The sequence below is a fragment of the Hyperolius riggenbachi genome, chromosome 4, assembly GCF_040937935.1.
Source record: "Hyperolius riggenbachi isolate aHypRig1 chromosome 4, aHypRig1.pri, whole genome shotgun sequence".
Taxonomy (NCBI): domain Eukaryota; kingdom Metazoa; phylum Chordata; class Amphibia; order Anura; family Hyperoliidae; genus Hyperolius; species Hyperolius riggenbachi.
The window spans coordinates 204,124,850-204,701,565 of record NC_090649.1 but is presented as its reverse complement, the minus strand read 5'-3'; the positions used below and the strand labels follow the sequence as shown (position 1 = coordinate 204,701,565).

General features: G+C 43.8%; 1 protein-coding gene across 1 annotated transcript; it reads right to left on the bottom strand.

Moving 5' to 3' along the window:
- Positions 1-176,598: 176,598 nt before the first annotated feature.
- On the bottom strand, positions 176,599-542,672 carry LOC137570632 (solute carrier family 12 member 9-like). Its single transcript, XM_068279330.1, has 13 exons — positions 542,177-542,672; positions 501,500-501,634; positions 439,976-440,113; positions 426,661-426,960; positions 405,415-405,522; positions 399,571-399,682; positions 330,003-330,160; positions 313,039-313,121; positions 282,427-282,551; positions 233,977-234,169; positions 217,195-217,369; positions 196,702-196,848; positions 176,599-179,882 (listed from the first exon to the last, which is right to left on the bottom strand). Exons 1-13 carry the CDS (start codon positions 542,352-542,354, stop codon positions 179,074-179,076), a joined length of 2,661 nt encoding a protein of 886 aa, XP_068135431.1. The 5' UTR covers positions 542,355-542,672; the 3' UTR covers positions 176,599-179,073.
- Positions 542,673-576,716: the final 34,044 nt, after the last annotated feature.

The following is a 576,716-nucleotide window of genomic DNA, read 5'->3' as shown; positions in this document are numbered from 1 at the left end:
GGTGTCCAGAGGTTAGTTATACTTGGATTATCGGTGATTCTGCAGATCATCAATAATCAGGTATAAACTGTATTCTTGGTGATACTGCAGATCACCAATAATCAGATTCTCTCTGTGTGCTGACACCGATCGTTACACGATCCTACTAATAACATAAGATCCATCCACATGTCCGTTTGCCGATGTATAAAATGGACAAGTCTGGCTCTAGTGTGATTGGAGCCTTAGTACTACTGTAACGGAATGATCATCACATGTGTGCAGAGATCAAACAGCTGTTATCATACTTGACAAAAGGAATAGACCAAAGGATTGCTTTACGCTGCCATAACCATGAAGGAAAATGGGGGTAGCAGAAAGTCAAAATGCTCCTTATAGTGGTCCTTTACCATATGTTCGAAAATGTCAATGCATCTTCCTAGCTCAGCTTTGCATCATTTCTTTAATTAGACAGAAACAAGTCTCTGTGATAGTTACCAGTTTCATGTCCTCGACATAATGGGATCCAAAATCACTAAACAAATATATTTAGATAGATAGATAGATAGATAGATAGATAGATAGATAGATAGATAGATAGATAGTATATACACATACTATACTGTGCAAACATTCTAGGCAGATGTGAAAACATGTATGAATTCTAATAGTTTTTTTCTTATCATTTCACAAAATGCAGAGTGAGCTGAGAGAAGAATCACATTAATATTTGGTGTGACTAGCTTTTTCTTTCAAAACAGCACCAATTCTTCTGCTGGTTCACACTGCAAGAGCTTTTTAACCACTTTAGTACCAGCAGTCTCTGCCCGCAAAGTTGAAGTTGTTACATATTAGTTACAAAGTTGGTTTTGAAAAAAGACAGTCATTCAATTCATTCAAGTTCAACCAGAAACATTGGTGTAACACTGGCCTGCACTCCACATATCTCAGTTGATCCAGAGAGGGGAAAGAACCTTTACAAGGCTCGAGTTTATAGCTTTAGAAGGGACAGAAAATTCCTTCCTGACTCCACATACATTCAGATAATCAGATAAAATCAACAATTATAGTCGTGGATGTAATTCAATGCAATGCAAGGAAAGCATCCAAGACCCCCTCAGATATAGAATTTGCCATAACTGCTTTGACTTTTCAATAAGATATTTCACATTTTAACCACTCTTAAAGGAGACCTGATGTGAACTCGCCTGTACAAACGGAGGATCCAGGCAAGTTTGGGCAGGAGTCCTCATGCCCTCCGCTTCCCCATTCACATTCCCCGTTCAAGTGCTGGCCTGGTGACGCGCGTCCTTGGTCACGCTCCCAAGGCCAGGAGCACATGCGATTATATAAAGACTTTTAATACGCATGCACAAAGCGCTACTATGTACATGGTGTCACAAGCCCCCTAGTGGCCAGACCGCACAATGCCTTCCAATCGGTTTCAGCACACAGACCATGCAATCTGTGGTCACAATCGGTGCGCAGAAACTGCTGGAATTTTGGCAGCAGACCGACTAGAAGGGAGCTTGTAAGTTACGGTAATACAAACGACACACTATTTCAGGGTATAACTGCCACCACTCCTACAGCACGGTAGGAGACCTAACTAATACCTGCAAATAAAAACGGTTAAACCACACTCTATTTTATCTAGCTATCAACAGTAGTAGCGACTCTTCAGAAGCTAGAATTTGGTTGTGCGGCTGAATAGCAGGGGTAGCTGAACAAATACATTACTTTTTAGAAGTCTTTATTATAAATGCAATATAAATAATTAATATATACAGAAAATCATTAAAATCAACAATTGTAGAGACAATAATAGCGCAGGATGAAAATAAAAATAAGGGAAGAAATAAATGCATACTTAAGCCAGGTGAAAATATGTCCTTGTCATTTTTATGTGAAGTGAAGGTCTGATGCTATATCAACACTTATCACCTGCTTTCTGAAGAAACAATTGAAGAATAAAAGAGAATCTTGGTTCATGAAAAAAAAAACCTGTTTGCGTATATATATTGAATAGTGAAAATATGTCCTTTCTGGGAAATCTGAGCACATGGAAAATGTCCTTTGTTTCAGTTCAGACAAATGGCCACCAGCCACATGCTCCTCTCGCTGGCTGGCTTGATCAGGTGATGGTACTCAGGAGGACTGCCCCTCCTTGTATGCATCTTAGTTTTATGGAAGCTAGTTTTGGGGTGGGACCAAACCTGCCCCTCTGGTTGACAAACCAATAACAGTTCAAGTCCTTGGAGAGAGATTTAGGTTTAAGCTTATAAAACGCTTTAATTCAAAACCGATAAATGCCACATTTGCACTGATAACAGATTAATACACAGTGGATTTGGGAAATCATACAGAGACCAAGAATCCTGAGTCTAGCCAAAGTGGTTGCACCAAAATGAATAACTGCTTAGGAATGGGCTATGAACTCCCATGATCTCTTAAAACGTGCGCAATTTCAACTGTGTCTAAATGTGTTATTTTAGTAGAGATAGTCAATGGCATTCTGCTACAATCTTACCAAAAAATTGACTGGTTATATTTTCACTTTGGGCTGTCCATACGACAAAGTCATGCTGTGTTGCTGTCCTTCTGTCTGTGACTGCAGTTTCTGAATAGGCCCCCTACTGTGGGTTTTCCTGACTATTCCTGTGTATGCTGTCCTTCACAGGTAACTGTGAGGGGGTTAATTACCTGGTCAGAGTTGTGACAGGTACGTGTGAACTGTCTTCTGGGCTCCCTGCATTCTAAAGTAGGTTAGGCCAAATGGTGTTGAAACACACTCAGCTGTAAGTTTCTTTTGAATCAGCTAATTACACAAACATTAACTTCACTGGTCAACAAACATACTTCAGGAAAAGAAAAAATGTAATTCTGATCCCTGAAATGACTGTGCAAATCTAACCAGGAAGCGATCAGAAAATCGAATGCGCGAATCTTCCCGATTCGCCTGCGTTTCTCACGGCTATTCCGTGACACATGGAAGTTCATGTCGGGAATCCTTTAAGCTTGGGACACATGCTAGATTAAACTCAGCTGAGGCAGCCAATAATGGCCCTGTCATTATCCAGTAGCCCTGCTAGCTCTCCGATGCCTCGGCCAGCCTTCACTGTACGTGAGGGATAGTGAGCATAACGTGGGATGTGTACTGTGAACTTGGCCTTAAGTATGTTAAAGGGGACCTGAAGAAAAAAAGTAGACATAGGGGGTACCTACCTCAGGAGGGGGAAGCCTCTGGTTCCTAAAGAGGCTTAACTCATCCTCCTTCGCTGGCTTTTTCAGCGCTGGGACCCTTGAAACAGAGCTTGTCTACAGCTTGCGCAGGTGCTGCTTGGCTTTCTTCACCCCACTTGGCTTTCTTCGGAAAAATCTGGACCGTAGGCTATTTCTACCCAAGCAGGATGGTGCTAGTGTGTGTGCGCCGGGAGGCCACTCTTCAGGGGTCCTAGCAGTGGAACGGGCTGACGTACGAGTTGGGGGGGAAGCCTTTTTAGGATCCAGAGGCTTCCCCCTCCTGAGGTAAGTATGTCAAATTGTGCCACGCAAACCTCACAGGTTTTTATATACTCAGAGGAATCAAATGAGTCACACAGTGACTATGCCTACTTGACACGTACGTAGGTGGATCTACTATGGCTGAACCAGCTAAAATGAGAACCCAAAATACAAGGTTCTGCTTGATGGGGATCTGCCGTCTGCTGATGCAGATAAGGTTGGAAGTGTCGTTATTTGGGGTAATGTTATACTCCAACCTGCTGTACTATAAGCCGTCCTGGACAATGGTGTATGCACATTCACAGCCTTTTTTTTAAATCTGCTTACGTATTTCTCTATAACAATTTGTCTGAACATCGCAGCCTACGCTCAGTAACATTTACAGGCAATGTTAGCTTTTCGCTTTCTGCATATTAAACGGTAGATGGAATTTATTACTGCTTGAAATGTTTATGCATTATCCTGGCTATACTAATGTGACCTATTGCTTGATACTAACGTAACATTGGCTAAATAAAACAGGAAAGACTTTGCGTTTAACATTTACTGTTGTTTACATGTAAAAAACTACTTCTCTACCTCTTAGATTCTTCACTGCTATTAAGGTGATCAGTGGATCATTATTTACACACTTTTTGTATTAAGCTGTTCTAAGGAACTGACCCATAACCCTGAACTCTAGGCACAATGTATAGACCTGCCAGAGAAGTGGGAGAGCCCCAGTAAAGGACACTCCCACACTTCATCCCTTTCTCTTGAGAATGATGAATTCTTTGTACCCAGCACTGTGGCTATAGTTCTGCAGGGCTTCACTCTGCTCAGTGTGTAGTAAAGCATTTAACTTTTCTGCTTAGTGTGTTAAAACATCACATGTACAGTCTCTGTACAGTCTGAAATGGGGAGAATGTGAGAAGGTTAAATCTCCTTTATCACACATTAAGGCTCCTTTTACACTGTGGCCCATGTCCAATTCACTTTTTTCTCCTAAGTTTTCTCCTAGGAGATCATTGTTCTGTTTACAATAACTTTTCAGTACTCAGCAAAGGGAATTGAAATGGACCCTGCGTTCTTTGCGGCCAATATAATCGAATTGAAAAGCAGTATTTCAAAGGCGGCCTTTCACAATTCTCATTTTGCAGTGTAACGAGTCCCAATGAAGCAATGCATTGCAGTGCATGGTGCGGTGCAAGCATAAGTCTATTGACTGTATGTAGCACTGTATGTTTTGTATTACATTGAAAGCAATATGCACTCAAAATCATAAAGAAGAAATAGGGATTTAAGACCATATTTGGCATAAGTTCAATCTCTATGCAGCATTGCTATCACCTATATTCATATCCTGTGTACATTAGTCTCTTCCTTACAGACACAAAGGTTCAATCAGGTAGCTTTTAAACTCACTGTGCTCGAATTCTTTTGAATCCACCATGTATTCCATGACTCAGACAGGAAGTGACTACAGTGTGACCCTCACTGATAAGAAATTCCAACTATAAAACACTTTCCAAGCAGAAAACGGCTTCTGAGAGCAAGAAAGAGGTAAAAAGAGGAATTTCTTATCAGTAAGGGTCACACTGTAGTCACTTCCTGTCTGAGTCAGGACTGAGTCTACCACTTACATACCTGATATTTAACTCTTTCAGGCAGAGAAAGAAAAAAAGGAACACAGCATAGTTATTTGTGTGCTCGGCACTGGACATACGCATGTCTATCTCATCATGTCACATGTCACTTCGGGTATCCTTTAAGGCATCAGTTTCTAAACGGAACACATGGAATACATGGTGGATTCAAAAGAATTCGAGCACAGTGAGTTTAAAAGCTACCTGATTGAACCTTTGTGTCTGTAAGGAAGAGACTAATGCCCCATACACAAACTCAACACAGCGGTCTTTTAGGCTCTCACAATTTTTCGGGTGAAACACCTAAAAAAAATCTCTTGCTATTGTTCAAGGAGCTGATAAGACTGATAAGAACTCAATCTAAATGTTGAATTGACTTCTTATCAGTAGAGATGGCCCGAACCTCCGAGTTTAGGACTTTCGCGAACTGCAATAGACTTTAATGGGGAGGCGAACTTTGAAACTAGTAACACCTATGCTGGCCACAAAAGTGATGGAAAAGATGTTTCAAGGGGTCTAACATCTGAGTTTTTGCATGGATGAGTGGGATAGACGCCAAAAGTACCGGGGAAAAATCTGGATTTGACGCAAAGCATCGTTTTAAGGGCAGAAATCACATTGAATGCTAAATTGCAGGCCTAAAGTGCTTTAAAACATGTTGCATGTGTATACATCAATTAGGGAGTGTATTTAGAGTACTGCTTCACGCTGACAGACCAAACCCACTGTGTAACGCACTGCAAACAGCTGTTTGTGTAGTGACGGCCATGCTGGACTGGTGTGCACCATGGCCAGAATGCAGGTGATGGCGGCTTTCCAGCCCATATGGTCACTGGACTGAGGTAGCTGAATGACAGAACAGTGACTGTCCAGCTGATCAAATTTTGTCTGCCCACAATGAAGCAACAACCTTATTATCGTGGGTGTGCCCCCCCCCCCGACACACTCATATAGCCGTCGGTCATTGCTACATTGTGATGCACAAGCCCCTTCACCGCAGCAAGGTAATCATCACGAAGGGGAATTGGCACATGTACATGCCTTTTGTTTTGTTGTTGCAGCTGCAGTGCAGCCATAAAAATTAGGCAGGCATGTACACGCACCAGAAAAATTATTATAGAGGCCGCTGCTACTCCACCTGGAGTCCTGGACCCTGTTGGTGGTGCCGGAAGAAGGCTGTCAACCGGCCTGCGGGCAGAGATGCTGTGTGGGGAGTGACTTAGTCTTGGGGCAGGCAGTCACACGGCGTGCAGGCAGAGATGCTGTGTGTGGGGACTGACTTAGTCTTCAGGCAGGCCTGAGCGTGCTTTGCAGACCAGGCATTCGTGGTCAGATGGACCCTTGACCCAACGCTGTGTGCCAGAGATGTCACCACTTGCCTTTCAACATCACGGTGCAGTTTAGGTATCGCCTTTTTTGAGAAGCTATTGCGGCCTGGTATTTTCCACTGCAGTGTGTGGCTTTGCTTTTGTGTGCTGCTTTTCCTCAGGTGGTAATCCCATTGCAGTTTGTGCTTTGTAATCATGTGCCTTTGTAAGGTAGTTGTCCCTACGCGGGTCTTGGTCTTTCCACGGCTCAATTTTCGGTGGCAGAGAGTACAGATGGCATTGCTCTCATCTGAGGCAGACACACAAATAAATTTCCACACCACTGAGTCCTGGGGTGATGGCACTTTGGTGGTGGTGGCCGACTGAGTGTTAAGTGGGGTGCCAGAATCAGAGCAGGAGGACGAAGACATGTCATGCTTCCGTGCGGAAGCTGAGAAAGATGAGGTGTTTTGTGTTAAATAGTCAACTACGTCCTGACAATATTGGGGGTTGATGGCACATGTCTTCTTCTGAACACTGTACTTTGGTCGAGGGTCGCACGAAATCACGACAGCGCGACCTCGAACAGACCTGCCAGGTGGCCTGCCTCTGCCTTTTGTTTTGTCCATATTGGGGGGGGGGGGGGATGAAGTGAAAGGATTGCACTGACTTGACTAATACAATACAGTGCAGTCACACAGGTGCAGTTAACAGGTATGCACGGAGTTGTATATCACACTGCGTGCACTCACGTAGGTAGGTGGGTGCACTGAACACAACAGGTAGGTATATGCAGTGATGGGTATTACAATGTGCACCTGTCACACGCAGACAGGTACCGGACAGGCACAGTAACACTGTGTGCACTCACGTAGGTAGGTGGGTGCACTGAAGTGAACAACAGGTAGGTATATGCAGTGATGGGTATTACAATGTGCACCTGTCACACACACAGGTAGTCACTGAATGTGCTGGGCCTGGCAGTGGCACACACAGTAGGAATTACCAAGTCTGTCTATGCAACACAAGTGTCTGTGGGACACACACACACAATAAAAAAAAGATCACAAGAACAAGATTAGCTCTCAAAAGAGCTGTTGAGGGGTGCTTTTTTAGCAATAAGAATCAGCAAGGAGCAAGCTAAGAAGCCTACAAGAGCCTAACTAAGCTTTCTCTATAAATCTCTGCACAGCAGCTCTCCCTTCTCTAAGTACTGCAGGCACACGAGTGAGTCCAATGCCTGACACTGCCTGCCTTTTATAAGGGGGGAAGTGGCTCAAGGAGGGAGTGTAGCCTGATTGGTTACAATATGCCTACTGACTGTGATGTAGAGGGTCAAAGTTGAACCTAATGATGCACTATGGGGGGGAATCAAACTTCCGGTAAAGTTTGCGGGTCTCCACGAACGCGAACCACCGAAATTCTCCGGGAACAATTCGGGCCATCTCTACTTATCAGTCTTATCAGCTGCTTGAACAATAGCAAGAGATTTTTTTAGGTGTTTCACAAGAAAAGTTGTGAGAGCCTAAAAGACCGCTGTTGAGTGTGTGTATGGGGCTTTAGACCTCTTCTTTTTGTAGTCTTCAGAGCCTTCCTCCCATATTGGAGAATGGCAATGAGGAGTCTGATGTTAAAAAAATAGACAACAGGAGAATAGGAGGCACTTTGCAGTACTTGGTCAAGTGGAAAGGGGTCAGCTCTGAGAAGAACTTTTGGAAACCCTATGAAAATGTTCATGCTCCCATCGGTGGTGTAACTCAACAACTCCTGATGAGAGGAAACAGAAAATTAAGGGCATTAATGCAAGAAGATACACTTTGTGCTGTTCCTAGGATAGTTCTACCTAGGATGATGATGGCCCCACGCACTAAGGATTTTATATTATTTACAGATATGATTTAAAGCTAATTTCTGACAGGCAGTAGCTACAGTACTACTATTAAATGAACTTTTTGCTTATATTATTCATATAACATGGACACATTCTTTTGTATGTAGGATTCTGTAAACATTTTTCTAGAGATGTGACTGCTGTGCACCGGGTACTTCTGTAACTTCAGACATATTTTGCTACGGTTATTTTTACTTCCCTTACAAGGTGACCCCAAAAATATGACCAGAAAAAATTACCAAGAGCAGAATCTCGGAGCCAAGTGTTTTAAGTGCTGCAGTCACCTGAAAGATGATGGTATAAATAGGCTGTGCTCAGCCAAAAAGCATTCAATACAGTAAATGCTTACAGCCTGTTTCCCCATAAAGAAGAGATGTGTTTTTATAGTAAGTTTGATGTGAGTGCACAAAAAAGCAGTTCTGTTTTGGGTACGTTCTCAAGTCTTCATGCGAGCTTAAAGGGAACCTGAAGCAAGAAGTATATGTAGGCTGCCATATGTATTTCCATTTAAACAATACCAGTCGCCTGGCAGCCCTGCTGGTGTTTTTGGCTGTACAAGTGCCTGAGTTACACCAGAAACAAGCATGCAACTAATCTTGTCAGATTTGACACAAATATCAGAAACGTGATCTGCTGCATGCTTGTTCAGGGTCTATGGCTAAAAGGTATTGGACATAGAGGATTAGCAGGACAGCCAGGCAATTCGTATTGTTTGGTAGGAAATAAACATGACAGCCCCCATATCCCACTCACTTCAAGTTTCTTTCAAACTGACTCCTGACCTTTAATGCAATGTACTTGCATTATTGCAAAAAGGAAAAACAAGTTGGACCGTTTATATATAAGAATATAAAATCACATTGGAAACAATGGCTCCACCACGGTCAAACTAAAAACTGGAAAATCACCCATCTTCTTCAGAGTAAACATGATTACACAGGCCAGTCTATGTAGTAACTGATCAGAGATGTCATCCACTGCTTAGTTATCCACTCCACTGTCCATAAAATAACAAGTAAGGAATGAAAAAAGCACAAACACTTGTCTGGGGCTTCTATCGGCCCCCACAAATGTCCTGTCCCGTGCCGGGACAAAACCATCCCCTGGTCTCCCGCAGTGGCTCGCTTCCAGTATTTGCGACTTTAATGTCACAAGCCACTGTGCCTGCGCGGCCCTGGACGGGTGGGTCCTCGGTTCCGCTGATGTCACCGGGAGCTTCTTGCGCAGTAGCAGACCTGGTGGCTACAAGACAACAAAGTAGTCCATTGTCCACTATTGGTTTCAGCCCATTGTCCATCATGGAATGCTCTGGTGAAGACCCATAGCCACTTAGACTCCATTCCCTGGGAGAGCCATGCCTACCACCAGTGCTGGGATTATCAGGGCCCCAATATCATCCTTGTTAACAATGCTGAGGGCAACATCCAGATTATATTGTTTTTGAAGCTCACGGTCCACCTGAAATCATATTCAACATTTTATGGGGGAAACAAAAGTTTCATGTTATGTGCTAGAGTTGTCTGTCAAAAAGAAATGTGCTTGTTATGAAGCTACATATTCACATTCAACACAAAAGAAACTGGTGATGATGGTGTGAATACTGACTTTGTCTTTGCATTCCCTGATCAGAATTCCTGACATCTGTCCCATGTGCACTTTTATTGGTTCCCAGCATGGCTGTGGCTGCTCAGTGGACCGTGTACAGTACACCTCCAATTCTACAAATTTGGGCCAGCAGCAATATATACTTGTAGAGGCGGACAGCCTTTTATCTAGAAAATTATCTAGATACATTTTATCTAATACATACACAATATTTATTGGACACATTAAAATATTTTAATTGATCATGGCAAGATCTCTATCACTGTACATTTGCCTCTTATGAAGCGCTCTGTGAAACGTGCATCAGGCTTGTTTATTACCACTTATCAAGCATGATTTATTGTACTTGTACTTTATAGATTTTCACACCATGTAACCCAGTTGTTTATTGTTCAATAAATTATATGTTTTATAAACTGTTGTTTATTTTGTCTCCTAAAAACCCATTTAGTTTTATCTGTATGCTTTAGCAGGGGGTGGAGCATTCACATAATTTTGTGTATAGAAACAATTAAAAAGCTAACGGAAACACACACACGCATGCATGCACGCACACACACACACACGCACGCACACACACACACGCATGCATACACGCACACACACACACACACACGCACACACACACACACACACACGCACGCACACACGCACGCATGCACGCACACACACACACACACACACACGCACGCACACACGCACGCACGCACGCACGCACGCACGCACACACACACACACACACACACACAGACACACACATTTTAAGGGGATTTAGAAAGTAATATGATATGGGGGTGATGGGGGGGGGGGTTTATTCCTGTGTTTATTTATTTTTAAAGCACGTGCTGTGTGTATGGCAGCTTGCTAATGAACAATCATTAGAAGAATATAAAAGATTTTCTTTATAAAGCATTTTCTCCTAATTTTAGAGCATTATGACATTGATTAAGGTGATTGTGAAATAAATTATTTTATGTCTTTTGCAAATATGTTCCTCTTATTGGAACAGGACTGACGTACCAAAGAAATTATAATATATTTGTTATAATGAGCAATCTTATTTGCAAAGGACAATAAGATATTAAAAACTGACAGAAATTCATGTTCAACTGCTCAATTAAAACCATTTTGCATTTTTCTTCATCTGGTATTTTAGTCGTATAGGTTACAACATATAGGTTCATTTAATTCAAATTAAAACACCATAACTTCAACCTTCCCATAGACTTTGATATAAGAGATTCAAAGTTGTCAAAACTAAGAAGTTAAAGGGGCACTATGGCTAATTTCTTTGTTTTTTGTCACTATAATATTTATAGATGCATGAGGAGCATAGGTAGTAACATGTAATGTGGATGTAGAACTTTTTTTTTTTTTACACTTTCATCATCCTTGTTTAGTGGTAGAGTCACGTCAGCAGATTTACCTTACTGACGCGACTTAAGCTCAACACACTATACAATCTTGGATGTACAGATTTACCAAATCTATGTAGTATAAGGGCCAACAGATTGAAAATACCTTGAATGGTTGATTGGATAAGCTCTTATACTACATGAAAGTGGTAAGATTGAACAACCTAGATTGTATGGCGTGTGTTGAGCCTAAAGGTGGCCACACACGATACAATAAAATGATCCGATTTTACAGCAATTCGATGAAAACGATCGTATCTCTCGAAAAAATCAAAAGCTTTTTTTTTCATTCGACTGAAAAATCCGATCGGAATTCCCGTTTTTTTCGATTTAAATCGATCCGGAATGCCAGATATTTTTGTTCAATTTCTCTAAAGATTGTATGGTGTGTGTTGGATTGTAAGTTTATTAATATACACACCCTAGCAATTTTCTCAGAGTTTCCAATTATTTTTATCATAATTGGGGAAAAATTGAACATCGGTGTGTGGTACATTGGTCATATTTTTTAATTTGTTACAATCAGTCAGAAAAATTGATTGCAATTCTTAAATTGAACAGATATTTAAAAAATTGTATGGTGTGTGGCCACCTTTAGGCTGTTCCATTATGCTGTGGGAGGTATTTTTCCCAAATGTGATAGATGCCGTTATTGTTCTCCCCTCTGGGCAGCGCTTATTGGGTTTTTCCTGCAACTGATTATTTTCAACTGCACGTTACAGAGGTCACTCCATCTGCCGTACTGAGCAGCAATTAGCCGCCGTGCAGAGTGAGCTGCATCCTCCATCTATGCTGGGACGCAACCACCGTGTGGAGAGGGAGATGGACGCAGCCTCACTGATGAAGCTGCCCGGCAAGGAGGGGGAATATGGCGGCCTGGAGGGGGAATAGTATTTTACATGGCCGGGAACTTGTGCAGCAGCAGGATCAGCCATATACCGGCTGTATCCTGTGCCCAAGTCTCCCGCGCCGATATCTCTCATACGCCTCATGAGCCTCTCCCAGTCTCTCATACTACAGCAACAGGAAGCATAAAAACAAATAATCCACTTGCGCATTGCAAAACGCTAGGTACAATAAAACTATTGAAATCCGCAAGGAATATTTCCATTAGTGTGATCTGTTAACAATGTGATTTTCTCCAGATCGCAATTGCAGTCTGCAGTGATTTTCATGTGATTGGGCTCCAAGTGCAGGAAGATCGCATTACATGCTGCTATGCAATATTTCAACGATTCAGCAATTCAAAATAGATTCAAACCTAGGTCGCCTGTGTCAAAGGCAGAGCCCTTAACCAATACACTATCCAGCCATGTTTGTTAAACTGCCTCTGCTCACTCTGAGTCTATTAATCTTTCTTAACATTTTATTTAATTGCCACAGCTTACATGAACTTCTGAAAGACATTACACATGCCTGCTTAGATGATTTCCCCACTAGCGCCTCTGCATCTTCAAAGAGGAACCTAAGGGGTTAAACAGCTGAATGGCCACAGGGGAAACCTTTTTTTTTTTATCTCTCTGCTTGCTGCATGGGGTATAGAAAAGCTGGACCCTCCAGAGAAGGCTTTGGATCCGATCACAGGGACTTGTAGGAGACAGGGGCTGTTCTTATTGGCTCTCTGCTCCTGTCAGTCATGGGGATATCAACACGGAAGGCATTTGAAGCTATTTTTCAACAGATAAAAGCTGCTGGTAATTAGAGAACGTTCCTGGGCTTTACCGCATGCTCTGATCTTCATGAATTGACATTTGCTGACATGTGTTGGAGGTGTTTACCGCGCAAGTCGGTAATTTACCTCACTGCTCGGTAACATCAGCTTGCCATGCGGTAACAGCCTTGGTGAATTAACATTTTACTAAATGTTCTGTAAACTCAGCTGATTTTAGTTTTACTGATTGCAGTAATGCTTTATGAATTCACACCTATGTGTGAAAGGAGCCTTAAATTTTGTATTTATAGATAGAGTGGGAAAGGGTTACAAACGCTGCCAGCTTGTTATTGCTGTCTGTGTCCCAGTTTTAATTCCAGATTAGATTTGGCAATACATCTGCCATTATGGTGACCTAACCTCTGACCCTGGAAGCCCGAATGGTACGCTTGCTCTCCTTTACTGCCAGGCACTAAATAAAAGGCCTGCTCCCTGGAGTCACATAGACAGTTTTCTCAACACTTCATTGATCTGACATTTCAAGACAAATTATCAGGTGCATCATTTTATTTCTTATTTAGAAAAGACAAAGCTATTAGCTTGGTGGGCTGACTGTTTTCCCTTTACAAACAACAGAGAAATGGCATGGTTTAACCCTGAAAAGAGCAGAAGTGCATTGAATTCATTCTGTGCTCAAGGTTTATTACAGCCTGATCAAGGCTTCTTTGTCAGACAGGAAAAAACCTTCTTAGTTTTATCACTCTCTCTGCTCCATTCCTTTCTACCTGAGTAATTTCAGGTGCGATTGGGGAGTCATTTTCCTGTCTTGGATTTTATATGCCCACTTCTCTCTGTCTGTTCTCCCTGTGGGGCAGTTATACAAGGGCAGAGCAAGGGTGAACTGTCTATAGAAAGCGGGAAGGAGCCTAGCTAGGGAGTTTGAACTCCCCAAGTTTTTGTAGAGCAGCGTACATAGTTTTCATAAACATTCTTTCTGGGAAGACAGGCAAAATGGCAGTGATGTGAAAGATGCTTTTAAAAAAAAAAAATTTAATTTAGACACTTAGAGAAGATATGGGCAATTATAATGCTGATGGACTGCAAGTCCCAGCAAATCATGATAGGCTGCTTTGGTTAACAAGTTGACTCTGTCATGCGGAAAGCTGGCAATACACTATTCAAGATTTCTAATAGATATGCCATACTATTTAAAAAAACAACAACATTGTAGGTCCCTCTGATTGATATTTGATCATTTTACTGATCAAACAGTGAATGGGAAAGGCTGTTCGTTATCTTCATCAAGCATTTGGTAATTGGTGGCTGCAAAACTTTGTACCACATCAAGCTGGTTGGCAGCAGAGCTTCTGCGCATGTGGCTAGCGCAAGGGCAGTAGCACTGGCCCGATCTGGCTCGGCTTTTTCCGAAGAATGCTGCGCTGGTCCGTGCTAGAGTGTGTGTGCAAGCAGTCAACAAGCTCTTGTTGGTGGGTACCAGCCCGGAACAGGCCTGTTGCGGAAAATGGGGGAAGCCTGTTTAGGATCCAGACCCACTACCTCCAAGGAACTTTTTTTTCCCTTTACAGAGGAGCTGTTAGGTATAGGGTCTCTGAGAAAAAAAACTAGGGATGGGACGAATCCACAATTTCTTCGAATCCGAATCCGGATCCGAATCTAAAAAGGTTCTCGAATATCTCGAACCTTTCGAATCCCGAATCTAACGAATCCTGCGCATAAGAATTGTGCGATCCATGGTATAGGTACCCAGGCATAGGTGCCCGCAGTATAGGTAGCTAGGTAAAGGTGTCTTCAGTATAGCTACCAAGGTATAGGGGGCTTCACTATAGGTTGCAAGGTATAGGGGCCTTCACTATAGGTTGCAGAGTATAGTGGCCTTCAGTATAGGCAGCAGGGTATAGTGGCCTTCATTATAGGCAGCAGGGTATAGTGGCCTTCATTATAGGCAGCAGGGTATAGTGGCCTTCAGTACAGGCAGCAGGGTATAGGGGCCTTCAGTATAGGCAGCAGGGTATAGGGGCCTTCAGTATAGGCAGCAGGGTATAGGGGCCTTCAGTATAGGCAGTAGGGTATAGGGGCCTTCATTATAGGCAGCAGGGTATAGTGGCCTTCATTATAGGCAGCAGGGTATAGTGGCCTTCATTATAGGCAGCAGGGTATAGGGGCCTTCAGTATAGGTAGCAGGGTATAGGGGCCTTCAGTATAGGTAGTAGGGTATAGGGGCCTTCAGTATAGGCAGCAGGGTATAGTGGCCTTCATTATAGGCAGCAGGGTATAGTGGCCTTCAGTACAGGCAGCAGGGTATAGGGGCCTTCAGTATAGGCAGCAGGGTATAGGGGCCTTCAGTATAGGCAGCAGGGTATAGTGGCCTTCAGTATAGGCAGCAGGGTATAGGGGCCTTCATTATAGGCAGCAGGGTATAGTGGCCTTCATTATAGGCAGCAGGGTATAGTGGCCTTCAGTACAGGCAGCAGGGTATAGGGGCCTTCAGTATAGGCAGCAGGGTATAGGGGCCTTCAGTATAGGCAGCAGGGTATAGGGGCCTTCAGTATAGGTAGCAGAGTATAGGGGGCTTCAGTATAGGTAGCAGGGTATAGGGGCCTTCAGTATAGGTTGCAGGCTATGGGGGGCTTCAGTATGGGGGGCTTCAGTATAGTTAGCAGGCTATGGGGGGCTTCAGCAGGGTTCCCAACCGTCCCGGATTCGTCGGGACGGTCACGGGTTGGGGGAGGGGTCCCGCTGTCCCGGGATACCCCCCTTGTGTCCCGGCAGGCAGAGGTGAGGCGTGAGGAGAGAAAGAAAAGATCGAGGCACCAGCCGCAAAACAGTGTACTAATGCGGCGGTGAGCAGAGCGGACATCACTCCTTCCTCCCTCCCTCCCTCCCTCTCCATCATGCCCCCCTCGTGAGTCTCCATCATGAAATGCAGAGATCGTGCGCAGCGGCCAGCGGGTGTTTAGTTTACATGCTGTTCGGTGACCGGCTTCCTACTTCCTGTTTCCGCGAAACAGGAAGCACTAGGAAGCCAGCCGCTGGAACGGTATGTAAACTAAACACCCGCTGGCCGCTGCGCACGATCTCTGCATTTCATGATGGGGACTCACGAGGGAGGCATGATGGAGAGGGAGGGAGGGAGGGAGGAAGGAGTGATGTCCGCTCTGCTCACCGACGCATTAGTACACTGTTTTGCAGCTGGTGCCTCGATCTTTTCTTTCCTCTTCTGCCCAATACCCCTGGCTACATATACTGGGGACATATACCCCTGGCTACATATACTGGGGACATATACCCCCTGGCTACATATACTGGGGACATATACCCCTGGCTACATATACTGGGACATATACCCCCTGGCTACATATACTGGGGACATATACCCCCTGGCTACATATACTGGGGACATATACCCCCTGGCTACATATACTGGGGACATATACCCCCTGGCTACATATACTGGGGATATATACCCCCTGGCTACATATACTGGGGACATATACCCCCTGGCTACATACACTGGGCACATATACCCCCTGGCTACATATACTGGGCACATATACCCCCTGGCTACATATACTGGGGACATATACCCCCTGGCTACATATACTGGGGACATATACCCCTGGCTACGTATACTGGGGACATATACCCCCTGGCTACGTATACTGGGGACATATACCCCCTGGCTACGTATACTGGGCACATATACCCCCTGGCTACGTATACTGGGGACATATACCCCCTGGCTACATATACTGGGCACATATACCCCCTGGCTACATATACTGGGGACATATACCCCCTGGCTACATATACTGGGGACATATACCCCTGGCTACATATACTGGGCACATATACCCCCTGGCTACATATACTGGGGACATATACCCCTGGCTACATATACTGGGGACATATACCCCTGGCTACATATACTGGGCACATATACCCCTGACTACATATACTGGGGACATATACCCCTGACTACATATACCCCCTGGCTACATATACTGGGGACATATACCCCCTGGCTACATATACTGGGCACATATACCCCCTGGCTACATATACTGGGGACATATACCCCTGGCTACATATACTGGGGACATATACCCCTGGTTACATATACTGGGCACATATACCCCCTGGCTACATATACTGGGCACATATACCCCTGAATACATATACTGGGGACATATCCCACTGGCTACATATACTGGGGACATATACACCTGGCTACATATACTGAGGACAAATGCCTCTGGCTAAATATACTGGGACATATACCCCTGCATACATATACTGGGGACATATACCTCATGCTACATATACTGGGGACATATACACCTGACTACATATACCATAGCTCCCAACTGTCCCTTTTTTGGAGGGACAGTCTCTCTTTCACCCTCATTTGTCCATCTTTCTATGTAAATACATATATTTATATACTAAAAATGTGTTTGATTGACTCTAAACTTTATTCCCATCCTTTAAATTGATAGAATACTAATTTTAAAATGTTAATATGAAGGAAAATGAGCCAGGATAGAAAGGATCAGTGTGGTTTGAATTATAAAACAACATATTTTTCTTATAAAATCTTTATGGTATGTGTGACTAGAGGCGTGATGAGGGCATGGCCAGGGGTGTGGCAGGGGCGTGGCTTAAGTGTCCCTTTTTCTCATCTCAAAAAGTTGGGAGGTATGCTTCAGTATAGTTAGCAGGCTATGGGGGGCTTCAGTACAGTGAGCAGGCTATGGGGGGCTTCAGTACGGTGAGCAGGCTATGGGGGGCTTCAGTATGGGGGGCTTCAGTATAGTTAGCAGGCTATGGGGGACTTCAGTATAGTTAGCAGGCTATGGGGGGCTTCAGTATAGTTAGCAGGCTATGGGGGGCTTCAGTACAGTGCGCAGGCTATGGGGGGCTTCAGTATGGGGGGCTTCAGTATAGTTAGCAGGCTAGGGGGGGCTTCAGTATAGTTAGCAGGCTATGGGGGCTTCAGTATAGTTAGCAGGCTATGGAGGCTTCAGTACAGTGAGCAGGCTATGGGGGGCTTCAGTATGGGGGGCTTCAGTATAGTTAGCAGGCTATGGGGGGCTTCAGTATAGTTAGCAGGCTATGGGGGGCTTCAGTACAGTGAACAGGCTATGGGGGGCTTCAGTATAGTTAGCAGGCTATGGGGGGCTTCAGTATGGGGGGCTTCAGTATAGTTAGCAGGCTATGGGGGGCTTCAGTATAGTTAGCAGGCTATGGGGGGCTTCAGTACAGTTAGCAGGCTATGGGGGGCTTCAGTACAGTGAGCAGGCTATGGGGGGGCTTCAGTATAGTTAGCAGGCTATGGGGGGGCTACAGTATGGGGGGCTTCAGTAAAGGTAGCAGGCTATGGGGGTACTTTAGTATAGGTAGCAGGCTATAGGGTTGCTTTAGTATAGGTAGCAGGCTATGGGGTTGCTTTAGTATAGGTAGCAGGCTATGAGGGGCTGCAGTATAATAGCTGGATAGCAGTGGCACATACCCTCCTCCCTCCTCCCCCCCCCCCTGCAGCCTCCTCCGCTCGTCCCCCTGCATACATAAGAAGAAGCAGCCTCTCACCTCCAGCATCAGCGTGGAGCCCAGAGCGGCAGACTTCTCCCTTCACTTCCTAGTTCCCCCTAGTGGCCACCGGACCGGCTCTTACTGATGACGCGTAGTAAGAGCCGGTCACTAGGGGGAATAAGGAAGCGTGCAGGAGGTCTGCCGCTCTGGGCTCCACGCTGGAGGTGAGAGGCTGCTTCCTCTTATTTATGCGGTGGGCGAGCGGAGGAGGCTGCGGGGGGAGGGAGGAGGACAATTGCGAACGGGTAAAGCGGCGGATGCGCGGCGATGCAGCGTCGGGATTCGGCGATCAGAAAATGGCGTCGGGATTCGAGTCCACGAATCTCGAATATTTCCTAATATTCGAGGGATTCGTGGATTCGCCGGATTCGTCGTCCCATATATCAGTAGCTAAATATTGGCTGTACTTACATTACATATGGATTTCACTGTCCACGTTTGGATTTCACAGAATTTTTATATAGTATTTGCAGAGAATGATGCTCCTGACAGGTCATGGCCGGTTCCATGTTTGTCTGTCTCCTATTAAGCCAATTGTGATGTCATATCCTCCCTGCTTCTTGATGATTCGACTCACAAAAAAGATCCTAATGGACAACACTACTGTGCAGTAAATATTAATTAGCCATGTGGCTAGGAACAATAGAGGATTCATGCAGTATACTCTAACGGAACATGTGCCCTGTGATTTTTCAGTGCTGGCTGCTGTTACAAGCTGTTGTAACATGAGCCTGTAACTTCTCACTGTAAAAGCAGCCTTAGGGCGTGATGGGGAAATGAAGGGGATGACCCAAGGTACTGCAGTGGGGAGAAGAGGCAGCCCCAGAATGGTTTGCAGTATCTGTTATGCGTCCTGCCGTCCTCCTTCAGAGCTTGGGAATAACCAGCCTTGCTGTTCAGCACACATCATAGTAAGAGAGATTTTTAACTTCAGTATTGCCTTTTTGGCTTCCTTCTAAACTGTTTAACACAGGAGAATAGAGGTTTAAATTAGCTTTTGCAGCCTGACAGTTACTCTTTAAGCACACTTTGAGGCACACATTTCCCACAATGCACTTTGTTTTTGCTACCCGCGAAGTGACATCCTGCTGCTTTCTACATCAGCTTTTCACTAAAGGTTTTTCAATGAGCAGAGATTAGAGATATTAACAATCTCAAAATTATATGAAGCTTTGTCCAAGAATTAAAAGGCTGACAGTAATTGCAGCAGAAAATGTTTACTAAAGCTACAGCCAAAAAGGATGCAGCAATGACAGCTAGCTTTATGGATGAAGAAATTGTCAGAGCTTCGAGGTGTTTTTCAGAGGGTGACTTTTACAAGCAATGCATGATCACAGTGTCTGAATAAGAGCAGGTATATACTGTATTTTATCAATGGAAAAGGTTGTTGCACTTTATTCAAATACATATTTTGGTTGATTGTCAGACTGTTCAATAAATGATAAATCTCAATAAACAATTTGGCCTGCAACTGAGACAGAATTTTTGATTTTGGCCCCTTCCCCCTTATGTGATTGAGTTGACACCCCTGGTGTATCGCCAGCTTAACTCTTGGCACAGATTTCAAATACCATCTAATAATTTAGTAATCATAATCTAAATGTTACTCATTTTATGAGAACTTTTCAGAATCTGTCTGTGGGGCTGCTGCTAATATTTAGAGTGCATCATCCGGCTTTTCAAGCTGCAATGGTGAATCTTCTCCTGAATCTCTTAGGAGGGAATACACTTGCTTGAATCGTGCATGTTTTACAGTGAATGGTACATTCCAGTCAATCGCCCGCTCAGGAAATGAAAGTTGTTAGTGTTTGTTTGCATTTTGCGTTCTTATTCCCCGTAATTTTAAATTGCATGGCTCTCTGCTTTTTTTTTTTTTGCACAATACGCGTGCTACCAATTACAATGTATTCCGCCATATCCAAAAGATCAAGAACCGAATGCGAAAAATCTTGTGTGTGGGAAACGGAATCGCAAGCTATGTTGGAAAACTAGGAATCATCAGTAAAAATGCCTCAGCAAGTGTGTTGTCTGACTTAGAGAAGGCTGCAGATGATCAAAAAGCTTTCACAGAGACAAAAACAAGCTCCTCCACTGAGTACCTACACTGATCTAGATAAACATTTTTTGGAGTTTACTTGTTTATTTTATGTTGCCATCTCTTCACAGACAGGAAATAGATATTTCTCTGCCACTATTTGAACATAAACTTCTTGTATTAGTGATCTGTGTTAGTCGAGGTATGTTAAGCATGTATTTAGAACTCTTCCTATTCTCACTGATGATGGATACAGAACATTTTCAGATTTTGGGTGATGGAATGGTTGTGATATTGTTATGTGAGGACAGGCAATTATTTTTGCACAATATTTTTTTTTAAAGGGGCAGCAATGAAATCTTGGGGGCTTTAAAGTAAAATTTCACTGTGATTACATAAATTCTATGAAGATAGACTGCACATGATTTTTCCTAATTTAATATTAATCAAAATGATCATTCCATTTCAATTTGCAGCTAGTTAAGAATTTTCAAAACAGATATTGGGCTCCAATTGCACTTCTTTGCAGCCATGGCAAACAGTATTTGGTGTGGAGGACAGACAGTCCATTAACTCTCACCTTGCTGGCAGAGTATGCTTGATCACTTCTCCTCTTCCACCATAGAGCAGCCCTATCTGCTGACATGATATGACATATGATGGGACCCAAAAGAGGATATCCGCATATAGCGCTGCTCCGTGGTAAAAGAGGAGACACGCTCCTGCATGCGGATCAGGTAAATATCAAAGTTCTCCCTACGCTATTTTGTTTTTAGGCTGGCAGGTTGGGAGATGCAGGATAAGTATGCAGAGCTGCAGCGCACCATAATAAAAAAACAAAACAAGGCGGCAGGTAAAAGGTTAATGACTAACGGTACAAGTCTTCCTTGCAAGCTTCGAAAACTTCAAGTTTCATTTCAAAAGCCTCATCTACACACGTAGATGAGGCTCCGATGTTCCTTATCAATCGAGCCGCTGATGCGGCTCGATTGATAAGATCCGACAGGACGGATCTCCCCACAGCTGATTCCCTGCTCGATCCTCGCGAGGGGACAATGGCAGGGAATCGAGCGGAAGATAAGCGGCGCCAGAGGGGACGAGCGGGGAATCGAATCTGGCGCACGCGCGGCGAGCGGGGACACGGCGGGTACGCGTGGGGACGCGGAAGAGGCGTTTAGGCGGCTAATCGAGCCGCCTGATCGGAGCCTCATCTACCCGTGTAGATGAGGCTAAAAACTTGCAAGGAAATCTTCTGCAGTTAGTCATTAAAAGTATTAGTAAAAGAATAGAGGATCCAGAAGCACTCGTCATTAAAACTCCAAAACCTTTAATGATTCTTCATCTTAAAAAATGCTTGCAGAAATCAAACAGTAAAATAAAAACACACAATACTTATCGGACACATAGCAGCGATGTAGAGGTGCAGAGTGTAACAATCTTACCTTCCTGCGGCGAGTCCCGCGGTGTCTCCGATGGTACTCACTCACATAGTGGGACTTCCACGCGCACGTGCGCAGTACATCCAGACGGACCCGCACAGGGCAGAGCAGCCTTTATAGGCTGAGGAGGCGTGTCTGATGAGGTATCAGCTGTGATGTCATCAGCTGACACTTTTTTGCAGGAGGTGCTGTCAATTCTGGGGGTGGGTTTATGCTATGTCTCTTGAGTACTTAAGGCCAGAGCATTCACTTGCTCATCGGCCTTGATACTAATCAGTTCGCTAGTTCTTGGCCCCTAGCTAGTGAAAGAATTGAGAGCTACATTTCATATATTGTGCATCAGCATGATATATAGGTACTCTAGTCAGTCAATAATTATATTATTGTAATATTGTATATTGTTTTGTGTTCCGACCTTTGCCTGCCTCCTGACTACGAATTTGCCTAACCCTTCTGCACTACTGCCATCTGATCTCTGTGTATGACTCGGCCTGTTCCTGACTTTGATTCTGTTTGCTCCTTCCAATACGACTGACATCTGACTTGTGACGACTGACATGTGTATGACTGTGCCTGTTATTTGACTACGATTTTGCCTGACCCATCTGCTCACGTATATGACCTTGGCTTGTCTCTGACTACGATTTTCTCTCCAGTCCTCTGACTTGCACTTGTTACGCTAACCCTCTTCACGTATCAGCGTGATACAGAGGATGGTTGACAATCGTTTCGCCCTGAGGGCTTTCTCAAGCATGGTCTTACAGATTTAAAGAAAATATGTAATGAAAACAAACCTCCTCTGGGGGGGGATACTTACTTTGGGAGGAAAAAGCCTCTGGATCCTAACGAGGTTTCCACAGTCCTCCTCTGTCCCTCCGTTCAATTGTCAGGACCTATGAAGAGTGGCAATGTAAATATTTACCTCTCCGCGATCCTGGGTAGGTGCACTAGCGGCTCTCCGTTTCGGTTAAAGAGAACCCGAGGTGGGTTTGAAGAATATTATCTGCATACAGAGGCTGGATCTGCCTATACAGCCCAGCCTCTGTTGCTATCCCAAACCCCCCTAAGGTCCCCCTGCACTCTGCAATCCCTCATAAATCACAGCCACGCTGCTGACAAACTGTTTGTCAGAGCAGGCTGTGTTTATCTCTATAGTGTCAGTCTGCTGCTCTCCCCGCCTCCTGCAGAACTCCAGTCCCCGCCTGCATCCCTTCCCTCCCTGCTGATTGGAGGGAAGGGACAAGGGCAGGTACCGGAGCTGTGCAGGAGGCGGGGGAGCAGCTGAGACTGACACTACAGATGTAAACACAGCCTCACAGCACGGCTGTGATTTATGAGGGATTGCAGAGTGCAGGGGGACCTTAGTGGGGTTTGGGATAGCAACAGAGGCTGGGCTGTATAGGCAGATCCAGCCTCTGTATGCAGATAACATTCTTTAAACACACCTCGGGTTCTCTTTAAGGTAGAAATAGCCGAACTCGATCAGATCCACTTTACTGCGCAGTGTTTAAAGAGACTCTGAAGCGAGAATAAATCTCGCTTCAGAGCTCATAGTTAGCAGGGGCATTTGTGCCCCTGCTAAAACGCCGCTGTTGCGCGGCTAAACGGGGGTCCCTGACCCCCCGAAATCCCCTCGGTGCAGCGGGGGATCTCTTCCTGGTTGGGGCAGGGCTAACCGCCGCAGCCCTGCCCCACGCGCGTCTGTCAGCGCGTATCTCCGCCTCTCCCCCGCCCCTCTCAGTCTTCCTTCCCTGAGAGGGGCAGGGGAGAGGCGGCGATGCGCCGCTGATAGACGCGACTAGAGGCAGGGCTGCAGCCGATAGCCCTGCCTCTAGGAGCAGCAAAATCTACGACCAATTGGGTCGTTGATTTTGCGGGGGGGGGGGGTGTTGGGGGTGAAGGGACCCCCGTTTAGCTGCGGGATAGCGGCGTTTTAGCAGGGGCACACGTGCCCCTGCTAACTATCAGCTCTGGAGCGAGAATTATTCTCGCTTCAGTGTCTCTTTAACATCAGGGCAAGGAAGCGGAGTCCTGCGCAGTAGAGTGGATACGATCGGGTTCGGCTATTCCTGCCTTACCGAAATGAAGAGACAATAGTGCGCCTGCCCAGGATCGCGGAGAGGTAAATATATCATGCCTTGTCAAGCTTGTCGGGGGAGGTTTTGTGGGAGCCAGCGCTGGATTCCTCTAAACTACAGAGGTCGGGGAAGTCTCATTAGGACCCCCAGATGGGGTTTTTTATGTTACAGAGTCTCTTTAAGATGAATCATTAAAATTGTTGGAGTTTTAATGATGAGTGCCCCTGGATTCTCTGTGCATTACTGTATACAGCTTATTTTTTTGTCTGGAAGTTGCACCGTCTGATGCTCAAGGCATGTTTTGATGTAGCATGCAATCATAGGTGTGCATCAAGCTTTTCTCTTCTGGTTATTTTTATTAAGGTATTAGGCTCGGTTCCCACTTGTGACAAATCTGAACGGATCCGCAACGGAAAGTTAAAGCAGATCTGTGCAGATCCATTACGCACTCCATAGCATCTTTTTTTTTCCCTTTGTGATGGATCCATCATCCTGCCCCCACTGCATGCCACTGCCGCTCGGGTCACTGTGCCAACAAGCACTCCAATATGAACAGGAGCCCTGGCATAAGCCTATTAAACTACTGGGCTTCTATTGGACATAAAACACTGCCATTGGTCTGTTTCATGTCCAATAGGGAACCCTACAAGTTTAATAGTCTTTTGCTGGGGCTCCCGTTTGTATTTCCATGCTTGTCGGCGATAGCGACCCAAGCAGAGGTAGGACCCAAGTGGAGGCGGTGACCACAGATGAAGGCAGAAGATGACAGAAGAAGGCGAGAGATGAAGGCAGCAGAAGACAGAAGAAGATGAGAGATAAAGGCAGAAGGTGACAGAAGAAGTCAGAAGGACGGTTGTGGTAAAGAGCCTAGTGGGTACGGACACCGCCTGATCCCATAGACTTCCATTATTTTTGATGGCATCCACAGCATATTTTGTGTCCGGAAAAATGCAGCAGTTTAGGACTATGTACTGTGTTTACTTGAGAGTAACTCATCAGAAAGACAATGTTCCCTTTTGCACATAATCAGTTAGAAACGCCCGTTTGTTTTTATAATTCTCTTGATTTGAACTTCATTCAGCATTTGAAGTAAAAACAAGCAAAGCTGCATACTTCTCTCCTCAGCGAATCACACCCTTGAATGGAAAATCCTCCTCTTCCTTGCCCTGATGTTAAAAACTGGCAGCGTCTTGTGAAGGATTCCCCGTCTCTTCCTGACCTAGCTCAGTCAGCACACTACAGTGAGGGGAGTAGATCGAAGCTGCAATGGAGCAAAGACAGAAACTGATCTGGTCCATTAGACCATGAGTGTGTGATATTCATTTTCTTGACTGGGGTCTTTTCAATGCCTCGCAGCCAACAGCATAGATTTCCAATCCAATCCTGTTCTGTTGTTATGTTTAACAGCAGATCCCACTGAGCGGGGGAAATAATATCATTTCAGTTAAGCTAAAAACGTTTGATTTGACTTAACCCATTCATACACATTTAAATATATCCATAGTTTTTGGTTTAAAGTCCAGATAGCAATTTAAAGCCCTCTTTCCGCTTCCTGTTTTTAAATGCCTGTTACTCTAGATCTGCATTTGCATTATAGGTAGACAGGGAAGCCCCCCAGTATTAGGCAGGTGGATGCAGCCCCACCTCCCCAAGAACAAGTACCCCCCCAAGATGTACCCCTCTCCCTATAAATGATCAGATGTAGCCCCCCCCCCCTCCCAGCCCAGTATAAGTACCCAGGCATAGTCCTCCAGTATAAGTAGTCAGATGTAACCCCCCCAAGTATAGCTAGCCAGATCCCCGCAGTATAGGTAGCACCATCATGCAGAACGCAGCGGAACAAAAGCTAATTAACTCACCATCCAGGCCAGTAGAGGCAGACATGATCTCCCTTCCTCTTTGGGCTTACATGTTGACTGACAAAGCGGTGTCAGTCAACATGTAAACTGCCATTGTGGCTGGTCAGATGATAGAAACCAGTATGCCGAAGAGGAAGCCAGATTGCGTATGTCTTTGCTGGCCTGTATGGTGAGTTACATACCTCCCGATACACTCTCTCCGCATATGCTCTGTCAGTCTGACGTAGCAGAGTGGGCTGCACACACAGATAGGCACCCAGTATAACAAGTTAGAACACTTTACTGAAGAAAAACATGCAGAGATATATCATACACCATCATCAGGAAGTGCAGCTTACTTAGAACAGAAAGGAACACAGAGAATGAATACAGGAAAATCACAATTTCATAGAGAACTTCACATCATTCTACAGACAGTGACATCTTGTGTTTGCTTTACTATACTGCAGTTTAAAGTATTTCTATTGATACTGCCAACACCATCGTCCCTCCCACACCTGTGCAACTCTTCCTCTCCGGCACTGCAACCTTAGAAACGTCTATAATTTAGGTATGTGAACATACTTTTATTTTACATAGTCATCTATTAAGTTAGGCAGCAAAAAGACAAATTTACATCCAGTTAAACATAAATTAATACAAATAAATAAATAAAAACCCTGCAACCTCAAAAATGTCAGCTGCCCAGACATCTTTTTTTAAGACAACCTGAAAATGATTTACGAGAAGCCTTACAACTAGCTACAGGATTTGTCACTAAAATGATGTACCATTGAGCCCTTACAGATCCCCTGGTAGAGAAGGCATTGTGGTAGCCACACCTACTTCCCATGTGACGGCATTTTATAGGATGACCTCAGGGGGCAGGTCTTCACCTTCACTACCCAGAAGCGCATAGATATGGGGGAAATGATCTGGAAATTAATGGTGGGAACTGGATGGTTTCCCCTTTTTTAAAGGACTTACGAGGCCAATCATTGAGAAAAAAAATAAAAAAAAGTTAGCTACCTGCGTCAGCTTGTAAGGCACGGAGGACGCTGTCCGCACCCTCCGTGCCATTCCGCCGGGTCCCCGCCGCTCAGTAGCCCCCCGAACGGTCCCCGACCGCGCGGCCAGGGTCGGGCTCTCCAGACTGTACAAAGATGGCGGCCGGAGCTGGCGGCGGCTGCGTAGTCCGCATAGCTGCGAGTGCGGCTGTGCAGCTCTAAGGCCAACCCCCCCGATCCACGCTACAGGAAACAGCCTGTTACGTGGATCGGGGGGTTGGCCTTAGAGCTGCGCAGCCGCACTCGCGGCTATGCGGACTGCGCAGCCGTGGCCAGCTCCAGCCGCCATCTTTGTACAGTCTGGAGAGCCCGACCCTGGCAGCGCGGTCAGGGACTGTTCGGGGGGCTACTGAGCGGCGGGGACCCGGCGGAACGGCACGGAGAGCGCGGACGGCGTCCTCCGTGCCACATAAGCTGACGCAGGTAGCTAACTTTTTTTTTTTTTCTCAATGATTGGCCTTGTAAGTCCTTTAATGCAGTTCAGGTGTTCTTAGTATAGTATAATAATTCTGGATTCTACACCAAGTTCATGCTAAGGATAAAAAAGACTGAGTAACAGAACACACAAACAACCAACTGATTGTTACTCAGTATACAGTATTATTGCACCTACAATTAAAACAAAGGGTAAAATGTTCTATACCTTTAAAATGTTTGTTCCATAGTAATACTACTAAAAAAAAATTTTTTCCTGAATAATGCTACTTCAGTGGAAGAGGAAAAAAACAATCTTTTTTTGTTAAATATTGCTCTGACAAGCTGGCATTTAATGGACTGCTTTCATATTTTATATTATAAATATCTACCGGCAATTTCTCTAAACGATAAGGAATATTAATGCTGCAAGACAAATACATATTTATGCAGAAACTGCAGGGATCAGCCATTGTGCTCACTCGCAGACCTCACTTGCCATAAATACTTTAGCTGGCACCCTGAAGCTCAGCAACAAAGATTTCCAGGCCAGAAATGATTATGACAAATTGTGAAATCCTCATTCTGAGATATTCACTCCTAGCATCAGTAATTGGGGTACAGGCAGAGCACCGGTGATACATTTCACAAACTAAATGGAATCTGTCACAAAACAGTGTCAGGTACAACAATTGAACAGTAAAGGGGCCCATACACTCAGCCGATTTTCTGGCCGACCGATCGATCCCGATCGATTGATCGTTTGCAAATCGGTTGGCCAATCGACCGATCGATGGGCGATTTCGATCGATTGCGATGGATTTCCATCGAACTGGCAGGGTGGAAAATTTAGGTCGATCTGATGAGATTGCTTATCAGTTTGCATTGGCCTTAATGGAAATCTGATGGCAAAAAAATGCCATCAGATCGAATTTCAATAGATTTCACACTGAAATCTATTGGAATTCTATCCTGGTAAAAAATGTTCTAAAAACGCATCAGATAGATCATCAGATGCATTTCTTATCTATCTGCTGCCAATCTGACGAGTGTATGGGCACCTTAAGGCTCCATTGGCGCTCCTTTATGGAGTTCACGAATATAGGCCCAGCCAGGGGCGTAGCAATAGGGGGTGCAGAGGTAGCGACCGCATCGGGGCCCTTGGGCCAGAGGGGCCCCGAAGGGCTCTCCCTCAACTACATTATTAGCTCTCTATTGGTCCTGTGCTCATAATAATCACTTCTATGGATGCTATGAATAGTGGTAATCACTAACAAACTGTTCCCCATCCCGTTCTTGCACCTCTGACACTGTAGTTGCCATTGGCAGGTTTTGGTGCGCCGTATCAATTGTTATGTATAGAGTGCTTGGGGGGGGCCCCAATGTAAAACTTGCATCGGGGCCCACAGCTCCTTAGCTACGCCACTGGGCCCAGCACGGGAGTCCTCCAGATTGGGCACCATGCAATTGGGCACTGTTACTCATTTGGCTATGTGCCAGTGCTCACCTGGAAGAACTTTTTCCCCCTAGAGAGAGAGAATTAGGCTGCCAGAGAGAGTTTAATATCAGGGTGAGTGATTAGGGTTAGTCATAGCGAAGGGCCATCAATTAAGATGAACAGTGATGAGAAGCTGAAAAACAATGGAAAAACAACAACCACATCCCTGAAAAGGATGTTACGTAGCCACTTGCAACACTAACACTAAAATACTGTACATGGTGCCTATGTAAAATGTAGTCCATTGTAGGTCCTCGTTTCAGATGAGGAAAAAGAGGATCTCAGTTATTTCACTTACCGTATTTGACTTAACATGGCCATAGCAGTCTCCATATAAAAGCAGAGGACAGGTATGAGTTCCTTGGGGACATGACCAGCACAGAATTACGGGTTGGAAAACATTTTTTTTTAACTCCAAATTCATTTTACAAGTGATCTATTGAGTTAAACATCACCTTCATAGGATTCATATAGTTTGAGTACAAAATGTCTGTGCACCATTAAATAGTTCTGCATATAAACCACACTATGGGCCGTGTGCACAGTGCCAGCCCCTCTGTGAGTCGTGGCAGCCTCAGGCAGTGAGCCACACAGCCATCCACATTCAGCATGAATTACCTAACACAGGGAGGTGAATTTGGCATATTTAATTCGGAACACTGAAATACTGCTGAACACCAAGCTTTAGCATCATTTTCGTAACGAACAAGCGGACAAGGTCAGGGGCAGTTCACTTACTTCAGAATCATAATAATTTTTATTTCGCCCATCATGACTGGGTCGTGCCCGGAATTGGGCTTGACATGTATAGGGCTAAGTATAGGATAGGATACACAGTATACAATTTACAAATACAGCACGGTGGCATAGTGGTTAGCGCTCTCGCCTTGCATCGCTGGGTCCCCCGGTTCAAATCCCAGCCAGGTCAACATCTGCAAGGAGTTTGTATGTTCTCCCCATGTCTGTGTGGGTTTCTTCCGGGCACTCCGGTTTCCTCCCACATCCCCAAAAAACCATACAGATAAGTTAATTGGCTTTCTCCTAAAATTGTCCCTAGACTACAATACATACACTAGACAATACATACATAGACATACGACTATGGTAGGGACTAGATTGTGAGCTCTCTGAGGGACAGTTAGTGACAAGACTATATATACTCTGTACAGCGCTGCAGAAGATGTCGGCGCTATATAAATACTAAATAATAATAATAATACAGCAATTTAACATAAAGATTAACACAAAATTTGACCACAGAATATGTACGGTGTACAGCCGTGCAAAGACGTGACTATCGGTCACAATTTATAAAGGAAGAATGATCTAAGGGGAGAGGGAGTGAGTGAAGAGAGTTCAGAGAGCTGACAGCTGAGGAGAAGAAGCTGTTTGCGTGCCTTGAGGTCCTGGTGGAGATGGACAGAAACATCCAACCTGAAGGAAGGCAGGACAGCTTCAATTGTGGCAGATTAGAAGCTTGTCAGAAGTTTCATACTGCATTTAACATGACTCCGATGCTTCCTCCTTCCGGCTTTGTGAATTCCCCCTTACTCTGTCCACTTGTTCGGTATTGAAATGATGCTGAAGTGTGCTGTGTTAGAATTTAAGTATTATATGCTTGAATTCGTAGGCCTCAGTTACTTTAACTGAGTTTAGTTAAAAGACTTGATGTGCAGAATCTCCCTTTAAGGAGGATTTCTAGAATCACTGCAGGACAGCGTGTTTCTGCTTATACAAGGCCAGAGGGTTTATCTGTCCTCTGATGTGCAGACATAGAGGCAGTCTTTTCTGTAAACATCGAGTGTTTTCATATTTTCTAAAGGTCAACAAAAGCGCAGTACATTAAACAAATGTCCTTCTCAGATTAAGGGACAGGTCACTGGAACATGGAATGTTCCAGGGCATGCGCAGTAAAGACTGTGCTTGTCATGATATCAGGGGTTCTTATCAGCCAATAGCAGGCGATGAGTTATTGATCCATCCCTGCTCAGATGATGTCACATTTAACGCTTTAGAAGTCAGTATAAGAAGTCAACGTGGGCTTCCGAGGGGCTACTTCTGACCAAGGACTTTATTCACTCCTTTTCCTACTTTCATTCCACATGATCTGTATGCTGTATATATGCCTAGCATAGATGTAACTAAGAGAGGGCTGATCTAACTATTAGGGATAGATCAAGTATGCAAGGAACGCATACGATTCTATGGACAGTTTGCTTTGCCGAGGTTAGATATTGCTACTGAACATATCTGTATATTTGTTTTACAAATAAACTCTTGAACTTTGATTACGTCTACGAAGTCCTATCTCCTATGCTGTATGCTGTGATGAGAGTCAAGTTATCACTTCCTGTGATATGGTGCCGAACGAAGGTGTAGTGTTGTTGCCAATAGCAACCAACAAATAGATTCTTACATGCTGTTTGGCAGTATTCGGGTGTTCTGAATTTAATATGTGGAATTCGAACAACGACAGCACTGACCAGCATTCTCATGGTGCCCATACATGGTACAATTTTTTTCATCCAATCTTACCATTTCTGTGTAATATAAGGGAACTGCCTCAATTATCCTTTCAGTATATTCACTTAATTTACCCTTATACTACATAGAAATGGTAAGATTAGATGAAAAAAATTGTACCATGTATGGGCACCATCAAGGAAGATGTTCCTTCCTGTGCTGGAATTCACATTAGAGGTGGCCACTAATGATACAATCTTTTTCATCCAATTGTACCACATCTATGTTGTATAAGGGTAAACTGAGTGAAAATATTTAATGGTTAATTTAGGCAGTTACCTTATATTAAATAGAAATGGTAAGATTGAATGAACAAGATTGTATCGCAAGTGGCCAGCTTTAGATATCAGAAAGAGAGAAAATGAATGGAGCATCCACATTTGTTTTACAGACATTTACTGGGTGAGCAGCACAGGTTGTTTCTGAACCTTCCTTGACCTTACTCAAGGCATGTTATACACTAGTGAACAAGGTCAGTCAAGCAATCTGGGCGCTTTAGTGAATAGGATTCTTTTTTTACTTCTATATGGTGAATAAACAGGATTATTGACCATTTACTGCCATGACACTATGCTAAAGGCAATAACGTGTAATGAGGCATAACAGTCAATCAGAACTTTCATTAAACTGAGCTTACTACAGCAAACTGAAATCTGATGGGTTGCTGTTTATTATTCATGTTTACATATGCTGTCTTTTGTGCTGTTCTGTTAGATTGGCCCACTTGATCCTGACTGCAGTTTCTGGTAGAGGTAAAGGAGTTAAACCAACCACTAATTCGGGTTCTGACAGCAATATGTCCACCTTAGTTGCTCCCTTTCATCTGCTTATCAAAAAAAATGTGAGTACTAAGGACCCTTTTCCACAGGCGACTGAACTGTGCGCTCAGTAAGCCGTTACCAAACAGCAGTGAGCCATTATCAGGCAGCAGCAAGCGGTTGCCAGGCAGCAGCAAGCAGTTGTGAGAGTTCTACAGTCTTTTCACTGCCTTCTCAGGAAAAGGGCCCTTATTGAGTTGCCTTTTGAAATACATTGGCATTGAAGATAGTTGTTTCAGGGCCCTTTTACACTAGCAGGTAATTCCTGTGTTGCTTTACCCTATTTTAGCACAAGGGGCAACAAAAGCAATAAAAGTCTATGGAGACTTTCACACTTATTGCGGTCAGTTGCGGTGTCCGAACTGATGCATGGGTAGCAGTGCTTTACCGCAAGCACCACAATTAACACATGGTGCTTGGGATAATGGAAGTCTATGGGCGGTGCAGGTAGTGTAAACGATGGAGCATGGTGCGTCACAGTGCGCAATATCGGACCAACAGGAATCCCAGTGAAGAACTTCTTGCTCAGCAGGGAGTATGTTACTAAAGAGGGGGCGGCACTATGCATATGACCACGTCAGCACACTGCCGCAGGGTCATATGATTGACATTTTTTTGCGTTGCACTGGGATGCGGCAGAGGCATTGCATCAGCACCACAATGCAAAAAACATGTATAAAACTGGCCTCAAAGACTGCTACAAGTAAGAGGTTGCTCCATGTGGTTCCATGCTACTATAGCATTGGTTTATTCCATCTTCCACATATGTGACTGTAGGAGATGCTACACCTTTATTCTTCTATCTTTCCCACTAGTGTCAGGAAAAATATTGTGTTATACCCTTTGATTATCAGATGTTGCCTTCAGTAGTTGAGTGGGTCTCACAGTACATTCCCAATGTCCAGACGTAATGTCCTGATCTGCCGCCAGAGTGGAGGCAGGAGAGCGGGAATGGCCCTCGACCATTGCTTTACAAGTTAGTCATCTAACTGAGAACCACAATACACTCAATGACACAAAACATTTCCAAATGTCTTACTACCATTATTCTGTCTCGATTTCTGCTTTATGTGTGAGGCACACTCTAGAAGACCCAGTCTGTATAGCAATATGCATTCACAATGATTTAGAAATCTCCACCGGTGCCTGAAACGGGCCCTGGGCAAGATTGAACATGCCCTACCACCCACAGTATAGTGGTATTAGGTGGCTTTTGTCCCTTAAACCTCCAGATAGCGCAGTTGGATGGCCTCTTTTACCCCCAGCTAGCAGCATTAGGTGACATTTGTATTATGTAACCTTTGCCCCCATAGTCCATAAAACAGCTTTAGGGTAGTATTTGTCCCTCGCATTCCCTCCATATAGCAGTATTAAGATAGTCTTTGTCCCACCCCCAGATAGCGGTGTTAGAGTGCCCTCCCCTCCCCCCCCCCCCAATACTGCACAGTACACAGTGGAGCATAATCTCACTAGTCTGAATGGCATGGTCCCTCCACTTTCCTTCCTCAGTATTCTCCAGCCTCACACCCTGCTGACGCCTCTTTTCCATTCCCTGCAGGCATGTACACACTTATGTAACATGCTGGTGGGTCACTGGTGAGAGCCACGGAGACAGACGGACACGCTGAGGAGCAACGGAGGAGAAGCACACTGCAAGGGGAAATTATGCTTCTCTGTGCACTCTGCAACCCCCAGGTGTTACCATCAGGTAGTAATGACCAGTCCGCTCACAATCTGAGAGGCAATGGCAGAGAAAATAACAAAACATTTTTTGCAAAGCTATAAAAAGTTAGAATCTCAGAAATCCACGGAGGTCTCAGAAACAGGAAGTGATGCAAACCCTCCATTTACTTCACAACAATAAAACCCAGCAGGAAATGTTAACCTCTCACACAATACAAATCTAAAATGTTTAGACCGATTTTTTTTCCTTTTCTTGCGTTTTGTTCCAGAGTGCCTGTTTGTTCCTGAGTACTGAGGTGAGCTGCTCTCCTAGCAGGAGACAGAACTACCACACAACATTTGATGATGAACAGTTGTTGCAAGTAAAGTTGAAAATGAAGACAGAGAGCTCCATTACTGGACTTTCCAGGTTATTTATAATAATAATAAAATACTCTGCTGTAGATTCAATTAAGAAATCAATATCTAGAATCTATGAAGTCAGCTCATCCGGACCTTCTCTTCTCTTTGATTTTTATTTTTTATAGTGGATTGTTACCAGCTTCAAAGTATACCTGTCACTAAACAGAGGCTCAGGAATTTGTACTGACTGTCAGGCTTCATGTAGAAGGCTGAGACTGAATGAGCAAAAGGTACTGTGTGTAGCGAGCTATCTGGGGATGCAGAATGCTGAACACAGCTATCCACAGCTCAGTTCCTAAACAAAGGAATATCGCCATGGTCACAAAGTCCCTGCATCTTTCAGGTTTACAAATTCAGATCCATTATATTATCCAAGAAATATTCCACCATTGTTAATAATGCTATGACTTGTATCAGATTCAGAAGTGCACAAGTTGTCAAGTTGTTCTGTAATTTACTGTTATTAAAATAATGAATGTTCCATTTCAGATAGCCTACCCCATGTGTCATTTTGTGTGCCCCGTCTCCCCCATGAGTCCTTCTGTGTGCTCCCCTGTGTCCCTACATGACTCCGCTATCCCCCTCTAAACTCCTGCCCCCTCCGTGTGTGCAGCATCTACCTCAGTCCTGTTTCCCCCTCCCCCCCCCCCACGTGCCTCCACTCCCCTGTGTGCCTCCGCTATCCCCCTTGTATCTCCTTCCTAACTCCGTGTGTGCAGCGTCTCCTTCTGTCCTGTGCCCCCCCACGTGCCTCCGCTCCCTCGTGTGCCTCCGCTATCCCCCATGTATCTCCTCCCCCCCTCCGTGTCTGCAGCATCTCCTTCTGTCCTGTGTCCCCCCCACATGCCTCCGCTCCCTGTGTGCCTCCGCTATCCCCCTTGTATCTCCTTCCCCCTCCGTTTGTGCAGCATCTCCTTCTGTCCTGTGCCCCCCACGTGCCTCCGCTCCCCTGTGTGCCTCCGCAATCCCCCTTGTATCTCCTCCCCCCTTCCGTGTGTGCAGCGTCTCCTTCTGTCCTGTCCCCCCCCCCCCCACGTGCCTCCACTCCCCTGTGTGCCTCCGCTACCCCCTTGTATCTCCTCCCCCTTCCGTGTGTGCAGCGTCTCCTTCTGTCCTGTGCCCCCCCCCCCCCCACGTGCCTCCACTCCCCTGTGTGCCTCCGCTATCCCCCTTGTATCTCCCCCCCCTTCTGTGTCTGCAGCATCTCCTTCTATCCTGTGTCCCCTCCACGTGCCTCCTCTCCCCTGTGTGCCTCCGCTATCCCCCTTGTATCTCCTCCCCCCCTCCGTGTGTGCAGCATCTCCTTCTATCCTGTGCCCCCCACACGTTCCTCCGCTCCCCCCGTGTGCCTCCGCTATCCCCCTTGTATCTCCTCCCCCCCTCTGTGTCTGCAGCGGCTTCCCCAATACATGCCGCCGTAAGGACTACAGACACCCGGATTCTCCATACACTTCCTCTACTGTGCTGTAGTGTTGTCCGGATCATGAACGATTCGGATCAGCGGGGTTCTGGAAGCAGAGCTGAGATGTATCGCTCTGTTGGAGGGGAGGCAGCCTTGCACAGCCACAGGTTGATGAGAGAGAGGGGACATGGGTGCCACTGCCAGATATGTGTAGAGCACACATACTGGCTATAACGTGCTGCTCATTACAGGCTGTCTGTTCCATAGTTGTGCACAGTGAACACATTGGAAGCTTTTGGCTCAGCTCAGCACAGCTCAGTAACTTTGCAGACACTGTGATTGCAGCGCAATATGATCCTCCTGCACTGCACTCTAAACAGTTGCACTTCACTTCTGGGAATGCTTTGGGGAATGCTTTCTTTCACTGTGCGACGTTTGCATTCAAAGTACACAGATGAGCATATAGGTGAAATACATGTAAAGCATAATGATTGTAGCATGTGGGTATTGTGTGCAAACATTTCTGCTCTCTGCTCGTCCCTCCTCCCTTCTCTGTCCACTCCCTGCCCTCTGTCCATCTTCTCCCCTTCTCTGTGTGTCCCCCCCCCCCCCCTCCCCTTCTCCTGTCCACAGCAGGGAAAGACCTGTCCTGCTATTCATTTCACCCCCGAATGCTTCGGTAGTAAAATGATCCGAGATTCGGATCAAAGATCCGGATCTTTTCAATGATCCGATTCGAATCATCCGGATCATTGAAAAGATCCGAACTTCCCATCTCTACTGTGCTGCCTGTACTGATTGCGTCATCAGAGCCACGCAGTAGAGGTAAACATTTTTAAAAATGTATATTAAAAAAACTCTTGTGATATATATATCTGAACTGAATGAATTTCTTTCTTGTTAACAATAAAGAAATTACTATTTAAAGGAAACATCAAGTGAATTTAACACAAATGCTGTCATGCTGTATTCCTGGCTCTTAAGCAGGCGGTCGAGTCCATCTTGACATGTGCCTCTGACTTTAGTCAGACCCAGATTAAATTTCTATGTAATTTATTACAAATGTTGTTGACATGTAACTATTTCCTCGTTGAGGACCAATTTTTCTTACAGCTGAGGGGAACAGCAATGGGCTCGAATGTGGCCCCCTCCTACGCTAACATCTTCATGAATTCATATGAAGAGACGTTTGTTTACACCAATGATATATTTACACAAAATGCCATGTGTTGGCTTAGATTCATAGACGATGTCTTCTGCGTGTGGAGGGGGTCACATTCGAGCCTACAACAATTTGTTGATGTTTTGCATTCACAATGTCCAGCGATACGCTTGACTATCCATAGTGATATGCAGAGTGTGAGCTTCCTGGACACAATGGTGGGTATCTCTGGAGGTAGGCTAGGCACAGACCTTTATATTAAGCCTACAGATACTAATTCCACATTGTGTTATGGGAGCTTCCACCCACTGGCCACTAAACGATCAATCCCTATGAGTCAATTTCAGAGGGTAACAAGGATAGTGGACGATGAGGATGTGAGGGAAGTTAGATTAAATGAAATGCAGGATAAATTTAGGAGAAGACAATATCCACAGGGACTGCTGAATAAGGCTAGAGAAAAAATCAAGTCACCAGTTAATAGACAGGGACGACATGGACTTGGCTGTCACGGAAGAATACCTTTCGTGAGCCAATTCAATGTATATAGTGATAAGATTGCGGGCATCATACGCAGCAACTGGAATCTATTAAAAACAGCATTTCCTCACATTGAGGAGTTTCAAAATTTACCTCTCATGTCATATAAACGGGCTCCCACTTTAAGGGACAAACTAGTCAGGGCAGACATGGGTACCCAGAAACGGGGGGTGACTGGGTCGACCCGACCTAATGGGACTTACCCATGCCTTAATTGTGTACACTGTCACAGTGTCATAAAGGGGAGCTACATCTGTCATCCACATCTGGGGACAAGATATTACATTAGAGGTCACTTTGATTGCAATTCACGTTTCATAGTATATGCACTCAAATGCCCATGTGGGTTATTATATATAGGACAGACTTCACAACCTATGAAAGTTAGATTGTCAGCCCATAAAAGTACTATTAGAAACAATACAATAGAATTATCAATACCTAATCATTTTGCAGAGGCAAGACATTCAGTAAATCAGCTGCGTTTCCAAATACTAGAACAGGTCCAGCCTTTGAGACGGGGTGGAGATAGAATCAAAAAATTATTATATAGAGAAGCAGTTTGGATACGTAGACTTGATACTTTAGAACCCAGAGGTATGAATAGGGATTATGACATGCTTCCGTTTATTTAAATTTATATATTTATATTATTTTTTCTTATGTTTTTGTAGGTATCCTGTTGCTGCGTATGGTGCCCTTTAAGAAAGGAATTTAAGAAAGAATTTAAGGAAGGAGTAGATGAGTATGATTGATGTATATATGCTTTGGCACCCATATATGGTCATCATGTTGTGTGTTTTGGGATTGTTTATATAGGAGCGCATTGACGCTGGGCGGAGGCGTCCTCTCTGTCGCTTAGTTACAGTGGGCGGGCGGATGGTGACACGTCCGCCTTGCCACACTGTGATGCGGCGCGACCATAGGGCGGAGAGTCCCGTCCTTGGGGAATCAGTCTCCTGTCAGGTCCGCTCGCTAGACGGGCGGAGCCTGACATGATGTCACTCTTGACTGTTCCCTCATTGGTCGGCGCCTGCACGTGGCGGCAGATTGAGTCCGTCCTCGCTCTATGCGTCATAGCCGCTCCCCCTGCTCCTCTATTGGTAGGCACAGCGCGAATATGTTAAATAGAAGTTCCCCATCAGGTCCGCTAGGCGGACGTAAGGGGATTGGTCGCCATAGAGCGACATATTGCACTGATTGGTCAGTTTTTGAACAAGGAGGTATATAAGAAATGTTTGTGATACTATTTATCAGATACTGGCTGTTACTTGACAAAGGAGGTCTGCCCTCCGAAACGTTGTTGGAGATGTCGGTGATCTGACAATAAAGATAAAAGAGCATTAAGAGGATGGTGCCGGACTCATCTTTATCCGTATTCCTGGCTCTTGTGATATTTTTTGTTGTCAGTCTATGAATCACATGCCTTGCAGTACAGCAGCCTACTGGGGTCAGACAGAGCCAACTATTCTGCATACTCAGTGAGCAGTGATTGAGAAAGTCTTACAGGCAAAGATTAACTCGCATCTAAGCAAATAGGATTTCTAAACATTGACAGGTTTATTGTGCTATCTGATTGCTCCTAAATTGAAACCAAACTAGTGTTTTGTAAGAAGTGGGAGTCTATGTACTCCTAGTAAGAAACTCCTTCCCTGCTGCTGATGGCTATACTAGTAGTTGGTAAAAAGAGTGAAAGGAATCCCTATGGTTGTAGAGTTTTTATGGGCTCATTATTAATCCCTATAGCTGGGGGCAGATCTGGTAAAGCATTAAGAGAGCAAAAGCCACTGTCTTTTTCCCCTGCTTGTTATATGAGTACTTATGTAACATGCCGACAGGTCACTGATAAGAGGCACCTGGGTGGATGAAGATGGGAGAGCACAGACTGAAGGCGAAGCACGCTGGTCAGACAGGTGAGTTCGCTCCACTGCTGAATACTCTGCAGGGGCCCCAGAGGACCACAATTAAAGGAAACCTAAACTGAGAATGATATGGATTTTTCCTTTTAACCACTTCAGGACTATAGGCTTACACTTCCCCTAGTGACCAGGCTATTTTTTTTTTACAATTTTGGGCTCTACAGCTTTAAAATCTTTCTGCAGAGCCATACCATGCAGCACGCAAATGGACCCCCCACCCCATTCCCTTCTGCTCACCAACAGAGCTTTCTGTTTGTGGGCTCTGATCACTCCTCCAATGTTTATTTATTTATTTGTGTATGTATTTGTTTTGTTTTTTAAATACATTTACCTATATTTTTTTTTTCAACCCTCTCTCCCCCCGCCAGCCAATGACAGCGATCGGCTGTCTCAGGCATAATCCTATGAGAGCCTCCTGAGCCTCCCAGGGGGACAGCCGAGTGACACGGCTGTCTCCAGTACAGCGCTGCCGTAAATCGCAGCGCTGTACAGTGTAAATAGACAGCGATTTTACCATCTAACAGTCACCTAGCGGTGACCATCATTCAGGTGGAGATGCGCGCGCATCGGCGCACGAGATCTCCTGCACAACACGCCCCCAGGAGTTAATGCCAATTGGCATGACGCGGTCATATAGTGGTTAAAAGTACCAGTTGCCTGACTCTCCTGCTGATCCTGTGTCTCTAATACTTTTATCCACGGCCCCTCAACAAGCATGCAGATCAGGTGCTCTTACTGAAGTCAGACTGGATTAGCTGCATGTTTGTTTCAGGTGTGTGATTCAGCCACTACTGCAACCAAAGAGATCAGCAGGACTGCCAGGCAACTGGTATTGTTTAAAAGGAAACATCCATATCCCTCTCAGTTAAGGTTCCCTTTAACTTGTGGGGAGATCTGGGTTGGGTCTGCTACAGGGGCATAACAATAGACCCTGCAAGGGATGCAGCTGCAGGGGGGCCCAGAAGCCACATGGGGGAGAAGTTTATTTTCCCTGTCCTGAGAAACTGACACGGCACGGAGAGAAAAATCTTTCTGCTCTCTGCACAATTGTTCTAATGACTGCATCTGCTCAGCCACAGATATGGAATCATACAAAGATTTGTAAACAGTTACTATTCAGTGTGTAAAAGGCTCTTGTGTACAGCGTCTAGCCCCCACCCTCTCTACCCCCCACCCTCTCTACCCCTGCCCAAGTGTTGTGTACTGTAGTGATGCTGGAGAAGTCGGCAGAGGCAGTTCTTCTCCATCAGAGTTGGACAGAGTGAGTATTCTGCACACTATGGGCTTGATTCACTAAACCGTGATAACTCAAATATCACACCTTATCAAAGATATCACACCTTATCAAAGTTAACACACCTTATTAGAGTAGCATAGCGAGTGCTACGAACTTCTGTCTGCTAATTGGCAATGGCACTCATCCAGCCCTGAGTCCCTGCGGGTTTGTATCACTCTGCTACTCTAAGGCGTGTTAACTTTGATAAGGTGTGATATCTTTGATAAGGTGTGATATTTGAGTTATCACGGTTTAGTGAACCAAGCCCCATGTGTGTCTGTATGTGTGAACACATGCAGATTCTATCACAGGAGCTAATGTAATTGATAGAGACAATGCATGCAGTGCTTCGCTGCTGTCTGTTTTTATCTGCATGGGGAAAATACATTGAAGTGTGCACTAGCCAACGGAATAACATTAGTTGTCAGTATACTTGTGCAGAAAGCGAGGGGGGAAGGGTGACCCTATCCAAAGTGTTGCAGGAGGCCCAGTGATTTCTAGTTACGCCCCTAGTCTGCTATCTGTATTTGGGCCCCAGAGGAACAGCAAATACTATCTGGGGGTGTCTAAAACAAAGGGACCACCTAATGCTGCTTTAGGAGGGAAGGATATCAGATGCAAAGGGGTTACCTAATGCAAAATCTGTTAACCCTCATGGTGCATGAAAGAAGTAGGGTTGCCCAATCATTGACAAGTCAAAATTGGATGAGCGTACGTGACCTTACAGCGTTAAAGCTACCAAGCACAAGCAGCGCAGGATAAAATCAGCACACGCATGCTACACATAGTCTTCTTGCGTAGTGTGCACTCTGAAGTTATGCGCGCTCCTTGTGATTGCCGCGTGATGCCATGTAGTTCCATCAAGATACTTCATTAACATTGGTGCTTCTACGTTACTACACAACAAGACCGCACGTAGCATATGCGCACTGATTTGTTCCCTCACTGCTTGTGCGCAGTAGCTTTAATGCTACTTAGTGAATCAACACGATTGTAACAACCAAAATTGTACAACAAAATTCTAAAGACGTCAAAGCTTTTCTCGGGAAATCATAATAATGATACTGGTCAGGCTATTGAACGCGAGCAGCCATTATCACACCCACTCATTTCCATCAAGAGGTAAACAAACGCTGTCTTTCAGGCACTTCCCAGGAAAACAGAAACATATGCTGAATTAAATGCACATCATCACACTTGTCTTCATATGTCACCTTTATCTACAGAGATACAATGCTAATAAATAAATGTTCCAGGTTATTAGCTGTGTTTCTTCATAGTTCATTTTCACTTCCTCCAAGAGGAATACAGAGTCCAGCAAATAACCCATTAAGCCATAAGAGCCTGCCACATTCATGTGCTTACCAATCAACAAAAATGCATCGATGCTAAGTTAAAAAAAGAAAACACTACAAGCAGCTTAAAGGTAATTACATCAAGCAAAGAGTGAACACACTGTGCATATCCAGAGCAGATTATCAGAGAATTCTTCTGTTCTCATTTATTCTTTTAAAATACTCACACCTGCAAGCACAGAACTGAAGTCTTAAAAAGTCTTACGTTATTCTTAAAGATTTGGTGCATATCTAACAATACAATTTCTTTCATAGAACAGCCGAAAATATCGGCAGCAGGAGATTGGCTTGGCACATTGCACACTCCGGCCAATTAGGCCATTGCAAGGATCCTTGAAGACCTGGGCATCATTCATTGGGCACAGCGAGATATTTGCCTTCCTCTGTAACCCCTTTTCTGGGTTTTCACTTTCAAAGTTACTTTTGTTGAACGTATTGAAATATAATTTATATAAGTAAGGATGGATGCAGGTATGTATGTATTGGATAGAACAAATGTAGATGGATTCGGCTGTTTTAAAAAAAATTGGAAGGAAGATGAGGCAGAGTGTTTTTGTTAAAGATGTGGGGGAAGCCATAATTTGCCTTTTCATACAGTTACTCACTTTTCATTATATTTTTTGTTTGTTTTTTGTCCTTTTTTTTTCTTCTCTGGTCTTCTTTTTCTTCTATTTTTTTTGGCATAAATCATGAAAAATAAAGCCAAGCGGACTATGATGCAGGCTAAGCCCAAAGCCACAGGAGCACAGCAATGAACTGCATATCTAAGGCCCCATACACACATCAGACCATAGTCTTTGGAAAATGAAAGATCACAGACCAATTTTACCCCCTTCCATGTAGTATAAGAGCCATACTCTACACAGTCTTTTCTATGGAGCTGAACTCCACATCAGGAAAAAATCTTGGCAAGATGCTGCACACACAGATGCTGTACAGACACAAAAGATCAGCATCTGCAAAAGATCTGTTCCTGGCAAAGATCCGTTCCTGCAAATTGCAATGATAGTCTATGAGATCTGCAGATCATCATACACACATGATTTAACTGACATTCATCTGCAGATCTGCAGATCTGAAAATCCATCCTGGTGGATCTGATCTGCAGATGAATGTCAGTTAAATCATGTGTGTATGATGATCTGCAGATCTCATAGACTATCATTGCAATTTGCAGGAATGGATTTTTGGCAGGAACAGATCTTTTGCAGCTACTGATCTTTTGTGTCTGTACAGCATCTGTGTGTGCAGCATCTTGCAAAGATTTTTTCTGATGGGGAGTTCAGCTCCATAGAAAAGACTGTGTAGAGTATGGCTCTTATACTACAGGAAGGGTGGTAAGATTGGTATGTGATCTTTCATTTTCCAAAGACTATAGTCTGATGTGTGTATGTGGCCTTAGGCTGGGCAGTGACTAAGCTGCGGTCCGGGCCGTTTTATATATATATATATATATATATATATATATATATATATATATATATATATATATATATATATAATATCACAAGATGCTTAACATTATTTTACCATACAGTACTTAATAGTGCTGGAGGATATATCTCATGATGGTGTTTATTTACTAAAAATTGTACAATTTAGGTATGCAGACAGCAAATATAAATGTATGTTATGTGGTTTGTGTAACTTATGGTGTACCTAAAACAAATATGCTGCTTTTGTAATGCTCATTACATGAATAGCAAAGTATGTAATGTCTTTAACCAACTACCCTCTAGATCAGGTGTGTCAAACTCAAATACAAAGGCGGCCAAAATTGTACCAATTGCACCAAGTACCGGGCCAACCTCAATGTCTTCTGGCCACCTTTCTCTCTTATAAAGTTCCCAGGAGTCTAGTGGTCCTCCCGCCCCTATACAGTTCCCTGGTGCCTAGTGCCCCCCACCCTCCCCTATACAGTGCTCTAGTGTTCAGTGCTTTCCCCCTACTTCCCCCATATGTCTTCCCTGGGCTTCACCTCCAATACAGCTTCCCTGGTGGTCTAGAGTGGGCCAAACATAATGCAAAGTGGGGAAACCACTTGAGGGCAGAATTTAATGGCTCTGAGGGCCAGATTTGGCCCGCGGGCCGGAGTTTGACATGTATGCTCTAGATCGTAAGCTCACAAGGGAAGGGACCTCCTTCTAGTGTTTTTATTCTGATGTAATTTATCTTATGAAAATGCACCAGTATTGGTGATGTTGCAAATGCATTGAGGGGGGAAAGGGAAAAAGGAGTAGCTTGACAACTACCTCATTGCTGTTTCTTAGATATATAGGTATCAGGCCCAATCCGTGTCTCTAACTACAATAGAACAATTGTGAGGCCAGGTATTGTGTGTAAAAGGTGATTTATTGGGTAAATACAAACAAACAAGTCTAAAACAGCACGGGGCAATTAAAAACTTTCAACAGCGCTGTTGACTCACTGCATGCTCCCTTACTCATTCCTCAACCTGCTCACACATCAAAAAACGGGTACCCTGTATCTCCAAACCCACCATAAGGTCCAATGTCCAAGCAAGCGGTGACAAAATGAGCCATCCAAAAAATATAATGGGGTACCTTGCTCAATGTCATTCAAAAATTTTTTTATTTAAAATTCCAAATATCACTGAATGCACAATATGATTTAATCACCCCCCTTCCCCCATAAAACTGCAAGCATGACCACAGAAGGATGTTAAATAAACTCACAGCCGGCTGTGTAGGCTATAATAAGGGGGTACGTCACAACTAATCAATTGGTCTTAAGTTCATTGAAAAAATTCCTTTTGACAAAATTAGCCAGCAATGTAGATAGCAGCATCCACAAAGCTTAACCTCCTTAGCGGTATGCCCGACACTGTGCCTGGCATACCGCTCTCTGGCCTCAGGAGTCCCCCATGAAAAATCTTTGTGATCCAATGGCTGTAAAAGCTTTAGCTAGCACTAGGCTAGCTAGTATAAGTAGCCGGCACCCGCCGATTGCCGCCGATCCCCTGATCCAGACAGTTAATACATTACCAAGCCTGGCTCCAGTGATCGGCACAGCCTCCCCGCACAGCTCTGGTCTCTCCATGGGGAGGATCTGGTCTGCTAATGACTTCATAACGTCACCAACGTCATGTACAATTCTCCCCATAGCGAAGAGCGGAGCTGTGCAAGGAGGCTGCACCGATCGCTGGATCCAGGTTTGGTAATGTATTAATGGCCTAGTGCTAGCTAAAACTTTTACAGCCATTGGTTCACAAATTATTCATGGGGTACTCTAAAAGTGTAAAACCTCCTGAGCAGCGTAATGCTCAGGAGGTTACGCAGCAAGAAGGTAAAACCACCAGCCAGTACTTCTCAAGTGCACAAAACCTCTTTGCATAGATATGCAGCCATAATGCCCCCATACTAACACAGGCTGGCTGGGGGAGATGAAAGTGAGCTATAAGAGGCCCTGATGGAAGCTACTAATGATGCCTGGCTAGCCAAAGGAAAAATCCACATGTCATGGTTGTCATCGCCATCATGATCCCTGAATTTGGGGTCTTTAAGGACCTTTAAAGGATCTCATTGATCTGGATCTTTTGAGTTTTAAAGTGTACCTGAGGTGACATGTGACATGATGATAGACATGTGTATGTACACTGCAAAGCATGCAAATAACTAGGCTGTGTGTTCCTTTTCTTCTTTTTCTGCCTAAAAACGTTGACCATTCAGCTTATAGAAGTAACAGCTTCTTTCCAGTCGGGACCTAGACGGACTATAGCATTATCCTCACTGATAAGGAATAAGGGCCCTTTACAACTTGCAAGCGCAATCGCAGATGTGTTTGCACTTGCAAAAGCTTCTTTTTCCACTTGCTTTGATTGCACTGTGAACAATCATTTGCACCAATAATCGTGCAGCCCGACAATTCCGATTTGGAAAAAATGAAAACACGCTAATGGAAAAGTGCATCGCGATTTACATGTGAACCACGGTGCACTAGCGATTGGCAAAACACTGGCGATCCACTTTTTTAAGCGGATCGCAGCTAATGGAAAAGGGCCCTTACAGCCTTGCAGAAAACACCTTCTGAGTGCTGGAACTAGATAAAAAAAAGGTCAATAATACATATTAGTACACTGCAGAGGAATACAACAACTCGGCACTCACCCCAAAAACACACCTGTACTGCGGCACACACTTCGGAAAAAACTGACAAGAGCACTGTACATCAAGGCAGACCAGGCGACTGTCACTTTAAGTGCTTTATTCTGTCTTCATGCCACATTTGGTACATACATATCTGACACATGTGAGTGTTTCAAACCTGTTCAGATGCTGGTGCTGGGTTGTTCAGGGTAACCAGGGGGATGAGAGGACGGCACTACAGCCGTTTCACGCCTGACTGGCGCTTGTTCCCGTGCTCATGTCCTAAAATAATAACAGCGCCGTGTGGTTTCCTGTATGAAGTCCAGGAGCCGCGCCTCCGGCTCTCGTGATTGGTGTGTGGGACTGGGGAGTTGACGTCAGGGAGGTCCGGGGTGAAGGGGCGAGGACTCGCCTTCCTGGGGTGAGAGGTGATAGAAGGCTGCATATGCTTGTCATGCCAGCATATGCTGCAATACCATTCACAGACAGTGACATAATCGTGCAGGTGCAATACAAAAAGACATACAGTGGGTTGCAAAAGTATACGGCCCCCTTGAAGTTTTCCACATTTTGTCACATTACTGCCACAAACATGCATCAATTTTATTGGAATTCCACGTGAAAGACCAATACAAAGTGGTGTACACATGAGAAGTGGAACGAAAATCATACATCATTCCAAACATTTTTTACAAATAAATAACTGCAAAGTGGGGTGTGCGTAATTATTCGGCCCCCTGAGTCAATATTTTGTAGAACCACCTTTTGCTGCAATTACAGCTGCCAGTCTTTTAGGGTATGTCTCTACCAGCTTTGCACATCTAGAGACTGAAATCCTTGCCCATTCTTCTTTGCAAAACAGCTCCAGCTCAGTCAGATTAGATGGACAGAGTTTGTGAACAGCAGTTTTCAGATCTTGCCACAGATTCTCGATTGGATTTAGATCTGGACTTTGTCTGGGCCATTCTAACACATAGATATGTTTTGTTTTAAACCATTCCATTGTTGCCCTGGCTTTATGTTTAGGGTCATTGTCCTGCTGGAAGGTGAACCTCCGCCCCAGTCTCAAGTCTTTTGCAGTCTCCAAGAGGTTTTCTTCCAAGTTTGCCCTGTATTTGGCTCCATCCATCTTCCCATCAACTCTGACCAGCTTCCCTGTCCCTGCTGAAGAGATGCACCCCCCGAGCATGATGCTGCCACCACCATATTTGACAGTGGGGATGGTGTGTTCAGAGTGATGTGCAGTGTTAGTTTTCTTCCACACATAGCGTTTTGCATTTTGACCAAAAAGTTTCATTTTGGTCTCATCTGACCAGAGCACCTTCTTCCACATGGTTGCTGTGTCCCCCACATGGCTTGTGGCAAACTGCAAACGGGACTTCTTATGCTTTCTGTTAACAATGCCTTTCTTCTTGCCACTCTTCCATAAAGGCCAACTTTGTACAGTGCATGACTAATAGTTGTACTATGGACAGAGTCTCCCACCTGAGCTGTAGATCTCTGCAGCTCGTCCAGAGTCACCATGGACCTCTTGACTGCACTTCTGATCAGCGCTCTCCTTGTTCGGCCTGTGAGTTTAGGTGGATGGCCTTGTCTTGGTAGGTTTACAGTTGTGCCATACTCCTTCCATTTCTGAATGATTGCTTGAACAGTGCTCCTTGGGATGTTCAAGGCTTTGGAAATGTTTTTGTAGCCTAAGCCTGCTTTACATTTCTCAATAATTGATCCCTGACCTGTCTTGGACCTGTCTTGTGTGTTCTTTGGACTTCATGGTGTTGTTGCTCCCAATATTCTCTTAGACAACCTCTGAGGCCCTCACAGAGCAGCTGTATTTGTACTGACATTAGATTGCACACAGGTGCACTCTATTTAGTCATTAGCACTTATCAGGCAATGTCTATAGGCAACTGACTGCACTCAGATCAAAGGGGGCCGAATAATTATGCACACACCACTTTGCAGTTATTTATTTGTAAAAAAATGTTTGGAATTACGTATGTTTTTCGTTCCACTTCTCATGTGTACACCACTTTGTGTTGGTCTTTCATGTGGAATTCCAATGAAATGTATTCATATTTGTGGCAGTAATGTGACAAAATGTGGAAAACTTCAAGGGGGCCGAATACTTTTGCAACCTACTGTATGTTAAGTTGCCAAATACATAAAAACTAAGTGACATTTCCTCCTTTACAGATTTTCAAAGAGTCATCAACGACATTGTGCATGACAAAGTGCAAATTAGATGAATATGTTCATTATGGCATTACTGGTGCTTGTCTCTACTATCTTACCCGCATAAGATAAAAATACATATTTATTTATTATCATGTAAAATCCCTAAAAAGAACCCCATAAACCCTATCTAAAAAGACTGGGGGTGACACTGTGATCCCTAAGGGACCCTCGGGATATATTACCCCTCAAATGGCCCAGACTGCCAATAGTAACCTCATGGGGGGGGGGGGGGTCAAACGAGTACACACCGGACTGTGTCATTACCTATGCCAAATAGGATGGCATAGGTTATGATTCATAAGATAAGGGAATAGATACGTGAAGCATTGAAGGAGGAAAAGAGGAGATTTCCCATCAAATAAATAGCCATGATCTGTCACAGGTAGTTACAGAAACTGATCTGATGTCAACCCAAAAGGGGACATGACAGGAGAATTAGCCGTGACCAGAGCGGCTATCCCAAGAGTGCGGGCTGGGTGTCTCTTATGGCGGCTCCTGGACTTTATACAGGTAACTGTGCAGTGCTGTTATTGTTTTAGGACACAAGCACGTAAACAAGCACGTGTAGCAAAGAAATGTTTTTCTTATAGGGCCTGTTTCCACTAGATGCATTGCTATGCGAAAACCGCCCTGCATCGCAACACAAGGACACTGCAGCTAATTCACATCAATGGAGTAGTCTCTATTGACGTGAATTTACCTACGCGATCCGGCATGATGCGGTAGAAATTATGGATAGCATGCTGCAGTTTTCCACAGCATGCATCCGAGTCCCCATAGCTGCCGACGGGAAGCCGCATGATGCCGCATCTGGTTGTACGGATGGCAACCGGAAGTACCTGCGGGGGAATGTGAGGCGATGCGCCGATTGCCTCACATCCTGAACGCGAGTGGAAACGAGCCCTAACAGTTGTTATGCTGTTGTCTCTTTTAGAGCAGAGAGGAGCAGAGAGGAAGTTCTGAGCTCAAGTACGCTTAAAAAAAACTCTGTTAATACCACAAGCTTATTATTTTTAAACGTACTGCAAAAGGACCTCCCTCATATAATGTAGTCTTTGATTTGAAGTGATCCGGGCGAGAGCGGTACTGGTACAGTAAGCTGTGTGTAACATGGTGCGCTGCTTGCCTCTGCTGCTTCTGAGACAAGAGAAGATCAGAGAGAAGAATCAGAAAGGGGCCTTGCTTCTGAACCTGCAGGGAGTTAATAGAGCCTTGTGCCTGGTGTCAGCTTCATCCTCTCTCTAGCAAGTTTCCCTAGGGAAAATCTGGTATGACCTTATTATAACCAGAGTTCATGCTTTCTAATAGCATCCTCTGTGATCATCCAGGTTGATTAGCAGCATTACCTTTTCTTTATAGAGAGAGAGAGAAATACTAAAATAAGCTGTCATAGCAGAAGAGCATTTTCGTTTTGTTTTCCTCCATGAAGTACCAAAGGACTATTGTTCATCATTTAGCATAAATGCAGCAATAAACGGAGGCTGGCACAAAGCGAATGAGATCTTTTTGAAGATTTATAATGTAATTGCCTCTGTCTTCCTCCTGATGAGGGGGCTTCTGGGATCAGCAAATCACTAATTCCAGCCCGAGAATATCAGTGTCGGGGTCATAAATCCGCAAGTTATTTCCTGAGATGTTTACAATGCTCCGGCTTTATTTAAAAGCGTAAGCCTATGAGGCTCTGTTAGGAAGAAATGTGCAAAACCTCATTGGCAAAGAGAAGGTTAAACTGTCCCTCCTCTGACACTCTTGTGTATACTATTCATTGGAAGAGCTTCCCCTTTTCTCATATATTTACAAGGCCTGGAGTGCTAATTTAATGAAGTGTGAGTCATTTTATGGGCTTTTAATTATGTTGCCATAATTAACATTATGACTATTACCCAGCAGATTCTGCAATATAAATACAAATTCCCATATTCAGCAGAGGGCAGCAAGGTGAGTCAGTATCAGTATCGGAGGACGAGCTGCACAGTTTCATGACTTCAGTCCACTGAAGGTTCACATAGTCATGTCAGAAATTAAACCCTGGTTTTGATAGGGCAGTCATTTGTGTTTTAGGGTTCCCAATGGTCAAGGCAGGATTAAGTTAACTAGTTTACTGGTGAAGCAATAGAGATGAGTAATATTATTGATGAGGTTGCATGGTAGGCCATTACTGTGGGGCTGTAAATGAGGACTGTAGCTTGTAGGAGTGATAGCAAATCTTGCTATTGGGCAAATGGAGGTTATCCCGGTTGTCAAAAATCATTGATCCTACAAAAGTGTCAACACCAAACCCGTAGGCAGGAATCTACAACAGCCACCGAAAACCAGCAGAATTGCCAGTCTATGATGTATGTGAAGATCACCCATTACAGTTATCCACCACATGTCACCCAAGCAAAGTTCTGCAAGGACCCAGCCAGAGTACAAGGCTCTTCCTATCATGCTTGGTGGCTGAGACAAGGACAATGTCAACTAGCCTTGGATCTGCAGAAGCTATAAGCATTTTAAAATGAACTCTGTCTAGTTGCTATTTGCTCTTCTTGTGTGTTCAGGGTTAGGATTAGGACCCACTAGCAATCACAACCATTAGCATTTGGAATTTGGTACACATTTTCACAGTGATTTTCATAGCGATTTGGAGGAATGACATTTTTTTCTATCACAATCCCACCGAAAATGCTGCAGGCAACACGTTTGCTATTTCATACAAATTGCAAGCAAAGTAGTGGAATCACCGCCATAGGACTCCTCTGTCCTAGGCCTCAGCTAATCACCTGCAATGACCGGTAATCAGCAAGATAAGATATTCCCCTTTTTATCTCTTTCTTGCTCTCAGAAGCCATTTTCTGCCAGGAAAGTGTTATATAGTTGGAATTTCTAATCAGTGAGGGTCACACTGTAGTCACTTCCTGTCTGAGTCAGGACTGAGTCAGCCACATACCTGATATTTAACACTTTTAGGCAGAGAAAGAAAAAAAGGAACACTGTATAGGTATTTGTGTGCTAGGCACTGTACATACCCATGTCTATCTCATCATGTCACATGTCACTTAAAGAGGATCTGTAACATGAAAAGATCCCCTGGGGGTACTCACCTCGGGTGGGGGAAGCCTCCGGATCCTAATGAGGCTTCCCACGCCGTCCTCCATCCGTCAGGGGTCTCGCTGCAGCCCTCCGTGGAGTCCGTGCAGCGGTGACGTCAATATTTACCTTCCTGGCTCCTGCGCAGGCGCTCTGACGGCTGTCGGCTCCGAACTACACGGAAATACCCGATCGCCGTTGGATATGCTCTACTGCACAGGCGCAAGTTTCCTGCGCCTGCGCAGTAGAGCGGACCCGAATGAGATCGGGTATTTCCGTGTAGTTCGGAACGGAAAGCCGCCACAGCGCCCCCGCTGGAGCCAGCAAAGGTAAATATTGAACTGACAGTCGGCACAGTCGCTGGCTGTTCGGAGGGCTGCGGCGAGACCCCCGTGGGACAGAGGACGGCGTGGGAAGCCTCATTAGGATCCGGAGGCTTCCCCCACCCGAGGTGAGTACCCCCCAGGGGATCTTTTTAATGTTACAGTGTCTCTTTAAGAGGAGAACATATCTACATGTTGCAGAAAATACCTAATTTTGTCTGCTAAATACTGTCTAACTGCATTCTGTGAAATGGATTATCACATTTTACAAGGGTTTTATCAAACTAAAGGAACAATACTGGGGAGACAGACCTAGGGCCATATGCAATTCACTTTTTCACCTGGGTTTTCTCCTAGGTGATATTTTCAAAACTTGCCATAAAATGACTTTTAAACTATCTGCAAACAAACAAATACTCAAAATAATGTTGACAGTAGTTTTTCACCTACTTTTTGGTACTTTTCCCATTGTAAAATGCTAAAAAGTTATTTTAAATCGAAGATGAAAAATTATCTCCTAGGAGAAAACTCAGGTGAAAAAGTTAATTGCATATGGGCCCTAGTGTGAAACTGTATGTGTGAGCAGAAAAACTAAATGTTACTCACAAAGTTGGGTTGTCACTAAGACTGGTCATTTTCTGGTGGGCTGTCCCATTATTTGGAACGACCTGGATCTCAATGGCCGCATTCTCCAAGTGTTGCCTTTGATCACAAGTAAGGATGATCAAAGATATGCAAATTCTTCCAAGTTAATGCAAATGTATGTAATTGTGTATGCAAATGTATGCAGTTTGAAAATGGACCAATCAATTTAAACCCAGGTTTAAATTGATTGGTTCTTTTTCAAGCTGCATATATTTGCATAAACATTTGCATAATTTAGGAAGTATTTGCATCTCATTGTTCATCCCTAATCACCATTACATAGGTGGGTGTGATGGAAAGGGCTCTGCCACTCCTTCCATATGTATAATATGCTAACACTGGGTATAAAGACACCCTCTTAGGGCTTATCTACAAGGATGCTAGCTTACCTCTTCATCTATGAAAAAGGTAAGGTAGTAGCCTCATCATAGACTGACCCTAAGAGGACACCTCTCATACCCAGTGTAAGCATATTACCTCTCAAACCTAGTATTAGCATTTAACATGGTATGATCTTTTGGACAAGTACTGTGTAAACATTTTTATTATGGGAATGTTTTTCTCTATTCACACAGCATTCAGATACCAGTGTGATACTGTATCAAGGGACATGCCTAAATACTGCTACTTTACTTGTAGAGAGGATGTCCTCATGACACCTCAGGCACTGAAAGATCAGCAATATATTTTTGAGCAGTCCTTGTTTTCCTGCAGTGACCTGTTCTGTTTCCCTCTGTAGCTCACATAACTCCAGAGGTGACATGTTTAAGGCAGAACTTGGTGCCGTTAATGGAATGCTTTAACAGTCATATATTCCACTGTCCTCACAGCAGCAGAGATTATATATGGGATATCCTCTGTGAACAATTCATCCAAACTGCCTGAATTATATATACTGGTCAGATAACACCTGGGAATTTCATTCCACAAGGTTTTGGTTAAGATGATGTAGGCCTGCGGCAAGCTTAGCAGCATTAAAATTGGAACTACTTAGTTTTGATTCAGCAATATATTTGTATTAATGCGCTTTTATGTTAAGGGGGCATTAATAGAAGATGTTACAGGAAAGCTACAAAAAAACAAACAAACATCATTAGTAAGTTATAGCAGGTTAAAAGCTCTTAGTAGTAGAGGGCTTCTAGGGGTATTTTTTAACTCTAATTATACAACAAAGGCGGAGATACACCTTAACAAATAGTAGCATAAACCTACAGTGAGGAAAAGATTCATTTAATTGCCTGCTTATTTTGCCTGTTTGCCCTCTGACAAAGAAATGGCCAGTCTATAATTGTAATGGCGGGTTTATTGTCTGTAATGTTTCGAGGCTGATATTTGGGAACTCGAGCCATCAGGTCTCTTGACAGATTTTCTATTTAATCACGGTCTGGAGATTGGCAAGACCACTCCAGGACCTTCATTTGCTTTTCCTTGAGCCACTTCTGTGTTCCCTTGGCATGTATTTAGGTCATTATCATGCAGAAAGATCCATCCACAACCCATCTTCAGTCTTCTGCCTGAGGGATGGAGGCTCTAACTTAAAACTTCAAGGTTCATTGGCCAATCAGTACAGTGTCCTACAATTGCCCTGTACTTTTAGAGAAAAACATCTGCAAAGTAAAATGTTTCCACCTTTATGCTTGACTGAGCGGATGGTGTTCTTTGAGTTATACTTAGTATTGTTCTTCCTCCAAACATGGCTGTCCGAATTGATTCCAAAGAGCTCTATTTTGCTATCATCTGACCACAGCACTTTCTCCCAAGCCTTCTCAAAATTCCTTTTCACTAGCTAACTTAAGACAAGCCTTTGCATCTGCTTTCTTGAGCAAGGGGGCTTTCTGGGTGCTTCAAGATTGAAATCCATTATGGTGTAGTGTGTGTTACCAATGGTATTCATTAGAGATGGGACGACGAATCCGGCGAATCCACGAATCCCTCGAATATTGGGAAATATTCGAGATTCGTGGATTCGAATCCCGACGCCATTTTCCACTTTACGAATCCGCCGAATCCCGACGCTGCATCGCCGTGCATCCGCCGCTCGCACTCGTCCTCCTCCGACCCGTGCCTCCTCCGACCGCCCCGCGCCTCCTCCGCCCGGCCGCCCGCATACTTTGTATCAACTCACCCGTCCAGTGGAGCGCAGACAGAGCGGCAGACCTCTCGCTGACTTCCTGGTTCCCTCTAGTGACGGCTTTTACAATGACGTCATCAGTAAAAGCCGGTCCGGCCACTAGAGGGAACCGAGAAGTAAGGACGAGGTCTGCCGCTCTGTCTGAGCTCCACTGGACATGTGAGTTGATACTTATGCAGGGGTGAGCGAGGAGGCACGGGGGACGGAGGAGGCCATGGGGGTGAGCGGAGGAGGCACGGGGGGGGGGGGGAGCGACACCTACCTACCTACCTACCTACCAACCTACCACTTTACCTACCTACCTGCCACTATACCTACCTAAAGGCCCCCTATACGTACCTACCTACCTACCGGGCACTATACCTACCCGCGACACCTACCTACCTACCTACCTACCAACCTACCACTTTACCTACCTACCTGCCACTATACCTACCTAAAGGCCCCCTATACGTACCTACCTACCTACCGGGCACTATACCTACCTACCTACAGGCCCCTATACCTACCTAAAGGCCCCCTATACTACCTACCTACCACTATACCTACCTACCTACAGGCCCCTATACCTACCTAAAGGCCCCCTATATGTACCTACCTACCTAAAGGCCCCTATACCTACCTAAAGGCCTCTATACCTACCTACCTAAAGGCCCCCTATACGTGCCTACCTACCTAAAGGCCCCTATACCTACCTACCTAAAGGCCCCTATACCTACCTACCTACATACCTACCTATACTTAAGGCCTTATACACTGCTACCTATACTGAAGGTCCCTTTAACTACCTACCTACCTACAGGACACTATACCTACCTACCTACCGGCCACTATACCTACCTACCTACCTACAGGCCACTATACCTACCTAAAGGCCCCCTATACGTACCTACCTACCTACCTACCTAAAGGCCCCTATACCTACCTACCTACCTAAAGGCCCCTATACTTACCTACCTACCTACCTACCTAAAGGCCCCTATACCTACCTACAGGCCTCTATACCTACCTACCTACTTAAAGGCCCCCTATACGTGCCTACCTACCTAAAGGCCCCTATACCTACCTACCTAAAGGCCCCTATACCTACCTACCTACATACCTACCTATACTTAAGGCCCTATACCCTGCTACATATACTGAAGGTCCCTTTAACCCTCTGGGCGATACAATTATATCGCACAGGAGGTAGCGCAGCACTATTTTTTAAATTTTTTTATTTTTTAAATCATGTAGCGAGCCCAGGGCTCGCTACATGATAGCCGCAGCGCAGCAGCATCCCCCCACCCACTCCGATCGCCTTCGGCGATCAGAGTAAGCAGGAAATCCCGTTCAGAACAGGATTTCCTGCTGGGCTTCCCTGGTCGCCATGGCGACGGGGCGGGATGACGTCACCGACGTCATGGACGTCGTGACGTCATAGGGAGTTCCGATCCACCCCTCAGCGCTGCCTGGCACTGATTGGCCAGGCTGCGCAAGGGGTTGGGGAGGGGGGGGCTGTGCGGAACGGCGGGTAGCGGCGGATCGGCGGCGAACGGCGGCGATCGGAAGTTACACGCAGCTAGCAAAGTGCTAGCTGCGTGTAACAAAAAAAAAATTATGCAAATCGGCCCAGCGGGGCCTGAGAAATCCTCCTGCGGTTAACTACCTACCTACCTACAGGACACTATACCTACCTACCTACCGGCCACTATACTTACCTACCTACCTACAGGCCACTATACCTACCTAAAGGCCCCCTATACGTACCTACCTACCTACCTAAAGGCCCCTATACCTACCTACCTAAAGGCCCCTATACCTACCTACCTACATACCTACCTATACTTAAGGCCCTATACCCTGCTACCTATACTGAAGGTCCCTTTACCTACCTAAAGGCCCCTATACCTACCTACATACCTACCTATACTTAAGGCCTCTATATACCCTGTTACCTATACTGAAGGCCCTATACCCTGCTACCTATACTGAAGGTCCCTTTACCTACCTAAAGGCCCCTATACCTACCTACATACCTACCTATACTTAAGGCCTCTATATACCCTGCTACCTATACTGAAGGCCCATATACCCTGCTACCTATACTGAAGGCCCCTATACCCTGCTACCTATACTGAAGGCCTATATACCCTGCTACCTATACTGAAGGCCTATATACCCTGCTACCTATACTGAAGGCCCAAATACCCTGCTACCTATACTGAAGGCCCATATACCCTGCTACCTATACTGAAGGCCCATATACCCTGCTACCTATACTGAAGGCACATATACCTTGCTACCTATACTGAAGGCCTATATACCCTGCTACCTATACTGAAGGCACATATACCCTGCTATCTATACTGAAGGCCCCTATACCCTGCTACCTATACTGAAGGCCCATATACCCTGCTACCTATACTGAAGGCCCATATACCCTGCTACCTATACTGAAGGCACATATACCCTGCTACCTATACTGAAGGCACATATACCCTGCTACCTATACTGAAGGCCTATATACCCTGCTACCTATACTGAAGGCCCATATACCTTTCTACCTATACTGAAGGCCCATATACCTTGCTACCTATACTGAAAGCTACCAATATTGAAGGCACCCATACCTAGCTAGCTATACTGAAGGCACCTTTACCTCGCTACCTATACTGAAGGGCAACTATACCACGGATCGCACAATTCGTATGTGCAGGATTCGTTAGATTCGGGATTCGAAAAGTTCGAGATATTCGAGAACCTTTTTAGATTCGGATCCGGATTCGGATTCGAAGAAATTGTGGATTCGTCCCATCGCTAGTATTCATGGTGACTGTGGTCCCTCCCTACTGCCTTTAGATTATTAACACGCTACTCCCATGTAGTTGTGGGCTGATTCATCACCATTCTCATTCCCATCTTTAACCCATGAGGCAAGATCTTGCATGAAGCTCCAGACCAAAGGCAAATTATGGTACTTTTTTATTTCTTCCATTTCTGAATAGTTGCACCAATAATTGTCACCTTCTAACCAAGCTTCTTGCTGATGGTCTTGAAGGCCATTCCAGCATTGTACGGGTCTACAATCTTGTCATGTATTTCTTTCAACACCTATTTATTCTTGTCCATTGTGATGGAGAGGTTGTAATGGAGGAAACTGATTCTGTGGACAGGTGTGCTTTATACATATAAGACGTATCTGTAAGTGATTAATTGTAATCTGTGTGCCACATGGACACATAACTAATCTATGGGAGCCAGTATTCTAAAAATGAAGAGAGAAGAGAGCACTTCTATGTTGCAATAACTTTAATTCAGTTCACAAATGGCAAAAGAAATGCACATATAAGATCACATCAAATTTGTCACGTGCCCAATTTTCCACTCCTCGAACGTCATCCGTGGCCAGCAGGAGTCAGGATGACTTAACAAAGACACACTGGGGTGTCAAAATGCATCGTCGATATCACTCGGAACACAGAGATTACCTGGACTCCAGACCTACTACGTACTTTTGTTGATGTCCCCCGCTGGCCACTGTCATCATCCAAGAGTAGAACACTGGGCACATGAGATATGCTTGCAAATTTTTGCAATTTTGTATGTGCATTTCTTTTGCAATTTTAAAACTGAGTTAAAGGTATTGCACCATTGAAGCACTCTCTTTCCTTTGTCTGGTACAGACACTAGTCAAATCCTACCACTGAGAGAGCTGTTCTGGACACTAGCTTTCCTCCTTTCACGGTCTGACACTGGCATTAGAGAACTGATTCACTTTGGACATAATATCCTTTAGTCCTGTTTTCGCATGGAGGGTGCATGTATTTGGCTATTGTGGAGCCAGTATTCTTTCTGGGTTGTAGGAGATCACATATTTTTTTTACTCAATGATGTGCAAAACACTGTATACATATGGAAGAGGTAACAGCTCGTCTCACATTAGTGGGGAATGCTGTGCTAGATAAGTTACTGTCCATATCTATAGCCTTGTATCATACAGCTTGTAATTCACTATTACATTATTTTCCGACAGGATCACATAACTCATTAGCTGAACACCACTGAAACAATTTAGTGCCTTGTATTTAAGTTATCAAACAAGTTAATAGGAAGTATGCTACTTTGCTTTAAATGCACGGTCATATTTGTCCTAGACCTTTCCACCTCAACACACTGTGATCTTGGCCACAATGGTCCTTCTGTACACTGTAAACCATTACCAGAGATTACAGCAATTAGGTATGTCCTACTAAAAACATCAGTTACTCCAATAATTCTTTTAGGATTCTAGAATTCTATTAAATGGAACTTTAATATATAATTATCTTTAAAATACCTTATTATGATAAAGTAGGAACATTGTGCAGAATTTCAACATATATAAAATACCCCATTAAATTCTATACACAAATAAAGTGGCGGCATGCAAATAAGCATGTCACCTAACATCAAAAATCCAGGGTCCTCATAAGAACAGGAAAAAGCAATGCATCTCTAAATCCAGTTCTATCGTTGAAGTTAATTGAATGCCTGATGGGATGGTGATGATGATGGAGCTCAATATATATAATGAATTCTTAATAATCTGTACATCAGTAGTTAATAGCAGACATCTGTAATGATATAGTACACAGCTTCAAGATCACAGATGTATGCACAGTTGTGGCAGAAGGTTGACTATATAGCCAGATGATAGAGGTAAAGAATACATAAAAGCAGAGTGATGAGCCAGATATATGGCTGGTAAAGACAGTGACGATCCAGCCATAGCATTTGAATGATAGAGTACATATTATATTGGGTGATGACTCACCCTGCTGCCGCCAAAATACCCGGCAGCGTTAACTACTATTCCTCCTCCGAGCCTTAGCAACTCAGGGTGGGGACAAGTAATTCGGGGTCCTGCTATTGACAACACCTGAATTACCGGTATGCGTGAGCTGGTTCTAGAACGAAAGAGTAACTTAGGCAGTCTGCAAATACCTGTAGCGAAATATGCACCTTATGCAAGGATTAGTGCAAGCAGATTAGTTCTTCAGCATTACATACCAGTTGTTAACATCTGCAACAAAACATTTATGAGGAGGACACATATAGACATGTATGTCCAGTAAGCTGTAGATCAACTTGAGACTCTCAGTTCTCTGGCCTGGTGCCACAGCCACAATAACAGGGAGAGAGATGCAAGTGGCGCAATGGCCTCAATTCACTAAGCTTTATCAAACACTTTATCAAACGTTGATAATTTACCTCATGGGTAAAATCTAATTTTGAATTCACTAAGGTGTTATTGATTTATCGAATGTTTTATCGATAAAACGTTCAATAAATGTGTTACACCTTAGTGAATTCAAAAGTAGATTTTACTCATGAAGTAAATTATCAAATGTTCAATAAAGTGCTTGATAAAGCTTAGTGAATTGAAGTCAATGTGATACACACAGTAACATAAACTTACAAGAGTTACCACAACCCTATACTATCCAAATTCAAATGAAAACTGGCTAGAATCACATTTTAAGCAGAGGACACACTACATACGGTAAGTACATGAGGGAGCATAATCGCATGTTGCTGAGTGATTTAACCTCTTACTGCCTATGGCACGTGTGGCAGCACAGTGAAACTGATGTGCTACAAATGAAGTGATTGCTAAAAGGTGGTACAGTTCTATGGGGAACCACACTGCCCTGACAAATAAGATTTTCTTCCGTCCAACAAAATGTCAGGGGCAGCGAAGCATTACCCTCATGGAATGGGTCTTGTCGACATGAAAATATCTGTGTTACATTCCGATAGATACAAACTGCAGCTAAATGAGCTATCACAGCAACAGATCCTGGGAAGGCTTACATTATATCCAAATCCTCTCGTTTCAATGCAAAAATATTATTTTAGAACACTATTAATTTAATCAGTTGTATTGTAATCCCTTGTAATGAAAGGAAGATACTGTAAGGGAATAACAACTACAATGTAAATACCAAGGCGCTTGCAGAGCACTTGGATAAAGTGTAGATTTCCTGATGTTTGACAAGGAAAGGGTTAACTCCGGGTCCCCCAGTTCCTGCCCCCATTGGGACAAAGTGATTGCTTACACCTGCAATCTACCTTCAGCTCATTCAGTGTGCGGCTCTCACCTGCTCTGGGGCTAATAGGAAACAATCCATCATATTTTGGTCCAGGAATCTCATCAGGCAGTGTCAGGCGGCCGTATATTTATCAACAGTCACTGAAGCAATTTCCCTTTCTCTTTGTCCTGTCTAATCAATATATAGCAGCTCAATATGAAAATGAATATTGTCACTGCAGGGGCTCAGTAAAGTGTTGGCAATATGCAGGCTGCTGCTAGGTCTGTTTCAAGTTAGAGAGAGACAAGTGTGAGGGATATTAGAAGAAAGCATAGGGAGGAGATTTCATTGCAGTGACATCTGAAATACAGATATTCCCAACTAACGTACACACAAGGCGTACTTCTGTTTGGCCTAAAGAAACAAGGACAAAACTTCAGACAAGTTATGGAAGAAAATGACAAAGTTTCAAAATTAAAAAAACAGAGAGGTGGCAGGTTTCCCTGCTAGCCTGAACTTATGAAAATAGCATAGAAGATCAATGAACGCTCAACACACGCAGGGAGCTGGATGGAAATGAAAATAGAGTTTACCCGAGCCTGACGGATGAATAGTGCCGGCATTTTTGTATGAACTAGCAAATGCATCTGCTGGGAAGGGTTCCTGTTGAAATTTCACCTCTGTCACAAAGTAAACATCTTTACAGCCGCAAACAATTTATTTCTGAGTTTTCAATCTGTACAAGTTCTATTCTAGATTCAGTGAGGGCTTTTGCACACCACAGGCATTTAACTTGCTGAGCTGTTGTGAGCTCTGCTTCAGATCTGCACCATATGCTCAAAGTCACATGTGAAATGTAGCATCACCATGATCGACCAGCATGGAACCTACACAGGCTGTCTGCAGACCTGCAGGATCATCAATGAGGAAAGTATTGAATCATTTAGTACTCTTGTGTTTGAATTGCCTTCAAGTGTAATCACAATAGCATTTAAAAAGGAAACTTACCAGTGCCCAGAATTTCCCCTTTGGCCCATTGAGCTGTATCGGGCAGCATGGCGGTGTAGTGGATAGCACTCTCGTCTTGCAGCATGGGGTCCCCGGTTTGAATCCCAGCCAGGGCACTATCTGCACGGAGTTTGACTGTTCTTCCCGTGTCTGTGTGGGTTTCCTCCGGGTACTATAGTTTCCTCCAACGTCCCAAAACACTTTATTAATTGGGTTCCCCCTTAAATTGGCTCTAGACTACGATGGAGGTATGACTATAGTAGGGAACAGATTTAGGGAATGAAATGATGTCCCGCTGCACCGAGGGTGGGTGTAAAAAGTTTCTTCCTTTATTAATACATCAATAGACACACAAAAAGGCTTTTTGTGTGTCTATTGATGTATTAATAAAGGAAGAAACTTTTTACACCCACCCTCGGTGCAGCGGGACATCATTTCTTTATCTACATGTTCCTGAGGTCTGTGGTTCCTGCTCCCTTGGGATTGCAGCAACGGTGGCAGTAGCGTTTCCACCTTCCTCTGCTTAGATTTAGGGAATGTTAAGTAATATGACTATATATACTTTGTACAGTGCAGTGGAATAATGTTGGCACTATATAAATACTAGACAAGACAAGACAAATTCCATTTATATCGCGCTTTTCTCCCGGCGGACTCAAAGAGCCAGAGCTGCAGCCACTAGGGCGCGCTCTATAGGCAGTAGCAGTGTTAGGGAGACTTGCCTACTGAATAGATGCTGGCTTACTGAACAGGCAGAGCCAAGATTCGAACCCTGGTCTCCTGTGTCAGAGGCAGAGCACTTAACCATTACACCATCTAGCCACTTCTATACTAAATAATAATAACTATGTAGAATGTGCATTGGAGTGCCCCAAGATTATACCCCCTACAGAGATCAGCATGGAGCATACTAGTAAGTAAATAAGTGCTGTTATCGGTTTTCCATGTTACATCTTATCTATTCCCTCGTGTCATGTAATGGACGGTAATATCATGCAGGTCACATGGAGCAGATGAAACACAGCAGACTCAGAAAATGGCAGGATTGAAGATTGAGGAAAGGCAGCTATAATTCTTATCCACATGCTTCAACTGCCAGCCCTGTACCTGGGTGTGGCAGCAGCTCTGCATTACTGGGATGCACCAGAACTGGGGGTAGTACAGGGGCGTTCCTAGGGTCCTTGGAGATCGGGGGCACCTGTGGGCACCAGGTGGGAAGGTATCGCGGTAAAAAATGGGTGTGGCCATGAGGTGGGTGGGCGTGGCCATGGGTGGGGCCAAATGTACATGAACTTAGCAGCGGTGTAAGCTACAGATAATGGGCCTGCCCATCGAAATATTGGATGGAGCCTCCTGTCCTTTATTTAGATAATTTACAATCAGTATAGGCATAGATCAAAGATGTATACGCACATACAATTTTGATTGGTCAATCACTGACCCCCAATTTTACCACCCCCGTGCAGTAAGTGGGCCAACAGACAATGAATTTTATGAACAGAGCTAAAATTGGCTAATCAAAATTGTATGTGTGTACCAGGCTTTACAGCTAATACTGTACATACTGAAAGTAGCAGGGATCAGCATACAATATAGCTGGTTTACAATCAGTTAAGGCACAGAGTAACACCTTACACTGTACACACTGGAGGTAAATCAGCACACAGTGCAGGCACTAGAGAACAGCGTATACTGTACATACTGTAGGCAGCAGAATTCAGCACACTGCAGCTAGCGTGCCAAAAATATGAGGATCACGTTGTGCGGCATGCTTATCGCGCTGCACCGAAAAAATGGGTGGGCCATGGACCAGAATATAGGTGTGGTAACGGGTGGAGACAAATTTACATGAACCTAGCAATGGTGGGACATTAGATTATGACAGTGGTGGCGAACCTTTTGGAGGCCGAGTGCCCAAACTGCAACCCAAAAGTCACTTATCTATCGCAAAGTGGCAACAGCAATTTAAACTAAATACTGTACAAACGTTTTAACTCATACATGAACATTATGGAAAATCCAAGTTGAAAATAAACTGTGAAGATAAACAATTTCATCCATCCTACTCCTGAAAAATGTATTAAATTTTTTAGAACCTCCCAGTTTTATTTTCTGTTTTAAAAAGCTAAAAAAGTAGGTTTAATGCTATTGTCTCATATGATAAGGATTCAGCTTTTCCCATAGTCTCGCAGTTAGCAATCATGTGACCCCCAACAAGACAAATTCAGCAATCATGAGGCCCCCAACAAATCATGAGGCCCCCAACAAGACAAATTCAGTAATCATGACGCCTCCAACAAATCATGAGGCCCCCAACAAGACAAATTCAGCAATCATGAGGCCCCCAACAAATCATGAGGCCCCCAACAAGACAAGTTCAGCAATCTTGAGGCCCCCAACAAATCATAAGGCTCCCAACAAGACAAATTCAGCAGTCATGAGGTACATAAATAGACAGCATTTCACATAAATAGGCAGAATGCCCCCTTAATATGGTAGCTCCCCAAGTTAGGTAGTGAGTGACAGGGACCCCCAGGTTAGCTAGTGAGTGACAGGCGCCTCCAGTTAGGTAGTGAGTGACAGGGACCCTGATAGTGAGTGACAGGGAGCCCCTTTAGGTAGTGAGTGAGTGCCAGGGAGCCCCTTTAGGTAGTGAGTAAGTGCCAGGGAGCCCCTTTAGGCAGTGAGTGAGTGCCAGGGAGCCCCTTCAGGCAGTGAGTGAGTGCCAGGGAGCCCCTTCAGGCAGTGAGTGAGTGCCAGGGAGCCCCTTCAGGCAGTGAGTGAGTGCCAGGGAGCCCCTTCAGGCAGTGAGTGAGTGCCAGGGAGCCCCTTTAGGCAGTGAGTGAGTGACAGGAAGCCCCTTTAGGCAGTGAGTGAGTGACAGGGAGGCCCTTTAGGTAGTGAGTGACAGGGAGGCCCTTTAGGTAGTGAGTGAGTGACAGGGAGGCCCTTTAGGTAGTGAATGAGTGACAGGGAGCCCCATTAGGGAGTGAGTGAGTGACAGGGAGCCCCTTTAGGTAGTGAGTGAGTGCCAGGGAGCCCCTTTAGGTAGTGAGTGAGTGCCAGGGAGCCCCTTAAGTAGTGAGTGAGTGCCAGGGAGCCCCTTTAGGTAGTGAGTGAGTGACAGGAAGCCCCATTAGGAAGTGAGTGAGTGACAGGGAGTCCCTTTAGGCAGTGAGTGAGTGACAGGGAGTCCCTTTAGATAGTGAGTGAGTGACAGGGAGTCCCTTTAGGCAGTGAGTGAGTGCCAGGGAGCCCCTTTAGGCAGTGAGTGAGTGCCAGGGAGCCCCTTTAGGTAGTGAGTGAGTGCCAGGGAGCCCCTTTAGGCAGTGAGTGAGTGCCAGGGAGCCCCTTTAGGCAATGAGTGAGTGACAGGGAGGCCCTTTAGGTAGTGAGTGAGTGACAGGGAGGCCCTTTAGGTAGTGAGTGAGTGACAGGGAGCCCCTCTAGGTAGTGAGTGAGTGACAGGGAGCCCCTTTAGGTAGTGATTGAGTGGCAGGGAGCCCCATTAGGTAGTGAGTGAGTGCCAGGGAGTCCCTTTAGGCAGTGAGTGAGTGCCAGGGAGCCCCATTAGGAAGTGAGTGAGTGACAGGGAGCCCCATTAGGAAGTGAGTGAGTGACAGGGAGTCCCTTTAGGTAGTGAGTGAGAGACAGGAAGCCCCTTTAGGCAGTGAGTGAGTGCCAGGGAGCCCCTTTAGGTAGTGAGTGAGTGCCAGGGAGCCCTTTTAGGTAGTGAGTGAGTGCCAGGGAGCCCCTTTAGGCAGTGAGTGAGTGCCAGGGAGCCCCTTTAGGTAGTAAGTGAGTGCCAGGGAGCCCCTTTAGGTAGTGAGTGAGTGACAGGGAGCCCCATTAGGAAGTGAGTGAGTGACAGGGAGTCACTTTAGGTAGTGAGTGAGTGACAGGGAGGCCCTTTAGGTAGTGAGTGAGTGCCAGGGAGCCCCTTTAGGTAGTGAGTGAGTGACAGGGAGGCCCTTTAGGAAGTGAGTGAGTGACAGGGAGGCCCTTTAGGCAGTGAGTGAGTGCCAGGGAGGCCCTTTAGGTAGTGAGTGAGTGACAGGGAGTCCCTTTAGGTAGTGAGTAAGTGACAGGGAGCCCCATTAGGAAGTGAGTGAGTGACAGGGAGTCCCTTTAGGTAGTGAGTGAGTGACAGGGAGTCCCTTTAGGTAGTGAGTGTGACAATCCAGCCCCGCGATCCCGTCGAGATCTGCTCCCGTTAGCGTACGCAGGAAGTACGGGCGCAGACGGACAACGAGACTGGTTGCTGGATCGTCAGAGGTAAGAAAAAGGAGGGCGACAGAGCGTGCCAATCCCGTCTAATCTGCTCCCGTTAGCATACGCAGGAAGTACGGTGAACAGACTGACAATAAAGATTGGTCGCGCAGCTGCCGACAATATGTAATGGGACAAACATCCACCAATCCCGTATTACTAGGCCACTGTTGCCATGCAGGTCTCATGCACTAGAGACTGCTGGAGGCAAATTCACTGTGTGCGTAGTAAACGGTTAAGATTGGTTGGAGGTGCCCATACATGTACAATTTTGATTGTATATACAATCTGTAAACTAAAAATATCGATTTTGCGCTGGAAATCGGATAAATACACTGCCACCACTGTCCGGTTGTATGGAGCGGACAGTCTCCAACGCTATCATAATACGGTAGCCAGCCCAATCACGTTCAACACGCTCAAGTCACCGTTCGGGGAATAGTCACTTCCGACGGCTTAAAGACTGTGAGCAATGTGACGTTAAAGAAAGGTTACTGGGTCCCTATATGATGCAATCTCGAATTGTATTTACAATCGAGAAACGAAAGTTATCGATTTCGCACAGGAAATCTGGTACTAGCTAATCCTAGAAGGAAGAAACGGTTATTTACAACCTAGCTAGCAAATCAACAATTTATAAGCAAATCATAAACAATGCGGTAGTATGACTGACTCTTCAGAGGTCAGATTCGTTATAGCAGCAATCAGATGACCAGAACAGGCACAAGACTAAACGATAAAATCGTTAGTTTATTTCTAAACTACATACACACAGCTTATTTTAGAACAGATTGATTGACAGAGAGAAGGGAAGGAAAGGAACAGAATGTCTGATTATATACAGTTCAAATACCGTTATTGGTAGTCCATGCGGCAATCGCAAGTCTTTGGCGAAAGTCCCAAAATGGCGGTTGCCATGCGGCCAGCAGGCCTTTGTTAGAAAGTTCAAAGATGGAGGTTGGCCCGTGTCCCTGCGGGCTGCCAGGATGTTACTAGGCATCAGATTGAAGGTAAAGGACACTGGACTTTTGGATCATGTCAGTTTTGTTCCTCACTGTAGGTGGGAGGAGTTATGACACATACAAGTCCAGCCTTGCAATTTGAATAAGGCAATGCCCCCTTAGGCAGGGAGAGGTTTTGGGCCAATTCATATTTTGCCCGCTCTCAGCATGCCCGTAGGTAATATCAAGAACCCGAATGAATATTCACAATCAGCGTAAGTGTGTGAATCTGCTAATACCAAACACGAGGAGTCTGGATCGCTAATAGCACCGTCCCCCCCCTTTCACCTTACTGGCACTGGTTCCGAAAGATCCAGAGGGCTGAAAATCTCTCAGGACCAGTGTCATGTGGAATCTAATAAACTCCGTGAATTTGAGGGAACTGCGATCTTGGGAACACCAGAAATATTACCCAATTGTGCCTATTTATTAAATACAGTTTCTACAGTTTGGTTGAATCTTTGGGTGCCCAGATGGCGTGATAAGGATCATTCCTGTCTCCTTTCAACTCAGGCCACAAGGCAGCTAGGTGTCGGACTCCTGGTGGGTCGGTGCCGATCAGGCTGGAGAAAGCTACAATTTATGAGCTTCTGTCAACTGATATCTACCCTTCACCTGATGGATGAGGTCATAAACACCTCAGGGGGTCCCCTGTGCTGGCAGAGAATCTTTTCAACAGGAGGCTAATTAACTGACCATGAAAAGATTTCTCCAGCCCTTTGGTGAAGGGAAAAAAAAGTGTATTTAAACCAAAAACTGTCAGTTTGGGTGGTTTGCGAAGAACTAGCGTTGGTAACTCCATGACGCATTCGATATGTCATATCGACGGTGTCACATCTCCCCCCTTTACAAGATTGGGGAAGGAGCGGTTAGCAGGACCTTGACTGAAGCAATACCAACTTGTTACTTGGGCTCAGTACAGCGGGGCAGCCTGGGTTCCACATGACCTTGGGGGTTGCCCTTTTTGTGTTGGTCAGTGGTTTAGCCAGGAGGCTACAGGGCTTCGCAAACGTCCTGTAGTATCCCGCTGTTCCCAGAGAGGCCTGTACCTCTGTCATGACAATCTGATATGCGTCTGGTTCAACGGTCAGATTGTCAGCTGACAGCTGTCCTAGTACCAGGGACGAGTGATCGCAGTGTTGCTCCCAAGTCGGGAGGAACACAGGGATGTCATCCGGGTACGTGACTGTACAACCGTGCTTGCTTTTCCACAGGTCGTTCCACGCCTGGAGAAAGGTGGCTTGGGCATCCATCATGCCAAAAGACATCCGCATCGAGGCGTTTAAGTCCAAGGGCAGGGTGAATGTGGATTCCAGGCGTGCCTTGGGCACGGTTGGAATCTGCCAGTATCCGTAGCTCCGATCTATGATCGTTAGGTAGTTGGCGGATGCCAGCCAATCCAACAGATCACCGAGGGGAGTCATGGGATACGCAACGGTTATTGGGATGTTGTCCGGCATCCTATAGGCCTCACAGAACATGGTGGTCTGTGAGCTAGAGGATTTGCGGAGGACAGCCATCTGTAACATCTCCTCATACTTCATCTTCACTTTTGCTTGCACCTCCGGAGAGGCGCTGAAGGGGATCTGCCATAAGGGCTTGTGAGTCCCCGGGTCCCTTCTGTGAACTGCTGTATCCTGCCCAGGGTTGCTGCGAAGATTTCGCTGTGGGGGCGCAGTGCGCTTCAGCGAGGCCTTCGGGGAGTACGAGAGGTGGGGGGTGACTTTCACATCATCCGCCAATTCTCGTGTGGGAGCTCTCAAGCCTGGCAGGGGACCTGTGTCTTCCTGTTCTAATTGGCCGTGCTCTCCCAGAACTAACTGCGTTCTATCTGACTGGGCTTCTAACAGATCCACATGGACCGTGCTTTCACCTGGGGTGTCAGTTACATGGGGAATGGGCTCACTGGAGTAGTTACCATTCTCCCTGTACACCTGTAGTGGAGCTTTCACTGCTGGCGGCTTAGCGGTCTGGCCACTAAGCGCACGCAGGTTGGAGTCGCTCTGTAGTATCCTCACGGATGTGGGACTACAAATCTCAGCCAGCTGCCTAGTGCGATCTGAGGTCAGCTGCTGAAAATCAAACTCTCTGGGGTCAGAGCTGACAGGAATGCCTGCAGGCTCTGAGCTCAGGTTAACAGTACTGTGTGTGTCTGTCTGCACAGGTACACTACAATAAACATCCCCTTTTGGGTACATCAAAATCACGTCAATATTGACATTGGTCTGAAGGTCAGAGATATCAGGGGAAGTCGAGACTTCTCCAGATAGTCCTGAGTCCAGACTGCCGGTGACACTGAAAACGTCATCCAGCATACTCTCACAAACATGCACAACATTATCAAAAGCATTTGCATAACATGATATGTCATTTTTAGCATGAGTGTCACCCGCCTGAAAGTCAGAATTGTCAGAGGGAATCCCTGCTGTCAGCTCTGAGTTCATGCGGCTGGCCATAGAGTATGTAATGGCCAAAGAATGTACAGCGTTTCTATCACAATTATCACTGACACATGCAATTTCATTAGTAATAACAGGTGCAGAAAGAGATAAAAGACAGTCAGTTGCTGGTACATGTAAATCTGAGGGTACCTCCCGCCCAGCGGCGTTAGGTACAGTAGCATTAGCAGGTAAGGGTTTGACATCTCCCTGTTTTCCCAAAGGCTTGTACAGTACCTGGTGGTCAGGGAGTCCTGCTGGGAACTCCTGCATATCAGCAGAAAATTCCGAAGGGCACACAAGCGTGCCTAGACCAGTGCCAAGCACAGGAGGAGAGGGAAACTCAGCAACAGCCCGCTCTGGAAAACCCACCCCGCATCCGGCCTTCTCTGGACCTGGGATAAAAGGGTTGTGGTGGTTGGGCCTGACTTCAGTCAGGGTGAGGAGCTTTTGTGGGAGAATATCTTCCTCTGTGGCAAGGTCGGAACAGACCAAGGAAACATCTGCTTCTGGAGCACTGGAGCAAAAGATGATCTGGTCGTCCACTGGAGCACTGTGACGATTTCCGGAACCGTAGAGCATCTCTGACACGCTGAAAGGCAGTGCAGAGGGTGATGCAGGTGACGGATCAGGGTTGCTAGCCATCTTCGGGCTAGGGACGGTCGTTCTCTTCCTCTTGGGACAGAAGAACTTTATGTGGCCGGTCGAGCCACAAAGATTACACATGCGAATGGCAGGTGTGTCAGACTGGGGTGCAGCAATAGCAGCAGCTGCAGGTCTCAGTGGCACAAAGCTCGCCGGACCAGGAGGAGCGAATGCAGTAGGCTTACCTCCTTCCAAGTCTTGGGACAGTGTTCTGTGACTGTCCAGCACCAGGGTTCTCTGGCTGTCAGGTACAGGAACCTGATGGTACGCCCTCTCAGAGGTGCATACAGGAAAGTCTCGTTCCGTGCCCTCTTCCATGGCAGGAAGTTTAGCTGTGGGGGTCACGGGTAGAGGTTCGCATCTCTCCACCAAAACACATAGTGAAGAGTGCTGATTTGATTGGGTTAGCTGGGCCAACTCCAATTCACGCTGGAGCCGTAGCTCTTTGATCTGGAGATCCCACTGGCGCCGGCGCGCTTGGTGCTCTGCTTCACGCTGGAGCATCCGTCCTCGGAACTCCTGGTACATGCGCAGATCCTCGCCGGTCAGGTTTGCCAACCACTCCGGGGGTATCAGGACTGCGGTGTATGGAGGCATTAAGCAAGGTGGCGACAAGGATTCCATCTCTGGGGTTATGCCACCAGCTCAGCCTTGTCTGTGCTGCAAGCAGCAATGCCGTGCGATTCGCAGAGGGCTTGCACGTCAGGAACTGACCAATTTTGGTGAAACTGAACTGAATCAGACATTCAGAAGAGAAGAGTACAAGAAAGAGTAGGATATAGCAAAGAAAAAGTTAGGAAATGTAGACCAATCTATTGCTATCAATGTGTACCGTTTTGTGCCCAGAACTTCGGTTCTGCGAGACAGGATACTTAATGACCACTGTCTTATTGTTCTGGTTGCAAAGACTGAGTTTGTCAGATCTTTGCGCTCTGATTTCCCAAAAGCTGGCTATGCCTGGTTTTGGGGTGTGCTATCACCACCACTGCCCACCAATGTGACCCGTCGAGATCTGCTCCCGTTAGCGTACGCAGGAAGTACGGGCGCAGACGGACAACGAGACCGGTTGCTGGATCGTCAGAGGTAAGAAAAAGGAGGGCGACAGAGCGTGCCAATCCCGTCTAATCTGCTCCCGTTAGCATACGCAGGAAGTACGGTGAACAGACTGACAATAAAGATTGGTCGCGCAGCTGCCGACAATATGTAATGGGACAAAAATCCACCAATCCCATATTACTAGGCCACTGTTGCCATGCAGGTCTCATGCACTAGAGACTGCTGGAGGCAAATTCACTGTGTGCGTAGTAAACGGTTAAGATTGGTTGGAGGTGCCCATACATGTACAATTTTGATTGTATATACAATCTGTAAACTAAAAATATCGATTTTGCGCTGGAAATCGGATAAATACACTGCCACCACTGTCCGGTTGTATGGAGCGGACAGTCTCCAACGCTATCATAATACGGTAGCCAGCCCAATCACGTTCAACACGCTCAAGTCACCGTTCGGGGAATAGTCACTTCCGACGGCTTAAAGACTGTGAGCAATGTGACGTTAAAGAAAGGTTACTGAGTCCCTATATGATGCAATCTCGAATTGTATTTACAATCGAGAAACGAAAGTTATCGATTTCGCACAGGAAATCTGGTACTAGCTAATCCTAGAAGGAAGAAACGGTTATTTACAACCTAGCTAGCAAATCAACAATTTATAAGCAAATCATAAACAATGCGGTAGTATGACTGACTCTTCAGAGGGCAGATTCGTTATAGCAGCAATCAGATGACCAGAACAGGCACAAGACTGAACGATAAAATCGTTAGTTTATTTCTAAACTACATACACACAGCTTATTTTAGAACAGATTGATTGACAGAGAGAAGGGAAGGAAAGGAACAGAATGTCTGATTATATACAGTTCAAATACCGTTATTGGTAGTCCATGCGGCAATCGCAAGTCTTTGGCGAAAGTCCCAAAATGGCGGTTGCCATGCGGCCAGCAGGCCTTTGTTAGAAAGTTCAAAGATGGAGGTTGGCCCGTGTCCCTGCGGGCTGCCAGGATGTTACTAGGCATCAGATTGAAGGTAAAGGACACTGGACTTTTGGATCATGTCAGTTTTGTTCCTCACTGTAGGTGGGAGGAGTTATGACACATACAAGTCCAGCCTTGCAATTTGAATAAGGCAATGCCCCCTTAGGCAGGGAGAGGTTTTGGGCCAATTCATATTTTGCCCGCTCTCAGCATGCCCGTAGGTAATATCAAGAACCCGAATGAATATTCACAATCAGCGTAAGTGTGTGAATCTGCTAATACCAAACACGAGGAGTCTGGATCGCTAATAGCACCGTCCCCCCCCCCCCTTTCACCTTACTGGCACTGGTTCCGAAAGATCCAGAGGGCTGAAAATCTCTCAGGACCAGTGTCATGTGGAATCTAATAAACTCCGTGAATTTGAGGGAACTGCGATCTTGGGAACACCAGAAATATTACCCAATTGTGCCTATTTATTAAATACAGTTTCTACAGTTTGGTTGAATCTTTGGGTGCCCAGATGGCGTGATAAGGATCATTCCTGTCTCCTTTCAACTCAGGCCACAAGGCAGCTAGGTGTCGGACTCCTGGTGGGTCGGTGCCGATCAGGCTGGAGAAAGCTACAATTTATGAGCTTCTGTCAACTGATATCTACCCTTCACCTGATGGATGAGGTCATAAACACCTCAGGGGGTCCCCTGTGCTGGCAGAGAATCTTTTCAACAGGAGGCTAATTAACTGACCATGAAAAGATTTCTCCAGCCCTTTGGTGAAGGGAAAAAAAAGTGTATTTAAACCAAAAACTGTCAGTTTGGGTGGTTTGCGAAGAACTAGCGTTGGTAACTCCATGACGCATTCGATATGTCATATCGACGGTGTCACAGTGAGTGAGTGACAGGGAGGCCCTTTAGGTAGTAAGTGAGTGACAGGGAGGCCCTTTAGGTAGTGATTGAGTGACAGGGAGGCCCTTTAGGTAGTGATTGAGTGACAGGGAGGCCCTTTAGACAGTGATTGAGTGACAGGGAGCCCCTTTAGGCAGTGAGTGAGTGCCAGGGAAGCCCTTTAGGTAGTGAGTGAGTGCCAGGGAGCCCCTTTAGGTAGTGAGTGAGTGACAGGGAGGCCCTTTAGGTAGTGAGTGAGTGACAGGGAGGCCCTTTAGGCAGTGAGTGAGTGACAGGGAGGCCCTTTAGGCAGTGAGTGAGTGACAGGGAGCGCCTTTAGGCAGTGAGTGAGTGCCAGGGAGCCCCTTTAGGCAGTGATTGAGTGACAGGGAGGCCCCTTTAGGAAGTGAGTGAGTGCCAGGGAGCCCCTTTAGGTAGTGAGTGAGTGACAGGGAGTCCCTTTAGGTAGTGAGTGAGTGACAGGGAGCCCCTTTAGGAAGTGAGTGAGTGACAGGGAGGCCCCTTTAGGTAGTGAGTGAGTGACAAGGAGCCCCTTTAGGCAGTGAGTGAGTGCCAGGGAGCCCCTTTAGGCAGTGAGTGAGTGCCAGGGAGCCCCTTTAGGTAGTGAGTGATTGACAGGGAGCCCCTTTAGGAAGTGAGTGAGTGACAGGGAGGCCCCTTTAGGAAGTGAGTGAGTGACAGGGAGCCCCTTTAGGAAGTGAGTGAGTGACAGGGAGGCCCCTTTAGGAAGTGAGTGAGTGACAGGGAGGCCCTTTAGGTAGTGAGTGAGTGACAGGGAGCCCCCCCTCTAGCCGCCGCCGCTCCCCCCTCACCTGGCAGTGTATTCAGACTTCAGGATCAGCGGCTACCCGACCAGTACTAGCGGGCGCCGTACGCACCCGCTCGGTATGCGGAAGTGATGTCACTTCCGCATATCAGTGCGGGCGCTGGGTCCTAGCGCCCGCACGATTGGTCGCCGGCTCGCCGCCTGATCCTGAGGTCTGAGTGACGCGGCGGCAGCAGCTGGAGGTAGCCGCTGACAGAGGGGGTGGCGGCGCAAAGAGATCCGTGGCACCCCAGGACAGATTGGGGGCACGTGCCCCCCCAAAATAGGGCTAGCGACGCCCCTGGGGTAGTATAAGGTATACCCTTTAACCGGGGAATTGTCTTGTTTAGGGGATAATTCCAGTGCTCAGCTATTGGTCTGTCAATGCCAATTACCATAATTAACTTTTGCCAGCCACTGACCTGGCTTCAACCTCCTGCACCCCACCTTCCCCGATTCAAAGCATGTCCCCATAATCCCTTCCCACTGTAGAGGTCAACATGGAGTATGCTGGTTAGTACATAGCTGTTCCTCCCTCCATCCACCATCCTTCTAGATCTATACTGAAGCTTTCTACCCTTTTATACCCATTATCAATATCTAACAGCAGTTTCTTGTCGTTTGTCAATGAGACGTCATTAAACTGATCAAGACTTTCAAACGGTTTTCTAGTATCCCTTCTTAGCAGGGTTACATCATCAGCCTACCTGTAACAATTGGTGTCAGCAAGTAACAGAATTCTGATTATTAGGTGATCTGCAGTATCACCTATAATGCAGATAGATACCTGATTATATGATGATCCGCAGAATCACCAATAATACAAGTATACAGACAGTTACTGTGATGGTGAAGTATAGTGCTTGGTGCAACAGTAGTACTGATAGGTTTACCTATGCCACACCAGAGGAGCTGGTGGGCACTAACAGTACTGAACCCCTCACCAGAGACAAGGGCCCTCTGGTGAGAGTAGAGTGGTCAGACTAAACGAGTTGGCAACAGACTGGCAGATACGGTACAAAGACAGAAGACAAAGGCAAGAAGGTTACAACAGGCAGAGTCAGCAACTAGATCAGATGGGCAGAAGTACAGAATCACTGAGAGTAAGAATGGTCAGAATAAGCAAGAGTCATACACAGATAATACAATATTAAATAATGATTATGACTATCAAAATACTAACACTGTGTGAAATCCCCGGTTTCCTCCCGGATCAAAGCACACCGGATCTATCTAAGGTCTGAGCGCTAACATGAAGTATTCGCAACAGCAAACAAGTTTCGAGTGATTCCGAGAGGCTTAAGAAGCAGAGGAGACCCCTCCGGCACGCCCCTTCTCACCAACCAATGAGGAGCGCCGAGCGTCTCCTCTGATGTCAGCCAACCGGCTGGTCAGCTGACGCACCTCCTCCCCGCATAAAGGTCTCGTCTGCTGCTGTGCTGCTGACAAACCCATCCTCGGCATGCTAGATGCCCGAGGACCGGACAGACTGCTAGGCAAAGAGATGGAGGCAGCTGCGGTCAACTTTCTTGGTCGTGGATTTTGCTGCCGCCTCTATGCATGTCAATCAGTGCGTATCTCCGCCTCTCCCCCGCCCCTCTCAGTGAAGGAAGACTGAGAGGGGCGGGGAGGGGCGGGGAGAGGCGGTGATCCGGGCTGATTGACGCGCATAGAGGCAGAGCTGCGCTGCCTCTATGCGGAAGGAGCCCGCGATGTACCCCCGTAAGTTTGGGGTGATTGAGGGGGTTTTCAGCTGTGGTTCTGCAGCGTTTTAAGAGGGGCAATAATGTTAATGAGGTTTTTAAAGTAAAAACCTCATTTTTGGGAGACTTCAGAGTCTCCTTAATTGATTTTGTGTAGTACATTCATAATTTTGCGTAATTAATGTATAATTTTGTGCCAAATTTAGTGGTTAATAAAAAAGCCCCCATACATGCTATTGTCACCAAAATTGCAACATATGTTAAGAAGAATAGTGGGAATAAGGCAAATAAAAAATAACCAGATTGTCTCTTGGTGCAAACTTCCATCCATTGTCCAAGAGTTTCAGTTAAGCTTTATTTAAAATGGTTCCACTAATATGATATATGCACTGTCCTATTTGTTTCTCCTTTTTATGCCTGCCTGGATGCGGAAGTGAGAAGTGCACATGTCAGTCCCATGTTAGAGTCCGGAGTGGCATTGTTGTTGCATTTGCTGTAATCAAGGAGATGCACACATTTCTAAATATGATAGCTTAAAGTCTTTTTAAGTTTTTAAACCAACGGCCTGCTCCTCTCCCCTCCCATCTTTCCCTCTTCAGTGTTCCGCATTCACGCATGAGGAAAATGCATGCAGAGGGAGAGTTTGGATGATAAATCACCCAATGGCACTTGCCAGTTACAATCACCATGGTGATGGCAGCGTCATGTGACAGGCTGGTACATACTAATGGCAGGAGACACGACACCGCCATTGCCATGGATATCGGCGCTGGAGAGCTGAGATTAGGAAAGTTGATTACCTTGTATGTGCCCTGTATGTATTTTTGAACAGATATTGGGAGGGAGAAGGTGAGAGGAGAGAAATCCCCGCCCTCTATTGCTATGCTGGCTTCATAGTGGCCGTGGGCCTAATCCAGCCCGTGGGCCGTAGTTTGCCCAGGCCTGGTTGTAGAGCATACCGCCACTGTGTATGGCTCCCAGAGTATGTCACATGACATGTATCAGCAGATATACAGAACGGAGGCATGCTGCAGCACTGCGTATAGCTGCAGTGAGCAGCAGAGTGGACTGTCCCAACAATGGAGTAGCTAAAGATTCTCTGCACTACTCTTGGGGTTGCACTGGAGAGGCAAAGGAAAGCATAGCGCGGAGAGAAGCAGGCCCCTAGAGTGGAAACTAAAAAGGGCTTTAAGCTTTCATATTTAGAAACTTGTGCATCGCCTTGATTACAGCACTCACTAATGATTTCACTGTATTACAGCTCTGTGCATCACCTACTGAATATATTATTTTTGGAGACATTAGTCTCTTCTACAGCAGAGAGTAATGTTTATTAGGAAAAGGTGAGATTTTGCCTGGAGTAAAAGTCAAGGATGTCTTATTAAAATAATTTTTGGGATTTAACTTTTTTTTTTCCTAATACACCATTAGAAGCCATGTGAATATGCTAATGCTTTATTTTTTGGCTGTTTATACCAGTAGATAAACAGTCAAAAAGAAAAAAATGGCATCATTTACATAAGCGATTTGTACATTTTGTACAAAATTTGCATTGAGAATGATAAGTGCTGCATTAGTTGGACAGTTCATCATACAGAGCAGATTCCTGCTTGCTGGGAGCAACTGCTTTTTAGAGTTTACAGAGAAATCTATGATTTGGTGAGTCAGTCAAATAAATTCTAATGTTCAGGATTTCAGAGGTGTAGTTATAATTGTGCTTACACTTTTCAAGCTCTGCTAGTTTCATCTAATATATTAAAACATTCCTTATATGAGCAGATTTCCAGGCGTATAAGGTGGGGGGTAGGGGGAAACAAGAGGATTTTTGCTTACCTGAGGCATCTTCCAGCCCCCTGTAGTGTATCAGCTTCATGTCCTCCCAGTCTTATTCATTTTGCTGAACTAAAGTCGACAACCCAGGGGCTACTGTGCATGCGCTTTTCTGGGCTGCGCACTTCCTCGATCACGCTCCCATGGCCAGGAGCGTTCTGTGCATGCGCAGTTACAAGTCTGTATGAACTGCACATGAGCAGAATGCTCCCATACTCAGGAGCATGATCAGGCGTGTGGCCAGGCCAGTGCTTGCACAGTAGCCCATGATTCTGTCAGTCGTGGACTTTAATGGACAGACAGCATAGAGCATGCATGTCAAACTCCGGCCTGTGGGCCAAATCTGGCCCTCGGAGCCATCAGATTTGGCCCTCAGGTGGTTTCCCCACTTTGCATTATGTTTGGCCCACTTAGGACCACCGGAGAAGCTATATTGGAGGGTAAGCCCTAGATCCCCGGGGAAGCCAAATAGGGAGGAGGGAAAGCACAAGATACCATATAACTGTATAGGAGAGGGAGGAGGCCACCAGGGAACTGTATAGGAGAGGGAGGGGGGCCACTAGACACCAGGAAACTGTATGGGGAGGGAGGACCATGAAACATCAGGGAATTGAACAGGGGAGGGAGGAAGAACCACTAAACATCAAGGAAATTTATAGCGGAAGGAGGAGGACCACTAGACACTAGGGAACCATATAGGGGAAGGAGGGGGGCACTAGGGAACTGTATAGGGAATGGAGGGGGGCTATTAGATACCAGGGAATTTTATAAGGGAGAGTGGTGGCCACTAGACATTGAGGTTGGCCCGCGACTTGGTCCCAGAGCTCAATTTCGTCCCACTTCGTATTTGAGTTTGACACCCTTGGCATAGAGGATCAAGAGGAAAGTGGACTGAAGATGCCCCAGGTAAGTAAAAATCCCATCTCAGGTACACTTTAAACTGGCCGTATACTGTACGGAAACAGTAAATTCGGGCGCCTGAGGCTAGTGGACAAATCGGGCGCCGCCATTCACTCCTATAATAAATATCGTTTAATGGGCGCCCGATAGGAAAAAAGGGCGCCGGTGAAAAATAACGTTTTAAAAGCGGCGCCCGGAGACTTAATGTTTTATTACTGCTTCTCATGATTACACATTATTTAATGATTTATACATTTTTAAATATTATTTTTAAACGAAAAACAGTACAATATTTTTTTTCAAACATTATTTTTAAACGAAAAACAGTACATTTTTTTTACATTATTTTTAAACGAAAAAACCAACAGGGGGGTCTTAGGTTTAGGCACCAACAGGGGGGTCTTAGGTTTAGGCATCAACAGGGGGGGTCTTAGGTTTAGGCACCAACAGGGGGTCCTAGGTTTAGGCACCAAAAGGGGGGTCTTAGGTTTAGGCACCAACAGGGGGGTCTTAGGTTTAGGCACCAACAGGGGGGTCTTAGGTTTAGGCACCAACAGGGGGGTCTTAGGTTTAGGCACCAACAGGGGGCTCTTAGGTTTAGGCACCAACAGGGGGGTCTTAGGTTTAGGCACTAACAGGGGGTCTAGGGGTTAGGGGTAGGTACAGGGAGGGTTACTTAGGCACCAACAGGGGGGGTCTTAGGTTTAGGCATCAACAGGGGGGTCTAGGGGTTAGGGGTAGGTACAGGGAGGGTTACTTAGTAAAAAAAATTTTTTTAACGTTATTATACGTTTCAGTATTTAAACGAAAGATTAACGTTTTTACAATTGCCGATTTAATGCACATTATTTAATGATTTATAACTTTAAAAACATTAATTTTAAACGAAATATAGTACAATACATTTTTAAACGTTATCCATGCTTATCGTTAAAAACCCGGCGCCCTTTTTTCCCAGCGCCCCTTTTTAACGTACGCATACTGTACTATACAACCGCACTACCGTTCTGCGCTTTGAAATTCCACCACTATTCTATGTGGTTTCCTCATTTTAAATGAGATAAAGTAATGTCTTCTTTCCTCTTTCTTCTTAAGTCGTCCATCTTTCAGAACTCATTTACAGATCTATTTAAATATATGTACTGAAAAATTTGTTTCAATGACTCTAAAGTTTATTCCCATCTTTTAAATTGATATATTTTTTTTATTTTCATATGTTAATATGAAGAAAAAAGAATCAAGATAGAAAGGACCATTGTGGTTTGAATTATTAAACAATATATTTTTCTTATGAAATCTTTAGAGTATGCGTGACTAGGGGTTGTGTCGGGGGAGTGATTAGGGGTGTGGCATGGGTGTGACTTAAGTGTCCCGCTTACTTATCTCACAAATTTGGGAGGTATGCATAATGTATGAACAGGAGGTGTCATGTTCTCTATCACCCTTTTGCACTGCTATTTTATTTCCACGAGTAGAATCCTATACAGGGATTTCCACAATAAACTGTTTTTTTGTCATTTTTTTCACATATCAATACCTAGATTAGCGTTTTGTGTCTGTTTGCTATTCAGCACTGCCTGATATTTGTGGACTGAGCCAGCTCCTTCCATGAGACAAGCTGAGAAACAATCATAACCTTGCACTAGTTGGAACAGGGCATGTGTTCTGGTGAGGTGTGTATAATTAGAGACGCATGATTGCACACATTTTACCATTTGTAAGATACATAATTAGCAGAACTCATTTTAGAAATCACATACATTGCCTATTTTCCAGGTAACAGACATTTTATTTAAGGCCCTAAGATATTGTGCAGAGATCCACAGTTTAGTCACCATTCTGCTACATCATTCTGACGTGTCATCAGCTGACATTAACAGCTTGAAATGAGAGATCTGCAGCGGCTATCTTTCCTACGTTTTAGCAATAGAAGAAAGAAGGCAAATATGCTAAGTCAACCCAATTATTTTGTACAACTGAACTCTATGTATAGATAACATAGAAATAAGTTACAAACCAGCTCTCTTGAGTGGGTATTGTTTATTGCATTGTGCTGTGACATCACCCTTAAACGCATTGTAAAGCATAGTTGCTAGCTTGTTCTGCAAGTGCTGCATCCTTTCTGCCTTCATGTGATTTGGAAACATCTCCGCCACTTTATGTCTATACCGAGGGTCTAGTAGTGTGGCCACCCAGTACAGCTCATTCCCCTTGAGTTTTTGTATACGGGGGTCCCTCAACAGGCTGGACAGCATGAAAGAAGCCATCTGCACACATTTGGATGCAGACGTACTATCCATCTCCTCTTGCTCTTCCTCAGTGACGTCAGGTAAATTTTCCTCCTCCCCACAGCCACGAACAATACCACGGGAACGTTGAGCAGCACAAGCCCCCTGCGATGCCTGCTGTGGTTGTTCTTCTGCTGCCGCATCCTCCTCCAAAAAAAAAACACCTTCCTCATCATCCGAGTCTGACTCCTCTTCCCCACACGACTCTTCCTCCTCCTCCCCCTCTGTGCTGCTGCAGGTGTTGAGGAAACATCTTGTTCTGATTAGAATTGATCCCACAACTCTTCCTCCTGTTCACGCTCCTCCACAGCTTGATCCACCACTCTACGCACGGCACGCTCCAGGAAGAAAGCGTACGGGATCAAGTCGCTGATGGCACCTTCACTGCGACTCACCAGGTTGGTCACCTCCTCAAACGGCTGCATGAGCCTGCAGGCATTTCACATGAGTGTCCAGTTCTTGGGCCAGAACATCCCCATCTCCCCAGAGTGTGTCCTTCTTCTGTAGTTGTAGAGATACTGGGTGACGACTTTCTCCTGTTGTAGCAGGCGGTCAAACATCAGGAGGGTCGAATTCCAGTGAGTCGGACTATCGCAAATCAGGCATCTTACTGGCAAGTTGTTTCTCCGCTGAAAATTGCCAATTGTGTCATGTAAGACCGCCTTAAATGCCCACACAACTTCCTGGCCTGCTGCAGGCGTTCTGTAAGCCTGGGTACTTCGACACAAATCTCTGAATTATGAGATTCAGCACATGTGCCATGCAGGGTACATGTGTCAGCTTTCCCAAATTCAAAACGGAAATGAGATTGCTGCCGTTGTCACACACCACGTTGCTGATCTCCAGTTGGTGCAGGGTCATCCACTGATCCACCTGTTTGTTAAGAGCAGCCAGGAGAGCTGCTCCAGTGTGACTCTCCGCTTTGAGGCAAGACATGTCTAAGATCGCGTGACACCATCGTACCAGGCATGCAGCATAGGCCCTGGGGAGATGGGGCTGTGTAGCTGGAGAGGAGATCGCAACACCAGTAGAGTTGAACTGCCACTCGGCCAAGGAGGAGGACGACAGCGAAGAGGATGTAGCAGGAGGAGAGAAGGTGGCAGGAGGCCTGCCTGCAAGCCGTGGAGATGTCACAAGTTGGTCTGCTGCACAGCCACATACTCCCTGCTTGTCATCAGTCACCAGGTTGACCCAATGGGCTGTGTAAGTAATGTACCTGCCCTGACCGTGCTTGGCAGACCAGGCATCCATGGTCAGATGGACCCTTGAACCAACGCTGTGTGCCAGAGATGACACCACTTGCCTCTCAACTTCATGGTACAGTTTGGATATCGCCTTTTTAGAGAAATAATTGCGGCCCTGCATCCTCCACTGCGGTGTCCAAATGGCCACAAATTTACGGAAGGCCTCAGAGTCCACCAGCTGGTATGGTAACAGCTGGCAAGTTAACAGTTCCGCAAAGCCAGCGGTCAGACGCTGGACAAGGGGGTGACTGGCAGAAATTGGCTTCTTCCGCTCAAAGATTTCCCTCACGGACACCTGACTGCTGCTGTGGGCAGAGGAGCAGGAACCGCTCAAGGTGAGAGGCGGAGTGGAGGGTGGCTGTGATTGTGAAGGTGCAAGGGAGAAAGAGGCTGAAGTTGATGCACCTGAAGAAGGAAGAGGAAAAGGAGGGTGGCTTTACTTTTGGTGCTGCTTTTCCTCTGGTGCTCTTCCCATTGCTGTTTGTGCCTTTTCTCCATGTGCCTTCGTAAGGCAGTTGTCCCTACGCAGCTGTAGGCCTTTCCACTGCTCAATTTTTGGAGGCAGAGAGAACAGATGGCATTGCTCTGATCTAAGGCAGACACACTAAAAAATTTCCAAACCACTGAGCCCCCCTGGGGTGATGGCACTATGGTGGCATCAGCAGCTGACGTTGAAGGGCATGTTGGCTGGCTGTACATAGGTGGCGATATATGCAGTGATGGGTATTACAAATGTGCACCTGTCACACACATGTACCGTGAACAGGTACAGTAACTGGTGGCATTAAATATCACACTGCGTGCGCTCACGTAGGTAGGTGGGTGCACTGAACAACAGGTGGGTATATGCAGTGATGGGTATTACAAATGTGCACCTGTCACACACATGTACCGTGAACAAGTGCAATGACTGGTGGTATTAACAATGCGTGCGCTCACGTAGGTAGGTAGGTAAGTGCACTGAACAGTGAACAGGTGCAGTGATTGGGATGGGATTACAAATGTGCAGCTGCCTGTCACACACACAGGTAGTCACGGAAAGTGCTGGGCCTGGCAGTGGCACAGTAGGAATTAAGGAGCCAAAGGCCAGCTGCGACTGACTGACAGGGCTGTATATAAAACAAGTGGGCCGCACACACAAAAAAAAAAATAGATCACAAGAACAAGATTAGCTCTCAAAAGAGCTGTTGAGGGGTGCTTTTTTAGCAATAAGAATCAGCAAGGAGCGAGCTAACAAGGCTACAAGAGCCTAACTAAGCTTTCCCTATATCTCTCTCTGCAGCAGCTTTCCCTTCTCTAATTACTGCAGGCACACGAGTGAGTCCAATGCCTGATGCTGCCTGCCTTTTATTCGGGGGGAGGGCCTCCAAGAGGGAGTGTAGCCTGATTGGCTACAATGCGCCTGCTGACTGTGATGTACAGGACCCTAATGATGTAGTATAGGAGGCGGATCGAACCGCCATAAAGTTCGTGTTCGTTCGCAAACGCGAACCACGGAAGTTTGCCCGAATAAGTTCGCGGTCGAACCGTTCAGGCCATCTCTAGTATTCGTGGGTATGCTTAAATGCATTTCCACTTGCTGTGCTCAGGGTCCCTTTAAAGCAAACATGACAGACACACTCCCTTGTAAAGAGGAACTAAGATGTCATTAGAAACATGATAGCGGAAAACCTTTCCTCTTCCTAAAAAGACAGAAGATGGTTGGTTAGTCACTTTGAGAAATTACATGATTGACAGATTATTCAACAACTACTATCTTGGCATTGGCTTTAGACAATAAAATATGTAAAATGCCTACACTACGTAGTGAACAATTTTATTTCGGCGAAGGAAGTAGGCAGATGTACTTTAAGACTGCCCTGTTTTGTTATTGTCAACACACAGTTGTGGGGGCACTTACCAAGGGAGTGTGGTGCAGCATCAAGACAGCACACAGTAGTGGGGGCACTTACCAAGGGAGTGTGGTGAAGCATCAAGATAAGACAGACTTTTGAGTGACTTTAAAAGTCCTATGCCTAGTGATGCTCATATGTTTGATAATTCCCAGAGAGCATGTGACCAGATGATAAATGTGTAAGGCTGTAATTTGCTGATGATGATCATGTGCTAAAGCAGGAAGTGATAACAGCAAATGAGAGCCTTGCAAATCTACAAACTCTTCAAATTGATCACATGCTTCTTCCTGAGTTTCATACAAAAGACCATCTGTTGCTTGCTCTCTAAATGTAACTTCTATGGAAATTGTATTGGATACAGAATACCAGTCCACATGGCAGGCATGGACTCTAGAACACTTCTTACTTCTGTGCAGTGAAGGGACAGAAGAAGGATTATGAATCAGGCTCTGTTGTAATAGTACTTCTGTCTCACACTGCACCAGTTTCCTACAGGAAGTCATATTTAATCAATGCCCCCATTTGTTTCTTGCTGCAGTTGTCTCAACTTAATAATAGTTATCACACTTCATAGCCCTATAAATATACCTGTATTATTTTATGTCCATTTCAAATCAAGCTGAGTATTGTTTCACAACTGTCATTTGTCAGGACATGGGGGGAGGGAAAGAGCCATATCGTCTAAAAAAACAAAAACAAATTTCACGCACGACTATACTCAAAGCTCATTCACACCAGCAGGATCCTTCTTACTACTTAGAGAAGAAAAAGTTAATTAAAAATCTCCCACAGTCTTTAAAAAGCTGGATCTTTTAATAAAATGAGAAAAGGGAAGATATTAGAGATGAAAAGAAAGACTAATAGAAATATTGTTTCTGAAAAATCCACCTACAGGATCAGCCAGGCGTGAAACGGGAGTGACTTTTAGCAGCTGGAAAAGGCTCACTAATCCCATGTAATTGCTTCATTAAATTGCTTCAATATTTTCACACCTTCATTTATTGGCAACCAGTCCAGCTTCTGTTTATAAACATTTTAATCAATTTTGCTGCTTCTTTATCTCTTATTTTGCCTCATTTAGAAGGTGTTTGCACATACTAAATTTTCACCCTGTGTGATTTTTTTTCCCTATTTAACGTCCTTTATAAATCATCTGCATTAGATTCCTAAATGTGTCAAAAGACTATAATTCATATTTTAACAGCCTGAGGTATACTTCCCTTTAATTCAACTGTTTGCGCTTTGCTTTGCTTTTCACTGCCTCAATTTAGTGTTTTTTTGTTTTGCTTTGTTTGTGTTTTTTTTTAATTTGTCTTCTTATGCTAAATGTACGCTCCAGTACAAAATGAAACACATTGCATTTAGACTGACTCAAGGAAGTCACATATCTGCAGTTTCCATCTTGAAATTAAAACTGCTAGCTAAACTTTTGTGATTATTACTGGAATCCTCATCTTCTAAATTCTTCTGAAAATGAACTAGGCAGTGGGCTCTAAACACACTGAGGATTTGGTCCCATGTTAGCATATAGAAGGCTGCACAGCATACAATCATGTAGCAAACGTGTGGAACCTCACCCCCAGATCCAGTGACAAGCTACTAATTGCGGCAAAAAACTTGGTGGGTTCTCCCGGAGCTCCCAGGATACTGGGAAAAACAAGCTAGCCAATAGTCCAACTTGTGAATGACACTTTACAGAATAGTAATTGGGCGTTACACCATGTTTTCAGGGTTGCTATTAGATGGCAACCACAGTCAATGCATGAGGAAAGTTCCTGCTTCTGCTTGGGTTGGGGTGTCCACCCCTGGTGGTCACTCTCCAGATGATTAGGCTTCTCGATGTAGGGATAAGTAAAGACACATTCTTAAACAGGGGGAGAAATTAAAATTACAACCGACCCAGACTGGACGTGATTGAGGCTGATCACGGCTGAACGGCAGAATGTGGGAGGACGGCAAGGTAGTCGCACGTGTTTATGCTGCTAGAGGAAGAAGCTGGTAAGTATCAATGTTTCTTCTTTTTTCAGCTGTGGGTTACTTTAAAGGACCATTATCACGAATTTCAATTTTTTTTTGAAAAACTAAAAGATTTATTCTGGAAAGAATGCTAGTAGAAGGGATAGTGAAGGGTTAAGAATTAGTTAAAGATAAATCACCCTGCTGTTTACCCATTCAGGGCAGCTTGAATGTGACAGCTCTTCCGAAGGAGGACAGCTCCTATCTACCTGGCTAACATCACAGGAGGAGTTTTATTGCCTGAAAAACCATTAGTGGCCCTCAGTACAGTCTAATAATCATAGCTAGCAGATAGGAGCTGTCCGTATACATATATACATTGTGATATTCAGGGGGACAGGGACTCACAGCCAGCACGCAGGAGACGATCAGTTCAAAGCACACAGTTCATTTATTGAATGCTCAACAAATAGGCTTCATTAATCAGCATGAAACATCACAGAAAGAGAGGCTTACTTCAGCCACAGGAGAGCATCCAAGTGTCCACAGCAAACATATAGTCCACAGGTAAAGAAAGTCCAGAAATTCTGCACAGTCCAGCCTTGTTTCCTCACGGAAAGCTGTGAATATTACTCCAGATAGGGGTGTAGTCCTGCTGCACACACAGAGGCTTGCAGCACACACACAGGCTTGCAGCTCACTGCTGCACACACTCAGCCAGAGTGCACAGGTCTGCACCTGACTTATTACCGGCCTTCCTGCTGAGCAGGTAGGAAAATCTGGTCTGTATCCGGGTGGAGTGAGCGGGCCACCCATTCCATCCTTCTCACTCCTGAGTCCAGCCCTGAAACTGCTATCAAAGATAGCAACCTTGGTTGCTAATCAAAAATCCTGGACTCATTTCCGGATACAGACAGGATTCACTGAGACCAAACAATACAGGCAGGAGAAATGTACCGTCCATCCAGGACCTGTCCAAGTGGTCCTGTACATATCCCCCCCCTCTGCCTCAACCCCATGGGGGTGGAGGCACCATAAGACCCCAAACAATGCACCCTGGAAAGGGCATCTGCATTCTGGTGTACCTTGCCTGGCCTGTGTTCCACCACAAAATTGAATTCCTGGAGAGAGAGAAACCATCGTGTGACCCGGGCATTGGTGGTCTTATTTCTCTTCATCCACGATAGAGGAGCATGATCTGAGACCAACCTAAATTTTCTCCCCAAAAGGTAATATTGCAGAGAGTCTAGCGCCCACTTTATGGCCAGACATTCCCTCTCCACGACCGCATAGTTTCTCTCAGCAGCTGTCAATTTTCGGCTGAGAAAAACTACCGGATGTACCTCTCCCTCAATCACCTGTGACAGAACTGCTCCAACCCCAACATCAGAAGCGTCAGTCTGAACGACAAACTCCCGAGAAAAATCAGGCGCTACCAACACCGGATGGTGACATAATGCAGATTTTAATTCCAAAAATGCTTTTTCTGCATCTGCATTCCAGTCAATCATGACCGGTTTTCGCCCTTTCGTTAGGTCAGACAGGGGAGCGGCGATAGTGGAAAAATCGGGAACAAACCTTCGGTAATAACCCACAATTCCCAGGAATGCCCGAACTTGTTTTTTCGTGAGGGGGCGGGGCCAGTTCTGAATTGCCTCTATCTTGTTCACCTGGGGTTTTACCAACCCTCGACCAACGATGTATCCAAGATACTTAGCTTCCTCCATCCCGATCGCACACTTCTCTGGATTCAACGTGAAGCCTCCTTTTTTTAAAGAATCCAGCACTGCCTGTAATTTTGGGAGGTGAGACTCCCAATCCATGCTAAAAATAACTATGTCATCTAAATAAACCGACGCATAATTTTGGTGTGGACGCAACAGTTTGTCCATGACTCTCTGAAAGGTGGCTGGAGCAGTCTGTAATCCAAATGGCATTCGTTTATACTGGAACTGACCTTCTGGAGTGGAAAATGCAGTCTTTTCCTGGGCCGCTCTGGCCAGGGGAATCTGCCAGTACCCTTTTGTCAAGTCCAGAGTGGTTATATACCGGGCAGGGCCTAACCTTTCGATCAGCTCATCAACTCTTGGCATAGGATACCCATCAAATTTAGAGACTTCATTTAGTTTCCGGAAGTCATTGCAGAATCGCAGAGTCCCGTTAGGCTTTGGTACCAATACAATTGGACTCGACCATTCGCTCTGCGATTCCTCAATGACATCCAACTCCAACATCCTTTTTATCTCCTCTGAAACAGCTTTTCTACGGGCTTCTGGAATACGGTGGGTTTTACAAACACCTTTACCCTGGGGTCAGTGACAATATCATGCTCTATCAGATTAGTGAGGCCAGGCAACTCAGAAAACAATTCCCGATTTCTCTGAAGGAACTCTTTGGTTTGTTGGGTCTGTGATCTGGAAAGGGTGGGCGCTATTTTTACACAACTTACATCGACCTGGGACTTTATACTCATGCCCACCATGGCAGACATGGACTCTCTCTCTTTCCAGGGTTTTAACAAATTGACATGGTAAATCTGATATGGTTTTCGTCTCCCAGGTTGGTGGACCTTATAGTTTACATCCCCAATCTTCTCAACTATTTCATATGGACCCTGCCATCTGGCCAAGAATTTGCTCTCCACAGTCGGTATCAGTACCACCACTCTGTCCCCAGGCTGGAAATCTCTTACCCGGGCTGACCGATTATATACCCTGCTTTGTGCTTCTTGGGCATGCAAGATGTGTTCTTTAACCAGAGGCATCACTTTAGAAATCCGTTCCTGTAACTGAGTCACATACTCAACAACACTTTTGTGGGGGCTGGTCTCACTCTCCCACGTCTCCTTCACCAGATCAAGCAGTCCCCGAGGTCTCCGTCCATACACCAACTCAAATGGTGAGAACCCTGTGGAGGCCTGTGGGACTTCCCGAATGGCAAACAACACAGCGGGAAGCAAACAATCCCAGTCCTTTCCATCTTGCTGTACCACCTTTTTCAACATCATCTTTAGAGTTTTATTGAACCGCTCTACCAGACCGTCAGTCTGAGGATGGTAGACAGAAGTCCTCAACTGCTTGATCTGAAACAGTCTGCATAGATCGGTCATCACCTTTGACATAAATGGAGTACCTTGTTCTGTAAGGATCTCCTTAGGGAAACCTGTCCTGGTAAACATATTAAATAACTCACGAGCAATTGCCTTGGACGAGGTTTTTCTCAAGGGAACCGCTTCCGGGTAGCGAGTAGCGTAGTCCAGTATTACCAGGATATATTGATGACCCCTGGCAGACTTTACCAGTGGTCCCACTATATCCATGGCAATACGTTCAAAAGGCACCTCAATAATGGGCAGGGGCACCAAAGGGCTGCGAAAATGTGATACGGGGGCAGTTAACTGGCAGGTGGGACAGGAAGCACAATACCTCTTGACATCTGCTTTCAGCCCTGGCCAGTAAAATCGGTCAGTTATACGTGCCTCCGTTTTCTCAGCCCCCAAATGGCCCCCCAATGCATCATTGTGAGCCAGATCTAACACCATGCGCCGGAATGGTTGGGGTACTAACAGTTGTTCCACAATCTCCTCACGAACCTTGACAACCCGATACAATAAGCCTCCATTAATTGAAAAATGGGGAAACCGGCCCTCAGCTCCGGATTCCTGGGGTACACCATCAATTACAGAAACCTGAGATCTAACATTCATAAAAGTGGGATCCCGCATCTGAGCGGTGCTAAATTCTCCCCTTGATACATCCAGGTCAGAATCCACCGTATTATTAAATGTTTCCACATCATCTTCCCCAAGCATGACCTGTAATGGGGAACATTCCATCATCTCTAGACAACCTGAACTATCAGGAACATTTTCATCTCCAGCTACAACACTTGTATTTAAATTTTCAGGGACACTCTGACCAGATGGCTGCCTGTCAGCCTCAACTTGTAAGAGTTCGGGAACATTGTCATTTTTCACATCACAAGACAATCCCTCCCGTACCCTTTTCCACAGTTCCCAAAACATTGGAAAGTCACGCCCCAAAATTACCTGGCAGACCAGGTTTCTTACCACTCCGACGCTGTGGGCGATTGTTCCGCAGCAGGTGGTGATGGAAACTGGCACAACAGGGTAGTCTCTAGTGTCTCCATGGATGCAAACCACTCTGAGAGGTTTCCCAGCAGTTTCCACCTCTGCGATTACCCCAGCTTGTACCAGTGTTACCATACTGCCAGAGTCCAGCAAAGCCCTGGCAGGGGCCTCATTCACATAAACCAGGCACTCAAAACACTCCTGGACATTTCCAGGAGAAGCAATGCAGACCTCCTGGGCAAAGAATGACACTCTTCGTGTTACTCCACACTGCATAGGTTCCTCCTGTAGTGGGCACTGAGCCCTAGTGTGGCCCCAGGCAGAACATCGCCAGCATTGAAGGGGATCTCGCCTTTGCGGGGCAGTTGCTGCTGGTTGCGGCTTTCGAGGAGACAATGAAGACACATCACTTGACTTTTCAACGCTGGTTCCAGGGTTCCGCAAAGTGAATCTTTCAGATAGGGAAGATCTTGCTCTCCGACTTGCATCTGGACCCCGACTGCCAGCTGTTGACAATAGATCCTCCACGACTGTGTATCTCTCAACCATCTCGATTAGTTGGTCTGCGGTTTTAGGGTCTCCATGACTAACCCACCGCTGCAGCTCAACTGGAAGGGACCGCAAGTACCGGTCAACCACAAACCGTTCCACCATCTGGGGTCCCGTCAGTAGCTCAGGCTGCAGCCACTTCGTAGCTAGTTGTATAAGATCATGCATCTGCGACCGAGGTGGAAGGTTGGAACGATATCTCCATCCGTACACTCTCTGCGCTCTGACCGCTGTGGTTACTCCCAGTCGGGCGAGAATCTCTGCTTTCAGCCGATCATAGTTCAGCGCATCTGTAGGGGAGAGGTCATAGTAGGCCTTTTGCGGATCCCCAGTCAGAAAAGGTGCAATCAGACCAGCCCACTTGTCTTTTGGCCAACCTTCCCGCTCTGCAGTCCTTTCAAAGGTCATCAGGAAAGCTTCCACATCATCTGTAGATGTCAGTTTTTGTAAAAAATGGCTGGCCCTCATTATAGCCTGGTTGCTAGGAACAACAGCAGCAGGTTCTCGGCTTTGAGCAAGCTGTTGCATAGCTTCAGCAAGTGCTTTAGACTGTGCCTCTGTGGACTCCCGCAAGGCAGTGGCTTGGGCGGATGTAGCTTCTCTGAGGGCCGTTAACTGTGCCTCTGTGGCTTGCTGCTGGGCCAGCATGCTTTGCTGCAGCTGTACTGTGGCCACTGCAAGCTGCCGAACCAACTCTTCCATAATGAGTGTCTGGCCCTTTAAATGTCACTTTTTAAATGTAAATGTGAACCGTTTCCCCACTGCAGTGCTAATGCCCGCATCCTCCACCAGTTGTGATATTCAGGGGGACTGGGACTCACAGCCAGCACGCAGGAGACGATCAGTTCAAAGCACACAGTTCATTTATTGAATGCTCAACAAATAGGCTTCATTAATCAGCATGAAACATCACAGAAAGAGAGGCTTACTTCAGCCACAGGAGAGCATCCAAGTGTCCACAGCAAACATATAGTCCACAGGTAAAGAAAGTCCAGAAATTCTGCACAGTCCAGCCTTGTTTCCTCACGGAAAGCTGTGAATATTACTCCAGATAGGGGTGTAGTCCTGCTGCACACACAGAGGCTTGCAGCACACACACAGGCTTGCAGCTCACTGCTGCACACACTCAGCCAGAGTGCACAGGTCTGCACCTGACTTATTACCGGCCTTCCTGCTGAGCAGGTAGGAAAATCTGGTCTGTATCCGGGTGGAGTGAGCGGCCCACCCATTCCATCCTTCTCACTCCTGAGTCCAGCCCTGAAACTGCTATCAAAGATAGCAACCTTGGTTGCTAATCAAAAATCCTGGACTCATTTCCGGATACAGACAGGATTCACTGAGACCAAACAATACAGGCAGGAGAAATGTACCGTCCATCCAGGACCTGTCCAAGTGGTCCTGTACAACATATACTGTGTAGGTATTTTTTTTCGCAATAGTGAAATATATGTAAGCTATACACAGTGTATAGGATCTGCACACACACATTCCCACTACATAGCTTTTATTTAAAAAAAAGGCTGTGTACACACCAGCAGCCTATCCTAATTGATTACTGACAAATTAATTCCATTTAATCACATATACCCAAAATCTCCTATTTACCCAAGAACCAATCAATAATATCTCATCTATTTGAAGAGGAAAGCCATTTAGGGCTGTGATGGGGGCAGTAATGGGGGCAGTGACTTTGTTGTCAAGCTGCTAAAGACTAGCTAGACACCAGTATGCTAGCAATTTGAAGAAAAGAGGATGATGGCAGATAAATCACATCTCTTTACACAAGGTTACCATATATGCAACAAGTGCTTTAATTACATTTCATTTTATATAGGTTACATTTCTATTTTCAGTGTTGCCTTATTTAGGACCTGAATACATTCAGCTATTTAGGAGACCGTCAGTGTGTGATGCCAGCGTAATAGGTATCCAACAAAGGGCCAACCCTCACTATACTCAGTGATATGTTAGCTGAGATTGGCCGTCATTACCAATCAGGTACTTTATAGAAGGCTGGTAATTCTACAATAAAATAACCTTTAAATTTAAAGAATACATGAGACCTAGAAAAATAATTCAGCTTTACTTACCTGGGGCTTCTTCCAGCCCCTAGAGGTCTCTTTGTCCCTCGCCACAGCTCCGATGTCGCTCAGTCTTCTGTCCGCTCAGTAGTGGCTGCGGACCTGGCCATGTCAGTGGCCTCTGTGCATGCGTGGCTGTGTGCACATGCCACTCGTGGTCACGCTCTCATGGCCAGGAGCGTTCTGCCCAGCCAAATTGCTGCCAGGTCGGCAGCCGCTACAGAGGGGACAGAAGACTGAGTGACAGCGGAGTTACAGCAAGGGACACAGACTTCTAGGGGCTGCAGGAGGCCTCAGGTAAGTAAAGCTAAAGGGTTTTTCTTAGGTCTCATGTATCCTTTAAAGTAAGCATCTATTTTATGGAACTGGATTGCTTGTAATGCAGGAACAGTTTTTGTTTTAGAACATTTAGGCACATAATTCAGTGGCTGTACTGTTTGAATTTTTAGTCCCTTTCTTTGGCAGCTGTCCACACTGTAATAGCCTTCCTATTTATACTGTTCCAGCAGGACAGTGGGGGGAGGAAGGTACAGGGGACATCTAGAACTGAAAGGCTGTCTTTGTCATACCTCAGTGGCTCTGCCAGCCTCCTTTCCTTTGTAGAGTTGATTGAATCATGCTAATTAAAACAAGCAGGACTGACTGGAAGCCGGTGGTACAAAATGCCACAGGTAAGTCTGACTGCCAAGATAAACACAAATCCACATCACCACAGGCTGCAATTCTGGCTACATTTTAAAAATGACATATACAATATTTTCATCTATTTACAATTTTTCTTCTGTATGTGATTTTCTTTGTTTAAAGCATACCTGAGCAGAGAGGGGTATGAAGGCTGCCATATTTATTGACTTTTAATCAATGCCAGTTGCCTGGAATCCTGCTGATCTATTTGGCTCATATAGTATCTGGATCACATACCTGAAACAAGGATACAGCTAATCTAGGCATAATTCAGTCAGAAGCATGTGATCTGCATATGCTTGTTCAGGGTCTATGGCTAAAATTATTAGAGGCAGAGAATTAGCAGGACAGCCAGGCAAGTGCTATTGTTTAAAAGGAAATAAATATGGCAGCCTCCATATCCCTCTCAGAGCATTGCTCTGTTCTCACATAACCTTGTGACATAGAGGATGCCATTCTAAAGTCTGAAAACAGCATGATCTGCGTCTGAGGAAATACAAGAGTGGAAAGGCCAGGGAAGTAGACTTTGTGGAACTGCCCCAGTACTGTGCTGTAGTACCAGTCCATCTGGTTGCTCTCTGTCCTATATAATCCCAAGGAAAAGGGTGGGGGATACCACTGTGTTTCGGTAACTCTAATATTCAGTGGTTACATTTGTAATATAAGAAAGCTGCCATAACAAATGTATTTTCTAATTGAAGGCCAAGTAGAGCATTAATCCAACACAGTGAACTCAACATCAGCATTTTTAGGTGCTGCCTGTGCCTAAGCAGATGCCTAGGGTACAATGTATCACAGAACCATGCCAAGCAACCTGTTCTTAAAGCGGAATATAACCCTGCATTTCAACTTTGCTCTAAAACATTATTTACAGTATATTATATGCAACCAGCATTTTTTTTTTTACTAGACCAGCATTGGAAGGGTTACACAGGGCTTTAAAGTTCCTTTAGATTTCTGCAGACGCATCCGAAGCTGAAATAGATACGTTTTGTTTACATAATGTATCTAAGTGTTGAATGTGACTCATCTCTCTCACTGAGGGTACATACACACATCAGACTAAAATGAAAGATCACAGACCAATCTTACCACCCTTAATGTAGTATGAGAGCCATACTCTACACAGTCTTTTCTATGGAGCTGAACTCAACATCAGATAAAAATCTTTGCAAGATGCTGCACACACAGATGCTGTACAGACACAAAAGATCAGTATCTGCAAAAGATCTGTTCCTGCCAAAAATCCATTCCTGCAAATTGCAATGATAGTCTATGAGATCTGCAGATCATCATACACACATGATTTAACTGACATTCATCTGCAGATCAGATCCACCAGGATGGATTTTCAGATTGCTTGATCTGCAGATGAATGTCAGTTAAATCATGTATGTATGATGATCTGCAGATCTCATAGACTATCACTGCAATTTGCAGGAATGGATTTTTGGCAGGAACAGATCTTTTGCAGATACTGATCTTTTGTGTCTGTACAGCATCTGTGTGTGCAGCATCTTGCAAAGATTTTTTTCTGATGTTGAGTTCAGCTCCATAGAAAAGACTGTGTAGAGTATTGCTCTCATACTACATGAAGGGTGGTAAGATTGGTCTGTGATCTTTCATTTTAGTCTGATGTGTGTATGTACCCTGAGAAGGAGCTTGGACGACAGCCAAAGAGTGTGTAACTGTTTATCAATAGATACATGTAACTAAATAGAATGTATCTATCTGAACTTCTGCATATCTCTCCAGGACCTTTAAACCTCTGTGTTTAACCCTTCCAATGCTGGTCTAGTAAAAAAAAAATGCTTTTTGCATATAATATGCTGTAAATAATATTTTAGAGCAAAGTTGAAATGCAGGGTTATATTCCGCTTTAATAAACTGCTAGCTACTCAAAGGTGGAGATAGGGTAGTCATTGATATGGAAGCCAAATGATCTTCCTGATTATTAGCATAACCACAGTGCCCTGATTAGCATACCAGTGGACTTGTGGGTGATATTATGGACTAATGAAAGTTGCAATTGTTTTTGAAGTTTTACGTTTTATAATTGTTGCAAGATTTATGGATTTTTAAGACAATATATACAGCAATAATGAGAGACCAAGTCTATAGCTGGGTGCACACATAGCAGAAAGCGTTGCGGAAAAAGCTGCGTTTTTGCCGCTAATGTAAGTCTATGGATCGCAGGAAAAAACGCATATGCATTTTCTATGCGTTTTGAAACCAACGTTTTTAAAAACACTGGTTTTGTTGCATATTATGCAGGAAGGAACGCTGCCAAAATGCACATAATGAAAGTCAATGGGAACACAATGGTATGCGTGTTTCATGCGTTTTCCATGTGTTTTAATAAAAAAAAATTAGTATTTTCGCTTCCTGTTGTCTTCCAAGTGATTTGCATAAATGGAAATATAAAAACGCATGAAAAACGCATATGTGAACCCACAAACGCATGAAAATGCATGCAAAATGTAAAAATGCACAAAAAACGCACACAACATTAACATAAAACATGACATAAAACAGCCTTTCACACTATGTCATATGTGAACCCAGGCTATGTATGAATGTATGTGTTTTCTTTTGTTTTGTTTATGTTAAATTAACAACTTCACAACTGAGGGGTTTTACCCCCTGACCACCAGAGCAATTTTCACCTTTCAGCGCTCCTTCCATTCATTCGTCTATAACTTTATCATTACTTATCACAATTAAACGATCTATATCTTATTTTTTCCACCACTAATTAGGCTTTCTTTAGGTGGGACATTATGTCAAGAATTATTTTATACTAAATGTGTTTTAATGGGAAAATAGGAAAAATCTGGGAAAAAATTAATTATTTTTCAGTTTTCGGCCATTATAGTTTTTAATAAATGCATGCTACTGTAATTAAAACCCATGTAATGTATTTGCCCTTTTGTCCCGGTTATAAAACCGTTTAAATTATGTCCCTATCACAATGTTTGGCGCCAATATTTTATTTGGAAATAAAGGTGCATTTTTTTCAGTTTTGCGTCCATCCCTAATTACAAGCCCATAGTTTATAAAGTAACAGTGTTGTACCCTCCTGACATAAATATTTAAAAAGTTCAGTCCCTAAGGTAACTATTTATGTATTTTTTTTTTATTGTACATTTTTTTTTTTTTTTTAATTACAAAAAAAAAAAAAAAATTGGGAGTGTGGGAGGTAATGAGTTCATTTTTTGTGTAAAAGTAATTTATTTGTATGTGAAAAATGTGTAGGGTGTAGTTTTACTATTTGGCCACAAGATGGCCACAGTAACTTTTTGTTTTAATGCAACCTCCAAGCGTCCTTCCGTAAGCTTGGAGGAAGTACTTGGAGGCTGGGTAAGATCACAATGATCGCGCGCTGCCCATCGGAGAGCAGCGGATCATTGCGAGGCTTAGATCAACGAACGGGGATGGATTTTCCCGTTCATTGATCTCCGGGCGAGCGGGCGGCGGCGTGTTTACTAGCGGCGGGCGGCGTGTTTACGAGCGGGAGCGCGGACAGCGGCGGGAACGCGGAAAGTACGGATTTCTCCGTCCCTGGGGGTTAAAGGATGGAAAAAGGGATGGAGAAATTCGTACGGGCGGGGGGAAAGTGGTTAATATAGAGATTATATTTTGTGTTTTCAGTTTATTTAGGTCTATGGAGTGCAGCAGACCAGGCAATAACTTCTGTATACTTATATGATAATGTTTTTGGCAACAACACATGTTATTTTCTCCATATAATATAGCAATAGGTTGTTGGTGCCTGAAAAACTCATTCATGTAGGTTGCAAACTCTCTGTTCATGTGTGTTTTCTGAAGCCTGGATTGTTGTCAGTCCTTTTTGTAATTATGCTGTTTTATTTATCAGGGTTTCTAAAATACATTGGCTATCATTCATAAACGTGTTGTCGGTAAAGAGAATCTGTGCGGGAAAACACCGCTGTCGGTGTTTTAGACTTCTGGCTGCTCATTCATAAAAATGTATCCAGTTGCGATGGCAGTGTGGAGATTCCCCGAACTAGGCTGTCGGTAGGCAGGCGGTAGGCTTGCGGAAGCACAGGAAGCTGCGGAGTTGATACATTTCTACGTGTTCCGCTCTACTGCAGCTGCCTGGGAGGTCTGTCTCTACATTAACTTAACATTGTTATCGCCACATAAGAGGGAGCGGTATTTCCAGTCCTCATACCGCTTGCGTAATTCTTTAAGAATTAACATTTTGTTACATTTGTTACGAAAATCACCGCACAAGGCGGTGATTTATCGCTCTGCTCGGTAATGTCAGCTTTTCATGCGGAAAGAGCCTTTAAGAATGCCGAATTTGCTAAGTGTTCAGTAAAGTCAGCTATTTTAAGCATTTTCGCATGTGGAAATGCTTTATGAATGATAGTTATTATGTTTCCAGTAGTATTTAGTAGCTTTATTCAACTCTTTCAGCGCAGATTGGAAAAACAGATAGAGTAGAGTTACTGTAGCAGGATGGCTAATGCTGGGAATACACCATGAGATTTTTGGGCAGATAGATGGTTCGATACATAATTTCCAACAGGTCCGATCTTATTTTTAATCGTTTTTCTGATGGATTTCTCATAGAAGTGAATGGAAATCGATTAGAAAAACGGTGGGAAAATTGATCGGACAGTAAATCTGCTGAAAAATCTCATTGTGTATTCCCAGCATTACAGAGAGCCTGGAGAAGTCCTGCCAGGAATGTACATGTCACCCAGGCTTCTCTCATTTACATAATGGGAGCTGTGATCCACTCCAGGGCCCATATGCAATTGACTTTTTCTCCTGAGTTTTCTCCTAGGTGATATTTTCATACCTTGTCAATAAAATGCCTTTTAAACCACCAGCATGTAAGAAAATACACAAAATGATTTTGAAAGTACTTTTTCAACTACTCTTGGTTCCTTTTTAATTGAAAAATGCTGAAAAAAATATTTGAAAGTGATAATAAAAAATTATCACCTTGGATAAAGCTCAGTAGAAAAAGTAATTTGCAAATGGCCCCAGGAATCCACCTGCCTCTTTATTAGCACTCAGGTGGGTTATGTAAAATAGCTGAGGCTTGCTCACAGTCTTGCTCACAGGTTGCTCTGTAACCTGGGCAGCAGACAGGCTGAAGCTATGTACTCACCTAAAGATGGCTCAGTGGGTAAGCACAGTTCATCAGCACACAAGCGGTAGTTTAAATGCAACACATTTTTATTGTGCAATTATACAACATGAAAAACCAATACTTATTTTAGGGGGCCCTCGCAGGGTCCCCCTTTCTCAAGACGTGTGGTGTAATACAAACAATCCAATAATACACTATATATAGAACACCAAAAAACCATAATCCCAATCCAAGTGACTCAATAAATGACATCATCATAAACAATTCCCTGCTCATTCAATTGCACAATTAAAGTGCGTTGCATTTAAACTACTGCTAGTGTGCTGGTGAACTGTGCTTACCCATTGGGGGAAGTGACATTGCCTACAGTCACCTCATCAAGCACCCAGAACTGGATGGTGTGCCTGCTTTCACTAAATGCGCTAAAGATGGATCAGGGAGCAACGGCGGCGGTAATGCAACAAATGTGTGGATCTAGGATCCATCTTGCACAATTGCATACTCATGGGAACAAGTGATGAGCGCAAATGAGACTTCAAACACTTGCAGTAATTAGCATGGGAGTCTATGGGAATCGGAACGAAAGTCCGCGATGTGATCCGTTGTGATCACTGCACATCACTAAACATTGTCAAACTGACGTCAAAGTCACCAGTTGTGGGAAAAATCACCACAACAATCATATGGTGGATACGGCATTGAGTAATACACGATTGTGGAACTTTCTCCGTGATCAGCGCACAACGCGTGCGCTGACACGGCGGAAATCCTCCACAAGCGTATATTTGCAGGCACCCAGCAAAAGGTGCTACGCACCTGTAGAGGGAAATTCCTGTCGGCAGATGGCGCTGAGGAGTGCAGAGGAACCAATCCTCTGTACCTCTACAAATGCCAGACAGGAATTGTACGAAGCGCAGAACGCAATTGTAAGAGAGGCGATTACGAATGAGATTGAGCAAAGGGACAGGTTGTATGTGTGTGCGCCAATCCAGTCGCCACCCCGCGACCGCGCACACACAACAGCAGATATGAAATAGGAACGCGATCGCGAGAGGTGCGATCGCCAGACGTGACACAAGGCAGATCAGGACAGAATACGAGGTTAGCAAAGGCACAGCAAATCATACAATGAGTAGATACGGAAAATAACAAACGCTAGCTAACCGCGAACACCGCACTCATTCGCAACAGTGCACGTGGTTATGCGCGGTCTCCACGTGTTAAGCACAATAGAGACAAGCACGCCTAACTAACCATTAACAGACAAACATGAAACAGAGGACGCGAGCGCTTGCTTAACGGTTACCTCACCGAGCCTCCAGCAAGCGTAGCAGACAAGACAGACACACGAAAACAGGGACAAACGAGAGATAGGATCCACAGCACTAGCGAAAAGTGGCTAGCGCGATCCAGGTACAGAGTAGCAAAACAGAAGGATCACCAGCGCTAGCGAAAAGTAGCTAGCGCGATCCCAGAAGACAGAACAGAAGGATCCCCAGCGCTAGCGAAAAGTGGCTAGCGCGATCCCAGGAGACAGAACAGAAGGATCCACAGCGCTAGCGAAAAGTAGCTAGCGCGATCCCAGGAGACAGAACAGAAGAGATAGCTGGTAGCAACCGCTGCACCAGCTATACTCCAAGAACAGATATCAGAACCATTTCCTGTCCACCACCGCTGGGACAGGACAATGGCAACAGGCAAGACAAGACAGAACAGGCAATACAGATAATACAACCTGACTGGGCTAGAAGGGGAGCCTAAAGCAACCCCCAGGAATTAACTATACTAGATAGCAATGGCTGACACTCCAGCAGTGTCCATCAGGAACAGACCATGGAAAGGAAATGTCCAGCAAAGCATTCTGGGAAACATAAGGCTCTTATAGTGCCAGTCATCAAAGAAGGCAGGTAGGGGATTTGCATAACGAATGTATGCAAATTCCCCAGCAAGAGAACAGACCAGAAACTTGCAATGGAAAGACAGGTCTCTGTTCCAGAGACCTGCAGCCCACAGACTAGAGGAATGGACAAACAGCTGTCTGCCTGTGCAGCCAGCTGAGCGGATCATCACAAGGACTTTTGTATGACTTGATTATCGATGTGATTTAAAAAGAATAAATTTGATCTGCTTATGTAGCAACAGTTCAAGTATGATAATTATTGTGTACTATTTCTGGTTCAGTTCTTCAATAAGGGTCACAGTGGGGTAGACATTATATATGTATTTCCCTTTTTGTACAAAAAGTGGATAGGACATGAAGTCTCTTGCATATACAAAAAAAATCTATTTATTAGTTGCCTTGGAACAAACATTAGCCGCATCGCACACATTTAAAAACTGACACATACATTTAACAGCACAACTACCTAATTCCTAAGGGGGGCTATTTGACAGCACACTAGTTCCCTTTTTGCTGTTTTTTAAATTATTTTTCTAAATAATATAGGTGAATAGGGTTAATGCTTATGTGTTATGTCACTCATGGGATGGTGGTATTTAAAGCTTGGTTGTTAACAGAGTGGTGCACCTGATGAAGGGCTCTGCCCAAAACTAGTAGTGTACCTTGACTACTCCAATACAGCAACATTGCTCAGACCTTTTATGTGCCATCTCCCTTTTTGTTACTTGTTGTTTTCTAAGGTGGATAGGTTTAATGCTTATGTGTGATGTCACTCATGGGATGTTTTTTAAAGCTTGGTTGTTAACAGGGAGGAGCACCTGATAAGGGGCTCCGCCTTTTTGAACAGAAGAGGTTTGCAGTGAATAACCAGAAGTGGGTACTACCTTTCAATTAATCTAAAAGTCTCGATCTGAAGTTTAAAACCTTTTTTATCGGCTGATTTATCAAGTTATTTGATCCAATTTATTTTTAGATTAACAGAGCTATTTTTTCTGATACATTAATCTATTTAATTCAATCTATTTGGTTATATTAACACACAAATCCTCTGGCCCGTTAAATTAAGTGGCACTGTTTTTGTAATTTCAAGAGAGATTTTGACCCAGCAAAAGCTTGGCATGCCATTCCTGCTTACAGTTCTTTATATTTGTTCACGTATTTTATAGGTATTTTTAATGATACAGATTTACATGTTATTATCTTAACAATAACAGAGGAATATTTTAGTGTTTTGTAAATAGACGATAATAACATTATACTGTGGCCTGTTAATGACCCAAACGACATTAAATGAACAGCTGCTAGGCCATTGTGTTCTGGCTTTGTGAGTTCATTGCAGACAAAGCATTTTTCATTTTCAGGGTCCTTCAATTGTCTTCCAGTAAGATTTATTGGGAATAAATCCTGTTCATCTCTTCCAGTTCCAATGTTCTCTGACGTGAGGGAGGATTTTTTCCCATTGCCGAGGATTCTGGGAGATGGCTATTTACACTTCAAATCATAATGTTGGCCTAGAACACCATGTCAAATCTTTTAGTACAACCACAACTCACCCTGGGCATCCTTGTAGGGGTCAAGCATGGTAAACATAGCTTACACCGGTCCGATCATAAAATGGAACCCGAGGAGAGACATATGGAGGCTGCCATATGTATTCCTTTTGAACCACACCAGCTGCCTGGCAGTCCCGCTGAACTTTTTGGTCAGTAGTCACACACCTGAAACAAGCATGCAGCTAATCTTGTCAGACTTTTGTCAGAAACCTCTAATCTTCATGCTTGTTCAGAGTTTATAGCTAAAAGTATTAGGGCCGGTTCACACTCAGAACGCAAATCACGATTGTGATTTTGCATCGTGATTTTGCCGAAGTTTGCGTTGTGATTCCCATTCATCAGAACGAGACTCACAACGCAATCAACTCCAAAGCGCTGCATGTAATACGTTTATGATTTATGAAAATCGCAAACTCTGCAGTAAGAAAGAACCCATAAAGATACATTCGCAGCAGCGCTTTGCTGATCGCCAGCAATCAGCAAAGCACTGAAAAAGCGCTCATGTGTGAAACAGCCCTTAGGGGTAGAGAATAAGCAGGACAGCCAGGTAATGTGCATTATTTAAAAAGTAATAAAAATATCATCCACCATATTTCTCTCACCTTGGGTTACCTTTAAAGGAAACCTGAGATGAACAGGTACATTTAAAATGTTATTATTATTTAGTATTTATATAGCACAGACATCTTCTGCAGCACCGTACAGAGTATATTGTCTTGTCACTTAACTGTCCCTCTGAGGGGCTCACAGTCTAATCCCTACCATAGTCCTATGTATGTATTGTGTAGTGTATGTATTGTAGTCTAGAACCAATTTAGGGTGAAGCCAATTAACGTATCTGTATGTTTTTGGCATGTGGGAGGAAACCGGAGTACCCGGAGGAAACCCACACAGACACAGGGAGAACATACAAACTCCTTGCAGTTGTTGACCTGGCTGGGCTGCATGCAAACCATATTGGAAGCCAAAGTTCCTCCTAGTTTAATAAATGTTAGCACTTGTCTTGGATGCAGGGCATGCATTTTTCAGTCTAGCTATTTAGGTGCTGCACACTGAGTTGGTGGTCATTTCGGACGCAGCCTTAGTGGTATGCTCTGGCGTTCTCCTCGCTGTTCAACCAAATTTAAGTTACACATTTTTTTTGCTTAACTGCTCCCAAGGTTTTAAATTTAGGTTAGTTCACTTGCCCGGAGGTTTGCCTCACCGTGGTGCAAGTGTCTAGTATAATATACTTTGCATGCAAACCATATTGGAAGCTAAAGTTCCTCCTAGTCTAATAAATGTTACCACTTGTCTTGGATGCAGGGCATGCATTTTTCAGTCTAGCAGAGGCGGTGTATGCCTGTGCGATTAACCATTCAATTGCAGCATGTGTTTAAGGACGCGCAGCCTTTCCCCCCACCTTTTCTTAACTTTGTAACTATGTAACTGTCAGGTTAGCTGCTCCCAGCCCCTCCTCCTGAGTTTCCTGTTTGCATAATAAGTAGTAGCAGATTTGAATATGATTTGCATCTGAATTGAATGCAAAGTGTGCAGAAAATCTATTTAGGTGCTGCACACTGAGCTGGTGGTCATTTCGGATGCAGCCTTAGTGGTATGCTCTGGCGTTCTCCTCGCATTATAATACATACATTGATAAATTACAGTTAACAAATGTACTATCTTACGTCATGTACCAACTCCCTCCCAATACCTGCTCGGACAGAGATTATAATTAAAAATCTCAGTACACACTTCCATTCACACTTTAAATCTCTTTGGTTCACACTAACCCATCAGACAAAAAACAGCACTAGTCACACCATGCCACAGATTTCAATGCCTGATTCAGAGAGTACTGCACATGTACAGTATGTGCTAGAGGTGTGCATGGGGATGGGACCCGCATGGAAATCTGTGTTGATGGAAAAAAAACTGGTCCTCACTACTGTGGTGGCATTTGAGGATGTTGGGGTTTTAATGCAAGGATGATCGAAAGGTTCGCATTGCTATTACCAGGATGAGAACTTGGCACATGGTAGTAACACTGTAGTGGTACTGTTTTTTTTGGCTTGCAATAAATGTGGTACTGTTTAGCTGACTGCAGAGCAGATGCAGATAGGTGCACTTACAAATCATGCTGTGTCACAGTATTTTGTTTCTCTGGATTATTTGACTCCTCCTCTGTCTCAGGTGCGGTGCAGCCATTCTTTCTCCAGTCCAACCTTGTCAGTGCATGACATCACTGTATAATGGAGTGATGCTAAACATTATCCGAGGTTGATGGACTAGAATAAGAAGAGGAGGTGCCTCATATGGGTTGTAAGAGGAGACATTTCAGAGACCAAAGAAGCCTACCGGCTTATGGCACCTCATGCTGCATTCCTAAGTAATCCCTATTTAGGAATGCAGCATGAGGTGCCATAAGCCGGTCAATGAGATGCAAATAATTCCATGTTGATGCAAAATTATGCAAATTTTGTATTCTAATTATGCAGCTTGAAAACTGACCATTTGAATCTCACAAAGGTGGAATTCAATTGGTCCATTTTCAAGATACAGATATTTTCATACAAAATGTGTATAATCCTGCATGAAGTCAGAATTATTTGCATCTCATTGACCATTCCTATTCATAGCCACACTACTCTGCATGTTTGGAATGGGAAAGAAGTACTGGCAAGGTCCAGTAAAAGTATTTTTAACAGTGCACTTAAACCATTTTATTACCGTGTATCATTTTAATACATATGTCTCCTCTGTTCCACGGTGCCATTTTAAATAGCTCAGGTTTCTGCTGTATGTCACTGTTACCTCTGCATTCCTGCTATTGTACCTACCGCTACACTGTGGGTAAGTTCCATAGGTGTCAGGAGAACAGCCTGTGGCAGTGGCCATGCGTGCTGGAAGTTAACAGTTGTGGTTGCAGGTCTTTTCTTACCTTGACATTTTATGGTGTGAAGAAAGCCTGACCTGAGGCAAAGCTACCTGAAGCAAAGCTCAAGTACTCCTGCATTCTCTCCCTGTCCGATCTTCCACAACAGACTTGCTGTAGCCCTCTGCTTTGTGGAATACAGCACTAGCTTTGCAGAAGTACAAACAGTACTATCCCTTAGTTTATATAAGGTGTGTATTATTATGCTTAGATTGTTATATGCACTCCAAGCAATGTTGTTCATTTTCCATCAGTAAAAGTGCTGGCACTCTTAACACCAAATCTTATTAGGAGTGGAAATGCTAACTAGTTTCTCTGTACTTGCTATGACATGTTTCAATCGCCATGCTCCAAAGATTAGAGCTTCTAGTGCTTCCCCTGGAGAGAAGTCATGAAAGTGTTCACTAGCACATGACCTCAGAATGGATTTATATCCTACGCTGTCACTGTGGCTCCCATTTTTCTTGATTAGTGCCCAGCTCAAAGAATTAATCACCTAAGCTTTGGGCTGGGACAGGTCTTCAACACTTTGACAAGCATAGGGCTGGGCGATGAGCTAACCATTAAGCTTTATGCTCTTGTACATCAGTCACCCATAGAGTTCCTCTGTTTTCTCTACATGAGTGACTGTAATTCTATTGATCCTAGTTCTCCGCTGATTTCTTTGTACACAATGTTCACAGCACCCATAAATGCTCCCGATTCAAGCATCACTTGTAAAGATTTCTCCAATAGAGACCTCCACAGAGGCCAATGAATGGTGGCACCAGAAGCAAGGATCAAAGTCTTGATGTAAATGGTAGTTAAGTATTATAGTGAGTCAAAATGCTTGAGCAGATGTTGAAGGATGGGTAGCTGTGGGTGACAGCTTCCCACCCTTCAACATCTGCTCGAGCATTTTAAGACAGGTGGTCTTAAGTCAGCTTCATCAAGAACACCAAGTTATGAGATTATGTCTAGCCTGGAGCATATATGTGAAATGCCAATAGACAACAGCTGCAACATTCTCAAAAATTCTGAAATTAAGCAGGACAGTCAGAGCCGGGACAAGGATAATTAGCACCCAAGCCTGAGACAAACTGCATCACTCCCCCATATTCAAATGTAGTTAATAATAGGGGACGCGGTGGGGGTCATTAGGGGGACACATCTGATCTGTCTGCTATACTGGGAGGTGGGGGTAGGGGGGCACATCTGACTACTATACTGGGGAAAGTGAGGTGGAATATCTAACTGCGGTTGGGGGAAGGGAGGGTGGCACATTATTATTATTTAGTATTTATATCGCGCCAACATCTTCCACAGCGCTGTACAGAGTATATTGTCTTGTCACATAACTGTCCCTCTGAGGAGCTCACAATCTGATCCCTACCATAGTCCTATGTCTATGTATGTATTGTGTAGTGTATGTATCGCAGTCTAGGGCCAATTTTTTTTTTAGGGGGAAGCCAATTAACTTATCTGTATGTTTTTTGGGGGGATGTGAGAGGAAACCCGAGTGCCCGGAGGAAACCCACACAGACACGGGGAGAACATACAAACTCCTTGCAGATGTTGACCTGGCTGGGATTCGAACCGGGGACCCAGCATTGCAAGGCGAGAGCGCTAACCACTATGCCACCGTGCTGCCCTACTATCCTGGGGAGAGGGAGGGGGAACATTTAACTGCTATGCTGGGCGAGAGGGAGGGGGGGGGCACATCTGACTACTATACTAGGGTGACTACTAAGGGGGGTGGAACAACTGACTGCTATATGGGGGGGAGGCACATCTGGCTACTATACTGGGGAGGGAGCACATCTTGCTATTTTACTGGGAAGGGGGCTGCCTTATACTGTATGGGGGAACATCTGATTATTGTACTGGGGATGGAGCCCCGCAGCATTTAGCGGCGCGTAGCGTAAAAGACTGTCATGGCAGATCGGATCTTTAAGATCCCCGACAACTCCACACAAAGTACCGCGATCGCCTGACTTCCTGTTCGCGCCTGTCATGTGCCGTCAGGTGACATCATGCGCACCTGTCGGCAGGAAGATGGATCAAAGAGCGCTCGTCATTAAGGGATATTGCATCAGAGAGCGCTCGCCTGGGTCACAAGGTGAGTGTTTTGCTTAAGCTCTAAAGAGAGATACTGTCTTGCTGAACTCATCTCTATAGAGGAACAATTAGCCAGATAGTAACAAGAAGGTGCTCTATTGACATTGCTAAACTCAACATGTTTCATCAATAAGGGCTTTGTCAGGAGTACTAAAGACAGTGCAACAGAGATAACATAAAAATACAAGTGTCTATTTGAAAAGGGTGCCTGGAAAAAAGGGCGCCTGGTGTAGCCCATATATGCCAAATTCAGCTACAAAAAGGGCGCCTGGTGTAGCCCATACACCGACTTCAGCTACAAAGGGCGCCTGGTGTAGCTCATATATTCCAAATTCGGCTACAAAGGGCGCCTGGTGTAGCCCATATATGCCAAATTCGGCTACAAATGGTGCCAGGTGTAGACCATATATGTCAAATTCGGCTACAAAGGGAGCCTGTTGTAGCCCATGTATGCCAAATTCGGTTAAAAAGGGCGCTCGGTGTAGCCCATATGCCAAATTCAGCTGCAAAGGGTGCCTGGTGTAGCCCATATATGCCAAATTCGGCTACAAAGGGCTCCTGGTGTAGCCAAAAAAGCTAGTTTTAGTTTATAAAAAGGATGCTGTTATAGGGAAAATTTGTTGGGCTATAAAAGGGCTCTAGATATAGCTGAGAAAAGGGATTACTATGACCTAACTTATCTCTACTCTCACACAGAAGCCTCCCTGATGGTACCTAACCCTAACCCCTCCATGGTGGTGCCTAACCCCTTCCTGGTGGTGCCTAACCCTAAGACAGCCCCTGGTGATTGCTATGACCTAACTTCTTCCTACTCACTTACAGAACCCTCCCCTAATCCTTCCTAACCCCCCCTGGTGGTGCCTAACCCTAAGACTCCTCTGGTGGTGCTTAAGCCTAAGACCCCCCCCCAGGTGGTGCCTTACCCTAAGACCCCCTAGGTGGTGCCTAACCTTAAGACGCCCCAGGTAGAGTTGAGCCAAAATTTTCGTAATTTCGCATTACTATATTTACGCATGCGAAATTTGCGATTACGGTAGCGTAATTGCCATTAAAATCGTAATTGAAAATACCGTAAGCATAATTTTCAACGCGTAATTTCGCGTTTCGTTCATACCGTAATTTCGCATTAACCATTACGCTCCCGTATAAAAAAGCCGCCGACTTTAAGGGTTAATAGCAAAGCCCCCTTAAATGCTAAGAGCCTCAAATTTGGAGAGTATATTAACCACTTCAGGACCACAGTCTTTCTACCCCTTAAGGACCAGGCACTTTTTTTCCATTCAGACCACTGCAGCTTTCACGGTTTATTGCTCGCTCATACAACCTACCACCTAAATGAATTTTACCTCCTTTTCTTGTCACTAATAAAGCTTTCTTTTGGTGCTATTTGATTGCTCCTGCGATTTTTACTTTTTATTATATTCATCAAAAAAGACATGAATTTTGGCAAAAAAATGATTTTTTTAACTTTCTGTGCTGACATTTTTCAAATAAAGTAAAATTTCTGTATACATGCAGCGCGAAAAATGTGGACAAACATGTTTTTGATAAAAAAAACCCATTCAGTGTATATTTATTAGTTTGGGTAAAAGTTATAGCGTTTACAAACTATGGTGCCAAAAGTGAATTTTCCCATTTTCAAGCATCTCTGACTATTCTGCGCACCTGTCAGGTTTCATGAGGGGCTAAAATTCCAGGATAGTACAAATACCCCCCAAATGACCCCATTTTGGAAAGAAGACATCCCAAAGTATTCAGTGAGAGGCATGGTGAGTTCATAGAAGATTTTATTTTTTGTCACAAGTTAGCGGAAAATGACACTTTCTGACAAAAAAAAGAAAAAAAAAAAGTTTCCATTTCTTCTAACTTGCGACAAAAAAAAAAATGAAATCTGCCACGGACTCACTATGCTCCTCTCTGAATACCTTGAAGTGTCTACTTTCCAAAATGGGGTCATTTGTGGGGTGTGTTCACTGTCCTGGCATTTTGGGGGTGCCTAATTGTAAGCACCCCTGTAAAGCCTAAAGATGCTCATTGGACTTTTGGCCCCTTAGCGCAGTTAGGCTGCAAAAAAGTGCCACACATGTGGTATTGCCGTACTCAGGAGAAGTAGTATAATGTGTTTTGGGGTGTATTTTTACACATACCCATGCTGGGTGGGAGAAATATCTCCATAAATGACAATTGTTTTATTTTTTTTACACACAATTGTCTATTTATAGAGATATTTCTCCCACTCAGCATGGGTATGTGGAAAAATACACCCCAAAACACATTATACTACTTCTCCTGAGTACGGCGATACCACATGTGTGGCACTTTTTTGCACCCTAACTGCGCTAAGGGGCCCAAAGTTCAATGAGTACCTTTAGGATTTCACAGGTCATTTTGAGAAATTTCGTTTCAAGACTACTCCTCACGGTTTAGGGCCCCTAAAATGCCAGGACAGTATAGGAACCCCACAAATTACCCCATTTTAGAAAGAAGACACCCCAAGGTATTCCGTTAGGAGGATGGTGAGTTCATAGAAGATTTTTTTTTTTTGTCACAAGTTAGCGGAAATTGATTTTAATTGTTTTTTTTCACAAAGTGTCATTTTCCGCTAACTTGTGACAAAAAATAAAATCTTCTATGAACTCACCATACTCCTAACGGAATACCTTGGGGTGTCTTCTTTCTAAAATGGGGTAATTTGTGGGGTTCCTATACTGCCCTGGCATTTTAGGGGCCCTAAACCGTGAGAAGTAGTCTTGAAACCAAATGTCGCAAAATGACCTGTGAAATCCTAAAGGTACTCATTGGACTTTGGGCCTCTTAGCGCACTTAGGGTGCAAAAAAGTGCCACACATGTGGTACCGCCGTACTCGGGAGAAGTAGTATAATGTGTTTTGGGGTGTATTTTTACACATACCCATGCTGGGTGGGAGAAATATCTCTGTAAATGACAATTGTTTGATTTTTTTTACACACAATTGTCCTTTTACAGAGATATTTCTCCCACCCAGCATGGGTATGTGTAAAAATACACCCCAAAACACAATATACTACTTCTTCTGAGTACGGCGATACCACATGTGTGACACTTTTTTGCAACCTAGGTGCGCTAAGGGGCCTAACGTCCTATTCACAGGTCATTTTGAGGCCTTTGGATTCTAGACTACTGCTCACGGTTTAGGGCCCCTAAAATGCCAGGGCAGTATAGGAACCCCACAAGTGACCCCATTTTAGAAAGAAGACACCCCAAGGTATTCTGTTAGGAGTATGGTGAGTTCATAGAAGATTTTTTTTTTGTCACAAGTTAGCGGAAAATGACACTTTGTGAAAAAAAAACAATACATATCAATTTCCGCTAACTTGTGACAAAAAATAAAATCTTCTATGAACTCATCATACACCTAACAGAATACCTTGGGGTGTCTTCTTTCTAAAATGGGGTCACTTGTGGGGTTCCTATACTGCCCTGGCATTTTAGGGGCCCTAAACCGTGAGGAGTAGTCTTGAACCCAAATGTCTCAAAATGACCTGTGAAATCCTAAAGGTACTCATTGGACTTTGGGCCCCTTAGCACAGTTAGGCTGCAAAAAAGTGTCACACATGTGGTATCGCCGTACTCAGAAGAAGTAGTATAATGTGTTTTGTGGTGTATTTTTACATATAACCATGCTGGGTGGGAGAAATATCTCTGTAAATGACACATTTTTGATTTTTTTTACACACAATTGTCCATTTACAGAGAGATTTCTCCCACCCAGCATGGGTATGTGTAAAAATACACCACTAAAAACATTATACTACTTCTCCTGAGTATGGCGATACCACATGTGTGACACTTTTTTGCAGCCTAGGTGCGCTAAGGGGCCCAACGTCCTATTCACAGGTCATTTTGAGGCATTTGTTTTCTAGACTACTCCTCACGGTTTAGGGCCCCTAAAATGCCAGGGCAGTATAGGAACCCCACAAGTGACCCCATTTTAGAAAGAAGACACCCCAAGGTATTCCGTTAGGGGCATGGTGAGTTCATAGAAGATTTTATTTTTTGTCACAAGTTAGTGAAAAATGACACTTTGTGAAAAAAACAATAAAAATCTAATTTCCGCTAACTTTTGACAAAAAATAAAATCTTCTATGAACTCATCATACACCTAACAGAATACCTTGGGGTGTCTTCTTTCTAAAATGGGGTCACTTGTGGGGTTCCTATACTGCCCTGGCATTTTACGGGCCCAAAACTGTGAGTAGTCTGGAAACCAAATTTCTCAAAATGACTGATCAGGGGTATAAGCATCTGCAAATTTTGATGACAGGTGGTCTATGAGGGGGCAAATTTTGTGGAACCGGTCATAAGCAGGGTGGCCTCTTAGATGACAGGATGTTTTGGGCCTGATCTGATGGATAGGAGTGCTAGGGGGTGACAGGAGGTGATTGATGGGTGTCTCAGGGGGTGGTTAGAGGGGAAAATAGATGCAATCAGTGCACTGGGGAGGTGATTGGAAGGGGGTCTGAGGGGGACCTGAGGGTTTGGCCGAGTGATCAGGAGCCCACACGGGGCAAATTAGGGCCTGATCTGATGGGTAGGTGTGCTAGGGGGTGACAGGAGGTGATTGATGGGTGTCTCAAGGTGTGATTAGAGGGGGGAAATAGATGCAAGCAATGCACTAGCGAGGTGATCAGGGCTGGGGTCTGAGGACGTTCTGAGGTGTGGGCGGGTGATTGGGTGCCTGCAAGGGGCAGATTAGGGTCTAATCTGATGGGTAACCGTGACAGGTGGTGATAGGGGGTGATTGATGGGTAATTAGTGGGTGTTTAGAGGAGAGAAGAGATGTAAACACTGCACTTGGGAGGTGATCTGATGTCGGATCTGCGGGTGATCTATTGGTGTGGGTGGGTGATCAGATTGCCTGCAAGGGGCAGGTTAGGGGCTGATTGATGGGTGGCAGTGACAGGGGGTGATTGATGGGTGGCAGTGACATGGGGTGATTGATAGGTGATTGACAGGTGATCAGTGGGTTATTACAGGGAATAACAGATGTAAATATTGCACTGGCGAATTGATAAAGGGGGGTCTGAGGGCAATCTGAGCGTGTGGGCGGGTGATTGGGTGCCCGCAAGGGGTAGATTAGGGTCTAATCTGATGGGTAACAGTGACAGGTGGTGATAGGGGGTGATTGATAGGTGATTGATGGGTAATTAGTGGGTGTTTAGAGGAGAGAAGAGATGTAAACACTGCACTTGGGAGGTGATCTGATGTCGGATCTGCGGGCGATCTATTGGTGTGGGTGGGTGATCAGATTGCCCGCAAGGGGCAGGTTAGGGGCTGATTGATGGGTGGCAGTGACAGGGGGTGATTGATGGGTGGCAGTGACAGGGGGTGATTGATTGGTGATTGACAGGTGATCAGTGGGTTATTACAGGGAATAACAGATGTAAATATTGCACTGGCGAATTGATAAAGGGGGGTCTGAGGGCAATCTGAGCGTGTGGGCGGGTGATTGGGTGCCCGCAAGGGGTAGATTAGGGTCTAATCTGATGGGTAACAGTGACAGGTGGTGATAGGGGGTGATTGATAGGTGATTGATGGGTAATTAGTGGGTGTTTAGAGGAGAGAATAGATGTAAACAATGGATTTGGGAGGTGATCTGATGTCGGATCTGCGGGCGATCTATTGGTGTGGGTGGGTGATCAGATTGCCCGCAAGGGGCAGGTTAGGGGCTGATTGATGGGTAGCAGTGACAGGGGGTGATTGACTGGTGATTGATGGGTGATTGACAGGTGATTGACAGGTGATCAGGGGGGATAGATGCATACAGTACACGGGGGGGGGGGGGGGGGGGGGTCTGGGGGGGGGTCTGGGGAGAATCTGAGGGGTGGGGGGGTGATCAGGAGGGGGCAGTGGGCAGGGGGGGGATAAAAAAAATAGCGTTGACAGATAGTGACAGGGAGTGATTGATGGGTGATTAGGGGGGTGACTGGGTGCAAACAGTGGTCTGGGGGGTGGGCAGGGGGAGGTCTGAGGGGTGCTGTGGGCGATCAGGGGGCAGGGGGGGGAAATCAGTGTGCTTGGGTGCAGACTAGGGTGGCTGCAGCCTGCCCTGGTGGTCCCTCGGACACTGGGACCACCAGGGCAGGAGGCAGCCAGTATAATAGGCTTTGTATACATTACAAAGCCTATTATACAATGTAAATGCGGCGATCCGGGTGCTAGTAACCCGCCGGCGCTTCCGAACGGCCGGCGGGTTACTACGAGCGGTGGGCGGAGCCAGTCCCCGGCGGCTGATCGCGTCACGAATGACGCGATCGCCGCATAACCACTCCCGCAGCCTCCCCCGCCGATGGGCGTATTGCGGTCGTTTGGGCCCGGACTTTGCCGCCGCCCATCGGCTGGGGGCGGTCCTCAAGTGGTTAAGGAGATCAGAAGGAATAAGAGGAAATTTTTTTTTTTCAAAAAGACCTTATAGTTTTTCAGAAAATCAATGTTAAAGTTTCAAAGGAAAAATGTATACATTTAAAAACCCGCCGACTTTAACGGTTAATAGCAAAGCCTGCTTAAAGTTTAGGAACACCAAATTCCCAGGGTATATTAAGGGGATCAGTGGGAATAAGAGGACATTTTTTATATTTCAAAAAGACCTTATAGTTTTTGAGAAATTCGATTTTTAAGTTTCAAGGCGGAAAAGGGGGTCCCCCAGATGCCCACCCCCCCTCCCAGGAGAAATGAGTATAGAGGTACTTGTACCCCTTACCCATTTCCTTTAAGAGTTAAAAGTAAATAAACACATAAACACTTAGAAAAGGTATTTTAATTGAACAAAAAACATAACCACGAAAAAAGTCCTTTAATATTCTTAATTAACCATTAATACTTACCTGTCCCTTTAAATAAATGATCCCTCGCAATATCCTCGGAAATTGACTAATCAGTTACAATGTAACAAAGTTATTACAATGTAACAACTTTGTTACATTGTAACTACGCCGCACCCGACGTCACTCGCCGCTCAGCCGCCGCATACACTTACGCGTCCGTGCAGGACGCTAAGTCCCCGCCGGCTCCCGCCGTCCACCCCGCCCACATCTGTCACCCACATGTCACCCACATGTGGGTGACATGTGGGAGAGGCGGGGAGGGCAGCGGAGCCGGCGGGACTTAGCGTCCTGCACGGACCCGACAGAGCTCTGAGCTACATAGCTCAGAGCTCTCTAAGCATCTTTGTATTTGGGCTCCAAGGAGCCCCATTGGTCCTTAGCATCCTTGGAGCCCAAATACAAAGATGCTTAGAGAGCTCTGAGCTATATAGCTCAGAGCTCTGTCGGGTCCGTGCAGGACGCTAAGTTCCGCCGGCTCCGCTGCCCTCCCCGCCTCTCCCACATGTCACCCACATGTCACCCACATGTGGGTGACATGTGGGTGACAGATGTGGGCGGGGTGGATGGCGGGAGCCGGCGGGGACTTAGCGTCCTGCAAGGACGCGTAAGTGTATGCGGGCTGCGGCGGCTGAGCGGCGAGTGACGTCGGGTGTGGCGTAGTTACAATGTAACAAAGTTGTTACATTGTAATAACTTTGTTACATTGTAACTGATTAGTCAATTTCCGAGGATATTGCAAAGGATCATTTATTTAAAGGGACAGGTAAGTATTAATGGTTAATTAAGTATATTAAAGGACTTTTTTCGTGGTTATGTTTTTTGTTCAATTAAAATACTTTTTCTAAGTGTTTGTGTGTTTATTTACTTTTAACTCTTAAAGGAAATGGGTAAGGGGTACAAGTACCTCTATACTCATTTCTCCTGGGAGGGGGGGGTGGGCATCTGGAGGACCCCTTTTTAAAGGGGACTCCCAGATGCCACCATGAACCCCCAGGAAATCGCGGCCTCCACCTCCACCGCCCATCGGGGGTGGAGAAGAGCCCCTTGTCCTTGGATTGGACAAGGGCTCGGAGGGGGAGGGGAAAGCTTGGCTGCCCCTCCCCTTCCGAGACCCCCCAATCCATGGACCATGCGGGCTGGTATAGTCAGGGTGCGGAGCCCCACGCGCCCGGTGCTCCGCATTCTGGCTATCCCTGCCTGCATGGGGGACAAGGGGTTAAAGAGGTCTGGGAGGGGGGACCCCACGTCGTTTTTTTTTATATTTCCCACACTCAGAACGAAGTAAGTAAAACTCTTCCCACTTGGGGGAATGTATGAAAATAATACACTATTGTTACCTGTGCAAAAAAACCTGACATTTTCCGCATTTGAAAGACATTTTCCGCCTTGAAACTTAAAAATCGATTTTCTCAAAAACTATAAGGTCTTTTTGAAAAAAAAAAATTTCCTCTTATTCCCACTGATCCCCTTAATATACCCTGAAAATTTGGTGTTCCTAAACTTTAAGCAGGCTTTGCTATTAACCGTTAAATTCGGCGGGTTTTTAAATGTATACATTTTTCCTTTGAAACTTTAACATCGATTTTCTGAAAAACTATAAGGTCTTTTTGAAAAAAATTTTTCCTCTTATTCCTTCTGATCTCCTTAATATACTCTCCAAATTTGAGGCTCTTAGCATTTAAGGGGGCTTTGCTATTAACCCTTAAAGTCGGCGGCTACCTAACATTGATCCATGCGTCAACTTTTCCGCTTGGGAGCATGGCCATACGCATTAATTTCGTAATAAACACTGTAAAGCGAAAAATTACGCGAAAATTACGCTTACGCGAAATTTCACGAAATCCATCATCATTACGATTATGTACTTACGGCCATAATCGTAATTACACTAATTACGCGAAATTTCGCAAAATCGTAATTACGTCATTACGCTCATCTCTAGCCCCAGGTGGTGCCTAACTAGTGTTGGGCGAACATCTGGATGTTCGGGTTCGGGCCGAACAGGCCGAACATGGACAAGATGTTCGGCATGTTCGGCCCGAACGCCGAACTCAATGGAAGTCAATGGGACCCCCGAACATGCCCATTTTGGGGGCTCTATGGGGTCGCAGGCATAAGGGGGAGCATGCCCCGATCGCGGGGGGGGGGGGTCGGAAATTCCCCCCACCCCCTCCGCTAGCGCTCCCCCCTCTGCCCGCTTCCCCATAAAAAAAGTTGAAGGCAAGTTAAATAGTACCTGGTGGCTGGCACTGGCAGTGGAGTAAGGAGGAGGAGGAGTCCGAGTAGCAGAGTGACGCGTTGAGGCCGGGCAGTGGGCGGTTCAGCGGTAGTACCCTTGTGGTACTTCCGCCCTTTCTCTGACCTCACGTCCTCTACGTGATGACGCATACGAGGGTACGCGTGACGCGTACCCTCGTATGCAGAGGACGTGAGGTCAGAGAAAGGGCGGAAGTACCACAAGGGTACTACCACTGAACCGCCCGCTGCCCGGCCTCAACGCGTCACTCTGCTACTCGGACTCCTCCTCCTCCTCACTCCACTGCCAGTGCCAGCCACCAGGTACTATTTAACTTGCCTTAAACTTTTTTTATGGGGAAGCGGGCAGAGGGGGGAGCGCTAGCGGAGGGGGTGGGGGGAATTTCCGACCCCCCCCCCCCCCGCGATCGGGGCATGCTCCCCCCTTATGCCTGCGACTCCATAGGGGGGCCGTATTGCGGCATGTTCGGGCGAACAGGGCCCTGTTCGGCCGAACAGGGGCCCTGTTCGGCCCTGTTCGGCGGGCATTGAATAGTTCGGGTGAACCCGAACTAAAAAGGCCAAACACCATCAGGTGTTCGGCCGAACTCGAACATCACCCAAACAGGGTGATGTTCTGCAGAACCCGAACAGTGGCGAACACTGTTCGCCCAACACTATGCCTAACCCTAAGACCCCCTAAGTGGTGCCTGACCCTAAGACCCCCAGGTGGTGCCTGACCCTAAGACTCTCCTGGTGGTGCCTAACCCTAAGACTCCCCTGGTGGTGCCTAACCCTAAGACCCTCCAGGTTGTGCCTAACCCTAAGACCCCCCAGGTGGTGCCTAACCCTAAGACCCCCCAGGTGGTGCCTAACCCTAAGACTCCCCTGGTGGTGCCTAACTCTAAGACTCCCCTAGTGGTGCCTAACCCTAAGACTCCCCTGGTGGTGCCTAACCTTAAGACCCCCCAGGTGGTGCCTAACCCTAAGACCCCCCAGGTGGTGCCTAACCCTAAGACTACCCTGGTGGTGCCTAACCCTAAGACTCCCCTGGTGGTGCCTAACCCTAACCCCCCCCTAGTGGTGCCTAACCCCCAGACCCCAACCCCCCCCCCCCCCCCACCCGCTTGTGATGCCTAATCCTAACCCCCCCTGGACCTCTGAATCAAAAATCTCGGCAATAAAAGGGTGCCCTTTTGTAGCAGAATCAAAAACCTTGTAGCCGAAAACCTTGTAGCGGCATAAAAAATAAGGGCTACAAATGGCCACCCTACTGTAGCCAAAAACCTTGTAGCCGAAAAAATATGGGCTACAAATATGGCCTACTTTAGCCGAAAACCTTGTTGCCCCCATAAAATATGGGCTACAAAGCGGCGCCCTACTGCAGCAGAAAACCTTGTAGCCGAAAAAAATATGGGCTACAAAGGGGTGCCCTACTGTAACCGAAAGTAGCCAAATAAAATATGGACTACCAAGGGGTGCCCGCTTGTAGCCTATATCAAAACTCAGGCACCCTTTTTCACCACCTTGTAGCCGATATTTGCAGAAATTACATTGATGTCTATGGAGGCGCCCTTTTCATACAGGCAGCTCAGGCGCCCGTTTCAACGGATCCCAAATACAATGCTACCCACTTGAGACTTTAATAGCCTGGATAGCCATGGAAGAAGAGCTGCAGCTACAGTAAGCTACCTTAGTTGTGTACAAATGTACTGCGTGTTTGTGGAGCCCAGGCATCCTCTGCTGCCCCTGCTATAGCCTAGGATCAATTTCTCATGAAGAAAGCCAATTAATTTACCAGTGTGTATGTTTCTGCTGAGACACTTGTACTATATATGTGTGTGGCTGTTGTTTACATAATTCACAGTCCTGTCCATCTTCCTGGCCTTTTGCATTACAAGTTTCAGTTAGCATTAACCAGAGTGTGACACCTATGAGGATTACTGTTGTAAAACATAAGTGTTCTAATGGATGACATCCTTGGGAGTAATTTGATTGGGAAACCTGACATTGCCTCATCTTTAAAAAGAACAGGAACACTTACACTGAGATTATTGAGCACCTGGGGCTTTATTGCCCCAGCCTAAAAACCACATGTGTACTCTATACGTAGTTTAAGAGGAATGCAAGTTGTCTTTTTACACAAGTTATTTCATTCATTTTAGTACTAAAATGTTGTCCTAAAATTTTAACATTTAACAACAGCATGTTTGAGAGTCTTTCGTTTTTAGAAAATGCACCTACTAATTTGGATGCAAAGGTAAATTCCTCACTTATCTGCATTATATCGAATTGTTAATTCAATTTCCTAACAATTAGGTTTAAACATCTATTTGAAGGAACCATGTTTTTGCTATAAAGCAAATGACTTTCCAACATTAGAAAAGCCAAGTGACATGGTTCCGGATAAATCTTTACTTCACAACAGTTAAACAAGAACATTCTTTTAATTTGCAGAGCAACCAATTGGTACCACCAGGTGGAGCTCAAGGCATGCATCTAATATGTATTTGTATTATGTCATATATATATATATATATATATATATATATATATATATATATATATATATATATCAGAATCAGTTTATTTTCGCCAAGTAAGTTTGCACCTACAAGGAATTTGTCTTGGCAGTTGCTTAACAAACACAAACAAAAACAATACAAGGACAGACAGTGTGTATATTACAAGTCAAGGACATTATAAGTACAGTGGCAGTAAGCAAAGTGAGAATTGTTCATTTACAGTTCTGTGCTGATTACTTTCAAGTCCTAGCAGCTCTAGCGGGGTTCTGCAATTAATATGGCTACCGCCTGAGGAAAAAAGCTGTTCCTGTGTCTGGAGGTTTTTGTAGCGATTGACCGGAATCTTACCCCTGAAGGCAAGAGCTGGAAGATGGAGTGAGCTGGGTGGGAGGGGTCAGAGGCAATTTTGTTTGCTCTCTTTCTACACCTGCTAGCGTAAAGATCCTGCAGGGAAGGTAAGCTACAGCCAATTATCCTTTCCGCTGTTCGGATGATGCGCTGCAGCCTCACCTTCTCTAATGTTGAGCAGGAGCTGAACCATACAGTCATAGATGATGTTATGGTGGATTCACTGATTGCAGTGTGGAACTGCACCATTACATTTTGAGGTAGGCCAAACTTTTTCAGCTGGCGTAGATGGTACATCCTCTGTTGCGCTTTCTTGACAATAGTGGCAGTGTTGTTGTCCCATTTTAGGTTGTGTGAGATTGTGGACCCAAGAAACTTGAATGACTCTACCTGGGTTATTGTGGATCCATTTATGGTTAAGGGGAGGTGCTGGGGGGGAGATCTCCTGAAGTCTATTATCATCTCCATGGTTTTGAGAGCATTTAGTTCCAAGTTGTTGCTGCTGCACCAGGAGGAAAGCTGTCCCACCATATGCCTGTATGCAGACTCGTCCCCGTTTTGTATGAGACCAACTACTGTTGTGTCATCTGCAAACTTCAGAACCTTAACAGATGGATCTGTGGAGATGCAGTCGTTGGTGTACAGTGAGTAGAGCAGTGGGGAAAGCACGCAGCCCTGGGGTGCACCAGTACTGACTGTCAGAGAGCTTGATGTGTGCTTCCCAAGTCTGACCTGTTGTCTCCTGTTGGTTAAATCGGTTATCCATTTGCAGATGGATTCAGGTATGTGTAGCTGGGAGAGCTTGCTGTGTAGCAGGGATGGTATTATGGTATTAAATGCAGAGCTGTAATCTATAAATAAAATCCTGGTGTAGGTTCCTGGGGTGTCTAGATGCTGTAGTACATAATGCATACACATGTTCACGGCATCATCTGCGGATCTATTAGGCCTGTAGGCAAATTGCAGAGAGTCCAGCAGGGGATCTGTGATAGATTTCAGATAAGCCATTATGAGTTTTTCGAATGCTTTCATAACCAATGATGTCAGGGCAACAGGCCTGTAATCATTTAAACATGTAGGTTTTGATTTTTTTGGGAATTGGTACAATGGTTGAGCTTTTAAAACAGGCCGGGACAGTTGAGAGTTCCAGAGATGCTTTGAATATGTCTGTGAATACAGGGGCTAATTGATCAGCACAGAGTTTCAGACATTTTGCAGAGACAGTGTCTGGCCCCATTGCTTTCCTAGTGTTTTGCCTTTTGAACAGTCTGTTTATATCTGATTGGCAAATTGGTAGAGCATGCACATCTTGGGACAGGTTAGCAGATTGTGTCTGGCTTCCTGTTTTGTGTAGATGCTGAGGCACCGCAGCGGGTGGAGACCTTGGCTGGCTGGAGGAGTGCTCAGTTTGCCTTCTGCAGAGATGCAAATTATGCAAATTGACTTGGTGTGTTTGGCTTTTGTTGGTAGTATCAAACCTGCAATAAAATGTATTCAGTTCATTTGCAAACTGCAGGTTATGTAGTGAAAGTGGAGACTTCTTTCTGTAGCTGGTAATTTCATGTAGAGATTTCCATATTGTGGATGAGTCGGCGTTAGAACATTTTTCCTCAATTTTTTTTTTTTTTTTTACCAAACTGCATGATTCTTTTCAATCATTTTTATTGAATTTTCATTAAAGTAAATATACAGCATACAATATAACACGAGGTACGTAAGGGTACAAGTAGAACATCAATCTTACAACATAGTTAAAAGTTTTTTAGTATAATATTTTTTTGCGTCAGTAATGGCTCTCTGCAGTTTGTATTTCGCATCTTTGTACAGGACTTTATCGCCTGTACGATATGCCCTTTCTTTATCGAGGCGCAGCTTCCTAAGATGTGATGTAAACCAGGGTTTATCATTATTGTACCTGGTGCACTTTTTTGTGGGGATGCAGGACTCTTCACAAAAGGTAATATATGATGTCACAGCATCAGTGTATTCATTTAGGTCACTGGTGGATTCTTTAAATATATTCCAGTCAGTTAAATCAAAGCAGATCTGTAGTTTTTCTACAGCTTCACTTGTCCATTTCTTAACTGTGGTCACTACAGGTTTGGCAGTTTTTAGTCTTTGGATGTATGTTGGGATAAGCTGTACAACAGCATGATCAGAGTTCCCCAAAGCTGCCCTGCTGACAGAGTGATACGAGTCCTTAGTTGTAGTGTAACAGTGAACAAGTGTCTTACCTTCTCTAGTTGCGCTTGTGATGTGTTGCCTGTATTTGGGGAGTTCTTTGGAAAGATTAGCACTGTTGAAATCCCCTAGTATGATTAAAAAAGAATCGGGGTACTCCCTTTCCACCTCGGTGATTTGATCTGCGAGATCTTGGATCGCAGACTGCATACATGTTTGTGGAGGGATGTACACAGCAGCCAAAATAAATGAAGAAAACTCACGGGGTGAATAGTAGGGTCTGCAGTTTGTGAAGAGTGTTTCCAGCCCAGCCGAGCATGTCCTCTTAACATCCGTGCACCATCTATCATTAACCACTTTACCCCCATGCGTACGGATTTCTCCGTCCCTTTTTCCATCCTTTCACCACCAGGGGCGGAGAAATCCGTACTTTCCGCGCTCCCGCCGCTGCCCGCGCTCCCGCTCGCTCTAGCGTGCACTCCCGCTCGTAAACACGCCGCCGGCTGCTCACCCGGAGATCAATGAACCGGAAAATCCATTCCCGTTCGTTGATCTAAGCCCCGCAATGATCCGCTGCTTTTCCTATAAGCAGCGCGATCATTGTGAAAAAAAAAAACTTTCCCAGCTTCCTAGTACTTCCTGCAAGTGTCCAGAAGGTCGCATTAAAAAAAAAGTTACTGTTGCCATCTTGTGGCCAAATAGTAAAACTACACCCTAAAGCATTTTTCACATACAAATAAATTAGTTTTAGACAAAAAATTAACTCCTTACCTCCCACACTCCCCATTTTTATTTTTTTTGCAATTAAAAAAAATAAAAAATGTACAATTAAAAAAAATACATAATTAACCGGTTCAGCACCGCAGTCCGAAAATCTCATGCATCCGAGCAACGTTCACCTCCCATTCATTCGCCTATAACTTTATTGCTACTTATCACAATGAATTGAGCTATATCTTGTTTTTTTCGCCACTAATTAGGCTTTCTTTGTGTAGTACATTTTGCTAAGAATTATTTTTTTCTAACTCTATTTTAACAGGAAGATTAAGAAAGAAATGAAAAAAATTCATTATTTCTCAGTTTTTGGCCATTATAGTTTGAAATTAATATATGCTACCGTAATAAAAACTCATGTATTTTATTTGCCCATCTGTCCCGGTTATTACACCATTTAAACGATGTCCCTATCACAATTTATGGTGCCGATATTTCATTTAGAAATAAAGGTGCATTTTTTCAATTTGCGTCCATCACTATTTATAAGCTGATAATTTTAAATAATATAATAACATATTCTCTTGACATGCATATTTAAAAAGTTTAGACCCTTGGGTAACTATTTATGTTTTTTTTTTTTTTTTATTGTATTTTTTATTTTTATTTTTAATAAAAAAAGTGTATGTAGGTAATTTTTGGTGTGGGAGGGAAACTGCTAATTTGAAATGTAAAATAATATTTTTTTTTTATTAAAAATGTATGTTGGTGCAGTTTACTATTTGGCCACAAGATGGCAACAGTGAAAAAAGTCCTGGATGCGAACGATCTCGCATCCAGGAACTAAAATGCTGAGGAGAAGTTTCCTGGGGGCAGAAATACAGCGCTCTCTGGAGAGAAAGCGTTGGTATTTCTGCGGGGAAGTTAGATCGGTGAATGGAAATTATATTCCCATTCACTGATCTGGGGGCTAGCGGCGGGCAGCGGGAGCGCACCCGATCGCGCGCACCAGCCGGCGGCAGCAGCAGTGCCTATCTGGACAGGGAAGCTCGTCCAGATAGGCCGAACTGGATAGTTACCTTAGGGACTGAACTTTTTAAATATTTATGTCAAGAGGGTATAACACTGTTACTTTATAAACTATGGGCTTGTAATTAGGGATGGACGCAAAACTGAAAAAAATGCACCTTTATTTCCAATTAAAATATTGGCGCCAAACATTGTGATAGGGACATAATTTAAACGGTTTTATAACCGAGACAAATGGGCAAATACATTTCATGGGTTTTAATTACAGTAGAATGCATTATTTAAAAACTATAAAGTTCGAAATCTGAAAAATAATACATTTTTTTCCCACATCTATTCCTATTTTCCCATTAAAACACATTTAGAATAAAATAATTCTTGGCATAATGTCCCACCTAAAGAAAGCCTAATTGGTGGCGAAAAAAACAAGACATAGTTCATTTCATTGCGATAAGTAATAATAAAGTTATAGACGAATGAATGGAAGGAGCGCTGAAAGGTGAAAATTGCTCTGGTGGTCAAGGGGTAAAACCCTTCAGTTGGGAAGTGGTTAATATAGAAACTGTGATGATCCGCTCAGCTGGCTGCACAGGCAGACAGCTGTTTGTCCATTCCTTTAGTCTGTGGGCTGCAGGTCTCTGGAACAGAGACCTGTCTTTCCATTGCAAGTTTCTGGTCTGTTCTCTTGCTGGGGAATTTGCATACATTCGTTATGCAAATCCCCTACCTGCCTTCTTTGATGACTGGCACTATAAGAGCTTTATGTTTCCCAGAATGCTTTGCTGGACATTTCCCTTCCATGCTCTGTTCCTGATGGACACTGCTGGAGTGTCAGCCATTGCTATCTAGTATAGTTAATTCCTGGGGGTTGCTTTAGGCTCCCCTGCTAGCCCAGTCAGGTTGTATTATCTGTATTGCCTGTTCTGTCTTGTCTTGCCTGTTTGCCATTGTCCTGTCCCTATGGTGGTTGACAGGAAATGGTTCTGATCTCTGTTCTTGGAGTATAGCTGGTGCAGCGGTTGCTACCAGCTATCTCTTCTGTTCTGTCTTCTGGGATCGCGCTAGCTACTTTTTGCTAGCGCTGGGGATCCTTCTGTTCTGTCTCCTGGGATCGCGCTAGCTACTTTTTGCGAGCGCTGGGGATCCTTCTGTTCTGTCTTGTCTGTCGCGATTGCGCTGTCACCAGCGGCGGTTGATAGCGAATCGCTCTGTCTTGTTTAGATCGCACTAGCCGCTAGCGTTAGCGGCTGTGGATCTTTCTGATCTGTGTTCCTGCTTGGATCACACTTGCTCTGGCGGAAGAGCGGTGGATCCTTTCTGCCTAGTTCCTGTTTTTCGTGTGTCTGTCTTGTCCGCTACGCTTGCTGCAGGCTCGGTGAGGTAACCGTTAAGCAAGCGCTCGCGTCCTCTGTTTCATGTTTGTCTGTTTATGGTTAGTTAGGCGTGCTTGTCTCTATTGTGCTTATCACGTGGAGATCGCGCATAACCACGTGCACTGTTGCGAATAAGTGCGGTGTTCGCGGTTAGCTAGCGGTTGTTATTTTCCGTATCTCCTTATTGTATTTGCTGTGCCTTTGCTACCCTCGTATTCTATTCTGTTCTGCCTTGTGTCACGTCTGGCGATCGCACCTCTCGCGATCGCGTTCCTATTTCGTATCTGCTGTTGTGTGTGCGCAGTCGCGGGGTGGCGACTGGATTGGCGCACACACATACAACCTATCCCTTTGCTCAATCTCATTCGCAATCGCCTCTCTTGCGATTGCGTTCTGCGCTTCGTACAATTCCTGTCTGGCACTTGTGGAGGTACAGAGGATTGGTTCCTTTGCACTCCCCAGCGCCATCTGCCGACAGGAATTACCCTCTACAGGTGCGTAGCACCTTTTGCTGGGTGCCTGCAAATATACGCTTGTGGAGGATTTCCGCCGTGTCAGCGCACGTGTTGTGCGCTGATCACGGAGAAAGTTCCACAATCGTGACAGAAACAGAGTCCTCCACCTTTGGTTTTGCCAGAAGTAAGTGGGTCCCGGTCAGATCTGTAGAGTGTAAATCCATTAATCAGCAGAGCATTGTCTGGAATTAGCTCAGATAGGCAAGTTTCAGTGAAGCAAAGAGCAGCAGAGAGATGAAAGTCCTTCTTTGTCCTGATCAGTAGTTGAAGCTAAACTAGTTTGTTACATATGGACCTGACGTTAGAGAGTATGATTCCAGGTAGTGGAGAGCGCAGTCCTCTGCGTCGAAAGCGAGTATGGATCCCGGAGCGCTTGCCTCTTCTTCTAAGCCTCACTGCCTGGTTCCGCACAGTAGCTCCACTGGTCAGAATCCCCAGAAGATTAAGAGTAGATGAAATATTCAGGGGTAGATTATATTTAGCCAAGTTCCGAATGCTCAGTAGTTGTTCATTGGTGAAGGTTGTCCAGGTTGGGTTGCACAAGGCAATGTTGAAAAACAAAAATACATAAAACAAACATAAAAAGACAGAGCAAGCTGCCAAGGCTGCCATCTCCAGGTGCCTCCTCCTTCCACAAGCAAGGGCATAATAATCTATATATATAAAAGAGTAAGTGCCTCAACCTTCGAGCAAGAAGAAGAAGTACTTTGCATGAGAAAATGTATGCGTGCTCAATCACCAAGTTTTAGGCTTCTTTTCCACGGACTGTTGAGCTGTGTGCTCAGCAAGCAGTTACCAGGCAGCAGCAAGCAGTTACCAGGCAGCAGCAAGCAGTTACCAGGCAGCAGCAAGCAGTTACCAGGCAGCAGCAAGCAGTTACCAGGCAGCAGCAAGCAATTACCAGGCAGCAGTGAGCAGATACCAGGCAGCAACAAGCAGTTTCCAGGCAGCAGCAAGCTGTTACCAGGCAGTAGTGAGCAGTTGTAAGAGTTTGAAAGGCATGTTACTGCCTATCAACTGTCCGTGGAAAAGAGGCCTACCCTAGCAAGTCTGGCTTTGCAAATCTGGCCTAATTGGCTATTCATGAGGCAATGCTCATGCAAATATGCATTTGCTTTTGCATGCCAAACTATGCAGGGTCAAAAAACCAATACTGCAAAGCGGTCGCCCTGCTACATGCCAGTGATGAGCGAAAATGCAAAAATTTGTTTCGATAAATTTTTACCGAATTTTCGCCTAATTTCGTTTTGACAGGCAAATTTTCCAACTAATTTTTTCACGTTAATTTTTGCCTAAGGCCATTCATTTTCGCATTACTTGCGTATGATTGCGGACATTTTCCACATAAGGGCATTAGCGCCCGCATTCAGAGAAGTTTCTTGCGCATTATTGCGGGCATTTTTCCGTATAAACATCCGCATAGATTGAATTTCCATGCGGATTATTGTGGACATTTTTCCGCATAAGGGCATAAGCATCCGCATACAATGAATTTTCGATGCTGGTCGAAAACGCAAATATTTCTGAAGATTTTCGTGAAAATTCGCCAAAAAACAAAAACGGGATTTTCGAGGCGAAAATTCGCAAGCAACACTGCTACATGCTACATTAGCACTATCCAGGAGCGCCACGGGGAGGATTCCCAATGCCCCCCTTTTATACAACCGTGGGGGACCACAGGGTCCCAGGCTCTCTCACTGCCTGGGAACCACAGCGACACCCCGGAGGGAAAGGCGCAGGCGACCCCCCCCAAGCGTGGCCAGCGTCGGGGAGAGCCGTCCACACCCACCTCCAAATATTAAAAACAGGCACTTACCTTAACGTCCATTGCGTTCTGCTACATGCGCATTAACTTGGGGGCACCACATGATAAAGGAGTAAAGCATGGGTCACCCCGAGCTTTAGAGCTCAGGGCTGGCTCACATACAGCACTCCAGAGGGGAGGGGGGGGGGGGGACAGGCGCACTCACTCCAGGGTTCACACCACCGGAGCAAGCCATCCACCACCTGCCTCCAAAGGATACAAACTGCAAAAAATGCTTTCCATGAGAAAATTAATGCGCATGTAGCAGAACGCAATGGACGTTAAGGTAAGTGCCTGTTTTTAATATTGGGAGGTGGGTGCAGACGGCTCTCCCTGGCGCTGGCCACGCTTGGGGGGGGTTGCCTGCGGCACCTAGCCTCCCCCTCCGGGGTGCCGCTGTGGTTCCCGCGGTCCCTCCGGTTGTATAAAAAGGGGGCATTGGGAATCCTCCCTGTGGCGCTCCAGGATAGTGCTAATGTAGCATGTAGCAGTGTTGCTTGCGAATTTTCGCCTAAGTCATTTTCGCATCGCAAATCCTGTTTTCGTTTTTTGCCGAATTTTCACGAAAATCATCAGAAATATTTGTGTTTTCGACCAGCATCGAAAATTCATTGTATGCGGATGCTTATGCCCTTATGCGGAAAAATGTCCACAATAATCCGCATGGAAATATAGACTATGAATGTATTTTGTAGGTACTGATCTTTTGCAGGAACGGATCTTTTGCAGATAATGATCTTTTGAATGTGTACAGCAACTTTGTGTGCAGCATCTTGCAAATATTTCTATCTAATGGGGAGTGCAGCTCAATAGAATAGACTGTGTAGGTGTGGCTCTGATACTACATGGAAGGGGGTAAAATTGGTCTGTGATCTTTCATTTTTCCAAAGACTTTTATCTGATGTGTGTACCCACCTTTATTTTTCTTGCTTTAAGGTTGAGGCACATACTCTATTAGATAGATAGAAGATGCGGCGTATGCTACGACGCGGGACAGCTAGTATATTCTATTTGCAAAGTTGTGATCAGGTTATATACAAGCAGGGAAACGCTACGTATGCAAACATGGTTTAGATGTGCACAAGTTTAATTTTCTTGCAATTTTGGAAAGTTATGCCTGAATGCAGAATGAACAGAAAAGGTTATTGTAATAGCATTACTTCAGCAACCATAGAGATATATAACACAGTTATACAAACATTTTTGTTTATAAAAACATTTCAATATACTTTTTAAAGTCATTGGGAGGAAAATTGAATTAACACGCCCATATTGAGCAATGCTGTAGACAAGTGAAGAACTTAAGCACTTAACTACCAGCTAACGCCAATAGGCGGCGGCTGGTCGTTTGTGGTTTTACATGGAAACTGTCAGTTCATGGAGGGTGTCTCTGTGAATAGCCCGCGAGCCTCCGATCGCAGCTCACAGGCTAACTGTAAACACGCGGGGAAGCCTATCAGAGGCTGCACAGGACGAATCTCCGTCCTGCGCCGCCCATGGAGGGAGAGGTAGGGAGGGAAGGGGAAGGAGGAATCGCGCAGCGGAGGGGGGCTATGAGGAGCCCCCCCCCGCTTGGCCACACAGAGCGGCGGCGATCAGACCCCCCCCAGCAGGTCATCCCCCCTAGTGGGGAAAAAAGGGGGGGAAGTCTGATCGCCCTGCCTTTAACACGATCTGTGCTGCGGGCTGGAGAGCCCACGCAGCACAGATCTGAGCGAAACAGCCCAGTCGTTAAGTGGTTAATGATTACCTCACTGCCTCACTCTCTAACTTGGTTACGGTCCACTGAACCAGCTAAAGGACATCTATCTTACACAGGCAGTGTGCATTACACACAGGTCAGCTAAGGCTAATGTCTGAGTGAAAAGAGGAACTTCTAATCCACCCCTATGGCAGACTAACAAACCAAGTCACACCTCCCAATGAGATTGTTGCTGAGAAATGTATTTATTAATGCCCCTGTTAATGGCTTGTTGTCTTTTCATTCATTTGCAGATCAGTCACAGCTGCGATCATATCTGTTCTCTGCATGATGCTAACCTCTGTATGCTCAATAGCAGCTTCATATATATATATATATATATATATATATATATATATATATATATATATATATATTAGAACCGTGCAAAATTACTAAATGTTATGCACAAATATGACTTCATTGGTTAATGTTGTTTGCAGGCTGTTCTGAGTATCTAGGAATCTAGGATCAGAAAACAGCTATCATGCATAATTCTCCTCTATTCTCTAAATTTCACAACTGTTTTAGTACAGATTGGATTATGAGTGGTGAGCTCATGGAGGAAATTGATTGGTCAGTTTACAAGTCATTCATCTTTGATCTTTTAATTATCTTTTAATTTTCACTGGACCACCAATATTACCCCTGGCATCACTGATGTGTGCATGTGAGTGGGATGTGTTATGTTTAGATGGTAGTGCTGTTAGCTCTGCCAGACTCTTTACAGTTTTTCTTCTGATGTGGATGTTAGATGCATGCAAATTTTGTGCTGTAGGTTTACACGGTAATACAGTTATTACATTTCTCACTGCACATTAACCTTCTTTTTATGCTGCTGTTTCACGTTATTTTTTTAGTCCTACAATTCACACACAGAAAAAACTGTTTTTATGGCTAGTATTCTCATGATTAATTGCAATACACTAAGGGCTGATTTGCTAGTAAGCTTGCATGGGGAGCTTGCATACTGTTGACCATTTGCCATAAAATATGTAAAACACAAGAGTATCCTTTGGGCTGGAATATGCCAGTTTACATTACAATCCCAAAAAAGGCAATGCCAGAGTGCTCAAATTATCAAACGAAGGTACTTATCTCACATTCTAGCAAGGTAATGCTCCAATTCTTCAAGTTAGACTGCAGCAATATATGCAACGAGAACTGCCACATGTGCAAGCTGGTTTTAGAAGAGAGAGAGGCACAAGGGACCATATTGCCAAAATTCAATGGATAACAGGGAAAGCAAGGGAATTCCAGAAGAATGTCTACTTTTGCACTATTTAGAAGTTTTTGAATGTGAAGATCATGATAGACTGTGGCAGATTTTCATGGAAATGGGGTTACCAGGCCATCTAATTTGGCAATTGGGGGATCTATATGCAAACTAAAAAGCAACAGTTAGAACGGAGTACGGAACAACTGATAGTTCACAATTGGTAATGACGTGCAACAAGGTTGCATATTGCCTCCTTATTTATTTAACTTGTATGCCGAATATGTAATGTGGAGAGCTAGTTTGGATGAGTCACATGCTGAACTTAAAATAGCTAGAAGGAATATTAACAGTCTGAGATATGCTGATGATACCACTCCGATGGCTGAAACTGAGGAAACATTAAGGAGCCTAGTCATGAAAGTCAAACAAGAAAGTGTCAAAGCTGGTCTACTGCTTAACATCAAGGAAACAAAAGTCATGTCATTTGCTCCAATAAACCATCTGCAAACAGATGGAGAAAAAGTAGCTGTAACAGAGTTAATCTTTCTGGGATTGAAGATCTCTGCAGATGGTGACTGCAGCCATGAGATTAAGAGATGCCTGTTTCTTGGAAGGAAAGCTATAACAAATCTGGACAAGATATTAACCACCCTGGCGTTCTGATAAGATCGCCAGGGAGGCTGCGGGAGGGTTTTTTTTAAATTAAAAAAAAACTATTTCATGCAGCCAACTGAAAGTTGGCTGCATGAAAGCCCACTAGAGGGCGCTCCGGAGGCGTTCTTCCGATCGCCTCCGGCGCCCATAATAAACAAGGAAGGCCGCAATGAGCGGCCTTCCTTGTTTCGCTTAGATCGTCGCCATGGCGACGAGCGGAGTGACGTCATGGACGTCAGCCGACGTCCTGACGTCAGCCGCCTCCGATCCAGCCCTTAACTTTTTGTTCCGGCTGCGCAGGGCTCAGGCGGCTAGGGGGGCCCTCTTTCGCCACTGCTCGCGGCGAATCGCCGCAGAGCGGCGGCGATCAGGCAGCACACGCGGCTGGCAAAGTGCCGGCTGCGTGTGCTGCACTTTATTTGATAAAAATCGGCCCAGCAGGGCCTGAGCGGCAGCCTCCGGCGGTGATGGACGAGCTGAGCTCGTCCATACCGCTCAGGAGGTTAAATGATAGAGATGTCACTTCACCAACAAAGATCAGGATAGTTAAAACTATGGTCTTCCCATATGGTTGTGAAAACTGGATTATAAGTAAAATTGTGTAGAAAAATGTAAGCTTTTGAACTGTGGGTGTGGATAAAGGTACTGGGAGTTCCCTGGACTGCTAGAATATCAAACCAGTCAATACATAAAGAGAAGAGACCAGAGTGTTCATTAGAAGGGTAGATGCTATTATTAAAACGTAAATACTGGTCACATATTGAGAAGATCTTTGGAGAGATCTTTGATGCTTGGAAAAACTGACGATAAAGAAGAAGAGGATGACAGAGCTTAAGATGTTTAGACACCATATGCAATTAAATGTTTTTCTCTTCAGTTTTCTCCCAAGTAATATTTTCAAACTGGTCAATAAATACCTTTAAATTAACCAGCAAGCAAGAAAATAATGAAAACAGTTTTGATAGCACTTTTGCATACTTTTTCAATTGCAAAGTGCTAAAAAGTTATTCTAAATAGAAGATGAAAAATTATCTCCTAGGAGAAAACTCAGGAGAAAAAGGTAATTGTATATGGGCTTATATGTGAATCTATGAACATGAACATGCCTATGCAGCAGCTGAAAGAAGCAGTGATTGACAGAGACATCTGTCGTGGAAAAGTCCAAACTGCTTGGATTATTATAATTGGATGATTTCTAAATAAATATTTTACGTTTTTTTGCAATCAAAGACATTTTCATGATTTATTTCAATAAGTACTCCCCTCTATGTAGTGTGCATTTAGTGGGGACATGGTGAAAATCTCCTGGGATGTACTCACTGTCTCAACATTCATTATTAATTGTTCTCTCAGACAAACAGCATCTGACATTTTGCAACTCAATACTGGAACTCTGCTACATTATATTTGTCACATAGGGCAGTGCTCCCTAAAGACTTTTTTGTGCCTTAGCTAAATGGTACCAATACTCCCCTTATTTGGCCCCAGTGCACTTTAACCCCATCTTCTTCTTCTTCAATAGTTTCTAAGAGTCAGTCATAGCCATAAAAACAAACTCTGTAGCAGCCTGTTTCTTTGTTGGTCAAGCTATTTGCCCATAATTCCATTATAGCTTATTATAAATCAGGCATATAAAATATGTCAATATTTAAGGTAGTGACCTCCTACCAGGTAAATCCTTTATTCATTCACTAGGGAGATATTCATTTTTTCCAGCACTTTAAGCAAGTGTCGTGAAAAAACATTTTCTGCTCTCTCTGTTACTTTTAGAGAGATTTCCCCACTTTCTGTATGGACAGGAAAATATTTTCATAAATTGGGACACAGCAATATAATACAATACACAAGAAGCTTTTACCCTTTGAAAATCTTAAACTTGGGCTTTAAATGCACACTAAATAAACACACTAAATGAATTCACAGTGGTACATTGCATAGCAATGACTACTTTCTAAAGCCGCATCTACACGCGTAGATGCGGCCGCGATGCTCCTTATCAATCGAGCCGCTGATGCAGCTCGATTGATAAGATCCGACAGGATGGATCTTGCTTCCGCCGATTCCCTGCTCGCTCCCCGCTAGGGGACAATGGCAGGGAATCGAATGGAAGATAAGCGGCGCGGCTCGGGGACGAGCGGGTATTGATGCCGGCGCACGCGCGGCGGGTACGCAGAAGAGGCGATCCGGCAGCTAATCGAGCCGCCGGATCGCTACAACATCTCATAGTGTAGATGGGCCTTTACATGGCTTTCTGCACTGCAACGCACCACCTCTTTACAATGTGGATGTAGCATTATGGTAAAATGGCTAACAGGTACAGTGAAGCAGACTGCATGCTTTACAGCATGCCACGCAACAGTTAACAGTTTATTGCGCAGTCATACAACCCCCTCCCCCCCCCTCGAGGTCCACCATTATGATCACCTCTCATAGGCATCAGCTTATGAGAGGGATAAGATTGTGAGCCACTCCAGGGGACAGCTAAGTGACAAAGCTGTCCCCAGTACAGCGCTGCGCTAGATTGCAGCACTGTACAAATGGAAATAACAGAGTTTATTTTTCCCTAACAGCCTGCCAGCTTAGATCGTGGCTGGCAGGCTACTCAGTGGGGCGTTAGGCGGTCCTGTAGCTGCCACCCTCCTACCGCCGATCAGCGTCGGACGGTCGGAAGGGAGTTAATGAAAACTAAATGCACACACACAAGAAAGAATTTGGAAAACTTTTCTATTTTGAAACAGGTAAAGTTGTTTCAGGGCACCAAATTATTGTGACAATAAAGTGACCAAAAATGTTTACATTTTATAAATATTACAGACTGCAGCCGCATAATCATAGGGGAATATATATATTTGTAGACAATTTTCTTGACTGATGTAAAAGTAAGGAGAGGTTTTGACACTTTTTCATCAGTTTATAAATATGGTAAGAAGGCAAACTGATGAATAACTCTGAAAATTTCAGATTTTTAAACAAATGCCTCACTAATTTGACATAATACATGTGTTCCTAATTAAAATGAAAAATAATTAAAGTGCCCTATTTTTTATTTCTAAGTGCCAAGCATAATAGCGAAATATAAAATATTATACATTCCCTTTAAACTGAAGATCATAGCATGGCAAAGAACAATCTTGGTCTATGAAAATCAGCAGGCCGGTCTTGAGTAGTTTCTGAGAATAGATTGGAGTGTAAATAAAAACAAATTTCCCCATGGACTCATAAACAATCCCATGTTCATTTTATGATTAGTTTTCTTTAAGTGTATCCCCGTTGTCATTGTGGAGAGAAACTGACTGTAATAATTCCAGGAATGACAATACAGCTCTCATCGGATGATTGCCAGGTAATTAGCAAATGTGTGGCTTACAAGAGGGAACATACTAAGAAAATAACCGTACAGTTATGTCATTGGCATTAGGAAAATGGACCTTGACGGTGACTTCAAATGTGGTGGATGATGTAATGCTAAGTCAGTGGGTTTATAAATAATATATGACACATGGCAATATCATTACTCAGCTGCCGATACCATGTGCCTCGATCACACTTAGCCTCATATCTTATACATGGCCATGGCTCTATGAGTAGGAAAGCTCTTTCTGAAATTGTTCCATGTGGGAATTAAGATCCTCCTATGCCATAAGCTTTACAAATCATCAATTGCTTGTTATAGTCTTATGCACATTAAAGGCAGCCATACACTGGTCGATGTGCCATCAGATCGACCAGCTGACAGATCCCTATCTGATCGAATCTGATCAGATAGGGATCGTATGGCTGCCTTTACTGCAAACAGATTGTGAATCGATTTCAGCCTGAAACCGATCACAATCTGTTCAGCTGCTCCTGCCGCCTGTCCTCCCCCCGCGCATACATTACCTGACGCTGGCTCCCGGGCATCTTCTCCACGCTGCACCGCTCTGTTCTTGCTCCATCTCGGCGCTTCCTGTGTCACTCCGTGACCAGGAAGTTCAAATAGAGCGCCCTCTATTTGAACTTCCTGGGTCACTGCAGTGACCCAGGAAGCGCCGGGATGGAGCGGGTGCCGCGCTGAGAAGATGCGGAGAAGACGCCCGGGAGCCAGCGTCAGGTAATGTATTTTTCATCGGATCGGCCGCCGCTAGCGACGCGCACTTTACCCGCGGGCGATCGAGGGTAATTTCCCGCACGGCGCGATCGACGGACCGATCCGATTTCGGGAGGAAATCGGATCGTCGGCGGCGTTTACCGCGAACGATTGGCAGCAGATTCGATCCCAGGATCGAATCTGCTGTCGAAACGGCCGGGAATCGGGCCAGTGTATGGCCACCTTAACACGATCTTCTCCATTTGTAAGTTTATTTCTCCCTGCAGATAACATTCAAGGGAGCAATTAATGCACTCTGATCTGGCCACCAGGCAAAAGCATCACTATCATGAAGAGACCGGCCCTACTGTTATCTGATCCTTCTCTGGATTGTGTTAATCATTGCTAGGGCATGCCAACCCTCTCTGTATTATTATTATTACTACTACTATTATTATTGTTATTATCCTTCATTTATAAAGTGTCAGCAAATTGCACAGTTCTCTACCACTAATGGAAGAAATCACTGTATACAGAAAGCCATAATGATACATGAATGACTGACACCCATCTTTACATTGACAGTATGAGGATGTATAGAAATTCTGGAAGGTATGACAGACTTTACCGGACACACTCATCAGTAGGGGAAAAAGAATCTGCCAGTACCATATCATTCCTGTGATATAAGTGATACTCTTGTGCGCTCTTTGATGCACATTAAGATGCACTTATAGCATTGCCACACTCTGGTCTAGAATTTTATAAACTTCCACCCATTAATTAGTCTTTTATTTAATTACTTTAGGCTAGTCACTCTTTTAAAATGACAAACATTTACAATATAACCCTTTATTTGCCTAAGTTTTACTTATGTACTCTTATGTATGTTACCTTTCCCTAAAGTTTGCATATTTAATTGGATACTTAAGCCTAAGAAAAAAAAATCCGTTTTACTCACCTGGGGTTTCTACCAGCCCCTGCAGCCATCCCATGCCCTTCGTATTTACCTGTTCCAGATGCTGGATCGACTCTCCTCTTCCTCCATTCAGAGGGTGCTATAATGCTGACATCCTCTTCTTGGTCCTAACCACATGGTATGACATATGATCGGGACCCAGAGGATGATGTCAGCATAGCAGTGCCTGCCCAATGGAGGAAGAGGAGAGCCAATCTGGCATCTGCAACAGGTAATTACAGTATATCAAATGCTCCTGGCTCCAGCCCTGCATTTTAGGTTGTGGGGAGGGGGAGAGAAAAAAATGTGGTGCAACAGCACACACAACAATACTTTAACCACCGTACGACCACCTAATGCCAATTGGCGGCCACAAGGTGGCTCCCCCAGGACTGCCTAACACTGATCGGCGTCAAGTCCTAGGAGAGGAGATTAGCAGGGATCGCGTGCGCATCCCCGCTGAGTTACGTAAACAACCTGCCAGCCATGGCTACTAGGCTAAGATGTAAATAAAACAAAAAACCGCCAAAAGTGGTTGTACAGTGCGGGGGACAGCTCTGTCACTGAGCTGTCCCCAGGAGAGGATCACAAATGATCATCTGTCATAGGCTAATGCCTATAAGAGGCGATCGCGGGGATTGGCTGTCGGGGGGAGGGGGATGAAATAAAAAGATATGCCTTTTTTTTATTAAAAAACAAACAAACAATAAAATTAATTTTAAAAAATGCAGATCGCAGCAGCATTCAGATGCCACCAACAGAAAGCTCTGCTGGTGGCAAGAAAAGGAGGTAAGATTAATTTGGGTGCTAAGTTGAATGGTCGTGCAGCACACTGTTAAAGCTGCAGTGTGCTGAATTGTCAAAAAATGGCCTGGTCACTAGGGGGGGTGTAAGGCTGTGGTCCTTAACTGGTTAATGAGACAGGGAAAGGGTTAAGGATCATGTATTGATTTTGGGGCGCAACGCGAGTGCTATAAGTACATGATGTTCTGGGTGACTGGATAAGCAAAAATGCAATGGGGCGTATCGCTAAATAGAAGTAAAATTTCCATGTGCAGGCAGCGTTACTTATGCCATTTGTGTATTAGCACAGCCCATGTTATGTAAGTAATGTGCATGTTGCTAGTGTAACAGGTGCTATGTAACTGTAAAATCTGTATGCACTTCCCATGTGCTGAAATTTTATCACTATTTATCACTATAGTGAATATTTGCTCCAATGTGCTTGTTTGCTGCTCATTTGTCGTTTAATGACACTGAGGCTTAAAATCCCGGAGGATGGGGGGTCAGGGGGCACCAAAGTCAAGTTTTGGACAGGGATTTGTGAAACTTAAAGAAGAACTCCAGTGAAAATAATGTAATAAAAAAGTGCTTCATTTTTACAATATTTATGTATAAATGATTTAGTCAGTGTTTGCCTATTGTAAAATCTTTTAAATCCCTGATTTACATTCTGACATTTATTACATGGTGACATTTTTACTGTTGGCAGGTGATGTAGCTGCTGCATGCTTTTTTGGCAGTTGGAAACAGCTGCAAACAGCTTTTTCCCACAATGCAGCAAGGTTCACAGACAGGAAACTGCCAGGAGATACGTACTCAGAGTTTCTTTGTGGGAGGGGTTTCACCACAATATCAGCCATACAGCGCCCCCTGATTGTCTGTTTGTGAAAAGGAATAGATATTTCATGTAAAAGGGGGTATCAGCTACTGATTGGGATAAAGTTCAATTCTTGGTCGGAGTTTTTCATACAGGCCAGCCCTGTATGCTGGACACATACTCTTGTACCAGGTGTGTGATCTACGTTTACCGGCTGCACTCTTGTACTAGGTGTCTGATTTACCTCCACTAGCTGCTCTCTTGTACCAGAAGTGTGACCTACCTCTACTGGCTGCAATTTTGTACCAGGTGAGTTATCTAGTCATCCTGGGACGCTGGTGCGGTTCATGGGGAGTTTGAACCTGGAGTCTTTTCCACCTTGCAGCTGTCTGGGTCCGTTGTCTGCGCTGGGTCACCTCTGCCTTGTTGACAGGGCCGGTTCTAGACTTTTTGCTGCTTGAGGCAAACTAGTGAGGATCCCCCTCATCAACGACTCCCCCCTCCCCGATTTGGAATGATCGCACAGCACCCGACAATTTACTCTGCTTCATTTAACCTGCTGGGCGGTCTGGACGAGCTCAGCTCGTCCAGTACCGCCGGAGCCTGCCGCTCAGGCCCTGCTGGGCCGATTTGGCTCAAATAAAAAGCAGCACACGCAGCCGGCACTTTGCCAGCCGCGTGTGCTGCCTGATCGCCGCCGCTCTGCGGCGATCCGCCGCGAGCAGCGGCGAAAGAGGGCCCCCCTAGCCGCCTGAGCCCAGCGTAGCCGGAACAAAAAGTTCCGGCCAGCGCTAAGGGCTGGATCGGAGGCGGCTGACGTCAGGACGTCGGCTGACGTCGATGACGTCACTCCGCTCGTCGCTATGGCGACGATGTAAGCAAAACAAGGAAGGCCGCTCATTGCGGCCTTCCTTGTTTATTCTGGGCGCCGGAGGCGATCGGAAGAACGCCTCCGGAGCGCCCTCTAGTGGGCTTTCATGCAGCCAACTTTCAGTTGGCTGCATGAAATAGTTTTTTTTTTATTAAAAAAAAACCCTCCCGCAGCCTGCCTGGCGATCTTAATAGAACGCCAGGCAGGTTAATGTTCTCACATAACATGCTGCAGCTCAACACAATAGCACACTGGCTGGCTGTGAGTCTGTGACAAACAGCTCACCCTCAGCCACTCCATTCCTTCTCAGGGAGGTACACTCAGTACAAAAATGCTGCCCCTGAAATCTCTGCGCCTGATGCAAATATTTCACCTTGCTTCCTGAGAGAACCGGCCCTGCTTGTGGAGTCCACCACTGCTACTCAGGAGGTCGGGGCTCCACTAAGGTAGTAAGACTCTGCGCTGATCAGGAAACCTTTGGCCTTTCTGGATGCCGGCTCCATCCATCCATCCATCCATTGGCTGCTGCTCCTCCACCACAGCAGGGTCACCTCTAGTTCAGCCCCTCCATGATGCCAGCCACTAAACCGGAAGTAAGGGCCGCCGCAGGCAGACGCTTCTGTGACAGCCAGACTATCTTGACCAGCCCTGCTGAATGCTGCCCAGGAGTCGGGACCCACCACAGAAATTAACAGTACTGCACCATTTGAATAGGAACACCTTGGCCAGCACTGCCAGATGCAAGAAACTGGGATCCTCAGCAGCATCAGCCGTAACCGCAGGTTTCTTTCATAAAGAACTGGGTCATCACTGCTGAACTTTTGCCTTCCTCTGTCCCCCTTCCCCTATGCCTTCTTAGGGATGACAGACGATTGCCAAGTGCGACTGGTGGCGCCGTAGTATGGCAGCCTGGGCTCTTGACTTTCGGACATTATCCCCCCCCCCCATCCTTCCAGAACCTGTATGAGCCATAACCAATTTCGGGTACCACCCCTTTTGTACTTGGCGAAATAAATTATTCTGATATCTCCACTGTCTGCACTCTTGTACCAGGAGTGTGATCTACCTCCACTGTCTGCACTCTTGTAACAGAAGTGTGATCTACCTCCACTGGCTGATCTCTTGTACCAGGTGAGTGATCTACTTCCACTGGCTGCAATCTTGTACCAGGTAAGTGATCTACCTCCACTGCCTGCACTTTTGTACCAGGTGAGTGATCTACCTCCACTGGCTGCACTCTTGTACCAGGTGTGAGATCTACCTCCACTGGCTGCACTCTTGTACCAGGAGTGTGATCTACCTCCACTGGCTACACTCTTGTACTAGGTGTGTAATCTGCCTCCACTGGCTTCACTCTTGTACCAGGTGAGTAATCTACCTCCACTGGCTGCACTCCTGTACCAGGTGAGTGATCTACCACCTCTGGTTGCACTCTTGTACCAGGTGAGTGATCTACCTCCACTGGCTGCACTCTTGTACCAGGTGAGTGATCAACCACCTCTGGCTGCACTATTGTACCAGGAGTGTGATCTACCTCCACTGGCTGCACTCTTGTACCAGGTGAGTGATCTACCTCCACTGGCTGCACTCTTGTACCAGGTGAGTGATCTACCTGCACTGGCTGCACTCTTGTACCAGGTGAGTGATCTACCACCTCTGGCTGCACTCTTGTACCAGGTGAGTGATCTACCTCCACTGGCTGCACTCTTGTACCAGGTGAGTGATCTACCTCCACTGGCTGCACTTTTGTTCCAGGTGAGTGATCTACCTCCACTGGCTGCACTCTTGTACCAGGTGAGAGATCTACCTCCACTGGCTGCACTCTTGTACCAGGAGTGTGATCTACCTCCACTGGCTGCACTCTTTTTTTCCAGGTGAGTGATCTACCACCTCTGGCTGCACTCTTGTACCGGGTGTATGATCTACCTCCACTGCCTGCCCTCTTGTACCAGGAGTGTGATCTACCACCTCTGGCTGCACTCTGGTACCAGGTGTGTGATCTACCTCCACTGGCTGAACTCTTGTACCAGGAGTGTGATCTACCTCCACTGGCTGCACACTTGTACCAGGTGTGTGATCTACCTCCACTGGCTGCACTCTTGTACCAGGTGTGAGATCTACCTCCACTGGCTGCACTCTTGTACCAGGTGAGTTATCTACCTCCACTGGCTGCACTCTTGTACCAGGTGAGTGATCTACCTCCATTGGCTGCACTCTTGTACCAGGTGAGTGATCTACCTCCACTGGCTGCACTCTTGTACCAGGTGAGTGATCTACCTGCACTGGCTGCACTCTTGTACCAGGTGAGTGATCTACCTGCACTGGCTGCACTCTTGTACCAGGTGAGTGATCTACCTCCACTGGCTGCACTCTTGTACCAGGTGAGTGATCTACCTCCACTGGCTGCACTCTTGTACCAGGTGAGTGATCTACCTCCACTGGCTGCACTCTTGTACCAGGTGAGTGATCTACCTCCACTGGCTGCACTCTTGTACCAGGTGAGTGATCTACCTGCACTGGCTGCACTCTTGTACCAGGATTTGTGATCTACCTCCACTGGCTGCACTCTTGTACCAGGTGAGTGATCTACCTCCACTGGCTGCACTCTTGTACCAGGTGAGTGATCTACCTGCACTGGCTGCACTCTTGTACCAGGATTTGTGATCTACCTCCACTGGCTGCACTCTTGTACCAGGTGAGTGATCTACCTCTACTGGCTGCACTCTTGTACCAGGTGAGTAATCTACCTCCACTGGCTGCACTCTTGTACCAGGTGAGTGATCTACCTCCACTGGCTGCACTCTTGTACCAGGTGAGTGATCTACCTCCACTGGCTGCACTCTTGTACCAGGTGAGTGATCTACCTCCACTGGCTGCACTCTTGTACCAGGTGAGTGATCTACCTGCACTGGCTGCACTCTTGTACCAGGATTTGTGATCTACCTCCACTGGCTGCACTCTTGTACCAGGTGAGTGATCTACCTCTACTGGCTGCACTCTTGTACCAGGTGAGTAATCTACCTCCACTGGCTGCACTCTTGTACCAGGTGAGTAATCTACCTCCACTGGCTGCACTCTTGTACCAGGTGAGTGATCTACCACCTCTGGCTGCACTCTTGTACCAGGTGAGTGATCTACCACCTCTGGCTGCACTCTTGTACCAAGTGAGTGATCTACCTCCACTGGCTGCACTCTTGTACCAGGTGAGTGATCTACCTACACTGGCTGCACTCTTGTACCAGGTGAGTGATCTACCACCTCTGGCTGCACTCTTGTACCAGGTGAGTGATCTACCTCCACTGGCTGCACTCTTGTACCAGGTGAGTGATCTACCTCCACTGCCTGCACTCTTGTACCAGGTGAGTGATCTACCACCTCTGGCTGCACTCTTGTACCAGGTGAGTGATCTACCTCCACTGGCTGCACTCTTGTACCAGGTGAGTGATCTACCTCCACTGGCTGCACTCTTGTACCAGGTGAGTGATCTACCTCCACTGGCTGCACTCTTGTACCAGGTGAGTGATCTACCTCCACTGGCTGCACTCTTGTACCAGGTGAGTGATCTACCTCCACTGGCTGCACTCTTGTACCAGGTGAGTGATCTACCTCCACTGCCTGCACTCTTGTACCAGGTGAGTGATCTACCACCTCTGGCTGCACTCTTGTACCAGGAGTGTGATCTACCACCTCTGGCTGCACTCTTGTACCAGGTGAGTGATCTACCTCCACTGGCTGCACTCTCGTACCAGGTGAGTGATCTACCTCCACTGGCTGCACTCTTGTACCAGGTGAGTGATCTACCTCCACTGCCTGCACTCTTGTACCAGGTGAGTGATCTACCACCTCTGGCTGCACTCTTGTACCAGGTGAGTGATCTTCCTCCGCTGACTTCCTTTTCGTACCAGGCTGTTATTACAAAATGCATTTTTATAGAAATGCACATTTTTCCCAAATTCATGGTTTTGCAAAAATGTATTGTATTTTCATGAACATTTTTTTTCCTTTGGAAAACAGTTTAGTCAATTTTGCAAGCTCATCCCTAAAGATCAGCTCGTCAGAAGGCATTTAGTTTTTTACATTTTAAATAAAATCAAGCTGTCAACATCCATATTCTCTTCACTACAGATTTACTTTAATGCCTGTACCCCATAAAGCTAGCAGTATGTAGTAAACACAGGTTGCATGAACTGCTTCCTTAAATAACTGGAAGATAAAAACAGTACATGCCATTCTATGTCAGGGAAGCAACTAGTTTCTGAAATGTTACAACCCACATGGCTTTTACCTTGAGAACCATTAGCCAGGGTTGAATGGTAGTTGTCAGTTTGTTCAGTAGTACTTAATCAGAATCATATATATATATATATATATATATATATATATATATATATACACAGACACACACACACACACATACTGTATATATATATATATATATATATATATATATATATATATATATATATATATATATATATATACAGTACACACACACACAAGAAGTGTTATTTGCAGAAAGTTCAGATTATGACTGCAGGTAGAATGTAACTGTCAGAAAGATGTTTAAAGGAAACCTGATGTGAGACGTATATGGAGGCTGCCATAATTATTTCCTTTTAAAACTAATGCTAAATAGCAGTTGTGTCGTTATCCTACTGCTGATTATTATTATTATATAGTATTTATATAGCGCAGACATCTTCTGCAGCTCTGTACAGAGTATATTGTCTTGTCACTAAACTGTCCCTCAGGGCCCATTCACACTAGAAGCGCTTTTCTGAGTGTTCTGCGATTGATTAGTGTTTTTTAATTAAAATCATGGTAAAAATTGAGGAAAAATCGCGGCGATTTGCGTGTATGCGATTGCGAAATCGTGGCAATTTTTCTGAGATTTTTACCACGTTTTTAATGAAAGTGAATGGGAGCGATTTTAAAAACCGCTAATCAATCGCTAAACGCTCAGAAAAGCACTTGTAGTGTGAATGGGCCCTCAGAGGGGCTCACAATCGAACAATCAGTACACAATACATAGACATATGACTATGGTAGTGTATGTATTGTAGTCTATGTATGTATTGTAGTCTAGGGTCATTTTAGGTGAAAGCCAATTAACTTACTGTATGTTTTTGGGACGTGGGAGGAAACTGGAGTATGCGGAGGAAACCCACGCAGACACAGGAAGAACATACAAACAATCCCAGCCAGGGCAGATAATGCCCTGGCTGGGATTCGAACCGGGGACCTAATACTTTTAGGGCTCATTTCCACTGATAACAGAATATGCAGGGTTTCCCGGCATGCGAGCTGAAAGCGAAACGACGTCTTTCCAGACACCAGCATGCAGTCTGATTCGCTTGTCAGTGCAATACTGGACGGCATGCTTATCTTCCGCTATTATGTAAAAATCTGTCATTGATTTGTTCACTGCATAAACTGTAATCCACCATTGTCTTGTGTTGATAACTGTTGTATTGTTTATATTGTATTGCTATACCTTTTATCCTGTTGTACAGCACCATGACAGATGCTGCACCTATATAAATCAATAACAATAAGTATCAAGCATCCAAATCCATATAGCTGTACATGGCACAATTACAGGGATTCGGGTGCGCACTCTCATCAGTGCAAGTGCCGCTGTGCGTCTCGCAAGACGCATTCCAACGTAGTGGAAACCAGCCCTTAGCCATAGACCCTGAACAAGCATGCACATCAGGTATTTCTGACAAAGATCTGAGAAGATTAGCTGCATGCGTGTTTCAGGTGTTGTCATTCAGACAGCCAAAGAGATCAGTAGGACTGGTATTGTAGTAAAGTATGACAGCCACCATATGCTTCTCATTTCAGGTTCTCTTTAAAGAGAACCCGAGGCGGGTATTTTAAATCTTAAAGAGACTCTGAAGTGAGAATAAATCTCGCTTCAGAGCTCATAGGTAGCAGGGGCATGTGTGCCCCTGCTAAAATGCAGCTATCGCGCGGCTAAACGGGGGTCCCTTACCCCCCAAATCCCCTCGTGAAGTCCCGGGGATCACTTCCTGATTGAGGCAGGGCTAACCGCCGCAGCCCTGCCCCACGCGCGTCTGTCAGCGCGTGTCTCCGCCTCTCCCCCGCCCCTTTCAGTCTTCCTTCACTGAGAGGGGCGGGGGAGAGGCGGCGATGCGCCGCTGATAGACGCGACTAGAGGCAGGGCTGCAGCCGTTAGCCCTGCCTCTAGGAGCAGCAAAATCTATGACCAATTTGGTCGTTGATTTTGCGGGGGGAGGTTTGGGGGTGAAGGGGCCCCCGTTTAGCCGCGGGATAGCGGCGTTTTAGCAGGGGCACGCGTGCCCCTGCTAACTATGGGCTCTGAAGCGAGAATTATTCTCGCTTCAGTGTCTCTTTAAGAGGACACAGAGGCATGTTCTGTGCATAATTACATGCCTCTGTGTCTCTGTATTGCAGCCTCTAGTCCCCCCTCCCCCCGGGGGCTGCTGTGTCCCCCTGTAAAAAGCACCAGGCTAGCAACAATCTCCTTGTCACCAGCCTTCTATTTACCGGAGGCATGTCATTCAATCCGCCCTCCCCCGCCTCTGTCCACGCCGCTGCCCGCCTCTGTGAGCTTCTTACAAAAGGAAGCTAGGCTGCAACCTGACAGGTACTTCCTGGGTCGTGGCTTAGCTTCTGATTGGAAGAAGCTCACGGAGGCGGGCAGTGGCGGTGATCGAGGCGGGGGAGCGCGGATTGAATGACATGCCTCAGGTAAATAGACGGCTAGCGACAAGGAGATTGTCGCCAGCCTGGTGCTTTTTACAGGGGGGCACAGCAGACCCCGGGGGGGACTAGAGGCGGCAATAGAGAGACACAGAGGCATGTAATTATGCACAGAACATGCCTCTGTGTCCTCTTAAGATTTAAAATACCCGCCTCAAGTTCTCTTTAAGGCTGCTGGAGTATTGAAAATTATTATTATTTTGAATGTGTAAAGCACCAGCATCTTCCATGGCACTATAAAACAGAGCATACAAAATACAGAGTTACAAGGCTGCAGATATGATCTGTGTGTAGATTGTATGTAAAACACTTCTGTCTATCGGTGCTGCTTATTTCTTATGATCAGACATGAAACAAAGCACGCTGTATCAGACAGTCACGCATGTCCAGTATAACATCAAGCAGGTACATTTGGTGGCACTGCTGGTAAAGCCAAGCTATCTTATTGAAGTGTAATGGTTTCTTTTGTCACACCAATGCGTTGTGTATAAACCTGCTGGTGGCGGGCAGTGACAGGAGGTGCCAGTCATCTCAGTCTCCCTAGAGTCAGTAGAAAATGCAGTGACCAGTAATATGGAAACTGAGTGACAGAGGCGCAAGAGCCCCCCTTTCTACAAACATGCCCTCTCTATCTATTATTCATTAGTGTGAATGGATTTTTAATTGGCAAAAAATGAATTGTATAAGGAGGCTTTGATTGATGGTCTGCTGTTGCTCACTTATGTACAGAAGAGAAGGGGGAGCTGAGGAAACAGAAAGGGAGGAAGGATGGAACAAGATGAGCTGGCATTTTCCTGGGCAGCTGCCAGTGGTTAACATGATTCACTCCTCAGGTTCCTTATTTACATAGTGGACCTTTTATGTGAACATTCATCATCTAATTTGTAGTAAATCCAAATGTAGCTGTGCTGTATAAAACCTGATATTTGTGGTAGACCAGGCTTGCTGAGTGGTGGCGGGAATCAGCCACAGATTTTTGGCACTCCGAACCAAGATATCTATATCATGGAAGTGCACATATGGCTTTGTGTAAATCAAAGAAGTAAAGTCCATTCCCTCTCCAGTTACCAAGAAAGGGGGGGGGGGGGGGGGACATCACAAAACCACCCCAGACAGCAAAAAGGAAATTGTTCCTCATTATTCCCAAATAAAGATCTGTTTGTGTTTACTGGCATGTTTCTTGTATGAACACACTCAATGTTTTCATATCATCCCACCCGCGCCCACTGCCCAGTCTCTCTGCATGCTCTCCGCCAAGAAACGCTCAAGCAAAAGAAAAACTGTAATTAACCACTTCGCTCCTTCCATTCATTCGCCTATAACTTTATTACTACTTATCACAACGGAACAATCTATATTTTTTTTCACCAGCAATTGGGCTTTCTTATAAATGCATTTTAACAAGAAATATAGGAAATATATGGAAAAAAAACATTATTTCTCAATTTTAAGCCATTACAGCTTTAAAATAATACATGATACCATAATTAAAACCCATACATTATATTTGCCCATTTGTCCTTGTTATTGCAACGTTTAACATACTGTATTTCCCTAGTACAATGTATGGCGCTAATATTTTATTTGGAAATAAAGGTGCATTTTTCAGTTTTGCGCCCATCACTAATTACAAGCCCATATTTTCAAAAATTAACAGTAATATACCCTATTGACATACAGTGGTTTGCAAAATTATTCTGCCCCCTTGAAGTTTTCCACATTTTGTCACATTACTGCCACAAACTTTAATGAATTTTATTGGAATTCCACGTGAAAGACCAATATAAAGTGGTGTACACGTGAAAAGTGGAACGAAAATCATACACGATTCCAAACATTTTTTACAAATCAATAACTGCAAAGTGGGGTGTGCGTAATTATTCAGCCCTCTGAGTCAATACTTTGTAAAACCACCTTTTGCTGCAATTACAGCTGCCAGTCTTTTAGGGTATGTCTCAACCAGCTTTGAGAGACTGATATCCTTGCCCATTCTTCTTTGTAAAACAGCTCCTGCTCAGTCAGATTAGATGGACAGCATTTGTGAACAGCAGTTTTCAGATCTTGCCACAGATTCTCGATTGGATTTAGATCTGGACTTTGACTGGGCCATTCTAACACATGAATATGTTTTGTTTTAAACAATTCCATTGTTGCCCTGGTTTTATGTTTAGGGTCATTGTCCTGCTGGAAGGTGAATTTCCGCCCCAATGTTAAGTCTTTTGCAGACTCCAAGGGGTTTCTTCCAAGATTGCCCTGTATTTGGCTCCATCCATCTTCCCATCAACTCTGACCAGCTTCCCTGTCCCTGCTGAAGAGATGCACCCCCAGAGCATGATGCTGCCACCACCATATTTGACAGTGGGGATGGTGTGTTCTGAGAGATGGGCAGTGTTCGTTTTACGCCACACATAGCGTTTTGCATTTTGGCCACAAAGTTCCATTTTGGTCTCATCTGACCAGAGCACCTTCTTCCATATGTTTGCTGTGTCCCCCACATGGATTGTGGCAAACTGCAAATGGGACTTCTTATGCTTTTATGTTAAAAATGGCTTTCTTCTTGCTACTCTCCCATAAAGGCCAGCTTTGTGCAGTGCACGACTAATAGTTGTCCTATGGACAGATTCCCCCACCTGAGCTGTAGATCTCTGCAGCTCGTCCAGAGTCACCATGGGCCTCTTGACTGCATTTCTGATCAGCGCTCTCCTTGTTCGGCCTGTGAGTTTAGGTGGACGGCCTTGTCTTGGTAGGTTTACAGTTGTGCCATACTCCTTCCATTTCTGAATTATCACTTGAACAGTGCTCTGTGGGATGCTCAAGGCTTTGTAAATCTTTTTGTAGCCTATGCCTGCTTTAAATTTCTCAATAACTTTATCCCTGACCTGTCTGGTGTGTTCTTTAGACTACATGGTGTTGTTGCTCCCAGGATTCTCTTAGACAACCTCTGAGGCCATCACAGAGGAGCTGTATTTGTACTGACATTAGATTACACACAGGTGCACTCTATTTAGTCATTAGCACTCATCAGGCAATGTCTATGGGCAACTGACTGCACTCAGACCAAAGGGGGCTGAATAATTATGCATACCCCACTTTGCAGTTATATATTTGTAAAAAATGTTTGGAATCATGTATGATTTTCATTCCACTTCTCACGTGTACACCACTTTGTGTTGGTCTTTCACATGGAATTCCAATAAAATTGATTCATGTTTGTGGCAGTAATTTGACAAAATGTGGAAAACTTCAAGGGGGCCGAATACTTTGGCAAACCACTGTACATATTAAAAAAGTTCAGCTCCTAAGGTAACTATTTATGTTTTCTTTTTTTGTCTTTTTTTAATGCAAGCATTTTAGTTGGGTAATTATGGAAGAGTATGGAGGTAAGGGGTTAATTTTAAATGTATATATGGGTCTTTTTATTAAAATAAATGTATGTAGGTGTAATTTTACTATTTGGCCAAAAGATGTCCTTGTGCATTATTTCCTGTTAGCGTACTATTAGTACACAAACAGGAAGTAATGTGTGGATGTGTTACTTCCTTAGTTACAATGACTGCAGGCATCTCATTGATGCCAACGATCATTGACACAGGGACTTTGATTAATTTCATCTCCCCTCTAACAGGCAGCAATGAGTACCCACGCGGGAGTGCGTGGTGGCCATCCACTGCAATAGACGATTATTTACATCCCTGGACAGGAACAGAAGTCCTGCAGGATGTAGATAATCTGTCTGAAACCTCAGAAGTGGTTAAGATGAACTTTAGGCCTGTATTGAACATCCCAATCAGTACTGTAGCTGATACCCCCTTTCCCACAGGAAATCTTTACCAATTCTCTAATAGATAGTGTAAGAAGGTGGAAGGTGGCTGTACACAAATCTGCTGTCCAAGAATGTCATATACGTATGCTTCGTTCTTCCCCTAAATACATGCATTTAGGCAGAAATGAAAGAAATCGCAGAGTGACAAGTGTATAACCCGTACATCCAGCTGCTGATCCTCTCATTTTGAAAAGGGAATTTGAACTGTGATTAGATCCAATTATAGGCCTGGATTTAATATGCATGTCTTGAGAGGCAGATATTGCTGCTCCTGCCAGGGGACAAGTTCACTGGAAAGTTAATATAATGTGCGGGAGCTCTGAAGAGACACACAATGTAACAGCATGTCAGTGGCAATTAAATAGGATGATAAGGTAAGTGAAACCCCAGTAGGAAAAAAAAGACAGTTGTGACGTGGGGATGCTTCTAATTGAAATGATTAGGGTTTCACTTTGTAGGCTGGACAAGGGCTCTTTGTTAGCTGACAAGTTTCTGTCAAAATCAACCTGTGATAAGTCCTGTTAACTGCTTCATGGCTACAGCAAAGTCATGCCACCAATGTCAGTCATATATGGAAGCAAAATGTATTACCGTACCAACAAATTTCCAGTACATGAGGACAATTTACAGTATATGTTAACACCGAATTTGTTGAAACAGAGTCTCCAGCTGTTATAAATGTAACAATTCAGCGTCACATTAAGAACAGCTCAAAATGTAAGAAATATGTATGGCAATTCTGTGCAAATACCAGAAACACAAAGTAAGGTGCTGCGGCATCTGGGGAAGGAATCTGATGGCAGAAGCTGGATTTAGGTGGGAGACATATAGACCACTTTCTGGTCTTCATGTACTGCTGATGTGTTAGAGTAGTGACAGCACAGCAATTTCTGTAGCAGAGCAGGGATTGTGTGCAGGCAGGCTGCATGTCAACCAACAGGCAGTAACTGGCTTGATAAATCTAATTACAGAATCAACATTACTAGATGTATATATTTACATTAATAACCATGGACTGCATTTTAAGTTTTTGTGAACAGGTAGTTATTCTCTAACCATATGGGAGTTACAATCACCTCTGAAGTCCTCAGTACAGTAAGAGGTACATTATTATTTATTATTATTATGCATTTACCTGTATTTAGCACTGGCATTATCCACAGTGCTTTTCAAAGCACACAGAACAATTAGTGTCAATAACGGTCCCTCAGCAATGCTGACAAGCTACATTTATAATACTGCCTATAGCAACTACCAGCAACACATTGAGACAGCTGACTTATTCCTTTATATCTGACTATCCCTGATGCCTGTTGCCAGCTTTAGGGCTTGTTTACACTATGCAAAGAATACAACAGTGTTCTGTGCATCAACATATTGGAATTGTTCAGTCTTCAGCCTTACCCTCTTCAACACAATAATGAGGACATGCGTCCTCATTAAAATGGTGTTGCCCAGACATTTTTGTAGCACATTGCACTAGTGTGAACAGGATGATAGAGTTTAATGTGAAAGCCCAGCCAGCAGTGATATAAAGGTTTCCAGAATGTATTGTGTGAAGAAATCCTCACTATACAGCTAGTAATAGCGATCTTTACTTAACTTAACCACTGTAAAGGTGGCCATACACTGATTCATTTTTTACTTCGATCGATTATTATAACCGATAAATTAATCGAATGGATCAAGAATCAAATTGTTTATGAGGAATACAGAAATCGAATTTGACGAGGAATGTATTCTTATTAGCCGATGTTCAATCAAATTCTTAAAATGAATCGATCTAGTATGTCGGGTTATTTCAATCGATGGAACAAGAATCGAGAGGTTTCCATTATGTATTCGATCGACCTTTACTCGAGCTGATTCATCAGGGTGCTTATTTTGTGATTAAAAAAAGCCTACGATCGATTAAAGGTGGAAAAATGGAACAAAGATTTACCCTAGAGATATAGGCAAAAAATCGATTCATTTATTTTATTAATTCTAATTCTAAGAATCGATAGGTCAATCGATCGTCCTATAATCGTTCAGTGTATGGCCAGCATAAGAAGTTTACACCTCATTTAAATTTAATAGTGTTACAGCTTGGCTAATGTAGATTTTTTGACATTTCCAATTATAGAGGCCCAGTGAAAATATTTTTGATTTAAAGAGAAAAGTCAGATTCTTATATAATTCTCTATGGCCAAAAGTTTCTCATGTGTAGAGACCATCAGCCTGCAGAGGATACCATGGAGTAGAGAGGCAGTAAGCTGCTGCACCAACATCTACAAATCACATCCTCACAGGTAGGCTTGGGGAAGAGGAACAAAGGTATAGGGGTACTTTTCTTGGACAAAATACATTTGTCCTTCAACACATAACTCTCTATTTAAGAAAAAGATGCCATTTAATAATAATCTTTTTGTTGTATATTATTTAAAGGGTGGTTTGGGGAAACAAACGTTTGAAACAATGTGACCTCTAGCAGCTGGATGGGGAAAAGCAGACTTCTGCCAATAGGGCGGTTTAATCCTGCATGAGAATATGGCTCTGATGTTCCAATGGAATATTTTGGCCTAGTCCCTGCAGTATTCTGGAGGAGGGTCATAGACATCCATGGAAGGAATGTTCACTGGAAGGAATGGGTAAAGCAGCCATGATAACAAGGAGTGGCCACTGGAATCTGTCAGCCCATAAATGGCTTTGCTGGAAAAGTTAGTGAATTTGAAGTTGTGAGACTGCAATTTTAAATGCCCTCAGCAAGAATTCTGATAATTCTCTGCAGATTTGTGAGTTCTGGTAGATACAGTAGATGAACTATCAGAAAGCAATCTGAGGGAATCCTTGTACAACAGAAGCTGCTACCTGTGCAGTGCTGGATATGTAGACACAAAGGATAAAAATGTAATGCCCAAAATGTAATGCAAGCTTGTTCTGTAACCTACAATCGCGGTACTATGCTTCATCAATCCAGCCCCCTACTCCCCACACACAGAGGACCCAAGCCCCTGTCCTGGTCTCCCGGGTCCACCCCAATCTCCTACCAATCCCAACATCAAAGCGAGTTGGAGCCACACCACGCACTTACCAAATCCCTCCCCTAACCTGCCCCCCACCCTCCTGTTATGGAAGATTATGCTACTGCCCGAAGGTCCAGAACAGACGGGGAGTATATTTTAATATATATTTGTCTAAGCTGTTACATTCATTTATGCTTGATAAAGTAGGGTTTCCTCCGCCTCACCTTCCTCCTTTGTTTTTGGTAGTAAGACGCATGCACTGCGGCAACAGCAAAGCATCCCTTTCCTCCTTGCAGGCATGGACGTAGTGACGTGATGTCACATGCCTGCTACAGCGAGGAGACCGCCGCTGCGGCTGTCCACAGTGCGTGCATTTCACCACCAGGAAGAAGGGATGAAGGCGGAAGGCGAGGTGGAGGAAACCATGGCAACTGTGTCAGCCTGGAATCAGGTAAAGTATATGCCTCCATTCCACTATGAGCTACAGTACCTAGCAGCCTGTGGCACCACACATTAACATTTTAGTGGGGAAAGACACTTGGGGGGCCCCTATGGATTGGCCCTGCCACTGCCACTTCCCCAACAGAATGCAGAGTAGCGCAGGGAGTGGTATATTTACCTGCTCCAGCGCTACTGGCTTCCTCCACACCTCACAGCCGCACACTCTCTGCTGCTATTTGCTGGCTTCTGATCACATGACTGATACAAGTCACGCTATCTGGAGCTGTTGTGTGGCAGCAGAGAGTGAGCAGTTGAGAAACATAGAGGAGACTTGCAGCATTGGAGCAGGTTCATTTACTGCCCCCTTGTCATACTTTGCATGGCAGTAAGGGCTGGTAGGGGGATGGTTTGTGTGTGTGTGTGTGTGTGTGGGGGGGGGGGGGGGGGCATTCTAGTTTAACCCCCATCTCGCACTAAATAATCATAACACAACACTAACCCAAATCATACACTGGTCATCCCCTACCACTAACCTAAACAAAGATAACCCTTTTAACTAGCTAGTGTTTGTGCTGTGAAATATTTGTAGTAAAGCTCTGCAGTTTTAGTTTTTTTAAGTGTTAATTTTGCCACTTCTTACTGTCTAATTGTTCACTTGTACCCGATATGCCTTTATGTGTTATATTTGTTTTGGCTGTACATTTTTATATGTTTGTTTGGATCTTTCACGGCACTTGCTCTTTGATATTTAATACAAGCTTTTGTAAACTGAATCTCTGCAGTCATATGATCAGCACTGAGATTAATTGATTCAGATGTATGCTTTGAAGCCTAGGCATACGCATTTCACTTGCTGAGGAACTGTGCCCTATTATACGTCATACAGTGTATTACGTGACTGAATCTATACACTCACATATTCATATATACTCCATATTTCTGCATCCCACTCTACAGCAGAGGTTACACTTAACAGCACATCACATTTAAAACTCAGAAAAATGCACTGCCAAACTATTTTAAACATACACTTTCTGGGAGAGTAAAAAACAACTTTAGAGTAAAGCAATTACTTCTCAAGGGCTAAATTAAAACAGAAAAAAAATCACTTTATCAATATAAAAAGCCATCTTCTAGATTTTCTGTCACAGTTGCCAAATAATGTTAATGCACCACAAATGTCTCAAATGTGCATTTTTGTTAAAAGCTTGGAGTTAGTCCTCCTTTTTTTTCCTCATACTTTATTTACAATTCCATTTTCTTCACATTAGAATTGTGAATCATTATTTTGCTGCTTGGGAGTAGTTCACTGTTACTGCAATGTGAGATTTCTCAGCACACTGCTGCTTACTACCCGCTCAACGCAAACGGGGGTTATGCAAATCACACAGAGCTTTATAAAAGAAAGTGGCTGAAAGAAAATCTGTCTCCACTGCTCTAAGTAAACAGCCAAATTACAACTTCACTCAATCCAGCAACATCAACTAAAAAACAAGATGCCACGGTGCTCAAAAAATCCTAGTTAGAAGCACAGACTTTTGATTTTATTTATCCAATCATATCCAAAATATTAGATAAACAAAATAGTTTAATCCTATCCCAGCAATAGGTGTGCTAAGTTCATTAGGGCAAATGCCCCTTTGCCTACACTGGCTATAGAAGGCATACTTTAGATTGTGTCTGCCTCCAGGGGTGTAATGCAGGGAATACACCATAAGTTTTTTTTAGCAGATAGATGGTTCGATAGATAATTTCTGACATGTCTAATCTTATTTTCGATCAGTTTTTCTGATCAATTTATCATAGAAGTGAATGGAATTTGATAAGAAAAGATAAGAAAATCGATTAGAAAATCGATCAAAAATAAGATCGGACAGTAAATCGATTGAAAAATCTCATTGTGTATTCCCAGCATAACTGTGGAGTCCTATAGGAAACTCTTGAGGCTGGTTTCAGACTGAAGACTGGCGGTAGCAGAGTGGTGCGGCACAGAGGCCTTTAGGGAAAACCGCGTTAGTACGCGGTAATCCCCGTCTGTCAGCCGGCCAAGCAGGTATAAGAATATAATTGGGAGCAATCCTTTATACTGTGAAGGATCAAAAACACTGTCCTTATTTAAGGCAATCCACCTTGCCTATTTTACACTTGTATTGCTTTAGAAAAAGGACTTCAAGTCATCAAGAAAGAAGAGGAACCAGAATGCAATCTTGTGCTACAAAAAGCCCTTTAGAAAACTTTATTAACACACAGAGTGACAAAAAATATTAAAAAAAGGTTTCTTTGATTCCACATAATCAGTCTTCATACACTAGGCAATATGTAATGAACAACAGTAGAGAAGGTTGACAAGTGTAATGATCTGGCTTGCATTGATGAGTAGTTGCAACCTTAATAGGCGTGTGTTTATTAGAGGCAACGACACATTCGTTTCAGGCTTTTTTAAAATATATATGCCCTTCATCAGGCCGTAATACACAGTTCTGTATGGCTCAACCATAATGAAAAAAAGCCAGAGATAAATAATCACAGAGATAAAGGGGCATCTGAACCAACCAGATGTACACCTTGGCTATCCCAGAGCATGATAGGAGAGACGCTATTCAAGCAGGAAGTGACGCTCACTTCCTGTGCCCTAAGTGGTCACGTGCGCAGAAGCGTAATGCTAAAATACGCTTCCGTGCATGCATGATGCAAATACTTGTGGCAGGCATCTTAAAATATATGCGTTGTCATAGATTTACATGACTTTCGGTATGCCGCATGTCGCCACAGAACCGCACGGTAACGTAGGTTGTTTTGTTCCCAGAAATTTGGATGTTAGTGTTTGGCTTTGTTAATTGATTGGACTTAAAACCTGGGGAGGTCCAGTGAGTTAGGTAATTTAGGGTGAGCACTTTTCCCTGTGCCGCACAGCAGTGTAATACGGGGGCTGGCAAATTACTTCTCCCTCCGAGCTAAAGCTTGGAGGGGGAATAGTAATTAACTCCACCTGGAATTTCAGCAGCAGCAAGGTGAGCCATCATTCACCAAAGTGATCGGGCGGCAAAACGGATGCAAGCAGGTCCAGGGCCTACTGCTGTCAGTCAACCAGGCAAGGGAATGCACCACCCGTCGTACACTGCATAAAAAAGGTTTATTCCACCAGATTTTTAGCCGATAAATTGGTGCTTTATTGCATCCTTTACAAAACAAAAAAAACCACAACATTTTGGGTAAAATGCCCTTTGTCAAGCGTCATTTGACAAAGGGCATCTAGCCTGCAATGTTGTGTTCATTTGTTCTGTGAAGCCTCTGCAAAGGATGCAATAAAGCAAGAATTTACCGGCGGAAAATCTGGTTGAAGCAACCTTTGTAACTTCTTTTGGCAAAAGTGAGGCAGATTTACTGCATGACCCTGAAGCTTCAGTTCCTTCAGTTACATTTGGGTGTTCAAGAAAATAGTGGCGGTATAGATACACCTGCTACAAGTTGAGATGAGCTGGCAGACTCAAACAGCTTGCAACCCAAGATATCGGCAGACAGCAAACCTGGGAAACAATTCTCAATCTGTCACTGATGCCATTGGTGTGTGATCCTATGGCCATGCCTCCACCACTGCAGCTATGGAGAGGTATACTATCTGTACTAACAATTGAGGTGACAAACCTCTTTGGATCTGTATAATTGCAGGCTGTAGGTGCTAGACACTGTAGGTAAGAACAATAATCGCCGCAGTGTCTTATGCTCATATAACTAGCACTGCATTCCAATACATAACCAGTCTAAGGCTCCCGTTCACACTTGCGTTTTGGCAAGTAAACGGACCGGATCCTGACCTGATCCTGATCATAACCGTACGGTTCCGATCCGGACCGTTTGTATCAGGCATGCATCAGGCTGCCATCCGCATCCGTGGGCAAAAAATAGCGAAATTAAAAAAAAAAATGTTGGGGTCAGCAGAAGGTGCACCTGGTGCACCTGTAGAATCAGGTTCCTCCGCTGTAGGCCTCACCTCCACCTCCGACATTCTGCCAAACAGCTCCAGCACGTCTGTCACTTCTGCTCCACTCCAGACATGCTTGGCCCATGTGTCCCCATCCGAAATGGCCCCTTGGATACGCATAGGAAGTGGGGTAGAACGTCAGGTTTTTGTAGGCAGTGTGTTCTGTGCCTTCCGTTCCCCATTGGTTTCTGTGTTCTTGATGGTGCTGTCAGGCTCAGGTCCGGCTCCGGTCCGGGTGCGTGGGCCGGAGAGCCGGACCCAAAAAATAGCGCATGTTGCAAAAGAGTCTGGAGTCCGGATCCGATCCGGCTCCGTACTGTACAGAACGGACACATGTGAACGTCCGCATAGCCTTTGCATTGCTATGCGGAACGTACGTTCCGTTTGCACAGTATGCGGTCCGGATCAGATCCGGAAAATCCGGATAGCGAACGCTAATGTGAACCGGGCCTAATATTATCAAAAATATGAAGAAAATGGTATCTCATGTATATGCAATAATATCAAAACTTTATTAATCAATCGTGATACATTGAAATTAAATAGTGGTTAAAATCAAGGAGCAAGTAGCAAGGCTACTAACACACATATCTGGCCAGCTCACAACAATTATATGCAACTGCAAGTAGAAGGCCAAACGCTCTGAAACCCACAAAAGCGAAAACTCCACCGGTGCAAGATCAGGTGAGCCAAGCCAGAGATAACATCAAGTGAAGGAGGATCCGCAAACACAGAGAAGTGATAAAAGCTGGTATTCTTTATTGAACAAAGCCATATGAAATGACACAGAAAATGCCACAAAATGACTGACGCGTATCGGGCTCAAAGTTCGCCCGTAATCATAGTCATACAATCTCTGGGAAGAGGCGAGGACTTTATAGCCAGAGGAGAGGGGAGGGAGACAAAACTCACACCCACTCCACCAGCAAAAGACACACACATCTTAAAGAGACAGAGTACATCTAATCATAAACATTACTAAATAGAATTATAGCATAATTGCAAAAGTACAAAAGATGTAACAAAGTTATTATAAAAGCACCTGAATGTTAAAATTACGTACAAAAGGTACAAATATGAAGAAAAAATGACTGGCAGGAAAAGAAAGGGAAATGGGAAAGGGAAAAACATTCCTAGCAATCATATACTAGACTAATATCCCAACGACTATTAAGACCAGCAGGGGAGCGGGTACCCATGCGGTGAATACAGAAAGCCTCTCGTTTAAGGAGGAGTCTCTGGTGATCACCTCCCCTGAATGGAGAGACCACTCTTTCCACTCCCTGATATCTGAAAAAAGTCATGTTCCCATTATGGCAGTTCTCAAAATGTTTTGATACAACGGATTTTTTAAAAGTATTCCAGTTGGTCACACAGTAGTGTTCACCTATCCTCGCTCGAAGATTGCGGGTGGTGCACCCCACATACTGGATGCGGCAACTGGTACAAGAAATTACATAAGTTGTATGTTTAGTATCACAATTAATATACTGCAAAATGGGAAAGGACCTATTAGCTGTATAAGAAAAAATGGAGGTTCCTCTATGATGACACTTACAATAATGACACGTGGTAAAACCACAAGGGTAAGATCCCACTGTGTTTAGCCAAGTTGGGGTGCATATAGAAGCAGGGGACCTAAAAAGGCTGGGGGACAAAAAAGACCTTAGAGTGCGTGTTTTGTGGGCTGAAAAACAACAGCCTTTATCCAAAATCTGCTTCAATTTGGGGTCTGAATGTAAGACTGGAAAGTATTTCTTAATAGTATCTACAATATTTTTATATTCCAGACTGTATTCCATTACGAACGTAACGATACCATTCCCTGTTTGTTTGCGTCTGCCCTTGTCACCATTTAAAAGTTCATCCCTAGATTATTTAGCTACCTTATTGCGACTGGTTTTTAATTGCCTGTCAGTGTACTCTCTCTGCCGTAGCCTAGACTCGACCAGACTGCACTCCTTGTAGGCACCCTCCAGGGTAGAGCAATTACGAATAGCCCTGACAAATTCACCTGTAGGTATGGCGTCAATGGTGTGTCTAGGATGGCAGGAATTAGCTAAAAGAATAGAGTTACCTGATGTCGGTTTTCGAAAAGTGCGAGTCGAAATTGATTGCGACACAGGATCACCTATTAAAGTGAGATCTAAATAATCAATCGAAGTTGCATGAGTATTCATTGAATTCAGAAATGACTCCAAAAGGTCAGGAGGACCCTCCCACACTAACAAATCGTCTATATACCTCCCATACCACTGTATATGGGAGGCAAAAGGATTATCATCTCCAAAGATGCGGAGCTCCTCCCACCAGCCCATGTATAGGTTGGCCAGGGAGGGAGAAAACTTAGCTCCCATAGAAGCTCCGCACCTCTGGAGATAAAACTGAGAACCAAAGACGAAGAAATTGTGTGTGAGAAGGTTCTCAACTGCCATTAGCAAAAAAGATTGTAGTGAAAAATCAAAAGAGGAATATGTAGTGAGGGGAAATTCTAATGCTTGTAAAGCAAGCGCGTGAGGAATGGAGGAATATAATGAAGTGACATCCAAGGTCACCCACCAAAAACCGCCATCTCACCTAAACTTGTCATAACTAGAAAGAACATGCCAGTTATCTTGAAGATAACCCAGCAATCTAGACACCAGGGGCTGGAGATGTGCGTCCACCCACTCGCCCAAGCGCTCACCCAAGGAGCCAATACCAGCAACAATTGGTCGGCCCCTCGGGGGAACGCCCGGTTTGTGAATCTTCGGGAGCTGGTGGAACACGGGGAGAACAGGGTGCGATGGACATAAGAACACGGAGAGTCGCATGGTAAGTACTCCCATGTTCACCCCGCGTTCCAGCAGCACCCGAAGTTCACAAAGGTACTCCCCCGTGGGGTTACAAGCCCAGAGTAGATACACATCTCCGTCCCCCAGTTGTCTAAGGGCCTCTGCTCTATAGTCCAAGGTGTCCAGGACCACCACCGCCCCACCTTTATCCGCCGAGCATATAACAATACTGGGATCACCATGTAATTCATTCAAAGCCCGACGCTCGGAGGAGGTGAGGTCGGAAGGGGTCCTGGAAGCCCTGGTCAAGCCATTTAACTCCCTCTCTACAAGGTCCTGAAATGTGTCTATTACAGGAGATCTGGCTTTAACAGGATAGAAAGAGGGATTGGAAATTTGAACGGGAACCACTTCTTGCAAATTAATGCCTGGTGCTGTGGTGTCATCTAATGACCGTAATGTCATGAGAGTTTTAATGTCTAAAAAAGAAGGGACATCATTAATTTGAGTAGCAGGCGGAGACTCCTGGGTGTTGGAAATTCCAGTATCATAAAAAAAATGTTTCTTAACTACAAGATTTCTAACAAACTTATTAAGATCTAAAATGGTTTTAAACAAATTGAAATGATTGGAAGGTGCAAAGGATAGTCCCCTAGAAAGGAACGCAGTCTGGTCAAGGGTAAGAGCCCGACTAGAAAGGTTAACCACACTTTGTATATTAGGAACTATCTGGGTCGTTGATTTTCTATGCTTCCTGCCTGCTCTCCTGGTTTTCTTAGTTTTGGTCATCTTTTCTTTTTTCTCAATTTCTTTTTGGAGCACTGATAATAAGACAGGGTCTGTATAGGTACCCCAGAGGTTTGTGACACCCGAGGTTCCCCTCTTACATCAGTAGAAGATGGAAAATAGTGTAAAGATCTGTGAAGATCAGTGTCACACCCAGAGCCTTGATTATTGGTGATCCGCAGAATCACCAATAATACAAGGATTGACCCGATTATATAGCAATCTGCGGAATTGCTAATAATGCAGGCAGATCAAAAAGGGAGTAGACACACGAACAGTGCAACAAAATAAAATGCAGAATAAATACACAAGTTTGTGGAATGTTCACCACTTGGTAATTCCTCAGAGGTGTGGATACCTCTGAATGGGAACCCCGTGTGTGAGATCCTCCAAGGGAAGCAGTGGAGGAATCTCGGCCTCTGGCAGTAATGGTCTGCTAGGGCGGGCGTCTCAGAGAGGCAAGCCTCAGATAGTTACCCTACAGTGGGAGACGTTCCACTGAAGGGAGAAAGGTCAGACAAATAGAGGTTCGGCTACAGATCAGGCGGCAACAGTACAGAAACGTGAGACGAGAGAATAGTCAGAAACCAAGCCAATAGTCGATAACGGTACGGGCTGGCAAAGTACAGAATCAGAAAACAGAAGGATGGTCAAGACAGGCACAGAGTCATACACAAGAAATCAATATGGTTCAATATGCCTATATACTGGCGATAAACCAGTATATAACGCAATATCAAATACAAGACTGGCTAAGTGTAATAAGAGCCGGGGTCCTGCCGGATTGTCACACAGGAACTGACTAGGTCTGAGTGCTGACGCAGGGTATCGCAAACACAGACTAAGTGTGACTGAAAAGCATTTCCTTATATACTGCCTGGGAGAGAAGTCTCCACCCCAAGCAGCAACCAATCAGGGCAGGCAAAAAACGTCAGCTGACCTCCAGGTCAGCTGACACACTTTCCAGGGGTATAAAGGCGTGCCTGGCGCGCACGCGCACCCCCTAGAGGCAAGATGGCAGAGCCCTGATGTGCAGCACGCCGGTGAGTTTGGTGCGCCCGGAGGATCTTGCGCAGCGGATGCGGACAAATTTCCGCATTCCGTATTGGAAAGTCCACATGCCGGAACGGATGCGACCATATTTCCGCAATCCGTCCGGCGTCGTGGAATTTTTGTTACAGTACCCCTCCCTCTAGGCGTGGACTCCGGACACGTCCCACCTGGCCTGTCAGGATGAAGCTCATGGAACCGTCTCCTAAGATTATCTGCATGTAAATCACCTGCTGTGACCCAGGATCTTTCCTCTAGACCGTACCCTCTCCAATGCACCAAATACTGCACTGAACCTTGAACTCGCCTGAAGTCCAAAATCTCCTCAACCCCCCACTCAGGCTCACCATCAACCATGACAGGGTGAGGAGGGGGCGGGGGAATCCACCTGAACAGTCGGCTTCAAGAGCTACACATGAAAGGCTTTCCCCACCTTTAGAGAATGCGGTAAACTGACTCTGTAAGTAACGCGATTAACCCTTTCGGAAATTGGATATGGTCCAATATACCTGGGCCCCAGTTTCGCGGACGGCTGTCTCAGAGCTATATGACGAGTTGATACCCAAACTTTGTCTCCTGGTTTAAACTCCCACTCCGCAGATCGTCTCTTATCTGCCTGCCTCTTCTGTATGCAAAAAGCCTTTTTTAAATTTTCTCCGACATTAGCCCAAATCCTCTTGAAAGATTCCTGCCACTCCTCCAGAACAGGGAACGGAGAGGCCGTCACTGGTAAGGGAGAAAATTTGGGAGACTTCCCATTGACTATTTGAAAAGGCGCATAACCAGAGGACTCATTCCTGAGATTGTTATATGCAAACTCAGCAAATGGTAGAAACTCCGCCCACTGGTGTTGGGCGTCCGCCACATAACATCTCAGGAACTGTTCCAAGGACTGATTGATCCTTTCCGTCTGACCGTTGGTCTGCGGATGGTAACCTGATGAAAAAGACAACGACATACCCATCTCCTTACAGAAGGCCCGCCAGAATATCGAGACAAACTGGACCCCTCGGTCCGAGACAACATTTTCCGGAATGCCGTGTAATTTAAAGATATTTTGAATAAAAAGATCTGCTAATTTTTGAGCAGTAGGGAAACCACCAAAGACACAAAGTGGGCCATCTTACTGAATCTGTCTGTGACTACCCATATGACAGTCTTTCCATTGGAAACCGGAAGTTCTCCCACAAAGTCCATGGAAATGTGCGTCCATGGCTCCTGAGGGGAGGGCAGAGACTGTAAAGTTCTGACTGGAGCTAGTCGGGAGGGTTTGCTCCTGGCACAGACGGTACAGGTTTTAACAAATTCCCTGCAATCTGGTTGTAATGATGGCCACCAGACAGATCTACACAACAACTCTTGGGTTCTGGTAATGCCAGGATGTCCAGCATTCTTGTGTCCATGAAACAACTGCAGCACTTTGGGACGCAAGAGACAAGGGACATACAGAACCCCTTCTGGTTTCCCTTCTGGGACTTCTAATTGAAAAGGACTTAGGAGGCTAGCAAGATCTTCAACTATTTCAGTGGCTGCCAGGATGATCTCTTTTGACAGAATACTCTCTGGGGAAGGAGATGGAGCAGTTTCAGGCTCAAAACAATGAGAAAGGGCGTCTGCTTTAACGTTCTTACTCCCTGGTGCAAATGTAATTATGAAATTAAAACGGGAATAAAAGAGAGCCCATCTAGCCTGTCTAGGGGTGAGTCTTTTAACTTTTTCAATGTACTGTAAATTTTTATGATCCATGTACAGTTATTACATGCTCTGCCCCCTCCAACCAGTGGCGCCACTCCTCAAAAGCAAGCTTGATGGCCAATAATTCCCTGTTTCCAACACCATAATTTCTCTGGGCAGGGGAGAACTTTCTAGAAAAAAAAGCACAGGGATGAAGCTTGCCTTGAAGTCCTGAACGTTGAGACAATACTGCTCCCACTCCAACCTCCGAGGCATCCACCTCCACTATAAATGGATAAGCAACATCTACATGACGTAATATAGGAGCAGAACAGAATGCCTCTTTCAGAGAGGAAAATGCCGCACATGCTTCTTCTGACCAATGAGCGGCATCAGCCCCTTTTTTGCCAAATTAGTAAGCGGAGTCACCACCAAAGAGAAACCCTTGATAAACTTCCTATAATAGTTTGCGAATCCCAAGAATCTCTGTAGTGCTTTAAGCCCAGATGGTTGTAGCCAATCCGTCACAGCAGAGACCTTCTTGGGATCCATGGACAACCCTGACGTGGAGATAATGTATCCAAGAAAGGCAATCTCCTTTACCTTGAAAACACATTTTTCTAATTTTGCAAACAATTGATTCTCCCTGAGTTTTTGTAACACATACTTCACATGTTGGCGATGTTCAGTGAGATTTTTAGAAAATATCAAGATATCATCTAAGTAGACGATTACAAAGTGACCCAGTACCTCTCTGAAAATCTCGTTAACAAACTCCTGAAAAACTGCAGGAGTGTTGCACAACCCAAAAGGCATCACCAAGTACCGTATTTTCCGCCGTATAAGACGCACTTTTTCTCCCCAAAAAATGGGGAGAAAAAGTCCCTGCGTCTTATACGGCAAAGGCAGGGAATCCCCAACTTGCGAACGCCCGCCGCTATAAACCGCCGCCCCGCCGCCATTGGGGATTCCCTGCCTGTGTGGGGAATCACTGTGCCTGGCTCCCCCGCGTGCCTTAGCGTTTCCCCTCTATTTACCTCCTGCCCCCCTCCATGTGCGCATCTCCCCCCCCCCCCCCGTGTCTCCGATGTGCCCGATGTAAATATTTCCCCCCTCCGGGTCTGTAGCTACAGCGGCTTACCTAATACATGCCGCCGCGAAGTCTGCAGACAGCCGGCTACTCCATATGTTTCCTCTACTGCGCGGCCTGTACTGATTGCGTCATCAGTAGCCGCGCAGTAGAGGAAACATATGGAGTAGCCGGCTGTCTGCAGACTTCGCGGCGGCATGTATTAGGTAAGCCGCTGTAGCTACAGACCCGGAGGGGGGAAATATTTACATCGGGCACATCGGAGACACGGGGGGGGGGGGGGGAACGGGAAGATGCGCACATGGAGGGGGGCAGGAGGTAAATAGAGGGGAAACGCTAAGGCACGCGGGGGAGCCAGGCACAGTGATTGCCCACACAGGGGGGAAGGATTTACAGCGGGCATATCTGAGACGCGGGGGGCGGGTTGAGATGCGCACATGGAGGGAGGAAAATAGAGGGGAAAAGCTGAGGCATGCGGGGAGGCAGTCAAAGAATGACACGTGGGGGAGCCAGGACACAGGAGGACACATGGAGCCAGCCAGGACACATGGAGCCAGCCAGGACACATGGAGCCAGCCAGGACACATGGAGCCAGCCAGGACACATGGAGCCAGCCAGGACACATGGAGCCAGCCAGGACACATGGAGCCAGCCAGGACACATGGAGCCAGCCAGGACACATGGAGCCAGCCAGGACACATGGAGCCAGCCAGGACACATGGAGCCAGCCAGGACACATGGAGCCAGCCAGGACACATGGAGCCAGTTAAGACACATGGAGCCAGCCAGGACACATGGAGACAGGACACAGGAGGACACATGGAGACAGGACACAGGAGGACACATGGAGCCAGCCAGGACACATGGAGCCAGTCAGGACACATGGAGCCAGCCAGGACACATGGAGCCAGCCAGGACACATGGAGCCAGCCAGGACACATGGAGCCAGCCAGGACACATGGAGCCAGTTAAGACACATGGAGCCAGCCAGGACACATGGAGACAGGACACAGGAGGACACATGGAGACAGGACACAGGAGGACACATGGAGCCAGCCAGGACACAGGAGGACACATGGAGCCAGCCAGGACACAGGAGGACACATGGAGCCAGGACACAGGAGGACACATGTGGAAGACAGGACACATGGGGAGAAGGGGCACACAGGACACATGGGGGAGAGGACACAGGAGGACACATGTGGGAGATGGCACACAGAAGGACAGATGGGGCACACAGGTGGAGAGATAAGGTACACGGGAGGACACAACATGTACAAAGACGCTCCTGGAATATAGACGCACCAGATTTAATATATATATTTTTTCCCAGGTTTTTGCCCTCTAAACTTGGGTGCGTCTTATATTCCGGAGCGTCTTATACGGCGCGAAATACGGTACTCGTAATGCCCCTTGGGGGTGTTGAACGCCGTCTTCCACTCGTCTTCTTCCCTAATACGGATCAAATTGTAGGCCCCCCTCAGATCTAACTTTGTGAATACAGAAGCCTCGGAAACTTGTGTGAACAGATCATCGATCAGCGGTAGTGGATAACGATTCTTAATCGTGATCTTATTTAGACCCCTGTAGTCAATACAGGGGCGCAAACCTCCGTCTTTTCTCTGAACAAAAAAGAATCCGGCCCCCGCAGGAGATCTCGAAGGGCGGATGAAACCCTTCTGTAAATGTTCCTGAATGTAATCATCCATGGCCAATTTTTCCAGGGGAGAGAGATTATATAAGTGGCCCCTAGGAGGCATGGTTCCTGGTTTCAAATCTATTGGGCAGTCAAAGGGTCTATGAGGGGGTAACTGATCTGCTGCCCGAGGACAAAAAACATCAGAATATTCTTGATATTGAGGAGGTACTCCTTCCACATGAACCTTAGTAGAACACAAAGTTATACTCTGTAGACAATGTTGTGAATAATAAGGAGACCAAGTAGTCAACTGCCTATCCCTCCAATCAAACTGAGGAGAATGTAAGCGTAACCAGGGTAAACCTAATATCACCGTAGAGGTAGACATTATTAAAACAAAGAACTGTATGATCTCCTTGTGCAGAGCTCCTACTTGAAGCGAGAGAGGAGGTGTCTGGCACAGTGGGGACTTTCCTTGCAAAGGAGAATCATCAATTGCTGTAATGTACAAATGTTTTTCTACAGGAAGTACAGGAATATTTAACCTTAAAGCAAAACTCAGATCTAAAAAGTTGTCAGTCGACCCAGAATCCACAAATGCTGTGGTAGGAAAGTTTCGCCCTTCCCAATTTATGGAGCAGGGCAATAAAATGTTCTCTTGTTTTGGAGGTGAAACTAGTCCGCTTAGGGTGGTACCCCCAACCACACCTAAGCTGAAGAGTTTCCCGACTTCCTACCACAGTTTTGTGCAATGTGACCCCTTTCTCCGCATTACATGCAGAGACCCTCTCTGCGTCTTCTGGTTCTTTCAGCCTCTGTGAGGCGCACATGGCCTAGCTGCATAGGCTCCTCAGTCTCAACTGCTGCCGAGCTATTAGCACCTGAAGCCCTAGGATACAGACGGTACCTGCCCTTCTTATTGTACCTAAGGCGTCTATCTATTCTGATAGATAGCGTTATATCTATAGCCGGACGCCACAACGCCGGACGGATTGCGGAAATATGGTCGCATCCGTTCCGACATACGGACTTTCCAATGCGGAAATTTGTCCGCATCCGCCGCGCAAGATCCTCCGGGCGCTACTAGAAACGTTATTAAAGACAGGAGATAAGCTTAGTGAATTGAGGCCATAGTGTTTTAAACTGGTGACATCCCACCAAAGACGCACTTTAATAAGCATTCAAGAGTATTACAAATTGAATGCAGAGTAAGTTCTGGTTGTAGACTACTGGTGTACTGGTCACCAGAGAAAACTGACATGAACTTAGTCTTGCGTTCAGAATCCACCATTAAATCGCCAAAAACATTCTCATTGGTCAGCGGATCAAAATTAAAATTATAGGGAGTTTTTGCACCAGATTCCACATCAACATTACTTTTGGCAGAGTCTGGTTTATCTTCAACATCATTGTCTGCAGAATCAATTAAACTGATAGCAATATCATTATCTAAAGTTCCATTTGAGGAAGTATCTCCCTCTGTAACAGGATTATCCGCTGTCAGAGCAGATGTCATGACATTATGCAGGGACACATCACATGATATTGATTGTGAATGGTTAATATGAACAGGATGAGTGTTATTGCAAGCGGTCTCTGAGAAAGAGCACCATTAGGTAAAGGGAAGAAACCCACTTGTTGTCCTGCATATAACATATGCTGTGGTATAATGGTGGTGGTAGCAGGCAGCATATTAGGTAACGTCATATATGGATGAGGGGGGGGGGGGGGGGGGGGAATAGTGCTTAACTGTGGATGGCAGCAAAGAGGCAGTCTAATGCTGCATACACACTTGAGATAAAAGTCTTTGGAAAAGGCAAGATCACAGACCAATTTTACCCCATTCCATGTAGTATGAGAGCCACACCTACACAGTCTATTCTATGGAGCTGTACTCCCCATCAGATAAAATCTTTGCAAGATGCTGCACACAGAGATGCCCGTACACATTTAAAAGATCATTATCTGCAAAAGATCTCTTCCTGCAATAGATCCGTTCCTGCAAAATGCATTCATAGTCTATGAGATCTGCAGATCATCATACACACCTTGTTTAACAGGCAATCATCTGCAGATCATCTGCAGATCAGATCCACCAGGATGGATTTTCAGATCTGCAGATGATTGCCAGATATGCAGATAAAGTCTGTTTAGGCATGATACTCAGTTTAGGCATGATAAGTTTAGGCATGATAAGTTTAGGTGTGATAAGTTTAGGCGTGATAAGTTTAGGCGTGATAAGTTTTGTGATAAGTTTAGGCGTGATAAGTTTAAGCACCAACTGGGTTAGCACCGCAGTGCACAGCTGATCAAAAGTTTTGCGCTAGCAAAGTCTGGCGCACTTCGCATAGAGTTTAATGGCGCTGCTTTGCGTGCGGGACTTTGTGCGCGATCTAAACTTATGTAAACTTATCATGCCTAAACTTATCACACCTAAACTTATCACGCCTAAACTGGCTTTTCACCAGTGTGGTGCAATGGTTATCACCCCTAAAGTCTCTAACTGGGTTAGCACCGCTTTGTGAATCAAGCCCATTGTATTTATTCATTTCTGGGTCAAAGAGTTCACCTCCTGACGTCAGGAAGTGAGAAAACAAATCTGCAAAAACACTTAGAAAAGTGCTTTTCTAAGTACAAAAACGCAGGGAAAAGCACTGATAAAACTCTTAATAAATCACTCAGCGCTTGCGATAGCATTGGCGATTTATAATGTGAACATAGCCTCACTGAATGAAGTGAAAGACCACTAGGACACTAACAGAAAGATATGGTGATTAAGTGGTTAATAAGTTAATCTGGTTAATCATTTTCCAAGCATTCCAAATTTATATGTATATAAGCCGGGACACTTTCTTCATGGAGTTTGTAAATTCTCCATACATTTGTTTTGATTTTCTCAAGTGCCACAGTTTTTTCTTATAATTAGTTAGCTTGCCCCAAAACTGATCCTAGACTCTAGGGATAAAAGTGCACGTGGCACCAGTGGGAAGAAACATGGGTTCTGGGAAGGAATGAAGATGGCAGCCTCCTTATTCTTCCCACTTCCCCCTTTAACTCTTACAGTGAGAAAAAAGCAGCACAGCCTAGATCTATGTATAGGTTTTTTTTTCCCTTTGGTGAGTCTTGTAAGGGCCAAGAATACCTAGGTGAGAAGTAGGGAGAGACCAGGATCCCTATGGTGCAGTATTTGTAGGTATATGGAGGATAAAATCATATAAATTTATACTCACAAAGATGGGTTACAGTTCCTGCAACCACCGTATAGGCATGCAGGGAATTAACCGTTCCTGTTCGGTACTCCAGGTCCTGCTGCATACTGGATGGTCGCTCTCCTGTAGTACGGTATACTTTCCAGAAAAACTGCAAAGCTATTACCTCCAAAGGAGGTCTGACTGGTAATGGGTAGGATAGAGGCGCAAAATGTGTGTTCTATTTTAGTATTTTTAAATACAAATAAAAAAAATATATAATAAAAAGAGAGGTAATTGCTTACCTCTCCAGAAGATATAGACACCAGTTCAACTGGAAAAAAGTTTTCATTCAAAAAGCAATCTGACAACGCGTTTCACGGCTTATGGCCTGCTTCCTCAGGTCAACACAAAGTGCCTTGATAGCATAGGGCATAGAGTGTAGGCGCCTCCTCTATGATCTATGGATGTTGGGGACTGTACATACACATGTATCCCCATCTTGTCACTTCATCTACCTTTTAGGCTGTGTTTCCACACAGCATGATTCTTTCTGTTCTCCCGTACGTGATTTCAGATCCATATTGCATAGGGGAGGGGAATAGAGTCTGCTGCATTTTTCCAGATAACAAATCTGAATCATCATTGCCATGCATTGGCAAAGCAGGGGGATTTGGATGAAAATTTGCATTACCATGGCTGGATGCAGCATGTGAATTGTTGCATGTGGAAACACAGCCTTAAAGCGGGATTGTCAGCCGCAAAATCAAATTCCATTTATACACTGCACTGCTTACAATGCTGAATCTAACTCTACAGTGCAAGCTCTACTAACTATTCAGAAATGTCTCTGCTGTAATTATCTTATCTCAGTATACCAAGCTCTATTCTCTCACCCTCGCTGAAGACAGTGAGAGAGGGAAGTTTGTCATCTCCCCTCCCAAATTCCTGCTCCTCTCTGATTGGGCTGAGTGACAGGCTGAGATCTGATGCTGTGCTCACATGTGGTTAGAAAGCAAGCCAGAATGACACAGCAAATTGGAGGAGAACTAAGAGAAGAAATGATATCAGGATTTAGCTTCAGACAATGGGAAAAAGACATGGAGACTGCCAGGAACAGAATCCTCTTCATTTACTATAGTATATATTATATACTATGCATAATTCATTTAAATCAAAATGTGGACAGTACAATAAATATGTTATGTAAGCAGAACAAGTATTTATCTACTTATATATGTGTTTTTTTCCCTGGCATAGTATGGCTGACCCTCATACTTTAAGGAGCAAAATCAGCTTCCTTTTTTGAACACTAGTGCATCAAGGCCAATGTCACTTGGTTATGGCACTAAGATGCTTGATCTTCTGTGCTTGTCAGGCATCCTACAAGATTTCAGACTTAAGTCTTCTTAATAAGTCTTATCCCAATAGTACATTGTCATGCCTTTATTAATCAGCATTTTTATGGTACATTGCAGTTCAGTTCTCATTATTATTAGTGTAGTAAAAATGAAAATGAATGACAGGGATATATGATGGACAGTCCCGATGTTGAAAATTCTCATCAATTATTAATGACATAACTGGGGCTTAACTGCGCAGCATTTCAGGAGAAAAATGAAAAGTTAAAATTAATAAAAAGCAGTTACGATAAAATAAAAAAATGGATTGTAATACGTTTGGACAGTACAATGCATATCCAACAAATGACCTGCAAAAGGTCACATACAACATTTTATTGAAATAGTAGGAACACTAGTTTAAATAGTTATAGTGATTAATATGATTTAGCATTTATATAGGGCCAACATCTTCTGCAGCGCTGTACATAGTATAGATGTCTTGTCACTAACTGTCCCTCACAATCTAATCCCTACTATAGTCATATGTCTGTGAATGTATCGTGTAATGTATGCATCGTCATCTAGGTACAATTTTAGGGGGCAGCCAATGAATTTACCAGAATGTTTTTTGGAATGTGGGAGGAAACTAGAGTGCCTGGAGGAAATCAACACAGACACGGGGGGAACATACAAACTCGGTGCAGATAGTGCCCTGGCTGGGATTCAAAGCGGGGACAGCGCTGCAAGGTGAAAGTGCTATCTGCTATGCCACCGTGCTGCCCACAGTGATAAAAAATGGTAAATATAAAAACTTAAAAAAGAGCACCCAATGTGTTATAATACGTCATCCTAGCTGCATTACAGTCTATCAGCCCATTAAAGCAAGCGTTTTAATGAATTTCTTAAACAATTTTCTTCCTTCAGGCACTATGATATATATATATATATATATATATATATATATATATATATATATATATATATATATATATATATATATATATAAATACAGAGGGTACTGCAGCACACAACAGGAAACAGTGACAGGGGCTCTTGGTTACGCTTTAACGTGTTTAAGCTCACCAACTGCGCCAAAGTGTCCCCAATCTGGTGAGTCCTACTCTAACCAGGCAAAAATGCTAGTTTTTATCAGCGTTCTAGTGGGAACCATGCCAAAAGCCCAGGGGTCAGCTAAATGGGAGAAATGAAATTAAAAACACCTCACCTTCTACTAGCTATTAACTGAACTATGAGCACCACTCATTTATATGCTTAACTGTGCTAGAGGTGGGCGTGGTTATGCACACTCACAGGGGAAAATAATATAAGCCAAGGGATGAGCAGCACAAACCAAATTTTATGCAATACCATGCAAAGCATGCACGCAGCACTGGAGGTCCCCAGACTCCATAAGAAATATATAAATACAGAGGGTGCTGCAGCACACAACAGGAAACAGTGACAGGGGCTCTTGGTTACGCTTTAACGCGTTTAAGCTCACTTTGGCGCAGTTGGTGAGCTTAAACGCGTTAAAGCGTAACCAAGAGCCCCTGTCACTGTTTCCTGTTGTGTGCTGCAGTACCCTCTGTATTTATATATTTCTTATGGAGTCTGGGGACCTCCAGTGCTGCGTGCATGCTTTGCATAGTATTGCATAAAATTTGGTTTGTGCTGCTCAAAAGTGCAGAAAATTTCCACTTTTGCAGCTACTAATCCTATTTAACATATCAGGGTTTAAAGTGGAATTGTAAATAGTTTTTAAACACAGTGTTTCACTTACCTGGGGCTTCTGCAAGCCCCAAACAGCCGTCCTGTCCCTCGCCGGTCCTGCCCGAGCCTCCGTTCTCCCGCCGCCGTTTCGTTCTGTTCCTAGACTTCTAAGTCGATGCCAGCACGGCTTTGGCCAAGTATATCTTTTCTTTGCGTTCCCCTCTGCAATAGCAGGGGACGCGAAAAAAGGATACACGTGGCCAGAGCCATGCAGGCGCAGTGGCCCGGTGGCGAAACCGAAAGCAGCTAGCGGCGGGAGAACGGAGGCTCGGGCAAGACCGGCGCGGGACAGGACGGCTGCTGGGGGCTTGGGGAAGCCCCAGGTAAGTGAAACACTGTGTTTAAAAACTATTTACAGTTACGCTTTAAAAACTTCCATGGTGCAATGAAACCTTTGTCACTGCATTAGGGAGCACCAGCAAGTCATTATGCTTATCACAGCTACTGAATAGCATATATACTGTATATGCCTACCTCTCCCACCTCTCCTCCCGCTCATCTGATGCAGCCTCTCTCTGCCAATCTCTCCATTGGCTACCTGTTATCCAAATGATTCAGTTTAAACTCCTCATCCTATCATACAAAGTACTGCATGAGTTGTCACCTCCTTACATTTCCTCACTAATTATCAGATATCATCCCACCCGGAACCTTCCCTCCTCCCAGGAGACCCTCTTTGTCCCCTAGCTTAGGCAAATCCTCTCACTCTTGCATCCAGGACTTCTCGTGAGCATCACCTCTCCTTTGGAACACTTTCCCACAGCCAGGAAGGTATGCTCCAAGTCTGGAAACCTTCAAACATACTCTCAGAACACAGACAAGCCTATAATTTGCAATAGGTAGCATTGGAGGTTTACTGCCTCACCCCTGTGTCTGCATCCCTAATGTCTCCAACCCATTACCCTCTAGACTGTAAGCTCACAAGGGCAGGGACCTCCTCTTAGTGTGTCTGATGTAATTTATAAACATGCTGCAGTATTGGCAATGTCTCAAACCACACATCCACTATATTTATACTACACACACACACACACACACACACACACACACACACACACACACACACACACACACACACACACACACACACACACACATATATATGTATATACAAAAAGGGTAACATCTTCAAAGATCTTCTGTAGGTGAATGTTTTTAAAAAGTAACCGTTATTAACATTTCCAATCTACCCAATGGACTTCCCTGGCGTGACCCCAATACACATTAGCAAGATCGGGGATGCTTGTCTGATTATTCTCCATAACTGCTTTTTTTGGGTCTCACATAGCTACCCCATATTCACACAAATTCCCAATCTATAGCTCCTGTCTTACGGACAGCCTGGTTTAGCATTTATACGCTATGTATCAAGTCTATTGCATGTGTGCCTAGGTTCTATTCTGCTCCAAGAGGTCTTCTATCATGCTAAGTGCCACAACTGGCTGCTCTGGAAGAATACACATATCTGGCCTTTTGCACACACTTAAACACTTATATGTATGCCATGGCTACAACTTACAGTGAATTATGTTCCATCAGCTCATAAATCATAGAGACGAGGCATTATTCCACAATTGCGGTTTTGAAATGTATTTTTCAGTTTATTGATTCAAATCATACCAAAATGTAAAGGTAGCTTTAATCTACATAGATAGGTGAATATGTAAATGCTGCTCATGATGATTACTATTATTTAATGAAACGTCTTTAATACAAAGCAGAGAAGAACATGACATATATTTTAGATTTAGCGACGGATACAAACTGTATATATAGGATAGCAGTATAAAAATGCAACAGATTTTGTAGCATAGATTTGCTTCAGTGTAGCAATAAATAACATGAGTCACACTGACTGTCCGCTGTGCAGAGGCTGTGCGCCCGTGGCGACCACACTGACTGCAATAGCAAAATTCCACGTGCGACTTCTCCAAGCACTGGCTGCAGGCAAAGTACAGGTTCATCCCATTAACTGTAGCAGCTGGAAAAATGGCCTTATTGTAGCCTCAGTGGGGATCACAAAAGAGGATATGGCTATTGCACAGTAACTACAGAAGTGCTCTTGTACCAAAGTCTGTGCTCTTGTACCCAGAGCATGTGCTCGTCTCTATAGTGAACAGACAGCCTGCCAAACACAGTCACCGAAAAACAAGAAACATTTGAAATAGCACATTCCTGCCTTCATAAAGTGATAGCGCAGTCTGTGCCCACCGACATGTTGCAGCATTGTTCTGCTCTGTGTTAGTCTGCATTCATGCTAGAGATGAATGTGCTGATGTATATCATAGTAGAGGGACAGCGAGGGGTCAAGCAGCTTTTATTCACAGGCAGCTATTCACACACAAGCAAAGACCCTGAGATATGGTCTACAATGTCTAATTTCTAAAGCTCACAGCTTGCACAATCTGTATACATTCCTTTCTGTGAACTGTCAAAAAATACAATTAGGATACACAAATCTATGAATCTTTAGAACATTAACACAATAGATCCAAATTAATGGGGTTTCTCAAGGCTGGAGGACGGTGCAGAACAAAGTAAGTCAACAAACCTTGCTCAGATTTTCTTCAAAATAAAAGCGGATAAGATATTTTTTAAAGTTCCAGCTAGATCTCAAACCTCAAATGGCAGTCCTTCATACGGAAATTAGACACCTTCCAACCCAATATAGAAGCACAATCTCACAAATATTACTAATAACTAGACAAGCAATAGTAAGCAATTGGGGCACCAATGACCTCCCAAACTACCTAAAACTCAAAATGAATTTGGAATATTTACAAGAAATGGAAGCCCATCTCCAAAAGATTTAATCAATCTCAAAATAACTCACCCCCATTGGTGTTAAATTGGATATAACTTCTGAACCTTTTAAATGTTCCAAACTTCTTAAACTTCTCAAATACTTCTAGACGAGATCTCTATCCCTCCTAACCCACAGTTCCTCGTTCGAGATATCAGGAAAATGCCAGACCTTTAATTTTTTTCTGTATACTTTTTGTTTCCTTCAGTAGTTTTTTTAAGTGTTTTATGTTACTGGGCTGGGAGATGGGATCTGTTCAGATGTACGAGGTATCCACATACCTGATAGCTTCGCCTTATTTACTCCTCACATAGGAACACCTGCCCTAGGGGATCTGTTGGTGATTCCGTATAACCAAAACTATTTTACAATTGGTCCATCTTCAAACCTATCCCTATTGATCTATCAGTTCTGAACCACCAGACATATGATGGCTTTGCCTGTCGATGGTACAGACTAGACAACGAATCGGACCCATTTTAAAGGCCCCCCTTAATATAAACTGAGAAATGTCCCCTGCATCTGAACGTTCTCAAACCCTGGCCTCTAACACATGTTCAATATCCTGCACTGTGTATTAAACATATAATCCGTAATATACAATATATATCTGACACTCTGTACTTTAACAAAAAAATGTTTCAATAAACTTTTAAATTGAAAAAAAAAGATATTTTTTAAAGAAATTCAGCTAACACTGTAAGTGTACCCGAGACAAGAGGCGTCCCAGGTTCCATACTTACCTTCCTTAAACACTGAAGGCAAAATATATAAAGATATAATGTATTGGTTGTGTAATACGGATAACTGATAGAACATTAGTAGCAAAGAAAATTGTGTCATATTTTTATTTTCAAGTACTGTATATAGCTTTTTGTTATAACTCTGCATCATTCTCTAATAATTGCAGTTTTTACAATATACTCAGCATTTTAAATTATTTCACAGAGCAGGCTAGTGACGCTTTCAACTTTTCTATGTAGAAAAACCATAAACAAAGAAGAAACAATGAGAGACAGTTGAGATAAGAGCTTCAAAAGACAGCGCTATCCACGACTTTATAAATTCACAGAGCTCAAATAAGCTCTTTTGCATAGATAACAACAGAAGTTTCTTAACTCTTCCCGTACTGGAAACAATATTAGACTCATATCTGTGCTACTAATCTTCTATTTATTAGCTGTACTACACATACAAATCATTGTATCATACGTTTATTTTCACTTCAGATTCCCTTTAAAGGACAACTGTCGCAAAAATGTATAACATTTAAAATTCATGTGGCATTTTCAATTTTTAAAAGTACTCCTGTAGGTCTTTTATGATCCAAGTGAGAGTGACAAATAATTGTTAGGTCAGGCTTGCTTGGTCACTCATAATGTTCTGTCTTAAAACAGGTTCTAATTTAATAGCACATCTTCCTGCCTTACTCAAATGTTTAAATGTTCCAGCAAAATACTGTCATGTGACTCACTGCTTTCCTGACTCATTGTTAGTCCTCTGTATGCAATATCTGCTCTAGAGCTTAGAAGGCCCAAATTGTAGCAAGTATTAACACACAGTTTACTATCAGTATAAAGACAGAATAACAGCTTATACTGTGCATATGAAAGATAACATGTTATCCTTCCTGGCAGTTTATTTTTTCTGCCAAATAGGCAGAAATCCATTTAAAAATTTTTTTTTTTTGTTTCATGTAAAGCTACCAGAGTGGTAGCTACATGAAACACCACTAGAGGGTGCATGTGTCCCTCTAGTGCGATCGTCGCCGGCATCAATAGCAAACAGGGGAACGCGTACATAACGCGTTCCCCTGTTTGGCTTCTCCTGTCGCCATGGCGACGATCGGAATGACGTCATGAACGTCAGCCGACGTCCTAACGTCAGACGCCTCCGATCCAGCCCATAGCGCTGCCCGGAACTCATTGGTCCGGGCAGCGCAGGGCTCTGGCGGGGGAGGGTTGTTCCGCCGCTGCGTGCGGACGATCGACGCAGAGCAGCTTCGATCAAGCTGTGCACGCAGCTAGCAAAGTGCTAGCTGCACGCACAGCACTTTAAATGGGCAAAATCGCTGCACCAGGGGCTGAGATATCTTCCTGTGCGGCATAGCCCGAGCTCAGCTCGGGCTTACCGCCAGGAAGGTTAATATTTTAAAAAAAGCTAAAACCAGTAATGCAAGTATACTGCATCATTCATCAGGGTCCAGTGATAAGGCATTGTTAGCACACTTAAAAGGGCACTATGGCGAAAAATGTTAAAATTTAAAATACATGTAAACACATACAAATAAGAAGTATGTTTCTGCCACATAAAAATGAGCCATAAATTACCTTTCTCCCATCTTGCTGTCACTTACAGTAGGTAGTAGAAATGTGACAGAACCGACAGGTTTTGGTTTAGTCAATGTCTTCATGAGGGATTCTCAGCATGGTCTTTATTTTTTTTTTACAAAGACAACCCTTGAAAAGGCTTTATATAAAAATGCTGGCCAGCCTCCCTGCTCGTTGCATACCTTTTTAGTAGTTGGACGGAGCAACTGCCATTCACTAAGTGTTTTTGACAATAAAGAAAACCCTGAGAAATCCCCATGAGGAGATGGGCTAGTCCAAAACCTGTCGGTTCTGTCAGATTTATACTACCTACTGAAAGTGACAGCAAGAAAGGAGAAAAGTAATCTATGACTCATTTTAAATGGGCAGCATGCCACAGTGATGCCCACCTATGCCACCATGCTGCCCAAAACAAAAAAAATGTGTAATTTAGTTTACAGTAATTGTTCTGCATCTAAATGTGTACCACTATTCACATATAAAAGTCATCAAAACACGCAATGTTATGTATTTTTAACAGTTGTTGTATAAAACTATAACAAAGTAGATATTACATAAATTGTCCTTTCATATGTTTTACTGCTTGGGATATGCTGTGGAATGCTATAGTGGGAATTAAGTACCTCCATTAGCCAGTCCGAGGAGACAATGCTCCGCATCTCAATAAAGGTCCGTACACACGCCGGACTGGAGGCAACAACGGGTCCGTCGTCACCACCCACTCCAACGACAGTCCGGCGTGTGTACGCATTGTCGGCGGACTGATACTGAGCGATCTGCCCGGCGATCTGCCCGGCGGATCGCTCAGAAACAGCCGTATTAGTCCGCCGACAGTGCGTACACACGCCGGACTGTCGTTGGAACGCCCACCCAGCGGGAGGTGACGACGGACCCGTCGTTGCCTCCAGACCGGCGTGTGTACGGACCTTTACATATAACATTTGTCTGCAATTCAGTCCCCTCTAATCTGTCCAGCATGCGGTCATTAGCACATATTTGTTCTATTTTACATATAGCCGGGCTTAAAAGCTAGTTAGGTGATTTCCGAGACATCGCAATAACCCATTTAACAGCAAGCAGGATAAAGTTAATTATCTTCTTGATTGGTTTTAGGAATCCCTTAAGGGGAAAGCCCAATAGCGCATTCCGGCGGGATAATTTACACTGAATATGCAATCTAGTATTAATAAGATTCTCAGTATCAAGCCAAAGCGGCGGTACTGACTTACATGTCCACCATATATGAATTAAAGATCCTGTTTCTGAGCAGCTTCTCAATGTTCAGTCGTACAGATTATAATGACTGTGAACTGCAATGGACACTGGACATAGACGTTAACAGATGTACAACACAGTACTGTGAACAGGCCCATAGAATTGCATGGGCAGTGAGCTGACATGCAGAATTATTATGCAATGCAACTGAACACTGTGAACTGGCCCTAATGCATTTTCTTTTAATTGTTTCTGGTATTATTCAAACTAAGCAGGCAATCAAGAAGGCGAAACTTGGGAATGGATAACAAACGCCTCTGTTGAGAAACTAGCATGTGTACAGCATCCTCCAATGCCTCGGCCAGAGATCAGCCAGGCGGATCGATTTGACCAATCACCAGGTGAGAGCTTTGTTATCCCCTCTCACCCGGGCTGCCATGTGACATAACAAAGCATGCCGCTCTGTCAGCCTCCCCGTTCTGGCATAGGAACAGGAAACATCGCTAGGCTGCAGGCTAGCAACACTGTACAGTGTCATCCCTGCAATGTCACTCGATCAGATCGGATACATTTATTATACCTGTGTACATACCCTAAGGCACATACACTAGATGTTTCTCAGCTGAGGCAGCAAGTCGAGGCCCCCACTGACAAATGACTAGTGTGTGTGCGGTGACACTCGTCTGAGGTCAGGCTGAGGCTATCGTTCTCCTCTTTACTCCTCCTGCTACTCATGTATCATGTGTTATCCCTCCACCCCTCTCCATAACAACAGACCGCATTGCTAGCTAACAGGCCAGCAATGCATCTGTACAGAGTTTGTCCCCAAATTGTGTTACTCCTCATCCCTGTGGGTGACACTCCGTGTACATGTGTATGAGGCTTAAAGTGGAACTGTAAAATGTTTTTTTTTGCAATAAATTGATAATGTAGGTATGTCCCTTTAAGGTTTACATACTTCTGAGCAGTTTAGTTACCTTTCTGCAGGCTCTCCCGGTGCCAAATTCTGACCGTTAAAATCATCGACTTACAAGTCGATGCCGAGCTGACAAGGCTCTGCTGTCTCTATGACCTCTCTTGCTTGCGTCTGCTCCGTCTCCGCCCTTTCTCTGCCCCTCCATGCTTGTTCTTTCAGCGCAGGGTAGCCAGCGCCGTGCGTGAACGAGCAGAATGAAAGTTTTGAGCGCACGAGAGGAGAAACTGAGCATGCTTAGTGCTGGGAGTCCTCTCGTGCACAGGTGCAGCAGCAAGTGAACACGCATTATGTCCTGGAAGTAGTTATAGATCACGGCCATCTTGACAGGAGCCCGGAAGGCCAGAAGAAATTAAAAATCCAGTGATTGCGGCGGTGGGGAGCGGCGAAAATTACTTGACTGTCTAAAGGGAAAAATGGAGAAGCCGGTGGTATGTTTATTATTGATATTTTGAACAATATTTCAGTCCCGCTTTGAGAGACAATGGACTGAGGACTGCAAACACTCCCAATTCCTTTGAGCTGAGGTAGCATCGCAGTGATTTTATATTGCAAATAAAGGTTATTGGAATGTTTTTAACCTGAAATGTTGTATTGAATATATTTAGTGGGCAGTGGAACAGTGTTGGAAATACTAAGGGGAATTGACCACACACTGAGTATATGCCCTTACAGTACATCATAAAGCAGTGGCCTTATTCACAAAGCCTGCTAGGTTGAGTTGCTCTATCTGACAAGACTGTATAGTTAAAAGAGGAATACATGTACCGTATTAAACAAAAAAACAGCATGTGGGCATTGTGCTCCAAAAACTGTTAGGTGGTAAATTTAGTTCTGTGTCTGGATTTGGCCTTTACGAAAGTCACATTTAGGTTGCACATATAGATCATGATATATGCACACACTGCAAAATGCATATTTCAAGCAGTGATGTGTTCTGATTATATCGCTAAACTGCAAATGAAAAAACCTGCTAATGTTAGACTAAGAGTTAACAATGTCTAACTCAGGTTATTCTTGCATCACAGTAGCTAGCACCAGAATGAAACAAAATCCATCCCTTATTCATATCACTGATGGTGCCTAAAACTCAGTACAATATGTCTGTATTACAGTCAGGTCAGTCTGGGTTTCGTGGCACAGGCACAAAGTGTATAAAACAAGATGACTTCTATAAAGGGCACAGCTCGTTCCTGCCTGCTGTACAGTTAATGCTCTTCAGGTGTATCAGAGTTCAGTGCTAGTGACAGGAGTGACACCATGAATGAGCAGTGTGGGACCCAAATTTCGGCTTATCATCTCCACTTGGTGAAGGAACCTGTTGTAAACAGCTGTGTCTGCAGGGGGGCGAGGGAGATACAAGAATCTGACAACTGGAGGAGCCATGGGATTCTGTCCCAGAATCATCTTATTCACAGCTTCCAAATAGTCATCGGAAATTTTCAGTGAGTTGTTTGGGTAATTCAAGTAGGCTTCTTCAGCAGGATCTGAATTAACCTGCTTATGCCAGTGTAGAGCAACCACAGGATCCCATATTACTGTGTGAATTGAGGCCTTGATGCGGAGTTCTTTCAGCAGCTGCTTTAGTTTCACCTCTTGACCACGCAGTCCACCATCTCTCTCTATACAAAGAAACAGGCGCAGTTTTGATTTTTTCCAGGATCGCACCATGTTCAACACACAAGCCATCTGGAGCAGGAACAAGCTGCAGGTGTTCACGTAAATGGCACTGTCTGGACGCAGAAGGTTGAGTGGCCACACATCGATATAGGTGTCTTTTCCCTTCATTTTGCAGAAACTAGACCTGTCAAACTCTGAGAAATACCTAGCTAGCACCACGTTTTTGGACATCTTTATAGAATCTGAGACAATGGCAACATATTCCCACGGAGAGATGTGCTCAGAAGATTGCCTTCTGTGTGTTGACCTATGCACTGCAGGAAGTGGGTTTTCCACTTCCTCCTCATATTTTAGCAGCTCTTCGGGTGTACAATGAGTGTAGAACCCCAGAATTACTGTGTTTGGCCTCATTCCCCCTGCAAAACATAGAAGCACTCGATTAAAAGGCATAAATAACAGTACAGATCTGAAGTATGTCTCTCATAAGGACTGTATTCCTGGCACATAACCGTCTGGGTTATTAGAATAAGCAGAAGTTCTGTAATGACTCTGGGTGCAGGCACATTCTGAATATATGAGCTATGCTAAGCTTTCCTGAATATTCAGCAATATGATGAAATAAGCATTACTGACACGGGAAGCAATATTTGTTTTACAAACATCTTCATACCACATGCAAATTTAGTTCATTTAATGTAACTTTCAGACGTTTTACAGTGAGTAAATTTAATGCTGTATATGAAATGTGTGCACACATTCCAGCCCACATCCAGGTACAGATGTAAATATACAGTGAGATAGCTTGGCAATCAGAGTGTTGCAACGCCACTTTTCTTTGGGGTTGACTCACTAAACAATGGTACCGCATAAAGCAGATGTGTTGCTTATTGGTAGTACCACACGTAATCTTTTGCAGTGTTACCAAATACGGATACCCTTGTCTGCCATGGCTTATGACACCTCTTGCCCAGCCAGACAATCCAGCTGAACAGGCCTACAACACAGTGCACAGGAGAACCCGGACAGTCATAAAACGGTGCTTTGGACAAATAAAGTCCCATTTCCCCTGGCTAGACCACACTGGTGCTGCTCTGCTGTATAAGCCAGAGAAGGTCATTGACATCATAGTGGCCTGTTGCATCCTCCACAACATGTGTCTGAAAGAGACCTCCCTGACTACAGGCTTGGCAAGACTGGGGTCTCTGAAGGCAACAATTTTGATGATGAAGTCCAAGAGATCAGCCAAGCAGACAATGAAGCTAGGCAAGGGATCATTGCTGATTTTATTTCATAATTATTTTTTTTTCATAATATTCTAAAAGAACCAACACTGACCCTGAGGGATTCTTAGGCGAAGTACTCAAAATAAATGATTGGTTCAAAGTACAAAAAAAAAGCATTCATGCTTTTTTATATTGTAGACAGGCCTTGTTAAACAAAGATTGCATACACCTAGATAATCCTAAATCAGCTATTCAAATAGTCTAACATGCATTCGTGCAACTTAAATTATCTTGTTCAAGCTTGTGTTGCTAGTATACAGTTTTGGACAATATATTTGTATTGGTCATAATACTAGCAATTCTGCAATGCATGCTACATAAGTGGCAACCTGTTAAATAACCTTTAATCTTACATGTTATATACAAGTGTATGCAAACTGAAGAATCTGTTTGCCGCGTTTATTTGTCAGGAATGGTTCAATGATGAATTGTTCTAACAATATTGTACACATGCAAAAGATCAGATCATGCAAAAGAGTAGAAAAATGCTTTAGTACTCTTTTTAGAACCATTTTCGTCAGATCGATTGTTTACAGAGACTTTGATCTAACGTGTGTACACATTTACTCTGTGCTCTCAATAATGTCAATTTTATCAGTACTCATGCAAGTGGCAAACTGTTCTCATAAGCTTTGAAATGCCTGTGTTACTAGTGTAATCGGAGTTAAGCCTCATTCACATTGATCAGTTGTGTTGCATTACATTATGTTTCAGCCAGAACACAACGCTGCAGACAATGGCACCGCACGTTACCCGTGCATCACGTAGGGTACAGTAAAACACACAGTCAAATGAAAAGTATGCTTCACTTTCCCTGTTCGCAGGCCTTAAAAATAAAGAATTGTTTTTTGATTTTATGCCCGACAGTCACTCTTTAACAGAGTGGTGCATTCCTGTTAAGAGGAGATAAGGGTGGAGTTTTCACAGAATATGCAGATTAGCATGCCTAGATACAGATAAGCTTGCCTGTGTGTGTAATTGTGTAATAGTGACAAGCAGAAAACATGTCTGCTCCCATTGTATCACAGGAAAAAATATTAATATGCTGTTGAAGCTGTTTGAAGATAGATTTGCTGTGTAAACTTTTTAACAGGAAGAATAAGAGAAAAACGGAAAAAAATCATTATTTCTCAGTTTTCAGCCATTATAGTTTTAAAATAATACATGCCTCCATAATTAAAACACTGCAGGGTTTTTGTAAGATTTCTGTAAGTTGTAACAAAGAAATGTTTTTCTTTAAAGCGGATCCGAGATGAAAAACTAAATATAACAAGTGACTTGTCTATATATCTTATCTAAAGTTTAGATAGTTTACACAGCAAATCTATCTTCAAACAGCTTCAACAGTATATGAATATTTTTTCCTGTGATACAATGGGAGCAGACATGTTTTCTGCTTGTCACTATTACACAATTACACACATAGGCAAGTTTATCTGTATCTAGGCATGCTAATCTGCATATTCTGTGAAAACTCCACTCTTATCTCCTCCATTACACAGGCAACTGATCTGTATCTGCACTGCAGCTCTCAGATTGTGAAAACTCTGCCTCTGAAATCTATAGCTAGTAACACCTTTTTCACCTGCCCAGACTGAAATCCCACAATCCCTTGCAAGCGCCAAGGCACTCTGGAGAAGCTGTGGGTGTGGCTTATTTAGTTTATAGGAAATTAGGGTATTAAAACAAAACAAAACAAGTATTTGGCTTGAGGAATGCCCTATAAACTATATGTAAGGAACACAATTATGCAAGGAGTAAAAGTTCATCTCGGATCCACTTTAACTACTTTGGCCTCCTGGACGTACTAGCTACGCCCAGGAGGCCATGTGCGCGTCCGCGCGCTCCAGCGGCCGATCACGTGCGTGCACGCGCACTCCCGGACACGGATCGTTAGCCCACGAATCAGTGAATCGGGCTATGGTGCCCAATCACTGATTCCTCTCCCCCGCAGAAAAAGCGACAGCTTCTCTCAGAAGCTCCGCTTTTTCTGGCTGTTGCGTCCCCCATACGTCCCTCTAAGCGTATGTTACGCTTAGAGTGACGCGATGTAAACAAACTCATGGCCGCCATCTTGTGGCCAAAAAGTAAAACTACAACTAAAAGTAAAAAAAACAAAAACCTTAACACACATTTACATTAAAAAGTTCTGTTTACATCCCACCCTCGCAAAAAATACCCAAATAAAATGTTTAATATAAAAAAAAAAACCACTACAATAATAATAAAAAAAACCATGTAAATATTTACCTAAGGGTCTAAACTTTTTAAATATCAATGTAAAGATTAAATATTTCTATACTTTTTTTTATTTTAAACTTGTAAATAGTGATCGATGCAAAACGGAAAAAATGCACCTTTATTTCCAAATAAAATACTGTCGCTATACATTGTTATAGGGACATAATTTTAACGGTGTAATAACCGGGACATATGGGCAAATACAATACATGAGTTTTAATTATGGAGGCATGTATTATTTTAAAACTATAATGGCTGAAAACTGAGAAATAATGAATTTTTTCCGTTTTTCTCTTATTCTTCCTGTTAAAATGCATTTACAGTAAAGTGGCTCTTAGCAAAATGTACCACCCAAAGAAAGCCTAATTGGTAGCGGAAAAAACAAGATATAGATCAGTTCATTCTGATAAGTAGTGATAAAGTTATAGGCTAATGAATGGGAGGTGAACATTGCTCGGATGCATAAAGTGAAAAAGACTGAAGGCTGAAGTGGTTAAAGTTATGATGCTGTTGCTCATCTCCTTAGAGCAGAGAGGAAGCTCTCAGTTTAGGTCTGCTTCAAAAGCCGACAGAACCACAGGTTTTGGACTAGTCCATCTCCTCACGATGGAGTCTCAGGGTTTCCCTTTGTTTTCAAAAGCATTTGTTGAACGGCCATCGTTAAGTCTTACTGCCAAAATAGTGTGCGAGTATGGACTCTGGCTGGTCCTATTTTGGCAGTTAGATTTATCAACTGCCATTTAGGAAATTATTTTAAAAAACAAAGAAAACCCTTTGTATCCCCAATGAGGAACTCGACTAGTCCAAAACATGTTGGTTCTGAAAGATTTTAACTGCTTACTTTTTCACTATAGTAGTCCTTTAAAATGGTAATTTGATAACAACCGTGAAGGTCAGGATGTACTGCTGCATTGCTGAGCTTATTTCAGTAATGTGTCTAAGACTCTCATGTGCTGTGCTGTGTTCTAACAATAAACTGCTGCATGTATTTCTGTGCCAACACACTGCTGTCTCATTTCAATTAATACTGCCATGCAGAGCAAAACACGTGCCATACATTTTTGTAAAGAGAAGTAAATGGTTGGCACTTCAAAAAATGGGTACAGACAGATCTGTAATTCATTCTGTAATTAAGATGATCCAAAATTCCAAAGCAACAAAGTACCTCTTTATCAGAAAAAAAACAGTGCAAGTTCATCTGAAAAACAACTCCGCAACAATAAATCACCACAATGCACAATAAATACATACATTTGAAGTAGCCCAAGAAAAAGAGGGAGGAACAAAAATCATGGAGGAACACAAGTACTAAACACTAAGGTAGAGAATGTGTGGACAAGTTTCAAAGGTGGCTAAAAGTGCTGCTAGCCTGGAAAGAGAACCACTATGAAAGTTGAAGCCAATAAATGGGTCAGACTGTGAGCAAGATAAGAAAATAAAAAGCCAACATATGCTTTTTCCTCCACTCCCTCTCTACAGTTATCCATATAATAATTCCTTTTTTTGTATAGCGCTAATCTCCTGTCGGACTCAAAGCGCTTGCAAGGCAGCCACTACAGCGCACTCAGTAGCAGTGTTAGAGTGTCTTGCCCAAATAACTCCTTACAGAATAGGTGCTGGCTTACTGAATAGCAATTGCCAAGATTTGAACCCAGGTCTCCTACGTCAGAGGCAGAGCCCTTAACTATTGCACTATCCAGCCACCATATCTTACACCTGTCACTGTTAGAGATAGCCAGTTTTAAATTGTGCAAATCGTGATGCAAATCTAGCCCCCAAAACACAAAATGAGGTGGCAAATCAACATTCAACACCAGTGGCGTAGCTAAGGAGCTGTGGGCCCCGATGCAAGTTTTACAATGGGGCCCCCCAAGCACTCTATACATAGCAATTGCAAGGAAGGGATGGGAAACAGTTTGTTAATGATTACCACTATTCAAAGTATCTATAGAAGTGATTAATATGAGCACAGGACCAATAGAGAGCTAATACTGTAGTTGAGGGAGGGCCCTTCGGGGCCCCTCTGGCCCAAGGGCCCCGATGCGGTCGTTACCGCTGCACCCCCTATTGCTACGCCCCTGTTCAACACTGAGGATCTCAAGGCTTGTGTTTGCGAAATAAATAAAATAGGAAAGGAAGAAGGAAACAATTGGAAAAGGATAGTCGAAAAATGGAAGTTGAAAAATGACAGTTGGAAAATAATGGCAGTCGAAAAAATGTTGAAATTTGGCTGTTGGAAAATGACAGTTGAGAAATGGCAGTTTAAAAATGACAGTTGAAAAACAACGGTTAAAATTTGGCAGTTGTAAAATGACAGTTAGAAAATGGCAGTTAAAATGTGACAGTTGGAAAATGGCAGTTAAAAAACAACAGTTGAAAAATGACAGTTGGAAAATGACAGTTGGAAAATGACAGTTGGAAAATGACAGTTAAAATTTGGCAGTTGGCAAATGACAGTTGGAAAATGGCAGTTGGAAAATGACGTTCAACTTTTAACTGCCATTTTCCAACTGTCATTTTTCAACTGCCATTTTCCAAATGTCAAATTTTATCTGCATTTTCCAACTGTCATTTTCCAACTGCCATTTTCCAACTGTCATTTTTCAACTATCATTTTTTAACTGCCATTTTCCAACTGTCATTTTTCAACTGCCATTTTTCAAATGTCAAATTTTATCTGCATTTTCCAACTGTCATTTTTCAACTGCCATTTTCCAGCTGCCATTTTTCAACTGCCATTTTCAACTGTCTTATTTAAAACTGTCATTTTCCAACTGTCAAATTTCAACTGTTTAAAGGACCACTACAGTGAAAAAAGTGAGCAGTTGAAGGAGAAATTAAGTGAGAGGCATATTGAGGCTGCCATATTTATTTCCTTTTAAGCAATGCCAGTTACTTGGCTATCATGCTGATCCTCTGCCTCTAATACTTTTAGCCACAGCTCCTGAACAAGCACATGCAGATCAGGTGTTTCTGACATTATTGTCAGATCTGACACGGTTAGCTGCATGCTTGTTTCTTGTGTGATTCAGACACTTCTGCAGAGACATAGATCTGCCATAAGCTGCCAGTCAACTTGTCACAGGAACCCTCAGTGGCTGACCACACTTAGCCTTCTAAACGGTGCCAGCGCACAGATCGTGCGAACTCTGGTCGCAGTCAATGCGCAGGAACCGTTAAGAATTAGCCGCAGACAACTCAGAAGGGAGCCTGTGAGACACGGGTAATTACAACGTCACCTACTGGTTCAGAGTAAACTGCCACCACCGCGGTTACTATGGGACCGTGGGGCCCACTAACTGACTGACTAATCCTGCGAATAAAACGGTTAAACACACGATATTCTGTCTAGCCAACAACAAACAAACAGTAGCGTATCTTCAGAGACCCGGGATCATTTCTGTGTGTGCTGATAAGCAGGGTAGCGAAACAGTGAATGACTTGGGAAAGTCGTTTATTCACGCAATATAAATAATTAATATATACAGACAATTATGAAAATCAACAATTATTGAAACAGTAATAGCCAGTATGAAAAATAAAAGAAGGGAGAAAAATACTTAGTTCCTGGAAAGATGTCCTGTTTGTGGGAAAAATCAGAGTTCTGGTTTCCAATCAAGTTCAAGCAAAACGGTTTCAAGTTCTTAGAGTTCTTTGTTCAGATGGGTCAGCAAAATGGCCACCAGCCCTATGTCCTCTGGCTGGCAGCAGATTGTCATGAAGATGGTAAAGGGAGGAAGAGCTTCTCTGGCAGCTCATTCACTTTTAATGGAGATGAGCTCAGAGGCGGGCTTCCAGAGTCGGCCCCCTAGGCCGGACTATGGTAATCACACCTGGGCAGGGGCTTTAGCAAATCCATAATCCTGACAGGTTCCCTAGGCCGACCTGCGCGGCCGGCACACAGATAATAATTACATATTCTCGATCCCCAGAACCTACCGATTAATATGATATCAAACTTGGGCATGTTTGCATGCCTGGTTACAAAACGGTGGAATTCCCAGCGTTCTGGTTAGGCTAGGGGCCCAAATTTAATATCAAAACACTCACAAGCTCCGGACCAGCAGAATGATATAACTTTCACATTTCTCCGATGTATGGTACTTCTAAAACATGCATAAAGATCATAACTCTATGTTTCCCTATCCTGGCTGAATGGTTCCGCTAAGTCTGCCCCCTGCTGGGATTAGCTTCCTTGGCTCTGAAAGGACTCCTGGTTTGTTAATTAACATCTCCATGAGATCAGCTAAGTGTCACCTGGTTCCCAGAGCCAAAAGGGAAATTGTGCCTTCCACAGGGAATATGTCCAAGCCAATTAACCCCTTCCCCCCAGGCTGTCATTTCAGCTAAGACAGATTTCCCAGCTGTTCCTAAGCAGAGGGATACTGCACATCAGATCTTGGTTTAACGATTTGTGTCGCAAAGCGACCGCAATCGCGTTTTCTCCGACTGGGCATCGCCCGGCGTCACACCTCCCCTTCCTGACGCTGTGTAGGGGGTTGTCAGCAAGACATCCGCCGTAGCAGCCATTGGCGCTGCTGGGTCTAGTTCCCCCTGACACCGGGACAGCCCATCGGCGTTTTGGTGCCGGCTGCCCGCTTTGTGTTGGATCGTAAAGTCGTACTGTTGCAATGACAGGCTCCACCGTAGGAGCTTGCCATTGGTCCCAGCAGTACGGTTTAGCCAACTGAGGGGGTTATGGTCGGTAACGATCGTGAAAGAGCGGCCGTACAGATACGATTGTAGTTTCTGTAGGGCCCACACGATCGCTAGGCACTCCTTTTCAGTGGTGGAGTAGGCTACCTCTCGGGGCAGGAGCTTCCGGCTCAGGTAGAGGATAGGGTGTTCATCTCCCCTTCCATCCACCTGGCTGAGGACTGCGCCGAGACCGTAGTCAGAGGCATCGGTTTGCACCACAAACCGACGACTGAAATCCGGGGCTTGAAGCACAGGGGCACTCGCGAGTGCCTGCTTCAATGCTTGGAAGGCGTTCTCGCAAGCGGGGGTCCAGCTAACAACCTTGGGGTGTTTCTTGCTAGTGGCATCGGTCAGGGGCTTCGCCAGGGTACTATAGGCTGGAACAAATTTCCTATAGTAGCCGGCGGTCCCCAGGAACGCCTGGACCTGCTTTTTCGTGATAGGCCGAGGCCATGCCAGGATGGCGTCAACCTTTCCCGTGTCAGGTTTCAGGGTGTTACCCCCCACATGGTGACCTAAGTACTGCACCTCGGTCATACCAATCTGACACTTACTCGGCTTAACTGTCAGATTGGCTGCGGCCAGCCTCTCTAGTACCCGGGACAGGTGTTTGAGGTGTTCCTCCCAGGTGGGGCTGAACACCGCAATGTCATCCAAGTACGCTACAGCGAACCCTTGCAGCCCCTCCAGCAGGTCGTTTACGGCCCGCTGAAACGTGGCAGGAGCGTTCTTCATCCCAAAGGGCATCATCGTGAACTCGAAGAGGCCAAAAGGGGTGATGAAGGCCGACTTCTGCCTCGCGTCAGGTGCAAGTGGTATCTGCCAGTACCCCCGGCTCAGATCCATGATTGATAGGTACCTGGCGGACGCCAGCGTATCCAACAACTCATCGATGCGAGGCATGGGGTAGGCGTCTGTAGTGGTGATGGCGTTCAACTTCCTGTAGTCCACGCAGAACCGAGTTGTCTGGTCCTTCTTGGGGACCAGGACAACAGGGGCTGCCCAAGCACTACAGGACTTTTGAACCACCCCTAGCTCCAGCATCTCCCTCACCTTTTTCTGCATGTCCGCTTGCACCTCAGGGGAGACACGGTAAGCGGATTGCCTGATGGGGGGATGGGTGCCCGTATCTACCCTATGCACTGCCAGACTGGTCCGCCCCGGGACACCGGAGAAGGTGTGCTGGTACGGACCCAGCACCTCCTGCAACTGCTCTTGCTGGGATGAGGAGAGTTGTGGGTTGACGCTTAGGTCGCTGTCCACATCTCGTATGTCAGCCAGCAGGTCTAACAGGGGGTCTGCCTCTCCCTGCTCTAACCGGCTGCACACTGGCAGCACATACTTGGTCCTGTCATGGTGGGCCTTCAGCATGTTGACATGAAAGCTTTTCTGTTTCCTGCCTCCCATGTTCACCAGGTATGTCAGAGGGTTTAACCGTTGCACTATAGTGTAGGGTCCCTCCCAGGCCGCTTGCAGCTTGTTCTGCCTCACTGGAAGAAGGGCATACACTTTGTCACCTACTTCAAATGACCTCTCTCCAGCAGTGCGGTCATACCAGAGTTTTTGTTTGGCCTGAGCCTGGGCCATGTTTTCCGTTACCATTTCTGTGAGGGACTCCATCTTGTCCCTGAACTTGAGGACATAATCAACTACAGAGACATCGGTGGGGTCCCCCTTGCCCTCCCACGTCTCCCGCATCAATTGTAGTGGTCCTCGGACATTCCTACCATACAGGAGCTCGAACGGGGAGAACCCGGTAGATTCCTGCGGCACCTCCCTGTATGCAAACAACAGATGAGGCAGGTATCGTTCCCAGTCCCCACCTTGCGACTCGACAAACGTGGTCAGCATTTGCTTCAGCGACCCGTTGAACCTTTCACACAGTCCATTGGTCTGCGGGTGGTAGGGACTGGAGACAATGTGCGTCATCTGTATCTTTTTGCACAGGGCCTCCATGAGTCCGGACATAAACTGGGTTCCCTGATCAGAGAGCATCTCCGCAGGGAACCCGACTCGGGAGAAAATGTTAAGTAGCGCATCGGCTACCTTGTCCGCTCTCAGGGAGGAAAGTGCCATGGCCTCAGGATAGCGGGTGGCGTAATCCACCACCGTCAGGATGTACCTTTTGCCACTGCTGCTGGGAGTGGGCAACGGTCCAATTATGTCGACCGCCACTCTGTGAAAGGGCTCACCTATGATTGGCAGTGGACACAAGGGAGCTTTGCGGGGATTCCCAGCCCTTTTTACCTTTTGGCAAATGGTACATGAGCGGCAGTAGTTCGTCACATCTATCCGCATTTGAGGCCAGTAGAAATGTCCCCGGATACGATCAAGTGTCCTGTGGATCCCCAAGTGCCCGGCCAGGGGAATGTCATGTGCGGACTTCAGCACATGCCCCCGGAAGGCACTAGGTACCACAAGCAACTTGGTACCCATTCCCATTTCACCTTCGGTGGGGGGTACAGGCTCACTGTACAACTTCCCGCCTTCCCAGTATACCTTGAAGGTAGCCTCGTCTGTGAGGGGCTCAGAAGCCTGTTTTCTGAGGGCCTTGAGGCTAGGGTCAGTCTGGAGTGCTTGCACAAATGCAGCACTCTCACTCTCAGCCAGCTGGCCCGTGGCATATGAGGTTAGTGGCTGAAGGGTCCCATCCCTGTGGTCAGAGGAGGGGGAGGAGGCCGGAACCTCCTCCACCTGTCCTGAGCTCAGGTCCTGAGCAGTACGGCTGCGTGTTACTGCTAGCACAGGTATACCTTCAGAATGGCACATATTGGCATCACCTACATCATTGTTACAAGCATTAATAACAGTAACAGGAACATTTTCATCACAGACAGTTTGTACATCAACCACAGGTTCCCTTGAACTGGGCACGTTCAACCCACCTCCCCCCTGTTCTTGCCCCTGGGTGCAAAGTACCTGGGTGTGGGCAGAGAGTCCGTCTCCGTCCTGGCATTCCACAGGGCTTGGTGCAGGTTCATAGTACGACACCAGCGTGCCTAAGTCGGTCCCCAGCAAAACAGGGACCGGCAGTTGGTCCAGGATCCCAACAACCTTCTCGTGGACCCCCACCCCCCAGTCGATGGACACCCGGGCTTGGGGAATGTGAGAAAGAGTGCCCCCCACTCCAGTGAGGGTGAGGTACTGGTCAGGGATGATGGCCTCTGCGGGGACAAGGTGTGCACGCACCAGAGTGACATCTGCTCCGGTGTCACGGAAACCAGTGACAAGCTGGTCATTCACAGTAACCAGCTGGTGATTGCTTGTGATGGGGGAGTTCCCTGTCCCCTTTGCAAACATCAGGTTGGATGCGGCTCCTGGTTGGGGTACGCTGGCGGGTGGTGTCTGCCGCGGGCGAGGTGCGGGTGGTCCAGGTGCTGGGGTGGTCTGCCTCCGCTCCGGACAGGTGAACTTCATGTGTCCCGTCTTGTGGCAGTAGTGACAGGTGACCTCTCCAGGGGCTGCAGACCTGGGTGCGGAAGCTGTGCTGGGTGGCCTCTGTGGCGGACGGCTCACAGGGGCAGGAGAGTCTGCCGAGGTATTGGGCTGACCTCCCCTCCAGCTGGATGGGACAGTCCTGCGGGTATCAGCCACCCGGGTAGTTGCAAAAGTCTCAGCAAGGTCTGCAGCGACAGTTGCTGAAGCCGGCTTGCGTTCTAGCACAAATTGTCGTACATCAGCAGGGCAAATGTTCAGAAATTGTTCCAGGACTATCAAGTCCTCCAGGACGCCATAAGACCCTTTGGTGAGGCCTAGTGTCCACTGGCGGAGTGTGGTGAGCAAGCTGCTGACCACATCTCGGTACGAATCAGAAGACTTTTTCTGCCAGGCCCTGAACTTTTTCCGATAGGCTTCTGGCGTCAGCTGGTACTTAGTAACGATAGCGTCTTTTATAACAGCATAATCATTATCCTTCTCCGCAGGCAATTCTGCGAAGGCATCAAGCGCTTTGTAGCGCAGCAACGGTGTCAGATGTCTGGCCCACTGGTCTTGGGACAGACGATACTGACGGCATGCTTTTTCAAAAGACCGCAAAAACAAGTCAATGTCAGTGTCTTTTTCAATATTAGCAAATTTAAATTTTGCACTTATGGGTGCTGCAGCTCCTTCAGCAGGGAGGCTGGGCGGTGAACTCCGGCTGGCCTGTTGAACCTTTGCCATGTTGAGCTCATGCTGTCGTTGGCGCTCCCGCTCAGCGGCATCCCTCTCCGCGTGGCGTTCTGCAGCAGCGGCCTCCCTCTCTGCGTGGCGTTCTGCAGCAGCAGCAGCATTGCGTTCCGCAGATTGGCGCTCCTCACGCATGTACTGCAGGTACTTGTCCAGGTCAGTGTCCATCAGCTTTTGTAATGCCTGCTGCATTAGCGGATCAGTACAAACGGACAGTCCAGTACTGGCCGGTTCCAGGCGAGTACTTTCAGAAATTCTGGGATTGGGGTCCACACTGACAGTCTCTGGCGTAACTGTTGCAACAGGGCCCGCAGGATGCTCAACCTCTGTACGCCTAAGATCTTCAGCCTCTGGTTCCCCTTGATTGTCAGATGGGCTGGTATCCACCTCAGCGGACACTCCCGGCTCCCGCAGTTGCTGGGCATCCCATCTGGACAAGTCTGCTATCAGGTCCCGTTTTGTCTTGCGGAGGATGCCAATGCCCCTCTCTTCGCAAAGATTTTCCAGGTCTGCTAGGCACATGTTCTGGTAGTTCCCGGACATTTCCATGCCAAATAAAATAAAACTTTGGGGAAGGGGTACTGGCTACACAGTCTCTCTGTATATATAAAAAATATATTGCCTTCCAGCTACACCAACGAATTAGTTCGTTTCTCGATAGCGCTAGCGCTATCGCAGATACTTTCAGCACAACACAGATCCAACCGCTGCCTAACACTGTCACAGGAACCCTCAGTGGCTGACCACACTTAGCCTTCTAAACGGTGCCAGCGCACAGATCGTGCGAACTCTGGTCGCAGTCAATGCGCAGGAACCGTTAAGAATTAGCCGCAGACAACTCAGAAGGGAGCCTGTGAGACACGGGTAATTACAACGTCACCTACTGGTTCAGAGTAAACTGCCACCACCGCGGTTACTATGGGACCGTGGGGCCCACTAACTGACTGACAAATCCTGCGAATAAAACGGTTAAACACACGATATTCTGTCTAGCCAACAACAAACAAACAGTAGCGTATCTTCAGAGACCCGGGATCATTTCTGTGTGTGCTGATAAGCAGGGTAGCGAAACAGTGAATGACTTGGGAAAGTCGTTTATTCACGCAATATAAATAATTAATATATACAGACAATTATGAAAATCAACAATTATTGAAACAGTAATAGCCAGTATGAAAAATAAAAGAAGGGAGAAAAATACTTAGTTCCTGGAAAGATGTCCTGTTTGTGGGAAAAATCAGAGTTCTGGTTTCCAATCAAGTTCAAGCAAAACGGTTTCAAGTTCTTAGAGTTCTTTGTTCAGATGGGTCAGCAAAATGGCCACCAGCCCTATGTCCTCTGGCTGGCAGCAGATTGTCATGAAGATGGTAAAGGGAGGAAGAGCTTCTCTGGCAGCTCATTCACTTTTAATGGAGATGAGCTCAGAGGCGGGCTTCCAGAGTCGGCCCCCTAGGCCGGACTATGGTAATCACACCTGGGCAGGGGCTTTAGCAAATCCATAATCCTGACAGGTTCTCTAGGCCGACCTGCGCGGCCGGCACACAGATAATAATTACATATTCTCGATCCCCAGAACCTACCGATTAATATGATATCAAACTTGGGCATGTTTGCATGCCTGGTTACAAAACGGTGGAATTCCCAGCGTTCTGGTTAGGCTAGGGGCCCAAATTTAATATCAAAACACTCACAAGCTCCAGACCAGCAGAATGATATAACTTTCACATTTCTCCGATGTATGGTACTTCTAAAACATGCATAAAGATCATAACTCTATGTTTCCCTATCCTGGCTGAATGGTTCCGCTAAGTCTGCCCCCTGCTGGGATTAGCTTCCTTGGCTCTGAAAGGACTCCTGGTTTGTTAATTAACATCTCCATGAGATCAGCTAAGTGTCACCTGGTTCCCAGAGCCAAAAGGGAAATTGTGCCTTCCACAGGGAATATGTCCAAGCCAATTAACCCCTTCCCCCCAGGCTGTCATTTCAGCTAAGACAGATTTCCCAGCTGTTCCTAAGCAGAGGGATACTGCACATCAGATCTTGGTTTAACGATTTGTGTCGCAAAGCGACCGCAATCGCGTTTTGGCCGACTGGGCGTCGCCCGGCGTCACACAACTCATATAGTTTAAAAGGAAATTAATAGCAGCCACCATATTCTTCTCACTTAAAGAGAACCAGAGACGAAGCACCCTCATGTATTTTATTACATTTATCAGTGGGAACATGACAGTAAACACCTACCCTGCTTTTAGTTTTATTCTTCTCAGTCTAATCTATCTGTTATCAACTGTGATAAGAATCCACCGACTATTCAGTCGAGGTTTGACCTGGAATCATTATAGCAGAGTCACTCTTCTGTGAAGTCTTTTCAAGCCCAAGCCTTCCCCCTCCTGGCTCAAATTTCATGCTTTACATACTGAGAGCTGTGATGACATGGAAGGGGCTGCTGCTGCAGGAAAAATCTCTGTCTAACAGACAAGTGTGGCTGTGTGATCTGTGTGCTCTGTCTGTGCAGCCTGTCATTATTATCGAGTGTATGCAGTTTTATTATTATGAGAGACACTTCCTACAGGCAGCCACAAAGCATACCAGAATATGAAGTTGAAAGCACACAGATGAAAGCTTACAGCAGCCCTGCTTGTCTATAGTCTCATATAGCCTAGACAGCACATCCAGAACACCTCATAACCTGGAAGCAGAAGGAATATGAGCCGGCGGCCATATTGGATATTTCCTGGAGCAATAATGGATAAAAAGCACTCAAAAAGGCACACCAGAGTGGCGAAATTATCGGGTAGAGCATTTATTCTTTACAAGCTATTAACTGATATGTTTATTTTGTGTGAATCGTTCATCTCTGGTTCCCTTTAAAAGGAGTTCTTTTGCATCCTAAGAATCAAACAAGCTGACACTTACCTGGGGCTTCTATCGGCCCCCTGCAGCGGTAATGTCCCACGCCGTCCTCTTCCGATGCTCTGTTCCCCGCCGCCAGTCCCAGTGTAATCACACGAGTTATTACACTGCGGCTGTGCAGTAAGCTCCCGATGACGCGAGCAGGAGCTAGCATTATTCGTCTGTTTAGACGAATATTAAACCGGTACCGACGGCAGGAAACGGAGCATCGTAGGAGGACGGCACGGGACATTACAGCTGCAGGGGGCCGATAGAAGCCCCAGATAAGTGTCAGCTTGTTTGATTGATTTTTAGAATCCCACAGAACCTCTTTAAAGAAGACCTAAACTGAAGCACTGCAGTCAAGGAAAACAAATACTACTGCGCATGCGCACACACCGACAAGGAGAACTTTGGGGCTCCCAGAGCTGGATCCCTTCTACTGTGGAGGAAGGGGGAAACCTCTTTAGGATACAAAGGCCTCCCCTTCCCTGAGGTAAGTACCCCCCAGGGCACTTTTTTCTTACAGGTATACTTTAAGAAAATGAGAGGGCATATGGGAGGGGAAAAGTAGGGGGCATTGGTGGGGAAAACGACTACAATTAGATTGCAAGCCTACATATTGTCAGTATTGGCAATCTGTAGATAGATTGCCAATCTAGGTAGCCTTGCAAGTTCCTCTCTTTCCCCTCCCCCGCATACATATGAACTGGCCGCCGGGAGACTTGGGCGCATAATACAGCTGGTATACGGCTATTGCTGGCAGCAGAATTGCAGTGTTTTAAAAGCAACTTCAGCTCCGTCTTCTGATGGCGCAGAAGTTACTGACTGTGCGCCGCTATAGCTGTAATTCCTATTTTGGCCAATGATGGCGCCGGCTGCGCCCAAATCTCCTGCACTGTTATTACAGTGCTCGCCCCCCCCCCCCCCCCTGCATAATTATAGGTAGCCTAGTCTCACCATCAGAGAGCTGAGAGCTGGGCAGTGACTCACCACAAAGTTTGGCTTCCCCCTTTGCTCACTCCTTGCTGTGCTGCCCTGTGGAATAGTTCACACCTCAGATCATCGGTAAGCCAGCCGCAGAGAAGGGACAGTCAGGCAAACGGTGCATGGTGATGGCGCGTATACTTCAAATACAGGAAGTGAGCAGTGATGTCCATTTCTGTATCTGCCCCATCACTGTGCACTATTTGCCTGGCTGTCTCTTCCCCACTGATCTGAGGTCTGAAGTATGCTGCAGAGCAGCACAGCAAGGAGCGAGGAGCCAAACTTTGTGGAGGCAGGACAGGACCAGGAAAAGTGGCATGCGGGCAATAAAGTGGCAGGCAAACCTGGTGTGTACCACCTGGCCAACAGCAAAGTACCACCGGTGGTACGTGTACCACAGGTTGAAAAGCCTTGGTCTACACAAATCAATTGTACCACACAATAGTGAATCACTCCCATGGTCACTAGCAACTACTCCCAGCGAATAGTGTCTGATATGGCTAAATGCTAGTGCTAGCTACTAAGCTCTATGACTGGCAGCACCATTGAAGTCTAGCTGCAGTTACTGCGATTTATTTGCCTTGACTAAATCCCCATGTAACAGGGCCTAATATATTCAATGACATCTATTTGATAATGTATATATTTTGTGGGCATTTTCATCATAAAGCTAAAAAAGTGAGTATCATGTATTGTTAATTATAGAGTTTAAAAGCGAGTTTATATATTATTGATAAGAGACAGGGCCTCTTCCTCAGAATGCAAAAAGATGATTTAGTTAGTAATTTTTTATCAATGAAAATCTGGTCACTGGCTGACATTAGTGAAATGATAGACCCATCTAAAGTATGTGGTGAATGTAGATTACGTAGTTCAGATCTTACTTTAAATTGGTGAAAAAACAGTGGAAAATTGACTTTTAAAGTGATGAAAGAGAGTGACTGCCATTTGCAATATAGACTCTTACCTAGTCCCGAGATAAAGAGCAATTGCTGGGCTCCATATCTAACAGAGTCTGACAGTGTTAAATTGACGAAAGCCTTGATGTTGAGTTCATCAACAAGCTGAAGCCAGGAGTCTGTCCGTGACTGCAAAGGGTCAGATGGCAAAACATCTACAAAGGCAAAAGACAGAAATCATTAACATACAGAGATCTTGCTGACAGACAATAATCTACACTTTGAGAGCATTAGGATAAAAGTACTTTATAAATGTTGATGGAAAAATGTACTCTATGTACAAATATAGCGTAATGGAGAACAGAGGCGCCAAAAGGATAAAAGCAGATATTAAAACGTTTAAAAGTGCTTAGGAGGCAGTGGTGGACTTACCTCCTACAAGCAGACACAACAAGCTGTGTATTCAAAAATAAAGTAGATTTATTGGTACACTCCAGGGGGTATTTGCAACGCGTTTCGCATGCCTAAACCCGCTTCCTCAGGCAATAGTCAATAGGAGCACACTACAGCAATACGTCCAGGTAACATCTGGCGCCTCACTGCAATGAGGCGCCAGGTGTTACCCGGACGTATTGCTGTAGTGTGCTCCTATTGACTATTGCCTGAGGAAGCGGGTTTAGGCCTGTGAAACGCGTTGCAAATACCCCACTGGAATGTACCAATAAATCTACTTTATTTTTGAATACACAGCTTGTTGTGTCTGCTTGTAGGAGGTAACTCCACCACTGGCTTCTTAGCACTTTTAAACGTTTTAATATCTGCTTTTATCCTTTTGGCACCCCTATTCTTCATTACGCTATACTTAACCTCCTTGGCGGTCTGATTCTTTCCAGATTTTAGGGTCTAAAAGCGGTGCAATTTTTTTCCACTCTTTCAGACCCTAAAACCTGAAAAAAAAATCATTCTGGCAGGGAGATCTGCAGCAAAATAAAAAAAATGTACCTTCCTGGGCTCCTGTGCTGCAGTTTTCTCTTTGCCCACAAGATGGCGCTAATATACATATAAACGAACTTTTCTATATTTCTCTAATATAGAGAAGTTCGTTTTCAATATTAGCCCCGCCCCCGATGACGTCACGCTGCCACCACCGCTCTGCTGCCACCACCACGGCTGCGCTGCTCCAACTGGCTGCCGGGTCCCCGGAAGAATAGCGGGGGACATGGGGGATCCCGGCGGCCAGGGAAAGACCCCACACTGCCGGGAAGAGAGGCTGGAGTCCCGCTGTGCAGCGAGATTGCGCGCGGGACTCCACAACCACAAGTAAGGCTCTGCAATGCCTACCCCGACCTGAGCTCGGGATCACCGCTAATAGCTTGTTTTTTCTACCCCGAGCTCAGGTCGGGAAAACCGGCAAGGAGGTTAATATCCACCCCTGGTGGAGAAGGGTACCCCTTTCTTTTTCCTGTCTACAGAAAGCGACTTCTTAACCCTGAGTGAGGACAGGATAATCTCCTCACCTGCTTATACAGTGGTTGCCTGGAGGTAACCCTGGTGTGTGAGTATATTGTTTGTACTCTTTTCTTAATACCCATTTCCCAGTACCTACTACACCATATTGGGCTCTCGGTTCTCTCTTTCTTTACATATCTATGTACCAATGTACAATTAATCTGTACAACTGTGGAGTGGATTTGAAGTGCAGCACCAAGCAGAGATCTGAATACATCATTCTGTAGCTTAGTAAGTAGTAACCAAATGCTCTTCACCTCCGGTATGGCTTTTGTACCTTGTAATCCTGCGTTGGAATTTTGTCTATATGACCTGACGCTCCCCGACAGGGGCTGTTGCTTCAGTTATCATTCTGTTCAGAGTACAAGGGACTAGGGCACAGACAGAAGCTTGTGTAAAAGGCTGGTGTCTGTACCTTCAGAGGCCACTGCTACAGGACATGGCTGGTAAAGGCTACTTACCAAGTGCTTATTTAATTGAATCCAAAAATGTAAAGCAAAGCTGAAGTGAAAATAAACTGATGTGATAAACAAATGTATCTATAGTCCAAATCCTAAATAGGACTTTCAAGGAATACCATTTTGTGTTTAAAAGCTAAAAATCTAAGTTTGAAGTTTTTACTGTCTCAGCTAAATGACAGCATCTTTAGGTTTTACAGTTCCAGTCTAGAATTATTGACCTTTTTATCTGTTCCCTAAATGTAAGTGTTTCTCTGCCATGCAAAAGTCAGACTGCAAAGGAAGTGTCTGTACAGCCCTTACAGTGAAAAAAAAGGAACACAGCCCAGTTCTATGTAGGCTTGGGACTATATACACATTTATATCATGTCGTGAGTCAGTTTAGGTGCCCTTTTACAAAGCAAATTCTTGCCGAATAGGTTTGCATGGCCGCACTCCCATCCGCATACGAGCGAGGCCAGTCTGCACAGGTACAAGATGGCCCACAACATGGCTTCTTCCTCCATGCACAAGGTCACAGGTTTGCTTTGAGACTTCCTCTGCCTGTTATTTTCTATTAGCAGAATTGGGTTCTTACAGTTGCTCACATGTCATAAAGCATGAAGAGTGGACAATCTGAAGTGTTATGCTGGTCCTGCCCTCCATCACATGAATCTGCTCTCCGCCACTTCCTTCTACCCACCTGACATTGCCCCATCTCTCCCACTGGAGTGCAGGCTGATAGCAACAGTAATCAGAACATGGCATCTTCTGAGCTTGTCACATTTGCTCACTCCAGGGAAAACAAAGATATGTCATGGGGAAGACATTGGGAAAAGCAATAAGGCTAATCAGAAGTGCCTTATACTATTTCTCCATGGCTTTAGGCACCCTTTATTAAACTGCCCAAACTGCAATTGGAAAGTTGACTTATTGATGGATACAGTACTATAATGTGACTGTACTGCAGAGTGGCTAATGAATACCACACAGCCCTAAAATGATATTATAATCCAGGACCACTGCCTAATTGCTCACTGGAGCAACTGGGCATCTTGGAAGTAAATAAAAATAAAACACCCAAGTAAGTAACGAATAAGTAGCAAATGTGAGCAAGGCAGAGACACAGCAAGGAGTCAAAATTGGAGAAAATTGGACAAGTGCACAGTCTTAATTACAAAGGGACAGGAAAGGTGCCCATAAAAAGACTGGATTACTGTATCAGCTGTAGGAAAGGAATCTGATCCAGTAACTATGACACATATAGCTATTTATATAATAAAGCAGCACTACTTGAAGTGGCTGTGCCCCGTGATACCACCTGTTCATTGAGAGGGGTCTTGTGATTGCTCCCTATTAAGCCTGAAAGGTAATGCTTGCTTAAAGTGTGAACAACGCTTAATGGCATCCTGAATGTGATTGCAAAATGAAAAGCACTTTATGAAATATAAATCCACCCCTTTAATGTGCCTTTCAAATTACAATGCTTATTAACCTCAGATCTGCAAGAAACTTAAAAGGTCGCTATAGCAACATGAGAAATCTGAATATCTTTTAATTCCCACTGTCAGAAATGGCTAATGTCCAGTTTAAATGTTCTGGAAAGGTAAACACTACAAGGTGCCTGCAGATGTTCTGTTGCTTCTGTTTCCTGTATTCAGCTGGTGTTTGTAGGTGCAGTTTTTTAGAAACAGAATCTTATTTGGTTGTAAAGCAACAATACTATAGGCATGTTATGCACTGCAATGTAACTGATAGAAGTTTTATTGTCATGCTGTGCTTTGGCACAGAGACATATGCAACATATCACATGCAATGCAACATACTATTAAATACTCACTAACTAGAACTGAACTATAAAATAAAACCCAGGCGAATCAGCTGATTTCCGAGCGAGGCTCTGAGAGCCGAGTGCCGAAAATGGGTGCCCCAGGCAGCAATGCTATGCTGCGCGGGGCGTGTACTGGTAATTTGGGGTTCTTGCTAGACCCCGAATTACATCTCCCTCCGAGTTGCGACAACTTGGAGGGGGAATAGTATTTAACGCCGCCTCAGAGTTTAGCAGCATCGGTGAGAGCCGTCATTCGGCTCTCACCGCGCCGAACTGAGCGGCGCTGAATTAATATGCACCCAAAATCCAGGTGTTATAGTAGTTGTGTTTATGATGACCCAGCACGTCCTGTCAAGACAGCATATAGCTATTAATCTATCCTCCATTTCCTTTATTGTTGTAAACATGTCCCTGTCATAGTTGGTGTTTCTTCCATTCTTAGCCAGGGTTTATTTAGCTACTCCCCTTAGTGTGCGTGATGAAATACTAGCCTATGGCATGGAGATGATCAGCATGTCTCTCCCACCTGTGACATTTTTGGTGGGATTTTCTGTGCCTATCTAGCACTTCACTGGAACATTACAGAGGGGCATGGCCACTCCATATGTGGTAGCCATAAATGGAACACAATATAAAGTATAGCCATATCCTGGGTTGTATTTCACAGGAAATACAGCAGGTGGTGATTGACTGTAAGTGTGCTAAGATGAACCCAGCCAATTAATAAGAGGTCTAAAATTGTGTATAAACAGGAGCACAGCTGCTGGCAAGAATGTGGTTGTGAATGTGGAAAATTTAGTTGCAAGGATAATACTTAAAATTTACACTAATAAACATACAGTGGAGGAAATAATTATTTGACCCCTCACTGATTTTGTAAGTTTGTCCAATGACAAAGAAATGAAAAGTCTCAGAACAGTATCATTTCAATGGTAGGTTTATTTTAACAGTGGCAGATAGCACATCAAAAGGAAAATCGAAAAAATAACCTTAAATAAAAGATAGCAACTGATTTGCATTTCATTGAGTGAAATACGTTTTTGAACCCTCTAACAATAAAAGACTTAATACTTAGTGGAAAAACCCTTGTTTGCAAGCACAGAGGTCAAACGTTTCTTGTAATTGATGACCAAGTTTGCACACATTTTAGGAGGAATGTTGGTCCACTCCTCTTTGCAGATCATCTCTATATCCCTAAGGTTTCGAGGCTGTCTTTGTGCAACTCTGAGCTTGAGCTCCCTCCATAGGTTTTCTATTGGATTAAGGTCCGGAGACTGACTAGGCCACTCCATGACCTTAATGTGCTTCTTCTTGAGCCACTCCTTTGTTGCCTTTGCTGTATGTTTTGGGTCATTGTCGTGCTGGAACACCCATCCACGACCCATTTTCAGTTTCCTGGCAGAGGGAAGGAGGTTGTCGTTCAGGATTTCACGATACATGGCTCCGTCCATTTTCCCGTTATTGTGATTAAGTTGTCCTGTGCCCTTAGCAGAAAAACACCCCCAAAGCAAAATGTTTCCACCCCCATGCTTGACGGTGGGGACGGTGTTTTGGGGGTCATAGGCAGCATTTTTCTTCCTCCAAACACAGCGAGTTGAGTTAATGCCAAAGAGCTCTATTTTGGTCTCATCAGACCACAGCACCTTCTCCCAGTCACTCACAGAATCATTCAGGTGTTCATTGGCAAACTTCAGACGGGCCTGCACATGTGCCTTCTTGAGCAGGGGGACCTTGCGAGCCCTGCAGGATTTTAATCCATTGCGGTGTAATGTATTTCCAATGGTTTTCTTGGTGACTGTGGTCCCTGCTAAATTGAGGTCATTCACTAACGCCTCCTGTGTAGTTCTAGGATGCTTTTTCACCTTTCTAAAAACCATTGACACCCCACGAGGTGAGATCTTGCGTAGAGCCCCAGAGCGAGGTCAATTGATGGTCATTTTGTGCTCCTTCCATTTTCGAACAATCGCACCAACAGTTGTCACCTTCTCTCCCAGCTTCTTGCTAATGGTTTTGTAGCCCATTCCAGCCTTGTGCAGGTCTACAATTTTGTCTCTGACATCCTTGGACAGCTCTTTGGTCTTTCCCATGTTGGAGAGTTTGGAGTCTGCTTGATTGATTGATTCTGTGGACAGGTGTCTTTTATACAGGTGACTAGTTAAGACATGTGTCCTTAATGAGGGTGACTAATTGAGTAGAAGTGTCTAACCACTCTGTGGGAGCCAGAACTCTTAATGGTTGGTAGGGGTTCAAAAACTTATTTCACTCAATGAAATGCAAATCAGTTGCTATCTTTTATTTAAGGTTATTTTTTTCGATTTTCCTTTTGATGTGCTATCTGCCACTGTTAAAATAAACCTACCATTGAAATGATACTGTTCTGAGACTTTTCATTTCTTTGTCATTGGACAAACTTACAACATCAGTGAGGGGTCAAATAATTATTTCCTCCACTGTAGTCTGAGAACTTGCGTAATTCAATTTTGTGCTTAAAGAGAACCAAAGACGAACAACCTAATAGATTTATGCATACCTGGGGCTTCCTCCAGCCCCATCAGCATGGATCGCTCCCACGCCGCCATCCTCTGCTGCCTTTATCGTCGGTGCCGGGTCCCGTCACTTCGGCCAGTCAGAGCCAGTCGACTCCCTCCGTACTGCACAGGTGCATGCGTAAAGCAGGCGCTGGCGAGACGGAGGGAGTCCCTGTGGATGCATACAACTGGCCGCGTCCGGCGGAAGAGACGGGACCCCTTACCGGCGATAGAGGCAGCAGAGGACGGCGGCGTGGGAGCGATCCATGCTGATGGGGCTGGAGGAAACCCAAGGTATGTATATAATCTTTTTTAATTTTCCATCTCTGGTTCCCTTTAAGGCATTTTTAGGATATTTCTTCCCTCTGCATTCATGTTTGCAATCACATTTCCCGCCCACAATTTTCTGAAAAGGTGCAATTTTTCAGATTGTGGTGAAGTGCATAGCTATCACAAATGAATGCGTCTTACGGGAAAAAGCAGAGGCCTGATTTTAAAATGTTGCACAAAAATGCAAATGCAAAACAGAAACGAATGCAAATGACATGTAATTCACAAGCAGGCCATAGAAATCAATGGCCAGAGTGGTGGTGAGCATTTGTTGCATGCAGCAAAACACACATGATTCTGATAAGTGTGCTCCAAGTCTAACTTCAGTGTAGGGTTTGCTCTAAAGGAATTGTTGGACTAGAAGTTAATGTCCTTGTCACGTCTCACAAGGTTAGTAGCAAAACAAAGACTAACAATAAAAATAATAATATAATTGCATATGGTTGTTATATAGCGCCATCATACTACTCAACATTGTTCATTAAGGTAAATAATAAAAGGTACATATAACAAACCTACATACTTAAGTACAAATTATGACTCAGAAGAAGAAGGCCCTGCCGATCAATTTTACAGTTTCAGTCTTTCAGTCCCACTCCTGTGACTGTCCCACAGGCATGCAGACAAAACTGTTAAACATAAGAGGCCAAAACTGAATTTGATGCCATCCAAAATACTCAGACTGCTGAAAGGAAATCAAATCGCTTTTCAACAACTAACAGTAAACTGCTTGGAGAATGAGCTCATGAGCTATTATAGTATAAAGAGAAATATTTCTTTCTAAAGAAGGATAGAGATATTAATTCTGCCTAGTGCCTATGATATTATTAAAAGAAACCTCTAAAGCTGGCCATACACTGGCCCGATTTGCGGCCGTTTCTACTGCAGATTCGATCACTCGTTCGCGCTAAACGCACCCGCCGATCCGATTTCCTCCCGAAATCGGATCGGTCCATCAATCGCGCCGTGCGGAAAAATACCGTCGATCGCCCGCGGGTAGGGAGCGCGTCGCTAGCGGCGGCCAATCCGATCAGGTATACATTACCTGACGCTGGCTCCCAGGCATCTTCTCCGCGCTGCACCGCTCTGTTCCTGCTTCCAGCCTACATTAACTTCCTGTGTCACTGCAGTGACCAGGAAGTTCAGATAGAGAGCGCTTTATTTGAACTTCCTGGTCACGGAGTGACACAGTGTACGCTGGGATGTGGTGCGGGGTGCAGCGCGGAGAAAAGGACCCGGAGCCAGCTTTAGGTAATGTATACGGGGGGGGGGAGGCGGCAGGAGCAGCTCAACAGATTGTGATCGGTCAGGCTGAAACCGATTCACAATCTGTTTGCAGTAAAGGCAGCCATACGATCCCTCTCAGATCAGATTCGATCAGATAGGGATCTGTCAGCTGGTCGATCTAATGGCAAATCGACCAGTGTATGGCTACCTTAAAACTCTACTTCTTGAGAGTCCCTTATACAAGCTGAGTACTGATTCCTATAGTGATTATAAGACTTTCCAGCTTGTATAAGGGACTCTCAAGCAGTAGAGTTTTAGAGGTTTTTTTTTTTTAATAATAGCATAGGCAGCAGGGGCGTTCCTAGGGTCCTTGGAGATCGGGGGCACCTGTGGGCACCAGGTGGGGAGGTATTGCGGTAAAAAAATGGGCATGGCCATGAGGTGGGTGGGCGTGGCCATGGGTGGGGCCAAATGTACATGAACTCAGCAGCGGTGTAAGCTACAGATAATGGGCCTACCCATCGAAATATTGGATGGAGCCCCCTGTCCTTTATTTAGATAATTTACAATCAGTATAGGCATAGATCAAAGATGTATACGCACATACAATTTTGATTGGTCAATCACTGACCCCCAATTTTACCACCCCCGTGCAGTAAGTGGGCCAACAGACAATGAATTTTATGAACAGAGCTAAAATTGGCTAATCAAAATTGTATGTGTGTACCAGGCTTTACAGCTAATACTGTACATACTGAAAGGCGCAGGGATCAGCATACAATGTAGCTGGTTTACAATTAGTAAAGGCGCAGAGTAACACCTTACACTGTACACACTGGAGGTAAATCAGCACACAGTGCAGGCACTAGAGAACAGCGTATACTGTACATACTGTAGGCAGCAGAATTCAGCACACTGCAGCTAGCGTGCCAAAAATATGAGGATCACGTTGTGCGGCGTGCTTATCGCGCCGCACCGAAAAATGGGTGGGCCATGGACCAGAATATAGGTGTGGTAACGGGTGGAGACAAATTTACATGAACCTAGCAATGGTGGGACATTAGATTATGACAGTGGTGGCGAACCTTCTGGAGGCCGAGTGCCCAAACTGCAACCCAAAAGTCACTTATCTATCGCAAAGTGGCAACAGCAATTTAAACTAAATACTGTACAAACGTTTTAACTCATACATGAACATTATGGAAAATCTAAGTTGAAAATAAACTGTGAAGATAAACAATTTCATCCATCCTACTCCTGAAAAATGTATTCAATTTTTTAGAAGCTCCCAGTTTTATTTTCTGTTTTAAAAAGCTAAAGGGGGGTGGCGGCACAAAGAGATCCGTGGCACCCCAGGACAGATTGGGGGCACCTGCCCCCCCAAAATAGGGCTAGTGACGCCCCTGACAGGGAGTCCCTTTAGGTAGTGAGTGAGAGCCAGGAAGCCCCTTTAGGCAGTGAGTGAGTGCCAGGGAGCCCCTTTAGGTAGTGAGTGAGTGACAGGGAGGCCCTTTAGGTAGAGAGTGAGTGCCAGGGAGCCCCTTTAGGTAGTGAGTGAGTGCCAGGGAGCCCCTTTAGGCAGTGAGTGAGTGCCAGGGAGCCCCTTTAGGTAGTGAGTGAGTGCCAGGGAGCCCCTTTAGGTAATGAGTGAGTGACAGGGAGCCCCATTAGGAAGTGAGTGAGTGACAGGGAGTCCCTTTAGGCAATGAGTGAGTGACAGGGAGTCCCTTTAGGTAGTGAGTAAGTGACAGGGAGTCCCATTAGGTAGTGAGTGAGTGACAGGGGGGCCCTTTAGGTAGTGAGTGAGTGACAGGGAGGCCCTTTAGGTAGTGAGTGAGTGACAGGGAGGCCCTTTAGGTAGTGAGTGAGTGACAGGGAGGCCCTTTAGTCAGTGAGTGAGTGACAGGGAGCCCCTTTAGGCAGTGAGTGAGTGCCAGGAAGGCCCTTTAGGTAGTGAGTGAGTGCCAGGGAGGCCCTTTAGGTAGTGAGTGAGTGCCAGGGAGGCCCTTTAGGAAGTGAGTGAGTGACAGGGAGGCCCTTTAGGCAGTGAGTGAGTGACAGGGAGGCCCTTTAGGTAGTGAGTGAGTGACAGGGAGCCCCTTTAGGTAGTGAGTGAGTGACAGGGAGCCCCATTAGGAAGTGAGTGAGTGACAGGGAGGCCCTTTAGGTAGTAGGTGAGTGACAGGGAGGCCCTTTAGGTAGTGATTGAGTGACAGGGAGGCCCTTTAGGTAGTGATTGAGTGACAGGGAGGCCCTTTAGGCAGTGAGTGAGTGCCAGGGAGGCCCTTTAGGTAGTGAGTGAGTGCCAGGGAGCCCCTTTAGGTAGTGAATGAGTGACAGGGAGGCCCTTTAGGTAGTGAGTGAGTGACAGGGAGGCCCTTTAGGAAGTGAGTGAGTGACAGGGAGGCCCTTTAGGCAGTGAGTGAGTGCCAGGGAGGCCCTTTAGGTAGTGAGTGAGTGACAGGGAGCCCCTTTAGGTAGTGAGTGAGTGACAGGGAGCCCCATTAGGAAGTGAGTGAGTGACAGGGAGGCCCTTTAGGTAGTAGGTGAGTGACAGGGAGGCCCTTTAGGTAGTGATTGAGTGACAGGGAGGCCCTTTAGGTAGTGATTGAGTGACAGGGAGGCCCCTTAGGCAGTGATTGAGTGACAGGGAGCCCCTTTAGGCAGTGAGTGAGTGCCAGGGAGGCCCTTTAGGTAGTGAGTGAGTGCCAGGGAGCCCCTTTAGGTAGTGAATGAGTGACAGGGAGGCCCTTTAGGTAGTGAGTGAGTGACAGGGAGCCCCTTTAGGCAGTGAGTGAGTGCCAGGGAGCCCCTTTAGGCAGTGAGTGAGTGACAGGGAGCCCCTTTAGGTAGTGAGTGAGTGACAGGGAGTCCCTTTAGGTAGTGAGTGAGTGACAGGGAGCCCCTTTAGGAAGTGAGTGAGTGACAGGGAGGCCCCTTTAGGTAGTGAGTGAGTGACAAGGAGCCCCTTTAGGCAGTGAGTGAGTGCCAGGGAGCTCCTTTAGGCAGTGAGTGAGTGCCAGGGAGCCCCTTTAGGTAGTGAGTGAGTGACAGGGAGCCCCTTTAGGAAGTGAGTGAGTGACAGGGAGGCCCCTTTAGGAAGTGAGTGAGTGACAGGGAGGCCCCTTTAGGAAGTGAGTGAGTGACAGGGAGCCCCTTTAGGAAGTGAGTGAGTGACAGGGAGGCCCCTTTAGGAAGTGAGTGAGTGACAGGGAGGCCCTTTAGGTAGTGAGTGAGTGACAGGGAGGCCCCCCCTCTAGCCGCCGCCGCTCCCCCCTCACCTGGCAGTGTATTCAGACCTCATGATCAGCGGCGACTGGACCAGTACTAGAGGGCGCCGTACGCACCCGCTCGATATGCGGAAGTAATGTCACTTCCGCATATCAGTGCGGGCGCTGGGTCCTAGCGCCCGCACGATTGGTCGCCGGCTCGCCGCCTGATCCTGAGGTCTGAGTGACGCGGCGGCAGCGGCTGGAGGGAGCCGCTGACAGAGGGGGTGGCGGCGCAAAGAGATCAGTGACAGGGAGGCCCTTTAGGTAGTAGGTGAGTGACAGGGAGGCCCTTTAGGTAGTGATTGAGTGACAGGGAGGCCCTTTAGGCAGTGAGTGAGTGCCAGGGAGGCCCTTTAGGTAGTGAGTGAGTGCCAGGGAGCCCCTTTAGGTAGTGAATGAGTGACAGGGAGGCCCTTTAGGTAGTGAGTGAGTGACAGGGAGGCCCTTTAGGAAGTGAGTGAGTGACAGGGAGGCCCTTTAGGCAGTGAGTGAGTGCCAGGGAGGCCCTTTAGGTAGTGAGTGAGTGACAGGGAGCCCCTTTAGGTAGTGAGTGAGTGACAGGGAGCCCCATTAGGAAGTGAGTGAGTGACAGGGAGGCCCTTTAGGTAGTAGGTGAGTGACAGGGAGGCCCTTTAGGTAGTGATTGAGTGACAGGGAGGCCCTTTAGGTAGTGATTGAGTGACAGGGAGGCCCCTTAGGCAGTGATTGAGTGACAGGGAGCCCCTTTAGGCAGTGAGTGAGTGCCAGGGAGGCCCTTTAGGTAGTGAGTGAGTGCCAGGGAGCCCCTTTAGGTAGTGAATGAGTGACAGGGAGGCCCTTTAGGTAGTGAGTAAGTGACAGGGAGGCCCTTTAGGCAGTGAGTGAGTGACAGGGAGGCCCCTTTAGGCAGTGAGTGAGTGACAGGGAGCCCCTTTAGGCAGTGAGTGAGTGCCAGGGAGCCCCTTTAGGCAGTGAGTGAGTGACAGGGAGCCCCTTTAGGTAGTGAGTGAGTGACAGGGAGTCCCTTTAGGTAGTGAGTGAGTGACAGGGAGCCCCTTTAGGAAGTGAGTGAGTGACAGGGAGGCCCCTTTAGGTAGTGAGTGAGTGACAAGGAGCCCCTTTAGGCAGTGAGTGAGTGCCAGGGAGCTCCTTTAGGCAGTGAGTGAGTGCCAGGGAGCCCCTTTAGGTAGTGAGTGAGTGACAGGGAGCCCCTTTAGGAAGTGAGTGAGTGACAGGGAGGCCCCTTTAGGAAGTGAGTGAGTGACAGGGAGGCCCCTTTAGGAAGTGAGTGAGTGACAGGGAGCCCCTTTAGGAAGTGAGTGAGTGACAGGGAGGCCCCTTTAGGAAGTGAGTGAGTGACAGGGAGGCCCTTTAGGTAGTGAGTGAGTGACAGGGAGGCCCCCCCTCTAGCCGCCGCCGCTCCCCCCTCACCTGGCAGTGTATTCAGACCTCATGATCAGCGGCGACTGGACCAGTACTAGAGGGCGCCGTACGCACCCGCTCGATATGCGGAAGTAATGTCACTTCCGCATATCAGTGCGGGCGCTGGGTCCTAGCGCCCGCACGATTGGTCGCCGGCTCGCCGCCTGATCCTGAGGTCTGAGTGACGCGGCGGCAGCGGCTGGAGGGAGCCGCTGACAGAGGGGGTGGCGGCGCAAAGAGATCCGTGGCACCCCAGGACAGATTGGGGGCACGTGCCCCCCCAAAATAGGGCTAGCGACGCCCCTGACTAGGCAGAATTAATATCTCTATCCTTCTTTGGAAATAAATATTTCTCTTTATACGTCAATAGCTCATGAGCTCATTCTCATTTTGAGTATCTGCAGTTGCTTTTATTGTTTAGTATTTATTTAGCACCGACATCTTCCGCAACACTGTACAGAGTATATTATCTTGTCACTATAGTCATATATCTATGTATGTATCGCAGTCTAGGGCCAATTTTAGGGGGAAGCCAATTAACTTATCAGCATGTTTTTTGAACGTGGGAGGAAACCAGAGTGCCTGTAGGAAACCCACGCAAACATGGGGTAACATACAAATTTCATGCAGATAGTGCCTTGGCTGGGATCCAAACTGGGAACACAGCACTGAAAGGCATGAGTGCTATCCACTGCACCACCATGCTTACTCATGTCACACAAAAATTATCAACCTTTCATAAATGTAGAGGGAATTGATAATTTAAGGTACAGTGGTTTTATATAGCGCAGCACATGATTTTTTTCATATGATGATTTTTCACCACTTTTCTATTTCTTATGTCATGTTTGTAATAGGTTCTAAGCACTAGTGTGCACAAAAGTACTAAAAATAAGATTAAAGGTTGTATCATGCTTTATTTAATCTTACTACTATGTTATTTAACCATTTAATGACAAGCTGACTAATAAAAACGTCCTGCTAGAGCCTCTTAATGGCTCCAGGACGTTTTTATAAGTCAGACAGTGCAGCTGCTGCTGTGCACGTGCACATCCCCACGCGTGCACGAGCATGCTCCTGCGCATGCATTCCTGTGCATGTCCATGTGAATATAGTGAAAAAAAAACCTCCAAATAAAAAACACACCTTTATTTCCAAATACTATATTGTCACCATACTTTGTACTAGGGACATAATTAAAATTTTGTGATAACCAAAACAAATAGGCAGATAAAATGTGTGGGTTTTATGCACAGTAGCAGTGTTTATATTAAAACTATAGGGGATGAAATTGGAGAAATAGTATATTTTTTCATTTTTTTCTTGTTTTTCCCTTTTAAAATGTATAGAAAATAAAGTAATTACTGAAAACAAATATCAACCCCAAAAAGCCTAATTGTTGGTGAAAAAAACAAGATATAGATCATTTCACTGTGATTAGTAGTGATAAAGCTATTGGCAAATAAAAGGGATGAGCACTGAAAGGTGAAAATCGGCCTTGTCCGTTAGGGTAAAAACCGCTTTGGGGTGAAGTGGTTAATGTAGAACTTTATAATATAAATAGAACTTTATAGTACTTTAATCTAAAACAACTTGCTGTATGTCACCCTGTAATATTGCCTGTAACCTTAACTAATGTACAGCGCTGCGTAATATGTTGGCACTTTATAAATACAATAAATAAAATAAATAAACTTATTCTGAATTCCTATTTTACTTGCTCTATGCCTAAAAATATGAGAAAAAAAAAGTAGTGAAGAAGGGGGTATGATGGGTCATAGACCAAGGTGTTATTGGGGTGGGAGGTGCTAGAAATGTAAGAAGTTAAAGCATAGTGAGGGGAAAGGGCAGTTTGGAAAGATAAATAATGGCTGGGTGGATTTATGAGTGAAGAGAGGAGACTAGGGATGGTCAATGAGATTAATATTTCCGAGTTCATGCAGGATTATGTAAATTTATATGCAAATATATTTATTATTAAAATATAATTATTTTAAAAATATAATTATTTGAAAATTGACCGACCAAACAATTTAAACCTTGATGAGACTTGATTATTCCATTTTCAAGCTGCATATGTTTGAATAAAAATTTACATAATGCAGCAAGAACTCGGAAATATTTCCATCTCATTAATCATCCTTAGAGGAGACATTTTAGGTAAATGAAGGGTCAGTAAAGGTGGCGTGAGGAGTGGAAGGGAAGATGTAATGGGATTGACTAGGTGAGGGTAAAGAGAGGTAATATGGGTTTGGAGTGGATGAACAGATGAAGGACGGGTACAAAAGTGAAGGACAGGAGAAGTTACATGGGAGGTGGAAGAATAAATGAGGGGTTTGTGAAGAGTCTAAAGTGTTGTCATGAGGGCTGGAATTATAGATGAGTGAGTGGTTATACAAGGGCCAGGAAAGGAGACATGGGAGATGAAGGGATAGATTGGGCTCGATTCAGTAAACGGTGCTAACCCAGTTAGCACGCCTAAAGGCTTTAGGCGTGCTAACTAGGGTGCTAAGTAGTTAGCACATACAAACTACGGTACTTAGCACCGTAGTTAGCACATGCAAACTTAGCACCGTAGTTAGCACATGCAAACTACTTAGCACCGTAGTTAGGACATGCAAACTACTACTTAGCACCGTGCTAACTAGGGTGCTAAGCTCCATGGTTAGATACCCCTGGTCTTGCTAATTATGATCTTGTAAAAGATAGAATATTTGGAAATTTAAATTCAATCTGAGCTCTATATATCAGCGTTTTTCAACCGGTGTGCCGGTGTGCCGTACAGGTCTGGCCTCTCGCCAGACCTGTACCTACTGTAGGGTGCAGGAGGGCGGAAGCAGCGCTAGAAGGAGGGGCAGTGGAGGCAACGGTGGGGAGGGGGAAAATATCCCCCCCTCCCTCACCTGGGACCCCTCCTTCTGCCTTTCTCCCCCTCCATTTAGCGGTGGCAAGTGCGGCTCGGCGGCGGAGAGGCATGCGGAGAATTACTCACCACTTCCGCGTTCCAAGCGCCGGCAGCGTCATGTCGTCAGATCTCCGCCTTCAATGCCGCCCACTGTGCTTCCTGATTAGCGGAAGCACAGTGGGCGGCATTGAAGGCGGAGATGTGTGACAAAATGACGTTGCCGGCGCTTGGAACGTGGAAGTGGTGAGTAATTCTGCGCATGTCTCCTCGCCGCCGAGCCCGCACTTGCCACTGCTAAATGGAGGGGGAGAGAGGCAGAAGGAGGGGTCCCAGGTGAGGGAGGGGGGGATATTTCCCCCCCCCCTGCTGCCTCCACTGCCCCTCCTTCTAGCGCTGCTTCCCCCCTCCTGGGCATCTATACTGGGGGGAACTGTACTAGCTATACTGGGGGCAATTAAACTAGCTATACTGGGGGCAACTAAACTAGCTATACTGGGGGCAACGAAACTACCTACACTGGGGGCAACTAAACTAGCTATACTGGGGGCAACGAAACTACCTACACTTGGGGCAACTAAACTAGCTATACTGGTGGCAACTATACTAGCTATACTGGGCACTATACTGGGGCACTACCTACCTATACTGGGCACTACCTACCTATACTGGGCACTATGCTAGCTATACTGGGCACTATGCTAGCTATACTGGGCACTATGCTAGCTATCTGGGCGGGCACTATACTAGCTATACTGGGCACTATACTAGCTATACTGGGCACTTTACTGGCTATACTGGGGCACTACCTATCCATACTGGGACTATACTAGCTATACTGGGGCACTATACTAGCTATACTGGGGCACTATACTGGGGTAACTATACTAACCATACTGGGGCAACTAAACTCCCTATACTGGGGCACCTATGCTAGCTATGCAGCCGCACCCCAGCCCCCCCCCCCCCCCATAGCACGGCACTGTCCACTAGGTCGCGCAGACACCCGCGCATCCCCAAACCCCCCCAACTCCCCCCCCCCCCGCCATTCCCCGGAGAAAAATATGGTCATAAAGTGTTCCCCGGGCCGGAAAAGGTTGGGAACCACTGCTATATATTATGTGACGATCATTATATTATTGTTAACAATACCTCTCATCTTCCACAGTGATAATTGATGCTGAAGCTACTGTTGGAAAAGTTAGGAGGCACACTGCTACACTGCATATTCTGTCATATGTTCCTTTTCATTGTTGAATAAACACTGATTTTTTTTAAAAAAAACTAGGGTGCTAAGTAGTTTACATGTGCTAACTACGGTGCAAAGTAGTTTACATGTGCTAACTACGGTGCTAAGTAGTTTGCATGTGCTAACTACTTAGCACGTGCAAAGCATGTTAGCACATGTAAAGTAGCTTTTCACTGGCTTGCTAACACTTAGCACCCTTTTCTGAATCAAGCCCATTGTGTTGCACCTATGCTGAGATTTGGTTTGGAAGAGAGAGAATATAGTAACATAGCGTAGAGCTTTTCATGAAGGGCAGGAGGATAGATGTGAGTTGGGTAAGGATCAGAAGAGGAGGTACAGTTAAAATGAATAAAGGTTGGGGGTGTAGAAAGGACAAATGAGGGGTTAGTAGATGAAGAAAGGTGGCATGGGAGGGTGGCAGGATACATTAGGGGAGCTTGTTTAGCTGACAGTGATGTGCAGTGGCTCTGCAATCACAATATGGCAAACAATCACAAGATGAGGAAAAAAGAAGGCAGGAGACAGAAGAACTAACATAAATAGAGATAAAGGAAACAGTTTAGAAATGAAAATGACAACAGAAGTCTAAAGAAAAGTATATAGATGAAGCTGGCGTCACAGGATACCTTGCCTTAGCAAATCCCTCAACATGCTTCCACTGAATCCAGAAAAAAACTGCTACTGCACTGAAGAAGGAGATGAAACAATCAAGTAAGACGTAAGAATTTAGAATTGTAGCTTTAGGCCTGTTTAAATATAGGGTAAAATAAATAAAGGTATGCCACCCATGAGGTGGTTAGCTCAGATTACAGTGTATTCCCCTTTGGTGACCTAAAGAGCACATTAAAGCCCCCTCTATAGCAAGCATGATAATCCCCATTAAAGGTACATATTGGTCAAATGCTCAAGTAACAATCTGTTTAAACTGTATCGTGTCTTAATCTGAATAAAAATGATCCAACTCTTATCAGCTACCTTCATCATTCCACTGCTCTGTTCCATTAAGTGCTTTGTTTTTCCTTAGGTAAATTTAGATATTTGCAACTGTGATGTTTTCAATTGCACATCTTAATGAACTCATTCTGAAGCATTAGCAGGATGTGGTAATGAAAACGCCTTTTGTATGATGTAGATAGAACATTGATTGGGGTCAGAGGAGTGTATGGATAATATCTTGTTCTGAAGTGGGATGCAAAATACATATTTCCATATGTGATGCGACAACACTAACAGCACTATCTTCTGACAAATACTGAAAAGCTAGAGTGCCTCCTATCATGGGTCCTCATCCTATGGCGACTACAGCAAAACCGCTGACACTATGAGAGCAAATACTCAATGATGTCCCTCCAGAGCAGTAATTAGCTGGGTAGCATCTGTGTATACAGAAATCATAGTTACAAATTTTGTCAGTTGGGAAAGACCATGTGAATAGAAGGATTCCTGTCCCTGAGAGCAGCCGTATTGACAGGTAAGGAAATGCCAGATACAAAATAAAGTGTCATTTTTGAGCATTTGAATGTTGAAATTCTTGCTTTAGTGGTCCTTCACATGTCTTAACCACCCTGGCACTCTATTTAAATTGCCAGGGTGGCGGCGGCAGGGTTTTTTACACGTCATTTTTTTTCCATGCTGCCAACTGAAAGTTAGCAGCATGAAAGCCCACTAGAGGGCGCACATGGTGCGCCCTTCTGATTGCTTTTGGCGATCACAAGTAACAAGACATCCCGTGAAGTGCGGGATTTCTTGTTAGGCTTACCCCGTCGCCATGGCAATGATCGGGATGACGTTATGGACGTCAGCCGACGTCCTGACGTCAGACACCTCCGATCCAGCCCTTTGCGCTGCCCGAAAGTGTTTGGTCCAGGCAGCGCAGGGCTCTGGCGGGGGGGCCCTCTTCTGCTGCTGCACGCGGCGGATCACCGCTGAGCGGCGGCGATCGAAGACCACACGCAGCTAGCAAAGTGCTAGCTGCGTGTGGCGCACTTTATTTGGTGTAAATCGGCCAAGCAGGGCCAGAGATATCAGCCTCGGCGGCAATGGACGAGCTGAGCTCGTCCATACAACCAGGAAGGTTAAAGTGATCCATCAGATAGTTGCCTTAGGGAGAGGGAAGCCTCAGGATTCTATTGAAGCTTCCCTCTCTGATCTCAAGATCCCCATTCCTAAGCGCGGCCCCCCTCCGCATTGGGGCCACGCAGCTCTTCCTCCAGAAGCCTGGCTGCGCAATAGAAGCACGAGCCTGCCCGCGCAGTACCACGGAGCCCGTGGCTCCGGCTTACTGCGCATGTGCGGGCAGGCAGGATCAGCTATTGTGCAGCCACGCTGGAGGAAGAAGAGCTGGATGGCCCCAATAATCTTATGTGCGGCCATGCTCAGTGATGAGGGACATCAGAGCAGGGAGGGAAGCCTCAATAGGATCCTGAGGCTTCCCTTTCTTTAGGTAAGTATCTAATTTTGTACTCTTTAAGCTGTGTTATTAAAGTAAAACTTAAGCCACCTAAAAAAAAAAACTTATTTTTTTCAGACCATAAGACACACTTTGTGGCCCCCAATAGTGGGGCCAAAAAGTGAGTGCGTCTTATGGTCCAAATGTCAGGCCAACCAGCGAGCTCTGTAGCCGCATTGGAGGTTTGGGTGAGCCGGGAGATCAGGGCCTGCGTATTGCAGGGAGAGGAGAGGCAATTGGGGGGACAGCAGCACTGATGGAGGAGTCGCGCTGGCCCGGGGAGCTGCCCGGCAGGCTGCTAATATGCTGCAGAGCCGAGTGATGTGAGAGGGAGAAGACAGGGCTCTAAGCAAACAGCAGCAGTGGGTGGATGGATGTGTAGAAAGCACAAACCTCCGTAGTGCAGCATAAGCCACGTGTCAGCCGATGTCTTCCGACTTCCTCTCCCTGGCAACGGCGGACTCGGAGACACGCACGCTGGAAGACGCCGGAAGATGCTGGCTGACATGTAGCTTATGCTGCACTACGGAGGTTTGTGCTTTCTCCGTATCCATCTGCCCACTGTTGCTATTTGTTTAGAGCCCTGTCTTCTCCCTCTCACATCACGGCTCTGCAGCATATCAGCAGCCAGCCGGTCAGCTCCCAACAGCCAGCGTGACTCCTCCATCAGCTGCAACTCCCTGGCTGCTTCTCCTCTCCCTGCAATACACGGGCCCTGATCTCCTGCCTCAGCCAAATCTCCAATGCTGCTACAGCACCCAGGTGCTGCCTGCCTCTCCTCTCCCTGCAATACACGGGCCCTGATCTCCTGCCTCCCCCAGACCGCCAATGCTGCTAGAGCACCCAGGCCAGCAAGACCTCTGCCTCATCGAGACAGCCCCAGCTCGCAATCCTCCACTGCAGACGGCTCCACAAGACACTCCTGCAGCATGGGTGCAACAAGTATAGTATATTTTATTTTTCTGGATTTTTGCCCTCTAAACCTAGGTGCGTCTTATGGTCAGGAGCATCTTATGGTCCGAAAAATATGGTAGTTAGACCTATGGAAAGGGAAAGCTCTGGATCTCATAGAGCCATTCTGGTCCTTTCTCTGTGCCCTTGGTACACCGCTGTCTCCCCTCTTCCCCGTTGAAGTTATTTGACCAACTGGTCAAATGCGCTTTCAGGGAGTCCTTGTGAAGACTTCAGGAGTACTTGTGTTCTAGTACTTCTGAAGACTAGCAGATCTGCACAGTGCAAACTCTAGTCCAGGCTCCATCCTCGATTATCATTACCTCCTACGTCTAAACAATAACATGATACTTCGGCACAAAATATGCTCCCAAACTAAGTCTTTATTTTTCACAAATCTGAGTCTACCTAATTAAGTATGAAAAAGTAAAACATTTCTCTTTAAATGCCTACTGTGTACATTTTTGAGACTCACCCAGCTCTTCGAGTCTCACATGACCTAGCACAAAAAGTCCACTTTTCTTCAGATCATTCGCAAAGGTGATGAGGTTTTTGTGTTTTTCTGGATTGGAGACAAGCAAAAGAATCTGTGGCCGCCAGAACTTGACGTGATCCTTCCGTACATCCAGCATGAGGAGATACTTCCTTACCTGGTAAAAGAAATTGTAGACAAAAGCTGTGGTGTGAAAAGGTACTTGTCATTCCTGAACATTTTCGTATAACTAAATGATAAAATAAAAATAGACAGGAGGGTTAGTGCTTACTAGTTCAGCTCTGCCCTGCATATACTACCAGCCAGTTCTGCAGGGTATGTGGCTTCATGGTTAGGAGTCAACCTAGAGTTAGAAATGGCGGGCAGGTTAAGGTTAGGCATGGAAGTTTTAGTGTTAGGCACCACCGGGAAGGGGGGGGGGGGGGTTGGTCATTAGTGTTAGGCGCCACCTGGGGGTGTCGGTTATTGTTATGCATGAAGCAGGAGGGTTATGTGCGACAAAAGGGTTAAGGCATAGTAAAATATCAGTAGAGATTATTAATATTTTACTTTTAGAATTAAGTAGTAGACTATTGGTAAAATTACAGATATTCTACTCTAGTGGATTATAGAATATCGGTAAAATTACTGATATTTTGCTATATTGTATAAAAGAATATCAGAAAAATTACAGTTATTCAACAGGATTTTAACCCTATATTCGACCCAAATTTAATTGCAGCTTTTTAAAATGTACGCATGTGCAGCCCCTTCCCCTCTCTAGGCTTTCATGTTGGAATTAGAACCACGGCTCTTTTGCTTCCCCCAAATTACCAACAGTACAAAAATTAGCAGCACTGAACAGTTGTCTGTTTTTGTTTTATAGTTTATTTGGGTTTTAAGTTGCTTTTAATCTCTAATATCAAGAAAGCCTGGCTACAGAATCCACTTTTTAGTTTTTCATTTTAATTTCATATGGGTATCACCCATATGAAAATAAATAAATCAATAATTGATATCTAGATTAATTTGACGGAATATAGCCGGGGTTGACTAAAATTTGAAAATATATTAGTAAAAAGAAGTTGTTGAAATAATCATCCTGAAAAGAGGTAGAAAAATAATTTTCTAAAGCTTGAGAAACCGAAACACAATCATAGCCATTTACTCTAAACAGAAAGACTAGCGGCTCTGGGATTAAAAAGTTTACGCAGAGATAAAATTTAGAATATTACATCTGTTGTCAGCGTTGTTAAGTGTCATTCTGGCTACTGAAGTGCTGATAATTTAATCAGCGCTTCCCTAATGTGTCAACTGCTACCTGACCCAAGCCTTAAAGAACTCTGACACCAGTAATAGCTCGCTAGGGCGGGGTTCCCTCCTATCTGTGTCACTGTACAATTGTCACTATGACTATTATATTAACTGTCACTTCGGTATTATGCACCAATGTCCGTATTTTTAAGTTTACTAATGTCTTTATTTTTAAACACCAATGTTTTGTTTTTTTACTCTTTACAGCACTATGGAATAGGATGGTGCCATATATATACAGTGGTGTGAAAAACTATTTGCCCCCTTCCTGACTTCTTCGCAGTGGGAGGGACGAGTATTTAATAGGTGCATGCAAGCTGTTAATGGAAACCAACATCCTCCTCTAGTGGTAGACAGGTCATGTGTATGCTCGGTGTGTATTCGACCCCACAAGTGGGGCTTGCACTCTTTTGCAGGTAGGCACTAGTCTGTTTTTAAGTAGCGCTGCTCATTTCCTTGCTTCCTGATTTCTTATTCTTTTGAATGTTTGTCACACTTAAATGTTTCTGCTCATCAAAAAAGCGTTAACTATTAGTCAAAGATAACATAATTGAACACAAAATGCAGTTTTAAATGATGTTTTTTATTATTTAGTGAGAAAAAAACCTCAAAACCTACATGGCCCTGTGTGAAACAGAAATTGCCCCCTGAACCTAATAACTGGCTGGGCCACCCTTAGCAGCAATAACTGCAATCAAGCATTTGCGATAACTTGCAACGAGTCTTTTAAAGCGCTCTGGAGGAATTTTGGCCCACTCATCTTTGCAGAATTGTTGTAATTCAGCTTTATTTGAGGGGTTTCTAGCATGAACCGCCTTTTTAAGGTCATGCCACAACATCTCAATAGGATTCAGGTCAGGACTTTGACTAGGCCTCTTCAAAGTCTTCATTTTGTTTTTCTTCAGCCATTCAGAGGTGAATTTGCTGGTGTGTTTTGGGTCATTGTCCTGCTGCAGCACCCAAGATCGCTTCAGCTTGAGTTGACAAACAGATGGCCGGACATTCTCCTTCAGGATTTTTTGGCAGACAGTAGAATTCATGGTTCCATCTATCACAGCATGCCTTCCAGGTCCTGAAGCAGTAAACCAACCCCAGACCATCACACTAGCACCACCATATTTTACTGTTGGTATGATGTTCTTCTGCTGAAATGCTGTGTTACTTCTACACCAGATGTAACGGGACACGCACCTTCCAAAAAGTTCAACTTTTGTCTCGTCGGTCCACAAGGTATTTTCCCAAAAGTCTTAGCAATCATTGAAATGTTTTTTTTAGCAAAATTGAGACGAGCCTTAATGTTCTTTTTGCTTAAAAGTGGTTTGCGCCTTGGATATCTTCCATGCAGGCCATTTTTGCCCAGTCTCTTTCTTATGGTGGAGTCGTGAACACTGACCTTAATTGAGGCAAGTGAGGCCTGCAGTTTTTTAGATGTTGTCCTGGGGTCTTTTGTGGCCTCTCGGATGAGTTTTCTCTGCGCTCTTGGGGTAATTTTGGTCGGCCGGCCACTCCTGGGAAGGTTCATCACTGTTCCATGTGTTTGCCATTTGTGGATAATGGCTCTCACTGTGGTTTGCTGGAGTCCCAAAGCTTTAGAAATGGCTTTATAACCTTTACCAGACTGATAGATTTCAATTACAGTACTTTGTTCTCATTTGTTCCTGGATTTCTTTGGATCTTGGCATGATGTCTAGATTTTGAGGTGCCTTTGGTCTACTTCTCTGTGTCAGATAGCTCCTATTTAAGTGATTTCTTGATTGAAACAGGTGTGGCAGTAATCAGGCCTGGGGGTTACTACAGAAATTGAACTCAGGTGTAATAACCCACCTTTAAGTTATTTTTTAACAAGGGGGGGCAATCACTTTTTCACACAGGGCCATGTAGATTTGGAGTTTTTTTTTTCTCACTAAATACTAAAAACCATCATTTAAAACTGCATTTTGTGTTCAATTATGTTATCTTTGACTAATAGTTAACGGTTTTTGATGAGCAGAAACATTTAAGTGTGACAAACATGCAAAAGAATAAGAAATCAGGAAGGGGGCAAATAGTTTTTCACACCACTGTATATATATATATATTGTAGATAAAAAGAATAACTAATAAGTAATGGCTGTTTGATGTTACTTTAGTGATGCCACAATGCTGATTACCTAACCGTCCTGTTGATGCTCAGCCTTTAATACTTTAAGCCACTGACCCAAAACAATGCTGAGCAAACAATGAGGTGCTCTGCCTAAAGTCTGACCAGTTGTCAGGTGTGAGATTCAGCATATGTATTCACCCAGGGCCAGTTCTAGACTTCTTGCTGCCTGAGGCAGACATGTTAAGATGCATCCCCACCCCTCCCAATTTTGAACGATCGCACAGTACCAGACAATTTGCATGGCATGTTATACAGTAGCTGCCATGCGAAATTTGTTACTTAATGCTATTATGCCTTGTAATATTTCTGCTTCATTTAATGTTATCAGTCAGCAAGGGAGCATATGCAATAGCCTGAAACATGACATGCTGCAGCTCAACACAATAACACATTGGCTGGCTGGCTGCAAGTCGGTGACAAACAAACTGCTCACCCTCAGCCAATCGGCCGTCCTTTATTTCTCCTCAGTCAGGACCGCAGTGTCACCGCCTCCCTTCTGCTGTGCAAGTCAAATGAAACACTGCTGCTCTCCTGCTTCCCTCCTCCTCACTCGCTTTCAGACTCCTCACACAGCACAACAAGCTGCTTTTTCCTAATGATGACCTCTTCACCTTGCTCGCTCTCCCCTCAATTCTCTTCCTACTATGACTGCATGCTGTAAGTGTAAACACAGTACAAACATGCTGCTCCTGTAATCTCTGTGCCTGATGCAAATGTTTCACCTTGCTTCATGAGAGAACCGGCCCTGTATTCACCCCCTTTGCCATGAAGCCCCTAAAAAGTCCTGGTGCAACCAATCACCTTCAAAAGTCACATAATTAGTGAAATGAAGTCCACCTGTGTGCAATCTAAGTATTACATGATCTGTCAGTATAAACACACCTTTTCAAAAATGCCCCAGAAGCTTCAACACCACTAAGCAAGAGGCATCACACCATGAAGACTAAGGCGGTCTCCAAACAGTCAGTCAGAGTCAAAGTTGTTGTAAAGTCTAAGTTGGGTTATAAAACAAATATCCAAAGCTTTAAATATTCCCCATAGAACCATCATATCTATCACCTTCAAACTGAAAGAACATGGTATCTCAACAAACCTGCCAAAAGAGGGATTATCACCAACACTCACAGACTAAACAAGTAGGAATTGCAGAGTTCCACACCAGGAACTGGAATATCTGTCCATAGGACCATAATAAGCTGCACATTCAATAGAGCTGGGCTTTATGGAAGAGTGGCCAGAAAAAAAAACATTGCTCAGTGTTAAATATAAGAAAGCACATTTTGAGTTTGCCAAAAGGCATGTGGGCATCTCCCCTAATATTTGAAGGAAGGTGCTCTGGTCATATAAGACTAAAATTATGTGGCCATCAAGAAAAATGCTATGTCTGGAGCAAACCCAAAACATCCCATCACTACAAGAACACTATCGCTAAAGTGAATTATGGGGGTGGCAGCATCATGCTATGGGGATGTTTTTTAGCAGCAGGGACTGGAAAACTGGTCTGAGTCAAGGGAAAGATGGGTGTGGCTAAATACAGGGATATTCTTGAGCAAACCCTATGTCAGTCTGCCAGTGATTTGAGATAGGGACGGAGGTTCACCTTCCAGCAGGAAAATGATCCGAAGCATACAGCTAAAGCAACACTTGAGTGGTTTTAGGGGAGACATTTAGATGTGATGGAGTGGCCTAATCAAATTCTAGACCTCAATAAAATAGAGAATCTTTGGTTAGACTTGAAGATTGATGTTCACAAGTGAAAACCATTCAATATGAAGGACCTGGAGCAGTTTTGCCTTTAGTCATGGGCAAAAATCCCAGTGGCAAGATGCAGCAAGCTCATAGAAACGTCTCCAGAGTGACTTGCAGCTGTAATTGTTGAATAGGGTGGCTCCAAAAAGTACAGACTTTAGGGTGATGAATAGTTATGCATGCTGAACTTTTCAGTTATTTTGTCCCATTTGCTGTTGTACTTGTGTATCACCAAAGTATATGCATTGCTTAAATGAGTACATCAACAGCAACACCAAAGTGTGCTTAGGACCTAGGACTCCGATTAGCTAGTAGTGGTCACGTGATAAATTGTCACTTCTGCTGCCTGTTTTAATCTACATGATAGAAGAAATTGATCATCTGTGATGGCATCGCCTTTCTCTCATGAGTATTGGTGTCATAGAATTTAACTTCAATATGAAAAGAATTATGGAGGGTAAACTGCATGTTTAGTCTTTAATGCATCTTATTGCAGTATTCCCCTAACATATAAATCAGTGTAACATGTTTACTTATACAAAAACTATAAAAAAAACTAATTATATTATATTCCTATTGCACGATTTAACCACCCTCACCTTCAGAGATCTTCTGAGGAAACACTCATTTAGCATGTCATTAAATGTCAGCACCAACCTATTATTCACACTACAATTATGAATCTCTGTATTAATCTACAGTTTCCAGGTCTACCCGTTACTCAGCAAACTACAAAGAGGGTCAGATTCCTTTAGATGTTAAACAATAAATCTGGTAAATATAAGATAAATGCTGAGAAAGTGTATAAACATAAATGAAGCAATGTATTGTTGAAACAACATTCCCAGGTCTATCTCTGCTAACATAACACATATTCCCTCCCAGACACAGTTAGCTAAGCTGAACTCTGCGGACATAGCGGCTGCTTTTTAAGTGGCATTTTCTTTTGTACTTGATTATAAGCACAGCCACTCTAAAGCGATGAATTAATAAAGCCTGCACTTTAGCCTTGTAAAGAGGAATTGGGAAGAGAGCGGAGGAGGCTGGCTTGTGTGGGAAGCAGGTGGTAGCCTTTCAGATTATCAGCCACAGTACACATAATATAAAATAAACTATCACAACAGCCGAGTATTGTCATCAGCAAAGTAATGTCAGATGCTGAAGACTGTCGGCAGATCACTATTTTATTACTTCTTTGTGTGCTTCACTTTGCCATTGTTACATCCTCCGTTGTTTCCTGCAGAATCTGCTACTATAGTGAGTTGGTGGTGGTGCTGACATCGGTTCTTATCTGTTTGATTTCACCTTACTGCATGTTTAGCACTCTTGCTTGCTTTTAATTAACTGTCCAACAGGGTCAGGGAAGCAAATAAATCGGATTAATTTATCATCCAAGTGAAGGAAATGTTGTAAATAAAAGCTGCTCTCTTGATGTCAGTTGTAAATAAAAACTTTCACACTTTCAGAGATGATTTAATTCCCTGGCACTGGGCAGATTTTTTTTTGAACAATATCAATCATCAGCTGTAAACTCTGAATGTTAATAGAATGAATAACTTTGCTGCAGAGTGCCTGGCTGTGTCTGATCTGTTGTTGTCTAAGTTGACTAAGTTTTACCTAACCTATATACAATAGGACTGATTTATTAGTGCTGCAATATGCACCATTAACCTGCAATCAACAAAATACCTTGACTGTGGATTTACAAAGCTAAAGGGGTTGTGTGCACCGCCCAAGGGCTCACAAGGGTCCTACTGCGGTACATTGCTAATTTATTATGTGATCCTGGCCATTGCTATGCTCCAGGAGATGACTACAGTGATAAACAGCTAACAGCTGAAGATGCTCTTTTTTAGATTTTTCTTTACCAGGGAAGAGAGAGAAAGAGAGATCCTTGTAAGCTCAAATAAATATTCTATCAATGTTTTATTACTAGTTTTATGTTTTAAAAAATAAATAAAAAAGTAAAGCCTCTCAAAAGCCTTATTATACCCTTTGTTTAATACATAGATTGGGTGGACAAAAAGATGGAACCAGTAAAGATGGCGCTCTGCCCCGGTCAATGCCAACTTCTATAGCTTATAACACTGGGTAATTACCCTTCAGGGGAGGGGGCCACAAATGTTCCCTCACCACCTTATGAAGTACCTTTTATCTCAAACTTAAGGGACTCTTTCCCACCTCCAATGACCCCAAAAAGAAGGTGGGGTAATACAATAAATAGGGCTTGTGGGGCAATGTGGTCACCCACTTAAAGCGGTTTTAAACTCTGACAAAATATTCAACAAAAATGTGTTTTCCTTTTTATAACCCATACAATTATCATATTTGCTTTTGTGCACAAGTATTATAATTCATTTATAAATTATAACTTCCCAAAGTTCAGTTTATTTACTTTGAAAGTTGCTGGTGCATTTTATTCATAACTGTTGTAATTCTGTTTTAAATGCAGCCATCAGTGATTTCTGACCTGTGTTTCACTCCAGGACTCATTAGCATAAGTTTCTGCACAGCCAGAGAATGTTTACTTAATTGTATCAAGTAAAGAATGTATACAGAAGATAAGCTAATCACCAGTTCGGATGCCACAGCCCCTGCAGAAGAAAAAGTCAGTCCTGAGATGTAACCCTTTAAATGCTGTTTTACAACAAAAAAAACAAACATTGTGTTAGTATATTATATGCTGTAAATAATCTTTTAGAGCAAAGAAGAAATACTGGGTTATATTCCGCTTCAATAAGGGAAGGACCAAGTAGCCATTACCTCTCAGGTAAATTAGAACATATTTATTTGCTATATGTTTAAAAATGTGGCCAATAACTCGCACATTATCTTCTTCTTAAAGCATATCCGTAGGGAAAATGTAAAGAGTCTTCAGAAGACAGTATTTCTGTATACTATATATACTGTATATATACACAACTACTCAGGACTTAAAGAGGAACTGTAACATAAAAAGATCCCCTGGGGGGTACTCACCTCGGGTGGGGGAAGCCTCCGGATCCTAATTAGGCTTCCCACGCCGTCCTCCATCCGTCAGGGGTCTCGCTGCAGCCCTCCGTGGAGTCCGGGCAGCGGTGACGTCATTATTTACCTTCCTGGCTCCTGCGCAGGCGCTCTGACGGCTGTCGGCTCCGAACTACACGGAAATACCCGATCGCCGTCGGGTCCGCTCTACTGCGCAGGCGCAAGTTTCCTGCGCCTGCGCAGTAGAGCGGACCCGAATGAGATCGGGTATTTCCGTGTAGTTCGGAATGGAAAGCCGCCACAGCGCCCCCGCTGGAGCCAGCAAAGGTAAATATTGAAATGACAGTCGGCACAGTCGCCGGCTGTTCGGAGGGCTGCGGAGAGACCCCCGTGGGACAGAGGACGGCGTGGGAAGCCTCATTAGGATCCGGAGGCTTCCCCCACCCGAGGTGAGTACCCCCCAGGGGATCTTTTTAATGTTACAGAGTCTCTTTAAAGAGAATCTGAGATGACTTCAAAGTAAAAATTCATACATACAAGGGGCTTCCTCCAGCCCCCTTTGACCTGATTGCTCCCTTGTCACCATCCTTCACCACCTGGATTCTCTGCTATAGCTCCCGGCAACTTCGGGAGTTAGCGTTTACTGTGCATGCACAGCCCGAGGTATGTATGAATTCTTACCTTTAAGTCATCTCAGATACACTTTAACAATCTTAACCAAAACTACATTCATTTGGATTAGCTTTATTAACACATGACCATGACCAGCAAATCAGAACCTTATAATCTATCAGCTGATCAAACTGATACCATGCTTATGCATGAGTTCTCCTAAGTTTTGCCATCCCTAGCGGACAGTAGTGCGATTACAAGAACAAATACGGATAGCGCTTTTCGGATATGTTTAGAGAGCCCTTGTGCAGGAACAGTGGGCTCAAGGATAATTCTGGAAGCCTCTGGATCATCTAGAGGCTTTCCCCTATCGAGGTAAATAACTTTTACCTTATTTCTCATTACAGGTTCAGCATTGTACTCCCCAACCAAAAAATATGAACTCCCCACACATAATTAAGCAGTGTGAGCGCACCATCACAAATTGAGGTATGTTGCCCCGAAACAGCTAAGTGGGGGACACAAAAGAAGAAGGATTAATAGTCAGAGTGGCCCCTTGCCTGTCTCTATTTCTCTGATATTTGGGCAGGCAAATGTTTAGAGGAGGCAAGCATGGAGCGTGGGAGCCAATTGGCGGCCTGGGACATATTTGTGCCTGGGATGGGGGACCCCGATTCTGGGACATCTCCCACGTAAATTGGGACTGGTCACTGTATAGATCTAGATGTAAATGGTTGTGGATGCTGATGAATTACATAGATACACAGATTACAAACTCACAATTCCATCTGTCCTGTGTCCTGATCACCCCTCCCAGCGGCGTGCGCTAGGCTTCAAATCTCAAATTCAAAATGAAAAAAAAAAAATGAAAAAAATTGCGCCCAAACAGCAGGACGAGAACAACAACATCAGAAATCCCATCATGCTTTGCACAGCATCAGGGGAAAAATGTCCGGGCAGATTTCTTCTTTGCAGCTAAAAATGAGGCTTGGGTAAATTCTGATGCTGTGATACTGTTAAAGAAACACCAAGCCTTTTCAGTGCTGCTCAGTTGATTTTTAGTCTGGAAGTTCACTTTAATTAGTCCCAACGTTGTATGACTGTTGACTGCTATGATGTGTTTTGTACAAAATATAACATTTAAGTTATGTTATTACTGGAACTGTATGTATTTGTGCCTTTGACAACCTCTTACACAATCCTTCCAAAATCTTGTATAACAAATAATGTATATGTAAGCCTATACTTCTCATTATCTTAATTTTCATCTCAACATGTGTCCTTAAATGGGTATTGCACTTTCTTTTCCTGCAACTTAATGTGTATATTCTACTTAGATGCGTATTGTCCTTGTTACTGCATTTGCTTTTTGAATACTTCAGAATGTATTATGTTTCCTGCAACTCCAATAACCCTGGTTGATTAGAAGAAATAATAATAATAATGCAAAAGGGTGACGTGGCTAGGTTATGCCAGTGCAAGTGAGAATCATTTTAATGTAGCCCTGCCCCTCATTATTACACCCCCTCTCGCTTTGTTATATTTCCAGGGTATGGAAGAATGCTCTGAATAAGCCTTTTTACATTTAGACAGAGTGCAAAAGTGTTTGTATGGAGTTTGTATGTTCTCCTGGTGTCTGCGTGGGTTTCCTCTGGGCACTCCAGTTTCCTCCCACGCCCCAAAAACATACAGATAAGTTAATTAGCTTCTCCCTAAATTGGCCCATGCATTACACGATACTTACATAGACATAGGACTATGGTAGGGACTAGATTGTGAGCTCCTCTGAGGGACAGTTAAGCAAGACAATATACTCTGTACAGCGCTGTGTAATATGTCAGCGCTATATAAATACTTAAATAAAATAAATAAATTGCTGCTCTGTTACTTTAGTGTGCAGTGCGGCATGGTCACTTCATAGAAGTGAAGTGAACGCCTAACTGTCATTTCAAATTATGTGGGGCTGGAATGTTTTACCCACTGGGCTGAACTTTAAGGGAATCTGAAGTGAAAATAAACTTATGCTAATGAATTGTATATGTAGTACAGCTAAGAAATAGAACATTAGTAGCAAAAACAGAGTCTCATATGGTTTTCCAGTACAGGAAGCATTAAGAAACTTCACTTGCTATCTGTGCAAAAGAGCTTCTCAGAGGTCTCTGACCCAACTTGGGTCGGAAACAGTCCTATTTTCTGAAGCACTTGTACATCAAAATAAGAGTGAGATACAGCTTCTGATAAGGTTTTTGCAGCAGGGAAGTTCAAAAGGTCAATAGCTCTTCTCTGTTTCATAGTTTAAAATACAATGGGCTTGATTCACAAAGCGGTGCTAACTGTTAGCACGTCTAAAAGAGGTTTTTGCGCGCTAATTTGCGCGCGAAACGCATCGTGCGCAAAGTTATGCGTGCAAAGTTTTGCACGCGCACTGCACAGAGTGCAGGGCGCTCTGCGAAAAGTGCCCATTAAAGCCTATGGGACTTAGTGCGCGCATAGGATTTTGCGCGTGCAAAACTTTGTGCGCGGTACTTAGCGCGCGATCTGATTGAGAAAACCGGTGCTAACCTACTTAGCACCCTGGTTAGCGCTCCTAAAGACTTTAGACGAGCTAAGTAGGTTAGCACCGCATAGTGAATCAAGCCCAATGTGTGGTTTGTAATTGCAAATATGACAGAATGATGCAATGTTATAAAAAACAAACAAACAAACAAACCTATAACTGAAAATATAAATATAAGACTCTTTTCTTTGCTACTCATGTTGTATTAAAGGAGAACTGTTGTGAGAGGTATATGGAGGCTGCCATATTGATTTCCTTTTAAGCAATACCAGTTGCCTGGCAGCCCTGCTGAGCTATTTGCCTGCAGTAGTGTGAATCACACCAGAAACAAGCATACATCTAATCTTATCAGCTCTGACACAAAATGTCAGAAACACCTGATCTGCTTCATGCTTGTTCAGGGTCTAGGGCTAAAAGTATCAGATGCAGAGGATCAGCAGGACAGCCAGGCAACTGGTATTGCTTAAATGGAAATAAATATGGCAGCCTTCATATACCTCTCACTACAGTTCTCCTTTAAGTATCTGTAGTACACATATAATTCATTATATATTAAGTGTTTGTTTGTTTTTTCACTTCAGTGTCACTTTAACCACTTGCCGACCGCTCACAGCCGATGAGTGGCGGCAAGGGCCGGGCCCAAACGACCGCAATACTCCCATCGGCAGCGGGCATGGTTATGCAGCGATCGCGTCATTCGTGACACGATCAGCCGCCGGCGATAGGCTCCGCCCCCCTCGCGCTGTAACCCGCCGGCCGCCTGGAAGCGCTGGCAGGTTACTAGCTGCCCGATCGCCGCTGAGAAAATGTATAATAGGCTTTGTAATGTATACAAAGCCTATTATACAGGCTGCCTCCTGCCCTGGTGGTCCCAGTGTCCGAGGGACCACCAGGGCAGGCTGCAGCCACCCTAGTCTGCACCCAAGCACACTGATTTCCCCCCCCCGCCCCAGATCGCCCACAGCACCCCTCAGACCCCCCCCTGCCCACCCCCCAGACCACTGTTTACACCCAATCACCCCCCTAATCACCCATCAATCACTCCCTGTCACTATCTGTCAACCCTAATTTTTTTTATTCCCTAAACTGCCCCCTGATCACCCCCTCACCCCTCAGATTCTCCCCAGACCCCCCCTAGACCCCGCCCCCTCTGTACTGTATACATCTATCCCCCTGTAATAACCCACTGATCACCTGTCAATCACCCATCAATCACCCCCTGTCACTGCCACCCATCAATCAGCCCCTAACATGCCCCTTGCGGGCAATCTGATCACCCACCCACACAATCAGATCGCCAGAAGACCCATCGTCAGATCACCTCCCAAGTGCATTGTTTACATCTGTTCTCTCCTCTAAACACCCACTAATTACCCGCCAATCACCCATCAATCACACCCTATCACCACCTGTTACTGTTACCCATCAGATTAGACCCTAATCTGCCCCTTGCGGGCACCCAATCACCCGCCCACAAGCTCAGATTGCCCTCAGACCCCCCCTTATCAATTCGCCAGTGCATTATTTACATCTGTTCTTCCCTGTAATAACCCACTGATCACCTGTCAATCACCTATTAATCACCCATCAATCACCCCCTGTCACTGCCACCCATCAATCACCCCCTGTCACTGCCACACATCAATCAGCCCCTAACCTGCCCCTTGCGGGCAATCTGATCACCCACCCACACCATCAGATCGCCTGCAGACCCACCATCAGATCACCTCCCAAGTGCATTGTTTACATCTGTTCTCTCCTCTAAACACCCTCTAATTACCCATCAATCACCCATCAATCACACCCTATCACCGCCTGTCACTGTTACCCATCAGATTAGACCCTAATCTGCCCCTTAAGGGCACCCAATCACCCGCCCACACCCTCAGAACGCCCTCAGACTCAAGCCCTGATCACCTCGCCAGTGCATTGCTTGCATCTATTCCCCCCTCTAATCACACCTTGAGACACCCATCAATCACCTCCTGTCACCCCCTAGCACACCTACCCATCAGATCAGGCCCTAATTTGCCCCGTGTGGGCTCCTGATCACTCGGCCAAACCCTCAGACCCCCTTCCGATCACCTCCCCAGAGCATTGATTGCATCTATTTTCCCCTCTAACCACCCCCTGAGACACCCATCAATCACCTCCTGTCACCCCCTAGCACTCCTATCCATCAGATCAGGCCCAATACAACCTGTCATCTAAAAGGTCACCCTGCTTATGACTGGTTCCACAAAATTCGCCCCCTCATAGACCACCTGTCATCAAAATTTGCAGATGCTTATACCCCTGAACAGTCATTTTGAGACATTTGGTTTCCAGACTACTCACGGTTTTGGGCACGTAAAATGCCAGGGCGGTATAGGAACCCCACAAGTGACCCCATTTTAGAAAAAAGACACCCCAAGGTATTCTGTTAGGTGTATGACGAGTTCATAGAAGATTTTATTTTTCACTTTTTTTGTTTTTTTTTTACGTTAGTTAGTAATCCTTGTACCCAGAAATGAATAAATACAATTTATTTATTCATGAAAGCGCTGGGGAAATCGATATACAAAGCGTTTTTTCAAGCGCTTTGCGATTTCCCTATACCTTCCATTGAGGCAAATCGCCCCGAAAATGGTACATGCAGCGCTTTGCTGAGCGGATCGGAAACGAACTGCTCATTTGTGAACACTCTCATAGGGAATAATTGCACAAGCGCTTTTAGGACGATTTTAAAAATCGCCGGTGCTTAAAAAAAACCTGAAAACGCTCTAGGTGTGAACAAGCCCTAACCAGTATTCTGCAGTCATGTGACAAACGGTGAAGGTAAAGAAAAGATTAACTTGACAGATGCAACTTATATTACACTGAAAAAATACCTTGTGTGGCAAATAACAGCAAACAGCTGTTACTTTCTGGATGACCCTCACCCTTGTATAAGAATTGAAAGCATCTTACATATTTTAGATAGTTTGCTTTGCACAGCACCTTGACAATTCAGTGATTTCTCTCATTCCAAAGTTAACTCACTTAGTTATCTGAAGCAACTGTCAGTTACGCAGAAGAAGTGAGATATCAGTTCCATTTTTTTAAAAATAAGTCCAAACTACTAAAAAACAGAAATGTCTGTTTTGCTAATTAGTTATTCACCTCTGCACAGTACCCTGGGGAATATTAATCTGCACTTCTGTGTTGTCAGCCTTCTGTCTTATTTGAAAGTTTTTGTACTGCAAAAATTGTAGTTTAAAGTGAACCTAAAGTCACTTAAAAAAAATGAGATTAACTCACCTGGGGCTTCCCTCAGCCCCCTGCAGACGATCGGTGCCCTCGCAGCTCCGCTCCGATGTCCCAGGACCCGCCGGCGAGCACTTCCGGTTTGGCCGTCACCGGCCGACAGGGATGGGAACGCGAGTGATTGTTCGCGTTCCCAGCCTGTATATCGCCTTCTATGCTGCTATTGCGACCTCCTGGCCGCAATAGCAGCATAGGGGGCGATATACAGGCTGGGAACGCGAACAATCACTCGCGTTCCCATCCCTGTCGGCCGGTGACGGCCAAACCGGAAGTGCTCGCCGGCGGGTCCTGGGATATCGGAGCGGAGCTGCGAGGGCACCGATCGTCTGCAGGGGGCTGAGGGAAGCCCCAGGTGAGTTAATCTCGTTTTTTTTAAGTGACTTTAGGTTCACTTTAAAGAGCTAACAGCGGGTCTCTTGTATGGGGCAGCCATCTCTGCACTGCTAGCCATAATCGTGCTGCTCAGACTACATAAAATCACAGTGAAGACAGAGGTGTATACAAAACTTGTAGTGTAAAACTCTGGATGTCCATGCTGTTGAAAATGGCTGGTGTAAGGGCTCCCAACCAAGTCATGCATTTTATCAAGCTCTGAGTGCCTACAATGGAAACATCTGTGCCGAGAGATGCATATTTATAGGGTTTTTAATTCCATCTCTCTGTGTCACTGTTCAAACGGACATTTCTCTTCACCATCAAGGGTTAACAAAGAAAACAGAAAATAAGAATCCTAAAATAAATGGAGCGCTAACGAGCTAAGGAAAAAAAAAACACTCTCCCTGTTAAGTGTCAAAAGCGTTGTATTAAACAGAAAGACAGCTATGAAAAGATAAGTGAGCCTAGTAATAATATTACATTAGAGTCTAATGCGAGTGATTTCACTGCAAAGATGGAACTGGTGGTGGGCTTTGTATCTGCACAATGAGACCAAAGTATCAACTGCACAGAGAGGGGAAGATATTATTCCTGATAGGATTTTGCAGACACTGCACAAACCTGGTACATTTCACAGCAAATTCTATTATTCTACAGGGCATATTATGTGGATTATAAAAAAAGTGGCAGATATATAGTTGGGCACACAAGATGATGTGGATAATGCTTCATATGTGTATTGTGTTAGCAGCCAATGCATGACGTTTTATTACGTTACTTGAATGGCTCTTTGGTGGTGTTTCTGACATCTTGCAGCTTACACTATCTTCTTCATAGACGATATCTCATTTGTTGAAGCAACATTGTTTTATTTTCTCAAGCACAGTACTGTTATCTCCCCCTCACACATTAGGAATTACTAATCTCATAATAAAAGGGCATTTCCATAATAAGATATATTTATAGTACACTTGTCTCCAAAGCTTCCGTGCAGTATAGTTGTGCTATAGTAGCTGTATCCTGACACATAACAGGTTACCCACCATACCAGAAACTCAAAGACAGGGCCAAGACAATATGTGCAGCCAGCATTAGGTAGACCCTTCCCCAGTTTTTATAGCAAGCTGTTCCCATATGTTCTAGTATTTGAAAGACAAGTATTAAGTAGGTTCCCCCTCCTAGTATAGGTAGCCAGATGTGCCCCAGTATTATGTAGCTCCCTCCCCAGAACAGATAGCTAGATGTGCCCCAACTATTAGGCAGCCCCTTCCTAAGTATAGATAGCAGATAAATAGCAGATATGTCCCCATTCTAATTGGCCAAACAGAGGCAAGTTGCAGAGAAAAGAATGGCAAGAATTTCTGGCTTTAAGCATAGCATGGCAATGCTGTTCAGCCAGTCAGCAGCAGCACTGGATGTGAGGTGCATCCAATTAGAGGTGCCACTGCTGAAACCAGTAAAAGTGCTGCCTGTGTCCAGAAGATTCACATCCAAGTAGAGGTAGGAGGAATAGCAGCACTGGATCTCTATTCTTGGTATGTATAAAGTGTTAAAAATGTATAAGCAGTACAGCGGAGCACTGTTGGTAAGGAAATACTACAGGGAGGAACTATTAGGAGGAAGGCCCTTGAGGACCTAATGTAAGTACAGTAAAGTGGTTCTTTCTGTGTTCTTAGCGGATATTGTACTATGAAGAAAGAAAGACCTACCCCGAAGCGTTGTGCTGTGTACCATGTTGAAATATATTACTATATATTGTGCAGTATGCAGTATTTTAACTCACCTGGTGGAAGATGAGGGCTTGGGAGATGTAGCCCCAGCTATGGCTTGGAGACCAGTAGTGAAGACACAGGAGCAGAATGAACATAAAGACTATGCTGGCAGAGGCATAGATTGGCTGAATAAGGAACATCATGGTGAGACATCCTAAAATCCCAAGGATACAAGTATACCAGGTGAAGTAGCGAAATGTTGGCCTGTGTGTGGGATGGAAAACACATAATTAATTATGAGGCTTCGTGCTATGTTAAGGCACATCATGATAAACAACTCCAGCAGCATGCAAATAATGTACACACAGAGAGCCTGATTTACAAACCAAAAGAATTGCAAATTTTAGTATGCCACTGCGATTGCTGGGTGGGATGTGATCACATGTTGCATGTACCTGCGTAGTGAAGCACCCATGATGTGAAGAATACTGAGATCTCTGGTGGCACATTATGCAATTTCTCTGAAATGCTGTTTTTAAGCCTCACACACTTCTGAAGCACCTAATTAACTACTTCCCGACCGCCGTATAGACAAATGGCGGCCGGGAAGCAGACGCCGCAAGGACCGCCGTATTGACAAATGGCGGCGGTCCTTGTTTGGGCATGGGCGGAGCGATCGCGTCATCCGTGACGCGATCCTCCGCCTCCGCCTGTCGCCGCTCACTCGCCGCAACATCCCGCCGGCCATACGGAAGCGCCGGCGGGATGTTAACCCGACGATCGCCGCATACAAAGTGTATAATACACTTTGTAATGTTTACAAAGTGTATTATACAGGCTGCCTCCTGCCCTGGTGGTCCCAGTGTCCGAGGGACCATCAGGGCAGGCTGCAGCCACCCTAGTCTGCACCAAGAACACTGATTTTCTCCCCCCCCCCCGCCCCAGATCGCCCACAGCACCCATCAGACCCCCCCCTGCCCACCCCCCAGACCCCTGTTTGCACCCAATCACCCCCCTAATCACCCATCAATAACTCCCTGTCACTATCTGTCAACGCTATTTTTTTTTTTTATACCCCCCCCCCTGCCCCCTGCTCCCTCCTGATCACCCCCCACCCCCCAGATTCTCCCCAGACCCCCCCCCCCCATGCACTGTATGCATCTATCCCCCCTGATCACCTGTCAATCACCTGTCAATCACCTGTCAATCACCCGTCAATCACCCATCAATCACCCATCAATCACCCCCTGTCACTGCCACCCATCAATCAGCCCCTAACCTGCCCCTTGCGGGCAATCTGATCACCCCCCCACACCAATAGATCGCCCGCAGATCCGACATCAGATCACCTCCCAAATCTATTGTTTACATCTATTCTCTCCTCTAAACACACACTAATTACCCATCAATCACCCATCAATCACCCCCTATCACCACCTGTCACTTTTACCTATCAGATCAGACCCTAATCTGCCCCTTGCGGGCACCCAATCACCCGCCCACACGCTCAGATTGCCCTCAGACCCCCCCTTATCAATTCACCAGTGCATTCATTACATCTGTTCTTCCCTGTAATAACCCACTGATCACCTGTCAATCACCTATCACCCATCAATCACCCCCTGTCACTGCCACCCATCAATCAGCCCCTAACCTGCCCCTTGCGGGCAATCTGATCAACCACCCACACCATTAGATCGCCCGCAAACCTGCCGTCAGATTACCTCCCAAATGTATTGTTTACATCTGTTATCTTCTCTAAACACCCACTAATTACCCATCAATCACCCCCTATCACTGTTACCTATCAGATCAGACCCTAATCTGCCCCTTGCGGGCACCCAATCACCCGCCTACACGCTCAGATTACCCTCAGACCCCCCCCTTATCAATTCGCCAGGGCATTATTTACATCTATCCTTCCCTGTAATAACCCACTGATCACCTGTCAATCACCTGCCAATCACCTATCACCCATCAATCACCCCCTGTCACCCCCTGTCACTGCCACCCAACAATCAGCCCCTAACCTGCCCCTTGCGGGCAATCTGATTACCCACCCACACCAATAGATCGCCCGCAGATCCGACATCAGATCACCACCCAAGCGCAGCGTTTACTCTCCTCTAAACACCCACTAATTACCCATCAATCACCCATCAATCACCCCCTATCACCACCTGTCACTGTTACCCATCAGATCAGACCCTAATCTGCCCCTTGCGGGCACCCAATCACCCGCCTACACGCTCAGATTACCCTCAGACCCCCACTTATCAATTCGCCAGTGCAATATTTACATCTGTTCTCCCCTGTAATAACCCACTGATTACCTGTCAATCACCTATCAATCACCCATCAATCACCCCCTGTCACTGCCACCCATCAATCACCCCCTGTCACTGCCACCCATCAATCACCCGCTGTCACTGCCACCCATCAATCAGCCCCTAACCTGCCCCTTGCGGGCAATCTGATCACCCACCCACACCAATAGATCGCTCGCAGATCCGACGTCCGATCACCTCCCAAGTGCAGTGTTTACATCTGTTCTCTACCCTAAACACCCACTAATTACCCATCAATCACCCCCTGTCACTGCTACCTATCAGATTAGACCCCTATCTGCCCCTAGGGCACTCAATCACCCGCCCACACCCTCAGAATGCCCTCAGACCCCAGCCCTGATCACCTCGCCAGTGCATTGCTTGCATCTATTCCCCCCTCTAATCACATCTTGAGACACCCATCAATCACCTCCTGTCACCCCCTAGCACACCTACCCATCAGATCAGGCCCTAATTTGCCCCGTGTGGGCTCCTGATCACTCGGCCAAACCCTCAGATCCCCCTCAGACCCCCTTCCAATCACCTCCCCAGTGCATTGATTGCATCTATTTTCCCCTCTAACCACCCCCTGAGACACCCATCAATCACCTCCTGTCACCCCCCTAGCACTCCTATCCATCAGATCAGGCCCAATACAACCTGTCATCTAAAAGGCCACCCTGCTTATGACCGGTTCCACAAAATTCGCCCCCTCATAGACCACCTGTAATCAAAATTTGCAGATGCTTATACCCCTGAACAGTCATTTTGAGACATTTGGTTTCCAGACTACTCACGGTTTTGGGCCCGTAAAATGCCAGGGCGGTATAGGAACCCCACAAGTGTCCCCATTTTAGAAAAAAAAGACACCCCAAGGTATTCTGTTAGGTGTATGACGAGTTCATAGAAGATTTTATTTTTTGTCAAAAGTTAGCGGAAATTGATTTTTATTGTTTTTTTTCCACAAAGTGTCACTTTCCGCTAACTTTTGACAAAAAAATAAAATCTTCTATGAACTCGTCATACACCTAACAGAATACCTTGGGGTGTCTTCTTTCTAAAATGGGGTCACTTGTGGGGTTCCTATACTGCCCTGGCATTTTAGGGGCCCTAAACCGCGAGGAGTAGTCTAGAAAACAAATGCCTCAAAATGACCTGTGAATAGGACATTGGGCCCCTTAGCGCACCTAGGCTGCAAAAAAGTGTCACACATGTGGTACCGCCGTACTCAGGAAAAGTAGTATAATGTGTTTTGGGGTGTATTTTTACACATACCCATGCTGGGTGGGAGAAATTTCTATGTAAATGGACAATTGTGTGTAAAAAAAATCAAACAATTGTCATTTACAGAGATATTTCTCCCACTTAGCATGGGTATGTGTAAAAATACACCCCAAAACGCATTATACTACTTCTCCTGAGTACGGCGGTACCACATGTGTGGCACTTTTTTACACCCTAAGTACGCTAAGGGGCCCAAAGTCCAATGAGTACCTTTAGGATTTCACAGGTCATTTTGCGACATTTGGTTTCAAGACTACTCCTCACGGTTTAGGGCCCCTAAAATGCCAGGGCAGTATAGGAACCCCACAAATGACCCCATTCTAGAAAGAAGACACCCAAAGGTATTCCGTACGGAGTATGGTGAGTTCATAGAAGATTTTATTTTTTGTCACAAGTTAGCGGAAAATGACACTTTGTGAAAAAAAACTATTAAAATCAATTTCCGCTAACTTGTGACAAAAAAATAAAAACTTCTATGAACTCACCATACTCCTAACGGAATACCTTGGGGTGTCTTCCTTCTAAAATGGGGTCATTAGTGGGGTTCCTATACTGCCCTGGCATTTTAGGGGCCCTAAACCGCGAGGAGTAGTCTTGAAACAAAAATGACCTGTGAAATCCTAAAGGTACTCATTGGACTTTGGGCCCCTTAGTACAGTTAGGGTGCAAAAAAGTGCCACACGTGGTATCGCCGTACTCGGGAGAAGTAGTATAATGTGTTTTGGGGTGTATTTTTACACATACCCATGCTGGGTGGGAAAAATACCTCTGTAAATGACAATCTTTTGATTTTTTTTACACACAATTGTCCATTTACAGAGGTATTTCTCCCACCCAGCATGGGTATGTGTAAAAATACACCCCAAAACACATTGTACTACTTCTCCCGAGTATGGCGATACCACATGTGTGGCACTTTTTTGCACCCTAACTGCGCTAAAGGGCCCAAAGTCCAATGAGTACCTTTAGGATTTCACAGGTCATTTTGAGAAATTTCGTTTCAAGACTACTCCTCACGGTTTAGGGCCCCTAAAATGCCAGGGCAGTATAGGAACCCCACAAATGACCCCATTTTAGAAAGAAGACACCCCAAGGTATTCCGTTAGTAGTATGGCGAGTTCATAGAAGATTTTATTTTTTGTCACAAGTTAGCGGAAATTGATTTTAATTGTGTTTTTTCACAAAGTGTCATTTTCCGCTAACTTTTGACAAAAAATAAAATCTTCTATGAACTCACCATACTCCTAACGGAATACCTTGGGGTGTCTTCTTTCTAAAATAGGGTCATTTGTGGGGTTCCTATACTGCCCTGGCATTTTAGGGGCCCTAAACCGTGAGGAGTAGTCTTGAAACGAAATTTCTCAAAATGACCTGTGAAATCCTAAAGGTACTCATTGGACTTTGGACCCTTTAGCGCAGTTAGGGTGCAAAAAAGTGCCACACATGTGGTATCGCCGTACTCAGGAGAAGTAGTATAATGTGTTTTGTGGTGTATTTTTACACATACCCATGCTGAGTGGGAGAAAGATCTCTGTAAATGGACAATTGTGTGTAAAAAAAATTAACAAATTGTCATTTACAGAGATATTTCTCCCACCCAGCATGGGTATGTGTAAAAATACACCCCAAAACACATTATACTACTTCTCCTGAGTACGGCAATACCACATGTGTGGCACTTTTTTGCAGCCTAACTGCGCTAAGGGGTCCAAAGTCCAATGAGCACCTTTAGGCTTTACAGGGGTGCTTACAATTTAGCACCCCCCAAAATCTCAGGACAGTAAACACACCCCACAAATGACCCCATTTTGGAAAGTAGACCCTTCAAGGTATTCAGAGAGGGGCATGGTGAGTCCGTGGCAGATTTCATTTTTTTATGTCGCAAGTTAGAAGAAATGGAAACTTTTTTTTTTTTTTTTTCTCACAAAGTGTCATTTTCCGCTTACTTGTGACAAAAAATAATATCTTCTATGAACTCACTATGCCTCTCAGTGAATACTTTGGGATGTCTTCTTTCCAAAATGGGGTCATTTGGGGGGTATTTATACTATCCTGGAATTCTAGCCCCTCATGAAACATGACAGGGGGTCAGAAAAGTCAGAGATGCTTGAAAATGGGAAAATTCACTTTTTGCACCATAGTTTGTAAACGCTATAACTTTTACCCAAACCAATAAATATACACTGAATGGGTTTTTTTTTTAATCAAAAACATGTTTGTCCACATTTTTCGCGCTGCATGTATACAGAAATTTTACTTTATTTGAAAAATGTCAGCACAGAAAGTTAAAAAAATCATTTTTTTGCCAAAATTCATGTCTTTTTTGATGAATATAATAAAAAGTAAAAATCGCAGGAGCAATCAAATAGCACCAAAAGAAAGCTTTATTAGTGACAAGAAAAGGAGCCAAAATTCATTTACGTGGTAGGTTGTATGAGCGAGCAATAAACCGTGAAAGCTGCAGTGGTCTGAATGGAAAAAAAGTGGCCGGTCCTTAAGGGGTAGAAAGCCCTAGGTCCTCAAGTGGTTAACCACCAGATAAATCCTATGTTGCTGCATCCACCATGCCAAACAAAATAGAGAGACTGTAGCTCATGCAATCATGTCAACTAGCATAAAGGGGCCCATACACTCCAATCAATCGATTAAGCATTAGGTATATCCAAGGTAAAAGTAGCTAACACATTTCAAACAAGGTGTCCTTACTAAGCTATGAGTAAGTGGTGTGGCTGGGAACTACTAAAAATGTTTTAGATATCAGGCTTTTGCTTGCAACATCCCAAAATAGTCTGGACAGTCGCCTCCTAAAGGAGGCACCAGTATCATTGAGTGTACCATGAACCTCTTAGATGGCTAGTAAAAGTACAAATGCCTTTGCTTCTGATAGGGTACAGTGGCGTAGCAATAAGGGATGCAGAGGTTGCGACCACATTTGGACCAGAGGAGGGACCTCCTTTATCCATCTTATTTGTTTTTTTCATTGATACTATGCTGATAATGAACACCTCTGTATGTGCATTGACTAGTGGTAATCCTTAACAAACTGCTTACTTACTCTGATTATACCTCTCTGACACTGCAGCTGTCCTTGGTAGGTTTTGAAGCTCAATAGAGTGTGGGGGGGCCACAAGTAAAACTCGCACTGGAGCCCCAAGCTCCTTGGTTACACCACTAATTCAACATTAAGTGTTGCACAACACATAGCAGCAGTAGGCTTATAGTACACAATGGCCTCAATTCACAGAGCTTTATCAAACACTTTATCAAACGTTTGATAATTTACCTCATGGGTAAAATCTAATTTTGAATTCACTAAGGTGTTATAGGTTTATCGAATGTTTTATCGATGAAATGATCAATAAATCTATAACACCTTAGTGAATTCAAAATTAGATTTTACCCAGGAGGAAAATTATCAAATGTTTGATAAAGTGTTTGATAAAGCTTAGTGAATTGAGGCCAATGGCCTCAATTCACTAAGCTTATCTCCTGTCTTTAATAACATTTCTAGAGTTATCACCATGGTGATGAGGTATGTAGTATTCAGGAGACATTTTACCTCAGGCAAACCTAAAGTTAACTCTTGTGTCTTTAAGTTCAGGTGAGATCTCTAAAGTTAACTCTTCAATCCTTAAAATAACTACAGCATTCTAAAGTTAAAGGACGTACGAGGCGAAATTACTAAAAAAAGTAAATTACCTGCCTCATCTTTTAAGGCACGGAGGACGCCGTCTGCGCCCTCCGTGCCGATCCGCCGGGACCCCCCGCTCATTAGTCCCCCGGGCCGGCTGCCGACCCCACGGCCCGGGTCGGGCTCTCCTGCCTCTCGCAACATGGCCACTTCCTCTGGCCGCAGCTGCGCAGTCCGCCTGGCCGCGAGTGCGGCTGTGCAGCTCTAGGGCCAACCCCCCGATCCACGCTACTAATGAGCGGGGGGACCCGGCGGATCAGCACGGAGGGCGCGGACAGTGTCCTCCGTGCCTTAAAAGATGAGGCAGGTAATTTACTTTTTTTAGTAATTTTGCCTCGTAAGTCCTTTAAAGACAGGCTGTTAATTAACCGAGTGTGAAAAGAACTACAGAGGAAGTAACTTAAAGGGAACCAGAGATGGGGACATGAAAAAGATGTTATACATACCTGGGGCTTCCTCCAGCCCCATACGCTCTGATCGATCCCACGCCGCCGTCCTCCGCTGCCTGCATCTATGAGAACCGGGTCCCGTCACTGGCGTCATCAGAGCCAGCTACGCAGGAGAAGTGCGCCCTCTACGTATCTCTCCAGCGGCTGCTACAGAGATCCACAAACAGGAGGTAACTTAAGGAATGAAGAGATAAGATAACTCTCTCACGGTGTGGTGGCAAGTTTTCTCTTGCTTTATTATCTCCAGCATGATCTTAGTGAATTGAGGCCATCATCTAGTTATCATAAAACTAAAGATAATTAGGGCACCACCCAGGGCATAGTACTTAGCAATACCATAAAAAGCTAACAAGTTATGCTCTTCATTTACATGCTGAAATCCAGGAAAAGTGAGCAAAAAGTTACCAGAGGAGGGAAAGCCTTCCTACCTACCATGTTCCTAACATTCCCAGTTATGTTGACACCCAGGATTGCTTTAAAAGGCACTGTAGCTGCCAGCAGAGCGAGTGACATCAAGTACATCTATCTTGGCTTCTTTTTTTCTCTGTTAGAAAGATACTAAAGCTATGGCATGTTGCTGAAAAGCTTTGGAATTACTTTGCTATGCCCTTTTAACCACTTCAGTCCTATACCAAGTCTTGTGTTTCAGCAATACACTAGTTTAACTCTAAATAATGTATATGATTATTTATAATACAAATGCATTTAAGGGACAAATACACAAATGAAATAAGATTGTTTAGAAAGCGTTAAATAAATTCCCATTGGCATAAGCTAACAAACAATAATAAGGTAGGCTTATTTATATTTGCAAGTTCATTTATCTCAACCAATGGGAATCACCCGAGAGAATTCAAATATTCTAATGGGAGGGATTTTAGAGAAAGAGTTCTGAAATGATATGAGGAGTACAGGAGAAAAAAAAGGAATTAGTATATATAGAAAGTAACATGAATTATGATGCTGCATTTTGATACTATTTTCAGTATTAGGTATGTCTGTTGGATTCTGTTGATAAGTTGTCTTTCGTGGAGTATGTTTTTTCTTCTTTTGCATTGAACCATTGATTTGTTACCATGTATGATGGGGACTATTTGGACACGTTGTTAATGGGATGACCTGAGAGCACCACAAGCTGTACCACATACTAATACCCCCCTTTCTTGGGAACAAAGATTGTTTCTCACCATTGAGGCAAGGAAAACAGAGAGAGGAAGGTACCACCACCAGTGCTGAAAGTCAATATACTCCCTGGCTTCTCCATCTTCACTACCCAACCTGCATGTTTGATAAAAAAAAAAATGAATATGTGGCTGACTTGCAGTCGAGGAAGTGTCCAGAGATAAATATAAAAAGGGTTAATTTTAATTGAGCCAGCTGCAGCTTATGCAGTGATAAGACAAATATCACACGTTATCAAAGTTGTCACACGCCATCAACGTTATCACATGCTATCAAAGTTATCACACGCTATCAAAGTTATCACACGCTATCAAAGTTATCACACACTATCAAAGTTAACACAAAGTTATCACACGCTATCAAAGTTATCACACGCTATCAAAGTTAACACGCCCTGGGCTTGATTCACCAAACCGTGATAACTGATATCACGGTTGCGCTAACATTTTGCACACGTTAAAACACGCGTAACGGTTTTCACGTGCTAACATGGATTTCCATGCGCAAACGCAATTTTTTTTTGAAAACGACCGCGTTTTCGCATAAAAATTTGCATTTGTGTGCAAAGAACATTACAAGTGTTTTATCGCGCACAAAACGCTAGCGCGACTGTGATATCAGTTATCACGGTATAGTGAATCAAGCCCAAGGCGTGTTAACTTTGATAGCATGTGATAACTTTGATAGCATGTGATAACTTTGATAGCGTGTGATATTTGTCTTATCACGGTTTAGTGAACCAAGCCCATTGTGTACAAAGAGTTGCAGGAATCTGTGGTTTCCTGCACATCACAGGTACACAACAGCCTGGGCAAAATACAAATGCATTCTGCCTTACAGTCACCACATCTATGGTGTAGTGAGCTAAAGGACTGCAATTTGCAATGAAGTAAATAAGGTAGTAGACTCTGCTAAAGTCAAAAGATCTGCGTGATAGCTAGAAAATGTGTTTTTCTTTTTAATAATAAAAAACCCTCTCTATTCAGGTCTAAATTAATAAATCCTGCTTTTGTGGTTGATCTTTTTCACAGATCGCAAAATCGGACAATTTTTTAGTCCAAGAAATTGTATCTCCATGGAATTTTAAATTCAAGCAATTGAAAGAACGGCCTGAACTTCACCAAAATGACAAGAACAAACGCAATTCCTAAAACATTTTCCGAGTGTTTTAAATATCAACTTTTCAATGAATATTAAGATGTACAGCACAAAGAATAAGAAATAAGCTACACACAGAGAGAAGTACCAGCCGGTACGTGACCAAGCAGGAGAGTTGTAGTAGGTAACATAATCTGCCCATACACACTGCTAATACTTTCTCTGAATAATAATATCTTGCCATTGCAGGTTAAAATATGAACAATTCCACCGAATGATGCAAATATATACGTGAAAAGGCTTTGCATAAATTTCTGGCTTGAAATAAAGACAAAACAGAATCTTGTCTTCCATGTTCATCACTGGTCTCAATGAGAAGTTGTCCACAGCATGCGTTTTTCTTGCAATAAGTAATAATACTGCACTTCACATGGAGTCTGATAATAAAACCTTGATTTGCATATTTTAGCACCAACAGCGTTTGCAATAATCCCATGATTATATAATTAAGACTCATCTTTAAATCTGTTCTCCCTCCCCCTCTTTTTAGAAACTTGGAAATTATTTGAGCGTTACAGGCACTTTTTCTTTGCTGGTGGATTTTAAAAACAGATACAGTCTTGCTAAAAAATATTTGAATAATTGAAATTTCAAGAAATAGTTTCTGAGAATTTTACATGAAAAAAGCCAATAAACGAAAATCCTAAGGATCAATGATATAGAAATATTTTAGACATTCTTGTGTAACCAGGTACATTATGGAGAACCAAAACCACTCTGATTTTTGTAGAGGATCAAAAGGAACACAGATACACAAATATACAAATTGAAAAGGCTTTGCCAAGTCAAAACCTTTTTTTTCCCCAAAATAAAAATATTTGGTCACACATGAGCCAGAAGTAACCCTATACAATCATTGCCCGGAAAATCCAGACATACTTTCAAAACTGCTGATTTATAAGCATACTAAACCATATAATCCAAGGTTAATGTTAGGTGTAGGTGGGGGTTTAGTATTAGGCATAGGTGTGTGTGTTGGGGGGAGGGTAGTGTCAGGCTTAGTTAGGGGAGGGGTATTGGCTAGGGTATGTAATAGTAGGATATTGGTAAAAGGACATAGTAGATTATCAGAAAAGTTAACCATATTCTATTATCCGGTAAACCTGCACCCAATTAACTCTTTAAATGTTTATTAATTAAAGGGAACCTGAGATGGGCAAATATGGTTATGGCCAACTGCCCATGTGTGGCCTGGCTGCAGGTGCACTCCAGCAGCATTCACGTCACCTGGAGCATTCCGCGTCTGTGCAGCACGACTACGCAGGTGCAGAACACACCTGGCGACAGGAGCGAGACAGGGGAGAGTGCCTAGCTGGACTGCTCCAACTGGCCCCGACTGGAGGATTTTTCGAGTCTAGTTGCGGGCAAAGGAGAAGGCGACTGAGGACGACGAGGGAGAGATCAGGCTGGAGGGGGCTGGAGGAAGCCCCAGGTATGTATACATTTTTAAAGGGGTCCCATCTCAAGAACACTTTAAATGTTTTAAATGTATGCCTAACAATGTTAGGTTGCTCCCTATATTTAGGTGGACTCTGTATTCTGCCTTAGCATGGACTGCTGATATTTTCCAGCAGTGGTATTTCTGGGCCTACTGTCTCCAAACTTTCCTCATTCAGTTTAATGAGTTCTCTCAGCTCATCTCAGAGGATCACTATTTAGGCACTTCCTGAATAGAGTCCTGTCGGTTTATCAAGGTTTTCTCCTGTGCATCCTGGTGACCTGTATCTGAGGCCTGATTACCTTGCTCCTGCTTTTCCTGACCTTTGCCCTGAATTTGTTCCTGCCTGCCCTGTGGTATCTTGTTTGCTACACTTAATGTTAATGCCTGGCTTGTTCTCTTATTACCTGTCTGTCTTGACCTCAGCTTGTCTTGACCTCGGAATGATCACTGCCTGCCCTTGGCTACTCTGACATCTTCAGCTCTTGCTATCTGCCTGCACTCACTGAGTGGTATAATATGTTCTCTCTCTCTCTCTGGTGGGGCAATCCCAGAGGATGTGACCTTGTAGCTACTGGGCAGCAAAGCAGTCCACTGTGCATTAGGGGTGGCAACCCAGTGCGAAGGACAATGGATGTAATACAGCTTAAGCTCTTCTATCTTTTTTGTTTTCTTTTTTAATATCTAAGCAAGGCCAAGGATACAGTCAATCTTACGATCGTTTGGATGTAAGTATCTGTTCCAGATAAGGTTCTTCTTCTATGTACATTAGGCCAAGGAAGTGGTCCAGTGTATGTTCTTTCTGTATAAATTAGGCTAATGATGTAGTTCGCCATAGGTTCTTTTGAATGTAAGCTCAGCCAAAGCTGAATTTTGTTTCTATGCAAGTTAGGCCAAGGTTATAATTCAGATTAGGGTCTTTATATGTAAGATTGGCAAAGGATGAGCATAGGTTCTTTGTTTTTATTAAATCTGCTGCAAAATATTTAAATATAATTTTTATAGACATTTAGAAGTCTTGTTTAGAAGGCTTGCATGTTTCTGACTTTTGTTGAGCACACCTCAAATGCAGGATGAGAAAAACTGGGAGCGAGAAGAGTTGCTTACGTCACATTTCTAAATTCATTTAGCAGCAGCATGTCTTGTTGTCTTGGCTAAAATATCAATGTTACACATGCTGGCCCTACCTGCCATAAACTGATTTTGATAATTCCACCAGATCACTGGTTCTCCTTACCTTTCTGCTGAAAGAGTGCGACCCAAACCACCACAGGCCATTCCAGTGAACACAGACTTCCTACTCATTGTGTTGGACTTTTAAGATTCCATGTGCGATGCATTTCTCCATCAGAGCATCTGAAGATTATTTTCTAAATCTTTAGGTATGTCTGTGTTCAGTTCTGGTGCCACTGGTGACAAAGAGGTTAAGAGATCTCAATGCCTTTGAGTCAGGCTTACCTGTACTTTTCAATCAGCATTTAAAGTCCAAACGATGGGTGATGGATTGTGAGAGCTTTTATGAGACGTATTTCCTGTGGTTCTCACCTGTCCATAATCAAGACTACACTGGGATTAGTTCCAGCATGAACTTCCCCTGCTGAGGAAATGCATAGAGACAAGCCACGGCCAAACAATGCCAGGGAAATAGTGATGCACCAAATACATAAGTAAAAAGCTTTACTCATTTATTAAGATTATGATAAATGAAAAGCCATGTACAAAAGAGTAGCCCATGTGCAATACAATAGAGAGACAGTAATAATACAGATTCTTATGCTGTTCCTGAATAAATGAGTTATTGTACTCAATCAGTGCAACACTAATTCACGCCATGAAAGGCTTTGTGAATTTTAATAATGGTATTGAAAAAAGTGTAATAATGATAGAGAGACTTCAGACGTTTTTGTAGGAATAACCCTGAGTTCCTTTTAAAGCAGACCTGGACTAGAGATGGCCCGAACCTCCGATTTTCGGTTCACAAACCGGGTTCGCGAACTTCTGCGAAAGTTCGGTTCGCACGAACTTTCGCGAACCGCAATAGACTTCAATGGGGAGGCGAACTTTGAAAACTAGAAACACTTATGCTGGCCAGAAAAGTGATGGAAAAGATGTTTCAAGAGGTCTAACACCTGGAGGGGGGCATGGCGGATTCGGATAGATGCCAAAAGTCCCGGGGAAAAATCTGGATTTGACGCAAAGCAGCGTTTTCAGGGCAGAAATCACATTGAATGTTAAATTGCAGGCCTAAAGTGCTTTAAAACATCTTGCATGTGTATACATCAATCAGGTAGTGTAATTAGTGTACTGCTTCACACTGACACACCAAGCTCACTGTGTAACGCACCGCAAACAGCTGTTTGTGTAGTGATGGCTGTGCTGGACTGGTGCGCACCATGGCGAGAGTGCAGGCCGTGGCGGTTTTCAAGCCCATATGGTCGCCTGGCTGAGGTAGCTGAATGACAGAACAGTAACTGTCCAGCTGATCAAATTTGGTCTGTCCACAATGAAGCATCGACCTTATTATTGTAGGTGTGCCCCCCCCCCCCCCCGACACACTCATATAGCCGTCTGTCATTGCTATACGCAAGCCCCTTCACCGCGGCAAGGTAATGATCGCAAAGGGGAATTGGCACATGTACATGCCTTTTGTTTTGTTGTTGCAGCTGCAGTGCAGCCAGAGAAATTAGGCAGGCATGTACACGCACCAGAGGAATTATTATAGAGGCCGCTGCTAGCAGCGACCTTAAAAATTCAGGAATCCACCTGGAGTCCTGGACCCTGTTAGTGGTGGCGGAGAAGGCAGTCAACCGGCCTGCGGGCAGAGATGCTGTGTGGGAACTGACTTAGATTTGGGGCAGGTAGTCACACAGCGTGCAGGCAGAGATGCTGTGTGTGGGGACCGACTTAGTCTTCGGGCAGGCCTGAGCGTGCTTTGCAAACCAGACATCCATGGTCAGATGGACCCTTGACCCAAAGCTGTGTGCCAGAGATGTCACCACTTGCCTTTCAACATCACGGTACAGTTTAGGTATGGCCTTTTTTGAGAAAAAATTGTGGCCTGTTATCTTTCACTGCGGTGTGTGGCTTTGCTTTTGTGTGCTGCTTTTCCTCAGGTGGTCATCCCATTGCAGTTTGTGCTTTGTAATCATGTGCCTTCGTAAGGTAGTTGTCCCTACGCGGGTCTTGGTCTTTCCACGGCTCAATTTTCGGTGGCAGAGAGTACAGATGGCATTGCTCTCATCTGAGGCAGACACACACAAAAAAGTCCACACCGCTGAACCCTGGGGTGATGGCACTTTGGTGGTGGCGGCCGACTGAGTGTTAAGTGGGGTGCCAGAATCAGAGCAGGAGGAGGAAGATATGTCACGCTTCCATGCGGAAGCTGAGAAAGATGAGGTGTTCTGTGTTAAATAGTCAACTATGTCCTATAATATTGGGGGTTGATGGCACGTGCCTTCTTCTGAACACTGTACTTTGGTCGAGGGCCACACGAAATCACGACAGCGTAACCTCGAACAGACCTGCCAGGTGGCCTGCCTCTGCCTTTTGTTTTGTCCATATTGGGGGGATGAAGTGAAAGGTATGCACTGACTTGACTATACAATGTGCAGTCACACAGGTGCAGTTAACAGGTATGCACGGAGTGGTATATCACACTGCATGCACTCATGTAGGTAGGTGGGTGCACTGAACACAACAGGTAGGTATATGCAGTGATGGGTATTACAATGTGCACCGGTCACACACAGACAGGTGCCGGACAGGCACAGTGACACTGCGTGCGCTCACGTAGGTAGGTGGGTGCACTGACTGAAGTGAACAACAGGTAGATATATGCATTGATGGGTATTACAATGTGCACTTGTCACACACAGACAGGTACCGGACAGGCACAGTGACACTGCGTGCGCTCACGTAGGTAGGTGGGTGCACTGTGAACAACAGGTAGGTATATGCAGTGCTGGGTATTACAATTTGCACCTGTCACACACACAGGTAGTTACTGAATGTGCTGGGCCTGGTAGTGGCACACATAGTACGAATTACCAAGGCTGTCTATGCAACACAAGTGTCAGTGGGACACACACACACAAAAAATAGATCACAAGAACAAGATTAGCTCTCAAAAGAGCTGTTGAGGGGTGTTTTTTTTTTTTTAGCAATAAGAATCAGCAAGCTAACAAGCCTACAAGAGCCTAACTAAGCTTTCCCTATGAAGTCTGCAACAGCTTTCCCTTCTCTAATTAATGCAGGCACACGAGTGAGTCCAAAGCCTGACGCTGCCTGCCTTTCATAAGGGGGGGTGGGGCTCCAGGAGGGAGTGTAGCCTGATTGGCTACAATGTGCCTGCTGACTGTGATGTAGAGGGTCAAAGTTGATCCTCATGATGCACTATGGGGGAGAACTGAACTTCTGGAAAGTTTGACGGGAACCGTTCGCCGGCGAACCGTTCAGGCCATCTCTAACCTGGACAAGCATGCAGATCAGGTGCTCTGACTGAAATTAGACTGGATTAACTACATGCTTGTTTCAGGTGTGTAATCCAGATACTACTGCAGTCAAAGCGATCTGCAGGACTGCCAGGCAACTGGTATTGTTTAAAAGGAAACATCCATATCCCTCTCAGTTTAGGTGCACTTTAAACTTTCACTTGGAGATTATCCCAGCTGCCTTACTCAGTGTTCCACTTTCACGAACATGTTATGATTATGCACATGCATATCATAACATGTTATTGTTATGTTATTGTTATTACAGCCATGTTATTGTCCACTACTAACTCTGATCTTGCACCTAAGCCTAACACTAGCCTTAATCCTTTATACAATCTTTAACACTCGCCCAATGACCTAGGGGTAAAATAATATTTTAGTTTTAAGGGAGAACGCTTAAGTACATTTAATTATTAATAGCCAATTGCACCTTACATGTACATGGTAGATTGATAGTACACTAGAAGTACCTTTTAAGTACAAAAGTGTTCTACTGGCAGAGGTGATAGTGCAAGCAAAGAAGAGGCTAAAATACTCCTGTTTCTACAAAGCTCATAGAGAGTTAATTGTTGATCTTTTTCTGAAAATACTGGCTATGCGGCTGTTATGGAGATGCTCTGCCTATAATACTTTGAAAGCCTCTCGCCTAAAACAATTCAAGTAAGTAGATAAACTTAACACTTTGGTGGCCATAACAGAAAATACTTACATACTGTGTAGCTCTGCATTAAAAGGAACTTGAGGTGTGAGACCTATGGAAGCCAGTGGTGTAGCTAAGGAGCTGTGGGCCCCGATGCAAGTTTTACATGGGGCCCCCCCAAGCACTCTATACATAACAATTGATACGGCGCACCAAAACCTGCCAATGGCAACTACAGTGTCAGAGGTGCAAGAAGAGGATGGGGAACAATTTGTTAATGATTACCACTATTCAAAGTATCTATAGAAGTGATTATTATGAGCACAGGACCAATAGAGAGTGAATACTGCAATTGAGGGAGTGCCCTTCGGGGCCCCTCTGGCCCAAGGGCCCCGATGCGGTCGCAACCTCTGCAACCCCTATTGCTACGCCCCTGATGGAAGCTGCCATGTTTATTTCCTTTAAAACATTACCAGTTGCTTGGCATCTTTCTGGTCAGTAGTGTCTAAATCACAGACCTGAAACAAGCATGCAGCTAATCTTGTCAGATTTGTCATAGACATCTGATCAGCGTGCTTGTTCAGGGTCTATGGCGTAAGGTATTAGAGGCCAGCACACCAAAAAGCGATAGCGTAATCGCAAACGCTCATCGCTTTTTGAAGTGATTTTTCTAGGCAATTTTAGACATGTGCCTAGCGATTTTTTAATCATACCTAGCAATTTTTTGGAGCGTTTTGGTGTAATTTTTTTTATTTTTTGAAGTTACTGGCCTTTTGTGAATCAACCTCAGAGTTAGTTAGGTTGAAAAATAACACCCGTCCATCAAGTTTAAAACATGGTACAACACTAGTCTGCACCCTCAAATATCTAAGTTAATCCAGGGGAAAGAAAAAAACCCTGTCAAGGCTTGGATATGTTATTTTCCTAAAAGGGAAAAAATTCCTTCCCAACACCAGACGGCAATCAGATAAAATTCCTAAATGAACACTGCTGGGTATTACCTAGTAATAATAGGCATGGATGTCCTTCAATGCAAGAAAATAATCCAAGCCCTCTTTAAACGCAGATGTAAAATTTGCCATAACTACCATACTTCCTGTGATAAAATATTCCACAAGAAGTACCGTAGTTATGACAAATTCTACATGTTAAACTACTATAGTATTTATTTAATATATCCATGTAGAAACTTTTTGGGCTCTTTTCAGTGGGAAACTTTGAACTCCTCTTTAAACAAGTGATAGAGACACATAAAGTGAAACCTGACGTGTGAGTAATGTAAGAGTTGCTATTTATGACTATTACCTACAAATTCTACCTGCACAGGTGTTCTTTTTATTTTCTGAATCACCAATCCAGGAAGAGTATGCAGATCAGCTGTTTGGCTCCACTGGCTGCATGCTTGCTGTGACTTCATATACAGAAGTAAAAGACCAACATGACAGGGTGCAGCATGGTCTAACATGTGATGCCTTCCTTTTTTTCTCTGTGCATAATATTGTATGTTTCTTCCTTCTGGGTTGTGACGTAGTATTCCCAGATGGTGAGAGGTCCTGGGGCGCTGCCCAAACGGCAACCCTTCCGTTTTTATGGTTCAGCTGCTCCCAGGTCACAACTGCATGCATGCTCCCAAATCTTTGAGTCATTAAGTAGGGTGGGGACCTGAGAGAAGCCCGTGCGTGGCGTCCCTGCTAGTGTGCTTTGCAAGGTGTGAAACTTATGTCTCTCCTAAAAAGCGAAAGGTGAGGTCCCCTTTAATAATTTGTGATAGTGTGAATTGATTTAATTTTCAGCACTTGTTTCAGTGGTACTGAGCACAAATGTGCCTTTAAGAGGCTTCGCAGCCCTATGCAGCCAGTGTCAGTCAGGTTCAGCTTGGTCTAAAGCCTCATACACACACTCAACAAAAGTTTTAAATGCACAATTATCAAACAACTTTTGTTGTTGAAAAAAAGTTGTTTGCTATTGTTCAAACAACTGATAAGACGCAGCTAAGGCCAATCCAACAGTTGGATTGACTTGAGTTGAGCATGTAGATGAGCCTTTATATGTGTTGTTGTCCCTTTTTTCATACATATAACAGATAGCTTCCTAATTGGATAAGATAAGGACACTATGACCAGAAGGTATCTTAATCCTTCCCACCATTTCCTTTGAAGAGTTTAACAGTGATGTAACACTGTTGTCTAGGTAATGTTTACTGTGGAACAGTAGCTGTAGCAGTGGACAGGGAAAAACACTGAGCTGGGTTTAAATAAAAAGAAAAAAAAAGGGGCTGTCACTTTTGGCATTGGAGAGAAGCAATAAAGATGGAAACCAGCAGAAATATTATTTTCTTTTTTTGATATCACATTTCTCCTAAATCTGACAGTAAACACTAAAAACAACAGTATAGATAAATTAGTAATTTATTATTGGATATGATTTTCAGGTTATATGGAGTTTCATGCTACTTTAAAAGTAAATGGCAATGTCAGCGTCCGTGTTCCTCTCACTTCGAGTTTGCTGCAAAAGCTTTAAAGCTAGACTATCATATTGCTATGATTCTTAAAATTTTAACTTGGTTTCATAAGGCTGGTTCCTTGTACGGCATACAGAACATGTGTCATCTTTTCTCTAAGGTATCTAAGGGATAATTATGAATTTTAGTGTCCTGCAGAGACCTGTTCTAATTGAAGGTGGTGTTTACGTGGCCCCAAATATGAACTATCCTTAGAATGAAGGTAGAAAATTTATGGTAACTGCCATTTGATGAACATATATATGCAGAGGCCAGCCCATGACGCAGATGTAAATCATGCCTGAACAGTACCCTGTGGATTGATCCCAGCAGAATGACTTGATAGGAGCATTTAGCTTACTGCATTAATATAACCATATCAAGTTTCCATTCTTCTGACACTAGCATATTTACACTGAACACCATTTTTCTAACTACTCACCCTTTGTCTACAAAGCCGGCCTGCTGATTCTTCCACACGTGGCTGGATGCCAGCATGATCTTTTCATACACAATTTTACAGAAAGCTCTTAGCGAATGCAAATGATTTGTGTTGTTTTTTTATCACTGTTATTATTATTATTAATAGTTCTCTTTAGAACAATGGTATATGGAATAATATGCTCCCATTTATATTTTCCTCATGCTCCCGTAGCGACAGCTCTTTTTCTTGTGTATGACACCTCAGCTGGAGCTTATGACATGGTGGCAAGCAGGGCCTGACTATTAGGAAGGTAATTGCAGAGGAGAGAAGTGGCTTTGTTAGTAGTGTGGAGGAGGTCTCTCTTACAGGTGGGAATTGCAGGGAGAAAAACACAGGCCACAGCAACAGTTTAACACTTTCAAATCACATGCCTTTGCGGGAGAGGAATTTCAGCAATTTAGCAGAAAATGGCTGAGATCAAATGCCTGGACTAACAGAAGCATTGGGTGGAGTGAAAGGGTTACCTCATACATCAATGTTGTAAGGAAAGAAAAACTTCCAGAGAAGGCATGTTTACATTTATAGAATAGTCTTATGACCCTGTTAAAGACAGGGTTTTAAGGTTATGCATACCACACGCTATTACACAGCTTACAAAAATTAAAGCAATTTGATAGAAACATTGGATTTAAAGGGTACCTGAAGTGAGACTGCCATCTTCATTCACTAATAAATAATGCCAGTTGCTTGACTTCTGTGCTAATGCTCTGCCTCTAATACTATAAGTCACTGGCTCAGAATGAGCATGCAGATCAGATGCTTTGACTCTGGTCTGACTCCACTGGTTGCATGCTTGTTGCAGATGTGTGACTCCATAACAACTAAAGCCAAAAGTTCAGCATCACAGCCAGGCAACTGTCATTGTTTCTATAGAGATGGCAGACCTTGTGTATAAGTTAACCCTAAAATTTGACCCTAAGCAGCGACCAAGTTATTAACCACCCTGGCGTTCTATTAAGATCGCCAGGGCAGCTGCATGAGGGTTTTTTTTAAATAAAAAAAAAAATATTTCATGCAGCCAACTGAAAGTTGGCTGCATGAAAGCCCACTAGATGGCGCTCCGGAGGCGTTCTTCTGATCGCCTCCGGCGCCCAGAATAAACAAGGAAGGCCGCAATGAGCGGCCTTCCTTGTTTTGCTTAGATCGTCGCCATAGCGACGAGCGGAGTGACGTCATGGACGTCAGCCGACGTCCTGACGTCTGCCGCCTCCGATCCAGCCCTTAGCGCTGGCCGGAACTATTTGTTCCGGCTGCGCAGGGCTCAGGCGGCTGGGGGGACCCTCTTTCGCCGCTGCTCGCGGCGGATCGCCGCAGAGCGGCGGCGATCGGGCAGCACACGCGGCTGGCAAAGTGCCGGCTGCGTGTGCTGCTCTTTATTTCATGTAAATCGGCCCAGCAGGGCCTGAGCGGCACCCTCTGGCGGTAATGGACGAGCTGAGCTCGTCCATACCGCTAAGGTGGTTAAACTTCTCAGTGGCAGAACATTACAACATATACCTATCTAGTGTCATAAGAATTGTCATATTCAGAAGATATCCGTTTATTTTCTTTCCCTTTTATTTTACACTGGTTACTCTCCTCTATTTTTAATGATTTCTGTATATATTAATTACTTTTATTGCTTTTATAAATAAAAGACTTTAAAGAGAATCTGTATTGTTAAAATCGCACAAAAGTAAACATACCAGTGCGTTAGGGGACATCTCCTATTACCCTCTGTCACAATTTCGCCGCTCCCCGCCGCATTAAAAGTGGTTAAAAACAGTTTTAAAAAGTTTGTTTATAAACAAACAAAATGGCCACCAAAACAGGAAGTAGGTTGATGTACAGTATGCCCACACATAGAAAATACATCCATACACAAGCAGGCTGTATACACCCTTCCTTTTGAATCTCAAGAGATCATTTGTGTGTTTCTTTCCCCTTGCAGCTATCATCCACTGAAGTGTCGGGCTGTTTCTTCCTGCAGAGTGCAGACAGCTCTGCCTGTATGTAATTCCTCAGTATGTGAAAGCCCAGCCAGCTCAGAGGAGGATTTATCCAGCTTGTAAAAGATAAGAGAGAAGAGAGAAGCTGCCCTAATCTAAATAATACACAGGCAGTGTGCAGAGAGGGGCCTGGAGGGGGGAGATGCATCACAGAACCACAACACTGAAGAACTTGGCAGCCTTCCAGACACAGGCTGACAAGTCTGACAAGAGAGAGATAGGTTGATTTATTACAGAGATGGTGATAGTAGAACGTGTTGCAGTAAGCCAGAACACATTAGAATAGCTTTTGGAACTTGTAGGATGATAAAAAACAGGATGCAATTTTTGTTACGGAGTCTCTTTAAGTCAATTATTTGTCTCAGCTACACCCTGCTATTCAGCCAACCAGAAAGAATCCTAGCTTTCTGAAGATACGCTACCTGAAGTATTGTTTGTTATAGCCAGAGTAGTGTCTTTTATTTGCAGGTCTTAGAATCAGTGAGAATAGGTCCTCTGTTCTCTACAGAGGTGGTGGCAGCTTTGTACCCTGAAATAGTGTGTAGTTTGTGTTACTGTAGCTCCCACACTTCCTCCTAGCCTGTCTGCTGCCCAATTCCGGCAGTTTCAGCTCATCGATTGCGTCCACAAGTTTGGACGGTCTGTGGGTTTAAATAGATTGGAAGGCATTAAGTGGTCCGGCCACTAGGGGGCGTGTGATACCCCCCATATAGGTAGCCAGGTGCAGTTGCCCCCAGTATAGGTATTCAAGTATAAGTGACCTTGGTATAGGTAGCCTGCTATAACTGCCCCCAGTATAGGTAGCAAGGTATAGGTGCCCCCAGTTTAGGTAGCCAGGTATAAATGCCCTCAGTATAGGTAGCCAGGTATAAGTGCCCCCAGTATAGGTATGAAGGTATAAGTGCCCCCAGTATAGGTAGCCAGGTATAGCTGCCCCCAATATAAGTAGCCAGGTATAGGTGCCCCCAGTATAGGTAGCCACCCTTCCATCAATTTTGGAGGCTTGGACTAATCCAGGCCACGATTTTACACTTCTTAATTATAGACTTTTTGTTAAATCAGCCTTTATGTAAAGAAAAAGGCATATACAAACAATACAGTAAAAAAAAAGATATCAAATACAGCAGCAGGACATAACATAGAAAATATCAAGGTATATTTGCAACAGTGGAACAGCATGACCAAGCAAAGCCCTCAATAGAAGGACCATGACTAGACCCTGACAAAACCTGTAATAAACTTTGATCAATCTGGAGAGAGAAACATACAAAACAGGGAAAGACGAATTATAGACTTTACTGTGCTCCTATGGATTGACAAAGTCTTTGAATTTGTCATCATCCCTTTATTAAGGGTGTGATCACATAGCAGAATAACCCTCTTCATTCAATTAGCCACACCTTTTTGGGAGGCACTAAGGTGGGGAAGGATATCTTTGTCCCACAACATTGTTTTGTGAAGGAGTGAAAATACATTGATTCATTTGCAAGGTACTCACCAATAATATTTGTCAGGGGAGCTTTCACCTGATACTGACTTTCTCCTTCCTCACAGCCATAGTTGGTTAAGATAGATTAATAAATATTTGAAAGGGGGTTACAAAATTGTTCTTTGTTTAAAATAAAAATCATCAGGCATCACTCAACATGGTCACACCACATTTCTTCCTTCTCCAATTCAATGGAGCCAATTGTAGATCATTATGTGCAGATCACCCCTACAGCTCTCTGCATAATGCAGCTGTATTTTTGTGGTGCCCTAGGCAAAATGATCACAATTTAAAATTTTTCAGTTTAGTAAATTATTGGGAGACTTAAGAGCCTCAGTCAAATTGCTGTTCAAGTGCAAATCAAACGCAATTTAAGTGCCTATTCCAGTTCACATGAAACACTATTCAAATGCCAATTTCAAAAAGATGATGCGTGGCACCTCATATGACAAGGCTGCCATGTAAAAAATAGGGTGCTCAAATCTGCTGATATGATTCAACTGCCCTCAGAGCATAAGTCCCACAATTCCACCAACATGAATGCTCATTGCAGCCAAGCCAACTTCTGTTGTAGGGAAAAACTGCTGACTGATATAGCTCAAAGGAGAATCACACAATTAGATGAGCAACTACTTACATACATAAGGGTTGGCTGGGATCTTTACCTCAGAAGCAGGAATGGACTGATTATTAAGAATGTGTGATATTAGTCATCAAAAAAATTTTCAGCATTAGCAGCTGATGTGAAAGTTGGAAGGGCATTTGCAGTATGTAGTAGGCATACTCTATAGGCCTCAATTCTGGTAGCTATGTGAGATAAATATTTTTTTTGTAGGTAAAATACCTCATGCGGTATTTTCCTCTTTTTTTTCACTATTCTGAAAGATTTTTCTGCATTTCCGAACATTCGGTAAAATGTGCGGTAAATGCATAAAGTGCGGTAAACTGTGCGGTATTTCAGTGGTAAGCATGTAGTAAATAAATAATTGTACTCTTTAATTGTCTTCCATAAGTTAGGATAGTCCTTGGAAGATGATTTTTTTTTTTTTGAGGGGGGAAGGTGTATTTGATTATGTAACGGCCTATGAAAAGTATATTTATAGGCATCCCCTATAAAAAAAATCCAGTAAATATTGGGAGTTTTATCAGCATTGCCTCATGAGGTAAATTACTGTACGTGAGGTAATTTGTTTGAAAACCTTACCAGAATTGAGGCCATATGTCAGTGGTTTCGTTATGAGTTGTGGAAGTACAGCTGATATGCTACCTCTACCCAGCTGCTTCATTTTACTCAGAAAAAGACAGTAACCATGCTGGAATGCCAATTATGCATTAACACCTCTGCCTGACAATGCCGATAGCAGGAGCTGGCACAAGGCCAGCACCAGCTCAACAATGTCAGGCCTACTCAGCACCAGGTCACAAATCCAGGCCAATTTTGAAGAACTGCGTAAAAAGGATCTTTTAAACCTGCTGTATTTTTACAGATTCCACTCAAAGTTTAATTTGAAACCAATGTCACATGGTCTGGAGCAATTGTACAATTTTCTCGCTCATTTCTACTTATGACATTAGCTGCCCTGTGTTCGGCATATAAGAGTAATTCAGCTTGATGTAATGCTTACCTTGTGTAGAGGACACTAAGGCATAAAATAAGTTCTGGCTTTATTTATAGTAATATAGTTTAGAATACATACATGCGTTCTCTACTTACATGCTAAGTAGACACTTGCAAACTAAACACATGTGGGAGTAAAAGAAACCTTTAATTAAACACTGAAAATGTATAAAGCTAGTTATAGATGTATAAAGCTACTTATTGAAGCCCAATATTCTGACTGACATAAATAGCTATCTGGGTGAAGTAAATCCCTATATAATTATAGGCCCAGGCAGACACATTCTCTTGAGAACTTTCTTCTGCCAACACCTAAGAAGCTGAAGTCAAAGCTAGTGACATTCAAACTGTTTGCGCCATGAATTAATACAAACAGGCAGAGAAGTACCTGATGACTTCCTTCTAAGTGCTCTTATACATGGGATCTGGCAAACAAGACCCCCCCCCCCTTTTCCCAGTGGAGGGGGTATTATAGAGAGGAACAAAGAGTGCTGTTTATGTTAACATATTGACAATCTGTTTCAGATTGATTTTGAAAAACAATTACATGGAAAACGCAGTTAAATGATCAAGACCTTGGAATATATTAATGTTGAAGCATGAGATACTTTTATGAAAAAAAGTTTTCTTTTCTTTGAAAGCCAGTTGCATTTCTCCTGGCACGTGCATAGTAAGTCTTTTAGAGTGGTAAAATCATCCCACCCACAGCTGCTGATGCACAACACTCAATTATTAAGCCAATTATTAAGTTCATGTAGTTCAATAAAGTTTTCACTGTTAGAGTGGCATGTACCTGCCGACTAGACATCGGCGGTCAAAAGCACGGTGTGGGCCATGGGTCTAAAACCAGGTTACACACCTTCAATTTTGACTGGCCGATCACTGGCCAATATTACCACCTCCATGTAGTATGAGAGTTTATCTACACTATCTGTACATTTTTTAGTATTCAAAATCTGTTGACCTTCATACTACATGGAGGTAGTAAAATTTACCAATCAAAATTAAAGGTTACATGGTTACACAGTTATTTGTGTTGAAAAAAAGGCACACATCCATTGGATTCAACCACAAAATAAGGTACAACACTTTCCTGCACCCTTACATATCCCTGTTGATCTAGTGCAGGGGTGGCCAAACTTTTTAGGCCAAAGGGCGTATAGCGTTCTTGAGAGTTTTAGGAGGCCAAACTAGCGAAGTTAATTGTTAATAATAGTTAATAATTAATAATTTTTGCTTATTGCCGTTAGGTACACTATGCCTGTGACATTTTATAAATAAAACATTTCCACGGGAAATAACCCATATACCATGTGCAGTTTGCACAGTGGCAGCTCTGCTAATCAGTGGCGGTTACTGCTGCTGGCACAGTGGCAGCTGCTACTCAGTGGCTGCTACTGCTACAGTGATCGCTGATAACCTACAGGCAAACAAAGGGGGAGGTAGAGCAGCAACATAAGGTGGCCCCTGCATGCGGCACTGCACCTAAAGCCTGTGCTCGCATGGAATTAACAACTGTAGAGAGCTTTAGGGGCCACCAGAAAAAGCTTGGGGGCCACATTTGGCCCCTGGGACGGACTTTGGACATGCTTGATCTAGGGGAAGGTGAAAAACCCTTACAAGCCATGGTTCAATCAGCCCCAAAAAGGGAAAACAATTCCTTCCCGACTCCAGACGGCAATCAGATAAAATCCCCGGATCAACACCACCGGGAATTACCTAGTAATTATAGCCATGGATGTCTTTCAAAGCAAGGAAAGCATCTAAGCCATTGAGGTGTGTACGCATGTTATCTTTACCATATAGAACACAGCAGTTAGAGAATTTAAAAATCCTCTGTATTTGAGGTAACAATGGGTTAAATATTATAAAGTACAAGACTTTCCACTTCATGTACGGTCATCTTTTCCTGGGAAGAAGAAAGCAGCTAGAAGATACAGCAACACTTGAAGAGACCTCCTGCAATTCAAGCACTAAATGAAAGAGCTTATTGGCAGTGATTTCAGCTGGCTCTAATACCACATGAATGACTAATTTCACAGCTTTTTCTGAAAAACTTCAAAAGAAATATATTTCACTTGCATTTATATGCCATTGTCTTAGACTTTATTCTGATACTTGATAGCCAGAAATACAACATTCCTAGTATTGCCAGCATAGCGTGTAGGTTTCTGGCTTAAAGGACACCTGAAGTGAGAGGGATATGGAGGCTGCCATATTTATCTCATTTTAAGCAATACCAGTTGCCTGGCTATCTTGCTGACCCTCACCCTCTAATACTTTTGGCCATAGAAACGGAACAAGCATACAACAGATCAGGTGTTTGACATTTCTGTAAAATCTGACAAAATTAGTTGCATGCTTGTTTCAGGTGTGATTAAGACACTACTGAAGCCAAATAGATCAGCAGGGCTGCCAGGCAACTGGTATTGTTTAAAAGGAAATCAATATAGCAGCTTCCATATCTCTCCCACTTGCAGTTCCCAAATAAAATGTTTTTTTTTCATTCAAGTTTATAATTTATTACATGGGACACTCTGTATAGCATGTGTAAACATAGCATTGCTACCTATGGCCAGTGATCATTCAAGCAATAGTTGCTGAAATCTTCCAGCAACAACCAGGCTGGTACATGATGCTTACACCAATATGGGAATGATATCTGGCTAGCTTTAGGTCCAATTGTAGCACACAATTCATGGTTTATGCATGAAGTAGGATTTCACCCTGCATATACTGTAAGTACTTACTGTATGTAAGTACAGGGAATAAAAGTATGTTTCTGAAGTTATATTGTTTTGCCTTTTTTACTGAAATGGTAATACTTCCTACATATACATTATGTTACGTGCAGGAAACAACTGAAAAGATAAAGATTGCAATATAAATTATAGTAATCTCCAGAGTGATGTGTTACAGTGCTCACTATCACAGCTATGATGTGAAGCCATCAAAACTCACATGAAAAAATATTCACATACTATACATACTGATGCTAAAGGTAATTCCAATATAAATCTTTTTTAGCTTTGCTTGATTATTGGCAATTTCAATGGAATTTTGCCTTTTTGACAGGTGAACAAATTTAAAGAATAGTATTAACCTGAGCACCACTAATTGGCAACTGGTTGTGGTACTAGGTGTCATTGTTTCTGGTTTATGCATTGTTCTTGTATGGTGAAGTTTCAGCTTCCATTTGTGAATGGACAACAAGCTCTATTCAAAGGCAATATTTTTCAGTAATGTTCATGTAGTGAATTCCTTTATACAATTGTGGTTTGGCCATTGCTGGACACGGAATAGTGAAAGAGAAGCCTGTTTTGGGGACATACAGTATGTTCTGGACTATAAGACACACCTAGGACAAAGACCAGGGAATAAAGAAAAATACACTAAACGTGGTGTGTCCATGGTGCAGGGACATCTTGTGGATATTCTCCCTCCAATTATTATGTCCCCCCTTGCACCTCTTGTATCCATGTGATCTCCTCTGTCCCCCTTGTGTCCTCCTCTGTACTCCTTTGTGTCCTTCTGTCATCTGTTATCCCCCTGGGTCCTCCATTGTCCCCCTTGAGTCCTCCATGCCCCTTTGTGTCCCCCTGTCCTCTACTGTCCCCTTGTGACCTCCATTGTCCCCTCCGTGTCCTCCTCCATGCCCCTTTGTTTTTTACTAAAGCACATAATGGAAAGGACCTATGCAAAATGCTGGCACATGTAATAGGAATAGTAAGATAATCAAAATTGTATCATTAAAAGGTACCTTTAGGAGTGTCAGCAGCAATGGCTACAGATCATAAACAATCTGTCACACCCCACTGGCAACAATTAGTACAAATCCATCCGTGAGGATCTCTGCTAATGTAAGCTCTATATTTCCTATAAGTGAAAAGTAGTAAAGAGCACAGTTCCCATGTTCATCCCAAACATGTAAGCATAAGGAAGGGAATTTCAAAAGAAAACGCACCTTTCTGAGAACAAAGAAACCCTGTACAGGTCAGCTTTAAAGAGACTCTGTAACAACATTTTCAGCCTTATTTCTCCTATCTTCCAAGTTCCTACACCTGTTCTAATGTGCTCTGGCTTACTGCAGCCTTTTCTAGTTGCACTGTCTCTCTAATATATTTTATCTTCTTTTCTTTGTCAAGCTTTGTCAACCCAGAGAGGAGTGAGCTGCCTCTGCTGTGATAGGGACAAATTATGCATGCCACCTGCACGCCCCCTCCAGGCTCACTTCTGTGTGATTTGTTTATTTCTCACAGACTGGTCCCTACTCTCAGTCTCAGCTGTGTCTGTGAGGCTGTGGGAAAAGGGAGCTGCCTGTCACATGCTGACAATTTGTTACCCAGACACAGGTGCAGAGCCCAGACTCCGGGCTCAGAAGAAACAGCTGTGCTTATAAAGGAGTCTGAGGATATCAACAGGGATATGTGAGGAAGAAGGCTGGTGTTGTACTTTATTTTCTGATTGAACTCAATGGACGTATGTCTTTTTTCAACCCAAATAACTATGTAACTATGATTCTTGCCACACTTCAGTGGTACAGAGCGCAGAGGCAGAAGGTAAAACTTTTTCTAAACTTGCACATAAAATCTGAAGGCTGCATTCGCTGATATTAAACAGCAAGTGTCAGTTTTTAAAAGTACAATTTTTTTTTTCTTTTCCCTCTAGTTTGTTTTGCAGCAGGCAATTGGCTAGGGGGAGGGACTAGCTGCAACACAGGTGTTAAATTAAACAGGAAGTGTAGGCCAAACCTTTAATCTTGGTGGTGGGCTGCTTCACTTCACTGCTGGGAATTGTGAGCACTAATTATATTGCATTGCTGTTTGTATATTGTTTTTTGCTGCTGCAATATCTGGTGGATTGTCTGTGTGGTTCATCTGATATTAAACAGCAAGTGTCAGTTTTTAAAAGTACAATTTTTTTTTTCTTTTCCCTCTAGTTTGTTTTGCAGCAGGCAATTGGCTAGGGGGAGGGACTAGCTGCAACAGGAGGTATTCAGTCAGCTTCAGGACTCAGTACTGAGCTTGCTCAGTCTGTGGCTTGCTCACCAAGTGGCTGCGACACAAGTGGCATAGGCGTTAAAAACAGGCGTTACAACACAGGCACAAAGAGAGTGGTGAGAGGAAGTAGGTAAGGACAAAAAAAAAAAAACCTTCAATCAATATTGTGGTTTTTTGCATTGGTTAGAATGTGCTAGGCACGTTGTGGTGTAGTATTTAAATTTTGAGGACTCCACCCCAACTTCACTCACTCCACCTCCACTCCTCCACCCCTCCCGCCACCTCCTCCTCCCCCCCTCCCCCTCCTCCCCTCCCCCCCCCCCCTCTTCACTCACTCCCCAACTTCACTTACTCTCCCTTTCCTCCTCCCCAGCTACACTCACTCTCCCATTTCATCTTTTACCACCACAGTTTACTTTAAATAATTTTTCCCCACACAAAAGTCATCATGTTGGACTATGCTGTACAGTGTACATCCTGCAACATGTATGCATGCCTTGATCAGCGGATTGAGGGTGTTTACTGTTGCCCTGGGTGTGTGCGTGTTGCTCAGTTAGAGGCGGAAGTCGCAGAGCTAAATAAGCATCTCGCAACACTGAGAAGCATACACAACAGGGAGAAGAGCTTGGATCTCACGATCCAGACACTGGATGGAACCGTTGAAGATGAGGAGGGTGGAGTACAGCCGGACCAAGAAGCTGAGGCAGCCGCTAGTTGGGTCACAGTTAGAAGGGGTAGGGGAAAAAGTGGCAGGGAGGCTAGTCCCGAGTTGTCCCTCACTAATAAGTATGCTTGTTTGCGTAATATTGGGGAGGATGATTCAGGAGTAGCAATGCTGCAGCAGGATGTGCTCCTTAGCAACCAAGGGGCAGACTGCTGTAACGAGAAAGGGAATAGGAGTGCAGCTAAGGCTAGACAGGTACTGGTGGTAGGGGATTCAATTATTAGGCGCACAGATAGGGTAATCTGTCGAAGAAACCGCGAATGCCGTACAGTCTGTTGCCTCCCGGGTGCTCGGGTTCGGCATGTAGCGGAAAGAATTGACAGATTACTGGGTGGGGCTGGGGAAGACCCGGCTGTCATGGTACACATTGGCACCAATGACAAAGTTAGTGGGAGATGGAAGGTCCTCAAAAATGATTTTCAGGTACTTGGAGATAAACTTAAAGCAAGGACCTCCAAGGTGGTGTTTTCTGAAATACTGCCAGTGCCACGTGCTACATCTGAGAGACAGAGGGAGCTTAGGGAGTTAAATAAGTGGCTGAGAAATTGGTGTAGGAAGGAAGGGTTTGGGTTCCTGGAGAACTGGGCAGACTTTGCAGTCGGCTACAGGTTCTACAGCAGGGATGGGCTGCACCTTAATGGGGAGGGTGCAGCTGCATTGGGGGAGAAGATGGCTAAACGGTTGGAGGAGATTTTAAACTAGGATCTGGGGGGAGGCGGGAGGATAAAGTCTCAATACATAGACAAGATGAGGTAAAAAGACAGTGGGAACCTATCATTATGGAGGGTGGAGAGGGGGGTGGGGACAGTGTAAAGATTAAGGAGGTTGGTAAAAATTCAAGTAGCCAATTTCATGTAAACAAAATTGGTAAATGTGGTGGTAAAAATATAAAGTGCATGGTAACCAATGCTCGGAGCCTTGCAAATAAAATAGACGAACTAGAGTTCATTCTGAATGACAAAGGCTACGACATTGTGGGAATAACCGAGACATGGATGGATGAAAGCCATGACTGGATAGCTAATTTAAAAGGATACAATGTGTTTAGGAGGGATAGAACAGGGAAAAAAGGTGGAGGGGTTTGTCTCTTTGTTAAAAATTCTCTTACAGCTGTCCTCAACGATGAGATGGAGGAAGATTGCGAAGATGTGGAGTCCGTTTGGGTAAATATTCATGGTGGAAATAAAAGTTGCCAATTGCTTATTGGGGTATGCTACAGGCCACCTCTTATTAATGAAGCTGCAGAACTGCGATTACTACAGCAGATTGAAAAAGCTGCAGGTAAAAATGAGGTCATAATTATGGGCGACTTCAACTTTCCAGACATTGACTGGAGTATTGAGGCTACCCATTCTGGTAAAAGCAGCAGATTTCTGGCAGCACTACAGGACAATTACTTGACTCAAATGGTAACTGAACTAACTAGGGGGAATGCATTACTGGATCTGATCATTTCTAATAGACCAGATAATGTATCAAATGTGCAGGTTCAAGAACATTTGGGAAATAGCGATCACAACATGATAACGTTTGAGCTGGTGACTTATAGGCCACGGGGCAGCGGGACCACTAAAACTATGAACTTTAGAAAAGCAAAGTTCACTCAAATTAGGCAGGCACTAAGTTTGGTGAACTGGGATAATGTACTACAAGGGGAAGACACTGAAGGGAAATGGCAAGCTTTTAAACTTATACTCAATCAATACTGTAGTATGTATATCCCATATGGAAACAAAATGTCTAGGAATAAAAAAAGGCCTCTATGGATGAATAGAAAGGTTAAAGATAAAATGAAGAGGAAAAAGAATGCCTATAAGGTCTTAAAACAGGAGGGGACAGAGGCTGCACTAAGCAATTATAAGGAGTGCAATAAAAATTGTAAAAAAGAAATTAGGCAGGCAAAGATTGAAGCTGAAAAACAAATCGCTAAGGATATCAAATCTAACCCAAAAAAGTTTTACAAGTACATTAACTCTAAAAAAAGAAAGGTTGACTGTATAGGACTCCTAAAGGATGAGGATGGGAACTCAATGGTGGATGACCAAGGTAAGGCAGAGTTATTAAATGCTTTCTTTGCTTCTGTCTTCACAAAAGAAACAGCACTGTTGCAAACTACACAGGCGGAAGAGTCTCAATCTTCTAACTAACTTCTAATTAAATACTTAACGCAGGAAGAAGTGAAGGCAAGACTAAATAAATTAAAAATAGACAAGGCACCTGGCCCGGATGGCATGCATCCTCGGGTTCTAAGGGAATTAAGTTCAGTTATAGATAAACCCCTTTATCTTATCTTTTGTGACTCTCTTGCAACTGGCAGAGTCCCAGTGGATTGGCGTACAGCCCACGTTTTCCCATTATTTAAGAAGGGCAAAAAATCTGATCCAGGAAATTATAGACCTGTAAGTTTAACATCAGTTGTATGCAAACTATTTGAGGGGTTACTAAGAGATACTATACATGACTTCATAGTAGAAAATAATCTTATTTCTCAACATCAACATGGGTTTACTAAAGACAGGTCCTGTTTGACTAACATGCTCAGCTTTTATGAGGTAGTGAATGCTAATATGGATATTGGGAATGCTGTAGATGTGATATACTTGGACTTTGCAAAGGCCTTCGACACTGTTCCCCACAAAAGTCTGGTGCAAAAGTTGAGGATGCAAGGACTGGGGAAGAGTCTGTGTTCATGGATAGGGAACTGGCTAATGGACAGAAAACAAAGAGTTGTGGTCAATGGATCATACTCAAAATGGGAGACTGTTAGCAGTGGGGTCCCACAGGGGTCTGTTCTGGGTCCAGTGCTCTTCAATTTATTTATTAATGACCTAGTAGATGCAGTAGTGAGCAATGTTGCTATTTTTGCAGATGATACAAAATTGTGCAGAATCATTAACTCTCAGGAAGATAGTGTCATATTGCAACAGGATCTGGATAGGATGGCTATATGGGCACATACATGGCAGATGAAATTCAATGTTGACAAATGTAAGGTCATGCATTTTGGACGTACTAATGGTCTAGCACCATACAAAATAAATGGGATACAGTTGGGGACATCAAACTTGGAGAAGGACTTAGGAGTACTCATTGACAACAAGTTAAATAATCGTACTCAATGCCAAGCAGCTGCAGCTAAAGCTAACAAAATTTTGGGATGCATTAAAAGGGAAATAAAAACTCGAGATGCTAGCATAATATTGCCCCTGTTTAACTCTCTAGTAAGGCCACATCTGGAATATGGAATTCAGTTCTGGGCACCACATTACAAAAAAGATATTGCAGTTTTAGAGCAGGTGCAGAGACGAGCAACAAAATTGATGCGTGGGATGGAAGGTCTCACTTATCGAGAAAGGTTAGATAAACTGGGTTTATTTAGTCTAGAGAAAAGACGCCTTAGAGGGGATCTAATTAACATGTATAAATACATCAGAGGGCAATATAATACCTTGGCGGATGAGCTTTTTGTCCCTTGGCCTTCTCAAAGGACTAGAGGACATGATCTGCGCATGGAGGAAAAACGTTTTAGCCATTTATTTAGGAAAGGGTTCTTTACAGTAAGAGTGATTAAGATGTGGAATGCATTGCCACAGGAAGTCGTTATGGCAAACTCTATACCTGCATTTAAAGGGGGCTTAGATGCTTTCCTTGCATTGAAAGACATCAATGGCTACAATTACTAGGTAATGCCTAATGATGTTGATCCAGGGATTTTATCTGATTGCCATCTGGAGTCGGGAAGGAATTTTTCCCTTTAGGGGCTAATTGGACCATGCCTTGTAAGGGTTTTTTCGCCTTCCTCTGGATCAACAGGGATATGTGAGGGAGCAGGCTGGTGTTGTACTTTATACTGGTTGAACTCGATGGACGTATGTCTTTTTTCAACCAAAATAACTATGTAACTATGTAACTTTATCGCCAATATTGCGGTAGAGAGTGACGAAAATGTCACAGAGGGGGCTATGAGATGTCCCCAAACAGGTTGATATGTTTATTTATATATTTTATTTAATACAGATTCTCTTTAATCAGTGCAAAGATTTTACAAACATTTTTATTTTCTATACTACCACAAGCCATAGTGGTGAGACCATAGCAGAAAATGTTAAATGGACATTTTAGTCAGTTAGATTTTTTAAAGTAAGGCCAGCCTCATTCCTTTGCTCTTTGCTATACACCACTAAGGAAGGTCAATGAGATGCAAATAATTCCAATTTTGTTTTGCAAATGTTTTCACAAATGTATGCAGCTTGAAATAGAAAAATCAAATGCAGCCACTGTTGCAGCTTATTGGTCCATTGTCAAGCGGCATAAATTTTCATACACACAGACTAAAAATGTGCATGGACTTAGCATTATCTGCATTTCTATGACCATTGCTATGCACCATGGTACCCTTTAAATGGGGTGTGGTTATCATAAACGAAATGCCAGGTAACTATAAAAGCATTTTACAGGTAACATTGAAATCACCTGCTTGGCAGTGAACAGGTTAATGACAAAATAAAACCATCAAAAATGATAATCTAGCCTGTAAATATAATGTTGTACTGTGCAGCTCCCAACGGGTGAAAGCGTCCCCCTCATTTTCACTATGTAACTTCCTCACTAATATCTCCTAATCATAACATGCAGCCAGCTAGGGCCATAGCTGGTAATTACCATTCCAATCAGCGGCCCCCTCTATCATTAATGCATCCAGCTGGGAAAATATACTTGCCACTTAAAAGCTAGCACTCTCCTCTCTCGCTCAGTCCTGCCCTCAAACAAAGAGATAGTGGAGAGAAGGGATGGGGAGGAGGCAGAGGGATGAACATCTGTATGTAATGGCATAATGACCATGGGGATCTGCTGCCTAAATGGCATTTGCGGCTGCTATTAGAATGTATCGAGCGGTTGCCTGAGGGACAGTGAAACAATTGTAAAAATAAAAGTAAATTGTAACCAAGGGTGCACCTCATCACTCTATCAAAACTAAAAAAATAAACCCAGACTATATGATTTATGAAATGTGCAGTACTTTCAGCATGCTTGAGAAAAGCGAAGAGAAAAAAAAAAGGCAGCATCAGGAGGAGAGGGGGGGTGCTGGGAGAGGACGGAACATATCTGTAGAGAGAGGGCTCACAAAGGGTCAGAAGTAATTATTTTAAAAGCATGTCTCGCATGGATGTGTTACAATATTGCCTTTCCTTCTGTTCCAGTAAACAGCTGGATTACTTCACAAACAAAACGATAATAGGAAGATCACGGTGGAACATAGACAAAAAAGAAAATAATTTCTGCGGTAAGTTCCTTTTATCAACATCCCCTATTCATTATATGTGGTGTGCAGGATATGGTACAGGAAAAATACTTTTAGTCCATTGCAGAACACAACTGAAAGAGCTTAAACTGAGAACTAGCTCACACAAGGGGTATGCAGACTCTGTGTGCTACCGTAATACAATGTGTTATGGACACTGTTTTGTACGATATTATTATTATAACTAGTATTTATATAGCGCCATCATCTTCTGCAGAGCTGTACAGAGCATATATAGTCTTGTCACTAACTGTCCCTCAGAGGAGCTCACAATCTAGTGCCTACCATAATCATATATCTATTTAGTCTAGGTCCAATTTGGGGGAAAGCCAATTAACTTATTTGTATCTTTTTAGGATGTGGGAGGAAACCAGAGTACCCAGAAGAAAACCCACACAGACATGGGGAGAACATACAAACTCCTTGCAGATGTTGCACTGGCTGGGTATAATCTGTTGCCTCTGAAGAAGCAGGGTTACCCTGTGAAACAGCTGTAAGACTAGGATTTTTTGCAATTTCGTTGTGAAGGTGTTGGGAGCATAATAATAAAAGGTGACAAGCAAGCTCAGCTGGTGCCCGGAATCTTTTCTCTTTGATGTATGTTGGATGTTAAGCCTTCCATCCGGTGGCACAGCTGTTCGCAACTATTGCTTCCAAACTGCTAGTCTGGCATCTGGTGCCGTTTTCTACCTTCCTTGATATCAATACATCCATTACTGAGTGTGGTAACGCATATAGTATGAATGAAATCTCAGAAAATGTAACCTAACTGTGGTAAATCACAACCATGATTTTGGGCACTAAGTGAATCCCAACGAGAAGGATCCTCATTCTAGCTGCTTTTTAGCTCAGTTCATCATGCAAGCGTATCAGATTTCTGGAATATGTACATAAGAGATAAGTTATGTTCTAACTTCCAAATAGTTTTTACCAGGAAACCCTGATTCTCAAAAAAAAATGGTGTGCTGCACTAAGCCGCTGCCCACACTAAGCTCTCACAGTACAAAGCTCCCACACTAAGCTACCTCCCACAGATGCGTCCATGCATATTTAAGTATACGCAGACGCACCTGCAGCTGCGCATGCACACCACATCTGCCGCACTGAGCTGCCCACACTAGGCCGCCCCACACTAAGCCGCTGCCCACAGGTGTGTCCCATGCTTACAACCTTCGATTACTATATAAGATTACTACAAAGGCAGTTTCCAAATGAAATGCTGTTCTCCTGAAAATGGCTACTTTACTCCAGAGACAAATTGTAAAAAGTGAATCAAATTTAGGGAGTAGTAGAACTGTTGAACAGGCAATGAGGACCTGAGCGAAACAGAAAACAGTACATTATGCTTCAGTACTAAACAATGATTGGAGGTCCTCAGCTCCTTTTATGCCTGTGACTGGATGCAATGCAGTAGCATAGTTTTCAAGCAGCACAATACTGCACCTGACAGCGGACCAGGAAGTACAGGCCTAAAATGCACACCAACCAGTTCTCAAAAACAAAACTCAAATCAATCGAATTGGCTGAGAAAATGTCACACCACATTGTAATATTACAGACTTTATAAACACTATGTCAACTATCAGTAAAAAATGACATTAGAACAAAGAGTGCCATTCAGTCTTCCTCACTATACACGTATAATGTTCCTGAAGGCATACAATAATATGCCAGCAGTGAAAGAGTAACAATAAGCTCCTTCCCCCGATTTGTAATTCATTTAGATATTAGCTTTTAGTGGGGAAGCTGATTAGTTCCTGAAAGACAGCAGACACATTAAACATAAGCTGAGCCTGTAGGTGGAGTGAATGACGCGGGTGGTGTGAGGCAAGGGTAAACGCTGTTATTTTCTCTAATTGTTGTTTTTGCAGAAAGGTAATTAAAATCCCTTTTATTTCACACGTCAAGGACCGCAGTGGTAGGAAAGAATAAGGCTCCATCAGACACAATGTGCTGCCCAGTGGGGGAGCCTTCCGTACAGTTTGCCAGCCAGTGCCCATCACCTGCAGCTCCATTCCTTTATGTACACACTTTTTGCGGTCTGTTAAGCATGTCGTGAGGTAAAATAAAAACTTTTATTGAACTGAAACGGGAAGGAATGAGAAAACTTTCCATACAGAATAGTGATACATGGTATAGAGTGCTCTCTTCAAGCTTGCATTAACCCGCATTTCCATAATCAATATCTGAGATGCTTGTGTTGATCCCCAGGAGTAAAACAAAGACATTACAGGTTTGTATGCGTCTATACAAAAGAGCAGCCGCTTCATGCACAAAGTGAATATCTATCAAACAAATTATTGATTGTGTTGTGTTTGATATTGGATAGCTTTTAACCAGAAATGCCATTACTTGCCATGACACATACGGCTGGTGGATTAATGGATATAAACAATCTAGCCACTGGTGACTTAAAGCGATGCTGCGTCCCTTAGCAGCAAGGGGGACATTATAAGTGTGTGTTTTTATACAGGAGCTTGTGGGGGAAAAAAATCAATAGTGACCAATACTCACACTTCCCTAACCACAAAGATACCAGGAACCAGAAACATGAACAGAATGATTAGATATTGTCAATGAGATGCGAATCACTCCAAGCTGATGTAAATGTTATGTTCATTGCATACAAATAGATGCAGCTTGGTAATGGACCAATGGAAATCATCAGCTACTGTGTTTGATTAGCTCAATTACAAATTGCGTAAATTTACACAAAAGTAACACAAAATGTGAATCTCACCATTATTATTAGAGTCTTACTGGCCATCTCTTAAATTAGAGTGAGAGTTGCCCTACAGACAGTGGTACAGCAGAGGTGATGCAGCAGGAAGGGAGAGACTCTTGCAGCTGCATAACTGTAAAAGGAGACTTATAGGTAAAAACCATAATTGGAATTCAGTGACCTCACAGATGAAATTCTGAGAAGTATTACAAGTAGCTGTATAACAGTTGATTGTACTGATATTGCAGTCATAACAAGTTTGTGAAGTTTAGTAGCATGGTACAAGAGCAAAGAACATGATCTAGTCACTTAAAGTGACACTAATACACAGTGTGTTAGCTGTGGTGGTCACTTGTCTAACTTGGTGCCTCTCAAATTCGCATTGTTTCAATGCTTAAATGGCAATTCTAAAATCTCAGGGTTTTCAAATGAGCGTATTGGTAAGACTGCACTCCTAAGTTTGTCATACTGACACCCACTAAGTGGGGTGCAAAAGGAGTGTGGTGCATATAACCTATACTCTATCAGATATTAGCAATGTGCCTTCAAGGAGACTGATAATGGTGGCGAAGCCTACCCCGACTGAAAACCTGCTTTAAAGGAGGTGATAGATTTTGGTTGGCAGGAAGAAGGGATGTAAGACCTGCTGCACACAACCAGGAAGCACTGCTGCAGCCTGTACACTGAACACTGAATGAAATTAGGAAGCTACAGTATGTTACAACTGGCGTGTTACGATGGAAAATTATTATTGGAAGTAAATTCTATAAATGTGGTCATTATATATATATATATATATATATACAGTATATCCTTCATTGAAGCAAGCCACTTCTTATTTTTTCATTCAAATTGTTTTTAACACAGTTTTATCATACCTTAGCCCCCCTCCCCCCCAGATTTCACACCCTCCCTCTATTTGCCAGCCGTTCTTTTTTAGCAAGAGAGCGACAGCATCCAGCCTGGCTGGATACCTGAGTGAAAGTGAAGGCTTGTTCATCTCCACCTGACTTCAGTGGTTGGTCGCCCGCCTGTAACCTTTCCTTGTGAGTACCATCATCTACTAACTTCTGTCATGATATAGCAGCTAGTTATGATGTTGAGATAATACAGAAGCATACTTTTACATTTGCTGTCTGCTGTGTATTATGTCAGATGTGTATGGCAGCTGGCTTCAGGGTATAATTGGTCACCTGGCTGAAGGAAGCTGCTAATTGGATTGTCTGAATGGCCATGTAAAGTACATTAGCATTCAGTGTCCTCTGGACACTGCGGCCTGCAGCAAGGAAACAGGTAATTAGGTAACGACCCTCTATTCTGTCCTGTACCTGCTGAAAAGGTGTTGCATTGCTTTGAACTTTGTGTATATGTAAACAAGCCAATATACAATCAGACTGAGTCTGGAAAGATCAAGTGTCTGAGTTGCTTTGAAGTCTGCAAAGTTCAAAAGTGGGACAGGAAAAGCCTTGAAATTTGCATGTCACAGCTAGCCCAGATGTGACAGGGGGCTCTGCAGACGGTGATGTCACAATCTGGGAAATTGCATTCGTTTTGGGACTAAACATTAAATGCCCCAGGCCACAAATCAGCCTTTAAGAACCAGCATAGGAACTTCACAACTTGTAGTTCCCAGGAGATAGCAACGACGCTAGAACTGCCCCGACTACTGGTCGGAAACTGCGTGCTCCTCGCAAACAACGCTCTGATCTATTGCTGGTAACGTTTATTCCCGTTTTTATTTTTTATGCAAACTGTCTTGTGTATCTTTGTAATTTTTACTTTGTTTTTGTAAATCTTTTTGTATATATTCTTGTCTGCATTGTTCCACTTTTTGGAATATTTAAATATTTATTTAATAAGCCTGACATCTGATGTACTAACAGCTCATAGCCTAGAAAGAGACTGCAGTGTAATTTGCATTACAAGTTCAGTGCCTGATTGTGCCTTGATAGTGTACGATTGTATTGTGTGTGTGGTGTTCCCGTATTTGGCCTAAAGCGCAAAGCTGACCCACATACGAAAACGCGGACTGCATGCAGGCCACTCAAAAGCAGAGTGGGAATTGTTGAAGTGTCTAGCAGCAGCTAGTGGTGGCAGTGAGAAGTGTGTTGAGGGGTGACAGCCTTGTGTTAGCTTGAATAAGGCTGCTCCCCCTCTCGATCTGGTCAAACCCACAGTCAGGAACTGTATCTGCAGGCGTGCCGCGGGGCCGGTTACTGACACCTTCTACCATCCAAGCAGTTTTGTGACATACTACAACACTGGGACACCCGTTGCCTCTGTGTTTTTCCTCCTACGGTTTTCTCAGATCACCCCCCCCCCACACACACACCTGTACCGTAAAGAGAGAGCTTAGTAGGAAAGTATTCGGTCATAATGGAGGTAGACTTAAAAAATAATAAAGCCAAAGGTTGTAGGTAAAAAAAAGTTATTATTGTTTTACATGGAAAAGGAGAGTTTTTGTGCAAACAAAAACAAAATCCTCTCTTCTTGCAAGTCAATTCATGCATATTAACAATGAATGCCTTAATTTACTGAAATAATAGGCCCTGTGGGACTAACATCTTGATGGCTTTTCATTTCTAATATTGTTATGGTACTGATGTATGATTGTTTCAAGGCTGCAGCATGGATCAATAGGAATCTATACATTATGTAATTTGTTCTACTCAATTTTATGAGGCTGTATGTATGATGCTTGAGTGACTTGCATTAACCTCTTCATGGCCAGACTGTGTGGGCTAATCCCATGCGTCACCCTAATGCTACCGTAGCTGAACGGTGTAAAAATACGCTGGACACTGGCAGCAATATCCATCACTGCTGCAAATGATTAGCTGAACACTGCTTACAGCTGAATATGAATGGAAACCACCAGTACCTTGAACAAAACACATCCATCTCCAGTAATATGACAGACTACATCAAAATTTAAAGGTAACTTTCTCCATTGCTCATACCTGCTTAAGTGAAACATTACACTGGGATATGATGGTCGGTTCTCAGATAACCTCATGCTTTATAATTACCGGTAATAGAAGGCTGTATATGCAGAGGGAGTCTGCAAAGGGAATCATCTTATAGTATTTAGTCTGGCAACAGCAAGACAGAACAACATAGAAAGATCATCCAAGAGTTCTATCTGCTGGGTTGTTCTCATTTCCTCTCCACTGAAACTGATATTTTATTATACAGATCTTCTGTTCTTAAAACAGAATGACCAAATAGGACACAAAGGTGAACCTATTAAAGTAGGGTTATGTTAATTTTAAGCATTTCATCATGCAAACAGGATATATTAAAACTCCTCTACACATGACTGAATGCTATGCCCACCATGGGTAAATGGATCTGCTGAATTGGTATTCTCGTACCGATTCCAGGAAAAGAGAAATGTCACACTTCTGCCAATTTGATGTACATTGTGGTTTGGGAGGTGCCATATTTCATGCTACGCCTTGTCATGTGCCTTGTTCTGTGGTTTGTGGCTTTTATTGTGCCATGTGGCTTGCTGTACCTTGCCATGGTGCCTTGTGAGGTGCTCTGAGCTTTGTGGCTTGCTTGGGAGGTGCCTTGTGGCTTGCTGGGCCTTATGCAATGCTCTGTGGCTTGCTCTGTCTTGGGAGGTGCCTTGTGGCTTGCTGGGCCTTATGCAATGCTCTGTGGCTTGCTCTGTCTTGGGAGGTGCCTTGTGGCTTGCTGGGCCTTATGCAATGCTCTGTGGCTTGCTCTGTCTTGGGAGGTGCCTTGTGGCTTGCTGGGCCTTATGCAATGCTCTGTGGCTTGCTCTGTCTTGGGAGGTGCCTTGTGGCTTGCTGGGCCTTATGCAATGCTTTGTGGCTTGCTCTGTCTTGGGAGGTGCCTTGTGGCTTGCTGGGCCTTATGCAATGCTCTGTGGCTTGCTCTGTCTTGGGAGGTGCCTTGTGGCTTGCTGGGCCTTATGCAATGCTCTGTGGCTTGCTCTGTCTTGGGAGGTGCCTTGTGGCTCGCTGTGCCTTATGCAATGCTTTGTGGCTTGCTCTGTCTTGGGAGGTGCCTTGTGGCTTACTGTGCCTTGTGCAATGCTTTGTGGCTCGCTCTGTCTTGGGAGGTGCCTTGTGGCTTATACAGTGCCTTGCGGATTGCTTTCCTTGTGCGATGCTTTGTGGCTTGCTGTGTCTTGTGAGGTGCCTTGTGGCTTATACAGTGCCTTGCGGCTTGCTTTCCTTATGCGATGCTTTGTGGCTTGCTCTGTCTTGAGAGATGCCTTGTTGCTTGCTGTGCCTTGTGCATTGCTTTGTGGCTTGCACTGTCTTGGGAGGTGCCTTGTTGCTTGCTGTGCCTTGTGCAATGCTTTCTGGCTTGCTCTGTCTTGTGATATGCCTTGTGGCTTGTACAGTGCCTTGTGGCTTGCTTCCCTTGTAATGTGCCTTGTGGCTTGCTGTGCTTTGCGCAATGCTTTGCAGTTTGCTCTGTCTTGTGATATGCCTTGTGGCTTGTACCTTGTGGATTGCTTTCCTTGTAATGTGCCTTGTGACTTGCTGTGTCTTGTGGTTTGCAGTGCCTTGCAGCTTGCTTCCCTTGTAATGTGCCTTGTGGCTTGTACAGTGCCTTGTGGCTTGCTTTCCTCGTAATCTGCCTTGTGGCTTGCTGTGCCTTGTGAGCAGTGGCGTAGCTAAGGAGCTGTAGGCCCCAAAGCAAGTTTTACAATGGGGACCCCCAAGCACTCTATACATAACAATTGATACGGTGCACCAAAACCTGCCGTTGGCAACTACAGTGTCAGAGGTGCCAGCAGGGAATGGGGGACACTTTGTTAATGATTACCACTATACAAAGCATCTATAGAAATGATTATTATGAGCACAGAACCTATAGAGAGCTAATACTGCAGTTGAGGGAGGGCCCTTTGGGGCCCCTCTGGCCCAAGGGCCCCGATGTGGTGGCTACCTCTGCAACCCCCATTGCTACGCCCCTGCTTGTGAGCTGCCTTGTGACTAGCTGTGTCTTGTGAGGTGCCTTGTTGTGTCTTGCTGTCGCTTGTAATGCGCCTAGTGGTTTGCAGTGCCTTGTTGTGTCTTGCTGTCGCTTGTAATGCGCCTAGTGGTTTGCAGTGCCTTGTGGCTTGTTGTGTCTTGCTGTCGCTTGTAATGCGCCTAGTGGTTTGCAGTGCCTTGTGGCTTGTTGTGTTTTGCTGTCTTGCTGTAATGTGCCTAGTGGTTTGCAGTGCCTTGTGGCTTGTTGTGTCTTGCTGTCGCTTGTAATGTGCCTAGTGGTTTGCAGTGCCTTGTGGCTTGTTGTGTCTTGCTGTCGCTTGTAATGCGCCTAGTGGTTTGCAGTGCCTTGTGGCTTGTTGTGTTTTGCTGTCTTGCTGTAATGTGCCTAGTGGTTTGCAGTGCCTTGTGGCTTGTTGTGTCTTGCTGTCGCTTATAATGCGCCTAGTGGTTTGCAGTGCCTTGTGGCTTGTTGTGTCTTGCTGTCTTGCTGTAATGTGCCTAGTGGTTTGCAGTGCCTTGTGGCTTGTTGTGTCTTGCTGTCTTGCTGTAATGTGCCTAGTGGTTTGCAGTGCCTTGTGGCTTGTTGTGTCTTGCTGTCTTGCTGTAATGTGCCTAGTGGTTTGCAGTGCCTTGTGGCTTGTTGTGTCTTGCTGTCTTGCTGTAATGTGCCTAGTGGTTTGCAGTGCCTTGTGGCTTGTTGTGTCTTGCTGTCGCTTGTAATGCGCCCAGTGGTTTGCAGTGCCTTGTGCCTTGTTGTGTCTTGCTGTCGCTTGTAATGCGCTCAGTGGTTTGCAGTGCCTTATGGCTTGCTTTCCTTGTGATGTGCCTTGCGGCTTCCTGTGCTTTGAAACCTTTTACAGTGTGCTGCCGTGCTGTCAGTAGCTTGTACATACTTCTATGATTTCAGGTCACTCAACACCCTTCTGTCAAGGCAAGCCTTTTGTCATGACATTCTAAAATTCAGCTCCATTTCAATACTTTACTGACTACACAATATGCAATTCCTTTTACCATGTGATTTAAACGTGATCCTGGATGCTATTTTTCCACATGAAGAATGTCAGAGCAAAGGATCAATCAACTGTGGGTTTATTTAAAAGAGTACAAATAGGCAAATGAGCTCAGGTGACATTGCTGCTGCTGTGGGTACAAGCCAAACGCAAAGCTTGGCTTTCTTCATTTGGATGAGTTACGTTCTGATCATTAAAGTGCTTGGACAACCAGCTCAATGTGGCACATGTAAGTGGATTACTTTATTATACGTGTGTACATTGCTGATATTTTGCCAATCTCGCTGTGGTCTTTTCTATAAATGGATCACCAACTGCTACTTCGCTTTATCCTCTCAGGAAAAACATCCTAAATATTTTTTGCACAAAACGTGGGCTGTTTTCACTGCCTCTTATGTTACTGGGGTTCACATGATGTACAATCAGTGAAGACAGGAAATCTTGTGTTTGGGATGTTGGGTCTGGCACATATTGCCATCTTTTTTATGTGTTAATACATGTTTTCATTTCATTTTTTTTTTTTGGCATCATTTTTTTTCTTCCCTAGGTAATGTGGTTGGGTGTTATAATTGAAATTAGGGGTGGAGTGATCCTTCTATACACAGTTTGGGTTCTCTCCTTGGCTACAAATCCTGGCTAAAACCCCCTCTCGCCGGGAAACTGCTAAGATGCACATACCTACACACACCCCGAACCATCACCACCTCCCCACAAGGCAGAGTAGTGCAGCGGAGCAGTGTGATATTTACCTGCTCCAACTACATATTGTGTCCCTTCTGTTCTTCCTGGCAGTCGCATGCTCAGTGCTTCCATACCTCCTTGTCCTGTCGCGAACCACAGGAAACAGAGGTATGCAGCATAGAGTGCGTGGCTGTCAGGAAGATCAGAGGAGCGCGAAGCAAATATTAAACTGCTCCACTGGGCTATACTGCAGAAGGGGGAGGGGGAGGGGGAGGGTCAGCCCCCCCCCATGGTCACTATAGTTCCAGACTGTCCAATAAATGTTAAATCCTAATAAAACAATTTGCCCCATGACTTAGACTGTGTTTCAGATTCCGTGATTGAGTTTGACAGCATTGGTCTAGACAATGAGAACAATAAGCTCTAGCAATTTTATATTAAAAGTCCTCTGATTATCACAAACATCACAGCTTGTTGCTTGTCTTGTAGTGAGGAACAAGTCAATGTAGAGGAATGAGAATCCCTGCTGTACACTATGATGTATGACATCTAGGTCTTCATAAGTCCTTTGCTACAGCTGCACACAAAGTGCTTCTCTGTCCCTGGCTTGTTAGTTAATTACCACTAATGGAAGGAAAGGGATGGCTGGCAGACTGCCAGGGAAATCAGTGGCAAGTTGGGAAAAGTTTAATAAATTTAGTGTAAGTATCAATTTCCGAGCTCGCTGTCATGGGAGGAGTATATATATGCATGTAGATGTTGTTTGAAGGGCAAATGCAAAAGAAGAAAAGGAATTGCACAGTCAGAGGAGGGAGTTACTGCCAGAGCGTAGTGGGGGCAGACACGATGGAGAGTCATTTCCTATCAGACATTCAGATCTTTTATTAGATTTATAACATTGTACTAGGGTTGTGTCTGGATGAAAGATAAAAGCAGACAGAACTCTGCACCCAGGGAGAGAATCGGTATTTTCCACATTATAATAGCTTGATTCTAGCTCAGCAGCTACCTTATGCATGGATCAGACAATCCTATTTTTAGCACAAACTGAACCATAATTCGTATCATAAACACTCGTACAATTGTCACAAATTACTAGCACTGCAATAGTTAAAGAGAACACAATCAACACATGGAAGCATCTTGACTGATGCTGGCTATAAACAGACCTGATGCCTCATTTCTTTTGTTAGCCTTTTGCATTTTTTGCAATAGGTGAAATTTAAAACAGAATGTGGCCTGTACTAAAAATGTATTGGCCTTTTTTTTAATACATTGTTTACAAACACTGCTACAAATGACTATAGGACTTCTGTCTGAGAACTATGGATGTTGGCTCCAAAGTTTCTGTTCTATTCAATGCACACTGCCAGGCAGTTACTCAGTATTGTTATCTTTACAAAATTCTGAATCACTCCATTTTTTTGTGGCTTTGAAAGAGGGTGGACGTGGAGGTTCCAAGGACCCAAAAGACACAAAGGGGACAAATACCTGGAACCAGTAGTGTAATATAATAAAAAACCAAGGGGTTTCCAGTGCCTCCCACGCCAGTATATATTTCCAATCGCCACGTTCTAGCTTTGCTTAGCAACCTAGCGGCTTTGCCTGTGACCCATAGCCGCAGCGTCTGGTACACGCGGCCACTCACGTCCCGTCCTGCGGAGCTCCTGGATGAGTGTGTGTGACCGCAATGTGGGACAGATGCCTGGCACCTACCAATTCCTGCTGGAACATCGCTACAGATGTCATTCTGAGCACGGTCCCCGGCTACTGAAAGCAGGATGACTGCTCTTTTAGGCTGTCTCCATACATACAGCCACATATCAACCGGGTGAGAACTGTCTAGGTCAGGGCGACTGCCCATGTTTGTACACTCCACTTAGAGCGCTCTCTCTTTTGTTTTACTTGCCTTTCTAATGGTTTGGAGAGCTTCCATGTCTTAGAAAAGCGTCAGATCATCCCGACCAGGGAGCCACCACACCAGGGGCGTAGCAATAGGGGGTGCAGAGGTAGTGACCGCATAGGGGCCCTTGGGCCAGAGAGGCCCCGAAGGGCCACCCTTCAACTACAGTATTAGCTCTCTATTGATCCTGAGCTCATAATAATCTCTTCTATAGATACTTTGAATAGTGATAATTATTAACAAACTGTTCCCCACCCCCTTCTTGCACCTCTGACACTGTAGTTGCCATTGGCAGGTTTTGGTGCGCCGTATCTATTGTTATATATAGAGTGCTTGGGGGGGGGCCCATTGTAAAACTTGCATCGGGGCCCACAGCTTCTTAGCTACGCCACTGCACCTCACTTCCATTCTAAGAGGAGTACTCACACTTTTCTGGTTGCCACAAGATGCAGCCACCAATAAGGGTTTGTGAGGATCCTCACTGGTTGTGCTCCCAATGATTAGGTCAGTCCCTAAAGGGGACTTTACTAAAAACATCCTACTGACAGAGGTGTCACACAGCAATAACTAAAGGGTGGAGGTGCCCAAATATAAGAAAATATTTAAAAACGGTTTAAAAAGGAGAGGCAGTGGTGGTCTTATTTCTTCTGTCGAATATAGCAGCCAGTACAACTCAGCAGAAATTCAAAAAGTTTATTGCACAGAAATTGTCCGACCTTCTTTATGTGCAACAAACGTTTTGAATTTCTGCTCACAGATGGAAAGGGGGAATTTAGCACTGAACAGAGCTGTGAGCTTTGATGAGTTTGTGTCACACCTGATATCGTTCACTAGGGGTAAAGCTGCAATGTTTACAGCCTTATTATCCTCCAATAAGGAGCTGTTGGCAGGTCAATGTGTAGTCGACAGCTTTTGCAACTGCAGAAACAACTATAGCTATGTTCAAATGGCAATACACTATGCCTGCGTTGGAGTAGAGGCTGGCTTATAGTCACACCTTACAAAGCCTTGCTCTCATCTCCCATTTGGCGTTAAGAGTCTACATTAAAGTAACGTAGGTGGTTGGGTTGGGGAGTGGGTAATATCTGCTCATAGCCACTAACCCTGATACTCACACTTTGTCATATAGATTCCAGCACTGCAAATACTCACTGTCACTGTCAGCAGCACCAGTATGTTAAAGCATCTAGGCACTGACATTGGCTGTAGCATCAGCGCCCTATCCATACACCCTCCATCGCTAATCCAAAGCTTTGGGTGCGCTGCCATCTAAACCATAATAGAACCATAAGAGCCAAAGAATGTATTGCATTACCTTTACTGTCAGGATATAATGCAGAGACATTGACATTTCTAATGGCAAACAGGTAAATATGTAGAAATATCTGACTATAATCATGCCACCTAAAAAATTACTAAAACATACAATAGATTAAATATAAAATAATGGCTATTTTAATACCTGAAATTTGGTGCAGATGCCCATTCTAGTGCCAGGCAGGCAAGTCCTATTGCAGCATATACCAAAAGAAAGAATATTGTCACAATTGCAGCAATGGTGTTTAATTTTCCAGCAAACAGTACCATCTGAAAAGCAACAGAGAAACCATTATCAAATTCAGTATAGCATGTCGAGAAATACAGTAACTAAAAAACCCTCACATAGTATCTCCTGAACACTTGTATTGCCGTGAAAGCTGTACCAATATCTTCCCCTAGCTATACTTAAACTGTATATATTACAGATAGCCACATATGTACTTGGCTATACATCCCACACAAACTCTGTGGGCCTGACTTACCAAAACGGAAGAGCTAAGGAAAACAGTTAAGATCGTGTGTGTTCCAGCAAATCTGCCTTGATTCTTCTAAGCACTTAGGCTCCCTGCACACTGCGCATCCGATTTGCGATTCCGATTTTCCCTGAATGCTATCTACAGAAAAATGCAGAAAAAAACGCAGCATGCAGTAATGATTAAGAATTGGAATCGCATGTAAAAAAACGATTAAAAATCGCAATCGGAATCGCATGCAGTGTGCAGAGGGCCTTAAGGTGGCCACACACCAACAATTTTTTAAATATCTGTTCAATTCAAGAATAGCAATCCAGTTTTCTGACTGATTGCAACAATTCAAAAAATTCTGACCAATGTACCACACACCTATGTTCAATTTTTACCCAATCATGAATAAAATAATTGAAAGCTCACAAAAAATTGATTGGAACTGTAAATCAAGTAATCAACAAACCATCACACACCATACAATTCTATAAATTGGCCTAAAGTTTCCAACATGTCCAATCTCCAGCCCCCCCCCCCCAAAAAAAACCCGGGAAAGTCGATGGATTTATCACTCAAATACAAATACAAGCTCTCATTTCTTTGGGACAACTGATCGAAATGATCGAATTGGTGAAAAATTGGATATTTTAATTGTATGGTGTGTGGCCACCTTTAGTGTAGAAGATGGTATACCGACATCCTCTGAGGCTAACCTAGACCTCAAGGATGCAGATGTATGTCCTCAGCATTTAGTAAGCATAGTGTGGTGATGTTAATTATTCATTAATAAGGGAAACCTTCCCTGGTGCTCAATAACACCTCCACCATTGCAGAGATTGGCATGGGAAGCAATGGTGATGCTGGAAAGTATTATAGTCACCTTTCCCGTGATGGCACTGATGACATTGATCTTATGCCCAGAAACCTATGAAATCCTTCTCTGCCATAAATCCAGATAATGGGCCTGATGCATGAAAACACAGTAATATTGCCATGCACAGACAATGCATCAAAATATTCCCCTTACTACCAGTATCGCGAGTTACGCTATAAGTGCAACACACAGTACTCGTCTAACCAAGGGCGTAGCAATAGCCATAGCAGCCATAGCAACTGCTATGGGGCCCTGGGGAAGAGAGGGGCCCTGACACGTGATGTGTTCATCATTAACTTTGATTTGTTGCTCCACCCTCTAACTTTGTCTCAGTGCTCATAGACTTTGCACAGTGTGCTTTGCATGAGAATGTAAATTGGCCAATCAACTCATATTCATAGGGTAGAAGCATGTAGCATTGCTCAAGAGTGCCTAGATATAATGGCCCCATCAAGATTTTGCTATGGGGCCCCATAATGTCTAGCTACGCCACTGCGTCTAACATGACCATTGCTATGGTAATGCACCTTAATTATGGTAATGCTCGTTAGCAATCCACATTACCATAGGAAAAATCGCACTAGTCGAGTTTTGGTTCACCATAAGCTTGCTGGGTACTCTGTAACTTTGGGTGTTTTGAGCCCTACCGCACAGAGCCATAATAATCCATGCCATGCACTTATGAGGATCAGCCAATCCGAAACAGTCTGTATGCATGTTGTATTACTTTGGCACTTTAATATAAACAAGCTGGCACATCATTGCTTTCCATGGGTTCTGGTGGTGTGTTTAGCTATCAGGGACAACAAAGAGGTGATTTGCATATTCAGCAATGATGCTCTGGGGGACACCTCAGAGTTCCCTCCAACCTGAATAATCACAAATACCTTCTGTTTTAAGGAGGTACACTTCTGGTAAAAATGTTGGAGGCTAATATAAATTTCATTAAAACGTATTATTATAACTGTTCATCTAAATAATGAAGAACATTGCTGATCACTAAAATGCTAATATCTCTTAATAATATTGATGTATATAACAAAAAAAAAATCTGTGTGCCTCCTTCTGATGTTCAAAGTTGTTCGAGTTGTCTCGCAGGAGATAATTTGTCATCAACTAAACTTATTTGGAGTAATTCATAGCTTTGTATGGGCTTGATTCACAAAGCTGTGATAACTTTTATCACGGTCGCGCTAGCATTTTGCGCGCAGTATATCATGCGTAATGTTTTTGTGCGAAAACAGGCGCCATTTTGCGCGCAAATTCGCCTTTGAGCGCAAAAACCATTACGCATGCTATAGCGTTAGCACGACCGTGATAAGAGTTATCTTGGCTTTGTGAATCAAGCCCAATGAGTGTTAATGGTATTTCATTTGTAAGGTTTGAAAATATCTTTTTGGTGAAAACTCAGGAGAGAAATTAATATGTTATGAGTCTTTGAATCTCTTAAAGTTAACCAATAAATGATACCATCCTGATTCAAAACTTCCTGCTATAAACATTTTAAATCAATACTTCAGATAAAAGAAAGAATAATAGTAAGATCGAATATGGAGCATTTACAACATAACATGTTTCACAGGTTTATTTTACCTCACAGATCTGGACATGGGTTTCATTTAATGGAAACAAGGGACTTGTTCTTGGCGTTCAGCAGTACAACTTAAAGCGGATCCGAACTAACTATAACAAGTAACTTGTCTATATATCTTATCTAAAGTTTAGATAGTTTACACAGCAAATCTGGCTGCATACAGCTTCAACAGTTTATGAATATTTATTCATGTGATACAATGAGGGCAGCCATGTTCTGTTTGTCACATTGTCACAGGCTGAGACCTGGAGATGCTATCAGTTTGCCTGTGTGTAAATTCACCTCCTCCCTCTGCCTCTGAAATCAATGGCTAGTAACACCTCCCCCTCCCCCTGCCTAGACTGAACTCCTATAAGCTCTTGCTTCTGTCTGAAAATGCCAAGCCACTGTGAAAAGCTGTGGGCGAGGCTTGTTTAGTTTATAGAGAATTAGAGTATTAAAACAAAACAAAAAAAGTATTTGGCTTGAGGAATGCCCTATAAACTATACGTAAGGAACACAATTATGCAATGAGTAAAAGTTTATCTCGGATCCACTTTAATTTCATGTTGCTAGCAAACCACAAAGAGCAGTGTAACTACAAACCACATACACTAATTCAATATTTAAAGTGAAGCTAAACTGATGAGATAAATAATTGTATCCATCCTCCTACTTCTGAAAATTAATTTTATTGTAGATATCCCACAGTTGTATGTAATGTTTAAAAACTTAAAAAAAGTAGATTTATTGTTTTGTCTCTGCTGAATGAAACAGTCTGTCCCTTATCTCTATGTGCTAAAAAAAACACGAACTATCTATCCCCTACTCTCAGAAGCTCAGTTCTCTGCCAGGAAAGCAGAATTCCTTATCAGTGAAGGATGCTTTATCTGACTGAGTCCCTACTGGAGAAAAACTGTCAGTTGTATAGCTGAATATTAACTCTTTCAGGCAGGAAACAAAGGAAAGCAACACAGTATATGTATTTGTGTGCTTGCCACTGTACATACACGTCTATCTTGTTATGTCACTAAAGCTTCCCTTTAAGGTATACTTTTGATTTGATAAAGCAACAAAAGATATGTTTATTCATCAGAGAACAATCAGACTTGTTTTTCTTAAAAACTACATTTGTCATCATTGTCATTAAATCTGTAACATCCATATTCCACTATGTCACTATGTCGCCCTCTGCATTATGTTAGGAGCTGTATTGATGCTGACCAACATGGGTTAATGGCTAGCATGTACAGTGCATTGGCATTTCCAAGGCTCAAGATAAATTCTGGAGAAAAATAAAGGATTGAATGAAAAAAGATAGCAGTGCCACTTTCCGTTAGGAGGAATGGACTTCTTTAAGTGAATCTGACATTGGTGATTTATCTGTGAGGTTCACGGCCATAACCCATCGCCTGCTGACTTCTGGCCCTCAGTCTGGGAGCATCATTCTGGATGGTGATGACTCTTTAACTGAATAACGGAGCATGGAGAGAAGACACCATCCATCAGAATAAAGGCAGCTCTCCCTAAGCTCACAATCCTATTTGTTCATAAAATCAGTTCCAGTGTACAGGGATTTGTGGAGAAATAGAATTTCTCTGTCCTGGAAGGAGAGGTGAGTACCCTAATAAATAACAGTGTGCTTATTATGCAGCTGATATAAGGAAGTACTTTAGTTACTGTAGTTAAATATGTTATGTCTATAGACAGTTTAAAGATACAATCAATACTGAAAAATCCACTTGGAAATGACAAACGCACACGCACACGCACGCACACAAGCACGCACGCACACACACACATACACACAATTCTTTTATTTATAAGACACAACATAATTACCATTATACTACATGACAAAACTAATGATCCTGGAAAAAATCCTGGAAAGTGAGGTTGCTTTTGAAAACTATGCAATGAATTAATTGAAACAGAAAAATACTAAATGAAATCAATGTTTGATGTAACTACTCTTTGCCTTTAAAGCAGCATCAATTTTCTTAGGTACACTTGCACACAGTTGGTTTTGCAGATAATTGGTCCAGTGCACGATTAATGTAGGTTGTGTAACCCGAATCAAGGCCTGGCTCCAGACCATTAGTCTCGTCCTGAGGCAAAGACCATGCAGGAGCTGCTGGAGGAAACATGTATGTGGACAGGTGCACATCCTCAGGGAATGCAGGGTATCTTGCAGTGTGGTGATTAAGGGCTCTTTCACACAGGAATGTTAAGGTTGCATAACGTTCCCCTAACGCGACGCATGGTGGTGCTAAAGTTGAATGCTACATAGAGACGCGTTATGCGTTTCTTGGTGCGCCGTTTTCGTTCGATACTGATAGAACGAAAACGGCGCATTGCTTCAAAAGACTGTGGAGACTACGTGATCAGAAAACTCCGCATCACGTGGTCCCGCCAGCCAATCGTCGCACAAAGCGGCCGCTCCAGGAAGAAAACACGTTACGTCAGCACAGTGCAGTGAATATTAATTAGTCATGTGGCTAGGCACAATAGCGGACTCTCTCCTCCTCCTATCCTACACTGAAAAAAAAACCCAAACAAACATTACTGAGCATGTGCAAACAGTCTAACGCGGCTAAAACCGCGTATAACGCACAGCATGCTGCACTTTCATTGAACGTGCAGCGTTACACTGTAACGCAACGTGGGCTCTGAACTGCCCATTGATTTTTCATTACTGTGAGTTGGGCTGCGTTACACGCTGCTCTAACGTGTGCCTGTAACGTCCCACTGTAGAAGCAGCCTAAAGTTCACTAGAAAACATGATAGTAGCAGTAAAGTATTGTACCGTGATAGCCATCAGTAAATACAAGAAGTTTTGAGTCAGGATGATACCATTTATTGGCTAATTTAAAAACCAAGTTAGCAATAACTGGTATCACCCTGACTCACTTCTTGCTATAAAACATGAAGGCATTATGAGAGTGAGGCAAGTGATATCAGTGTTGCAGGAAGCTAAAGCCAAACCAGAGGACAAAAGGTGAGTATCAGTTAGGGTTGGGTGTCAATTAGAAATGTTAGTATGAAAGGGCAGGGCGAGGGTGGTGATTTAGTTAGGGATAGTAAATGATTATTAAATGTCAGGAAAGGGTTACTGTTGAGGGAAAGGTTGGGTTTAAGCATCAGAAAGGAGGAGGTGGGGGTGTTGTGTTCAGAAATAGGCATCAGGAAGGGGACAGCTTAAGTGTGAAGAATATACCATAATAATCACGCATTAGCAGAATACTGGCAGGTGACGGGTTTGCCAATATTTGGCTTATCGAGGGCAAGCAGCAAATCATAAACCCACACAGAATACATATGTATCCTCCCTCAGAATCCTGATCTCACCTTATTTAAATCTATCTGTGATTATATGACTAAACAGAAGAAACTGAGCTGCTCAGTTGATGCTTAAAGGGCAAAGGGTGTTCACACCAAGTATTAATTTCATTTACTTTAACATGTAACATGTAAACTGTTTATCACAAATGATTCTTGAAACCCTTTTTAATTTTCTGCATAAGTCATCCACGAATGAGATTCATTATAAAAATATGTATATACAGTATATATTATAAATATTTGACTGTATTTAATAGTTGGGCTGGAGTGCAACACATTCTTACATACACACATCTACATTGTGCATTATTATATTTTCTGAATACTAATCCTGCTTGAATTGACTTTAATTGTGGCCTCTTTTCTCTGCAGAGGGAGGGAAAAGCTCTTTCTTACTGAACATGCCTAAAAAAGGAAATTGCACGAGTTGGGAGAACAAGGTTTAGCAGGTTCAAGCACAAAGATGTTGTGAAGAGGAAGTCTCAGATCGCTCATCAATATTTATTAACGAGCAGTTGGGTACATGGCAATCCTAAGATGTTGCAGAGCTCACCTCCACCTCATCAGTGTGTCTTCATGTCACTTACTTATGCTAGAAGAGACTGTTGTAATTGTTACATGACTTTTTTTTGTAGGTGAAGTAGGTAAAAAGTCAAACAAAGGGTTAAAAACCCCTTTACATTCAATGTGCATGATGTATTCTCTCTCCACCTCTGCTATCTCTACTGCCATCTCCTGTCTCAGCCACCCCAACCCCCACCTCTTGCTTTCCTGCATCAGTTTGCCCTTGATGGATAATATGTTTAACACTCCATCAAGTTGAGTGTGGCAGCTTTACATGGAAATCGGGAATAAATAACAATGCAGGTGCATCAGGATAAGCAAGACAAGGTACTACTAAATGGTCAATTACCTCTAACCACTGGGAGCCATATATAAAAAGCAAGACATGAGATATACAGTGCGCAAAGGAGATGCCAGAACCTTGTTTGTATGCACATTCATGTTATTCAACTGCATGAAAGATTAAATACAAAGGAACTGTCACTAATACATTGTCGTTCAAAGATTAAATAAACTATTTTGTAAGAAACCACAAATACTCATAAGGCTCCTTCACACTAGAAATTGCATTTGTGGGATGCAACGTGCAATGCCCTTGCAATCGTTTTTTATAAACAGCACGGAACATACTGGAGTTACGTTAACACGTGTTTATGCACCGTTTTACAGTCATTTGTGATTCTATTCATGTGAAGAAGATATTGAAAAATCACATGAGGATTGCATTTCTGAACATTTTAAAGTCTTATATTATGCACTTCTATTGACTATAATGGCAACATAAAATGCATCACACAGTCAAAGTGATTTGATAAATAAAAAAAGAATGACATAAGTAGGAACACTATAATGGGATCCTACCGGAAACCCTTTTGCACCTCTGAAGTGCAAAGTGCATGCATTTTTCCAAGATGCAAAAAATGTGTATAGTAAGAACAATCCCTAACAGCCCTAACAGCAGAATCCTGACTGCTTCTTACAGCATGATGCATCAGCAAAACCAAACAACATAATTACTTTTAATAAAAAGAAATCATGCTTCATCATGGACCAGTTTCCTGGGGTGATCTGCTGTATGAGCTTTTGCACAAGAGAAATGACTTAAAGATTCTATGCAGTTAGAGAAGTTAGGGTTAGGAATTTATGTTAAGAAGAGCGGTTAGGGTTAGGCATCAGGAAGAATCTAATGTTGGGTGGTAGTTTAGGGTTGCGTGTCAAAAAGAAGGTAAAATTAGGGGGGAGTGAATGTTTGACATCTGAGCCCATATTCAATTAACTTGTTCTCCTGAGTTCTCTCCTAGATCATCTTTTCCCCCCTTGTGAATAAAAAGGCTCTTCAAACCACCAGAAAGCAAGAAAAGACACAAGACAAAACATTTTTATTGCGACTTCCTCCTGACAGACTCAAACAGCTTGAGCTACAGTTTCTAGGCGCAGTAGCAATGTTAGGGAGTCTATCCCAAGTACTCCTTGCTGAATAGGTGCTGGTTTACTGAACAGGAAGAGCCGAGATTCAAACCCAGGTCTCCTGTGTCAAAGGCAGAGCCCTTAAAGGGAACCGAGCAACCGTTCATTTTTAATTCCCAGATCAGCTTGATCAAAAATTAAAAATGCATGCTAAAAATAGGGTTCATTATTCAAAAAAACGTTCATTTTACCTCATCTTTTTACATTTAAGGGTTAAATTACAGGCAGTATTCCTCTTTCTCTGGTCTGATGACAGCCTGTACTTACGTGCAACTGTCATCAGAACGAGATACAGATACAGATAGGAAAGGTATTATATGTGCATCAGTAATGTTACAAGCAAAATGTCAAAGTTTATTTAGACCGGGGTAATTCACAGTTATCAAGAAAGAACTAGTAGACCCAAGCCAGTTTAAAATAAGGGCTCTAGGTCTTTTTTTTAACCCGCCCCGTGCACACCCACAGCACACGTGCGCACACCTGCCGCTGGAGCGCACCCGCCCGCCCGGCTCACTGGCCCCGTCCTCCTGTCTCAACGGCTGTCCGGGTCATGTGCGCAGTAGCAAAAAGCACGGACCCAAGGACACAGAGACAGCAGTACGCAGGAACACTTGGGTTTTATTATAGAGGATGGCCAACAGTTTACTCCCTTAGAGCAGGGCTTTTCAATCTTTTCACTAATTGTACCACTTTTATCACCTGATAATTTAGAAGTACCACCTGTGCGCCTGCGCAGTAGAGCGGACCTGATCAGGCTCGGCTGTTTCTACCAGAATCAAAGCGGAGAGCTGCTACGGCGTATGCAGGTATGCTGACAAGGAGATCTTTGGGCGTCCTTTTGCTGGATCCTCTCTACTGTGGAGGAAGGTGGAAGCCTCTTTAGCCCCCGAGGTCCTTGCTGTGCTGCCCTGCAGAATAGTTCAGACCTCAGATCAGCAGTAACCCGACTGTCACTGTCACTGTGCACCGATTGCCTGGCTGTCTCTTCGCCACTGATCTGAGGTCTGAAGTATGCTGTAGGGCAGCACAGCGAGTAGCGAGCGAGGGGGAGCTGCACTTTGTGGAGGCAAGATGGGACCATGACAAGTGGTAGACAAACCTGGTGTGTACCACCTGGCCAACAGCAAAGTACCACTTGTGGTACGCGTACCACAGGTTGAAAAGCCCTGCCTTAGAGGATTTGTGAACCGTTGGAAAAAAAATGCCCTAAAGTCACAATAGGCCCTGTGGATCCTATGCTTCCAAAAGGAGGTTTGGTGAGATCTCCTGATTAGCTTTTAAATAGGAACTTTGATGACAGATAGTACAATGTAATACACTGTTTAGAATACCAACTTAATTGTTAATTCTCCTGCTTTCTGCATCAGAAACACTTGTCACTGTTTATCTATATATTGCTGTATATTGGTATGTACCAAGCATTATTTTTGAATCAAAGCAACCTATACTAGCTGTTTGTGACTCTTAATTCTTAAAGATGCAAGTGAACACCAAACTTTTATTTTCTATGAAGGACCTACAAAAAGACAAGGTAACTTAACCATTTCAGCCGGCGGCGATTTTTCACCTTATGCATCAGAGCAATTTTCACCTCCCATTCATTCGCTAATCACTTTATCACTACTTAACACAATTTATTGATCTATATCTTGTTTTTCCGCCACTAATTAAGCTTTTTTTGGCTGGTATACTTTGCTAAGAATTATTTTTTTATAAAGGCATTTTAACAGGATTAATAAGAAAGAAATGGCAAAAATTCATTATTTCTCAGTTTTCGTCCATTATAGATTTAAAATAATCCACGCTACCATAATTAAAACCTATGTATTTTATTTGCCCGTTTGTCTCGGTTATGACACATTTTACATTTTGTCCCTATCATAAAGTATGGCGCCAATATTTTATTTGGAAATAAAGGTGCATTTTTTCCGTTTTGCGTCCATCACTATTTACAAGCTTATAATTTAAAAAATGTTCGTAGTATACCCCCTTCAAATGCATATTTAAAAAGTTCAGACCCTTAGGTAACTATTTATGTTTTGTTTTTTATATTTTTAATTGTAAATTTTTTTTTTCATAAAAAAATTTATTTGGGTAATATTTTGGTGTGGGAAATAAACAGTTAATTTTTAATGTTATTATATGTGTAAATTGCAATGTAAAAAATATGTAGATGTAATTTTACTATTTAGCCACAAGATGGCCACCTTGAGTTAATTTTTTTCTCCTTGTGCTTCTCGATCATCGGAAGCACAAGGAGGACGCGGGAAACGTTTTTTTTGCAGAAAGACTGAAGCCTCTAGTAAGAGCGCTTCAGTTTTTGTGCTGGGGACACAGATCGGCGATTGGGAACCATGTTCCTGTTCACTGATCCCAGGGCTACTGGGGGACAGCACGAGGGCACGATAGCGCTTCGGGAGCACGCAGCAGAGCAGCCACCTGAACGTGAGGATCACGTCCCGGCGGCAGAAATGGTTAAGATAATCTATGGGCTGGTGCACACCAACAGCGGTTCTGAGCGATTTTTAAAATGCTTGCAGGTGGAAAACCGCTTGGCTAATGAAAGTGAATGGGATGGTGCACACCAGAGAGGTTATTTTTTTCCCCAAATGCAAACTCGGGTCCTGCAGCATATCTGAAGTTTTCTGAGGTGTTTCTGCCTCAATGTAAAGTATAGGAAAGTGGAAAATTGCTCTGAAAAGCGCTAGATTAGAGCAATTTTCCAGGCATTTTTGTTACAGAAGCTGTTCAGTAACAGCTTTACTGTAACAAAATATAAAATGTACTGCACAAAAACGCTCCATAAAACACTCAGCATGTTTAGAAGATAGCTCCAAACATGCCTAGAATCGCTAGCGGTTTTTGGTGTGCACAGGCCCTATGACTCCGATCATTAAGGGTGCGTTTCCACTTCAGCGGAAACCGCCGCAAATCCGCAGAGTTTCCCCGCAGGCGAATAGTGCAGGGAAACTCTGCCATAGGGTGCAAAGGTAACGCCGGCCGAATCGCTACCGCTAGCAATTCGGCTGGCTTTTCCATCCGAATCAGCGCGGGAGGCTGCGGATGGCACAGCTGATGGGATTCGTCTGCTTTCCCTGCAGACCTGGAAGAGCCGGCTCGCGTCTCGCAGACGCGCGCCCCTCTAGTGGAATCGCGCCCTAAAGGAGACTCTGCTTTGAGTTATATTCATGAGAATAAATGCACATATATTAATCCTTAGAAAAAGTATATCTTTATCATTTAATTTTATTGACTTGTTTATTGAGTTATTGAGAAATTTGATAAGGCTCAATACAAATTCTGGTTTTAAGCACAGTTTAAAAAAAAAATAAAACTCTCCATAGTCTACAGAACCAATCTGCATTCAGTTCTAATCACAAAAAAGAAGCATAAGTGGTTCATAGGTTTTTCTTTATTATCAAAAGCACTTAATGAATGGCAGTTGGTATAGCGAGACTTCCCCATGAGAACATAGACTAGTCCAAATCCTGTCAGATCTTTTTATTACCTACTGTAAACAACAGCAACATCGAGAAAAAGTAATGTTTGTTGCATTTTAATCTGGGAGAAATGTACTTCTTAAAAGTACATTAACATTGTACAATTTGTCACATAGTGATCCTTTAAAATATTTTTTCCTATGGTCTGGGGTCCATAAGTAATTAACTTTTTCTCTTGAGTTTTCTCCTAGGAGATAACTTTTCCCATTCTCTTTAAAATAACTGTCCAGCACTTTGCAACTGAAATAGCACTTAAAACTAGGTGAAAAAGTACTATGATAATTATTGTATTTTCTTGCTGGTGGCTTAGAAGGCATTTTATTGACAAATTGTGAAAATATCACCAAGAAGAAAACTCGGGAGCAAAAGTCAATTGCCCCTTTTTTCTAAGAAAAACTACAAATTACACAAGTCCCGCCTTCTTCTGGACACCAGGGCCCATATGCAATTAAGCTTTCTTCTATATAATATTTTTACACCTTGCCACAAAATGCTTTTTGAACCACCAGGAAGCAAGAAAACACTCAAAATAAATTTGACAGTACTTCTTCATCAAGTTTTGGGTATTTTTTTAATTGTAAAATGTTGTTATTTTTTAGAGAAGATAAAAATTATCTCCTAGGAGAAAACTTAGAAGAAAATATGAATTGCATATAGGACCATGGCCCATATGCAATTCACTTTTTCCCCTGAGTTTTCTCCTGGATGATATTTTCAAAACTTGTCAATGAATTGCCCTTTATACCACCAGCAAGTGAGAAAGTACTCAACCCACACAGGGGCACCAGATTCAGAAACATTACATTGCATTACAAACATTTAACAAATATTCTTCAGTGCCTTTCACATCAGGGATCAAGATCTACAAAGCCTGTAGCAGCAGCTACAGCACAAATACTGTAACATAATTCTTATCTTGAAATACATATCCTTGGAATAAACTAAACAGTTTAACCCATTCTCTTCAGCGAAATTGGCAAAAAAAATTAAACAAACAAAAATGATACAAATAAGAAAAAAACTTAAGAAAAGGCTAATATTTTGGTACTTTTTCAATTTCAAAGTGCTGAAACGTTATTTTAAAAAGAGGCTGAAAAAGTATCTCCTAGGATAAAAAGTCAAGCGCATGCCGGTCAAGTTATAAGTTCTAACTCCTTATACTTAACATTGGGACAGGTGGGGTGCTTTTGTAGAGGGGTGAACACTTTTACACGCCCTCTTTTGCCAGGCACACCAACTGTTAAGAATCATGCATTGCTTAAAAGGTTGAACCACACAATCACTGTTCACCCTTTCTGGGCAACCCCAGCTTGCATGGGGAAAATGGGGTTAAGAAGGCTTGAAGAGTTGCTTTTTTAATTTTTATTAAAATATAATATATTTTCAATTTGTTTCCTTGTCTACAAAAAAAGACATTGTCAAGCATTACACTGCATGGTCCCACTCACTTTTTTGATTGCACCATGCAATGTGATCTAACCATGGAGTACCTAGAATCCATTAGGCTAGGACTTGATACTCCTTTCTTTTACCACATAGTCAGTTATCATAGCTACAAAGATGATCTCTTTCTTAATTGTAGAGAAGATGCTCAACCTTGTGACCTCTAGTACTTATTTTAAAAGGACATCTCTTGTACAGAGGACACTTTACTTTGCAAAATACTTGCCTTTATTCTGCAAAACCTTTTAGTCAGTTTTTTTCTTTATGAAAACACAATATTAAAAATAGGTGTGTGCCATTAGCACAAATAAACACTCTCAAAAAGACATTTAAGAGAAAAAGTTATACTAAAAACAAATCTCAGTCAGGAAACATTTCAGTAGGCTTCTAGTATGGGCTTTATCATGGCATACAATCTAAGTGCCGTTCTGTCTATACATTGCCATGCCATACAGTACATGTAAATTAAGTAATATTTATTTAATCTTCTATATCTACATAGCTCAACAGCATGGTTAAGTGCCAAATCTTAAAAAAAATCCTGGCCCAGAGCAAATATTACAATAAATCGCCCGTTTTTAGTATGGTTCTCCTACTATGAGTTTCAAAGTCAGTCTGCTTACCTGCCTTAACCACTTCCACACCATGACATTTTATGCTGATCTGTGCAGCGTGGGCTCTCCAGCCCGCAGCACAGATCAGCTAGCAGCCAGGGCGATCAGACTTCCCCCCTTTTTTCCCCACTAGGGGGATGTCCTGCTGGGGGGGTCTGATCGCCGCCGGCTGCTTGCGCTTGCGGGGGGGGCTCTCTTCAAAGCCCCCCTCCACAGCGCTTCCTGGCCGCCTTCCCCTTCCCTCCCTCTACCTCCCCCTGTGAGCGGCGCAGGACGGAATTCCGTCCTGCGCCGGATAGGATAGGCTTCAGCCTATCAGGTGGCGGCGGTCCCCGGCCAATCAGAGGCCTGGGATCGCCGATCTCCGCCACGGCGCTGCTGCGCAGCAGCGCCGTATACATGTAAACACCGGGGAAGATCTTCCCCGTGTGTTTACATTTACCCTGTGAGCCGCCGATCGGCTCGCAGGGTGTTCACGGAGACACCCTCCGTGAGCTGACATGGAACGGCCGCTCATACGAGCGGCCGTTTCCATGGTATACACTTCTGGATTCAGGGGCGTGTATATACGTACCGAGAATCCGGAAGTGGTTAATTGACAAGTAAACTGGGCGTTTACAGGTCAAAACAAAAAAACTAAAACTAAAGATACAAACAAATAAAACAGAACATGCTTACCTTACTGAATAAAAATGTTCTGCTGTTGCTGCTCAGCTTGGAATAAAAGTGGCATTGCCATGCAACTAGCATAGTAAACTACAACCATATGAGGGCAAGCTCAGGTTTCCCCTTCCACCTGTATAATTTAGCATACAATTGATGTAATTCAATTATGTCCAGCACACCCACTTTCCTTGTCATTGTATGTGGTAATCTTCATACATATAAGCACACACAAGTTACACATTTGTTCCCCATTAGCACAGACATCAGCTGTCATTGTTTGGATGGCATTTGTTGTTCTACAATTTCATCAAGGTCTTCAATCCCACCACCTTCTTATTTACAATGAATCAATATGATAAATGGCACATTTTTTTCACGATTAGTTACCGTATTTTTCGGACTATAAGACACACTTTTTCTCCCCCAAAAGTGGGGAGAAAACGTTGGTGCGTCTTATAGTGCGAATAGTACGCTAGGCTCCGCCCCTGTGCATGGTAATTATGTCCGCTCCGCAGACATGATTACAATGGGGGGGGGGGGGGGAAGGGAGCAGACATGATTGCAATGGGGGGAGCAGACGTGATTACAATGGGAGGGAGGGGCGCAGACATGATTACAATAGAGGCGAGGGGCGCAGACATGATTACAATGGGGGGGGGGGGGAGCAGACATGATTACAATGGAGGCGAGGGGAGCAGACATGATTACAATGGGGGGAGGGGAGCAGACAAGATTACAATGGGGGGCGGGAGCAAACATGATTACAATGGGGGGCGGAGAGCAGACATGATTAGAATGGGGGGGAGTGGAGCAGACATGATTACAATGGGAGGGAGGGGAGCAGACATGATTACAATGGGAGGGAGGGTAGCAGACATGATTTCAATGGGAGGGAGGGGAGCAGACATGATTTCAATGGGGGGGGAGGGGAGCAGACACTATTACAATGGGGGGAGGGGAGCAGACATGATTACAATGGGAGGGAGGGGAGCAGACATGATTACAATGGGAAGGAGGGGAGCAGACATGATTACAATGGAGGCGAGGGGAGCAGACATGATTACAATGGGGGGAGGGGAGCAGACATGATTACAATGGGAGGGAGAGGAGCAGACATGATTACAATGGAGGCAATGGGAGCAGATATGATTACAATGGAGGCGAGGCGAGCAGACATGATTACAATGGGAGGGAGGGGTGCAGACATGATTACAATGGGGGGGGGGAGCAGACATGATTACAATGGGAGGGAGGGGAGCAGACATGATTACAATGGGAGGGAGGGGAGCAGACATGATTACAATGGGGGGGAGGGGAGCAGACATGATTACAATGGGGGGGAGGGGAGCAGACATGATTACAATGGGAGGGAGGGGAGCAGACATGATTACAATGGGAGGGAGGGGAGCAGACATGATTACAATGGGAGGGAGGGGAGCAATTACAATGGGGGGGGGCGGAGAGCAGACATGATTACAATGGGGGGGAGGGGAGCAGACATGATTACAATGGGAGGGAGGGGAGCAGAAATGATTACAATAGGAGGGAGGGTAACAGACATGATTTCAATGGGGGGGAGTGGAGCAGACATGATTTCAATGGGGGGGGGAGGGGAGCAGACACTATTCCAATAGGGGGAGGGGAGCAGACATGATTCCAATGGGAGGGAGGGGAGCAGACATGATTACAATTGGGGGGGGGGGGAGGGGAGCAGACATGATTACAATGGTACAATGGGGGGAGGGGAGCAGACATGATTCCAATGGGAGGGAGGGGAGCAGACATGATTACAATGGGAGGGAGGGGAGCAGACATGATTACAATGGAGGCGAGGGGAGCAGACATGATTACAATGGGAGGGAGGGGAGCACACATGATTACAATGGAGGCGAGAGGAGCAGACATGATTACATTGGAGGCGAGGGGAGCAGACATGATTACAATGGAGGCGAGGGGAGCAGACATGATTACAATGGGAGAGAGGGGAGCAGACATGATTACAATGGAGGCGAGGGGTGCAGACATGATTACAATGGAGGCGAGGGGAGCAGACATGATTACAATGGGGGGAGGGGAGCAGACATGATTACAATGGGGGGGGGGGAGCAGACATGATTACAATGGGAGGGAGGGGAGCAGACATGATTACAATGGGGGAGGGTAGCAGACATGATTACAATGGGGGGAGGGGAGTAGACATGATTACAATGGGAGGGAGGGGAGCAGACATGATTACTATGGGGGGGCGGGAGCAGACATGATTGGCATGGGGTTAGGCAGATCTTTATCCACTATGAGAGAAATATGTAAATACCTAATAATTGCTACATTCTTTTATGGGCAACCCGTTTGGAAGGAGAAGAACTACAAGACGCCTCACACCATGGACGCACCAGGTTTACTTTTTTTCTTTCCTAATTTTTGCTCTCTAAACCTAGGTGCGTCTTATGGTCCGGAGCGTCTTATAGTCCGAAAAATACGGTAGGTAAGACAGTATCCAAACTCCTCAGGCTCTCATTACCATATTTGCTATAAGTTAAAACATGATGGTAGCCACGTCATTGCTCTTTCTGTTATCCTTTCTGGGGGTTACACACTTCAACAGGTCCAAAATAGCAATTGAACATTTAATCTCGTATGTTTTTCTTTCTTATTAAACACTTCATAGATTGGACTGCGCCCTAAAGTGTTTTTTGGGGGGCAATATTACATTGAATTTGCTACAATTAAATATTGACTGCTCCTCAGAAGCATGAAAGCTCTGACATCATGGTGTTTGCCCATTCACTTATATTCTGTACGGCTACATAGGGAAAACACAGCATTCGGTATTTTAGACTTTTGTGTGCCGATTCATAAAAATGTTCACAGGTGCAGTAGAAGTTCGGTAAATTACCGAAGCCCATTGACAAAAACCTGTTCATAACAGCAGAAGAGAGTGGAGTTTCTGTGTTGCTACAAGCTCTTCCGTGCAGTGAGGGCATTACAATAAAAGAGGCATCCGGATAGCCCTTTAGATGTCAATGTTTTGTTATACTGCCTCTACTTGCTCTGAATCGGTCTATTAGTCTTTCTTAACATTCTGTTTAATTGCCACAGCTTAGAAGAACTTCAAAAAACTTTACACATGCCATGCTTAGTTGATTTTCCCCACTAGCTCCTACACATCTTCAAACAGGAACCCAAGGGGTTAAACAGCCAAAGGTATTTAGGGGAAGCCTGTTTTGTTCTGATTGCTCTGCTGCTGCCTGGGGGGTTTAAAAGCTTGTTCCGCCTGAGAAGGCTGCGGGTCCTATCAGATTCCATCATTCAGACTTGCAGGAGAACAGGGGCTGTTTCTATTGGCTCCCTGCTCCTGTCAGAGTTCTCATTGCGTCTGCTTGTGAGTCACAGCTCCCAGCACAGTCTCTTTGCACAGACTCTGCATTATTTTCACCACTTCAAAGCAGAAGGTATTGTTTTGTGGCTTTACCGCATGTTGTAGGCTTTATGAACTGACAATTACTGGGTCCTATCAGATTCCATCATTCAGACTTGCAGGACAACAGGGGCTGTTTCTATTGGCTCTGACTCTGCATTCTTTTCACCACTTCAAAGCAGAAGGTATTGTTTTGTGGCTTTACCGCATGTTGTAGGCTTTATGAACTGACAATTACTGGGTCCTATCAGATTCCATCATTCAGACTTGCAGGAGAACAGGGGCTGTTTCTATTGGCTCCCTGCTCCTGTCAGAGTTCTCATTGCGTCTGCTTGTGAGTCACAGCTCCCAGCACAGTCTCTTTGCACAGACTCTGCATTCTTTTCACCACTTCAAAGCAGAAGGTATTGTTTTGTGGCTTTACCGCATGTTGCAGGCTTTATGAACTGACAATTACTAACATGAGTTGAAGTATTTACCGCACAAAATGGTAATTTACCTCACTGCTCGATAATTTCAGCTTTTCATGCGGTAACAGCCTTTATGAATATTGACATTTTCCTAAGTGCTCGGTAAAGTCAGCTGTTTTCTGCATTACCGAATGCTGTAATGCTTTATGAATCGACCCCATAGTCCTCTTTACTTCACTGGGCACGCTGTCACATTGGTCTGTAACATAGGTGGATGTGTATTTAAAAAAACAAACAAAAAAAACTGACACTGTATTGCTTTCCTGCCCTGACCCTATCGGACTATACTGAATGGGATAGCTCTGCGCAGAGTACAAAATGCATTGGGTTGTCAGAATACACTGCTCCGCAGTGCACAAGAGCCCGTCATCAGTACTGTCTATACACGGTCTGATGACCTTGTATGTCCCACAAATCTGCTCAAAAAGGCACAGTATGCCCAGGTCTTATTATGCTTATAATGTATTCATTTTTCTCATGTACACCTGACATGTGCTTGAGATATACATTTTTTTATTTTCCTTTTTATAAAGTTAATATGGCCATACACTTATAGATTGCCACCTGATGTGGCAAAATGATTGATTCATCTGTGAAAGGAATCTATTCAGGAAGAAATCAATTATTACCACACATCCCGCAATTATTTCAATAGATCCCAGCAGGGAATGAACTGTAGCATTGCACTGTTCGATGCAGTGCAATGCAATGGGCTTGTCCAATGTTTCATCTTGTCTGATCGATTGCCTTTTGGTAAAAAACTGACAAAGTCGATTGGGTGTTTTGCAGGAATTGATTCCCTGCAGATCGAATCTGCAGAGAATCGAAAGGGAAAATAATTAAGTGGTTGCTGTATGTACAGTTAATTGAGTTGTGTATGTTTAGATAGAGTATTTAACCTATTTTGGTTCCAGGACGTAGTTTCTACGTCCAGGAACCATGCGCGCTACCGCGCGCCCCCACGGCCGATCGTGCGCGTGCACGCGAACTCCCGGCCGCGGATTCAGTAGCCAAGGAATCAATGTATCGGGCTACGGAGCCCGATCATTGATTCCTCTCCCCCGCTGAAAAAGCGACAGCTTCTCTCGGAAGCTGCGCCTTTTCTGGCCGTTCCCTCTGCGATGAGTCACTCTAAGCGCGTGCTACGCTTAGAGTGACGTCATGTAAACAAACTCATGGCCGCCATCTTGTGGCCAAAAAGTAATACTACACCTGAAAAAAAAAAAAAAAAACAGAATTAACACACATTTACATTATAAATCTATTGTTTACCTCCCACCCTCCCAAAAGTACCCTAATAAAATTTTTAGTATAAAAAAAACAAAACATTACAATAAAAAAAAAAAAACATGTAAATATTTACCTAAGGGTCTAAACTTTTTAAATATCAATGTAAAGATGAAATATTTCTATATTTTTTTTATTTTAAACTTGTAAATAGTGATAGATGCAAAATGGAAAAAATGCACCTTTATTTCCAAATAAAATATTGTCGCCATACATTGTGATAGGGACATAATTTTAACGGTGTAATAACCGGGACATATGGGCATATACAATACGTGAGTTTTAATTATGGAGGCATGTATTATTTTAAAACTATAATGGCTGAAAACTGAGAAATAATGAATTTTTCCATTTTTTTCTTATTCTTCCTGTTAAAATGCATTTACAGTAAAGTGGCTCTTAGCAAAATGTACCCCCCAAAGAAAGCCTAATTGGTGGCGGAAAAAACAAGATATAGATCAGTGCATTGTGATAAGTAGTGATAAAGTTATAGGCTAATGAATGGGAAGTGAACATTTCTCACGTGAAAACGACGGAACCTGAATGGGTTAATGATTGTTTTTCTATACGTTGCTTTACCCTAACTGCAATAAAGACTTTTGACCCACAAAACATTTTGTTCATGTGCAAATAAAACTTTTTTTGTGGCTAATTGGCTATAATTGTTTATGTTACTTCATCAAGAAGGAAATGCATATTTACACTCATTTTTAATTATTTAAAATCTTTTATTTTGAGGGCATCTCCATTCTCAAACTGCGAAGGCATAGTGCTAACAGGCATCTTGATTGTTTATTTTTCAATTGCCTTTCCCTTTACTGTTCTTCTACGCCTCCTCAGGTGCATCTGTCATTTTTATGGTTTTACAAACAGTTTGGTAAATCGTGAACTTGTTGAGAAACAGGTGTGCAGAAAAATACACAGACACATCTACGGAGAGGTAAGAAAGCTGATCCATTCATTTTTAAATAGCAAAAGTTTCACACAACAGTCAGGAAAGCTTTGTAAACTATATATACATATGCTATTTTCTACTGTGTTGGTGATTCTGGCAATGGAATAATTTCATCTCCAATCAATTGGTGCTATACATATTAAGAATTTGCTGATAGGCTATCTCAGCCCTGTATAATATTATACATCAAACAGAAGGCCCAGAGCTACAGTTCCGGAAAGACATGGTACACAGTGACATACTGATGGTTTATTTTTCAATTGCTTTTTCTTTTGCTGTTCTTGCTATTCCCATATAATGCCCATCTGTCATTTTTATAGCTGTGCAAACATTTTTGTAAACTGTTAAGAGTCACTGAGAAACAGGTGTGCAGCATAATGCATACTGAGTCTATCCTTTGGGGTCCATACATTAGCACAAAGAACACTATTTATCAACTTGACATTTTCAGTAGGAAGTGTGATGGGCAGTGGGGTGTAAAATAAGAGTCAAGGTGGACTTTATCAGTCCATCATCATACAGCATTCTTCATTGCATAAACTGAAAAGGCTCAATATCAAATCCCCACTGACATTTTAATATACACTATTTTTGAGAGGTCTACAGCTAAAAAATTATCTCCATGTAAATCTTTCTTGATCATTTTGGAATCAGAATATTAGAATCAGAATATTAGAATCAAAATCGTTTTTATTCTCCAAGTGCGGCGGTTGCGGGTGCCACACCCGGAATTATTTGTGGTACCCACGGCAATTACATACAGCATAAAACACAAGTAAAAAAACAACATACAGCAACAACATAGTGCAAATAGCAACATAAAATCATATATGGTTGCAGCCAGTGACAGAATGCCACCGGCAAAGGACTATGTTAGGACACGTGTGGTGAAGGACATGGGTGCAGTACACTAGCATCCCAAAAACATTTGGGGAGAAGTCCAGGAGGTTACATTCAGGACAAGGCTTGAGTTCAGGAAGCTAAATGTTTTGGTGAGGAGCGTTGCCCTGAGGGGAAGAGTGTGAAAAAATGACTGTCAGGTTGGGAGGGGTCAAGCATTATCCTTTTGGCCCTGGACCTCATTCTAGATGTGTGGGGGAGGTCCAGCATTGACAGGGATGACCCAGTGATCTTCTTGACGGCATCAATTATTCTCTGGAGCTTGTGCTTGTCACTTGCATTTGCTCCTGGAATGAAGACAGGTATAAAAGCCTGTCGCTGCCACTTGTTGGATACACATCGCCTAGTTCGAGTGTCTTGAGGAGCCTGACTCCCATCTTCTACTTAAATAGGAGTTTTACATGGCTGCAGACAGATTTTGCCTGTGAGCAAATCTTACCTCGATAAAGGGGCCCTACACGGGTCCAAAACGTTGGCCCTATATTTTTATATATTTCTTTGGATGTGACAGCTCGTTACCTGTTTTGAACATTACATAGAGGGCGTCATCCTTCTTTTCTAGCTTGAGCACTCCCCCACGGGCTTGATCCTTTAGCGTGTGCAAGACAACACTACAATTCTGTGTATGAGGTCAAAACCCGTCTGTTCTTTATAACTATCTGTGCCCGTTATAGAGAGTCTCCTAACTTTTTTCTGACAATGGCATGACAGAAAGTGAGGGGAGGTTTTCTGGTGAGCACACAAACGTTTAAAGTGAACCTGTGTCAAACCTGACAGTTTCCACACAGTGTAAAGCAGTGTTCTATGCAGTCTTATCATAATTGCTACCTTGGTCATAAAACAAGCCTGTGGAGGGCTCTGGCAGGTGATTGTGTTATAAGTACTTCCTATTAGAGAAATGTGATTGCAGATGCGACTGTAGCTGTGCCCCTTCCTCTGGCTCACCCAGGTTACCTTACCTATATTGCAGCAGAGTATAGCAGAGGCTGGATTATAGTCAGTGGGTGGGAAGAGGCATGGTAACAAATAAAAAAGCAGATATTTTTTGGCCAGGTAAGTTTACGCTTATAAAGAATTTGACTAGGTTGTTGCTCAATGAACTAAAACAATATAGTAATCAAAACAGATAATATAGAAATGGTTAAATAGCACAGGAAGTGTTCATTTTACAACTGCACAGCTCTGTGGTGTACTGATCTATTCCAGGAGTTGCAGCATTAGGGATCATTCACACTGGAGGGGTTTCCACCTGATTTCCACATCGCTTTCAATCTCTAGCGGTCGCTAACACTTTAACTTTTGATCAGCCAATTAAAGTAAAACATGTGATCGGATGTGATTGGGAACCAGAAGACATTTTCTAAGTTAAGAGCCGCAGGTGGTGGAAGACAAGAAGCCGCCCAGAAAAGTTAACTATCACTCCTCCCTGCCACCCACACTAGGCAGCCAAATGAGATTTCCCAGCAAAAGTTTAGAGTACATAGCAGTTTCAAATGAAATATTTAGTTTGAAACTGCTAACAGGTTAAAAAGCATTATTGCACTATGCAGTGATTTTTAGCAATTGCTGAGCGATTGGGTTTCAATGTTAACCTTCTTGGCAGTATTCCCGAGCTAGGGTAGGGGCGGAAAACCGCAGCTAAGAGCGGTAATCCCGACCTCTGCTTGGGGTAGCCACCAGGAGGATACTGCAGAGTATAGCGCGCAGTGGGCGTTTGTACATACCTCCCGTGGGATCCCGACGTCTGCCGCCATTCTTCTTCCTCTCCTCTGGGGCTCTGCTTCCTCCTGGTGAGATCGCTGGCTGTCATCAAGACGACAGCCAGCAATCTCACTTTAGAGTTGCAGGGCCACCCGGAGGATGGAGGCATAACTGCAGCGCTGTAGCCAGGGAGGTGAGTGATTTTAAAACTGCTGTAGATCTCCCTGGCAGCATGATTTTTTTCCCAGGTTTTAGGGTCTGAAAGGGTGCAAAAAATGTGTTATGGGTGTAGCCAGATTTCTGATATGATTCCTGGGAGATGGGCCTCCTGGTCATGGAGTTCTCCAGAGGGGAAGGGGTGTGGATGTTGGGGAGGCAGGGGAAGCATCAAAATCTTGCTGAATCTGCAGTCACCAAGATTGGGGCTGTGTAGTCGGAGTCATGGAGTCAGTAGCATGTTTTGGGTCAGCTATACTGACTCCACTCCTGATACATTTAAAACTATAATGAAAAAAACAAACAATATAATATACATACATATTTAATTAAAATAATAAGATGTCCTATTTCACAAATGGTTATAATAAAAAACCTCCCTGCTGTACGAAAAAAAGCCCATTGCGTAGCTGTATGTGACGTCCAGCTGAGCCATTATGCAAGCTGACATTTATACATAATTATAATCTGAATTTGAGTACATTGCAACAAGTCTTTTCACTATATCTGAGCTGTAATATGTTCATTTAAGTGTAAATATGTAGAACTATTGTCAGATCTAGGACTAATTCCACATGAGTTGAAAACTTACTTGGCTTATGAAATAAATTAATTTGATATAACATTCAAAAATGCATTGAAAAACATATATATCAATGATGAAAAGGAGTAGTTGAATAGACACCGAAATCCAGAAACTCAAATATTAAAAATATTTTCTTTTCTGCAGTTTGAATAGAAAGGAAGGTGGTTCAGGCTGTACAGTACTTGAGGGTGACATAGTTCAAACACCACCACTGCTACAGTAAGTCCCAATGGCTGTTCAGTGGACCTGTCTCCACCCTACATATTGTTCTAAATTTTGCATACTACCCGAGTGCTAAGCAGTGAAAAAAGCTGCCTCCTGGACCTTCCCTCTACCCTTCATCTCCCCTGTACAGACTGAACTGTCTTACTTGAGGATCTCTTTACAGAAGATTCTTAAAGTTTCCATAGTGCTTTTCAAAAGCACTACCTAAAAAAGGATCAATACAAAAATTCTGGGGAGGGCTTTTGAAAAAATGGAAAATCCCCTATTAGGAAGGATATGAACTGGTCCAAAACTTGAGCTCTCACATTACTGAATTAACATGTGACTGGACACTGTGGGGGACGGTGCAGAGTGATAAAGCGGTATGTGTGACTCTGAAATGTTGCCTCTTTTGTCTGATCTGTCAGAGAACCACCGCACATAGAGCAAAGAAAGACAATGTGCAAAATGGTTGTTAGACCATGTTGTACCTCTGTCCCCCATCTGCATCTGGCTGGATAGTGAACCGGTTAAGGGCTCTTCCTTTGAAACGTGATCTGGGTTCGAATCTAGGCTCTTCCTGTTCTGTAGGCCTGTACCTATTTAGTAAGGAGTCCTTGGGCTAGACTCACTACCACTGTCTTCTGCAAGTGGCTGCAGCTTACGTCCGCCAGGAGAAAATTGCTATTTAAATGTTATTTGTCTTGTCTTCCCAGAGCAGCATATGCTTGTCTTCTGAACTTGGCATGTTGTTGTATATATGTATCATTATGACTGAATAACATATTACAGTGCAGGGATTCCCACTCTCTCTTCATACCTTGGTAACCAGTTTCTCCAAAGCCCAGAGCACGCTTGTGTAGCTACTGAGGCCGCACCATATATTGTCTCCCCTCAGCTTCAAGAGGGGTCCTTGGAGTGTCTTCTGTCTTTAATGCACTCTGTGAAATACCTAACATGTGTTTCAATACTTCCTCACCTGATCCAAATCTAATATAAATACTTTTGGCAGGCACTGCATTATAAGGCAACTTGTAGTTTAGAATACCATACGAAAGCTAACTGATGAGCGGGCTCCTGCAGGTCGGTCGGTGATCACAGACAGACACCCAGACAATCAGCACCCACCAGGCTGCTATATGACTACACAGTCAGGCTACCCAAACACATCATACTGCACGACAGTTTGTCACTGGAAGTTTTGATTGCAGTTAATGGATGTCTGTACTGCTGCCATTTACATACAAACCTTATGTTTTGGTGTAACTGATTTGTTCATGTCTATAATGTTGTGTACAGAGCCATGAGGTATACAGGGACACATCCATCAGTATTACACACATTATAATAAAACACAATGGCTGAATAAGTGATCCAAATGGGATAAATATGCCAGGAGAGTAAAACACAGTTTCACACATTAGCATTTTCTTCCAATAAAGCTTCCCCTCTGCAGCTAGCTGATGATTTGAGATCCTCCATTTCATTTCGCTATTCGCTTCAGTTTTAGCTCATTTTTTTCAACTGTGATTTCTTTCTCCCTATATTCCCATTACAGATGTTTTACCAGCAAGCAGTGTGACCAGTGCTTTGTCAGGACACCCTGCCTGAACAGCACTGATGCAAGTAATCAATGTCAGACTGATAGAGGTAAATGATGAGCATACTGTCTGAAGTGGCCTTACATTGCACATACTGACCCATAGCAAGGAGGGACCATCAGCTATGGGAGAGAGTTCATCTTTAATTAGTTATAATTACTACTTAACAGGTACATTAATCAGCCTCGTTTTAAATACACAAGTTAAATTGATTTATTTGTCTACTAAATATGAGAGCAATTGTATCTATGGACTAGAAAAATGTTATGCACATAGGAAAACAGTGCTGGAACCAACAGAGGTACCCATGAGTGGCCAACCATGGCAAAAGCCTCTGGTCTTTTATTTATCCCACTCTTTACACATATTTTTCTGTACTGGTCTCTTTTATTGCAGTTAGGTAGATGCCTCTGAATTTGAGGATATATACCATGCAAAGGATACTATTTTTTCCTGTCTGCTATATGTATATGTTGAGTCTGATTAATGAAGCACATTTTATTCTTCTGTATTTACAGCATATGCTGGCGCATTTTACAAGGCAAAGGGTATTGCTGTATGCGTGTAGTGTCTGAATCTGGTACAATAATCTGTCTTTTACTCATCCTTCTCTCCAATTTAAAACTGGGGTGGAGGCACACAATGTATAAAAGATAGGCTAATAAAGCTGTTGGTGTTATAAACAAAGAGGTCATCTTACCTCTCTTGAAGAATTTGGATCAGTCTACTGAAAAAAGGTCTTTTATTTGGCGTACGTTAAAAAGGGGCGCTGGGAAAAAAGGGCGCCGGGTTTTTACCGATAAGCATGGATAGCGTGTAAAAATGTATTGTACTGTATTTCGTTTAAAATTAATGTTTTATAAAGTTATAAATCATTAAATAATGTGCATTAAATCGGCAATTGTAAAAACGTTAATCTTTCGTTTAAATAGTGAAACGTATAATAACGTTTAAAAAAAAAAAAATTACTAAGTAACCCTCCCTGTACCTACCCCTAACCCCTAGACCCCCCTGTTGATGCCTAAACCTAAGACCCCCCTGTTGGTGCCTAAACCTAAGACCCCCCTGTTGGTGCCTAAACCTAAGACCCCCTGTTGGTGCCTAAACCTAAGACCCCCCTGTTGGTGCCTAAACCTAAGACCCCCCTTTTGGTGCCTAAACCTAAGACCCCCTGTTGGTGCCTAAACCTAAGACCCCCCTGTTGGTGCCTAAACCTAAGACCCCCCTGTTGGTTTTTTCGTTTAAAAATAATGTTAAAAAAAAAAAAATGTACTGTTTTTCGTTTAAAAATAATGTTTGAAAAAAATATTGTACTGTTTTTCGTTTAAAAATAATATTTAAAAATGTATAAATCATTAAATAATGTGTAATCATGAGAAGCAGTAATAAAACATTAAGTCTCCGGGCGCCGCTTTTAAAACGTCATTTTTCTCCGGCGCCCTTTTTTCCTATCGGGCGCCCATTAAACGATATTTATTATAGGAGTGAATGGCGGCGCCCGATTTGTCCACTAGCCTCAGGCGCCCGAATTTACTGTTACCTTTTATTTGAGCACAAAAAATTTACAACGAGTTTTGCAGGTGCTAGCCCGCTTCCTCAAGGCAGTGAAAAAACAGGTGCAGCGACCATGAGGAGCTCATACTCGCTACACAATCACAGCAGTTAAGGCCTCAGCTCCTGTAACACACCTGGAAAATTGAGCGAGACAGTTAATTTCCCGCCTGCTCCGACTGTATTTGCAAGGATTTGCAACACACCTTTGTGAGTATATACAGCCTTAGCAAATTGCTTTTCCTAGTCTTACACGATTCTGCACCATTGGGATCCTGTTCACCTTTTGTGTTTGCATGAGCCTGGGGTTATTTCAACCACAGGAACCACTGACATAAACTATCTTCTCTCTAATTTGAACTAGACTGTTAGTGCCTTGTAAGTCTAGCTTGGTAAAGATTTTTGCAGATCGGAGGCCTTGAAAGAGTTCAGGTACTAGTGGGAGTGTATAATGACTTTTTATGGCTATCTGCTGCAATGATCAAGAAGCCGCATAACCTTTTCTGCAGTCCTTCCTCAATAAAAGAGAGTGGTTTGTTCAGATTCAAAGTCGAAAAAGGTTTACCCAAGAGATTCCATCCCAAGGAAGGAGCTCAATAGAACGCATTGGGCAGGGACCGGACCTGGGTAGCCTGCTGATAATTAATGGGTGGAAATTACACTTCTTTGATGAACCAGTTAATTGAGGGGTTATGTGCCTGGATTCATGGAATCCCTGGGATGACAGGGAACAAGGTTGAGGAAATGACATCAAAGCAGGAGTACTGCTGATGGATGGAGTTACGGGAAATGTTTCCTGCATTATGGGTCCAGTTGTAAGAGTGGGCCCATTAGCTACTCAGATAGCTAGCAAAGGGCTTTCTGATGGACAGGAAGTCTGAGTTTCTGTGCCTGTTCAATAGTGACAGCCATTGGCTCAAGAGGCAATCATAGTAATAGTTTTACTATTGCTTCCTGAGCTCTGAAAAGATAAAAATAAAGTTATACAGTAAGCGATATGATTTTTGGAGTGGGATGGCGACAGCTTTTCACACCACATCTCTTCTAATTTAGAAGGTAATGTGTGCAAAATGTGCACATTTTAAGCTCTTTTACAAGTATGTATAATGTTAATCATTGCCTAGCTGTAAAAAATATATTTTTTTTAACAGAATTTGAAACAATATTAGTGTGAACATTAGTGAGTAAAGTAACTGGGAAGCAAGGTGACAAAAAAAGAAAAGTAAATATACATTATTTGAAAACATGAGTAATACAGATTTATAAAAAAAATTACCTGAGGCACAACATCACTGAGAACTATTACAGAATGTAAAAATGATGCTGAAGATCAAGATAATAGACTTGATAGCCATTTTAATACGTGTATTATTTTGTGGCTTTATGTTAATACTTTTTGAAAATAAAAAATATATGTTATGGTTGAAATGTCATGTTTAGTAGTTTTAACAGATTTATTTTAAATTATATTTTATAACTTTCCATAAATTACTTCTATTGTGTTTTTACCTCTTGGGCATTCTCTAGTGCCCTTTCTGTCTCAATAGCTTTTTTTCCCTCTTCTCTGCAATCGTGCAATTTACTTGCAATAAAATGTCCAATTCATTTTTGTGTACATTGTATGCAACTTGCATAACATGCGGCATTTATTTTTTTTGCCAAAAATTGTCTTTGGGGGAAAAAAATATACAATGGAAGAAATTGCACATGAACTTGGAAAATTACTCTGGAAACATATAATAATGGAAGGTGCTATACTTAATACACCTTTTTTGTACTTAAAGGGAACCAGAGACGAAGCACCCTCATGTATTTTACCATATAGATCAGTGGGGACATTAGAGAAAACACCTACTCTGCTCTCTGTTTCATTACATACTGTTCAGATTGCTTCTTATCAGCCCAGATAAAATCCCCGACTGAGCATTCAGTCTGGCTTTGTTCAGGAATCTTTACAGCTGAGTCTGTCTTCTGTGCTGTCTTTTCAAGCCCGAGCCTGCCCCCTTGTGGCTCTGCTCAGGAATCATTATAGCTGAGTCATTATAGCAAAGCCAGACTGAATGCTCAGTCTGGGATTTTATCTGGGCTGATAAGAAGCAATCTGAACAGTAAATAATGAAACAGAGAGCAGGGTAGGTGTTTTCTCTAATATTCCCACTGATATATATGGTAAAATACATGAGGATGCTTCATCTCTGGTAAACTCCATACAACAATTTAGGTATTACTTTCATCAGAATCCGAAAGCAAAATTTTCTGCTTTAACTCAGCCATAAATGGATGGCTTTATCCTTGTCAAGCAAATGTGAGATTGGGCATACAAATGAATTTGAGGAAGGGCACCGCTCTTTGAAGATGGGCACCACTCATTTCCCTACACATGGTCATATTTTAGTTTTCACTGGATTATTGCTATAATGAAAGTCCAGACAAGGGTGCTTCTCAAAAGGCAAAATCTGAGATGACAAGTCCCCAGTGCAGCTGTGTTCATCTGAACTGCATGACAAAGTCTTCTCTGTAGCCTCCATATCCCTGCAAATACTGATTGCCAAGTACAGCCAAGGAGAAACTGTTCAGACAGGTTGAAAAGCCAATCTTGCGTGATATTAATCCCTTCTCCTCCCCATGATAAACTGATGCCACGCAGCCTTCCTTCTCCACAAAAGCAAACAGGAAGTCTCGGCTGTATGTCATGCTTCTACTTGTATATTGGTCAAGAGATTGCCCCAGGTAGCTAGATCATGCCTGCATGATGAATGTAGGGATGTTTAGAGCCTGAGATGGGTTTTCCTTACTGTCTGATAGCCACTAAGTAGAATTATAGCCACCATACTTTATTACATGTGGCCTGAACCAGGGAGACAATCAATATCTGACTGGAATAGATCATCTACCTGGATACCCCCATGTACCACTCAATATAACATCACACGGGAGCAGACATTCACAGAAATCTCATCCCTTCCTAATCCAACCGTTAATATTCAGAATGAATGAATGAAAATCATATTGTGTCTGTACTTAGGGCCTATAATAGTGGACACACACACAGCACTAGAACCTGACAGAGTTTCTAGCCCTTTCATACTGCTATGTTTTTATTGCTGCTGTGATTTCAACAAAAGAGTATCAAGATCACAAAGGAAGCTGTCAGAGGTTCTAGCCTGTCACAATTCCCACACTACATGACTTCAATGAAAGATTAAATGCAATACAGAGGTGATGGCAGATGAAAGGTATACTTACAGTTTATTTTATCATGTCTGATAGATGAGGAGCTTCATGTATTACAAGGCTGTATGCAAATGTGGATATGATTTACACAGTTTTTTGAATATGATAGCATGTAAGCAGTTACCTGAGACAAGGACCATGACATGATGACAGAAACCCATGGATTGCCTCCGCGGGATGTCTTCTTTGCTGGCATAAGGAGCTTACCTGTCAGAAACATGCAAACCAAGGTCAGTGTGCAATGAAGACTATCTACAGCCATAATAAGCCATGTAATTGCTATGGGGCACTTGGAGTGCTTAGGCTGAGTACTGTCTAGATACACAGCGATCTATGCAAGCAGAGATGGCATTTGTCAAATATCCTTGCATATTATGAAAAGTGCATGGCCTGGATATCTCTACAGAGCCGCTATGAAAGCAATTAATATACTGTACTATAGTGTTTGTTAGTACTTTGCTGTAGATTCGCATAGTGGAAACACCTCTGAGATGGAGAAGGGGTGTGGGACGCTGAAGCGATTTTGCTGCTAGGCTTCCTGACTCTTAATTACAGCTCCTTATTGCCATTATGACAATGTATACATTAAAAAATGAATACTAATCTGGCCCAATTGATCTTTCATCCCCAAAGCCACAGAAGCTGCAAAGCAACCAGTATCTGTGTTCCCAACACTTTCCTTCTCTACGATGATGCCAAAGTGTTCTCCCCTGCCCTCTGATTGATGCCAAGGCAGAAGTACAGGAACACCTGCCATGCACATTAACTTGGGTACAGAAGGGCCATAGAGCAGTCCCCTCACAAGACAATTAAGGGGCCCAGGGTGCAGAAAATTAGAAACAGCAGGGCTGCTCAGATGTAACCTTACTGTCATTGCACTTCTGTAAGTACCATGGGCCAACTTATGATTTGTAGAAGACATCATACTAATCTGAAGACTATCAAAGGAAGAATTCAAACCCTAGTGCAGACTCATGTTATTTTAAAGCATATTGTGTGGAATGTATCCTAATCTGCAATGCACATAAACATTTTTGTCTGCGTTATTTTAATTAACTGTTTTCTGACTTCTTGTCCTAATGCCAGATACACTGCTTGACTAGACTGAGTACTTAGTCTGGATCCTGGCCAAATACCTCCCCTATGCCATGATTATCCACAGGAAGTAGTAAGGGGAGGAGATGAGGGGTGCACCAAAAAGTGTTTTTTTTCCCCCTCGGTAGTCTCAAAAGCCAGAGTGCTTACTTATGCAAATGTAGACTTCCATGAGGTCAACACTGAACTCTAACAAGCCCCTGATGTACCTTAGTAACATTTTAATTTGCCAAGAGTGAGATGCAGTATGCAGCATGACTGAGCACATCTTTCTGAAGGGAAGGCTTAATTTGCATGAAAGATTGTCCTCAAATTTAAAGAGACTGTAACAAAATGTTCAACCTTATTTCTTCTATCCTATAAATCCCTACACCTGTTATAATGTGGTCTGGATTACTGCAGCCTTTTCTAGTTGCACTGTCTCTGTAATATATCTAATCTTCTTTTCATTGTCAAGCTTTGTCGACCCAGAGAGGAATGCGCTGTCTCTGCTGTGATAAGGAGAAGTTATGCACGCCCCCTGCAGGCTGTGTGTGTGTGCTTTGTTTATCCCTCACAGACAGGTCTCTGCTCTCAACTTCAGCTTGTATGAGGGGGGAGGGAGCTGCCCATGCTGAGAAACTGTGAAAATCCCTGACTGGAGTGCAGAAAATTCACTATGTAATAAGAACTTGTAGTATACTGTAACATGATATATATATATATATATATATATATATATATATATATATATATATACACATACATCACTTCCTGGTTAGTGGCCATGTTTTTTGTTTGTAAACACTGCCTAAAACTGGCGATTAAATGCCAGGATCACGGCGGGGAGCGGCGGAAACGGCAAAGAGGGATCCAGGAGATCACAGTGACTCGATTGGTATGTTTTTCATTGTACAAATCGGACAGTACAGATTCTCTTTAAGAACTATAAGGAGCTCAAAATGATTTCCTAAGATGTGCCCACTTGTGCCATTTGCCATTTAAAGCTAGCCATGATATATAGATTTCTAACCAAGGAAAGCTTCAGATCCTGGCACCAGTGGGCAAGACGTCTCTGACAAAGCAGAGACCCATAAAATGACTGTCAGGCTGTTCAGTCACCCTTATGCTGCTTTGCTGTATGTACCTACTGGATAAAAGAATGTAAGTTTTGTTATACGGGTTCCCGGCTCTGGAACTCTTCTTGCTAACATATGGTATTGGGCATGCCATCGGCTTCCCTCCATGTGAGTTTAGCCAGTCTGCATTGATTGCCAGACAAATCTTTCAACCTTTTTAAAATGAATATATAGATTTCTACCCAAGGTTCTAAAACAATCTCTCTCTCAAAGTAATCAATTCCTGCCCCACTCTGCACATTGATTTTCAATAGATTCCAGCAGGAAATCTATTGAAAATCAACCAAACTGCGGCATTGCACTGTTCGATGCAATGCAACCCTACAAGCTGTCGATTTACTGCCGCTCCTATCTCGCTCCCAATCACCCTACATTTTCCATCCTGTCCAGTTGATACTATTAATTTACTTTTTTTTTGTCAAAATTGACTGAAATTTAATTGAACAGACATTTTTAGGGAGTGTATTCCCATAATATTTGATCAGTGATCAAATCTACAGGTAATTGAATTGGAAAATAAATCAATGTATGTATGGACACCTTAATTATCTTTATTTTTCTCATAGATTTAGATGATGCTGCCCATACTACCTAAGCCTGCAGTCAAACTGCCCAAGAAGTCCCTATTTGTTTGACGATTCTGTAGCAGATTTGGCCATTAGCAATGATATGGGTTGTCTGGGTAAGTGCCAATCACACTTATCACTTGGGGGATGTAAAGATTAATCATTTTTTATCATTGTACACAAGTTGATAAGCTCCTCACACAATTACATTTTACACCCAAGTTGTTTGAGGGTTTTTTTCTGAAAAGACAGGGCCAGTAATCAGAAAAGCATACAATGCTCTTTCTACGCAGATAGGGTCCACATGTACAAAGAGCACTATACAAGGGGAGGAACCCTGAAGACACTGAATTATGAGTACACGCAACATGATGTATAACTAAGCAGCATATGTAGAATAAGGCATTACAATATCAGGTGCAATTATCATGCATAAAGCTGGTAACATCTAGGCTGAGGAATAGGAGCGCCAGCATAAAAGGACCAAAGAGCTATTCAAAAGCAGAAATTACCAGTTATATTCAGGCATGCAATAGAGCAAAATAGCAATCTTCCTAATTGTAATGATGCACAGTGTTTTTGATGGGTAATTTACAAGGCTTTGTGGTGATAAATCTGTGATTAGAAAATGAAAAAGCTGCCTGCACTGCAGTGTATTAATTTGCAGTCACAGACACCTTCTGATGGCAGCTGAGTAGACTGTTGTGTAAATGGTTAAATGGATGAGACTGGGAGAAGCTGTCTGGCATTAAGTGCATAAAGTGGCCAATATTTCATATACTGATACACCAGAGGGGACAGCAATGGAAGCTTTAAAAGCGTCTTGACTTCCCTTTTTTTATTGTTGCGATAGTAAATGTTTGGGGTGTGCAGATAAAAAGCCCACTTTATCAAATAAAAATTCAACACGTGAGAAATGGTCCTGACAAAATGGTCCTGACTCTGCCCATGTAAATGAGCGCTGATTTTTTTTTTATACTTTGATGTCACCATGGGCAGACAAAGATGTCATGAATACATCTATAGACATTGGATATGCAGACACATGCTTGCACCTGCCTCTCTACCTACAGTATTGTATAGGGTTTAGATATACCTATAAGATACTTTAAAGGGAACTCGAGGTGAAAGGTATATGGAGGCTGCCATATTTATTTACGTGTAAACAATACCAGTTGCCTGGCAGTCCTGTTGATCTTCTGGCATATGTAATGTCTGAGTCTAAACCCTGGAACAAGCATACGGCTAAACCAGTAAAACCTGAGTCAGCTTAGTCAGAGTACCTGGTCTGCATATGCTTGTTCAGGGTCTATGGCTAAAAGTATCAGAGATACAGGATCAAGAAGACTGCCAGAAAACTAGTTTGTTTTTGTACAAGGAAGAAAATATGGCAGCCTCCATATCACTCTCGCCTAGGGTTCCCTTTAGTTTTTTCAGTAAATGGATAGACTGTGCTTCCTGGGAATGCTTATTTAGTCCCCCCCCCCCCCCCCCTGTGTTCCAATGCCAATAATATATGTATTTGGGAAAGGTCCTTTCAATGGGAAGGACAAAAGCCCTCAGTCCTTAATGAGGTCATCCACTACACCTACTTTTAACACTTGTATATTTTTAAAGTACAATGTTTTCCTATGAAGGTACCACTCCACACTCTTGCAGTACAACAAAAAATAAAACTCTATTGGCACAAAAATGGTGCTTCCATAAAACATTTATTTGTAAATGCAATCTTCATGATAGCAAGGCATATCAAAAAGACTGCAAGAGTGTGCCGTGGTACCTTGATAGAAAAATATCGTCCTTTTAAAATAAACAAGTGCCAATGCCAAGAACCCTAAAGCACAGTGGCCATATCTAGTCATATTATAGTTCCGCTAGAGTTCTTAACCCCATCGCACCATAGGCTTTGGAAACCTGATCACCTTTTGAATTTAAAAGAGAAGTAAATACAAATGACTACCTTAAGAACTCTTTAGTGAACATGTTTACAACTGAACAAATTCAAGAAATGAAGACAATACAAAAAATGAACAACAGCTTACTAAATACTTAGGTGACAGGTATTAACAATGACTACTACTGTAGTCTCGGAGACAAATAAATGAATGAGCACTTCAAGTTGCTCCACATTTTGACTCTTACTGTAATCTTAGTTTGCTGCTCCACATAGGTCACTGCTCTCTATATAATGCACCTTTCTCAACAGCAAATTAAAGCCCTAGTTCAGCCTTACATTATTTTAATGTATGTGATAGCAAATATGCATTTATTTATAATGTACAATGTAAAGTTTGGTGTTTTTTTGCTGGGTCCTGTAGTTCATTCTTGCCAGCATAGTGTGAGTCCCTACTACAGCATTGAGCAGATCCCTGTGCTGAAAGAAATTAAATCTTTCTGACCATCACAGAGGTTATAGTTACTCTCTGGTCAGTTATATATGAAGCATTAAAACCTTCCCATACCTTCCCAGTCTCATCACCAATCATACCCTCTCTGAAATAAGTAAGCATTTCTAGACGAGGCAGGGATTCTAGGCGCACACTGCATATGGCCTAAATTGGGCAGCGCAACAGTCACAATACTATGGTGCATGGCCTGTGCAGCGGTAATTCGGGGGTTGCTGGACCCCAAATTACTTCTCCCTCCGAGTTGCTACGACTCAGAGGGGGAATAGTAATTATCGCCACTAGGAATTTCACTAGCAGCAGGGTGAGTGATCGGGCTGCAAACTGCCATCGATCGTTTCTAGATACTCCTATTGTAAAGGTGTTGGGGTGAGAATGGGAAAGGGTAAATGTCTTTTTAAGTGCTGAGCAGAGACAGGTAAAATTCTGCAATGTCGTAGCGCTGCAGTTCTGACTATAAAGAGTTAAGTTGTCAGAGGAGGGAACACCTAACTAGGTTAGGTGACCTGTGCTTACAGTGAAACACTAGCTAACCCCCCCCCCCCCCACCCCCGGGGCCTGAATATGCATTACAAACTGCTGTTATGTACGTTTTCGTTACTTTTAAAATCAAAATAAGACTACGTATGGGATTTCAGGAAAGAATTAGGACTATAAATACAATTGTTTATCTCATCATTTTATTTTCGTTTCACATTTTCTGTAAAAATAACTTAGGAGGTACTGGGGCAGATTTATTTACCAGTGCAATAAAAGCAGCAGCGCAACCGGGGCCAAAGTGGATCTGATATCTAGATCGAGTATTCTGATTGGTTGCTGTCAGCAACATCCCTCCTCACCGCTCCATAGTAAAAGATGCATACCTAGCCTCTAAGCTAGTGACATGTCTGAAGAGAGCTTGGACCTGAACTGTCCCCCAGGGGATGGAGACCCAAATCCCAGCACTACATATGTATGAGGCACAAGGCTGTGCTGGAACAGAGCTCTATGCAGCTGCATTAAACTAAACAAAGGTTTCTCTTGGTCCTATGTTAAAGCAGAAGGTATTAGCGATAATTCAGCTATGTGCATCTTTTACGAAGGCAAACTTTTTTTTTGCTTAACATCTTAGTAAGGGGAAGGTCAGGAGAAAAAGTAACATAATTGCATATGGGCTCTGGGCCCTTATTCAATTCCCTTCTTACTTCTAAGTTTTCTCCTAGGAGATAATTTTTCATCTTTAAAACAACTTTTTAGCACTTTGCAATTGGAAAAGTACTACAAAGTGGGAGAAAGAGTGATGTCAAAATTATTTTCTTGATGCCTGGTGGATTAAAAATTATTTAGTGATAAGGTATGATACGATTACCTAGGAGAAGACTTAAGAGAAAAAGTTAATTGAATAGTAGTGATGGAAGAACACCCAACAAAACTTGTGAGCTTCACTGACCCTTAAAATAATGCTTCTGACTCACATCAACCAAAATCCTTACATTAACATAATACAAAAACAAAGTGGATTCCCACTATAACCCTCCTTAAAGAGAACCTGTACTGAGTAAAAATATTTAAAATAAACACATGAGGTAACTTCAAATGAACATTGCATAGTTACCTTGCCATCAGTTCCTCTCAGAAGCTCACCATTTTCTTCTGACAATAATCCCTTCCAGTTCTGACAATATTTTGTCAGATCTGAAATATATCAGTTGCTGTCAGTAAAATATCAATTGCTGTCAGTTATAGCTGAGAGGAAAACTGATGTACCAGGTAATGTCCAATGTTTCCCTATGGCTCAAGTGGTCGATGTTACAGTGTAACTGTGTGCTGACCAGAAAGCTGTTATGGGGTAATGGCCATTTCAAAATGGAGGACAGAGAATTTCCTTGATCACAGTGAACAAACAGGACGCGGGAGAGGAGAAAGACACTGAGGAGTAGACAACATGGAAGGGAAGTATGACTTGTGTATGCTTATTTTGACTTTTAATTTTCAGTTCAGGTTTTCTTTAACCCTAACATGATCCCACTGAATGATACAGCTATTGATATGTATCTACTTAGACATGTAGCTCTAAAATGTATTCAGAATATTACTGTACTAGGTCTTGCGCTGCTGAATTGTACTTCTCTGCAAGATATGCAGCCATCATCTCACTTCCGTCTGGGCATTCTGGCAGCTGAATGAAAGTAACATAAATCTGGTGCAGTTACAACAATGGAGAGGGAAGATGGAAGAATAGGGATCAAGCTGCATCTGTTGCCGAGGTGGCTTATTTCCATGGGATGACAGCAGCTAGTTAACAGCCTACTGGACTGATTCCCTCCTGCATTTGGTTGTCAAAAGGAATAGGTACATCTTCCAGGTCCCACCAATCATATGGCTAACTGTCAAAAAAGCCATTCTCTTATGTCTATGGATACTTAGCTGTCACTACCTAAATATGAATGCTTTATATTTTACACTGTAGCCTTCAGAAAGACCTACAGAAAACAAGATCTTCCATACTATTGAAAAAAAAGAAAGGGGAGTTTATTATCTTTGCCTACAAATTACCTAAGGCCGCCTTCTGCCACTATTCATAGACCTGATTCAATGTTCTGCTCGTCTGGTTTTTATATCCGTGCTTTTTAACCTAAATGACAGTATAATGTGCAAAACCATTGTATTATACTTTTCAAGTCATATTTCTCCAGAAATAAAGAAACAAAATCAGCAAAGTTAATGACCCGCTCAAACAGGAATCCTCCATCCCCAGTTGCCGGAATTTGCAATTGGCAAGTCTGTCTCCTGTCTGAAGCTTCTCTCCTAGGACTCCGAATGGGTTGCTGCTTAATACATATGTATTTTAAGCACTTGTTTTACTGGAACGTACATTAATATGTAGCATCCTCATCATGTAAAATAGCATCCCAGTTGTGTCGCTGAGATGAACATCAGGGTTTTTTATAGCGAAATATACAAGACCCTGGAGTGATGTTTGTGTTAAGGATTTGTTTCTAACTGTTCAAATGGAACTAGTGCAGCTGCATGGATACGAACATGCTGTACTAGGACAATCTTTTGTCTAAATGATTGCTTTATAACAACAATATCATATAATTCATTCATTTATCTGGCCAAGAGGCCCAGGGAGGCCGGAATGTAGAAAATCAACCACCAGGGACATCTTTAACGCCTAAAATTGAAATCTGTTTGTGTGAAATAACTATGAACAAATACCTCACTTTTTTAATGCTCTGCTGCTGAGTGGCAGAAATAACATTATTTTAAACACAACTCCAAAACAAAGTAGAGAGCAAGTGAAAAAGTGTGATAATTCTAACAGCCACACAAAGTGACAGAAGAGCGTTTCCCAGCCGCCTGTGGCCAAGCATATTGTGATATATGCTCACCCTGGCACAGAAAACTAAAGAGAGAGCTTTATCTCCAATGTACCCCACCTCCTTTTCTTTTTCATTATTCCAGACACCCATGACAGGGCTCGGTTACAGGCCATCACAGAGACGGACAGAAGACGGGCAACACTGTGCAGGGCTTCCTTAGAAAGCCCAGCCAAAGAAAGCATTGATATTCCTATCGCTTAAGTGATAGCTGAGAGCCTCTGCCAAGGAAAGAGAGGACTTGACAAGGACGTCCAGCAGAATGAGTGAGCTCCGCATGGAGAGGATGGGAGGAATTAATTCAAATGGAAGAACAGATAAGGAGAAAACTTTAATTAGAAAATGTCAGGAAAGAGAAGGGGTTCTGGAAATAACATACGTTCACAATAAATCACAGCAGCAGTTACAGCACTCTCTCTACATGCTGTCATCATATACAATGAGTGGCCATAACATCAGGATCACCTAAATCTATTATGGAAATTGTCTGCTGTCTCATCAGCGTTTGCTCCTTGACTTAAGCTTCACTGGGACAGGATTCTGAATGGGCAGACACCAGGGCCTAACAGATCTTATAGAGGTTCTTAAACCCAGGATTGAACTTCATCCCAATCAGTACCTGATACCCCCTTTCCCATGAAAAATCTTAACCTTTTCTCAAATAGACCATCTGTCTGTGTGGCTGATACTGTAGTGAAACCCCTCACACAGTGTGATGTCATGACCATGGTCTTTACAGTTTGCTGTCTGTGAATCTGTTGCATTGTGGGAAATAACAGCTTTTTCCAACTGCCAAGCAATCAGCTTCTCCCTCTGTCCATAGAACTCTCAGGAAAAAAACATTCCGCACGGATCACCTGGCAGAACTAAAGATTTTGTCTACTGTGATACATTTCAGAATGTAAATAAGCAAAAGAGAAAATATTTTACAAGGGGAAAACGCTGACTAAATAATGTATAAATGAATATCGTAAAAAATAAGCTAATTCAATATTCATTATGTTATTTTCACTACAGTTCCTCTTTAACCAATACAAAAGGGTGCTCAAAGAGTTCCAGCACATTTCTCCTAAGTAAGTGGGTTCTCAAAGACAAAAGTAATCATCTGATACCAACAGTGGTCAACACCACAACTAGCAAGAACATTCACTGGCTACTGACAGAGAGGCTTTAACTTGGAACAGAGAGAAACATCTGCCTATCCTCTAGCACAGGGCTTTTCAACTCTGTCGTCAAGTACCACCAACAGTACATGTTTTGCAGAAAACCACAGACATTCACATGTGAGGTAATTAGTGTCTCAGTAGAGCTGATTAACTGACTCTGTGGATTTCCACAAAACATGCACTGTTGGTGGTACTTGAGGACAGGGTTGAAAAGCCCTGCTCTAGCACACTGCACTTCACTACTTTGGCTATCATTCATAAAAGTGAGTTCGGTAACAAAAATCTGTGCGGGAAAATACCGCTTTCGGTATTTTAGACTTCTGGGTGCTCATTCATAAAAATGTTGCCAGTTGCAATAGCAGTGCAGTGATTTCCCGATCTAGGCTGTCGGTAGGCTGGCGTAACAGGAGAAGCTGCCTGAGTCCCTCTGTGCGCTGCTCTCACTGCTGCTGCTTGGGAGGTCTGGCTCCATTAACTTAAATGTATTCCGCATGCTTATCGCTTCTTCCAAGGGAGCGGTAATCCCCGTCCGCATACCGCTTGCTCTAATCTTTATGAATTGCCATTTTGTTACATTAGTTAAGATAATCACCATACAAGGTGGTCATTTATATCTCTGCTCGGGAATGTCAGCTTTTCATGCGGAAATAGCCTTTAGGCCTCTTGCACACTGCAAGTGATTCCGATTCAGATTCCGCTTTTTAATCAGTTTTTACATCCGATTCAGATTCCGATTTGTAGTGTGCAGGGAGCAAACTGCAAAATCGGAATCTGAATCGGATGTAAAAACTGATGGAGGCCTCTTGCACACTGCATGCATTTCAGATTCCGATTCCGCTTTTTAATCTGTTTTTACATCCGATTCCGATTCAGATTTTTAATCTTAACTGCATGCTGCGTTTTTTGATCCGTTTTTCTGTTGAATGTATTCAAGGAAAATCGGAAACGGAATCGGAATCGGAAACGCAATCGGAATCGGAAAACGGATTTGCAGTGTGCAGGGAGCCTAAAAAGCGGAATCTGAATCGGAATCACTTGCAGTGTGCAAGAGGCCTTATGAATACACATTTTGCTATGTGCTCGGTAAAGTAAGCTGTTTTCAGCATTTCTGCATGTGGGAATGCTTTATGAATGATAGCCATTGTGGGGTAGACTAATCAAGACCAGCACAAGGAGAACTGGAGAAAATCTGGTGCAGATTTGGAGCAGTTGCTCAGAGTGACCAATCAGAATCCTTGATCTGGACATGTGCTCCATTTCTGCACTAGTTCTGCTTGCAGTGGCTTTACTAAATCTGCCCCTGTAAACATACTCAGGAAGTATATGCTATCATTGCTGCCCAACTCTGAAGGACTGACCTGATCACAAAGGCTTTCCTGAAAGTTGAGCAGTTTCTAAGTTTGATGACAAGCACTTGTGACAACTGGGAGCTAGATTTCCCCATGCTGCATCAGTGTATTTAATTGGATAGGCATATCCCCAGACAGGCTGATGTCTCACACTTGGACAAACCTCTCCATTTTGACTGGCCCTATCTCTCCTGAATTTTAAACATATTACAAATTGTCATTGTGCAATAATGAGTGCTGCTGATGGTTCTACATTGCCCAGACCCTCAGCCGAAGTACAGTTAAAGGCAATACTTTTAGATAAAAATGAATCCTTAACACTTAGGTGCATAAGCAGCTTTTTACAATTAGACTTGTAGCAGCCAGTGTCAAATAAATGAAACCTATGGGGACAGTGACATTAGTATACATCCTACATACTAAGTGCCATAACTGAATAGTAAGATGAGAAAATCTGTCCTGAAGCCACTGCTCTTAACAGCAGCCTTTGGACATTTTATGCATACCAAGCAGAACCAGAATTTCCTAGGAAGCTACAGTAAGATAAAGATAATAAATTCCTTTTAAACTGCATTTGCTTGAGATCAACTGCAAGGGGATATACAACTATTCTGCGGGATGACAGAGGAAGACTTTGTGTTGGATTCCCAAATGGTCAATTTCCACTGAGTATGAATTTGCATCATCAAAATTCACATTAGTATTGCAAGCAATACAATTTAAATGGAATAGTTTCAATTGGTTGTATTTTTTGTAGTCTATTGCTTGCTGCAGACGTTCCCACCACACATCCGTTTCCTACAGTATATAATGATTGTTACGCTTATCAATTACGCTAGGCGCATAAGAAAATTCACATCATAATTTGCATAACGTGAACATTTGCATACTGATAAACACATGAGAAATGTAATAACCTTGTATAATGGGCCCTTAGGAAATTGTATGTACTTTGATAAGCGTTGGTCTACATGGAAGAACATCATAGGTGAGAAGGTTTCCCAACTATGGTCATCCTTTATCTCTAGCAAAAGGGGTATTTCCTGGAAAAAATCAAACAAACAAACAAACAAAAACAACAACCACACTTTCTAAAAGCCTCTTAAAATGAACCCAAGGTGAAAATAAAGTGATGAGATAAACAACTGTATTTATCCTCCTACTCCTAAAAATGACTTTTTTTCAGATAGTCTATGGTTTTATTTCATATTTAAACACTTACAAAGTAGAATGACATTTTTGTTGTCTCTGCTCAGTGGTAGCCTATTAAGTGTCCTTAAATGAAAATACATGAACTATTGACATTTTCCTATCTCCCTCTGCTCTCAGAAGTTGTATTATGCCAGGAAAATTTTTATGGCTGTAATTTGCCTATCAGCGATGTTTACTATATTCCAGACAAGGTACTGACAAGACAGAAGCCATCATATCCATGACTAGAAATTGCTGAAGAAACTGTAAGAGGCACCCAAAGATATTTATACTCTAAGTCATAAATTATAGGAGTGTATTTGCCTTACTTCCATAAAGGAACAAACCAATAGGGTAGATATACATTTTTAATGATGCACAAACGACCCTTTTGTACATCATTAAAAATGTATATCTACCCTATTGGTTTGTTCCTTTATAGAGGTAAGACAAATCTACTCCTATAATTTATGACTTAGAGTAGAGAATATCTTTGAGCACCTCCTACAGTTTCTTCAGCAATAGTTCCTTTGTGGTAAAGTATTGGACACCACGTGTTTCAATGACCCAAGGAGAGCGACCGACCTGCGTAGCTCACCTGGGATACTGAACGGGAACGGTTAATTTCCCGTAGGCTCTGTCGGTGGTTGCAGGAGTGCAACCTACCTTTGTGAGTATAAATTATTGCTCTGTTCTCATCCATATACCACGATACTGCACCGGCGGGCTCCTGGTCTCTCTCATTACGGAATCTTGGTGTATGAAAGCTCAGCTACCAGGAGTCAACCCTTATCTTCATGCCTAAAAATTAACTCTTTCAGGCAGCAAAATAAAACAAATAAAACAGCCTGGTTATTAATATGTTTTGCACTGTACATACACATGTTTATCTCATCATGTCACATGTCGCCTCGGGTACACTTTAAAGTATTTCAATGTGAAGACAGTTTTCTGATCTGCAATACCTGATACGCAGTAGTCAGTTCAGTCAACACATCTTTACTTACCTGAGTTACTGTTCTGTACAACATGGCAATGCTACAAAAAGTAATATCATGAGTACTACTGTCCAATGCTCTGAATGTTGGGAAAAGGGCAGAGCTTAGTGTGTTTTTTTTTTTACCATAGATATATGTACAATTAATATTCTTGGGATCTTACAAGACGAACTGGTTTGGTGGCACAGTGTGCTTGGAAGCATATTCTCTGTAGTGTTTTCTGCCAGGCTTATTTGACTGATTTCCAGAACACAGTATTCACATTAATCATTTAAAGAGTATGCAAGGCTCTAAATTGTCCTTATCTCACTGTTCGTAAATAACAAGCCAAGCATATGTTATGTGTTAATTACCACCTATTAACATAAAATGCATCTATTGCTTTTACTAGAAGTGTTTTCACTGTGAGATCTAGAGCTACGCAATTGGCAATGCTCTAATTTTGCATATGCATTTGGTTTCATTCATGTAGCGCCCAGGAGAGAACACGCCAGCATTTCTTAGAGGTAATCTTGCTAAGAGTACTCTAATCAGTACAAGAGAGTTAAAGACGCCGAGATGCTTTATTACTAATGATTACTCTAAGAAAAAGAAGAGAGGGGAAGAGACAGCGGTTTAGATTGACTATGGATTTCCTGAGCTGGAGAACACCAGAGAACATAAGTGATCCAGCAAACCTGGCTTTAAGAAAAGAAATGCCTCTGCCACTAGGTGTCAAAACTTGGCAACCTTTGCCTGGGTCATATTAGAACACAGTGATGACAATGCAAAGGCTAATTAATTAATGTTTCAGGTAATTTAGATGCATGAATGCATCCACACTCATTCTTAATAGATACAAGACAGACTGCATTTTGCATTAAGAAATTCTCGCTGTGGGTTCTTGCACAAGGCTGTATGACTAACCTTTCAGAAACTTGCACTGAGCTTTGACATGGCTGGTAGGGGTTACTAACCCATGTTAGCTTATAGCAGGGACAGTAAATGTGGAAATGCAATTTAAATTCCCTAAATAGCAAACTCACATTTGTTTCTTTACACTCTTGCACGAAGGATATATTTTAAAAGTATGTAAAAATTAGAAGTTTTTGTCAATATGCCATAGATTGAACAGAAAGTTGGCTCTTCAAGAAACTGCTGTTTCTGGGAGATTTGATCTGAGAAATATCTACCAGATCACTGATTTTATCAACAGTGCTGGCGGTTTGCTGAAGCAAATGTGTAATGGAGCTTTACTGTGTTTATTGGAAAATTACAGGAGCAGAGAAAGAACACGGAATGTTTGCTGAACATGGCAGCCTGCTCAAACTTATCACAATGAAATGTCACAACTCCTCATAGCCCATTTCCTTCCCTGATCACTTGTAATGTTGGTAAATTCTGGGATATCTCTCAGATCAAATCTCACAGTGTGGAGCCAGGATAGCACATGGTACTGATACAGTTTTGACATATGAATAACCTGCCGGTAATTTACTTTTTTTTTTTCAACTTTTAAAGCAAACAGTTTTGGAAACTTTGGATAGGACATTAGATCATAAAGCAAGTAAACATAAAAAAGACATTACTGCTACACCTGTTTTATAGGCCTCATATACCTCTAATACTTAAACTCTCGGGGAAGGTGGGTACATTTTATCACTGCGATATGAAAAAACGGTATAAATTAAGTGTACCTGAGATGGGGCAAAAGGAAAATGTTATACATACCTGGGGCTTACTCTAGCCCCCTCCTGGCTTATCACTCCCTCGTCGTCCGCCACCACCTGGATCCTCCGCAGTTGGGGCCAATTGTCGTAGTCGCAGTCCGGCCGCACAGATGCAGAATGCTCCCGGCCACGGGAGCAGGACCGGGCATGTGCGACGGAGCATGCGCAGTACGCCCCGGATCAGATTATTTTTCAGGGAAAATTGTGGAGGATCCATACAGCACAGAGGGACGGCGAGGAACCAATCGGCCTGGAGAGGGCTGAAGGAAGCCCCAGGTATGTATACATTTTTCATTTTGCCCCATCTCAGGTTTACTTAAAGGTGGTTTTAAGGGATCAGTTGCTAAAGCTTCCTAGGGGCATAGTTATTGGTATTTGTTACATTTAAATCTGCAGGTTTTCTTTTAGCCCTAGTTCACCCTCCTGCAATTGTTACTTAAGAATTGTACAGATGTACAAGGGATGTCACCCGGTGGGGATCGGGATCTGATCCCCAGGGCTGTGGCTGTACAGATGCATCGCTAGCCTGCAGTGTTCTGTTACTGGGGGGGACAGGAGCAGTGCGGGTGTGACATCATGTGGGAGTCAGGTGAGTAGGGAGAACAATGCTCTCGGATAGCGTTCGGCCAAAGCCGTCTGCCAGGCTGATTGCTGGCCCAGTGGCCGAGGGGCATCGGGGGTTGCTGTACATATGCTGGATTCTCAGCGGAGGCAGTCATTATTGACCACCTCAGCCGAGTTTCATCTAGCGTGCATGCAGCTTAAGGGTGGAGCACTATGCCGCTACTGCACAGTTTTCATATTTAAAGCATACCCAAACTAAAAATGAAAAGTCAAAATAAACGTATACACACCATACTTACCTCCTGTGTAGTGTACTCGTCAATCTCTTTCTCCTCTCCTGTGTCCTGTTTGCCCACTGTGGTCAATGGAATTCTCTGTCCTTCATTTTAAAGATGGTCATTACCCCATAACAGCTTCCTGGTCTTCACACTGTTAAACTGTAATGTCGCCCACTTGAGCCATAGGGAAACATGGACATTACCTTGCTCACCAGTTGTCCTTTCAGTTATAACTGACAGCAACTGATATATAACTGACAGTACTGGCTATATTTAAGTTATGATAAAATCTTGTCAGAACTGTAAGGAATCATTGTTGAGCTTCTGAGAGGGGCTATAATGTAAAGTATTTAATATTCATTTGCAGGTACATCATGTGTTTATTATAAATAACTTTACTCGGTTCAGGTTCCCTTTAATGCAGCTGTTCCAAAGTAATTCCCACTTGAACTGTCCGTCATATAAAGCTGTGAACTAGAGAGAGGGCTCCTCAGCAAAAATGTATCACTTGACCTCACACACCTCCTTCCTGTGCGACCACTAGTAGAGTTCAGTTAGAAGGTGGTAGAGGTCAGTTCAAAGGGAATGAGAAGGGGGTGCCCCCTTCCAGCTTATACTTGACTACAATCATGTGGTGAAGGCAGGTGTCGGAGTCTGCATAGCTCACAGATTTGTTGTTCTCTAAGGCAAACAGCATTTGACACTGGCACAGGAACAGAGCCGTGACAAGGTCCTCCAGCACCCAAGGCTGAGACACCAAAGTGCGCCCCTCCATCCCTGCCACCCCAGCCATCACACACTGATTGCTATTAGACTAAGAGCCGCCACAGGGCCCATAACCTCCCCAACACCTTAATATCTAGTTATCTGGCTTGTAGTCACTGCCATGTATCCCCTTTTCTTATTTCTTTCTGCTTCAAACACAATTAGGAATGACAGCTGAATGAATTCTGCGCCCCCTCCTACACTGCGCCCTGAGGCTGGAGCCTCTCCAGCCTATGCCTCGGCCCGGCCCTGCACAGGAAGAGAGCTGTGCAAACCCAGCTAACCATGCAATAACAAGATAATACTGCAGAAATGTTTTATGTGTAATGCAGAAAATGTTATGCATTGCAAATCATACTATAGCCTATGCAATATGCACTAAGAACAACTCAATGCTAAAAAAAAAAAAACTAGGGCTTTAGCTAAATTGTCAGACATAGCAAAGATATCTGATCTTAATTTTGAATTTTTTTTACTTATATTGATATTTTCAAGTAACCAAAATGTACAAAATATTCTTACCAAACAGCTCATCCTTTGCCATTGCATACAGGATGCGGGACGCTCCAATAAGGTTGCTCATGGAAGCTGAGAGAGTAGAACAGCAGATACCAATCGTGACAAGAGGAGGCCAGACATTAATATCTCTCAAGAAGCCATAATCATTCTGTAACAGGACTCTGAAAGGGAAATAGCAAGATGTCAACAAACAGTACTTCATGGAAATGCTCAACTTGAACTTCAAACAGTATTATGAGGAAATGCCTTGAACCAATATTGTTTTTTAAACTAAATTTAACCACTATGAAAATATTAAGTTTGCTCTCTTAGTGCTGCACAAAACAAGACATTTCTACAGGTACTCAGGTAAACAAAGGAATCCACACCAGGATTTGGCTGTTTCCTGAAAGAGGAGTGCTCATCTGGGAATAAAGCTCATCTAACCCAGCATGTATTGGCCTGATCTGGGAGAGCACACATGCGGCGTGCTAGGCTACAAACGTACTGCGATTTTGTGCTAGAAAAGTCTGCTGTATTTGAGGTGTTAAAGTAAATCTGAAGCGGTATTAAAAACATAAAAAAAGATACTTACCTAAGGAGAGGTATGGCTCTGGGTCCTATAGAGCCTTACCGTTCTCCTCGCGGCCCCTATCCTTTCCCTGCAGACTTCTCCGTTCAAGTCTCCTGTCGCAAGAGACCTCGGAAGTCTTCGGGAGTCCTCCCGAAGATAGGCGGCTCTGTACTGCGCACCCGTGAGTGTGTGAGAGAGGGCAATAGCGCATGCACAGTACAGAGCCGCCCTGTCTTTGGGAGCCCGAAGATTTCAGAAGCCCAACCAAAGCGGAAGAGAGCAGTCTACGGCCAAATGATCGTAGACTGCTAATGGGGGAGCCTGCGGGGGAACCCGGGGGCTGTGAGGAGAACGGGAAGGCTCTATACTATAGAGCCCGCAGCCCCCTGGTGGTCCGTGGGCAGATTTTTGGGGGGGCCTTTCTTCCTCTCCCCCCCCCCCCCCCCCCCGTGGCCAACGCTCCTGTTACCTTATGAGCGGACGGCCGCTTCCTTCCTTATATTCCCCATAGCCCCTCTCCACTTTGCAGCATTTCTTATTACAGTAGCACTTCCTGTGCGGCTGCTGTAAGGAGGCGGGGCAGCGGTTCCCATGGTAACGGTGATCGCCGCTACAGGAAGCCACTGCCCTGCTTCCTTCCCTTCCTTACAGCAGCCGCACAGGAAGCACTGCTGTAATAAGAAATGCTGCAACGAGGAGAGGAGCTATGGTGAATATAAGGAAGGAAGCGACCGCCCGCTCATAAGGTAACAGGAGCGGCGGCCGCGGGGGGGGGGGGGGGGGGGGTGAGAGAGGGCACCTATCCTAGCTACACTGGGGCAGCTATACTGGGCTAACTGTACTTGCTATACTGGGCTAACTGTACTTGCTATACTGGGCTAACTGTACTTGCTATACTGGGCTAACTATACTGTGGTAACTGTACTTGCTATACTGGGCTAACTGTACTTGCTATACTGGGCTAACTGTACTAGCTATACTGGGCTAACTGTACTAGCTATACTGGGCTAACTGTACTAGCTATACTGGGCTAACTGTACTTGCTATACTGGGCTAACTGTACTTGCTATACTGGGCTAACTGTACTTGCTATACTGGGCTAACTGTACTAGCTATACTGGGATAACTGTACTTGCTATACTGGGCTAACTGTACTTGCTATACTGGGCTAACTGTACTAGCTATACTGGGCTAACTGTACTTGCTATACTGGGCTAACTGTACTTGCTATACTGGGCTAACTGTACTTGCTATACTGGGCTAACTGTACTTGCTATACTGGGCTAACTATACTGTGGTAACTGTACTTGCTATACTGGGCTAACTGTACTTGCGATACTGGGATAACTGTACTAGCTATACTGGGCTAACTGTACTAGCTATACTGGGCTAACTGTACTTGCTATACTGGGCTAACTGTACTTGCTATACTGGGCTAACTGTACTTGCTATACTGGGCTAACTGTACTAGCTATACTGGGATAACTGTATGCGTACAGTCAAAAATGGCGTGGGGAAAAAATGGCGCAGTGATAAATCTTTTAAAACGGTATTTATAGTTTTAAGGATATGCAGTAACTTTATTTAAAACGCTATTTATCGTTGGTCTGACCCCCGCCCCTCATGTCCTGCGGTGTCCCCCGGTTCCTGTCTGCCTCCCCCGCCCCCCCTCGCACGTCCAATTTTGTCTCCCAGTGATTTCATCTCTGCCCCGGACTGGAGTGTAATGCTACAACAGTCCTACCTAAGCAGATCTTACGAACAGCTGGTGGATGTATCTGCTCGCTGCCGCTGATGACTTTCTGATGCACCAATCACGCTGGGGGCGCTGCTCCAGAACTGCCAATCACCGCTGCTCATGTCTCTGCTCCGTCTGCTAATTGGACGCGATGGTCTCGGAGGCAGGAGCATTGGGTCCAATTAGCAGACGGAGCAGAGACATGAGCAGCGGTGATTGGCAGTTCTGGAGCAGCGCCCCCAGCGTGATTGGTGCATCAGAAAGTCATCAGCGGCAGCGAGCAGATACATCCACCAGCTGTTCGTAAGATCTGCTTAGGTAGGACTGTTGTAGCATTACACTCCAGTCCGGGGCAGAGATGAAATCACTGGGAGACAAAATTGGACGTGCGAGGGGGGGGCGGGGGAGGCAGAAGACAGGAACCGGGGGACACCGCAGGACATGAGGGGCGGGGGTCAGACCAACGATAAATAGCGTTTTAAATAAAGTTACTGCATATCCTTAAAACTATAAATACCGTTTTAAAAGATTTATCACTGTGCGCCATTTTTTCCCCACGCCATTTTTTCCTGACCCGACTGGGCTAACTGTACTAGCTATACTGGGCTAGCTGTACTAGCTATACTGGGCTAACTGTACTTGCTATACTGGGGTAACTATACTTGCTATACTGGGGTAACTGTACTCGCTATACTGGGCTAACTATACTAGCTATACTGGGCTAACTGTACTTGCTATACTGTGGTAACTGTACTTGCTATACTGGGCTAACTGTACTAGCTGTACTGGGCTAACTGTACTTGCTGTACTGGGCTAACTGTACTTGCTATACTGGGCTAACTGTACTTGCTATACTGGGCTAACTGTACTTGCTATACTGGGTTAACTGTACTTGCTATACTGGGCTAACTGTACTTGCTATACTGGGCTAACTGTACTTGCTATACTGGGCTAACTTTACTTGCTATACTGGGCTAACTGTACTTGCTATACTGGGCTAACTGTACTTGCTATACTGTGATAACTGTACTAGCTATACTGGGGTAACTATACTAACTATATTGGGGTAACTATACTACCTAACTAACTATACTGGGGCAACTATAGTCCTTATACAGGGGCAACTGTGTTAGCTACCTATACTGGGGGCAACTATACCTAGATACCTACTTACCTATATACTACACTGAAAATCGGGGAAAAAAGTGGGGGCTGCCGCCGCCACTAACCCCTCCCCCCCCCCATCCCTCTCCCCAACACTGGGCACAGTGTTCTGGTTTACAAACAAATTCAGCTTAAAGTGTACCGGAGATGAAGCATGCTGCTTTAAAGAGGAACTCCAGTGAGACTAGTGTAATAAAAAAAAGTGCTTCATTTTTACAATAATTATGTATAAATGATTTAGTCAGTGTTTGCTCATTGTAAAATCTTTCCTCTCCCCGATTTACATTCTGACATTTATTACATGGTGACATTTTTACTGTGGGCAGGTTATGTAGCTGCTGCTAGCTGTTTTGGCCGTTGGAGACAGCTGTAAACAGCTATTTCCTGTCTGTGAACCTTGTTACATTGTGGCAAACTGTCAAAAGTACCGCGGTCCTCAGAGCTTCTTGTGGGAGGGGTTTCACCACAATATCAGTCATACAGCGCCCCCTGATGGTCTGTTTGTGAAAAGCAGAAGATTTCTCATGTAAAAGGGGGTATCAGCTACTGATTGGGATAAAGTTAAATTCTTGGTTGGAGTTTCTCTTTAATGAATACTATATACTAGTAGGGACATTAGAACAGACACTTACCCTGCTGTCTGTTTCATTCTGATCTGGCCTGTGAGCTTGTAATAGCCCCTATGAAAACCACCGACTTAGCTTTCAGTCGGCTTCTTTATAAGTCTGCTCAAGCTCGCCCCCCTCTCTGCCTGTGTTCTGCTCAAGCCCGCCCCCCTCTCTGCCTGTGTTCTCCTTATCTGTGCACAGAGGGGCATCACAGAGAGCAGTGCCTGTGATGGGAGAATGAGTTAGGAATGAAATGAGCACAGGAGAGCAACAAAAATTACAGCGTATTTGGCATACACTTTTGGGGGGTATGTTTATTTGAAAGGTAACTCTTCATCTCAGGTTTCCTGTAAGAATGAACCTACAGCCCCTATCACATTTTGTAACTGGGGACTACCTGTATAATAGGCATAGTGTACCCAGGGGTAAGCAGCAAACACTGTGCTTAATTTCACTAGTTCTGCCACCAGGCAATCCCAAGACTTCAGATATGGCCCTTGGTCTAAAAAGTTTGGACACCCCTTATATATGCTGAGGATTACTCTCATTGTAAATAATCTCTCTCTCATATTACAAATCTCTAGAAATTGGTGACCAGCACTTCTACATAGCTTCTGTGCCTCTGTTCACTCCAGCTGCAAGGTGACACTAACTAAAAAGTATATGACATCTCCATTTATTTAATCTCTTGAGTCTCAGAGGTTTATTCCCCCTAGTGACCAGACCATTTTGACAATTCGGCACTTCACAACTTTTTTTGCTCGGTCATACAACTTAGCACCCAAATTCATTTTAATAATCCAAACATTTGTATAGCGCTTTTCTCCTGTCGGACTCAAAGCGCTCAAGAGCTGCAGCCACTGGGATGCGCTCAAGAGGCCACCCTGCAGTGTTAGGGAGTCTTGCCTTGAACTTCTTACTGAATAGGTACTTGACCTAGCCAGGATTCGAACCCTGGTCTCCCATGTGAAAGGCAGAGCCCTTAACCAGTACACTATCCACTTCCCTTTCGTCTCACAAATAAGCTTTCTTTTGGTGGTATATGATTGCTGCTTCTAGTTTTATTTTATTTTTTTATTTTAATTAAAAAAGACTGAAATAGTTAATTGGCTTCTCCCTAAATTGGCCCTAGACTAAGATACATACACTACATACATAGACATAGTATCACGGCAGGGATTAGATTGTGAGCAGTTAAAGGATACCCGAAGTGACATGTGACATGATGAGATAGACATGTGTATGTACAGTGCCTAGCACACTAATAACTCTGCTGTGTTCCTTTTTTTCTTTCTCTGCCTGAAAGAGTTAAATATCAGGTATGTAAGTGGCTGACTCAGTCTTGACTCAGACAGGAAGTGACTACAATGTGACCCTCACTGATAAGAAGTACCCCTTTTTTTGCTCTCAGAAGCCATTTTCTGCTAGGAAAGTGTTTTATAGTTGGAATTTCTTTTCAGTTAGGGTCACACTGTAGTCACTTCCTGTCTGAGTCAGGACTGAGTCAGCCACTTACATACCTGATTTTTAACTCTTTAAGGCAGAGATAGAAAAAAAAGGAATACAGCATAGTTATTTGTGTGTGCTAGGCACTGTACATACACATGTCTATCTCATCATGTCACATGTCACTTCGGGTATCCTTTAAGTGACAAAACTATACTCTGTGCAGCGCTGCATAAGATGACATCGCTATATAAATACTTACATTATAATTACTAAAAAAAAAAACAGCCTGCCAGCTGATCACTGGCTGGCCGGCTGATCGCTGGGGCCTGCTGTGCACAAATCTCATTTCTTGCGAGATGACGCATATACAGTATGCGTCACGGAGGATCGAGGAAGCCCCCAAAACGCAGCCATTCCGTGTTATGCAGGAGGTTAAACAAACAATATTCATTTATAGATTCTTTAGTCAGGGTTTGCCCATTGTAATATATTTCCTCACACTGATTTAGATTCTAATTTAAATGTTGAAATTTATCACAGGTGGCAACTTCTTTAGTGCTGGCAGATGATGTGACATTAATTAGGAAGGAATTTCTCTGCCAGCCACTGCTGTTTTAGAAACAAGTGGCAAACTTTACCCCAGTTTATATAAATGAAAAACATACATAATAGTAACATGTCTGTAAAAAAATGGGAAGCTACAGTGCCACATCAAGCATGGTTCTAATTGTGGTTCAAGTCTACACAGAAAATATATGAAGCTGGATATATATTGCAACACAGTGCCTGCAGTGTCAGGCAGACAGGGAAGATGTTAGAGCACCCTGCTGGTGACCAGACTGTGGTGGGGCTGCCCATCTTACCACATTGCAGGCGTGGGTCCTACTGTTATTCTGGTGTTATCCAAAATCTGATTTGCACAAACACAGGACTTTGGAATGGATTATTGTTTTTAATTTCAAAGGCAATTGATTTTGTTTTTGTTATGTTTATTTCAAAGACAATGTTTTTATTCACACCAACCAACTAACCAATCAACCAGAGTGTATGTTTCATAACTACAGTAAAGAAAAAACAGGGTTGCTTAAATGTGCATATTGTCTTTCTCTTTGCAGTAGTATAGTAAATAATCCCATAAAGAAACAATTGGCAGATGAAGAGTTTTTTTCCTGCATTTCAACTCATTTATTTTTGTGTGTGTGAGTTTTTACAAAGAAAAAAAAAAACACCTTGAAAAACGCAGCTAAAGGCAGCGGGCATTATTGTCAATTGACATGCAGCATTAGTAAGTGGGAAATGATGCTTGCATTTTAATTTCCCCACTTTAAAATATTATTTTGAGTACACATGAAGAGACATCACTATCAAAAATGTAATGTTTTCGATTTCCTTATCCAAACAGGCAGAAATCAGATTGAATGTCTGCTTCAATTATTCTTTTGAAGACCTCATTTATCAACAATATTTATGAAAATCAAAACATGCTTTTTTTTTTTTTTTTTTTTTTTTTTTTGTCCTAAGACAAATGAAGACAAAATCCTACTGTTGATGGCAGTAGCTAGGGCAGTTACCCCTCATGGAGACACTCCTGCCTCAGTGACAACTCACATTCTGGAATTACCACTTTCTTTCCACTTGCCAACTGTTACAAGACATCTGCCACTTATTGGAATTAAGGGAATGGTAAGAGGAGTATGTCAGTCAGACTGTGCTCCCCTTACCTTCACATAGCGCCTGTAATTGGGAGGGGACAGATGATGCAGCCATCTTTAAAGACGAGCCACTAGGGGAGAGGTATAAATAAAGTTTTACACACACAGTTTTTTTTAAGCTGCCCATACACCTAGTTAAATTGCCTTATATGTCTTGTGGTATCACCATTTAATTAACTAGTTGCTGCAATAATTGATGAATTTTATTTTTGCTTCATTTTTGAACATACATTCATAGGTTAGATTTTCTTTTGCTATCTTGGGTCTCCACTGGAAAGATTTCTCCTCACTTACTGTCTCTGGAACATCCATATTTGTGGCTTTAATATAAAGTCTTGTGATCCTGGGGACTGTAAATGAGGCACAGCAATAACACGTTTTTGGGAATTCTAATGGTGGCCACTAATGATCCAATCTTTTTCATCCAATCTCACAATTTCTATGTAATATAAGGGAGCTGCCTAAATTATCTATTTAATATATTCATTCAATTTACCCTTCTACTACATAGATGCGGTAAAATTGAATGAAAAAGATTGGATCATTAGTGGCCACCAAAGACTTCCCCTCTACAATAAAAAAAGAAAAGAAAAAGTGTTTTGCTTCTTTCTTTGTCACTCTTGGTTTAAAGGACCTATCAGTGGCAGAGCCACTGGGTACCGGAGTCTACCCCTGGGTGAAAAGCACAAAAGGGGAAAGAGGTGCCCAATGGTAGATAAAACTGTTAAAATATTAAAGGGAGAGGTGGCTTACATCAATAAGACACATTCATATACACATGAAGTTTAATTTAGCACAGGCAACGCGTTTCATGGGTCTATGTTCACTTCCTCGGGCAAAATACAGTGCCAGAGATGTATCTACTGCCAAGAACAGAGCGCCTCAGGGGCACTGTTTTTTCTATCATTTGGGCACCTCTTCCCCCTATAAAGCACTTACGTATAGGTTTACTTTAAGAAGCAGAACTGTTTTTCTTATTTTGCAACGACAGTGGGTGAAATCTGCTGTAGCAAGAGCAGTCATATTCCCTGACAGGGCAGAGCAGGGCCAAGAGTGGCAGCAGGGAGATCAATCCAATAATAGGTATGGGAAGTGTTGAATCACCTTGCCAGCATTTACTTAAAACTAAAATGTCAGTTATGCATGAGCTAATCCTTCAACCTTGAAAATTACAACCTTTAGCATATCACAGAACAGAAACAGAAGTAACTTGCTTAATCTAAAGTGACAATCAGCAGTGTGTCTATAGAACGGTTCATCATGGCACACTAGGGCCTCACTAGAAGGATTATCACATAAATGACAGAACAGTCATAAACAATATCTGCACTTGTACGCCTCTTAGCCTGGTTCACACATACTTTGTTGAAGCTTTCTTATAATGTAATAAAGTTTTTTGTGTATGAAAATTGAATAGGATTTCCTATCTTTCATGCACAGCTTGCTGATTTTTTGAAAAATGGTAACTTAGATCTCCGAAATTCATCTATAGTATAGGAACTATAAAAAATGTGCCCATTTGGTTGCAGGTGGAAAATCATCAAAATGAGTTTTAGCTATTTGAAGCGTCACAAGTAAAGAGTAACATATAAATAGAAAGTGAGTGACAGGGCTAAAAGAAAGTAAGGAAGGCTGAGACAGAGAGAGATGGAAAAGCGAGTGAGAAAAAGGGATGGGATAAAGATAGAGGAAGGGGCCTTTTCCATTTCACATTATGATTGCAGATATTTTCCATTTTTTTTCATGCAATTTTTACATCTAACATTACATTTGCCTCTTTTGTATGCCTTTTGCTACTAGCAGAAAATAAATACATTAAACTGGGGGAATCACAAGAAAATTGCATAGCACTATGTTTGGGATGCAATTTGTGTGCTCCTACTGACTTGAAGAGGAACCTTAACAACATATAGTAGAATGCAGGAAATTATTCAAAATACCCACTTTTATGTTAAATATCCTGGTCTCAGCATAAGAAACACTTGCTATACAGTCAGTCCCCTACGTATAAATGTCACGACTTACTACATTTCAGAAATATAAACTAGTTGTCTTCATGCACAAAATATACAATACTGTGTTTTTTTATTATGTATGTTTGTTGTTAAATGTTACAGTACTGAATAAACCATTATAACCATTATAATTACTTTAAAACACTTTAATAGCACATTGAAAGCAATCAAAAAACATAGTTTATACTATACAAAGTTTATGCAATATGTCCTAATCCAGAGCTGACAGAAATGAAATAATTTATCCACGTTTCAGCATGGACACAGGACTCAACTTACAAACACATTTAGCTCACAATCTCCTAGAATGAAACCGGTTTTAACATGTACCTGAGGCCAAAAAATAAAAGCATTTTGTGAGGATTCACGGAGACGCCGCCATGCTGTCCCACGTGCGGTCTCCGCATCCCAGCCAGCGAGTTCCGCTTCACTTGCGGAACCGCTGGCACAGGTTGGTGGGCACACGCTGGTGACATAGCGGCGGGGCCAGTGATGCGGCCGGCGGAAGTTAGTACGCGCTCGCGCGCGGACCCCGGGCCTGGCCTCTCTGGTACACAGAGGCAGAGGGTCGCGCGCGCGCACAAGGAGGCAGGATTTGTACCTCCTACGGAGGAAGGTCAGCTGACTCTCCAGTCAGCTGACTTCGGCAACACTTTTGGTTGGCTGGGTGGCTGGGTGGCGCTGCAGATGCGCTCCCAGCATTTAAGGAGCTGGTTTTCAGTTGCTCCTTGTCTGCTGTCGTGTTTACACTTCTGTGTTAGCGCTCAGACCCTAGTGCAGTGCCCTGGTGTTGATACTAAGGATTTCACACCTTAGCTTAGGAATATTATTGTATTTTGATCTGTGTTTTGACTCTGGCTATCCTTGATCTCTTGCTGATCTTGTACCTTTGCCTATCTGATCCTTGTTGCCGACCTCTGCCTGATTACCGATTATTCTTCTGCCTTCCGTTCCTGTACTGCTGCCGTCATCTCTGTTGCTGAACCCTTGCCTGTCTGACCTTTCCCCCTTCAGTGGAACGTCTCCCACTGGAGGCTTATCTCTGAGGCTTGCCTCTCCGAGACGCTTGCCCCAAGCAGACGATTACTGCTAGGGGTCGAGATTCCTCACTCTGCCTAGTTAGAGGATCTCACTCACGGGTTCCCATTCAGGGGTAACCACACCTCTGAGGAATTGCCGTGTGGCGGATATTTCCACACTTCCGTGATATTACTGTCTTTATTGTATTCTTTTGCTGGTGTCCAGAGGTTAGAAATATATCGGATTATCGGTGATACTACAGATCATCAATAATCGGGTATACATCTGCATTCTTGGTGATACTGCAGATCGCCAATAATCAGATTCTCTCTGCGTGCTGACACCAAACGTGACACATTTATACGTAGTTGGTGCTTCCTCTCCATCCTCCTGGGCCACTTTGATTCCCCTTTGCCAGCCCAGTAAATCCTCCAGTCCCCCTCAGTCGCAATGTACTGTGCATGTTTGGGCTGGCTGTGCATGCGCCCCTACTGCGATTCCGGGGACGGGAACTTTCTCTGCCTGCGCAGTACTAACAGTGCAGGTGAAGAATGCCCCCAGCAATGGGAATGCTATAGGGGCATGCACATGAGAAGGCCACACATGCGCAGTAGACCTGGACTGGTTGATTTACCTGGCCAGCCAGCAGAGGATCAAAGCAGCCTGGGAGGATGGCGAGGGAGCGCATGGCTTAAAGCGGGCTGGAAGAACCACTATGTTTGCTGAAGTTTAGTACACCATGCACACTCTGCTAGTAGCTGAAAAGCTGTCCTGAGCCATTCCTTAACACTGAAAGAGACAATTTTACACATGTTTACCAACAACAGTAAAGTGGATCTGAACATTCGCACAGCACAAAATGAAGTCCTAATTCTACATGTAGTTGCTAAAGAAATCCACTACCCTGTGTTCCTATGCTTGTGAATTAGAGCTTTGAGCTCTGCTGATGCAGCTCTTCCCATACAGTAAACACTGTGGCTTAACCCTTCCAGTGCTCCCTGCAAAGTGAAACAACTTGTAAACTTCTGTTTTTTTTAGGTTGTCCATAAATTGTAACAAAGAAAATTTGTTTTTGTTGATAAAAGTTATCATGCTGTGGCTAATCTTTTACAACAGAGATGAAATTCTGAGCTTAGTTCCACCTTAACAGAACAATTCTTCATAGTGTATTTTTGGTGCTACTGAATCATGACATTAGGTGCAATCACTGAACAGCTACAAATATGAGATAAAACAGATGTTATCAGAAGTTTAATGCACAAGTCCCTGTCGCCCCATTACCTGACTCTCTGTATCTGAGTGCTAAACATGAACTCACATTATGCCAGGGTTAACCAAGTTAATTAGCAGGTGGCAGTCCTTGCAAGACACTTAAACCAGTGTACAGGGAACATAGACACCTTCTTCTATCATTACAGCTAATACAGTACAAGATCTGAGAGATGCTCTTATTTAAGAACATCTTCAGCTGGAACTGAACATAAATGAAAGCACAATATTAGCCATTAAACCTGACTCAAGGTCTCTCCTTGTTGGCAAAAGGTTAAAGCCTGAAAAATGAGAACCTTTTACTCATAAGAGAAATATAAATATGAATGACACACATCAGTCCCTGTGTGTTGGTGAATTATTACTAGGCATTAAGATATTAGGACGTGACAGCTATAATTGTAACACATTTCATTCCCTTTCTTGTTAATCAAAAGTGCAGAAATAAATGTTATTTATGAGTGCACTTTCCAGCATCGGGAATCAGTGGGGGCGGAGGCCCCCTCCCTCCCTGCATCTCCTCTACCGCCTACTCATGACATGATGAGAATCACATTGCCCCCTCCAACCGAGCCAGGAAAATAATGTCACAGACCACTAGAATGACAGCAAAGTAAATGACACCAGAACTGCTCAAAAATGATCTGAGCTTAAAGAGTCCCCATGAAGTTTCTAATGACGTGATGTGCACACAGCTATTCACTTTCAGCCACACGCACTCCAGAGTGCAGGGGCACCTGGTCATTTCATGTCATAGGAATCCGGCATTAACTTAATTATTCATCAGTGAAAGAGGTAAAGATGCAGTCAATTATTCAGAATACACACTTTAACATGAAATTTCCTGGTTTCAGCATCAGAAACACTTCATATTGCTGTACATTGATATGTAGCCCTGCCCAGCCACTGAGGCTTAGCCTAGGCTATTTACTAAGTGTAATTCTTCCCCCAGAGCATTCTGGGAGAACAGCTATATTTTAGAACTCTCACTAAATGAACACTCTGCAGAGATCAGCTGCCAGTACTAAAGATGTTGGCACCTTTGATAAATATCATAAAGTAAATCAGGGAGTGGAAAGATTTTACAATGGGCAAACACAGACTAAACAATTTATGAATGAATATTGTAAAAAGTTAAGCAATTTGATTCATGATATTGTTTAGAGTACAGTTCCCCTTTAATCCTTCCATACGTATTTCACTGAACACAACAAATGAAAAAAAAACAACATCTGTATTTTTGTTTATACTCCAATTTCTTTACAGAAAGGCTAAGTTAGCAGTAATATTCTTACTAGGCAGAGTATGAAGAATCATGGTGAGCAGCCAGCTGCATGAAGCCGTGCCCTGGTAAAACAGGGGTACTAGTCAGGGGAGGAGATGTCTGATGAAACAAGATGAGGTTAGCCAGCTGGCTGTGAACCTGGCCACTCACAACTGCCAAACTGCATGTGTAGCATCATTATTGAAACCCCAAGTGTCATTTACCCCAATTATATTTGATAAACATGGGCTGGATTATGCCAGCTGCTGCTAAATGAAATAACAAACAATATTTTGTCCACATTTCACATGATTTTCACTGGAAGCTAGGGATATCGGTAAGCACTCCGAGGAGTTGACATATCAAGACATTGCAAACACTGGTCCACATGACAACCCAGAGACATTGCAAAGAAACCTGGAGCAGTGACTTAAAGCAATAGCTAAAGCAACAAATCAAAATTATGGTTGAAACTGAAAAATCCTGATTGGTACCATTTTTGTTCCAGTTTGTTTTTCTTTTGGCTAAAGAAATCAGACTAAAGCATTAGCAGCACACAAAGACCCAGATTTATTAAGGTTTATATGCTACTTGGTGACAAGGGTTTACATCTGCCTTATAACAAAGGGTGCTGAAATGTTGGTGAATTAAAAACTCCACAGTAAGAACTTAAAGAGAACCTGAATTGAAAATGAACAGTCAAAATAAACATAAACACGCCATACTTACCTCCTGTGTAGTCTATTCATCAATCTCTTTCTCCTCTCCTGCGTCCTGTTTGTCCACTGTTATCAATGGAATTCTCTGTCCTCCATTTTGAAAATGGCCATTACCCCCATAACAGCTTCCTGGTCAACAAACTGTTAAACTGTAATATCGCCCACTTGAGCCATAGGGAAACATGGACATTACCTTGCACATTCAGTTGTAAATGACAGCAGCTGATATATAACTGACAGCAACTGGTATATTTCAGTTCTGACAAAATATTGTATATTCATTTGCAGCTATATCATGTGTTTATTTTAAATAATTTTACTCAGTTCAGGTTCCCTTTAATATGGATCAATGCAGCAAATTCTAGAACACTTATATATTGTATATACCGTATATCCGAATCAATTTTATTTGGCCAAATAAGTTTGCACTTACAAGAAATTTGACTTAGTAGTTGCTTAACAGACACTGAAAAAAAACAATACAAGGACACAGACAGTATAGATATTACGAGTCAAGGACAGTATGTAAGTTATAGTGGTAGTACAGACTAACCAGCAAGCTCATGGTGACCCAGAACTCATTGGAGTGTGTAAGTAGTGGTAGTAAACAGGGTTAGACACGTTTATTTTCAGTTCTATGCTGTAATGTTTTAATAAAGAAACACTGAAGTCTCCTAAAATACAACTTTTTATTGCAAAAAGCTGTTCATTCAACATGATTGCCCTAACTAAAACGCTGCATCCCCACGGCTGAAATCTAACTAAATCCCCCAAACTCCCCTCGCAAAAGCCACGACTTTCTTGGTCATGGATTTTGCTGCCCCGTGCGCTTCCGTGAGAGGCAGCTCTGCCTCTACACGCGTCTATCAGCACGTATCTCCGCCTCTCCCCTGCCCCTCTCAGCGAAGGAAAACTGAGAGGCGGAGGCGGAGATACGCGCTGATAGACGCATGTAGAGGCAGAGCTGCAGTGGAAAGCTCTGCCTCTCACGGAAGCGCTCCCCGCAGTGTGCCCCCGGGAGTTTGGGGGGATTTAGTTAGATCCGAATCAATTTTATTTGGCCAAATAAGTTTGCACTTACAAGAAATTTGACTTAGTAGTTGCTTAACAGACACTGAAAAAAAACAATACAAGTTCAGCCGCGGGGATGTGGCGTTTTAGTTAGGGCAATCATTTTGAACAGGTTTTTGCAATAAAAACTTGAATTTTCGGAGACTTCAGAGTCTCTTTAAAGACCTAGCAGCTCTAGTGTGGTTCTGCATTAAACTGCCCTAAACTGTTGCAGAATAAGAAGTGCTTAACTTTTCCGGACCGCCTGCATTAGATTCTACGCCGCACTTGTGGCTGTTCTAGCCTGATGCGGCGTAGAATCTACGCCGGCCCGCCGTTTCCGCTCCCGACGCGATCATGCACACTCGGAGGGGGAGATTAAGCTGTCAAATGACAGCTGACATCTCCCCTCAGTGATCAGCAGCCATCGCGTATGGCTGCTGATCACGTGATCACTACGATCGCCGGCGGATCGTAGTGATCACTTTGACAGCGGCGGCAGGGGGGGAAAGAAGAAGATCCACTCACCTCCCTGCCGTTCCAGCAACGATCGGCGCCCCCCACTGCTCTGGCCAGCATCTCCGATCCTAATGCCGCTCAGTTCCGGGTCCCAGCATGATGACGTCATCAAGCCACGACCCGGAACTGAGCGGCATTAGGAGCAGAGATGCCGTCCGGAGAAGAGGGGGCTACTGCGGCTCATCGCTGGAGCCTGGAAGGTGAGTGATGGCTGCTGGTGAAAGGGGGGACACCTGCCACCATGGGGGTACACTGCCCAGCCAGCCACAGAGGGGATCCGACCGCCTGACCACCCCAAACGCGCGCACCCCCCCACCGCAAAATGCCTGGTCTTTAAGGGGGGTTAGGCAGCCGGTCCCGAAATGGTTAAAGTGGATCCGAGATAAACTTTTACTCACTGCATAATTGTGTTCTTTTCATATAGTTTATAGGGCATTCCTCAAGCCAAATACTTTTTTTGTTTTGTTTTAATACTCTAATTCCCTATAAACTAAACAAGCCTCGCCCACAGCTTTCTCCAGTGCCTTGGCACTCTCAAACTCACGTAGCAAGGGCTTATGGGAGCTCAGTCTGTGCAGGAGGAAAATGTTACACTAGCCAGAGATTTCAGAAGCAGAGGGGAGGAGGGAGGAGTGAAGCTTTCACAGGCTGAGGGCTGGAGATGCTATCAGCTTGCCTGTGTGTAATGTGACAAACAGAACATGGCTGCCCTCATTGTATCACAGGAAAAAATAATCATAAACGGTTGAAGTTGCTTGCAGCTAGATTTGCTGTGTAAACGATCTAAACTTTAGATAAGATATATAGACAAGCTACTTGTTATAGTTAGTTTTTTATTTCGGATCCGCTTTAATAGCAGTTCTACAGTGTAGCAGTGCAGGCTAAACATGATTGGTGAAGGGCTCCCCCCCCCCCCCCCCCTGCTGAATTCCTCAGTCAGAGCCAGTTGGTATCAATACAGCAAGTACATTGGTTACCTCAGCAACAGCAATTTCGCCTCACCCACTGCACTGTGTGAGAGACCTTCCTAACCTCTCCTATTTTACAACAGCTTTAGAAGGTAACTGCTCTATCTAGTTATTTCTTAAGATGTCTGAGATAGTTCTGCACTGATTTCTAAAAACCTACTAATGTTTTGTCTCAGACACTCTTGATAAGAGCCATCATGCACACTTTTTGCCTATACAATCATAGAAATTTTTTTATTTTTTTTAAAAGTCAATAGCAACCATGCATTGTTTCCTAGCCAATTCAGTAAAAATTGCAAAACACAATACACATAAATAAAAACTGCACAAAAACACACAGAATTGCATGCCTCCGGAGTGCAAAAATCAGGATCGGATCATGGTGCAATTGCAATTGCGTTTTGAAGTGGAAAATGGCTCAAACCTGCTTGAAAAAAAGCAGGCTAAAGTTTTTTTAAAAAGATTCCTAAATTAAATAGGATGGGTAAATCTGAAATATGCTGTGCATGCAGGGAAGTTCAAGGAAGGACACGATCTGGAAAGAAAAGTGGAGAAATATCCCACCAGATTCTTAGCTAGTTACAAAGGGCAGTAGGGATACGTGCCACAGAGGGTGTTACTAAATAGTGAACCGCTATGGTGTCCAAAGTTTTGCACATATCCCAATTAATATTTAATTCTTTCAATAGTTTTAAAGTTCATACATGTAAAAGTAAATGTGCAAAGTTAGGCTGCTTCCACACAGGGACGTTACAGGCGCACATTAGTGCAGCCTGTAACGCTCCCCCAACGCACAGCATTGTAACACAAGTAGGCTGTTCACACTGCCCACGTTGCGTTACATGTAACGCTGCACGTTATAGTGAAAGTGCAGCATGCTCTGCGTTCTAGCGGCTTTAGTCGCGTTAGACTGTTTGCACATGCTCAGTGGGGGGCGGAGAGGAGGCGGGGAGATGCCGCTACAGTAGCCGCGCACATGGCTACTTAATATGCACTGCACTGGCGGCCTCTGATTGGCCGGTGGGACCACGTGATGCGGAGTGTCTCGCTCCGCATCACGTGGTCCCGCCGGCCAATCAGCGCCACTCTGGGAGACCTTATGCGGATAGAGCCGCCTAACGCGGCTTACTCTACCGTCCTCTCCTGCACCACCATGCGTTGCATTATAGGCACGTTATGCGACCATAACGTCCCCTAAAACGCAACGTCTTGGTGTGTAAGTAGCCTAAATGAAGGAAGTAATTGAACCAGGGGTGCACAAACATTTGCCTGCAACTGTAATTTAGAAAGACGCCTCACTTATTTGTTTACAGGATATACCATTTATTTAGAGTAATGCTTTATTTTACACGTTTGTAAGCTCTGAAACTTTTGCTATATAGCAGTTTCTAGATAACAATTCCCCTCACTTACTGCCATCTAAAGGGGCTCGCAATGTAATGTAAATTGCAAATATATGAGGAGCAGCAAGGCCCACTCAACCTGCTGTCCTGCTTTAATCAGAGAAAGCACCAGTTATAACAACTCCCATGGGCGCAGTGACACGAAAAGACCAGACATGCCAATCGCTGCTGCAGATTGTTTATAACTAACATGGGAGAGATCATTCACAAAGCGCAACACTACAAAAGAAAATTCAATATATTTCTTCCTAGCTAAAAAGTGGACCTGTAAACTAAACTTGAAGCCCCAACTAAACCAAAGTCTGCAACAGAAATTCACGTGCCTAGTCTTTGTAGATTACTGAACCCATTCACAGTTTTGGAGTGGTCGCCGGGCAAATTCACTCTCAATAATTATATGTCCCACTGGTGGTATTTACATTGCACTGAGCAGCATAGCAGCAGTTCATAATAGAGGCTTGTAAATGTATAAACCCAAGCAACAGACATCTGCTTCTACTTATAGTTAGAGATGGATATAAGAGGTCTGCTTGTTGGCTGTCTGTGACTGAGCTTAGGAATATGTATAATGCTATCACCTTACTTAACACCGCACTCCTCCCATGCTGGTTATACACGAACTGACCAGCTATAACTTTTTTTTCTTTTCCTAATAAGAATGATTGATGTCCGTAAGAATAGAAAGAGAAAGAGAAAATAACAATTTAGCCAAAATTTGAATCTGGCTACGCCAGATAAAATGGTAGAGTGCTTGTGCTGCAAGCAACAAAACCCACAGGCCATTAAACGGTATGTCCAACTCTAAGTGGGAACCACAAGGAGATACAGGGCTATCCACCAAACTCTGAAACCATAGACTTAAATAAATATGACAGATTCTTGATTTTGACCAAATAGAAAATAATTTCCTGTATTTCAGAATTTGCAGCAAAAAATACAGCACAGACTGGCACGACATTTCAGGCTCATCATGTGAGCACTTGAAAAAGGGCAAGAACCGAAATGATGTGCCAGTCTGCGGTGTATATTTTTGCTGCAAATCCTGCAATAAAGAGAATCATCTCCCATTTGGTCAAACTCAGTAAAAGGTAAGGTGGACAAACACAAGTAGGTATTGTATATCTGCCTGCTCTTGACTGGTTACCACCTCAACCTTCTTGTTAGGGGGTTGGCTTTCAGTTGGGAACTGATCTAATACTGCCCACACCACTGCAGCTGTAAGCTTTGTACTGCTCCATACAACAGAAAGCTCTTGCATCCTTTTGTGCAAATGATTGATGGATTTGATCGTTCAGTACTATTAAAGGAAATACATTTGTGGGCATTGATCTGGCATATAAATGTTACCATTTTTTTATAGGTTGAAAGAAATTTGTATGTATTATTGATCATAATCAAAACATTCATAAGAATTTATAACCAATCAAATACCAATCGATTTTTCCTGTTTAATTCTGATTGATTAATTAAGGTAGAAACGATCAATTTTACAAACGTAAGTATTCAATCATGACCCCCAATGGTTAGATTACTGGTATGTCCTCCAATTTGATCTTCCTCATACAATTGTGACACACGTCAACCAGGCTTTAACCATGCAGATTTTACTGTATTGTTTTTTTTCCCCTTAACCAACACCCCCTCCCCCGTTTGACACAAAGGGTGATCTGACAAATTGTCAATTAGATTATAGTTATTTGAATAAATATCATTTCCCTGAAGCTAGAGCATAAATGAGTGGCATGCTAATGATCCTGTTGGTGGGTCACAGGAAAGCAGTAATAGTTACATGGCCTATTCTCATTCCCCTTACTTGTTTTAAATTGCAAAGTAATTTTCTGAATGAAGTAGACATATTCTTACCTTACAGAATATAACGTTTCCTTAAAATGAAAGCTTCATGATTAATTCATTTTAGTCATTTGCAGCTCTGATTTCCCTTGGGATGATATTTTTCATGGGAAGATTAGTTGTGCGGTTTGCCACGCATAACCAAGGGCGCTCTTGTGTAATGTTTTTACATGAAGGTAAACCACAGGTGTAGCTGCTGGAATAAGAACTCTCACATACCTCACTGGTCCCCAGTACTGGCTAAATACTGACATCTGAAAGTGCTCAGGCTTGTAAGAAGTATATTTGATAAAATGAGGTCAAATTAGGGTTAAAAAAGATTCAAATTAGGGTTAAAAAACATTTAAAGAGAGTCAAATACACATTTTATGTACTGTACGTGAATTTAGCTTGTAAATGGACCAACCAAATGCAGCAACAGTTGCATTTGATTGGTCCATACCCAAGCTGCATAAATTTGTATACAATTAAAATAAAATTTGCATCGACAGCACATTGTACCTATTACTTCTGAACATTCAGTGATCAGCACAAAGTACCATACAGCACTATGAGAGAGAATCTGGGCGCCTGAAGCCACTAGGATATTTGGGTGCCCCCATAGGCCACTAACTGCGGCTATAGTGGCACCCAGTGGGTCATTTGGATGCTGGATATAGCCAAAGTGCCTGGGGTGGAAGAAGGACCAATATATGTGGATATTGCTGCAGCGGGGTAAGTTATTAGGTGCGAGTGTTAGCATTAGGTTGGGGGTAGTGTTGTAGTCTTAATAGTAGGTCAGTGTTATGCATAGGTAGCGGTAGGTCGAGACAGGCAAAAATGGTGCAGGAAATTTGGGCGCACCATGCGCCGCCATAAGACGTAATGTGAATTACGGGTATGGCGGCGCAAATACAGTAAGTTGGGAGCCATCGAAAGACAGAGCCCAAATTATTATAAAAACAGCATAATTTGTCTGCCAGCTATAGCTAGCAGCCGAATTGCATCTTACCCCTGAGTCCATGGCGGCCTGGAGGAAGAATAGTAATTAATGCCGCCGGGAATTTTGCAGCAGCAGGGTGAGACGTTTTTCAGCTTTGCCATGCACCCAAATTTCCCAGAGCCTCAATTACATGCATGCACAGTAGGTTAGTGTTAGAATTAGGTTGTGGAAGGTTATTGTGAGACGAAGGTTAGGCATTATCCAGCAACCCATACTGGTAGTATTGCTGATATTCTACTGGCGGCTTCACCCGGTGCCCACATTTCCATATGCCCATCTTTCCTTTGGGATTGTGCTAACTGTCCCAAATTACTAATCCAAGCACTTTTAAACTGTTATTCAGTGATATGCATGAGCACTGGCTTTTTAATATTTTCAAGAAACCTGGAATCTGGAAATAAATCGTTTTTTATCTTGTTACATTAGATGCAAGTATTCTTCATGTAGTTCTTCGTTAACACTTCTATGCAGAGGCAAGGTTGATCACTTGCTTTGTATTGTAGGGCTGTTGTTTCAGATTTACTCCCAATTCTGATTTCATTTACCTGCCCTCTCTAGGTGATGCTGCTGTTTCTTTGTATAGAAACTTGTCTGATGGTAAAGTCACTTTATCGACCGAAAGCTGTTAAACAGCCTGTGATTATCTGCATGAGAGTCAGCCAGCCTTGAAGTGATGTGACAGGAATTGCTGCTTTCTAGGTGATCTTTACTTAATAAGGATCTCACTTCATTGAACTAGAGGCTTCTTCTGCTTTTAAACATGCTCTCTAGAAAAGCTGTACAGCAACTGCAGCAATGCAGTATATATGCTTAAACAAACTAAAAAGTAAACGCAAAACAAGTCATTTTTTATCTTTTCCCCTAGCACAGATGAGTTTTGTACTGGTCACAAAAAAACTAGACATTCGATGGATCCGACATTTTCTCAAATCCGTATCGGTATCCTAAAAGGTTCTCAAATTTCTTGACCCCAAGCAGGAGAAAGTTTGCACAAAAGGTAATTCCAGAGATGTAGATATCATATACTGTAGGTAATGCCACCTCAGCATATAGCGCTCCCTTAGATAGGTAATACCCCCTACAGTGTCCCCTGATCATACATAGGTAAAGCCCCCCTCAGTTAATAATGCCCCCTGATAAGCATGTGCTCTCTTTTTTGCCTTGTAGTTAGTCACTCCGTGCCTGGTGCCCCTCACTTACTTGCTCTGCCACCACCCCTGTACAATAATATACATCACCTCTTCAGGGTCTTCACTTCAGGTAGGTCTCTCTCTGTCAACAGCAGCTTGTCAGATGGCAGTTCTCTCTCCCATCAGCTGCAGCCTGTGAGGTAGAGAGAGGTCTCTCTCTATCGCTCGTGCATTAGCTGGGTCTCTCTACAACCTGTAAGGCGGTGGGGGCAAAACATCATAGGTCACTTCCGGTGCCAAATGAATCATCGGATTCAAATTGCAGAAATGGAGGGTAGGATTCTAATTTTCCAATCCTGCATCTTTATAAAGATTCCAGGGATTCAATGGATTTGTTGTTACATCTCTTAAAATAAACAAATAAAGAAAAAAAACACAACAAAGCTCTGAAAAGTGATTGGGACAGATATTCAAGTGGTCAAGAAACTTGAGAGTATACTTACCTGCAGCCTGAGGCCCACTATCACCTCAGGTAAACTGGTTCACTCATTTTTCCCCCACACAAATATTTACATTGTGGATACACTTTGTTTGGATGCACGAATGAGGACTCAGAAATGAAACTGGCTTTGTAAGTGCCTCTGGGTTCACCCACATCTATTAATATGAGGGACCAACATGATGTGTATGTCTCCTGTCTTCTTGTGAGTTTGTGGGGGGTTATTTTGCCCTGAATGCTCTGCCTCCTGAGCCCCTTAAATTCTACTTAACAGCTACATGGAGTGACTTGGCATAACTGAGTAGATGTGATTCACTTTTGCTTTCCCCCCTTTTTTTTTTTTTTTTTTTATTCTAGGAACCTAATAACATATTTGAAGTGAAAATAATCAAACATGAAAAATACATTTCTATAAAGCAAACCTGAACAAACGTTTCTGTAATTGAATCCATATGAAACATGTTCCTAATACTGAACCTACTGTAACGATTGTGGAATCGTCTCCGTGGTCAGCGCACCAGACGTGCGCTGACGCGGCGGATTTCCTCCACAAGCGTATAATTGAGGACACCCAGGCTAGGTGCCATGCACCTGCAGAGGGAAATTCCTGTCGGCAGGTGGAGCTGTGGAGTGCAGAGGAACAGCTCCTCTGCCCTACCACACACGCCAGACAGGAATTGTACGGAGGAAAGAAACGCAATCGCAAGAGAAGCGATTGAGAGTGAGCACAGAGACAGATTGTGTGTGTGTGCATAAAACTAGTCGCCAACCCGCGACTGTGCACACACCACAGCAGATAAAAAGCAGGAACGCGATCGCGAGAGGTGTGATCGCCAGACGTGACACAAGGCTACAGCAAGGCGGAGCACGAGAGTAGCAAAGGCACAGCAAATCATACAATGAGGAGAAGCGGAAAATAACAAACGCTAGCTAACCGCAAACACCGCACTCATTCGCAACAGTGCACGCGGTTATGCACGGTCTCCACGTGATAAGCACAATAGAGACAAGCACGCCTAACTAACCATCGACAGACAAACATGAAACAGAGGACGCGAACGCTTGCTTAACGGTTACCTCACCGAGCCTCCAGCAAGCGGTCGTAGCAGACACGACGATATAAAAATCGCAAAAGGCCTTCCAATCCAAATCAAATTCCTCCACCAAGGCCCCAATCTACCATGAGGCAAATGGCGGTTCAAATAGCCCGGTATCGAGATAATCCCCATATGGGTGGGGATCAGGGACGAGCACCGATTTTTTAACTGCTTTTATATAGTGTGCGATCCTACCTATAAAAGGATCCACATACGCTTTTGTCTCAGGCAATGACATCTGAATCAAATCAAAGGTTCCCTCTGCCCTGGGTTTGGCTGGTCATTCTGTAACGATTGTGGAATCGTCTCCGTGGTCAGCGCACCAGACGTGCGCTGACGCGGCGGATTTCCTCCACAAGCGTACAATTGAGGACACCCAGGCTAGGTGCTATGCACCTGCAGAGGGAAATTCCTGTCGGCAGGTGGAGCTGTGGAGTGCAGAGGAACAGCTCCTCTGCCCTACCACACACGCCAGACAGGAATTGTACGGAGGGAAGAAACGCAATCGCAAGAGAAGCGATTGAGAGTGAGCACAGAGACAGATTGTGTGTGTGTGCATAAAACTAGTCGCCAACCCGCGACTGTGCACACACCACAGCAGATAAGAAGCAGGAACGCGATCGCGAGAGGTGCGATCGCCAGACATGACACAAGGCTACAGCAAGGCGGAGCACGAGAGTAGCAAAGGCACAGCAAATCATACAATGAGAAGAAGCGGAAAATAACAAACGCTAGCTAACCGCGAACACCGCACTCATTCGCAACAGTGCACGCGGTTATGCGCGGTCTCCACGTGATAAGCACAATAGAGACAAGCACGCCTAACTAACCATCGACAGACAAACATGAAACAGAGGACGCGAACGCTTGCTTAACGGTTACCTCACCGAGCCTCCAGCAAGCGGTCGTAGCAGACAAGACAGACACACGAAAACAGGGACAAGCGAGAGATAGGATCCACAGCACTAGCGAAAAGTGGCTAGCGCGATCCAGGTACAGAGTAGCAGAACAGAAGGATCCACAGCACTAGCGAAAAGTGGCCAGCGCGATCCCAGGAGACAGAACAGAAGGATCCACAGCGCCAGCGAAAAGTGGCTAGCGCGATCCCAGGAGACAGAACAGAAGAGATAGCTGGTAGCAACCGCTGCACCAGCTATGCTCCAAGAACAGAGATCAGAACGACTTCCTATCGACCACCGCTGGGACAGGACAATCGCAACAGACAAACAAAACAGATAAACAATCCTAACTGCACTAGAGAAATCTGCCTAGCACAGTTTCCAGGAATTACTCTAAGCTGATCTTCAAACCAAGAGCATGGCTGACACTCACTAGGAGTGTGTACTACAAACCCTGAAGGAATGACCAGCAAAGGACTGTGGGTAATCCCAACCTTTATACTGCCAGTCATCACAGGGGGCAGGTAGGGGATTTGCATAACGAATGTATGCAAATTCCTCAGCAGCAAGCTGCAGAACTGACAGAAGGTCTCTCTTAAAGAGACCTGCAGAATGCAGGCGTGAACAGTGGTCAAAACGCTGCCTGTCTGCACAGGCAGCTGAGCAGATTCTCACAGTACCCCCCCTTCTAGGGTCGAATTCCAGACGACCCTCAAAACTGATATCTCCAAACCACTCTAACAGAAGACTCACGAAGGTCGGGGCAGCCCGACAAGGTCCAATTCCAGAGTCAGTCCACCCGAAACCAACCTCATCGGAAACAGAAGCCACCGAAACATGCCCATCAGTACTACCAGTCTCAGTATAACACCCATCAGGACTGTGAACGCCAGAGAAGAAGCCATCGACACCCTCCAGACAATACCCACCACCTTCCAAGGAGCGTCCGAAAATACCAAATCTGCCACAAAACCTGTTCGAAGTGTCTCTTTCAAAACAAAAGCCGCTGTTGATCGTATTCAGGGTACCAAGCAAAACTTCTCTCGGAATCTCCCAGAACGCCTTGAAGCTCCGCAGAGATTCCAAGAAGCCAGAACGCTCACCAGGCTCACATGGAGAGCTACCAAGCACCCCCATGGAACCTATGACAGTTCCAGATTCAGAATTAGCAGGACACCCATCAAGATCAGGACTTTCAGGGACCACTTCTGGGCATGCAAGCAGGCAGGCTAAATCAGAACATGTCTCCACCGAGGAAGCATCTGAGTACGCTGGTAACCGAGGTACACTTGGGCTTTCTGGGTCACAGAGCACACTGGGGTACACCAGCACAGTAGAAACCTCAGGACATGTTGGGGAACTGCCAACCTCAGAGTCCGGCACGACAAGACCAAAACAAGTACCGGGCAGAGAATCATCATGAGTGGAGGTCACAGGTACTGGACTTTCAAAAGAAGACTCGGATATAAATTCAGAAATTTCTGTGACAATAATATCATCATTGACTACATATGAGTGAAGCTTCATCAGAGCTGAAAAGGTAGCCAGCAAGGCAGCAATGCCTACGGAAGAGGGTAACACTTCAGAAGGACTTGGGGGGCAGGAGACATCTCCTACAAGTTCTGCACCCTTTGGGAGGAACTCGGAGACCATCAGAACATCAAACAAGACCTCAGGAACATCATTTTTCAAGTTTTCTAGGAAGGATTCTGAACTATCCATGTTACAGGGCAAAACTGGAACTTTATCTTGTGAACAGGGCAGATGTCCCAAGGAAGGTTCCACCATAAACTGAGATTGAATGTCATAATCATGAGGGGAATGTACAGGCATATTCACTGGACCACACACTGACTCCCTAACTTCCTTCTCACTGAACCCAGAATTCTGCGTAGCAGTCAAACTAGCTTTAAATTCCAAAAGTGCAGAAAAACAGGTGAAAATAGCAGCAATACCTAGACGAGCCTCTAGGGGCACTGCAGGAGATATTGTACAAGGCAATATTGACTCATCCAGAGTACTGGTTTTAGAGTCAATACTTTCTTCAGAATCAGACTCGCAAATGTCAATGCGAGTGGACATAATGTCTTTATTCATGATACAGGGCAGGCTCAGAGACATCTTCTCTGGACAGAGCAAAGGTGCTTCAGTATCAGGTTCGCAAACCCAAGGCGCTGTCTCACTCTTGGACTCAGCTACCGATGTCGATTCCGAGGAGTCAGAATGCAAAATTTGCGAATCCAAGATCGCAGTCGATTGCGAAAGTGGACATTTCGAAGACAGGGATTCAGAGGTCTCCAGGCTGGATTGCTGGATCTCAGAAATGCCAGCTGACAATGTGCTTTTACAAACATCAACTGAATGAAGTACACGTTGTTCATTCAGAATTATTTTCCACATACAAATCAGCGGACTCACAAAGTCAAATTCACACCCCTTTCCTTTTCTTAAAGAGACTCCGTAACAAAAATTGCATCCTGTTTTTTATCATCCTACAAGTTCCAAAAGCTATTCTAATGTGTTCTGGCTTACTGCAGCATGTTCTACTATCACCATCTCTGTAATAAATCAACTTATCTCTCTCTTGTCAGACTTGTCAGCCTGTGTCTGGAAGGCTGCCAAGTTCTTCAGTGTTGTGGTTCTGTGCTGCATCTCCTCCCTCCAAGCCCCTCTCTGCACACTGCCTGTGTATTATTTAGATTAGGACAGCTTCTCTCTTCCCTCTTATCTTTTACAAGCTGGATAAATCCTCCTCTGAGCTGGCTGGGCTTTCACATACTGAGGAATTACATACAGGCAGAGCTGTCTGCACTCTGCAGGAAGAAACAGCCTGACACTTCAGTGGAAGATAGCTGCAGGGGGAAAGAAACACACAAATGATCTCTTGAGATTCAAAAGGAAGGGTGTATACAGCCTGCTTGTGTATGAATGTATTTTCTATGTGTGGACATACTGTACATCAACCTACTTCCTGTTTTGGTGGCCATTTTGTTTGTTTATAAATAAACTTTTTAAAACTGTTTTTAACCACTTTTAATGCGGCGAGGAGCGGCAAAATTGTGACAGAGGGTAATAGGAGATGTCCCCTAACACACTGGTATGTTTACTTTTGTGCGATTTTAACAATACAGATTCTCTTTAAGGCAGAAGCAGAACTTATACATGCTCTCAAGACAGACTCACTTCTGGCAATGTAGTACTCACAAAACGACTTTGAATCGTTCTCCAATTCGTACACCAGCGATTCGAGCTGCTTTTTCTGGAACGGGGGTTCCCATTCACACCTGACTAGATCTGAGCATACATACTGAACAATATTAGAAGAAGGAGTTGTGACAACAACATGAGAAACTTTATTAATCACATTACCCTTACTCTTGAAACTGCATAGTTTGGGAATTTTCCCCATAGCAAGATCATAGATGGAGAAGTAGTACTGAGAGAAGAAGATCTGTTTTTACAAGACAAGGTATCCCACATATCATTGACAAAACTGACACACCCACGCCGATCACAATCGGCAGGAACATCTGAGAAACAGGCATCAGATCGCACAGATTCAACCTCCAAACAAACAGAAGAAACTTCATCAGAATTCACACAGGTGTCCACAAACAAGGCACACTCATTCATCTCAGGTCGCACAGTGCTTAAACTCACTTGCTTTACCCCAGGAAGACAGGAAGGATCATGTGACAATGGTGTCTCTTTATTGAAAGTAATTGGTTGGTGTGTGTGCAATTCGTCCAAAATGGTTTCCCACACATAAATCACCAGATCCACAATACATTCGTCACATTCACCAGAATCAATCAAAAGGTACATAGAGTCGAGACAATCATTCAGGATATCCTCGCTTTTTGCGATATAAAAATCGCAAAAGGCCTTCCAATCCAAATCAAATTCCTCCACCAAGGCCCCAATCTCCCATGAGGCAAATGGCGGTTCAAATAGCCCGGTATCGAGATAATCCCCATATGGGTGGGGATCAGGGACGAGCACCGATTTTTTAACTGCTTTTATATAGTGTGCGATCCTACCTATAATAGGATCCACATACGCTTTTGTCTCAGGCAATGACATCTGAATCAAATCAAAGGTTCCCTCTGCCCTGGGAATTTTGGTTTGGCTGGTCATTCTGTAACGATTGTGGAATCGTCTCCGTGGTCAGCGCACCAGACGTGCGCTGACGCGGCGGATTTCCTCCACAATCGTATAATTGAGGACACCCAGGCTAGGTGCTATGCACCTGCAGAGGGAAATTCCTGTCGGCAGGTGGAGCTGTGGAGTGCAGAGGAACAGCTCCTCTGCCCTACCACACACTTCAGACAGGAATTGTACGGAGGGAAGAAACGCAATCGCAAGAGAAGCGATTGAGAGTGAGCACAGAGACAGATTGTGTGTGTGTGCATAAAACTAGTCGCCAACCCGCGACTGTGCACACACCACAGCAGATAAGAAGCAGGAACGCGATCGCGAGAGGTGCGATCGCCAGACGTGACACAAGGCTACAGCAAGGCGGAGCACGAGAGTAGCAAAGGCACAGCAAATCATACAATGAGGAGAAGCGGAAAATAACAAACGCTAGCTAACCGCGAACACCGCACTCATTCGCAACAGTGCACGCGGTTATGCGCGGCCTCCACGTGATAAGCACAATAGAGACAAGCACAACTAACTAACCATCGACAGACAAACATGAAACAGAGGACGCAAACGCTTGCTTAACGGTTACCTCACCGAGCCTCCAGCAAGCGGTCGTAGCAGACAAGACAGACACACGAAAACAGGGACAAGCGAGAGATAGGATCCACAGCACTAGCGAAAAGTGGCTAGCGCGATCCAGGTACAGAGTAGCAGAACAGAAGGATCCACAGCACTAGCGAAAAGTGGCCAGCGCGATCCCAGGAGACAGAACAGAAGGATCCACAGCGCCAGCGAAAAGTGGCTAGCGCGATCCCAGGAGACAGAACAGAAGAGATAGCTGGTAGCAACCGCTGCACCAGCTATGCTCCAAGAACAGAGATCAGAACGACTTCCTATCGACCACCGCTGGGACAGGACAATCGCAACAGACAAACAAAACAGATAAACAATCCTAACTGCACTAGAGAAATCTGCCTAGCACAGTTTCCAGGAATTACTCTAAGCTGATCTTCAAACCAAGAGCATGGCTGACACTCACTAGGAGTGTGTACTACAAACCCTGAAGGAATGACCAGCAAAGGACTGTGGGTAATCCCAACCTTTATACTGCCAGTCATCACAGGAGGCAGGTAGGGGATTTGCATAACGAATGTATGCAAATTCCTCAGCAGCAAGCTGCAGAACTGACAGAAGGTCTCTCTTAAAGAGACCTGCAGAATGCAGGCGTGAACAGTGGTCAAAACGCTGCCTGTCTGCACAGGCAGCTGAGCAGATTCTCACACCTACATAATATAATCTGTACATTTGTATAGCACTGTTCTCCTGTCGGACTCAAAGCACTCAAGAGCTGCAGCCACAAGGACATGCTCAAGAGGCCACCCCGCAGTGTTAGGGAGTCTTGCCTTTAACCCCTTGCTGAATAGGTACTGATCCTAGCCAGGATTCGAACCCTGGTCTCCCATGTCAAAGGTGGTGCCCTTAACCTGTACACTATTCAGCTTATGGTGTCATCTCCCCTTGCTGGCCAGAGGTGAAGGATTGCTGATCATGTTCCATGGGGCTGCCATCTTGTTTTCCCTCAATGCACACAGGGCTTGCTGCTGACTGCTGCTCCAAACACTAAAGGGTTATCCCTGCCTCTATGGTTTATCTGCCAGAAGTTTGTTTACACTAGAAAGACAGAATAAGGACATACCTCCGTAATGCTGATTGCAAACTATGTCCCCTTACCTTCTGTCTTGGAGACACCCACTGAATATGTGCCATGGGGGCCTAGATATTAAGGACAGTACTAAACACCTGAATGAAATGCTAGCTTTTCCCTGTAGAAGAGCATTATTCCTTTTCCTGCCAGAGAGTTAAGAAACGTTTTCTAAAGCAGGGCACAAACAGCAGTAAAAACCTGTAAGAGGTCCTAACTATTTCACGCTTGTTGTTAAAAGCTTGTTTTTGACAGTAGTGTGATGAAAATTGATGCTACAGTTGTCACTAAGACACTAACAGCGTCCAACTGAACTCCAGTGGACCACAAAATTGACTGTACTTCCTGATATGGAAGTCCATTCACCCGTCCTCACATCCCAGGCTGCATGATGGACTGACCCCTGTACCAATGCTATGCCAGGCAGCCATCCCAAGGCATGGGTGGGAAGTCAAAGTCTGGTGTGAGGTTAGTAGAGCCCCATTTGAGACAGAAAGCATCACCTCTGAGGTGGTAAAGCTGCAAAGTACAGGCTTATGCCCTAGTTAAGTATCATGCACTCAATAAAATAAAAATAATGTAAAAAAAACAACAACAACAAAACCTTTAGCATAAATGTAAGTTACCGTATATATTTTTTTTGTTTCTCCTAAAAAAGAAAAACATGTCTGTTTCCACTAATATGCCAAAAGCCGTAAAACAAAAGTCTCTGGCCCTTAAAATGTTCACATGCTGAGATGGCAGTAAAGTTAAATTGAGACTGGTATGATGTATAATATGATGTACAATATGAATTGAAATAATATGGTGCATTTCTCTGGACATTACAAACATCAATTCCTGCTTGTGTTCATTATGTTTATTGATTTGTTATGAAGCTCCCCTGGCTTCTGATATCTAGGACCAGTTCTGTGCTTTCACTGAGTATATAAAAGGTCTGGTACAGTCAAAGCTCATGACTGCACCTGCTGTTACAATAATGAACTGCACGTTCTTCACAGAGCTCAGCAAACAGGTTAATTAAGCGGAGCGCCCCGGATGCATTAACTTAGTTATGTCAGTTATTGAACCTATTTTTTCTTTTAAAAGATTGCTGAGAACAGTTTTCCCTGCTCTGCTGTGTAATTGCTTAAAGAGACTCCGTAACAAAAATTGCATCCTGTTTTTTATCATCCTACAAGTTCCAAAAGCTATTCTAATGTGTTCTGGCTTACTGCAGCACGTTCTACTATCACCATCTCTGTAATAAATCAACTTATCTCTCTCTTGTCAGACTTGTCAGGCCTGTGTCTGGAAGGCTGCCAAGTTCTTCAATGTTGTGGTTTTGCTATGAACTGCCCCATCCAGGCCCCTCTCTGCACATTGCCTGTGTGATATTTAGATTAGTGCAGCTTCTCTCTGTTCTATTATCTTTTACAAGCTGGACAAATCCTCCTCTGAGCTGGCCGGGCTTTCACATACTGAGGAATTACATACAGGCACAGCTGTCTGCACTCTGCAGGAAGAAATAGCCTGACACTTCAGTGGAAGATAGCTGCAGGGGGAAAGAAACACACAAATGATCTCTTGAGATTCAAAAGGATGGCTGTATACAGCCTGCTTGTGTATGGATGTATTTTCTATGTGTGGACATACTGTACATCAATCTACTTGCTGTTTTGGTGGCCATTTTGTTTGTTTATAAACAAACTTTTTAAAACTGTTTTTAACCACTTTTAATGAGGCAAGGAGTGGCGAAATTGTGACAGAGGGTAATAGGAGATGTCCCCTAACGCACTGGTATGTTTACTTTTGTGCGATTTTAACGATACAGATTCTCTTTAAGTTTAAATGAACGTCAGGAAGATGTTCTACACCTTTTGTTGTGTTAAGGGTTTTGGAACTGATCCTGTTGAAAATGGCATGAGTCAGCAGCTGCCTGAGCAGGGATGCTACCTGTATATTATCTACAGCCGATACCTTCGCGTATACAAACGGGTATAAAACACTTAAAGAGAATCTGTATTGTTAAAATCGCACAAAAGTAAACATACCAGTGTGTTAGGGGACATCTCCTATTACCCTCTGTCACAATTTCGCTGCTCCCCGCCGCATTAAAAGTAGTCAAAAACAGTTTTAAAAAGTTTGTTTATAAACAAACAAAATGGCCACCAAAACAGGAAGTAGGTTGATGTACAATATGTCCACACATAGAAAATACATCCATACACAAGCAGGCTGTATACAGCTTTCCTTTTGAATCTCAAAAGATCATTTGTGTGTTTACCTTCTGTCTCCTTCTTCTCTCATGCACTGAACATTACAGGCTTCCTGCAGACAGCTCTGCCTGTGCCGGTGTTTGTAATTCCTCAGTATGTGTCAGCCAGCTACTTTCACAGCCTAACAGAGGAGGATTTTTATCCAGCTCTCTTCTATCACTGATAAGATAGCAGAGAAGCTGCTGGCTTATGTAAATAAAACACACACTGGAGTGTGCATAGAGGAACAGACCAGCACAGAAGAGTTGGCAGCCTTCCAGACACAGGCCGACAAGTCTGACAGGGGAAAGATACATTGATTTATTACAGAGACCGTGATAGTACAAAGTGCTGCAGTGAGCCAGAACAGATTAGAATAGGTTTAGGAACTTGTAGGATGGTAGAAAAAACGTTGTAATTTTTGTTACAGAGTCACTTTAATTAGGAATGCGTTCACACTATGCGCACTGTCATGGACCATGTTATCCTAGCACACTTTCTTTGGTGCAGGTCTAGACAATGTGTGTGAATATGCATGGTAATTGATCATGATATGAAAGTAACCTGCGCGTTATAAGGTGCTAAATATGTGAACTTAGCCTAATTGTCTCAAAATTATAAAAATAAGTTAATTGGGTTCCCCCTAAATTGGCCTTCGGCTATGATAGGGAAATATGACTACGACAGTTATTAGATTGTAAGCTACTAGTGGCTGGATAGTGTACTGGTTAAGGGCTCTGTCTTTGACATGGGAGACCAGGGTTCGAATCCTGGCTAGGTCAAGTACCTATTCAGTAAGGAGTTCAAGGCAAGACTCCCTAACACTGCAGGGTTGCCTCTTGAGCGCGTCCTAGTGGCTGCAGCTCTTGAGCGCTTTGAGTCCGACAGGAGAAAAGCGCTATACAAATGTTCAGATCAGATTATTACTATGAGGGACAGTTAGTGACAAGATGACATACTCTGCAAAGTGCTGAGAAAGATGTCAGCAGTATGTAAATGCACAATAAAAATTGTATTCTTAAAGTGGACCTGAGCTCTTGCAAAGAACAGACTGAAAAGTGTTCATTCCACATAGAAATGCTGTAGAAATCAGCTGCACTGAGCTGCGTTTGTTTATTTAGCTACAGTTGAGTGTAACAAGTGTGTAATCAGTAGGCATGACTCACAGCGCCTCAGCGCTGGCTGTACAGCAAAAGACAGATCCTTTAACCCTTCCTTTGCTCCATGAAACTTCTGTGCATTGTAACCAAGAAACGCTTTCCCTGATTGTTTTCATACTGTGCCTAATCTCTTAGAGCAGAGAGGAAGTTCTGAGCTTAGATCCACTTTAAAGGGAAACTGCAGTGATTGGTTATTGAAGCTGCCATCTCTTTTTTTTTTTTATCGATCAGGCTGGCATGTTGGGGCATGAATTTCTTGCAGATTCCATCAATTTGGTCAGATGTTGACAGTAAAAATTGCTAAGTTTATGGCCAGCTTTGGAGGCAATTTGCATTGTTTAAGGGTCCTTTTACACTATGTCTTTGCAGTAAGGAATTTTACAGCAAGTCGCTAAGTCAATGAAAGTCTATGGAGACTTTCCCACTTAATGCAATGTGACGAGGTGAGACGGAAGTACCGTATATACTCGCAAGCAAGCCGAATTTTTGACCCCCCAAAAGTGGGCCAAAAGTTTGGGGGTCGGCTTGCTTGCGAGTCTCGTTGTTGGTGGAAGGCCGCCTCCCCCCGCCCCGCGTCCGCCGCTGCTATTAGCTTATTGTGCGGCTTTCTCTATTCCCCTCTCCGTCTCCCGGGCATGAAAATAGTTCACAGCAGCTCGCTCCACGACGGCTGCTGTGTGATGACAGGAAGCTGGAGGCAGAGCGGTTTCCATAGTAACGGCGATACACATCGCCGTTACAGGGGGAGTTGGGTGAGGCGGGGGGCACTATACTAGCTATACTTGGGCACTAAACTAGCTATACCGAGCACTATACTAGCTATACTTGGGCACTAAACTAGCTATACCTGGCACTATACTACCTATACTGAGCACTATACTAAGCACTATACTAGCTATACTGAGCACTATACTGAGCACTATACTAGCTATACTGGGCACTATACTAGCTATACCTGGCACTATACTACCTATACTGAGCACTATACTAGCTATACTGAGCACTATACTAGCTATACTGGGCACTATACTACCTATACTGAGCACTATACTAGCTATACTGGGCACTATACTAGCTATACTGGGCACTATACTAGCTATACCTGGCACTATACTACCTATACTGAGCACTATACTAGCTATACTGAGCACTATACTAGCTATACTGGGCACTATACTAGCTATACTGGGCACTATACTAGCTATACCTGGCACTATACTACCTATACTGAGCACTATACTAGCTATACTGAGCACTATACTAGCTATACTGGGCACTATACTACCTATACTGAGCACTATACTAGCTATACTGAGCACTATACTACCTATACTGAGCACTATACTAGCTATACTGAGCACTATACCAGCTATACTTGGGCACTATACTAGCTATACCTGGCACTATACTACCTATACTGAGCACTATACTAGCTATACTTGGGCACTATACTAGCTATACTTGGGCACTATACTAGCTATACCGAGCACTATACTACCTATACTGGGCACTATATTAGCTATACTGGGCACTATACTAGCTATACTGGGCAATATACCAGCTACTGTATACTTGGGCACTATACTAGCTATACTGGGCACTATACTAGCTATACTTGGGCACTTTACTAGCTATACCGAGCACTATACTGGGGCACTATACTAGCTATACCGAGCACTATACTAGCTATACTGGGCACTTTACTAGCTGTACTGGGCACTATACTGGGCACTATACTAGCTATACTGGGCACTTCACTAGCTATACTGGGCACTTCACTAGCTATACTGGGCACCACCTACCCATACTGGCCACTATACTAATTATACTGGGACACACTTGGGGGGATCACGCGGCCAGCATTTCCTACCCCCGGCTTATATGGGGGTCAATCATTTTTTCCTGGTGTTTCAGGAAAAAGTTGGGGGGTCGGCTTATATGCGGGTCGGCTTGCTTGCGAGTATATACGGGTAATAAAACCGCTTCAATCCCGTTGCTAAGTCAGCAGTGCATTATATGATTCATGCCTACCGCACAGATGATGCGGTAATGCAAGTCTATGACGACGCAGTAAGTGTAAACGACCTAGCGTGGTGTGATGCAGCACGCATGTGTGGATCGACAGGAAACCTGGTGACATACTTCCTGTCCAGCAGGGAGTATGTCACTGAACATGGGCGGGCCTATGCATATGACCCTGTCGGTGTACTCTGCCGCAGGGGGGATATGAAGTGCAGACTCCTGCAGTGCAGAAAACAGCAATTTGGGACTGCAGAAAACAGTGATATGCAGCCAGTGGAAATAGGTCCTAAAAGCTAAAAAATACCACTGATAGATAGTCTGATACAAAGAGGCTGGTATAAGGTGCCCATACACTTCAATTTTCCCATTAGATTCCCGGCAAATTCAATCCATCTGCTGGGAATCGATTCCCCCAAAATGTCCTATTGTTCGACTTTCAATCAGTTTCCATCAAAGTATCGGCTGGACAAGACGGAAGATCTAGGTCGATTAGAGGTGGGGCAGGAGTGGCAGCAGATCGACGGCCCACAGTGCTGCACTGCTTCATACCGTGCAATGCTACAGATCGCTTGATTTTCAATAACTTCCCTGCTGGAATCTATTGAAAATTGATGTGCAGTGTATGGTAGGAATTGATTCCTCTTTCAATCGATTGCTTTCACAGAGGAATTGATCGTTTTGCCACATCGACAATTTAGAAGTATATGGCCAGCTTCAGCTCTTTAAAGCTTATCTATGTTAGTAAATTTACCGTCATGAATTAATAACTTGTTTCAGACACACATCTGACAGTTTCACTAGAACTATTGTTGTTCTGCAGCAGCTGAAGGGTTATCACACACAGTAAACTACAGAAAAGGATCAGCATTTACTTATTTTACTCAAAATGAATTTCTGACCGTAAAAGCGAATCTTGGAATATCTGCCTCGTTACCCTGCTCTGCCCAAAGAGTCAACTTCCCCTAATTAATTCTCTGCTCAGCCAGCCAGCAGATGCCGCGTTTGACAGCGTTGTTGGATTTCAATCTACAGAATAATAACCAAAACAAGCAAAGAGATAGCAGAGTCGGTGGGAGAGTGTTTAGTAGGTGAATGCACACGCACAATCATATGGAGGCCAAAATTACTTATTCTAAATTGCCAGTGAATTCAATTTAAGAAGAAGCTGCTTTTTCCTGGCTGATATTGACTCTCTCTGGCCCAGCACTGCGTGAAGCCCACTGAATAAAATCGTGTAGCAGAATTAATATTTCCAGCCCTCTCGCACATGCATATGATGTACAGGCAATAAACTAACAAGATAGAAAATGAATGCCTGGAAGATGAACTTCTGTGATCATATATAAGAACAATAATAACAGCTGATCTGTCAACTGGAATTCAGGCTCCTTTCACACTATGACAATTGTGCTATGATGCTATGCAATCAAAACACAAAGTAGCCCAACAGTTGCATCATGTGGTATAGTTGCAGAGTGACCATACAGTGAGGCATACAGTACAATCAAATTATCACTCACTTCCACTGTAAACTCTGGAAATGCACTGCACGGAATGCCACCTAGGTTCAAATCTTGGCCCTTCTTGTTCAGCAAGGCAGACCCTAATCAGTAGGAGAACTTGGGCAAGACTCCCTAACGCTGCTACTGTCTACTGAGCATGTCCTAGTGGCTGCAGCTCTGGCGCTTTGAGTCCACCAGGAGACAAGCGCAATATAAATGTTCTGTGTCCGTGTGTTGCAATCAATGCGATGTGATAATAATAGGCTTGATTCACTAAGTTGCACTGCTACAGCAGCGCAGCTTAATGAGCGCAGAGAGTACACAGCCCCAAGATTTCTCTCAGGCTGCCCCCATTCACTGGAATTCTCTGCCTCCCATCCTAGAACACTTTAACCAGTCTTTAAGGGCCCATTTACATTGCATGTGGATTCGCAATGTTAATCAATGGAACAGTTTCCATTCACTGCTTCTTTTTTAAAAACAACAACAGCCGCTGCTGCATTTTTTTGTACCACAAATCCATTTCCCATGTAATGATTGTCAATTAAAAAATTGTGAAAATTCAATAAAAATGTGCATAAAATAACACAAAAATTCAAATATGGAAAAACATGCATGAAAGGTGATATTCTTGTAGAAACACCCAACATGACTAAATGATGCCCTCCAAATCCACCTCTTCAAAATTGCCCCACCATCTCTATTATAATCATCCAGAAACAACCAATGTCCATCTCCGCCAGCCCGTGGTATGACCCTCTACCTATTGTATCTTGGGGGTCCCTCACCTCTAACACTTAGAGACTCGTCCCCTCCGGTAAGAGACTCATCCCCTCCTGTGCTATGCTTTTCTGATTGCTCTTCTTGTATTTGTAGTTAATTTCCCTTAATAATATATTGTGAAGCACATGTTGGAAATTACTATAATAAAAAAATAAGAATAATATAACAGTAATAATAATAAGTCTCATCACAAAATGAAACACTATTTTTTCTGTTATGATAAAAAAGCAATGTCCACAAGAAACCTATAGGAACATATGTGTTGAAAGCCCACATCAACAAAACCAAAGAATACCATGACGTTAACGGTATTAAGCATGATTGCTGGCCACTATCCTGCCCTGTAATATCTCTAAAAGCAATCTGTACATTTTCTATTTAAGCTTCCAGGTGTTTTTAGATTTAGTACTGATTTTCATCAACTGGACAGAAAGGGGTTAATCAACTTGATATTCTAAATACAATTTGTGCTGCTATCCTTCCTCCTTCTCAGACGAGTTAGAGAAATGTAGATGTTCCTCACATTAGCTGCATCTGTGCCCCCTACACACCTAGCTGAGCCTCAGGCCAGGAAATGCCCCTCTGAGCTGCACTTTGTTGCCATCTGCTTGGGCTGAGCTGAGCATTCTAGCACAGCCAGAGAGACAGAGACTGATGTTTTACATGAGCAGAGCTACTGCTTCTTCTTCTTCTGCTGCTGCTGCTGGAGAGACCTTTTAACTCTTCAACATCCCAGAAATGTTCTAATGTTTTCATGCTCAACATAATCAGTACAATATGAGGCTCATATACTTAATATGAGGATGAAGCAGAATCCAGATACAGACTATAATTCTAAGGCATAGGTTCTTACGACATGGTACACTTTCAGCAAAGGGCGCTTCTGATGAGAGCAGATGACGCCTGTGCTTGTCAAGGTCTATTCCCTTTAACATATTTCCAGTTTCTCAAAAATGACAGTCATGTATAAGAATGAAGAAAGTACTTTTAAGTTAATTAAAATCATTAGCGGAGTGTTTGTGATGCATTAATGCAAAATTAGTCTACTGTCAATAAGTGTATAAGTGTCGGGGGTTGTTTAGATAATGTTTCCACCCCAGGTGGTATTTGGTAAACACCATCTTTCATTAACAAGGTCCTTGTCACGGTCAGTAACCTGTTCAGAGGAGGCGGCCAGTACGCACGGATACTGGCGGTCGTCCTGGTGGGTCTCGGCGGGGCGGCCTGTCGATGCTCACCAGTGGGCGCTGCATCGCACGGCGTAGGCGTTGGCGTCTGGAGGCGCTGGCGTAGGCGTTGTGTGGCGTTGCGTGCACAGGGATGGCTGCTGTGTATGCTCTGATCTGGCGTTTGCGCGTGTGGGCGCTGCGCGGGCGCGCGCGTGCGCGTCTAGGCGTGCGCGTGTGCGTGCGCGTACGTGACCGCATCTGCGCATGCGCGCGCAGCGTGTTGTGTTGTGCGCATGCGCGTGCGGCGCGTCATGCCGTGCGCGCCAAAGATGCCTATTTAAGTCTGGAGAGTGCATTGCCACCTTGCTGTAGTATTGCAGCTAGTGTGTACTCCCGTGCCGTGACTTGTTGTCTGCCTGCTTGTTTGTTTCCGGAAACCTGACCTCGGCTTGTCTGACTGCCCGCCTGTTGATGACCTCTGCTTGCCTGACCACCCGCTCTGTTGCCGAACTCTGTCCGTCTGAGAAACCGCTCTGTTGCCGACCTCTGCCTGTTCTGACTACCCGCACTGCTGCCGAACCCTGCTCGTCTGAGAACCCGCTCCGTTGCCGACTCCTGCTTGTCCTGGGATTTGCCTTGTTACTATCCACACTGGTCGTTGAGTCCTTGCACCACCCGACTCAGGCCAGGGGAGTGCCGCGGTTCCAGTCTACTCAGCTCACTACCGGATCCTGCGAGCACTCCTGCCTCCTGCACACCTTAGTGCTCCTGTTCCCACTCCAGGAGTACTGGGTGTCAAGCTGCAAGAGTTGCTACCCTCAGCACAACGGTCTCCTCTGCTACCAGGTTTGTGACAGTCCTGCAAATACTTCCAAAACATTTAGCATGACTGTTCTAAGGGAAACATTTTAGGGTTGACCTTGTTAGAGAGTAAAGAAGATGATACAACGTGCAATCTTATTACAGTATACGAGCTACTAAAGGATTACCAGTAATCAGTTGTGAAAACCTCAAGTGAAGCATGTCACAATACAAACCTTAAAGGCCCATTTCCATGAGGTCTGAATGCGGCCTGAATCTGCACAGAATTGGCAGCATTTCCCTGCAGGCGAGTAGGGTGGGGAAACGCTGCCTATACTTTCAATATTTTCCATCCAAATCACACCTCCTACAAGACACAGAAACTAGCCCTTATAGATGGCCATCCCATGTTCCAAAAGCTACAGTAGATCCCTCTCAGATCAGAATCTGGTTAGAGAGGAAATCTATGTGTGGCATGTAGCAACAGATTAACCAAGCAGCCCGGGGTGAACCAGACCACTAGGAATATATAGGGGACTAAAAAAGACAGAAAAGCCCTCCTACTAAAAAGCAATGCTTAGTGTGTTTTGCCTTCTTAAAGGGGCACTATGGCTAATTTCTTCTATTTTAATCACTTTAAACACTTGACGACCGCCCCCAGCCGATGGGCGGCGGCAAAGACCGGTCCCAAACGACCGCAATACGCCCATCGGCGGGGGCGGCTGCGGGAGTGGCTATGCGGCGATCGCGTCATTCGTGACGCGATCAGCCGCCGGGGACTGGCTCCGCCCCCCGTTCGCCGTAACCCGCCGGCCGTTCGGAAGCGCCGGCGGGTTACTGGCATCCGGATCGCCGCTGCAACAGTGTATAATAGGCTTTGTAATGTATACAAAGCCTATTATACTGGCTGCCTCCTGCCCTGGTGGTCCCAGTGTCCGAGGGACCACCAGGGCAGGCTGCAGCCACCCTAGTCTGCACCCAAGCACACTGATTTCCCCCCCCCTGCCCCCTGATCGCCCACAGCACCCCTCAGACTCCCCCCTGCCCACCCCCCAGACCACTGTTTGCACCCAGTCACCCCCCTAATCACCCATCAATCACTCCCTGTCACTATCTGTCAACGCTATTTTTTTTTTAAGTCCCTAATCTGCCCCCTACTCCCTCCTGATCACCCCCCCACCCCTCAGATTCTCCCCAGACCCCCCCCCAGACCCCCCCCCCCCCGTGTACTGTATGCATCTATCCCCCCTGATCACCTGTCAATCACCTGTCAATCACCTGTCAATCACCTGTCAATCACCCGTCAATCACCCCCTGTCACTGCCACCCATCAATCAGCCCCTGATCTGCCCCTTGCGGGCAATCTGATCACCCCCCCACACCAATAGATCGCCCGCAGATCCGACATCAGATCACCTCCCAAATCCATTGTTTACATCTATTCTCTCCTCTAAACACCCACTAATTACCCATCAATCACCCCCTATCACCACCTGTCACTGTTACCCATCAGATTAGACCCTAATCTGCCCCTTGCGGGCACCCAATCACCTGCCCACACGCTCAGATTGCCCTCAGACCCCCCCCCCCCCTTATCAATTCGCCCGTGCAATATTTACATCTGTTCTCCCCTGTAATAACCCACTGATTACCTGTCAATCACCCATCAATCACCCCCTGTCACTGCCACCCATCAATCACCCCCTGTCACTGCCACCCATCAATCAGCCCCTGACCTGCCCCTTGCGGGCAATCTGATCACCCACCCACACCAATAGATCGCCCGCAGATCCGACATCAGATCACCTCCCAAATCCATTGTTTACATCTATTCTCTCCTCTAAACACCCACTAATTACCCATCAATCACCCCCTATCACCACCTGTCACTGTTACCCATCAGATTAGACCCTAATCTGCCCCTTGCGGGCACCCAATCACCTGCCCACACGCTCAGATTGCCCTCAGACCCCCCCCCCTTATCAATTCGCCCGTGCAATATTTACATCTGTTCTCCCCTGTAATAACCCACTGATTACCTGTCAATCACCCATCAATCACCCCCTGTCACTGCCACCCATCAATCACCCCCTGTCACTGCCACCCATCAATCAGCCCCTGACCTGCCCCTTGCGGGCAATCTGATCACCCACCCACACCAATAGATCGCCCGCAGATCCGACATCAGATCACCTCCCAAATCCATTGTTTACATCTATTCTCTCCTCTAAACACCCACTAATTACCCATCAATCACCCCCTATCACCACCTGTCACTGTTACCCATCAGATTAGACCCTAATCTGCCCCTTGCGGGCACCCAATCACCCGCCCACACCTCAGAACGCCCTCAGACCCCAGCCCTGATCACCTCGCCAGTGCATTGCTTGCATCTATTTCCCCCCTCTAATCACACCTTGAGACACCCATCAATCACCTCCTGTCACCCCCTAGCACACCTACCCATCAGATCAGGCCCTAATTTGCCCCGTGTGGGCTCCTGATCACTCGGCCAAACCCTCAGATCCCCCTCAGACCCCCTTCCGATCACCTCCCCAGTGCATTGATTGCATCTATTTTCCCCTCTAACCGCCCCCTGAGACACCCATCAATCACCTCCTGTCACCCCCCTAGCACTCCTATCCATCAGATCAGGCCCAATACATCCTGTCATCTAAGAGGCCACCCTGCTTATGACCGATTCCACAAAATTTGCCCCCTCATAGACCACCTGTCATCAAAATTTGCAGATGCTTATACCCCTGAACAGTCATTTTGAGAAATTTGGTTTCCAGACTACTCACAGTTTTGGGCCCGTAAAATGCCAGGGCAGTATAGGAACCCCACAAGTGACCCCATTTTAGAAAGAAGACACCCCAAGGTATTCTGTTAGGTGTATGATGAGTTCATAGAATATTTTATTTTTTGTCAAAAGTTAGCGGAAATTGGATTGTTATTGTTTTTTTCACAAAGTGTCATTTTTCACTAACTTGTGAGAAAAAATAAAATCTTCTATGAACTCACCATACCCCTAACGGAATACCTTGGGGTGTCTTCTTTCTAAAATGGGGTCACTTGTGGGGTTCCTATACTGCCCTGGCATTTTAGGGGCCCTAAACCGTGAGGAGTAGTCTAGAAAACAAATGCCTCAAAATGACCTGTGAATAGGACGTTGGGCCCCTTAGCGCACCTAGGCTGCAAAAAAGTGTCACACATGTGGTATCGCCATACTCAGGAGAAGTAGTATAATGTGTTTTGTGGTGTATTTTTACACATACCCATGCTGGGTGGGAGAAATCTCTCTGTAAATGGACAATTGTGTGTAAAAAAAAACAAAAATGTGTCATTTACAGAGATATTTCTCCCACCCAGCATGGTTATATGTAAAAATACACCACAAAACACATTATACTACTTCTTCTGAGTACGGCGATACCACATGTGTGACACTTTTTTGCAGCCTAACTGTGCTAAGGGGCCCAAAGTCCAATGAGTACCTTTAGGATTTCACAGGTCATTTTGAGACATTTGGGTTCAAGACTACTCCTCACGGTTTAGGGCCCCTAAAATGCCAGGGCAGTATAGGAACCCCACAAGTGACCCCATTTTAGAAAGAAGACACCCCAAGGTATTCTTTTAGGTGTATGATGAGTTCATAGAAGATTTTATTTTTTGTCACAAGTTAGCGGAAATTGATATGTATTGTTTTTTTTTTCACAAAGTGTCATTTTCCGCTAACTTGTGACAAAAAAAAATCTTCTATGAACTCACCATACTCCTAACAGAATACCTTGGGGTGTCTTCTTTCTAAAATGGGGTCACTTGTGGGGTTCCTATACTGCCCTGGCATTTTAGGGGCCCTAAACCGTGAGGAGTAGTCTAGAATCCAAATGCCTCAAAATGACCTGTGAATAGGACGTTAGGCCCCTTAGCGCACCTAGGTTGCAAAAAAGTGTCACACATGTGGTATCGCCGTACTCAGAAGAAGTAGTATAATGTGTTTTGGGGTGTATTTTTATACATACCCATGCTGGGTGGGAGAAATCTCTCTGTAAATGGACAATTGTGTGTAAAAAAAATCAAATAATTGTCATTTACAGAGATATTTCTCCCACCCAGCATGGGTATGTGTAAAAATACACCCCAAAACACATTATACTACTTCTCCTGAGTACGGCGGTACCACATGTGTGGCACTTTTTTGCACCCTAAGTGCGCTAAGGGGCCCAAAGTCCAATGAGTACCTTTAGGATTTCACAGGTCATTTTGCCACATTTGGTTTCAAGACTACTCCTCACGGTTTAGGGCCCCTAAAATGCCAGGGCAGTATAGGAACCCCACAAATGACTCCATTTTAGAAAGAAGACACCCCAAGGTATTCCGTTAGGAGAATGGCGAGTTCATAGAAGATTTTATTTTTTGTCACAAGTTAGCGGAAAATGACACTTTGTGAAAAAAAACAATTAAAATCAATTTCCGCTAACTTGTGACAAAAAAAAAAAATCTTCTATGAACTCACCATACATCTAACGGAATACCTTGGGGTGTCTTCTTTCTAAAATGGGGTAATTTGTGGGGTTCCTATACTGTCCTGGCATTTTAGGGGCCCTAAACCGTGAGGAGTAGTCTTGAAACGAAATTTCTCAAAATGACCTGTGAAATCCTAAAGGTACTCATTGGACTTTGGGCCCCTTAGCGCAGTTAGGGTGCAAAAAAGTGCCACACATGTGGTATCGCCGTACTCAGGAGAAGTAGTATAATGTGTTTTGGGGTGTATTTTTCCACATACCCATGCTGAGTGGGAGAAATATCTCTATAAATAGACAATTGTGTGTAAAAAAAATAAAAAATTTGTCATTTACAGAGATATTTCTCCCACCCAGCATGGGTATGTGTAAAAATACACCCCAAAACACATTATACTACTTTTCCTGAGTACGGCAATACCACATGTGTGGCACTTTTTTGCGGCCTAACTGCGCTAAGGGGCCCAAAGTCCAATGAGCATCTTTAGGCTTTACAGGGGTGCTTACAATTTAGCACCCCCCAAATGCCAGGACAGTAAACACACCCCACAAATGACCCCATTCTGGAAAGTAGACACTTCAAGGTATTCAGAGAGGAGCATAGTGAGTCCGTGGCAGATTTCATTTTTTTTTGTCGCAAGTTAGAAGAAATGGAAACTTTTTTTTTTTTTTTTTTTGTCACAAACTGTCATTTTCCGCTAACTTGTGACAAAAAATAAAATCTTCTATGAACTCACCATGCCTCTCACTGAATACTTTGGGATGTCTTCTTTCCAAAATGGGGTCATTTGGGGGGTATTTGTACTATCCTGGAATTTTAGCCCCTCATGAAACATGACAGGTGCGCAGAAAAGTCAGAGATGCTTGAAAATGGGAAAATTCACTTTTGGCACCATAGTTTGTAAACGCTATAACTTTTACCCAATCCAATAAATATACACTGAATGTTTTTTTTTTTATCAAAGACATGTAGCAGAATAACTTTCGCGCTCAAATGTATAGGAAATTTTACTTTATTTGAAAAATGTCAGCACAGAAAGTTAAAAAAGTCATTTTTTTGACAAAATTCATGTCTTTTTTGATGAATATAATAAAAAGTAAAACTCGCAGCAGCAATCAAATAGCATCAAAAGAAAGCTGTATTAGTGACAAGAAAAGGAGGTAAAATTCATTTAGGTGGTAGGTTGTATGACCGAGCAATAAACCGTGAAAGCTGCAGTGGTCTGAATGGAGAAAAAGGCTCTGGTCCTTAAGGGGCGAAAAGACTGTGGTCCCGAAGTGGTTAACATAAATATTTGTTTGTGCAGCAATGTTATTGACATTTATTGTGGCTGAGTGCTTTTTATTTTTACACTGGTAATATCCATATATTGCTATTGAGTCACGTCGGGAGATTTCCTTACTGACACCAGATCAGCACAATCTATTATGTTGTAGGAGGCATCTGACATTTGTCTGTTTAGCCGTCCCCGTCCCCCTCTCTGGTCCACTCAGTGAGGATTATTCCAACTGTGACTGCACACTTTGTGCAGTTACTGATATCTGTGCAGCCGCCGTACAGCGCAGACCAGCGCCGCACGGCTCTATACTTTCACGCTGCCCGCTGAGGACCCCTTATTTGAAGCTGGCACAGCTACGGACACCTGCGCTCACGTAGGTAGGTGCACTATGAACAACAGGTAGGTATATGCAGTATATGCAGTTATGGGTATTATAATGTGCACCTGTCACACACAGACAGGTACCGGACAGGCACAGTGACACTGCGTGCGCTCACGTAGGTAGGTGGGTGCACTGAAGTGAACAACAGGTAGGTATATGCAGTGATGGGTATTACAATGTGCACCTCGCACAGTAGTAATTATACCCCCAAGGGGCCAAAGGCCAGCTGCGACTGACTGACAGGGCTGTGTATAACGCAAGTGGGACACACACACACACACACACACACACACAAAATATATCACAAGAACAAGATTAGCTCTCAAAAGAGCTGTTGAGGGGTGGTTTTTTTTAGCAATGAGAATCAGCAAGGAGCAGCCTAACAAGCCTACAAGAGCCTAACTAAGCTTTACTTATAGGTCTCTGCACAGCAGCTCTCCCTTCTCTAATTACTGCAGGCACACGAGTGTAAAGCCTTTTATAAGGAGGAGGCGTCTCCAGGAGGGAGTGTAGCCTGATTGACTACAATGTGCCTGCTGACTGTGATGTAGAGGGTCAAAGTTGACCCTAATGATGCACTATGGGGGCGAATCGAACTTCCGGAAATGTCTGTAAAAATCTGATCAAACGGGCCTCTTTATGCAATAGAATAGATTCCCTATTACCTCCCCTACAATATCCAAAACGCACTTCATATTACATTACATCTGCTACTTCATATTAAATACCTTAATACCTTAGTGCTTCACTCAGTGCTTCTCTATGTATAACTGAGAACTATGTATATCTTTGGGCTTGTGAAATATATCTTTAGGCATGCATATTGATACATGGCCTGATATTTACTAGTCCATGATGCGTGTCCTTTTTTCTTGGTCTTTGGGCAATCCCCTTTTTCTTACATTGTCTCTTTAAGCATATGTATGGTTATATGGACTGATACTTACTAGTCCATAATATATGCTTCTTTTGCCCTTTCCTCACAGTTTCCTCTCATTCTTCTGACTTTGATACTTTCTCATGGAGAGCCATTGTGAGACCCAATAAACCTTTTCTATCTGCTGATACCACTTTGATACTCTTCTCTCTTTTCAACACACTCTTTTGGTATGTAAGCTCATAAAAATTAATTTGAACCTGGTGTAATACATACCATTGACTAATCACTTCGGTATTTTCTTCTGGATCTGAAATCGTATTACTTTTTGGTAATATTTATATAGAATTGTGATTTTAATGTATATTTTTTACTGTTTATTTTTTAGAACTGTGTATTATGGCCTGATGAACGGCATATATATCATAAAAAAGCCTGAAACGAACATGTGTCGTTGCCTCTAAAAACACACGCCTATTAAAGGGAACCTAAACTGAGAGGGATATGGATGTTTCCTTTTAAACAATACCAGTTGCCTGGTAGTCCTGCTGATCTCTTTAGCTGCAATAGTGGCTGAATCACATGACTGGAGGAAGCACATTGCCTGGAGAATTGAGTTTTACTCTGCAGGGATAGCTATTATCTGGGGGCCTCGTCATCAGCTACAGGCCCCTAGGCAATTACCTACCGCCACACCCTGCCATCTTTCCATCTAGATATTCCGTCCGGTACAATTGATAATTTCAATCAATTTTGGCTGGTAGCCAATTAATATTACAATCGGTGGGCCATGTTGGGACATCGATCTGTTACGATGTCCCTACACCAATTGTTTTGAATCTGCCAGGGAAATCATTTAGTGTATGGGCACCATAACAGCTGTTATATTTTCCATCACTGTCATCTGGATTCTGATCGATGCATCGATTGTTGTCAAACAAGCTGCTTACATTTCAATAAATAACTGACAGATTTACTGTTTTCCAATCACCTAAAAGTCAATACTTCTAGGTATTGTAAGCACGCAAGGGCAGGGATCCCTCCCTTTTGTTTCTTGCAATTTGCCAGGTGTTTTGTTAGACACAGGTTGATATTAAGTCACTGTGAAATGTACATTGCCTTCAAACTCTGTATTATATACAGTGCCTGTATCATGCACCCCTTTATATTCTTACTTTCTACAATGCCACGTGAGATGATGTTATGAGTCAATAATAATAATAATAATAATAATAACAAAATAATGATTAAAATACATTTTCCATTTAATTTGCAGCTAGATATTAATTTTCAAAACTGACTAGATGCTCCACTTACACTTCTTTGCATGCATGAAATCTGTTTTCTCTCTGAAGTATGGCCAGCCTAGAATAGTACTCCCTATTTTGCTGCATGAGTCATTAACTGCACAGAGTATGAGCTCTTGTTACTTATTTTCACCACTTGGCCTCACCCAGCAACTAGCACCCTTTGATGCATTGATAGGCAAGAAACAAGGTCGTCAACTGAAATAATGTATCTCATTATCCCTAGCAAACTTACAGTATTGGGCTAACATGAAGAAACTGCTTTTTTAAAGCGGACCTGAACTCAGAACTTCCTCTCTGCTCTAAAAGACAAGGAACAGCATAATAACATATCAAGAAAAAACATTTCTTTGTTACAGCTGATACGAATCCTGCAAAGTCTGTCTACTTCCTGCTTTCAAGGAAGCAGACATAGGGCCTGATTCACAAAGCGGTGCAAACACTTTGCACGCCTGTGAAAAGCCCTTTATCACGCCTAAACTTAGTTTAGGCGTGATCTGAAGGAATTCGCGCGAACTCCCGCGCGCAAAGTTTTGCGCGCGCAGTGCAACGTGCTTCGCGCGAAGCGCCCATTAAACCGTATGGGACTTTGCGCGCGGGAGCTTCGCGCGAATTATAGCACAAAGCGGTGATAACTTTGCTAGTGCAAAGGTTATCACGCCTAAAGTCTTTTAGGCGTGATAACTGAGTTATCACTGCTTTGTGAATCAGGCCCCTATTGTTAACATCAGGTGTTTACCTATTAGCCTCTCTGCTGTGGCAGTCAGCTGACACAGCTGAGGGATCAAATTACAACGTGTGCCTGCTCACAGATGAGGGGGAATCAGACAGGCTAAACTCTATAAATACATACAGGGTGCATTTTTCGATGCTTTATTTCTGTCCGGTGTAAGAGTTCCACTTTAACCACTTGAGGACCGTGGGCTTTACCCCCCTTAAGGACCAGGCACTTTTTTTCCATTCAGACCACTGCAGCTTTCACGGTTTATTGCTCGCTCATACAACCTACCACCTAAATGAATTTTGGCTCCTTTTCTTGTCACTAATAAAGCTTTCTTTTGGTGCTATTTGATTGCTGCTGCGATTTTTACTTTTTATTATATTCATCAAAAAAGACATGAATTTTGGCAAAAAAATGATTTTTTTTTAACTTTCTGTGCTGACATTTTTCAAATAAAGTAAAAATTTCTGTATACATGCAGCGCGAAAAATGTGGACAAACATGTTTTGATTAAAAAAAAAAACCATTCAGTGTATATTTATTGGTTTGGGTAAAAGTTATAGCGTTTACAAACTATGGTGCAAAAAGTGAATTTTCCCATTTTCAAGCATCTATGACTTTTCTGACCCCCTGTCATGTTTCATGAGGGGCTAAAATTCCAGGATAGTATAAATACCCCCCAAATGACCCCATTTTGGAAAGAAGACATCCTAAAGTATTCACTGAGAGGCATAGTGAGTTTATAGAAGATATTATTTTTTGTCACAAGTAAGCGGAAAATGACACTTTGTGACAAAAAAAAAAAAAAATTCCATTTCTTCTAACTTGCGACCAAAAAAAATGAAATCTGCCACGGACTCACCATGCCCCTCTCTGAATACCTTGAAGTGTCTCCTTTCCAAAATGGGGTCATTTGTGTGGTGTGTTTACTGTCCTCGCATTTTGGAGGGTGCTAATTTGTAAGCACCCCTGTAAAGCCTAAAGGTGCTCATTGGACTTTGGGCCCCTTAGCGCAGTTAGGCTGCAAAAAAGTGCCACACATGTGGTATTGCCGTACTCAGTAGAAGTAGTATAATGTGTTTTGGGGTGTATTTTTACACATACCGATGCTGGGTGGGAGAAATCTCTGTAAATGACAATTTTTTCATTTTGTTTACACACAATTGTCCATTTACAGAGAGATTTCTCCCACTCAGCATGGGTATGTGTAAAAATACACCCCAAAACACATTATACTACTTCTCCTGAGTATGGCGATACCACATGTGTGGCACTTTTTTGCACCCTAACTGTGCTAAGGGGCCCAAAGTCCAATGAGTACCTTTAGGATTTCATAGGTCATTTTGAGAAATTTCGTTTCAAGACTACTCCTCACGGTTTAGGGCCCCTAAAATGCCAGGACAGTATAGGAACCCCACAAGTGACCCCATTTTAGAAAGAAGACACCCAAAGGTATTCCGTTAGTAGTACGGTGAGTTCATAGAAGATTTTATTTTTTGTCACAAGTTAGCGGAAAATGACACTTTGTGAAAAAAAAAACAATAAAAATCAATTTCCGCTAACTTGTGACAAAAAAAAAAAATCTTCTATGAACTCACCGTACTACTAACGGAATACCTTGGGGTGTCTTCTTTCTAAAATGGAGTCATTTGTGGGGTTCCTATACTGTCCTGGCATTTTAGGGGCCCTAAACCATGAGGAGAAGTCTTGAAACAAAATTTCTCAAAATGACCTGTGAAATCCTAAAGGTACTCATTGGACTTTGGGCCCCTTAGCGCAGTTAGGGTGCAAAAAAGTGCCACACATGTGGTATCGCCGTACTCGGGAGAAGTAGTACAATGTGTTTTGGGGTGTATTTTTACACATACCCATGCTGGGTGGGAAAAATAACTCTGTAAATGGACAATTGTGTGTAAAAAAATCAAAAGATTGTCATTTACAGAGGTATTTCTCCCACCCAGCATGGGTATGTGTAAAAATACACCCCAAAACACATTATACTACTTCTCCCGAGTACGGCGATAGCACATGTGTGGCACGTTTTTGCACCCTAAGTGCGCTAAGGGGCCCAAAGTCCAATGAGTACCTTTAGGATTTCACAGGTCATTTTTGTTTCAAGAATACTCCTCACGGTTTAGGGCCCCTAAAATGCCAGGGCAGTATAGGAACCCCACTAATGACCCCATTTTAGAAAGAAAACACCCCAAGGTATTCCATTAGGAGTATGGTGAGTAACGTGTGCCTGCTCACAGATGAGGGGGAATCAGACAGGCTAAACTCTATAAATACATACAGGGTGCATTTTTCGATGCTTTATTTCTGTCCGGTGTAAGAGTTCCACTTTAACCACTTGAGGACCGTGGGCTTTACCCCCCTTAAGGACCAGGCACTTTTTTTCCATTCAGACCACTGCAGCTTTCACGGTTTATTGCTCGCTCATACAACCTACCACCTAAATGAATTTTGGCTCCTTTTCTTGTCACTAATAAAGCTTTCTTTTGGTGCTATTTGATTGCTGCTGCGATTTTTACTTTTTATTATATTCATCAAAAAAGACATGAATTTTGGCAAAAAAATGATTTTTTTTTAACTTTCTGTGCTGACATTTTTCAAATAAAGTAAAATTTCTGTATACATGCAGCGCGAAAAATGTGGACAAACATGTTTTGATTAAAAAAAAAACCATTCAGTGTATATTTATTGGTTTGGGTAAAAGTTATAGCGTTTACAAACTATGGTGCAAAAAGTGAATTTTCCCATTTTCAAGCATCTATGACTTTTCTGACCCCCTGTCATGTTTCATGAGGGGCTAAAATTCCAGGATAGTATAAATACCCCCCAAATGACCCCATTTTGGAAAGAAGACATCCTAAAGTATTCACTGAGAGGCATAGTGAGTTTATAGAAGATATTATTTTTTGTCACAAGTAAGCGGAAAATGACACTTTGTGACAAAAAAAAAAAAAAATTCCATTTCTTCTAACTTGCGACCAAAAAAAATGAAATCTGCCACGGACTCACCATGCCCCTCTCTGAATACCTTGAAGTGTCTCCTTTCCAAAATGGGGTCATTTGTGTGATGTGTTTACTGTCCTCGCATTTTGGAGGGTGCTAATTTGTAAGCACCCCTGTAAAGCCTAAAGGTGCTCATTGGACTTTGGGCCCCTTAGCGCAGTTAGGCTGCAAAAAAGTGCCACACATGTGGTATTGCCGTACTCAGTAGAAGTAGTATAATGTGTTTTGGGGTGTATTTTTACACATACCGATGCTGGGTGGGAGAAATCTCTGTAAATGACAATTTTTTCATTTTTTTTACACACAATTGTCCATTTACAGAGAGATTTCTCCCACTCAGCATGGGTATGTGTAAAAATACACCCCAAAACACATTATACTACTTCTCCTGAGTATGGCGATACCACATGTGTGGCACTTTTTTGCACCCTAACTGTGTTAAGGGGCCCAAAGTCCAATGAGTACCTTTAGGATTTCATAGGTCATTTTGAGAAATTTCGTTTCAAGACTACTCCTCACGGTTTAGGGCCCCTAAAATGCCAGGACAGTATAGGAACCCCACAAGTGACCCCATTTTAGAAAGAAGACACCCAAAGGTATTCCGTTAGTAGTACGGTGAGTACATAGAAGATTTTATTTTTTGTCACAAGTTAGCGGAAAATGACACTTTGTGAAAAAAAAAACAATAAAAATCAATTTCCGCTAACTTGTGACAAAAAAAAAAAATCTTCTATGAACTCACCGTACTACTAACGGAATACCTTGGGGTGTCTTCTTTCTAAAATGGAGTCATTTGTGGGGTTCCTATACTGTCCTGGCATTTTAGGGGCCCTAAACCATGAGGAGAAGTCTTGAAACAAAATTTCTCAAAATGACCTGTGAAATCCTAAAGGTACTCATTGGACTTTGGGCCCCTTAGCGCAGTTAGGGTGCAAAAAAGTGCCACACATGTGGTATCGCCGTACTCGGGAGAAGTAGTACAATGTGTTTTGGGGTGTATTTTTACACATACCCATGCTGGGTGGGAAAAATAACTCTGTAAATGGACAATTGTGTGTAAAAAAATCTAAAGATTGTCATTTACAGAGGTATTTCTCCCACCCAGCATGGGTATGTGTAAAAATACACCCCAAAACACATTATACTACTTCTCCCGAGTACGGCGATAGCACATGTGTGGCACGTTTTTGCACCCTAAGTGCGCTAAGGGGCCCAAAGGCCAATGAGTACCTTTAGGATTTCACAGGTCATTTTTGTTTCAAGAATACTCCTCACGGTTTAGGGCCCCTAAAATGCCAGGGCAGTATAGGAACCCCACTAATGACCCCATTTTAGAAAGAAAACACCCCAAGGTATTCCATTAGGAGTATGGTGAGTTCATAGAAGTTTTTATTTTTTTGTCACAAGTTAGCGGAAATTGATTTTAATTTTTTTTCACAAAGTGTCATTTTCCGCTAACTTGTGACAAAAAAAAAATCTTCTATGAACTCACCATACTCCTAACGGAATACATTTGGGTGTCTTCTTTCTAGAATGGAGTCATTTGTGGGGTTCCTATACTGCCCTGGCATTTTAGGGGCCCTAAACCGTGAGGAGTAGTCTTGAAACAAAAATGACCTGTGAAATCCTAAAGGTACTCATTGGACTTTGGGCCCCTTAGCGTACTTAGGGTGTAAAAAAGTGCCACACATGTGGTACCGCCGTACTCAGGAGAAGTAGTACAATGTGTTTTGGGGTGTATTTTTACACATACCCATGCTGGGTGGGAGAAATATCTCTGTAAATGACAATTGTTTCATTTTTTTTTACACACAATTGTCCATTTATAGAGATATTTCTCCCACCCAGCATGGGTATGTGTAAAAATACACCCCAAAACACATTATACTACTTTTCCTGAGTACAGCGCTACCACATGTGTGACACTTTTTTGCAGCCTAGGTGCACTAAGGGGCCCAACGTCCTATTCACAGGTCATTTTGAGGCATTTGTTTTCTAGACTACTCCTCACGGTTTAGGGCCCCTAAAATGCCAGGGCAGTATAGGAACCCCACAAATGACCCCATTATAGAAAGAAGACACCCAAAAGTATTTCGTTAGGAGTATGGTGAGTTCATAGAAGATTTTATTTTTTGTCACAAGTTAGTAAAAAATGACACTTTGTGAAAAAAAACAATAAAAATCAATTTCCGCTAACTTTTGACATACACCTAACAGAATACCTTGGGGTGTCTTTTTTCTAAAATGGGGTCACTTGTGGGGTTCCTATACCGCCCTGGCATTTTACGGGCCCAAAACCGTGAGTAGTCTGGAAACCAAATGTCTCAAAATGGCTGTTCAGGGGTATAAGCATCTGCAAATTTTGATGACAGGTGGTCTATGAGGGGGCGAATTTTGTGGAACCGGTTATAAGCAGGGTGGCCTTTTAGATGACAGGTTGTATTGGGCCTGATCTGATGGATAGGAGTGCTAGGGGGGTGACAGGAGGTGATTGATGGGTGTCTCAGGGGGTGGTTAGAGGGGAAAATAGATGCAATCAATGCACTGGGGAGGTGATCGGAAGGGGATCTGAGGGTTTGGCCGAGTGATCAGGAGCCCACACGGGGCAAATTAGGGCCTGATCTGATGGGTAGGTGTGCTAGGGGGTGACCGGAGGTGATTGATGGGTGTCTCAAGGTGTGATTAGAGGGGGGAATAGATGCAAGCAATGCACTGGCGAGGTGATCAGGGCTGGGGTCTGAGGGTGTGGGCGGGTGATTGAGTGCCCTAGGGGCAGATAGGGGTCTAATCTGATAGGTAGCAGTGACAGGGGGTGATTGATGGGTAATTAGTGGGTGTTTAGGGTAGAGAACAGATGTAAACACTGCACTTGGGAGGTGATCTGACGTCGGATCTGCGGGCGATCTATTGGTGTGGGTGGGTGATCAGATTGCCCGCAAGGGGCAGGTTAGGGGCTGATTGATGGGTGGCAGTGACAGGGGGTGATTGATGGGTGGCAGTGACAGGGGGTGATTGATGGGTGATTGATAGGTGATTGACAGGTGATTGACAGGTAATCAGTGGGTTATTACAGGGAACAACAGAAGTAAATATTGCACTGGCGAATTGATAAGGGGGGGGGGGGGTCTGAGGGCAATATGAGCGTGTAGGCGGGTGATTGGGTGCCCGCAAGGGGCAGATTAGGGTCTGATCTGATGGGTAACAGTGACAGGTGGTGATAGGGGGTGATTGATGGGTGATTGATGGGTAATTAGTGGGTGTTTAGGGTAGAGAACAGATGTAAACACTGCATTTGGGAGGTGATCGGATGTCGGATCTGCGGGCAATCTATTGGTGTGGGTGGGTGATCAGATTGCCCGCAAGGGGCAGGTTAGGGGCTGATTGATGGGTGGCAGTGACAGGGGGTGATTGATGGGTGGCAGTGACAGGGGGTGATTGATGGGTGATTGATAGGTGATTGACAGGTGATTGACAGGTAATCAGTGGGTTATTACAGGGAACAACAGCAGTAAATATTGCACTGGCGAATTGATAAGGGGGGGTCTGAGGGCAATATGAGCATGTAGGCGGGTGATTGGGTGCCCGCAAGGGGCAGATTAGGGTCTGATCTGATGGGTAACAGTGACAGGTGGCGATAGGGGGTGACTGATGGGTAATTAGTGGGTGTTTAGGGTAGAGAACAGATGTAAACACTGCACTTGGGAGGTGATCGGATGTCGGATCTGCGGGCGATCTATTGGTGTGGGTGGGTGATCAGATTGCCCGCAAGGGGCAGGTTAGGGGCTTATTGATGGGTGGCAGTGACAGGGGGTGATTGATGGGTGGCAGTGACAGGGGGTGATTGATGGGTGATTGACAGGTAATCAGTGGGTTATTACAGGAAACAACAGAAGTAAATATTGCACTGGCGAATTGATAAGGGGGGGTCTGAGGGCAATCTGAGCGTGTAGGCGGGTGATTGGGTGCCCGCAAGGGGCAGATTAGGGTCTGATCTCATGGGTAACAGTGACAGGTGGTGATAGGGGGTGATTGATGGGTAATTAGTGGGTGTTTAGGGTAGAGAACAGATGTAAACACTGCACTTGGGAGGTGATCTGACGTCGGATCTGCGGGCGATCTATTGGTGTGGGTGGGTGATTAGATTGCCTGCAAGGGGCAGGTTAGGGGCTGATTGATGGGTGGCAGTGACAGGGGGTGATTGATGGGTGATTGATGGGTGATTGACAGGTAATCAGGGGGATAGATGCATACAGTACACAGTGGGGGGGGGGGGGGGTCTGGAGAGAATCTGAGGGGTGGGGGGTTGATCAGGAGGGGGCAGAGGGCAGGGGGGGGGGTAAAAAAAATAGCGTTGACAGATAGTGACAGGGAGTGATTGATGGGTGATTAGGGGGGTGATTGGGTGCAAACAGGGGTCTAGGGGGTGGGCAGGGGGGGGGGGGGGTCTGAGGGGTGCTGTGGGCGATCTGGGGCAGGGGGGGTGAAATCAGTGTGCTTGGGTGCGACATAGGGTGGCTGCAGCCTGCCCTGGTGGTCCCTCGGACATTGGGACCACCAGGGCAGGAGGCAGCCTGTATAATACACTTTGTAAACATTACAAAGTGTATTATACACTTTGTATGCGGCGATCCGGGTGCTAGTAACCCGCCGGCGCTTCCGAACGGCCGGCGGGTTACAGCGCAAGGGAGGCGGAGTCAGGCGCCGGCGGCCGATCGCGTCACGAATGATGCGATCTCGCCGCCCATGCCCTTACAAGGAACGCCGCCATTTGTCAATACGGCGGTCCTTGCGGGGTCCACTTCCCGGACGCCAATTGTCTATACGGCGGTCGGGAAGTGGTTAAACAATCTTGGAGCATGTGGAGGAATCCCTACTTGTATTCAGTTTACAGTGGTTTTTAAGGGTCCATTTACAACAATTCAGGTCTAGAAATGTGTTTAAATTGTGTTCCTGCATGCAGTTTACCATGTATGTTAATTCATGTTTAACATATTTAACCCTTTAGCAACCAATTTATTTAGAGGCTTGTAAGGGCTCCAGGCCAATTTATTTTAGCACATTTTTATTTCTGTATTTTTTTAGTAGTAGTTAGTAGCAAGCAAATGTGCATTTATGGCCACTTGTCACTAGGGAGAAGTGTGAAACAACAATAGAGGACTTCAGCTTTCAGTTTCTGTATTTTCTGTTAGGGAGGGGAGATGAAAGCATTCCAAGATATTTACAGCACAAGGATTTCTGCTGACTGATGTCAAAAGCAGCACTCATCTGAAACGAGATTACTCTATTGGAGCTGCTAATGGGTTAAAGAGGCACTATAGTGACATATAGGAGAATGCAGTAAACTATTCAGGATACCCACTTTTATGGTTATTTTCCTGGTTACGGCATCAGAAACACTTCCTATATCTATATATTGCTGTACATTATTATTAGTTATGCTTAGCCTAGGATGTTTAGCTATGCGGAATGCTCCTCTCAGAGCATTCTGGAAAACCAAGCATTATTTTCCATGGCTTCAGAATCCTCACAAACATTCCGCAGAGCTACACCTCACAGGATTTAACCACCTGTAGTAAATGGGAAAATAATTACTAAATCATTTTTAAATATTGTAAAAAAAATATTCATTACGTTATTTTTCCTACAGTTCCTCTTTATAAGTATGTTATTTATATTTAAAACACCCATAAATGAATGTTTAAAGCATGCGTCCAGATTTCTATAATCCTAAAAATAAGAACCATTAATTAGACCTTTTTTCACATGCATATGTATTTTTAAAAACTCAGCTTCAGCACATATAGGTGATTAAAATGCTTGGAAGGCATTTCATGCAGTAAAATGAATGCATCTAACTGAATAGTAATATGCACAAGTGCAGCTCCAGCTGTCCTTGTAAAGCGGCAACCAATTAAAAGCAGCTCTGAGCTCCTATAACTGGTATAAACTGACCTTTGCACATAATTGCTCTTGTGATACTTTTTGGATAAGCCAAAGCTGTGGGTTTGACAACCTGTTCTGAGTTCTGTGCGTACTTTCCTTGCGTTGTCGAGTGGGAATTTTAATGTATTCTGCAAGGACCGGATAGCGGATCTACAAAGACCACTTCTATCGATTTTCATAAGAATTACTTAAACTCTTAGACATCACCCAGCTCAACAAAGGTCTGGAGTGGAACAGTTACTTTTTGATTAAATGACCCTCGAAAGACCTTAACAGAAGTAGACAATCATTGTCCACTGTGAATAAGTTTAAAAGAAAAATCCGCTACAGTAATTCTTCCAAGTGAAACCTTGAACAAAGCAGACCCCATTAAACAAGATGTCTTTTGTATTAATAGGAGCCAGCGATGGGCATGTTGAATATTTAATAAGAGCTCTAAAAGCTTACTTAAAATTGCTGTGAGTGCCCATTCCAATGGACAATACATCTTCCTAAACAAGGTGTCAGAATTCTTTGTAGCGGCAATAGGAGAACATAGAGGAATGTGGCAGTATCCAAGGCTCGCTTACTGCTGCCAACATCGACTCGCCAAAACCCCATTTCTTTTACATTTACATTTCACAAACAGAAAATCTGATCCTTCTTATTTACTAATAGTAGTAATTTCCCTCTAACCACTATACTCATGGTTCAGCTAAGACTTTCTATAAACTAGATTTATGCTTTGCTGGTCTGCTTCCTGTTAGGCAATTACCTCTGAGATCCTGTATTATGAAATCCATTTTTGTCTGCTTGAATACATTAATACATCTTCTTAGTTTTGGCTGATGTAATTCGCTACTATATGAAGGTTCATGACATTTACCAGGCCTCAGCATCAAAGTCGTATTGGGATACTAGACCACCAGAGGAGAGCTCAATTTATAGCCACTCTACAGAAAACAGTTTGGAGAGCTATCCTCATTCCTCACATAATACAAAAGGACTAAAAAAAAAACCCTTTCTCTGGTTCACATTTCTTGCTCAGAGGGGACATAACTAGGCTTCACTCATCTTCCTTCCCATTGTCCTCTATGGGAGAAAAGCGTGATGTGGGCTGCTGCTCACCCTCACCCCATGCATTATGGTAGGAGGCATAGGTCCATATGCAATTCACTTTTCTCCTTCGTTTTCTCCTAGGAGATATTTTCAAAATTGTCAATAAACAACCCTTAAAACCACCAGTAAGCAAGACAATACTGAAAATAATTTTGATAGTATTTTCACCAACTTTTAGGTACTTTTAAGTTGCAAAGTGCTGAAAAGTTATTTTAAATAGAGGATAGGAGAAAACTCAGGAGCAAACGTTAATTGTATATGGGCCATTGTTGGACAGTAATTCGCCCTTTATCTACTAAGAGTCTTTGGAGCGGGTTCTGACACAGTGAAGCCTGAAGTAATGTAGAGAGGTTTGTAACATTTTTTTTAATTACAACAGTCTTTATTTTCTATTTAGGGCTAAGGGGAGCAGGAAGCCCTCCATGTAAATTCCTGGAACAGCCCTCTTAATCCTCTGTCACAACTGAGGACTAAAGAAGTTTTGTTCGGACAAATAAAGTTCTGCTCACAAGTTTTCATCAGAAATATTGCCTGAACTACTGACTATAATTGTTTGCCATTGGCATCTAACTATCCGTATCTGCTACCAGCCACAACCACAGTTATAACGTCTCTCTGTAGTGCCCCATGTTAGCAACTATTATAGCCCTACTATTTTAGTGTCCTCAATTACAGTGCATTCCTTTACAGCCATCCCAGTATAATATCACCAGTTTATATAGTTCCCTCCATTATTGTGCACTAACGTATAATGCTACCCCATTGTAGTGTTGTGTGCAACAAGGTCCACCACAGTGCTCCCTTCATATAGTGCTCCCTCTAAACAATGTCCCTCTTCCTTAGAGTCCCTGCACATAAAATACTCCCCACAGTTCTACCCTCATATACTGCTACCCCCATACTGTGCTCTCCTTTACACCGCAGCGCTAGCAACAGAGCCTGGGTTATATTTACCCACTCTTTACAACAGTTTCTTGATAAAAAATGCACAATCCCAACTATTGTCCATAATTCCCAGCTGCCCTGAGGCCTTGCCCTTTTCTCTACTTAAAGGGGCACTAAGGCGAAAAATTGTAAAATTTAAAATATGTGCAAACAGACAAATAAGAAGTACGTTTTTTTTTCCAGAGTAAAATAAGCCATAAATTACTTTTCTCCTATGCTGCTGTCACGTACAGTAGGTAGTTGTAATCTGACAGAAGTGACAGGTTTTGGACTAGTCCATCTCTCCATAGGGGATTCTCAGCAAGGCTTTTATTCTTTATAAAGATATTCCCTAAAAACTATTAAAACAATGATGCAGGCCAGCTTCCCTGCTCACTGCACAGTTTTTTGGCAGTTGGACAGAGCAACTGCCATTCACTAAGTGCTTTTGAAAATAAATAAATCCCTGAGAATCCCCTATGAAGAGATGGACTAGTCCAAAACCTGCCACTTCTGTCAGATTTGTACTACCTACTGTACGTGACAGCAACATAGGAGAAAAGTAATGTATGGCTCATTTTACTCTGGAAAAAAACGTACTTCTCATTTGTTTATGTTTGCACATATTTTACATTTTACAATTTTTTGCCATAGTGCGAATTGATATAACTACATCACAGTGAATCCAGTCAGTATGTTATGGGGATCTGCCTTCCTTTCTAGTCTTGGTCCCATTTTTGTTTGTTTGTTGTTTTTAAATAGACCTGAAAACCCCAAGCATTCACCAGGTTTGTTCAGTGCTAAAAATGGCCCTTACTTGACAGTACACCCATGCCAAATTTATGAGACGAAAAACTAATATGCCTCCACCTGGGAATCATCACCAAAAATTTCCATATCTAATAATGATGTATAGATCAGGCAGATGCTACTGTGCAGAAATAGGGGTGTTAAAAGATATGACACAGGGATAAAGTCAACTTGCACTAAAAAATAAACAGTCAATCCAATAGACACTCATAAAACTGAACTGAGAAGCTCATCCATTTCCCGTGCTGATGCCACCTAGAATCAGGTATACTGCTGACAAGGAACAATCTTTACTAGCTGCAATATGTCTGCCAATTTATCAAATTCATATATTTGTCTATGTCAGTTGCATAAAAAAATACAGCTGAATATCCAGCAGTGTCAATGTTCCCCATGTTTATTGTGATATATTTTTCAAGCAAGTCAGAGCTGCATGGACCTGCAATTTCAGAAGATACTTAAATGTCTAAGACTCTCAGGTGGTAGTCTCGGTGGAACAGGGTCATCTTCTCCCCTTTAGTCATGCTCTGCACCCTTTATATGTGTAATCTGCACTCTCTATCATTTATTGTATAGTGCTGTGTAATGTGTTGGTGATTTATTAATAACAATGAGAAATTATAAACTGATGGACTTGCTATTTACATTTTATGTTAACAAAGCACTGCATAGTGATTTTTTTTCCTTGCTTGTAATTTGCTTTGAGAGCAACAGTCTGTTCTGCCCTGCCATGTAATAAGTATGGGCTTTTCATAAGATAACAATGGTGAGCAGTTTCTAAATGGTCAGAAGCTATCCATTCTATTTTATGACAACACAATAATCCTGAACAAAGCTAATCAAATACAAGGGGTATCCACAATGGGGGTTAGTTAAAACATAACTTTAGATTACAATGTTAAAATGTCAAAGGTTAATAGCAATCAGCAGGGGTAATTATCAAGGTCTAGCATGGCATAGAAACCCTAAGTATTTATCAAAAGGTATTATCAAATTATTATCATATAGGTACAGTATATATCAAAAGGGGTAAGTTGACAGATGGTACGCTCCACCTATCATCATGCTAGGAACAAGAATGTTACTCACTGACCCTAAACTAAACCCAAGATGTTTCACCTCAATGACGGAGGCTTTATCAGGCGATAAATTGAGTGAAGGTGTACAAAAACAATAATGTCCCATATACATTACATTATATACAGTTAACGACAATTGCAGCATTTTGACCTCAGAGAAGCAAGGCTTTTGGCAAAAAACGCTATTCCCTGAGATCTATTTCCTATGAAGACAGACAGAGCTCCCCAGCTACACAACATGGAGAATATTAAAAACTTTTGAAGCAAAGAAGTCTTGAAAGACAACATTTATACTATAAACATTATTACAGTCTAGGTTAAATGACATTTACATCTGTAACAACAGGTATATGGAGGCTGCCATATTTATTTCCATTTAAGCAGTACCAGTTGCCTGGCTGTCTTGCTGATCCTCTGCCTGTAATGCTTTTAGCCATAGATCCCGAACAAGCATGCAACAGATCAGGTGTTTATGACATTAACCACCCTGGCGTTCTGATTAAATCGCCAGGGTGGCTGCGGGAGGGTTTTTTTTAAATAAAAAAAAAACTATTTCATGCAGCCAATTGAAAGTTGGCTGCATGAAAGCCCACTAGAGGGCGCTCCGGAGGCGTTCTTCCGATCGCCTCCGGCGCCCAGAATAAACAAGGAAGGCCGCAATGAGCGGCCTTCATTGTTTTGCTTACATCGTCGCCATAGCGACGAGCGGAGTGACGTCATGGACGTCAGCCGACGTCCTGACGTCTGCCGCCTCCGATCCAGCCCTTAGCGCTGGCCGGAACTTTTTGTTCCGGCTACGCTGGGCTCAGGCGGCTGGGGGGACCCTCTTTCGCCGCTGCTCGCGGCGGATCGCCGCAGAGCGGCGGCGATCGGGCAGCACACGCGGCTGGCAAAGTGCCGGCTGCGTGTGCTGCTCTTTATTTCATGAAAATCGGCCCAGCAGGGCCTGAGCGGCAGCCTCCGGCGGTCATTAACCGCCCAGCTGGTTAATGTCAGATCTGCAAGATTATTTAGCTGTATGATTTTTTCTGACTACTGCAGCTAGATAGATCAGCAGGACAGCCAGGCAACTGGTATTGTTTAAAAAGAAAAAAAAAAATATGGCAGCCTCCATAGTCTTCTCACTTCAGTTGTCCTTTAAGCCCCGTCTGCACGGGGAGATGTGGAGGCGATTCGGCGGCTCGATTAGCCGCCAGATCGCCTCTTCCGCGGCCCCGCTCACCGCGCGTGTGCCGGATTCGATTCCCCGCTCGTCCCCGCCGGCGCCGCTTATCTTCCGTTCGACTCCCTGCCATTGTCCCCTCGCGGGGAACGAGCAGGGAATCGGCGGTAGCAAGATCCGACCTGTCGGATCTTATCAATCGAGCCGCATCGGCGGCTCGATTGATAAGCTACATCGCCGCCTCATCCACCCGTGTAGATGAGGCTTAAAGTATGCTTTCCACATTCTCACACAAAGGAGCTCATTCTGAAAACTTATCTTAAGAATGATCACGTTATTTATTTTTTTCACCTCCATTATAAGAATTTGTTTTTCACCGCCATTATAAGATTTTTTTCATCACTTCCATTATAAGTAGCGATCATTTGTGTGTTAAAATGATAAGGAGAAATATTTGTCTTAACCCATCTCTCTTTGGACCTGGTACACAAAATTGTGAAAATACTGTCATGCACAGACAGTGCAAGGCCATGTTATCCTAACCTACGGAAGCGAGTACCACGAGTTACGTTATTAGCGTTTCGATACTTCTTTCTCAAATCATTGCAGCATCTGACGTCAGATGCTGCAATGATTTGAGAAAGAAGTATCGAAACGCCTGTGCGTCATCATCATGCAGAATTGCTTTTAATCATGTCTTTTTACAAGAGCTATAAATAAAGAAACTTGAAACTTGAATTTTGGATGGTGCACACCTTTGATGATTGCTAAATATGTTGATTGGAGCGGACACTATATTTAATTATGTTTTTTAACAAGCATGTTGCTAATTGTGATGTTTGGTGTACACACTGCTGTATTAAGTGTTTTGGGGTAACATTTCCTAATTGTTGTGTGGGGGTATCTGTCTGCTTAATTACAAGAAGTGGTTTCTGTGGAAAAGGTCTATTTTTAAAAAATAAATAAAATATGGCATTCTCCACATCCCTCTCACTTCAGTTGTCCTTTAAGTCAACAGCACAGTCAGGACCACCGGCACCATCGCTCACTGTAGGGATTCCACCCCATTAAAGTGCAGAGAGCCTCGGCAAAAGAATATGTAAATCTTCTGCTTGGGCTTCCCATTGATCAACAGTCTGAACCAATGAGAACTGTACCTGAAGAGGATTCCCATTGACCAGTTTAGCAAACGCATGGGGAGCCCCAGTGGTAGGTCTGAAGATGCTTTTTTTGCCAGGTCTACCATTTCACAGGGCAGAGAAGAGTGGCAGGGAGCAAGTCCAGTCATGGTTAGTGCTGCTGCGGCAAGAAGCGATAGTGCTAGGGGAGCCTGGTATAGGTGTGCTGGACATCAGAGGAGTGTCGTGTGCACAGTACTGTAGTGGCAGGGAGTGACAAATATCAGGAGAGGGCTGAGGTGCCTAGCAGCATAGAGGTGGTGAGGTGACAATGTAACTTGGGAGCGAAGTAGGACTGTGGTGCTGAAATACAGCTACAATAGTACAAAACCTCACTCTCACATTGCCCAGCAGCTACTAGTTATACTCAGGCAAATGACTCGCTTAGAACAATTACTCATTTGAGTGAGGCTCTTCTCTCCAATGCATCACCCAAGCCAATTTGACAATTGAATTTGCTGGTAACTCCTGAGCAATGTTAGGTGATAAGAAACCCGCATATGAGCACGTTTCTTATGACCTGGAATTGCATAGGGCCCATGGACTTTAAAGCTCATTCCAGTTTTAACAATTTTGCACATGAAAATACTTCTGTCAAAGGTCCTAACCTGGTCTGCCACATACAGCCCGGAAGCAGTGCAGCAGCCCAGGCCATGAGAGAAACACAGAGCAACTGAACTGGTATGTGTCACAGCAGGCTTAAAGTGGCCCCTTTGTTTTCTTGCTTGTCGTTTTTTAACTTGATTTCTGTAATGAATAGCGGAGATGCCGCCACATGGGCAAGCGGCAGGGCGGCTATCTCCGCGTTCCAGCCGGCGGCTTCTGCCGCGCAGCAACATATCGCTGGTTCGCATGGTCCTTCTAGTGCACACAGATGGAGAGCTACGCGCGCGCGCGCCAGGTGTCAGGACCTTTATGCTAGCAGAAGGGGAGTCAGCTGATCATGCCGATCAGCTGATCCCAGCTAGGCTCCGGATTGGCTGAGTGACTGGGGCGGCGCTGTGGAGCGCTGTGGGTATATATAGGACTTGCCTGTCAGTTGCAAGTTGTCTGTCGTTGTGAATACTCACGTGTGAGCACTCAGACCTCAGTCAGATCTTACAGTGTGTTAGAACCAGCCGGAGCTGGGAATTCACACTTAGTCAGATTCCATTGATAGCCTCTAAAGTATTATTGTATTGTGTATGTAATAGACTAGTTCCCAGGTGTTGAGACCAAGGACCTCACACCTAGGACTAGGAGATTGCTACATTGCTACTGTTTATCTACAAGACTAGTTCCCAGGTGTTGAGACCAAGGACCTCACACCTAAGACTAGGAGATTGCTATATTGCTACTGTTCATCTACTAGACTAGTTCCTAGGTGTTGAGACCAAGGACCTCACACCTAAGACTAGGAGATTGCTACATTGCTACTGTTTATCTACTAGACTAGTTCCCAGGTGTTGAGACCAAGGACCTCACACCTAAGACTAGGATTGAGAGATATACTGTTACCTGTTATGATCTCTGGCTTTCCTGACCACTCTCCTGCTTACTGATTCGGTACCTTTGCCTATCTGATAACCTGTTGCCAACCTTGCCTGTACCCGGATACTGAATCAGTTTTCCGTCTCTGTACTTTGTCTGTCCGTGTGTTGCCGACTAGGCCTGTCTGACCCTTCTGGCTGTCACTCATTCCTTGGGTGATCAGCCTTACTGTACTACCTGTGACACTAGCTCTCCTGGTGTCCATTAGCTGCAAGGGCCACCTGCTCCTAAGGAAGACCATCTTGCAGTTCAGTCAGTGGTCTCTACCCCACAGGAGTCCACTGGCTGCAGTACAGTCTGATTCCCAGTCCATCAGGGAATCCTTGGCTGCAGCACAGTCTGATTCCCTGCCCCTCAGGGAGTCCTTGGCTGCAGCCCGATTACAGCTCTCTCTTCATCAGTTCCCTCTCCTGCAGCCCAGCCAGTGGTCCCTGCTCCTCATGTGTCCACTGGCTGCAGTTCTATCCCAGGTTCCCTGCTCCTCAGGGAATTCTCGGCTGCAGTACAATCTGTATCTCCTCCACATAAGGAGATCATCTTCAGCACAGTCAGTGGCCACCTGCCACTCAGGGGTCCACTGGCTGCAGTGCAGTCCGATTGACCGATTCCCTGCTCTTCAGGGAATCCTTGGCTGCAGTAGTGTCTGTATCTCCCGCTCCTCGGGAGATAACCTTTTTTATTACTGTTGCACCAAACACTTTATCACCTTGGGTGTCCTGTGTCTCGCTATACTAGTATTATTGATGATTCTGCAGATCACCACATAATCAGGTATAGCATCTGTATTATTGGTGATACTGCAGATCACCAATAATCAGATAAAACTCTGTGTTGCTGACACCAATCATTACAATTTCACTTTATGAAAGGCTCTTTAATGAATTCCAACAACAACAATATAACATTTGTAAAGTGCTTTTCTCTAGGACACAGCGCATACAACAAAGAAGTGGCACACTGGCCTTTAATTAAATATGGACAAGTACAGAGTACGATTGTGTCAACAGGTCTGCTAAAATTCATCATGGTGCATTTCTCCAAACTGTTGTGTGAGACATTAATCTCAGCTCTAGTGATGCTATCCAAACAGAAATCATCCCATTTAATGTAATCATCTGATAAGTCAAGAGCTAAATGATGCTGAAGGTTTAATTGCCAGGCCCGTTCCATGCGCCTGCCCACGAGCAACACACTGACAAATACGTCCGATTACTGGGAGGGAGTGTGTTCTTCCACCAGGATCCCTTTATAAGAAGTGGCAGCTCTCAGATATATAGCTGCATCTGCCTGTCATCAGTAAAATGTTATATCTGCCTGTCAATAAAAAAGCTCGACTGCTGCGTCTCCTCAGCAATAACATATTTATATGTATAAATCACTGTGCATGTACATCTCTCACCATTTCCTTTATACAAAATAAGTAACTATCCGGACTATTCTGCTTCTTAGTGACAAACCTTCTAGCACTAGAGATATGAGCACCCACTGTGCAGCCTTGTCCTCTATATTTTGGATTATTTTCACACCAGTGCTAAGGTGTACTTCTGGTGTACTATTGCCTTTGTAGCAAACAATATAAAAAATAAGGAACACAAAAGGAGATGTTCCGTAAATAAATAGTATTATATACCGTATATACTCGGCTATAAGTCGCAAAATTTAGGACTGACCCAAAGTACAATAGTGGGGGGGTCGACTTATAATCACATAGTGCTAAATTTTCCGACTTACAGACTGTGTGGGGTGGGGGGGTATGGATGTGGGGTGTGTGTTTGTGGAGGGGATACTCACCATCCATCGCTGGGCGCAGTGTCCTCTCTCTTCCTCTCTTCTACCTCACTCGCGTCTACCCCCTTCAGAGATGGTCCGGCTCCCGATGTCACACGACGTCAGGAGCGGAAGTTACAGCGCGAGTGGAGGAGAAGCGAGGAGAAGAGAGCAGACTGCGCCCAGCGGTGGATGTGGTAACGGACAGCTGCAGCGGCGGGGAGAGCGGGCAGCATGGAGGCAAACATCGCACCACAGCCTCTATCTTCCACCTACCACGCATCCCCTTGTGTTGATACCAGCGTCTCTCCTGTGATGATGTCATCACAGGAGACGCTTGTATCAGCGCATGGGATGCCTGGGAGAGGAAGTAGATGGAAGATAGATGAGATGTTTGCCTCCATGCCCGCTCTCCCCACCGCTGCAGCCTATACATGGGGGCAACTGTACTGGCTACCTTCCTATACTGGGGGCAACTATACCTGGCTGCCTATCAAAGCGGGGGCATCTATACTGGCTACTTACGTATGCCAAGGGCAACTATACTGGCTACCTTCCTATACTGGGGGCCAACTATGCTTGGCTGCCTATCAATGCTGGGGCATCTATACTGGCTACCTACCTATGCTAGGGGCAACTATACTGGCTACCTACCTATGCTAGGGGCAACTATACTGGCTACCTACCTATGCTAGGGGCAACTATACTGGCTACCTACCTATGCTAGGGGCAACTATACTGGCTACCTTCCTATACTGGGGACAACTATACCTGGCTGCCTACCTATGCTGGGGGCAACTACACTGGCTACCTACCTATACTGGGGGCAACTATACCTTGCTACATACAGTGGATGCACCTACCTGCCTAGCCTATACTGGGGTTAACAATACTGGCTACCTATACTGGAGGCACATACCTGGCTGGCTTACATATAATTACATATAGACTTATACTTGAATAATTGAAAAAATCCACCTTGTGAGGGTCAAATTTGGGTTGAATAATTGAAAAAATCCACCTTGTGAGGGTCAAATTTGGGGGGTCGACTTATACACAGGGTCGACTTGTATCCAAATATATACGGTATTACTGGTTAGCACTGTGACTGTATGGCTAGTACCCTTGCCTTGTGGTTCTAGGGTCTTGGCTGTTATTCCTGACAAGTATAGAGTTTATATAAAGTTTATATAAACTACAAACATATATTTAAATCATCTTGGTTACTCCACTTTCTTCTTACACCCCAAAATACAAATCAGCAGGAAAACTGCCCCATCCCCAAACTCGCCCTGTGATAGGTTAAGGGAATTGTGAGCCTCTCTGAGAAAGAAGAAGTACCAGTCATATGATTAGTGTAAAGTACTCTGTGGAAGAAGTGCCAGCATTAAAATATCACTATGAAAAAAACTGTACACTTTAAAAAAGGTGTACATTTGTCCAAGAGCAATTTGCACCGTTAGTGACCTATTTACCTTGTAGCTGTCACTTAGCGTAAATATCATTAATCTGACAACCTTTTACCACCAGTTGGAATGGTTCAACTACTCTTGAGAGATTCTCAAGTTTTTTTTTCCACTTTCAAAAGCACTCCAAGCAAGGGCTTATTCAAAGCTGCCAGATCGCCTAAATTGTCATGTACTGCTATTCTGGCAGATGGACTGTGCAATTGCTTTTCAGGGAGTGGTTTTTTTGAAGATAAAAGATAGCTTGAGATAGCTTGAGAATCCCCCATAAGCAAATGTACTAGTCTAAAACCTGACATGCTTCCTGCTCCATGTCCTCTACCTCTGATGGTGCAGAATATATCCAGTGTGTGTGTGTGTGTGTGTGTGTGTGTGTGTGTGTGTGTGTGTGTGTGTGTGTGTGTGTGTGTGTGTGTGTGTGTGTGTGTGTGTGTGTGTGTGTGTGTGTGTGTGTGTGTGTGTGTGTGTGTGTGTGTGTGTGTGTGTGTGTGTGTTTGTGAGTTGTATCCGTTATCTAGGCTCCTCTATATGAGCAACAAAATGTGAAACATTTTATTTAGTGCCTGCTATTGTATTTTCAGGAAGTAAGATTATAATACCTACTGTGTACGACAACTATATAAGAAGTAAAACATGTACAGTAGAAAAGAGGATCAGCACAGCTTATAACAAAAATGCTCATTTATGTTATTGTTGCATACAGTTAAAATCAAGTGCAGCTGCAGACCGCTGTTTCATGGGGTATATTTTTTACAAACGGGATACCCCTTGAAGTAGAGGTCTGTAGCTGCACTTGATTTTAACTGTTTGTATGGAACAACAGTTAAAGAGCATTTTTGTTACAAGCTGTGCTGATCATTTTTATCACTGTGCATACTGTGTGATACTACGACTGATCGTAGCACCCTATTTTCCCCATGTTTGCCAGAGAGTGCTCTATTCCTTTTTTGTTTGCTATACAAAAAAAATGTACAGTGCATTTAGTAAGGGACAAATGTATGTATAACTACAGTAAGTATTTATTTTGCCATAGATATGCGGTAAATATTACTACGCTATATACACAGGTGTCTACCTGTCACAGGTGCAGCTGACCATCAACGCCAACAGGTTGTAGATGATATAAGTGAAGATCACTGCAGTGATTGTACCCCGAGGTATAGAGTAACTTGGGTTCTTCAAGTCTCCTGAAATAGCAAATGCAATTAAATCAGCAAAGAAAGGCTGTTTAACATCAAATCCTACATTTAAACACATTTATTATTTACTTCACTCATGTATCTTCAGTGAGACATTTTTATTATGTTAGTCACACACATACACAACAATTTAGAATTGAATTTCTATGAATCTGTATTGAAATTTATGATTACATTTAGGAGACGTGCCTTGCATTAACCACATCAATTGTTATTTTCCATTTAAAGTAGACCTGAACTCTTGCATAGGACAGAAGGAAAACATAGTGCAATGCACCCTGTATGTATTTAGAGAGTTTAGCCTGTCTAATTCCCCTTCATCTGTGACTAATCATCACCGTTATTTGATCTCTCAGCAGTGTCAACTCAGGAATGTCCTCTGCCACAGCAGAAGAGCTAATTTGTAAACACGGGGAGTTAACAATGTCTGCTTCCATGAAAGCAGGAAGTAGACAAACTGCAGATTTATTGCAGAATTTGTATCAGCTGTAACAAAGAAATGTTTTTCTTTAAAGGTTATTATGCTGTTGTGTATCTTTTAGAGCAGAGAGGAAGTTCTGAGCTCAGGTCCGCTTTAAAGTGGATCCGAGATGAAAAACTAACTCTAAAAAGTAACTTGTCTAGATATCTTATCTAAAGTTTAGACAGTTTACACAGCAAATCTAGCAGCAAACAGCTTCAACAGTTTATGATTATTTATTCCTGTGATACAATGAGAGCGGCCATGTTCTGTTTGTCACATTACACACAGGCAAAGCTGATCTGCATCTCCAGCCCTCAGCCTGTGAAAACTTCACTTCCCTCTCCTCCTCCCCTTTGCCTCTGAAATCTCTGGCTAGTAACCTCCTCCTGCCAGGACTGAGCTCCCATAAGCCCTTGCTACTAAGGCTTAGAGTGCCAAGGCACTCTGGAGAAGCTGTGGGAGAGGCTTGTTTAGTTTACAGGGAATTATTAAAAAAAAAAAAAAGTATTTGGCTTGAGGAATGCCCTATAAACTATATGAAAGGAACACAATTATGCAATGAGTAAAAGTTTATCACGGATCCTCTTTAATCCTACCCTACAAATAATAGCAAGGCCCTCATCCAAATGCCTTATGCTTCATCCTACGAAAACTTCTAGGTCCTCCACCAAGCCTCTTTCTCCAGGTGTTGCCCACCACCTCCTAGTGCTAGGTGATGAGACAATTAAGGGTGGGGAATTGGGCACAAGCATGCCCTTTGGTAGGAGTACAAATCTTTCTATACTAGTGCTCCAGAAAGAAGGTATGATCAAACACATAGACACTACTTTTAATATTGTTTAATTCTTTTAGTTTTTCAGGCGTCCTTTCACTAAAAATCTCAATGAAAGACAGAGAAGTTGGCAACCAATATTAGAATTGCATTTAGCTTTTTGGCCATTTTTCACTAAACAGGAAACAGAATTAGTAGAAACTGAAATAGAAAAATTGCACAAATCTCGCTAGATTTGGGGGCTAACAGTGTATTATATGACATCTTGATTAGATAGTACAATGCTCAAATCAGTTTTTGCTAGTTGTATTTCCCCCCAAAAATACAGCTGTCAGATTACGGTAAATATTCATGTCTAGTTGCCACCTTTAGATCTTGTATCTACCTGTATCACCACTTTTCAGTTATCAAAGGCTCAGGTCTGGAGATCCTATTAATATCTTTAAGCCATTTACACAGAGGAACATAAAACCTTAAAATGAACAGAAAAAAATCTAACATGACAAGCTAGATAATAACTGTGTACTGTTCACTGATTGCATTTATGCTTTTACTTGTCTATCTCAGAATGGCTGGATTTACTGAATTGGGAGAGGTTTTCCTTAATTACTGACACAAATTGATCATTTTGGCTATGAATGAAAAGGAGTAAAAACTGAACAAAACTTTACTATATTAACTTAACCTGCCCCTACTCTATACAATATTTCCATGGATTAGACGTTACATCTGCTACAATCTTCAAACGTGGCAAGTATTATTTGTATAATTAATGTAACATTGATTAGAAAAGGTTATTCTTTGTGAGAGTAAGAGGGTGAGAGTATGTGGGTAGGTGTTCGGAGCTGTGTGATCATTAGCTGAATAGCAGTTAAAAGCTAGCGGTGGCAGTGCAGGTAATATCAATTGTTTTTATATTCTACTGTTTTATAGACTGAATTTGACTATTCAGCCTATACCGGCCACACAACCTTTTAACAACATTAATAATTTTTGCACAGGTTTTCATATCTATATTGCTTACATTTATAACATTTGTAAAGTGGCAATTTTCCCCTGTGTTAGTCAAAGCACATGGATACCTGAGGGAAGCTGCAGCTATTTAAAGCAGGTTCACTGAGCTACTCCAGTATTGTTGCCCATTGTGACCCCAATTACATTATTATTATTTATTGTATTTATAAAGCACCAACATATTAGGTAGCACTGGACAATAAATAGGGATTCATATAATGTAAACAAGAGAGGTAGCACACGGTTATACAACATAGCAAGGTTATACACAAACAGGGTATAAGATACATGAACATGTGATTTTACAGAGACCCAGCAATTTAAGTTCAAGTTAGTCCATAGGAAGGGTGTCATTGGTGAAGTCCCATGATTAAAAGATACACAGGGGGGGGGGGGGGGGGGGACAGCCAAAGGCTTACAATCTAAAGTCTAAAGGGTAGGGAGGAGTGACACACTAGGTAGGGCTGCAGAATAGGTGCTTGAGTTAAGGTGCGGTAGAGCGGTAAACGTATTTGACTGCGTATGTGAAGCTATGAATGCCTATGCAACAGCTGAAAGAAGCAGTGACTGACAGAGACAACTGGCATGCAAAAGTACATATGGTCACAAAGAGTTGGAGTCAACTGAACAAAAAAGGAGACAGGGTAGGAGGCCATTTTAAAGGCATACATTTTGAGGGTTTGCTTGAAGGTGTTGAAGGAAGGAGGGAGTCTGAGGAGGGGGAGGTGGGAGGGAGTTCCAAAGAGTGGGGGTGGCTCTTGAGAAGTCTGGCAAGTGCGTGCAGGCAGTGACAAATAAACAGGTAGTCAGAAAGAGGTCATCGGAGGACTGGAGGGGTGGGGGGTATATATCTGTGGACGAGCTCAGAGATGTATCTCAGTGTTCAGCAGACCGAGAGGGAACCTGCGTCACTGATGAATTCTATGTAAGCTTCAAGCAGGATGCTGTGATCAAAGAGGACAGTCCTATTTGATTAACAGGCTATTTGCAGTACTGCCTGAAAAAGGTCATAAGGGTGTAATTAACCATTTGCAGTTGCTGTGATGGGACCATTTCTACTCTCAAATGTTCAATGTAACAGTATAACAGTATAATCTACATTAACTGTAGTAACTTTTTAGTTTGCTAGTGCCCCATTTTAGAACATAGATGCTGCAAGGAAATGATGAAGGCTGCAGAGAAAAAAAATTTTTAGTTTGGATAGTGTGGTCTGGGATTTTCTGGAATTTCATTGTTGTCTTGTGATCAATCTTACTCGCAGGATTTCCCATAAAGAAGCCAAGAAGAATTCAAACTTCTAACTAGTATTTTATGTGATTCCTCATTTTCTGGACCATTAGTTTTCATATTAAAGTGACAAACTTCAATGGAGGTCTCAGGTACAGAAAGAGAAGGAAAATGTCTCTCATAGGGACACAGACAACAATACAACTACCCAAGGATACTAGGCTCTTCCCTTATTACTCAAAACCAAAATAAAAACATTTCCTTGAATTGGTCTTTAGGGAGTCTAGCATTCTTCTTGATATCCTTATGTCGGTGCAGACTTCCTCTCCAATATTTATAACAGAAAGACAGGCTGTACAGTGACTGGATAGTGTAGTGGTTAAGGGCTTTGCCTTTGACATGGGAGACCAGGGTTTTAATCCTGGCTAGGGTAAGTACCTATTCAGTAAGAAGTCCTTGGCCAAGACTTTCTAACACTTAGTGGCTGCAGCTCTTGAATGATAGTCCAACAGTAGAAAAGCGCTACACAAATATTAGGATTATTATTATTATTACATATTCATTGCGCCATCTAGTGGCCAGAATATTCAAACAGATACAGGGCCACACCAAGGAGTGTTATTATTTTATCTCTACACCATACCATAAGTTTACTTTAAAGAGGAACTGTAGGGAAAATAACATAATGAATAAAATGTATTATTATTATTATTTTTTTTACAATAATAATTTATAGATCATTTAGTCGGTGTTTGGCCATTGTAAAATATTTTCTCTTCCTCATTTACATTCTGAAATGTATCACTGGTGGTGACATCTTTACTTCTGCCAGGTGATCTGTATGGAATGTTCGTTACTGAGAGTTCTATGCACAGAGCAGGGCTGCCCAATGCGTCGATCGACTGCAGGACTGCAGGGTAGATCGCATCAGCATTTTAAAATAGTACGCCAGACGCTGAGTATGCAGCGCCAGCGTACCGTCTGATTGTGTTGCTCTGCTGCTCTATGCAGAGCAGCACACAGCCAATAGGGAGAGGCAAAGGGAGAGCCGCGTCCTGCCCACCTCCTTCCTTCCCAGCCCTCCCCCTTTGACCGCAGCTCTCCTCAATATGTTGTCCAGATCCCCGCTGCCTGGCTTGCAGCACTGAGACATCTGATTAGCGGCGATCCGCAGTGAAGAGGAGAGCGGTGGGTAAGGACTTGTAAACAGGAAGTGCTTTGCCTGTATACACGTTGTAGGCTTGTATGCCTAGCTATCTTTATGTGGGGGCACCTATACCCGGCTATCTATATGTGGGGGGGGGCACCTATGCCTAGCTATCTATGTGGGGAGCACTAATGCCTAGCTATATATATATATATATATATATATATATATATATACATATATATATATAGGGGGCACCTGTTCCTAGCTATCTATATGGGGGGCACCTATTCCTAGCTATCTATATGGGGGGCACCTGTGCCTAGCTATATGGGGGCACCTATGCCTAGTTTTATGGGGCACCTATGCCTAGCTATCTATATGGGGGGCACCTATGCCTAGCTATCTATATGGGGGGACCTATGCCCAGCTATCTATATGGGGAGCATCTATGCCTAGCTACCTATATTAGGGGAACCTATACCTGGCTATTTTAAATATTGGTAGATCTCTTGAGCTCGGGAATTTTCAAAGTAGCTCGCGAGTCAAAAAAGTGTGAGCTGTCCTGGCACAGAGGGAGAAGTTGCTTGCTTGGCAGTTGGAAAAAGCTGTTATTTTCCACTATGCAATAAGTCAGACAGCTAACTGTCAGGACCAAGGTCATGACATCACACTGTGGGAGGGGTTTCACCACAATATCAGCCATACAGACCTCCCTGATAATCTATTCGAGAAAAAGTAAAGGTTTCTCGTGGGAAAGAAGGTATCAACTACTGATTGGAATGAAGTTCAAACCTTGGTTAAAGTTCCTGTTTAAAACCGGTTTGGGCATTCCAGTTGAAGCAAAATGCTACTTTTACAGTGCATAAATAAATGTCTGATTTACCTATGCATTTTTTGCTTATAAATAACCTCAAAGTTTTGCTTGTTTCTGTACACGAGTAAGTAGCAGGTTAAATGTCATAAGTGAAAGAGAGTGAGAAGCCAGAAATGATGGACAAACAGCAGAGTGAAAGGTTTGAAAAATGGAAACCCACACAAAATAGTAGACAATATGTAAAGCATAAACTGAAGCATTAAGGAATCTTTAGCATTACCTGACATGTTGGATCCTGCCATAATCCCCGTACAACCATTAAACATGACAGCAAAGACTATGGCGAAATTCATCATCTTTCCTGTAGTGTAATCCCTTGCGTACTGTGCTGTAGTAAAGACATCAGATACGGTTATTATAGAACCACGGACCACAGAATCTTTATGCAGACCATGTATTAGAATGTAAGTAAGAGACATCTTAAATACATATGAGAATACTAAGCACACATTGAACAATGCATCCTATTATTGATGTACGGTAGTCTTTTTTTTTTTTTTTTTTAGTAAAATAGTACAAGAATATACAGCTATCAGAGCAGATAAGACTAATCACCTATGTGTGCAATATTTTAAACAACACAGTACATAGATTGCAGGTACACCAAAGTGTGTATAATTGCACTGACAGCTCTGTGTGGTAAGCAGGTATTTCTGTAAAGATGCAAATCTTCTGACCATGTGCAACAGACCAAATCATTTCTGGAAATAACTCATTCCAATGTACAAAATATTCAAGATAATGTCTGTTCACAAAATATGTTGACTTACACTGAACTAGCCACGGAATCAAACATGTTTTTTTAAATTGGAACTCTAGCTATTTTATTCTGATTGAGCAAGGAAGGATAAGGATGAGGGACTAGAAAAATACATTTCTTCACATGCACATTTTGACTTTCCTAGGGGCAGCACAGCACTTTTTTTTAAATCATGTAGTTAGCCCTTCCGATCGCCTCCGGCCATCAGAGCAAACAGGAAATCCCGTTCAGAATGGGATTTCCTGTTTGACTTCCCCATCGCCATGGCGACGATCCATGTCATGGTGTCTGGGGGAGTCCCGATCCACCCCTTAGCACAGCCTGGCGGTGATTGACCAGGCTGCGCAAGGGGTCTTGGGGGGGGGGGGCCTCTAACGCGGCGGGTAGCGGCAAATCGGGGCAAAAAGCGTGCAAATCGGCCCACCAGGGGCTGAGAAATCCTCCATGGCAGCTTAACACGAGCTCAGCTCGGGCTTACCGCTGAGGAGATTAAAGGACAACTGAAGTGAGAAATATATGGAGGCTGCCATATTTATTTCCTTTTATACAATACCAGTTGCCTGGCAGTTCTGCTGGTCTATTAGGATGCAGGAGTGTCTGAATAATATCAGAAACAAGCATGAAGCTAATCTTTCAGATCTGACAATAATGTCAGAAATACCTGATCTGCTGCATGCTTGTTCAGGGTTTATTGCTAAAAGTATTATGCAGGGGATACATGGTACGTTTTGTACCATGTATCGAGCCGCACAATAGATTGCGGTGCGTCCCCGCTCGTCCGTACGCGCGGCCGGATCGATTCCTGCTCGTACCCACGGACGGCTTCTTATCTTCCGCACGTTTCTTCTACTGTCCTGCCCGCCGGTATCGAGTGCGGAATCGATCCGGCGGGGTATCGGACACGTCGGAAATGATCAATCGAGCCATGAGCGTCTCGATTGATTAAAAAAAAGGCACCGTGTATAGCCAGCATTAGAGACAGAGGATTAGCAGGATAGCCAGGCAACTGGTATTGCTTAAAAGGAAATAAATATGGCAGCCTCCATATCCCTCTCATTTCAGTTCCCTTTTAATTAGCTACATTTAATTCTCTCACTAGGGCCCATATGCAATTCACTTTTTCACCTGAGTTTTCTCCTAGGTGATATTTCTACAACTCGTAAATAAAATACCTTTTAAACCACCAACAACTAAACAAATACTCAAAACAATTTAGACAACACTTTTTCACCTACGTTTTGGTACTTTTTTCCGAGGTGGATCCGAGGTGAACTTTTACACATTGCATAATTGTGTTCCTTTCCTATTGTTTATAGGGCATTTCTCAAGCCAAATCGTTTTTTGTTTTTGTTTTAATACTCTAATTCCCTATAAACTAAAAAAGCCTCGCCCACAGGTTTTCAGAGAGCCAAGGCAGTAGCAAGGGCTCATGGGAGCTCAGTCTGGGCAGGAGGAGGGGGAGGTGTTACTAGCCATTGATTTCAGAGGCAGAGGGGAGGAGGGAGGAGGAGAGGGGATTAGGCTGATGGCTCAAGATACAGATAAGCCTTCCTCTGTGTAATGTTTACAAACAACATGGCCGCTGTCATTGTATCACAGGAATAAATAATCATATTCTATTAAAACTGTTTGCAGCTAGATTTGCTGTGTAAACCATCTAAACTTTAGGTAACATATATAGACACGTTACTTGTTATAGTTAGTTTTTCATCTCGGATCCGCTTTAGGTGCTAAAAAAGTTATTTTAAATCAAAGATGAAAAATTATCTCCTAGGAGAAAAGTAGAAAAAGTGAATTGCATATGACCCCAGGTTAGGTGATGTCAGGAGATACTGCAGAAGGGGAGTGTGCTGCAATTTTCTGGAGAATGTTTTGCAACTTCAAGATGTCCATGTGGTTGGGACAGGCAAACATCTTTGTTTTAAGGAGGCAGAGGGTCACTAGAAGTTGGGTCTAGGCGCAGCCATTGCCCCCAGAGAAACAGCACAAAGGGTAGATCTGGACCCTTTATTCTGCAGCAAGTCTGTTGATGTGTACTGTAGTTTTTTTATATACAGTGGCTTGCAAAAGTATTCGGCCCCCTTGAAGTTTTCCACATTTTGTCACATTACTGCCACAAACATGAAACAATTTTATTGGAATTACACATGAAAGACCAATACAAAGTGGTGTACATGTGAGAAGTGGAACGAAAATCATACATGATTCTAAACATTTTATACATATAAATAACTGCAAAGTGGGGTGTGCGTAATTATTCAGCCCCCTTTGGTCCGAGTACAGTCAGTTGCCCATAGACATTGCCTGTTGAGTGCTAATGACTAAATAGAGTGCACCTGTGTGTAATCTAATGTCAGTACAAATACAGCTGCTCTGTGACGGCCTCAGAGGTTGTCTAAGAGAATATTGGGAGCAACAACACCATGAAGTCCAGAGAACACACCAGACAGGTCAGGGATCAAGTTATTGAGAAATTTAAAGCAGGCTTAGGCTTCAAAAAGATCTCCAAAGCCTTGAACATCCCACAGAGCACTGTTCAAGCGATCATTCAGAAATGGAAGGAGTATGGCACAACTGTAAACCTACCAAGACAAGGCCGTCCACCTAAACTCACAGGCCGAACAAGGAGAGCACTGATCAGAAATGCAGTCAAGAGGCCCATGGTGACTCTTGACGAGCTGCAGAAATCTACAGCTCAGGTGGGGGAATCTGTCCATAGGACAACCATTAGTCGTGCACTGCACAAAGTTGGCCTTTATGGAAGAGTGGCAAGAAGAAAGCCATTGTTAACAGAAAAGCATACAAAGTCCCATTTGCAGTTTGCCACAAGCCATGTGGGGACACAGCAAACATGTGGAAGGTGGTGCTGTAGTCAGATGAGACCAAAATGGAACTTTTTGGCCAAAATACAAATCGCTATGTGTGGCGGAAAACTAACACTGCACATCACTCTGAACAAACCATCTAAACTCTCAAATATGGTGGTGGCAGCATCATGCTCTGGGGGTGCATCTCTTCAGCAGGGAAAGGAAAGCTGGTCAGAGTTGATGGGAAGATGGATGGAGCCAAATACAGGGAAATCTTGGAAGAAAACCTCTTGGAGTCTGGAAAAGACTTGAGACTAGGGCAGAGGTTCACCTTCCAGCAGGACAACAACCCTAAAAATAAAGCCAGGGCAACAATGGAATGGTTTAAAACGAAACATACCCATTTCTTAGAATGGCCCTGTCAAAGTCCAGATCTAAATCCAATTGAGAATCTGTGGCAAGATCTGAAAACTGCTGTTCAAAAACGCTGTCCATCTAATCTGACTGAGCTGGAGCTGTTTTGCAAAGAAGAATGGGCAAGGATTTCAGTCTCTAGATGTGCAAAGCTGGTAGAGACATACCCTTTAAGACTGGCAGCTGTAATTGCAGCAAAAGGTGGTTCTACAAAGTATTGACTCAGGGGGCTGCATAATTATGCACACCTCACTGTAATAAACAGCGGAAAAGCCCCTGCATGTTCTGCCAGCAAGGCGGCTGATTCCGCGTCTGATGCGGCGGTTTGTCCGCGTCAGCATGCGTCTGGTTTGTCTGGAGCTGATGGTGCCCATGGGCAGAGTGGCGTGGGGGCCGCCGCATGTTCTGACGGCAAAGCGGCGGATTCCGCGTCCAGTGCGGCGGGTTCCCCGCGACAACATGCATCTGGGTTAGCTGGACCTAGTAGTGCACACAGATGGAGAGCTACTCGCTAGACAGGCTCTTTATACCAATAGGAGGAAGATCAGCTGATCGGGACGGTCAGCTGATTCCTGCTCGGCTATTGATTGGTTGATGGGAGCTGGGCGGCGCTGTGGGGTGCTTTACTATATATATCTCTTGCTGTTCAGTTGCTGGTTGTCTGGCGTTGTGAATGCCCATGTGTTAGCACTCAGACCTTAGTCAGATCCTTCAGTGTGGTGGAACCAGGAGGTGTGAGGATCCGCGTGGCTGCCTGCGCAGGCAGGCAGCCTTTTGACCACTGTTCAGGTCTGCATTCTGCAGGTCTCTGGAAGAGAGACCTTTTGTCAGTATTGCAGCTTGCTGCTGAGGAATTTGCATATGTTTGTCATGCAGATTGCCTAGCCACATCCCTTGTGGGCTTGCTCTATAAAGAGCTATGTTTCCCACAGTAAGTGGCTGGTCATAAGAGTTAAATCCTGTGTAACACTCGCCTGGAGTGTCAGCCTTGCTCTTTGTTGAAGATTAGCCTAGAGTAATCCCTGGAACTGCACTAGGCAGGTTTCCCTAGTGCAGTTAGGATTGCTTATCTGTTTTGTTTGTCTGTCGGTGGTTAGTTAGGCGTGTTTGTCTCTATTGTGCTTATCACGTGGAGACCGCGCATAAACGTGTGCACTGTTGCGAATGAGTGCGATGTTCGCGTTTAGGTAGCGTTTGTTATTTTCTGTATCTCCTCATTGTATGATTTGCTGTGCCTTTGCTACTCTTGTGCTCTGCCTTGCTGTAACCTTGTGTCACGTCTGGCGATCGCACCTCTCGCGATCGCGTTCCTACTTCATATCTGCTGTGGTGTGTGCACCGTCGCGGGTTGGCGACTAGTTTGGTGCACACACATACAATCTGTCTCTGTGCTCATTCTCAATCGCCTCTCTTGCAATTGCGTTCCGTCCCTTCATGCAATTCCTGTCTAGCGTGTGTGGTAGGGCAGAGGAGCTGTTCCTCTGCACTCCACAGCTCCCCCTGTCGACAGGAATTTTCCCTCTACAGCTGCATTGCACCTTTTGCTGGGTTCCCGCAAATTATACGCTTGTGGAGGATTTCCGCAGTGTCAGCGCACGTCTTGTGCGCTGATCACGGAGAGAATTCCACAATCGTTACAGGAGGACCTGGGAATCCACACTTAGCCAGTTACTTTATATCATCTGTGTTATTCTCTAGCATAGTTCCAGGGTGTTGAGATCACGGCCCTCACACCCCAGACTAGGAATACTGTATATCATCTGTGTTATTCTCTAGCATAGTTCCAGGGTGTTGAGATCACGGACCTCACACCTCAGACTAGGCCTTGTTCTGATATCTGTTATGACCTGTAGCTTTCTTGACTATTCTTCTGATCTCTGATTTGGTACCTTGCATATCTGATACACTGTTGCCGACCCGGCCTGTCTGACCTTCCGGCTGTTCCCCCCCCCCCCCTCAGGGTGGCCAGCCTTCCCGCAGGGGTCCCCTGTTCTACAGAGGGGACACTGCTCCTTATCAGTCAGGGACTCCCTCTCCAGGTGTCCTTGACTGCAGTAGAGTCTTTTATTATTATTATTATTTATTAGATTTATATAGCGCCAACATGTTACGCAGCGCTGTACAATAAATAGGATTACAGACAATGATAACAGGGTTGACAGAACAATACAGGTAACAGACCATAGATACAACAATACAGGTAATAGCAATAAGATACGCAACACAATGCAGATAATAGTACAATGCCAGATCATAAACTGGAATGGTAGTGGTAAAAAATTACCAGTTCCAAATTCTGGGTAAAGTGCACACAGTCAAGTATGATACACAAGGGAAGAGGGCCCTGCCAAAGGCTTACAATCTAGAGGGAGGGGCTGGTGACACAAAAAGGAGGGGGTGCATCAAGAAGTTATTGGCAGAAAGGATTAGGGTAGTGTTGAGTTGATGTAGGCCTCCTTGAAGAAGTGAGTTTTGAGTGCTTTTTTGAAGGTGTTGAAGGTGGAAGCGAGCCTGATGGGCAGCGGGAGAGAGTTCCACAGGATAGGGGCAGCTCTAGTGAAGTCTTGCAGTCTGGCATGGGAGTGCGAGATGCGTGGGGTGGTTAAGAGGAGGTCGTTGGAGGAGCGAAGTGGGCGGCCAGGTGTATATCTGCTGACCAGGTCAGAGATGTAGGTTGGGCAGGACTTGTGTAAGGATTTGTATGCCAAACATAGGATCTTGAAGCTGATTCTGAAGTGAATTGGAAGCCAATGAAGGGATTTGCGTAGGGGAGTTGTGGAGACAGAGAGGTGGGAGGAGTAGATGAGTCTGGCTGCTGCGTTCATGATGGATTTTAGGGGGGCGATGCGGTTTTGAGGAAGGCCTGACAAGAGGGAGTTGCAGTAGTCCAGGCGGGAGATGATGAGGGCATGGACAAGGAGTTTCTCTACTTATTGGACCACCTGCTACCCCGGTGGTCCAAAGGTTACTGTTGCACCAAAACACTTACACACTCAGGTGTCTAGAGGTTAGACATATTTGATTATTGGCGATTCTGCAGATCCCCAATAATCAGGTATATCTGTATTCTTGGGGATACTGCAGATCGCCAAGAATCGGATTCTCTCTCTGGTTGCTGACACCTATCATTACACTCACTTTGCAGTTATTTATTTGTAAAAAATAGGAAACAAACTTGTGAGATATAATGCGGAAGGGGTATGGCCTGATTGAATACAAACACCTTAGATATTTATAAAAATACAAAACTTTATTAATCATTTACAAAAAACACTATGCAGAAATAACATAAAACCATGTATGGCAGAAGGGAACCCCCAGCTCCCAAAACACCCACACCCCAAAACCCGCTATACCCAGAGCCCTCTACTCTGATGAAATCCAGCCAGTGGACTTAGTGCACATGTATGATGATTCAAAGCTGCGCAGCTTGATGACAAAAAAAAAAAAAAAAAAAAAAAATCAAAAAATCTCCAGAGCATAAGCAGAAAACTCGAAAATCAAGAATCAAAAATTAGGATGCAATAAAGGAGTTCAGACTGGTCACCTAATGGATATAAACATTCCGGTGTAGAGAGAGGTCAAAGCAAGGAGCAGGTATCCTCAACTCCCAGCACACCATGCCGACAAGTCAATTCTGACAGCTTGTTAGTTGTTGCACACACACCAAGAGCAAATCTATTGCAGCATTTAGTTGAAAGCACAAGTCCATGTAGCAATGGCTCATTAGCAGAAAGCAGATAAATGAAAACAGTGTTATTGCCAGCAGTTCCTTGCAAATCTGCAGAAGCACTAGGGCTAGTATGTAGCAGCATAAATGGAAACAAGAGTCCATGCAGCAGGGGCTTGATGGCCACAAGCAGGTTGACAGATGTAGACAGTATTGATGTTAGCAGATCCTTGCAAGAAAGCACATCATTGCTGAAAGCAGGTCAAACAGCCAGTAGATGAAAAAGCAGCAGTAGCAATAGCCATGAAGCATAATAGCACTGTATGTCAGCCGAGCATATAAATATAAATGGTGTGTGATTGCCCAGTGGGCTCTTACTCATCCGGGCAGGTTTCGGCAACTAGCAGCGGTGTAGGCTGAGAGGAGGTGATGTCCTAGAGGAGCATGGGGACTCAGGTGCCCGGGGGATCCACCACCATAGAGGACGGCGTCCTCGATCGATTTCGCCGGCTACTACCGGCTTCTTTGTAAAAAATGTTTGGATTCATGTATGATTTTCGTTCCACTTCTCACATGTACACCACTTTGTATTGGTCTTTCACGTGGAATTCCAATAAAATTGATTCATGTTTGTGGCAGTAATGTGACAAAATGTGGAAAACTTCAAGGGGGCCGAATACTTTTGCTAGCCACTGTTGCTCCCTTGACCCCTGTATGGTTTTAGTTTTCTCTATTTGTGCTGATTAACCTCAAATATGTCTGTTTATTTTTCCCCCGTTTGCGCACCCGGCATAATCACACACCTGTCGCTGTTAATGTCCTGCGCATGTGTGGTGCAGTCCTTCAAGAACCGCGCATGCGCAGGACGCTTACGGCACATGCGCGACTTCAGCCAAAGTCACCAGGTTAACAGAGTCACCAGCAGGACCCAGAGGATGCCGAGGGACCTCATGAGCTAAGGGGGTCTGGAGGGAGCCCCAAGTAATAATAATCCTATAAACAAGTAAGTCCAGATTCTGTTTATTTTCTCTGTTCAGGGTCCCTTCAAGAAGTAAACTGGATATGGTGAGAACTGGCCCTCAGAAGACTGAAACCACTGTTTGGAAGGCATTTTCCTCTTAAAGCCTGGTACACACATCCAATTTTGATTGGCCAATGTTTGGCCAATTTTCCTTCCTTTACATTGTATGGAGCTCATCTAAAAAAACTGTATTCAAAATCGGTTGGACCTCATACTACATGGAAGTGGTAAAATGGGCTATCTTTGGCCAATCAATATTGAATGTGTGTACTCACCCTAAAGCTGAAATGGACAATAATTAACGTCGATGATTGTTATATGTGTACAGCGGCTGCCGATCAATATTGCTCAGGCATCGGGCAACATTAAGGATCCATCCTTAACAACCCCTGATGCCCGAGCATTACCTATCCCAATGCTATTTGCTTAAAACCACACCAACTAAATGAAGCCACTCCGTCATTCGCTGATCGTCATCCCTCTGCCCCCCTCCAAGGCAACAGAACACCTCAAGGCTAGAGATGTGTCTGTACAGCATCATTCCATGAACTGTCACCCGAGGGATGCTTTCCTGATCCCCAATGGGCGCCAATTCTCACATGTGTGTACTTCGCTTGAGAAAGACTGGTGATTAGTCTTAAGTGTGGTACACACATCAAATTTTGATTGGCTAATGATTGGTCAATTTTCCGCTTCCATGTAGTATGAGAGTTTACCTATAATCTGTTCAATCATCCTCACGATTTAAACTTTTTAGATACTTTTATCCTTTTGGCGCCTCTGCATCCATACTATGCTATATCAAGTCCTCCCCTGGTGCAGGGGTGTTACCCCCTTTTTTCCTCATCTATGGAGAGCGACTTCTTAATCCTGAATGGGGTCATGTCTAATCTCCCCACCTGCCTATACAGTGGTTGCCTTTGAGGTAACCCTGCTTTGTGAGTATAGCTTATTACTCTATCATACTTATTTTCAACTACCAGTACATACTACACTATATTTGGCTCTTGGTGTCCCTACTCTGCGCAGAGGGATATGGGGGCTGTCATATTTATTTCCATTTAAACAACACCAGTTGCCTGGCTAGCCTGCTGATCCTCTGCCTCTAATATCTTTAGCCATAGACCCTTAAAGAGACACTGAAGCGAAAAAAAAATTATGATATTATGATTTGTATGTGTAGCACAGCTAAGAAATAAAACATTAAGATCAGATACATCAGTGTAATTGTTTCCAGTACAGGAAGAGTTGAGAAACTCCAGTTGTTATCTCTATGCAAACAAGCTATTAAGCTCTCCGACTAAGTAAGTCGTGGAGAGGGCTGTTATCTGACTTTTATTATCTTAACTGTAAGTGAACTGTTTACTTTTTCTCTGCTAGAGGAGAGGTCATTACTTCACAGACTGCTCTGAAAGAATCATTTTGAATGCTGAGTGTTGTGTAATCTGCATATATTATAGAATGATGCAATGTTAGAAAAAAACACTATATACCTGAAAATAAAAGTATGAGAATATTTTCTTTGCTGCTAATCTTCTAGTAATTATTATATTATAGTACACAACCAATTCACTATATCATATTTTTTTTTTTTCGCTTCAGTGTCTCTTTAACAAGCATGCAGCAGATCAGACATTTGACATTATTGCCAGATCTGACAAGATTAGCTGCATGCTTGTTTCTGGTGTGGTTCAGACACTACTGCAGTTGAATAGATCAACAGGACTGCCAGGGAACTAGTGTTGTTTAAAAATAAATAAATATGCAGCCTCCAAAGTCTTCTCACTTTAGTTGCCTTTAACAAGAATGTTAATTGTGACAATACTATTTTTTATATGGGTTAAATTTAATGACTTAAAGTGAACCAAGCATAATTTTTAACGCCCAGTGCAGCTCTATAGCAAATTAAAAATGCATTCTAAAAATGTGGTTTATTATTATAAAAAAACAAAAACCTTTAATTTCACCTTATCTTTTTACATAGACAGTAACCTTCTACCTATTGTGCAAGGACTTGTGGTGGAGGAGCAACAGATGAAGGAAGGCAGATAAGAAATCACCTAATTAAACATAATTACCACAAACAAACCCTGAGTCTTCCCCACTGTACTTCAAACAGAAAACATTAGTCACACTTGAAGAATTTCCCACCTAGCCTGAATAATGGCAGTGGAAATGGTAGCAGGTGGGTGAATGTCTCAAACATGGCAGTCCTTTCAGGTATTTGAAGCTTTCTTATCAGTCTGCCGACAGCTTGTAAGCTACATACACACCTCGGATTTTTGCAAACGACCCGTCGTTTGGGCGTCCATACTATGGGTCGTTTGCAAAAATCTGACGTGTGTACCAGCCTGTACACACGTGCTACTGTCGGCAGAACGACCGCCCCGCGGGAGAGTCTGACGGATCTTTCATTTGTAAAATTATGGCGTGTGTGCGTGCCTTAATACACAACTGTAGCGAGGTGGATATGGAGGCTGCCATATGTATTTTCCTTTTAAACAGTACCGGTTGCCAGGCTGTCCTGTTGATCTATTTGGCTGCAGTAGTTTCTGAATGACACCAGAAACAAGCATGCAGCTAATCTGGTCAGATCTGACAATAATGTCAGAAACACCTGATCTGCTGCATGCTTGTTCAGGGTCTGCAGCTGAAAGTATCAGAGGCAGAGGATCAGCAGCATAGCCAGGCAACTGGTATTGCTCATAAGGAAATAAATATAGCAGCCTCCAAATCCCTCTCGTTACAGTTGTCCTTTAATTGTGTCTAGTGTTTAACTGTAGGATGTTTTGCACTGCTTACAGCAACACCCAACCTATAACAAAGATCTATATTTAATGCTAATCAACCTCAGGCCTGTAAATATTAAAGTACTCACATAGATAGTGATGTGCATATAATTAAGCTGGCTGCCCATGCCCAAGTTGATATTGAACAGTCAATTGATCTGCAGTTTTTTTCTATGTGGCATCACTCTCTCATTGTATAGTAGTAACACAGACCTGTGTGCTTTTAGTGGTATTTGCTCTGAAATGTATGACTCCTCACTGTCCATATCCATTGTGCATGATTGTTCTTTTTGCACTAGTTTTGATAAATCTGACCCCAATATGTCATTATCAGGCATAGATCTGTTTGTGTATGGGATGTGATAGTAATGATACAGTGCCCCCTACTGTGGGTAACATCATTTCATGTACAGCTTGACATGTATAGATTTGTAAGGTGCACTGCAAACTTGTATATGAATGCTTGTGAATGCATAAAAAATGTTTTATGCTTTTAATCGAAAACATATTCCAATTTGTTTTTATATGAATTTTGTTTATCTCAGAACCCACTATAATGAACTGCAGAGAAAAACGTTCAGCTAAACTGCGTAAGTATCCTCTGGGGTGTGTGTACCCCATGGGAGGAACCTAGGATACAGAGAACCCAACTGCATCATGGAACACAAAACCGTCAAAAGCTTTTGTATTTGACTAAATGAACCTAAAATCCTTCTGCTGACAGTGCTACAAAGGATAGGATTTTCTCCTTAGAACCACTAAAACAAATTCTGATCATTCCAGTTAACCAAAACTTTACTGGGCATTTGTTGATATTCCTGCCAAAGCTCTCCATGAGGGCAATGGTGGTCCCCCTTATTGCTGGATGGCCATACAAGGCCAAGGCAGCTGCCTTGATTGTCTTGTGGGTAATCCAGTCCTGCCCCACCCTGTACTGGGTTAGAGCTGGGACCTACTAGAGTGCTTCTGGCAGTGTTTTTGGATCTCTGGCAATTCCAAAAAATGCTTTGCCAATGTAAATGTATGGGCTGGGACCCACAGAAGCTATTGCACTTAGGGCAAAATGCAATCACAGGTCCTGCAGCATTTTGGGAGTGATTGTGCTCCAATACAAAAAATGATTTTGGAGCATTTTAGGGACCGATTGTGTTATGTTTAACTAGTAAAGTTTATTATACTTATTTGGTGTCCTGATATCCACTGTTTGCCCATAGCCCTGTCCTCTATCAGAAGAGATCACAGGTGGTTCTCTGACTGGAGCTAGAGAAGCACCTATGGCCTCTTCTGCTAGGGGGCAGGTCTACAGGCAAAGGCTGGACAACAGGACAACCAGTAAGTAAAATAAACGGTACTTATCCGTTAGCCAGGCGCATCCGGCAGGTGGCGCTGTTGTAGCGAATTTCGATGCGCTGTTGTATCTAATTCCATTCATACTCAGTGAACATAGTACTGTGTGAATGGAAGCGCCACAGGTGGCACTAATTACATTGATACGCAACGTAACTATACAGTGTTAATGCCAACGAATACATTGTATTTGAAGTGGCCGGAACTGGCACTTAATGGAATTCAAATGAAGGCGGCGGCAATGTAACACATGAAGCCGCCGCCTTCGTCTGTTTCCCCCTTTGCCCTCTCGCTTCTATCCAACACTGCCAGCTGGGGGGACACGCGTGTCCCCCCAAAGTCATTCGTCGCAAGGAAACAAGCAGTATTCCCTGCCGTGACGAACGACTCTGGGAGGACACGCATGTCCCCCCCAGCTGGCAGTGTTGTATAGAAGCAAGAGGGCAAAGGGGGAGAAGAAGAACAACAGACGAAGGCGGTGGCTTCATGTGTTACATTGCCGCCACCTTCATTTTAATTCCATTAAGTGCCAGTTCAAACAGGAAAAAAAACACAAATCAGAAGTGCTGTACAGTTTGCTGTACAGCGTTTCCAAACACCGGGAATCACAGTTGCAATTACCATGGGAATCGCTGGGCAACAAGCTGAAAGGACTTCAAAGCTCTGCAGCAATTCCTCGTGGGTCCCAGCCCTTAGGCACCTGTTGGGCCCCTACAAAATATCCTGGTAGTTCTTGTCCACTGTACATTCATTCAGCACTCTATATAGTGAATTCACTATTCATGCCTACCTGAAATTTGTAGCTGAACGTTATCTATGTATTCTTTGCTCCATGTTCTTTATATATAAGCTTTGCTCCTTGTTCTTTTTTAATAAATAATGTTTCTATGTGACATTGAAATCAAAAAGATGGAATAAACTGAAAGTGACCTCGAGGTATTTCCTGCCATGTACTTATTGTGTTGCTACAAATGTTCCAATTCTACAGGTCAAGACGACTCACAGTATGAATGATATCAGCCTTTTTCTCTAACAAATTGATGATTACAGAATCTTTCCATTTCTTGCCAGAATCTCTCAGTGGACTCCTTTAATTTCATTTTCTTTTGACCTTTACGCTGTCATAATGTAAGATTCATCAGGGAAATGAGATTTAGCTCTTTGTTCCACAAATGCCATGCCGAGACTGGAGATGGTTCAGATACTGCAGTGTGGTTCAAAGCATTTAATCAGATGTGGATATTTGAGTGGAATACATAGGATTTGCAGGCTAAATTCTCTAGTCACACATAAAAAAGGCACTCAGACCACTCTTCATGTGCAAGAGATCATTTCATACAATTACACAAGCATGTTTCATCGCTTGAGAGATGTTACAGCACAACAGATGCTATTAGCAACAAACAACAACTCTAGTGATGAGCAGTATCATAGATTTTTCACTCTTAGGGCAAACAACATAACTGAAAGCAAATATAAGGAAAAAGTACCCTCACTGAGCGACACCCATGACAAAAGCCATAGATAAGGTTAAAAAAGTAGTACAAATTTTATTAGGTTTAAAACACACAAAATGACATTAAAAACGATTTAAAAAAAATATCCCCAAATGTTGGCTGTAGCCAAACATCCTGTGTAACCACATATAATTATATAATATTCCAATATACCATATTAAAGAGTAACTGTCAGGCTGCAGAAGCTAATTTAAACCTCTATTCTCCTGTGTTAAACAGTTTAGAAGGAAGCTCAAAAGCCATTAGTGAAGATAAACATTTCAGTTACCTTTGATGTGTGCTTATCTTAAAGTCTGTTATAGACCCATAAAGACGCAAGCCGCAGCTAAACTGCAAAGCATTCTGGGGCCCTCCCCTCGGCTGCTAATGAGACGGTACAGCAGCTTGTGTAATCAGTCCAGAGCGTAGCACTGATAAATCTCCGGGCAGACTACACTGCAGGAGTCAGCTATTGTTCCTAGCCACATGGCTCATTAATATTCACTGCACACCGTGTTGTTCAAGAACGAGCTTATCTGTGATCAGAAGCAGGCAGGACATGACGACACATTTGGCTTCACAAACATGGAGCCTGCCATGAGCTGTCAGGAGCATCTATCTCTGCATATACTATATACAAATTCTGTGAAATCCAAACGTGGACAGTGAAATGCATATGTAATGTAAGTACAGCCAATCTTTAGCTACTGATATATGTGTTTATTTTCTCTGAGACCCTATACCTAACAGCTCCTCTTTAAATAACATACACTGAGGTAAGCAGGAAGATTGGTGATATTGTTGTACAAATTGTGCTATATAACAAAAATAGGTGGATTCATACAGAAAAAACTGCACTATGCCTGGGTAAAAAATAGTATATTATAGCAAATGGCACCTAGAAAAGGAAACGAAGTGCATCAAAATGGTGAGGCTTACCAAAGCTTTTCTAGGTGTAATTTGCTATAATATACTATTTTCTCATATATGTTATGCAATCACCATGCAGCAATGTATTAATCACAGGTTAGCTCTATGCCTGGATGCGCACATTATATTGTTCCCTGTGTATATGGTATACACATTTCTTTAGGATTTTTGGTGTTACCCTTTATGCAATCCTTTGAACTTTTTTGCATTTAAGCACATTTTTGTTTCTTTTGCACAAAAAATGTTTACGATTTTTTACCCAGGCACAGTGCAGTTTTTTCTGTATGAATCCACCTATTTTTGTTATATAGCACAATTTGTACAACAATATCACCAATCTTCCTGCTTACCTCAGTGTATGTTATTTAATATGGTATATTGGAATATTATATAATTATATGTGGTTACACAGGATGTTTGGCTACAGCCAACATTTGGGTATCTTTTTAAATCGTTTTTAATGTCACTTTGTGTGTTTTGAACCTAATAAAATTTGTACTACTTTTTCAACCTTATCTATGGCATTTGTCATGGGTGTCGCTCAGTGAGGGTACTTTTTTCCTTAAATTTGCTTTCAGTTATTTGCAACAAAATCGTGTAATTGTGTAGGTCAGCCTTATGCAACTGCGTTACAATATATATAATTTGCAAATATAGGCAGAAGATAAACTAAGGTTACCTAGATCATTATTATTTGTATAATATAGCATCACCGTCTCTTATGATATTTGTTAGGACTCAAAACTCAGTAAATTCCTGACATACACACACTGGTATTGTGAGTTCCTGTTATGTGTCGACCTGTCACACTGAGAACTAGGAGCAGTGTTGCTGCTGTCACCCAGTGACAGCTTTAGGCATTACAGCAAGCTTTCCTGGTTCTCACTTTGGCTTATTATTTGCCAGGAGTCTGCGTTGCATGGCAGTTGTCTTGCAGCCAAGTTCACCTAGAACACTCTTTATTAATTAATGGTTAGGTAAGTCTTGTTTTGCATCTGCTCTTTGATTGACTGCAATAATAATGTAATAAAATTCCTTCCTGCCTGGGCTTCATGCTGTTGTGTTGTTCAGCGGAGGGTGTGCTTTTGTATTGCTTTTTGTGGTAACTGACCTCTGCTTTGGTTTGGCTACGCTACTGTCTCATTCCCTGGTTCATCTGCCTGTCTGCTGGATGTTCTGTGTATGACCTCTGGCTGGTTCCTGACTTAGAGTTTGTTTATCCCTTGGATTAGCAAGTCATCTGACCTCCTGTGAATGAACTTTCGTGCCGTTCCTGGACTCTATATTAGCTGGGTTTTTGGGCATTTCATTGGTTACCTTGGCCTCAGAGCCAATACTTTGCTTGAATAAATCCTGGGGACAACCAAAAGTCAGATAGATGTACTGATGCTCTCCGGTCTCCCGTTCAAGTGGCGGCTTAGCTTTAGGTGAAGATCATGCTGGAGATTATAGTATTGGGTCTGAAAGGTAACTGATCACCTGGATACCTCACAGTATTATACAATAAGTGAGTGTATACTTGCACTGTTTACATGAAAACACATACTTAGCTGGTCCTTCACTGCAGAGTTGCCTGCATCTCTGCCCCCCCCCCCCCCCCCTCGGTCGCCAATGAACTTCCCCCACCACTTCCTGTCCACTGCACTAATAGCCCTGCCCATTGCTTGGTGTGCCACATACAGTGATGCCCGTGTGTGTGTCTGCACTTGAGTGCCGCACTGGGAATAAACAGATCCATGTAATACACCCTGACATACAAGAGGAAGTCCAAGTATTACAAACATTGAAATACATTTAAACCATATGTCTGATACAAACAAGGATAATACAGGTAATACATAGACATGCAGTAAACCGATTCAATGTAAATATGGATGAAATAGCAAGGTATATACAGAGGAAGGAGGATACAAAAGGCAGAGTTTATGCAATACTTATTGCAGCAGCAGGGTGGGTGCAGGGTGATGCCAGTGGGTAACAGTGGATGCCTGATGCTGTGCACCTTGTGGCACCCGCTGGCATCTCCCTGGACCTACGGTGCTGCTACGATAAGTATTGCATACACTTGGTCTCCACTGAAGCAGCAGCTGCAGCGAGCGCATAAGACTGGTCTACCTGCACATGCCGCTGGTGCACCTTCTTTCCCATCCTGTATTATTTTAGTGGTGCAGACTATCTATTGATTGATGACTGCACTTTTTATACACTTGGTTTTTGATGTATATTCATTGACACTAGTGCACTTTTTTTGCACTCGACACTTTTGTTACAATATATTTAATTCTTTTGCCTTGATTGTGTTGTATTCAGGCTTATTGGGCACCCATAATTTATTTATTTCCTTTTTGCACTTTTTAGTTGCTACTGTGATAGGGATTATATTCAACCATATGTAATTATTTATATGGTCATCAGCTGGCATACTGGCTACCCTCAGACCTGAGGGATTCTTTTGTTTGTTTGTTTTTTGGATTTGTCCTTAATAAAATTGATTACATTTGATACCAAGGGACTATTTGATTCTCCTTTGATAACAAACATCCACATTTGGGCAACTTTTGCTTAAGTTCAGTTTGCATATACTCTGCATCTACGTTGGATATGTATCATACATCTGTACTTTAATGGCAATACATGTTTCAATAGTGCCAAGCGTTCTTGCTTTGCTCCTGTAGCCAAAAGTTGAACACATTGTCATGGCAGGGAGCAATCAATATATATAATAAAAAGCCAGTGATCGGGTGGATCAGGCAGCAATATGTGATAAACTGGCAAGGTCAATAAAAGAGCAACAAGCTGAAGAGAAGAGTCAGGCAAGCTATGTAACTAAAATAAGCAACACAACTGGACCTAGATACTGAAATGTAATGAAAGTTGTAGCAGGTGCTGCAATGTCAAAGGGGCAACATGACGCACATTTGCACACACAAACTGCATGCATGAGCAATTCTGATCATCGTGCATGGATATAAATCACCCGAGGGATGATATTTACACACATGCACATGCTTCTTATCATAGCTACTACTGTACTCATGGCACATGCAAGCACAGACCTCTGCACAGAATGCCCACAGCCTCTAAAATTATCATGACAAAAAAAGCTACCTGTATTAGCAAAACAATTAGACATAAGTAGTCAGTTAGCTATATGCTGTACAGTATAATGTGAACATGTTTGAATTGCATGGAAAAAAAGAAAAGCAAAATTGAGAGCACCCAATAGTGTATTATTGATGATGGTGGATAAATTGTAGCAGCAAATTGAAATATACTCACAAGTGTGGGTTGCCAAAGTTCAGGCAACCACTATATGCACATAAGGGGATATTAGACCTGTCCCCACTCAGGTTAAGAAGTCGCTCTTCGTAGAAGGAAACAAGGGTCATCCACCAGGTGGATCAAAATAGCTTACAGAAGTAGCTTAGAAGTGTGTGTATAAAGCACAGCGCCTCTGTCCCAGAGGCGCTGTGCTTTATACACACACTTCTAAGTTACTCCTGTTGTATTTTTGCCTGAGGAAGCGGGCTTGAGACCCGTGAAACGCGTTGCATATTTTTCATATCACCATCAAAGGGTTATTCATTGAATTCAGTACCAGTAAAAACATGTACAGGAATCCCATGACTGGCACTTTGGTTTCCAAATTAACACTGATTAATACTGGTTTGCAGAAATACAACTATACTTTAAAGCTAATCCCTGAACTTCTTGCTGTGAGGGTTGTTCTATTGCAAAGTTTACCCTCTAGATTGTAAGTTTGCAGTTTGTTATTTTGCTGTAATTTACCACAATCCACACATTAGCTATGTACATATCTGTACTTGTATTACTGGATGCCATGACTGTACACTGTCTTAAACTTCTCATGTATAGATGTTCCCCAATATTTGCACCATCTTCACTCCATGTCCACCTCTATGCTCAAGGTCAAAAATGAGGAACCAGGAAATTGGGTAATGGTCAGTTAGTAACTGGATTAAATGTGCCTACAGAGGTGAGTTTAAAGAGAACCTGTACTGAGTACAATTATTTAAAATAAACACATGAGGTAACTTCAAATGAACATTACATAGTTACCTTGCCATCAGTTCCTCTCACAAGCTCACCATTTTCTTCTTACAGTGATCCCTTCCAGTTCTGACAACATTTTGTCAGAATTGAAATATATCAGTTGCTATCAGTTATATATCAGTTGCTGTCATTTACACTGATATGTCCATGTTTCCCTATGGCTCAAGTGGGTGATATTACAGTTTAACAGTGTGCTGACCAGGAAGCTGTTATGGGGGTAATAGCCATTTTCAAAATGGAGGACGGAGAATTCCATTGATCACAGTGGACAAACAGGACGCAGGAGAGGAAAAATAGATTGAGGAGTAGACTACACGGGAGGTAAGTATGACTGTGTATGCTTATTTTGACTTTTAATTTTCAGTTCAGGTTTTCTTTAACGGCTGCATTTGAACATTTCAGCTGCTGTATTATCTAGAGCAGTGTGGGAACGCTTGTCAAAAAGACTGTATGCAGGAATCAGTGAATGTGGCACATAAGAATAGTCTGCCCAGCAATGCTTATACTTGGGATGAAATCGGGAAAAACAAATTACAAATATATACTGGAAACAAACTGTATATTCTATGGAGACTAGCAATTTCTTATGTATCTGTATAATAGTATTCCTAAAAAAAGTATTTGGAGAGTACCAATTATAAAGGATAGAAAGCACATTAAAGCTGCATCAAAGCACAAGCCGACTTCCATGCTGCCATGTGACCAAAGGCCCAGCAACAATAAGCACACTTCGCGATTTCCCGACCGATCCGCGGGATTGAGCGGGATCGATCGATTATTTCTGACATGTTCGATCGGATTTTAAATCGATACAGCCGTCGACTTTGCATGTCAAGTATGCAAAATCGACGGCTGTATCGATGGAAACCCTATCGAACATGTCGGAAATAATCGAATCGATCCGGATCGATCGAGCGGGAAATCGCAACGTGTGTACCCAGCATTGGACTGCCCTGATATTTTTTTTACTCTTGTGCAATTATGTAGTGCAAATACATTGTCTGCATCATAATATATAGACTATAAACAATTCACATCAAAGCTTTCCCTTAAGATTTAGCTCCCCATCAGTCTAGGGCCAAATATAGGAAATTAAATTAACCTACCAGTTTGTTTTTAGGTTGTTCAAGCAAACACAGGAGGAGCACACAAGCTCCATACATATTGGTCATGTTACAAAACGTCTCATAAATGACTTATTTATTACTTAAAGGACTTACGAGGCCTATAATACAGAAAAAAAAGTAAAAAAAGTTAGTTACCTGCGTCAACTTGTAAGGATCGGAGGATGCCGTCCGCGCCCTCCGTGCCGTTCCGCCGGGTCCCCGCCGCTCAACAGCCCCCCAAACGGTCCCCAACCGCGCGGCCTGGGTCGGGCTCTCCAGACTGTACAAAGATGGCGGCCGGAGCTGCCCGCGGCTGTGCAGTCCGCATAGCCGCGAGAGCGGCTGCGCAGCACTAAGGCCAACCCCCCGATCCACGTAACAGGCTGTTTCCTGTAGCGTAGATCGGGGGGTTGGCCTTAGAGCTGCGCAGCCGCACTAGCGGCTATGCGGACTGCGCAGCCGCGGGCAGCGCCGGCCGCCATCTTTGTACAGTCTGGAGAGCCCGATCCGGGCCACATGGTCGGGGACCGTTCGGGGGGCTGTTGAACGGCGGGGACCCGGCGGAACGGCACGGAGGGCGCGGACGGCATCCTCCGTGCCTTAAAAGCTGACGCAGGTAACTAACTTTTTTTTTTTTCTGTATTATTGGCCTCGTAAGTCCTTTAAGTGATAAAAATAAACTTTCAGCACATTTACAATCAAAATAATCACTTATAGTAAGTTATTCCTGATTAACTTAATTTCAATATTACTTTTCTTATCTTAATTATATTTTTGCTCTTTGGAAGCTTAAAATTGTAACATAGATAAGCACATAGATAAGGTGAAAACAGGTGAAAAAGCTTTGTGTATCATGCCCATTTTGTTGAGTTGGGGGCTCTAGTGTTGTAAAGCAAGAGTGTTAACCAAATAGCCATCATATCTCCCACTGTAATTTCCTACAGAGAGAAAAGGGGTACGTAGCCGCAGACTAACTACTGCAACAAAACAAACTTTCCAACAACAGTAGAATATTCCATATCATATGCTTCCAATAAAAGGCAGATACTTACGATACACATTGTCCTTAAGTGTGGAAAGCTGGAAGCCGGTAAAGGTTCCATTGAAAAAATGGGTACCATTCTCGCTGGTGGTAGCGATTGAAATAACCTTCTCCTTCACAGCAAAGAAGCTGATAAAGACAGTGATCAGGACTACCATGACTACAATGAAGATAAGAAAAGTAGCTTTGGCATAGATGCTGGCTCCGACTAGGCAGACAATGAGACAGATGAAGAGTAGAGCTGTGCCGTATACAAATTCATACCAGTAGCTCTGTGGCAAAACATGGACTCCAATTTTTTCATGCTCTCCTAAAAATAAAAAAACAGTTTTAGTCAATGGCCCTTACCATTATGAAACGTAAGGACAGGTCATGCATGGCATGAAATAGGTAAATCTACCTTGATTCTTAAGCTTGCCATAGACTATTCAGTTATTCAATTTTATTTTTCACGTGATATTACAAAAACAGTTTAAAAGATAGATCCATAATGTTGGTTTTTAGTCGGTCCAAAGAAAAACCTGATCATAATATCAATTTTAGTTTTGATCTTTACATAGATCGAAAGTAAATAAAAAACCAAGTGATAATTAAAGAGTGTCTGTCCAGCTTTATTCTAGATACACATACATTTTTATGCAATTGAATGTCATCAATTTAAAAATGATACAAAACAAAGTAAAAGTGCCTAACATAATCATTCAGCAAAACTACCTAATGCAATCAATTATCTTCCCTTACATTAAACTCTGAATAATTTCAGAAAAAAATGCATTGAAATGAACCTGAACTAGAGTTTTAACAGTACTTTTACCTATAGTTAAAAGTAAAAAAAAAAAAGAAGTGTATAAGTGGTTAGTAAAAGATCCCCTCACTAGTTTACATGACAGAAGGTACAAATCAACTTGACCCTGACAACTAAAACTTTATTAGCTAATAATATTTTGTACATATTCATTTTAAATCAGTCATTTTGACCTTTGAAAATAAAATCTTAAAGGGAACCAGAGATGAAAGTTTCACACAAAATAAACATATCAGTCGATAGCTTGTAAAGAATAAATGCTCTACCTGATAATTTTGCCGCTCTGGTGTGCCTTTTTTAGTGTTTTTTATCCATTATTGCTCCAGGAAAAATCAAATATGGCCGCCGGCTCATATCCCTTCTCCTTCTGGGTTATGAGTTGTTCTGGATGTGCTGTCTAGGCTATATGAGACTAGGCTGTTATCTAGGCTAAATGCAGCCTTTCATCATTTTGGTATGATGTGCAGCTGCCTTTAGGAAGTGTCTCTCATAGGAATGAAACTGCAGTCATCATCAGTATCTAGTGCACACAGAGCACACAGGGATCATATTGCAGCCACACTTGTCTGTTTCAGAGCTTCTCTCTCAGCAGCAGCAGCAGCCCCTCCAATGTCATCACAGCTCTCAGTATGCAAAGCAGGAAATTTGAGCCAGGAGGTGGCAGGCTTGGGCTTGAAAAGACTCCACAGAAGAGTGACTCAGCTATAATGATTCCAGGTCAAACCTAGACTGAGCCAGTCGGGGATTCTTTTCACAGCTGCTAATAGACAAATTAAGCAGATAACAATGAAACTAAAAGCAGGGTAGGTGTTTACTGTCATGTTCCCACTGATAAATGTAATAAAATACATGAGGGTGCTTCGTCTCTGGTTCTCTTTAAGCTAGCTTTCCTTGGAGATTGCTGCACTTTTCCCTCCATTTTTATTTCTGTATTCCTTTACATTATACCCAGTGAAGCTGGCCTATACATTTACTTTATTGATTTGTGATTAGGTAGAGAAATAACTATATTTAGCTGAAACAAGTTAATCCTTGAATTGGAATTGAAAACCTAACCAGCAGGTCTTTGTAAACACTAAGATGCATACATAACCTTGAGGTCATGCTATTCAAAATGACTACTTGTAGTTTAGTAATGCACTGACCTCCGCTTCTGTGGAAGCCGAGTAAAGGACATGTATCTCCCAGAAAAGCAATATACACACCTGTAATACATGACACTGAGTGGCAAAGCACACCTAGCGATACATGTATTTAAAAAGGACCACAAAACATAGCTCAAAGCCATAAAATGAATAAAAATTTGACAAATTACATCTTTTTATAACATTCACAGGCACTCATGCATTAAATTATCAATTGCCAGTGCAGAAATATCAATTTTTGATTTTGCACGGTCACTGAAAATCAATTCCAGCATTTCACAGGAGCAAAGCTTGTGCTGGAAAAACTATGATCTGCTCTAAAATACAAAGGAAACTTTCAATGTTTTGATGTTCCTTTTACATAGTAACATTTGCAGTTATGTGAGTGCCACTCAAATGCCTGGCAAGGTCCTCTGGGAAGCATTTCAGTGCACAAATCCACAGTGTGCCAAGTCTGAATAAGTACTCAGCACAGCTTTTTTTTTTTTAAGTGGACCAACCGGTGTAAAAATAAAACCCACACTAACAGCACAGTCAGCATAAGTTGTAACAGAGTAGCAGGAAAAAATGTCTAAAACCTACTAGGCCATAAAATCAAGGTTTTGTTGGTTATCCATGCCCCCTTTCTGAAAAAACTGCCATGTCAGTTTTCTGTCTTTGTAAAGAATGCTAAGAGATTGTGTCATCTGTGGGTGGGAGGTGCCTCATAGTGTGGCCTGGGGGTTACTCTGCTTCTACCTGTGCTACTGAGCCAGCCTATCTCAGAGAGGAGAGGTGAAGAGAGAAGAAGTGCAGTGCCATGCACAGTATGAGGCCATGTGTGTAATGCTCTATAGTGGGTGTACTTAGATTTAAATCTCCTCTTTGAGAAAACGTACTCTATTCCTAGGTTACCCTTCCTCCCACTTCTCTTTCAGCATAAGATTTACATGCCATGTAATTATTATGACGTACCATAGTGACGGTTACAATTTGCAACTTGTTAGGGATAGTGAAGTGACAACAACCAAACCTGCACCTCCTCAAGGGAGCTTGACACTAGAACCAGATCACCCCATCCTTCTTTCATTCCCTGTAGTTAAAAATACATCCCTTCAATGCCTCCAATGAGAAGTGCTATGGGTGGCTGCCCAATCATACCTCCTTCCTGCTTCCTGGACTGCAGGAATGGTGAGCACAGCTTAGCCACACCTCCCCTTCAAGAAGATAGCCCCGCTTCCTGTATCCTGTAGAGATCAGTCTCTCTGGGATTCCCAAAATGATTGTAAAATTCAGCTTTGATACCAACACAAGGCATATGTTGTGGAGTGTCAAATGAAAAGTCCATTCCATGTACTGAAGTTGTTGAGAGGTCTGACTGCATATAACACAGCATAGCAGAAATAAAGTCAAGGACTTTGTCTGCACAGCAGCTGTATTAATGATAAAAAAAGACAAGCAAACGTTTGTGGAATTGCATCAGATTGCATGAACTGATGGGAAAGCAGATTTCCTGCAAAAGACTTGATTTTTTTTTCATTAAAAAGCAATAATTTGCAAATAAAAAAAATCAGGCACTATCAATTTAGCTAGCTATATACTACATCATTACAACATCACATTATCAGAAGATGTAGTGCTCATATAAATGATACTGATGATCACAACAAGCCACCTCATATATACTGTGGTGGGCAATGTGTTAATGCACAGTCCTGTTCTGACAGCTCAGCATCATATTCATGATTGCGACTGTCCATATCTAGCTTGCCGTGAAATGAGTGGAAAATTAGGAGTAAACAACATTTTTAAGAAGGGACAGCGAGGCGTGATTTCCAAGAGCAGATCAGAGCTCTCTGTACTTGTGTCTCGGGGGGAAAAAGGCAGAGGGAGTGTGTTTATCTCATGCGTCTTCATCAAGGCAGCGGAATCGCTGATGAGCACAGGCAGCGCTAGGAACTTTTCAAATTTCACTTCGGGGAGACTTTCCTGTTCATGCAAATTGAAGAGCATCAGGGGCCCAGTAAAAGGAGCCTTCAACAAGAGAAAGAGAGAGCTGGGAGATGGGAAATGTCTGATCAAGCTCCGAATTATACAGAACATCAGACTTGTTTCATCTTTCCAAGAATGAGACCCTTTCTATCCCTCGGGGAAGCGGAACGCGTCTGAAAAGAATATTCTGGGGAAAAGGTTTCTGCTATCAAGGAACAATAAGATTTTTTAACAGCCCTTTAGGTCAATTATTATTCCATTTAGGGCGAAGAAAAAATTGAAGCAATGATGAGCTGCATAAATTAAAATGAATGAGGTAGTATTTACGTAGGCTAGTAGTAAATATATACAGGTGTGGAATTAATTCTCTGAAGATATTAGATGCAAGAACTTAAAGAGGAACTGTAGTCAAAATAGTTTAATGAATAAAATAGCTTTTTTTTATTTTTTATTTTTATACAATATGCATTTATAAATTCTTTAGTCAGTGTTTGCCTATTATAAAGTCTTTCCTCTTCCTGATCTCAATCCAAACAATCTATAAACAAGCCCAATCACATAAAGCCTCTGCTTCTGTGTTGTTGGTGTCATAAAAGACTTGACACCTTCAAAGGTCTTGAGGAATCAATACTTCACCAGGTCAGAGCACGTTTGACACAAGGGGAAACCCACACAATTTTAGGCTGGTAGTTTTAATGCTCACAAAAGGACATTCAAATTAAAATATTGGGTTCTGAGCTTGGTCAAGATGGTTTTCCAGATGCATACAGAGTGAGCTCCTGATCTGAGGCCACATCTGTGAACACTATATGCTGCCATCCAGGCTCCCAGGGATAGTACAAATATTGTTACCCACTGACACATTACATAGCTACATAGTTATTTTGGTTGAAAAAAGACATACGTCCATCGAGTTCAACCAGTACAAAGTACTACTCCAGCCTGCTCCCTCACATATCCCTGTTGTTTCAGAGGAAGGCGAAAAAACCCTTACAAGGCATGGTCCAATTAGCCCCAAAAGGGAAAAATTCCTTCCCGACTCCAGATGGCAATCAGATAAAATCCCTGGATCAACATCATTAGGCATTACCTAGTAATTGTAGCCATGGATGTCTTTCAATGCAAGGAAAGCATCTAAGCCTCCTTTAAATGCAGGTATAGAGTTTGCCATAACGACTTCCTGTGGCAATGCATTCCACATCTTAATCACTCTTACTGTAAAGAACCCTTTCCTAAACCGTTTTTCCTCCATGCGCAGATTATGTCCTCTAGTCCTTTGAGAAGGCCTAGGGACAAAAAGCTCATCCGCCAAGCTATTATATTGCCCTCTGATGTATTTATACATGTTAATTAGATCCCCTCTAAGGCGTCTTTTCTCTAGACTAAATAAACCCAGTTTATCTAACCTTTCTTGGTAAGCGAGACCTTCCATCCCACGTATCAATTTTGTAGCTCGTCTCTGCACCTGCTCTAAAACTGCAATATCTTAGTAAATGCCCAATAAACCCAGGACATCTACAGTGTAAAAGGTGTCAATGTGTGTGTTTAATATAGTGATTATGCTTTGTGCCTCTCTGCTGTTCTGCTATTTGCAATATAAAATGAAATGCCAAGTTACCTCGATACATAAACATAGCTCTCTTTGCAAAGGTGACAACTAAAGATACAATTTGGCAAACAATAATTTACAACAATAATTTGTATGAGTGGTCGGAATTGATTGTTTGGGACCACTAACGGTCAAAAATCTCCTAGCAATCTGATCAGATTAATGAAATCGATCCAGGGTCCTGCCCCTAACTACTTCCATCCTAGTACTATAATACTCTTTAATTGTAGATTGTAACCCAGTAAACATATTTACATGATTTATTTATTTATATATAAATAAAAAATATATTTTTATATATTTATATATTAAATAAATATTTAAATATATATTACTTTGTTCTCTGGTTGAACTCTATGGACGTATGTCTTTTTTCAACCAAAATAACTATGTAACTATGTAAAAAAAAATGAAATAAACTGGATATCTCTAATGTTTGTTGCCAGTTCTGTTCAGTTTATTATTAATTGATATTGTTTTTAGAATGAACTATGAACCAATTGTTTTATGCCCCCCAATTACTCCTTTATACTGCCTGATGAAGCAGATCACACCAAGTTTTTTTTTACCTGAATCTGACATATCGAGTCATCAATAGGGAGGTAAGTCCACCACTTCCTCCCGTTTTTAACCTGGTATAATAAAAAAGCCAGATACTTACCTAAGTATAGGGAAGGCTCTGGGTCCTATAGAGCAGAGTTCCCCAACCCTGTCCTCAAGGCCCACCAACAGTGCATGTTTTGTGGAAATCCACAGAGGTAGTTAACCCCCTTGGCAGTATGAAAAATACCGCCAGGGGGCAGCGCAGCAGTTTTTTTTTTTTTTTTAAATCATGTAGCGAGCCCAGGGCTCGCTACATGATAGCCGCTGCTCAGCGGCATCCCCCGGCCCGCTTCGATCGCCTTCGGCGATCTCCGATCAGGAAATCCCGTTCAAAGAACGGGATTTCCTGGAGGGCTTCGCCATGGCGACGGGGCGGGATGACGTCACCGACGTCGGGACGTCATTTGGACTCCGGATCCAACCCTCGGCGCTGCCTGGCACTGATTGGCCAGGCAGCGCACGGGGTCTGGGGGGGGGGGGGGGCGCGCGCCGCACCGGATAGCGGCGATCGGGCGCGCGGTGGCGGCGATCGGGGTGCTGGCGCAGCTAGCAAAGTGCTAGCTGCGTCCAGCAAAAAAAAAATTATTTAAATCAGCCCAGCAGGGCCTGAGCGGCACCCTCCGGCGGCTTACCCCGTGTCACACACGGGGTTACCGCTAAGGAGGTTAATCAGCTCTGCTGAGAAACTAATTACCTCACCTGTGCATGTTTGTGGTTTTCTGCAAAACGTGTACTGTTGGTGGGCTTGAGGACAGGGTTGGGGAACTCTGCTATAGAGCCTTCCCACTCCTCTCCCGATGCCCTGTAGCAGCGCTGGCTCCCCTGTAGCAGTAGTCGACCAATTTGGTCAAATACTGCTCTCTCTGCCACCGAAAGGAGGCTTCAGAAGTCTTCGAAAGCCTGAGTGCTCCCAAAGATGGGCCGCTCCATACTGTGCACGCATGAACGCCCTCGTTTGCACACTAACAAACCCTGGAGAAGAACTTACTAATATTTAAACTCTATTTCCTTTCATGAGGGCTTTCTCCAAAATAATTGATTTGAGTGTAAGTCTAATGCTGGGAATACACGTTACGTTTTTTGTGAAGATGCCTTCGATGATAAAATTCCGACATGTCCGATGATAAAATTCCGACATGTCCGATTTTCCGCTCGATTCTGTTTCGCTCAAATTCTCATAGAAGTGAATGAAAAAAAAGATAAGAAAAACGAGTGGTAGATACGAGAATCGAGCAGAAAATCGAATGGCTAATAGATCGCGTGCAGAATCGAACGCAAGAAACGTAACGTGTATTCCCAGCATATCAGATAATTACCGTTGGTTACACAGTAACAGTACAAAACTTGACTCGATCACTAGATAGATAAGCATTCTACACAGTTTTGTATAATGGAAACTCTCTTTTAAAAAAAAAAACCTCAATCTATATCAATGAAATTTACCTGAGGCAACTGCACCCCTCAAATTAACTTATTTTGACTAGTCAGCTGAAAATCCAAGATCCCTCAAGTTATCACAAAACATGCATCCCTTCCAGGGGGATTAACTGGAACTACCATTAAACAAAGATTAGGTCTCAGAGAAATATTTACCTCCTTTCCTGAACCCCCCCCCCCCCCCCCCCCCAAAAAAAAAATTGAAACTTACCACCATCCTGAACCCTTTTACCCCTACTACAACTAAAGGGGGGGGGGGGCAGGGGCATGGAGCAATGACACTGCACTCTCTTCTTGCAGGAATACTTTCTTCAGGATTTGCCCAGCCAGGTCCGGTCATTTTGCATTTTGGCCAGCAAAAGTCAGAAAAAGGAAGCATTCTTTGTGTATTGGCTGCAGCAGTCAGCCACTTCTCAAATCGGGCGGCCAGATCCCAAAGTGGCTGCCGATTCTATTGAAACATGAATGTCAAGTCTGTACAGATTGACATAGCCCAAAGCCTTGGGTAAAACATGTAGGCAGCAGAGCAGAGGATTCCCTGACTGTTGTTCTGCCCTCTGTCCACAGAGGGAGCATTTTTATGATTGCAGCCATCCCATTCCTCTCTAATAGCATGTCTTGCTCTGGATGCTGAGCTAAGACCTGAGCAGCAACGCAAAAGAGAGCTAACCATATGGAGGACGTGGGGACCGGCACCAGCTTCTCTTTGGACACACCTGAGGTTTGCACAGCTTCTTGTACTCCCAAACCCTGGCCTTGGGAACCTGGAACTTGGTGAGATCAGCCCTCTGATCCGTATAGTGTTCTGTCTGTGGCCCCAATCATCGTGTGTATGGGAGGTGGGTAACTGGAGAATGTGTCTTTAGGTTTTGACCATCTGCACTGTTATTAGCGCTCTGTGCATGGCTGTGGAATTGGAGTCGATGAGTCAGAGTAATTTTGGGTACCTGGAGTACCTGGAGTCGGTGGTTTCAATAAACAGAGGAGTCTGAGTCGGATGATTTTTGTACCAAATCCATAGCCTTGGTAAGAATTAGACAAAGGAGTCGGAGTAGAGGAGTTTGAGTAATTCTGGGTACCTGCAGTCGGTGGTTTCATAAACTGAGGAGTCAGAGTTGGCGTTGGATGATTTTTGTACCGACTCCACAGCCCTGGCTCTGTGACAGGGCTCAGTTCAGCAGTTAGGGCTTTTATGATTTTAATTGTGAGATCTGGTGTCCATACCTTTATATTTGTTTTGGCTCTCATTATTAATGATAACACCAAAAGACAGTTATACTAAATTAAACGCCTCCTATTTAGATTATCAACATTGTTTGAAGTCTATGGTGGGCTAGATTACCTTTTCATGAGCGACCTGAAGCTTCTCTTTGCCCTTGCCCCAGAACCCCTTCATTCCCTATCCATGGTCCTCTTTTCTTTGCAGCCTTCTGGAGGGTTCTTCTAGCGCACAAAGTAATTTTTGACTGCACAGGTGCAAGGTTGAACAGTGCCTATGTAGTGAAATGTTGAGCGCTGGCTTTGCCTGTAGCCACACAGTTCGGAACTGCACCTGCATAATTCCCAATCATGCGGTGCCAATTGGGGGATCTTCCTGATTATAGTATTTCATTGGGAGATCCTGTCAGATATGAAGAGGCCCGGGGATTGGGAAAGGATGGGAGGATTCCAAGGACGAGCAGTACCAGGACACTCAGAAAGAGGAGACTCGCGGTTTTATTCATTTTTGGGGTCTCGGTTCAAGGGTACTTTAAGTCCTTCCCAACTCTGTTGCAGAAGTTCCAATAAATGTGTAGCACATGCAAGTTGCTTTGTTTTCACTCTTCAAATAATGCTCACAAGGGTGTGGTACCACAGTGTGTTATACAGACAGATGGAGTTATAAGTAATCAGGTGGCATTAACCTTCACGGCTTGATCAACCTTCATTGCTGCAGAAAAGCTGAAAGTGGTTACCCCATTTCATGTTGCCCCCAAAATCCCATTTTGTATGGTTCTAAGATGTTTTCCAGTTTTGGGTAACCTTACCTTTTGAAACCTCTGGCAGTTCACTACTTGCCTTTGTAACTTTTCAAGCTACTCATAGCACTTGAACTGCTTGAATGTCAACAACAAAAATATCCACTGAATGTCAGGAAATGTGCACACTCCTATAGCAGTCTATGTAAAAAATGAGGTGGTAGAAAAGTGTTTTATATGCACCTGTATTACACAGTGATAGTCTAGAGATGCCTGGCATTAGTCATTCGGTTAAGGGGTGTGCGTATGCTGAAGCCTAAAAACAGCAGCTGTTGGAAGTTATAACATACTGCCAGATCTCTGCACAGCCGCCAACCTTATTTTTTAAACATCAGCCAAAAATATGCCACACATCTATCATTATTTAGAGTCTCCTACATTACCATGCAATCTACTAGTTTTTAACAAATATCAATAGATATCGCCACAGTAGATGGAAAGAGCATTGTTCTTCTGGATAAATGAAAAGCCAGGGATATTTTCAGGGACACACACGTAACATGGATGCTTGTTCACCCGAGCAGGCCATCGCTGATCTCCAGCTTTAGGTATTTGTTGGTGTATAATTAGCTCTGTAAATAGAGCTATGATAAACAACAAAGAAGGGGGAGAAGAGAAGCACTGAAAAGAGCTGAATTCACCCCCACTGAGCTTAGCTGACTGCTGTAGAGTTTATTTCAGATCATGAAACGATAATTTGGAGCAACAAAAAATGACATTTTAGATCTTGTTTTTCATATTTGTTGTATTTATCCTGTGTGTGTATGTTTGGCGGGAGGACTAAGGTCTAGAAACTGGCAAACTGTTCATACAATTGGAAGCTACAGACTAGTTGGAAAATCCGGCATAGTTAGTGACTACTGTATGCTAAAGGGCAAAATCAGTATGTATGTACCTTATATACTCGCGTATACGCCTAATTTTTCAGCACAAAAATGTGCTGAAAAGTTACCCACTCAGCCTACATGCGAGTCAGTGGAGCAGAACGGATGGTGGAGCAGGTTTTGATACTGGCAAAGGAGCATAAGGATCATGCACTAGTCATCCTGCTCTTACCAGCTGGCTTCCTGCTGTGTCCGTGCCCCCTATCCACTGGAACATGGTGTGCAGAGTCAACTGCTCATATCTGTGTCCCCTGGCTCGTGGAGCAGAGCGTGCAAGCAGCATTGTTAGCTGTTCAATGATTGGGGATTCTTCCTGTGTGGCAGTTGATGTGTCTCATATCTATGACACCATCTAGTAGCGTCTTGAGACACAGCTGTATCATCCTTGGTGCACATTTGTCTATGGGGAGGGGGGCTGACTTGTACTGAGGGCACATATGGCTACTGTGGAGAGGGCTATACTGGGGAGGGGGCTTATCCGCGAGTCAATAACTTTTACTGCTTTCTGGGGGGGAAAGTGGGTACCTCGGCTTATACACAGGTCGACTTATATGCAAGTATATACGGTATTTCAGTTGTGCATTGATATAAAAGATGGAACAGACAGTCTAATTTACTGAGGCTCTCCTGGGAAGGCAACCTATTGTCTCCACCCCCACCCTTTAGATTGTAAGCCTCTGGCAGGGCCCTCCTCCCTAGTGTTTCCAGCTTGATTATGCAATCTTACTGACAATCACCCCTCTCGTGGACTAGAACAGTCTCTATTTTGACCTATGACACTGTATTGTTATCAAATCATTTGCATGATCTTGTTTTGTTGTGAGTTTCCTGTATGTTCTACCTTGTATGTTAGCCCATTTATCTATTGTGCAGCGCTGCGTAATATGTTGGCGCCTTATAAATACAATACATAATAATAATATTACATACATAACCTGGATATCAGGGGCATAACAATAGCCCCTGTGACCGCCACCGTTGTGGAGGGGGGGGGGGGGAATAAGAAGGCTCAGTCCTGTGGCAGGGAGAGCAGAGAAGCGGCAGTGTCATACATTACCTTCATCTGGAGCGACAAGTCCTCCTCTTTGCTGTAGTCACTGTGCAATCTATCTCCTTGCAGCTCTTGATGCATACCACATGACATGCAGAGATGGGAAATAGACTGCACAGTGACTACAGTGAAGAGAATAGTGAGGAGGACATGTTGCTTTGCTGGATGAAGGTAATGTAAGACACTGATGTTGCTCACCCCTCAGCCTCTGCCCCCCCCCCCCTTCCGTGCGATGGGGGGGCACTAATGTACTGCGATCTTGGGGGATTTGGGCAGGGGGCCCGCCAGGATAATGGTACACCCCTGTTGGATATATTAAAAAGTTCCTACTTGCTCATTGTGTTACCTTTCAGTAACCGCTCTACAGACTCATATAACCCAGACGGGACAAAGTTTTTACTCTTAGGTCCATTTTCAAGAGAACACACTTTCCAAGCAATTTGCCATTTTCAGTGACACAAAATCATGGAAATTGTGGTGTCATTTTCCACTAATACAATTACATATTATCCCCAAACACAAATTGCATTCCTGTCCCATTCCGTTAAACTAAATGGCACTTTGCAATCACACTAAAAAGTCATAGCATGTGATCAGCAAAGATGATTGCAAAACATGTGTGTTCTGTGTTTTTTCTGTGAAAAAGAGCCCTTAATAGCAGAATATATTGTTATATTATTATATTGAGTGGTGTAAGGTGGTAGACCAAAGAAGGTATCAGTATCGAGGAGATACCAACACACAGAGGAGGAAGGAAGCATGTTTGTTTCTAGGATGGCCTCACTGTTTAACACAGAGTTATGTGGATGGTTATTCATTGACTTTAGCATGTAACCCCAGCCATCAATCTAAACCTTCAATGCTGCCAGATCGTAATCCAACAGCTCTCAGTCTGCCCCTTAGAGCCCCATTTCTCGGAAAAGTTATACAAGTGCCTGGAAAACTGCATATAATACTCATCTGGCTTTCAGGGGTTATGAATGCCTCAAGCAGGGATTTAGATGCTGTAATAACTGCACCTCAACAACAAATTCCAAGGTTCACTGCAAAATTTGTAGTAGTACTGCTGCAGCCTGTACACACACAATTGAAGATGGTGCTACTGCCTGAATGCTGCAATTAGCATTCTTTTAACTGCCCTCAACAATGGCATTCTGTAACTGTGCACAAGTGTATGGGCAGTCCAATACAGAAAACAGACCCAGGCTTAACCTTTCGAGGTAACCCTCGAACAACTGCTACAAATCATCTCTAACCATTGTTTTGGGAGCAAGGTGAGTACACGGGTTAACACTTACCGTACCTTTCCCATCCAGTATGTCTGACCCTAACCTTAAAGCCTCCCTAAAGTTTAATATCCCTGCCATGCCAATACTATCCCTCCTGTCCCTTGTGCAAAAAAAATGATAAATCTTCGTACTTCTGCCTCCAGTTCCATTTTATTGCCTGCAAGTTGTAAACATTAATGGATATGAGAGTGCTCCCTTTGGTGTGACAGATCATGCTTCTCTGCTGCAGAATAAACAAAAGGCGGGAGGAATAAATCCCAGCATGCAGTGAAGAACCCAGTTTCAAAAGCAACATGCATTTTCAACATGAAAGGTAGGTTCTTACTAAGCTGCAGTATTATATTTGTCAGATTTGCATGGTAGATTACTTTGTTGTGGTTTTGTATTTTTTTATGGTAACAGATTAACAATGAAGTATTTACTTATGAATGTCCTAAGCTTATAGAAATAACTGTAAATGCATTGAGTAAATGTATATGTGCATGCATCATTGCCGTTCTCCCCTTCTCTTACCTGGTGGTATTCCAAACATGGCCACAATGGTTTCTACAAGGCCGAGAATGTATAAGGCACTTCCACAGACGTTGGCTAGAAAAAACATTATACCAATGCTACCTCCAAATTCCGGCCCAAGGGCCCGACTGATCATATCTGCAAATTTCAGTCAAGGGATATAGAGGTGTAATACAGAGGGCAGGATTTATTTATACAATAATATACAATGCAATAACATTTGTAAAGCCCTTTTCTCCTATAGGACTCAAAGTGCATAGATAAGTCTCAGATCAATACAGGGTTGCATCATGGTTTGTTACAGAGGAAATAGTCACAGGTTTGTAAATGCCAGGCTTAACAGCTGGCTTTCCGGTTTGGAATTGCCCTAAATTCTACCAGGGATGGAGATGTCCTGCCTGGGCGTTCTGTCATGCTACCTCCACAATGTAATGAACAGCGGAGATGCCGCCGCGCGGTCTAGTGACAGGGCGGCTATCTCCGCGTTCAGACCGGCGGTTTCCGCGCAACAACACATGTCTGGCTTGTCTGGACCTTCTAGTGCACACAGATGGAGAGCTACGCGTGCGCGCGCCAGGCGACAGGACATTTATACCAGCAGACCCATCAGGCCGATCAGCTGATCCCAGCTGGACTCTGGATTGGCTGAGTGGCTCGGGCGGAGCTGCACAGCACTGCAAGTATATATAGATCTTGCTTGTCAGTTGCTGGTTACAGTGTGTTAGAACCAGCAGGAGCTGGGAATTTACACTTAGCCAGATTACCTTTGTTTATGCACTGTTATACACTAGACCAGTTCCAGGGTGTTGAGAACAAGGACCTCACACCCAAGCTTAGGATTGCTGTGTCATTACTCTGTTATACTCTAGACCAGTTCCAGGGTGTTGAGACCAAGGACCTCACACCCAAGCTTAGGATTGCTGTGTCATTACTCTGTTATACTCTAGCGTGAATATAACAGAGGCGCCAAAAGGATAAGAACACGATTTAAAATATTTAAAATTGCTTAGGAGGCAGTGGTGGACTTACCTCCCTCAAGCAGACACAGGAAGCTGTGTAATTCAACAAAGGTAAATTTAATGGTATACTCCAGGGGTTAAATACAACGCGTTTCGCAGGTCTACACCTACAGAAAAAGGCGCCAGGTGCATCTCTGACACTACGCTGCTGTGTGCTCCTACTTTTTACTGCCTGATGAAGCGGGTGTAGACCTGCGAAACGCGTTGTATTTAACCCCTGGAGTATACCATTAAATTTACCTTTGTTGAATTACACAGCTTCCTGTGTCTGCTTGAGGGAGGTAAGTCCACCACTGCCTCCTAAGCAATTTTAAATATTTTAAATCGTGTTCTTATCCTTTTGGCGCCTCTGTTATATTCACGCTATATTGTATATCCACCCTTGGTGGAGGGGGATACCCCTTTTTCTTCACGTCTACAGAGAGCGACTTCTTAATCCTGAGTGGGGACAGGTCAATCTCCTCACCTGCCTATACAGTGGTTGCCTGGAGGTAACCCTGGTTTGTGAGTATATATTTTACTCCTTCTCACATACTCAATTGCCTAGACTTACTACACTATATTGGGCTCTCGGTTTTTCCTCTCTGTTATACTCTAGACCAGTTCCAGGGTGTTGAGACCAAGGACCTCACACCCAAGCTTAGGTTTGCTGTGTCATTGCTCTGTTATACTCTAGACCAGTTCCAGGGTGTTGAGACCAAGGACCTCACACCCAAGCTTAGGATCGGTGTGTCATTACTCTGTAATACTTTAGACCAGTTCCTGGGTGTCGAGACCAAGGACCTCACACCTCAGATTAGAATTGTGCTTATGTATATCTGTTATGACCTTCTGCTTTGCTGACCTCTCTCTTGCTTTCTGATTCGGTACCTCTGCCCATCTGTCTACCAGTTGCTGACCCTGCTTGTATCCGGTTACCGAATCAGTCTTCTGTCTTTGTACCTTTTATGCTTGTGTGTTGCCGACCTGGCCTGTCTGACATTCCTGGCTGTCACTCGTTCCCCGAGTGATTAGTCTATCTGTACTTCCTTGGCACTAATCCACCAGGTGTCAGTTAGCTGCAAGGACCTCCTGTACCTCAGAGAGGCCTTCCTGCAGTGCAGTCAGTGGTCTCTTCCCATTAGGAGTCCATTGACTGCAGTACAGTCTGATTCCATTCCATCAGGGAATCACTGGCTGCTGCTCTATCTCTAGAGATAGCTCCTGCTCGGCCATAGGTCACCTGCTCCTCAGGTGTCCACTGGCTGCAGTGGTGTCTGTGTCTCCCGCTCCACGGGAGATAGCCTTCTACTGTTGCACCCAAACACTTACACATTATTAGTGTAAGTAAGAGGTTAGTCATACTTGTATTATTGGTGATTCTGCAGATCATCAATAGTCAGGTATACGTCTGTATTCTTGGTGATACTGCAGATCACCAATAATCAGATTCTCTCTGTGTGTTGACACCAATCGTTACACACAACTTTGGAACTCCCAAGTCTTTCTGACTGCAAACAATCAACATGTTTGATGGCATTCTTGGAGAAACAGTCTATATTTGGTTATATACTGTTGTTATAGGGAAGTGGTTGAAGATCTTGGACTGGGGTTGGGAAATAGTCAAACTGAATGTGGTTACACAAGGTGCCTAACATGATAAAGTATTTAAAAGATCAAGATAATCATATGAGACTAGGCTTAACTCCAATAGGAGGACAACTTGATCATGGAAATATACCAACAAGAATATAGACATTATTATGCACAATGTGTTTTGCTGGTCACTGCCTTCTTCATCAGGTACATAACTCCCCTGTGCTGCTAATCCTAACGTAAACACCTCCCTTCATTGCCATGTATTTTATATGCAAGGTCATTGTTAAAGGGAACCCAAGGCGAGAGGGATATGTAGGCTGCCATATTTATTTTCTTTTATTGCCTAACATCCCTCTTGATCTTATAGCACAGTGATGGCTAACCTTGGCACTCCGGCTGTGGTGGAACTACAAGTCCCATGAGGCATTGCAATACTTTGACAGCTCTAAGCATAACTCGGGGAGGCTGAGGCATGATGGGATTTGTAGTTTTGTCACAGCTGGAGTGCCACGGTTAGCCATCACTGTTATAGCATAAGTAGTGTCTGGGCCTAAACCCTGGAATAAGCATATGGCTAGTCCAGTAAAACATGAGTGAGCTCAGTCAGAGTAAATGCTTGTTCAGGGACTATGGCTAAAAGTATTAGAGACCCAGGATCAAAAGGATTGCCAGGCAATTGGTATTATTTAAAAGGAAATAAATATGACAGCTTCCATATCCTTCTCACCTCGGGTTCCCTTTAAAGTGGTCTGAAACTCTGAAATAACATTCAATAAAAATGTGTTTTTCTACTTTTTATTATTCATACAGTTATCATATTTGCTTTTGTGCACAAGTAATATTGTCTGTCTGCAAATTACAAGTTTCCAAAGTGTATTTTTTCTTGCCCTGAAAACTGCCATTGCATTTTACTCCAACTGCTTTTTATTATATATTAAAATCTTCTAATGAGTTGTTCTGAACTGTGTGTGTGCCTGAAGCAAAGACAGCTTCTCAGAAAGTGTTTTTACTTGTTACACACACATGTATAAACATTGGAATGTAAACAAAGATACTGTTATCTCCCGTTTGGATGCAGATTTGAAGCTGAATAGCAGGACAAAGTGCTTTGTTTAACCATTTCAGTGATGTTCTGCTAAAAAAAATTCTGGGATAGTAGCTTTAAAGCTGTGAGGAATCTTTTAGAACAAAGTAGAAATGCTGACTTTCAGACCAATTTAACATTAGCCTGTAATAGTTAGCTGATCATTTTGTTAATACTAATATTGACATTTTTGTAGCTGTAATGCTGTTTAAAAACTGACTCATTTCTTTCTGCTAATTCTTTTTTAGTGGTACTTTATCCTTGAAATTATATTTTTGGAAATATTCTTTACTTATTAAATTGTGAAAATTCTTTCATCCTTTGTATTCAGGTCTTTATACTGGATATATATGTGTGACATTTTGATATGAAGAAATTCTTTGCAAATTACAGTAATTTAATATATTGCATATACATGTTATTTTAATTTCTGCGAACAGAATATATTGAGCATGAATATAAAGCCCTAGTTTAGTAAAAAAAAAATTTCTATCCATTCCTAACAGGGAAATACTGTAGAGGTTTACAAAATGTACATTTGAAATTATATTACAAAGGTTTTTTTTTTGGTTTTTTTTAACATTAGGATAATTACAAGTTTAGTGTGCAAGCTGTTGTCATGGCGGGCCAGGGCGATGCCAGTTATGATTCCTTCAGCAGCCAAGTATTCTTATGCTGGGAATACACGGTTCGATTGAAATTATCAATCGAGCCGCTGATAATTGATAATTTCCAACCTGTCCGATACCCCGCCGGATCGATTCCGCGCTCGATACCGGCGGGGAGAACAAAAGAAGAAACACTCGGAAGATTAGTAAATGCCCGCGGGGACGAGCGGGAATCGATCCGCACGCCCGCGGGGATGCGCCGATATCGAGCCAGCGGCTCGATTCCGGCGCATAAACGAATCGTGTATTCCCAGCATATAGATTTTCAATCACAAAAGAGGTGTGGCTATGGTGGGAACTGCCTCCCTATGACTTTAACTCAGTAACTGTGGAAGGCCAGGATTCTCTAGGAGGAGGGGGCGAGGAAGTATTCTGTAGCTGTGTACAAAGCAATCTAGATTACCACTGACAACTAGATTTTTATATACATTTTTTTAAACCACATTTTTAGAATTACAGTGCTGAAAGGAGATTTTTAAAAATGGTGCATGAACTGAGGCTTTAATGATTTCATGTTGCATTTTTCACAGGGGAGGCTGAACTGTAGGCTTGTTTGGCAGGTTATCCTCCAGTCTGACAGCCAACAAGCAGCTTGTGGCTGCAATAGGATGCAGCTGAATGGCAGCGTTTGAAACCCACCAGACAGCAGAAAACGCATCATGTCATGTTTGAGGACAGCCACGGCCAGATGTGGTGGTGCCTCTCCATTGCCCCTGCCGAGAGCTAGCAAGAGCCTGGCCAGTGCACAGGAGCAATTCACAAGCAGTGAATTCCCCACCTACAGCCTCCTGTATAAAAAAAAAAGGCCTTGAGCTTGGTAAATCTGGCTCATTATGTCCTGATTCTTCTTCTTGTGTCAACTGAGATGGTCACACAAGGACAGGCAGGTGTAATGCTTGTAGGAATCAGTCTAATTCTGTATCGCATATCGCATGCAAAACACAGCAGTACACGGTTATACTCAAAAACAGCCATGGTTAGGGTAAGAACTTTACAATACAGTATAGCTAGATGTGGTAGCCAGCGCTTACAAGCTTAACAAAAGGGTTAACTGAATAAGTTTGTATAATGCCAGCGGTGTTGAATTGCATATACCCTAAGGGCCCATTATAACCAATTTTGACAAAAATCTATCTGGCTTTTCCCTAAAACTGTCAGAGTAATAAAGTTTGAATGAAAAGGCTGCATGTAATCTAATTAGGCGGATGTTAGCGCAGCTCCATGTTTCCTTCTGTGTCAGTCACGTCTCTCAGTATGCTTCAGTGTCTTACTGCTGCTCTCCCCATCTCATCCCCATAAAAGCTTTAGCAGGATATAAAATAAAGTACTGATGGATATAAAGTGCTATGTAGACTGTGTAACATTGGGCACTAATGAATGAAATACGCATTTCACACTATGTTAAGTCTTAGAAATACACAGAAATTAAAAGTATTTCCTAAAGGACTGACTGAAATGATAGCTTTTAAATCTTTGCACCTTAAAAACTTTAAGCACAAAATGTTTTTCTAGGTTTTATATGCATTGTTGCACTTCCATGATTAGCTGATGTTAAATAAATCTGAAGCCCAGATTTTGGCCACTTACAGCAAACCGTCATTGCTTAAGGCAGCAATCTTCTCACAGAGATTTAGCCTGTGCCTTTCTCCCTTGCAGCCTGAACTGCAAAATATTGCATTCCAGTCTAGAACTCAAGGTACATGGTACAATTTTTATTTTTTTTCAATTAGCTAATTTAGTTTGATTATTTCATTAGATCAAACATAAAAAAAATTCCAACACGTCTGATCGGATTTTTATAGAAAAAACAGGATAATAGTTTGTTTTCCTTGATGGAAAAAAAAAAGATTATTTTCAACTTTCATTCAATTCGATTGTTTTGGTCGAAAAAATGGGAAAATCAAACGTTTTATTGTACTGTGCATGGGTACCATAACTCCCTCAACTTAGCGGCTTATGATCATATGAACAAAATTTTAAATTGGACATTTTTTATTTCCAGAAGCCTCATTTCATACAAAAATAAACATTTGATCTTTCTGATTACTAACCTATTGCACAGCAATTTTCAGTCTGGGAAGGAACTTTATCCTATTTCCTGCCAAGCTTTCACTCCCAAATTGCGCCTCTGTTGGCCAAGCCAATTTCAACTTCTTTTTAATTTCCTAAAAAAACCCATCCAGAATAAGCCACCTCATGGATAAGCCCCCACATGGCCAAATGCCGTGACCCACTGATTAGGCAGCCCCTCAATGTGGTGCTCTAGCCTCCCATGCAAAGAAACCTGCTCTAAAAGTAGGACACACCTTGGAGCTTGCAAGTGGAAACATAGCTACCTCTCCTCACTCCAGCTTGCATCCTCGCATCTCCCCGGCGGCTTCTGAACTGACTGCTAGAGCACAAGGTGCACGATCATGTGACTGCGGTGAGCCTAGAGCTCTAGTCACACTGACGGGGACACTCGAGGATGCAAGCTAGAGTGAGAAGAGGTAGCAATGCTGTCCAGTACGCTTCCAATGCACGTTGGGGGCCCCGCACATGGTGTATCACCAAGCCGACCCCTCAAACACTACACATTACACACTAGGCTTCCACGGAGATTGGGGGGAGGTTAAGGGGGCATTTAAGCAATGGGGGGTCTATTTATTTACAGTTTTAATTAAAATGCAAGCATTGCTATATATATATATATATATATATAAATATATATTTATATATATATATAAATATGATGCCATGGATTCCCATGTGTGACGACTGCAACATGCAGATAATGGATCTTAGGAGACGTGAGGAGTGACAATAGACAATAATTAACCCTCCAGGTGTGCTGCACTCTTTTGCTATCTTAATAAATCCCACCAGATGTGAGCTAGCATTTGGGAAAGTTTTGCACATCAAGGCTGTAAAAGTTACTGGTACTTTTGTGATCTGAAATGCACAGAAAACATCTGTATGTGAATAGCAGGTTCCCTTCGAGTGCAGATTTTTAGTTTGTATTCCATGAAAAAAAGGGCTGGCCTTTATCGAGGGGAAATTACTCCAAGTTGATAGTCTTTGCTTGAAGGGTAAATCATTCTGTTGGAAGCCAGCAATGTTCTACTCTCCAAGAGGGAGCAATCTTTCTCTCACATTTTAAGCCACTACAAAAATAATAGGGAAAATTATATCTTTTCAATGACTGTGGTGCCTGTACAAAACAAAATAACAGAAAAAGAATTTGACAGCAAACATAGGTGCTGCAGCTTATCATACCTGCCATAATCAAACACTATGGAATGAATGAAACGGATTGCTTTATCAGTATGTACAGCCATAGAGGCATTAAATAACCATAGCCAAGCTCATTGCTTCTCTCTTGTAAAGGCAAGACAAGAGAGGGAAAGACACAGACCTATATTTTACATATATTTAAATGTGAGAGACTTCTACAACATCCGTACCTAACTTTCCTAGCATTTCAGAGCTCACTATTATTTTCTTATACGTATTGCAGAACTCAAGTTTGCCTACAAATGTGAGCTGCAGATAGTCACTTCTCCGCTCATTTTGAAAAGATTTATTGTTATTTGCAGTTTGTTTGTACTGTGAGAAGAGTGGCAAAAAGTGTGCTTATTGTCTGCATGAGGATTGAGGAAGTGCTCAGCAGCCCCGGGGAGGTTCTGCATAAGTCAGGGATGAATGATTGTGCCACACAGAGGGTACAGGGGACAAAACAATTACTGTCATTCATCTATACCCATTATCAGAATGGCTAAATACTACAGTACGTCTGTAATAATTACATGGAATTATACAGAAAGATATCCTGTGAATGTATTTAGTTTAGACGACCTTGAATGGTTCAACGAAGCTCTAAATAATAAAAATGATATGTGTGTTATTTCATGCCAAAGGCTCAGTTGATATTTGTGGGTTCCCAACATGGATGGTCACAGCGATTCCAATGTACCATCCACTGGTATCTGTTGTAATGGACGTGTCATAAACAGCACTGCTACTGATACATCCTGTCACTGGCAATATGGAAGAAAATATAAAGCCACCCTAGCAGAGGCACAGACAGCAATAAAAACAGATATACAGTAGGTTCTGTATTAAACTCCACATTAATAAAAGACCCTAGCATCAAAAACAAAGAATAGAAAAAAGAAACCGCAAATCACAATCAATTGCATTAAACAAAAATTTGCTTCAAATCAAAAGAACTGGAAAGCAAAAAACAGCAAAAATCGCTACCAAAAGTGATTGCGAATTAGTACTTTAAAAGTAAAGTGGTACCCCAGAAACAGAGAAAATACACACACATAAATTGCTGCTGGTCACTGCACCTTACCAAGTTCTGCATTCTAGCTTGATTTACTATAGTAATGTGGTGTTTTCTCACATGAGCTTTTATGATGTCACACATGTGCTGCTCTGTCATCCCTCCGCCCCCCACATAGCAACAGCGTGCATCATCAGCTACTCCGTGTCTGTACAGCCCGGCCCAAGGGGATTGTGTCCCGGGCCGGACCAACGGGTGTTGTAATACTATAAATACATTTATTTCCCTTGTACAGTCAAATCTTGTGGGGGCCTATCATCAAATCCCTCAGTTTCCTATGCTTTTTATGGCTAGGGGTGTGGCCTGGTGTGCCACTCACTCTTCCTCTAAAAAAACTTTATGGTACAGGGAGAGTGGCAACTCGTCTTTCCTCTAGAAAGCATTAAATGGCCTTAAACCCAGCAATATGGCCCAGTATTCATGTGTACAGCAACCAAATTAGTTATGGAACAAGCTCACAGCAACTTTGATAGTTTTTTTTTAATATGCTTCCTTGTTCTAATGGACATGTAACAATGTCAACTAACCAACTCTGTTAAGGTGGCCATACACTGGTTGATTTGCCATCAGATCGACCAACAGATAGATCCCTCTCTGATTGAATCTGATCAGAGAGGGATTGTATGGCTGCCTTTACTGCAAACAGATTGTGAATCGATTTCAGCATGAAACCGATCACAATCTGTGAAGCTGCCGCTGCCCCCCGCCAGCCATACATTACCTTCTCCGCGGGCGCGAGTCCCCCTCTGTCCCCGCTGTTTTCTTCTCCGCTGGGTTCCGCGTTCCGGTCCGGCTGGCTTCACTTCTTTCTGTCCGGGGAAGTTTAAACAGCGGAGGGCGATCTACTGTTTAAACTTCCTGCCGGGACAGGAAGTGAAGCCAGCCGGACCGGAACGTGGAACCCAGCGGAGAAGAAGACAGCGGGGACAGAGGGGGACTCGTGCCGGCAGAGCAGGTAATGTATTGCCGTTGTATTGCGTCGGTCGTCAGAGATTCGAACGCCTCTATCGGCGCACTTCCGACCCGCCGGCGATCGAGCAAAATCTTCCGCATGGACGCATAGACGGGAATGATTGATTTTGGATGGAAATCGATCGTTCTGTCAGCTTTTGCGCAACAATTTCACAGCAGATTCGATCACAGTGATCGAATCTGCTGTATATCGGCGGGAAAATCGTTAGGTGTATGAGCACCTTTAAACAATGGGAAATTATCTGCAAATTATCTGCAATCTACCATTCCGTGCTCGCTCGAGCCTGATATACTCATGGAGGAGGAGGTCCGAGCACTGCTATTTGGCTGAACAAGTCTCCTCCTTCTTGTCTTTGAACTGTGATAGGAAGTTGTGTGTGTGAGCAGAAGCAACAAGCTAGAGAGAGGATTTCTTACCAGCCAATGGAAAGACAATCATTATGTGTCAGAGCCCTTATTTCACTATTAAGGGCTTGTTCACACTACAAGCTCTTTTCTAAGAGCCAGCAATTTGAAAAGCACTTGCTAATGTAATGGTATGTGTTCTCATTTGAGCAATACAATTTTTAAAAGCCTCACATAGAATTACAATAGCAAAGCCCTTTTCAAAACGCTTAGAAGAGTGCTAGTAAAGTGAACCAGCACTAAAGGAAACCGTCTGATGTGAGCACCTTTTATTTTAATCATTTTGGCCACTTTACATGTGAAGACATGGTGCCAGGTTTAGGTTCACTTTAAATAAAAGACTAGCGGCCTGCCAGTTCAGATAGGCAAAATAATAATAATAATATTAATTAAGCTTTGAACTATTCCCAGTAGAAATAAAACCTTTGTGTGTTGGCTGGTAACAGTGTCTATTCCGTTAACCTACATTCAGTACTCCTCAATTGAATTCTGAGCATTGAGCAGCAATCCACGTTCTACTTACAGGAAATCTGATAGAAATCAATCACTGAAAAGTTCTGTACTTCTGAATGCTGTATAAAAGCCGGCATCTCTATCTTCATGCACTACCTAATCAACCTATGTTCATCCACGACCCTCTGCTGTCAATCAACCCACTGCTTAAAATCAATCAAAGTAATAATCAATGGGCTCAGAGGCAGTAAAGGATTCCAGGCAGATTTATAAATGATGATGAAATCTGCACTAAATCTATCACTTTAAAGCCCTTATTCAACCGTTAGATTTTTTTCATTGTGAGTAAAGATGAATAGAGGATTATGCCATTACTCACAATATTTGCAGACATTCCAGATAATATCCCTTTGGAAGAGTCAGACATGTGACTCAGATATTCCCATACAAATGATGGATCTAGAAGCAGAGTAGGTGTCCCAAGCTAGTTAAGCTTAACTCTTTAAGGTCAGCACTGCAGCTCAGCAGATCCTTAGCATTAAGGCTCTGTTGTAGCTGCAGTGACATCCACAATGAGCTAATCTATCAGCACAAGGAGAGGGTGGGTGAGGTCAGGTGATCTGAGCCCACAGAGAGAGACTGGCTGATGCCCTCTCCCCATTTCTCTCTGACTACCTCATGTAGGTGACGTCAGGATCGGGGAAAATGGATGGGTCACAGTCCAGTGTAACCAAGCAGCATCTAACCTTGCTACCAATTACTTACATTTTACCTCTCCATAAATAAACTTCTTTCCTTTGACAATGTATAAAATAATATTATTTGACCTATAAAGTTGGCATAATTTATCAAAAAAGTTGCGACACAACTAGTGCAAAAATGGAGCAGTGGTCCTAGAAACCAATTAGAATTTCTATTTCGTTCAACTGCCAATTTGTTGCACTGATCAACTGCTCCATTTTTCTGTTAGTGTTTTCTGTCTTATTAAATCAGCTGCAGTCTATTTTATTAGTAAAAGCAGCAATGTTATACAGTAGCAAGAAAAAGTATGTGAACCCTTTAGAGTTATATGGATTTCTGCACAAATTGGTCATGAAATGTGATCTGATCTTCATCTAAGTCACAACAATAGACAATCGCAATTTGCTTAAACTAATATCAAACAGATATTTAAATGTTTTCATTGAACACACCATGTAATCATTCACCGTTCAGGTGAAAAAAGTATGTGAACCCCTAGACTAATGACATTTCCAAGAGCTAATTGGAGTGAGGTGTCAGCCAGTTGGTGTCCAGTCAATGAGATGAGATTGTAGGTGTTGGTTACAGCTGCCCTGCCCTATAAAAGAACACACACCAGTTCTGTGTTTGCTTTTCCCAAGAAGTATTGCCTGATATGAATGATGCCTCGCACAAAAGAGCTCTCAGAAGACCCACAATTAAGAATTGTTGACTTGCATAAACCTGGAAAGTGTTATAAAAGTATCTTCAAAAGCCTTGCAGTTCATCAGTATCCGGTAAGACAAACTCTATAAATGGAGAAAGTTCAGCACAGCTTCTACTCTCCCTAGGATTGGCGTCCTGCAAAGATGACTGCAAGAGCACAGCAAAGAATGCTCATTGAGGTGAAGAAGAATCCTAGAGTGTTAGCTAAAGACTTACAAAAGTCTCTGGCATATGCTAACATCCATGTTAGCTAATCTACAACAACAACAACAACAAAGAACATTTGTAAAGCGCTTTTCTCCCGTGGGACTCAAAGCGCATAAGCATGGCTCCGACCATCGTGGTACAGGGGAAGAATTTTATAAATCTGGAAATGCCAGGCTAAACAGGTGGCTTTTCAGTCTGGATTTGAATAGCTCCAGGGATGGTGCTGTCTTTACTGGGTGTGGTAGGGAGTTCCAAAGAGTAGGGGCAGCATGACAGAAGGCTCTGTCTCCAGATTTTTTGAGGTGCACTCTGGGAGTGACCAAGTTTATAGAACTTGCTGATCTGAGGTTGTGAGAGGTGTGGTGCAGCTTCAGCAAGTCCTTCATGTATCCAGGGCCCAGATTGTGCAGGGATTTGAATGTCAGCAGTCCAATCTTGAAGAGTATTCTCCATTCTACTGGTAGCCAGTGCAGTGAGCGAAGGATCGGTGTAATGTGACAGTGGCGAGGCTGGTTTGTTAGCAATCTGGCAGCAGCATTCTGCACTAATTGCAGGCGACGCAGGTCTTTTTTGGGGAGGCCAGCATAAAGGGCATTGCAGTAGTCCAGCCGTGATGTGATGAAGGCGTGGACTAGGGTTTGAAGATCCTCTGGGGGAATCAGATGTTTAATCTTTGCAATGTTCTTCAGATGAAAGAAGGAAGATTTAACTACAGATGAAATTTGGTTTCTGAAACTCAATTCCCCATCGATTAGTACGCCAAGGCTACGCACAAGGTTGGAGCTGTTTATGTCTGAATTCCCAATCCTGATTGGTGTTGCTTTAGGATAGAGCTGTTTTGATGGCGAGCACTGGCTTTGGACAAACAGGACCTCAGTTTTGTCAGCATTCAGTTTCAACCAGTTATCATTCATCCATGCCTGAAGCTCAGCTAAGCAAGAGTTTATTTTTGGGGTAGGGTCTGTTCCACCAGGTTTGAAGGACAGGTATAGCTGTGTGTCATCGGCGTAGCAGTGGTACGTCAGGCCATGTCGTTGGATAAGTGTACCGAGTGGCAACATGTAGATTGCAAACAGCAGAGGGGATAGGATTGATCCTTGTGGCACTCCGAATTGTAGAGGTGCAGGTTTGGACATTATAGGTCCTAGGGATACTCTCTGTGTTCTGTCAGTCAGGAATGATCTGAACCACTGGAGGACTGATCCACTGATGCCACAGTACTCCTGCAGTCTGTTAAGCAGGATTTCATGGTCAACTGTATCAAAAGCAGCTGAGAGATCCAACAGGATTAGGATGGAGCATTCCCCTCTGTCCCTTGCCATGAGCAGATCGTTGCAGACTTGGATGAGGGCTGTTTCACAGCTGTGGTGTTTCTTAAAGCCAGATTGTAGAGGGTCCAGGATGTTGTTTACTGACAGCCTGGTTTCAAGTTGCAGATAGACAGCCTTTTCAATAACTTTACCTAAGAAGGGGAGGTTGGAGACAGGTCTGTAGCTGCTCATAGCATCTGGATCCATGGAAGGTTTTTTGAGAAGGGGCTTGATGATTCCTTCTTTTAGAGAGGTAGGAAACCTCCCTGCTTGCAGAGAGCAATTTACTATTTTGTGAAATGCTGGACCAAGCAGGTCAGGGCATTTCAGCATATGTTTAGTTGGTCCAGGGTCCAGGTCGCAGGTTGTCTGGCGGAGACGACAGAGGGTGTCTGAGATCTCTTCCTCACTAATACTTTTGAAATCAGTCCAGGGTGTTAGGTTGTTTTTGCAGCTATTTCCATTAGTTGCATGAGTCTTGGGTGCTGTGGACTGAATGAGAGACCGAATAGAAGATACTTTGTCAGCAAAGTAGCAGGCAAATTTCTCACATAGCTCCTTTGAGGGAGTTATAGTGGGTTTTAGACAGGATGGATTACATAGTCTATCAACTGTGCGGAATAGTTGGGCTGGTCTGTTGGCGGCCTTTGCGATCTCCTGTGATAGGTAGTATCTAGTATACGTAAAACACTAAACAAGAATTGGGTTCATGGGAGGATACCACAGAGGAAGCCAATGATGTCCATAAAAAGCATTGCTGCACGTTTAAAGTTTGCAAAAGAGCACTAGATGTTCCACAGCAGTACTGGCAAAATATTCTGTGGACAGATGAAACCAAAATTGAGAGAAGAAACACACAACACTATGTGTGGAGAAAAAAAGGCACAGCACACCAACATCAAAATCTCATCCCTACTGTGAAGTTTGATGGTGGGGCAGAAGATCCCGACCTGGCGAGGTTACCATCGCGAACGGAGGGGACCCTGGGCCACCGGCTGTAAGCAGAGCTGTGGCAAGGGAAATATCGGCTGCCGGGGGATGGAAGAAGCCTCGGGTGTAATGCCTGGCAGATCTCTCATTTTCCTTCAGCTACTATACCCCAATCTAGTGCCGTAGCTCTGAGCTCGGCCCACAGTCTTTACCTATAGACAAGTCCCCGTGTGAACAGAACACTGAATATGTCTCATGACTACGGTTATCCCCAGGTCTTAACGTGCAAGGTATAGAGGATGTGGCCGGAAAAAACAGAGTACCACCAGAGCAAAGCAAGACTATGCAGCTGGGTGATATCAAATAATAGAGAGAGATGCTCTTGTGGAAAAGATTACACAGATCACACCAGGAGCTATGAAAAATGGAGAAAGATTGCTCAGAGCGCCTGCAGTTCTGAGCTTCTGATACCGCCACAATAAACAAGACACAATGGTAGCTCAGTGCGACCACAGCACTGAGCATCTGATGTCCACCACACTGAGTAAACAAGTACAGACAACAGACAGACAAAAGGAATGCTTGCCAATCTAATCGCTGCCCCAGCGATAGCAAGTATCCACACAGGCACGGATAAGACAAACAGGAAGGAGCGTAACTATTAGCAACTGCAGCTATAGTTACTTCCATAGGAACAGGAACAGCAGCTACAGATAGATAGAAGGATTGTTTGCCAATCTAATTGCTACCCCAGCAATAGCAAAAATCCACACAGGTTCAGACAAGACAAATAGGAAGGAACGCAACTAATAGTAACCGCAGCGATAGTTACATCTACAGAAACAGAACTAGCAGGAATACTACCAGTCACCAACGTGGTGAAAGCAGTCTCCCAGCTATCAGGATAGGAAAGACTTCACTCACAAGCAAGGCAAGGTAATGCAATATAATTCAAACTTTACACAAGGAACCCAGCAGCCAGCTAAGGCAGAGCTGAACGCTATGACGGGCAAGGTGTGAGAGGAGGAGCAGGCTTTTCTATGAACATCAGCCAATGAGAGCAGACATGCAAATTCCCACACAGTTGAATGGTAATCACTCAATCCTGTGTTAGGCTGATTGAAGGCTGCAAGCTGGCTGTGGATGGAAAGGACTATCATTACAAATGCATGTCAAATTATGCAACAACATGCATGGAGGGAATCCAGAGCTGCCTGGCTGCAGTTAAACTTCAGCAAGCCATAGGTGGATTCATGACAACATCCTGAGCTGCTCTGAACTGCAGAGTGATTGCAGATGACAATGACACTTATTGCGAATGCAATCAAAACTAAGCAACCGAATGCAAGCAGAGAAATCAAAACTGCTCGGTTGCAGTTCTACTGCAACCGACAGGACATGCTACAGGAGGGATCCTGATGCTGGGCATACATGGTAAGTTTCTTGTTATCAAACGAGCCGCTGATGGCTCGATTGATAATATCCGATGTGTCCGATCACTGCGGCGGATCGATTCTGTGCTTGATCCCCGTGGGCGGACAATAGAAAAAAACGAGCGGCTGATAAGAAGCGCCCGTGGGGACGAGCGGGAATGGATCCGCGTGGACGAGCGGTGACGCGCCAGCATCGAGCCAGTGGCTCGATTCCGATACAAAAACTTACCATGTATGCCCAGCTTTACACCGGGTAAGTAGATGTAATTTTTTTGTAGGAGCTCGGACATTTCCTTTAATTTACTCATGTAACTTCGACTTTCAAGGCAAGTGAAGCTCTGCATCTGAGGAGAATTCTTCGGTTAACCCTGGTGCTTATTAAAGAGGAACTCCAGTGAAAATAATTTAATAAAAAAAAGTGCTTCTTTTTTACAATAATTATGTATAAATGATTTAGTCAGTGTTTGCTCATTGTAAAAATCTTTCCTCTCCCAGATTCACATTCTGACATGTATTACATGGTGACATTGTTACTGTGGGCAAGTTATGTAGCTGTTTCTAGCTGCTCTGGCTGTTACAGACAGCTTTAAACAGCCATTTCCTGTCTGTGAACATTGTTACATTGTGGCAGTTTGCCCAGAGTACCGCGGTATTCAGAGCCTCTTGTGGGGGGGGCGGTTTCAGCACAAAATTAGTCACACAGCGCCCCCTGATGGTCTGTTTGTGAAAATCATTCAATTTCTCATGTAAAAGGGGGTATCAGCTACTGATTGGGATAAAGTTCAATTCTTGGTTGGAGTTTCTTTAAACTCCAAGTAAGGCCAAAACTGAAGTAAAATTTGAAAGCACTCATATTGTCACGAAAATTATAAGCACACTATTACTTTTGGTATTACGTGTCTTATATACATTTTTGCTCCAAAAAATGTACTAGGGCTTATTTTCTGAGAATTTTTTTTTTTGGGGGAAACATTGGTAGTTTTCCTATGCAAAATAGATATACACAGAGCCCATGGTTTGCAGATATTGGCTCTCACTTACAAGAAATTGTTTCTGCTGATCATGTGGGCAAGAGTCTATTTCTTGCAGGCAGAGAACTCTGTCAGGCTCCCCAGAGCTATGATAGGATAAGCTGTGTGACCTGGGAAAAGGTGATGAGATGAAGTGCTGCTGATGTTTATCACGAAAGATCAGGAGGACTGGCTCCAACAAAAACACAAATTGCCTGACACACATATACAGGACTGTATAACTCACATTATACTGCTGCTCTCCTGTATCCAGGCTTTGCTGGGGTCATTCGGGCTGCTCCTAGGGCTTAAATTCGGGGATGTCTTATATTTCAAGCATGCTAGGAATTCCTGCTAGGTCTTATTCTCAGGGGATGTCTTACTTTAGGGGAAACACTGTATACTTTCTAATTAAGAAATTGGTGTTATAGCTGTGCTTATCTGCAGCTCTATATTTCTGCAGACATTGTAGTCCTCACCACTGGCCTCCTTCCTCCTAAAAACTTTGCAGTCTGCATGTGGCTGTCCAGCAGACTCAGCCAGCTTAATGAATGAAAGATGCTCCTACCCATCTCTAGTGCATAAAGCGAATTGGGTGCCGGAAATTTTGAAATTTGGGAAAAACTGCTGATATTCTACTATTGGGGATCCTTCCTTTCACACTCATCCTCCCTCTATCTACTCATAACACTAACCTACTGCTAAGAATAAGGCCTAGTCCACACTAGGTCCGGAAACGTATCCGTGGCTGTGTTTTTCAAACCGGATGAAAAACGGAGTCCTGGATACTAATGTTGAAAATAGCAGCCAGCCTCACCCAAGTAAAAAACGGATCCGTCTGCGTTTGCGGGGACCCGTTTTCAAAACCTGAACGGAAGGTCCGGATCTGCTGCATTTTCATGGACCACGGATACACGGATTGGTAGTGAAAATCAATGGGAAAACGCAACTCCATCTCCACAGGCAAAATAGCACCAAAAAACGGATGACAAAACGGATAGCCTGAACTTCCTTCTCCTCCCCTCAACGTCATCTCTGACAGCTTCCTGTTTACGAGCTGGGAGAGACACGAGTGCAGACATCATGCCCAGGAGCTTCATCAATGTGGAGGACTTCATTATGGCCGTCCAAGAGCGGCCAGAGCTCTATGACAAGAAGAATGACCTCTATAGTGACCTACAGCATGCCAGGAGGGTATGGGAGGAGATCACAAAACAATTTGTTCCTGATTATGACAAGTTTCCAGCCAGGAAGCAGGCCAAGGAACGTAAGTGTGCCCCCTCATATCTGTGTGGTTTGAAATAGATGTTTTTAAGTAATCTAAATGCCACTCTCTGCCCCCCCCCCTCCAGTGTCTCCTAAACTGCCACTCTCTGCCCCCCACCGTCCCCTCCCCCCCCCTCAATCTAGCCCCCTCATTGTATCAAAAATGCTCTGCCCCCCTGAAGTGTCTCCTAAAATGCCACTCTCTGCCCCCCACCGTCCCCTCCCCCCCTCAATCTAGCCCCCTCAGTGTATCAAAAATGCTCTGCCCCCCTGAAGTGTCTCCTAAAATGCCACTCTCTGCCCCCCACCGTCCCCCCCCCCCTCAATCTAGCCCCCTCATTGTATCAAAAATGCTCTGCCCCCCTGAAGTGTCTCCTAAAATGCCACTCTCTGCCCCCCACCGTCCCCTCCCCCCCCTCAATCTAGCCCCCTCAGTGTATTAAAAATGCTCTGCACCCCTGAAGTGTCTCCTAAACTGCCCTCCCCAGTGCCACACATGTTGCATTTATAAGAACACTCAACTGTAAAAAGTTTTGAAAAATTTTATTAAACAAAACAATATACAATCAAAAATTTACATATAAAATGTATAACTAAAAACAGCGTAAACATCCCCCCCCCCCCCCCTAAAAAAAAAAAAGCAAGTACAGCAACAAAAATGTCCACTCAAAGAGGCACAATAATGTCTTGGTATGGGAAGTACCCCTCCGGCGACAAGAAGTACTGTGCCAACCGATCCCGATTCCTCTGGGCCTGAACCCTACCCCTAGTCGCATACCGGCGAATTTGGGGCAAGTAGTCCATGTCGGCATGCTGGAGATTGTACCCTTGCTCCTGTCGAACAAAGTTGTGGAGGATGCAAGCTGCTTTAACTACAGCTGTGGCGTTGGCAGGGCTCAGCTGTAGTGGCGAGTGGAACATCCTCCACTTGTTCGACATGATGCCAAATGTACACTCCACCATCCTACGAGCCCTTGTCAACCGGTAATTGAACACGCGTTGCTGGCGGCCGAGGCCTTTCATCCCATACGGCCGCATGACATGGTGTGACAAGGCAAAGGCCTCGTCGCCAACAAACACGTAGGGGTAGCTGGGCAATGTTCTTCCAGGCCATGGCTTGTCCCCGGGGATGTCCAGCCGGTCCTCATTCAGTAGTCTATGTAACCTGGAGCGCTGGAATATCCCCGAGTCACTTGAACCGCCGTAGGAGCCAACGTCGACGTAGACAAACTTGTAGTCTGCGTCGGCTACCGCAAGGAGTACCAAACTAAAGTACTTTTTATAATTAAAATACAGACTCCCGCTCCTCACTGGCTTCTGTAGCCGCACATGTTTGCCATCAATGGCTCCTAGGCAGTTTGGGAAGTTGCACCTATCCCAGAACAGTTCAGCAACCTCCATCCACTTTTGAGAGTCGGGAACCGGCATGTACTTCTCGACGAGCTTGCTCCAGATCACCCGGCTTGTCCTGTTCACAATGTTGGCGACGGTGCTTTTGCCCACTCTGAATGTTAGATGTAGACTTGCATAGCTTTGTCCCGCCGCAAGGAACCTGAAATGAAATGACAACTTATTATTTGTTGTTTACACAGTTGAAAAAATGAAGACAAAATGGCGAAGTATACGGGACAGTTTTGTCAAGGAACCTAAGGTGGAGAAAGAAGAACAGAGGAGTGGAAGTGGTGCATCGAAAAGGACTCCATATTGCCACACTTGTCTTCTTTCCTTCTTACGACCACTCGTACAAGCGCGAGGGTGAGTGTAGTGACGTTTGCAACTTGAAATTGCTGTTATGTGTATGCTCTCCAACAACAGTTTAATTTTTCTAGTTCCTTTTTTTTTAGCAAACACTGATGCACTTCTACTTTTCACACATCTAACCATTGCTATTTTTTTTCTACCCACAGTACTGAAGATAACTTTGATGCACTCATGGATGATTCTAATGAAGCACCTGCCGCGACAAATAGGGATTCATCCCCTGAACATTCCTTTGAAGACTTGACAACCATCAACGTGGATGACATAGCAGAGGATGATTCTATGACATCTGAGTCACCAACCCCTTCTACATCCACTCCACGGCCAGACGCACAACCTGCCACCGACAAAGCAAATGCTGAAACCACTCGTTCAGAAGCCAGACGACCAGCTGCTCGCCCTGCAAGTGGTCGTGGACAGAGCAGAACAGCTAATGTTCAGAATGCTGGAGCTGTTTCAAGCTTGGTGGGAATGATGCGCAATCAAGAAAGTATGGTTTCACGAAGACTACAGGATACAAGTTCTGGTCTATCACAACAATATTTGTAACACATAGAAATGCTAAAAAACCAATTACATGAATCCAACCAAGTACTCCAAAAGGAAAGGCAGATGTTTCAGGAGCAGATTCAATCTCTACACATGCAGCATCGCCACGAGATTGACCGGATAATGCAACACCAGAACAGCCAAGTGTACTACTCGGTGATGTCACTTTTGCCTTTAATGGAACAAGTGCCACGACATCGTTTAATACAGTGCCAGTGTAGTTTGCTTGAGTGTATCAAAAGTCATTTTGAATTCTCAACTGCACCAAGTAGACCACCTAGCGCATGGCAACCTTCTCACACTCAGCCATACCAGGGTCCATCTCCCTCTCAGTCATACCAGAGTTATCAGCAAGGCCCTTCCTTCCCTCCCTCTCAAGCAGATGAACGTCCCGTTTATACTCAGCTAGGTGGCGGCATGCAACCCAGCCCCCCTAATACGTCTTCCCAGCAAATAAGTGGAAACTACTCTTTTTTCCCTGAACAAGATCCTAAAAAGTAGGATTTGCTGTTCATGGCCAATGTCCCACACCCCCTGGGTCAATAGATTTGCTACCTGCCTTTGAAGGCCTTGTGATCAACACATGCCCCACGTAGCTTTCCATCAATGCGACAATGGGATGATGATGATCCTAGGCCTTCAATGGCAGGTAGCTCAATCTACTGAGGCAGGCAGTGTGTGGGATCCACCTTGTGAGCAACAGTGTTTACATTTTATAGAAATTTTAAGATTTGTTCTAGGTACTGCACTTAAATTACTTTGCACTATAGAGGTTTGCTGCTCATGGCCAAAGTCCCACACCCCCTGGGTCAATAGATTTGCTACCTGCCTTTGAAGGCCTTGTGATCAACACATGCCCCACATAGCTTTCCATCAATGCGACAATGGGATGATGATGATCCTAGGCCTTCAATGGCAGGTAGCTCAATCTACTGAGGCAGGTAGTGTGTGGGATCCACCTTGTGAGCAACAGTGTTTACATTTTATAGAAATTTTAAGATTTGTTCTAGGTACTGCACTTACCGTATTTTTCGGACTATAAGACGCTCCGGACCATAAGACGCACCTAGGTTTAGAGGACAAAAACCAGGAGAGAAAAATACATACTAAACCTGGGTGCATCCATGGTTCAGGAGTGTCTTATGGACCTTTCCTTCCCCCCCCCCCCCCCCTAGATGTTTCTGTCTGTTATACTGCCTAGCTACATTAACCAGTGCTGCCCCCACAAACTAAACTAAACTTCAGTGCCCCTGCTGCCCCCCACCCCAGCTACACTGCACTACACAAACCCCTGCTCCCTCCTCCTCCCCCTCCCAGCTACACTGCACTACACTACACTACACTACACAACCTCCTCCCCCTTTTCCTCAGCTACACTAACTAACCAATAACATTACATTAAATGATATCTCACCAGCCTGGGTGTCCATGCTGTGCAATTGATCTTAATGAGATGCACAGTGGGGTGGCAGCAGCAGCACCATGTGATCCACAATGTTTCAAAGTGTCTTAGCAGCAGCCGCTGTAAATATGCAGATTACTGGTCCTTTGATCTTAATCTCCCCTTCTTGCCCCGCAGGAGCATGTTCCACAATGTGGCATAGTTGAAGCCGCTGATATCCCCAATGCTGGTCCTTTAATCTTACATTCTTTATATGTCCCGCAGCAGCGCGATCCGTAATGTTTCTATGCGGTATAGGAGAAGCCGCCGATATCCCCAATGCCAGTCTGTCCCGCAGCAGCGCGATCTGTAATGGTTGTATGCGGCCGTTTTTCCCAATGCTGGTGCTTTGATCTCGCCCAGCATCAGTGCAATCCCGGTGTATTCAGCCGCTATAGCGCAGGGTCCTCAGAGGCTTCCGTACTGCCCTGTCTACTTGCGCCCTCTCATGACCTGAGGCACACGTGCGCTGGGTCATGGGGTGACGCACATAAACAATGTAGTACGAAAGCCTCTGAGGACCCTGCGCTATAGCGGCTGAATACACCGGGATTGCACTGATGCTGGGCGAGATCAAAGCACCAGCATTGGGACGAACGGCCGCATACAACCATTACAGATCGCGCTGCTGCGGGACAGACTGGCATTGGGGATATCGGCGGCTTCTCCTATGCCGCATAGAAACATTACGGATCGCGCTGCTGCGGGACATATAAAGAATGTAAGATTAAAGGACCAGCATTGGGGATATCAGCGGCTTCTATGCCGCATAGAAACATTATGGATCACGCTGCTGCGGGGCCCGCTAAGAAGATTTAGATCAAAGGACCAGCAATTTGCATAATTACAGTGGCTGCTGCTAAGCCACTTAACACTCTGGATCGCGCTGCTGCCGCCTGCTACTCCATGTACAACTGACGGAAACCAGCACCAGGGGAGGTAGGACTATAACATGTTACATTCGGACTATAAGACGCAGCAACTTTTTTTCCTCACTTTTGGGGGAGAAAAAGTGCGTCTTATAGTCCGAAAAATACGGTAAATTACTTTGCACTATAGAGGTTTGATGCTCATGGCCAATGTCCCACACCCCCTGGGTCAATAGATTTGCTACCTGCCTTTGAAGGCCTTGTGATCAATACATGCCCCACGTAGCTTTCCATCAATGCGACAATGGGATGATGATGATCCTAGGCCTTCAATGGCAGGTAGCTCAATCTACTGAGGCAGGCAGTGTGTGGGATCCACCTTGTGAGCAACAGTGTTTACATTTTATAGAAATTTTAGGATTTGTTCTAGGTACTGCACTTAAATTACTTTGCACTATAGAGGTTTGATGCTCATGGCCAATGTCCCACACCCCCTGGGTCAATAGATTTGCTACCTGCCTTTGAAGGCCTTGTGATCAACACATGCCCCACGTAGCTTTCCATCAATGCGAGAATGGGATGATGATGATCCTAGGCCTTCAATGGCAGGTAGCTCAATCTACTGAGGCAGGCAGTGTGTGGGATCCACCTTGTGAGCAACAGTGTTTATATTTTATAGAAATTTTAGGATTTGTTCTAGGTACTGCACTTAAATTACTTTGCACTATAGAGGTTTGATGCTCATGGCCAATGTCCCACACCCCCTGGGTCAATAGAGCTAATCTTTCTCCCTGAACAGCAGATAGCAAAGACAATTGTCTATTGTCCAAGCTGGGCTGATGTGCAAGACATGTGTTCTGGGGGGAAGGGGAAAACAAAGACACAAAATGTAAAGACTTGAATGCCTGAACAGCAAGTAGTTTTTCTAAACCCGTCTCTTCCAGGTTGGAAGGAGAACTTTATAACCTACCATGTTGGTAGTTTTTTCAATAAAAACTCAAAAAAAAAATAAAGTTTTTGTTTGGTTACAAAATTGTCTCCTCATCAATACAAAATGAAAAGTGGTATAGGTAAAGCAGACATTACATACCGCAAGGTGATCAGAAGTTGTTCCTCAGGGGTGATGGACTTCCGCAACCTGGTGTCTTTCTTCTGAAGATGGGGCCTCAACATCTCCAGAAGTTTATCAAAGCTTCAAAAAGGAAGTGATATCACCATTAGCAATGTGACAAATATATAAAGTATAGGTAAAATTGGTAATCAAGTGTACTTACACACTCACAGACATCCGGCAGTAGTTGAAGAACTTTGGTGGGTGTCGTCTGAGGTCTCTGTAGAGCTGAGAGAACTGCCCTTTCCTCTCCCTCTCTTGTAACAGGGGATGCACCCACCACAGTCTCCGACTTGACTCCAGGAGGTTTCCGGCATAGTACAGCAGGACACCCATCCAGGCTAGGTTAAGCCAGTACATAAAAACAATGGGGTCCATGGCCTTGGCTGGGCAGCAGTGCTGGAGTGCTCTCCTGCTGGAATGTGCTGAAAACAGGTGTTTCACACAATAGACATCAAAGCCACTCCCAAAACACTCCCCTGTACATTACAAATATCCTTACATGGTGCTAATCTACTTTCTTTACAGAAAAAACACTCCCACTTCCCGGCTATTGTTCCAAATCCACTCCCACAGCCACCTCCACTACATTCCCAATGCTCAAAAAAAGGTTAATTAACCTTTTTTTGAAAACATTAACCACACCCATGTCCTGCCCACTGAATTGACCACACCCATGTCCTGCCCATTGAATTACCATTCAAATTGATTGATTATTGTCCCAAAAACTCCTCCCTTTTGGCCAAATTCCATTGAAAAGCATAGAAACGTTTTCTGTCCAATTTTTGGGGTTAAAAACGGAACGGAAACGGATGCACTTTTTTGTAAAACGGATCCGTTTGCGGTCCGCGGGAGTTCCCCTTCAGCATGGACTGCAGCATCCGTCCTGCAACTGTGTCTAGTGTGGACCTAGCCTTACACTAGCCTAAATACGCTAACCCACCACTATCTAAGCCTAAAGCCCCCTCTACACCATGCAATTCTACGTGCGATCGATCGAATTCGATTGGATCAAATTCGATTGGATCAATTAAATCTGACATGTCCGATCAGGATTCGATCAGTAGTGTGGTGAATTTTGCATTGATAACTATGCAAAATCAACCACACTACCGATCAAACCCCGATCGGACATGTCGGATTTAATTGATCCAATCGAATTCGATCCAATCAAATTCGATCGATCGCGTGCAGAATTGCATGGTGTAGAGGGGGCTTAACACTACCCTACCCCTACTTCTAATCTACACAATAATCTAAACAATCTTACCACTCAACAACTATCACTTCAGCTATCTCTGTCACCTCCCATGTCCAAATTGCTCACTGGGTGCCGCTATAGCCACAACCAATATTGTGGTCCATATGGCGCCAAAGTTTCAAAATGGCTGCAGGCGCCCACATTTTCAATGAGTTGTGCAAATATAGAATATTGCCTTTAGTTGGCGTTTAAGGACTTAAAAATTCCTATTTGTAGTTTTGTAAAGGCTCCAGTGTGAAACACTAAAAGACTACAGACGGTCCCCTACTTACAAACAGGTTCAGAGAGGGTGTAAGCTGAATTAGTTTATAAGCCGAGTCATGTGTTAAACATGGTGAACCGTAGATAAATTATTTACTTTTGGACAACTCTGGATTTGGACATATAATAAAAATTACGTTTTTTGGGCATTTTCAACGTGCTTGTTAAAAAGTACTTTGAAGAGTTCATACAATACTGTAACATACAACAACAACAACAACAAAGTATTGTATATTTGGTGCATGAAGACAACCTTGTTTGTATCACTGAAACGTTGAAACTCGAGGACTGTCTGTATATTATTTTTTTATATGGGGAAATACCGGTAAGCATAATACAGTAAGACCCCCATTATCCAGCACCAACGGGGATTGCTTGCTTGAGACTCAATGTTAAAAATAGGCTTAGCTAAAACACAATACTGTACCCCACACTGTATACTTACCATGAACTCTGTATTAATGTTGAAATACAGCACTGAAAAAAATTAGGACAAAGGACAGACCTAACTTAATGTAACAGAGGTTTATTACTGTATAAAGAAATGTAAAAGTAGATTTATGCGTCCTGTTTCTGGTTGCTTGAGACTTCTGGTTAACTGAGTTCTGGATAATCAAGGCTTTACTATAGCAATATATTGTCTTTATCTTTTTAATAATTCACTTGCTTTTTTCTCCCTTCTTCCTCTGCTGGGTTTTCAGGTGCTGAACCTGATTGCTATGTGGAAAGGAGTACATCGGCTGCTCCCACCCAATACCAACAGTGCAACACACAATGGGTAAATTAAATGGATGAAGAAAGGAAAATCATAGATGTAAAAAAGGAGATAATAAAAAACTGAGTGGATAGCAGAGACTGGCCTAGATGATTGGGAAGAGCAAGGCGTGGGTTGATTAGAAAATGACTGCAGGCTAATGCTGCGCTTCAACTAAAAAGGTATTTTACTAATCATTCTCACAGCTGAATGAAAGGCACACAGGTGGGAGCGGTAAATGATAATAACGTCAGAAAATTAATGCCGTACGCACACCTCATTTATTATTTGTGAAAATGCACATTTTCTGCAGTCAGTTCATAATATAAATACTTGGATTGGAATTACAAACTGTGGTTAATAATTTGCATTTAGCACATTCAATTTAATGACTGTGAAAGGATCTTTTTATACCTCATACCTCAGTAGTGTTACTGGTTCCCAAAGAATGAAATGCTGTGTTCTCATTAATACTAACTCAGGGGGCTGGCTTGGAGAATGTATGCGGACTTTCTTGTGAGCTGCAAATACTAAGTCAGCCCAGCAGGGCATGTCAATGGCCCGTATAAATAATTACAGATTTCATTAAAGTTTGTCAGCAGAAGTAGTACATACAGTGCCTGTGGCAACTCCTCTTCTGCTTGAGCATAAGGCTGCTGAACTACCTCAGCATGCTTTCATAAATTCACTGTTGCTGTATGTGGGGCTTTCAAACCCCTCCCTCTCACATTCCACCCTACAGAATTCCTTGACAAATTGTATATATGTTGCTGATGCTGTAATGCAATTGTCATTGAGCATCCATATTTCACCCACAACACTCATACTCTTTACAGTGCATATTAGTTTGGTTCCTGATAAACGTTAGTGCTGCACTTGCCTTTGCACCGCTGGCTGAACACAGTGAAAGTACCATGATGCTCTTTAACACCATCCTGATATTTAGCAACTGGCCAAGCCACCAGTCTGCAAATATTTGCACCTCAGTGCAATAGAAAATCATTCACCCATCAATCAAATGGCCACTTGGCTAATCTGGCCTTGGCTGCTCCTAATCCCACTACTGATGACCAGGGTTATTGTTATTATCATGGATAAATATATAATCAGCACAGTCCATGAAACTGTATCAAAAAGTACACACGGCTGCAAAGACAAAGAGGCAATACACCAAGAAGTGCAATATTACTTGTAGGGGTGGAAGAAAGCTATATACACAGCAGGACAAGAAACATTATGAGAGAGAGTCTTGCCATTTCAAGCTGACAATCTAAGGGATTTAAACAAGAGGGAGGAAGCTGTACATCAAGCGGGTGTGTTTGTCTTACACTGAACGACAGGGCGATATGATGGGAGGTCAACAACATGCCAACAAACTTATAGGGACTCAACTGTGATCAAACATGATTTTTAATGTTGTGGGATCCATTTTCCTGGCAGTATTGACTTTGCCACTATTTTCTGGCTAAAGATCATCTCACATCTATGACCATATTTAGATAAAAGTGGTTTCACTATACACCCTGGTTCTCTGCTGCAACTGTTGCAGTGTTTGAGGTGATTTGCCTGCAAAGAGGTTGCATATACACAAAGTTCATCCACAAGTAAGGCCACATTCATGCCAATGGTAGTTACCACCCAATACCAGCCATCTTCAACCATCTAGCGTTTTGATGCTGCAGTTAAAGTGGATTTGTGCACTATTCCTGTATTTGTATCTACTACTGTTGCCTATAGATGGACATGTGTCAAGTACACAACAAAGCTTTACCACACACAGCTTCTTAACCACTTAGCCCCACAGGCTATTTTACTCTTCCTGCCAAGAGCCATTTCTATTTTTCAGTGCTCCTCCCATCCATTAGGCTATAACTTCATCACAGCTTATCACACCTCTCTATATCTCTCTAATGCGTTATATGTTTTGTTTTTTTTCAACCACAAATTAGGTTTTTTTAGTGGGCAATACTTGTTTTCAGTAATTACTTTATTTTCTATGCATTGTAAAGGAGAAATTTATATTTTCAAAATAAACAATGCTACTGTAGATATTCACACATTTTATTTGCCCATTTGTCCTGGCTATCACAATAATTGAATTATGTTCCTACTCAATGTACGGCGACAATATATTATTTGGAAATAAAGGTTTTTTTTCTATTTTGTTTTCTCTCTGTATCCCATCAATGATTATACAAGCCCTTATTTGTTAAAATAACAGTAATATACCCTCATGACAAACATAATAAAAAAGCTGAGTCCCTAAGGATACTATTTTACTTTAGTATGCTGTCACTTTTTTTTTCTTTTATAGTGTTTTATTTTGGTAACTACGAGGGCTGAGGGGGGGGGGGGGAGGTAGACGGGTTTAACTACAAGAAAAGTATTTTTACTTTTTGACTACTAGATGGCACTACACAATATCCTGTGTTACCGAGAAGTGTTTGATCACTGTTTTACTTCACCTTTTATTTTCATTTTAATGAATAAACATTGGCTTCTAATTGAAGCCATGATCATTCATACACAGGCACTTTGATTGGCTCAGGGAACAAATGTTTCTGTTAACCAATCACTTATGAGTAAGTCCTGCCTTGAACAGGCAGCGGAAGCCCAAGCGTACACTTGCCACTGATAGACAGGACGCGCCTATACATCCTGTTTGAGCTAGTGTGGCACAAACTGGATGTGTGTATATGTCCATTTTGTGTTAACTGGTTAAAGTGAACCAGAAGTGAAAATAAAGTTATGAGATAAAGAATTGCATATGTAGTATGGATGCGAAATAGAACATTAGCAGTATAGAAAAGATTCTTATTTTTATTTTCAGTTTTATAGCTTTATTTTTAAGATTGCATCAGACTGTCACAGCTGCAGTTTAGAATCCACACTCTACCTTGTAAGCTGAAAAAGAAGCAAAAGTAATGACCTTTTTGAACTTTCCTGCAGTAAAACCTTATTCCCTCTTTTCTCCCGGACAGATATCAGTGTTTTAGCATCTATTTACTTCTTAGGAAACTGACTAAATTTGACAAGCTGTTGATAAGCTCTTTTGTGAAGATTACAACTGCAGTTGTTTAGCTCTTGCTGTACTAAGAAAGAAAGAAAAAACTTCAGCCAATTTCTTTGTAGGGCTAGTACTACAGTATATGTGTATATTTTTAGCTCATCGTGCCACTTCAGGTATGCTATATGATGCCTGCTGACTGTGTGTGTATAAGCACATCTGGTACAAAAGTGAATTCATACCAGAAACCGAAGAAGCTATCCTTTCAACTAGAAAATACTTGTTTACCTCCTAGTCTGAAGTTGTTATTGTATGGAATGTGCAATTAGAGGATCAGCACAACAGTTGAGCAAGTAGTATTTTGTAAAAAGTAGTAACGATGGTAGCCTCCATATTGCTCTCACTTCAGATTTCCTGTAACTTGCACACCAATGGACAAGTAGTAAGGCCACTAAGTAAGGCTACTTACTCAGGCTTGACAAAACTTCTCAAAGTCTATATCTGGTCACTTTATCTCTATCACTGATGCATACAGCACATTATAATTGTGTGGGCTGCTCAATTTAAACTCTGGGATAATGGTATCAAGCACAGTTCTACTCTAGGAAAATGAAAGGCTAAAATCTCTTTTCTGTGTTCCATTGTAAAGAGCATGGTGTAGTTTTAACGCTGCAGGTCTCTTTTGTTCCATTCCCTCTAGGGTGCGTCTTAAAAGGCAGAATAGAAAATGAGCATCGTGGAAATAAATCCTCTGCACATTTCTGCACTCTGAATATGATATGAAGGACTTCATTGTCTCGGCTCTTGCAGGGCTTTTCTATCAAACACGTACCGTTGCTGAAAATAATGGATCTATATTAACCAAAAAGTAGCTTAACCCGTTAGTAGACACGTGTCGAGCAAGCAAAACGGCAGAGCAGTGAGAACTCCCCAATGCAAAACATTTGACAAAAGCAATGAAACCAAATAATTTCTCCTAAGTACGGCTGAGAAGAAAATTCTCCTGACTTGTAAATTTCCACTGATCCAGATAGATACATTTGTTGCTGATCAATAATTAATTTAGTTGACAGTCATTTAATGGCAGCTAGTGACTTTCATTTCTCAGTTCTGCTTCCTACTTCAGTGAGGATATTAATGTGAATAAAAGTACTTTCAGTTCAGTCTTCCTCCTGCACTATGAGCTTAGTTTCATAAAAATAATATTTTAAAACAATCCTGCCCCCCCCCTCCCCGGTGCCCAACCTTTACCCCCCTAAACTACCCCACTGTTGCCAAAGGCGGCAATAGTAAAAGCTGTGATTAGCCACCCCTTATTTAGCAGGAGCCATTACTAACGTGCAGTGTTGCTAATCGCAGCTTTTTTCTTTTGCCCCCTATGGTGGCGACATTTTAAGAGGTGCTGTTCCTGAGCCATTTTTACCTGATACACAGCTGGTCCCCTATATACAGTAACCGGTTATATTGGTAGTGGCTACACCAGGCCTAGGCTAACTGCATCATGATGTCCTCACTGTGGCTAGTTAAACTAAACTATACTTTCCAAAAAATGTGATTAACCATGGGTATTTCATGATTTAACAAGGGGGAGATGGAAGGGGGCAATTACTTTTTCATAGTGCCATGTATGTTTGGATAGTTTTTTTTCTTCCATAATAAATATTGTTTATTTGGGTTGTCTAACATTTAAATTTGTTTGATGATCCAAAACCTTTGACAAACATGCATCAAAATAAATCAGGAAGGAGGGAAATTCTACCCCTTTGTAAGGGATTGCGGAGATGCCGCCGCATCAGAGAGTGGCATGGCGGCTATCTCCGCGTCTCAGCCGGCGGTTTCCGCCGCGCGGATACATGATGGAAATATGCCTGAGATTGTGGGGAATGAGGAGGAAGCCGCCACAGCGCCGAGTGGCATGGCGGCTGTCTCCGCGTCTCAGCCAGCGGCTTTCGCCGCATGGTCGCATGGTGGAACTTTGCCTGCTCCTTCAGTCGCACATAGACTGAGGTCTGCGCGCGCGCACAGACAGGATCTTTATGCAAGCAGAAGGGGAGTCAGCTGATCAGCCGGTCAGCTCACTCCAGCACTGATCCTCATTGGCTGAGCGACTGGGGCGGTGTTTAGGAGCGCTCCCAGTATATATAGAACAGGCCTGTCAGTTGTTCCTCGTCTGCTGTTGCATATGCTACTTGTTAGCACTCAGACCCATAGTCAGATCCGAAAGTGTGCCTAGAACCAGCAGGAGCTGGGGATCCACACTTAGACAGATTCTGTTGATAGCTTAAAGTACTAATTGAATTGTATTATTTGTTATGACCCTCTGCTAGCCTTGACTACTCTTCTGTCTTGTGATTATGTGCCTTTGCCTATCTGATCCAGTTGCTGACTTGGCTATCCCTCACTCTGATTCTGTCTTCCGCCTTTGTACCGTATCTGTCCGTGTGTTGCCGAACCTGCTTGTCTGACTCGTCTGCTGATACTGGTGAGGGGTTCTTAGTGTAGTAATCACCTGCTCCTCAGGTTCATAGCTGCAGTATAGACTGAATCACCTGCTCCTCGGGTTGATAGCTGCAGTACAGTCTTAATCACCTGCTCCTCAGGTGACTAGCTAACATTATATGCTGTCTGCGTCTCCTGCCCCTCAGGGGATCACCTGTTGCAGTACAGTCTGAATCACTCGCTCCTCGAGTGATCTCGCTACATTGTCTTACTGTGCATCACCCGCTCCTCGGGTGAACCTATCATTACTCTTCTGAGTCTCCAGCTTGCTGGAATACTGGACAGTGGATATCTCCATCTATATTTACTGTTGCACCACACACCATCTTACATCTTCGTATCCTGTGTGTCTTGCTATACTTGTATTATTGGTGATTCTGCAGATCACCACATAATCAGGTATAACATCTGTATTATTGGTGATACCGCAGATCACCAATAATCAGAAAATCTGTTCTGGCTGACACCGATTGTTACACCCTTCCCCTTTAATGTTTATGGTGGTTGCTCAGCTGATCATGTCACTCTTCTCTTTTTTCTTTTTTTGAATAAACATTTTATTGATTTTCAAGACAGCATAACACATACAACGAATAAACTTCAATAACCCCGTACAGAGTATCTCCCCATCCCTTCCCCCCACACCCATCCCACCCCTCTCCACCACCCATAGATACATTAATATTGAAGGTAGTATCTCCCAAAAAAGTTGTCTTCACATTAGGATTATATATCAATTTTGAATTTTTTTAGCCACCCCTTCCACACCTTGTAGAATTTCTTAATGGAACCTCGATTCTCGTACACGTTCTTGTATATTGGTATGTCTAGATTTATGGAGGACTTAAATTCAGATATAGATGGCGGTTTTGTTTTTTTCCAGGCTAGGGCTATCACTCTCCTCGCGTAGAATAATAATAGTTTTGTGAAGTATAGTTTTTTTTCGCTGAGAGTGGTTTCCCCAAAGTGATTAATTAGCATTGCTGAGGCTGTAAATGGGATTTGTGGATCCACTACCTCTGCGACCAAATCGTGCACCAAGGCCCAAAACTGCCTAATTTGTCCACATTCCCAAAAAATGTGGAAGAATCCTGCCCCCTCCAGTCCACATCTCCAACATGCGTCCTCCGCAACCAGTCCCATCTTGAATAATCTGCGGGGGTATAGTGTACCCTATATAGGTATTTTATCGCACTCAGCCTATGCCTAGCCGCTATTGGGATTTTGACAAAGTCCGCTATCGTTCCTTCCCAGTCTTTTAAAGAAAGATCGGGGAGATCAGTACTCCAGGCTGCAAACAATTTGTTGGGCGCTTTAGTGGGTTGGGTAATAAGGATGTCATATACTTGTGATGTAATACCCTTAAGGCCTGAGTGCATCATCATTTGTTCCATCTTGCTGGTTTGCAAGATTAATGGCTTAGAACAGAACTGGGCCTCAAACGCATGTCGGAGCTGCAAGAACCGAAAGAACATAGAGTTAGGGAGTAAGTATTGTGCTTTGAGCGAATTAAATGACATCAGTCCTTGTTCTCCTACAATGTCTTTTAGTTTGAGGATACCTTTGTTTGCCCACACAGAGGGATCAGGGATCGTAGTGAATTATTTTAGGCTGATATTGTTCCACAGAGGGATATTGATAGATAGTGCCATATAAGAGCCAATAATGGTGGCTTCTAGTACCGTTGCTGGGTTGTATGTAGACTGTGCAAACCACCAATATACTGTGTGAAGTACAGCCGCCCAATAGTAAAATTTGAGGTTTGGTAGCGCCAAACCCCCCCCCCCGTCTACAGGCAGCTGTAGACTGGATAAAGCTATGCGAGGAGTTGATGAGCCCCATAGGAATGGTGTGATCAGTTTATTTATGGTAGAAAAAAAGCAGTTGGGTATCGGAACAGGTGTGTTCCGAAAGACATATAGGAGGCGAGGAAGAATACACATTTTGACTAAATTTACTCTCCCTATCAAGGATACAGGTAGGGTTTCCCATGCCCGAAATTTCGTTTTGATATGGTTCTGAAGCGGCAGCACATTGAGACCAAGATACGAGGGCACCCGTGGAGTGATTTCTATTCCGAGGTATGTAAATTGGCTGACCACCTGTAACGGTGCCGTAATAACGGGAGTGTCTGGTAGGGGGTCTAAAGGTAAAAGTAGAGATTTAGTCCAATTTATTTGTAAAATTGAATACTCCCCAAATTCAGATATGAGGGCTAGTGTTGAGGACAGGGAGGAGTAAGGATCAGCTACTCTTCTCTTTTTTCATATAATTTATTGAAGAAGTAAGAATATTTCCAACTCTTATATCAATTCCAATACAACATATCATCATATTCTCTTCCTCAATTTGAAATTTTACAAATACACACACAAAAAAAACTAAAAAAAAAAAGAAACTCCTAAAGAAAAAGAAAAAAACACCCTCTACACTCCCCCATCCTTAAATCCATATCTCGCAAAAAATTCCACATTATAAGAATTCTCTCTTAAAGATCCCCTCCCTCCATTACCCTCAAAAGTACAAAAAAAAATTATAAAAACTTATTTATTTTTCAAATTACAGAAAGCACCTTCCCCTACATCTCCACCATATCTCCATATTCCTTAGTATCTTGAAATTCATTCCATTTTCCCCATTTAGCATTAAATGCTTCCAATCTGTCCTGCTGCAAAGCAATCTCATTCTCCATACTCTTCACCATATTAACCCTCTCGACCCATTCTTTAAGGGTTGGAGAACCCTGGCATCTCCACTTAACTGGGATTAAACTTTTAGCCGCAATCAGGAGCTGAGGAACAAAAGATCTCTTATATTTACCAATAGACATATATCTTCCATGCAGTAATACCTTTACTGGGTCCCAATCTCCACAATCTTCCAATAGTTTCTTAATACAATCCAACACACCCTTCCAAAAACCCGATAATACTGAGCAATCCCATATTAAATGCAATGAAGACCCCCTTTCTCCACACCCCCTCCAGCATCTATCACTCACCCCCTGGAACATTGTAGCCAGCCTATCCGGTGTTCTGTACCATCTAGTCAATAATTTAAAATTAATTTCCTTAATTCTAGAACTAACTGATGAAGCATGAGCCAAAATACATATTTTCCTTTTCAACCCATCATCTAAAGAGATGGCAGCGTCCTCCTCCCATCTACTCAAATACTTAGGAAATTCTCCCTCCCGCAATTTATTCAACTCTTTATACAAAAATGATACCAGATGCATGGGAGGAGCCCCTTTCACAAATAATTCCTCAAATTCTGATAATTCAATACAAATGGAAAGGTTTCTCCCCTTCTCTGCCAAAAAAATGTTTTAATTGATTATATCTCCAAAAATCAAAAGAAAATTGACCATATTCTTCCCGGAGCCGGACTAAAGTTTTAATTTCTCCATTATTCACAATATCTTTTAAGATTACACCTCCCCTCCCACCCCATGATCCAAAAAAAAAAAAACTTTCTTTCCCTGGCAGAAAAAAGGAGAATCCCCCCAAAGGAGTCATCAAGGAAATTCCCTCAGACCAACCCCCCTCTTTATTAACTACATCCCAAACCTTCAAAACATTTTTTACCTATGAGGGTGCCCATCTTGGTAAATCTCTAAATTTTCCGGGGAGCCAAAAACTTTTGCCACATCTAATCCCACCAACTCCTTTTCAATATTTACCCACCTCTAAACTCCACCTCCATACGTCCAATCAAAAAGTCTTACCAATACACATGCTCTATAGTAAAGCTTCAAATCCGGGAGCCACAACCCCCATTTTTCTTTAGGACATACCAAAATCTCATAAGCTAATCTTGAAGGCTTCTTCTGCCAAACAAACCTAATAAGGATTGATCTAAGAGATCTGAAAAAAGCTGCAGGCACACAAATTGTAATCATGGACATACAAAACACCCACCTAGGCAAAATATTCATTTTAATTATATCTATACACCCAAACCATGAAAAACCCTTTCCACTCCATTCCTCTAAGTCTTTTTTAATAAAACCTAATAATGGAAGATAATTCAGAGAATATAACTTTGTTAAATCACTAGGTAACATTATTCCTAAATATTTAATTGCCTCTTTTCTAAAAGGAAATGAAAAGTTACGTTCTACCAAATTCAAAACTCCTGGTGTCAATGACACACTCAGTGCTTCAGATTTATTCATATTCATCTTAAAATTTGAAAAATTACCTTATCTCTCAATTTCCTTAACCAAACTTGGCAAAGACACCAGAGGCTCCAAAATATAAAATTGAATATCATCTGCAAACGATAACTTATGCTCCTCACCCCCAACTCTAACCCCATGAATATTCCCAGACCTCCTAACAGTACAAAAAAAAACTTCCAAGGTCAAAATAAAAATAATCGGCGACAAGGGGCAACCCTGCCTTGTTCCATTCGATAAGGAGAAGGCATCCGACAGGGCACCATTCGCTCTAACTCTTGCAGTTGGATTAGAATAAAGGGCACCTACCCATTTTAACATATTCTCTCCCAATCCCACAAATCTCAAAGTGGCCATAATAAAATCCCAATTCACCCTGTCGAATGCCTTCTCCGCATCCGTCAACAACACCATCATAGGAACCCCCTTCACTGAAGACCACTTAAATAATGCCATCGCCCTTGCCACATTATCCCTCCCTCCTCTCCCTGGCACAAAACCAACCTGATCTCCTTTAACTACTAATCCTAACCATGGCTTAATTCTCTCAGCTAAAATTTTTGCAAAAACCTTTATATCCAAATTCAGTAATGATATAGGCCTGTAACTTTGACATAAAGCCAGATTTTTTTATCTTATCTTTAATTTCTATATTATCCAAAAGGTTGCAATTGAGTCTTCAATGCCAGTCACGTCTATTTCTTACCATTAAATCCAAATCAAGCCACACAGGTGCATGATCTGAAATAGTTATATTCCCAATACCCGCCCCTTTTACTCTATCCAAAAAATATTGATCCAAAAACAGTATGTCTATCCTTGTATATCCTTGTACATGCAAAAAAAAAGGAATAGTCCTTCACAGAAGGAAAAAATGCTCTCCATACATCTCTAAGATGGACACTTTGAAAAATCGTTTTGATAGATTTATTAGCTACTGCCGTAATACTCCTGGAACCAGATGACACATCCATTTTAGGCTCAGAGACCCAATTACAATCCCCTCCAAAACCAAACATCCCTCTCTGAACCCCTCAAGTAGTTCAAGCACTAATCTAAAGAAAGTAGCTTGTGATTCATTAGGCGCATAGATATTAACAAAAGCATATACTTGTCCCATTAATTGGCCTTTCAAAAAGATAAATCTACCCATCTCATCACTCTTTTTATCCAAAAATATAAATGGACACGCCTTACTCACTGCTATTGCAACTCCTTTAGTCTTTTTAATTGGAGAATTCGAAAAAAAACCACTTATCAAATATGGACAAGGGCATACCAGGCGTCTTATCTCCACAAAAATGAGTTTCCTGCAAGAAAAGAATTTGGGGTTTGAGTCTATGCAACTCCATCCATAATTTTCCCCTCTTAACTGGAGAACCAAGACCCTTTACATTATAGGAGACGATCCTTAAATTATCCCCCCTCTGAGACATCAAATACAAACTTCATTAATTGTTTAGAGGAGACTAGAAGGTGAATAAAAAAGGAAAAATCAAAAACAACCACAAAGAAAAAATAACACATCCAAAAACAAACAAAAAAGCAAAACAACCCAATTGTCCACTCTGAACACTCCCCACCAGAGAATCCCATTCTCTTTGTCTCCATCCCCTTAGAGACCCCTCAAAGGGATTTGAAAAGGCACAGCAGCATACCCCCCTCCCCCCACCCCCACCAGGAAAGCTCCCATACTTAAGATTTTTATCATATTACTAATCATTCATTTTCCCTCTCTATAGCCCACTCGCCAAATGGGCACCAGGGAATATGTACAATTAAACACTGTAGGTCCAAAGACCAGCCCTATAGGTGCAATTAAAAGAAGTAAATTCTTTATTATAGTAAGATAAATTATCTAAAAGAGAGGAGAGTGTATATCAACACCACCCTCTCATAGTTGTAAGTGCATGTCTGCATAAATATTGGCTCAAATAGCCTTCCAGGTCTGATAGGGTGTCATTGCTGATCCCCCTCCACTCAAAAAAGTGGGGTGTAGCTGGCCCAAATCAGTCCTGTAGTGCTATGTTGACCTAAGGGTATTTATAAAGGTGGAAATGCTGATAGTGCTCTCAGCATAACACACTACTGCTGTCGCAATAAAGCCCTAGGTACAACAATAGTCACCTGGACATGCACATAGAAGGGGTAGGGAAAGTACTCTATATACAACAAGTGGTGCTATACAATAATATACAGTGCTGCTAAGTATTGACCGGTTTCACCCAGATGGCTTCTTCAGAATGTGACATAGTGCAGTGCTATTTACAACATATAAACATCCCCCCACCAGCTTTACAATTGGACAGAGTGTCCCCTTCCACCCTCAAAATAGCCCAAGTCAGAGCTAACACACACTGTGAAAACGCGGTTTAAATGGGGCAGATAATCTCCCTAAGCCCACCCCGTGGGGCAGGGTTGTGCAGTAAGTACCTTATGCATATGCATGTTGCAGGTCCCCCTCATCTCACTCTAAAAGATAGTCAGCAATAGCGTCGAGGCCCGTCCCTGTGTGTGTGAATAGGGCGGCCGTGTGTCTCCAGTAAAACAAAGTCCCGGGGCGCTACGCGTTCCGACGTCACTTCCCGTGTCGGAACGTGTAGCTATGGAAACGTGCGCCGATATCGGCGCATACATCCCGTCCAGCGTGTTGCTCGGGTTGTTATAGCAACCTGACGTCACTGCACTAATTTATATGGAAGCACAAGCCGGCATCAATGTAAATATATGTACGCCGCTAATCCATTCATGCTCTGTCGCTAAGGTGCAGCCCACTGGTAGTGGGTGTATATTAGTAAGACAACCTGAGCAACACGCTGTTGTTTCAATTGCACCTATAGGTCTTTGGACCTACAGTGTTTGATTTTTCCCTCTCTCCTCTATCCTGCTGAGAAAAGGTTACTTTAAATCCAGAACTTTGCTAATCTTCAAAGTCTACTAATGATATCCGCAAAGTCTCACAGAACTTTTTATCATCATCCTTAGATCTCAGAATTGCTGATTTTCCATTTAAACTTGCAGTAAGACTAAAAGGGAACCCCCATTTATATTTTGCTCCTGCTTTCCTTAATTCCTCCAACAAAGGTTTCACTGTCCTTCTGATCATTAAAGTTCTCCAGGATAAATCTGGATATAAATCAATTATGCTTCCATCAAAGTCAATTGATCCTTTTTCTCTAGCTTTAAACATAATTTCCTCTTTATCAGCAAAATGTAAAAAAGTCTGCAAATTACATCTCTTGGCTTCTTAGGATCAGTCTTTTTAGGACCCAGTGACCTATGTACTCTCTCAATTTCAATAGATCTGTCACTATTCAAAAGAATATGGAAAATCTTCACAAATGACTCTTTCAAATCAGCTGCATTAATATTCTCAGAGAGCCCTTTTATTCTGATTTTCTGCGATTCCGATTCTCATAATCATCCAATTGGGACATCATCTCATCAAATTTTTTATTATGCAAATTAATTTGGGAAGAAACGTCAGCCACAGTTTGCTCCATCTTTTCTGCCCTACCCTCCACAGCTACTACTCTTTGACCAATGCTCATCACTTCATTTTTAATCTCCATCATTTTCATATGAAACGATTTTTCTAAACGTTCAATCAAACTTTCCATATCAGACAAAGTGGGAAGAGACCTCACCCGATCTCTCCAATCTTCCTCCTCCTCCTCCTCACCAGACAGTTTTCCTTTTCCTTGCAGGTCTTTTGGTAGATACACATTCCTTACGAATTTCACCATCTTCCCCAGGTAATTCACTAGGAGTATCCTCCATTCTTTCTCCGCTTCCACCAGATTTTTTAGATTTTACTTCCATAAAACTTCGTATGTCCCCTGTTTGTGAGCAGCTATTAGTCTTCCCTTTCGATTTCCCACATGTCATAATGGCGAAAACTTCCGGCCAATCGCACCCGGATACATACACAATCTACTGATTATCAAATTCTTGCGACCACCAATATGTAGCAATTTGCAGTACGTATCATATAGAACAAATCATCTGGCCAATCGCACCAGGTCTGCTGTTATCGATTTCTTGTGACCACCAATATATAGCACCTTGTTGCACGCATCTTCTATTATGTCCACAATCTGCTGAAAACAATTTCTTGAGACCACCAATATATAACCACTTGCATCACATGTCATATAAAACAAATCCTCTTTCCAATCGCATCAGGTTACATACACAGTCTGCTCTTATCGATTTCTTGTGATCACCAATATTTAGCAACTTGCAGTATGTATCATATAGAAAAAATCTTCTGGCTAATCGCACCAGATTACATATATAATCAGCTGTTTATCTGTTTCTTGTGACCACCAATATGTAGCAACTTGCAGCAAGTTTCATTTAGAGCAAATCTTCTGGCCAATCGCACCAGTTTACAAACACAGACTGTTGTTAACGATTTCCTCTGACCACCACCATGCAACAGCTTGCAACACGTATCATATGACACAAATCTTCTTGCCAATCGCACCAGGTTACACACACAGTCTGCTGTCATTAATTCCTTATAACCACCAAGTATATAGTAACTTGCAGATTGTATCACATAGGAAAAATCTTCTGGCCATTCGCACCAGGACATGTGCACAATCCTCTGCACCAACTTCCTGACGTCCACCAATGTACTTATGCTTGTAATCTTACCACCTCTTCGCTCAGCTGTCACAAACAGTGCTAAGCCGCCTCCTGTAGCCGAACCTCCTCCTCTCTACCCCCTCCAGACCAGCAAATGTTTCCACTTTATGCCCTGTATCCGGGCTTCCCAGCAGGATTCCTGGCTTCAGTTCGTAGACGCTGCCGCATCACACGCGGAGTCTCGCACATTGCTTCCTAGTGAGGGGGCGGGACAGGAGGCTCCTCTCACCTCCCTAGCACACCACCTCCACCTCGCTCATAACCCCCAGCATCACTCTTCTCATAGTTATAGCTGTGAGCAAGTTTTTAACAATATAGTCTAATTTACTGTAGGGCTGGGTGCCACTAGAAATCCAAAAACGCAATCACAAGCGTTAAGCGCCTTATGTAGTCATTTAAAGTGAACCTGAACCGGGTAATATTATTTTAAATAAATACACAATGTACCCGTAAATGAATATTACATACTTACCTCACCATCAGTTCCTGTCAGAAGCTCATTTTCTTCTAACAATGATTCCTACAGTTCTGACATGATTTTGTCAGAACTGAAACATATGTCAGTTATAACTGAAAGGACAACTGATGAACAAGGTAATGTCCGTGTTTCCCTATGGCTCAAGTGGTCAATATTACAGTTTAACAGTGTGCTGACCCAGAAGCTGTTATTGAGTAATGGCCATTTTCAAAATGGAGGACCGAGAATTCCATTGAACCCAGTGGAAAACAGGATGCAGGAGAGGAGACAGAGATTGAGGAGAAGACTACACAGGAGATAAGTAAGACGTGTGTATGTTTATTTTGGATTTTATTTTCCAGTTCAAGTTTGCTTTAAGTATCATTTTTTGGTGTGATTTCTGGTGATTTTAAGGCTCTCTTGAACTTAATGCCAGCGATTTGTCCGATGTTTGTACTACGATTTGCAAATGTATTTATTTCTTATATTTTCAATTTTTATTAGCCTATTTTTTTACTTTCATTAGCCTAGCTCTTTTGGAATTGCCAGCAATGCCAAACGTGGCAGAAACAACACCCATGGGTCCTGGCTATTTTTGTCATAGTTAGCTAGAACTACCACCATTCAGGGCAGCTTCTAGGCCTTAGAACTTACAGAGGGAGAGTATATCAATTGCGACCCTCCTATAGGCATAGACCCTCCCCCTTTTTAGTAGCCAAAGAGTTCCCCCCATTAAGGTAGCTGGAGAGTCCCCCCCCCATCCCCTTTAGGTAGCAAGAGAGATCTCCCCTACATTAAGGGATGTGGGTAAAGCGGATGGGGGGAGTGCGCAGCAGAAGTTGGCATTCACCTTTTGGGATCCACGTGCCACATGTCCTTCCCTCTTCTTTGTTCTAGCTGTCCTATATCATGGTAACAGCACCCCCTGTAATGTCATCATAGGGGATGCTGTTACCATGATATAGGAAACCCATAAGCAGGAAGAAGGAAGCACATGCAGCGCGTGGATCCCGGGAGGTGAGTGTCAACTTCTGCTGTGCACTCTCCCCGCTGCTGCACCGCGGGCAATGTCCCCTAGAAAAAGGCATGCCACTGTTATGTCCTGGGAACAAATTTTTCCACAACCCTATTGTTGTGGAGTGCTTGTCACTGCAGCCTCATGTGGAAATACAGACTTAATTTATAACAGTACAGCTTTCCCTGACTGGTTCTCTCCTTACTGAGCATTGCTGTTTTCAGATTATGACTGCCCAGCTAAATCACATACATACATGGGCAATTAGAGTTTAAAGCCTTCCATACAAATTCTAAACAGAAATGCATATTGTAATTTTGGAGGACGCAGATGTCGTTTCTGACAACAAACTGTGCAACAGCAAGACCATTGTTAAGCTAAAACCAGGAAGATATTATCCCATGATAAAAAATATTCTACTGAGGGAAGATTTAATCCTGTGTACAAATCCTCTCAAAAACTGCCTGGTATATGCAATGAATTTCTGGTCAGTAACTTAAAAAAAGATTAGGATGAAGTCCAAATGAAAAAAAAAATCTCTGCATATTAAAGGGTTTCCTTATCAGCAACGGCTGTCCATATTTGGCCTTATAAGAAGCACACATAGGGATTGAAGAAGCTACGGTCTATGTAATGTGAACATTTCCGAATGCATGCTAGGTTCACCTCTCTTTCAACAGGCCAGTACCTAAAGTGCTTAAATTTCAGCAAATGGAAGGCATATATTTGTAGGGAATATTTCATGTGAAAAGAAATGTGATGAGTTCTATTGTAAATTTAGTTAAAGGGATCTTGTATTAAGGGAATATGAGAGGTGTCATCTTAATGTAGTTTAAAGTGAATGTTTACCGGTAAAAAAAAGAAAAAGTCAGATACTCACCTAAGGAGAGGGAAGGCTCGGTCCTAATGAGCCTTCCCTCTCCTCTCCCGGTGCTCGGTCCCGCGCAGGATCCCCCGTGGCAGTATTCGACCAGTTCGGTCAAATACTGCCACTTCCGCATGCCTTCGGGAGCTTTCGGAAGCCTTCGGGAGCACTCGGGCTCCCGATGACGCGGCCGCTCCATACTACGCATGCGCGAGCGCCCTCTATGATGCGCTCGCGCGTACGTAGTATGGAGCGGCCCGTCTTCGGAAGCCTGAGTGCTCCCGAAGACCTCCGAAGTCCCTGCGGCGGCGGACGCGAACGGGGGAGCCAGCGCAGCACCGAGGGCACCGGGAGAGGAGAGGGAAGGCTCATTAGGACCGAGCCTTCCCTCTCCTTAGGTGAGTATCTGACTTTTTCTTTTTTTTACCGGTACCCATTGGCTTTAAAGTAAACCTGTAAGGGAAAAGAAAGTGCCCCTGGGGATTACTTACCTCGGGAGGTGGAAACCTCTGGATCCTAATGAGGCTTCCCCGTCTACTTCCACCAGCCCGATTCAGTGCTGGCAGCCCCAAACTCTGTCTGAGACATCAATATTTACATCTGCACTCCTGCACAGGTTGAGCAGCGGCTCTCCACTCAGGTTCCGGAAACAACCAAGCCTGTTCGGGTCTGCTGTACTGCGCAGGCACAGACAGCTTGCGTCTGTGCAGTACAGCGGACGTGATTGGGCTGGGCTATTTCCACCGAAGCTAGAATGGAGAGGTGCTACTAAACATTCACACACATCGGCAAGGAGGTCTTGGAGTGGTCACAGAGCTGGATTCCCTCTGCTGCAGAGTACGAGGGAAGCCTCATTAGGATCCAGAGACTTTTCCCTCTCCCAAGGCAAGTACACCCCAGGGGCACTTTTTTCCATTACTGGTTTACGATAAAGCCAAATTCCAAACTGCCTGTGTGGTCTATTGTCCGCAGCAGCTTTTATCTGGTGTGATCTTCCTTGATTCTGCATACACAGACTACTCTTGAGAAAGCGGAGACACGCCTTTGGAACCGGTGGAGAAGTCCACCCTGGAGACTTGATCTCTTTATTGTCCTCTCCTATGTCAATGCCTGGCTTACTTGGCGCCTTAATTTGAGTAATGTATATCCTTCCATGGCTCACTATTCACTACTTAGTCCCATGCTGCTCACCAGCATCTTAGTTATATTGCACTTATGGGAATTATACACTTAGATACAAGTAGCAGGTGGTCTAAAGGCAAAATATCCTATGGGTTATTGCCCATGAATATGCACGGTTTATCTACCATTGTTTGTTTATTTATTTGCTTGTTTTGTCATGTATCTTGTATCTGCTGAGATCTGTTGCTGCAGCACTGTATAGTCCTATTAATATTACACCTTATGCAGAACCCGGGTTCTGACGACTTGGTGTGTTCAGATCTGAACACACTGATGTGTCAGTGTCACTATCAGTTCACTAAGCAATAGCCATTATTGATTGATTGTACTATTTATTGGCTTGATATACATACATACATACACACATATATATATATACATATATATATATATATATATATATGTTACGGCCAGAACCCGAAGTCTGGCCACTTCGGGTTCTGGCTGGTCAAAGCTAGAAATGGCTGGCTGAAGCGGCCAGTTTGCGAAGCGGAGGCTTTTTGTGGACTTTGGCCGGCCAGAACGCATTCTGGCTAGATGTGGCCGGTCAAGTCCCGAAGTTCTGAGTCTTTGCTGCCTCCTGTCAGCTCGCCTCCCCCTTCCTTCACCCCCGCCTTCCAGTCTGCTTTCTGTCTCCATGGCTGTCCGGGTCCCCGCTGTCTCTCTGGCTGTTCGGCTCATTCTCCCCTCCCCTGCTATTTGACTCCCAGGCTTCCGTCTTTCCGGGCTGTTCCCCCTGCGATGTCTTGATGAGTTCCCCGCCTCCGTCTCCCCTGCTATTCAGCTCCATTGATTGCAACTTCCCAGGCTGTTCCCCAGCGATGTTTTGATGAGCTCCCCACTCTCCACCGCATGTTGTCCTGACGCAGCATCTCTGCCTCCCGTCTGCTTTCTTCTCTGTCTGCCTTCCCTCTTCGGCTGCACAGTTCACCGCTCCCTGTCCCCTCATAAGTGGACCTGAACGCTTGCACAGGACAAACGAAAAACATAGAGAAATGCACCCGTATGAATTTAGAGTTTAGTCTATCTAATTCCTCTTCATCTGTGACTAATCACCATTGAAATGTGATGTCTCAGCTGGGTCGGCTCAGGAATGTAATTGGTAAACACAGGATAATATGGTATGTCTGCTTCCATGAAAGCAGGAAGTAGACACACTGCAGATTATCCGCTGTAACAAATACATTTTGTAATAAAGGACGTTTTTCTTTAAGGGCTCAGACACACTATAAGCCCTTTTCTGAGCGCTTGCGATTGATTAGCGCATTGTGAGCACTTTTTAAAAATCGTTCCCCTTCACTTTCATTAAAATTGCGGTAAAAAAAATCGGCACGTACACGTAAAAACGTACGCAATCGTGGCGATTTTTACCGCAATTTAAGTGAAAGTGCATGGGAGAGATTTTGAAAAATTTCTCAGAAAGCGCTAATCAAGTGCTCAGAAAAGCGCTTATAGTGTGTTTGAGTCTTAAGGTTATTATGCTATTTTGTATCTTTCAGAGCAGAGACGAGGTTCTGAGTGCCTTTCGTGCTGTCGGAAAGGACTCGGGTCTTGTACATTTTGGACTTTGGCCGACTAACTTTGGCCATATCTAGAACTGGCCGGCCAATGTCAGAAATTCCCAGCATTTTGGACTTTGGACGACGTCAAATCGGCCAGTTCTAGAAACGGCCGGCCAATTCTAGAATTGGCCGATTTCTGGTTTTGGCCGTAACATATATAACAAATGAAGGGTTATCTATATTTTAAGTGATTTTAACCATGTAAGTATCTGGATGGATATATCTGTCCAGATAGCCTGCTCTGCTGCTGCTGAGCCGGGTGCGCGATTGCGCACACTCCCGCACGTGCTCCCGCCGCCTTCCATTAGCCCGGAGATCAATGAATGGGAACACGGTTCCCATTCATTGATCTAAGTCCCGTATCTTTCATAAATCCCCTTCTGCCCCATCCATGCTTTACTTCCACTTGCGTAGTAATATTACGCATGCAGAAGTAAGCTCCAAGGGCATCTTGTGGCCAAATGGTAAAATCACATCTTACACCTATCATAGATAATTACATTTTCTACTGTTAAAATTACCTCCCACAATCCCCAATACAAAAAATACAATAAAAAAAATACATAAATAGTTACCTAAGGGACTAAACTTTTCTAATATGTATGTAGTAAGGTATATTACCGTTATTTTTTAAATTATGGGCTTGTATTAAGTGATGGACGCAAAACTGAAAAAAATGCACCTTTATTTCCAAATGAAAGTGACTAGTTTCGGCTAATGCCGTCTTCAGGGGATAAAACCGTTTTTATCCCCTGAAGACGGCATTAGCCGAAACTAGCCGGGACAGGAGCGGGCAGCAGGACACAGGATCGAGTAGAGGGGCCTAAGTACCACATTGAGTGGGAAGCGATATCAGCCAGAGAGGGTCCTAAGTGGATTGGGACCCTCTTTAAGTAAGTGCCCATCCTCAAACTGTTTATACTTGTCATTTTATCCAGGAATAAAAGTTTTAAATACTCCACTAAAAGCCTCCCTGTTTTCTCTTTTTGCACGTTGAGTGCACACAGGTGGAGGTGTGGAGAAATATATCTATCAAGAGGAGTGTATTTGCGCTGTGGAATTGTGCATATTTGACTGTTTGGATGTGAGGATCCGTCCCTACACGGCAGTATTATACTTACAACTAATTGGGGCGCCACAGTTATTATTTTGAAAAATACATTGTGATAGGGACAAAATTTAAATGGTGTAATAACTGGGACAAATGGGCAAATAAAATACGTAGGTTTCCCCTTTTTTTGCACACACAGACTACGTTAAACATCTCTTTTCCACAATTCCTGTGAGGCACACAAAGACATTATAGTCTAGACAAAGTTCTCTAATGGAAGCTATTCACTAGTAAATATTGTCGATTTGAAATATTGTTTATATAAAAGGAGATTGTACATATATACAGACACTGAAATGTAGGCGATAGGTTCCTCCAAAAAGATTTTAGCCATTGATTGTAAATACTGCAGGTTGGCAAAAAGTACTCTCTTTACAAGGTACGGAGTAGGAGTAGACCATCATAAATGGGCTGAAACGGATTTTCAACTGACCAGGAATTTGTTTTAGGGTAGTGCAAGAACGCCCAAAATGATGAAAATGAGAAACAAGTATATTTGAGGTTGATGATTTACAGATTTGTAATTTGTGTAAAAGTGTAAAGTGGACTGTATGAAAAATATGCCATGTAAGCATAAAAGCATGTACAGATAAGAGTGATAATGTGAATTGCTGCATTCTTTCTTTGTGGTCTGTGTCTGTGAGCTTATACGTGTTTAAAGAGAGACTCTGACCAAGAATTGAACGTTATCCCAATTAGTAGCTGATACTCCCTTTTACATGAGAAATCTATTCCTTTTCACAAACAGACCATCAGGGGGCGCTGTATGACTGAAATTGTGGTGAAACCCCTCCCATAAGAAACTCTGAGGACCGTGGTACTCCTGGCAGTTTCCTGTCTGTGAACCTTGTTGCATTGTGGGAAATAGCCTTTTACAGCTGTTTCCAACTGCCAAAAAAGCTTGCAGCAGCTACATCACCTGCCAACAGTAAAAATGTCACCATGTAATAAATGTCAGAATGTAAATCAGGGATTTAAAAGATTTTACAATGGGCAAACACTGACTAAATAATTTATACATAATTATTGTAAAAATGAAGCACTTCTTTTAACTACATTATTTTCACTTGAGTTCCTCTTTAAAGTCAGCAACTTCTGCATTTGGCTGTAGGACGTGGAAGTGTCTGCATTTGCCTACATCAGTGACTGTTCCCGTAACATTTTGGTCTATTGGATTTTTTTTCTTTTTGTGTGCTCTTAAAGGGACTCCGAGAACCTCTCATGGGTATGCCTTTAAGCTAGACGACTTCCAACAAAGTCGTGCTAAGAGCCTCTTGCAATGGCCATACGTGTCACTTCCTCTTCCTGCTTCATTCAGTGATGCATTTCTCTTACAGAGAAGACAGGGGTGACCGGAAGTTAGAACATAGCCAAGATGGCAGCCGCAATTTTGAAATTGAAAGAAAACTATTTGGTGTAGAATGGCGATTCAGGCATTAAATGAAAGAGGAGAGCACAAGCAACAGAATGGTATGCATCTTTAAGTACTTTGCAGTAGGGGTCGGAGTCTATAGGCATACCAATGAGAGGTGCTCAGAGACCCTTTAAAGGACCACTCCAGCGATAAAAGTAAGCAGTTAAAATCTGACAAAATTGGCAGGTTTTGGACTTGTCCATCTCCTCATGGAGGATTCTTGGGGTTTCCTATGTTTACAAAAGCATTTCCTGAACAGCAGTTGCAAAATCTAACAAAATAGTGTGTGAAAGAGTAGGAAGGCTGGCTGCTATATAACTATATTGGGAGTTAAACTGCTGTTCAGAAAATGCTTTTGAAAACAAAGAAAACCCTGAGAATCCTCAATGTGGATATGGACTAGTCCAAAACCTGTTGATTCTGTCAGATTTTAACTGCTTACTTTTTTGCTGGAGTTGTTCTTTAATACCAGAATACTACATCTGAGGCAACTCTGCCACGTTACAGTTTACAAACTCAAGTACTGCATCTAGAACATAAAAACATACTATAGGTGACAGTACAGTACTTTTCCTGAGAAAGACAGTGCTGTTAATTAATTCTCCGCAGGAGAGCTATATTTCCAAAGCAGCATCATAAAATGATAGCTGGAAACTGGACAGGGGACCCAACAGTCATTCTCACACAGACTGTGGAAGGCAAATGAAAACACCACACACAGTTGTGGAGGTACCAACCCATCTCCCCTCAGCAAAGCAACAACATTAAAACAATGTTTAGTGCAATCTCACCTACTGTATGTTCACATCAGCACAGGCTTGACTGTGTATTTTTTGGGACTGTTTTTACATTTGAGATGGGGGGGGGGGGGGGGGGAATCATTGTTAGGTAGGTGTGTGTATAAAATAGTAAATAATAATAATAATAATAATAAAATGGTCTGATATAGATGCAGACACTAACGCACTGGGTTACAGAGAATTCTTATCAAGTATATATACAGGCAAATGCTGATCAGAGAGATACACAGATAACAGATCACAAGTGAATAATGCTAGGAAGTTAATGCCCTGTTAAAGGGAGAGTTAGAAGAAGATGGCAGCAGTCACAGCACTGAAGTATATGGTGTACAGAGTTCCCATTGTTTTGTTTGCAAACAATATGCAGTGGCTCATTCACATTACAAGAATTTTTCTAAGCACTTTGTGATTTTAAAGCTCTTGCTAATGATATCCTATGTGTGTTCACACTGGTGCGATGTGATTTTGCACAAATCCACCGTAGTATTGCATTAGCAAGAGCTTTTAAAATCTCTAGAGTTTAAAAAGCTCTTGTAGTGTGAATCAGCCCTTAGTGCATGTGCCTGCAAAGATCAAACTGGTTGTTTGCTCAACTATTCAAATCCCAGAACTTTGACAAATGTATAAAGAAAGCAATTGGATGAAAAGTTACTGGTTGGAGAAAATCTGCATACATAATATAAACCCTCTATCCCATAACATAACTTTTTATCACCAGGTAGGAGAAAATCTAAAAACAAAATTCATTTTGTGCATCCTCTTTACTTTACAAGAACATGCATACACAGAAACAGTACTTTAAAGGAGCAGACTGCCACCTAGTGGAGGCAATCATTTACTACAAGGCAACAGTCAAATCCGTCAGATCTGAAAAATAAAATAAAGCAAAACTCTAGTAAAATTAACTTTTTGACAGAATGGAAATGGATTTTATTGCTGTCTGGGCTCCTGTTGGTGAGATTGTAACTCACTTCCTGAGCCTATTTATAAACAACTGCCAGTCAGCTAACAGACTGACACTTCTCCACATTGTAAAAATCTGTTCACTCTTTTAAGATCAAGTGATTTATAAAGGGTGTACTCATTTTTGTAAAGGGACTATTGCTGCTTTAGTTGAATTCCAGTCAGGTAAACTGTGAGATTTAAAAAAAGGAAAGAGCGCCTTTAAAAACAGAACTTTTCTATTCCATGGGTGTTAATGTGTGACTTAGGAGGACAGGCCAGAAACCTATTGTAATACTATTATAGGTAGAGTATGGCAGGTGGCCGGGTTGAGAGTGCACTGTGGTTAGGGTCTGAGCCCACTGACATAGTTGTGTCTGCTTCTGTCCACTTTTCAGCATCTGTAACATTGACGTGTAAATGAAAAGCGGACACAATTGTATCCGTGGACTCAGGCCCTTACTGGTCACTGCACATTTGTAAACAACTTTAACCGAATTACTCTAAAATTCCAATCAGAAACTCCATTCCCATAAATAGAGTAATTGATCGGCAGCTATAACTGTTACAGTATTTCACAGCAAAAAAAGGCAAGTCTAATAACTTACATTATAACTGCAGTTGCAACTTCTTTTTTTTTCTATTTCTTGTTTTTATTGCGTTTCCAGGATACAAGAAATAATGATACAATTCATATAGTTGAAGCAATAGTAGATTAAAGAATACCCGAATTGACATGTGACATGATGAGATAGACATGTGTATGTACAGTGCCTAGCACACAGATAACTATGCTGTGTTCCTTTTTTTCTTTCTCTGCCTGAAAGAGTTAAATATCAGGTATGTAAGTGGCTGACTCAGTCCTGACTCAGACAGGAAGTGACTACAATGTGACCCTCACTGATAAGACATTCCCCTTTTTACCTCTTTCTTGCTCTCAGAAGCCATTTTCTGCTAGGAAAGTGTTTTATAGTTGGAATTTCTTATCAGTGAGGGTCACACTGTAGTCACTTCCTGTCTGAGTCAAGTCTGAGTCAGCCACTTACATACCTGATATTTAGCTCTTTCAGGCAGAGAAAGAAGAAAAGGAACACAGCATAGTTATTTGTGAGCTAGGCACTGTACATACACATGTCTATCTCATCATGTCACATGTCACTTCAGGTATCCTTTAAAGCCAATGGGTGCCGGTAAAAAAAAGAAAAAGTCAGATACTCACCTAAGGAGAGGGAAGGCTCGGTCCTAATGAGCCTTCCCTCTCCTCTGCCGGTGCCCTCGGTGCTGCGCTGGCTCCCCCGTTCGCGTCCGCCGCCGCAGGGACTTCGGAGGTCTTTGGGAGCACTCGGGCTTCCGAAGACGGGCCGCTTCATACTACGTACGCGCGAGTGCGTCATAGAGGGCGCTCGCGCATGCGTAGTATGGAGCGGCCGCGTCATCCGGAGCCCGAGTGCTCCCGAAGACCGCCGAAAGCTCCCGAAGGCATGCGGAAGTGGCAGTATTTGACCGAACTGGTCGAATACTGCCACGGGGGATCCTGCGCGGGACCGGGCACCGGGAGAGGAGAGGGAAGGCTCATTAGGACCGAGCCTTCCCTCTCCTTAGGTGAGTATCTGACTTTTTCTTTTTTTTACTGGTAAACATTCACTTTAAACAGTCAGTGAATGCCTTCATAAAGCAAAAGTACAGTTGCAACTTCTTAATGTGCAGGAAACAGCAAAAATTCCAAATGTGTGAGTGAGCCAAACACCACTGCCCGTCATTATAGCTTATAGTGTCCTCCACTTTTAAAGTGCTGGATATCAGGCAATAAAGCTAGTAGATTCTTTATAATTATGTCAATGAGCAGAAAAGAGCAGATCACAAAGAGGAACTCACACTTGTAGCTCAGAGTATTTCCGTATAATTTCCGTAAATGAAAAAACAAAAACAAAAAAAGTCCTACTTTGTATTGCAGTATGATTCTTAATTCCATACAGGCCTAGTGCAGGATGCAGATTTTCCTCAGGTCAGCCTCCCACTTTAGCTACCCTTCACTCTACTAGTCCTCCAATCCAGCGTGGTACCTGGATATCCACTACAGGGTCATACCGGTGTGGTTCTTAAACTTGCTGTTATTGAGTTGTAAATATGTTTCCTTTTTTTCGAAAGGGAAGTAATTCCTCATTATAATATTTATCATCTGCAATACAATAAAAGCAATTTATATTGTTTTATCAGTGGCCTTTAAACTACATTACCGGGCTGCACACTAATGCTGGGAACATACGATACAATTTCCTATCCGATTCACGGGTGATTGAACAGGAAGTTGTAGCGTGTGTACATGTCCCAAACTGCTCCCGATCGATGAAATTATCGATTTTCCGATGATAACTTTGCAAAATCGAACCCTTTCTCTATCGGAAACGGATCAGACATGTTGGAAATAATCGCCGATTCCTGCCAATTGCATTGTGTGTTCCCAGCATTAGCCATTGCATTGCTGAGCATTTTATGGGAGCCCACTGTTTCTGGTTTAAAACAATGAGTGTATCATGTCACTTTTTGATCTTTCATTATGGAAATACGATGTCCCTTTGCATCCAGGAAATAGAACTGATAATCCGATTCATAGGGTGGCAACATTTTTCCATATCTACCTACCAGGCCTACTGGAAGTTTCACAATGGGACTTCTTCCCCTGATGGCCTCAATGGTTAGTGGGATTTAGATTTATGCCAGGTTCACAGTGGGATGTTGTGTTACGGGAACCCTAACGCAGCACTAGGCTGCACAAACATAGTCTGTGGTAAGGAACGTTAGATCGCATTGCGGGTCTACATGAAAAGGGCGCCGGTAAAAAAGGGCGCCTGGTGGAGCCCATATATATACCAACTTCGGCTACAAAAAAGGCGCCTGGTGTAACCCATATAAAGTTCGGCTACAAAAAAGACGCTTGGTGTAGCCCATATAAAAACTGCGGCTACAAAAAAACCAAGGCGCCTGGTGTAGCCCATATAAAAACTTCGGCTACAAAAAAACTCCGGGATGTGTTAATTACTATTCCCCCTCCAGGCCGCCATGGATAGTGGGGGAATGAAATAATTCGGCTTCCAGCGCTTGTAGCCCATATATAAACTTCGGCTAGAAAAAAAAGTCAATAATATGGGCTACAGAGGGGCAGCTTACTGTAGCCGAAAAAAATATGGGCTACAAAGGGGAGCACGCTTGTAGCCGAAAACCTTGTAGCCGAAAAATATGGGCTACAAAGGGGAGCCCACTTGTAGCCTATATCAAAACTCGGGCGCCCTTTTCTACACCTTGTAGCCCATATTTCCAGAAATAACATTGATGTCTATGGCGGCGCCCTTTTCATACAGGCAGCTCGGGCGCCCTTTTCAACCGATCCCCGCATTGCATTACGGAGAGTAACGTTCCTTCTCGGCGACGATTGTTGGGCTGTTACCACAACTGTGATTATAAATTAACATTTGTTTTTGAGTGAACTTGAGGTATTTATATAGTAGCATCATGGATGATGAGGAAGAGTTGCTGCTATATTATTTTATATGCGCCTCCTCCAAAGAAGACGTAACGTTATTACTCTACACCTGATGCGGACATAACGGCGCATGTGCTGATATTATAACATGAGTAATTATAATGCTTTCAATTCATCCGCTTTGTGTTGTTATTGAATACCATTAAAGTGACACTGAAGCGAAAAAAAACCTCATGATATAATGAATTGGTTGCTTATTAGGGATAATTAATAGAGAATTAGTAGCAAATACATTTTTAATTTCAGGTATATAGCTTTTTTTTATAACACTGCATCATTCTTTAATAATTGCAGTTCCCACAATACACTCAGCATTTTAAATGATTTCACAGAGTAGGCTACTGAACCTTTCAACTTTTCTCTGCAGAAAAACCATAAACAAAGAAGAACCAATGAGAGACAGTTAAGATAAGTGCTTCAAAAGACAGTGCTATCCATGACTTTATAAAGTCACAGAGCTCACAGAAACTCTCTTGCATAGATGACAACTGAAGTTTCTTAACTCTTCCCATTTCTTAGCAGTACTATACATACAAATCATAATATCCTAAGTCTATTTTCACATCAGATTCCCTTTAAAGCTATCAATGCATCAGTTATGTTAAACATACTGCTCAGCAAGTAAAAAAGCATGTGCACCTTTCCGTCCAATGCAAGTGATTTATTCACTATAGTCCGCATACATTACATGTATCCAGGTCGCTATATCAATGAGCTGTGAGTGATGGCATCTTGTGCGACTGTGGAAGTGGAGGTGGGTGGCGGGCACTGCAAGAGGGCATACATACTGCAAGAGGGCATATATATTGCATGCTGTGCTTTTGGAGAACGTATCGCGTTACAACTCAATGCAATGCGTGCACTGTGAATGCGCATATGCTTAACATTGCAGTGCCTCTCTGCGTTAAAATGCCTCCATTACATCGCACTCCAACACCCTACTATGAACGAGACCTAATTATATGAATTTTAAAGTTAATTTTCTTCATATTCTATTAGTAAATAGAATCGGAGTCTCACATTCTTATTTTCAGTTTAAAGTGTACCATAGGCTTCGTAAATGAAAGAATTGATACTTACTTGAGTCTTCCTCCCGCCCCATAAACATGTGAGTCCCTCGCCGTCCTCCCGCGGTCTGCCGTTCAGCTGCGATCAGCCCCTGTAACTTGCTCAGTCTCGTCAGTCCGGGTCTACTGTGCATGTGCGGGAGGTTCCCACGTGCGAAGAAGACCCAGACTGGACCCAACTGAGCCTGTTACCGGGGCTGATTGTGGCTGAACGGCAGACCGCGGGAGGATGGTGGGGGTGTGACGGCTTGCGGAGAAGCCGCCGCGCATTCTGACAGCGGGGCGGCGGTATTCGCGCACGAAGCGGCGGTTTCCCTGCAGCAACATGCGTCTGGTTTATCTGGACCTAGTAGTGCACACAGATGGAGAGCTAGGCGCGCGCGCGCCGCAAGACAGGCCCTTTATGCCAATAGGAGAAGGGTCAGCTGATCGGGACGATCAGCTGATCCCAGCTCAGCAGATGATTGGTTGATGGGAGCTGGGCGGCGCTGGGGAGCGCTTCACTATATATATCTCTTGCTGTTAAGTTGCTGGTTGTCTGGCGTTGCGAATACCTACAGTATGTGTTAGCACTCAGACCTTAGTCAGATCCTTCAGTGTGGTGGAACCAGGTGGACCTGGGAATCCACACTTAGCCAGTTGATTGTGCTTTATCTGTGTTATTGCTTAGAACAGTTCCAGGGTGTAGAGACCACGGACCTCACACCCCAGACTAGGAATACTGTGTATTATCTGTGTTATTACTTAGACCAGTTCCAGGGTGTAGAGACCACGGACCTCACACCCCAGACTAGGAATACTGTGTATCATCTGTGTTATTCCTTAGACCAGTTCCAGGGTGTAGAGACCACGGACCTCACACCCCAGACTAGGAATACTGTCTATCATCTGCGTTATTCCTTAGACCAGTTCCAGGGTGTAGAGACCACAGACCTTACACCCAGACTAGGGAACTTGTGTTATCATTCTGTTATACATCAGACTAGTTCCAGGGTGTAGAGACCACGGACCTCACACCCAGACTAGGGAACTTATGTTATCATTCTCTTATACATCAGACTAGTTCCAGGGTGTAGAGACCACGGACCTCACACCCAGACTAGGGAACGTGTGTTATCATTCTGTTATACATCAGACTAGTTCCAGGGTGTCGAGACCACGGACCTCACACCCAGACTAGGCATTGTTTGATATCTGTTATGACTTATTGCTTTCCTGACTACTCCTCTGATCTCTGATTCGGTACCTTGCACTTCTGACTTTCCGTTGCCAAACCCTGCTTGCCTTGGATACCGAATCAGCCTTCTGTCTTTGTACTTTGTCTGTCCGTGTGTTGCCGATTCGGCCTGCCCGACCTGTCTGACTGTCACCCATCCCTTGGGTGCTCAGTCCCCCTGCAGGGGTCCCCTGCTTCTCAGAGGGGGCACTGCTGCAAACCAGTCAAGGCCTGCTCCCTCCTGGAGCCCTTGACTGCAGTAGAGTCTGTTTCTACTTATTGGACCACCTGCTACCCCGGTGGTCCAATCTATACTGTTACACCAAACACTTACACGCTTCAGGTGTCCAGAGGTTAGCACTATATCTGTATTATCGGTGATTCTGCAGATCATCAATAATCAGGTATATATCTGTATTCTTGGTGATACTGCAGATCACCAATGTTCAGATTCTATCTGCGTGCTGACACCCATCGTTACAGGGGGACTCACACGTGCTTATGGGGCGGGAGGAATCCCAGGGTAAGTATCAATTCTTTAATTTACGAAGTCTTTGGCACACTTTAAGGACTGCAATTCTAATGAGAATTGTAAACAGCAGCATTGTCAGTGTGAGATAAAAATTGACTGATTTAGCTCCCAGAAATACCTTTAAAAACTTTTCAGTGCTATCCTGCCATCAGGAATGTTTCTTCAGCCACATATAAGTGTTTTGGCTTTTCTTTACTTTCAGGAGAGCTAAGCTGCATTCGACCGGTAGTCTGACTACCTCATTTGGACCGATAATGCACTAGTATATTAATCCTTGCAATGAAAAAATAAAAAGTGAACACAAATAGAACTGGAACTATCTGTAAAAAGGTTAAAGAGCACCCGGAATATTAATGAATTAGGTGTGTGTCATGACACCATGAGGGGTCTGAGCCAATTGTAGGTTTGGGGGGATGGTTCAGATGATGTCACATTTAACTCTTCCCTGGTCAGTATTAAACCCGCAGCCGGCTTACCGAGGGGCACTTCTCTTTGCTGGCTTTCAACCTTTTACTCTTATTTATGTCTTGTCATCTTATATAATGGTATGCTGTATATAGTAGATAGTCCTCCAGGCTATATAGTATAGATGTAACGTAGGATAGACATAAGAGGAAACCTGATTCCATGCAAGGGAATCAAGAAGCTGTAACGCAAAATACTTACTACAGAATAATATGCTTTGCTAAGATGTAACGAACTGTACTGTATATCTGTTGACTGAATAAACTCTTAAACTCTGAGGATGCCTGAGAAGTGCTATCACCAATGCTGTTGCTGTGATGAGAGTCGTGTTTGCAGCTCTTGTTAATGAGTTGCTGGTGCCGAACAAAGGTGTTGTGTTGTTGCCCATAGCAACCAACATAGTTTCTTACACCCGACACAGTGCCGGGCGTGCTGCTCAGGAGGTTTTGTGATGCCCAGGTGTCCCCAAGTATTAGTATGATAGGTGTAGGGGCTCCCTTTAATGTTAGCCAGCAATAGGCTAGCTAGTATAGGTGACCCCACCCCCTGATCCAGCCGTTCTTACTCGCCAAGCCTTATCCCAGAGATCGCTGCAACCTCCCCGCACAGCTCTGGTATTCTCTATGGCGAGGATCGGGACTGTGCGTCATGACGCTGCTTTCTAATAATTATTATTTTTCACTGATCAACATAATTAGATTGAGAATTTGTCTTGTTTAATTTTGGAGTTAGTTGGGTTTTAATAAGAGATTTTAAAATGTCATAATGGTCCATTTGATAAAAAAAATTAGCATTGATTAACCACTTAAACCCCCGCGGTACGAATTTCTCCGTCCCTTTTTTCCCCCCTAAAAAAACCAGGGACGGAGAAACCGTACCTTCCGCGCTAGCGCCGCTGTCCGCGCTCCCGCCGCTCGTGCGCGCGCACCCGCCGCTCGTGCACGCCGCCGCCTGCTCGCACGGAGATCAATGAACGGGAAAATCCATTCCCGTTCGTTGATCTAAGCCCCCGCAATGACCACGCTGCTTCTATTAGAAACAGCGCGATCATAGTGATTCACCCAGCCTCCTACTGCTTCCTGTAAGCGTCCGGAAGGACGCTTACAGGTCGCATGTAAACAAGCACACTGTGGCCATCTTGTGGCCAAATAGTAAACTACACCCTAAAAGCATTTTACATAAACAAACATTACATTTACACAATAAATTAACTCATTACCTCCCACACTCCCCAATTTTTTTATTATTTTTTTTGTAATTAAAAAAAAAAAAACAATAAAAAAAACAAATCATAAATAGTTACCTTAGGGACTGAACTTTTTAAATATTTATGTCAAGAGGGTATAACACTGTTACTTTATAAACTATGGGCTTGTAATTAGGGATGGACGCAAAACTGTAAAAAATGCACCTTTATTTCCAAATACAATATTGTCGCCAAACATTGTGATAGGGACATAATTTAAATGGTTTTATAACCGGGACAAATGGTTAAATACATTTCATGGGTTTTAATTACAGTAGCATGCTTTATTTAAAAACTATAATGGCCGAAAACTGAAAAGTAATAATTTTTTCCCACATTTTTTCCTATTTTCCCATTAAAACACATTTAGAATAAAATAATTCTTGGCATAATGTCCCACCTAAAGAAAGCCTAATTGGTGGCGAAAAAAACAAGATATAATTAATTTCATTGGGATAAGTAATAATAAAGTTATAGACGAATTAATGGAAGGAGCGCTGAAAGGTGAAAATTGCTCTGGTGTTCAGGGGGTAAAACCCCTCAGTGGTGAAGTGGTTAAAAACTTAGATGTCAACAAAGAGGCTTTGTAGTTGTGCCTAGTCTGCAGGACATGTTTCTCCCCAGTTGTTGTAAATGTAATTCTATAGAGCTGCTAACAATTGTTACTCACTATTTCTTTAGCATCCGTTGCTGCAGTGTGCCATAGTTGTTAGTAGCTGCAGTGCATATTTACTTTAGCAGCGACTGCTGAAAATAAGCTTGGAAGCCTCAAGTCTTCTTGTGTGGCATTTAGGAAACAGAAATGGAAAAGAATGTAAAGTAAAACCAAAGCTGCCTAGTAAAGTCCATTTGTTAGCAGGAACTGATGTTCGCTTCTATGGCGTATATTGAGATCAAACTGGGATGACAAAAACGAAATAATGTATGCTTGGCTTTTACCTTTCCCTTACCTGAAGTCAATGTCTATTTAATCAACAGCAAAATAGTGAGCAAAGACCTCAGTCCTGCGTGCAGAACATATAAAAGCCTGTCTTTAAGTCTTAAGGTATTATTTATAAAAGTGTGACGTAAAAGCCCTGCACTTTTGTTTTCTAAATGACAGCCTTTACTGAAAGGGCGCTATTTGCAAAGGTGTTAAGTGCCTCTTTGCAAGAATAACGTTTTCTATTTTTTATTGGCATTGCTAATATTATTCATTGAACAACTATTGGTAAATACTGAGATTACACAGGTTTTTTTGTTTTTTTTTCAATGACTGGAAAAGTGCTTACAGTGATTGCTGTTGTCAGGAACTCTTTACTGTGTGGTTGGTAGTAATTTTGCAGGTGAATGAATAAGGGGAGTAGCTGTCACTGTAGGTGCAATATAACCCCCTTTGCACTGAGTTCAGGGAGTACAGAAAGTAACGTACGCTTCTGGCGGCAATTTTTCTTTGTACGGCAGAGATGCAGCAGTGACATATAGTAGAATGCACTAAATTATTCAGAATACCCATTTTTACAGTAATTTTCCTGGTTTCAGAATCATAAACACGTCCTATATCTACAGTATATATTGCTGTATATTGGTATGTAAACCCCCTCCCTTCCAGTGATGTTTAGCCTTGGCCAGTGATGGCTATCCTTGGCACTCCAGCTGTGACAAAACTACAAATCCCATCATGCCTCTGCCTCCCCGAGTTCTGCTTAGAGCTGCCAGAGTATTGCAATGCCCCATGGGACTTGTAGTTCCACCACAGCTGGAGTGTCAAGGTTAGCCATCACTGGCCTAGGCTGTTAAGTAATGCGCAATTCTCCTCCCAGCACATTCTGTGATACCAGGCATTATTCATATTGGCTTCAAAATTCCCAGAAACAAACATTCTGCAGAGTTGCACCTCAAACAGTGATTAATTTATAAATGAATATTGTAAAAAATAAGCAATTTTTAATAATTATGTTATTTCACTACAGTTCCTCTAAGTGGTCAGGAAAGTATAAAATACAGTCTTAAAGGGGTTCATTCGTGAATGAAGAAAAAAATAAAAAGTGCTTTATGAATAAACTATTAAACATCCTTCTAAAAGAGTGTAAAAAGTTTTGTTTTTTTAAATGAATGGTTTCATCAATACAACATGTAATGTAAACTGTGACAGATGACGGACTGGGAGGCTAATCCATTTGTTAGGGGTGTTTTTTTTTTTACTTTCATTTCACAACCATAACTCCTGCCTACCTGTAATCCACTGCTAGCAGGAATCAAATTGAATCGAATTATGAATTGGACATGTCAGATTGAATCAAATCGAATCAATAAATCGAATCAAATTGAATCGAATCTGACAAAGAATCATATGGTGTAGATGGGACTGATTCTGGCTGATTCTCCCAGCAGCTTATGACTCTTTGCACAAACCACTCCCTGCACAGGTGGTCTGGTTGCCTAGCAACAATGTAAACACATATTGAGGAGCTCAGCAGAGCTCAGCTACAGTTATAAGGGCAGCGATTCCTGCTAGCAGTGGATTATACCACTGAAAACTAGGTAGGCAGGAGTTATGGTTGTGAAATGAAAGTAAAAAAAAAACATCCCTAACAAATGGATTAGCCTCCCAGTCTGTCATCCGTCACTGTTTACATTACATGTTGTATTGATGAAACCATTCATTTTTTTTAAACGTTTTACACTATTTTAGAAGGATGTTTAATAGTTTATGCATTAACCACTTTTTATTTTTTTTCCTCATCCACGAAAGAAAACCTTTAAGTAAAACTTCACTCAAAAAATAGCTTACATGTATCAGGAAAGCAATCAGCCCCTTAGTAATATCTGATCAGTATAAAAAGATGATGAAGTCCACCCACTGATTTTAAATATTTTTGCTATTATTTTTGCTATGAAAAATTCTGAGTGTCCAAGAAGTGAGTCTTTTTTTTAAATACTGTAAATGCTGTTAAATGTGTTGTATGGGGGACCGAGTGCATGGCAGCATACCAAATTTGCTTGAAAGAATCCGTCTTTAAAAGCACACAGCTATGAATAACCCTAAAAGCCAGGTTTGGGTGATGGAAGGGTTAGGGGCAAGGTTTGACCTTACACAAAAACTTCAAATCTAAATAATAATTTAACATGTACCTCTGGAACTAATTAGTTTGATATACACTAATGGTAACCTGCCGTGTAACAAAAGTATTTTAAGGGTAGGCATTCGTTATAGGCTGTGAAATGTAGCAAAGGAGACAGAGAAGAAGTTAAGATTAATATTATACTTGCTTTGGGATCATTATTATAGAATGTCAGTTAATGGAATAAGTTTACAAATTGACATTCTTGAACCCAAGTTGTACAGCCCCCAAGTATGGGCACAAAAAACACCAAGTAGATTTGCTTTATACTGTATGGATGCATACTTCATAAATGGCAAAATAAACAATCATGGATACATTTACAATTTTACTTAGCATGGGTGATGTGCAGTGAAGAGCAATGGAATAAAGCTGTGCTCACGTTCACTCTCCAATAGCAAACAGGGAAATTAAGAAATGATGGCCTTTTGTGCACACCTTCTTTAGCAAACCTATTAGCATACATTTTATTTTTCTATTTTGTCTTTATAGTCAATTGATATTTCAACATCCCCATTCATTTAGCATTGTAGGTCTTTCACAAAGGATACAGTAGGCTCCTCCAGCATCCAGGGCTCCATTGGTCGATATGGCACAGACCGACAGCACAGTCATTCCGATTATAAAATATGACAGGATTAGCATGCCCACTGTCTCATACAGGCCTGACTGGCCAACCACAAACCCTGGAAAAGTAAAAAAAATTAAAATAAAGTTATAAAACATCATGTTTCAGATATCTAGTTTAGGTTGTTTTAGTATATTTACATGATGATGCTACTAAAGAAGTGATTGCATAATGTAAATCAGGGTATCCAGGCCTTACCAAGCACAGCCATTACTCTTGAGATAAACATGTTGACTAAGTTTAGTGTAAATGAAATCTGTAGCAATAAAATACATAGGAAATCACTTGTAACATTATAACCTGTATATAACCATTTGTAGTCATTCAGCAATCCATCAACAATAGAAATACACTGTACAAGATGCAAGGTTCAATCAAAAGGCACTATAATAATAAAGTATTTGTGTCTTGTAGGGGCAGGGAAAGTTAGGCTTGGTTTATTACTTAGAGGAAGCTACTAGATTCAGACAGATTAAGATATAGGTTAGGGCTAGCACTTTAATGGTGGAGCTTATTGTTTGCAAAACAGGACAACAGTGGCAGCAAGTGTGGGGATTCAATTAAAGTGACAGGCAAGGGAGTGAATTTAGGGTTAAGCTGTGTGGATAAGATGAGAAAGGGCCTGCGGTCTCGCATAGAACTATTGAAACCTGACATTCTCACTGCTGGTACTAAAGTGGGCATTCAGATACCAGGTGCCGAAGCCACATATACACTGGAGCAGCAGCCGGACTCCATAGATGCAACAGTGGTAAGTGTCACACAAGCTACAACAATATATCCACCAATAGCCAGATCCATCCTGTCTGAGCATTCCTAGTCAGAGCAGATTATGTGCACCGGCTTGTATAGCAATGTAGCCAGTCATGTGAGGACATTGTGCAGAACGTGTTTGTGTCTGGGCACTGATACTGTTATGAAGTCCAAGCAGTGTGTCTGGGCACTGACACTGTTATGAAGTCCAAGCAGCTACCTAGTGTATACATGTATCTGGCCTAGTTGACCTTTTTTTTTGCTGACCCAGATTGCCAGACTCTGCGTGATCTCTGTTCCCCCATGACAACTCCTGCCTGAATGCTGGTCTGTTGTTTGCCCTGACCGCTGACTGGAATATCAACTATTCTTACCTAGAGGTTCGTACACACTTCCAACAAAAGTTGCAGAAAATAGATGACCAGCATTGCGAAAATGTCATTACCAGCAATGTCGTATGCAAAGACTGGTCGTTTCTGCACACCAATATTCCAAAACACCAACTCATTTAAATACTGTGCATGCAAGTGGAAATGACATTAAACACGACATGTCCACATTCAGTAGAAAAATATTGTTAAAACAACATTGTAGACATGTGGCCAACTGCACGCTATCTGCCCAACAGTTGTCTGTGCTGATGCGCTGGATGGATCAGGCAAAATGTCCGATTTTGATTGCTCGTTGTCGTTCGGTTAAATTTTTACACACAACTGTCGTCCAACATGGTGAAATCTGTCGTCTCTTAAATGTTTCAAACAACTTTAGATTAGCGTGTGTACGGGGAAACTACCTCTGCCTTGAATACCGACTATACTTGTCAGCTGCATGTCTAAACCTCTGTCTCAGATACTGGCTATACCTGTCTGCAGGGGAGGACTGGGACCTTTTGGCCTCGAGGGAAAACACAAACTAGAGGCCCAGTTGCAAGGGAGCCCCAGCCCAAATGGCGTCACACGTGTCCCACATGCTATATACCGGTAGTCATGTGGTCGCCAATGCAGAAAAACATCAAGAGGGAGGTAAAGTATAAATGCACAGGCACTGTGGGGCACATAATACATTTTGAGGTACAACGGCCATGGTTTCCATCGCGTTCATAGTTTGTTATTATCGCACTTCACAACCACATCAGCCTGAGATTTCACAGCATCTCGGATTGAACTACTTTCCACCCGAAATAAGTCAAATTGTTGATTGAGCATGCTTGTGGCGGCACAGATTTTAATCCGATTGGATAATAATGATTGAAGCGGTTGGTGGATTGGCCAGCCCTAAATCATTAAATGAGAGGCAGCCTGGGGGGAAATCTCCCCCCTTCCCCCTGGCCAGTCCTCCCCTGCCTGTCTGGCACATGTCTCCACCTCTGCCTGAAATACTGACCATATTTGACTGTTGCCTGACTGAACCCCTGCCCAACTGGTCACCACCATCAATAGTTCATCTCCTCACAGCTTATGTAGGAGAACATGGCCATACACAGGGACACACTGACAGGGCACAGGGTGCAGAATGATGCCACAGAGTTTAGAACTCAGAATTGGTTGTTACTTGAAAGTTGGACAGCAAAATGTATATTTTAGCAAGTTATGGATTTTATTAGTGAGGAAATAATTTTAACAGGTTTCCCATGCCTTACCAAAAAAATTACTGGGCCTCGCCACTGAGACTCAACTCTCAGTTTGAAAAAAGCTGAGAAAACTATATAGCTGATGTTCAGCTTGAAAATCAAGTTATCTCCTAGGTGATATTTTCAAACCTTGTCAATAAAATGCTTTTTAAACCATTTACAAATAAGAAAATGCTCAAAATTATTTTTATTTGACCTACTTTTTGGTACTTTTTAATTGCAAAGTGCTGAAAAGTTATTTTAAACAGATGATGAAAAATTATCTCCAAGGAAAAAACTCAGGAGAAAAAGTGATCTGCATATGGACCATTGAGTCAATTTTCTTGTGGTGACAGTTTTTAGGAAAATTATGCAATGAAAGAGTTCAGTGTGTTGCACTTGTGCCAACATTTCATTTGTTTATTTATTAAAGAATAGAAAGTGGTGAGATTGCCCTCGCCTTCTATAACTAGGCACCCAGAACGTATGTGTTAACTTAACCTTCATTATTGCTTTCTTCAGTTTCCTTTTTTCTGCAGTTTCCTCTCCCTACTGTATATTTCCATCAGGGGTGAGGTAAAGGTTGAGAGACAAGAACATAGGCAAACGCAGGGGGGTATTACAGCTGCCCAGAATCCCCCCTCAGACCAGGGCCGATGCGATGTCTGGGGACAGGCACAAGTTGAGACACCAGAATATCTACAGGCATCCTGCAGCTCACAGCACTGCCCCCTTTCTTTCCCTGCTACAGCTGACTTTGGATGTAACAACAGCATGTGTACAGAGCATGGAGCAGCAGCGTGTGCACAGAGCATGGAGCAGCAGCGTGTGCACAGAGCATGGAGCAGCTCTGGGGAATTTAACAGAGTCAGGTATGAGCACAGCTCTGTACCCCTGCTGTGTGAATGCTTCACTTTCCCCTTCATTACCAATGGCGGCTGTCCTCATCATTATCTGTATACAAACTATTCCTGATCGATCCCATTGTCAGTTGTTCGGGAAATTACATTGTGTGTACCCAGCATCATGTCCTACCATATCATTATACTGTATTGTGAGTGTCTGAGGGAGACTTTTCAGGAATCCCCACCCTTAAAAATCCTGGGTTTGCCCCTGAAGTAACATAAAATTACATGGAAAACGCTTTGCTGAGAAAAGGGAAGCTGCTGAGATTACAGCATACATCTGAATATCAAAGTAGTGTCTTGCCTCTTCTCATCTCCACCCACATTCTGGCATCACTCTTACTGCCGATCATCCCGTGACTGTGCAAATACATGGACTTGTGAGGGGAAGAGAGTGGCATCAATGTGAGTGGAGAGCGGCTGAAGCAACAAAAACACATCAAGGTCAAGCTTTAGTGACTGTGCTGACACTAGATTTCCACAGAGCTTGACAGAGTAACTGCTGCATGGGGCTGCGTGTACTTTCCTAACCTCACTAATCCTCACTACAGTCGTTTTGACCCAGCTTCAACAAAATCTGGTTCCTCTTTTTTTAGTGCTAATCACCACACCCAACTCCCCCCATATTATGCACACCCAAAGGTGAAAAAGGCTACAATATTTGCGCTGCATGCCAATGGTTATAGTTGTACTGCATCATTGTAAGGATCAGCTAGCAGTGGTTTGGAAGCACTGCAGGTATTTGTCATTATGTAAAGTGTGACCAAGCTTCTATGTACAGCCCAGTTTGCTTGACTATCCTAGATCTATTTCTACAGTTGATGCCTGACCTACTTGGCTTAACTTGACCTTCCTGCCTGAAGTTTTTGCATTGTCTGACTGCTGCCAATCAAGAAGGTCTACTCTGAATAGATCCCATCAGATGCCCAGGATGCATGCTAGCATTTGCCAGCAAGGGGTGACTATCCTAACCCATTCCCTTGACACCACCTTTGAATGATGACAAGGATAAGTGTGTCCACGAGGAGGTCAAAGCAAGTCCTAGGGGTAACTTATGGTGAAATCTGAAAGTCAACTGTAATGGGGGAGACATCCATAGCACCCAATAAGACATTGGAGTGTTGCAAGAGGGGCTGGATTCCCTACATGCAACATAATAAGCCCAATCTAAAGAAACATGTGGGATAGTACTATACAGGGATCAGAGACTCATGTTCCCTGGCCCAACCATCCTGAGGAATACCAGTCTGGGTGGGGGTTAAAAGGTTAGGAAAGGCTTGGAGGAAAGCTATACAGTTTTTTCAAAATTGCAAAATATCAACATACAGTACAAAAAATTAAAAGCAATACAATAAAAAAAAATGCATTGAGCAATGGTCATACTGGAACAGACCCTAAATATCTGCTGTTGTTGGTTATATTTTAATAAGCGTTAAGCTATGCACAGATGCTAGACTGACATCATCCAGAACAACTGCAATTGTTGCAGGTAACAGATTAGCAACAATCACTGATTACAGCAGAAAACAGAACTACAGCAGAGTTTAGGAGAGTTTGGAATCACTGAACAAAAGGCTAACAACATCAGAAGACATCTTTTCATCTAAGTTGATTATGGGTCTAGGGTGGTGGAATCTTGGTGGGTGTATTTAGCTTTAGTTATGTGGCCCAGAGTATGAGATTGATTTACTAACAATAGATCAGCTCAGAAAAAGTAGAACCCCATTTCCTTCCTCAATAGCCAGCAATAAATGGAGAAAAACTGCTGCACTGCTTGTATACATAACAGGTTGGGAATAATACTGACTGCTAGCCGCTACGTGATACATGCAAAGTGGAAGCAAACAATAATATGATTCTCCATGTGAAGCCACTGTGCTTAATAAAAAGTATGCAGGCTGACTTATCGTCTCTCTGATTACTTAGCCAGAAGTTTCCAGTTTACTGAGCATATTTCCAATTTCTGTTTATGCACACACAATTTCACATTTTGCTATAGAAGTCTCACAAAATAAAACTCTTGGTGCCATCACTACTGCTGTCAAGTTTTATTGGAAGTGTAACTTTTACAATGAAAGCCCAGTTGCACTTCTGTTTTACTTTTACTCTGAATGGATGCCTTGCACTGGGACATTTACATATGGCCAGGGCTGTTTCTGTGCAAAGGCCTGGGGCACCCTCTAGTGTACAGGATGTAAACTGCACCCACTATATTACTGAAATTGTGTTTCAAGCACTTTACAAGAAAGACATTTTTTGATTTTCAGTAAACCAACGTCGGTCAAAAAGGTAATACTTACCTAAGAAGAGGAAAGCCAGGGGATCCTATAGAGGCTTCCCGTGTCCTCCTTGCTCCTGCCGCCACTTGCCAAGATCCTCTTTAACATGAGGTCCGTGATCCTGTTCTGGCATGAGCATGGCCATGCTGCCCCCACGTGAGCACAGCTGTGCCTGCACAGTAGCACGAACCAGCGGTTCCGGCTTGCTGCACAGGTATGGCTGTACTCGCGCAAGAGGAGGAATGGACCATATGCTAATAAATCCCCAAGTGATTTAAACATACAATCAATGCTATAGACTGTGTGATCAGTAGTGTAGCAATAGGGGATGCAGAGGTTGCAATCTCACTGGGGCCCTTGAGCTAGAGGGGCCCCAAGGGGACCTCCTTCAATCGCTGGGGCCCATAGCTCCTTTGCTACGCCACTGTGTGTGAGCAAATCACTCAGCTCAGCTGAATCTATCAAAGTATTAAATAATGTCTATTGGATTTCATACAGAAATCTTATGAATTATATTCAATGAAACTCCACTGTGTCTTTTAAGTTTCTTCAGGTAGGCTGGCAGTCATAGGGAAGAAGAGGCAGGGCATAGTGAATGAGCGAGGGCACCCCAACCTTCTGTAGCTGATTTAACCAGCCTGTGTGAATTTCAGAAATAGAGGGATACAATACAAGGGGAGACACAAAGCTCAAGGCTAGGATTCTCATAGGATGGAGCTATGACTCTGAAAAGGAAGGACAGAGTGAAACGTGACGCCTGGATTAAAGACTCCCAAATACCTCTGAAGAAAAGTAGAAGAAGACATCTGGAGGTGTAAGAGACATGGAAAATAGGGGTGGCTTTCTGCTTGTTATTTCACCAATGCACATAAACCAGGCAATAATCAAAAAGTCCATGGCTATACTGAAAGTCAAGCTTGCTGGTGGAATATGCAGGAGAAGCTCCCCACACTTGGCCAGTCTCTCCCTGGTGACAGCCAACCTACTTGATTGAGGGTTGGGTAGTTTTGTATATTACAGTACAAAAATGAGAGTAAACAAATTCCAGACAAGTAGCGCCGATGGAAACTGACTGAAGCACCGCCTGGTTGTCTGATAAATTAAGGTGCCCATTAACAATCCAATTTCCAGAACGATCGACCATCCAATCGTTGCGATTCATTGGAAACAATCGCTCAGGCCCACCAATGGAGGGGAAAATGATAAACAATTCAATCAGACTATTAAAGAATTGTTCAGAAATTTTGATCAACGGAATGATTGATAGAATGATCGTTCATTGACACCATTAAGGGTACCCAATCGTACTGTTGATTGTTCGGGAGATTGTACCATTAATCAGCACATTTAGCTTTGGCTTCCAGGTCTATCTGGATAGAGTATTGCCTCTGACACCAGGGTTCGGATCTCAGCTTTTCCTGTTCAGTATGCCAGCACCTATTCAGTAAGGAGACATTGGGCAAGACTCCCTAACACTGCTCCTGCCTACTGAGCGATCTGGTGATTTGAGTCCACCAGGAGAAGGCCCAATATAAATGTTCTGTGTCTTGTCTACAGGTAGTCATCACATTTCCTTTGAGAAACACACTGCCAGCAGCTGAAACAATGCTGTAAATCGTTTGCTTCTATTGAGAAATCTCATGAAATAAAGGTTTACATTTACTTTCCACATATTGAGATATGTCAGAAGCAACTTTTATTGCTTCAACGTCAAACACAAGTTTGGGTATTCTGAAAAGCTTCTATTGTGCAGCAAAACCAATAAAGGGATTCACCTTGATTGGCTTTTCCTTCTACTGTACTGTGTATGACTAATGTGGCACATGAGGTAACTGCTAACATACCTGTACAAACTGGGAAGTCTGATCTTAATTAACAGAATACTGAATTTGTTTTTGTGCATTAGTGATGAGCTTAAACCTCCAGAAACATTCAGACCGCAGATTATTAACTATGGGCTTGGTTTATAAATTACCACCAGTCTTGTGACTGTGCTGCTAAGATTTTCTTCTGCACATTAAACTCTTCTATTATACTCAAGACTTCCCAGGACCTGAGTCTTCACGTGACTGAGGAATCAGCGTCCACCTTTCTTTTGAATGAACTCTTACAGACAAATAACTGCCTATAGCATAACAACATAGTCATTGTGAGTTTAGCACAGCAATGTGGAATGAGTGATACCTATAGATTCTTTATATAACAGCCAGACAAATACATTTATATAACAAGCAGACTCTCCAGTAACTTATGCGCTTCTGACATATTTGATCAGCCTCTCACTACACTTTCAGATACAAATCCCCTGTGTGGCTGTCTCTCCCCTGTGTGGCTGTCTCTCTTCACATGTGGCTTTCTCTCCTTCCGTGTCCCTGTCTCTACCCCTGTGGTGCTGTCTCCCCCCTGTGTGGCTGTCTGTCCCTCTTTGTTCCCCCCCCCCACCCCCCCCCCCCCACCCCCGGTACATTTGGCCCCACCCGCATTAATTGTGCCCTCGCCCATATTTTTCTGCTTCACGCACCGCATTGTATCCCTTTTTACTGCTTCCATAAGTTGGGAGGTATGCTCTGTGTGTTGTCTGCACCTCTCCTCGTTCCCCTCGGTCCCTATAATCCCTCCTTGAAAAATTCGACATTCAGCTAAAGTCAAATTTTCTGACAAGAAGAGGCAGGCTTGCCTCAGTGTTCCCTCCTATCACCCACCCATTCTTTCCCCTTAAAAGGAGGAAAAGGGAGGGGGTCGGGATAGAATACCACAGCAAGCCTGCTTCTTGTCTGAAAATCTGACTTTAGCCAAAAGTCTAATTTTTAAAGGAACTATTATGGTGATAGAGGGCGGAATGAGGAGAGAAACAGACACTGCACAGTGGTATGTGAATCCAGCAGGAACATTTCTCTGTGCTTACCTTAGGTAGCTTAAAGCGGAATATAACCCTGCATTTCAACTTTGCTCTAAAACATTATTTACAGTATATTATATGCAACCAGCATTTTTTTTTTTTACTAGACAAGCATTGGAAGGGTTACACAGAGCTTTAAAGTTCCTGGAGATTTCTGCAGACGCAGCCGAAGCTTACATAGATACATTTTGTTTACATAAATGTATCTAAGGGCCTGATTCACAAAGCGGTGCAAAGTGTTTGCATGCCAGTGAAAAGCCCTTTATCACGCCTAAACGCAGTTTAGGCATGATAAGAAGAAACTCGCGTGAATTTTCTGCGCGCAAAACTTTGCGCCCATTAAACCCTATGGGCGCTGCGCGCGCAAAACTTTGCGCGCAGAACTTTGCGCGCGATAAAGAGCACAAAGCGGTGCTAACTCAGCGGTGCAAAGGTTATCACGCCTAAAGTCTTTTAGGCATGATAACTGAGTTATCACCGCTTTGTGAATCAGGCCCCAAGTGTTGAATGTGACTCACTCTCTCTGACTGAGAAGGAGCTGGAGGACAGCCAAAGAGTATGTAACATTTATAACTTGTTACATTCTATTTAGTTAAAATGTATCTATCTGAACTTCTGCATATCTCTCCACGGAACTTTAAACCTCTGTGTTTAACCCTTCCAATGCTGGTCTAGTAAAAAAAAATGCTGGTTGCATATAATATGCTGTAAATAATGTTTTAGAGCAAAGTTGAAATGCAGGGTTATATTCCGCTTTAAAGGGATACTGTAGGGGGGTCGGGGGAAAATGAGTTGAACTTACCCGGGGCTTCTAATGGTCCCCCACAGACATCCTGTGCCCGCGCAGCCACTCACCGATGCTCTGGCCCCGCCTCCGGTTCACTTCTGGAATTTCAGACTTTAAAGTCTGAAAACCACTGCGCCTGCGTTGCCGTGTCCTCGCTTCCCCTGATGGTACCAGGAGCGTACTGCACAGGCACAGACCATACTGGGCCTGTACGCTCCCGGTGACGTCAGGGAGAGTGAGGACGCGGCGCAGTGGGTTTGCGACTTTAAAGTCGCAAATTCCGGAAGTGAACCGGCGGCGGAGACCGGAGCATCTGTGACTGGCTGCGTGGGCACAGGATGTCTGAGGGGGACCATTAGAAGCCCCAGATAAGTTCTACTCCCCCCCCTTCCCCCCTACAGCATTTAAATTAACTTACAAGGTTTATAATTGGGTGAATAAAGATATTTATAGGCGAAGGACAAGAAACAGTATGGGGAATGGTATAATGGTAAATAAAGGTACCTTCTATCCTATGTAGTCTGCCCATTTTTTATGGGGATAACTGTGGATCCATGTTGGTTCCATTCACAATCAAAAATGAAATTTAAAAAGGGAAAAGTAATTGTATGTATTGTAATGTATTGTGTGCATTAATAGGTTCTACATCCCCAATCCCTTTGTTTGCCTTGGTGTGATGTATTCCTGGTCTTGGACTCTCTGCACAAATGCTATGAATGTCCCCACAACAGGAGCTACCACCCAACATAAGAGGGAAGATATATAGACGAGTCCTCATTCAGAAATGCCATAGCTGGCAGGGAGTCATCTCCAAACATTTACATTATTGCAGCTGGCATAATAGCAACAACAGACATCTTCTTCTTTGGTTATCTGGACCACTACTGTCCTTTTTCCAACTGGAACTGAAAAAACATTGCCTCCCCCCCCCGTTTTGAAGCTGGATATAATGGACATGCATATGGACAATGAGCCGCTAGTAATTGTATCACTAAAGGTATGAAAACACCTTAGATTTCTGTCATCCAATATGATCCCTCGGGTGTCCCCCAATGTCAGCAGATAGATGGTTAGATAGATAATTTCCGACATGACCAATCTTATTTTCAATCGTTTTTCATATCGATTTCATATAGAAGTGAATGGAAATCGATCAGAAAAACTATCGAAAAAACAATCAGAAAATCGATCAGGAAATTCGATTGGACAGTAAATCTGCTGAAACATCTCATCGTGTATTCCCAGCACTAGTTTGTAAATCTTGCATTTATGTGTATCACGTGTAAGCTGCAAGTTGTCCTTTTAGCATGATACTTTCATTTTATATTTTATGACTCTTTGCATGACATGCTGAAGATTGATCTTTTGCAGTGAAGTCTTGAAGTTTCCTGTCCCGAAAGACCACACCGCACATTGCTGCTGTGGTGCAAAATAGAGTGAGGTATGCTTTACAATGACAGCATGCATCATTTCCAGGATGCCTCACTTCCAGGTTAAACGCACACAATGCACAGCTACTCTTGCATTGTTCCAACGGGAGCCGCCATGCTGCACCGCGATCAATGTGATAATAGGACATAAGACTACCACTGCTTCTGCAATGAAATGTAGCGTTTTTGTGGGACTGAACACGGTAAATGTAAAAGGGCCCTTGCAGCAGGTTTTCCTTTTTTCTGCTTTGATTCGCTTCTAACATCTATATCAGTAATATCTGCATAGAGATCTGATACCCATGCTCATGTGCCCTTTCCTTTCTAGGAAAATTTTTCTAAGGATTGAAAAGACCTCTAAGAGCCCTTTCACCCAATGAAATGCATAATTAAGCACAGGAAGAACACAATTGTTTTTCCTTTGCACATGTTTGATTTTGGGTGCAATTCCAAGGTCTCACTGAATAGGGCTAAACAGCATTGCTCCAAAAGTCCAGCATGCAGGGTGTTTGCCGACTGCAGAGAATTGGATCACGCTATTGTGAACGACAAACCCCAGTTTAAATTATGGTGCCCGGTGTCCATGCGACAGGATTGAGGCATGTCGAGTGAAAGGGGCCCCAGTGTTTCAGGTATAATTCTGCTTCAGCAACATTAAGTAATCATCTACTAAAGAAGGAGATCCTAATTAAATTTCAGATATTACAAAGACTACCGGTAATTAACAATTTGACAAGGCTGCCACTGCAAGTGCAAGACTCTACATTTTGTTTTAAAATACACCTTCCAGGAATCACACTGTCTATGCAGACATGTGGAAGCTTGAAAAACTAGTATGGTTACCGGAAAATGCACTCTTGTGATCAGGTTAAAGGTGTGTTTTTAAATCATAAGGCATATCTCCAATTACAAAACAGAAAGGACACTGAACTCACCCCTAACAAGTCAGCAAATGCACATCTCTAAATATAATGTAAAGCTACCGGGCCCAGACACGGCTATGTTTGCATCAGCCGTTTCTACTCTACAATGAAAATACCCACAAGAGAACGTATACAGTTACAGATAAACACTGGGAAATTCCGACTGTAAATGTCACAATGAGTAAATTGCAAGTACTGTACAAAGAAAGCCTTGACAGGGCTATGCAGCTAACCAGCTGACCATAAACCCTACCTACTGCCAGGTTTAAACAATACTGTAATAAACAGAAAGTAGGACTTACTTTGGGCAGTCCCCACTACACTGGATATGGATGCTGGTAGAGAAGTAAAGAGGGGGAACTGTACAGTCTTTGTAATACAGAATCCACAACAGGCGTGAAGTGTGAGCATCGATAAACAAATGAAGCACACAGTGGATAGTAGTGGGTTTAGTCTAAAATATGTCATAAAACAGACAATCATTTCAGGGGTACATAAACTCGCTTTCTCAATGCAAAATAACATAAGCATGTCATTGTGCATTGAGGGGGGTCTACGATCTGCATGCTCATTCTGGGCCAGAGACATGAAGTATTAGATGCAGAGCATCATCAGGCAACTGGCATTGTTTATTAGAGAATAAAGATGGCAGCCCCCGCATTCCTCTCACTTCAAGTTCCTTTAAACACAATGGCCTAATGAAGTTGGTTATCTAATTGCTTCAACACAATACAATACTTCGTTACTTTGTATTTGGGAAGAGAAGATCTGCTCTCTTTTCTAAACTGCCCCTGACTGTACTTCTGGAAAAACAATTGGCCAGATTAGCTGCTCCTACCATAGCTATTCCTTATTGTTTTAACCTGAAACAGCATCAAGAGGTTTCCAATCCCTCCACCCTTTCTTTTTCAGATTTCCCAAATTCATGAAGCCTGCTTATTAAAGTAATACTATTATAAGTCCCAACACATCCATTTGTTTTCTGACACTTCAAGGTGGAGGTAGTACTGACACACTCCCCAGATATTATCCTCTAACCTCAGCACCAATGTAGATGGTGGAGAGCGATCACATGGGCATAGCTCCCAACTGCCCCTTTTTGGGAACAAAATCCTTCTGCCCCTCTTTCTTATTCTTTTGTCTCTCTTTAGGACTTACAGATTTACATAAATATATGCAGTTTTCTACCGAAAACGTGTTTTACTGACTTTAAACTTTATTCTTATCATTTAAATTGATATACAGTATTTCTTATTTGCAAATTTGAAAATAAAGCCAAACTACTGATGATAGAAAGGACCAGTGTGGTTTGAATTATAAAACTACAACTTTTGCTTCTGAATTTTTTGCAATAGGCATGGTGATGGGAGTGGTGGGTAAGGGTAACGTTTTGTTATGTCAAAATGTTGGGAGATATACATGGGGAGAGGAGGCCAGGCCAGCAGTTTAAAACTTTACGTTTTATGGTTGCTGGTCAGCTGCACAGACTCTCAAGAGGATTATTTTAGCATGCAGGCACAACAGAAAGTCAAGTAAACTGGCAGCTAATGGAACCTGTGTGAGGAATTCAAAAGTACTTTTATTTCTCCTTTGCACATTTCACTGCAAAATGTAGTGTTACTCAGACCCCACGTTTCTGCTTCAATGCGTGTGTACCGCCACGTGGCGTGCACGGGAGGGTGTCAGGTGCAGGTCACTGGTGGTTGTGTGGCCGCATATTTCACAGGAGCCACTGTTCTGCCTAAAATGATTAGTTTTTAATAAATACTCATCTACAGTAGAATCCCTTTATAGTAAACTCCAAGGGACCAGGAAAATTTGTTCACTGTATCAGAAGCTTACTGTGAGGAAGCGTGGAAGAGCCGCCGCCATGAGCCAGCGGTCGGCGGCTCTTCCCGCGTGCAGTGCCCGCTCACACGGGGAGGCAGCCGCCTCCTCCCAGCGTGAGGCGGCTGTCCCCGTGGAGAGGCGGACGGAACGCGAAGAAGCCGCCGCGTTAGACGCGGCGGCTGGTGCACATCTCTCCGCTGCACCACAGAGCAGGGCTGGGACTCGTAGTCCCTCAGTGTTTAGAGTGACGCGCGCGCGCGCACTCAAGGAAGATTTATGATAGTCTGAGGGGAGTCAGCTGACCAGGCTGGTCAGCTGACCCTGATTCCGCTCCCCATTGGTCCAGCAATCAGGGAGGTGCTGGGGGTCACGATTGAGTATATTTACTGCCGGCAGTTCACTTCTCTGGTGTCTGGCGTTGCGTTCACATACGTGGGAGCACCCAGATCCGTTAGTCAGATCCGTTAGTGTGCCGGGACCAGCTGGAGCTGTAATCCTACACTAAAGCTAGATTTGTTGATAGCTTAAAGTACTAGTTTGATTGTGATTATTTGTTATGACTTCTTGCCTGCCTTGACTACTCTTCTGAACTTTGATCTTGTACCTCGTTATTTCTGATACACCGTTGCCGAACCCCGGCTCGCTCCTAGACTCTGTTTCTGCCTCCTGATTCTGTACCCCGATATATCTGATACCCCGTTGCCGAACCCTGCCTGTACTTTGACTCCGCCTCTGCCTCTCGATCTTGTACTTTATCTGTCTGTGTGTGTACGACCTGGCTTGTCCGACCTCGAGAACCGACCTCATCATTGGAGGAGGTTCTTCGTTCTGTTGGTAACCCTTCCGCCTGAGGGTGACTTTCAGAAGATACTTCCTGCTTGCAGTCTGACTCCTCCCGTCTTGGAGAGCTCAGGGTTGCGGAAGTAATCTGTACAGTACGTCTTACTGTACTGAGGCCTAGTCCTCTAAGTGTTACTGTTACACCTAAACACTACACTCTACTCCGGTGAACAGAGGTTAGCTGGTATATTGGATTATCGGTGATACTGCAGATCACATATAATCTGGTATACGTCTGTATTCCCCGTGACGCTGCAGGTCACCGGTAATCAGATCTCTCTGTGCTTCACCGAGCGTTACAGAACGCCAGACCAAAAATACTGATGGAACGCACTGATCCTCTGACTGTGCTTGCCACTTCGGTGGATAGCATTCATCAAGCATTAGGCCAGCACAAAGCCTTAATTGATGCTTTATCAGGCTCTGTGAGAACCCTCCAGACATCAGTTGATTCAGTGCGATCCCCTCCTAGTGACGACATCCGCATGCCTGTCCCTGATAAATTTTCCGGCCACAAGTCTGACTTCCGGAATTTCAGGAGTAGAGTGTTGTCATATTTTGAATTAAGGCCCCGATCCTCGGGGACTGAGACCCAACGGGTCATTTTCATTAAAACTTTGTTGACTGGAGACTCCCAGTCGTGGGCTTACAACCTGCCCACTACCGATATTGCTTTGACCTCAGTGGAGGAATTTTTTAAGGCCATGGCCATAATCTACGACGACCCTGACCTTGCCGCATCCTCAGAGCGGAAGCTCAAACTCTTACGGCAAGGCAGAGGGTCAGTCGAGGATTATGCGGCAGAGTTCCGTAGGTGGTCAGTCACCTCAAGATTTGATAATTTTGCCCTCATGGACTACTTCCTGTCTGGGTTGTCGGAAGAGGTTTCCGATCTAATGTTGACGGTACCCGAGCCCAAGACAGTTGATGAGGCCATATCATCGGCCATTCGAGTGGACCGCAGGTTGCGCCATCAGAGGCAGGCTAGAGGCAGTCACCGTGTCAGGGTGACATCGTACGCGGCACCGTCCGCTACACCTCTAGTAACACCTTCTCCGCCTGTCTCACCCTCCCCGGCTTTACCGCCGCCCGAACCAATGCAGATTGGTCGGTCGAGACTGACCCAGGTGGAGCGAAGGCGGAGAATGACAGAACAGCTGTGCCTGTACTGTGCAGCAGCAGGGCATAGGGTACGAAACTGCCCTAACAGGTCGGGAAACGAGTTTGCCTAGGAGTAGTGGGGGGTGACACCCTAGGTACACAAATTGCACCCCTTAAGGAAAAGAAATTTTTGCTCCCTTGTACGGTTACATGGGAAAATAAGTCTATGGCCACTGAGGCATTTATTGACTCAGGCTCAGCGGCCAATTTTATGAATTTTGAGTTCGCACAAGAGTTGGGTATTCCCCTCACTCCTGTGAGTCCCCCCATTCAGGTCACGGCAGTAGACGATTCCCCGCTACAACGGAATCATGCACTGTCTCAGACTCCGGAGGTGAAGGTCACCATCGGGGTACTACATGGGGAACAATTATCATTTTTTGTATTGCACATGTCAACCTCCACTATCATCCTAGGCATGCCATGGTTGCAACTCCACTCACCTCAAATAGACTGGGCCACAGGTCAGCTAACCACTTGGTCACCTCGTTGTTTTCAACAGTGTTTGGGAAAATTGACCCTGGGACAAACCAAAGTTCAGGTAGAAGGGGTACCCGACCAGTACTCCGAGTATTCCGACGTGTTCTGTCCCAAAGCAGCAGACAAGTTGCCCCCACATCGCCCTTTCGATTGTCCCATTGACCTCCGTTCGGGATGTGTACCTCCCCGGGGTCATTTGTACAATCTGTCGGGACCCGAAAAGGTAGCCATGCAGGATTATATCCGTGAAAACTTGGCCAAAGGTTTCATTCGGCCGTCCCGGTCACCTGCTGGAGCTGGTTTCTTTTTTGTTAAGAAAAAAGACGGAGGCCTGCGACCCTGCATCGATTATCGCGGCCTTAACAAGATTACAGTCAAAAATCGCTATCCCTTGCCACTGATAGACGATTTATTCACACAAATTACAGACGCTAAAATCTTTTCTAAATTAGATTTGCGGGGCGCGTATAACCTGATACGCATAAGAAAGGGCGATGAGTGGAAGACGGCCTTTAATACACCAGACGGGCATTATGAGTACCTGGTGATGCCCTTCGGGCTGTGTAATGCCCCGGCCGTCTTTCAGGAACTCATTAACGAGGTATTCAGAGAGGTGTTGGGGAAGTTTGTTTTAGTCTATCTTGATGATATTCTCATCTTCTCCAACAACCTCTCTGAACATAGAGACCATGTGAGGTTTGTTTTGAATCTGTTAAGGCAGAACTCTTTATATGCAAAACTTGAAAAATGCATCTTTGAAGTAACATCTGTCGCCTTCTTGGGGTATATAATTTCCACCACAGGCCTGTCGATGGATCCTGCCAAGGTCTCGGCTGTGCTGGAGTGGCCACAGCCGGTGGGGTTGAAATCTCTTCAGCGCTTTCTTGGCTTTGCCAATTATTATAGACGATTTATAAAGGGGTACTCCACGGTCATTTCTCCCCTTACGAGTCTCACCAAGAAAGGGGCAGATACAACTCACTGGTCTCCTGAGGCTTTACATGCTTTTTCCACTCTGAAGGGCCTATTCTGTTCAGCACCCATCCTCAGACATGTGGATACATCCTTCCCGTTCATTGTGGAGGTGGATGCTTCGGAGGTAGGGGTGGGGGCTGTGCTGTCTCAGCGGTCAGGCTTGCAGGGTAGAATGCACCCATGCGCTTACTTCTCTCGCAGGTTTTCCCCTGCAGAGAGGAATTATGATATTGGTAATAGGGAGCTCCTAGCCATCAAATTAGCTTTCGAGGAATGGCGACACTGGTTAGAAGGAGCTGAGCATACCATCACGGTTTACACCGATCATAAGAACTTAGAATACATCGAGGGGGCTAAGAGATTGAGCCCTCGTCAGGCTCGATGGTCGCTATTCTTCTCCAGGTTCACGTTTATCATTACATACACCCCGGGAAGCAAGAATGTTAAGGCAGATGCCTTGTCCAGATGCTTTGAGTCAGAGACAGCACAGCCCTCCGTTCCAGAGACCATTATTCCTCAGAGGTTGATACTGGCAGCCACTGGAACCTGGGAGGATTGGGCAGAGACGCTGATTCCCTTTCAACAGGACATCCCGGAAGGGAAGCCCGCAGGGGTTCTGTTCGTTCCTCTGCCGTTTCGCCTTCAGGTTCTAGAGATGTTCCATACACATAAGAATGCGGGACATCCTGGGGCATCCAGAACACAGGATTTAGTAGCCAGATGCGCCTGGTGGCCTTCCTTGGCAGCAGATTGCAAGGAATATGTGAAGGAGTGTGTGACATGTGCCAGGAGTAAACCCTCCCGACTGGCACCTGTCGGTACCTTGCAGTCATTGCCCACCCCGACTGAACCGTGGACCCACCTGTCCATGGATTTTGTGGGCGAGCTTCCCAGATCTGAGGGGATGACGGTCATTTGGGTCGTGGTCGACCGATTTAGCAAGATGGCCCATTTTGTACCTTTGAAAGGACTCCCCTCCGCTCGAGAACTGGCCGAGTTGTTTATCACGCATGTTTTTCGTTTGCACGGTATTCCCGAAGACATAGTCTCAGACAGGGGAGTCCAATTCGTCTCACGTTTTTGGAAAGCTTTTTGCCAGCTCATGGACATAAAATTGTCTTTCTCGTCTGGCTATCACCCACAGACCAACGGCCAGACTGAGAGAATAAATCAATCGTTAGAACAGTTCTTAAGGTGTTATGTAGCTGAAGCACAGGACGATTGGGTCAGATTTCTGCCGTTTGCAGAATTTGCCCAAAATAATTTAAAAAACTCGTCCTCCGGTTTTTCTCCTTTTCAAGTAGTGACGGGAAGATCACCCAAATTTTCCCCATTGCCTATAGCTTCCACTCCATTCCCAGCCCTGGAGGTCTGGCAAAGGTCATTCAAGGACCTGTGGGGGACAGTAAGAAATAACCTGGAGAAGGCTTTTTTGAGTCAGAAGGGTCAAGCCGACAAGAGACGGTCGGTGGAGTGGAGATTCCGACCAGGAGACCCGGTCTGGGTGTCCACACGTCACTTGGCCCTAAAACAACCTTCTAGTAAGCTTGGTCCCAGGTTTGTGGGTCCATTCCCAATAACCAAAAAGATCAACAATGTCACTTATACTGTCGAACTTCCCACTAGCATGCGGGGGGTAAGGTCTTTCCATGTTTCCCTTCTTAAACCAGCGGTCCAGGTGGGTCCCACTCCTCCCCCTCCTGTGTTGGTAGATGCCCAACCTGAATACGAGGTGGAGAAGATAATTGATTCACGTACTGTACAGAACTCGGTACAGTATCTCGTACACTGGAAAGGGTATGGCATTGAGGAGAGGCAATGGGTACCTGGGAACCGCATGCATGCGGACGAGTTAAGGAGGGAGTTTCATGCCTTACATCCCGAGAAACCTGGTGGGAGCTGTCCGGAGTCCACTCCTTGGGGGGGGGGTACTGTGAGGAAGCGTGGAAGAGCCGCCGCCATGAGCCAGCGGTCGGCGGCTCTTCCCGCGTGCAGTGCCCGCTCACACGGGGAGGCAGCCGCCTCCTCCCAGCGTGAGGCGGCTGTCCCCGTGGAGAGGCGGACGGAACGCGAAGAAGCCGCCGCGTTAGACGCGGCGGCTGGTGCACATCTCTCCGCTGCACCACAGAGCAGGGCTGGGACTCGTAGTCCCTCAGTGTTTAGAGTGACGCGCGCGCGCGCACTCAAGGAAGATTTATGATAGTCTGAGGGGAGTCAGCTGACCAGGCTGGTCAGCTGACCCTGATTCCGCTCCCCATTGGTCCAGCAATCAGGGAGGTGCTGGGGGTCACGATTGAGTATATTTACTGCCGGCAGTTCACTTCTCTGGTGTCTGGCGTTGCGTTCACATACGTGGGAGCACCCAGATCCGTTAGTCAGATCCGTTAGTGTGCCGGGACCAGCTGGAGCTGTAATCCTACACTAAAGCTAGATTTGTTGATAGCTTAAAGTACTAGTTTGATTGTGATTATTTGTTATGACTTCTTGCCTGCCTTGACTACTCTTCTGAACTTTGATCTTGTACCTCGTTATTTCTGATACACCGTTGCCGAACCCCGGCTCGCTCCTAGACTCTGTTTCTGCCTCCTGATTCTGTACCCCGATATATCTGATACCCCGTTGCCGAACCCTGCCTGTACTTTGACTCCGCCTCTGCCTCTCGATCTTGTACTTTATCTGTCTGTGTGTGTACGACCTGGCTTGTCCGACCTCGAGAACCGACCTCATCATTGGAGGAGGTTCTTCGTTCTGTTGGTAACCCTTCCGCCTGAGGGTGACTTTCAGAAGATACTTCCTGCTTGCAGTCTGACTCCTCCCGTCTTGGAGAGCTCAGGGTTGCGGAAGTAATCTGTACAGTACGTCTTACTGTACTGAGGCCTAGTCCTCTAAGTGTTACTGTTACACCTAAACACTACACTCTACTCCGGTGAACAGAGGTTAGCTGGTATATTGGATTATCGGTGATACTGCAGATCACATATAATCTGGTATACGTCTGTATTCCCCGTGACGCTGCAGGTCACCGGTAATCAGATCTCTCTGTGCTTCACCGAGCGTTACACTTACTATATTAGATTTGGGTCATACCTTGTATATTTATACAGATGCATTTGCAGGGACCTGATGACACATTTTTACTATATCCAGATGTTTACTATATCAGAGTTTCCTATAACGAGATTCTACTGTACATAAATACAGGTGCGGTACATGAACCAGAGCTTTGCCTGTGAAGAGAAAAAGCCAAAAGACCAATGTCGTGTGAAAAATCACACTTGAGAGGCAAATAGAGCTTATGCCAACAGGTTAACTATTTGGAAACTAACTACGATCTTTGTAGTAAGCAGAAGCAAATTTTGCTTTCTACAAATAACATCCCATAGTTCATGGCATTTGCAACATTGCACAATTTTTCACAGACATTATAGCTTTTAGTACTTGTGTAGCAAAACATACAGCTATTCCAATCCTCAAACAAATGATCACTCACACAATCAATACATTAATAGTGTTCTCCAACCCTGTCCTCAGGGCCCACCAACAGTGCATGTTTTGTAGAAATCCACAGAGGCAGTTAATTAGCTCTGGTGAGACACTCATTTTTTCACCTGTGAATGTTTGTGGTTTCTGCAAAACATGTTCTGTTGGTGAGCCTTGAGGACAGGGTTGGGGAACTCTGTTTTAATATGGTTTATGGGGTCCAGCTATGTCTTGGAGCATTGGAGAATCTGGTGCTAGTCTAGTTGAGGGGACCCAGCGGGAAACCTGAGACCAATGGCCACTTTCTGTTTGCAGCAAATTGGTTGCATCCACTAATTTGTAAGAAATAGGGGACCCTGGGGGAAATACTAATGCTAAAATTGCACATCAGGACCCTCATCCGCCATCTTTGGCCACTGGGCTTTGGGCACAGCAACTTTACTACACCTAATTCAGTTGGTGGCATGGATAGTGTTTCCTGCTGTATCCTCTATTTCTTACAAATTAGTGGTCAGAACCATATTGCCACCACGAGCTGGAATTGACCATGGGTCCCCTTAAAGAGACTAGCACTGAGAATCTAGCCAATCTAACAGAATAAGTGGACAGTTTACATAAGTAAATACAATAGTGTGAGAGTTGACTTTGATTTGTTAGGTAGTCCTATAAATCCAAAGCTTTACTACAAATCATTGGAACCCAAAGAAATCATTTCATGGGCACCCGGACAACCCAGGTCAGCCAAGTCATTCAAGCCTAGGAGCACCAACAGAGGCAGAGGTTATGGGAAAGCTGTGCTGGGTAGTGTGTTGCCTGACTACACTGATGAATACTACTGATATTTTCCCTGTACCATCCTTCAATTTGTTAGATCGCTCCTTCAAGGGAGGTACAAAGACTCCAACCTATTCAAACGGTGTACTCAAAAGACACAATGGCCTACCTTAAAGTGAACCTGAGGTGAAAATAAATGGATGAGAAAAACAATTGAATCTATCCTCCTACTCCTAAAAATTACCTTTTTTAGATATCCCATGGCTTTATTTTATGTTTAAATATTTACAAAGTAGATATAATGTTTAATTGTCTCAGTGCACAGTTTTAGTCTCTCACGAGTACCAGAGCTAAAATATATGAACTATTGACCTTTTTTATCTATCACCTGCTCTCAGGAGTTGTTATCTGGCAGGAAAAGTAACTTTAAAGCCCCATCTACACGATACAATTCTTTGTGCAATTCGATTACGATTCTATTTACGATCCGATTAAATTCGACATGTCCAATCAGGATTCGATTCGATTAAATTCGGTTTGCCATTGTTTTGCAATGGCAAATCAAATTGAATCGAATTGAATCCCAATCAGACATGTCATATTTAATCGGATCGTAAATAGGATCGTAATCGAATAGCACAAAGAATCGTATCGTGTTGATGGGGCTTTGTGGCTTTAACTCCTTATCAGTGAGAGTTACTCTACAAAGTGTCTGACAAGAGAGAAACTCTTGCTTGCATGCCATGAAGGTTTACTCAATTTAACCTTCTTCTACATAGATTTGGTAAAATTCTACAATTAAGATTGTCTCATTGGTGGACACCTTAAAGTGAAACCGAGGTAAAAATAAACTGATGAGATAAAGAATTGGATTTATCCTCCTACTCCTAAAAATATATATACTGTATATATACTGGCCCTCTTTCACTTTTGTGACCTCTAGGTCATGACACTGGAAGGAGAGATTGATTCTCTCATCCAGCGTGCAGAGAGGCGGAGGAGCAGCAGGGGGCGTGACCAGGGAGAGAGAGCTGCCCAATGACAGCTGTTTTAAACAGGGAATACCTCTCCCCTATGTTTACCTCCAAGATAGCGACAAATAATGTTGCTAATCTCAGGGGGCTATAGTGCGGCAGTTGAGGGGTGGGGAGCAGAGAGCGGCGATGTGGGGACACAGGGGCATGTTATGAGGCAGGGAACATGTCTCTGTGTCCCATCAGCCCCCCCCCCCCCCATGAACCGCTTCGGGTTATCTTTAAGCTGGAGGAAGCCCCAGGTAGGTTCAGATTTACATTTTTATGCTTGGCACAGGGTCCCGTTAAAGGGAACCAGAGATGAGGGAAAGCTGAAAAATGGAAAAAGATGTTATACATACCTGGGGCTTCCTCTAGCTCCATAAGCCTAGATCGCTCCCACGCCGCCATCCTCCGCTGCCTCTATCGCCGGTACCGGGTCCCGTCACTTCAGCCGGACACGACCAGTCTTCCGCATGCACAGGGGCTCCCTCCGGCTCTGTACGCATGCGCAGTACGGAGGGAGCGCACTGTGTTTGCTTCGACTGGCCGAAATGACGGAACCCGGTACCGGCGGACAGAGGCAGCGGAGAAAGGCGGCGTGGGAGCGATCCAGGCTTATGGAGCTGGAGGAAGCCCCAGGTATGTATAAATCTATTTCTTCTTCATCTTTGGTTCTCTTTAAGTGTCCCAAAATGAAAATACATGAACTATTGACCCTTTCCTATCTCTCCCTCTGATCTCAGAAGTTGTATACTGCCAGGAAAACTTTTATGGCTGTATTTTGCGTTCACATCCATCCCAAAAAGTAACTCTTTCAGGCAGCTAAATAAAACAAGTAAAAGAGCCTGGTTATTAATGTGTTTTGCACTGTAAACACACGTTTATGTCATCATGTCACATGTCGCCTCAGGTACACTTTAACAAAGCTTCCCTACATACCTTAACAAACTGTATCAGCGTGCCCAGACTGGTGCTGCTGCTCTCTAAAGGGGCCCATACACTTACCGATTCTCCCGCCGATACACAGCCGATTCGATCACTTGCTGTGAAATTGTTGCGCAAACGCTGACCGAATGATCGATTTCTGTCCGAAATCGATCATTCCCGTCGATTCCCGCCGTTCCTGTCCATGCTAAAGATTTCGCTCGATCGTCGGCGGGTCAGGAGTGCGTCGATAGCAGCGTTTGAATGCCCGACGACCGACGCAATACAGCGGTAATACATTACCTGCCCCGGCTGGCGCAAGTCCCCTGGTCACCGCTGCTCCGTCTCCGCGCTGGGCTCCGAGTCCAGCAGGCTTCACTTCTTCTTAAACAGTAGAGCGCCCTCTACTGTTTAAAGTTCCCCCGGCAGGAATGAAAGTGAAGCTGGAGGAGCCCAGACCGGAGAAGAGACAGCGGAGACCGGGGGAGTTGTGCCGGCCAGATCAGGGAATGTATAGCTGGCGGGGGGGCGGTTTCAGTGGCAGCTCCACGGATGGTGAATCAATTTCATGCTGAAATCAATTCACAATCTGTTTGCAGCAAATGCAGCCATATGATCCTTCTCTGATCAGATCCGATCAGAGAGGGATCTATCTGCTGGTCGATCTGATGGCAAATTGACCAGTGTATGGCCACCTTAAGGCTGCTCCAGACATTACATCCCATTTCTGCTACTTTAAACCTCTTAATGGGAAGACTGGACCCAAATTTAAGAGGATTATAATGCATCACTTCTCCAGCAACACCTACAACCTTTCAGAACACCTCGATTACTTGGGATGGCAGAGATTTAAGCATGATTGGATCTTCCTTGGAATCACCCACTGCTGTACACTGCACACCTTCCTTGGAATTGAAGTGAGACTTTAAAGACTTTCGGACTCTTTGTGCCACCCTCTCTCCATCCTATGAGTAACTTTCATTGATTATCTACAGCATCTATGCTCAGTAGACTATTTTTCTACATATGTTTTATATAATATCTTCAAATTCCTAAAAAAGGAACTGTGTTTTCAATTCCATGCTGTCCATCCATACATCTCTGTTTAAAGAGACACTGAAGCGAGTAAAAAACTCGCTTCTTCTATTCAGCAGGGGCATGTGTGCCCCTGCTAAACCGCCGCTATCCCGCCGCACAACGGGGGTCCCTTACCCCCCAATTCCCCCCCCCCCCCCCCTGCAAAATCTACGGCCAACTTGGTCGTAGATTTTGCTGCTCCTAGAGGCAGGGCTAACGGCTGCAGCCCTGCCTCACAGCGCGTCTATCAGTGGCGCATCGCCGCCTCTCCCCTCTCAGTGAAGGACGACTGAGAGGGGCGGGGGAGAGGCGGAGATATGCGCTTACAGACGCGCGTGAGGCAGGGCTGCAGCGGTTAGCCCTGCCTCAATGCGGAAGAGATCCCCGAGACTCCACGACAGGATTTGGGGGGTAAGGGACTCCCGTTGTGCGGCGCGGTAGCGGCGGTTTAGCAGGGGCACACATGCCCCTGCTGAATATAAGAGAAGAAGTTTTATACTCCCTTCAGATTCTCTTTAAGGACAATTCAGTCTACACAGGCCCTTTGATCTCTGCAGGATACCAAAGCTGGAGCTGAAAAAGTTCACACCTTGACTCTAAATGGGGCCTATCTCAGCAGGAGACCTGAGCTGTCTCTTTTGTCCATTCTAATGTGTAAACTTTAATATTCAGCAGAGACACTTCTCTCTGTATACCAACCAAGAAATATTTTTCCAATTGACAAATCAACCATAATTCTACTTACCGTATTTTTTGGACCATAAGACGCTCCGGACCATAAGACGCACCCAGGTTTAGAGGACAAAAACCAGGAAAAATAATATATACTAAACCTGGTGCATCCATGGTGCAGGGGCATCTTGTGGATCTTCTTCCTCCCTTAATTATTATGTGTCCCTGTGTCCCCTTTGTACTTTTTGTGTCTCCTTTCTGTCCTCTTCTGCCCTGCTTGTGGCCTTCTCTGTCCCCGTGTCCTCATATGTGCTCCCTGTGTCTTTATCTCTGCCCCCTGTGTCCTTATATGTGCCTGATGTGTCCTTATCTTTGCCCCCTGTTTCCTTATATGTGCCCCCGGTGTCCTTATAGCTGTGCCCCCAGTGTCCTTATAGCTGACCATGTCCTTATAGCTGTGCCCCCAGTGTCCATATAGCTGTGCCCCCAGAATCCTTATAGCTGTGCCCCCAGTGTCCTTATAGCTGTGCCCCGAGTGTCCTTATAGCTGTGCCCCCAGTGTCCATATAGCTGTGCCCCCAGTGTCCTTATAGCTGTGCCCCCAGTGTCCTTATAGCTGTGCCCTCAGAATCCTTATAGCTGTGCCCCCAGTGTCCTTATAGTTGTGCCCCCAGTGTCCTTATAGCTGTGCCCCCAGAATCCTTATAGCTGTGCCCCCAGAATCCTTATAGCTGTGCCCCCAGAATCCTTATAGCTGTGCCCCCAGAATCCTTATAGCTGTGCCCCCAGAATCCTTATAGCTGTGCCCCCAGTGTCCTTATAGCTGACCATGTCCTTATAGCTGTGCCCCCAGTGTCCATATAGCTGTGCCCCCAGTATCCTTATAGCTGTGCCCCAAGTGTCCTTATAGCTGTACTCAGTGTCCTTATAGCTGTGCCCCCAGTGTCCATATAGCTGTGCCCCCAGTATCCTTATAGCTGTGCCCCCAGTGTCCTTATAGCTGTGCCCCCAGTGTACTTATAGCTGACCATGTCCTTATAGCTGTGCTCCCAGTGTCCATATAGCTGTGCCCCCAGTGTCCTTATAGCTGTGCCCCAAGTGTCTTTATAGCTGTGCTCAGTGTCCTTATAGCTGCCCATGTCCTTATAGCTGTGCCCCCAGTGTCCTTACTGCTGTGCCCCCAGTATCCTTATAGCTGTGCCCCAAGTGTCCATATAGCTGTGCCCCCAGTGTCCTTATAGCTGTGCCCCCAGTGTCCATATAGCTGTGCCCCCAGAATCCTTATAGCTGTGCCCCCAGTGTCCTTATAGTTGTGCCCCCAGAATCCTTATAGCTGTGCCCCCAGAATCCTTATAGCTGTGCCCCCAGAATCCTTATAGCTGTGCCCCCAGTGTCCTTATAGCTGACCATGTCCTTATAGCTGTGCCCCCAGTGTCCATATAGCTGTGCCCCCAGTATCCTTATAGCTGTGCCCCAAGTGTCCTTATAGCTGTGCTCAGTGTCCTTATAGCTGCCCATGTCCTTATAGCTGTGCCCCCAGTGTCCATATAGCTGTGCCCCCAGTATCCTTATAGCTGTGCCCCCAGTGTCCTTATAGCTGTGCCCCCAGTGTCCTTATAGCTGTGCCCCCAGTGTACTTATAGTTGACCATGTCCTTATAGCTGTGCCCCCAGTGTCCATATAGCTGTGCCCCCAGTGTCCTTATAGCTGTGCCCCAAGTGTCCTTATAGCTGTGCTCAGTGTCCTTATAGCTGCCCATGTCCTTATAGCTGTGCCCAGTGTCCTTACAGCTGTGCCCCCAGTGTCCTTATAGCTGTGCCCCCAGTGTCCTTAAAGCTGTGCCCCCAGTGTCCTTATAGCTGACCATGTCCTTATAGCTGTGCCCCCAGTGTCCATATAGCTGTGCCCCCAGTGTCCTTATAGCTGTGCCCCAAGTGTCCTTATAGCTGTGCTCAGTGTCCTTATAGCTGCCCATGTCCTTATAGCTGTGCCCAGTGTCCTTACAGCTGTGCCCCCAGTGTCCTTATAGCTGTGCCCCCAGTGTCCTTATAGCTGTGCCCCCAGTGTCCTTATAGCTGTGCCCCCAGTGCCCTTATCTGTGCCCCCAGTGTCATAGCTGTGCCCAGTGCCCTTATCTGTGCCCCCAGTGTCCTTATAGCTGTGCCCAGTGTCCTTATAGCTGTGCCCAGTGTCCTTATAGCTGTGCCCCCCAATGTCCTTATAGCTGTGCCCCCCAGTGTCATTATAGCGGTGCCCCCCAGTGTCCTTATAGCTGTGCCCAGTGTCATTATATGTGCCCCCCAGTGTCCTTATAGCAGTGCCCCAGTGTCCTTATATCTGTATCTGTACCCCGTGTCCTTATTTACCCCGGTACCTGTACCCTGGTGTTCTCATGTCGGCTTCCCTGAGCCCCGTCCCTAATCCCCTCTGTCCAGGATGCCTCTTGTGTGGCGTGAGGCTTACCCCATGATGCCGCTGTGAGTATCGGTAATCCTCGTTGTAAAGTCGTTGACTCGGGGTTCGCGCTCGCAAGCAAAGTATTCCCCTCTTCACTTCCGCATTAGTGACGTATTAGTGACCACTATAAGGACACTGGGGGGCACAACTATAAGGACACTGGGGGGCACCGCTATACGGACACAGGCTTATTAGGCTACTCATATCCGCATAAGCAGCCAGGATGAGCCGGGGAAAGTACAATAAACGCCTGGGGACATTGCCGACAATCAGATCGGAATGTTCCACTACCACTTCTTAAGGGGAGGCAAGTCTGTATTGGCACATTCGGACCATAAGACGCACCAATATTTTCTCCCTCTCTTTGGGGGGAAAAAGTGCGTGTTATGGTCTGAAAAATACGGTAAGTCTGTTGGAATCCTCAGAAAAACCAAAAGAGGGTCCAGAGGATGTGGAAAAAGAAGTTCCTTACTGCAGAACCAAAATAACTCTGTGACAAATTCTACAGAGTACACACAGACAACAACCTTAAAAGTTCCAGCAAAATCCAGCAGAGATGACAGCCACACATCTGGAGACTGTTCTCTCCTGGAGTCCTCAATAACAGACCTCAGCACCAAAGGTAACCCCATCAAGGCTGTTCTCTGTAATGTCAGATCCATAAACTACAAAACAGCAATCATACATGATCTAATAGAGTCTTCTGATCTGGCCTGCCTGACAGAGACCTGGCTTTCTGAACCAATTGGCCCCACCCTGGAGGCCGCCGTGCCTATAAACTATTCTGTGATACACTGCAACAGGAAAGAACGCAGGGGCGTAGGGGTTGCACTTTGCTTTCGATCAGCTTTGAAAATCAGACCACTTACTGTAGGTAATTTCCCTAAAAACAAGGTCTATTCTTAATTTTGTTCAATAACATGGTTGGATTGTACAATCGTTTTGGTCACAAGAAAAGCTGTTATGTCTTAATACATCCAGACTTTCTGTGGGTTCAACCCTGCACCATGAGTAGTTATGCTGAATTACTTTCTAACATATAAGAATTAAAGACCCCCCACTAATAATGACATGTTTCAACTCCAAAAAATGGAGCCGTCATCAGGGCAAAATATGTAAGTGCTTAGGGTGCTAAAGTGCATAGTAGAAGGAAAGGCAGCATTACAGATACATATGAAGGAAAATAACAAACATGAGAGCTGTGCTTTCCAGCAAAGTCCGGTCTAGGTAGGTAACCCCTACCTAGACCTAACCTCCCACCATCTATGTTTTAAACATAGATGGTGGGAGGTTAGGTCTAGGTAGGGGTTAGGTTAGTGTTATGGCGGGTGGTTACTGTCAGGCATAGGTAGGGGTAGGTTAGTGTTAGGCATAGATGGTGAGAGGTTAGTGTAAGGTGTCCGGCATAGGTAGGGGTACTAAGGTTAGCATTAGGCATAGATGAAGAGAGGTTAGTGTAAGGCAGGGGTCTCAAACTCGCGGCCCGAGGGCCATTTGCAGCCCTCGATACAATACTTTGTGGCCCGCGCCAGCAAAAGAGACACTGAAGCGAACTATTTTGGCCTATTTTACCTTATAGTTCTCTTCAGTGCTCCCAAGTAATCCGCCGCATCCCTGCCGCTAAACGAGGGCTGCAGAGCCCCCCAAATCCCGCGGGCAAACATCCAGGACTGCGCTGAGGGGCATAGCTTCCAGCTATAGCTCTGCGCCTCCTGATGTCAATCACCGCACGGATCGCCGCCTCTCCCCGCCCCTCTCTGTGAAGGAAGAGTGAGAGGGGCGGGCAGAGGCAGCGATCCGCCGCAATTGAAGTCAGGAGGGGCAGAGCTGAAGCTGAAAGCTCTGCCCCTTCCAGGAAATATTTCCCCCCGGGGGATTTGGGGGCTCTGCAGCCCTCGTTTTGCGGTAAGGATATGGCGGATTACTTGTAATGGGAGCACTGAAGCGGACTATAAGGTAAAATAGTTCGGACACTTCATGTTCAGAAGAAATAATTAAAACTGTTAATAATGACATTTGAGGACTTTTTCCGTGAAATCCCTTATGTGGCACAGCCTCATCCTGACTTTGCCTCCTGCGGCCCCCAGGTAAATTGAGTTTCAGACCCCTAGTGTAAGGTGTCAGGTGTAGGTAGGGGGTAGGTTAGTGTTAGGCACATATGGTGAGAGGTCAGTGTAAGGTGTCAGGCATAGGTAGGGGTAGGTTAGTGTTAGGCATGAATGGGGAGAGGTTAGTGTTAGGCATAGATGGGGAGAGGTTAGTGTAAGGTGTCAGGCATAGGTAGGAGGTAAGTTAGTGTTAGACACAGATGGCGAGAGGTTAGTGTAAGGTTTCAGGTGTAGGTATGGGGTAGGTTAGTGTTAGGCACATATGGTGAGAGGTCAGTGTAAGGTGTCAGGCATAGGTAGGGGTAGGTTAGTATTAAACACAGATGGTGAGAGGTTAGTGTAAGGTGTCAGGCGTAGGTAGGGGGTAGGTTAGTGTTAGGCACATATGATGAGAGGTCAGTGTAAGGTGTCAGGCATAGGTAGGTGTAGGTTAGTGTTAGGCATAGATGGTGAGAGGTTAGAGTAAGGTGCCAGGCATAGGTAGGGGGTAGGTCAGTGTTAGGCATAGATCATGAGAGGTTAGTGTTAGGTGTCAGGTGTAGGTTAGTGTTAGGAAAAGATGGTGGAAAGTTAGGTCTAGGTAGTGGGTAGGTTAGTGTTATGGTGGGAGGTTACTATCAGGCGTAGGTAGGGGGTAGGTTAGTGTTAGACATAGATGGTGGAAGGTTAGGTCTAGGTAGGGGGTAGGTTAGTGTTATGGTGGGAGGTTACTGTCAGGCGTAGGTAGGGGGTAGGTTAGTGTTATGGTGGGAGGTTACTGTCAGGCGTAGGTAGGGGGTAGGTTAGTGTTAGACATAGATGGTGAGAGGTTAGTGTAAAGTGTCAGGCGTAGATAGGGGGTAGGTTATTGTTAGTCATAGATGGTGGAATGTTAGGTCTAGGTAGGGGGAAGGTTAGTGTTGGCGGGTTTCTTTTGCATAGATAACAAGTGAAGTGTCTTAAAGGGAGTCTGAAGAGAGAATGAAAATAAAAAACAGATACTCCCCTAAAGAGAGGGAAGGCTCTGGGTTCTATAGTGCCATCCCGTTCTCTTCCCAGTCCCCGTTAGCAGTCCATGACCGGTTTGGCTCAACATTACTAGGCCAATGCAGCACAGACGCAAAGTCAGATGTCAGATGTATAGCTGATGGGGCGTTCTGTTGCTATGCGGGAAGGCGGAGGGCCGCAGATATGACATCACGGGTGCGATGAGCGGCGTGCACAAAGCAATTGACTGCCGCTTGGCTGAGCAAAAAAAGGCCAATCATAAATTTAAGGTTCTGATAAGGTCATTAACAGCACTGGAGTCAGTCTTACAGCTGAAGGGGATGGAGAGGAAACTAGCAGAGCTGATATTTCGCCTGTGAATGTGTGCATTAGAACTCACCCAAACACAATTTTGTCTGGTCTCTACTATAAACCCCTGGCACTTCTCACAGCAGCTTGTATGTCCATCGTACAGAGGATGAGATCAGGTGACAGAAGATGCTGACTGTCATAACACACTAGGAAGTGAGAGAGATGCAGGGATTGGGAACTCTGAAATTCAGGCATCAGTGCAGCAAGGGGGGGGAGGGGAGGGTGGCGCTATGGACCAGAAGAGAAGGTTTTACTTTGACATATGACCACTTCTCTCTCCAAGTCCGGTCGCCCTGTCGCCCTTTTGATTTTATCACCCAAGGCCTTTGTGGCCTTTGCAGAAATCTGGCCCTGTGTGTACCAAGCATGAAGGCTCTGCAGACTAGCTGTCTCTCAGGCACTTTACTATTTAGCAGGAAATAACCATAAATCAATGTAACAGAGATGATGACCAGTCTGTACAGGTACTAGTCATGTGTTCTTCCGGTCTACAGAAACACACTGCCAGCTCCTATGAGCAGGTGCTGTCCAACAGTGCTGCACAAAGCTTCCACAACCCATACCAGAAGATTTGCTAGAAACGGTTTAGATTGTCACTTCTCTGCTTCCTTGCAACACATCAAGTTAGCCAAGACATATTTGCACAGTCTAGCGGATATGGTTAAAAAAAAGTGAGAAAAAAACCCAAAAACAAATGTCGATTTTAATGCTGTTTACAAATACGCTGACTGGTCAAATGTAAACAGAAACATGCAGCAAACAGGTGCCCAAATGGAATAAATAGTGTGGCTATACACAATCAGACAATGATATTAAAGTGGAACTCCAGGAAGTGCACTTGTCTTCTTCAGTGCTCACAAACTGTAAATGTAAAGTTCGACCAGGGGTACCCACACTTTTCCCACTCGAGAGCTAGTTCGGAAACATCCGAGTCAAGGGGGGGGGGTCTGAAAGTAAGTAATGCAGTGCCTGATATATTATGGATTTTATCTGGCTTGATTTCACCCGCAGATGCAGCACAGCAGTAGCTCCATTCCTCTGCAGAGTGTCCGGCATAGACTTCTCTCCCTCACTGCGTTATTTTTGACACAATTGCAGCCCTCATTTGCTGCATATGACCTGCTGAGAGGGGCCAAGGACACTGTCACTGAGCTCTCACCATGTGATTGGCTGGCACCACATGCTGACAGTGCAAAGCCAGACAGTCACAGCACGAGAGCAAAGTGTCAGTCTCCTTGGCCCCTCCCAGCAGGTCTGGCTTCACTAATTGAGCGTCTGACTGCGATCTACTGGTAGATCATGATTGATGCAATGGGCAACCCTGAGTTAGGCACACATAATGTACTGAATAGATCAGATAGATTCAATGAATAGTTTCCAGATAACAACCCAATCGCAATTTCAGATCTGCTCATGACTTTTTGTCCTCCTCTAGATTTACCTCCTCGCATTCACATATACAAGATTTGGCACGTGCTTCACCCCTCCTCTGGAATGCCCTTCCACTACACATCTGTCACTCTCCAACCTTTGTTACCTTTAACCTTTTCAGCCGCACGGACGTGAGCCTTACGTCCGGAGCTGGTGCTGCTACAGCCGCAGGGACTCAAGTCCGTGCAGTTTGTGGGGCTGCGTACATGAACGTGTGGGCGGAAGCCCACTATTGCGATGGTCCCCGGAGTCAGGAGGGATTGGTAGCAGTGGACAGAGCGAGGTCCCCTCAGCCAATCCGTTCTTGTACAGTGAGAATGATAACTGTTTTTGTTTAAAAACAGTGATCATTCTCAGATTTAGTAGCGATTGTGTCGCTGTGCTCCCTCCTGCTTGCTCGTTCCTGCCACCGATCGTTAGATTAATGAATGGGAACTTTGTTCCCATTCATTAATTTACCCTCTAGGTCCCCATGATGGCCGACATCAATGAGATGCCTGCGTCACTCCCAAAGTAACACACGCATGCATTACTTCCTATTTGCGTACTTATAGTACGCAATAGAAAATAATGCTTAAGGACATCTTGTGGCCAAAAAAGTAAAATTACACCTACAGACATTAGGGACTAAAAATGTTTTAATATGTATGTTAAGAGGGTATATTATTATTAAATTATGTGCTTGTAATTAGTGATGGATGTAAAACTAAAAAAAATTTACCTTTATTTTCAAATAAAATATTGTCACCATACATTCTACTAGGGTTATAATTTAAATGTTGCAATAAACGGCACAAATAGGAAAATAAAATGTGTGGCTTTTATCCACAGTTTTACATTTTATTTTAAAACTATAATGGCCAAAACTGAGAAATATTTTTTTTTTCTTATTATACCCATTAAAATGTTTTTAGAATAAAATAATACTTAGCATAATGTACCACCCAAAGAAAGCCTAATTGGTGGTGAAAAAACAAGGTATAGATCATTTAGTTGTAATAAGTAGTGATAAAGTTATTGGAGAATGAAAGGGAGTAGCACTCAAATGTGAAAATTCCTCTCGTCCATAGGTGAAAACAACCCACAGGCTGAAATGGTTAAAGGGACTCCGAGCAGTAAATAAATACAAAATCGGAAATTACCTGGGGCTTTCTCCAGCCCATCGTAGGTCGGTAGGTCCCTCTGGCTCTTCTCCCAGAGCCTGGCCAGAAATGGCTCCCGGCGGCTCCTGGCGACACTGGGCCCGAGTGTCGAGCTCCTTCTTTCGGAAAGGTAACGTGAGTCGTCACCACGACGGCCGCCTCGCGTCATCACGGCAGCCGGCATGACAGTACTGCACATGCGCGGTTTAATCACGGCGCCCGGCGTGACAGTACTGCGCATGCACGTTATAATCGCGCATGCGCCATACTGTCACGCCGGCCGCCGTGATGACGCGAGGCGGCCGGCGTGGTGACGACTGACGTCACCTTTCAGGAAGAAGGAGCCCTACATTCAGGCCCAGTGTCGCCGGGAGCCATTTCTGGCCAGGTCCTGGGAGAAGAGCCAGAGGGACGCCAAGGGACCTCCCGACCTACGATGGGCTGGAGAAACCCCCGGTAAGTTCCGATTTTGTATTTATCTACTGCTCGGAGTCCCTTTAAACACTTCCTGAAAACTCATTATTTCTCCTTCACTCCCCACATCCAAAACCCCACAAAGTCCTGCAACTTCCACCTTCGTAACATCTGTAAGATTCGCCCTTTCCTGACCTCTGCCACCACCAAACTCCTCATCCATGCCCTCCTAATTTCCCGCCTTGACTACTGCAATGCCCTGCTGTCTGGTCTCCCTATGACCCGAACAGCCCCACTGCAGTCCATCATGAATGCAGCAGCCAGAATTATCCACTGCTCCCATCGCTCCACCATGGGGGATCCCCTCCTCGAATCCCTCCACTGGCTTCCTATCCAGTCCAGAATCAGATTCAAGATACTGTGTCTGACCTACAAATCTGTCTACAAAACCTGTCCAACCTACATTTCCGATCTTACTCAGAGGTACACACCTAGCCGCTCACTCCGCTCTTCCAATGAACTTCGCCTAACCGCCCCCCGCATCACACAGTCCCATTGTCACTGTAATTACCAATTCTGTATTTCATACTGATTCTGTATTTTGTACCAACTCTGTATTTTGTATATTGGTGTATACCATTGTATTATTATGTACCAGTTTGTTTCTTACTTTGTACAGTGCCACAGAATATGTTGGCGCCTTGTAAATCAATAATATTAATAATAATGAAAACATAAAATCTAATGAAAATCTATTATAAATGTAATGCTGGGAATACACCATGAGATTTTTTGGCATATGGTTCGATAGATAATTTCCGACAGGTCCGATCTTATTTTCGATTGCTTTTCTGATCGATTTCTCATAGAAGTGAATGGAAATCAATTCGAAAATCGATCATAAAATCGATCGGACAGTAAATCTGCTGAAGAATCTCATTGTGTATTCCCAGCATTAGACCTACAGTATCATTCAGGAAGAGTGGGGGCAGGGAACTTTGCCACCACCAGAACAAGAGTGAGGCATCAGCATTGTACTGCAGTAAATAGTACTAAGCTAGAGGCTTTGGCATAGAGAGGTGCTGGCAACTAATCTAATGTCAAGTGGGCAAAGCTGGATTTCTGGAAAGGCACCTAAAGCTGGCCATACATCACTAAGGCCTCTTTCACAGTGGGACGTTGCGTTTGATGCGACGTTAAAGTCGCACAACGTGCCCCTAACGCAGCGCATGTAGGTTATGAAATTGGACGTTATTTTGCACTGCGTAATGTGTCTTTTGGTGCGCCTTCTTCGTCGCATACTGATGGAAAAAAAACAGCGCATGCGTTACATTTTTAAAAATAAACATTACTGAGCATGTGCAACACACATAACACAGCAAATTTATTGCTAAACGCACAGCATGCAGCACTTTCTAAATATTGCTACACGTTACACACAACGCAACGTGTGCACTGTGAATGTCGCACAGACTTTGTATTGCTGTGCGTTAGTCTGCGTTATAATTGTTTATAACGTGCGACTTTAACGCCCCACTGTGAAAGAGGTGAAAGAGGCCTTAATGTATGAGCAAATCGACCATTAGATAGATCCCTCTCTGGTCAAATCTGATCCGAAAGGGATCTGTTGCCTGTCCACACACTGTCCAAAGATTTGCAATAGATTTCAGCACACCTTACACAGGCGGAGGGGCACGACAGTCCGGGGGTCTGTCGATCATTGCGATAATGATTGCCACTACTGCTGTGCAGTCGATCAAGCCCTTGTGAACAATATTTTCCAGCATGTCCGACGTGGCCACCTGATTGATCCCTTTTTTTCACTAGATCGATCAGGCAGCCATATTGTGACAACATTGTCCTATTTCTATGAACAAAGGTCCTAATAAACAATACTTGATTACAGTGGTGTGAAAAACTATTTGCCCCCTTCCTGATTTCTTATTCTTTTGCATGTTTGTCACACTTAAATGTTTCTGCTCATCAAAAACCGTTAACTATTAGTCAAAGATAACATAATTGAACACAAAATGCAGTTTTAAATGATGTTTTTTATTATTTAGTGAGAAAAAAAACTCAAAACCTACATGGCCCTCTGTGAAAAAGAAATTGCCCCCTGAACCTAATAACTGGTTGGGCCACGCTTAGCAGCAATAACTGCAATCAAGCATTTGCGATAACTTGCAACAAGTCTTTTACAGCACTCTGGAGGAATTTTGGCCCACTCATCTTTGCAGAATTGTTGTAATTCAGCTTTATTTGAGGGTTTTCTAGCATGAACCGCCTTTTTAAGGTCATGCCACAACATCTCAATAGGATTCAGGTCAGGACTTTGACTAGGCCTCTCCAAAGTCTTCATTTTGTTTTTCTTCAGCCATTCAGAGGTGAATTTGCTGGTGTGTTTCGGGTCATTGTCCTGCTGCAGCACCCAAGATCGCTTCAACTTGAGTTGACGAACAGATGGCCAGACATTCTCCTTCAGGATTTTTTGGCAGACAGTAGAATTCATGGTTCCATCTATCACAGCATGCCTTCCAGGTCCTGAAGCAGCAAACCAACCCCAGACCATCACACTACCACCACCATATTTTACTGTTGGTATGATGTTCTTCTGCTGAAATGCTGTGTTACTTCTATGCCAGATGTAACGGGACACGCACCTTCCAAAAAGTTCAACTTTTGTCTCGTCGGTCCACAAGGTATGTTCTCAAAAGTCTTGGCAATCATTGAAATGTTTTTTTAGCAAAATTGAGACGAGCCTTAATGTTCTTTTTGCTTAAAAGTGGTCTGCGCCTTGGATATCTTCCATGCAGGCTGTTTTTGCCCAGTCTCTTTCTTATGGTGGAGTCGTGAACACTGACCTTAATTGAGGCAAGTGAGGCCTGCAGTTCTTTACATGTTGTCCTGGGATCTTTTGTGGCCTCTCGGATGAGTTTTCTCTGCGCTCTTGGGGTAATTTTGGTCGGCCGGCCACTCCTGGGAAGGTTCATCACTGTTCCATGTGTTTGCCATTTGTGGATAATGGCTCTCACTGTGGTTTGCTGGAGTCCCAAAGCTTTAGAAATGGCTTTATAACCTTTACCAGACTGATAGATTTCAATTACAGTACTTGTGTTCTCATTTGTTCCTGAATTTCTTTGGATCTTGGCATGATGTCTAGCTTTTGAGGTGCTTTTGGTTTACTTCTCTGTGTCAGATAGCTCCTATTTAAGTGATATCTTGATTGAAACAGGTGTGGCAGTAATCAGGCCTGGGGGTGACTACAGAAATTGAACTCAGGTGTAATAAACCACCTTTAAGTTATTTTTAACAAGGGGGGGGGGCAATCACTTTTTCACACAGGGCCATGTAGATTTGGAGGTTTTTTTTTCTCACTAAATAATAAAAACCATCATTTAAAACTGCATTTTGTGTTCAATTAGGTCATCTTTGACTAATAGTTAACGGTTTTTGATGAGCAGAAACATTTAAGTGTAACAAACATGCAAAAGAATAAGAAATCAGGAAGGGGGCAAATAGTTTTTCACACCACTGTATATCCGAGATTCTATTTATGAAACCGAAATAAAACAGCAGTGGACTGCTACCTGTTTAACCACTTCAGCCTAACTGGACGAAAATTTTCCCGCGGGCCCCCCCGTGCGCGCTCCCGCTGGGGGCCGTTAGCCCAGCGATCAATGAAAGGGATTATAAATCCCTTTGTTTTCAATATAGATAAAGTGCTTGTAGAGTGGCACTCCCCATGTATAAGTCACTGCATGCAGAAAAACGTAAATGATCACAAGGAAAACAAATTCTATCTCACCATTCCTCCGTTAACCCTTGATGTCTTGCTTGCTTGGACGTGTGCACATTGGATCCAGGATTGAAAAAGAGATTGCAGCTACGACCAGGAAGAGAAAGAAAACATCCGGGCACCTTCCGTCCTTTACTTTATTGCATTACTTGTATCATCGTGGGTTACATATCAAGAGTGTGTTCACCTATTGGTTCATGCTGGTGGTGGTGAGTGGGAGGTGGGGGTGTTGGGCATCAGTTGGGGCTTGCGACGGCCGTTTCGCGTCCTTGCAGACGCTTGGTCACCCTGCGCTCCAGTAACTGAGGCGGGCCGCAAACATCCGGTATATGCGGAGGCAAACCCCGCCTCTTCCGGGTGTCACGTCCGCCAATGTGAAGACTTGGGAGAGGTTGCCTGGTTACGGGACGCACGCCGCTCCGCCAAAGGACTACCATGCCTAGCAGGCAGCGTGAATGGGAGGCGGAGAGGGAGCAATGTGTCTCAATTATAAATCCCTTTCACTGATCGGACCCCCCCCGGAGAAAAGCCGACAGCGTCTCTTCAGACGCTGCGGCTTTTCTGAGATCAAAAAGTTCCCCTGCTTCTATCTTCTTCCTGGGAGCGAGCTCGATCGCTCCCAGGACTTTTTGACTGTGGCCATCTTGTGGCCAAATAGCAAACTACACCAAAAATCACCTTACATTTAATAAAATAAATTTTTACACATGTAAAATCCCCTGTCTACCTCCCACACCAAAAATACCCACATACAAGTTTTAATAAAAAATAAAATAAAAAAATTACAATAATAAAAAAAAAAAAAAAAACATAAATAGTTACCTAAGGGTCTAAACTTTTTAAATATTCATGGCAAAGGAGTATATCAATATGATTTATTAAATTATGGGCTTCTAAATAGTGATGGACGCAAATTGAAAAAATGCACCTTTATTTCCAAATAAAATATTGTCGGGATACATTGTGATAGGGACATAATTTTAACGGTGTAATACCTGGGACATATGGGCAAATACAATACGTGAGTTTTAATTATGGAGGCATGTATTATTTTAAAACTATAATGGCTGAAAACTGAGAAATAATGATTTTTTTCCGTTTTTTTCTTATTCTTCCTGTTAAAATGCATTTACAGTAAAGTGGCTCTTAGCAAAATGTACTACCCACAGAAAGCCTAATTGGTGGCGGAAAAAACAAGATATAGATCAATTCATTGTGATGAGTAGTGATAAAGTTATTGGCAAATGAATGGTAGGTGAAAGTTGCTCAGATGTAAAAAATTCTCAACCCTGTAGGCTTTATATGAAAAGGGCGCCTGTAAAAAAGGCGCCTGGTGTAGCCCATATATACCAATTTCGGCTACAAAAAAGGCGCCTGGTGTAGCCCATATAAACTTCGGCTACAAAAAAGGCGCCTGGTGTAGCCCATATAAACTTCGGCTACAAAAAGGCGCTTGGTGTAGCCTATATAAACTTCGGGTACAAAAAAGGCGCCTGGTGCAGCCCATATAAACTTCGGCTACAAAAAGGCGACTGGTGTAGCCCATATAAACTTCGGCTACAAAAAAAAGGCGCCTGGTGTAGCCCATATAAACTTCGACAACAAAAAAAGCACCTGGTGTAGCCCATATAAACTTCGGCTACAAAAAAGGCGCCTGGTGAAGCCCATATAAACTTCGGCTACAAAAAAGGCGCCTGGTGAAGCCCATATAAACTTCGGCTACAAAAAAAGGCGTCTGGTGTAGCCCATATAAACTTCGGCTACAAAAAAGGCGCCTGGTGTAGCCCATATCAAAACTCGGGCGCCCTTTTCTACACCTTGTAACCCATATTTCCAGAAATAACATTGATGTCTATGGCGGCGCCCTTTTCATACAGGCAGCTCAGGCGCCCTTTTCAACCGATAGCGGTTAAGGCCTCCTTTCCACGGACCACTGATAGACAGTGAAATGCCTCTCAAACTCTCACAACTGCTTGCTGCTGCCTCGCAACTGCTTGTTCCTGCCTAGTAACTGCTCACTGCTTACTGGTAACTGTTCACTGCTGCCTGGTAACTGCTTGCTGAGCACACAGTTCAACTGCTCGTGGAAAAGAGGCCTAATTGTTCTTTTTCACTTTAGAACCTTTCCACTTACTTATAAAGTGGCCATAAGCAGGAGAGTGAAGACAATAATCGTACTTCCTGATGATCGCTGCTTTATAATTGTACCCGCAGTTTGCAGCTAATTAGGTATGAGGGCCCTTTTCCACGGGCAGATGAACTGTGTGCTCAGCAAGCAGTTACCAGGCAGCAGCAGGCAGTTGTGAGTGTAGAGAGACTTTTCACTGCCTATCAACTGCTCGTGGAAAAGAGGCCTTTAGCAGAAAGGTCTTTTCGAAACCTGAACTACTGACAAAATCAGTGCACATTAATGGCCAGTCTGTGCAAGCACAGTGTAGTCCCTCCGTCTCTTGCAAGCACAGTACTATTCTCCGCTGGAGAGAGACGGAGAGAGCGCCTGCGCTTGCTCAGACTGGCGCGACTGGCCGAAGTTAGGGGACCCGCTAATGAAGACGGAGAAGACTGAGGATGGCGGCGTGGGAGCAATCCGTGTGGATGGGGCTGGAGGAAGCCCCAAGTACAGGTGCGTAACAATAGCCCCTGCAAGGAATGCAGCCGCAGGGTGGCCCTTAGGGGGAGATGCCTGGGGGTGAGGGGCTGGCTCTGGGGCCCAAACAGCAGCAGGGAGGGGGCCCCGACTCTCCCCCTCCCTCATCTCGGGCTACCATCGCACTCCTCCCTCTAGCAACAACAGCTGTAGGGCCCATCCAAAGTTTTGCAGGGGGGCCCAGCGATTTCAAGTTATGCCCCTGCCCTGGTATGTATAAAACTTTTAAGATTCATTCATCAACACTTTCTAAATAGCTCCATTAAACTCTTTAGAGACATTTAAAATTTACTTAATGCACATATTTATATGTATCTGCTGAATCAAGGTAACACTGTCCAGGAAGTAGGATTGCAAAAAGTAGACTCATCTCCACTAATAAGATTTATAAATATTACAATGTTAGTCATAGCAAAGAAAATCAGAGGTGTGTTATGGGAGGATACAACATACCGATCCTAAGGAAAAGCACCACACTGAACATGGCAAGTAAAGTGGGCACCACGACTCCCAGGAAGGTGGAAAGTTTTCTGGAGCCAGCTCGGCGCCCCGTGTTCCTGCGGACCTGCTCATCCTCCTGGCTCCCCGGTGTCCCCAGGGGATAGACGACCAGCGGGCTCCGTTCATCCATATTAGCCCAGGCGATATGTATTCATTCAAGTTTCCTTTCTCTTTCTTCCGCACATGAGCTGCCAGCCCAGAGCCAGCAGGGAATCCTCCCCAGTCCCAGACAGTCCAGGTACAGCCTGTCCCTCCCTCAGCAGCTAGCACTGCCCCCAGCACCACCTCCCCGCAATACACGTGTGTGACAACTAGTTCTGTCACCCTGCAGGGATGGTCGTGGATACAGGGAAATTCTCGCTAGGAATGTATACGAACAACCAACAGGAAATGCAGTGCTGTGCTGTGCAGGTGCTGCTTTCACTTTGCATGCAGGCTGCCCTCACAAGTCCCTGTCCAGCGATGTGCCCGGCTGGCAGCAGCAGGGTGCTGTACTGACACAGTAAATAGACTTCCCCAGTGATGCAGCTGATATTATAAACGGACAGCAGAATGGCAGTATTGCAACACCCCTGAAAAATCAAGTGGAAATTCCAAGACTAAGCAACTGCCTGATACAGGGAAATGTAAGCAGAAGCTCACACAGCAGTGACAGCACCTAGCCCACAGGGAGGGCGGGTCCTTCTCTGAAAAGGACCCGGAAATCTAAGAATTCTCCCTTCTGAATCTATGGCTAACATGATGAGGGAAACAGATGATCTGAACAGCACAGATAAAATGTCAACACAGCTTTCGATCTACCTCGCTTGCAGCATACTGGTCAGAGTGGATCAGACGCAGACCTGTTCCTTCTCAGGTTACAGCAGTGGGTCCCCCCTTCCTGAGCATCCAGAGCAGCAGAGTCTTCTCATCATAGCATGCAAGGCAGGGCTGTGGGCAGTGTTACAGTTTTACCAACTACAGAGAGCAGTAAATTTAGAGGCAATGGCCTCAGGGCCCCAAAGGAGGCTATTGCCCCAGAGCCTGTAGGGGCCCCCAGTGGCTACAAGAGGAAAAAAAATTTTTTCAAAAAGACCTTATAGTTTTTGAGAAAATCGATTTTAAAGTTTCAAAGGAAAAAAAAATCACATTTAAAAACCCGCTGACTTTAACGATTAATAGCAAATCCACCTTAAATGCTAGAAACCCTAAATTTGCAGGATATGTTAAGGAGATCATTGGGAATAAGAGGAAAAAAACACATTTTTAAAAAGACCTTATAGTTTTTGAGAAAATCGATTTTAAAGTTTCGAAGGATAAAAGTATACTTTTAAATGAGGTAATGTCACTTTTAGTAGCAAACCTAACGGTAGTGTAAATTTACATGAATCAAAAGAAAGAGCAATTAATTTCCTGATGGGGTTTCCAGGAGGTCCATACGCAGCCGCGGCGCTTTGGCCAGGGATCGTTATACAGCCGCAATGTGGCTGTATGAGGATCCCTGGCATTTTTTCCTATTTTCCCAATTTTTTTTTTGTGTTTAGAGTGTGGGAAATTTTTTTAAAAAAATTATATGGGGTCCCCCCTCCTGAAACTTTTTAACCCCTTGTCCTCCATGCAGGCTGGGATAGCCAGAATGTGGAGCTCCGACCGATTGGGGCTTCACACCCTGACTATACCAGCTGCAAAAAAGGTCCCTTAATGCCGATTTATGTTCCGGGTTATCTGTTGGGGGGCCCCCCAGGTTTATTTTGCTCTGGGGCCCCCTTGTTGCTAAAACCGGTGCGCCGATAACGTCGCACCCGCTGCCTTGTAAAATAGCGCATCGGGTGACCCAGAAGCGGCGCATTGATGCACCGTTTCGGGGGGCACCTGATGCGCCGTTTTCTACAAGGTAGCGGGTGAGACGTTATTGTCGCACTGCGCACTATTAGTGTCCCGTCGCTCTGCGCGCGATGTGGGTGGTACTGTGCACGATGTAGCTTTGCGGGACTATTAGTGCCCGCAAAGCTACTTATGGGGCACTAAGCAGCTGTTCACTTCGGCGCTATCACTTAGCGCCGGTTAATAAATCAAGCCCAATGTGTGCATTTGCGGTGCGATTTTAACGTCGCATCAAAACGCAACATCCTACTGTGAAAGAGGCCTAAGGCTGCTTTCACAGTGGGACGTTACAGGCGCACGTTAGAGCAGCCTGTAACGCACCCCCACCGCACAGCAAAGAAAAATCAATGGGCTGTTCACAGTGCCCACGTTGCGTTACACAGTAACGCTTCACGTCAAGACAACGTACTGCATGCAGTACTTTATACGCGGCCAAGCCGCGTTAGACTGTTTGCACATGCTCAGTACGGGTGTTTTTTTTTATTTTAGGGGCGGAGAGGAGGCGGGGAAAGGCCGCTACGTAGCCAGGCACATGGCTACTTAATATTCACTGCACTTGCAGTGTTTACTCTTTGGAGCGGCCGCTGATTGGCTGGCGGGACCACGTGATGCGGAGAGCTCCGCTCACGGGTCTCCGCAGCGCCTCCAACAGAGCAGGCGCACCAAGAGCTGCTTATAACGCGGCTCTTGGTAGCGTCCTGCTCCAACACCACCAGGCGTTGCGTTAGGGGCACATTATGTGCCCTATAACGTCCCCTAACCGCAACGTCCTGGTGTGTAAGTAGCCTAAGGCTTGGTTCACATTAGCGTTTGCTGTCCAGATTCGCCTGATCGGATCTGGACCGTATACTGTACAAACGGAACGTACGTTCCGCATAGCAATGCAAAGTCTATGCGGACGTACACATGCGTCCGTTCCGTACAGAACGGAGCCGGATCGGATCCGGACACTTTCCCAACATGCGCTATTTTTCGGGTCCGGTCATCCGGCCCACGCACCCGGGCCGGATCCTGACCCGAACATGCGGCCATGCTGTGCAATGAGAAACGGATGTTTCTCATCACACTGGCAATAGGACCGGATGCTTCCAGCACCGGTCCTATGCCACTTGGGGGCCCGGACTACACGCCGGTATCCCCCATGCTTGCGGTGCCTTTCTGGCACTGCAATGTATCTAGTTCCGGCTACTTTATTGTAGCCGGAACTGATACATTCCGGATCCGCAACTGGTGGCAACTTGTGGCCACCGCAGAGACCCGTACGGTCTCTTTGCGGGACCCGGACCCCCGGACACTTGCGGACTCGAACCGCAAGTGTGAGCGGGGCCTTAGGGTCAAAAGATATTGAATACTATAAGCAAATTGTGTTGGTAAACCCTTATACTACATGGAAGTGGTGTGGTTAAATTGGTCAGTGCTATACTAGGCTTAATGTGCAGCCTATTAGGTCTGAAAGTGTTCCCAAAACTTTATTTAAACTTTTTTTTTTTTTAATTTAAAGAAGATTTGCCATGTGATATTTCACTAGGGATCTGATTGAAATTAACATTATTGTAATTTTGCTTCATAATTTTTAATTATAATGCAAAATTGTAATGTGAAATTTTGAAAAAAAACGAACAAATTAGTTTATAACCATAATCAGAGTCCGTAATTTCATACGTGATTACGCATAAAATACTTTAAAAAGTTCTTGTAGTTTTTGAGAAAATCAATTTCAAAGGAAAAGGGTTTCTTAGACTTGGTAAAATTACATTTTTCTGTAGTACATTTAAATACAGTGGGTTGCAAAAGTATACAGCCCCCTTGAAGTTTTCCACATTTTGTCATATTACTGCCACAAACATGAATCAATTTTATTGGAATTCCACATGAAAGACCAACACAAAGTGGTGTACACATGAGAAGTGGAACGAAAATCATACATGATTCCAAACATTTTTTACAAATAAATAACTGCAAAGTAGTGTGTGCATAATTATTCGTCCCCCTTTAATCTGAGTGCAGTCAGTTGCCTATAGACATTGCCTGATGAGTGCTAATGACTAAATAGTGTGCACCTGTGTGTACTCTAATGTCAGTACAAATACAGCTGCTCTGTGAGGGCCTCAGAGGTTGTCTAAGAGAATATTGGGAGCAACAACAAAGTGAAGTCCAAAGAACACACAAGACAGGTCAGGGATCAAGTTATTGAGAATTTTAAAGCAGGCTTAGGCTACAAAAAGATTTCCAAAGCCTTGAACATCCCACAGAGCACTGTTCAAGCGATCATTCAGAAATGGAAGGAGTATGGCACAACTGTAAACCTACCAAGACAAGGCCAACCACCTAAACTCACAGGCCGAACAAGGAGAGCGCTGATCAGAAATGCAGTCAAAAGGCCCATGGTGACTCTGGACGAGCTGCAGAGATCTACAGCTCAGGTGGGAGACTCTGTCCATAGGACAACTCAGGGGCGTAGCAATAGGCCCTGCAGTGCCTGCGCCCGCGGGGGGGCCCGGCCCCCCCCTGGGGCCCGCTCGGGCCGTTTTTTGGGGGCTGGAGGGGTGGCAGCATGAGGGGAAAGCCTTGCCCACAGTCGGCGGGGAGAGGGGAAGTTCCCCCCTCTCCCTCACCTCGGGGCTCTCCCCTCTGCGCTTCCCTCCAGCTAGTCAATGTGTGTGGGCAGCAGGCAGCGGCGGCGGGATACATACCTTCTTCCTTGCGTTCCATCGCCGCCTTCTCGCTCTAGCGGCTGACGTCACTTCCGGAAGCGGAAGTGACGTCAGCCGCTAGAGCGAGAAGGCGGCGATGGAACGCAAGGAAGAAGGTATGTATCCCGCTGCTGCCCGCTGCCCACACACATTGACTAGCTGGAGGGGGATTTTCAGGTGCCTGCTGCCCACATTACGATTTTCAGGTGTCTGCTGCCCACATTACGATTTTCAGGTGTCTGCTGCCCACATTACGATTTTCAGGTATCTGCTGCCCACATTACGATTTTCAGGTGTCTGCTGCCCACATTGTGATTTTCAGGTGCCTGCTGCCCACATTACGATTTTGAGGTGTCTGCTGCCCACATTACGATTTTCTGGTGACTGCTGCCCACATTACGATTTTCAGGTGCCTGCTGCCCACATTATGATTTTCAGGTGTCTGCTGCCCACATTACGATTTTCAGGTGTCTGCTGCCCACATTACGATTTTCAGGTGTCTGCTGCCCACATTACGATTTTCTGGTGACTGCTGCCCACATTACGATTTTCTGGTCACTGCTGCCCACATTACGATTTTCTGGTCACTGCTGCCCACATTGCGATTTTCTGGTCACTGCTGCCCACATTACGATTTTCAGGTGTCTGCTGCCCACATTGCGATTTTCTGGTGACTGCTGCCCACATTAGGATTTTCAGGTGTCTGCTGCCCACATTGCGATTTTCAGGTGTCTGCTGCCCACATTACGATTTTCAGGTGCCTGCTGCCCACATTACGATTTTCAGGTGTCTGCTGCCCACATTACGATTTTCAGGTGTCTGCTGCCCACATTACGATTTTCAGGTGTCTGCTGCCCACATTACGATTTTCTGGTGTCTGCTGCCCACATTACGATTTTCAGGTGTCTGCTGCCCACATTGCGATTTTCTGGTGTCTGCTGCCCACATTACGATTTTCTGGTGTATGCTGCCCACATTAGGATTTTCTGGTGACTGCTGCCCACATTGCGATTTTCTGGTGACTGCTGCCCACATTAGGATTTTCTGGTGACTGATGCCCACATTGCGATTTTCTGGTGACTGCTGCCCACATGGCGATTTTCTGGTGACTGCTGCCCACATTGCGATTTTCTGGTGAACTCTGCCCACATTACGATTTTCTGTCCCACATTACGATATTCTGGTGAACGCTGCCCACATTACGATTGTCTGGTGAATGCTGTCCACGTTACAATTTTCTGGTGACTGCTGCTCACGTTACGATTTTCTGGTGAACTCTGCCCACATTATGATTTTCTGGTGAACTCTGCCCACATTATGATTTTCTGGTGAACGCTGCCCACATTACGATTGTCTGGTGAATGCTGTCCACGTTACAATTTTCTGGTGACTGGTGCCCACATTACGATTTTCTGGTGAACTCTGCCCACATTATGATTTTCTAAAGGCCCACATTACGATTTTCTGGTGAACTCTGCCCACATTACGATTTTCTGGCCCACATTACGATTGTCTGGTAAAATGCTGCCCACTTTACAATTAATTTACAGTGAAACGCTGCCCCATTACGATTATTTGGCACCTATGGGGGGGGGGGGGGGCCCATCCAAATATTCGCAGGGGGGCCCAGTGATTTCTAGTTACGCCCCTGGGACAACTATTAGTCATGCACTGTACAATGTTGGCCTTTATGGAAGAGTGGCAAGAAGAAAGGCATTGTTAACAGAAAGCATAAGAAGTCGCGTTTGCAGTTTGCCACAAGCCATGTGGGGGACACAGCAACCATGTGGAAGAAGGTGCTCTGGTCAGATGAGACCAAAATGGAACTTTTTGGCCAAAATGCAAAACGCTATGTGTGGCGGAAAACTAACACTGCACATCACTCTGAACACACCATCCCCACTGTCAAATATGGTGGTGGCAACATCATGCTCAGGGGGTGCATCTCTTCATTGAAGCCCAGTCACTAATCCAATCGAGAATCTGTGGCAAGATCTAAAAACTGCTGTTCACAAACGCTGTCCATCTAATCTGGCTGAGCTGAAGCTGTTTTGCAAAGAAGAATGGGCAAGGATTTCAGTCTCTAGATGTGCAAAGCTGGTAGAGACATACCCTAAAAGACTGGCAGCTGTAATTGCAGCAAAAGGTGGTTCTACAAAGAGTATTGACTCAGGGGGCCGAATAATTACGCACACCCCACTTTGCAGTTATTGATTTGTAAAAAATGTTTGGAATGATGTATGATTTTCGATCCACTTCTCACATGTACACCACTTTGTATTGGTCTTTCACCTGGAATTCCAATAAAATTGATGCATGTTTGTGGCAGTAATGTGACAAAATGTGGAAAACTTCAAGGGGGCCGAATACTTTTGCAACCCACTGTATATACTACTTCCAAGCTCTGTATACACATAATACATTTTAGGAAAACTGACGGCGGGCGGTCCCCCCTCCTAAGCCTCTTTAACCCATTATACCCATGCAGGCTGATATAGCCAGAATGCATGCAGAGCCCTGACCGTGTGGGGCTCCACAGCCTGAGCTATACACACCCACGTGGTCCATTATAGGGGCTGCTCCTCCAGTGGGCAGGAGGAGGGTGTGGATAATGCTGGAAAATCTCAGTCGCAAGAGCTCAATCGGGTGTACATCGTTCTGGATCCCGCCAATCAAAAGACCCGACGTTGTGTCCCCCAAGTGTTTATGTGTTTACTTCAGAGCCATAGATTAGGCGAGCCAAGCTTCTAGCTGCGCAAGCAGCTAATGGCAATTTTACCGGTATTAACAGCAGGGGAGCAGTGCGTGTTACCCTATTAGCGCAATGCACATTACCTGAGTAACATGCAGTACACATGCAGTGTACCGTGCCTTGCTAATAGGGTGCTGATCCTCTGGTGTTACTACAGTACTAGTAAAATGTTACCGCTGTTTTGTGCATCAGGCCCATTGTGACAAAGATTGGAACAACACAAATCCTTTCTATCTTTGTTAAAGTGAGCTTAAAAGAAAAAGTAGACAATATCACCAAGAGAAGCCAAATTGAGGACCAGGAAGGCTTTATACGTTCCATCTAAAGCCTTTCTTATAAACAGGAAACTAACCTTTTTTTTTTTTTTTTGAAAGCTAGCCCTAGTTTTGCTTTATAGTCCACCTACAGGAAGAAGAAAAAATGTAGTTTTACTTAGCGTAGAAAGTGGCTACAACCTTCTCTTGGTTTTTATTGTTGTTATTATTCCCATATGGGAGATTTTTCCTCTATTTCTATCCCGAAAGAGAATGGTTAGATCTCTTAAATGGAAGCAGAGGCAACAACGGATGCATTTGTTTTTTATAAACGTACATCCCCATAAATGTTTGTAAAGCTGTGCCTTACTTTCCCCAGTCCCTACAGGGCTCAGAGTAAAGCCTTGGATGTCTATGGAGGTCCCATGATTAGGAAGTGAGGGCCAGAGACTGCTGGTACTTAACCCATTCAGGTTCCGTCGTTTTCACTTGAGAAATGTTCACCTCCCATTCATTAGCCTATAACTTTATCACTACTTATCACAATGAACTGATCTATATCTTGTTTTTTTCCGCCACCAATTAGGCTTTCTTTGGGGGGTACATTTTGCTAAGAGCCACTTTACTGTAAATGCATTTTAACAGGAAGCATAAGAAAAAAAACGGAAAAAATCATTATTTCTCAGTTTTCAGCCATTATAGTTTTAAAATAATACATGCCTCCATAATTAAAACTCACGTATTGTATTTGCCCATATGTCCCGGTTATTACACCGTTAAAATTATGTCCCTATCACAATGTATGGCGACAATATTTTATTTGGAAATAAAGGTGCATTTTTTCCGTTTTGCATCTATCACTATTAACAAGTTTAACATAAAAAAAATATAGAAATATTTAATCTTTACATTGATATTTAAAAAGTTTAGACCCTTAGGTAAATATTTACATGTTTTTTTTTTTTATTGTAATGTGTTTTTTTTTTTATATTAAACATTTTATTTGGGTATTTTTGGGAGGGTGGGATGTAAAGTATAGTTTTATAATGTAATTGTGTGTTATGTTTAATTTTTTTTTAATTTTAGTTGTAGTTTTACTTTTTGGCCACAAGATGGCGGCCATGAGTTTGTTTACATGACGTCACTCTAAGCGTAACACACGCTTAGAGTGACTCATCGGGGAGGGAACGGCCAGAAAAGGCGCAGCTTCCGAGAGAAGCTGTCGCTTTTTCAGCGGGGGAGAGGAATCAGTGATCGGGCACCATAGCCCGATGCATTGATTCCTTGGCTACCGAATCCGCGGCCGGGAGTGCGCGTGCACGCGCGCGATCGGCCGCGGTAGCGCGCATGGTTCCTGGACGTAGTTTCTACGTCCAGGAACCAAAATAGGTTAAGGGGCCAGAGACTGCTGGTACTTAAAGTGAACCTCCGGACTAAAAATCTACTCAGCAGAACTGAAAAGGCTTGGTGTTTCTTTAACAGTTTCACAGCATCAGAACTTTGTTTTTCTTACCAAAGCATCATTTTTAGCTGCATTTTTAGCTAAGCTCCACCCATCAAAGAAAAAAAGCCCAGTCTTTTTTTCCCTGATGCTGTGCAGAGCATGATGGGATTTCCTATGTTGTTATTCACGTTGCCTAGCAACTGGGAGAGGTGCTCAGGACACAGGACAGTTGGAACTGAGTCTCATGCTCCCTGTCACCTCCTTTCAACCAAAAAGATGGCTGCCATCATGAAATCAAACATTTGCCTGTTCTTTTAAAACAGGGTGGGTAAGAGATTATATTACCTATCTATTTTAATTAACATAACTAATGTAACTTAATGACAGTATGTTTGTTTAGGCTGGAGTTCCTCTTTAAAGTGAACCAGAGATGGGATAATTGGGCACATTTATATTTATTAGAGATGGCCCAAACGGTTCAAACACGAACTTGTTCGCGCGAACAACGCGAGTTCGCGTTGAAACGTGAACTTTATGCGAGTTCGACCCGCCCCCTATACTACATCATTGAACAGGTACAGAAAAAACTGCTCACCTTGGGTATAAACCAACAATAAGTCGGCTAGCCGGTGCTCAGTGTCGTGCAGGTACACCACACCTACAAACAAACAGGCCACAACAAAAGGAAGACACGGCACTCAGGAGCTGTATGCAGCAACATGCTGTATTGAAGCAGACAGTACACTACATGTTTCGGGCGGAGCCCTTCATCAGGTGTACCGCCCCCTATCAACATAGGCAATTTATACCCACCCCCAGGAAGTGACAATATTCAAAATAGGAAAATATCAACAACAGGGAACTACACACGTGGTGTCTACTCTGAAAGATACTGACAATACATATTAGTGTACAGAGAATCATCACATTTAACTTTTATAAATTACAGACAAAGAATCAACAGTGACTTATCAATATGGTGAAATGAGTCCATTATTCCTCTGTGGAGTCCCCCCTGAAAGAGAAAGTCAGAGAAAACAGGCCAAATTATTGTTTTCATTCAAACCATTAGAGGAGATGCAATCAAATCTCCAAATCCATTTTGCCTCCCTCTGTAAAAGCAACTTATCTCTATTCCCACCGCTCTTAAGAGGCGGAATAGCATCCATGATGAACCACTGCAATTGTGTCACAGAATGACCCTTCTGCAAGAAGTGCCTTGCTACAGGCGTATCATACTGCGATTTTCCAGCAGCCAGATTCGTGATCGCTTCTCTGTGCTGTTGAATCCTGCATTTAGCCATGCGCCTGGTTTTCCCGATATAAACCAGGACGCAAGGACACTTCAGGCCATACACGACAAACGGTGTGTAACAGTAATAGCGATTGGTGTAAAAAAATGTTTACCTGTACGCGGGTGTGAGATCGAATTGCCAAACATGGAAACGTACCACGTCGATTCGGAGCCGCTACGTTGCGTTTAACAATACTTACATCAGAGTTACACACCAGATCACGAATTGACTTCCCTTTCTTGTATGCAAACAATGGCGGTTGTGAAAATAATGCTCCATATTCACTATCCAACTGTAGAATCGGCCAATGTTTGCGGATGACACTCCTAATCTGCTCTGACTGGTGACAATAAGTAGTGACAAAAGGAATCCGCTCACTAGACTTCCTTGTAGACTTCCTACTAGCCTGTCTAATCAATCTCTCTCTGTCTAGGCATCTTACTTCAGAGCTGATCTTTTTCAAAGAATCCCGGTCATATCCTTTGACCCCAAGTTTATCAATCAGTTTCTCTGCTGACCTATCATAATCTCCTAAGGACGAACAGATCCGCTTCGCCCTCAAAAATGGACCTTTTGGGATCCCTTTCTTTATACAACCGGCATGGAAACTGTCCGTCCTGAGGCTCCTGAGTGCCGTGTCCTCCTTTTGTTGTATACTACATCATTGGGCTAAAATTTGACCCTCTACATCACAGTCAGCAGACACATGGCAGCCAATCAGGCTGCACTCCCTCCTGGAGCCCCCCCCCCCTTATATAACGCAGCAGCGTCAACCATTTTCTCACCCTTTGTGCTGCTGTATTAGTGAGAGAAGGGAGAGACATTGGAGAGATAGGGAAAGCGATAGTTAGGAAGTCTGTTAGCTTGCTCCTTGCTGTTATTTATTGCTGAAAAGCACTCCAAAACAGCTCTTTTGAGAGATAATGTTCTTGTAATGTGTTTTTTTTTGTGGCCCACTGACACTGCATATACAGCCCTGTCTGTCGCAGCTGGCCCTTGCTAATTGCTATACTATGCCAGGGCCAGCACATTCAGTGCCTACCTTTTCACTGCACCTGTGTGACTGCTGCACATTGTATTATGGCATACCTTTCACTGCACCTGTGTGACTGCTGCACATTGTATTATAATACCAGTCACTGCATAACTTTCACTGCATCTGTATGACAGCACACTGTATACCAGCAGTCAGTGCATCCATTTTCACTGCACCTGTGTGACTGCACATTGTTCTACCAGCAGTCACTGCATACCTTTCACTACACCTGTGTGATTGCACATTGTTCTACCAGCAGTCACTGCATACCTTTCACTGCATCTGTGTGACAGCACGCTGTTTTATATACCAGCAGTCAGTGCATCCATTTTCACTGCAGCTGTGTGACTGCACATTGTTCTACCAGCAGTCACTGCATACCTTTCACTGCATCTGTGTGACAGCATGCTGTTTTATATACCAGCAGTCAGTGCATCCATTTTCACTGCAGCTGTGTGACTGCACATTGTTCTACCAGCAGTCACTGCATACCTTTCACTGCATCTGTGTGACCGCACGCTGTTTTATAAACCAGCAGTCAGTGCATCCATTTTCACTGCACCTGTGTGACTCCACATTGTTATACCAGCAGTCAATGCATACCTTTCACTGCACCTGTGTGACTGCACATTGTTATACCAGCAGTACCTGCATACCTTTCACTGCACCTGTGTGACAGCACGCTGTTTTATAAACCAGCAGTCAGTGCATCCATCTTCACTGCACCTGTGTGACTGCACATTGTTCTACCAGCAGTCACTGCATACCTTTCACTGCATATCTTTCACTTCATCACCCCCCCCCCCCCCCATATGTACAAAACAACAGGCAGAGCCAGAGGCATGCCACCCAGCAGGTCTGTTCGAGGTCGTGCTGTCATGATTTCGTGCGGCCCTCGACCAAAGTACAGTGTTCAGAAGAAGGCACGTGCCATCAACCCCCAATATTGTCAGGACATAGTTGACTATTTAACACAGAATACCTCATCTTCCTCAGCTTCCGCATGGAAGCGTGACATATCTTCTTCCTCCTGCTCTGATTCTGGCACCCCACTTAAAGGAAACCTAAACTAAGAAGGATATGGATTTTTCCTTTTAAAGTAATACCAGTTGCCTGACTCTCCTGCTGATCCTGTGTCTCTAATACTTTTAGTCACAGCCCGTCAATATGCATGCAGATCAGGTGCTCTGACTGAAGTCAGACTGGATTAGCTGCATGCTTGTTTCAGGTGTGTGATTCAGCCACTACTCCAGCCAAAGAGATCAGCAGGACTGCGAAGCAAATGGTATTGTTTAAAAGGAAACATCCATATCCCTCTCAGTTTAGGTTCCCTTTAACAGTCAGTCGGCAGACATCACCAAAGTGGCATCATCCCAGTGCTCAGCGTTGTGGAAATGTTTGGACGTCTGCCTCAGATGAGAGCGATGCCATCTGTACTCTCTGCCACCAAAAATTGAGCCGTGGAAAGACGAAAACCCGCGTAGGGACAACTGCCTTACGAAGGCACATGATGAAAAAGCCCAAACTGCAATGGAATGACCACCTGAGGAAAAGCAGCACACAAAAGCAAAGCCACACACCGCAGTGGAAGATACCAGGCTGCATTTAATTCTCAAAAAAGGCGATACCCAAACTGTACCGTGATGTTGAAAGGCAAGCGGTGTCATCTCTGGCACACAGCATTGGGTCAAGGGTCCATCTGACCACGGATGCCTGGTCTGCAAAGCACGGTCAGGCCTGCCCGAACACTAAGTCAGTCCCCACACACAACATCTCTGCCTGCACGCCGTGTGACTGCCTGCCCCAAGACTAAGTCGGTCCCCACACAGCATCTCTGCCTGCAGGCTGCTTCACTGCCTTCTCCGCCACCACCAACAACTTCCAGGTGGATTCCTGAATTTTTAAGGCCGCTGCTAAAACAATAATATTTTTTTCTGGTGCGTGTACATGCCTGCCTAATTTTTCTGGCTGCACTGCGGCTGCAACAACAAAACAAAAGGTATGTACATGTGTCAATTCCCCTTCGTGATCGTTACCTTGCCGTGGTGAAGGGGCTTGCATATCACAATGAAGCATTGACCGGCTATATGAGTGTGTTGGGGGGCACACCTGACCCAAGATAATAAGGTCGTTGTTTCATTGTGGACAGACCAAATTCGATCAGCTGGACACTCAGTCACTGTTGTTCTGTCATTGACCTACCTCAGCCCGACCATATGGGCTCGAAAACCACCATCGCCTGCACTCTCGCCATGGTGCGCACCAGTCCAGCATGGCCGTCACTACACAAACAGCTGTTTGCGGTGCGTTACACAGTGAGTTTGGTCTATCAGTGTGAAGCAGTACACTAATTACACTACCTGATTGATGTATACACACGCAAGATGTTTTAAAGCACTTTATGACTCAAATTTATCAATGCAATGTGATTTCTGTGCTTAAAACCCTGCTCTGCATCAAATCCGTAATTTTCCCTGGGACTTTTGGCGTGTATCCCACTCCACCATGCCCCCCTCCAGGTGTTAGACCCCTTGAAACATCTTTTCCATCACTTTTGTGGCCAGAATTAGTGTTTGTAGTTTTGAAAGTTCGCCTGCCCATTGAAGTCTATTGCGGTTCGCATGGTTTGCGCGAACGCGAACTTTTGCGGAAGTTCGCATTCGATGTTTGCAAACCTAAAATTGGAGGTTCGAGCCATCTCTAATATTTATATTTACCTCGAGCTTCCTTTAGCCCCATGATGTGCGAGGGCTCCCTCCCTGTCCTCTCCAGCCACCCCATTTACTGGATATGCCTCCCGGTAATCTGGCCACCTTCTGCACATGCCCGGCCGCACGCGCACCTCCCAAAGCAGTCCCGAACGGCTAGCCAGATTACCAGAAGGGATAGTCTGTGAACGGAGAGGACGGCGAGGGGGCACACGCACCTCATGGGGCTGGGGGAAGCCCCAGGTAAGTATAAATGCACCCAATTATCCCGTCTCTGGTACACTTTCAGTGGTTAAAGGCTGTATTTGTTGGTTTGTACTGTGTATGTTGTGGAGAGCAGGCTAATAAAAAGATGCTGTTTTACCACTGTAAGTGAAACTGAAACTTCACCATAACTCAAGAGGAAGTAAGCTTGAGTTGGCCAGATCTTTCTTTGCTGCACACTTCTCAATATAACCAGGAAATTAAATATGTGTGTGACCTCTAACCGTAGCACGATGAGTGGACTTCCTCACAAGTTCTCCTTTTGTAGAAAATACTAGGGAAATGAGGAAGTGAACCACGCACACACACACACCCACAGACAAAGTTCTACAGTTTTTAATGCAATATAAATCTTGTGACTTACGAATCTGTGAGAATTAACCCAGGCTGGAAAGTACATATAGTGCGTGTCAGTGGCAGCGCTGGCTCCCCCGTTTGAAACCCCTGCCGTGGGGGACTTTGGAAGTCTTTGGGAGCCAAGTCCTCCCAAAGGTAGGCAGCTCCATACTGCGCACGCACCAGTACGTGAGAGAGGGCACTCGCGTGTGCGCAGTATGGAGTCTTTGGGAGCACTTGGGCTTCCAAAGATTTCCGAAGCCTGCCTTTGGTTGCGGAGATAGCAGCATTTGACCAAACTGGTTGAATGCTGCTACAGGGGATCCTGCGTTGGAACAGGCACCAGGAGAGGAAAGGGAAGGCTCCTTTCCTCTCCTTAGGTAAGTATCTGGCTTTTTTTTTATCTCAATTCCGATTGACTTTTAGAGCTTGTTCACACTATGAGCGCTTTTCGATTTTGAAAAGCTGTGGCGATTTTTAAATACACTTGAGCAATCATTTTACTTGTGAGTGTTCTCACATGAGCGATGAGCTTAATTTCAAATCGTAAATGCAGCTCCTGCACCATTTCCTGAGTGTTTGCGTTTCAATGCATGCTATAGGAAAATCGCCAAGCCCTTATAAAAGCGATTATCTGAGCACTTTTCTTCAGAAAGCAAATTACAGCTATTAATTTCCAGGTCAACGAGTTCACTTCCTGTTTGTCTGCAGCAAGAAAAGCTCAAATTGCCGAACAAAAGTGCTTAGAAATGCACTTCTAAAAATCTGAGATCGCTCACAAAGCGCTGGGAAAAGCACTTACAAAAGCGATCAGCGCTTGCGATTGCGCTGGCGATTAACATGTGAACTAGGCCTAACACTGCGCCTGTTGCAAGGCAACTATTGTGCGATCAGGTGGGTTTCACTGCGCAGTTGGAATTTGACAGCGAATAAAAAAAAATGGCAGAAAAATATTGCATAGCACAGCGTTTGCTATGAGATTTTCTTGTTCTCCTATTGATTTAAAACAAAGGAAAAATGCTGTATGCATTACATTTGTGTTCGGGTGATAATTTAAGCATACCAGTGGAGAAAGGGCACTGAGATTACTGTGTTAAAGGAACTCCGAGCACCTGTCATGGGTATGCCTTTAAAGAGACTCCGACCAGTGCTGCAAAATACTTAAAGATGCATACCTTTCTGTAGCTTGTGCTCTCCTCTTTCATTTGATGCCTGAATCGCCGTACTACACCAAATAGTTTTCGTTCGATTTCAATTTAAAAATTGTGGCTGCCATCTTGGCAATGTGATAACTTCTGGGTCACCCCTGTCTTCTCTGTTAGAGATGTGCATCACTGAATGAAGCAGGAAGAGGAAGTGACACGCATTGCCATTGCAAGCGGCTCCTCCAGAGGGGTCATAGCACAACTTTGTTGGAAGTTATCTGGCTTAAAGGGAAGGTTCACGCTGGTTTAAAAAAAAAACTGCACTCACCTGGGGCTTCTTCCAGCTCCTGGCAGTCGATCGGTGCCCTCGGCGCAGCTCCTCTCCCTCCAGGCGTCCAGCATTGAAGAAGCCGACCTTGCCAGGTCGGCTTTCAGGTCGACTTCTGTGCGCTCCACGGCGGGGGGTCACGTGGTGTAGAGACGTCATCGGGTCTCTACTGCGCAGGCGCAGAACTACTGCGCCTGCGCAGAACTACTGCGCCTGCGCAGTAGACACCCGATGACGTCACGTACACCACGATCGACTGCCAGGAGCTGGAAGAAGCCCCAGGTGAGTGCAGTTTTTTTTTAAACCAGCGCGGATCTTGCCTTTAAAGGCATGCCCATGAGAGGTGCTCGGAGTCCCTTTAATCACGGTGCCCTTGTGATCTGGAAAATTCAGTGTGAAATATCCATAGGGCTACTAGGAGGAGTTGATGTGTTCTTCGCACTACCTGTTGGACTCAAATCATATCAAAGATAGCTTTATTGGCATGACCAAGATTCATACAGGTATTGCCAAAGCAAGGGGAAAAAGGGGGACATGAAAGGGGGTGGGGTAGGGGGACAATGGCAAAGCAGTCTGTGGACATTTTTAGGTTTACAGTTCCGTTATGCTCCTCTCAGTCTGTGGCAAGACTAAATATCCTATGACCCCTAGTGGTGACTTTTGGCTGCTAATAGAGCTATAAAGGGGCCCCAACTACTACTTCACTCCCTCCAACAAAGGGGTCCTTCCTTCAGATCAGGTATTTTTTGTGCCTACACCTGTTATGGGTATGAAGCTCATGATGGCCACACTAGTTTTATGACCCTTGTAAGACGTGCCTGAGGCTGTGAGGGTCACCAAGGGGAGGCAATGGAAAGGGTATGAACATTGAGAGGCCCTACCAAGTTTTTGCTGGGGTTGCCACATGATTTGTAGTTACAACGCTGGAGGAGATAACAGATGAACAAAGGTACAGCAATAACTTCATACATGAAGACAACATGCATATTTTTTACATTTTGACCTGAGTTCTTCTTCAAGAGAACTGATAAGTTCTATGCTTTCCTGGAAAGTTACTTGTCTGGCATGTGTATGGACACATTGGGACTGATTAACGTAAGCTAGTATCACTTGGGTAGATCCAGAAACACAAAGCTCCAATGGCAGTTATTTACATATGTATAATTACTGAAACACACAAAGTTTGGTCCATAGGCTGTTTGTGGCCCCTGTGTGCAGAAGATCTGTTTTCCTGCATATAATCTGGAAAGATTGTAGAGAAAGCTTGATGCTTGTTGCTTGATGCTTGTTGTTCTCAGCAGAGACTAAGAAGGAAACACCATATTACTTATTACACGTCAAACTTTAAAATGAAAAAGTATATAATTTTATAGAACTTGATTGATGTTCTGTGTTGTAGCAATGATTCTGTCTGAGGATTTGAATTTGAATTTGGTTCTGTGATCTTTTAACTGTTCTAAAGCTGAAAGGACTTTGTCAGGTATCTAATATTTGTTTGCAAGTTTCTGCACCCCCTTGCTAATAGAGGAGTTATTGCAGCCTGTCACTCACGCAGCACACCAGATACACGATATGTTCAAATAAGTTCAAATTAATCTCTATGGCATTCAGTTATTTAAAGACAATTCCGGGAAAAACAGAGAGATTCCTGTAAGTACTGGCAGTGCACAACAGACATAATGCAAATTACACTGCTGAAATATCTAGCATAATGCTTAGTTTGCATGTTACTTCACTGATTTTTTTTCTGACCAACCCCAACTAGTCTACAAACCACTGAAATCTCACTTAAAGGGACCCTGAACACAGAAAATAAACAGAATCTGGACTTATCTGGAGCTTTCTCCCCCCCCCCCCCCCCCCCCATAACCCGCGAAGTCCCTCGGCGTCCTCTGAGTCCCCTCCGGGGTCCCCCTGGTGGCTCTGTTAACTCTGCAACTTTGGCAGAGAAAGAGACCTCACCAGGGGAGGACCGGAGGCCAGGCGCAGGAGTGCAAGCTTTGCACTCCTGCGTCTGGTTTTCGGTCCTCCCCTGGTAAGCCTCTCTTCACTCGCTGCAGCACTTGCTAGCTTCCTTCCCCGCGGGGATCATCACATCTCTGACCTCTCATCATTTACCTGTGTCATTGCCTATATGCACAGCTTTTTTCACTTCTCTTTATTACTCCTGTTCACAGGGGCTATTCACCAACCTTTCTAGTCGGCACTCGGTCACATTTTCACACCCATGCATGGTGTCATGCTGGGTGCTATGCACACTTCTTGAGGCTCATTTTCAGGTGATGTCTTTTTATTAGTTATTATTTTTTATGGTGCTAGACCTGTGCTTTTTGTTGGTTACATAACTGTCAATATTTATGAAGACGTTTCAAACTGGACTTTTCTACAATTTGTTCAGGTTCCTCTTTCTTTTCCTCTTTTTAGCTGTTGTAATAGTGTTTTTTTTTTGTTTTGTGTTTTTTTTGTTTTTTTTTTTGGGGGGGGGGGACTAAGGCAAGTAAGTTACAAGTTATATTATATTGAAATGTACATTATTACCATAGAGAACATCAGGATTATAGTAAAATTACTTCAAATATACATGCAGTTTGTGTCTTCTTAAAGGGAACCAGAGACGTTGGGGGGGAGCTTTTATACATACCTGGGGCTTCCTCCAGCCCCATACGCACGGATCACTCCCACGCCACCATCCTCTGCTGCCTGGATCCGCCGGTACCGGGTCCCGTCATTGCCGCGAGTCGGCACACGCGGCCAATTGTCCGCATCACACGGGGCTCCCTCCTTATAAGAACGCATGAGGCTGCCTACTGCGCAGCCTCATGCGTACGGGTATGGAGGGAGCCCCTGGGATGCGGACAATTGGACGCGTCCGCCGGAAGTGACAGGACCCGATACTGCCGATACAGGAAGCGGAGGATGGCGGCGTGGGAGCGATCCAGGCTTATGGGGCTGGAAGAAACCCCAGGTATGTATAAAAGCTTGTTCTATTTTTTATTAACATTCCTCTCTGGTTCCCTTTAAGGTGTACCTGAGATGGTACAATTTTATGTATTTATATTTATCTGGAGCTTCCTCCAGCCTCATGAGGCGTGTGGGCTCCCTCACCGTCCTCTCCGTCCGCTCCGATCACTTCATATCAATCCCGGTAAGCTGGCCTATCGCAGCCAGTCATGTACTCCTACGCATGCACAGCCCGTGCCAGGGAGCAAGCGCCGAATACTCCCAGATGGGGGAGTGTGTCGGGGTGTGCGCACACGCCCAGGCTGCACATGCGCAGAAGAGCCAGGCTGGCCAGATTCCCGGGATCGATATGAAGTGAATGGAGAGGACAGTGAGGGAACCCGCGCACCTCATGGGGCTGGAGGAAGCCCCAGGTAGGTATAAATACATTCAATTGTACCATATAAGGTTACCTTTAGAAAGGAATTTTACAAAAAAAAAATAGTAGGGGGGTGGGGGAGTTATCAATACATTGCATTGTGAGGAACTAAAAAATTGAAGAGAAATCAAGAAATGATTGATATTTGCTATGTAATTCATTCATGTTGTTTGATCCACAATGAGCCTGCTAGTCATCATCTTTACTACTGGCAAACAAGAAAAAATGTAGACAGCACAAACTACCATTATCTATAACCACACCCACTAACCATTCAATAGGCTAAAAGGTTGAGTTTTTATACATATACATGTACAGAGAGAGCAATACTGATTGATTGGCAGCTGGAAACAGCAGTTATTTCCCACAATGCAACAAAGTTCACAGTTTCACCGACAGGCCACTGGCCATGCGTATCCTTTGCATTTCAGTCCGCAATAGCGTTATTGCAGACAAGAACGCGGAAAAAGGATACGCATGGCAGGGCTGCGCAGGCGCACTGGCCCCTCGACTTAAAAGTCGAGGAACGAAACTAGCTGGTGGCGGGGAACCGAGGATCGTTGAGGAGCGCTATGGGACAGGACAGCTGCAAGGAGCTTGCAGAAGCCCCAGGTAAGTGAAAATGTTTGTTTTAATAATATCTTCAGTTTCGCTTTAACTCTGAATGTATATTTCACATGCTAAGGTCCTCACATTGGCACCACCCTTGTGCCCAGTTGATGCCAAAGATTAAGCATTCATATGACAGTTGACTTCTCTCAGCAGAGACAAGAAGACATATTAATTCTGACCCTGTAATCACTATGATTACATCATTGATCATGCTGATCCCTTTGATGTCCAACCCATCCTGCTCTGCTGCATCTGCCTGCTGTTACTCACTTACACCCTGGTCCTGAGTCATCACCTGACATGCAGAACAGCAGGATTGAGGTGGGGGAAGGCTGCAGGAGATTACAGATCAGACTTGGTGCTGGAGGAGGGCAGATACTGCACTGCTTTGCATGGAGGAAAGGGAGAAATGACAGAAACACTGACATAGGGGTTCATTCAGGAGACGTAATCAAATATTTCTCTCTGAGAGTCTAGTATTGAACAATCTGTGCACAGGCTGTTCTTGAAGCCAACGTCCTTCTTTGCTGCATCTGTTTTGAGTTGTGCAAGTTGCCTGTGTGGGCTTTGCACATCTATGCAGCTGATGAATTCGGGTGCAGCCTATATTTTAAAGCGCTGCCATTTCCTCCTGTTGTACAAAAATGTAAGTCTGCTTGTGGCTTGCTGCATTCATGAGTATTAGTTTGCATTCAATGTATTTAGATTAGAGATTAGTGCATAGTTTGTATCTGACTTGCATTCAAGGTGTGTATAATTCCCTGGGGGCCTAGAAGCGCTACCTGTTTCTTGCATGTCTATTCTAATGCTCATATCTGAGCAATGTCCCAGCCGCACAAAGGCAAAATAGGATGAGGTGTAAAATTGGGCAAACAAGTTTTTTTAACACTTTGCAGGGAGCTAAGTACATGCCCGTTTCTAGCGCCGTGCGTCCCGTGCGGGCGCCCTGAGCGCTATTGGGAGGGGGCGCTGTAATGGAGAGGGGAGCCGCAGGGAGGGCAGCCCGCCCTCTCCCTTCCTTCCTCTCCCCGTGCCGCCCTCCGTGCTCCCCCCTCCGATGCAGAGTAAATCGCAGCAGGAAGCGCTGGAAATAGTAACTCACCTCCCTGGTTCCAATGATCGCCGCTCATTAGCCGCCGGTCTTCTCCTCTGCATACACGCTGATACACACGCTGCTTCCTGCTAAACAGGAAGCAGCGTGTGTATCAGCGTGTATGCAGAGGAGAAGACCGGCGGCTAGTGAGCGGCGATTGGAACCAGGGAGGTGAGTTACTATTTCCAGCACTTCCTGCTGCGCTTTACTCTGCATCAGAGGGGGGAGCACGGAGGGCGGCCCGGGGAGAGGAAGGGAGGGAGAGGTCGGGCTGCCCTCCCCGCGGCTGACTCCCCCTCCATTATATGGGGGTTACCTACCTACCTACCCTGGGGGTCAGCTTCCTATCTTACCTATACTGGGGGGCACCTACCTAATCTAACCTGTACTTGGGGACAGCTACCTAATCTAACCTATACTGGGGGGGCATCTACCTATCTAACCTATACTGGGGGGCAGCTACCTAATCTAACCTATACGGGGGGGCAGCTACTTAATCGAACCTATACTGGGGGCACCTACCTAATCTAACCTATACTGGGGGGCACCTTCTAAATCTAACCTATACTGGAGGCACCTACCTAACTAATCTGTACTGGGGGCACCTACTTATCTAACCTATATTGGCGGCACCTGCCTACCTAGCTAGCCTATTTTGGAGGCACCTACCTAACTAACCTATGCTGGGGGCAACTATTCTGGCTCCCTATTAGAGGCACCCACCTAGCTAACCTGTACTGGGGGCACCTACCTATCTAACCTATACCAGGGGCAGGCACCTATACCTGGCTCCGGGGGGTGGGGCAATTTTTACACCCTCGACCTGGGTGCATTTTAGCCTAGAAACTGCCCTGGCTAAGTAGAGTAGGATTAGGCAACGCTATTGTCCCATGATTTTCGGACTTACCAGCTCTCAACACTACAGAGTTCAAGAATAGGATGTGGCCCATTGTGTTATTGGTTTACTATGTACTCATTGTGTTGTGGGCTCAGAGCAGAAATTAGAATAGTGCTGGCAAATGTCAAATGGGAGGCTGTTGAGGAAAAAAAAAACATAAAGTTTATTCAAAATTGAATAAACATGATAAGATATATATATATATATATATATATATATATATATATATATATATATATATATATATATCACAAAAAAATCCTTAGTTAAGTGTGTGTGTGTTTACCGGAAACAGTAAATTCGGGCGCCTGAGGCTAGTGGACAAATCGGGCGCCGCCATTCACTCCTATAATAAATATCGTTTAATGGGCGCCCGATAGGAAAAAAGGGCGCCGGAGAAAACTAACGTTTTAAAAGCGGCGCCCGGAGACTTAATGTTTTATTACTGTTTCTCATGATTACACATTATTTAATGATTTATACATTTTTAAATATTATTTTTAAACGAAAAACAGTACAATATTTTTTCCCAAACATTATTTTTAAACGAAAAACAGTACTTTTTTTTTTAACATTATTTTTAAACGAAAAAACCAACAGGGGGGTCTTAGGTTTAGGCACCAACAGGGGGGTCTAAGGTTTAGGCACCAACAGGGGGTTTTAGGTTTAGGCACCAACAGGGGGGTCTTAGGTTTAGGCACCAACAGGGGGGTCTTAGGTTTAGGCACCAACAGGGGGGTCTTAGGTTTAGGCACCAATAGGGGGGTCTTAGGTTTAGGCACCAACAGGGGGGTCTTAGGTTTAGGCACTAACAGGGGGGTCTTAGGTTTAGGCACCAACAGGGGGGTCTTAGGTTTAGGCACTAACAGGGGGGTCTAGGGGTTAGGGGTAGGTACAGGGAGGGTTACTTAGTAATTTTTTTTTTAAACGTTATTATACGTTTCACTATTTAAACGAAAGATTAACGTTTTTACAATTGCCGATTTAATGCACATTATTTAATGATTTATAACTTTAAAAAACATTAATTTTAAACGAAATACAGTACAATACAATTTTAAACGTTATCCATGCTTATCGTTAAAAACCCGGCGCCCTTTTTTCCCAGCGCCCCTTTTTAACGTACGCGTGTTTACCACCTTATGGAGTGGATTTGGTTAGGATCTAGTGACGTGATCCTGTCAGCAGGAAATAAGTGGAAGCCAAACTGTTATTGAACTCAACTTTAACCAACATCAGTAATAAAACAAAACCTGTTCACCTCAAAAACACAAATAGACTGAAACAATTTGTTCAGTGACAGCATGGCCATACTTCAGTGGCCAAATAATGTCACATTTGCAGGGCATGAAGCAAACAACCATTCCTATAACACAGCCAAACTGTTTTGCAGTAACATTCGATAGCATAAATGCTCTTGTCAATAAGAATAAAATGGAAAGTAAAGGAAACTTGCAGGTTAATTTCTCGAAACAAAAAAAAATTGTAGAAAATAATAAATAAACCTGAGCCTACCAAAAATAGGGATATGAATGTTTTCTTGTTTACTTGTGCAAACACCTATGCTACACAGGTCCAGGGATAAACTAAGGGTTTCTGTATATGTATGCCACATTTCACACCTGTACAACATGGTGTATACTTAGACTTAACTGTTTAGTTACCTTTAAATTAGTTAAGCCATGCTTTCTTCAGTACAAAGTGTACAGGCCAAGCAGCACCACCCTAGCAGTAAGGTGTTAAAAGTAGTTATTATTTTGTAAACATAGTCACACTGAAAAGCTGGCATTTACGGAATTTATGTCAACAAGCTTGGAAAACAACACAGTTAATTAAAGTGTTCCGCAACAAGAAGTAACTGATACTGCCAGGAGCACTGAAAACATAAACGTACCATATGTCAAGTCTGTGATAAGTATTGCGACTACACTACACTTTCCTGCCTCTGTTGCTGTTCATATTATTTAAATGGTGTACATACCCATAATACTTCACAGAGAACAGTGCACCTTTCTCACAAGTCTGTTCTCACAATTTATTTAAAAACACAAAATAGAGATAGTTTTGGTTAAAACAAAAATCACACTGAAGGGCAGTATATGTCTTGGAATCTAAGGGCATGAACCCGGCAACTGAACCTATCAAGATGTGAAGACATAAAATCATATTGATATATTAATGATATACAATAAATAAATAATAATAAAAATAGATAAATTATGCCAGCGACCCAGCAAAGATAGCAAGAAAAAATGATTTTCTTTCTAGTGGCTCAAATTACAAAAATGGGAAAAGGGCTCCTTAATTATCTAATACTTTTTGTGGGACACATCTGGTTACCTAATACTTTCTGAGGGTTCATAGGTTTACCTTCAATTGTAAAGCTCACAGGACTAAAATTGCTAATTGGGGGACACATCTGGCTACCTAATACTAATATCTAGGGGCACACCTGGCTACTGTAATGATCCGCTCAGCTGTCTGCACAGGCAGACAGCTGTTTGACCATTCTTTAGGTCTGAGTGTTGCAGGTCTCTGGAAAAGAGACCTGTCTTCCCTTTGCAAGTTTCAGAGTTGCTCTGCTGCTGAGGAATTTGCATATACTTGTCATGCAAATTGCCTACCTGCCTCCTTTGATGGCTTGCAGTATAAATACCTTTTGCTCCCAGAATCCCTTGCTGGTCATAGAGGTTTGTTCCTGGTGAACTCACCTGGAGTGTCAGCCATTGCTATCTTAGTATAGCTAATTCTGGGGAGTGCTCCTTGCACTCCTATTTAGTGCAGTCGGTTTGTGTATAATTTGTACTGCCTATTCTGTCTTGTCTGTCTTGCGATTGTCTTGTCGCCAGCGGCGGTCGACAGGAAATCGTTCTGTCTGTGGGGATCGCACTCGCCCTAGCGGTAGGGGCGGTGGTTCCTTCTGTACTCTGTCTGGGAGTGTAGGCCAGAGCAGCGGTTGCTACTGGTTACTCCTTCTGTCTTGCGATTGTCTTGTCGCCAGCGGCGGTTGACAGGAAATCGTTCTGTCTGTTGGGATTGCACTCGCCCTAGCGGTAGTGGCAGTGCTTCCTTCTGTATTCTGCCTTAGGGGTGCTAACCAGAGCAGCAGTTGCTACTGGTAGCCCCATCTGTTTGTCTGTCTGGAATGCATTCGCTCGAGCGGTAGCAGCGGTGGTTCCTTCTGAACTCTGTCTGGGAGTGTAGGCCAGAGCTGCGGTTGCTGCTGGCTGCTCCTTCTCTCTGTCCTGTCTTGTATGAACGCTTGCTGTAGGCTCGGTGAGGTAACTGTTTAGCAAGCGTTCGCGTTCTCTATTTCGTGTTTGTCTGTCATTGGTTAGTTAGGGTGGCACGCTTATCACTGGGTGCCTAACGCACGGTGATCGTGCTTAAACGCGTTCGCTGTTGCGAATGAGTGCGGTGTTCACGTTTAGTTAGCGTTTGTTATTTTCCTTATTGTTCTTGTTTGCTGTGCCTTTGCTACTCTCGTGCTCAGTCCTGCTCGGACTTGTATCGCTTCTGGCAATCGCCTCTCTTGCGATTGCGTTCCCACTTTGTTTCAGCTGTTGTGTGTTCACCGTCGCTGGGTAGCGACTAGATTGGTGGACAGACATACATTCTATCTCTGTGCTCGTTCAGTCTTGTGTCGCTGTTGGCAATCGCCACTCTGGCGATTGTGTTCCTACTTGGTTTCCGCTGTTGTGTGTTCACCGTCGCTGGGTGGCGACTAGATTGGTGGACACGCATACATTCTGTCTCTGTGCTTACTCTTCTCTCTACAGGTGCATTGCACCAAATCTGGGTTCTATCGTTTAATACGCTTGTGGAGGACTTCTGCAGTGTCAGCGCACATCTTGTGCGCTGACCACGGAGATATCCCACAATCGTCACAGCTACTATTGGAGGAGGGTGTGTGTGTGTGTGTAAGGGGGGGGGGGGCTCGTAGGGTTAGCTAATAGTGCTAACTGAGAGCCTTAAAACCTACTGAGATCTAGGGCACATGGCTTCATTTTTTTTTTAATTTGTGTGCCCCAAAATGCAAGCACTAAGATGTCATATCTTAGTGCTTGTATTTTGGGGCACAAAGTTATTTCATTCCTTCACCTGGAGGCCTGTGGCTACTTAATGCAGACATGTGACCACTTAATTTATTTAACTAGAAGCACATGACTACTTAAAGTGGATCCAAGATAAACTTTTACTCATTGCATAATTGTGTTCCTTTCATATAGTTTATAGGGCATTCCTCAAGCCAAATACTTTTTTGTTTTGTTTTAATACTCTAATTCCCTATAAACTAAACAAGCCTCGCCCACAGCTTTTTAGAGTGCCTTGGCTTATGGGAGCTCAATCTGGGCAGGAGGAGGTTACTAGCCAGAGATTTCAGAGGCAGAAGGGAGGAGGAGAGGGGACTGAATTTGTCACATTACACACAAGCAAGCTGATAGCATCTCCAGCTCTCAGCCTGTGATAAACAGAACATGGCTGCCCTCATTGTACCACAGGAATAAATAATCCTAAACTATTGAAGCTGTTTGCAGCTAGATTTGCTATGTAATCTATCTAAACTTAAGATATATAGACAATTTACTTGTTATAGTTAGTTTTTCATCTCGGATCCACTTTAAACACTTCCCCTCCCCCGGGACGAGTAACTACTCCCCTGCAAAATGCCACAACTCTGTGCAGGGGCGTAACTACTACGTCCCTCCCGCCGCGTCCTTCCATCACGCTCGGTACCGCCGCTCATTACCGCCTATCGTTAGCTCTGCCATTCATAAATCCCATCCACGCAGTGCTTCCGTTTCCATACTAAGGTAAGCTGAAGTCACCACTGAGGACATCTTGTGCCCAAATTGTAATATTACATCCCCCTTTTTTCAGTTAATGATCCCTAGTTACCTGGTTTTCCTTTTCAAATTAACCCCTGACCTCCCACACGCCCCTAAAGTTACCAATTTTTTATTTATTATTTCTTTATTTAAATTAAAAAAAATTACAAACAAAAAAAAATACCTACCTTAGGGACTGAACTTTTTTCATATGTACAGTGATGGGAAAAACTATTTGCCCCCTTCCTGATTTCTTACTCTTTTGCATGTTTGTCACACTTAAATGTTTCTGCTCATCAAAAACCGTTAACTATTAGTCAAAGATAACATAATTGAACACAAAATGCAGTTTTAAATGATGTTTTTTTATTATTTAGTGAGAAAAAAAACTCAAAACCTACATGGCCCTGTGTGAAAATGAAATTGCCCCCTGAACCTAATAAATAAGCATTTGCGATAACTTGCAACAAGTCTTTTACAGCGCTCTGGAGGAATTTTGGCCGACTCATCTTTGCAGAATTTTTGTAATTCAGCTTTATTTGAGGGTTTTCTAGCATGAACCGCCTTTTTAAGGTCATGCCACAACATCTCAATAGGATTCAGGTCAGGACTTTGACTAGGCCACTCCAAAGTCTTCATTTTGTTTTTCTTCAGCCATTCAGAGGTGGATTTGCTGGTGTGTTGTGGGTCATTGTCCTGCTGCAGCACCCAAGATCGCTTCAGCTTGAGTTGACGAACAGATGGCCGGACATTCTCCTTCAGGATTTTTTGGTAGACAGTAGAATTCATGGTTCCATCTATCACAGCAAGCCTTCCAGGTCCTGAAGCAGCAAAACAACCTGAGACCATCACACTACCACCACCATATTTTACTGTTGGTATGATGTTCTTTTGCTGAAATGCTGTGTTACTTCTACGCCAGATGTAACAGGACACGCACCTTACAAAAAGTTCAACTTTTGTCTCGTCGGTCCACAAGGTATTTTCCCAAAAGTCTTGGCAATCATTGAGATGTTTTTTAGCAAAATTGAGATGAGCCTTAATGTTCTTTTTGCTTAAAAGTGGTTTGCGCCTTGGATATCTGCCATTCAGGCCGTTTTTGCCCAGTCTCTTTCTTATGGTGGAGTTGTGAACACTGACCTTAATTAAGGCAAGTGAGGCCTGCAGTTCTTTAGATGTTGTCCTGGGGTCTTTTGTGGCCTCTCGGATGAGTTTTCTCTGCGCTCTTGGGGTAATTTTGGTCGGCCGGCCACTCCTGGGAAGGTTCATCACTGTTCCATGTTTTTGCCATTTGTGGATAATGGCTCTCACTGAGGTTCGCTGGAGTCCCAAAGCTTTAGAAATGGCTTTATAACCTTTACCAGACTGATAGATTTCAATTACAGTACTTGTGTTCTCATTTGTTCCTGAATTTCTTTGGATCTTGGCATGATGTCTAGCTTTTGAGATGAGGCAGCTGATCCAACGTGGTCGCCTTCTGGTGGGTTAGGCACTAGCAGGCGTGAGCACACTGGCGTAACAATAGGGCATGCAGCCCCTGCTCCCGCGGGGGCCCGTTAGGGGCCGTTTGTGGGGGCTGGAGGGGTGGCAGCATGAGGGGAAAGCCTTGGCCACAGTCGGCGGGGAGAGGGGAAGTTCTCTCCCTCACCTCGGGGCTCTCCCCTCTGCGCTCCCCTCCAGCTTAAGTTACAGTGTGGGCAGCAGCGGGCTGATACATACCTTCCGTGCGTTCCACCGCATAATCCTCGCTCTAGCGTCTGTTGTCACTTCCCCGAGCGGGCCCCAGGAGGGGGGGGGGTGGCGCTCTGAAAGCTTTAGAAATGGCTTTATAACCTTTACCAGACTGATAGATCTCAATTACTTTTGTTCTCATTTGTTCCTGAATTTCTTTGGATCTTGGCATGATGTCTAGCTTTTGAGGTGCTTTTGGTCTACTTCTCTGTGTCAGATAGCCCCTATTTAAGTGATTTCTTGATTGAAACAGGCGTGGCAGTAATCAGGCCTGGGGGTGACTACAGAAATTAAACTCAGGTGTGATAAACCACATTTAAATTATATTTTAACAAGGGAGGCAATCACTTTTTCACACAGGGCCATGTAGATTTGGAGTTTTTTTTTCCTCAATAAATAATAAAAACCATAATTTAAAACTGCATTTTGTGTTCAATTATGTTATCTTTGACTAATAGTTAACGGTTTTTGATGAGCAGAAACATTTAAGTGTGACAAACAAGCAAAAGAATAAGAAATCAGGAAGGGGGCAAATAGTTTTTCACATCACTGTATATAAAAACTGTATACTACAATTACTTTGTAAATTATGGGCTTGTAATTAGGGATAGACGCAAAACTGAAAAAATGCACCTTTATTTCCAAATAAATTATTGGGGTCATACATTGTACTAGGAACAAATTTTAAACGTTGCAATCACTGGGACAAATGGGCAAATAAAATGTGTGGGTTTCAATTACGGTAGCATGTTTTATTTTAAAACTATAATTACCGAAAAACTAATGCCGAGAAATAATGATTTTTTTCAATTTTTTTCTTATTATTCCCATTAAAACCGAGTTAGAGTAAAATAATTCTTAGCAAAAAGTACCCCCAAAGAAATCCTAATCAGTGGCGAAAAAAACAAGATATAGATTGTTTCGTTGTGATAAGTAATAATAAAGTTATAGGTGAATGAATGGAAAGAGCGCTGACAGGTGAAAATTGCTCTGTTTTTTTTTTAAGGGGAAAAACCCTTCGAGGTGAAGTGGTTAATTATATTATTTGAAGGCATGTGGGCACTTAGCTCTTGTATATGGAGGCACATGGCTACTTAGCTGTTGTCCATGGAGGCACGTCTACTTCATTTTTGTTCATAGAAGGCACCTGGCTACTTTATTATTTTATCTTGAGGCACATGGCTAATTTATTCTTCTATCTGGAGGCACATAGCCACTTAATTCATGCATTTAGGGTAGTCATAGGTACTTTATTCATGTATTTGGAGGCATAGTGGCTATTTCAATCTGCTATTGGGAACCAAACTACATAATTGTGCTATGCAACCACACAACTGTCTGATAATGGTAGTGTGGCCTTGGTCTTAAAGAGAATCTGTATTGTTAAAATCGCACAAAAGTAAACATACCAGTGCGTTAGGGGACATCTCCTATTACCCTCTGTCACAATTTCGCCGCTCCTCGCCGCATTAAAAGTGGTTAAAAACCGTTTTAAAAAGTTTGTTTATAAACAAACAAAATGGCCACCAAAACAGGAAGTAGGTTGATGTACAGTATGTCCACACATAGAAAATACATCCATACACAAGCAGGCTGTATACAGCCTTCTTTTTTAATCTCAAGAGATCATTTGTGTGTTTCTTTCCCCCTGCAGCTATCTTCCACTGAAGTGTCAGGCTTTTTCTTCCTACAGAGTGCAGACAGCTCTGCCTGTATGTAATTCCTCAGTATGTAAAAGCCCAGCCAGCTCAGAGGAGGATTTATCCAGCTTGTAAAAGATAATAGAGCAGAGAGAACCTGCCATAATCTAAATAACACACAGGCAGTGTGCAGAGAGGGGCCTGGAGGGGGGAGATGCATCACAGAACCACAACACTGAAGAACTTGGCAGCCTTCCAGACACAGGCTGACAAGTCTGACAAGAGAGAGATAAGTTGATTTATTACAGAGACTGTGATGGTAGAAAGTGCTGCAGTAAGCCAGAACACATTAGAATAGCTTTTGGAACTTGTAGGATGATAAAAAACAGGATGCAATTTTTGTTACGGAGTCTCTTTAATCCTTAAGTACCATACTTTTTGGACTATAAGACAGTCCTGCCCATAAGAAGCACCTCTGTGTACAGAGCAAAACCATGGGGAAAAAATAATACTAAACCTTGTGCGTCCATGGTGCAGGGGCATCTTGTGGATGTTCTCCCCCCAATAATGTCCCAATGCTCTCCCCAGAATTTATTTCCAGTCGGGTAGCATGAAAAAGTAGCCGAGTGGGTCACACTGGGGCAATGCAGAATTGGCGCTTCTCTGCGCAACTCTGCTTACAGCACAGGAGGATGATGAGGAGGCGAGCAGATGGCAGCCAGGTGCTCAACAAAATTAGCCAGGTGTAGCACCCGGCTAAAAGAGCCTAGAGAGAACACTGTGTCCCCCTTGTACCTCTTGTGTCCCCATGTGCTCCTCTGTCCTCCTTGCATCCTTCTGTGTCCCCCTTTGTGTCCTCCTCCATGCCCCTTTGTGTCCTTTTGTGACCTCCATTGTCCCCCTAATATGTCCTCCATTGTCTCCCTGTGTCCTCTATTGTCCCCCATGTGTCCTCCTTTGGGCCCCTTTGTGTCCCCGGGTGTTCTCCATTGTCCCCCATGTCTTCCATTGCCCCCATGTGTCCTCCATTGTCTACCATGTCTCCTCCTCCGTTTGTCTTCATGTGTCCTACTTTGTCCCCCATGTCCTCCTCTGCTCCTTTGCTCTCCCATGCTGAGTAATTAGCAGTGGGTGTGTGTTTCACATGATCCAAGGTTGCCCGCATCAATAAGCAGCTTCTCTCCTCCCTCACTCTTCCCCTAGTACCGGTATCGTATAATGACATGATCAGCAGTAGTCGGCATTAGGGGAAGAGTGAGGGAGAGGAGTTGCTGATTGCTGCAGGAGCTCTGGGATTAGGTGAGACAAATGCCTGCTGCTAATTACTCTACATGGGGGGGAGGGGTGTTGTAGCAGTGGAGGAGGACACGGGGGTGTGAAAGAGGACAAGGGACAGTACAGGAAGTCCTCGACATTGCAGCCGTTCTGTGGTTCGCATCAGCGGGAGTTCGTAGGTCAGGGACTCCCTGTACTCGGAATATAAGATGCAGCGACTTTTTCTCCCCACTTTGGGGGGAGAGGGGTGTAACAGTGCGTCTAATAGTCCAAAAACTATGGTAAGCTGGGTAACTTAGGGATCTTAGGGAATATTAGTCATTTGAAATAGATTAAGAGACCTGTAAGTGAAAATTTCAGATGTTCTACTGTTGGAAATTCCCAAACTAATGACAAAAAAAATGCAATCCGTGAAAAATATACATGTCAGTAAGTCTATGATCATTCAATCTTGTTACCACTACAGCACTAATAAAGGGCTAGTGCAGTTAAAGGAGGATGACCCTTAGGTGCAGGAAGGATCCAGAGGCTTCCCTCTCCATAGGTAAGTATCTGGTATGGTTGTTTTTTTAAATAATTTTTGGCCTCCAATTATCCAATGGAGGAAATTGTACGGGAAAGAGAAGGGAATGGAAAAGTGATAGGAGGGAACATTACCAATAGATTGCCTCTTCCTGTCTTTACTTTTTCACCTGAGTTTTCTCCTAGGTGATATTTTTAAGCTTGTCAATAAAATGCCCTTTAAGCCTCCAGAAGGCAAGAAAATTCTCAAAATAATTTTTATAGTACCTTTTCACCAACTTTTTGGTACTTTTTTAGTTGAAAAGTACTGTAAAGTTATTTAAAATCAAAGACGAAAAATTATTTCCTAGTTGAAAACTCAGGTGAAAAAGAGAATTGCATATGGCCCCATTTCCTTAAACATCACCAATGCCCCTCCTGTGTGCAGTAACTGCCATGTTTCAAGTCACCCATTGTGAAGAAGCGCGGAAGAGCCGCTGCCATGAGTCAGCGGGAGGCGGCTCTTTCCGCGCATAGTGTGGCAGAGCACGGAGAGGCAGCCGCCTCCTCTCAGTGTGAGGCTGCTGTCTCCGTGCAAGGCATGGCGGAGCGCGGAGAAACCGCCGCGTTGGACGCGGCGGTTAGCGCGCATGGCCCCACTTCGGAGACACCGCAGAGCGGTGCCGGTGTGGCTGGGACACGTAGTCCCTCTAGCTTTAGAGTGACGCGTGCGCGCGCACTCAGGCAGGGTTTATATGTCAGCCAGAAGTGAGTCAGCTGACCAGGCTGGTCAGCTGACTCTTCCTCCACTCCTCATTGGTCCAGCACTTAGGGTGGTGCTGGAGAGATGCCTGTGCATATATACTGCTGGCTGTTCAGTTGCTGGTTGTCTGGCGTTGCGAACACATACGTGGGAGCACTCAGACCTGTAGTCAGATCCTTAAGTGTGCCGGGACCAGCTGGAGCTGTAATCCTACACTTAGCTAGATTCTGTTGATAGCTTAAAGTACTAGTTTGATTGTGATGATCTGTTATGACCCTTTGCCTGCCTGACTATCCTCCTGAACTCTCATCTTGTACCTTGCCATTCTGATACTCTGTTGCCGAACCCCGGCTCGTCCTTAGACTCTGCTTCTGCCTCCTGACTTTGTACCTCGATATTTCTGATACCCTGTTGCCAAAACCTGCCTGTACCTTAGACTCCGCCTCTGCCTTCTAAATCTGTACCTTGTCTGTCCGTGTGGTTACGACCTGGCTTGTCCGACCTCGAGAACCGATCTTACTATTAGAGGCGGTTCCCCGTCCTGTTAGTGACACTTCCTCCAGAGTGTCACTCTCAGATTATTCTTCCTACTCTCAGCCTGACTCCTCCCGCCTTGGAGAGTTCAGGTCTTTGGGAGGAATCTGTGCAGTACTCCTCACTGCTCTGAGGCCTAGTCCTCTTAAGTGTTACTGTTACACCAAACACTACACTCTACTCAGGTGAAAAGAGGTTAGCTGGTATATCGGATTATCGGTGATACTGCAGATCACTTATAATCTGGTATACATCTGTATTCCCAGTGATACTGCAGATCACCGGTAATCAGATCCTCTCTGTGCTTCACCAATCGTTACACCCATGTGCAGCTTTCCTAGCACATTTGCAGCTCCCCTATCTGTGCTTTAGCCTCTCCCTGTGGACTGTTCCTACTTCTGGGGAATCTGTAGGCCATAAAAGGTGTCACTTTACATCCTTTTCCTAGAAAATGTCTATATGTTTGCAGAGGAGCTACTGCGGTGTGCTGCATACAGCTAACTTGGAGAAAAGTTTTACTTCAAACAAAACAATGATCTGAACAGGTTTCCTTTGCCTGAAAAGTACATTATATGTATAATAATTAAGCTAACTGAATCTTATTAAGATATTTTTAGTTTCAAAGCATTTATACATGTATTGCAGTTTCTACTGCAGCCTCATAGTGGGGATATTGAGTTGTGTTTCCAGAACAAGCGTATGTGAGCACAACAATGTTTTGGGAGGTTATGACACTGCTGGTCATTATAGTACTATGTAAATTGCAAGACGCTATCCCCGCTGTCTCCCCCCAATTCCCCCTCCTTCCTCTTCCAGCCTTCTGTCAGACACCCAGACCTTTTCCTCTAACACAATCTGATGTTGCCCACAGAGTGATGGGGTGTGGGTCTGGCAGATATCCAGCTTCTGCTCTTCATGGGGCTGTCCTCATTGTGTTAATCGTTCACATTGCAGTTTGTGTGGATGTGTACATGACCACGGATGCTGGTTACAGCACATTAGTCACATAATCGTGATTCCATTGTTGTTTTTCAAGACTAAAAAACAGATAATTAATACAACAGAACAGTTTCTTCATCCTGTACAGTATAAAGCAGTAACAAGTTCAGAAGCCATTCA

What these genes read in the sequence shown, in the direction of transcription:
- LOC137570632 (XM_068279330.1), bottom strand. Translation starts at nt 542,354, where the DNA reads ATGGATGAACGGAGCCCGCTGGTCGTCTATCCCCTGGGGACACCGGGG. An exon ending in GGATGCTGGAGGAGCCTACT is followed by an intron (nt 440,114 to 501,499) that starts GTATCCTTTGTG and finishes TGAAATTTGCAG; the next exon opens with ATATGATCAGTCGGGCCCTT. An exon ending in TGTGAGACTCGAAGAGCTGG is followed by an intron (nt 196,849 to 217,194) that starts GTGAGTCTCAAA and finishes TTGCCTTTGTAG; the next exon opens with ATGTTTTGCCATCTGACCCT.